The sequence below is a fragment of the Hyperolius riggenbachi genome, chromosome 11 (genome assembly GCF_040937935.1).
Source record: "Hyperolius riggenbachi isolate aHypRig1 chromosome 11, aHypRig1.pri, whole genome shotgun sequence".
Classification (NCBI taxonomy): Eukaryota; Metazoa; Chordata; class Amphibia; order Anura; family Hyperoliidae; genus Hyperolius; species Hyperolius riggenbachi.
The window spans coordinates 208,114,332-208,648,556 of NC_090656.1; the positions used below are offsets into that span (position 1 = coordinate 208,114,332).

At 45.8% G+C, this 534,225-nt stretch overlaps 4 protein-coding genes and 1 long non-coding RNA gene across 11 annotated transcripts in view; 3 read left to right on the forward strand and 2 right to left on the reverse strand.

Moving 5' to 3' along the window:
* Window positions 1-28,618, reverse strand: part of LOC137537950 (mucin-2-like) — a 343,213-nt gene extending 314,595 nt beyond the window's left edge. The window contains exons 1-4 of the mRNA XM_068259877.1: window positions 28,580-28,618; window positions 28,264-28,342; window positions 21,025-21,082; window positions 18,371-18,425 (exon numbers count right to left, since the gene is read on the reverse strand). Coding sequence (XP_068115978.1) covers window positions 18,371-18,425; window positions 21,025-21,082; window positions 28,264-28,342; window positions 28,580-28,618 — 231 coding nt within the window. The remainder of the gene's footprint in view (window positions 1-18,370; window positions 18,426-21,024; window positions 21,083-28,263; window positions 28,343-28,579) is intronic.
* A 9,687-nt stretch (window positions 28,619-38,305) lies between these two features.
* USH1C (USH1 protein network component harmonin) lies at window positions 38,306-162,256 on the forward strand. Of its 3 annotated transcripts, XM_068260348.1 has the most exons (27): window positions 38,306-38,499; window positions 56,171-56,238; window positions 62,845-62,988; window positions 63,847-63,985; window positions 76,214-76,322; window positions 77,302-77,326; window positions 77,544-77,601; window positions 85,841-85,944; window positions 86,783-86,867; window positions 94,317-94,376; window positions 99,774-99,830; window positions 100,253-100,395; window positions 103,042-103,107; window positions 110,006-110,130; window positions 119,383-119,432; window positions 122,315-122,467; window positions 122,818-122,928; window positions 124,468-124,908; window positions 133,725-133,781; window positions 144,683-144,802; window positions 146,411-146,473; window positions 149,301-149,342; window positions 151,237-151,290; window positions 151,424-151,523; window positions 153,248-153,357; window positions 153,437-153,492; window positions 161,909-162,256. In XM_068260348.1, the coding sequence occupies exons 1-27, from the start codon at window positions 38,464-38,466 to the stop codon at window positions 161,919-161,921; spliced, it is 2,589 nt and encodes an 862-aa protein (XP_068116449.1). In that variant the 5' UTR covers window positions 38,306-38,463; the 3' UTR covers window positions 161,922-162,256. The 3 variants fall into 3 exon arrangements, with proteins under 3 accessions (XP_068116449.1, XP_068116447.1, XP_068116448.1); XM_068260346.1 differs by lacking the exons at window positions 119,383-119,432; window positions 122,315-122,467; window positions 122,818-122,928; ... (2 more) ...; window positions 144,683-144,802; window positions 146,411-146,473 and adding an exon at window positions 115,409-115,461 and having other exon boundaries at window positions 38,319-38,499; XM_068260347.1 differs by lacking the exons at window positions 119,383-119,432; window positions 122,315-122,467; window positions 122,818-122,928; ... (2 more) ...; window positions 144,683-144,802; window positions 146,411-146,473 and adding an exon at window positions 115,409-115,461 and having other exon boundaries at window positions 38,321-38,499; window positions 149,310-149,342.
* LOC137538274 (uncharacterized) lies at window positions 147,809-215,734 on the reverse strand. Its single transcript, XR_011024729.1, has 4 exons — window positions 215,704-215,734; window positions 181,113-181,137; window positions 164,321-164,416; window positions 147,809-148,073 (listed from the first exon to the last, which is right to left on the reverse strand). It is a non-coding gene; the product is annotated as an uncharacterized lncRNA (long non-coding RNA).
* Window positions 215,735-237,329: 21,595 nt separating this feature from the next.
* Window positions 237,330-478,708, forward strand: ABCC8 (ATP binding cassette subfamily C member 8). 5 transcript variants are annotated; one of them, XM_068260341.1, is made up of 39 exons: window positions 237,330-238,384; window positions 270,339-270,480; window positions 278,051-278,172; window positions 317,717-317,883; window positions 321,541-321,783; window positions 324,267-324,455; window positions 339,624-339,788; window positions 349,855-350,010; window positions 368,061-368,195; window positions 376,827-376,989; window positions 378,956-378,996; window positions 379,097-379,242; window positions 386,112-386,217; window positions 386,303-386,413; window positions 387,863-387,938; window positions 392,772-392,877; window positions 393,925-393,960; window positions 397,342-397,377; window positions 405,315-405,413; window positions 405,923-406,007; window positions 408,667-408,747; window positions 421,525-421,662; window positions 421,781-421,906; window positions 429,307-429,403; window positions 436,187-436,425; window positions 438,054-438,220; window positions 440,405-440,474; window positions 442,541-442,698; window positions 448,307-448,399; window positions 451,300-451,402; window positions 451,512-451,625; window positions 457,507-457,627; window positions 457,707-457,837; window positions 458,543-458,621; window positions 459,575-459,683; window positions 460,585-460,688; window positions 466,092-466,225; window positions 466,341-466,403; window positions 478,434-478,708. In XM_068260341.1, exons 1-39 carry the CDS (start codon window positions 238,237-238,239, stop codon window positions 478,569-478,571), a joined length of 4,737 nt encoding a protein of 1,578 aa, XP_068116442.1. In that variant the 5' UTR covers window positions 237,330-238,236; the 3' UTR covers window positions 478,572-478,708. The 5 variants fall into 5 exon arrangements, with proteins under 5 accessions (XP_068116442.1, XP_068116443.1, XP_068116445.1 ...); XM_068260344.1 differs by lacking the exon at window positions 237,330-238,384 and adding an exon at window positions 264,278-264,488; XM_068260343.1 differs by lacking the exon at window positions 237,330-238,384 and adding an exon at window positions 264,830-264,857.
* A 23,274-nt stretch (window positions 478,709-501,982) lies between these two features.
* KCNJ11 (potassium inwardly rectifying channel subfamily J member 11) lies at window positions 501,983-503,781 on the forward strand. The gene has a single exon (XM_068261088.1). It carries the CDS (start codon window positions 502,254-502,256, stop codon window positions 503,421-503,423), a length of 1,170 nt encoding a protein of 389 aa, XP_068117189.1. The 5' UTR covers window positions 501,983-502,253; the 3' UTR covers window positions 503,424-503,781.
* The last annotated feature ends 30,444 nt before the right edge of the window (window positions 503,782-534,225 follow it).

The following is a 534,225-nucleotide window of genomic DNA, read 5'->3' on the forward strand; positions in this document are numbered from 1 at the left end:
CATCGACGGGAATCGAGTGCGGGAACGAACCGTGTGTATCCAGCATAATACTGACATCATATTAGGCCTGAACGATTTTAGGAAAAGATTGAATCGCACGATTTGTCAGAAATTGCGATTTCGATTCGATTCACGATTTTCTTCAAACAGCTTGTAATTTCACAGCTAGGATCAGTTTGTGTGTGTGAGCAGAGTCCTTCCTTTGCTTTATGATAGTCTCTGCAGGCCTGTCAATCAAGCTTTGGCCAGTTTATCAAGCCTAGCCTTTCCTGCAAACCCAATTATGCCTTTGCACAAATGTACTGTGCCCCACTGCAGCAAACAGCTATGCAGAATAGATTGCCACAATTTCAAATTCACAGTACCCCACTGCAAACAGCCGTGCAGAATACAGTCAGTCACAGCACAGTCATCAGCATTATCACACTGACATGCTGTGCAAAGGATGTGGAGGCAGTGCAAAAAAGTTGATTGACAGGCTGCCCGGTAGTGTTGTCCGGATCATGAACGATTCGGATCTTTGATCCGAATCTCTTTTGTGAGTCAAATCATCCGAATCATCAAAATGAGTGATTCGAATCACAAAGGGGGCGGGGCCAGGAGCGACACGCCCCCTCTTAGCCAGCAGCGGAGTCCTGAAAGCAGAGCAGAGATGGATCGCTCTGTTGGAGGGGAGGCAGCCTTGCAGCCACAGGTAGATGAGAGAGAGGGGACATGGGTGCCACTGCCAGATATGTGTAGAGAACACATACTGGCTATAATGTGCTGCTCATTATAGGCTGTCTGTTCCGCAGTTGTGCACAGTGATGACATTGGAAACTTTTGGCACAGCTCAGTAACGTTACAGGCAGCATGCCAGGCTAGGACAGGGGCACTGTGATTGCTGTGCAATATGATCCTCCTGCACTGCTCTAAACAGCTGCACTTTACTTCTGGCAAACAACCAAGCAGTCCACTGCGCTCAATCCACGAGGAAAAATGTGCTGGTTTTAGCCTCCAGTGCATGCAGCTCCAAAGTCTTGTGGGAAAAACAAGCGTATATCTAAAAGGCAAGCAAAATGTAGGAGCGCTCTCTGGTGCATTAAACTTTTTTAATCACTTCGCAAAAAAGATTAAAATCTACTTACAAAATAAAATCACTTTTAGGCATGTAATAAAGATCAACGGGGATTCCCACTCCAACCTCCACATGGCAGTATCACCTCACGTTACAACCTCGCTGCGGCCAGTAGCGAGGACCAATGCTCCGTGTGCCGGCGGTGTCTGGACAGGGGGTGGCTTGTCCAGACACCGCCGGCACACGGAGCATTGGTCCTCGCTACTGGCCGCAGTGAGGTTGTAACGTGAGGTGATACTGCCATGTGGAGGTTGGAGTGGGAATCCCCGTTGATCTTTATTACATGCCTAAAAGTGATTTTATTTTGTAAGTAGAGTTTAATCTTTTTTGCGAAGTGATTAAAAAAGTTTAATGCACCAGAGAGCGCTCCTACATTTTTCTTGCACTTTACTTCTGGGAATGCTTTGGGGAATGGGAGTTGGGAGTATACAGATGAACATATAGGTGATATATATGTAAAGTATATGATTGCAGCATGTGGGTTTTGTGTGCAAACAAACATTTCTGGTCTCTGCTCGTCCCTCCTCCCTTCTCTGTCCACTCTCTGCCCTCTGTCCATCTTCTCCCCTTCTCTGTGTGTCCACCCCCCTCCCCTTTTCCTGTCCTGCTAGTCATTTCAACCCCCGAATGCTTCCCTTGTAAAATGATCCGAGATTCGGATCAAAGATCCGGATCTTTTCAATGATCTGATTCGAATCATCCGGATCATTGAAAAGATCCGAACTTCGCATCTCTACTGCCCGGCCAGCTAGTGATGTGGACTCGGGAGGCTGAGCTACGCGTGATTGAGAGCCTGTGGGCGGAGTCTGCCGTCCGCCCAGCCAATTCCATGGAGGCACTGGGAGGAGTGAACCGCCGCAAGAGCGAGAGACTGTGGGCGGAGTCTGCTGCCCGCTCATCTCATAGGCTGCAGGCACGGAAGTTGGGGAGAGAGTGAGAAAGAACTCCCAGCTTTCAAAAGAACTCCCAGCTTTCAAAAGAACTCCCAGCATTCAACTTTTTGGGACTTTTTGGCATTGTTTGGCACTAGGGCCAGTGCTCCTAAAGTATGTGATAACTACAAACCATAACAGCAGAAAAAGTTTTGAATGCAGGATTAGCATCTTTATCACTTAATACACTCAGACCAGTTGCTGTTGAAATTAGATTTTTATGGTGACAATACCGCTTTAAAGCGGACCTAAACTCAGAGCTTCCTCTCTGCTCTAAAAGATAAGCAATAGCACAATAACCTTTAAAGAGAAACATTTCTAAAGAAAAACAAAAACATTTCCTTTTTACAACTTACAGAACTCCTGCAATAAATCAACATAAAACTGCAAGGATCATGGGTGACCAATTCAAGGCCCGGTGTAAATTTTGACTTAGCAAGTGGTTAGGTAAAGTTCCTCAGTGGATCCCGGTGGAGCGAACTGAGCAAGGCGACCTCCGTGGTAGAATAATGGGAGGAGAGCGAGTGGGGGGCCGGGCAGGCAAAGTCCGTAAGTCAAGAGCCGACATGTTTAGCTGGGTAAGCGCCGTCTTTACGGCCACGTGTGATTGCTTCGGTTTGGTTGTTCATAACACCAGGCTTTAGGTTATTACCTTTCCTCTTGCTTTTCCCAGCAATGAACAGGCAATGTTGTCTGATTCTGCTAAGTTAGGACAGGTGATCCTGAGTTGCCAAGGCTTGTCACACTAATAGCACTTTTGAGTGTAAACTAAAGCTGGCTTGGTCAATACCAGGAGCCTTTACTATCATTACAGCTAATCCAGTACACAGAAACAAACTAATTCCAGGATCTTGTGCTACCACCACACATACAATCTCATACACACCAATCATTCACTGCTCCCCAATATCAAAATCTAATACAGAAATACTCTGGGTTCGTTTCTGGCTAGCAGTGCTGCATAAGAGTGAGCCTTCTGTGCACTTGAAAGGATTCACCCTTCTCAAGACCACCTACATTTTTTTTAATAAAATTATATAGACACAAATATCTAAAGGTTGTCAATGTTATGGCAAGTCCAGAGAGTCCACACTGTGTATGCCATAGACTGTTCTATGTAAAATTGTAGAAAAGACTGCCACACTTCACAGTTGATCCACTGGAAAACGATTAATCCATAAAGGGAACCTTAATCGAACTGCAAAAAAAAACGAGTTTAACTTACCTGGGGCTTCTAACAGTCCTCTGCAGCCTCCCTGTGCCCGCGCCGTCACTTAACAATCCTCCAGTATCCTGCAGCACCCATCTTTCGGACGGGCAACTTGGGATTCAACAGCCACTGTGGCCTCAATTCACAGAGCATTATCAAACGTTTATCAAACACTTTATCAAACGTTTGATAATTTACCTCATGGGTAAAATCTTATTTTAAATTCTCTAAGGTGTTATATATTTATTGAATGTTTTACCGATAAAACGTTCAACAAATATATAACACCTTAGTGAGATTTTACCCATGAGGTAAATTATCAAACGTTTGATAAAGTGTTTGATAAACGTTTGATAATGCTCCGTGAATTGAGGCCTGTGCATGCGCAGAACGCTCCCGAGGAAGGGCCGGGGCGTGCATGCGCAGTGGCCATTGACTCGCCGAGTTGCCTGGATGAAAGAGAGGAGCTGCGGGAGCGTAAAGATTTCCCTGTACTGTGCATGCGCAGAGTGCTCCCGCCCACAGGAGCATGATCAGGAGGCGCGCAGACTGGGGCCACGCATCCAAACGAAAGAAGGGCGCTGTGGGGGACTGGAGGATCATTCAGTAATGATCACTGTGCTGCTCTCCTCTCTGTTCACCTCGTTGCTGATCTGAGGTCTGTGTGTTACATGGAGGCAGCAGCAGCCATACAAGCCACAGACAGGATGCCCCTGGCAGCATGGGAGGCACCAGCTGTGGGTGAGCCCCCATGCAGCTACTTGGTTCGGCTGGGCTTAGCAGCACCCCTGTTTATGAGCCCCGAGAACTAAAGGATGTCATACGAATGTTAAGTAATGTCACTTGAGGCCAAGCTGATGTCATATGAAGCCTAGCTAATGTTGTGGCACATGAGCAGCTTTGCAGCGCAGTGACTGGCAGCAGGGAGATGGGCATGGCTCTGCCAGATGCAGCTCACAATTATCTGCACTTAGAAGCATTTCCTTTAGAGACGGGCCCTATCCCCTTACAGGAATGGGCAGAATATTTGGGCCGCGGGCCAGGGTCCTCTCTCATTCATACAGATTAACCATTCCAGCAGATAACAAATGTCAACACACTATTTTGTAAGATTCTTGTCAGCCGAGGCCATAAAAGGAAGATTAAAGGTTTGCCAGGGGGAGGAAGGTGAGCTCCTCAAGATGGCAGAGCGCAGCAGCCTGGCCTCCGGCCCAACTCTAATTGAAAAAGAAGTTTCTCCTTTGTAGCAAGGCAAACAGATACACAGTGCGGCCTGGGAGGAGAGGGCCAGAGGATCTGAGTAACCCTCCCTGGGGTGACGCCGTTCTCATACACTCCTATTCCCAGAGACACAAAACGATCAAGAGCTGTAAAAACACGACAGGACGCAGCAAACACGCCAACTGTCCTACTGCAAGGGACTGCATGACTTTCCGATAATAATATGTCCAGTAAATCAAGACAGGAGTCACTAAGACAGATGTCACCACTGTGATGATATCGAGATCAGAGTAGCAAAACAGGCAAATAAAGTTTTGTATGAATACAGCATAGATATCAAACCCTGGCCTGCAGGTGGGCAGTCAAATTTGGCCAGCAAGTGGTTTCCCCACCTTGCATTATGTTTGGCTCACTCAGACCAGCATTTCTCAACTCAGTCCTTCGGTCCCCCGAACAGTGCATGTTTTGCAGAAAACCACAGACAGGGGCGTAGCAATAGGGGTTGCAGAGGTTGCGACCGCATCGGGGCCCTTGGGCCAGAGGGGCCCCGAAGGGCCCTCCCTCAACTACAATATTAGCTCTCTATTGGTCCTGTGCTCATAATAATCAGTTCTATAGATACTTTAATTAGTGGTAATCATTAACAAACTGTCCCCCAACCCCTTCTTGCACCTCTGACACTGTAGTTGCCATTGGCAGGTTTTGGTGCGCTGTATCAATTGTTATGTATAGCGTGCTTGGGGGCCCCATTGTAAAACTTGCATCGGGGCCCACAGCTCCTTAGCTACGCCACTGACCACAGAGGTAGTTAATCAGCTCTGCTGAGACACCGATTACCTCACCTGTGAATGTTTGTGGTTTTCTGCAAAACATGCACTGTGTGGGGTACTTGAGGACCGAGTTGAAAAACACAGCTCTAGACCACCTGGAAAGGACATGGAAGAGATTCCAGGAGGCAGGCAGTTACTCTAGGAGAGCTGGAAAAGGCTGTAGAAGGTCCTTAAAGGAAATCTGTAAGAAGAAAACTTCCCCTGGGAGGTACTTAACTTATCTCAGGAGGGGGAAGCCTCTGGAGAGGGAGGGGGAAGCCTTCCCCCATCATTTCACCCTCCGAGATCCAGTGCTGTTAGCCGCAAAAGATCAGACATGTAAATATTTACCTTCCCTGGTCCAGCGCAGGTGCAGTAACGGCTTTCTGATGGGCTCTGGTGGAAATAGCCGACCCTGATCGGGTCTGCTCTACTGGACAAGTGACTTTCACTTACGCACTATAGCAGACCTGATCAGCTATTTCCACTGGAAGTTAATCGGAAAGCTGCTACTGCGCTTGCGCTGGACCAGGAAAGGTAAATATTGCAGGTGCCACTGGCAAGCTTGTATTCAGGGGTGGACAGCGCTTGGTCCCTAAGGTTTAGGAGGATGAGGGAAGCCTCATTAGGATCCAGAGGCTTCTCCCGCCTGAGTTAAGTATCCCCTACCATATGGTATGGTATGTATCACCTAAATAACTTTTGTTATATCTTTGGATTCTCCCCATGGCTAATACCAGACCACACACAAACAGCAGTGTTGCGACGCTTCTTCAGGCTGTAGTGGGATGGCCCTGGTGTAGCACTTAGAGGCATGGCTTGCCCATGATGGTTAATGAATAATATGGCGGTTCCAGTTTGAAAATCTCAGAATTGAAGACAGATCCTATGAAGTACTGTGTGTTTAAGTGAAACAGCGGCTGGAACTTGCAGAGCAATTGTTAAGGTCCATACACAAGCTCAACCTATGTCTACCAATGGGGATCGGGACCCGATCCCTCAGGCAGCATTGCAGTGCCAAAGCTGTGCAGATGTGTCACTGGCTTGTAAAGGGGGAGGGGGGGGCAGCGGCACAGGAGTGATGTCATGCAGCAGGCTGGGTAAGAGGGGAGAACAATGCTTTCAGCCATCACTCAGCCCAAGTGTTCTGCCAGGACAGATCACTGACCAAGTGGGGTCAGACGTTTTGGAGAGGGAGTTGAGAATTGAAGCCATGGTGGCTCCTGGTCCACATCCTACATAATTACTCTACAGTAGACACAGACAAGACAAAGAACATTTATATTGCAATTTTCTCCTGGCGGACTCAAAACGCCAGAGCTGCAGCCACCAGGACGTGCTTTATAGGCAGTAGCAGTGTTAGGGAGCCTTGTCCAAGGGCTCCTTAGCAAATAGGTGCTGGCTCACTGAACAGGAAGAGCCAAGATTCGAACCTGTGTCAGAGGCAGAGCCCTTAACCATTACAATTATTCAGCCAAATCCATCAGAAGAGCCACAGGGAAAGGTCATTCGAAAAAGGATTGAGATGAGACGGGTGCCGGGGCTTTGGAATTCCATATCTTGTAGTCTGCAGAGATGAGTTCCCGAGATGTTATAATTTTTGGCTTTGCGGTTGAAAAGACCTGGACTGAATGCTGGTCACTGTAGCATCCTCTAAGGCTGTAGTCCAAGATTCGGAACAAAAGTTGAACATAGGCAGTACTTCCGACAATTTCATCAGTTTCAAGCTGATTTTCTCCTTTTGTTTCTTTCTCGTTGAACTCATTGGACGGATGTCTTTTTTCATCCAAACTAACTTACCACAAAGTGAACAGATGTTTCAGTAAATGCATTAAAATTTAACTTTGTCTTGATGCACTTTTCTCTTCCAACTTGGGGTTATTGAGACTTTTGTATGGGTCATTGAGAATTATACATAACTGGCTCTTTTTGAGTAAGTAGGACTTGTAATTACTATTTTATAATGGGATAACATTTAGCTATACACTTTGTATTTGCATATAAACATCCAGTACTTTTGGTTAGCACGGCTTCTTGATTGATTCTCTGTTGCTTGACCTGGCTACTCTGACAATGCCTGATCTGATCTACTTATTGACCTTAGCTTGTGACTTTGACTCTGCCTGTTATCCACCTGTTCTGACCTTTGGTTACCTACCTCAACCCCATGTGTTATTTGCCTACCTGGACCTTGAGTTGTGAGTGACCCAGATTAGGCTGTATGCCAACTGCCCCAAACTTAGCATGTTAAACCAGCTATGCCTGCCCTGATCTCAGATTGTCATGTTGTTCTCTAAGACAAATAAAATGGGTACTTCCCATTCGAGTAAAAAATTTTGCTTTATTTTTTTTTTATTGCAAGATATTCTCCAGACATGTGGTGAGCTTCCATTGACATTTTGGTTTCATAGGGTGCTATAGCTGCCCTCCAGCTGTTTAAAAAAACAAAAAAAAACCTAACCACCCTTCCTCCAATGCCTAGCCCTAACTGACCCCACCCTACCAACGCTTAACCTTCAAGAAAAAACAAAACAAAAAAACCCCAAAACAATGCCTAACCATAACTCTTGTCGTTTGGACTGCGCCGCTCTGGATCCTAAAGGACCAGAACCTTTTTTAATGCGACAGTGATTGGCTCACAGTGATCACCTGGTAGGGAGCCAATGAAACTGGCTCCTTACCCAAAGGAGCAAACCCAGCTGTCACATGACAGGCTAGTCTGCTTCTGCAGCCAGCAGCTCAATCCCGATCGTTCGGGACTGTGGAAAGCCGCGGTGTAGAATCAACACCGCATCAGAGATAAAGAGCCGCGGCATAGATTCTGACTTCCATGTTCCTGAGCTGGTTAAATGACCACATGAAACACCGACAACCAACCAAACTTTAAAGGATACTTGAAGTGACATGTGACATGATAAGATAGACATGAGTATGTACAGTGCCTAGCACACAAATAACAATGCTGTGTTCCTTTTTTTCTTTCCCTGTCTGAAAGAGTTAAATATCAGGTATGTAAGTGGCTGACTCAGTCAGGAAGTGACGACAGTGTGACCCTCACTGATAAGAAATTCCAACTATAAAACAATTTCCTAGCAGAAAATGGCTTCTGAGAGCAAGAAAGAGATAAAAAGTGAAATTTCTCCTCAGTGAGGGTCACACTGTAGTCACTTCCTGTCTGAGTCAGGACTGAATCAGCCACTTATATACCTGATATTTAACTCTTTCAGGCAGAGAAAGAAAAAAAAAGGAACACAGGATAGTTATTTGTGTGCAAGGCACTGTACATACCCATATCTATCTCATCATGTCACTTTAGATATCCTTTAACCGCTCCCCTGCTGCACAGCCAACCAGAAAAAAGCAAAAACTACCAGGCACCGGGAGTTCACCATCACCATAGGTGCCCATACTCATTTTGGATACAGGGAAAAATTGGGGCACTGGGGTCACCTGCTATACAAACTGCGGCTACCCCCACTATTTGCAGCGCAGTTTGCATAGCAGGCAACCACTATTTTATCAGGCATTTCCAGTGCCCAAATTTCCCCCTGTAGCAGAAATTAGTATGGGCACCTATCAGGGACAAATCCTAAATATGGAATTTATTTTATTGTGCGCCACCCAGGTTTGCCCGTGCTGAGCAGATACAGCTTTAAAGCTAAGAACACACTGGAGGTTTTCCTCAGCCAAAATGGTAGTTCCTGAAGACATTGGCCAGACATAAAATGTCTACACAGGTGTGCCCCGATGTCCCCTGCCTCCTCCGCCAGAACAGATCATCTTGCCTGGTACCTCTTTTGATCTCTAGGAACGTGAAAGGAAGTTCCCTGGGCACACTACTGCTTGCTCGCGCTCCCCCCTCCCCTATACATAGGGCACACCATGCCGGGAACAGGCAGCCAAACAAAGGCCCATAGCCTATTAATGTTTCTTCTGAGTTTTCTCCAAGGAGATATTTACAAACCTTATCACTAAAATGCCTTTAAAGCTCCCACCATGCAAGAAAATACTCACAATAAGTTTGATATTAGTCAGTTACCTATTTTTTGTACATTTTCGGTTGCTAAGGCCTCTTTTCCATGGACTGTTGATAGGCAGTGAAATGGCTCTCAAACTCTCACAACTGCTCACTGCTGCCGGGTAACTGCTCACTGCTGCCTGGTAACTTCTTGCTAAGCACACAGCTCAACAGTCCATGGAAAAGAGGCCTAAGTGTTGAAAAGCAGGAGTAGCTCCAGGATTTTTGTTATTGAGGGTGCTACACAGGTTCTGGATCCACCTGCTGTGCGCTAAGCGCATCGTGGCAAAAAATGGGTGTGTCCATGCAGTGGAAAGTGAGCGTGGTTATGACGGGACATGGGCAGAGCTAAAAGTACATGAACTTTGCAGCTGTGTTATTCACAGACAGTGGAAAACTTTGAATGTAGCCCCCTCTACTAATAAACAAAGAATGCCCTACTTACTATACTTATAGCAGAGATTAGATTGCGAGCTCCACTGAGGAGAGGACAGCCTGTGACATGACTATGTACTCTGAAAAGCACTGCCCTTGGTCAGAGATGCATCCCCCCTACCTCCTTATAGTATAGGTGGCCACAGAGCCGGATTTAGGCCAAGGCCACCTAGGCCATGGCCTAGGGCACCACAGGAGCAAGGGCAGAAAAGCAGCAGGCTAAACTGGTGCAGCATTTGCAAACTTGCGAATGCTGCAATGCAGGGAGATTAGGCGAGCTTCTTGCTCTCTGTGTACGATTGCTTTGTGGTGAGCAGCATTGGAGACAGAGGGGAAGAGGAAGCTTTGGTACTGGAGACGAGCTGAGAAATGAGCGACACTGATGGCTTCTGCGGTGTGAAGGTGAGCTGGCTACCTATACAGAAAGGGGGGCGGAAAAAGGAGGGATTAAGGGAGTCATCTGGCTACCTATACTGGAGGGAAAGGGGGGAGGGGTCATCTGGCTACCTATACTGAAGGGGTGACAGCGGCCTTGGGCGGTAAAGAGTACAAATCCGGCTCTGGGTGGCCAGATGCTTCCCTCCTTGTAGTATAGCTGACCAGAGATGCTTGACCCTCCCTTGTAGTACAGGTGGCCAGATGCTTGCTGCCTGCTCACCCGACCCCCCCCCCCCCCCCCCCCCCGCAGCGCCAGTCACTCACCTCTCTGCTCATGCCTCCAGCGCTCCAGCTTCCTCTTCCACCTCCATCATCAGCTGCCACTGTGTATCTGTCTCCGCAGGCGGCGTCTCTCACATGTGACTTGCCAGCACGTTACTGACAAATCACATGATAGCAAACACCAGCGGCAGAGACAGATGGCAGCTGATGATGAAGGTGGAAGAGGAAGCCGCAGCGCTGGAGGCAAGTGGAGAGGTGAGTGACTCTCTCTCACTGGGCTGGCTGCTGCTAGTCCTCTCTCCTCCATATTCCGGGGAGCATCCATTAATCCAACTACCTGCTGATTTATGGCCTCTAGCCTAAATATCAATTGAACATCCACTTCAACTGTTTTTATAATAGTTAGCCTATATAGAGAGCCATTTATGCAACTGTACACGTGGATCAGCTGATTTAAAGAATATATACAGTAGAGCTATACAGCCATTTATAAATCTGTACGTCCAGATCTGCTGATAGTACAGCATAAATTCAGCCTAAACATAGAGCCATCTATACAAATGCACATCTAGATTTGCTGGCTTACAGCACAGATATAGAGTAATTTATCCAACTGCACATCCGGATCTGCTGGTGTATAGCACAAAGTAAAGCGAAGCGTTAGGAGGAGCACCACAAGAGGTCAAAGATGGTGTGTGCCACGATCTCAATCTCTATGTCCCATGAGACTCACTGTAGTCAAACTCCAACGATGGAACGGCCCCAACACATGGATGTAAGCAATATTGCTTATGCTATCTGCCTGATGCAATAAAAGAGCTTATATCACACATCCCTGTGTGGTGCCGATCCATCATTAGTGTAGAGCACAAATGCAGACAGAACATGTATCAGGGATGGTCATAGTCAGCCAACTTTGCTACGCTGGAACTAGGCATAGTTTTACGCAATTACGCTTCGCCAAACTACGGCTTCGAAATCAAATATTCGCTTCGTATGCATTTCGTAGACTACGCGTTAAAATACGCAATTACGCGTAGTGCGAAGCTTAGTGTATGCAGATGCTTATGCCCGTATGCAGAACATTTTACGCATTAATTCTTCAGTAACTGCTTATACCGGTAACTCATCTATGCGTACATTTCCCTTTCCAATGCGTAAATTTGTAAGCATACAATCGCACGCGGAAAATTAGACGCAATACACATGTTAACTACGCATAGTGGGCGTAAGCTACGCGTAGCGGTACATCGCTACACGTAAGCGTTGTTTTGAAACTTCACCTACGAACTACGATGTGTAGATGCGAACTACGATGCGTAAATTCGCACTGGCGTAGTTTCTGCTCATCCCTGGTATCCGTTCATTTAACCACACATTTGCCAGTTTACAGCACAGATACAGCCTAAATATATAGTAAGTTATCCAACTGTACATCTGGATCTGCTGGTTTATAACAGGCAGGGCCGGTTTTAGTAACAGTGGGGCCCTAGAGCAAAATTAGCCAGGGGGCCACCAGTAGACACCCCCCAACCAAAAAGTGGCAGTAGGGACCCTTTGTTGCAGTCATATTTCTCCCAGGACTCCTAAGCCATGGGCTGACACTCCATGGTTCTGCTGACGACTCTGCAAGGTCCCTGGGGAGCAACAGTTAAGTTGGGGGGAGACATCTTGGGGGCCCTGGGGCAATTGCCCCCTTTGCCTCTATGGTAGCGCCGGTCCTGATAACAGATGTACAACCTAAAGATTACAGACTATGGGCCCAATTCAATTCATTTTTTCTCCAGTTTTTGTCACAGTAAATCATTTTCCAAAAAGTAGGTGAAAAAGTATTATTCTGGGTATTTTCTTGCTTGCTGGTGGCTTAAAAGGCATTTTATTGATGTGAAAATATCACCTAGGAGAAAACTTAGGAGAAAACATGAATTGGATTGGGCCCTATGTACTGTATTGTAATATTTATCCAACTGTACACCACGTTCCCTGTCTCTGCCTTGTCCTGTATCTCTGTTGCCGTGTGTCTGTTGTGTATGGCGAGGGACTGGGGCAGACTTCGGGCAGTGGTCATAGGCAGGCGTGCACGGCTGCGTGTGTTGTGGCCGTGAGCACGAGGTCACGGGTGTGGCAAGCGCCCTTTGGCTTAGTGCCCGTTATTTAATGGGCAGGCCTTTTTTACTACTAGTACCCATAAATATAAAGTAATTTAACCAGCTGTACATCCATATATGCAGATTGATAAAACAACACAATCTAAACAAAGAGCTCGATTCACAAAGGGGTGCTAACCCGGTAAAAGACTTTAGGCATGATAACCATTGCACCACGCTGGTGAAAAGTCAGTTTAGGCGTGATAAGTTTATGCGAAGTGCGCCAGACTTTGCTAGCGCAAAACTTTTGATCAGCTGGGCACAGCGTGATAAGTTTAGGCGTGATACGTTTAGGCGTGATAACCATTGCACCACGCTGGTGAAAAGCCAGTTTAGGCATGATAAGTTTAGGCGTGATACGTTTAGGCGTGATAAGTTTAGGCATGATAAGTTTAGGCATGATAAGTTTAGATAAGTTTAGATCGCGCGCAAAGTCCCGCACGCAAAGCAGCGCCATTAAACTCTATGCGAAGTGCACCAGACTTTGTTAGTGCAAAACTTTTGATCAGCTGTGCACTGCGGTGCTAACCCAGTTAATGCTTAAACTTATCACGCCTAAACTTATCACACCTAAACTTTTATCACACCTAAACTGATAAAGGGCTTTTCACCAGGGTGCTAACTGTTAGCACCGCTTTGTGAATCAAGCCTAAAGTATTTTATCAAGCTATACATCCATATCTGAATAGCAGCAGCCTACGTGTTACAGGCAGTCTCCCTTGCTTGGCAGAAATCAGTACAATAGTGTCACTGGGTACACGGCTGGGTCACGCATGTGTTGTGGTACACGTATGACTGAGGTGATGAGGCAAGGCCAGGGCAGATTGCCTGATTACAGCTCGCCTTTCTCAGGACTAAGGAAAGTAGGATGAGTTTTAGTTGTGGCTGGATGAAGAATTGTGAGGAATGTGCGATACAAGAGAGATACACGACCTCGCTGAACACAGGCTGCAGTCACACAGGCAATTTCAGCCTTTGTTTCCTGGCATTCTCAAGATAAAAGCCTTAAATGAGGGGTTCACCTTACTGACACTGCGCTGTGACTGAGCAGCGGCTCTTTCATCAGACATAGCAGAGGGGGGCTGCAGAAACTCTCTCTATAGAAATCCCAGAGAATGGAAAAACTTCAGCCAACATACACCTTCTAAGGCAACGGTTCCCGAGGTGGGGTTCTGGCAATGCTATCTGCACACAGAGGCTGAGTCTGCTTATATTGCCCAGCCTCTGTTGCTATCTCAATACCCCCAAGTTGCCCCTGTGCTCTGCTGTCCCCCATAAATCAGAGCCACGCTGTCGACACGCAGTGTGTCGAAGCGGGCTGTGTTTACCTCTGTACTGTCAGTTTTGCCGCTCCCCCGCCTCCTGCATAGCTCCGGTCCCTGCCCGCATCACTTCCCTCCCCGCTGATTGGAGGGAAGGGACGCGGGCAGGGATCGGAGCTATGTAGGAGGTGGGAGAGCGGCGAGAGTGACAGCTGCAGATGTAAACACAGCCCGCTGCGTGTCGACAGCGTGGCTGTGATTTATGGGGGCCAGCAGAGCGCAGGGGGAACTTAGGGGGGAACTGTATAGCAACAGAGGCTGGGCAGTATAGGCAGACCCAGCCTCTGTGTGCAGATAGCATTGTCAGGACCCCACCTCGGGTTCTCTTTAAGGGATCCAAGCAGCATTTTTTCTGCAGTTTGTCCTAGCCTCTAATAGCTGTAGGAGCTGCCCCCCCCATCCTCCCTCAGCCCTTACTTATCCAGGGGTATGTGAGAAGGCAATCAAGTGTGACTTATCTAAGCTGTTTGAAGTACAGTGCCCCCCCCCCGCTGATGAAAGCTTTTGTTTGCTCATTTCTACTGCTAATTACAGCAGTTCTTATCTTCCTGCTCTTTCTTTGTACCACATGCCCTGGTAGGACAGCAATAAAAAATAAAAGCCTCTAACAAACATTTAAATGTAAGAAGAAGAGGTAGCATGAACTTTTTTTTTGAAGAGATGAGAGCAGCTGGGCACATTCAGTAAAAAACGCCTTTATTAGAACAGCTGTTTCGCACTCAACTATAGAGTGCTTGCTCAGGTGTCCTGAGGAAGCACTCTATAGTTGAGTGCGAAACAGCTGTTGACATCTTCACATGTTTTGTCCCTCTTTCTCCTGGTAGACTGATGCCGTTACTTGGAAATTGATTTTAATCTGTTCTAATAAAGGCGTTTTTTACTGGATGTGCCCAGCTGCTCTCATCTCTTCAAGTAACTGGTCTGGTGGAACTGTTTTTGGGCTTGGAGCACTCCAGGGAAGCCTGCTGTGGTTGGTCCTGTGCACCTTTTCTTCATAATACTGATGAACTTTTTTTTCTTTTTAAACTCCTTGCTTTTTTAATAAGCAAGGAGTTTGTATGTTTTCCCCGTGTCTGTGTGGGTTTCCTCCAGGTACTCTGGTTTCCTTCCACATCCCAAAAACATACAGATAAGGTCCCCCTAAACTGGCCTTAGACTATGGCACATGCACTACACAATATAGACATATTCAGTAATCCGAAGAAGAATCGCACACCACTGTGGAGGTGCAGGACCGAAACAACAGTCAATAGCAAATCCAGAAGGTCCGCACACTCCAAGTCTGCTTTTTATTCAATAGACGTGACACAATTCCATTCCATAACCAACGATTCATTTTGGGGCCCATTCTGTGTCTTTGCCTTGACCAAGGGGACCCCTCGGGGACCCTGAAACGAATCGTTGGTTATGGAATAGAATTGTGTCACGTCTATTGAATAAAGCAGACTTGATCTACAAGTGAGTGTGCGGACCTTCTGGATTTGCAATATAGACATATGACTATGGTAGGGATTAGATTGTACGCCCCTCTGAGGGGTGATAGAGAGGCTGTTATATTTATTTCCAGTTACCTGGCAGTCATGTTGATCCTCTGGCATCAGTATTGTGTGAGTAATACACATCAAACAGGCATGTAGCAAATCAAATCAGAGTTGAGTCAGAGCACCCGATTTGCAAGCTTGTTCGGGGTCTATGGCTAAGAGTATTGGAGGCAGAGGATCAGCAGGACAGCCAGGCAACTTGCATTGTTTAAAAGGAAATAAATATGGCAGCCTCCATATCACACACACCTCGGATTCCCTTTACCCTTGTTGAAGGCATGGAAACTTGCAAATTTCATATGCGCATTCACTGAAACCTTCATAGTCCAGAACTTTTGTAATTGAAAAAAATAAAGACTTTCACATTTTAAATTCAAAACATACATACAAATATATATATATATATATATATATATATATATATATATATATATATATATATATACTGTACATATTATTTCTTAGCGCGCAAAATGTACCATACATCAGTTGTACATAAAATCACTGTGTTCAAAGAACAAAATCAATAAAACATGAATGTCACGCAAAAACAAAAACAGGACTCAATGAATATTTACTGAACATAAACACACACACCTCCACTGAACCCCTGAGACTGATTCACCGAACCACTGAGGGTTTCATGGAAAGGTTAAAGGGACTCCAAGGAGTGCCCAAATTTAAAAGAATACACTTACCTGGGGCTTCTTCCAGCTCATCATAGGCGGCGAGGTCCTGCGGCGTCCTTCTAGCTCCTCTCCTTCAGCCTCCATTGGCCCCCCGTTATTGGCGGCACCCGGGGTCACCCTGGCCTGTTGGCCGACTCTTCCTGGTTAATGACGCAATGCGTCATCACGCCGGCCGCTTTGCGTCATCACAGCGGCCGGCGTGAAAGGTCTGCGCATGCGCGGGTTTTGATGGGTTGATGACGCATTGCGTCATTAACCAGGAAGAGCCAGCTGACACCAGGCCCAGGTGTCGCCTGGGTGACGCCGATAACGGGGGGCCGGCGGAGGCTGAAGGAGAAGAGCCAGGAGGACACCGCGGGACCTTACTGCCAGGGTGAGCTGGAAGAAGCCTCAGGTAAGTGTATTCTTTTAAATTCGGGCACTCCTTGGAGTCCCTTTAACCTTTCCATGAAACCCTCAGTGGTTCGGTGAGTCAGTCTCAGGGGTTCAGTGGAGGTGTGTGTGTTTATGTTCAGTAAATATTCATTGAGTCCTGTTTTTGTTTTTGTGTGACATTCATGTTTTATTGATTTTGTTCTTTGAACACAGTGATTTTATGTACAACTGATGCATGGTTCATTTTGTGCGCACTCCTTGGAGTCCCTTTAAACACAGTAACTACTCTGTACAAAATATACAATACTGTTTTTTTAATTACATATTTTTGTTGTTATATGTTACAGTATGGCATAAAGGGGTTGTTTCAGAAAGGTTACTTATTTTTCACCTTAACTATAAGGAGTGCTAATGCATAAGATAAACAAATAGGGAGAGATACTTCATGAGATAAATAGATAAGGAGAGATAAACCATGAGTTATGTCAAATAAAGAGAGCTAAACCATGAGTTCTGTCAAATAAGGAGCGCTAAATCGTGAGTTATGTCAAATAAGGAGAGCTAAACCATGAGTTAAGTTAGATAAGGAGAGGTAAACCATGAGTTATGCCAAATAAGGAGAGCTAAACCATGAGTTATGTCAAATAAAGAGCTAAACCATGAGTTCAGTTAGATAAGGAGAGGTAAACCATGAGTTATGTCAAATAAGGAGAGCTAAACCATGAGTTAAGTTAGATAAAGAGAGGTAAACCATGAGTAAAGTTGGATAAGGAGAGATAAACCGTGATTTAAGTTAGATAAGGAGAGATAAACCATGAGTTAAGTTAGATAAGGAGAGATAAACCATGATTTAAGTTAGATAAGGAGAGATAAACCATGAGTTAAGTTAGATAAGGAGAGGTAAATCATGAGTCATTTAAGGAGAGATAAATTGTGAGTTAATAAATAAGGTGAGATAATTTAACAGAAAAGCTTTGTGAATCAGCCTCACAGTGTTGTAAGTAGTTTAAAATTCTTTAAAAGCACAGTGAAAACAACCCAAAAACTTCATTTCTACTACATGTCCAAATACAGAGTTGTCCGAATGTAAATCATTTTTTCACATTTTGCCATGTATAACACAGGACTTGACTCACAAACAAATTCAACTTACAAATAATCTCCAGAAAGGGAGCCTGTTTGTTAGTAGGGGACTGTCTGTAATTACAATCACTGTTGGCCATACCGACCAACTTTTTGAGATAAGAAAGAGGGACACTTAAGTCACGCCCCTACCACTCCCCTAATCACGCCCCCGGCACACCCCTAGACACGAATACCATAAATATTTCAAAATAAAAATATATTGTTTTATAATTCAAACCGCACTGGTCCTTTCTATCCTGGTTCATTTTCCTTCATATTAACATTTGAAAATAAAAAAATAGATATTAAAGGATGGGAATAAAGTTTAGAGTCAATTAAACACATTTTCTAGAAAAATAAATATATTTACATACATCTGTACATCAGTCGTGAAAGAGGGACACATGATGAAGAAAGAGGGGCAGAGGGATTTGATTCCCAATGAGGGACTGACCCTCCAAAACAGGGACCGTTGGGAGCTATGATGGTGGTGATGATATGATAATCAGAGGGGGCAAGGTTACAATAAGCTGGATAACAGTTAAATAATTGTTGTTATTTCCTGGCGCTGTACAGAGGGGGGTGATTGCAGCGATGGGGAAGGCCGTGCAGAACATGAAATGATACCAGTAAAGATTGCAGGCTGACATGTGACCCCCCAGCTCCCCTTGGCTGCCTGACCAGCCTGGTGTGGGAGAGATGGTTGTATGGCTCAGGCCGCTTTATGTCACATATAGGTTCAGTGTCACCGCCGTGGCGGTCTCCTTACCTGGTTTCCTTGTGACGTGGGATCTGCTTTCTGAAGGACGCCTCGGCTGTTGTTCCTGGGAAGAGGAGAACAAGGCTAAGTCTGTTCTGTGCAGGTAATCCCGCACCGATCTCTGCTCATGCAGAACACATGCAAGGCTCAGGAATGTCATTTATACTCCGGAGGAAGCAAGAATGTCCCAGCAGCAACAGCATGGCTATACGGGTCCATAGCATGCCGCAGGCCCGCTATCACGCCACTTCTCACCGCCGCTGCCGCACGCCAGGAGAGCCTGTGATCTCTACACCTTCCCAATTGTACAATACAGGTGAATGTGCCATATTATCATCTACCCACTATCGGTAACCTTTTCAGTGAAGAATCGCTTAAGCGATCAGATAAATGCGATCAGAAAAAAAAACACGTCAATTATTTCACCATTAATGAAACAATCTGTGCTTCCTATCCAATGACCATTTTTCCGGTTGAATAAATTGTCAGGCAACCATCACCATTAGAATAATTCAATCTAGGACATCAATGAAGTTTATTTTCTGCCAATCCGATTGCATTTCTCTGATCACTCGGGCGATTCTTCGCTATAAATTGTACCATTGGTGGACACCTTTAGGCTTGGTGCCCACCTGAGACTGCAAACGAAAAAAATCACTCTCAACTTAAAAACAAGTGATTTAGAGCAAAGCGATTTTAGACCATCACTTTCCTCTATTAAATCGTGTCGAAAATTCTGCAGGTTTCGTGCCTGCGATTTCGGCAAATCACAATCGCTCTGTGGGCTCCACTCCATTGACTTGCATTGCATCACCCGTTGCCCTTAAGGGGCCCATACACTGGTCGATTTCAGCGATCGATCGATCTATAGAATTGATTGATCAATCAAAAATCGATTCTATCAAATTCCTCATTCGATCAATTTGCGGCCGATTTCTATCGATTTGATCTATCTGACAGGATGGAAAATCTAGGTCAATCTGCAGCTGGCTGCAGATCGATGGCCCATAGAGTTGCATTGAATCGAATGGTCCAATAATGCTTTTAGATCGATTTCCAATAGATTTCATTCTGAAATCTATTGGAAATCTGTTCCTAGTGTGTGGCACACATCAGATAGATTCCTGTCAGATTCAGCTTGACAGGCTTCTACAGAAATCTATCTGATGGTCGAATCTGCTGCAAATCTATAAGTGTATGGTTAGTGTAATTGTAAGGAATACAGAAATCCCATTTCAATCAAATCCACTTTCACACAAACCTCAGAAGTTTTAGTCCAAAGGAGACGAGAACCTCCAACCCATCATAATTGTGCCTCTTTCTATTTCACTAGAGATAAACTTCCTTGCTGAACCCATAAACACAGCTGAAGCGATTGCCTGGGTCAATGTAATCTCAAAGTAAGCTTTAGCTATGATTACATTGTATTACATGCTCATAATGCAAACCCTGAATGCTGTGCTATATGGTTCTGTGGGAATCTGTGTTATACTATAATAATGACTACACTGGATTATCTGCTATGCCCTAGTGATAATTACTGTGGATTTAGCAGAATTCCTTAGCAATACTGACAGTCCCCAACTTGAGTTACAACAATTCAGAGATAAAATGTTGTCTTCATGTACAAAATATACAATACTTCTTTTTTTTTATTACATATTTTTGTTGCTAAGGGAAACATGGGTGAGAGGGATATGGAGGCTGACATATTGATTTTTTTTTTTTTTTTAAATAATGCACATTGCCTGGCTGTCCTGCTGATCCTCTGACTCTAATACTTTAAGCCATAGACCCTGAACAAGCATGCAGATCAGAGGTCTATGACAAATCTGACAAGATTAGCTGCATGCTTGTTTCAGGTATGTGATTTAGACCCTACTGACCAGAAAGATTAGCAGGACTGCCAGGCAACTGGTATTGTTTTAAGGAAATAAATATGGCAGCTTCCATACGTCTCACACTCAGGGTTCCTTTTGAATGTTACAGTATTGTATAAACTGTTATAAGTGGTTTCAAAAACTTTAAAAACACATTAAGAACAACCAAAAAACCTAGTTTATACTATATGCCCAAATCCAGGGTTGTCCGATCAGCCATGTCTCACCATGTTTAACACAGGACTCAACTTACAAACAAATTCAACTTACAAACGATCTCCCGGAACGGAGCCTGTTTGTGAGTAGGGGGCCGTCTGTAATTACAGTGGATTCCGTAGCACGTCGTAGCACTGAGCTCAATGGATTCTGCACGTCTCACTAGCAGTGATTACAGTGGATCCGTGTGTTATTCTCTAGTAATTGGTACGGAGGATTCCGTAGAACGCTCTAGTAAAGATTACAATGAATTCTCTAATAGGCATTAAATAGAAATTCATCTTTTTAGAGGCTCCAGTGACAAATGCAATACAGGGGGAACTCTGGTTGTTCGGAGGTGCTGGGTTCTTTGCCTTGCTAAAGATCCCGCAGAAAAACCCCATAGCAGCAACGCATGGTCTACAGGTGATGCAATGAAAGTCATATTTCGAGACACTCTAGAGACTTTTCTTGTGTTTGGGTGAGAGAGGTTCCCGTTGAACGCCCATAGATTTCTCTTGTTTTTGGGGTGAGAGGGGCTCCCATTGAACGCCCGTAGAAGTCTCATAGTCAGGAGAAAACACTCACCTGCTCGCCGAGACGCTGGAAAGGTGAGAAGGATCCAAGGTGACAGCAGACAAGGAACCTGGCGGAGAAGTGAAAATGAATATTCAGCATTCGGAGGGACAGACGAGGGAATACAGAGCACAACCTCCACTCACCTGTGCTGACCCGACTACAAGCCAGCAGGAAGAAGAGGGAGACCCAAACCTCCATGCTGAAGGGAGAGCTGCAGGAGTGCAGGGCACAGGCACACATCTCTGAGCAGGTGGGAGAGGAGGACGCACACTCCCCCTCTGTGCTCACAACTGGCAGCTTACATTACACACCTCAGCTTCAGTTACAGCCAGTCCCACTCAAGCCTTTTCCCCTCTTTTCTCTAGTTTACTCAAAAGCAGCAGGAGGCGTCTCGGGAGAGGCGGCCAGAAGCAGAAATCACGAACCATCTATTTCATCTCTCTTAAAGATAAAGCTACTAACGAACTTCCACCATCCACCACGAGAACTTGTGATAAAACACAGCACTGAACTGTCTCTCTCGTGGGGGAAGGGAATCCCAAAACTGGAACCGAATTGCGCAATACCTCTTTCTTCCTCGTTTCTTCAACTTTTAGGTCTTTTCAAATAGATACATATAACTAATTATATGTATCTACTGAAAGAGTACTCAGATAGTGCTTAAAGGGCAACTGAAGCAAGAGGGATATGGAGGCTGCCATATTTATTTCTTTTTAAAGTGTACCCGAGGCGACATATGACATGATGAGATAAACATGTATATATGTACAATACAAAACAGATTAATAACCAGGCTGTCTTACTTGTTTTATTTTGCTGCCTGAAAGAGTTAATTTCTAGGCATGGAAGTGACAGCTTCAGTACTTTGTCGGGAATATAGTAAACATCGTTGATAAGCAAATTACAGCCATAAAAGTTTTCCTGGCATAATACAACTTCTGAGGTCAGGGAGAGATAAAATACATGAACTATTGACCTTTTTCTAACTCTGGGACACTTAATAGGCTGACGCTGATTAGAAACAGTAAAACATTCAACCTACTTTGTAAATGTTGAAATATAAAAGAAAACCCCGGGATACTTAAAAAAGGTCATTTTTAGGAGTGGGAGAATAAATACTGTATAATAGTTTATCTCATCGTTTTATTTTCATCTCGGGTTCACTTTAAGCAATACCAGTTGCCTGGATATCCTGCTGATCCTCTGCCTCTAATACTTTTAGCCATAGACGCTGAACAAGAATGCGGATCAGATGTTTCGGACATTATTGTCTGACTGGATTTGCTGCATGCTTGTTTTTTGGTGGAATCAGGCACTACTGCAGCCAAATAGATCAGCAGGGCTGTCAATAAACTGATACTGTTTAAAAGGAAATTAATATGGCAGCCTCCATATTCTTTTCACTACAGTTGTCCTTTCCCTGAAAAGACACGTGACATAATGAGATAAACATAAACACATATAGTACTACCCATACTAAGAAATTATCTGAAGTTCCATTCTGTGTTCCAGCACAGCAAGAGTACAAAAAACAAACTTGGGTTATCTATGCAAAAGAACTTCTCCACAGCTTGTGAAATTTAGTCTAGTTTCCTGAAAAGTAAACCTAAGCTAAAATATGATATGTATTGGGGAGAAGGAAACGAATGAGGTTTTACTGTAGGGAAGTTCAAAGGGTTATTACTATGTTTCTATTTCAGTTTAAAAGGCAGAGCGTGAATTCTAAACCACAACTGTCTGTCTGTCTGTCTGATTCCATCTTAAAGATAAAGCTATAAAACTGAAAATAAAAATATGAGATTATTTTCTAGATTCATAATTTTAATCATCCTCTGTACTATGTGTTATTTATTAATTCATATGTTTATTTTCACTTTATGTTCACTTAAGCTGATTTCAGCATCAATATTATTGCACAGTTCTTTATACGTAATCAGGAAAAAAGTAAAATAAATATCTGTTGATGGGTTTTTTTATGGATTGTGCAGCAAGATCATGGCTTTTACGCACACATTTTTGCTCTAAAAGGTGTCCCACTTCAGAAAGCTGGGAAGTACCGTATGCAATCTTATGATACACGCAGGATGACCTGAATCTGTTACAGAAAGTCCCCACTGTGAGTACTAAACACAACTGCAGTCCCCTGATTCAGTAAGAGTCGTATCATGCACCAGGCAACCTAGGTAGGTGTCTGGGGCCTGGTGAGTATGCAGGGGGCCTGGATGCAGCCTCCTCCAATCCTACCCCTACTTCTCTATTTACAAAAACTTAGGTGGCAACTACATGGAGCTTAAAGTAAACCTGAAGTCGCATAAAAAAAGTTAGATACTTACTTCAGTAAGGGGAAGTCTCTGGATGGCTCAGAAGAAGCTTGTTCACACTAGGGGTGTTTTTAAGATTTTTTAAGCGCTGGCGATTTTCAAAATCACCCTGAAAGCGCTTATGCCATGATTCTCTATGAGAGTTCACATCTGAGTTCATTTCCGATCTGCTCAGAAAAGCGCTGCATGGGCCATTTCTGAGGTGAATTCGCCTCAATGGAGGGTATATGAAAAACGCAAAACGCTCACAAAATCGCTTTGTGCAGCGATTCCGTGAGCGTTTTTAAGAATAAATACATTGTATTTATTGTTTTCCGTGTCAAAGAGTTCACTCCCTGTCTTGCGTCAGGGAGTGAATTATAAAACCGCTTGGGAAAAGCGCTTATAAAAGCGCTTTTAACAAAAACGCATCGCCCACCCAAGCGCTCGCTATGCCGCTCCGAACAGTGGACACGTAAATATTTACCTCCCCGGCTCCAGCGCAGGCACAGTATCAGAGATAGGTGGAAATAGCCGATCGCTGTCGGCCCGCTCTACTGCGCAGGTGCAAGTCTCCTGCGCCTGCAGAGTAGAGCAGACCCGACAGAGATCGGCTATTTCCGCCTATCTCCGTACGGTTTGCCGCAACAGCGCCCCCGCTGGAGCCAGGAAAGGTAAATAATTCAGAGCTTGTCAAGCTTGTCGAGGAAGGATTGCCGGACACTTCGGTGGAGCCAGCGCTGGATTGCCTGCAGCTACAGGGGTGGGGGAAGCCTCACCGGGACCCTGAGGCTTCCCCCTACCGAGATGAGTACCCTCCAGGGGACCTTTTTTTGTTACCGAGTCTCTTTATTGGGAACCTAAAGCGAGAAGTACATGGAGGCTGCCATTTGTATTTCCTTTTCAGCAATACCAGTTGCTGGCAGTGCTACTGATCTCTTTGGCTGCAGTAGTTACTGATCACTCACCTGAAACAAGCATGCAGCTAATCCAGTCACGCTTCAGTCAGAGCTCCTGATCTGCATGCTTGTTCAGGGTCTATGGCTAAAAGTATTGAAGAGTCGAGGCTCATCAGGACAGCCAGGCAATGTGCATTGTTTAAAAGGAAATAAATATGGCAGCCGCCATATCCCTCTCACTTCAGGTGTCCTGTAACCCTTAGGGTAGGAACACACTAGGCAGAAACGCTAGCATTGCGGAAAATGCTAGCGTTAACGCACATAATGCAAGTCAATGGACCGAATGAAAAAACGCATGTTTGCGTTTTGCAATGTGCGTTTTTAAAAACGCGGGACTAGCATATTTTTCCAAAACGCACTTAATACGCACATAATGAATGTCAATGTTGACGTAGAGGTATTGCGTTTTAGTGCGTTTTTAGCGCTTTTTTTATGTGTTTCTTAAAAAAAAAACAAGTTTGATAGTATATCCGCTTCCTGTCGATTTCCTGTTGACTTCCTAGTTAGCATAAAATGCATTATCAAAACGCACATGCGATTTTTATGTCCAAAGCACGAACGCATTGAAACGCAAGCAAAATACAAGAAAACCGCGTCTGAAAAACGCAAATGTAAACGCCCTCAAAATGCACTTAAAACGTATAAACGCATATGCAACAAAACACTACCTATCACGCACTGCCTGGTGTGTTCCCACCCTTAGACTGCTGCCGATGTCTATAGGCGTTTCTGTGTTTTCGCATCCATATGCCATGGACATCTAAAAGCTTTTTAACCACTTAAGTACTAGTGGTTTCTGCCCCCTTAAGGACCAGAGACCGCTGGTACAGAAATGGCAGAATGCCTACGGATAACGACGAATCGCCGCACATACCCGCCGCAATCGCCGTCACCACCGCACGTCCGGAACCTGGGCAAACCACTCTGCCGTCTCTATGGCCTGGTGCACACCAAAAACCGCTAGCAGATCCGCAAAATGCTAGCAGATTTTAAAACGCTTTTTCTTCTTTTTCTGCAGCGTTTCTCCTAGCGTTTTGCGGTTTTGTGAAGCGTTTTTGGTGTAGTAGATTTCATGTATTGTTACAGTAAAGCTGTTACTGAACAGCTGCTGTAACAAAAAACGCCTGGCAAACCGCTCTGAAGTACCGTTTTTCAGAGCGGTTTGCGTTTTTCCTATACTTAACATTGAGGCAGAAACGCATCCGCAATCCAAAATCTGCAGCAGCCCGGGAGTATGCGTTTCTGCAAAACGCCTCCTGCTCTGGTGTGCACCAGCCCATTGAAATACATTACCCAAGCGGATCCGCACCCGCAAGTGGATCGCCGAACCGCTCTGGTGTGCACTAGGCCTATGACAGCAGAGTTCCTGTGAGTCAGTCAGGGGCCACTTTCATTGGCTCCTGACCCTGCCTATCAATGTAAGCCAATGGGAGTAGCTTGCATTTATTTATTTATTTTATTTAAGTATTTATATAGAGCCAACATATTCCGCAGCGCTGTACAGAGTATATCGTCTTATCACTAACTGTCCCTCAGAGGGGCTCACAATCTAGTCCCTACATGTCTATATCATGTAGTGCATGTATCATAGTCTAGGGCCAATTTAGGGGGAAGCCAATTAACTTATCTGTATGTTTTTGGGATGTGGGAGGAAACTGGAGCGCCCGGAGGAAACCCACACAGACACGGGGAGAACATACAAACTCCTTGCAGATGTTGACCTGGCTGGGATTCGAACCGGGGACCCAGCGTTGCAAAGCAGGAGCACTAACCACTATGCCACTTTGCTGCCCATTGAAAGATAATTCCATTCCCTTAGATTGTAAGCTCGCAAGGGCAGGGCTCTCACCCTTTTGTGTCATGGAATGTCATTAATTGAATTGCTTGCACTCTGTTAGACATTTATACATTTAAGTCATCATGTTAAATTTGCTATTGTAATCAGCAGTGCTTTATTTTGTATCACTGTTCATATTTGATGTATATCATTGTCTGTATCATTATGTATCCCTTGTTTGTTTTCTTACATTGTACAGCGCCACGGAATATGTTGGCGCTTTATAAATAAATAATAATAATAAAAAGACAGGGACAGGAGCCAATGAAATCTGCTCCTGACCCGCTCACAGGGCTCTGCCGTCATAGAGACATTCAGAGTGAGTGAGCTGCGACAGGAGACGGCAGGGATTCAGCGGCGAGATCGGCGGGAGCGACGAAAACGGCGGATGCGTGCAGCTGCGGCTGATTGAAATCTACGCCCTGCCAGCCAGGTGACCACCAAAACAGGGCGTAGATTTCAATCACTGCAGTCCTAAAGTAGTTAATACAAAACTAAATAGGGGGAGGGAGACACCGAGAGCCCGGTATGGTGCAGTATGTACTGAAAGTTAGATGAAGGTGTGTAAATGTAGAGTAATACTCACAAGTCAGGGTTACCTTCCAGGTAACCACTGTATAGGCAGGTGGGGAGATTAGACCTGTCCCCACTCAGGATTAAGAAGTCGCTCTCTGTAGATAAGAAAAAAGGGGCCAATTCCCCTCCACCAGGGGTGGACACAATATTGAAAACAAAGTTACAGAGGCGCCAGAAGTAGGTCGTTGGTGGACTTACCTCCCTGATGCAGACACAAGAAAATGTCGGATTTTCGACAAATTTTTTTTTTATTTACATACTCCAATTAAACTGCAACGCGTTTTGCGGGTTTTACCCACTTCCTCAGGCTATAGGTAGGAGCAAAAAACACTTGTGAACAGCTTCAGTCAGCTTAGCGCCTTTGTCTGTCTGGATCGCCGGCGATTAACGCGAACCGACAAACGCAAACGTGTAGCCTGCACCATTTTCAGGCGATTTCCCGGCGATTGTGTTTCAGTGGTATAGAAGTGCTAAATGCGATCGTGGAAAAATCGCTGCAGTGTCCAGTGATTTTTCCGCATTAATCGCTGAAAAATCACTCCAGCAAAACGCCCGCAGTAATCGCCGGCATTTTGCGCTTTTAAGTAATTAAGTAATTATGCGAAAATTAATAGTTTTTTTTTTTAATTACGTGAAATTGTGCGTAATTAGCAACTAACTATCACAAAAATTATCATAATTATGACAATTATAGTAATTACAAAAATGATGCATATAGTCGTAATTCCATGAAATTTTCCATAATTTTTGGCAATTAGGAATTCTCTATTACAATCGTAATAACGAAATTACGTGAAATTTGCATAATCACTTTTAGCACCTTTATTATTATTTAGTACTAATATACATATATACATTAAGTTCATCACTAGTCAGCATAGACCCTGTGCGTATATTACACAGTCACACACATACATACATGGTGAGTGATCCACAATACCTATCCTTCCAATCATTGTATTCACAAATAACTCTCAGTGAGGAAAGGCGGGCGAGCCGAGGTGCACCCAGGTGTGGGCGTGACCTTACTTATTACATGGCATATAATAGGTCAGAGCTGGGCGATTCTTTTGTTTTGTTGAAGCTGGGCACAATTATCTGCGGAGACAATGGAGGAAATAAAGGAGACTTGTGCTGTGAAAAGTGCCCTTGTCTTCCTCCAACGCAGATCTTATATCAGACAAAACCCTCCCCAGCGCCTTTCTACACGAGCTGTATGGCGGCTCTGTTCACAGCAAGTCATTAAACGGCTCTGCTCTGCTCTAGATTAGACTGCGGCCAGGATTGCTGCATACCTGAGAGGCCATAATCTGATTTATAACATGACACTCCGCTCAAAACAAAAAATGCAGACAGAATGCCCATATTGTGCTGTGACAGGAAATCATCACTGGGCGGGGCAGAAAAGACATTAACATGGAAATAGAGGAAATAAGGACACACCTGTGCAGACACTAATGAAGCACAAACAATGAATACATTATAATAGCCGGAGGAGGAGGAGGCCAAATTCCCTAAAAAATAACATTGCAGGTTTGTTTGCATCCTATGGTGGCGTAGTGGTTAGCGCGCTCACCTTGCAGCGCTGGGTTCCTGGTTTGAATCCAAGCCAGGGCACTAGCTGCAAGGAGTTTGTATGTTCGTCCCGTGTCCGCCTAGGTTTTCTCCGGGCACTCCGGTTTCCTTCCACATCACAAAAACATACAGATAAGTTAATTGGCTTTCCCCTAAATTGGCCCTAGACTACAATAAACATATGACTATGGTAGGGATAAGATTGTGAGCCTTTCTGAGGGTCATTTAAGTGACAAGACTTTATACTCTGTACAGCGCTGCGGAAGATGTTGGCACTATATAAATAATAAATAATCCCGATGTATAGAATCTCATGCCAGCTTCTTATATCTTTCAGAGATCCCAGCAGCGGGCATTCCATTAACAGCTTCTAGTAGAGAAGTGATGGGCGCAAATTTCACATAATCGTAATTTCATATCCTTATTCGCAAATACGAGGCAAAATCGTAATGCAAAATTTCAGGAAAATCGTAATTAATTTTGTTTGTAAACATAATCAGGGACAATAATTTTGCAATTTCACATAATTTTCACATCATTGTGTGCCTACTTTATTGATTAATAGCAAAGACCCCCATACATGCCGTGGTCACCACAATTGCTATATATGTTAAAGGGAACCAGAGAGGAACGGGGGGTTGAAAAAAGAAAATGATTTTATACATACCTGGGGCTTCTTCCAGCTCCATAAGCCTGAATCGCTCCCACGCCGCCGTCCTCAGCTTCCTGGATCCGCCGGTACCGGGCCCGTCACTTCCGGCGGACGCGGCCAATTGTCCGCATCACAGGGGCTCCCTCCATACATGTACGCATGCGGCAGCGCAGTAAGCAGCCACATGCGTATCTGTATGGAGAGAGAGCACCCTGTAATGCGGAGAATTGGCCGCGTCCGCCGGCCGACTTGCCGACTCGCGGCAATGACGGGACCCGGTGGCGGCGGATCCAGGCAGCGGAGGACGGCGGCGTGGGAGCGATCCGTGCGTATGGGGCTGGAGGAAGCCCCAGGTATGTATATTGAATCCTCTCTGGTTCCCTTTAAGGAGAATAGTGGGAACAGGTAAAAAAAATTCAAAATTCAAAAAAAAAAGTTTAATTTTTGAGAAAATCGATTTTAAATATGCAAAGGAAAAATGTTTTTTAAACGTAGAAAAATGACAATTTAAATACCATTTTTCCTTTGCATTTTAAAATCGATTTTCTCAAAAACTAAAAGGTCTTTCTGAAACATTATTTTTTTTAACTTGTTTCCCACTATTTTCATTAACATAAATAACCATTTTGGTGACAATGACAATGTGGGTTTTGCTCTTAAAGAGACTCTGAAGTCTCTAAAAAATTATTTTTTTTAAAACAAAATCCTCTTTAACATATTAGCCCTACCTAAACCGCAGCATCTCTGTGGCTGTAAACTATCTAAATCCCCCCTAACTCCCCCCTGCAAAATCCACGACTTTCTTGGTCGTGGATTTTGCTGCCCTGTGCGCTTCCGTGTGAGGCAGAGCTATGAGCTGCAGCCCTGCCTCACACGCGTCTGTCAGCGGCGGATCTCCGCCTCTCCCCCGCCCCTCTCAGTGAAGGAAGACTGAGAGGGACGGAGGAGAGGCGGCGATCCGCCGCTGACAGACGCGCTGAGAAGCAGAGCTGTGGCTCATAGCCCTGCCTCACATGGAAGCGCTGCCCAGATTGCCCCCCGGCGAGTTTGGGGGGATTTAGTTAGATTAGAGCAGCTGGGATGCGGCGGTTTAGATAGGACTATTATGTTAAAGTGGATTTTGTAATAAAAAACAGATTTTTTAGAGACTTCAGAGTCTCTTGAAACGCTAAATTCGGCACAAAACGATGTGAAAATTACACAAATTTGCAATTGGATTACACAAAATCGAATGTCCAAATCATAATTACGTATAGGTGAAATTGCGAATATTAAAGCAAAATTTGGCGTAATCGTAATAAGCAGATCACGATTATAACTAGTTTGGAGAACGTGATGAGAGAACTTCTGTCATTGTGGTTTTGCGCCTTTGCGAGCCTGAATATCCTGAAGTAAATGTGGGTTCGCCATTTACCATCTAAACTACACCGCAAGTGTGCTCATCACAGTGCAGCCTCCTGGACCGGCGCCCCTCCCACTGCCTGACAGACCTGTTCACGCCCCTCACAAATGGGATGGGTCAGTGATCTGCAAACTTGACTCTTTAGCTGTTAAGGAACTGCAAGTCCCACAGTGCATTGCAGGAGTCTGACAGCCACAGTCATGATTCATAAAGGCAAATGCATTGTGGGACGTGTAGTTCCTTAACAGTTGGAAAGCCAAGTTTGCAGATTACTGGGATGGGTTGACCTCACTGTAGAACATATACGTCAAACTCAAATCTGGCCCTCAGAGCCATTTAATTTGTCCCCCAAGTGGTTTCCCCACTTTGCATTATGTTTGTCCTACTCTAGACCACCAGGGAAGCTATATATTGGAGTTGAAGCTCTAGATCACCAGGGAAGCCATATGGGAGGTAGGGGAAAGCACTAAACACTAGGGTTCTGTATAGGGGTTGGAGGGGGACCATTAGACACCATGTAACTTTATAAGGGAGGAGGGTGGCCAGTAGACTTCAAGATTGGCCCCGTTGTTCAGTTTTGTCCCACTTTGTATTGGAGTTTGACACCCCTGCTGTAGAGGAAGCATAGGAAGCTTAGAGCATATAAGAGAGCAGTCCTCTGTTTGGTTGTAACAAAGCCAAACAGAGGGCTTTTTACTGGGGGGGTACTTACCTTGGGAGGGGAGGGGGGGGGGCTCTGGATCCCAGTGCAGCTTCCTCTATCCTTCTGTGTAGCCCAGACCCAGGGCTGGCTTCCCCCAAAAATCCCCAGGCAAGCTTGTTGGCAGATGTGCGCAGGCACGCTAGCGCCTGCAGCATGTGGCAATATTTACCTTAGGGATCCATCGCTGGTGCAATACCATCTTCCCTCTTGTGCTCCAACAGAAATTTACAAGCCCCATTGGGTCTGCTCTACAGACACCTGCGCAGTAGGGTGGACCCAATCAGGCTTAGCTGTTTTTGCCAGAACCCGAGGGGGAAGATGGTACTGCGCCTGCGCTGCATCCCAAAGGTAAATATTGCCACCTGCGGCAGATCGAGGGAGCCAGAGCTGGAACGGGGATACACCAGAGGAAGGGGGAAGCCTCATTAAGATGCAGAAGCTTCTCTCTCCCGAGGTAAGTACCCCCCAGGGGAACCTTTTTTATTACAGATTCCCTTTGAGGTGGCCATACATCTAGCAATTTGGCTGTACGATTGACCATTTCATTCGATAATTTTCTCAAATCGAGAGAGAATCGAGTGCGTTCCAGTATGCCCAATAGAAGAAAAGTGGCCAATATCATGTTGAATCGACCAACTTAGTCGATGCAGCAGGATGGAAGGGATCAGGCGATCGCACAGGAATTGGCTACTATTTAAATATCATTTTAATGACACTGAATCAATGTTTGCATGGAGGCATCAGTCAGATCGATTATTGAAGGTGAATCGCATGGGATACGACTTGTAATGCATGGACCACTACCAATCGACTATCTATGCCACTTACAATAATGCAGCTATAATCTATGACTGATTCTCCCACCCCCAACCGCTTGTGGAGACCTGAGAAATCCCTAACAAACACATTGTGTGCCACTAGGAGACCATAAAAGTGATGAAATAATGCAGGGTTATTGCATGAACTGAAATGCAGATTTGCGTTGTGTAAGAAGGGATCTTTTAGATCAGATATAGAATCCCCTATTTGCTTTCGAGAACTATGGTTTAGTTGGAGACTCTACTGTAGATATAGAGTTCCCCTTTGAAGAGACATTCTAAGAGAGAAATACTGTAGTTCTGAGTTTTAGTATTAACATCTTGCTTGTAGGGAAGGCCATGGAGCAGATAAAGACACTCTATGTACAGACATCCAGGCTGGCAGAACATAAACTTGCCTGGTTCCATAACACAAATCCTTGGAAACAGAGTACAAGGCACCAGAAGATCCTATTTTGGTTTGAACGTATTTCTGGTGCACGCTCAGTTAGCCCAATGCATGTCACATCATCACATGTTCTTGTGTGGCCAATAGCCAGCTTGGGAGGTGATGTGTAAGTTGGCCCACACCCACCGGGCCATGTTGCAAGTTAACCCTTGGTAAGCTGGAATACTAGCTTACCTAGCTTCCGGGGGTTACTTCTTCACTTCTACTACTTTTTTTTTAGTTTTTTCTACTACTAGTTTTTCAATTTTCTGTAGTTTCTCATAGGGTAACGTACCGTAGTTGGAGACTGTTCTGAAGAGGAACCAGAGCCTGTCACTAGGAATTACTCAAGAGCTATTAAACGCAATGAAATGATCTCAATACGGTAACTAAATCAGCACATATTTTGGTAATCATAGGATGAATGTTAAGTTGTATGACATCACAGCTATTCCTAGGAATGAGAACGCTCAAATATTTTAAAGCATCCTGTTGTATCTTGTAAGCAAAACTATCCTTTAAAGTGTACCAGAGCTCTGTTAAATAAAAAGATTTATACACACCTGGGGCTTCCTCCAGCCCCATCCGCTGCCCGCAGCTTCGGTACTGGGTCCCCTCACTGCCGTCAGTCGGAGCCAGTCTACCCAGGAGAAGTGCGCTCTTTGTGTATCTCTCCAGCAGCTGCTGGAGAGATACGTAGAGGGCGCACTTCTCTTAGGCAACACTGGCTCCATCTGCCGGAAGTGCGGGAACCCGATACCGAAGCTGCGGGAAGACTGAGGACGGCGGTATGGGAGCAATCCGAGCGGATGGGGCCGGAGGAAGCCCCAGGTATGTATATATCTTTTTATTTAACAGAGCTCTGGTTTCCTTTAAAGAGAACCCGAGGTGGGTTTGAAGAATATTATCTGCATACAGAGGCTGGATCTGCCTTTACAGCCCAGCCTCTGTTGCTATCCCAAACCCCCCTAAGGTCCCCCTGCACTCTGCAATCCCTCATAAATCACAGCCATGCTGCTGACAAACAGCTTGTCAGAGCTGGCTGTGTTTATCTCTATAGTGTCAGTCTGCTGCTCTCCCCGCCTCCTGCAGAACTCCTGTCCCCGCCTGCATCCCTTCCCTCCCTGCTGATTGGAGGGAAGGGATGGGGGCAGGGACCGGAGCTATGCAGGAGGCGGGGAGCAGCTGAGACTGACACTACAGATGTAAACACAGCCTCACAGCACGGCTGTGATTTATGAGGGATTGTAGAGTGCAGGGGGACCTTAGTGGGGTTTGGGATAGCAACAGAGGCTGGGCTGTATAGGCAGATCCAGCCTCTGTATGCAGATAACATTCTTTAAACACACCTCGGGTTCTCTTTAAGGAAGTCATTCCCAAGGGTGATATATAATAGAGCAAATCCTCAGATTTTGAATCATTAATCTTGTAGATTGAAAGCAAACCAAATTTCCAAATTTCCTTCAGTGTGAGATCTCTCATATGTAACAATTTGGGATTTATGTGCAAAAAATTTCCCCCATATAGCCCATGAATAGGGATTCTCACCGGTGTGAGATTTTCCAGTCCTGACAAGAAGTAATTTATGAACAAAACTTTTCCCACACGAATAGGGCTTTTCACCAGTGTGAGATCTTCCATGTCTGACAAGCTGTGATTTCTGTACAAAACATTTCCCACACTCAGCACATGAATGTGGTTTCTCACAAGTGTGAGTTTCTCAAATATTTGACATGGTTTCCTTCATCGCCAAAATATTTCCCACAGTCTGAGCATTTCCACAAAGGCTTAAAATTAAATAAAAATGCAATCATGAAAAAGTCCTTTAATGATCTTAATTAACCATAAATAATGACCTTTTGTTACTCCCATGACTGTATCTTTGGAAACCACGCCATATTTTCACTATACCCGATGAACAACGGAGAACGCCACACGCATCAATCCCTGGCCCAATGACCCATAAACAGCACGCCGCACGTCAAGCCCATTTCCAGCCCTGGAACTGCTATGCTTATTATAGTAAGTCCCTCCCCAAGAGCAATGCTATTCTGAATTCTGCTGCAGAATGTCATTTTGATGACTTAAAAACATATTTTTGCTTTGAAGTATTCAAAACTGATTTTCTCAAAAACTTCTACAGTCTTTTTGAAATTTTTTTCCTCCTGTTCCCAAAGTTTTTCTTAACATACCATTCAAATTGGATTATTCTAGCATGTATAGGGGAGGGGGCTTAGCTAAATGCAGCTTTTGATCCCTTTAAAAAAAGTTTAAAAAGTGTTTGCGTGAAATACGTATTTTTTGCGGAGCGTTTTGCCATTGATTCCCCTCCACTATGCCACTGTCCAGGTTTTTGTACACTTTGTACAAATTTTTAAAATAAATTGTGGTTGCAGAGATGCCCTGAAGGTCAAAGCAGCTGGCAGCGAGTGACATGTTTGTGAATGCCCATCCCTACTCATAACTACTTACCTGACTTACCTTAATTAATCAGCTATTCTAATGGCGGCTGTTAGCGATCGGTCTATAAAAGTGGCAGGCAGGCAGTGATCCGTGGATTCTAGTGGCAGAAAGGCAGTAATCAGTCACTTCTAGTGGCAGAACCCAAGTATTAGGGAGCTAGAGGTGCCCCTCTCCCCCTAGTATATGTAGCTAAAGGTTTCCCCTCAGTATCGGTGTCCCTGAGTATAGGTAGCCCTTTCCTATATAAGTAGCCAGATGTGCCCTATATAAGGTAGCCCCCCATATAGGTAGCCAGGTGTGCCCTATTTAGGTACTCCCCTATATAGGTAGCCAGACCTGCCCCAAATTAGGTACCCCCCCCCCCCCCAATATAGGTAGCCAGACAAGCCCCATATTAGGTAGCTCCCTTATATAGGTAACCAGACATGCCCCATATTAGGTAGCCCCCCCCCCCATATATGTAGTCAGATGTGCCCCATATTAAGAAGCCCCTCAACATGGGTAGTCAAATGTGCCTCATATTAGATAGCCCCCATGTGTGCTATATTAGGTATCCCCCCCCCCCCATAGGTAGCCAGATGTGTCCTATATTAGGTAGCCAATACACTGTGCAATAGTACCTGCCGGCCACAGAGCTATTTCAATTGTTGTGGGGAGTCCAGTGCGGTAAGAGGTCCATCAAACCCCTCGTAAAAGTTCCAATCAATCGTACAATCCACATAGGACTCGACCCTCCATGGATGATTCAACTGGTATTTATTGCATTCATTAGCGGTGATATAGCACACTGAAAGCACAACGTTTCGGGCAGAGGCCCTTTCTCAAGTGCTCTTGAGAAAGGGCCTCTGCCCGAAACGTTGTGCTTTCAGTGTGCTATATCACCGCTAATGAATGCAATAAATACCAGTTGAATCATCCATGGAGGGTCGAGTCCTATGTGGATTGTACGATTGACTATATTAGGTAGCCCCCATGTGTGCCATATTAGGTATCCCCCCCCCCCATAGGTAGCCAGATGTGTCCTATATTAGGTAGCCCCCATGTGTGCAATATTAGGTATCCCCCCCATAGGTAGCCAGATGTGTCCTATATTAGGTAGCCCCCAGTGTTGGGCAGCTCTCTCCAATTTGGCAGTCAGTTAGTGAGAGGTGGGCAGCTCACTGCCCACTACTCTCCTTCCCTCCATTCATACCAGGCATATTTCTGCAGAGTGGTGAGCAGATTAGCATACGAGAGGACACTCAACCGCTCCATGCATTCCAGCGCTGACGTCTCTCTTAAGCAGCGCACCCCCAGCATCCTCTCCATGGTTACAGCAGCGTCACTCTGCCCGTGACATGCCAGCAAGTACCGGCGCATCACAGACTCTGCTGTAACCATGCAGAGGACTCTGGGGGTGCAAATGAGTGGAGGGAGGGAGAGAAGAGGGCACTTTGGGCAGCCATTGAGCCTCTAGCTAACGTGTCGCCTGTAGGCACAAGCCTACAGTGCACAATTGGAAATCTGGCCCTGTGTGGAAGTGAGTATATTACGAGGTAATATGTGGTAAAGGGGATATGTATGAGAAAATATGAGCGAGTCTTCTAAATAAGGACTCTGAACTTTCTCAAGTCTCGTTACTGCCACTCACATGGCTATTCTACCAGAAAGGGGTTGAGTATTGATGGCAAGTATACCCTCCCCCACTGATATATATGGTTATATGAGAGGTCAAATGATGTTCAGACCATTGATGAGGAACATTATTGTCTGTTCTCATTTTTGCTCCATGTGTATACTGTTGTGCATTGCACAGATTATACTTGCACTACACATTTTTGTATTTTCATGTCTTTAACGATCAATAAAACGTGATTTAACTTGCGAAAATATAAGCAAATTTGAATGCATTATGCATCAATTTTAGTTAATGGGAGTATTTTATAAAACTTAAGGAGGTATTATAAGGTTATATGAGGTATTCTAAGTAAATTTGGAGTAAAGAGGTATTTAAAGAGAAACCGTGACCAAGAATTGAACTTCATCCCAATCAGTAGCTGAATAGCTGATACCCCCTTTCCCATGAGAAATCTTTACCTTTTCACAAACGGATCATCAGGGGGCTCTGTATGGCTGATATTGTGGTTAAACCCCTCCTACAGGAAAATGTGAGGACCATAGTCCTGGCAGTTTCCTGTCTGTGAACCTTGTTGCATTGTGGGAAATAGCTGTTTACAGCTGTTTCCAACTGCCAAAAAAGCAAGCAGCATCTACTTCCAGTGACATCGCCTGCCAGCAGTAAAAATATCACCATGTGATAAATGTCAGAATGTAAATCAGGGAGAGGAAAGATTTTACAATGGACAAACACTGACTAAATCATTTATACATAATTATTGTGAAAATGAAGCACTTTTTAATTACATTATTTTCACTGGAGTTCCTCTTAAATAAAGTAATGAGAGTATATGATGATGAAATTAGAATGTGTTATGAGGTAATGGGGACTATTTTAGCTCAGAAGACTCATTAGTATACCACAACATTTTCAGCAGGAGTTAAGGTAGCCATACATCTAGCGATGATGGGCAGATTCGACCAAGAGACAAATCTCTCTCATATCAAATCTGATTAGAGAGAGATCTGTCGGCTTCTTAGGTACCGCAAGCCGATTCCCGATCAATTTCATCCTGAAATCAATCAGGAATCAGACTTATGACGCCCCATCCGCCGCCTCGCCTGCCCAACGCTGTCCCCCTAATGTCAAATGTGCCCCCCCATACCTGTCTGTGTCCGCTGCTGCCTCCGCCCATACACGTGCCCCATGTGGTTGCCGGAGTAACGCGGACATGTGTGTGACATCACACGCGCCCACGTGGACGCTGGCAACCGCATGCGGTACGTATATGGACAGAGCCTGGAGCCAGTGGCGGACATGGACAGGTGAAGTATAGTGCACCGGGCATATCTGACATTAGGGGGGATCAGTGTCGGGTGTTTCGTCGCGTTTTCCCCGATATAGATTGCCGTTACTGCCGCACACTTGATCAACCACGATACATGCAACAAATGTAGGGCATGCACTGGGCGGTGTAGTGATTTTCATCCAATACGAATGAATAATAATTATCGTATCGGATGGTCGATTGGTCGCCATGTTGCTAGATGTATATAGCCACCTTAAGTCGAGTACATAAACATGTCACTCACTGTCCCTCAATTAAGGAACCCAAAATCTAATCACCAGGTTGGCAGCATTCTAAGTTACCAAAGTGCCATCACACAGCTGTATATATATCTAATACCGGATTTTGAAAAGATTGATATACAGGGAGATTTATGAATCGATCTGTGCGTGCCCCTCCCTCTCCTCACACACAGAGGGAGCAGCAGAGATGGTCACATAGACACATACCAGAGACCCAGCAGATGCCATGCTTACTCCTATTCCAGCAAGAGGCGTGGTCAGAGCGTCAGGTGCAACCGCCGTTCGATTGGTACTCGAACGCCGGGTGGGCGGGGTTGGAGGCGTGAAGTAAATAGTGAGGCTGGAGGTGGGCGGTACTGAATAGGATATTGGGGTGGAGCTACAGTCAAGGCACATTGAAGGTGCTGAAATGGTGTTCATGAATATTAATGAGCGCCTTGGTGACCGAAGCGACACTGGCAGCCAATAGACGTGCAGCTGACACCCAGCTGCAGCCAATCAGCTTGCATCCCCTCCGGTCTCACCGGCAGCAGCAGGTCGCACACCGCTATGGAGAGGAGGATCGCTCGGGACTTCCGCCACAGGGTGCGTCCGATCATATCGTGCAATGCAACCTCTTCCCGTTACTTTCCCATCATCAGTGTGGTGACTTCTCCTACCTGCCTGTGTATTCCATGCACAACTACAACTATACTATCCTGCCTGCTCTGTATGGACCATACATAGCTCTGTACCCTGTATATACCACATACCTATCATCCCTCCATCATAGCTCCGAACTGTCCCTCTTTGGGAGCCCTGTCCCCCTTTCCTCCTCATTTGTCCCTCTTTCTATGTAAATATATATATTTCTCTACTACAAAATGTGTTTGACTCTAAACTTTATTCCCATGCTTTAAATTGATATATTACTAATTTTAAAATGTTAATATGAAAGAAAATGAATCAGGATAGAAATAACCAGTGTGGTTTGAATGATAAAACTACATATTTTTCTTATCAAATGTTTATGGTATGCGTGACTAGGGTTGTGCCGGGCGCGTGATCAGAGGTGTGACAGGGGCGTGGCTTACGTGTCCCTCTTTCTCATCTCAAAAAGTTGGGAGGTTTATATATATATATATATATATATATATATATATATATATATATATATATATATATATATTCTACCTCCATACTCTATATGTGTATCCACTTGCCTTCCATATTCTGTAGGTTCTGTATAACCCTGCGTTATAATGACTATTAAAGAGACACTGAAGAGAAAAAAAAATTATGATTTGTATGTGTAGTACAGCTAAGAAATAAAACATTAAGATCAGATACATCAGTCTAATTGTTTACAGTACAGGAAGAGTTAAGAAACTCCAGTTGTTATCTCTATGCAAAAAAAGCCATTAAGCTCTGCGACTTTCAAAGTCCTGGAGAGGGCTGTTATCTGACTTTTATTATCTCAACTGTAAGTAAACAAATGTCTTTTCCTCTGGCAGAGGAGAGGTCATTAGTTCACAGACTGCTCTGAAATAATAATTATGAATGCTGAGTGTTGTGTAATCTGCACATATTATAGAATGATGCAATGTTAGAAAACACACTATATACCTGAAAATAAAAATATGAGAATATTTTCTTTGCTGCTAAACTTCTAGTAATTATTCATAGTACACAACCAATTCACTATATCATATTTTTTTTTTCGCTTCAGTGTCTCTTTAAACGCAGGCCTATAACATCCCACTGTGAATGCGCATTTTTTTTTTACAATGGAAATCATATATTCTTCAGGAAGTTCTTCCCAACTCTGCTGCAGAAGTTCCCATAAAGAGTAGCTTTAACCAAGGGTTGAGCTTCGACCCAATCAGTAGCCGATGCCCCCTTCCCCACAAGAAATCTTTACCTTTTCTTAAACAGATCATCAGAAACATCTGTATGGCTGATATTGTGCTGAAACCCCTCCCACAGTGTAATGCTGTGCTACACTATACTATACTATACTGTATGTTGAGTTCTGAGTTCTGCAGAATTAACACATGATCATCACTAGGACTGAAGTAGGCACAAACTGTGGCAGAAGAGGGGAGAGGAGAGGTGGTACAGAGGGGGGCACTGAATAACCAGGGGGACAGAGGTGACACAGTGGGGAGGGCAGATGTGGCACAGAGGGGGACTCTGAATGAACAGGTGACACAGTGGGGAGGGCAGATGTGGTACAGAGGGGGACGCTGAATGAACAGGGGAATAGAGGTGACACAGTGGGGAGGGCAGATGTGGTACAGAGGGGGACGCTGAGTGAACGTGAGGAGGACAGATGTGGCACAGAGGGGGACTTTGAATGAACAGGTGACAGAGGTGACACAGTGGGGAGGGCAGATGTGGCACAGAGGGGGACACTGAATAACCAGGGGGATAGAGGTGACACAGTGGGGAGGGCAGATGTGGCACAGAGGAGGACACTGAATAACCAGGGGGATAGAGGTGACACAGTGGGGAGGGCAGATGTGGCACAGAGGAGGACTCTGAATGAACAGGGGACAGAGGTGACACAGTGGGGAGGGTAGATGTGGCACAGAGGGGGACACTGGCGGCACAGGGGGACAGAGGTGACACAGTGGTGAGGGCAGATGTGGCACAGAGGGGGACACTGAATGAACAGGGGACAGAGGTGACACAGTGGCGAGGGCAGATGTGGCACGGAGGGGGACACTGAATGAACAGGGGACAGAGGTGACACAGTGGGGAGGGCAGATGTGGCACAGAGGCGGACACTGGCGGCACAGGGGGACAGAGGTGACACAGTGGGGAGAGCAGATGTGGCACAGAGGGGGACACTGGCGGCACAGGGGGACAGAGGTGACACAGTGGGGAGGGCAGATGTGGCACAGAGGGGGACACTAAATGAACAGGGGACAGAGGTGACACAGTGGGGAGGGCAGATGTGGCACAGAGGGGAACACTGAATGAACAGGGGGACAGAGGTGACACAGTGGGGAGGGCAGATGTGGCACAGAGGGGGACACTGGCGGCACAGGGGGACAGAGGTGACACAGTGGGGAGAGCAGATGTGGCACAGAGGGGGACACTGGCGGCACAGGGGGACAGAGGTGACACAGTGGGGAGGGCAGATGTGGCACGGAGGGGGACACTGGCGGCACAGGGGGACAGAGGTGACACAGTGGGGAGGGCAGATGTGGCACAGAGGGGGACACTGAATGAACAGGGGACAGAGGTGACACAGTGGGGAGGGCAGATGTGGCACAGAGGGGGACACTGTAGGCACAGGGGAACAGAGGTGACACAGTGGGGAGGGCAGATGTGGCACAGAGGGGGACACTGAATGAACAGGGGACAGAGGTGACACAGTGGGGAGGGCAGATGTGGCACAGAGGGGGACACTGGCGGCACAGGGGGACAGAGGTGACACAGTGGGGAGGGCAGATGTGGCACAGAGGGGGACACTGAATGAACAGGGGACAGAGGTGACACAGTGGGGAGGGCAGATGTGGCACGGAGGGGGACACTGGCGGCACAGGGGGACAGAGGTGACACAGTGGGGAGGGCAGATGTGGCACAGAGGGGGACACTGAATGAACAGGGGACAGAGGTGACACAGTGGGGAGGGCAGATGTGGCACGGAGGGGGACACTGAATGAACAGGGGACAGAGGTGACACAGTGGGGAGGGCAGATGTGGCACGGAGGGGGACACTGAATGAACAGGGGACAGAGGTGACACAGTGGGGAGGGCAGATGTGGCACAGAGGGGGACACTGAATGAACAGGGGACAGAGGTGACACAGTGGGGAGGGCAGATGTGGCACAGAGGGGGACACTGAATGAACAGGGGACAGAGGTGACACAGTGGGGAGGGCAGATGTGGCACGGAGGGGGACACTGGCGGCACAGGGGGACAGAGGTGACACAGTGGGGAGGGCAGATGTGGCACAGAGGGGGACACTGAATGAACAGGGGACAGAGGTGACACAGTGGGGAGGGCAGATGTGGCACGGAGGGGGACACTGAATGAACAGGGGACAGAGGTGACACAGTGGGGAGGGCAGATGTGGCACGGAGGGGGACACTGAATGAACAGGGGACAGAGGTGACACAGTGGGGAGGGCAGATGTGGCACAGAGGCGGACACTGGCGGCACAGGAGGACAGAGGTGACACAGTGGGGAGGGCAGATGTGGCACAGAGGGGGACACTGGCGGCACAGGGGGACAGAGGTGACACAGTGGGGAGGGCAGATGTGGCACAGAGGGGGACACTGAATGAACAGGGGGCAGAGGTGACACAGTGGGGAGGGCAGATGTGGCACGGAAGGGGACACTGAAAGAACAGGGGACAGAGGTGACACAGTGGGGAGGGCAGATGTGGCACAGAGGGGGACACTGGAGGCACAGGGGGACAGAGGTGACACAGTAGGGACGGCAGATGTGGCACAGAGGGGGACACTGGAGGCACAGGGGGACAGAGGTGACACAGTAGGGACGGCAGATGTGGCACAGAGGAGGACACTGAATGAACAGGGGGGCAGAGGTGACACAGTGGGGAGGGCAGATGTGGCACAGAGGGGGACACTGGAGGCACAGGGGGACAGAGGTGACACAGTGGGGAGGGTAGATGTGGCACAGAGGGGGACACTGAATGAACAGGGGGACAGGGGTAACACAGTGGGGAGGGCAGATGTGGCACAGAGGAGGACTCTGAGGGCTCTTTCACACTAGAGGCTGCGGTAGAAAAGGCTGAAAGTCAGCCTTTTGCTTAATGCCAATACATAGCGTTTTCAAAGCATTTTACAGCTCATATGAAAACGTCCTTTTTTTCTATAAAAATAAGTGAACAAGTCAGCTGTAAAACGCTTTGAAAACGCTGAAGTTGGCGTTTTCCATTGACTATCATTGAAACGCCAACAGCCAACTTCGGCTGTAAACAGCCCTGAAAAAGCTCCTGGGAGCGTTGAAACGCAACGCTCCAAAACGCCGAGTTAGATGTGAAAGGTAAAATGAAAGTCTATGGACTTTCATTTTACCTTAGAAAACGCCAACTTCGACTGTGGCATTAAAACGCCGAAAAAGTCCTCTGGTGTGAAAGGGCCCTGAATGAACAGGGGGACAGAGGTGACACAGTTGGGAGGGCAGATGTGGCACAGAGGGGGACACTGGCGGCACAGGGGGACAGAGGTGACACAGTGGGGAGGGCAGATGTGGCACAGAGGGAGACACTGAATGAACAGGGGACAGAGGTGACACAGTGGGGAGGGCAGATGTGGCACAGAGGGAGACACTGAATGAACAGGGGACAGAGGTGACACAGTGGGGAGGGCAGATGTGGCACAGAGGGGGACACTGGAGGCACAGGGGGACAGAGGTAACACAGTGGGGAGGGCAGATGTGGCACAGAGGGAGACACTGAATGAACAGGGGACAGAGGTGACACAGTGGGGAGGGCAGATGTGGCACAGAGGGGGACACTGAATGAACAGGTGACAGAGGTGACACAGTGGGGAGGGCAGATGTGGCACAGAGGGGGACACTGAATGAACAGGGGACAGAGGTGACACAGTGGGGAGGGCAGATGTGGCACAGAGGGAGACACTGAATGAACAGGGGACAGAGGTGACACAGTGGGGAGGGCAGATGTGGCACAGAGGAGGACTCTGAATTCACAGGGGACAGAGGTGACACAGTGGGGAGGGTAGATGTGGCACAGAGGGGGACACTGAATGAACAGGGGGACAGAGGTGACACAGTGGGGAGGGCAGATGTGGCACAGAGGAGGACTCTGAATGAACAGGGGTCAGAGGTGACACAGTGGGGAGGGTAGATGTGGCACAGAGGGGGACACTGGCGGCACAGGGGGACAGAGGTGACACAGTGGTGAGGGCAGATGTGGCACAGAGGGGGACACTGAATGAACAGGGGACAGAGGTGACACAGTGGCGAGGGCAGATGTGGCACGGAGGGGGACACTGAATGAACAGGGGACAGAGGTGACACAGTGGGGAGGGTAGATGTGGCACAGAGGGGGACACTGAATGAACAGGGGACAGAGGTGACACAGTGGGGAGGGCAGATGTGGCACGGAGGGGGACACTGAATGAACAGGGGACAGAGGTGACACAGTGGGGAGGGCAGATGTGGCACAGAGGGGGACACTGAATGAACAGGGGACAGAAGTGACACAGTGGGGAGGGCAGATGTGGCACAGAGGGGGACACTGGCGGCACAGGGGGACAGAGGTGACACAGTGGGGAGGGCAGATGTGGCACAGAGGGGGACACTGAATGAACAGGGGACAGAGGTGACACAGTGGGGAGGGCAGATGTGGCACGGAGAGGGACACTGAATGAACAGGGGACAGAGGTGACAAGGTGGAGAGAGCAGATGTGGCACAGAGGAGGACTCTGAATGAACAGGGGACAGAGGTGACACAGTGGGGAGGGCAGATGTGGCACAGAGGGGGACACTGGAGGCACAGGGGGACAGAGGTGACACAGTGGGGAGGGCAGACGTGGCACAGAGGAGGACACTGAATTAACAGGGGGGCAGATGTGGCACAGAAGGGGACACTGAATGAACTGGGGACAGAGGTGACACAGTGGGGAGGGCAGATGTGGCACAGAGGGGAACACTGAATGAACAGGGGGACAGAGGTGACACAGTGGGGAGGGCAGATGTGGCACAGAGGGGGACACTGAATAACCAGGGGGACAGAGGTAACACAGTGGGGAGGGCAGAAGTGGCATAGAGGGGGACACTGAATGAACAGGGGGACAGAGGGTACACAGTGGGGAGGGTAGATGTGGCACAGAGGGGGACACTGGCGGCACGGGGGACAGAGGTGACACAGTGGGGAGGGCAGATGTGGCACAGAGGGAGACACTGGATGAACAGGGGACAGAGGTGACACAGTGGGGAGGGCAGATGTGGCACGGAGGGGGACACTGAATGAACGGGGCAGAGGTGACACAGTGGGAAGGGCAGATGTGGCACAGAGGGGGACACTGAATGAACAGGGGGACAGAGGTGACAAGGTGGAGAGGGCAGATGTGGCACAGAGGAGGACACTGAATGAACAAGGGGACAGAGGTGACACAGTGGGGAGGGCAGATGTGGCACAGAGGGGGACACTGGAGGCACAGGGGGACAGAGGTAACACAGTGGGGAGGGCAGATGTGGCACAGAGGGGGGACACTGAATGAACAGGGGGACAGAGGTGACACAGTGGGGAGGGCAGATGTGGCACAGAGGGGGACTCTGAATGAACAGGGGGACAGAGGTGACACAGTTGGGAGGGCAGATGTGGCACAGAGGGGGACACTGAATGAACAGGAGGACAGAGGTGACACAGTGTGGAGGGCAGATGTGACACAGAGAGGGACGCTGAATGAACAGGGGGACAGATGTGACACAGTGGGGAGGGCAGATGTGGCACAGAGGGGGACACTGAATGAACAGGGGGACAGAGGTGACACAGTGTGGAGGGCAGATGTGGCACAGAGGGGGACACTGTAGGCACAGGGGAACAAAGGTGATACAGAGGGGGGACAGTGGAAGCACAGGAAAACATAGTGGACATTAGGGGCACAGGAGGGCACAGAGGAGGTACAGGGGGCAGAAATGACACAATGTTCCGACTTAAAAACAGATTAATGTTAAGATTTTTATGATCGATTTGGGCAGAAAGCAGCCCTGTTTGTGGAGGAAATTAAAGTAAAATGATTCTATGGTCTATTGAAATGCAGAATGTTGGATTTTACGATCCTATCTGAAGAGAGAAAGTGCCCTTATGAACCCGTTTATGGGAACAATTGATCATTACTTTCCATTTACTTACTGAGGAAAATATTGTACCATTAACAGGCACCTTTAGGGGTGGCGGTGTGACAGCGGGTAAAATGAAGGAAACGGGATTATGCCGCTGGCCACAATGTTTTTGGGTGTGGAAAATGTGATTTACCAGTGATGAAAACATGCACTGTAGTGTATGTGTCTGTGTATTATAATTATTTAGTATTTATATAGCACTCACATCTTCTGCAGCACTGTACAGTGTATATTGTCACTAACTGTCCCTCAGAGGAGCTCACAATCTAATCCCTACTATAGTCATAAATCTATGTACAGTGTTCTCCCCAGAATTTTTTTCCAGCCGGGTGGCATGAAAAAGTAGCTGGGTGGCATGAAAAAGTAGCCGGGTGGGGTGAGATAAGAGAATGCAGGGCCGGTGCTTCTGTGAGCAACTCTGCTTACAGCATAGGAGGAGGTGAGCTGATGACAGCCGGGTGCTGACCAAAACTAGCCGGGTGGAGCACCCGGCTAAAAGAGCCTGGGGAAAACACTGATGTACAGTATGAATCCTGTAGTATATGTATTGTAGTATACAGCCAATTTTAGGGGGAAGCCAATTAACTTATCTGTATGTTTTTGGGACGTGGGAGGAAACTGGAGTGCCCGATGGAAACCCACACAGACATGGAGAGAACATACAAACTCTGTGCAGATAGTACCAGGCTGGGATGCGAACCAGGGACCCAGTGCTGCAATGCGAGAGAGCTAACCACTACGCCACTGTGCTGCCCATATGTATATGGATATGCACATGAACTGGTCACATACAGGCAGAGCAGCAGTTCTTCCTATTATGGAATGTCATTGATGAATTTTACTACCGTGTGACAAGGTCCACTGCCTGCTGTATCCCTGCCCCACCCCCTTTGCCTGATCTGTGGACCTTACCCTCCTGAAGAATATTCAGTATTTATTACCCAGCTCAGAGCAGTTTCCTCCTTTACCTCCTCCCAGCAATTACTGCAGCCACAGTCCAGCATTGTACCACTGTTGTATGTGTGTTTCTTCTAAGAGGGACATCAGAGCGTCGTAGTCTGTTACTCTCTGGGGCACACCGGGTTACATAGGTATTTAGGTTGGAATAAGACATACTTCCATCAAGTTCAACTAGAAAATAAGGCACAACACCAGCATACACCCTCATATATCCCTGTTGATCCAGAGGAAGGCGAAAAACCCTTACAAGGCATGGTCCAATTAGCTTAAAGAGGGAAAGAAAATTCCTTCCTGTCCCCAAACGGCAATCAGATAAAATCCCTGGATCAACTTCACTGGGAATTACCTAGTAATTATAGCCATGCATGTCTTTCTACGCAAGTAAAAGCATCTAAGCCCCCATTAAAGTGGACCTGAACTCATGCACATAACACAAGAAAAACACAGATTAATCCACCCTGTTTGTGTTTAGAGTTAAAGCGGTATCGTCACCATAAAAATCAAATTTCAACAGCAACTGGTCTGAGTGTATTAAGTGATAAAGATGCTAATCCTGCATTCAAAACTTTCTGCTGTTATGATTTGGAGTTATCACATACTTAAGGAGCACTGGCGCTTTAGTAGTCGGTGCCAAAGAATTGCATGCTGGGGGTTATTTTTATCTATAATGTATTCCTCCCCTTTCCTTTATTTCCCTGCCAGCTGCTTATCTGAAACCTAATCCCCTAATCACTTGTGTTTACAAGCAAGGCTGAGGCGACTCAGCGATTGTAGGAGACAAGAAAAAAAGTAAAGGGCAGAAATGACATCACAAGTTAGCCTTAACTGTGGGCAAAAGACATGGCCCCCACCAGGAACAGAATTCTTGTCATTTACTATATAACATTCACTGAAATCAAAACGTGGACAGTATAAAACATGTTATGTAAGTAGATCAAGTATTTATCTACTTATATATGTGTTTTTTTTCCCTGGCTGATCCTACTGCTTTAAGAGCCTGTCTAATTCCCCCTCAGCTGCAAGTAATCACAATTAATTGATCTCTCAGATGTGTCAGCACAGGATTCTCAACAGCCTCTGCTAATTTGTTAACACAGGATGTTAACCCTTTGTCTGCTTCCGTGAAAGCGCGAAGTAGACACACTGCAGATTTATTACAGGGGTTCTGTAGGCTGTAACAAAGAAATATTTTCTTTAAAGATTATTATGTTGTTGCTTATCTTTTAGAGAAGAGAGAAAGTTCTGCGTTCAGGTCTGATTTAAATGCAGATATAGAAATAGCCAAACCTGTGGCAATACATTTCACATTTACAGTATAATCACTCTTACTGTAAAGAACCCTTTCCTAAAGGAGTGTCATTTAGTTATTAGCATTCTTTTTATTCATATAGCCTTGAGATCTCCCACAGTGCTGCACAGAGTACATGCCAATACAACAATCCTGTTTGTAGGATTGATGTACGTGAATAAGATACAGTATGTTCCTCCTTCAACAGGTGGCGCCAGAGTATTATGCCGTCTTCAATTGTTGTATAATTCACTAGTATTGATTTTTTTTATATATATATATAAATTCAGAAGCGTCAGAAATTGATCCGTAAAATGCTGCAATTTGTAGTAGGCACCAGCCCTTTTACAATGTTTTTTTGCTCCAGTAGAGGCCACCGGAGTGCCATGCAATAAGTTCATCCTCCAATAGGGGACACCAGAGTATATGCAATACAATAATTTTCTCCTCCAGTAATGGGAACAAGAGTTTGGTGCTAGATGTCCTTCGACCAGTAGGGGGCACTCAAGTGCTATAGAATAAAATAAGTAGAAGAGGTGCACTAGGGAGTAGGTAGGTAAAGAAGGTGTTCATACTCAAATCTGGAAAAAAGTGAGCAGGAGCCCTTTTGGAAAAAAACCACGCCACCAAAGGTGCTTATAATAAAAGCCAGAATTTGCAGCAAAGGGCGGAAACTTGGGCGCACGTTAGTGGAGTGGAAGTTTGGATCACATTACCTGACGTCCTCCAGGCGGTGTAATCCACCTCCTTTGCTGCAAATAGCAGCTTTTATAATGGCAGCAATATGCAGCAAAGAAGGTAAATGCAAATTGCGGCATTGTATAGCGGGCGCAGAGCAATGGCGCAGTTTGCATTTCCACAAGCCCCCGGCACCCACGATGCTATTGGGCACTGGAATTTGCCTTGTCTGCTGCTAATCAGGTGCTGAAACTGACCTTCTTTGCTGCATATCACAGTTTTGCAATGGGGGGGGGGGGGGTGTTAAGGTTTAGGAGAGGGGTAGGGTTGGGTGCTAACGGGATGAATTAAAGTTTGGCACTGTAATGGGGGTATTAGGGTTAGACACCACTGGGGGGGAATCCTAAGGTTAGGCATCAGTAAAGGGAGGATTTTGTGTATGAGTAGGGTTAGGTTTATCCATAGAAAATATCGGTAAACATTACAGATACTTTACTATTGGAATCCAGCAGTAGAATATTGATAATTAGAGCGATATTCTACTAGCGGCAATCCCCTGCACCCTTTTTCCATGTTTGCATGCTTACTATCTCACAGAAGCCACTGTATATTTATACAACACTTTGCTTCGGTCATAGCCTGGACTCCTCATGTAAAAGTCTGTGCAAGTTATATCTGGAGCCAATCACCTGTTTAAGGCTGGGTTCACATATGACATGGCGTGAAAAAGTATTAGGATGTTGTGTTTGCGATTTTCTATTGCATTTTTATCACGTTTTTGGTGCGTTTTGCGATTGCATTTTTTTTTTACGCAGATGCATTTTGCGTGCGTTTTAATGCGTTTGCGGTTTGCTAATGTAAAACGCATATGCATTTTGTATGCGTTTTTTTATTTCAATTTAGGAAGACACCATCAGAAATCTTCAATTTTTTAATTAAAAACGCATGCAAAACGCAATGCATAAGCGTTACCATAGACTTTCATTATGGGAGTTTTGGCAGCCAGCCTGCATAATATGCAGCACTACAAGTGTTTGCAAACCGCATCCTGTAAAAACGCATTGAAACGCAGCTTCTTCTGCGCCCCATAGACTAACATTGCTGCATAAAACACAGCGTTTCCCACTACGCTAGCGTTTCCGCTATCTTTGCACCCGGCCTCAAAATGTTCCCGCACAGAGAGGCTGCTTGAATAAACTGTAATGCCCGGGGGGCCAGATTTTCTGTATTTCTTCTATCAGAGTATTGTGCAATCTGTAAATTCTCCAATAGGGGTCACCAGAAGGTCATACAATATGTTACTCCTCAAACAGGAAGCACCAGAGAGTTGTGTAGTTTGCTCCCCCAATAGGGGGCACTAGAATGTCATGAAATATGTTCTTCCTCCAGTAGGAGGCACCAGAGTTCTGTATGATATATTAGTGTTACAGTATGGTGCCAGCATGTTGTAATCTCTTCTTCCTCCAACAGAGGATACCAGAGTGTAGTGCAGTATGTTTGTCCAATAGGGGGCATCAGAGTGTTTGAACAGTATGCTCCTCCTCTAACACAGAAAGTTGTACAATATGCTCCTCCTCCATATGGGGGCCCCAAAGTATCTGGTGATATGTTTTTCCAGTAGGGGGGCAGAAGAATGTCATTAATGTATGCCTTGTGCTCTTCATAGTTGCAATCCTGATTTCTGAGCTGGTGAACTGCAAACCCATCTAAGGAACTAAGCAACTAAGTATAGCAGTGCTGGTGTTGGGAGTGTGTGCACAGTATAGCAGTACTGATGTTGGAAATGGGTGTACAGTTTAGCAGTGCTGGTGTTGGAAGTGGATGCACAATAAAGCAGTGCTGGTGTTGGGAGTAGGTGCCTCGTATAGCAGTGCTGGTGTTGGAAGTGGGTGTAAAGTTTAGCAGTGCTGGTGTTGGAAGTGGGTGTAAAGTTTAGCAGTGCTGGTGTTGGAAGTGGATGCACAGTATAGCAGTGCTGGTGTTGAAAGTGGGTGTACAGTATAGCAGTGCTGGTGTTGGAAGTGAGTGCACAGTATAGCGGTGCTGGTGTTGAGAGTGGGGGCACAGTATAGCAGTGCTGGTGTTGGAAGTGGGTGTACAGTTTAGCAGTTCTGGTGTTGGAAATGGGTGCACAGGATAGCAGTGCTGGTGTTGGAAATGGGTGCACAGGATAGCCGTCCTGGTGTTGGAAGTGGGTGCACAGTAAAGCAGTGCTGGTGTTAAAAGTGGGTGCACATTAAAGCAGTGCTGGTGCACAGTATAGCAGTGTTGGTGTAGGAATTGGGTACACGGTATAGCAATGTTGGTGTTGGAAGTGGGTGCCTCGTATAGCAGTGCTGGTGTTGGAAGTGGGTACACAGTATAGCAGTGCTGGTGTTGGAAGTGAGTGCACATTATAGCAGTGCTGGTGTTGGGAGTGGGTTCACAGTATAGCAGTGCTGGTGTTGGGAGTGGGTGCACAGTATGGCAGTGATGGTGTTGGAATTGGGTACACGGTATAGCAGTCTGGTGTTGGAGGTGGGTGCACAGTAAAGCAGTGCTGGTGTTGGGAATGGGTGCACAGTATGGCAGTGTTGGTGTAGGAACTGGGTACACGGTATAGCAGTGCTGGTGTTGGAAGTGGGTGCACAGTAAAGCAGTGCTGGTGTTGGGAGTAGGTGCCTCGTATAGCAGTGCTGGTGTTGGGAGTAGGTGCACAGTATAGCAGTGCTGGTGTTGGAAGTGGGTGTACAGTTTAGCAGTGCTGGTGTTGGAAGTGGGTGCACAGTATAGCAGTGGTGGTGTTGGAAATGGGTGCACAGTAAAGCAGTGCTGGTGTTGGAAGTGGGTGTACAGTTTAGCAGTGCTGGTGTTGGAAGTGGGTGCACAGTATAGCAGTGCTGGTGTTGGAAATGGGTGCACAGGATAGCAGTTCTGGTGTTGGAAGTGGGTGCACAGTAAAGAAGTGCTGGTGTTGGAAGTGGGTGCCGAGTATAGCAGTGCTGGTGTTGGAATTGGGTGCACAGTATTGCAGTGATGGTGTTGGAAGTGGGTGCACACTATAGCGGTGCTGGTGTTGGGAGTGGGTGCACAGTATAGCAGTGCTGGTGTTGGAAGTGGGTGCACACTATAGTGGTGCTGGTGTTGGGAGTGGGTGCACAGTATGGCAGTGATGGTGTTGGAAGTGGGTGCACACTATAGCGGTGCTGGTGTTGGAAGTGGGTGCACAGTATAGCAGTGCTGGTGTTGGAAGTGGGTGCACAGTAAAGCAGTGCTGGTGTTGGGAGTGGGTGCACAGTATAGCAGTGCTGGTGTTGGGAGTGGGTGCACAGTATAGCAGTGCTGGTGTTGGGAGTGGGTGCACAGTATGGCAGTGATGGTGTTGGAAGTGGGTGCACAGTAAAGCAGTGCTGGTGTTGGGAGTAGGTGCCTCGTGTAGCAGTGCTGGTGTTGGGAGTAGGTGCACAGTATAGCACTGCGGGTGTTAGAAGTGGGTGCACAGTATAGCAGTGTTGGTGTAGGAATTGGGTACACGGTATAGCAGTGCTGGTGTTAGAAGTGGGTGCACAGTATAGCAGTGCTGGTGTTAGAAGTGGGTGCATAGTATAGCAGTATTGGTGTAGGAATTTGGTACACAGCATAGCAGTGCTGGTGTTAGAAGTGGGTGCACAGTATAGCAGTGCTGGTGTTAGAAGTGGGTGCATAGTATAGCAGTATTGGTGTAGGAATTTGGTACACAGCATAGCAGTGCTGGTGTTAGAAGTGGGTGCATAGTATAGCAGTATTGGTGTAGGAATTTGGTACACAGTATAGCAGTGCTGGTATTAGAAGTGGGTGCACAGTATAGCAGTGCTGGTGTTAGAAGTGGGTGCATAGTATAGCAGTATTGGTGTAGGAATTTGGTACACAGTATAGCAGTGTTGATGAAGAAAATGGGTGCACAGTATAGCAGTGCTGGTGAAAGAATTGTGTGCACAGTTTAGCAGTGCTAGTGGTACATCTGATGCAGGCGGTGGAAAGAAGCATTGGTTGTTGAGGTGGGTGCACAGAATAACAGTGCCTGGAAGTGTTCAGCTCTCAGCAATGCAGTGAATAGTCAGGTAATGTGATCCAGCATCATAACGCACCTTCACAGAGCAGTCAGTGCAACTCATCCTCAAAACAGGCTGCATCCTCCTTCCAGCATCCTCCCTCCCTCTGCTGCCTCTTCCATGGGCTGCATCCGAGACTGGCCCCAACGCTTCCTCCACATCATCTTCAAGCAGCTGACCTAATGCCAGGTGTGGAGACCCAGCTGTGTGTGTATAGGTAACATAGTGCCAGGTGTGGGGCCCAGCTGTGTGTGTATAGGTAACATAGTGCCAGGTGTGGGGCCCAGCTGTGTGTGTATAGGTAACATAGTGCCAGGCGTGGGGCCCAGCTGTGTGTGTATAGGTAACATAGTGCCAGGTGTGGGGCCCAGCTGTGTGTGTAGGTAACATAGTGCCAGGTGTGGGGCCCAGCTGTGTGTGTATAGGTAACATAGTGCCAGGTGTGGGGGGCAGCTGTGTGTGTATAGGTAACATAGTGCCAGGTGTGGAGACCCAGCTGTGTGTGTATAGGTAACATAGTGCCAGGTGTGGGGGGCAGCTGTGTGTGTATAGGTTACATAGTGCCAGGTGTGGGGCCCAGCTGTGTGTGTATAGGTAACATAGTGCCAGGAGTGGGGCCCAGCTGTGTGTGTATAGGTAACATAGTGCCAGGTGTGGGTCCCAGCTGTGTGTGTATAGGTAACATAGTGCCAGGTGTGGGGGGCAGCTGTGTGTGTATAGGTAACATAGTGCCAGGTGTGGGGCCCAGCTGTGTGTGTATAGGTAACATAGTGCCAGGTGTGGGGGCCCAGCTGTGTGTGTATAGGTAACATAGTGCTAGGTGTGGGGCCAAGCTGTGTGTGTATAGGTAACATAGTGCCAGGTGTGGGGGCCCAGCTGTGTGTATAGGTAACATAGTGCCAGGTGTGGGGGCCAAGCTGTGTGTGTATAGGTAACTTAGTGCCCGGTGTGGGGGCCAGGCTGTGTGTGTATAGGTAACTTAGTGCCCGGTGTGTGGGGGGGGGGGGGGGCAGCTGTGTGCGTAGGTAACATAGTGCAAGGCGTGGGGGCCAAGCTGTGTGTGTATAGGTAACTTAGTGCCCGGTGTGGGGGCCAAGCTGTGTGTGTATAGGTAACTTAGTGCCCGGTGTGGGGGGCAGCTGTGTGTGTATAGGTAACTTAGTGCCCGGTGTGGGGGGGGCAGCTGTGTGTGTAGGTAACATAGTGCAAGGCGTGGGGGCCAAGCTGTGTGTGTATAGGTAACTTAGTGCCCGGTGTGAGGGCCAAGCTGTGTGTGTATAGGTAACATAGTGCCAGGTGTGGGGCCAAGCTTTGTGTGTTTAGGTAACATAGTATGCGGTGTGAGGGCCAAGCTGTGTGTGTATAGGTAACATAGTGCCAGGTGTGGGGCCAAGCTTTGTGTGTTTAGGTAACATAGTGCCCGGTGTGAGGGCCAAGCTGTGTGTGTATAGGTAACATAGTGCCAGGTGTGGGGCCCAGCTGTGTGTGTATATGTAATATAGTGCCAGGTGTGGGGCCAAGCTGTGTGTGTATAGGTAACATAGTGCCAGGTGTGGGGCCAAGCTTTGTGTGTTTAGGTAACATAGTACGCGGTGTGAGGGCCAAGCTGTGTGTGTATAGGTAACATAGTGCCAGGTGTGGGGCCAAGCTTTGTGTGTTTAGGTAACATAGTGCCCGGTGTGAGGGCCAAGCTGTGTGTGTATAGGTAACATAGTGCCAGGTGTGGGGCCCAGCTGTGTGTGTATAGGTAATATAGTGCCAGGTGTGGGGCCAAGCTGTGTGTGTATAGGTAACATAGTGCCCGGTGTGAGGGCCAAGCTGTGTGTGTATAGGTAACATAGTGCCAGGTGTGGGGCCAAGCTGTGTGTGTATAGGTAACATAGTGCCAGGTGTGGGGCCAAGCTGTGTGTGTATAGGTAACATAGTGCCAGGTGTGGGGCCAAGCTGTGTGTGTATAGGTAACATAGTGCCCGGTGTGAGGGCCAAGCTGTGTGTGTAGGTAACATAGTGCCAGGTGTGGGGCCCAGCTGTGTGTGTATAGGTAACATAGTGCCAGGTGTGGGGCCAAGCTGTGTGTGTATAGGTAACATAGTGCCCGGTGTGGGGCCCAGCTGTGTGTGTATAGGTAACATAGTGCCAGGTGTGGGGCCCAGCTGTGTGTGTATAGGTAACATAGTGCCCGGTGTGAGGGCCAAGCTGTGTGTGTATAGGTAACATAGTGCCAGGTGTGGGGGCCAAGCTGTGTGTGTATAGGTAACATAGTGCTAGGTGTGGGGCCCAGCTGTGTGTGTATAGGTAACATAGTGCCAGGTGTGGGACCCAGCTGTGTGTGTATAGGTAACATAGTGCCCGGTGTGGGGCCAAGCTGTGTGTGTATAGGTAACATAGTGCCCGGTGTGGGGCCCAGCTGTGTGTGTATAGGTTACATAGTGCCAGGTGTGGGGCCCAGCTGTGTGTGTATAGGTAACATAGTGCCAGGTGTGGGGGCCAAGCTGTGTGTGTATAGGTAACATAGTGCTAGGTGTGGGGCCCAGCTGTGTGTGTATAGGTAACATAGTGCCAGGTGTGGGACCCAGCTGTGTGTGTATAGGTAACATAGTGCCCGGTGTGGGGCCAAGCTGTGTGTGTATAGGTAACATAGTGCCCGGTGTGGGGCCCAGCTGTGTGTATAGGTTACATAGTGCCAGGTGTGGGGCCCAGCTGTGTGTGTATAGGTAGCTTAGTGTCCGGTGTGGGGGGCAGCTGTGTGTGTATAGGTAACTTAGTGCCCGGTGTGGGGGGGGGGGCAGCTGTGTGTGTAGGTAACATCGTGCAAGGCGTGGGGGCCAAGCTGTGTGTATATAGGTAACTTAGTGCCCGGTGTGTGTGGGGGGGGGAGGGGAGGGCAGCTGTGTGCGTAGGTAACATAGTGCAAGGCGTGGGGGCCAAGCTGTGTGTATAGGTAACTGAATGACTGATTTGGGGGTGCTCAAGTGTGTGTATTGGTAACTTGGTGCCAGGTGTGGGGGTGCTCAGGGCGTACGTATATGTATGCCGTCGGTGAGGTGGACGCAGGGTGAGCTGATTGGCAAATCACCCTGCTGCTGCTCAAATCCCCAGTGCCGTAAAATACTATTCCTCCTCCAAATCGTCGTAAGTGTGCCCCCAGGTGTAGGGGCACATTGTGTTATAGTGTCACTCAGTGGCAGGTGATTGGATGGTTACCAGTGTGTGTAGTGGTCATTCAGTGCCAGGTGCTGGATGCTTTGCTCTGTGTAGAGGTCATTCCATGCCAAGTTTTGGGGTGTCTGCTTTCATTCAGTGCCAGGTGTGCTGAAGGGCTTAGCAGTTTGTGGAGCGCTCGCTCATTGCCAGATGTAGTGGGAATGTGTGTAGATCTGCAATACATATTTATGTATTCCTTCCTGAGAAAGACATTTCTGTGTTTCAGGTGGAGAAATGTATCGACAACGAGGCAGAGAAGGACTATCTGTACGATGTGCTGCGCATGTACTACCAGTGAGTATGACTACCGCCCATCTTCACTGTCTGCTGTGTATGCAGGACTCCATGAGTGCAGCATCCATTGACGCACATGATTGTTCGCACTGCAAATGTCTCCTCACAGTAACGGAAGTGAGTGTGCCCTGCAAGACTGAGACTCTCCTCACTGTGATGGATGTGAGTGTGCTCTGCAAGGCTGAGGCTCTACTCACTGTGATGGATGTGAGTGTGCTCTGCAAGGCTGAGGCTCTACTCACTGTGATGGATGTGAGTGTGCTCTGCAAGGCTGAGGCTCTACTCACTGTGATGGATGTGAGTGTTCCTGGTAAGACTGAGGCTCTCCTCACTTTGATTGATGTGATTGTGCCCTGAGGCTCTCCTCACTGTGATGGATGTAAGTGTGTCCTGCAAGACTGAGGCTCTCCTCACTGTGATGGATGTGAGTGTTCCTGGTAAGACTGAGGCTCTCCTCACTGTGATGGATGTGAGTGTGTCCTGCAAGACTGAGGCTCTCCTCACTGTGATGGATGTGAGTGTGTCCTGCAAGACCGAGACTCTCCTCACTGTGATGGATGTGAGTGTGTCCTGCAAGACTGAGGCTCTCCTCACTGTGATGGATGTAAGTGTTCCTGGTAAGACTGAGGCTCTCCTCACTTTGATTGATGTGAGCGTGCCCTGAGGCTCTCCTCACTGTGATGGATGTGAGTGTTCCTGGTAATACTGAGGCTCTCCTCACTGTGATGGATGTGAGTGTGCCCTGCAAGACTGAGGCTCTCCTCACTGTGATGGATGTGAGTGTTCCTGGTAAGACTGAGGCTCTCCTCACTTTGATTGATGTGAGCGTGCCCTGAGGCTCTCCTCACTGTGATGGATGTGAGTGTGCCCTGCAAGACTGAGACTCTCCTCACTGCATTCAATGTGAGTGTGCCCTGCAAGACTGAGGCTCTCCTCACTGTGATGGATGTGAGTGTGCCCTGCAAGACTGAGGCTCTCCTCACTGTGATGGATGTGAGTGTGCCCTGCAAGACTGAGGCTCTCCTCACTGTGATGGATGTGAGTGTTCCTGGTAAGACTGAGGCTCTCCTCACTTTGATTGATGTGAGCGTGCCCTGAGGCTCTCCTCACTGTGATGGATGTGAGTGTGCCCTGCAAGACTGAGACTCTCCTCACTGCATTCAATGTGAGTGTGCCCTGCAAGACTGAGGCTCTCCTCACTGTGATGGATGTGAGTGTGTCCTGCAAGACTGAGGCTCTCCTCACTGTGATGGATGTGAGTGTTCCTGGTAAGACTGAGGCTCTCCTCACTGTGATGGATGTGAGTGTTCTTGGTAAGACTGAGGCTCTCCTCACTGTGATGGATGTGAGTGTGCCCTGCAAGACTGAGGCTCTCCTAACTGTGATGGATGTGAGTGTGTCCTGCAAGACTGAGACTCTCCTCACTGTGATGGATGTGAGTGTGTCCTGCAAGACTGAGACTCTCCTCACTGGTGTGGATGTGAGTGTGTCCTGCAAGACTAAGGCTCTCCTCACTGTGATGGATGTGAGTGTGCCCTGCAAGACTGAGACTCTCCTCACTGCAATCGATGTGAGTGTGCCCTGCAAGACTGAGGCTCTCCTCACTGTGATGGATGTGAGTGTGCCCTGCACGACTGAGGCTCTCCTCACTGTGATGGATGTGAGTGTTCCTGGTAAGACTAAAGCTCTTCTCACTGTAATGGATGTGAGTGTGCCCTGAGGCTCTCCCCACTGTGATGGATGTGAGTGTGTCTTGCAAGACTGAGGCTCTCCTCACTGTGATGGATGTGAGTGTGTACTGCAAGACTGAGGCTCTCCTCACTGTGATGGATGTAAGTGTTCCTGGTAAGACTGAGGCTCTCCTCACTGTGATGGATGTGGGTGTGCCCTGCAAGACTGAGGCTCTCCTCACTGTGATGGATGTGAGTGTTCCTGGTAAGACTAAGGCTCTCCTCACTGTAATGGATGTGAGTGTGCCCTGCAAGACTGAGACTCACTGCAATCGATGTGAGTGTGCCCTGCAAGACTGAGGCTCTCCTCACTGTGATTGATGTGAGCGTGCCCTGCAAGACTGAGACTCTCCTCACTGTGATGGATGTGCGTGTGCCGTGCTAGACTGAGACTCTCCTCACTGTGACTCCTTAGAGTGGGGAGATGGGAGTGTGCTTTCCTGTAGTGAATGTTGCATGTGGTGTATGTTGTTAGAGGAGCTGTGATTGGCTGGCCCTGTAATGATTTACTAGCTGTTTCAGAGCGCTGTGACACAGATGTGACACTGTAGAATGTCTCCTTTATCCCGGGTGATTGACAGACACGTTTTTCAAACTTTCCAGCAGCTCATTGTTGTAGGATCTGATCAGGTTCCAAGCTGCTCATTGTTTTTTCTATAGAGATGTGAGTGATCGGCATGAATTGACCTCCTCAATTATTTACACTGTGCCAGGATTAGCATCCACTATCACCATAGCCTGTGGTGGTGCTATTTGTGTATTCCGTGTAGAACAATTGTGTCGATTTTTGTCATGTGGTGAAGATGTGGAGACGTCACACTCGGGGTGATTTATTAAACTGAGGGATTGCACATTGTGATTCCCCATGTGCTGCCATGGTTGCCTAAGCATTAGGTGAGAGGCAGCATAAAACCAAAAGCGTGAGTTGTTGCAGTTTTATTGCGATGCCTGGCTGCCATAGCACAGTTCCACTGACACGAATAGGGGAACAGTGCAACAACGTACACCACTCCCCATTTTTTTCCAGCCAAAAATGGTTCCTGCCTGATTATTATTATTATTATCAAATGAAAAGTCTGTCAGTTTAAATTTTAACATCTCTGTGCACGCATGCAGATGTGTGTAAGCATAGATCATCAAAAATTGAACTTTCTAAAACAGCGTACAGCGTCTCACAAAAGTGAGTCTTTTTTATATTTGTAAATATTTTATCTTTTCATGGGACAGCATTGCAGATATGACTCTTTGATACAATGTAAAGTAGTTAGGGCTGATTCACACTTGGGCGATTCTTCAGTGCTCTGCTGATCGCCGCTACAGTGTATTCCTATGGATACATTTACACTGCAGCGGTTGCGATTAATCGCAAATGCAGCTTTTCGGGGGCAATTGCTCTGTGATCCTCGTTTTCTTGAACGCAAATCGCGCAGAATCGCAAGATTTTAGTTCAAATCACCATCGCAGAGCAGAATGCGATCACGGGCTAGCGGCGCTCCAAACGCTGAGTGTGAACTAGCCCTCAGTGTACAGCTTGTATAACCATGTACATTTGCTGTCCCATCAAAATAACTGAACACACAACGCCGTCAATGTTTAAGGCTCGGTTCCCTCTTCAGCGGATGCAAAATAGACACAGTCCTTTTTGCATCAGCTCTGCACTGTCAGCATCTAAAGCTATCGCCGCTCATGTGTCTTGCCGCCCATCGCTTCCTCTGTACTCGGCTGGAAAGCCGTCAGGAGCAGGGGGATCTCCATAGGAAGCAATAGACCAATTCTCCCTAGCAACAGGGAGAAATTTTATTGGTCCACCATGAACCAATGAAAATTCTCCCTGTTGTTGAGGATTCTCATTGGTCTTTTGCAGCCCAATGGAGATCCCCATGTTTCTGCCCGTCACTGGAGCTGTAAACAGGGGACCAATCCGTGGCGGGACATGTGGGCTGTAGCCTGGGGCAGATGCGCTCCCCCATAGACTATATAGGGAAACGCATCTGCCTGGACCAGGGTTATTGTGGACTGTACAGAAGTGAGGTCTGCTTACTGCAACAGATCTTTTGCAGAGTGACAAGTGTGAAGGGCTCCGATTTATAAAATAGGAGCCATTCACAGTTTTACAATGAGCAGAGAACGGACAAAAAAATGTTCATTCTCCACTGAAGTGGTAACATAGCTTAAAGGGACACTTAAGTAAAAAAAAATGAGTTTTACTCACCTGGGGCTTCCAATAGCCCGCTGCAGCTGTCCGGTACCCTCGCCGTCTCCCTCCGATCCTCCTGGCCCCGCCGGCAGCCACTTCCTGTTTCGGTGACAGGAGCTGACAGGCTGGGGACACGAGTGATTCTTCTCGTTCCTGGCCACAATAGCGCCATCTATTCTGCTATAGCATATATCATATACCATATAGCAGCATAGAGGGTGCTAATGTGTTTAGGAACGCGAAGAATCACTTGCGTCCCCAGCCTGTCAGCTCCTGTCACCGAAACAGGAAGTGGCTGCCGGCGGGGCCAGGAGGATCGGAGGGAGACGGCGAGGGCACCGGACAGCTGCAGGGGGCTATTGGAAGCCCTAGGTGAGTAAAACTCATTTTTTTTGTTTGACTTAAGTGTCCCTTTAAGATTTCACCTAAATCACTCATTAATTGGATTGTGAAGAACTCAAAGGAAGAGAGGTTTGATTGTTGTGAAGAAGGCTTCAGGGCGCCCAAAATAGTCCAGCAAGTGCAAAGAACGGCTTCTAAAGAGGATCCAGCTGCGGAATCGGTGTGCCACCAGTGCAGAGCTTGCTCAGGAATGGCAGCAGTGAGTCTGTACCCACAGTGAAGCAAAGACTTGGAGGATGGACTGGTGTCAAGAAGATCAACAAAAAAGCTACTTCTCTTAAGAAAAACCTATTATCTGCAAAAAGTACAGGGTTTGAACTACTGAACACTGAGTTCAAGTTATTTTTCTCTGATGAAGCAAGCTCCTTTCCGAATGTTTGGGGCATCTGGCAAAATGAAGCCCTAAACGCAATCATCATTCTTGTGTTATGCCATTAGTAAAGCATCCTGATCCCAATTATGTGAAGGATTGCTTCTCATCCAAGGGATTGGGCTCACTCATCATGTGTAGTTCACAAGGGAAGTTGGCACACCTATTGTTCATATATGGGTGCTTGACGAAGTGACCTGGGCAATGTCACATCAATTCAGTCCAAATAGCAAAGATCGTCAGCACACCAATCTCCAACACACATACTATTTATTGTGCCAGTTTCCACACGATACACTAACAATTGTTTTGGAGGCCACACAGGGTCCCCCTTTAACCACATGCCTTGATAAAGGGGGACCCTGTGTGGCCCACGAAACAATTGTTGGTGTATCATGTGGAAACTGGCACAATAAATAGTATGTGCGTTGGAGATTGGTGTGCTGACGATCTTCACTCACAATGTTGCCTAAGAACACAGCCATGAATTAAGAATGGTACCAAAACATCCTCCAACATTCTTCCAACCATCCAAGAACAGTTTGGTGAAGAACAATGCATTTTCCAGCAGTATGGAGCACCGTACCATAAAGTGAACCCGAGGTGAGAGTGATATGGAGGCTGCCATATTTATTTCCTTTTAAACAATACTAGTTGCCTGGCAGCCCTGCTGATCTATTTGGCTGCAGTAGTGAACTGAATTACGCCAGAAGTAAGCATGCAGATAATCTTGTCAGTTCTGACAATATTGTCAGAAACCCCTGACCTGCTGCATGCTTGTTCAGCGTCTATGGTTGAAAGAATTAGAGGCAGAGGATCAGCACAGCAGCCAGGCAACTGATATTGCTTAAAGGGAACCTTAACTGAACGGGGGTAAAGAGTTTCACTTACCTGGGGCTATTACCAGCCCCCTGCAGCAGTCCTGTGCCCTCGGCACCGCTCTGGAATCCTCTGGTCCCCCGCTGTCACTTAGTTTCGTTTTTGACGACAAAAATACGCGTTGCCGCATTCCGCACGCGTAGATATGCATTTGTGAATGCGTCCAATAATACGCATGGTGGGCGGCGACTGGTGAGTCGTCAAAAACGAAACTAAGTGACAGCGGGGGACCAGAGGATTCCAGAGCGGCGCCGAGGGCACAGGACTGCTGCAGGGGGCTGGTAATAGCCCCAGGTAAGTGAAACTCTTTACCCCCCGTTCAGTTAAGGTTCCCTTTAACAAGAGATAAATATGGCAGCCTCAATATTATTCTCACCTTGGGTTCCCTTTAAGGCCAAAGTGATAACTAAGTGGCTCAGGGAACAACACATTTACATTTTGGATCCAATACCAAGAAAGTCCCCAAATCATAATCCAATTGAGAACCTGTGGTCTCAAGAGGTGGTTGGACAAAAAAACCCCTAAAATTCTGACAAACTCCCAAGCACTGATTTAGGAAAGAAGGAGTTGCCATCACTCCGGATTTGGGATAGAAGTTGATTGACAGCAAGCTGGAGCCAATTGATGAGGTCTTGACAAAGAAGGGCCAACACTGCAAAAATTGACTGTTTGCATAAACTTCACATAATTGTCAATAATAAAAAAAATGACAAAATGATTTAAAAATACTGAAGCAGCAAATTTTGTGTAAACCAGTATTTGTGCCATTCTCAAAAATGTGGTGATGTCACATTGGGTGTGTGGTTATGTTGGTGGGGATGCTCCCATCTCGCTTTAAAGATGTGGTGATGTCACGCTCAATGCATGATGATGGTGGTGAAGGTCCTGTCATCCTACCAGCAAGAATGTGATGTCATACTGTTTGTGATGATTGCAAAGGTAGTGCTTCTATCTCAGTCAGGATGTTGTGATGGAACATCAAGTGTCCTTCTTGCCAAAATGTCACATGTATGATTTGCAACCTATAGGTCAATGAAGTTGGCAGTGTTTGTTGGCGATTTGAAACTGGTCATCAACGAACCCTCACGGCTTCCCCTCTTTGATGCCATTCGGCCTTTGATACCGCTGAAGCATCAGGTGGAATATGACCAACTGACACCTAAACGTTCAAGGTAAGGCTTGGTGCTTATTCACCTATACATTTAAGCAACTCAAAATAACCGTCCTTGTCCTAAAGGGTGAGTTATCATTGGTTACTATGGGCTGCCAATCTCTGCCTGTTTTGGGGGCTGGATTGAAAAATCGTTGATATAGATAGAAGATTTCAATATAAGTGTCAGCAGTGGTGGGCAGTTATAGGAAAATGGTTGTTGGTGAATTGATTCCATGAGATGAAATACAGTTATCTAGCACCAAAATCTCAATTTTTATTTTATTTTTTGATTTTTTTGCACCATAACTTACAAAATATGTAGTACATAGTCTAGAACATTTTAATCCAAGAGATCAACAGAAAGCAATACAAGCATATTTTGTAGCAACAGGCGGCAATCAGGTGTCAGCATCCAAACACAACTTATAAATCAACCCCATAGTACAAATAAGGTTGAACATAACAGTAAAAGGGAGAAAGCGAAAACATTAGTCTGGGCTACATCAGACAGAAAGCTGTGGGATATAGTTTGGTGTCAACCATAAGAGCGGGCTGTCCCAGGGGGAACCAGGCTATCCAAAGGGCCCATTTTTGGCTGAATATAGTCAGTGAAGATTTTAAGGTGTGAAGAATTTGCTCCATGTGGTGTATCCAACCATGAAGATGGAGGCAACGGTCCTTTCCAGAATTTTGCGATTAGGTATCTATTAGCTGCACAAATCAAAGTTACCAAGTTACTGTATTGCGATAGTTTTTGGTGGTCCCCAGAACTGCAGAACCAACAAGGAGGTGTACATCACAAGCAGGTGGGAAGTGTGTCTAGCGATTTCTCCACATATAGCATTTTCTCATACATGTTATGGTCTTGTGTCTGCAGGAAGCTGAGAGAAGTGAAATTGGACCGATCTCACCCCGATGGTCTCGGTTTCAGTATTAGAGGAGGACTGGAGTTTGATTGCGGCCTCTTCATATCTCACATCTTGAAAGAAGGCCAGGCAGATAATGCTGGACTGCAGGTGAGGCCACCAGATAGCATCACCCTGACTTCACTGTAGAGGTAGCCTGACATTGGGCCTGGGGAATGGGGGTTGCAAAAAGAAGCCATTTTGGATTATTCACTGTCCTTCAACATTCCATACTATCTAGCATCATCCACACTATTCCATATACAACATGCCATACTATCTAGCATCATCCACACTATTCCATATACAACATGCCATACTATCTAGCATCATCCACACTATTCCATATACAACATACCATACTATCTAGCATCATCCACACTATTCCATATACAACATACCATACTATCTAGCATCATCCACACTATTCCATATACAACACACCATACTATCTAGCATCGTCCACACTATTCCATATACAACATGCCATACTATCTAGCATCATCCACACTATTCCATATACAACATACCATACTATCTAGCATCATCCACACTATTCCATATACAACATACCATACTATCTAGCATCATCCACACTATTCCATATACAACATACCATACTATCTAGCATTGTCCACAACATTCCATATACAACATACCATACTATCTAGCATCATCCACACTATTCCATATACAACATACCATACTATCTAGCATCATTCACACTATTCCATATACAACATACCATACTATCTAGCATCATCCACACTATTCCATATACAACATACCATACTATCTAGCATCGTCCACACTATTCCATATACAACACACCATACTATCTAGCATCGTCCACAACATTCCATATACAACATACCATACTATCTAGCATCGTCCACAACATTCCATATACAACATACCATACTATCTAGCATCATCCACACTATTCCATATACAACATACCATACTATCTAGCATCGTCCACAACATTCCATATACAATATATGAATAAAACTGAACTAATAGTCTTTCCACCATCCTCTTTGCCTGATATTACAATAAATGTTAACAACACGTCTATAACATCAGTTCCCAAAGCACGGTGCTTGGGGGTAATATTTGATTCTTCTCTCTCATTTACTCCTCACATTAACTCCCTAACCAGCTCCTGCCATTTCCAACTGAAAAACATAGCACGTATCCGACCTTTTCTCTCCAATGACACAACCAAAATGTTAGTACATGCTCTTATTATATCTCGATTGGACTATTGCAATATATTGCTTGGTGGACTTCCAACTAACCGACTACCACCGCTCAATTCTGTACTGAACTCTGCTGCTCGACTCATTCATCTCTCCTCTCGCTCTTCCTCTGCTGACCCTCTCTGTCAAGCTCTTCACTGGCTACCAATTAATGAGAGGATTCAGTTCAAACTCTTAACCATAACCTACAAAGCTCTCCACAATCTCTCTCCCCTGTACATCTCCTCACTAGTCTCCAGATACCAACCGAACCGCAATCTCAGATCTGCACACGAGCTTCTTCTATCCTCTTCTACAATTACCTCCTCACATTCACGGGTACAAGACTTCTCACGTGCCTCACCCCTCCTCTGGAATGCCTTTCCACAACACATCCGCCACTCTCCCACCTTTGAAATCTTTAAACGCTCCCTCAAAACCCACCTTTTCCGACAAGCATATTCTCTAGCTTAGGCCATGCACCCACTAAATAACCTAATTACGCACTGCCTGTGCATATACTGTATACTTCCACACCTCTTGTTTCCACCCCATTCCTTTAGATTGTAAGCTCGCAAGGGCAGGGCTCGCACCCTTTTGTGTCATGGAATGTTATTAATTTAATTGATACCATACTATCTAGCATTGTCCACAACATTCCATATACAGCATACTATACTATCTAGCATTGTCCACAGCATTCCATATACAACATACCATACCATGATTGTATTATCCTACAGCACTCTATACACACCATACAACGTACCATACCCCCCTGCATTTTCCACAACAAGCCATATACACCACAACACACCACAACAAGATGTTGCATCTTCTACAACATTCCATGTAGAATGTATCATATTGTCCTGCATCTTCCAAGCACACCATACAACATTCCATACTGTCTTGTATCTTCCACAAAATTCCATGTACACCGTACCATACAGTCCTGCATCTTTTACCACATTCCATGTACACCGTACCATACAGTCCTGCATCTTCTACAACATTCCATGTACACCATACCATACAGTCCTCCATCTTCTACAACATTCCATGTACACCATACCATACAGTCCTGCATCTTTTACAACATTCCATGTACACCGTACCATTCAGTCCTGCATCTTCCACAAGATTCCATGGACACCGTACTATACAGTTCTGCATTTTCTACAACATTCCATGTACACCGTACCATACAATCCTGCATCTTCCACAAGATTCCATGGACACCGTACCATTCAGTCCTGCATCTTCCACAAGATTCCATGGACACCGTACTATACAGTTCTGCATTTTCTACAACATTTCATGTACACTGTACCATACAGTCCTCCATCTTCTACAACATTCCATGTACACTACACCATACAGTCCTCCATCTTCTACAACATTCCATGTACACCATACCCTACAGTCCTGCATCTTCTACAACATTCCATGTACACCATACCATACAGTCCTGCATCTTCTACAACATTCCATGTACACCATACCATACAGTTCAGCATCTTCTACAACATTCCATGTACACCATACCATACAGTCCTGCATCTTCTACAACATTCCATTTACACCATACCATACAGTTCAGCATCTTCTACAACATTGCACAACATACAATACAGCCCACCATCTTCTACAACACCTCATGGACACCGTACCATACAGTCCTGCATCTTCTACAACATTCCATGTACACCGTACCATTCAGTCCTGCATCTTCTACAACATTCCATGTACACCATACCATACAGTCCTGCATCTTCCACAAGATTCCATGGACACCGTACTATACAGTTCTGCATTTTCTACAACATTCTATGTACACCGTACCATACAGTTCTGCATTTTCTACAACATTTCATGTACACTGTACCATACAGTCCTCCATCTTCTACAACATTCCATGTACACTACACCATACAGTCCTGCATCTTCTACAACATTCCATGTACACCATACCCTACAGTCCTGCATCTTCTACAACATTCCATGTACACCGTACCATTCAGTCCTGCATCTTCTACAACATTCCATGTACACCATACCATACAGTCCTGCATCTTCCACAAGATTCCATGGACACCGTACCATACAGTCCTGCATCTTCTACATCATTTAATGTACTGTATATTCCTGCGTATAAGACTACTTTTTAACCCTTGAAAATCTTCGGAAAAGTTGGGGGTCGTCTTATATGCCGGGTGTCATTGATGCCGGGTGATATGCCCTATCCTGTTACCGCCTCTCAGATCTCCCTGCTGAGGGAGAGCAATCTATTCTTCCATACCGCTCTGATAAACAGGCAGACAAGGACAGCTGACCAGTCTAAGGAGAGTTGACCAATGCAACAAGTCAATTGACTATACACTGTTATATACTGGGTAACACATACAGTACAGCACCAGTATCTGTTCATACACAGCACCAGTACATGATTTTTAAATTTTTATTTTAATTTGGTGTGCGTTGGAAGAGGGGTAGTCTTATACGGCGAGTATATCCCAAACTCCATATTTTAACTGGAAAAGTTGGGGGGCCGTCTTATACACCCAGTCATCTTATACGCCGGAATATACGGTACACCGTATCATACAGTCCTCCATCTTCTACAACATTCCATGTACACCGTACCATACAGTCCTGCATCTTCTACAACATTCCATGTACACCGTACCATACAGTCCTGCATCTTCTACAACATTCCATGTACACCGTACCATACAGTCCTGCATCTTCTACAACATTCCATGTGCACCGTACCATACAGTCCTGCATCTTCTACAACATTCTATGTACACCGTACCATACAGTCCTGCATCTTCTACAGCATTCCATTTACACCATACCATACAGTTCTACATCTTCTATTGCACAACGTACAATACAGCCCTCCATCTTCTACAACACCCCATGGACACCGTACCATACAGTCCTGCATCTTCTACAACATTCCATGTACATCATACCATACAGTCCTGCATCTTCTACAACATTCCATGTACACCGTACCATTCAGTCCTGCATCTTCTACAACGTTCCATGTACACCATACCATACAGTCCTGCATCTTCCACAAGATTCCATGGACACCGTACCATACAGTCCTGCATCTTCCACAAGATTCCATGGACACCGTACCATACAGTCCTGCATCTTCTACATCATTTAATGTACACCGTATCATACAGTCCTCCATCTTCTACAACATTCCATGTACACCATACCATACAGTCCTGCATCTTCTACAACATTCTATGTACACCGTACCATACAGTCCTCCATCTTCTACAACATTCCATGTACACCATACCATACAGTCCTGCATCTTCTACAACATTCTATGTACACCGTACCATACAGTCCTGCATCTTCTACAACATTCCATGTACATCATACCATACAGTCCTGCATCTTCTACAACATTCCATGTACAACGTACAATACAATCCTCCATCTTCTTCTACAACACCCCATGGGCACCGTACCATACAGTCCTGCATCTTCTACAACATTCCATGTACATCATACCATACAGTCCTGCATCTTCTACAACATTCAATGTACACTACACCATAGTCCTGCATCTTCCACATACATTCCATACTGTCTTGCACTTTTTCACAACTTTACCTCTACCTGGTGGCCTCTGAGGCTTGGTGCGGACGGATGCGTGGCCCTCCATGTGAGTTTGGGGTCTCTGCAGCTCCTGCGCAAACTTCATCTAGCATTCCGGGTGACAGGGGCCCACTCCAGAGCTGCCTCTGAACCAGGAAATGGTTGCCTGGTTCTGAGCCAATTAGGCCAATTAGGCTCCTTTCAGGCTTTGGAAGGGATTGATTATATTATTTTATATTTTTTTTTTTAATGAAAAATATGTGGTGTATGTAGCTTAACTTTTCGCCACAAGATGGCGATAGACACACTCCCTGGATTACCAGGAAGTGTTTAATTATTTTTTTTAACATTTTCAGTCATGATCTTTATTATGAATAGACATGGCCCTGAACGGGGTCATGTCCATTCATTACACGCACTGAGATTGCTATGGCGAAGCCGTGCTTCCCTTCCCCAACCGCCAACACGGAAAACCGACAGGGTGCACAGAGCCGCGGCACGCACACGCACCGTCGCTCAAACACTGGACGCGGATACGCGTCCAGATAGATTTGAACGCCGCCTATCTGGACGAGAATACTCGTCCAGATAGGCTTAACTTGTTAAAAGTGGTATGAAACCCAGCTTTTACTCTTTGCTCTAAAAGATTATTTACTGCGTAAAATCTACTACCACAAAAAATTGTAGCAGAACAGCATTCAAACAGTTAAACACAGCACTTTGTTCTTCAGTGGTAAGCTGGAATGCTCCTTGCTTTAGTTGGCAGCTTCTGGCCTCAGAAGAGCTGATAACTAGGGATGATCAATGAGATGAAAATTGATCCAAAATTATGCATATTTTTATACAAATGTATGCAGTTTGAAAATGGACCGATCAATTTAAAACCAGGTTTAAATTGATTGGTCCATTTTCTAGCTGCATACATTTGCATAAATTAGCATCAACTCAGGAGCAATTTGCATCTCTGTGATCATCCCTACTGATAACATGATCTTTTGTTTACTTTCCTTTGTCGGATACATTTAGTAAACATTAACAATGTGCTGAAACTGAGCACTCTCTGCTTTTAGTATATGTGCAACTGAGAAGTGATCACTGGATAGATTTTAATATATAAATACAGCATCTATGCAATGAAATGCAATGGCAGCTTTCAGAGCAGATGAACTGTACCGTACTTTTGGAACGTGTCATTTGTAAATGGACAATATTACTTGTGCACAATAGCAAATATGATAACTGCATGAGTAATAAAAAGTAGGAAAACACATTTTTATTGAATCAGTGGCGTAGCAATAGGGGTTGCAGAGGTAGCGACCGCATCGGGGCCCTTGGGCTAGGGGGGCCCCGAAGGGCCTTCCCTCAAGCACAATATTAGCTTTTTATTGGCCCTGTGCTGGTTATAATCACTTCTATAGATGCTTTGCATAGTAGTAATCATTACAAACTGTTCCCCATCCCTTACTTGCACCTCTGACACTGTGGAAATCCTTGGTAGGTTTTGGTGCGTCGTATCAATTGTTATGTATAGAGTGCTTGGGGGCCCCATGTAAAACTTGCACGGGGGCCCATAGCTCCTTAGCTACGCCACTGTAATTGAATGCAATGTCAGAGTTTTTCTCACTTTAAAGACCCAAATAAAACTGCACATAGCGTAGTATGGTTTGCCCTTACATATTTTATGGTGCTGGGGGATGTTGCTGGCTGCCTGTGTAAAAAGCAGAAGTGGTGAGGGTATGATATAAACGCTATAGCTGGTGATTCGCCTGGAGAAGTGATGGATGGGTGGACAAGGCATTGTGTCGCTCCCCCCCATCAGGGGGGGACATCCGTGACTCCCGTCACGGGCCCGGCCCTGCAGGGGGGCCCCATCCCTGCCGCGGCCCTGGCGGGTGCCGCCCGGCCGCCGCTCAACCCCCCATGACCGCTGCTCCCTCCCTCCCTCCCTCCATCCCTCTAACCGCCGCCGCCTCCACCTAGTCAGACCCCGATCAGACGGCGACAATAGTGCGGGCGCTAGGACCCAGCGCCCGCACTGATATGCGGAAGTGACGTCACTTCCGCATATAGAGCGGGTGCGTCCAGCGCCCGCTCTGGTCGGGTCGCCGCTGATCTTGAGGTCTGACGCTGGGCAGCACTCACTGGCAAGGTAGGGGAGGCAGCGGAGGCGGCGACGACGACGACGGCGGCAGCGGCTGGGGGGGGCGGCTCCCTGTCACTCGCTCACTAGCTAAAGGGCCTCCCTGTCACTCACTCACTACCTAAAGGGCCTCCCTGTCACTCACTCACTACTTAAAGGGCCTCCCTGTCACTCACTCACTAGCTAAAGGGCCTCCCTGTCACTCACTCACTACTTAAAGGGCCTCCCTGTCACTCACTCACTACTTAAAGGGCCTCCCTGTCACTCACTCACTACCTAAAGGGCCTCCCTGTCACTCACTCACTCCCTAAAGGGCCTCCCTGTCACTCACTCACTACCTAAAGGGCCTCCCTGTCACTCACTCACTATTAAAAGGGCCTCCCTGTCACTCACTCCCTAAAGGGCCTCCCTGTCACTCACTCACTAGCTAAAGGGCCTCCCTGTCACTCACTCACTACTTAAAGGGCCTCCCTGTCACTCACTCACTACTTAAAGGGCCTCCCTGTCACTCACTCACTACTTAAAGGGCCTCCCTGTCACTCACTCACTACTTAAAGGGACTCCCTGTCACTCACTCCCTAAAGGGCCTCCCTGTCACTCACTCACTAGCTAAAGGGCCTCCCTGTCACTCACTCACTAGCTAAAGGGCCTCCCTGTCACTCACTCATTAGCTAAAGGGCCTCCCTGTCACTTACTCACTAGCTAAAGGGGCTCCCTGTCACTCACTCACTACCTAAAGGGGCTCCCTGTCACTCACTCACTACCTAAAAGGGCTCCCTGTCACTCACTGCCTAAAGGGCTCCATGTCACTCACTGCCTAAAGGGCTCCATGTCACTCACTACCTAACCTGGGGGTCCCTGTCAGAATCCAGGTGAGAGGTGTCTACCATAATAAGGGGGCATTCTGCCTATTTATGTGAAATGCTGTCTATTTATGTGCCTCATGACTGCTGAATTTGTCTTGTTGGGGGCCTAATGATTGAATTTTTACTTGTTGGGGGCCTCATGATTTGTTGGGAGCCTCAAGATTGCTGAATTTGTCTTGTTGGGGGCCTCATGATTTGTTGGGGATCTCACGATTGCTGAATTTGTCTTGTTGGGGGCCTCATGATTGCTGAATTTGTCTTGTTGGGGGCTTCATGATTGCTGAATTTGTCTTGTTGGGGGCCTCATGATTGCTGAATTTGTCTTGTTGGGGGCCTCATGGTTTGTTGGGGGCCTCATGATTGCTAACTGCGAGACTATGGGAAAAGCTGAATCATTACCATATGAGACAATAGCATTAAACCTACTTTTTTAGCTTTTTTAAACAGAAAATAAAACTGGGAGGTTCTAAAAAAATGATGGAGCACTTCCTCCTTCCGGCTTGAAGGAGGAAGTGCTCGATATCGAGGCTTGCAACGCGTCCATTCGGACACTTGCACCTCGTTGAAACGCTGGGTGGAGAACGGCGTTCTGGGTAATTAACCCCGCCGCATCTAGCCACTCAGCTGTGGCAATTAGAGCTAACTTGAATCACGAGTATCCACCGTGGTTATTCGTGATTAATTTGTGGACAGCAAGCCTCCAACTAGCTCTGCCAACATGTAATGGCTACGCACATTTCTCAGTTTGTGTGGGGGGGGGGGGGCCCGGACTGATGATTTGTGAGGGGCCCCAAAATTTCTGATGGCGGCCCTGCGCTGGGTTCTCACGCTGTAATGTTATCTCCCCTCACTGTTGTACACTTTTTAGGCAGAATACAGTGATGGGAGTCCGTGAATCGTGTCTGCAGTCATTTCTCTATGCCTTTGTGATTTCTCTATCTTCTTTGTGCCGGAGTTCAGACTGCTTTATCCGCCGCAAGGAATTTGTATTACACCTGTCCTGACTACAGTACGGCCACCACTGAATGCAGATGTTATCAGATTGTATCGTATTTTGCAGAATTGCCAGATTCATCTCGCTTTACAAATCACAGAAGATGGATCTGTCAGTCTGGTGTCTTTTCAGAGCGTTCAGTGTAGGATTTCTCTGTTTCGTGTTCTTGCTGTGCTCTGAACTGCGTTGTCACCTATACAAAATATTACTGGCAGTAGTGCTAGACACAGCCATGGATATGTAAAAACATATATATAAAAAGCATGGTGGTGTAATGGTTAGCGCTTTCGCCTTGCAGTGCTGGGTAACTGGTGTGAATCCCAGCCAGGTCAACATCTGCAAGGAGTTTGTATATTCTCCACGTGTCTGCGTGGGTTTCCTCCGGGCACTGCGGTTTCCTCCCACATCCCAAAAACATACAGATACGTTTTTGGAATGTAGTAACTTTGGTCAGCTGCTCCCATTTAATAGCATTGCTTATTGATGTTTATGCAGAGCTTCTGTTTGGTTTCAAGGTGCGTTTGTAGTTTCTTGGGGGGGCTTGTAGGCCATTCAGAGGCGGCCTGGTGATGCGCTGATCCACCTTTGCGCAATTTAGAATTTTTACTTGGTAGCGCACCCAGGCTATGCATATGCATAATTTAGGATTAATTAGTGTTAGGGCCCCTCCCATGGGGGATGACTTCTTCGCAGTGGGAGGGACGAGTACCTAATAAGTTGAATGCAAGCTATTACGGAAACCAACATCCTCCAATGGTAGACAGGTGCATTTTTTAATGCTGGGTGTGTATTTTATTCCACTAGTGGGGCTTGCACTCTCAAGCAGGTAGTCATAAGGATGCAATCTGTTTTTAAGTAGCGCTGTTCCTTTCCTCGCCATGTACAAATGTAAGTAACTTTGGTCAGCTGTTCCCATTTAATAGCATTGCTTATTGATGTTTATGCAGAGCTTCTGTTTGGTTTCGAGGTGCGTTTGTAGTTGCTTGGGGGGGCTCAGCACACCTCTGATTGGTGGCCATTCGGAGGAGGCCTGGTGATGCGCTGATCCACCTTTGCGCAGATAAGTTAATTGGCTTCCTCCTAAATTGGTCATAGGCTAAAATATGCATGCACTGCACAATACATACATAGACATATGACTATGATAGGGACTAGATTGTGAGCTCCTTTGAGGGACATTTAGTGACAAGACTATATATACTCCGTACAGCGCTGTGGAAGATGTTGGCGCTATATAAATACGAAATAATAATAATAAATAAAATGTAGTTCTATCCTGTTATGGGACCCAAATCTTTAATTATTTATTTTGCATTTATAAAGTGCCAACATATTACTCTGACTAAACAATAGATAAATAGGGAGAGAGGCAATAAGGCGCAAGATACCAGATCATGCAACAATGCTTAACGTAACACTGAAGGAAAAAAGAACTTATGATACAATGGGCTTGATTCAGTAAACGGTGCTAACCTACTTAGCACGCCTAAAGACTTTAGACTTGTTAACCAGGGTGCTAAGTAGGTTAGCACCGTTTCTAAAATCAGATCGCGCGCAAGTCTTTGCGCGCGTTAAGTCCGGTGCACGTGAAACGTTGCATAGATGTGAATGGGCACTTTGCGCGCACCGCGCTGTGCGTGCACAGTTTTGCGCGCGTGTCTTTGCGCGTGATCCGAGTTTAACACGCCCAAATTGAGTTTAGGTGTGATAATGGCCTTTTCAGACGCGTGCTAACAGTTAGCACTGCTTACTGAATCAAGCCCAATGACTTGTATGTGTAGTACAGATAATGAATAGCACATTAGTAACAAAGAATAGGCTCGTATTTTTATTTTCAGTTATAGCTTCTTCTTTTTTTATATAACATTGCATCATTCTGACATATATGCAATCTACAAACCACACTCTGTATTATAAACTTTGAAACAGAGCAGAGCTAATGACCCTTTGAATTCCCCTGCAGTAAAACCTTATCTGAAGCTGTTTCCACTGTTTCTTTGATGTGTAAATGCTTCAGAAAACCGCACTGTCTTAGACCCAAGTTGGGTTAGAGAGCTCAAAGAAGCTCTTTTGCATAGATAACTGAAGTTTCTTAACTATTTCTGTACTGGAAACCAGGGCTGTGGAGTCGGTACAAAAATCTTTCGACTCCTCAGTTTATGAAACCACTGACTCTGACTCCGGGTACCCAAAATGGCTCCGACTCCTCGACTCCGATTCCTTAGTCTAATACTTACCAGGGCTGTGGATTTTGTACAAAATCATCCGACTCCTCATGAAATCTCCGACTCCGCATACCCAAAATTGCTCTGACTCCAACTCTGACTCCACAGCCCTGCTGGAAACAATATGAGACTCTCTTCTTTGCTGCTAATGTTCTATTTCTTAGCAGCACTACACATACAATTCATTACCTCAAACGTTTATTTTCACTTCAGATTCCTTTTTAGTCTTAGAGGACACATAGATCAAATCCAAGTCGGTCTGCAGCAAGGATAATCAATGAAGGGGATGTGTGATCAAGTTGGATTCACTATCAGCAATGGATCCTGCCAGAGCCTTACAAGGGAAGGGGGTAGGGACACACTAGGTACAGATTGCCTGATAGGTGTTCATTAGAGCGAGTTATGGCATTTATGCAGGACGGGGGGTAGGCGATCTTGGACTTAATTAAAGGTGCTGAAGGATGGGGCAGGCCTGATCAGTGGTGGAAGGGAGTTCCAGAGAGGGGGTGCAACTCTTGAGAAGTCCTGCTGTCTCACATGGTAGTGGTGTGGTCAGGCACAGGTCGCTGGAGCATCGGAAGGGGCTGCTGGGTGTATGTCTGTGGACGAGTTCAAAGATGTAGGTCGGGCAGGTCTTGTGTATAGAGTTTGTAGGCCAGGCACAGAATCCTGAAGGTGGAGTGATGGGAAGAGTAGATCAACCTAGCTGCCGAAATTCATGATAGATTGTAGCGGGGGGGATGCAATTCAAAGGGATGCCAGGCAGAAGGGAGTTGTTGTAGTCAAGGCGGGAAATGACAAGGGCATGGTTGAGGAGTTTGGTGGTGTCTAGAGTCAAGAAGGGGTGGATCTTGTAGATGTTACGGAGGAGGAGGTTGCAGGAACGGGTGACATTTTGGATATCAGGCATAAAGGAGAGTGAATGTAGAGAACGTGTTACAATATTTTGTTTTGCTCAGGGACTGAGTACAATAGTGGGGTGAGGAATATACTGTATGTTGCATCTGATACTAGTATTGTGATATTTCTGAGGAATTTGGAGCTTATTCTTCGAGATGATTTTTAGTGTAAATATTTCTGGTTTTGTGTTTCCTTGCAGTTCCAGGTCCGTTACTAAATTTCAGTTTTCTGAAATCTGACACTTCCAGCCTGCAGAACTGTATGAAATGGGGCAGCCAGTGCTGTGTGTACCTCCAGTGATTTCAATTATTACTTACTGGTTGGTCAACCTCATGTCTTTCAGATTGGAGATGAGCTGGTTCGGATAAATGGCTACTCGATCAGCTCCTGCACTCATGAAGAGGTCATCAACCTCATCCGCACCAAGAAGATCGTATCCATCAAAGTGAGACGTAAGTTGTCACGGCCAACGAGTAAAGGTGGCCATACATCTACTGATTTTGTGGCCTGATCCACCATCAGGTTCAATAAATTGACGGAATCTGATGAAAATCAGTGCTGCAACAAGCATGCCCGATTGATGATTTGACCGATTTTGGGGCAAAATCGGTGTAATGCCTCGATCGGACATGCTGTAAAGATCTCAGTTGCAAGTGCTTGATCCCGTGGCGGTAATGGCGCAAAATATTGTGATGGACACTGCCTGCCTAGCCACCCCTAAGTGTTAATGTAGGAAGCAAGTATTATCAGCACACCAATTATGCGATTAGCAGCACACACTTTATTGTGTCAGTATCCACAAAGAAATTCAACAATTGTTTCGAGGGCCTCAGGGTCCCCCTTTGTCAAGGCATGTGAAACCACAATAAAGTGTGTGCTGCTAATCGCATAATGGTGTGCTGGTAATACTTGCTTCCTACATTTGACTGGTGGTATATACCCGCCTATACCACGTTATCAAGCACCCTTGAACCTGATGGTGTGCCAACTCTACCCTTGGGCTGTTGTATTAAGTGTTAATATGTCCAGCCCAACACCCCCCATCCTCCCTGCCCGTGCAGTGTAAAATCTCACCTGCCCCACTCTCGTGGCTCCCAATCACCACGTGGTGGCGCTCAGTGCGACGGCAGATATGGGGTGATGGCAGAGGAGGCAGTGGGTTAGGTGAGATTTTATACTTCATGGTGGGGGAGGGGGTCAGGGGATATTAACATACGGGGGGCGGCCAGGCAGGTGGCATATACGGCATCACTAGGCCGATTCCTGATTGGTGATCGGCAAGCAGTGTTTGGGCAGCCAACAGGTTTCTCTTCGATCAGAGAGAGATATGTCTCTTGGTTGATCTGCCCATACTTCGTTAGATGTAAGGGCACCCTTAAAGTACTTGCACAGGTGAGCTACTCTCAGCCATCTTGTCTCTTCTCTCTGCAGATGTCGGGATGATTCCGGCGAAGAGGCGAGTTATCTGCTCCACAGTCCAAGAATTTTTTATTTATCAGTGTTGTCCATGTCCTGTGTAATCTGTGTGTCTCATGTTGTCTTACTAGTGTGTGTGTGTGTCCTTTTTCCTTTTTTTTTTTGTTTTGTTTGTTATTTACCCACAATGCTCCTCTTCCTCTAAAACTTATAATTTAGTCTTTCATCCAGAAATATCTATTTTTTCCTATTTTCAGTTCTCCAGAAGAGCCGCTAAAGTGGCAGTATGCTGACCAGCTTATATCTGAGACTGAGGTGAGTGAAGCTACCCACACTCTTCTACAATGGTCCCTTAGGTGACAAATCGGGAACTAATGCTCTACAGACACATCTCTAGCCTTCAGGCTTGCACTGTGTTCTGTTGCTTTGGAAAGGGGCAGAGGGTCGATGATTGGTGCACAATTGAGCGGCTTTCTGGGGTTGAGGGAGTGAAAACTACATTGTGATCTGGAATGCTCAGGTCGTTAAGGCTTCAATATGTTGGATCCTTAAAGTGAACCTCCAGACTGAAAATCTACTCAGCAGAACTGAAAAAGCTTGGTGTTTCTTTAACAGTTTTACAGCATCAGAACTTTGTTTTTCTTACCAAAGCATCATTTTTAGCTGGATTTTTTGCTTTTTTTTCCTAATGCTGTGCAGAGCATGATGGGATTTCCTATGTTGTTATTCACATTGCCTAGCAACTGGGAGAGGTGCTCAGGACACAGGACAGTTGGAACTGTGTCTCATGCTCCTTGTCACCTTCTTTCAACCAAAAAGATGGCTGCCATCATGAAATCAAACATTTGCCTGTTCTTTTAAAACAGGGTGGGTAAGAGATTATATTACCTACCTATTTTATTTATTTAACATAACTAATGTAACTTAATGACAGTATGTTTGTTTAGGCTGGAGTTCCTCTTTAAGTGACGACAGACATACACTGTGTACCCATTTGAAAGGCTGATGATGGTTGGCCGACTTTTGTCTAATGTATGTACGTAATGCTTGCACAAAAATCGTGTTTGTGCACGACGGCCAGTGTAAAGGAGCAATGATAGAGATTCTGAGTATATTTACATCGTTTTTTAAGCTGTTACAACATAGGAAACTGAACATAGGAAACTGTTCTTCAACCTAGAAATTGATCAATTAAATACGTTAGTTCACACTGGTTGGCTGGCTAAACATCGTTATTGTTTTTGTGGGTCTAAGGGCTTGTTCACACTAGGGGCGTTTTTTAGATTTTTTAAGCGCTGGCGATTTTTAACATTTAACATTGCTCTGAAAGCACTTATGCCATGATTGCCTATGACAAAGTTCACATCTGAGGGGTTCGTTTCAGATCAGCTTAGATAAGCGCTGCATGGGCCATTCTTGAGGTAATTCCGCCTGAATGGAAGGTATAGGAAATGCAAAACGCTCACAAAATCGCATTGTGCAGCGATTGCGTGAGCGTTTGTAAGAATAAATTCATTGTATTTATTATTTTCCGGGTCAAAGAGTTCGCTTTCTGACTTGCGCCAGGGAGTGAATTAAAAAAACGCTCGGGAAAAGCGCTTAGAAAAGTGCTTTTAACAAAACCGCATCGCCCACCCAAGCGCCAAGAGAGGGGGAAAAAAAACCTCTAAAAAACCCCAACGCGGACGGACACGCGAGCGGAACGCAATGGGAACGAGGCCTTAGGGCCCATTCACACTTGTGCGTTTTCAGAGCGATTTCAGCATTGCTGAAAAAATCGCTAGCGATTCGAAAAAAAAAAGTATGCACAATGAAAGTATATGGAAGTGTTCTCATCTAAGCATTCTGCGATTTGCTGAAACGCAAACGCGCTGCATGCAGCGTTTTCTGAGCGATTCTGGAGCGATTAGAGATTCAATAAAGTATTTGAATTGACCTAGAATACGCAAAACGCTAATCGCTGGAAAAATGCTCTCTATACAGTGAAAAAACGCTAGGAAAAAACGCCAGAAAAACGCTCAGCGTTTTGCGTTAGCGTTTAGCGATTTCTAGTGTGAATGGGCCCTTAGTGACATAGATGTGCCGATCGGGTGTATTACCTACAGTTGGTCAAACGTAAAGTCAATGTTACCCGACCTATAAAAACAAAAGTCAGATACTCACCTAAGGAGAGGGAAGGCTCTGAGTCCTAATGAGACTTCCCTCTCCTCTCCCGGTGTATTTATCAATGAATGGTGATAAGCTGTAGATCTGTGTGTAATTGTGATATTACGTATACACTGCATATTTATGCCTATACGGTGTGTATAGCGGCGACCTGTGTATACACTGCATATTTATGCCTATACAGTATGTGTGCATACTAATAATTGTGGGTCCGGTGTGTATAGCGGTGACCTGTGTATACACTGATATTTATGCCTATACAGTAATGTGTGCATACTAATAATTGTGGGTCCGGTGTGTATAGCGGTGACCTGTGTATACACTGATATTTATGCCTATACAGTAATGTGTGCATACTAATAATTGTGGGTCCGGTGTGTATAGCGGTGACCTGTGTATACACTGATATTTATGCCTATACAGTAATGTGTGCATACTAATAATTGTGGGTCCGGTGTGTATAGCGGTGACCTGTGTATACACTGATATTTATGCCTATACAGTAATGTGTGCATACTAATAATTGTGGGTCCGGTGTGTATAGCGGTGACCTGTGTATACACTGATATTTATGCCTATACAGTAATGTGTGCATACTAATAATTGTGGGTCCGGTGTGTATAGCGGTGACCTGTGTATACACTGATATTTATGCCTATACAGTAATGTGTGCATACTAATAATTGTGGGTCCGGTGTGTATAGCGGTGACCTGTGTATACACTGATATTTATGCCTATACAGTAATGTCTGCATACTAATAATTGTGGGTCCGGTGTATGTAGCGGTGACCTATGTATACACTGCATGTTTATGCCTATACAGTATGTGTGCATACTAATAATTGTGGGCCCGGTGTATATAGCGGTGACCTGTGTATACACTGCATATTTAGTGTCATGCCTATACAGTATGTGTGCATACTAATAATTGTGGGCCCGGTGTATATAGCGGTGACCTGTGTATACACTGCATATTTAGTGTCATGCCTATACAGTATGTGTGCATACTAATAATTGTAGGTTTGGTGTGTATAGCGGTGCCCTGTGTATACACTGATATTTATGCCTATACAGTATCTGTGCATACTAATAATTGTGGGTCTGGTGTATATAGCGGTGACCTGTGTATACACTGATAATTATGCCTATACAGTAATGTCTGCATACTAATAATTGTGGGTCTGGTGTATAGAACGGTGACCTGTGTATACACTGCATATTTATGCCTATACAGTTTGTGTGCATACTAATAATTGTGGGTCCGGTGTATATAGCGGTGACCTGTGTATACACAGATATTTAGTGTCATTTATATACTATAATGTGTGCATACTAATAATTGTGGGTCCGGTGTATATAGCGGTGACCTGTGTATACACTGATATTTAGTGCCATGTATATACTGTAATGTGTGCATACTAATAATTGTTGGTCAGGTATATATAGTGGTGACCTGTGTATACACTGATATTTAGTGTCATGTATATACTGTAATGTGTGCATACTAATAATTGTGGGTCAGGTATATATAGCGGTGACCTGTGTATACACTGATATTTAGTGTCATGTATATACTGTAATGTGTGCATACTAATAATTGTGGGTCCGGTATATATAGCAGTGACCTGTGTATACACTGATATTTAGTGTCATGGATATACTGTAATGTGTGCATACTAACAATTGTGGGTCCAGTGTATATAGCGGTGACCTGTGTATACACTGATATTTAGTGTCATGGATATACTGTAATGTGTGCATACTAATAATTGTGGTTCCGGTGTATATAGCGGTGACCTGTGTATACACTGATATTTAGTGTCATGGATATACTGTAATGTGTGCATACTAATAATTGTGGGTCCGGTATATATAGCGGTGACTTGTGTATACACTGATATTTACTGTCATGGATATACTGTAATGTGTGCATACTAATAATTGTTGGTTTGGTGGGGTGACCTGTGTATACACTGCATGTTTAGTGTCATGGATATACTGTAATGTGTGCATACTAATAATAGTTGGTTTGGTGTGTATAGTGGTAACCTGTGTATACACTGATATTTAGTGTCATGTATATACAGTAATGTGTGCATACTAACAATTGTGGGTCCGGTGTATATAGCGGTGCCCTGTATATACACTGATATTTAGTGTCATGTATATACAGTAATGTGTGCATACTAACAATTGTGGGTCCGGTGTATATAGCGGTGCCCTGTATATACACTGATATTTAGTGTCATGTATATACAATAAGGTGTGCATACTAACAATTGTGGGTCCGTGGTGTGTATAGCGGTGACCTGTGTACACACTGATATTTATGTCTATACTGTATGTGTGCATACTAACAATTGTGGGTCCGGTGTATATAGCGGTGCCCTGTGTATACACTGATATTTAGTGTCATGGATATACTGTAATGTGTGCATACTAATAATTGTTGGTTTGGTGTGTATTTAGCGGTGACCTGTGTATACACTGATATTTAGTGTCATGGATATACTGTAATGTGTGCATACTAATAATTGTTGGTTTGGTGTGTATATAGTGGTGCCCTGTGTATACACTGATATTTAGTGTCATGGATATACTGTAATGTGTGCATACTAATAATTGTTGGTTTGGTGTGTGTATAGTGGTGACCTGTGTATACACTGATATTTAGTGTCATGGATATACTGTAATGTGTGCATACTAATAATTGTGGGTCCGGTGTATATATGGTGCCCTGCGTATACACTGATATTTAGTGTCATGCCAATACAGTATGTGTGCATACTAATAATTGTATGTTTGGTGTGTATAGCGGTGACCTGTGTACACACTGATATTTATGTCTATATACCGTAATGTGTTCATACCAATAATTGTTGGTTCGGTGTGTACACACAGGTATATTCAGTATAATGTATATATCACCAGTGTGTTTAGTTATAACTCTAGATGCGGTGTGTATAGCAGTGCCCTGTGTATATGCAGGTATATTCAGTATAATGTATATATCACCAGTGTGTTTAGTTATAACTCTAGATGCGGTGTGTGTAGCAGTGCCCTGTGTATATGCAGGTATATTCAGTATAATGTATATATCACCAGTGTGTTTAGTTATAACTCTAGATGCGGTGTGTGTGTAGCAGTGCCCTGTGTATATGCAGGTATATTCAGTATAATGTATATATCACCAGTGTGTTTAGTTATAACTCTAGATGCGGTGTGTGTAGCAGTGCCCTGTGTATATGCAGGTATATTCAGTATAATGTATATATCACCAGTGTGTTTAGTTATAACTCTAGATGCGGTGTGTATAGCAGTGCCCTGTGTACACGCAGGTATATTCAGTATAATGTATATAGCACCAGTGTGTTTAGTTATAACTCTAGATGCGGTGTGTGTAGCAGTGCCCTGTGTATATGCAGGTATATTCAGTATAATGTATATAGCACCAGTGTGTTTAGTTATAACTCTAGATGCGGTGTGTGTAGCAGTGCCCTGTGTATATGCAGGTATATTCAGTATAATGTATATAGCACCAGTGTGTTTAGTTATAACTCTAGATGCGGTGTGTGTAGCAGTGCCCTGTGTATATGCAGGTATATTCAGTATAATGTATATATCACCAGTGTGTTTAGTTATAACTTTAGATGCGGTGTGTATAGCAGTGCCCTGTGTATATGCAGGTATATTCAGTATAATGTATATAGCACCAGTGTGTTTAGTTATAACTCTAGATGCGGTGTGTATCAGAGATGGGTTAATCCCCGTTATCGGTGGGATTTATCAGGGTGTTGGAATGCCGTTGTAGGGCCTGGCCGGCTTCCAGCAGCGGCTCCTGTTGCCGATACACATAGAGCGTTTGGTGTGCGCGGATAATTCTTTACATACTGCAGAGAAATATCAGAAGTTTAATCCCGCAGCGCTCTGTGTTCTGCAATTGTCTCCTTTGTGTGCTGCCGGCTCCAGCAATTCACTGCGGCCCAATAATCTCATATTATATATCCACACCCCTCTGTCTGTGACCCTGGCCTGCCCCTCCCCCCTGCGAGTCCATGCCAGAGGGGGTCAGCGGGGTCTCTGTGTACCTGGCATGCTGAGCGCTCCTCAGGGACACCCCCGTGACATGTTCTCTATTCAGATTACAGGGCCAGGAATGAGGGGCAGAATGTCACTGAAAATTCTGCTCACAGAGAAGGTAGTTGCCATAGTAATTGGCGACTGAGCACAGCGTGTGTGAGGGTGGGGCTGCCTGCGGGGTCATTCTGTGATGTCATGTAGGGCGCTCATTATGCTGTTAAGAGCCACAACCTTTGTGCAGTACCAATACTGTACTTTCCATGGCTGTGGCAAGATGTCAGAGGAGTCCAGGAGAATATATTATCCTCAAGTCACAAAACTTATTTAAAAGTTACAGTTTGCGAGAACTGCTAGTAAACACAGAACATTTATATCGCAATTCCTCCTGGCGGACTCAAAGCACCAGAGCTGCAGCCACTAGGACGCTCACTATAGGCAGTAGCAGTGTTAGGGAGTCTTGCCCAAGGTCTCCTACTGAATAGGTGCTGGCTTACTGAACAGGCAGAGCCGATATTCGAACCTAGGTCGCCTGTGTCAGAGGCAGAGCCCTTAACCATTACACTATCCAGCCACTACATATTAGCTGTATTACTTCTCTCTACTCAGTCATTCATTAAAATGAGCATGAGTGGAAATAGGTCTGGTGGGCAGCAGAGCTGGCCAATGGGAGCAGCTTAGTGAGAGAGAAAGGGGTGGGCACAATTCATTACTTAGACCTAAAGCTTGCTCTTAAACCCATTAGCAGCTTTAATAGCGTCATGTCGTTTGAGATAAGTGCACTGCTTTTGATCTCAGTCGGCAGAATTCCTTGTGCTGTAAATTCTTGGAATGCTTTGATCTCTCTCTACTAGCAGAAAATATAGAAACTGAAAGCAGAAGTCCTCTGTTATTGTCTCACACTGCCCCCTAGTGACAATTGGGCTAGTAAATACACATTACAGCAGTATTAATTAGAAGCAGGGAAATGCAAATAAATAAAAAATGTGCTAAAATAAATTGGCCTCGAGTACTTGCAAGCCTCTAAATAAATTGGCTGCCAAACACTAAGGCACAGGTTCACTACAAGGCTTCCTAGGGGATTTCCAGAACAAGGTAGGAATATCCTTTAGTTCTGCTAAGTACAGTGTACAGTTATTCAATTTGAAGGAGGGACTCAGGGCTGACTTTGTATTTTTTTTCACTAAAACACAATCATTTTTGTTTTTTGTAAATGTCAGGGAAATGCCCATGCTGTACTTTATATCGGTGCCATAGTGGCATTCTCTCCTTGTAGCGCTTGGTCCGCAGTTTGAATCCCAGCCACGGCACTATCTGCATGGAGTCTGTATGTTCTCCCTATGTCTGCATGGGTTTCCTCCGGGTACTCCCATTTCCTCCCACATCCCAAAAACATACAGTTAAAGTGAACCAGAGACGAAGCATCCTCATGTATGTTACCATATAGATCAGTGGGAACATTAGAGAAAACACCTACCTTGCTCTCGGTTTCATCTGCACTGCACAGCTTGTTTCTTATCAGACCTGATAAAATCCCCAACTGAGCATTCAGTCTGGCTTTGCTATAATGACTCAGCTATAATGATTCCTGAGCAGAGCCAGTGGGGGGCAGGCTTGGACTTGAAAAGACATGAGCGAACACAGACTGAGCTATAAATATTCCTGAGCAAAGCCAGACTGAATGCTCAGTCGGGGATTTTATCAGGGCTGATTAGAAGCAATCTGAACAGTGAAGGATAAAACAGAAAGCAAGGTAGGTGTTTTCTCTAATGTTCCCACTGATATATATGGTAAAATACAAGACGTTGCTTCGTCTCTGGTTCCCTTTAAGTGAACTGGCTTCCCTCTAAATTGGCCCTAAACTATGATGTACATATCAATGTGGTAGACAGTGATTAGATTGGGAGCTCCTCTGAGGAACAGTTAGTGACAAGAAATGTATATATATACAGTATATACACTTTGTAAAGTGCTGTGGAAGATATCTGTGCTATATACTGTATAATACATATAAAGATGTAAGCGCTTTATATAAATAATGCCGAATTGCCAGGTTGTCTTGCAGGCTGCCCCCTTTGGTGACAGCAGTCATCTGCATGAAGCAGAAACTCCACTTTTGCATTGTGTACAGTGATTCCTGGCGCTGTTGAGGTTTCTAAGATGGAAGCCAGATTATAGATGCATACGATGAAGTGGGTTGGACTCTACACCCTTGTATAAACCCTTCCTTTTCTCATCCCTTCTGTCTCTCTTTCCCAAATACCTTATTTCTATATCTGTCATTGATTGTTACTGTTGTTGTGCCCGCAGGATGGGAAGAGCAGTGTGGCTGGATTGGCCTCTGCTAGTGGGAGGGACATTAAAGAGAAGAAGGTTTTCATCAGCTTGGTGGGCACCACAGGGATGGGCTGCAGGTAAGTAGAAGATTGTGAGTAGGGAGGAATTATGGGGAGGGGAGGTTATGTGGGTGGGCTGCAGGTAAGCACAAGTAACACTGACACTGGGGCTGGTGCAACACTAACACTGGGCTGGTGCAACACTAACACCGGGGCTGGCGTAACACTGACACTAACTGGGGCTGTTGTAACACTAACACTAGAGCTGGTGGAACACTAGCACTGGGGCTGGTGGAACACTAACACTGTGGCTGGTGCAACACTGATACTAACTCTGGGGCTGGTGTAACACTAACACTGGGGATGGTGGAACGCTAACACTGGGGCTGGTGGAACACTGACACTAACTCTGGGGCTGGTGGAACACTAACATTGGGGCTGGTGGAACACTGACACTAACTCTGGGGCTGGTGGAACACTAACATTGGGGATGGTGCCACACTGATACTAACACTGAAGCTGGTGTAACATTGACACCAACACTGGGGCTGGTGCAACACAAACACTATAACTGGGGCTGGTGTAACACTGACACTATAACTGGGGCTGGTGTAACACTAACACTGGGGCTGGTGTAACACTGACACTAGGACCGCTGTAACACACACACACCAGCACAGTGGCCCATGTTACATCGTATCCATCTCTGTGTCCCATTTTGCACAGATATTAATCTGCCTGGCACATCCTGGATCTCTCTGCCGAGGTTGTAGCCTGCAGACAGAGCTCACATCTAGTATGAGTTGTGAATAGCTTGATTCCTGTCACATGTCAAGTCCTTGTCATTTCCCTGTGATGGAGGTCAGACTGAGTTGCTGTGTGTTAGCGTCAGATGATATACATGTGTTTCTTACAGTATCTCCAGTGGCCCCTCCCAGAAGCCGGGAATATTCATCAGTAATGTGAAGCCGGGATCCCTCTCCGCAGAGGTCGGCTTAGAGGTCAGTTCTGTAACATCGTTTGCTTCCTGTGGTGTATGTAAGCTGCTACAGAAGGGGTGTCAAACCCAGTCACGTAAGGGGCCAAAATCTAAAACATAGTCTAAACCGCGGCCAATTTATTTATTAAGATTTAACATTTATTGAACACTCTCAAACTGAGTGGTGTAACCATAGCGACTTTGAGGGCCTGCTCCTCCCCCTCCTGCAGAGTAGTTCAGTGGAACAGTGTAATATTTAGCTGCTCTATTGCTGCTTCGAGTCTCCTATGATCTTCCTGACAGCCACACACTCTATGCTGCATAACTCTGGCTCCTGAGGCATGTCATGTGATCAGGAGGAGGTATGGAAGTAAAGAGAACATAGAACTGCCAGGAAGAACAGAAGAGACATGACGCATCGCTGGAGCAGGGAAATGTTATCATTGTATATATTTATTGTCCAGCGCTAATATGTTGGCGCTTTATAAACACAATAAATAATAATAATAATAATACACTGCTCTGCTGCACCACTCTGTTATGTTATGGTGGAGATCCTCATGCTAATTTCCCTAGGGATGGCCTGTGGGTTGTTGCTGCACCCCGGCTCAAACAGACAATGTTTCAGTGAGAATCGCTGTCACCTATGTGCCCTTGTGGATAGGAAGACCATGTGCTATCGCCCTTCTGCTCTGGAGGGCCACATAAAATGGCAAGGAGGGCCGCATTTGGGCCGCGGGCCTTGTGTTTAGGGTTGAGTCCTATCTCAGACTCTGGTGGTGTCACCTCTCTCTGTCCATCCCTTACCCTGCATTCACCTGTGAGTGTCCCTGACACAGTGGAGTAGCTAAGAAGCCGTAGGTCCCAGTGCAAGTGTAGCGTTGGGGTCCCCCAAGCATGCTATAGATAACAATTGATTCCACGCACCAAAACCAATCAAGGACAACCACAGTGTCAGAGGTGCAAGAAGGGGATGGGAAACTACGTGTTGATGATCACTACTTTCAAAACATCTATAGAGGTGATTATTACCAGCACAGGACCAATAAAGAGCTAATACTGTGGTTGGTGTATGGCCCCGATGTGGTCGCTACCTCTGCACCCCTTATTGCTACGCCGGTGCCCTGACACCTCACCTTTCTCTGCTCTCCATTCTGTAAAGGATGAGAGGATATCACCTCTTAGGGCCCTTTTCCACCTGCAATCGCTAGCGTTCACGCTGAACGCTAGCGATTGCTGAATCGCAATTAGCGGCGATTCCCCGACGTTCGCGGCCACGATTTTGCTATGCTATGCACTGCATAGCAAAATCGCGGCAAAAGTCGCTCCGCGGCGCGATCGCGATCAAGTAAAAAACGAATCGCGGTAGTGGAAATGACCTACCGCGATTCCTATGTTAAAAAGCAAACCGTAGCGATTGTAAAATCGCTAGCGGTTTGCGTTTTTGCGATTCAGCCAGCGCAAACGCGCAGGTGGAAAAGGGCCCTGGCACTTTATCTGCCTATGCTTTAATTTCTGTGTATGGGGGATGGTCAGGGCAGTTTCTGGCCATTTTGGCGCCCAAGGCAAGGCCGCTGTTACCTCCCGTAAACTTATGAGTAGAAAGTCTGTAGCTTATATGAATTGGCTTTGCAGGAAGCAATGATGAATTGACAGGTTAGATACAAAAATATTGTTTCTAAAAACACGTCGTCAAACAATATACAGTACACTTTATTACCAGGCCAGATACACCTTACTGACTCACTTAACACACACAACAAATTCTCCTATAAATGTTGAGAGGGGTGTAGTCACTTAACCACTACCCGACTGCTGTTGGTACTAAAACACCCACTTGCCTCTGTTAACCACCCTGGCGTTCTGATAAGATTGCCAGGGAGGCTGCGGGAGGGTTTTTTTTTAATAAAAAAAAACTATTTCATGCAGCCAACTGAAAGTTGGCTGCATGAAAGCCCACTAGAGGGCGCTCCGGAGGCGTTCTTCCGATCGCCTCCGGCGCCCAGAATAAACAAGGAAGGCCGCAATGAGCGGCCTTCCTTGTTTTGCTTATATCGTCGCCATAGCGACGAGCGGAGTGACGTCATCGACGTCAGCCGACGTCCTGACGTCAGCCGCCTCCGATCCAGCCCTTAGCGCTGGCTGGAACTTTTTGTTCCGGCTATGCTGGGCTCAGGCGGCTGGGGGGACCCTCTTTCGCCGCTGCTCGCGGCGGATCGCCGCAGAGCGGCGGCGATCAGGCAGCACACGCGGCTGGCAAAGTGCCGGCTGCGTGTGCTGCTCTTTATTTCATGCAAATCGGCCCAGCAGGGCCTGAGCGGCAGCCTCCGGCGGTGATGGACGAGCTGAGCTCGTCCATACCGCCAGGCTGGTTAATGGCAAACGGACGTTTTAAAATGTTGCCCACTGCCATCGTGCACATGCTCCTGCCGAGACTGACACATCTTTGATTGCTGAACGGGAACATGTGTTCCCTGAGCCAATCAAAGTGGAACTAATGGAAAGATCATGGCTTCAACAAGAAGCAAATGATCTTTCCTGTAACAACACTGCCTGCCTATGTGTTTTGAACTCTGTTCAGAGCATACAGAATAGTGTGTGTGTGTGGACATCTAGTGGTAAAAAAAAATACACATTATGCACTATATACATTAAAGGACACCTGAGGCGAAAATAAACAAATTAAATAAGTGTTTGTATCTATCTTGCTTCTCCTAAAAATGACTTTTAAGATATTCCACAGTTTTATTTTATGTTTAAATCTACTTTTTAAGTTTTAACTGTTTTATTGTTGAATGACACATTCATTGACGTATGGCAGAGCGAAATGAAGTATTGACCCTTTTTATCTCTTCTCTGCTCTCGAAAGCCATTTTCTGCTAGGAAAGTGTTTTATAGTTGGAATTTCTTATCAGTGAGGGTCACACTGTAGTCACTACCTGTCTGAGTCAGCCACTTACATGCCTGCTATTTAACTCTTTAAGGCAGAGAAAGAAAAAAAGGAACAAAGCCTAGTTATTTGTGTGCTTGGTACTGTACATACACATGTCTATCTCATCGTGTCACACATCACCTCAAGTATCCTTTAAGGGCTTGTAATTATTGATTGGGCACAAAAACACAAAACACACCTTTATTTCAAAATACTAAATTATTGCTGTACATTGTATTAGGAACATAATTTAAAAGTTGTAAAAATCAGGACAGATGGGCAAATAAAATGTGTAGGTTTTATTTACACTAGCATTGTTTATTTTAAAACAGTAAAGGAATGGAATTAAAGAAATAGTGTGTGTGTGTGTGTGTGTGTGTGTTTTTTTCTTTTTTTTTCTTTTTTCCCCTTGTTTTCCCTGGATAGAAAGTAAAGTAATTACTGAAAACAAAAATTACCCTCAAAAAGTCTACTTTGTGGTTTAAAAAACAAGGTATATATTTTTTCAGTGTGGTAAGTAGGTTAAAGTTTTTGGCGAATTAAAGGAGGTAGCGCTGACAGGTGAAAAATGCTCTGATCCATTAGGGTAAAAATCATGCACAGTTACAGAGGTTTCCAAAAGTATTCGGCCCCCTTGAAGTTTTCCACATTTTGTCACATTACTGCCACAAACATAAATCAATTTTATTAGAATTCCACGTGAAAGACCAATACAAAGTGGTGCACACGTGAGAAGTGGAATGAAAATCATACATTATTCCAAACATTAAAAAAACAAACTGCAAAGTGGGGTGTGTGTAACTATTCAGCCCCCTGAGTCAATACTTTGTAGAACCACCTTTTGCTGCAATTACAGCTGCCAGTCTTTTAGGGTATGTCTCTACCAGCTTTGTACATCTAGAGACTGAAATCCTTGCCCATTCTTCTTTGCAAAACAGCTCCAGCTCAGTCAGATTAGATGGACGGCATTTGTGAACAGCAGTTTTCAGATCTTGCCACAGATTCTTGATTGGATTTAGATCTGGACTTTGACTGGGCTATTCTAACACATGGATATGTTTTGTTTTAAACCATTCCATTGTCGACCCGGCTTTATGTTTAGGGTCATTGTGCTGCTGGAAGGTGAACCTCTGCCCCAGTCTCAAGTCTTTTGCAGACTCCAAGAGGTTCTCTTACAAGATTGCCCTGTATTTGGCTCCATCCATCTTCCCATCAACTCTGACCAGCATCCCTGTCCCTGCTGAAGAGAAGCACTCCCAGAGCATGATGCTGCCACCACCATATTTCACAGTGGGGATGGTGTGTTCAGAGTGATGTGTAGTGTTAGTTTTTTGCCACACATAGCGTTTTGTATTTTGGCCAAAAAATTCCATTTTGGTCTCATCTGACCAGAGCACCTTCTTCCACATGTTTGCTGTGTCCCCCACATGGCTTGTGGCACACTGAAAACGGGACTTCTTATGCTTTTCTGTTAACAATGGCTTTCTTCTTGCCACTCTTCCATAAAGCCCAACTTTGTGCCGTGCACGACTAATTGTTGTCCTATGGACAGATTCCCCCACCTGAGTGATGTGCAGTGTTAGTTTTCCACCACACATAGCGTTTTGCATTTTGGCCAAAAAGTTCCATTTTGGTCTCATCTGACCAGAGCACCTTCTTCCACAAGGCCAACTTTGTGCAGTGCACGACTAATAGTTGTCCTATGGACAGATTCCCACACCTGAGCTGTAGATCTCTGCAGCTCGTCCAGAGTCACCATGGGGCTCTTGACTGCATTTCTGATCAACGCTCTCCTTGTTGGGCCTGTGAGTTTAGGTGGACGGCCTTGTCTTGGTAGGTTTACAGTTGTGCCATACTCCTTCCATTTCTGAATGATCGCTTGAATAGTGCTCTGTGGGATGTTCAAGGCTTTGGAAATCTTTTTGTAGCCTAAGCCTGCTTTAAATTTCTCAATAACTTAATCCCTGAACTGTCTGGTGTGTTCTTTGGACTTCATGGTGTTGTTGCTCCCAATATTATCTTAGACAACCTCTGAGGCCGTCACAGAACAGCTGTATTTGTACTGACATCAGATTACACACAGTTGCACTCTATTTAGTCATTAGCACTCATCAGGCAATGTCTATGGGCAACTGACTGCACTCAGACTAAAGGGGGCTGAATAATTATGCACATCCCACTTTGCAGTTATTTATTTGTAAAAAATGTTTGGAATGATGTATGATTTTCGGTCCACTTCCCACGTGTACACCACTTTGTGTTGGTCTTTCATGTGGAATTCCAATAAAATTGATTCATGTTTGTGGCAGTAATGTGACAAAATGTGGAAAACTTCAAGGGGGCCAAATACTTTTGCAAACCACTGTACCTGCCATTCATTGTTATGCTATTCAAGCAACCTTTGTTATGTTAATTAGTAGTGCCCATTTAGGTGTTAAACAACAAGCGACACCTAGAAATAAAAAAACACATATATAAGTAGATAGATACTACTTCTACTTGCATAACAGATGTATTGTGCTATCCACATACTGATTCCTGTGAATTTTATAAAGGAAAGCAGAAAATCCTATTCTAGGCAGTGGCCATTTTGCTAAGCTAATGCGGACATCATATCCTCACTGACTCTTATTTTCCCCCCTCCCTTCTCTTGCTCATTGTGTATTCATTATCTGCCCTCCTCCCAGAGTCTTCAGACACTCCCAGTGAGGAGTATACTAACAACTGCACTGTCTTTTTTTTAATTTATTTATTTTTTATTTGCACATCCAATCACTGAGTCCCCTCAGCCTTGCTTGTAAACACAAATAATCAGAGGGTGTTTCTGATAAGCAGCTAGGCAGGGAAATAAATGGAAGAGGAGGAATATATTATAGATAAAAAGAACTCCCAGCATTCAACTCTTTGGCACTGTTTGTCACTAGGGCCAGTGCTCATAAAGTATGTGATAACTACAAACCATAACAGCAGAAAAAGTTTTGAATGCAGGATTAGCATCTTTATCACTTAAAGAGAGTCTGAAGCGAGAATAAATCTCGCTTCAGACCTCATAGATAGCAGGGGCACGTGTGCCCCTGCTAAACCGCCGCTATCCCGCGGCTTAACGGGGGTCCCTGATCCCCCAAATCCCCTTGTTTCAGCGGGGGAGCGCTTCCTGGTTGGGGCAGGGCTAACCGCCGCAGCCCTGCCCCACGCGCGTCTGTCAGCCGCATATCTCCGCCTCTCCCCCGCCCCTCTCGGTCTTCCTTCACTGAGAGGGGCGGGGGAGAGGCGGCGATGCGCCGCTGATAGACGCGACTGGAGGCAGGGCTGCAGCCGTTAGCCCTGCCTCCAGGAGCGACCAAGTCTGCGACCAAGTGTCGCAGTGGGGGGTTTGGGGGTGAAGGGACCCCCGTTTAGCGGTGCTATAGCGGCGGTTTAGCAACTATGAGCTCCGAAGCGAGATTTATTCTCGCTTCAGAGTCTCTTTAATACACTCAGACCAGTTGCTGTTAAAATTTGATTTTTATGGTGACAATACCGCTTGCCATTGATCCCTGTCTTAATGGAGCTAGCAGTTGTCTGTAATAATTCCATAAAATACAGTCTAGGAGTAGCTCATTGGTGTCTCCTGTCTCCCAAGTCATCTGCCTGGTTTCCTTTGGTATAATAGATAGCGCTCCACTTTGTATAAACACAGTGTAGATCTTGTATAAGTGATTGCACTCACCAAATCCTATTGACCACTGCGAGATTGGTCAAAGAAAACTCAGATGTAATCCTGGTCAATCAGTGCATCAGCCCCGTCCCTCCTTCTTCCTGCTTGCCACCATTTTCATAAACACATGTACCTCATTGGATGAGAGAAACCTCACATAGTACAGTTCCGTTTGGATAAAATAACGTTTAATTGTTAAAAAGTTACTCACAAAAGTGGGATCAAATAACAGCGCTTAGAGTTGAGGAACGGGCTCTCCCCCGTGCCTCCCGGTCAGGCTCGTTGGTTCCGCTCCGCTCCCGCTGCCAATCCGCCACTTGTGGTTTATCTATGCCTAATGCTGGGTACACACTATGAGATTTTATGGTCGATTTACTGACAGATTGATTATTTCCAACATGTTCGATTTGATTTCCGATCGATTCCTAAGCATTTTCCGATTGATTTCTGTTAACTTCAATATGAAATCGATCGGAAAATGCTCGGAAATCGATCGGAAAGCAAATCGAACATGTTTGAAATAATCGATCTGACAGTAAATCGACCATAACATCTCATAGTGTGTACCCAGCATAAAAATGGCCCTGGAGTGGGTGGAGACCTTGCACCCCTCAGTGTCACTAACACGTCATTTTGTCTCTGTTCCCATTTGTGTGTATGGGGCGAAGAGCACTGGTCATCTCTCAGCCACCCCTCTCTGTCTCTGCTGCCATTTCTGTTTATGGGGTTCACCGCTTTGTCCCTGCTCTCACCACTATGTATGGGCGGCAGATCTCTCACCCACCACTGTCACACACAACCCTTCAGTGTGTCCTGAGCTCTATGCTTTTTCTCTATTTCAGGTCGGTGATCAGATTGTTGAGGTAAACGGTGTGGATTTCTCTAATTTGGACCATAAAGAGGTAATATTTCCATACTGGTGTTTATGGGACCATTTGTTACATTTGTTGTATACAGTGGCGCAACAATAGCCCCTGCAACCACTGCTGGGGGGGGGGGTGTGTCCTGCACATAATAAATGCAGAGTGGCAGCGGAGTGTTATACATTACCTGCCCCCAAGGTGCAGGCAATCATCTTGATCATGTGACATGTATGGAGAGCCGCATGGTGATTGGCTGCACAGCGCGGCAATGAGCTGGAGAGGACCTGTCCTGCTGCCAGTGGCAGGAAATGTGTAACGCTCAGTAGCCACTCTGCATTAATTATGTACAGGGGGGTTAGCCGAATACCGGGAAAGGGGGGGGGCGCAACAGATCTTGGTGGGGGGGACCGGCACTCTGTGGTTATGCCCCTGGTTGTACATTACATGGTTTCTGTTGTATCTACTCACATACCATTCCTGGATTCCTATAGACTTTATTCCGGAGCTCCTGAGGCATTGATAATATTTCCGTCTTGTCTTATACTTTCGTACTTTACCTGTTTCTATGGAAACCATATTTCAGTGTACTGTAGCTATGAGTGAGTTTCTCCTCCTGGGTGTATTTTTTATAAGGTTTAGAAGTGGGTTCTGGAACCTCCACAGGCCCAATCCGAGCAGTCGTAAAAAAAATGTTGTATGTATAAAAATCTATAATATTTTATGCTTGATGGACAGATATCTTTTTTAAACCAAACTAACTATGTAATTATGTAAGCGTGGGGTGTTTCTATTAAACATAAGCAAAATATGTTGATTAAAGTTATCTCTAATTCCAATAATCTGCTGTATTTAATCTTTCTTATATCCGTCGTTCCGCACATACGTGCCGCACCGCTGCCACCATTTTTTAAATGTACGCGCCACCCATACATCGCTTTATAAGCACTGTGCCGCGATCACTCCAGAATCACGGCAAAATGCTGCATGAAACGTGTTTTGCGATTGTCGCTAATCGCAAAATGCCCGCACTCGGCGTCAATAGCCGCAGTGAGATCACTGCCACAGCACTAGCGCTTTGGCGATTAGCGGTAATCACCTGCTAATCGCCGTAGTATGAACTTAAAGTGAACCAGAGACTAAGCATCCTCATATATTTTACCATATATATCAGTGGGAACATTAGAGAAAACCCCTACCTTGCTTTCTGTTTCATTATTTACTGTTCCGATTGCTTCTTATCAGCCCAGATAAAATCCCCGACTGAGCATTCAGTCAGGCTTTGCTATAATGACACCGCTTTAATGATTCCTAAGCAGAGTCACAAGGGGGAAGGCTTGGGCTTGAAAAGACAGCACAGAAGACAGACTCAGCTATAAAGATTCCTGAACAAAGCCAGACTAAATGCTCAGTCTGGGATTTTATCAGGGGTGATAAGAAGCAATCTGAACAGTAAATAATGAAAGAGAGAGCAGGGTAAGTGTTTTCTCTAATGTTTCCACTGATATATATGGTAAATACATGAGGGTGCTTCGTCTCTGGTTCCCTTTAATGTTTGCATTTGGGAAAACTGGCTCTGCACCTGATATTTCCGTGTGGCAAAAGAAGAGGATGCCACCACCTTATTGACCTCAAATATGTTATACACTAAATCATGCAGGAACAATTTAAGTGCATTCAGAGAGTATGGCTTAGTGTTCTGTGGTGAAGATGTTAAAGTTGCCATTAACCCCGTTTGCTGGGCGTTGAGGATTATCAGTTACTCTTCATTGGCAGACAAACGTGTAAAATTGATCTCTCGCAGGTTTACTTTTAATGGTAGACGAGGAATGTGCCAAACAGTTAGGCTGTGTTCCCACTTGACAGTGAAATGGAAATTTTTTTTGTCCATTTCACTTCATAGCCAAACTGTCAGTGAACGGCTCCTATTTTATATATAGGAGCCATTCACACTTGTCAGTTGCAGTCATTGGATCCGTTGCAGTAAGCGGGTCGCACTTCTGTGCAGTCCGCAATAATCCCGGACAGGCAGATGCATTCCCCATATGGCCTATGGGGGTAGAGCATCTGTCTGGGCTCCAGCTGGACCACAGCGGACCATCGGAGCGGACATTCTACTATCCACTCCTGCTGGCCGCACGTGGTCCAGCGGTTATGAATGTTACCTGATACTTCAAAATCGGTTGATAGTCGAATGTTTATACTGACTTTTGTATAGTGTATATACATAAGGCTGAAATGACTTTTCCCACAGGTAATAACGGTATTTCAAAGTTATTTGGGTTGAAAAAAGACATACTGTATATTCTGGCTTATAAGACTACTTTTAACCCAGGAAAATCTTCTCAAAAGTCGGGGGTCATCTTATACGCCGAGTGTGGTCTTATAGGGGAGGCGCTGAAACTTCTGAGCCGGACAGGAGAATCTGCGGTTGTCGCATACGGTGGGGGGAGCTCAAAAACATCCGTGGCCGCATCCCCACCGTATGCGGCGACCGTATGAATGCAGCAAGGGTGGTGCTGTACAGGTATGATAGATAGATAGTAAGAAAATCCACTCACCAGGATTCCTGGAAAGAAGTGACTTAGCGCAGTCCCTTCTCTGCCTCTCAGATCTCATGCCTGAGGACTGTAGTGAAGCGGCACAGGCGCGCATGTGTGAGATCTGAGAGGCAGAGAAGGAGGTAATAGTACACCAGGGCTGGCCAGTCAGGTGAAAGAGGCATGTTTGTGCTACCGCTCTGATAGTCTTGGAGACGGGGATAGCTGACCAATCCAAGCAGGCTTTACCACAACTAGCCAATCGCTGGTAAGGTACATCGCTTGCCGTGATTGGTTGGCTGCTGTATACTGGGTACCACATACAGTATAGCACCAGTACATACAGTATAGTATACAAAAGTCAAGAGGGGTAGACTTATAGGGCGAGTATATCCCAAAATGTATATTTTAACTGGAAAAGTTGGGGGTCGTCTTATACGCCTAGTCGTCTTATACACCGGAATATACGGTATGTCCATCGAGTTCAACTAGAAAATAAAGTACAACTCCAGCCTGCTCCCTCACATATCCCTGTAGATCCAGAGGAAGGTGAAAAACCCTTACAAGGCATGGTCCAATTAGCCCCAAAAGGGGAAAAATTCCTTCCCGACTCCAGATGGCAATCAGATAAAATCCCTGTATCAACATCATTAGGCATTACCCAGTAATTGTAGCCATGGATGTCTTTCAATGCAAGGAAAGCATCTAAGCCCCCTTTAAATGCAGGTATAGAATTTGGCATAACTACTTCCTGTGGCAATGCATTCCACATCTTAATCACTCTTACTGTAAAGAACCCTTTCCTAAATAAATGGCTAAAACGTTTCCCTCCATGCGCAGATCATGTCCTCTAGTCCTTTGTGAAGGCCTAGGGACGAAAAGCTCATCCGCCAAGCTTTTATATTGCCCTCTGATGTATTTATACATGTTAATTAGTTCCCCTCTAAGGCGTCTTTTCTCTAGACTAAATAAACCCAGTTTATCTAACCTTTCTTGGTAAGTGAGACCTTTCATCCCACGTATCAATTTTGTTGCTCGTCTCTGCACCTGCTCTAAAACTGCAATATCTTTCCTGTATTGTGGTGCCCAGAACTGAATTCCATATTCCAAATGTGGACTTACTTGAGAGTTAAACAGGGGCAATATTATGCTAGCATCTCGAATTTTTATTTCCCTTTTAATGCATCCCAAAATATTATTAGCTTTAGCTGCAGTGACTTGGCATTGAATACGATTATTTAACTTGTTGTCGATGAGTACTCCTAAGTCCTTCTCCAAGTTTGATGCATCTGTATCCCATTTATTTTGTATGGTGCTAAACCATTGGTATGACCAAAATGCATGACTTTACATTTGTCAACATTGAATTTCATCTGCCATTTATGTGCCCATATGCCGTATTTTTCGGAATATAAGACACACTTTTTCTCCCCCAAAAATGGGGAGAAAAAGTCCCTGGGTTTTATATTCCAAAGGCAGGGAATCCCCGACTTAAAAACGCCCGCCGATACGAACCGCCGACCCGCCGCTATGTCGGGGAATCCCTGCCTTGTCCTCCTGTGTGGTCTGCTGGCCCCCGCTCCCTTGGGTAATAATAAATGCAGAGCGACTCACCTCCCTAAGGATTCCAGCGCTGGGTCGTACTCTCCGCGTCCATCTTGTCAGCGCTACACCTGTAAAAAAAATCCTTAGTGGCAGAGCGGCTCACCTTCCTCCAGCGGCAATCTGCAGTCATCTTGCGTACCGCGTGGCTCCCCCTAATGACGGCTCATGTTAATGACTCATTGAGTCATGGGGAATGACTCATTGATTCATTAACATGAGCCATCACTAGGGGGAGCCCCACTGCTCCCCCTAGTGACGGCTCATGTTAATAATTCAATGAGTCATTCCCCATGCTCCCCCTAGTGACGGCTCATGTTAATAATTCAATGAGTCATTCCCCATGACTCAATGTGTCATTAACATGAGCCGTCATTAGGGGGAGCCGCGCAGTACGCAAGATGACTGCAGATCGCCGCTGGAGGAAGGTGAGCCGCTCTGCCACTAAGGATTTTTTTACAGGTGTAGCGCTGACAAGATGGACGCGGAGAGTACGACCCAGCGCTGGAATCCTTAGGGAGGTGAGTCGCTCTGCATTTATTATTACCCGAGGGAGCGGAGACATGTGGGGGGAGGGGGCTGGAGCAGAGACATGTGGGGAGGGGGAGTTAGGGGGCTGGAGTGAAGACATGCGGTTAGGGAGGAAGAGGGGGGGGGGGCTGGAGTGGAGACATGCTGGGAGGGGGATGGAGCTGAGACATGGGGGGTGGGGCTAGAACAGACACAGAGGAAGACAACATAGGGGAGCAGGAGGGGACACAGACACACATAGGAGGGGACACAGGGACTGGAGTACCACACAGATGGGCTGAAGGGGACACACACACAGGACATGAGGGGACACATGGGGTCAGGAGGACCACACAGGGGGGCAGTAGTGGACACAGGGGGACTGGAGGACCGCACAGGGGGCCAGAAGGGGTCACATAGTGAACATAGGAGGACAATGGAGGAGGGGACATGTATAAGACACTCCTAGAACATGGACGCACCAGGTTTAGTGTATACTATAAATATTTTTTCCCTGATTTTTGCCCTCTAAACCTAGGTGCGTCTTATATTCCGGAGCGTCTTATATTCCGAAAAATACGGTAGCCATTCTATCCAGATCCTGTTGCATTATGTCACTATCTTCCTTGGAGTTGATGATTCTGCACAATTTTGTATCATCTGCAAAAATAGCAACATTGCTCACTACTGCATCTACTAGATCATTAGTAAATAAATTGAAGTATTGGTTTACTTTTTTTGTGCTGGACTATTCAATTGGAGTGAGACACATTTTCTCTGTTTTCAGGCTGTTCGGGTTTTAAAGAGCAGTCGGAGCTTGACGCTGTCAATTGTGAGCGGAGCGGTGAGTATAGGAGTGCTTATACACTTCTTTATAGAGTATCACAGATGATAGAACTGGTGATCATTTGCAGAGTGCCCCCCTTTTCCCGATTATTAAGCAGCGTTACCCCAAATATTAGGCAGAATGCCAATTTTTAGGCACAGTGACCCCTGTTAGGCAGAATTCTTCCACAACACTATCCAGAGTTTCCCGCGAGTATTAGACAGACTTTTAAATATTAGGTGAACCCCAAATGTCAGGCTCAGTTCCCCTCAATTAGAAAGTTCCCCCCAAATATTAGGCAGATTTTGCACCAAGACTTGGTGTTCACTGGTACTGGCACCATAGTCTGATAAATGTCTGCCTCTCTGAATGTCCCATGCCTTTGTGTCACCTCCAGGGGCTTCAGTTTTATTTGTGTCACGTGTCTCCGTCAACTGTAGGGTCGTGAACTGTTCATGACGGAGGACGAGAAGCTGACTGAGAAGCGCAGACACGAGTTGGATCGGCAGGAGCTGCTACGACAAAAGAAACTTGCTATAGAGACCAACAAAATCCTGAAAGAGCAGCAGGAGAAGGAGAAGATGTAAGTGACTCCCCGTTCTTGTCCCACCTCCTCTACTCCCCCTCCCCACCTCTCCATTTCTTGACCATTAGAGCACCAGGTGGTGGAGGGGATGTAACTCCCCACTTTCGTCCCACCACCTCTGCTCCCCTTCCCACCTCTCAGTTTCTGGACCATTAGAGCAGCAGGAGAAGGAGAGGATGTAAGTGAGACCCCGTTTTTGTCCCACCCTCTCTGCTCCCCCTCCCCATCTCTCCATTTCTGGACCATTAGAGCAGCAGGAGAAGGAGAGGATGTGACTCTCCGATTTTGTCCCGCCCTCTCTGCTCCTCCTCCCCTCCTCTCCATTTCTGGACCATTAGAGCAGCAGGTGGTGGAGAGGATGCAAGTGAGACCCTGCTTCTGTCCCACCACCTCTGCTCCCCCTCCCCTCCTCTCCATTTCTGGACCATTATATCTCCACCGCCCCCTGAAATCATGTGTAGGTGTGCACCTCTTGTCCTCCTATAATACTCCAATCCCAACCCATCACTTAAAGAGAACCCGAGGTGGTTTTGAAGAATATTATCTGCATACAGATGCTGGATCTGTCTATACAGCCCAGCCTCTGTTGCTATCCCAAACCCCCCTAAGGTCCCCCTGCACTCTGCAATCCCTCATAAATCACAGCCACGCTGCTGACAAACAGCTTGTCAGAGCTGGCTGTGTTTATCTCTATAGTGTCAGTCTGCTGCTCTCCCCGCCTCCTGCAGAACTCCAGTCCCCTCCTGCATCCCTTCCCTCCCTGCTGATTGGAGGGAAGGGACGGGGGCAGGGACCGGAGCTATGCAGGAGGCGGGGGAGCAGCTGAGACTGACACTACAGATGTAAACACAGCCTCACAGCACGGCTGAGATTTATGAGGGATTGCAGAGTGCAGGGGGACCTTAGTGGGGTTTGGGATAGCAACAGAGGCTGGGCTGTATAGGCAGATCCAGCCTTTGTATGCAGATAACATTCTTTAAACACACCTCGGGTTCTCTTTAACTCTCCATTTCAGTGATATCCCCATTCTTGTTCCATCAGCTCTCCTCTCGCTCTATATAATATTGCCATTCAGGACCATTTCATCCCCTCTCTCTACCTGTAACATCTCCATTCTGCTACCTCTATTCCTGGCTCATGATCTCTCCTGCACCTCCCGTTCCTGAAATAACCCCCTTCTTAGATCTCTTCACTTCCTCACCATAATATCCCTGTTCTTGTCTATCACTTTTTCTTCCTCTCCCTATAATATCCCTGTCACGATACATGTCTGCTGGTGATACTGCTATGAACTTGTTACATGAACTGTGTAACTATGTAACTCCCTTTAGTCACCAGCAGAGATTCTCGCATTTCGTTCAAGAAACTCTGGCTTTTCATTATGCTTCCTCCTGTTCACCAGCAGGGGGCAGACATCCTCAGGAACTGTTTTACTGGCAGATTGTTAATGAGAGGAAATCTGCATCACCTGACTCCTCTGTACAGGATATAAGCCAGCATCTGGGAATCAGACTTTGCTAGTTCATCGTTGGTGCTTAGCCTGTGTGCTAGCCTATCCTGTTCCCTATGAATCCTAGTTACCTATCTTGTATCTTGATCTTGCCTGCTTTACCGTGTATGACCTTTGCTTATCCTTTGACAATCCTTTGCCTTGCGATTATTTGTACTGCATCTGTTCTCTGATATTGACCCCTGCCTGTCTGATTTTTCCTGCTGCCTGCTGCTTGTCTGTTTATATTGCCTGGTTATATGCTGCATGTGTATATTTGTAAATAGGTTTTGTACATTCTTGCTTATTTGTATATATTTGTATTGAGGTCTTGTACATACTTGCTAAGCGGGTTCAGGGATTGTGTGCACACTGGTTGCTCTGCATATCCCAGTATATGCAGGGAGCACTTCTATATACATTTGGTTTGGGATTATTAGTTCCTGAATACCCTTTTGCATACAAATTCTTGTACAGTTCACCTGTGTTTTTCAGTTGCCAGTATTGCATTGTCCACTTGTATATATATTGCATTCTCACAAATAAAGCTTAAACATCATCCTGGTCTTTTCTCAGTATATCCATATCAGTGACAACCACCCTCCAATGCGATTCTTATGCTCTGCACTTGCTGCACTTGAGATCATTACAATCCCCTTTCCTATCCCATCATGTCTCTCCGCCTTGCTATGATATCCTTGTTCCTAAACCATATCTCTTTTCATTCCGGCCTATCACCTCTCCTCTTCTTCGCTATATTACTTCCATCCCTAGGCCTATTAATTTCCTATTAATCTCCCTTACCCTATAATGCCATTCCTGGCATTACATTTCCCTTTGCAATCTATAATATCCCCATCTCTCATCCCTCAAATATCTTCACATCATTTCCTCACTTACCCCTCCCTATAATACATTACCTCTCCTCCACTTTCCTCCTCCTCATCCCTACATCTCTGTTCCTGGACCTAACCTACAAATCTGTAGCAGTAGCTACCGTTCGTTATCATTTATTCTCACCCTGTGGTCTGATAAATGTTCCCCGGAGCAGAACTTAATGACTTTTATCCATTCAGAGACAAACTCTTCAGCTTCTCTGGAATATTTGCTGGCCCTCTCCCTTGTCTCATCTCTGCTTCTCTTCTCATCTGCAGGAGGAAAATGGAGATTTCCCAAAAGGTGGCAGAGGAAGATGAGCGATACCGCAAAGAGATAGAACAGTGCGTGACATTACTGCTATATAACCTCCCAGGAAAATGTGTTATTGGCCACATGGTCATTTTCCTGAAGTATCTTCTCTGCACTTCCTTGTTTATGTCATATCCTGCTGCAGAGTTACAATGTGTACAGTCTTGCTGATGTCATTTCCTGCTGCAGAGATACATGATGTAGTCTGTCTGATGTAATTTCCTGCTGCAGAGATACATGATGTAGTCTGTCAGATATCATATCCTGCTGCAGAGATACATGGGCCTTCATTCACTAACCGGCACTAAGCCGGTTAGTGCGCCTTATCACTTAGTGGGCACAAACTACAGCGCTAATCTTATCTGAGGTTAGTGTGCCTTATTTGAGTTAGTGTGCCTTATCTGAGGTTAGTGTGCCTTATCTGAGGTTAGTGTGCCTTATCTGAGTTAGTGTGCCTTATCTGAGGTTAGTGTGCCTTATCTGAACTAAGTGCCCCTTAAGTAGCTTTGTGCACACTAAAAGATGCACAAAGCTACATCGTGCACTGCACCGCGCACAGCACACACAACGTAATGCGTTAATCTTTGCGCACGGTGTGACGATTACGTTGCACCCGCTATACTGTATATAATGCGACCATAAGGTCGCATAGGATGCGACGATAATGGTGCACTGATGCGCCGTTTAGGTCACATCATGTACAGTATAGCAGGTGCGATGTTATAGTGCAGTGCGCGATGAAGCTTTGTGCATCTTTTAGTGTGCACAAAGCTACTTAAAGGGCACTAAGTTCAGATAAGGCACACTAACTCAGATAAGGTACACTAACACAGATAAGGCACACTAACTCAGATAAGGCACACTAACTCAGATAAGGCACACTAACTCAGATAAGGCACACTAACCTCAGATAAGGCACACTAACCTCAGATAAGGCACACTAACTCAGATAAGGTACACTAACCTCAGATAAGGCACACTAACCTCTGATAAGGCACACTAAACGGCTTAGCACAGGTTAGTGAATCAAGCCCCTGGTGTAGTCTGTCAGATGTTATATCCTGCTGCAGAGATACATGATGCAGTGCCTAGTGCATCTGCAGAGATGTATGATGTACAGTCTGGTGGATGTCATATACTGCTGCACTGATCTGTGATTTATAGTCTCGCTGATGTCATATCCTGCTGCAGAAGTGCATCATGTACAGTCAGTCCTAAACTCCTCTAGAGGTACATGATATAAAGTCTCACATGGTCCTGCAGAAGTGCAGCAAATACAGTCAGTTATATTCAACCCTAGCGGTACATGATGTCTGGCTGATGTCATATCCTGCTGCAGTGATATATGATGCACAGACTGGCTGATGTCATATCCTGCTGCGGTGATATATGATGCACAGATTGGCTGATGTCATATCCTGCTGCAGTGATATATGATGCACAGATTGGCTGATGTCATATCCTGCTGCAGTGATATATGATGCACAGATTGGCTGATGTCATATCCTGCTGCAGTGATATATGATGCACAGACTGGCTGTCATGTCCTGCTGCAGTGATATATGATGCACAGACTGGCTGATGTCATATCCTGCTGCAGTGATATATGATGCACAGATTGGCTGATGTCATATCCTGCTGCAGTGATATATGATGTACAGACTGGCTGTCATGTCCTGCTGCAGTGATATATGATGCACAGACTGGCTGATGTCATGTCCTGCTGTAAGGATGCATGATGCACAGACTGGCTGATGTCATATCCTGCTGCAGTGATATATGATGCACAGACTGGCTGATGTCCTATCCTGTTGCAGTGATATATGATGCACAGACTGGCTGATGTCATATCCTGCTGCAGTGATATATGATGCACAGACTGGCTGATGTTATATTCTGCTGCAGTGATATATGATGCACAGACTGGCTGATGTCATATCCTGTTGCAGTGATATATGATGCACAGACTGGCTGATGTCATATCCTGCTGCAGTGATATATGATGCACAGACTGGCTGATGTCATATCCTGCTGCAGTGATATATGATGCACAGACTGGCTGATGTCATATCCTGCTGCAGTGATATATGATGCACGGACTGGCTGATGTCATATCCTGCTGCAGTGATATATGATGCACAGACTGGCTGATGTCATATCCTGCTGCAGTGATATATGATGCACAGACTGGCTGATGTCATGTCCTGCTGTAAGGATGCATGATGCACAGACTGGCTGATGTCATATCCTGCTGCAGTGATATATGATGCACAGACTGGCTGATGTCCTATCCTGTTGCAGTGATATATGATGCACAGACTGGCTGATGTCATATCCTGCTGCAGTGATATATGATGCACAGACTGGCTGATGTTATATCCTGCTGCAGTGATATATGATGCACAGACTGGCTGATGTCATATCCTGCTGCAGTGATATATGATGCACAGACTGGCTGATGTCATATCCTGCTGCAGTGATATATGATGCACAGACTGGCTGATGTCATATCCTGCTGCAGTGATATATGATGCACAGACTGGCTGATGTCATATCCTGCTGCAGTGATATATGATGCACAGACTGGCTGATGTCATATCCTGCTGCAGTGATATATGATGCACAGACTGGCTGATGTCATGTCCTGCTGCAAGGATACATGATGCACATTCTGTCTGATGTCATATCCTGCTGTAAAGATGCATGATGCACAGACTGGCTGATGTCATGTCCTGCTGCAAGGATACATGATGCACATTCTGTCTGATGTCATATCCTGCTGTAAGGATGCATGATGCACAGACTGGCTGATGTCATATCCTGCTGCAGTGATATATGATGCACAGACTGGCTGATGTCATATCCTGCTGCAGTGATATATGATGCACAGACTGGCTGATGTCATATCCTGCTGCAAGGATGCATGATGCGCAGTGTGGCTGATGTCATATCCTGCTGCAAGGATACATGATGCACAGACTGTCTGATGTCATGTCCTGCTGCAAGGATGCACGATGCACAGTGTGGATTATGTCGCCTTACCATTTTAGTTTCAATTGTGTTTATTGAAGAAACAATGAAAAATGGCACGCGTGTCTATTTCCCACCCCACCCCCCATACATGCACATGCAGGGGGCAGGCACAAGATAGCAACACATATAACACAACACTACCTTGACATTGCATTATACTGTAATATACTTTTATAACGCAATAGGGGGAAGAAAGGCAAGAGAAGGGATGGAATAGTGAATAGGGAAAATGTATAGAGGTAAGGGGCTTGATTCACTAAAGGGTGCTAACACAGTTAGCATGCCTAAAAGCTTTGCACATGCAAACTAGGGTGCTAAGTACGGCAAAGCTGTTACTGTTCGCGAGCTCAGGTCGGGATTACCGCCAGGGAGGTTACTGTCCTGACAATGCTAACAGACGGGAAATAGGGAGTGCAATCCGATTAAACCCTGGCCAAAAGGGTCAAGAAAAAAAAACATATATCCAGGCACATCACCTCAAGTTAGGGCATTTAAAGTGAACCAGAGACGAAGCACCCTCATGTATTTTACCATATATGTCAGTGGAAACTTTAGAGAAAACACCTACCCTGCTCTCTGCTTCATCCTTCACTGCTCAGCCTGCTTGTTACCAGCCCTGATAAAATCCCCAACTGAGCATTCAGTCTGGCTTTGCTCAGGAATCATTATAGCTGAGTCTGTCTTCTCTTATATCTTTTCAAGCCCAAGCCTGCCCCCTTCTGGCTCTGCTATAATGACTCCGCTATAATGATTCCTGAGCAAAGCGCCGACATATTACACAGCACTGTACAGAGTATGTTGTCTTGTCACTAACTGTCCCTCGGAGGGGCTCACAATCTAGTCCCTACCATTCTCCTATGTCTATGTATGCATTGTGTAGTGTATGTATTGTAGTCTAGGGCCAATTTTGGGAAGAAGCCAATTAACTTATCTGTATGTTTTTGGGGTGTGGGAGGAAACCGAAGTGCCCGGATGAAACCCACACAGACACGGGGAGAACATACAAACTCCTTGCAGATGTTGATCTGGCTGGGATTCGAGCCGGGGACCCAGCGCTGCAAGGCGAGAGCGCTAACCACTACGCCACCGTGTTGCTGGAAGCTTCCAATTCCCTGCCAGGTGTTTCTAAGCCGTGGCCATATAGTGCTGTATGAATCTGTGGGTGGGATATTTCACTCCTGGAAGTTTATTACCTAAAAAGATGACAGATTGGTCCATAGGCATATGTAAATTACACATTAAACCAATTCTATGCCATATAAAATCCCAGAACACCTGGGCTTTGGGCACAACCACCAAATGTGCCATGAATTACCCACTGATTGACATCCTCTGTAGCATAATTCCGACACAGAGGGCTACGTTACCATTTTACTGTAAAAAATCAACTTCTGATAACAGGTTTGGATGCGGCAGGTTATTGATAGTCTTGTGTCCACTTTTTGTTAATACAGCTTCATTGAGAAGCTTGTAACTCTTATTTGTACATTTACAGCTCCAGATCCAGTTCTGTGATCTCAACAACCCAATATCCCTGTTCACTCATCTCACACAATGGTGCAAGTCTGTGGCAGAATGTCCTCCTGTAATTCCCTATAATAACCTTAGGGTGGTGACATTGTTCAGCGATAAAGCCTAGGGAATAGCCACTGATAACAAAAAAGCTTAGTCACAGAGCTGAATGTTAAAACGAACCTGAACTCAGAACTTCCTCTCTGCTTCAAAAGTTAAGCAACAGCATAATACCATTTAAAGAAAAACATTTCTTTGTTACCGCTGATAGAAATCCTGCAATAAATCTGCACTGTTTCTACTTCCTGCTTTCATGGAAGCAGACATATTGTGTGCTTTCAAATGAGCTTATCTGCCGTGGCAAATCAAATTACAAAGATCAAATTACAACTTGTGATTAGTCACAGATGAGGGGGAATTAGGCAGGCTAAACTCTCTAAATACATACAGGGTGCATTTCTCTGTGTTTTCCTTCTGTCCTGTGCAAGAGTTCCGGTCTACTTTAAAGGGAACCTGACATGAAACGTATGTGGAGGCTGACATACTTATTACCTTTTAAACAATGCACATTGCCTGGCGGTCCTGCTGATCCTCTGCCTCTAACGCTTTTAGGCATAGCCCCTGAACAAGCATGCAGATCGGATGTTTCTAATAAAAATCTGACAAGATTAACCACATGCTTGTTTCTGGTGTGATTCAGACCAGGGACATAACAATAGATCCTGCAAGGGATGCAACCGCATGGGGGCTCAGAAGCCGCAGGGGGCTCGTGGGGTTGGAGAAGTTTATTTTCCTTGTCATAGGAGACTGACAACTAAGAGCAAGAGAAAGAAAAAGTTTCTGCTCTCTACACAATTGTTCTAAAGACTGCATCTGCTCAGCCACTGATGAGGAAACTTACAAAGATATGTAGACAAAGATTTGTAGACCATTCCTATTGAGTGTGCAGCAGGGTCTTGTGTACAGTGCCCAGCCCCAACCTCTCTACCTCCTCCCCAAGTGCTGTGTGCTGTAGTGATGCTGGAGAAGTCTGTAGAGCCAGTTCTGCTCCCAAGCTCGCTACCCCTCCCCAAGTGCTCAGTACTGTAGTGATGCTGGAAGAATCTCCAGAGGTGGAGTTTTGCTTCATCAGAGATGGACAGAGTGAGTGTGATAAACTGAGGCTGGGAGCACACTCGTCTGTTAGTATTCTGTATGTGCTTTCTGCACATCATGTGTGTCTGTATGTGTGAAAACATCCACGTTTTATCACAGAAGCTAATGTAATTGATAGAGAAAATGTGTGCAGTGCTTCACTGCTGTCTGTTTTTATCTGCATGGGGAAAACACATTCAACTGTGCACTAGCCAATAGAATAACATTGGTTCTCGGTTTACCTGTGCACTAAGGGGGGAGAAGGGGGCCCCATCCAAAGTTTCGCAGGTGGGCCCAGTGATTTATAGTTACGCCCTGATTCAAACAGTACTGATACATGAAAGATCATCAGAATGCCAGGCAACTGGTATTATTTAAAAGGAAGTAACTATGGTAGCCTCCATAGATCTCTCATCTCAGGTTCCTTTTAATTTAAAACTGGGCGTGCACAGTAAATGTAAATCTAATGACTAGTCGCTAGCTTCAGCAGATAAGGAAGTTATTATAAAATTGTGGGACAAATGATCATAGCCCCAAGTGAGTCGATCACCTGACCTCTAAAAGGATTTATCATCAAGAACAGCAAAATCAGGCAACAAATGACATATCCACCCACCCTGCTCTCAACATATTCAGAGAAAATGCCCCCTCTCTCTCACAGTACAGAAGACAAAGACACCATTCCAATTTGCTTTTTTTTCCTAAGTTTTCTCCTAGATGGTATTTCACAACTTATCAATAAAATGCATTCTAAGCCACCAGCAACCAAGAAAATGCCTAGAACAATTTTGGCAGCACCTTTTCAGGAGACCAGGGTTCGAATCTCGGCTCTGCCTGTTCAGTAAGCCAGCACTAATTCAGTAGGAGACCTTTGGCAAGTCTCCCTTACACTGCTACTGCCAATAGAGCGCGCCCTAGTGGCTGCTGCTCTGCTCTGGCGCTTTGAGTCCGCAAGGAGAAAAGCGCAATATAAATGTTATTTGTCTGGTCTTGTCTTGTCTCCTACGTTTGGTACTTTTTCTAAATGCTGAGGTTTTTTTAACAGAAGATTAAAATGATCTCCTAGGAGAAAATGTGAAATGGATCGGTATCAGAGATTTCAAACACACTTGAAATGTCTCACCAACAGCTGTCTGTAGGATGATGTCAGACCTATCACAGACGTTATTGGATTTGTATCTGCTCTGTATGTCCTATATAAAGAAATGAGGTCTCTGCAGTGCCTAATACTGTAACTCTTGTCTCCCCCAGGATCGCTGTTCAGGAAGAGAAGATTAAGAAGGAATGGGAGGAAGACTGGGTTCCCAAGGAGAAGCCAAAGACTCTGAAGGCTGCCCCCCAAACACCACAGCGAAGCCCACCTGGGAAACACAAGAGTGAGTCTCCCCCACACACCCAGCTCCTCTGCTAGGCAGAAAGCTTGTCTCTCATCTGTGCACCCATTCGGCAGACATGACAGTAAAGGTGGCCATACATTTGTAGATATGGCGGCCGATCGACCATCTGATTCGATAATTTTTATCGAATTGGTGCTGCCAAAAGCATGTCCGAAATCATATGTATTAATTGGACATGCTGCAAAGTCTCGGGCCGACATGCTCGATCAGGTAAGCGGCAGTAACGGCGTTCGGCAATCTTGAACGTGATGGAAACCCCCGGCCGCATCCCCCCCCCAAGTGTAGATGTACCCCACACTCCGCATTCTTCTTCCAGATTCTCACCCCACGTGGTTGCCGGTACTTTGCAGGTGGGGCACGTGTGACCTCGTGCAGTACTACGGTAACCACGTGGGTGGTGCGAACGTGGAAGAAGAGTGCAGACATGTAAAATATTAATGCTGGGGTACCAAGGAGGTACATCTACATTGGGGAGGACGCTGCAGTGGGTGACGAGGTGGCGTCATGAGGCTGATTCCCAAAACATTTCATGCTGAAATTGATCGGGAATTGGCCTGCAGATGACAGCTCACATTAATGCTATGGCGGCGCCTAGTTTCGGCACTTGGGGCTGAGCGGCGTGGGCCGAAACCATCTGCTTTGTGCACAGTCCCCTGCTTTTTTAGCTGTGGGGATTTTAAAAATCGCCTTAAAAGCGCTAGTGCTATGTTGGCTTATGTGAGTGTTCTCACATAAGTGATGAGCTTTCTATCCAATCACAAACGCGGCTCCTGCACCACTTTCTGAGCGTTTGCAATTCCCGCGCTTTGAATTGCAATTTCCCAAGCACTTTCATGAATAAATACATTGTATTTATTCATTTCCGGGGCAAAGAGTTCACATTGCTACACAAAAGTGCTTAGAAAAGTGCTGACAAAACCACTCTATAAATCGCTCAGCTCTTGCGATAGCACTGGCAATTTATACTCTGAACAAGGCCTAAAGGTTCATACACACCTACCAACTATCTGCCAAACTTGTCTGTTAAAGGATACCCGAAGTGACATGTGACATGATGAGATAGACATGTGTATGTATAGCGCCTAGCACACACATAACTATGCTGTGTTCCTTTTTTTTTCTTTCTCTGCCTGAAAGAGTTAAATATCAGGTATGTACCGGTAAGTGGCTGACTCGGACAGGAAGTGACTACATTGTGACCCTCACATGTCTATCTCATCATGTCACATGTCACTTCGGGTATCCTTTAAGCCCCATACAACATTGTTGTGAAACAAGTTGAAACAACTAAAAGTCTTTTGCTATTGTTCAAACAGCTGATAAGACTCATAAGAAGTCAATCCAACTTTTGGATTGACTTTTTATCAATCTTATCAGCTTTTTCACAGCAAAAGCTGTTTGACAATTGTGCTGCATAAAAGACCATGGTTGAGTATGTGAATGGGGCTTAACAGACAGTTTGGCAGATAGTTGGACAGATACAGTAGTTGGTAGGTGAGTATGAACCTTATGTGTTCCCTCTACTCACTTCACTCTGCTGTTGAGGGACCAGTAACACTTTACTATAAAGAGCGGAGGAGCAGCATGTGCTGTACTGTATATTATGCCATGGAGAGAAGAAGATAAGAGGACAATAGCAGCATGTAGAACTTTAAGGAGTAGACTGGATCTTCTGGCTCGGAGCCTCTCTCATAGCTGTGCATCATTTCTGTTGGATCTCCCGTCCACCAGTACTGATGGTATTTGTAGTTCATTAGCAGCTGTTGCTTGATCAGAAAACTCTCCCGTGACTTAGATTGTGTAAACAGCAGTTTTGTCCTTTAACACCCGGTGAGCGAGTCCAAGCATCGTGTCCCACGTGTTTTCCGCTCGCTGTGACTTCAGCGTGTGGCCCTTGGGGACAGAACAAAGTACAGACATGTCATGGGAAAGCAGAGGACACGAGGATGAATGTCACTTCTTTCCCCCTTCGGAGACTTATTAAAGAGTTTTTGGGGCAGCCACGACTGTTTATTCCCGCTGGAGAGTTTTATCTGAGAAGTTTAGAGTTCAGCTACTGAACATCTGCTAATTAATCCAGGGAATCGTCCACGTCACGTCACTTTCCTCTCAATGTTTATAGAGGGCTTGTGGGACGAGGAAGACAGCCTGGGGCCATAATTTGTCGTTATTTCCACCAGAGGAAGCAACAGTGGCCCAGATATTTACACCATTCTGACAATAATTACCAGTCTGAAGAACAATGGCCCTGTTAGCCTCACCAGTTTATAAAACCTGCCATGATGGGGTGCTCATAAATTTTTGCAAATTGTGGGCTAAATCGGAAGAGAATCGGTGCAGCAACATGGTCACCTTTTCAATCTTTCAATCGATTTCCAGCCGAAATCGGTCGAAAGGATCATTTAGCCATGATGGGAAATCTCGGTTGCTAAAGCTCGATCAGGTGCGCTGGGTTAAGGACGTTCAACCGCCTGACGACTGACAGACCCCGACTGCTTTCCCCCCCAAGTGTATGTGTGTCCCTCCTCATGCCTGTGTGCAGCTTTGCAATGTCACCTGTCACTACGGCACGAATCATGCTCTCCTCCAGTGTCCAACGTCACAGTGAGGGCTGGTATCAGTCGTTACTACATGCACCTGGCGTCATGTGGTATAGGCGCAAGTGGTCATGCCAGACACATGATGAGGCTAGGATTCGTGGCGCGTGAGCCTTCAAAATTACACGCAAAGTGTGTGTGGGTGGGGGGGGAGTGGGGGGCAGCGACGAGTTCCAGTAGATTTCATGCTGAAATCTATTGGAAATCAATTTGCAGTGTGTGGGCAGGCAGGCAATAGATCCCTCTCTGATCAGATTTGATCAGGGAGAGTCTATCTAAAGGTGGATACAATACAATGATCCGATTTTACAGCACGGCAAAAAAAATAATTGAAAGCTTTTATTTTTTCCGGGATTTCCAGTTTTTTGCGATTTTTATCAGTCCAGGAAATTTTTCTTCAATTTTTCTAAAGATTGTATGGTGTGTGTTAGATTGTGTTTCTAATCATTTTTATCATAATTGGGGAAAAATGTAACATAGGTGTGTGGTGCATTGGTCATATTTTTGAAATGTTAAAATCAGTCAGAAAAATGTATTGCTATTCTTGAATTGAACAGATATTTAAACAGTCGTATGTAGACAGCAATCCTCAAATCCGATGTGCCAGGCTAATGGAAATATTGCACTCCCATTTCCAATGTAACGTCAAAAGTTGTAGCCGGCACCATCTTTATATAAGCTCTTTTATTGATAAAAAAGACACGTGACAGTAACAGCAACGTTTCGGAGGGGACCCTCCTTTCTCAAGCTCTATCAGTGTCTATACAAAACATACGTTTTACATTTCCTTTTATAGCTAACAACATGAAGACCTAACCAATCACGTCTGAGCCACCTTGTAGCGACCAATCCCCGTCCATCTTACCCTGCGGACTTGATGGGGAACTTCTTACCAAGAACGGACATGCGTATATGTCCGTTCTCGGTAAGAAGTTCCCCATCAAGTCCGTAGGGTAAGATGGACGGGGATTGGTCGCCACAAGGTGGTTCAGACATGTGATTGGTTAGGTCTCCATGTTGTTACCGTAGCTATAAAAGGAAATGTAAAACGTATGTTTTGTATAGACCCTATAGAGCTTGAGAAAGGAGGTTCCCCTCCGAAACGTTGCTGTTACTGTCATGTGTCTTTTTTATCAATAAAAGAGCTTTATATATAGATGGTGCCGGCTACAACTTTTTGACGGAACAGATATTTAAAAACATTGTATAGTGTGGCCACCTTCAGGCTGTGTTCCTACTTGCCGGTCCTGGCACTTACTGGACTAACTTGGGCGCCCTGAAGCCTTCCTCACAACAATCAAATCTTTCTTCCTTCACAATGCAATAATTTTGCAATGCGATTGATTTGGGTGAAATCCAAAGGTGGCCACACACCATACAATGTTTTAAATATCTGTTCAATTTAAGAACTGCAATCAATTTTTCTAACTGATTGTAACATTTCAAAAATATGACCAATGTACCACACACATGTTTCATTTTTCCCCAATTACGATAAAAATGATTGGAAACTCTGGGAAAATTGCTAGGGTGTGCATATTAATAAATTGACAATCTAACACACACCATACAATCTTTAGAAAATTGAAAAAAAAAATCCAGCATTCCGGATCGATAAAAACAGAAAAAACGGGAAATCCGATCAGAATTTTTCAGTCAAATGAAAAAAAAAAAAGCTTTTGATTTTTTTCAGGAGATCCGATCATATTTTTCGAATTGACATAAAATCGGATCATTTTATTGTATTGTGTGTGGCCACATTTAGGCTGTGTTTCCACTTCAGCAGAGAATGAACATTTTTTTGTCCATTCTCAGCTCATTGTAAAGCTGACGGTTAGTGGCTCCTATTTTATGCATCGGAGCCCTTCACACTTGTCACTCTGCAACAGATCCGCTGCAGAAAGCAGACCGCACTTCTGTGCAGTTCACAATAATCCTGGGCCAGGCTGATGCGTTTCCCCATATAGCCTCTGGGGGAGCACATCTGCCACGGGGCTACAGTCCACATGTCCCACGTGTCCCGAAACATGGAGATCTCTTTGGGCTGCAAAACACCAATGGGAATCCTCAGCAACAGGGAGAATTCTCATTGGTTCATGTTGAACCAATGAAAATTGTCCCTGTTGCTAGGGAGAATTGGTCTATTGCATCCCACGGAGGGCCCCCTGCTCCTGCGGGCCTCCGGGCTGAGTACAGAGGGACTGAGTGGCGGGGATCAGCAGTGGGACACATGAGTGGCAATCGCTTCAGACTGGCGAACGGCGCAGAGCAGATGCAAAATGGACGGAGCCGTGCCCGTTTTACATCTGCTCAAGTGGGAACAGAGCCTCATGACGAAGTGATGTATGGCCAACTTTAGTCTCCACAGTATATAAAATCTGCCCTGATAATTTTACTAGTCTATCACCCGTGGCCCTGATATTCTATTCAGATGGAAACCCTAGACGTTCGGGGAAGGAGAAGTGGCGGTAGATTGGTGGCTTATGGCTTAGCACTGGGTGAAACAGTGCAACGTTGAGGTCCAACAGATCTATGCAGTGTGTGGCAGGATTCAATCCCTCTCTGATTAGACTGCATCTAATTCCTGATGGACCTCCATCCATTGCCTCCCTTCTCCCTTCCTCACTGTCTGTTGCTCTCGTTCCTCTCTCTCTCTCCAGCTGCTGAGCCAATGAAGCAGGACGAAGCGACGGCCTCAATGCAGGAGAAGCAGGTTTGACTCCGATCTCTTCTTCTCTCCTTCCTTCTGAACTGACTGTCCTCTCAGCTTGTCCTCCTGTCTCGTCCTGACAGCCAGAATAATGCAGGAGCCGCTACCGCAAGACTGTGATGTAAATGTATTTATTAGGAGATATAGTTATTTATTGGATTACAACATCAAGGCATTCAGGAAAAGATTCATTATATTCAACATTCGAATATCAGGTTTTTACAATTAATATTTGAACCTTGACATGTCTGTTGTTTCCCAGAATACTCTGTAGCAAGGGGATTCTGTTCTGTGATTACGTGTTCTGTTTCCTCTAGTCTGATCATTGTTCATTGCCTATTGTATCAGTCATGTCCTCTGTCCATCACGTGCTGTACCAGTCATGTTCTCTGCCCATTGCCTGTTATACCAGTTATATCTTCTGCCCATCACCTGCTGTACCGGTCATGTTCTCTGCCCATTGCCTGTTGTACCAGTCATGTCCTCTGTCCATCACGTGCTGTACCAGTCATGTTCTCTGCCCATTGCCTGTTATACCAGTTATATCCTCTGCCCATCACCTGCTGTACCGGTCATGTTCTCTGCCCATTGCCTGTTGTACCAGTCATGTCCTCTGTCCATCACGTGCTGTACCAGTCATGTTCTCTGCCCATTGCCTGTTATACCAGTTATATCCTCTGCCCATCACCTGCTGTACCGGTCATGTTCTCTGCCCATTGCCTGTTGTACCAGTCATGTCTTCTGCCCATCACCTGCTGTACCAGTCATGTCCTCTGTCCATTGTCTATTGTACCAGTCATGTCTGCCCATTGCCTGTTGTACCAGTCATGTCCTCTGCCCATCACCTGCTGTACCAATCATGTTCTCTACCAATTGACTTGTACCAGTCATGTCCTCTGTCTATAACCTGCTGTACCAGTCATGTCCTCTGTCCATCATCTGCTGTATCAGTCATGTTCCCTGCCCATTGCCTGTTGTACCAGTCATGTCCTTTGTCCATTGCCTTCTGTACCAGTCATGTCCTTTGTCCACTACCTGATGTACCAGGCATGTCCTTTGTCCATTGCCTGTTGTACTAGTCATGTCCTCTGTCCATTGCCTGTTGTACTAATCTCTAACCTGTTGCAGTTATCTCCTGTCCTTTGGGTAGCACTGATCATGTCCTATGTCAATTGCTCATTGGACTAGTAATGCCTGTGTCCACTGTGTGCTGTACCAATTGTGTCATCTGTACATAGACTATTGTACCAGCTGCAATTGTGTACATTGTCTATGGCCTGCATTCATGTTTATTGCTCTTGTCTTTCTCTACTGCCCATTGTTATGTTCTATTGTTTTCCTCCTATTTATTTGCCATTCTACTAATCCAGCATACTATTCATTGGCCATTGTATGAGTCATGACCTCTGTCCATTGCTCATTGCACTAGTCCCATCTTCCGTCCATTTCCCATTGGTCATGTCTTTTGTTCACTACTTATGGATTTTTTTACTATATATTTAGTGTTTATATAGTGCTGACATCTTCAGCAAAACTTTACCCAGTATATACTGTAGTTTTGGTACTAGCTGTCTCTTACAGGGACTCACAATCTAGTTCCAACCATAGTTCTATATCCATATCTTAGTCTAAAGCCTTGTACACACGCCAGTTGGGTTTCGGCTGAGGTACCTCTGCGGAGAATCAAGTTTTTGTATGGCAGTCCCTGGTCATCCTCCGATGTAAGATATCCAGACTAGGCTAAGCCCATTGTTTGTTTGTTTTTTAAAGGTATATTTTATTTTTAGTCATAAAGGTCACAACATAACATACAGAAGCACAGGTATGCCAAGTCCAGAATAACAGTTAGTAAACAGTAGCACTGCATATTACCAACAGAAGAAAATTGGGACTTTAGGGTCTAGGCAGACTAGCTCTTATTAACTTTTGGGGTGCTATTCCTATTCAAATATGTTGTTTTATGTAGGGGAGAGCACTGTTTATCGCCTTTGCCCGTGTCCCCAGAGTTGAAAGGGTAAGTCCATGTCAGCATTTCAGATTTTTTTTTCGGGCATAAAAGCTGGGCATCCTAACCAGCAGTTGCTTACGTGATGTGAGTTGAGATTCCTCAATTCTGGTCAATGGCATCAGCCCAGGATCCAACGAAAAGTAAATTCCAAGTAATCCATTGATTACCTCCAGAACCTCACACCAAAAAGGGTGTATTCTGTTAAATTTCCAAAAATTATGCACAAAAGTGCCTATATCTTCTCTGCCCAATCTAAAACTCATATTAGAGTTTTGTTTACCTATTGTATGCATTTTCAGGTGTGTAGTATCTTCTGTGTAATAAGAATGCATCTCTGTGAGGTGGTCCTTGGCAGAAACTACAGTTGTATGAGATTCCTCAAGAATTTGATTCCATACCTCTCTGTCCAGATCTGGGACATCAGTCTTCCATTTTTCAAAGTATTTTTCTAACTTGGAGTTGGTAGATACTGACAGTTCATTGTAAATAACGGACAATAGTTTAGGCAGCTCCTGAGTAAAGGCTCGTACACACGTCTGATGAAAGGCAACGACGGGTCTGTCGTCACCTCCCGCTGGGTGGGTTTTCAGCAGACAGTATAGCGTGTGTACAGTCTGTCGGTGGACTGATAAGGCTGTTTCTGAGCGATCCGCCCCGGCGTTGCCTTTCATCAGACGTGTGTACGAGCCTTTAGAAGCAACAGTCCAATGAGCCCATTGTTCTATTCATTCTGTCTAGTTCGGACTGTTCCCTTTGCCTCTTCCCCCATCCATAGCAAAAGAAGGCATCACTACCCTGTACACATTTGTACAGAACACGACCCAGAGCTTCTGCTCATGGCATTAAGTCCCACAGTAATTCAGCAATGGTTCAGGTGTACGCACCTTTACACCAATTTTGGAACTCATCTGTATGTTTGGGTGGAAACCAGAATGCCCCTAGGAAACCCACACAAATATGGGTCTAACATTCAGAGTACATAAAGATAGTGTCCTGGCCCAGATTTGACCCATGGATGCAACTGTGCTGCCCATAGTACCAGTCATACTCCTTATTCATTGCTCATAGTGCCAGTCATACCATCACTTCATTGCTCATTGTGCCAGTCATGCCTCCTGTTAATCATCAGTTATACCAAAAGCCATTGATAATCACCCAATATACAAGTGACAAGACAACCCTTGCTTGATCATCAACCACCTGCACACTGGTGACAATCCTTTTACATCACTTTTTTTTTTGTTAATGATGCCTTCTATGTTGTCTTGCTGATGCCCCCAGTTCATTTCATTCTGTATTGATGACTCTAACTTTGCATTGGCACCACATCACACCAGCTTTTCATCTTCCATTCTCAGAAGTGTCTGAGGTGTAAAACGATAGGATAATAAACATCTTCATCTTTATACCAAACCAATAAATTGTGTTGAGAAATCCTGGCTTATATGGTAGTGGCTGGATAGTGTAATGGTTAAGGGCTCTGCCCCTGACACAGGAGACCAGGGTTCGAATCTTGGTTCTTCCTGTTCACTAAGCCAGCACCTTTTCAGTGAGACCTTAGGCAAGACTCCCTAGCACTGCTAATGCCTATAGAGCGTGCCCTAGTGGCTGCAGCTCTGGCGCTTTGAGTCTGTTATATACATGTAGGTGTAATGTAGATGAGAATATTTCAATCCAAACCAGGTTTATCTACATTACATTCTCTGCTCAGCAATAGTAATTGTATGTCTGTGATGGATGCCACTTAAACATGCTTCTGTAATAAGTACATGTGTCCACATTTGTGATTACCATGTGACGTCTTCTGTTGCCATGTGTGTGACATTCCTCACAATAAATGTTTTTCACCAGTCTGTATCCCGTAAATTCTTCCGGATGGTGATTATGTTTCCTGACTCTGTTGTGTTCTTATTCAGCATTTGCCTGGTTCTATCGCTATGAGGGGAAGTTCCCAACATTTAAGAAGGTATGGCGTGTGCCATGTACATTATCTGCATGTTGTGTGCACTATCCATAGACATGTTCATGTCTGGGAAGTGTCCTAGTGCTGTGTATTTCTTCTACATACATCCATAGTTTTTTTGATCTGCAGAAAATAAGAAGTCTTCCCATAGTGCACTGCTCTGCACGTCTGACGTGAGCTGCAGAGAGAGAATGAAGCAAACAGAGGATAGGGGCTCATGCAAGGAGACCAAGTACTGCTAAGACCTGCAGTCCCTGCACCACTCGAAGTGCCAGTGAGTTTGGATGAGCAGCACCAATGTAAAAAAGCTCCTTAAAGTCTATCAAGAACAGAGATAAAAAGCCAGCTTGTCCACCTCCATTAGAAATAGCAAAAGTCCATCAAGAACCAAGGTGGACAAGCTTTTTTTTAAGCTCATGAGCATGAATCGCCAAGCAATTGTGGAAGCAGAATATGGATTCCTCATAGTGTTTATAGGTTTCGGAAAGGGAGGCCGTCTGCTCCAGGGGCCTTATTATTTGCCATGGAAGCTACCCCAATTTCTAATTCCTACAGTACAATGGGAGCTTCTAATAATTTCCTGTCCTCCTGTGTCAGCGCTGCAAGGAGGATAACTTGTATAAAGGTCTCTAACTCAGGAGTACATGACATTCTAGATACATATAAATCCAAGTAAAATCTTCGAAATTCTAAAATAATTCCTTCTGTGTCGTTAACCACTGGGTCGGCTGGGGTTTGAAGCGCTGCAATAAAGTTATGACCCTGCTGCGCTCTCACAATGGTTGCCAATAAGTGTCCCCTCTGATCTCATTCATCAAAGAAGGCCTGTTTGGTAAATAACCGCTTTTGGTTAACTTTTTTCTTTAGAAGACTTTGGTACTGATGCTGAGTTGCCAACCAGCTAGCCTGCGTCAATTCAGTGCGATTAGATATATTCGTCATTTCTGCCTCCACCACTGCCACGCGTGGGCTTTTTCCCATTCCGCAGAGGCAGTCTTAGGTAAGCTGACTTTTTACCTCTGTTCTTGATGGACTTTTAATATTTTCTAATAAAGATTAGGGTGGCACTGCTTAGGAGAACTTGATCAGCTGATATATTTATAATGTTCTGATTTGCTGGTCATGCTCATGTGTTAAACCAGGAAATCATCACAGCAAATCAAAACCTGACAAATCTATCAACTGATCACATGCTTCTGCATAAATTATTCTAAGTATTACCAAGCCTAATAAAGAGGTGTCTTACATTGGTGGTGCTTACCCAAACCTGTTCTTGCTTTTCATTGAGGTAGAATGGAGGACAGAATGGGGAGAAAGCGTAAAAATTAAGTGAGGGCAGAGCTGCAGAGGAAGATTGGAAGACATATGAATGTAGAGTGGAGAGCAGGGTAAGAATAGCGTTTAGGAGGGAGAATTGGAATTGAGATCAGAGTGAAGACTAGAGGGAGAGGAAGATTGAGGACAGCTGCAGAGGAAGAGTGGAAAGCATGGTGAAAATAGAGCTGCAAATGTAAAGTGTAGCGCACAGGGAAAGAGAGTAAATACAGAATGACAAGTGGGGGGCCTAATGAAGGCAGAGGTGCAGAAGGAGAGGGCAGTGAAGAGTTTGGACAGAGCTGCAGAGGAAGAGTGGTGGGCAGGGTAAGGAGAGAGCTTTAGAGGAAGAGAAACCAAGAACAAAGAGTAAGACAGATTAGAGTGTACAGCTTTAGAGGCAGGAGAGGCGATTTTATTAGCGCGATGACTGTTTTAGGGCGTAGATAATGGGAATAGTGTAAAATCACACCCAAAAGTCTCTCCTGCCACCTGCGGAAGCATAAGTTGCATACTCAAGCAAACAGAATAGAAAAGGAAGTCCGGCACTGCGGTATATAAATTGCAATTAATCCATATAAGGCTGTGTTCACAAACATGCATGCAGCAGACAGTTCATAAGGAACAATACAGTCCTACCATAGGTGAAATGGATGGCCCGAGGTGCAGGTTGATATTCGGGAAGCCTAAAGACCGTTTCTCACGGCGGTGCTTCTTCTGAGGCTCAACCATGTTGTATTCTGTTTGCTTGGATATCTAATGGGCTTGATTCACAAAGCGGTGCTAATCCAGTTAGAGACTTTAGGCGTGATAACCATTGCACCACGCTGGTGAAAAGCCAGTTTAGGCATGATAAGTTTAGGCGTGATAAGTTTAGATCGCACGCAAAGTCCCGCACGCAAAGCAGCGCCATTAAACTCTATGCGAAGTGCACCAGACTTTGCTAGCGCAAAACTTTGGATCAGCTGTGCACTGCGGTGCTAACCCAGTTGGTGCTTAAACTTATCACGCCTAAACTTGTCACACCTAAACTTATCACACCTAAACTTATCACGCCAAAACTTAATCACGCCTAAACTGAGTTTAGGCGGGATAAAGGGCTTTTCACCAGCGTGCTAACTGTTAGCACCGCTTTTTGAATCAAGCCCAATGAGTACGCGACATTGAGCCATTGATGGTACTAAGCTTGTCTTTCCCGGGTTATACTGCAGCTGCCATTCTAGTGTTTCGTAGTGCCGACCACTTGCTTCTTTTCTTTTGGTGAAATACGTTGGATACTGCAGTCTGCTTGGCCATCACACATAATGAGGTGTTTGTAATGGTTTCTTCTTGTGGTTTGCAGTGAGTTTGCTGTGTGGTGTAGTAGGGTAACCATAACAATTTGCAGTGGTGCGATCCTAGATCCATGGACAGAAGATGGAGATGTTGTAGCTAAGGGTCAGTAAAACGTATTTCCTGTGCAGTGAGGAACACTAGTGCCTCCCACGGGAAGAACTGAATCCTCTCCCTAGCTACCAATATCTGTCTGTCCAATTTTGTGGGGGTCTTCACCCTCAAACTTCACCTTGTAGAAGGGGAAGGAACGGAAGAAGTCAAAGGCAGAGAGTCTATTTGAGCAGAAGAAGAGTAAGAAGGAGATGGAATTTGAGCAGAAGTTGGCCAAAGAAAAGGAAGAAATGATGGAGAAGGAAAAGCAACTGAAGATCAACCGTCTGGTACAAGAGGTAACTGTCCATTTTACTACATAGCAGGGGGGAGAGAGCTCAGGGCTTTCCAATAATATGGAGGCTATAGCAAAGTCTACAAGTTGGAGGTGCCCAACCAGCAGTGTTACACTAAAAGCCAAGTATGTGCAATTAGCTGATCTTACCTTTTGTCTATAGAATTAGATCATATGTGCTCTTACTGGGGTGTATATACAGTATGTCCTCTAGAATTCTCTCTACGGGGGGAGGGTTACAATTCTAATTGATAAAATGGTCTTCTGTAGAATTATATTGTGTTATGTTGTGTTTCTGCGTCAACACTGGCATCACTTGTACTGTTTGTCACTAACCCTCTGTCATGTGACCAGGTGTCAGAAACAGAACGGGAGGATCTGGAGGAGTCAGAGAAGGTTCAACATTGGGTGGAGAGATTATGTCAGACCAGACTAGAGCAGATTTCCGAAAATGATGCACACGAGGTAAGGGCTTTCTTTTCGATGACTACTGTTCTTGACGATTGACTCTTGTGTGTTACCATTTTCATTTGGTATAAAGTTAAATATGTATTGAATGTATAGACATGAGATAGTTGTGTATTGCTATTGTGCATTTCCTGATGGTGTATTGTAAGCGTAACCAAGGTTCTATTCTTGAATTTTCTTATTTTTCAAGTTTTATGACTCAAGGGACTCATCTGTGTGGTATGGCTGTAATGGTGGATAGTGTACTAGTTAAAGAGAATCTGTACTCTGTACTCTAAAATTCTTACAATAAAAAGCATACCATTCTCTTCATTATGTCCTCCTGGGCCCCTCTGTGCAGTTTCTGCCACTCCCTGCTGCAATCCTGGCTTGTAATTAACAGTTTTAGGCAGTGTTTACCAACAAGACAAGGCTTCTAACCAGATAGGCTGTGAACAGCTTACTGTCTGACTCATGTAGAGCTTGGAGAGGGTGTGTAAAGCTTCTGCCAATGACAAGCAGTGCTGCACATTCCACACATTCCAGCCTGAGCCTGACAGAGCCGACAGAGGAAAGAAGATAATATTTATTACAGAGACAGTGCAACTAGAAAATGCTGCAGTAAGACAGACCACATTAGAACAGGCATAGGAACTTATAGGATAGAAGAAATAAGGCTCAATTTTTTATTACAGAGTCACTTTAAGTGCTCTGCCTTTGACATGGGAGACCCGGTTAAGGGTCAGTACCCATTCAATAAAGAGTCCTTAGGCAAGACTCCCACTGCAGGGTGGTCTCTTGAATATTCCATTAGTGGCTGCAGCTATTGAGTGCTTTGAGTTCATCATAGAGAAAAATGCAAATGTTAGGATTATTATTATTATATCTCCACTCATCAGCTTCTCCCATCTAGCAGTTATAGAATGCCATAATGCAGTTTAAGGCTCCCTGCACACTGCAAATCCGTTTTCCGATTCCGATTCCGTTTCCGATTCCGATTTTCCTTGAATACATTCAACAGAAAAACGGATCAAAAAACGCAGCATGCAGTTAAGATTAAAAATCTGAATCGGAATCGGATGTAAAAACAGATTAAAAATCTGAATCTGAATCTGATTTGCTTGCAGTGTGCAAGAGGCCTTATGGCTATAGCTCTGCTTCCTCTGTGGAAATAGCCAGTGTCCTGCGTTGGTGGATGTTTTATAGTTCTACTTGCTCTAATGGAACAGCTAAGAAACAATGACACCGCTGGCTTACTGGGCACTTTGTTCCTCATGTCCCAGTTAGGTCATCAGTTGCATAGAGATAAATTAACCACCACCACTGTTCTCTGCTGGGTATACAGGTCCTCTTTGAACACTGAGCCAGATTTTCTTATGTGTGAACTGAACTTCTACTCAATTTAAACTTTCAATCTTCTACAGAGTAGATCATTTTAATCCTCCTGTAACATAATTGGTTGTTTAGATTGAAGGTGTTCTTCGCCTTGCATCATCCTTTATTCGATCAATCAGTCTGTGTAGTATTGAACTCTGCATGGCTTGTTGTTGGATCCAGGGGTCATCAGCACGTCCAGTGGTCACAGCATCTCCTCCAGCATCTGTTCCACCTGCTGCACCTGTCAGGAGATTTGTTGGAGGCCTGCAGCTTCACACCACAGATTTGGATGAGGTTCACTTGGAGGAGTCCAGTCGCCCTGTAAAACGGATGGCACCTCCTCCTCCATCACCCCGTGGAATGCCCACATCCCACCCTGCACACACGTCTGCTTCACCCAACATCACCATGATGAGGAAGAGTGCTCCTCCAGCTCCCTCAACCTCCTCCTGGTCAACCCCTATGCAACCAACATGGATGCACCTCCCTACTCAACCATCTCCACCTCCTGGAGGATCTGGCCGGCCTCCACTGCCCTTTTCAGATGAACTGAAGAACTACAGAGGACGATCTCCCCTGAGGCCTTCCAACCCAGAACCCAGTTATCCACCAAGCCCAAAGGTACCGTCTATAAACAGAAGTTAATTCATGTAGGAAACAAATTCATGGTTTGAGTATTTATTGCAAACATTCTGTCGGGGTTCACTACGTCAGATTAATATGTACGTGATTCAGTAATGTGGAAATTTAGCTGCAGCTTAAAAATCAGCACTAAATAGTTACAATTTATGACCGTTAATATTCAGTAAATAAGCTGCATGGATGGGAAAATGCCAGTACAGTGAAATCACAAGATAGGCAAGCTTATTTTTATTGCTCATTGGGAAATAATTACAACAAATTACACCAAAATATCTATATTGTGCAACTTCTGTTAGTAGATTTTATTGCATTTTGAAATTTGTCTAAATATCATGGACCAACTCACCCCGATTTGAAGGTCATTTGCAAAGATGAGGGCTAAAAGTACACGAATAGTCAGTTTTCGTAATTTAGGAATTAGTGGACAATGAGTTGAAACTTTTGAGACCACCAGGATGTCTTTTGTCCAACACTAATGCTGAATACTCACCTGAAGACGCAGGAAGATGGATCACAGTGATGTCACCCAATGCCGAGCATTTCCTGATCCATCTTCCTGCAGGCTCGCGCGCAGGCACACGACGGGCGAACGAGAGTTCAAACGATCCTGGCACTTTGCATGGGAGTCGTCTGGGATCTTAAAGATCCAATCCACTGTGACAGTCGTTATCACTGAGCGTCACAAAGCATTGTTTACCTATTCACACACTCATACCTATTCCACGAGACCACGGAAACGATTGCTCGTTGCTCAAAAAAATCACCGGCCATCGGAAGAATTGCACACAAAATCACAAAGTGGGGACAAGCCTTATGGTGGCCATACATGGTACAATTTTTTCATACAATCTTACCATTTCTATGTAGTATAAGGGTAAATTAAGTGAATATACTAAAAGGATAATTTAGGCAGTTCCCTTATATTACATAGAAATGGTAAGATTGTATGAAAAAATTGTACCGTGTATGGCCACCATTAGGCTGGTTTCTCATCCTGATCGTCGCTTCTGTGCCCCTGGATGCTTGTTCAGAGCCTTTGGCTAAAAGGGTCCTTACATCAGACATATACAATGCAGTTCACTCGCTGTATATACCATCTTTTTATTAATGTCACAGTCACAACATGACCAATCAGATTCCACATTCATACACAAAGAATTGAATGTGTGCATTAAACACCAAGTGAACACCTGACTTATCTGGCTTTGCAAATTTGGCCTTATTGGCTATTCATGAGGCAATGCTCATGCAAAAATGCATTTGCTTTCGCATGCCAAACTATGCAGGGTCAAAAAACAATACCGCAAAGCGGTTGCCCTGCGGGAATTAGTTCATGCTTCATTAGCACTATCCAGGAATGCCACGGGGAGGCTTCCCAATGCCCCCATACAACAGGGGGGCCCCAAGCTCTCTCACTGCCTGGGAACCACAGCGGCACCCCAGAGGAGGAGGCTGGGGGGCGCAGGCGACCCCCCAAGCGTGGCCAATGCCGGGGAGGGCCGTCCGCACCCGCCTCCTAAATTAAAAACAGGCACTTACCTTAACGTCCATTGCATCCTGCTGCTGAGCATGACTTGGGGGCACCACATGAGAAATGAGTGAAGCATGGGTCACCCCAAGCTTGTAGAGCTCGAGGTTGACTCACACGCAGCACTCCAAGGGGGGGGGGGGGAGGACGGGCGCAGACAGCTCACTCCAGGGCTCACACCACCTAGAACAAGCCATCCACCGCCCGCCTCCAAAGGGGGGATAGAAATGAAATGCTTACACAAAGAATTGAATGTGTGCATTAAACACTAAGTGAACACCTGACTTATCTGGCTTTGCAAATTTGGCCTTATTAGCTGTTCATGAGGCAATGCTCATGCAAAAATGCATTTGCTTTCGCATGCCAAAATATGCAGAGTCAAAAACCAACACCGCAAAGCGGTTGCCCTGCGGGAATTGGCGCTCCTGGATAGTGCTAATGTAGTATGAACGAATTCCCGCTTTGTGGTGTTGCTTTTTAAACCCTGCATAGTTTGGCATGCAAAAGCAAATGCATATTTGCATGAGCATTGCCTCATGAATAGCCAATTAGGCCAGACTTGCAAAGCCAGACTTGCTAGGGTTAAACTTGGTGTTTGAGCATGCATACATTTTCTCATGAAAAGATTCCACATTCACCAGCACAGAAAACAAATGCCCAGATGTGCAGTGACAGATGACCTACGAGGACCAGAATGTGGCAAGGCTTCTATCAGTATTATGCATGAGCCTAGAGGCACCAGTGTGGTGAGAGGCCAGAGAAGGTGACAAGTGGGCCCCTTGACAACCACTAAGCTGTCATGTCTGAAGAACCCACACTCACCGTCTTGGAGCCGTGGTGATGTCACCGCCCTGGAGAATATAGAGCTGAATGGGTGGGCTGGATGGAACGGATTCAGTATGCTAAGTTAGAGCAGGATCATCCACCAGGCAACCTAGGCAGTTGCTTGGGGCCTAGTGGGTGTCAAGGGGGCCACCTTCTCTGGCCTCTTTTTATTTCAGATTTCCGAAAGGAACACAAGGGGGCGCCAAATGAACTACCTTCCCTTGGTCTCCATTACATCATAATCCATCTCTATGGTGAGTGTGAGAATGGTGGGCAGGGGAAGGGGGTGAGAAAGGACGGCTGGGCCAGCCAGGGAACAGGAGCACTCAACACATTAGCAGTGCGGTTTGGTTGGCGAACCTGCATTTGAGTTGGGATTTGCGGGTTCAGCAGAGGGGGGGGGGGGGCGGCAGAATTTCTGTGCCTATAGGTTGACGAGATGTAAATCTGGCCCTTCAGTGGGAGATGCACTGCAGATACCAGTATGCCCAACTACTTGAGAAGAAGCCTAGGCCTCTGGCCTACCCCTGGGGGTTGCTGTTCATCTGTCTGCAGGCGGGTATCGCAGTGTAAGAAACCTTTTCTACTAGCAATCGCTAAACGCTAGCGATTGCGTTTTGTCACTCGTTTTTAAAGCGATCGCAATTTTGCATATGCAGTGCGCTTGCATTGCCAAATCACAGTAAAAATTGCTCCCGAACGCGATCGCTTTGGACAAAATTGAATCACGTTAGTGGAAAATACCTACCGTGATTCCTATGTTGATTGCAAAACCTAGCCATTTAAAAATCCCTAGCGTTTTGCGATCTAGCTGAATCGCAGTGGAAAAGGGCCCTGATGTATAGAGAAGCTGTTTATCTCCTGCACAGAATGTTTTTCTTACTGTAATAAATGGGTCTATATTATATCCCATCAGGCCTCGAGGGACCCGGGCCGCAGCGAGCAGAACAGGTGCAGCAAATGGGCCCATCAATACAGATTCACATAGTGAAGCACTGTGTGAGACAATCATAACAGGAGAGGCCATACAAAGACATATATCCGCATTTAACATAATGATCGCTTTATAAGACCTGCCACCTGGGGAAGATAAACTATGAAAAGATAAAGAGCAAGTTGTATGTTATAGTGATTTATAACACCCAGCTCCCCAGGACATGCACTACACGGAGATACAGTGCATTCTGTACATTATATACTGTGGTGATATACTGTATATCCACTGGCCTCTTGGGAATATATGACGCACAGAACTACATAGAATTACAGAGCAATGTATACATTGTATATGGTGACTTACAGCACCAAACTCATGAGGGAGACGTACCATAATTATATAGTAATGTAACACCAAGCTCTCAAAGAGATGCACCACACAGGCCAAGATATGCAGAGTGATCCATACATTCTATATAGAAATGTATGTGAAATGGCTTCCACCACACGGACCCACAGATACAGAGCAATCTATACATTCTACAGTTATTTAAGTAGCTTCCAGGGAGACCCAGAGATACACAGTGAGTTATACAGTATATAGTGACATAACACCCGGCCTCAGTGGAGATACACCACACAGAGCCAGAGATGCACAGCGAGATATACATTATATATAGTGACATATAACACCCAGCCTCAGTGGAGATACACCACACAGAGCCAGAGATACACAGTGAGCTATACATTATAGTGACATATAACACCCAGCCTCAGTGGAGATACACTACACAGAGCCAGAGATACACAGTGAGATATACATTATATATAGTGACATATAACACCCAGCCTCAGTGGAGATACACCACACAGAGCCAGAGATGCACAGCGAGATATACATTATATATAGTAACATATAACACCCAGCCTCAGCGGAGATACACCACTCAGAGCCAGAGATGCACAGCGAGATATACATTATATATAGTGACATATAACACCCAGCCTCAGTGGAGATACACCACACAGAGCCAGAGATGCACAGCGAGATATACATTATATATAGTGACATATAACACCCGGCCTCAGTGGAGATACACCACACAGAGCCAGAGATGCACAGCGAGATATACATTATATATAGTGACATATAACACCCAGCCTCAGCGGAGATACACCACACAGAGCCAGAGATGCACAGCGAGATATACATTATATATAGTGACATATAACACCCGGCCTCAGTGGAGATACACCACACAGAGCCAGAGATGCACAGCGAGATATACATTATATATAGTAACATATAACACCCAGCCTCAGTGGAGATACACCACACAGAGCCAGAGATTCACAGCGAGATATACATTATATATAGTAACATATAACACCCGGCCTCAGTGGAGATACACCACACAGAGCCAGAGATGCACAGCGAGATATACATTATATATAGTGACATATAACACCCGGCCTCAGTGGAGATACACCACACAGAGCCAGAGATGCACAGCGAGATATACATTATATATAGTGACATATAACACCCGGCCTCAGTGGAGATACACCACACAGAGCCAGAGATGCACAGCGAGATATACATTATATATAGTGACATATAACACCCGGCCTCAGTGGAGATACACCACACAGAGCCAGAGATGCACAGCGAGATATACATTATATATAGTGACATATAACACCCGGCCTCAGTGGAGATACACCACACAGAGCCAGAGATTCACAGCGAGATATACATTATATATAGTGACATATAACACCCGGCCTCAGTGGAGATACACCACACAGACCCAGAGATACACAGTGAGCTATACATTATATATAGTGACATATAACACCCGGCCTCAGTGGAGATACACCACACAGAGCCAGAGATGCACAGCGAGATATACATTATATATAGTGACATATAACACCCGGCCTCAGTGGAGATACACCACACAGAGCCAGAGATGCACAGCGAGATATACATTATATATAGTAACATATAACACCCGGCCTCAGTGGAGATACACCACACAGAGCCAGAGATGCACAGCGAGATATACATTATATATAGTGACATATAACACCCGGCCTCAGTGGAGATACACCACACAGAGCCAGAGATTCACAGCGAGATATACATTATATATAGTGACATATAACACCCGGCCTCAGTGGAGATACACCACACAGACCCAGAGATACACAGTGAGCTATACATTATATATAGTGACATATAACACCCGGCCTCAGTGGAGATACACCACACAGAGCCAGAGATGCACAGCGAGATATACATTATATATATAGTGACATATAACACCCAGCCTCAGTGGAGATACACCACACAGAGCCAGCGATGCACAGCGAGATATACATTATATATATAGTGACATATAACACCCAGCCTCAGTGGAGATACACCACACAGAGCCAGCGATGCACAGCGAGATATACATTATATATATAGTGACATATAACACCCAGCCTCAGTGGAGATACACCACACAGAGCCAGAGATGCACAGTGAGATATACATTTTATAGCAATATAAATAACTGGTGCTGAGGCAGGGGGGAGGAGTTATGGAAAGGACTGACTCTGCTTGGGGTGACATGATGTCGCACTCTGTGGTATGGACAGTTTCTGGGTCTGTCGGTGAGTCTGCCACACACTGCTGTATCCAGTACAGTAAACTCTCCCCAGAGACTGCTCACTAGCTACATTAACTTAGCCCTGAAGTGAAAGGAATTTGGACACTGCTTGTCACTGTTGACTTGTCTGTCCACTATGAAGATCATCTTCCTCTAATGCAGTGGTCCTCAAACTAAGACCCGCGGGCCGAATGCGGCCCCCCGAGGCTTTTTCACCGGCCCCCCACTCACAAAATGTATTACTTATAGATGCGGTCCACTACATCTTTAACCACTTAACATCTCAGTCGTTTTCAGCTTATGCATCCGAGCAATGTTCACCTCCCATTCATTAGCCTATAACTTTATCACTACTTATCACAATGAACTGATCTATATCTTGTTTTTTCCGCCACCAATTAGGCTTTCTTTGGGGGGTACATTTTGCTAAGAGCCACTTTACTGTAAATGCATTTTAACAGGAAGAATAAGAAAAAAAATGAAAAAATTCATTATTTGTCAGTTTTCGGCCATTATAGTTTTAAAATAATACATGCCTCCATAATTAAAACCCACGTATTGTTATTGCCCATTTGTCACGGTTATTTCACCATTTAAATTATGTCCCTATCACAATGTATCGCGACAATATTTTATTTGGAAATAAAAGCATTTTTTCCGTTTTGCATACATCACTATTTACAAGCTTATAAAAAAAAAAGTGAGAAATATTTCATCTTTACATAGATATTTAAAAAGTTTAGACCCTTAGGTAAATATTTATGTGTTTTTGTTTTTTTTATAGTAATGGTTTTTTTTGGGTTTTTTTTATTAAACATTTTATGTGGGCATTTTTGGGAGGGTGGGTTTTAAAAGTGTTTTATTTGGGGAAATATTGGTGTATTGTAATGTTTTTGGGCATTTACATGTAGTTTTACTTTTTGGCCACAAGATGGCAATCTCGATTTTTTTTTACATGACGTCACTCTAAGCGTACAATGTACGCTTAGAGGGACACAGCTTCAGAAAGAGCGAAGCTTCCGAGAGAAGCTGTCGCTTTTTCAGCGGGGGAGAGGAATCAATGATCGGGCTCCCCAGTCCGATACATTGAATCCGTGGCTACCGACTCCGCGGCCGGGAGTGCGCGTGCACGCGCGCGATTGGCCGCGGGAGCGCGCTTGTCCTCCTTGACGTTTTTATACGTCAAGGAGGACAAAGTGGTTAAATATTGATGTCTCGCATATAGGGCTTGATTCACAAAACTGTGCTAACTGTTAGCACGGCCTTTCGCGCAGTTTAGCGTGAAAAACATGTTTTCACGCGAAAAACGGTTATTGTGTGCAAAAATTCGCGTTTAAATTTTTGCACGCGATAACCGTTATCATGCAAAATTTCGCGCAAACCACATTTCACAGCATGCTAACAGTTAGCACCGTTTTGTGAATCAAGCCCATAGAATAGCAATGCTGGTGCCATCAATCCACAGGGAAGCCAGCAAGCAGTCATTCGCTGGCTTCCAATCCAATTCCACATCAGGTGACACTGCTGTCCAATTGGACGACAGGTTGCTCCCTGAGTATGCTTCACTGTGTGGCAAAAAGAGGTGTTTTACTATCTGCACATACTGTATTGGGGGCATAATATTTGCACATGCTGTGTTGGGGGCATCATATCTGCTTTGGTTAAATGGGAACAAAAGGGCTACATGTGTTAACAGGTAATAGTTTACACTACCTATGCTCAATGTAATGTTTTCTACATCATATTATGTATACTCCGGCCCCCCATTAGTTTGAATTATGTTGACCCGGCCCTTGACCGAAAAAGTTTTTTGGGCCCCTGCTCTAATGCCTTCTAAATCACAGACCTGTGGACAAGTATGGAGATCAGGTGACTCTACTGGCTGCTGGCTTGTTCCAGATGTGATTGGAGTCATTACTAAACACAAAATAGCAACATGACAGCCATGGAACCGCCATTTTAGAAGGAGAACTACCCTGTTTCCCCCAAAAATAAGCCCTCCACAGAAAATAAGCCCTAGCTGTATACCAGTAGAAAATCGGACACTGTTAGTGTATGGGAAGGTGTGCAGTCTCTTACCACACCTCCCTTGTGGCTGCGTCCCCCTCTGTTCACATGTAAATGGCTCCAGTATTCTAACATGGTCGGCACCCTTCGAACCGGTTGCCGCACATGCACTGCATGCTGGGTCGGCTCTGTGATCGCACTCCCCTCTCGTCATGATCAATGTGCACTTGCACTGAAGCGCCCCTGTCGCTTATTGATTATGATGAGAGGGGAGCATGGTCACAAAGCCAACCAAGCACACAGCGCATGTGCGGCAACCGGTTCAAAGGTCACCCACCATGTTCATTTACTGGAGCCGTTTACAGGTAAACGGAGGGGGACGCAACCACAAGGGAGGTGCTGTAAGAGACTGGACACCTCCCTATACACTAGCATACCGTCAGATTTTATATTCCTCAAATATATAAGCCCTCCCCGAAAATAAGCCCTGGCAATCTTTTGGAGGTAAAATGAATATAAGACAATTAATTGTCTTGTTTTCAGAAAAACACGGTATGACAGCATCTACAGTAGATACCTTTACCCTTTGGTTTCCTTATTAGAATGAGTGTGGCATATCTCTCTTGAAAACAAGCCTTGATGATCACCAATAAATCTGATTTACATCATTAGGCCTCTCTGTATGTCTACCCCTCCTCCCCATTATAAAGGTTTTCAATCACGATGACAATAATTAACATTTCCATCTCTCCGGCGATTCATTTCTGTTTATTTGGTTTGTTTTTCTAATTGAAGAGGGTGATTTTTCTTCTTGATGATGTGAAGGTTGTTCTCTGCAGATCGTCAGGAATACGTCCAACGTCAGTAAGATCTCCTCCACATCAAGCAACCCGCTGGTATGTGTGTGAGGGGAGGGAGGGGCTCTTGGCTTGCAGTGATGAACTGGTGTGATTTTGGGGTCAATGAGGAACGCAGTGGCGTAGCAATTGGGGGATGTACATGTTGCGACCACACTGGGGCCCTTGGGCTAGAGGGACCCACTAAGGGTCCTCCTTCATCCATCTTATTAGCTATTTATTGGTGCTATGCTGAACCAAAAATCAGACCTGGGTACAAAATGAGATGCTTACTAAATGAGAGGGAAGCCTCAGGATCCTATTGAGGCTTTCTTCGGTGCTCTGATGTCTCCCGTTGCTGAGCGCGGCCCCCCAGAAGATTAGTGACAAGGCATTGTCACTAATATCGGGGCTGCGCACCTTCTCTTCCTTCAGCAAACGCAAACATGCCAGCACATGCACAGTAAGCGAGCTCCGTGCTGCTGCGCATGCGCGGCCGTGCTCCCATGGCTGCTGCACAGTCGCGCTCATAACAGGAGCAGCGCGGCCTCGATGTGGAGGGGGGTCACACTCAGAGACAGGGGACAACAGACCACTGAGGGAAGCCTCAATTGGACCCTTCTTCAGGTTAATATCTTACTATTTCTTGAAGGAGAGATTTGTCAGTCAGAGCTATGTTAATGCAGGAATAGGAGTGATGAACAGTGAACAAATACAGTATGTGAAGTCTTTTTCAGCAGTGTGTTGACATCTCCAGATGTCATAGAAGTTTTAGGGAATTATCTTGTTGTCTAGAGGAATCTAGACAGGAGTCTAGAATTGAGTTCAAATTCCCAATGACAAAATATTGCCTTTTTGCATTTTTCTTGCTGGTTTTATTACTTCCTTAATAAATGCTGTCTGATTTGTATTCAGAGAATAAACATTAACTAGGGTCATACTTTTTTGATTGAATTCTGCTACCAAAACGATAAACCTGCCCTGAGATGTAGGATCTGGGAAAAGAACATCCTCTGGGATGCGGGAAGCAGTGAGGCTGAAACTATTGGCAAGAAAAGAAAATATACTGTAGATGGCATGTTTATTCTGTAACCCAGCTGCTGAGGTATGTCTAGTCCATAATCCGGCCACTGAGAGACACGGGTATAATCCGGCAAGTGAGGCACATGGGTGTAATCCAGCCACTGAGTGACACGGGTATAATCCGGCCACTGAGAGACACGGGTATAATCCGGCAAGTGAGAGACACGGGCGTAATCCAGCCACTGAGTGACACGGGTATAATCCAGCAAGTGAGGGACACGGGCATAATCCAGCCACTGAGTGACACGGGTATAATCCGGCCACTGAGAGACACGGGTGTAATCCGGCAAGTGAGAGACACGGGCGTAATCCAGCCACTGAGTGACACGGGTATAATCCGGCAAGTGAGAGACACGCTATAATCCAGCCACTGAGAGACATGGGTATATTCTGGCCACTGAGTGACACTGGTATAATCCGGCCACTGAGTGACATGGATAGAATCCGGCCACTGAGTGACATGGCTCTAATCCGGCCACTGAGTGACGTGGCTATAATCCGGCCACTGAGTGACGTGGCTATAATCCAGCCACTGAGTGACGTGGCTATAATCCGGCCACTGAGTGACGTGGCTCTAATCCGGCCACTGAGTGACGTGGCTATAATCCGGCCACTGAGTGACGTGGCTATAATCCGGCCACTGAGTGACATAGCTCTAATCCGGCCACTGAGTGACATAGCTCTTATCCGGCCACTGAGTGACATAGCTATAATATGGCCACTGAGTGACGTGGCTCTAATCCGGCCACTGAGTGACGTGGCTATAATCCGGCCACTGAGTGACATAGCTATAATCCGGCCACTGAGTGACATAGCTATAATCCGGCCACTGAGTGACATAGCTATAATCCGGCCACTGAGTGACATAGCTATAATCTGGCCACTGAGTGACGTGGCTATAATCCGGCCACTGAGAGACACGGCTATAATCCGGCCACTGAGTAGCATGGCTATAATCCGGCCACTGAGAGACACGGCTATAATCCGGCCACTGAGAGACACGGGTATAATCCGGCCACTGAGAGACACTGGTATAATCCAGCCACTGAGGTACATGTCTGTGATTTGACCATGGATAGAACCCGGCCACTGAGTGACATGGTTCTAATCCGGCCACTGAGTGACGTGGCTCTAATCCGGCCACTGAGTGACATAGCTCTAATCCGGCCACTGAGTGACATAGCTATAATCCGGCCACTGAGTGACGTGGCTATAATCCGGCCACTGAGTGTCGTGGCTATAATCCGGCCACTGAGTGACATAGCTCTTATCCGGCCACTGAGTGACAAAGCTATAATCTGGCCACTGAGTGACGTGGCTCTAATCCGGCCACTGAGTGACGTGGCTCTAATCCGGCTACTGAGTGACGTGGCTCTAATCCGGCCACTGAGTGACGTGGCTCTAATCCGGCCACTGAGTGACATAGCTATAATCCAGCCACTGAGTGACATGGCTATAATCCAGCCACTGAGTGACGTGGCTATAATCCGGCCACTGAGTGACGTGGCTATAATCCGGCCACTGAGTGACGTGGCTCTAATCCGGCCACTGAGTGACATAGCTATAATCCAGCCACTGAGTGACGTGGCTATAATCTGGCCACTGAGTGACGTGGCTATAATCCTGCCACTGAATGACATGGCTATAATCTAGCCACTGAGTGACGTGGCTATAATCTGGCCACTGAATGACATGGCTGTAATCCGGCCACTGAGTGACATAGCTCTTATCCGGCCACTGAGTGACATAGCTATAATCTGGCCACTGAGTGACGTGGCTCTAATCCGGCCACTGAGTGACGTGGCTCTAATCCGGCCACTGAGTGACGTGGCTCTAATCCGGCCACTGAGTGACGTGGCTCTAATCCGGCCACTGAGTGACATGGCTCTAATCCGGCCACTGAGTGACATAGCTATAATCCAGCCACTGAGTGACGTGGCTATAATCCAGCCACTGAGTGACGTGGCTATAATCTGGCCACTGAGTGACGTGGCTATAATCCGGCCACTAAGTGACGTGGCTATAATCTGGCCACTGAGTGACGTGGCTATAATCTGGCCACTGAATGACATGGCTGTAATCCGACCACTGAGTGCAATGGCTATAATCCGGCCACTGAGTGACGTGGCTATAATCTGGCCACTGAGTGACGTGGCTATAATCTGGCCACTGAATGACATGGCTGTAATCTGGCCACTGAGTGCAATGGCTATAATCCGGCCACTGAGAGACACGGCTATAATCCGGCCACTGAGAGACACGGCTATAATCTGGCCACTGAGTGACGTGGCTATAATCTGGCCACTGAATGACATGGCTGTAATCTGGCCACTGAGTAGCATGGCTATAATCCGGCCACTGAGAGACACGGCTATAATCCGGCCACTGAGAGACACTCGTATAATCCAGCCACTGAGGTACATGTCTGTGATTTGACCACTGACTGAAACAGCTGTAATCCGGCTGCTGGGTTACATGTCTAGTCTATAATCTGTGTACTAACATGGCTATAATCTTGGATGGGTGAGATGAGGGGCCCCAGGGAGATAAGATGTAAAACCTGTTTAAAATAAACAATATACGGGAAAATCAAATCTATTGGACACAAATGTTGATGCATTTCGTGGGCCTTACCCGGTTCTTCAGGTCAATAGTATAGTATCTGTACGTAAGACAAGATACCACAGACACTCCAAGTCTGTGGTGTTTCATTTTACAGACACTACTATTGACCTGAATAAGGCACCCTCCCTACCTACTAATTGCAGAGTACTGTCAGTGAAGGCGACAGAACAGCATCTTACCTGATCCAGTGACGGGGTTTAGATGCTGTGGATGGCAGACTGGACAGAGGGAACAGAAGTGTAACGATAGGTGTCAGCACACAGAGAATCTGATTATTGATGATCTGCAGAATCATCAACAATACAGATGTATACCTGATTATGGATGATCTGCAGAATCACCAATAATACAAGTATGACTAACCTCTGGACACCTAATGAAGTGTAAGTGTTTGGTGCAACTGTAGGCTATCTCCCGTGGGGCGGGAGACACAGATAACTACGGCCAGTGACCACCTGAGGAGCAGGTGGCCCTCGGCTGTGCAGGGACTATCTCTTTAAGAGAAGGAGATAGAGATAATCTTGCAGCCAGTGATTCCCTGGTAGACTGGAAATCAGACTGTACTGCAGCCCAGGATTCCCAGATGGATTGGGAATCAGACTGTACTGCAGCCAGGGGACTCCTATGGGATAGAGGCCACTGGCTGACCTGCATTCTTATGGGAATGAAACAGATGTAAGAGTTGCAGACGAAAAGGTAGTGGTACAAACATCACCCCTTCGGGCTTTCCCTCTGGAACATCCTGTTGGTAGGGACTCAGAGTACTGTCCAATCCTTCCAGGTCTCGGTAGCTGCCAGGACTACCCTCTGAAGTAGAATGGTCTCAGGGGCTGAGGGCTGTACTGTCTCGGGCTCGAAACACCTGGACAAGGCGTCGGCTTTGATGTTTTTACTACCAGGGGTATACGTTATAACAAATCTAAATCTTGAAAAGAACAAAGACCACCGGGCCTGACGAGGGCTAAATCTCTTGGCGCCCTCTATGTACTCCAGGTTTTTATGATCTGTATAAACTGTGATAGTATGCTCTGCACCTTCTAGCCAATGTCACCACTCTTCAAAAGCTAATTTAATAGCTAAAAGCTCCCGGTTGCCAATATCGTAGTTTTTCTCTGCGGGTGAAAACCTACGAGAAAAGTAGGCGCATGGGTGGAGTTTGCCCTGCAAACCAGAGCGCTGGGACAATACAGCCCCCACCCCAACCTCTGAGGCATCAACCTCCACGATAAAGGGGATGGTGACATCCACATGTCTTAAAATGGGTGCAGAACAGAACAGAACCTCATTAATCAACTCCTGGAAGACTGGCCGGGGCGTTACACAACCCGAAGGGCATCACCAGATACTCGTAGTGCCCGTCGGGTGTGTTGAAGGCCGTCATCCATTCGTCACCATCTCTAATTCGAACTATGTTGTATGCGCCTCTTAAATCTTGTTTAGAGAAAATCTTGGCGTTGGTAACCTGAGTGAACAAATCATCAATCAAGGGTAATGGATAACGATTTTTCAATGTAATCTTGTTCAAGCCTCGATAATCAATGCAGGGACGAAGGCCTCCATCCTTTTTCTTTACGAAAAAGAATCCTGCCCCTGCTGGTGAACGAGAGGGACGGATGAAACCCTTGGCCAAGTTCTCTTTGATGTATTCCTGCATTGCCAGTTTCTCAGGCCCAGATAGATTATAGAGGTGACCCCTTGGAGGCATACAACCAGATCTTAAATCGATGGGACAGTCGAAGGTACGGTGAGGGGGAAGTTTATCTGCCGATTTGGGACAGAATACGTCAGCAAACTCTGCGTACTGAGTTGGCACACCTTTAACCTGAATCTTGGTTACGGTTACTTTCGCTAAACAGTGATGATGACAATGGGTAGACCAGCTCGTTAGCTGACCTGAAGCCCAGTCAATCTGAGGGGAGTGAAGTTGTAACCATGGCATGCCAAGAATAATGGTGGAGGTTGCCATACGCAGGACCAGAAACTGTAGACTCTCTTTGTGTAGCACCCCAACATTGAATATAAACTCAGGGGTCCGAGAAAGGGGTTGTCTACTTTGCAGAGGAGAGTCATCTACAGCAGTGACCAACAGCTGTTGGTCTAACAGGAGTAAGGGAATTCCCAAATTCTTTGCAAACTCGTAGTCTATAAAGTTAGCCGCTGAACCAGAGTCTAGAAAAGCTTCAGTGGGAACAGTCTGACCCTCCCACGTGATAGAGCAGGGAAGGAGCAGACGATTATTGTTTAGAGGTAATAACTGCGCGCCTAGCGTATTACCTCTGACTACACCTAGGCCGCAGCGTTTCTCGACTTTTTAGGACAATTCTGTACCTTATGACCCTCCTCTGCACAGTACAAACAGAGTTATTCTGTTTTCCTGCGATTCTTTTCCACCTGTGTCAATCTTGAATGTCCAATTTGCATTGGCTCTGGCGGAGGTGACACGGGTGGAGGAGAGGCATAGGAGACATATCTTACAGTATTCTTACCCCGGGTTTGTTTTTGATAGCGTAAACGACGATCAACCCGTACTGCTAAAGAGATTGCCTCATCAATAGATTTTGGTTCAGGATGTCCCAACATCTAATCAGAAACTGCATCTGATAAACCGGATAAGAAACAGTCTAACAATGCGAATGACCCTCCCCTAGCTGACACAGCCCACTTCCTGAATTCAGCTGCGTAAACTTCTACCGGATCTTTACCCTGACGTAAAGTCTTAAGCTTCTGCTCAGCAGTGGAAGCAATGTCCGGATCATCATAAATTATGGCCATAGCCTTAAAAAATTCCTCAACTGATGACAAAGCCTCATGCCCTGCCTAGAGGCTATATGCCCATGTTTGTGAGTCCCCTGACAAAAGGGTCTTAATAAAAGTAATTCTCTGTGCCTCAGTTCCCCATAAATTAGGTCTTAACTCAAAATAAGACAATAGTCGATTTCTAAAGTTCTGAAAGTCAGATCTATGGCCAGAAAACCATTAGGGTACAGACATACACAAGTCTGTAACAGGAGGAGATCGCACTGCATTCACAGCCGTTAGGAGGACTTGTATGGACCTAGACAAAGCGGTAATCTGCGTCTGTTGGCCATCCAACACCCTGATGAAATTCTCCACCGAGGTGGTTAGTCCATCAATACGGCTGTTGAGTAAGTCCATTTTGTTTTTTAGGTCTGCCGTTCTGTAACGATATGTGTCAGCACACAGAGAGAATCTGATTATTGATGATCTCCAATAATACAAGTATGACTAACCTCTGGACACCTAGTGAAGTGTAAGTGTTTGGTGCAACTATAGGCTATCTCCCGTGGGGCGGGAGACACAGATAACTACGGCCAGCGACCACCTGAGGAGCAGGTGGCCCTCGACTGTGTAGGGACACTCTTTAAGAGAAGGAGATAGAGATAATCTTGCAGCCAGTGATTCCCTGGTAGACTGGAAATCAGACTGTACTGCAGCCCAGGATTCCCAGATGGATTGAGAATCAGACTGTACTGCAGCCAGGGGACTCCTATGGGATAGAGATTACTGGCTGTACTGCAGGAATGACTCTCTGAGGAGCAGGAGGTCCTTGCAGCTGACACCTGGTGGATTAGTGTCACGGGTAGTACAGACAAACTGAACATTTGAGGGATGAGTGACAGCCAGAAGGGTCAGGCAGGCCAGGTCGGCAACACACGAGCAGATAAGGTACAAAGACAGAAGGCTGATTCGGTAACCGGGTACAGGCAAGGTTGGCAACTGGTAGACAGATAGGCAGAGGTACCGAATCACAAAGCAAGAGAGAGGTCGACAGAGCCAAAGGTCATAACAGATATCAAGCACAATCCTAGTCTGAGGTGTGAGGTCCTTGGTCTCGACACCCGGGAACTAGTCTAAAGAATAACACAGTATCCTATGCTTGGGTGTGAGGTCCTTGGTCTCAACACCCTGGAACTGGTCTAAAGTATAACACAGCAATGACACAGTAATCCTAAGCTTGGGTGTGAGGTCCTTGGTCTCAACACCCCGGAACTGGTCTAAAGTATAACACAGCAATGACACAGTAATCCTAAGCTTGGGTGTGAGGTCCTTGGTCTCAACACCCTGGAACTGGTCTAAAGAATAACACAGCAAATAACAAGAGCGGAATCTGGCTAAGTGTGAATTCCCAGGTCCACCTGGTTCTAACACACTAGGATCTGACTGAGGTCTGAGTGCTCACACGTAAGTATTCGCAACTGCAGACAACCAGCAACTGACAAGCAAGATCTATATATACTACAGTGCTCCGCAGCGCCGCCACTCAGACAATCAGGAGTTCCGCTGGGATCAGCTGATCGTCCTGATCAGCTGATACCTTTCCTGCTGGCATAAAGGTCCTGTCTTCTAGCGCGCGCGTAGCTCTACATCTGTGTGCACTAGAAGGCCCAGGCAAACCAGACACATGCCGCTGTGCGGAAACCGCCGGTCTGAACGCGGAGACAGCCGCCCCGCCGCCAGACCGCGCGGCGGCATCTCTGCTATTCATTACAAGAAGAAGACAAATAGGAGCAGAAGTGAAGTGAGCACATTTCTCACACAGATCTTTAAAAGAAGGAGTGCTAGTTCTTGGGGAGATGGGTTGCAGCAACTGTCATCTATATCATTTGGCAGGTTTGCTGGCCTTGTTTACAGTTGTCCTTTCTTGTAGGTAGCAGATTTTAAGAGTCAGAGTTGGTTCAGTTATAGTGTAAGGTTGTTCTCTTCCTAGCTACAAAGAATTCGTGTTTTTCAGCTGAAAGTAGGGCTGACAGTCAATCCACAGACTGATTAGGAACCATAGCAGAGGGTCTTATGTTCAAAGTGGATCTAAAACATATTGTATCTGCCATCCTTTTTTATCTTGCAGTATGAGATGGTTGGGACCAGATGGTTGGGGGCTGGAAGGACCGCTTTTAGAGTGGGGTCTACACTTTCATCAAGCCCCATTTCAGTAATGTAAGCAAGGTCAGAAGACTCCATTTAGTCATTTAAAGCAGAACTGAAGAACCTTCTGCCAGCCCCCTTCAGCCAATGCACCTTCAAAGTGATCCTCCATTCCTCACGACGGCTCACTTGTCTACATGCAGTGGATACTCGACTTCGAAGTCTAGGTCCACTCCCCCCTGGCCACGGGTATCCTCTTGCGCGTTCCCGTAGCCAGGAGCATACTGTGCAGGTGCAGTAGGAGAAAATCTCTACTGTGCCTGCGCAGTATGCTCCCAGCGATGAGAGCGTGGACGAGGATGTGCACGGCCAGGGCCACACAGGCGCAGTAGTATCCAGCTCCGCTAAGTGAAAGTGATCCCCAGCGTGGGAACGAAAGATCGTCTTGAAGCTGTGTAGGCCCAGGTCGGCTGCAGGGGGCTGGCAGAAGCCCCAGGTAAGTGAAGCTCTTATTTTTTAAATGTTCCTCAGTTCTGCTTTAAGTTAAAGTGTCCCCGAGGTTATATGTGAGATAATCAGGTGTATGTACAGTACAAAACATACTAATATCCAGGCTGTTTTATTTGTTTTATTTTGCTGCCTGAAATGTAATGCCTGAGAGTTCATTTCTAGGCATGTAAGTGACAACTTCTGTCTTGTTGGGAATATAGTAAACATCACTGATAAGCATATTACAGCCATAAACGTTTTCCTGGCAGAATTCAACTTCTGAGGGCAGGAAGAGATACAATACAGGAGCTATTGACCTTTTCTTTTTTATTTTTTTTTAACTCTGGGACTCTTAATAGGCTGCCACTGATTAGAGACTGAAACATTCAACCTACTTTGTAAATGTTTGAATATAAAATAAAACCATGAGATATCATTAAAAAAAAGTCATTTTTAGGAGTAGGAGGATGAATATAATTGTTTATCTCATCGGTTTATTTTCATTCTGAAATTGGAGACTTCGAAGAATAATCCAATTTGGCTTATACCTCAGCCATCCAAATTCATCCACACATGATGATTTGCAGTTGTTGCCAGGGAAGTAGGAAGGGGTGAATATTGCCTTGGCATAAAGAGCCCTTGGTATCCCTGAGGGATGTAGCAGATAATACAACAGTACTGTTATGGTTGTGTTATGTGCTGTGCAAGCTATATAAGAACTTAGGGGGATGGTAAAGACTTGTATATAGACATGGTGAGGACAGTAAATAACTATGTAGACGGGATAAGGATCAAAAGGAATTGTTGAAGGTGATGATAGCAAAGAATTCTATACAGGTAAATGGAAAAATGTTGGGACTGAGATGGAATGGTTTAGAAGGAATTCAGGAACAAAGACCAGGCATGAAGTTCCTGACCAAAGAAGCATATAGTGCTGCCGACATCCACACAAGGCTCAGATGGCTTTTTATTAGGCAATTTGTCTTCAAAACTAGTTTTGCGTTCCTTAAACTCTTTCATCCATCTTTGCACTCACTCGTATAATTTGTCGCCTCACCATACACAGTTCACAGCTTTGTGGATGTTTGCAGCAGCATAGCCTTCTTTGGACAAGATTATGAGGTCTGTTATTTGTTTAATTTCGTTTCTATGGTTCTGCAACACTCAGAAATACAGAAATGATGTCAGTTATGCAGTAAGTTACTCTTTCCGGGGGTGTAAAATCAACACATTTGGGTTAAAAGTCACAGACAAGATGGCAAACGGTACATAGGATGCATTCAGGATTGGACCTGCCACCATTACTGTGGCAGTCCTGAATACTGGCAGGACTTCACTTTCTAGGAGCCCAAGTGTAAAAATATATACAGTATAAACGAATTGTTAAAATAAGAATGAGAAGTAATCTTGTAACTCTCCTGATGACAAAAACACCAGTAGTACTGAGAAAGTATTAATTCAAAATGGACAACACATTTCATGGGTACTAGCCTGCTTCCTCAGGTCAATACACAGTGCCTTGCAGCAAGGTGAATATGGGTGCCTCTGATCTATGACCGTTGAAAGGGTGGTCACTAGACATCAACCAGTCCGAAGAATAGTTATGTCGGTGCTAGATCTGCTAAAATGTTTCTGCTTCTGGCAAGCACTCCATTTGCAATGCATGTGTTTGAAGTGTCGCTTTAAAAGGTCACTCCACCTCATCATGAGGCTGTTTTGTCTGATGCTGGATCTGTCCTCACTAAGAGGTCCCATTCCCAGCTATCGCTCATAGGTGACATCAAACACCAACAAGTTGTGGGTTTGTTGCTGAATGCCTGCAGGGATCAGACTTTGTTCCAGACCAGTTATAACTGATCTTCCTTTTTGCCAAACTGCAGCAATTGGCCCCCAGTCCACCCACTGCGCGCCGACCAGCTGTGCCAATGCCATCCAAGCCTGTCATGCTGCCACCAGACTCCAACTTCATGCTGAGACCATCAATGAAGACCGAAGCCTTGGTAAGTCCACATGCTTCATTCTGATTACACTGGAAAGTTACAAGGCTGTCCTGGGTGTGCAGTCTTCTTTATCATAAATGTGGCAAAAATTGCCCTTCAATAGCGAACCATTGACAGCTATTTCCTACATGAACATTTTCAACAGGGGAAAGTGGTCGATCCATTGTTTTCTGTTATCTACTGTTTTGGGCTGAAAAACAGGAGTGGATTTCTGGCTAGGGAGAGGAAGGGGATTCCCATCTTGGAAGAGGAGGAAATGGTTTACCAATCAGGGAAAGGGCGGAGAGGATTCCCAACTGGAAAGAAGAAGCAGTGATTCCTGGCAGGAAGGAAAGGGCTTGATTTCAGGCTGGGAAGAGAACAGAGTGGATTCCATGCTGGGAAGTAGGGGGAATTAATTCTCGACTGGGGAGTGGGAGGAATGGATTCCAATCTGGGGTAGGGGAGTGTAGTATTGATGTCAATCTTAGGAAAGGGAGTTGTGGATTCCTAGCCAAGGGGGAAGGGAGGTGTGTATTCCCAGTCTTTCACTAGAGGACATGATCTGCGCATGGAGGAAAAACATTTTAGGCATTTATTTAGGAAAGGGTTCTTTACAGCAAGAGTGATTAAGATGTGGAATGCATTGCCACAGGAAGTAGGTATGGCAAATTCTATATCTGCATTTAAAGGGAGGTTAGATGCATTCCTTGCTTTTAAAGACATCCATGGCTATAATTACTAGGTAATGCCCAGTGGTGTTGATCCAGGGATTTTATATCTGATTGCCATCTGGGGTCAGGAAGGAATTTTTTTCCATTTTGGAGCTAATTGGACCATGCCTTGTAAGGGTTTTTCGTCTTCCTCTGGATCAACAGGGATATGTGAAGGTGCAGGCTGGTGTTGTGCTTTATTTTCTGTTTGAACTCGATGGACGTATGTCTTTTTTTCAAGCCAAATAACTATGTAACAGTCAAGAAGAAGGAAGCATGGTTTCTGAATTAGGAACATTCCCAGTCAGGGAGACGGAGGCATGGATTCAGGAAAAGGGGGTGTGGATTCCCAGCCAAGGAGTAGGAGGCATGGATTCGGAATATGGAAGGGGGGTGTACATTCCTAGTTAGGGAGTAGAAAGCATGGATTCCCGGAAGTAGAAAGAGGGGATTATGGATTCCCAGCTAGGGAGAAGGATGTGTGGCTTACTGGCCAATAAAGGTAATATTGCATATTGTAATTATTGATTGTGGAGAGAACCTCTACTGATTTGCAGCAGTTTCTTGTCAATGTAAAGTAGACTTTCTGCTGCCTGAAAGAAATGACTACCATGTTATTCATACGTGTACATTTTTCTGTGTTCTCTCACCTTAGCCATAACTTAGTCAAAAGTATTCTAGAGAACAAACATAGAGTGGCACCTGCTCAGAATCAATAACTCCTCCCTTTTCTTTGTTTGTCCAGTCATTCTTCTATCATTGTATAGTATATGTTCCTTTGTGCTCTCTGTACGGACCCTGTCTTGGGACAATATAACCTAAGCCTCAGAGTGATCTCCTGTCCTCTTTATTGCATCAAAGTCTGTGTATTACCCAATTCAGCATTAATACCTCTATGCGTTGAACTTTCCTGCAGCCTCCTGAGATGTTGAAGCGAATGGTTGTCTACAATACATCCTTCCACCCCAACAAGAGACAAGTAACCAACTCTGCATGATGTTACCATTGGCCTTTGTGTGACTTCTTGCTACTGCATGTGTTTCGTGTGACCTCTCATCTCAGCACCGTATGACCTCAGTGTGACATGTCCTCTGACTTTCGCAAGACATGACCTCTAACCTCGGCATGGTGGAACCCCTTTCTACTGCATGAACCATTACCTTTATACAGTGTTTATTTCTATGCATTATTTTCTAGCAATTAAAGTCCAGAAGTAAAGCAGCTCTGGTTCCTTGTTCTTTTGTGCTTACACACAAAATTATAAAGCTCGGAAATCTAGAGCCAGCATCTAACTGGTGCCGATGGTCTCACGGATGGGACCATGGCACCGTCATTGGGCCAATCGCTGCAATCTCAGTAGCAGTGACCTATCAGATGACACTGCTACTGATTGAGTGCAGTGACTGGCCTGCTAGACCATCAACCCCAGTTAGCAAAAGGAACAGCAGGCAGCTGTGATTGGCCGGTCTGGTGGCAGCACCCCCGCTTGATTAGTCACATGCCAAAGCTTCCACTCTGACTGGCCAATGTGAAAGGGAGTGTAGTGTGGAATATAAGACATCCCCTGAAAGTAAGCCCTAGCTTACTGTCTTTTCGGGGGAACACAGTATTAGCAGCTACCATAAGCAACAAGTTTTGAATCAGGAGGTGATTCTGCTGATTCTGATTACTGATGACTAACATGCTACTACAGCTACCATGACTCATCCTTCTACCGCCTCATGAATGCCTAAGGGCCTGTACACACTGAAAAACGCAGGCAGGCAACGCAAGCGCATGCGTTTTTAAAGTGCCTGTAGTTTTAAAAACGCATGCGCTTTTGCCTGCGTTTTTTGTGCATTTGCGTTTTTCTTGTAATTGCTGATTGGCTAAAGAATCCTTTGTTTTTTTCTAGTTTACATTTCAACAGGAATCAGGAGATTGCAGAGTCTTCTGGGATACTGACTTCTGAAAAACGCAGGCAAAAACGCAAGCGCATGCGTTTTTAATGCGTTTTTCATGCGCTGCGCTTAAAAAAGCGCAGCAGGCACTGCGTTTGCGTTTTTTTTAAAACGCATCGCACCAGTGTGTACAAGTCATCACGATTTTCATTCTTTTTCAAAAGACCTTGCGTTTTTAAAAACGCATGCGTTTTTAAAAAAGCAACGCAAGCGCAGCAGTGTGTACAGGCCCTAACATGCATTTTCCACGCAATGTAGTCCCCACGTTTACAAATCCAGTGACTGTGCTTACAAGGCTAGGGCAGCAGTATTTCAAATAAACCATACAATAGATGTTAAACGGTTCTGACTCAATCGGGAGAATTACTGCATAAAATGTTTTATTTGATTTATGAAACTTCCTTTCCGTATAATGGAGTTATTTTGGCCAATAATGTGGTCAGTCGCTGTTTCCTGACCATGACCTCTCACTCTGGCTCTGTCTCCCGTGCCTGACAAGTCACATGACTGTAATGTGGTCAGTCAGGAGCAATGGTGAGCTGCGTGCTTATTACTGGATGACATGTTAGTTCATTTCCTGCTTCCGTTATTAGTCCTTGTCTGTAGACTCCACTGCAGAGTGGTCATTGTGGTGTCTTCCTGTAAAAGGGAGAGAAGTCAATTACTGTATAAGTTGAAAAGCTTGTAATGTGCATTTTCTGATATGCGTGACCATACGAGAGAGGGCAAATAATGAGATTCCCACAGGGGTCACATCTTGTAGAAACATTTCTGGTCTATAGTCTGTCAGATGATGTCATAATGTTCATATTACATACAGCAACCATCAATAATATCAGAATAAAATTATCTTCCTAAATTACTTATTTCTCTCTTGTTTATTTAAAAGCTTGTAAAATATGATTAATGATGTTTGACACAGTAAAGGTGGACTTCATTATGTAAGTTGTACTATGATGCGGCAAACCTCACTTCCTGTTGTTCTGCCATTCTTGTTCTGCCAATTCCTTTACTGGTAGGGGGATTATCAAAGATGTTGCTGTGTTGGGGCCTCCTCTACCCCCACATTCCAGAATCCCCCTCTGTAGAGATACCACCACTCTGAGGTCTCCATTGCCCTGGCTGACCAGAATGTTTGATGCTGCCAGGTCAAGGAGAGGTAATGAAAACCTATCACAGTAAGTATGTGGCAAGAGTAGTGATTAGAGTCTGGCTGTCAGGACAGACATTTCCTCCTCTGATTGACTCTTCAAACGATATGTTCTCTGGAAAGCCTCATACACATGCTAGTTCTTAGCTGTTAAGACTCAGTAGTTTGTGGTCATCTTATGACCATAACACAGAACTTACTGGTGAGCCATAGCAGTGTGTTTATACATCAGTCGTTCTTGAAGCCATTAAGCTTTGTAGACACCCTAGAGTGCAGTTGTTAGAAAACAATCAATCCCTGACAGTTTGTGACAAGCAAAGGATGTTAGTGCATATTTGAATTCAATGGCACAGCAACAGTCTCCCGATAGGATGGTTACCGGAAGTGCAAAATTGAGGACCCGGAAGTGCTAAATTAGCCACATGTAGTATATTGAATGGATCGATCATTGCCTTTGTGCAATACAAATGATTAACACTGATCCGTCCATGGACTGTAATCTTTGTCTTTTACCATTGTTGGGGCATTTTTTTTAAATGACCCATTGTCTTTTGTTCATTTCCCACAACTGCGGTCTACCATGTGTACAGAGCTCATGTCTTAACAGCCTCTAAGGATAGTTTCAGACAATAGTAACAGAGCGTGTGTATGAGGCTTCATGTACTGTTGATGTAATGTGTTTCCATGTGACGCTTTCTAACTTTCTCTCTGTTGAGGGCTTCCAGAAATATGTGGAGGACTTCGACCCGTACACCATGGTGAGTCAGAGCCAAATGCATTATCTATTGGATGCAGAGATCGGTTCATTGTGTTGTGTGGCATCTGCAACTCAATCATCACTTCCTGTACCTACACATTATATAAGTGGCAAGCTGATAACCGATGGCTGCTTCTAGTCTGACCATTTAGATTGCGCCTTTAAGATTTCTGTTTACGGTGTTAGAAATGGACAATCTGATTTTTTTTTTTGGGGGGGGGGGGGGGGCTGTGGCAATCAGTTCTTTGAATCATAATTACCATTGTCACGACAAAGCTCCAGTCAGCCCCAGATTGCAAAGTACACAGAAATTTAGCAAAAATGGCCTCCATGGATTTCCATTGCAGACATGGGGCTTGATTCACAAAATAGTGCTAACTGTTAGCACGGCCGTTATCGCGCGAATTTTCGCATTGCACGCGATCGCGAATTTTCACACGAAACGATATTGCTTTCACATGAAAATTTACGTTTGCGCGCAAAAACGTCATTTTGCATGAAAATTCGCGATTGCGCGCAATGCCAAAATTCGCGCGAAAACGGCCGTGCTAACAGTTAGCACTATTTTGTGAATCAAGCCTATGGATCACCACTTTCCGCTATAATAATAATATTACTTTTATTATTAGTTTGAAAAAAATGGTAGCCTCCTTCTCCCAAGGACAGAACAATATCAGCCCATATGGATCTTGACATGGAAAGAATACTCTCCCCCGACTTAAGTACCCAGTGTCATGGAGGGGGTGGGGATAATGACCGCACCACACAGTTGGAGTAGATCTTGATGGTAGATTAAGATGAATACGAGAAGCCCCCTTGCATAAGAGAGCTCCCCCAATATCTACCCTCATACTACCTCTTTTCTTTACGGGAAATAGTATAGGGGTATACTAGTCCTTCTCTGCAAATGGCTAAAAAACAAACAAACACCCAATGCCTTTTAATTTTCTATATTAAAATAGATATATATTTCCTTAAAACAAGGCTTTCTTTATGTCCCTCCCCATATCAATGTCTTCTGAGCTGTCTCTGTTATTGTAATCCTTCGGGGATTGACACCTTCTGAGTTCTCACTGTCCTCATGCCATACGATGCAGCTCTTCTGAAAAGGGAGCCCGTGCAAGAAACCTCTTCCAACCTCTTGCTAGGGTTCCCCATTAGTCCATTGATCTGAATTAGCGAGAATCCTTTCTGCTGAGAATTCCTATTGGTTGTCTCAATGGACCAATGGGAAGCCATGGAGAGAGATTCAAAGATGCTTTTTCACTACAGTATAGCACTGAGAACTGAATCCTAGCAACATTCTTTTGAATTTTCTGCTGTAGCATCCCATTGATTTTATCAATGAGAATCCTAAGAAAAAAAGGATTCTAATTGAACAATTTTTAGTTTTTTTTTCTTTTTTTTTTAATCAAAGTAGTTTTTCTAGACTTCAGGTGTTTTTATATTTAACCCCCACCTCCTCCTGGTCACCAAAGGTGTGGCTGAGCGACTTGTTCTTGACATCAGAACAGAATCTACGCCATCCTCTTGCAGAATGTCCCGCATGGCCTTACGCTCAAAGACTTAGCTAATCTAGAAATGCATGGGGTATAAAGGATTAAGGGGGGGGGGTGTATGCTTTTTTTTTTAATTATAACTATACCCCACAATTGTTCTTACTGCATGGTACTGAGTTGGGGGGGGGGGGGGCAGGAAATGACCTCATCATCCTACATGCATACGGTTGTTTATCCCATGAAACTGCTGAATTATATGGCAGATGTTATGTCGGTGAGCTGTGTTTTCCTTTTTCACATCATACTTCTGATCCTGCAGAGAAGGCAGCCAACTGTAATTATTTATTATGTTGTAGAATGCACATCAGCTGAGATAATCTGTTATGTGTCCCTCAGTTCACAGCAGATCAGATTGCGGGGAAGGATGTGCGACAGCTCAGGATAAAGAAGGTAAAGCTTGTGAAAGGATGTTGCTCTGTGGGTGGGGTTCTGTGGGTGAGGTTGTGTAGCCTCTGAAATTATTCAGCACCGATGAAGACATCACACCTGTGTAATGCTGTTCTGTGCTTGCCATTGACTGCAGGAAGGTGCTCTGGATCTGGCTGTAGAGGGCGGTATTGAGTCTCCCATTGGGAAGATCGTTGTCTCTGCAATCTATGATGGAGGAGCGGCTGACAAGCATGGTGAGAGTTGCTGGAAGTTTAGACAGAATAAGACTTCATCTAATTGTTTGAGGCTGCTTATTCCTGCCAGTGCGTAGAGGCAATCGCAGTACGGAATGGGGAAAGGATGGCTGTGGTCTTAAACAGGCCAGAGCCGTCTGGTCCGGAAGCAGTTACGGTAAACGATGTTCACACAATAATATTACAAATAATTATATTGGTTGAATAATGTTTGTTCATGACATGCACTCATGCTCTGGAACTAGTACAATGAAATGTTGCTTGTGCAACATTGTACACACCATCCAACTGCACGATAGCTGCCCAGTAGTCACTGGAATTGACCCGCCAGTTGGATCAGCCAGTATATGCGATATATGCATAGCGGCATATGCATATCTTCATGTGTTTCAAACGATATCTCTAAACCCCTCACTGACAGGTTTTAGGCTTGTCCACCATTTAATGGGGATTCTCAAAGTTCTCTTTATACCTTTTTTAAAGCACTTCCTGGAAAGGACACTGACCTGTTTTCTTATTGATCAATATTGTGGCAGTTAGACTGTGCCATTGTCATCCAGTGACACTTGACCAACATGGTCTCAAAGAGAAAACGTGACCAAGAATTGAACTTCATCCCAATCAGTAGCTGATGATACCCCCTTTTACATGAGAAATAGCTGAAACCCCCTTTTACATGAGAAATCTATTCCTTTTCACAAACAGACCATCAGAGGGCGCTGTATGACTGATATTGTGGTGAAACCCCTCCCACAAGAAACTCTGAGGACCGTGGTACTCCTGGCAGTTTCCTGTCTGTGAACCTTGTTGCATTGTGGGAAATAGCTGTTTTCAACTGCCAAAACAGCAAGCAGCATCTACATCACCTGCCAACAGTAAAAATTTCACCATGTAATAAATGTCAGAATGTAAATCAGGGATTTAAAAGTTTTACAATGGGCAAACACTGACTAAATCATTTATACAGAAATATTGTAAAAATGAAGCACTTTTTTATCACATTATTTTCACTGGAGTTCCTTTTTAAGAGGAACGTTTACCCGGGATTGAATGCCATTCTAATCAGTAGCTGATACCCCTTTCCCCACAAGAAATTGTTACCTTTTTATCTAACAGATCATCAGGGGGCTGATATTGTGGTGAAACCCCTCCCACAGTGTGATGTCAGGACCGTGGTCCTGACAGTTTGCTGTCTGTGAACCTCATTGCATTGTGGGAAATAATGGCAGTTTGCAGCTGCCAAGCAAGCAATTTTTCCCTCTGTGCATAGAACTCTCTGTAATGAACATTCCGCACAGATCACCTGGCAGGACTAAACATGTCACCACCTGTGATACATTTCAGAATGTAAATCAGGGGGAGGAGAGATTTTGCAATGGGCAAACACTGACTCAATAATCTATAAATGAATATTGTAAACAGTAAGCAATTGTATTCATTATGTCATTTTCACTACAGTTCCTCTTCAGTTCAAGACTAGGCATGGCCAAAAAGATGCCTTTATTTCTGTTGTTGTTGATGGTTTTATGCTGCTTGGAAATGGACCAATGCCCTACCTGCTGCATGTGATTATTCTAAGCTGCATAAATGTGTGTAACATTTGCATACATGCAATGAACAGGTGTGACAGGAGCACTATGATCCAGTGACGGAGGTAGTTTATAGGTGATTCCCATAGACTGGGTTCCTGTAGTCTCTGAAGCCCTTGTGTCTCTTGCTTGCAGGGGGCATTGTCAGAGGAGACGAGATCCTGGCTGTAAACGGGAAGATTTTAACTGATGTGACGTTATCAGAAGCACAGGCCACCCTGGCCAAAGCCTGGAGTTCAGGAGGGGTAAGTGCCCTGACATACTCATGTATATTCCTAAATGATCCTACATTCAGCCACTTCTAACTGCTGCCTCTTCCTGCAGGACTGGATAGACCTGGTCATTGCAGTGTCTCCGCCAAAAGAGTACGACGACGAGGTGTAAGTTCTGCAGCTTACCTGGAATGAATCTGACAGTCCTGGGGGGGAAGGGGGGGGGGTAAATCATGTCCCCGGTCAGAGAAGCTCTCCAACTACACAGGGGAGACATCAGTGTTCAGTTGGGGCCTTCACTGGATGGGTGGATAGCAGGGAGCGGTACAAATCACTGATGTCAAAACTAAGCTGGATCTACCATCTTTTAAGTTTGTTTTTGGTTGGGGGGGGGGGGGGGGGAGGGTTGCAGACGAGGGCTTTGCAGAACTCTGAATATTCTGCTGCTATCTGCACATTTCACTTTAAATTTTAAAATTGTGGCGGTTGCCATGGCAACATTAAAAAGTTCCAGTGCTATTGACGGCAATATACTTTTAACAATCTAACTGAACACGGCTGTGCTAAACTTTTCTTTAAAAATAGCACATTCCGCATACATTTAAATCTTCATTTTCATAGGAGCCAAGACCAGGTTCTGCTCCCTCCTCCTCAGCATGTAGTACAGGTGCTCTTTAGGCTAAATTCACCCTAGCATTTTATCCCAGCGTTTACACGTCTTTCTGTCCTGGAAAATGTAGACATGGGGGTTCAATGGTGGTATTCACAATTATGGTTGGCCCCGCATACAATAAGGGTCGCGTTGAGTGGACGCTATGTGCAGTGGTTTTTGGCCACCTCTTGGTAGTCCCATGGTACTTTCCCTGTCAGTGTGAAATGATCATGCAGAATAGATGCTGCACTACCGCCACATGGTAAAACGATGGCAAGGGGCTCAATTCACGAAGCATTACCACATTAGGCAAAGTGAAATTCAGCTGATTTTACCAAACCTCTTGTCAAATTTCAATTCACTATAGCTGCTACAGCATAGGAAAGTAATATTACAGACCGGGGAGGTAAATTACCAACTTGTGTGGTAAATACCCCAATAAACGTCAATTCATGCATGCGGTAAAACAAGTGAGTTGGTTTGGTTGTTTGGTGATATTTTACCTCCAGCCTGGAGCTGTCAGTATCTAAGAAACAGCCATTCGGTAAAATAGACAGGTAAACAAGACCGCAAATAGGAGGAGCCACCCAGTCCTACTACTCACTCCATTGGTGCCGATTAACCACCAGGCGGGGCAGCAGAAAGTAAAAAAAAAAAAAAACACAAGATGCAGGAGCACGGCACATTCTTAGAGGTTTTTCTAAATCTCTTTAGATGCGCACACGCATGGACTGTTACAGAGAGAGGCAAGTCGGGTCATTTTGGCGCATGTTAATTACGGCTATAGCGGCGTAGCCCAAATTGAGTACATATGTCCAGTAATTCAGATGCCAGCAATAGCTGGACCCTGAATCATGCTTAGGTTGTCAGTAGGAGAATATACTTGTATTCCCAAAGAGTACCTAGCGCAGGGAGAGCGGTCTTTCTGTTTCTCCCTGCACCAAAATTACCATGCAGGCGAAACATATGTACTTGAGAAAGGCCCCTCTAGTGGTATGCATGCAGATCTATAGGGATGCCGGGGATGCCTTTTACTGTTATACACCATCACAAGCAGCTCTTGCAAAGGAAGGCTCATGTTTTAGGCTTAGTTCATCGATTACGATTTTGGAAAGTGATTTTTGAATGAATGAGCGTTTTTGCACATTCATTTAACCTCCCTCGCGGTATGATTATTGGCAGATTTTAGGGTCTTTTTAGCACGTTTCAGACCCTAAAATCAGAAAAAAATGCCGCCAGCCAGAATGCCTGCAGCAGCCCCACCACTCTGGAATACAGCTCATTGTCCTCCGAGTGGTGCTATAACCACCAACGGCAATCTCACCAGAGTGATTGAGAGCCTCTGAGGACAGGAAAGAGAATGGCTGCCGGCATCTGGATTCCTTGGGAGGTGAGTAAAACACCCGCTGCCTGCCATGGCTCTGCATTGAGCTCCTGGCGGCTAACCTGAGCGCAGCTCAAGGCTACCACCAGGGAGGTTAAGTTGAATCGCTCCAAAAAATGCTACATGCAGGTTGTTTGCACATCTATCAAAATCACAATGTTTCTATGGGAACACCCTCATAGGGTTACATAAGCCTAGCGATTTTCAAACTTGCACGCTTTGAAAAGCATTGAAAAGAGTTCTTTGTGTAAACCAGCCCTTATGCGGACCACCTGAAGAACTCTGTCCAGAAGTGGGAGAACATCACTGTAGCAGAACACAGCTTGCAGTCTAGACCGACTCCACAGTTGGTGAGACTTTTACCAAACCGGTCTTGGTGAATTTAAAAATTCTATATTTGATCAGTGCGCTCCTCAATAGATATTCTAAATATTAATAAATATTAATAAATCTCTGTCTGGTCGGATCGCTATTTTTCAATTGTGTGTGTCACACTACGTACAAAATTTCTATTCTATGGAAACAGCGCTCAACAACCCACATATTAATACACAGGATTCCACATTTAAAAAGTCCACAACACCCTCAATAGGTGTGATCCACAGGTATCCAGTTAATAGTCCAACCAATAATTCTTCATATACAGTTCATAGCAGTAATGATATATGCTCACCGGAACAATAGGCCAACCACTAACGATTAGCAATCACGTTTTTGGACCATGCCAGCACACGAACTCCACCACTGATATAGGACTCCTCAGATGTGTGTATACATGTCATATGAAAGAGAGACACAGCACTAGTGTGATACCGTTTACAGAGCATACACTATCCAGCACCACCAGTGCTCCCACTCCACTCACGGGTCACCCTAAAGTGCCTCCACCAGCTATGCACTCAAGCCTCTCACCAGATAATATGGCCGACCCTTCACAGACCAGCAGCTCTAGCTTGTTGTGATGACTTTCTCTTGTGTCAGCAAAGAAATGATCTAGGGCTCAAACAGGTGTACCATAGCGTAATTCCATTTAATAAAATATATTAAAAAGAGCACGTGCACTTACAAACATCCAGTTAAAATGCGCATATAAAACAATCCTCGAGGTGATCCAGCGTCTGACCGGCTCCTACACCGCCGCCCGACTAGTTTCGTCACTTGGACTCATCAGGAGCTCCTGATAAGTCCAAGTGACGAAACTAGTCGGGCGGCGGTGTAGGAGCCGGTCAGACGCTGGATCACCTCGAGGTTTGTTTTATATGCGCATTTTAACTGGATGTTTGTAAGTGCACTTGCTCTTTTTAATATATTTTATTAAATGGAATTACGCTATGGTACAGCTGTTTGAGCCCTAGATCATTTCTTTGCTGACACAAGAGAAAGTCATCACAACAAGCTAGAGCTGCTGGTCTGTGAAGGGTCGGCCATATTATCTGGTGAGAGGCTTGAGTGCATAGCTGGTGGAGGCACTTTAGGGTGACCCGTGAGTGGAGTGGGAGCACTGGTGGTGCTGGATAGTGTATGCTCTGTAAACGGTATCACACTATTGCTGTGTCTCTCTTTCATATGACATGTATACACACATCTGAGGAGTCCTATATCAGTGGAGGAGTTCGTGTGCTGGCATGGTCCAAAAACGTGATTGCTAATCGTTAGTGGTTGGCCTATTGTTCCGGTGAGAATATATCATTACTGCTATGAACTGTATATGAAGAATTATTGGTTGGACTATTAACTGGATACCTGTGGATCACACCTATTGAGGGTGTTGTGGACTTTTTAAATGTGGAATCCTGTGTATTAATATTTGGGTTGTTGAGCGCTGTTTCCATAGAATAGAAAGGTCTTGGTGAATTGAAGCCATGTTTTTCGGTAAATTACCAAAGTGTTTGAAAATCTTACTGAATTCCCAAAAAAAGTCTAAAACACAGAATGTGGTATTTAACCGACCTATTTGGTAATTGTTTTACCTGATTACCAAACAGGTTTTAGTGAATTGAGTACACAGGGCCCGATACAATTCACTTTTCCTCACAAGTTTTCTCCTTGGAGATAATTATTCATCTTCATTTTAAAATAACGTTTCAGCACTCTGCAATTGAAAATGTACCAAAAAGTGAGTGAAATTGTACGGCCAAAAATATCCTGAGCATTTTCTTGGTTACTGGTGGCTTAAAGGGCATGTCATTGATAAGATGGGAAATATCACATAGGAGAAAACTTTGGAGAAAAAGGGAATTGGACCGGGCCCACAGTGTCCATTCCTGACCGACGTCTGTGAATAGTAGTGTGAATCTATTTTCGGGTTGGGGAAGGAGCTGCTTTGCTGAAGTGTCGCCCTCTTGTATGCGCAGCACTCCTGAGAACGGGGAGATGTTTGGCAACACTGACTCGGTATATAGACAAGGATTCCTGCTGCAGCTGCAGTGATCGTCATAGGCAGGTTCCCGTGTGTGCAGCCAAGTGCAGTGTGACAGCAGATGACGCAGAACACTAGTCTTCTGTGTGTATAGTATGATGCCGTGTGCTAATACAGAGTGTCAGGTTTCTGCATGTAGCATGATGATGCCATCTAATTATAGGCTGGACACCATGGAGTTGATTCACTATAACAAATAGCATACCTCATCGGCCTTAACGTGCCTTTTTAACATGCCTTATCAGAGTTAATGTGCCTTATCAGGGTAGCATAGCAAGCCCTACGAACGTATGCCTGCTAATTGGCAATGGCGAGAGCTCCACACGTCCTGCCCTGAGCCCCTGCGGGTCCAATCACTTTAAAGGACATTATCCCCACACTTTGATTGGCCCAATAGGCTGTCTGTCACTCGACAGGCAAACTTGTTATTGCCAATTAGCAGGCATAAGGTCGTAGCGCTCGCTATGCTACTCTGATAAGGCACGCTAACTCTCATAAGGCATGTTAACTTTGATAAGGCATGGTACTCTGATAACAAGGTATGCTATTTTGTTATAGTGAATCAACCCCCATGTGTGGTGTGTGGATATAGCATGATTTGGGTGATGTGTGTTTGTACTGCATGAGGCATCGTGACAGTACAAGGAACCTGTTGCCATGTGTGTGCATGGTGTGATGTAGTGTGTGACGGTATGGAGACCCTGGTTATCACTTGTCCCCAGTGTACATGTACATGCTGTGCTCTGAGATGGTACATGGCTTCTCCAAAATTCTGATCAGACCTCTGCAAAATTCAGTTTCAGCCCCGAGCATTACACTCATTGTAGAGCAAAAAACAAACGTTGTCAAATTTCACCTCACATCTGTACTTGTTGGCAGTACTTGCATTCTGACCATCCCTTATCATCTGTGTGTATGGTGTAATGCTTTGTGATGGAAGGCTGATTATCTGAGATGTGGACATGAATACAGGATCTAATGTTCCTCCACAGACACAGTATTACTTCACTGCTTTATATCACAGTGCGGTGTGACAGACACATAGCAGATAGCCCTGGTGTGGGTTCAGCCTGTCCTCTATGGCACAGTGCAGTGTGACAGACACATAGCAGATATCCCCGGTGTGGGTTCAGCTTGTCCTATATGGCACGGAGCAGTGTGACAGACACATAGCAGGTAGCCCGGCGTGGGCTCAGCCTGTCCTCTATGGCATAGTGCAGTGTGACAGACACATAGCAGGTAGCCTGGCGTGGGTTCAGCTTGTCCTCTATGGCACAGTGCAGTGTGACAGACACATAGCAGGTAGCCCGGCGTGGGTTCAGCTTGTTCTCTATGGCACAGTGCAGTGTAACAGACACATAGCAGATAGCCCAGCGTGGGTTCAGCTTGTCCTCTATGGCACAGTGCAGTGTAACAGACAAATAGCAGATAGCCCAGCGTGGGTTCAGCTTGTCCTCTATGGCACAGTGCAGGGTGACAGACACATAGCAGATAGCCCAGCATGGGTTCAGCTTGTCCTCTATGGCACAGTGCAGTGTGACAGACACATAGATAGCCCAGCGTGGGTTCAGCTTGTCCTCTATGGCACAGTGCAGGGTGACAGACACATAGCAGATAGCCCAGCATGGGTTCAGCTTGTCCTCTATGGCACAGTGCAGTGTAACAGACACATAGCAGATAGCCCCGGCGTGGGTTCAGCTTGTCCTCTATGGCACAGTGCAGTGTAACAGACACATAGCAGATAGCCCCGGCGTGGGTTCAGCTTGTCCTCTATCTATAGCACAGTGCGGTGTGACAGACATAGCAGATAGCCCGGCGTGGGTTCAGCTTGTCCTCTATGGCACAGTGCAGTGTGATATAAATAGCAGCATAGGGTCAGCTTGTACTGGACAGGATGGTGAATTGTGACAGATGCTAGCAGCTAGTGCTAGCGTGTTGTCAGCTTCTAATGAATGGCATGGTGCCACTGCCGTGACAGACACATTACAGCAGGCAGTGCCATAATGCGATTATTACTATTTAATGAATTTATAAAGCGTCAACATATTACGCAGCACTGCACAATAGGTAAATGGGTTAACACACAAGGAGCTCACAACAAAACAAGATCCCGCAAATGTCTTTGATAACAGTAGTTCAGTGTCTTTTGTCAAAATAGAGACTGTTCTAGTCCACGAGGGGTGATGGTCAGTAGGATTGCACTATGGAGGAGGGCCCTGCCAGAGGCTTACAATCTAAAGGGTGGGGGGTAGAGACAATAGGTGCGTCTGTTGAGATGGTGCCCAGCAGAACATATTATGGTATTGATGGGGGGGGGGGGGGGGGGGTAGGCGAGCATGAAAAGCTGAGATGGCATGGGAGCACCTATTACTGTATGGCAGGGTGATACACACATCATTGCATAGGATTAGCTTGTACTGTACTGCAGGGTTCAGTAAAATAAAGTCATAATAACAGCTCCAGCATGGGATCAGCATTACACCACCTGCACCATCCAGAGACCTGCCTATTACACCTCCTGCACCATTCAGAGACCTGCCTATTACACCTCCTGCACCATTCAGAGACCTGCCTATTACACCTCCTGCACCATTCAGAGACCTGCCTATTACACCTCCTGCACCATTCAGAGACCTACCTATTACACCACCTGCACCATCCAGAGACCTGCCTATTACACCTCCTGCACCATTCAGAGACCTGCCTATTACACCACCTGCACCATCCAGAGACCTGCCTATTACACCTCCTGCACCATTCAGAGACCTGCCTATTACACCTTCTGCACCATTCAGAGACCTGCCTATTACACCTCCTGCACCATTCAGAGACCTACCTATTACACCACCTGCACCATCCAGAGACCTGCCTATTACACCTCCTGCACCATTCAGAGACCTGCCTATTACACCACCTGCACCATCCAGAGACCTGCCTATTACACCTCCTGCACCATTCAGAGACCTGCCTATTACACCTTCTGCACCATTCAGAGACCTGCCTATTACACCTCCTGCACCATTCAGAGACCTGCCTATTACACCTCCTGCACCATTCAGAGACCTGCCTATTACACCTCCTGCACCATTCAGAGACCTGCCTATTACACCTCCTGCACCATTCAGAGACCTGCCTATTACACCTCCTGCACCATTCAGAGACCTGCCTATTACACCTCCTGCACCATTCAGAGACCTGCCTATTACACCTCCTGCACCATTCAGAGACCTGCCTATTACACCACCTGCACCATCCAGAGACCTGCCTATTACACCTCCTGCACCATTCAGAGACCTGCCTATTACACCACCTGCACCATCCAGAGACCTGCCTATTACACCTCCTGCACCATTCAGAGACCTGCCTATTACACCACCTGCACCATTCAGAGACCTGCCTATTACACCTCCTGCACCATTCAGAGACCTGCCTATTACACCTCCTGCACCATTCAGAGACCTGCCTATTACACCTCCTGCACCATTCAGAGACCTGCCTATTACACCACCTGCACCATCCAGAGACCTGCCTATTACACCTCCTGCACCATTCAGAGACCTGCCTATTACACCTCCTGCACCATTCAGAGACCTGCCTATTACACCTCCTGCACCATTCAGAGACCTGCCTATTACACCTTCTGCATCAGCTACAGGTGGATACCTATACTGGGGGCACCTATACCTAGCTAGGGCAGGGGGACAAAAGAGGCACAGGGGGGAACTGAGAGGGACAAAGGAGGCGCAGGCAAAGCCGAAGGGGACAAAAGAAAACGGATTCGGGTTAAGAAAGGACCTACAGTCCCTATCTCATTTGTTAGCCAGGGACTACCTGTATTTCACTATTATTTGGCTCCACCCACATCATGTCATGGCCACACCCACTTTCTTCAATGGCTGGGGCCACACCCATCTTCCGCCGCAGTGCACTTTGTACGCTGCTCCCTTCGGGAAGGGGGTTGCTTGGGGCCACCAAACCCTTATCTGTGCCCTTGTGCACCATCCAGAGACCTTCACATTATACCTCTTCCACACTCCGAAACCTGCACACGGCTGCATGGCTTTGTTGCTGCATTTGTTCAGTTATCTCATTTATCGTCTTTATAACTGTCATGTGCTTCCTCCTACAGGACGTTATTCTGAGGAGCTGTACCCAACTGCTAGTGGACATAGCAAGTCTCCATGTGAGGTGACACCGTATCAGATCAGTACCACGATGATGGCGGCACTCTAACCAATCAGCATAGAGAATCACATACATGAAATGGCAGCCAACCGGCCTCCACTCAACTCACAATTGCAGAGCTTGGACCTCCCGTCGGCGCAGAACTTACTTTCTCCTGCCGGCAGACTTGTGGCTGGTGTAGGAATTAATCTACTCACAAGAAAGCTGTGATTAATAAAAAAAGATCTTATAATGTGAATAGTAATCACATTATCGGCAAAGAAAAAGCTAATAAAAATATTTAAAAAGAAAATGGAACTGCATTTATTTCACAACACAATTCATGGTAAACTAAAGTAATCTCTTGTCCACAAGACAAGCCTGATGGCAGGAAACAGAAGAATGTGGGGTTCAGAGACCTCTTTTATGGTCTGACTCTCTGGGCCTGTGTGAGGCGTACGTTAAAAAGGGGCGCTGGGAAAAAAGGGCGCGGGGTTTTAAACGATAAGCATGGATAACGTTTAAAAATGTATTGTACTGTATTTCGTTTAAAATTAATGTTTTATAAAGTTATAAACCATTAAATAATGTGCATTAAATGGGAAATTGTAAAAACGTTAATCTTTCGTATAAATAGTGAAACGTATAATAACGTTTAAAAAAAAAATTACTAAGTGACCCTCCCTGTACCTACCCCTAACCCCTAGACCCCCCTGTTGATGCCTAAACCTAAGACCCCCCTGTTGGTGCCTAAGTAACCCTCCCTGTACCTAACCCCTAGACCCCCCTGTTAGTGCCTAAACCTAAGACCCCCCTGTTGGTGCCTAAACCTAAGACCCCCCTGTTGGTGCCTAAACCTAAGACCCCCTGTTGGTGCCTAAACCTAAGACCCCCCTGTTGGTGCCTAAACCTAAGACCCCCCTGGTGGTGCCTAAACCTAAGACCCCCCTGGTGGTGCCTAAACCTAAGACCCCCCTGTTGGTGCCTAAACCTAAGACCCCCCTGTTGGTGCCTAAACCTAAGACCCCCCTGTTGGTGCCTAAACCTAAGACCCCCCTGTGATAAGCATTAATAAAGTTTCAAAAACATATTGTGCGGTTTTTTCATTTAAAAATAATGTTTGAAAAAAATATTGTACTGTTTTTCGTTTAAAAATAATATGAAAAAATGTATAAATAATTAAATAATGTGTAATCATGAGAAGCAGTAATAAAACATTAAGTCTCCGGGCGCCGCTTTTAAAACGTTATTTTTCTCCGGCGCCCTTTTTTCCTATCGGGCGCCCATTAAACGATATTTATTATGGGAGTGAATGGCGGCGCCCGATTTGTCCACTAGCCTCCTGCACCCTTTTTTACTGTTACCCTGTGTGAGTGCCGTACGTCGCTAAACTACATTCTGTTGCTATGGAGGGAGGAGGAGGAATGGCGTTGAGGCGTATGATGGAGCGGCTTCGAGTGGGAGGGGTAATGCAGAAAACAATGGGCTTGGACAATCTGACACTTTGGATTATTTGGTGATGCATGGAGGCCATTGTCCACCCGCTAGATTCTCGGCAGAGAAAGCATTAAAGGACCACTATCGGGAAAAATGTTAAAAATTAAGGTACGAATCTATAATAAGTACATTTTTCCCAGAGTAAAATGCACCACAATTTACTTTTCTCCTATGCTGCTGTCACTTACAGTAAGCAGTATAAATCTGAAAGATTTTGGACTAGTCCATCTCCTCATGGGGGCTACTCAGTATTTATATAAAAAAGCACTCCCTGAAAAGAATCTGTAGAAAGATGTCAGCCAGCCTCCCTACTCGCCTGCACACTGTTCTGGCCGATGGACTAAGCAGCTGCCACCAGGATGTCCTTTTGAAAATAAAGAAAATCATGAGAATCCCCTATGTGGAGATGCACTAGTCCAAAACCTGTCAGATTTTTAAAATCTATTGTAAGTGAAAGCAACATAGGAAAAAATAAATGTATAGCGCAATTTGCTCTGGAAGAAATGTAGATTAGTACACTGAATTTTACATTTTTTTCGCAGTCGTGGTCCTTTAACCAGCCATCTAATATTAATGCATTAGCATCTACAATCCCTGTTTAGAGATATGGGGCCTAATGCACAAAAGGGGGCGATTTTGCCATGTGCATGGCGCTCACAGCATTTTTACCAGTTCTGACGCCAGAGGAATGCTGCCCATTACTCTAATAACACCATGCCCGTTAGGGGATAAAGCACAGGTTGCTATAGTAACACGTGTTATAATGTGCATTACCATAGCAACATGCGTGTTACCCCAGTAACACAAATGTGGGAAAGTGGCGCCCTGGTGTAAATAAAACAATTAAAAGCAGATAAATTGAGAAAATGAGGTGACTTACCTCAGTAACGAGATCTTTGTGTAAACAAATAAATTTATTAGCTCAGGCAACACGTTTCACGGGTCTGAGCTCACTTCATCAGGCCAATAACAGTGCCTAAAATAGTAAATAACAATCATGACAATTAACAAGGTTACCAAACTTTTGCATCCCGCTGTACATTCCTTTTTAGAAACAACATGTACAGTAAACAAATGCATAGGTATTTAACATTTACAATTACAGAATGGTTGCAAATAATAAAGACGCTGATAATGTGTCTGTCCGACATCACCAGACCTTTATGTGGGACGTATGTCAGAAGCGCACACGTGTCCCCCTAAAAAGAGGGGATCCATACCCAGAAAAAAATCAAACAAAAATGCATACCCTTCGTGTACATAATTATTGCATATGAAGCAATTATAGAAAATTAAATACTAAAAATTATAATGGATCATAAAAGACCACAGTATAGAATAATAGTTGCAGCTGTGCCTGAGATAAAAATTATCTCTACCTTTGGCTGTGTCTGCTTGGTGCAATGTCATTATGCTGTTCTGACTGAAAAGGGGTGGATCCCAGACAAATTGGTATGAGAGGATTACATAAAAAAGTCTGTGGTGCAGGAAGTGGCTGGTATAGGGGCTCCTGATCAGGTATTTTACTAGTGATTAATGTGACATTGACTAAGGATATATTACACGAATACACACACATTCTGACAGTGACTACTGGACTGGGGTAGGAGAATGTGTGTGTTCCTGGAGGTGGGTTTAACGCTTCTGCAGCCTCCAGTGTCTGATAAGAGAGGGCAATGGCCTGCACAGGAATGGGACAGTGAGATGCGGAGCGTGCAGAACATACAGAGCTGTGCCTGTTATCACACATCTTCCCCAGAGTGGACAGGAAGAGGTCAGAGCATAATATACACAAAGTGTCACCCTCTGTGTCACTGCTCATCCAGCCTGGATGTGTTTCCATGAAGTCAGGAGGCTACAGTGCTGTGCCTGGGATCCACTGCTCATTAGCTGCACAACACACATCTGTCAGTGAGAGCAGCCATTACATATAGTCACACATCTGTCAGTGAGAGCAGCCATTATATATAGTCACACATCTGTCAGTGAGCAGCCATTATATATAGTCACACATCTGTCAGTGAGCAGCCATTATATATAGTCACACATCTGTCTGTAAGAGCAGCCATTATATATAGTCACACATCTGTCAGTGAGAGCAGCCATTATATACAGTCACACATCTGTCAGTGAGCAGCCATTACATATAGTCACACATCTGTCAGTGAGAGCAGCCATTATATATAGTCACACATCTGTCTGTGAGAGCAGCCATTACATATAGTCGCACATCTGTCAGTGAGCAGCCATTATATATAGTCACACATCTGTCAGTGAGCAGCCATTATATATAGTCACACATCTGTCAGTGAGCAGCCATTATATATAGTCACACATCTGTCTGTAAGAGCAGCCATTATATATAGTCACACATCTGTCAGTGAGAGCAGCCATTATATATAGTCACACATCTGTCAGTGAGCAGCCATTACATATAGTCACACATCTGTCAGTGAGAGCAGCAATTACATATAGTCACACATCTGTCAGTGAGAGCAGCCATTATATATAGTCACACATCTGTCTGTAAGAGCAGCCATTATATATAGTCACACATCTGTCAGTGAGAGCAGCCATTATATATAGTCACACATCTGTCAGTGAGCAGCCATTACATATAGTCACACATCTGTCAGTGAGAGCAGCAATTACATATAGTCACACATCTGTCAGTGAGAGCAGCCATTATATATAGTCACACATCTGTCAGTGAGCAGCCATTACATATAGTCACACATCTGTCAGTGAGAGCAGCCATTATATATAGTCACACATCTGTCTGTGAGCAGCCATTATATATAGTCACACATCTGTCAGTGAGCAGCCATTACATATAGTCACACATCTGTCAGTGAGCAGCCATTACATATAGTCACACATCTGTCTGTGAGAGCAGCCATTACATATAGTCACACATCTGTCAGTGAGAGCAGCCATTACATATAGTCACACATCTGTCAGTGAGAGCAGCCATTATATATAGTCACACATCTGTCTGTAAGAGCAGCCATTACATATAGTCACACATCTGTCAGTGAGCAGCCATTATATATAGTCACACAGCTGTCAGTGAGCAGCCATTACATATAGTCACACATCTGTTAGTGAGCAGCCATTATATACAGTCACACATCTGTCAGTGAGCAGCCATTACATATAGTCACACATCTGTTAGTGAGCAGCCATTACATATAGTCACACATCTGTTAGTGAGCAGCCATTATATATAGTCACACATCTGTCAGTGAGCAGCCATTACATATAGTCACACATCTTTCAGTGAGAGCAGCCATTATATATAGTCACACATCTGTCTGTAAGAGCAGCCATTATATATAGTCACACATCTGTCAGTGAGAGCAGCCATTATATATAGTCACACATCTGTCAGTGAGACCAGCCATTATATATAGTCACACATCTGTCAGTGAGCAGCCATTATATATAGTCACACATCTGTCAGTGAGAGCAGCCATTATATACAGTCACACATCTGTCAGTGAGCAGCCATTACATATAGTCACACATCTGTCAGTGAGAGCAGCCATTATATATAGTCACACATCTGTCAGTGAGACCAGCCATTATATATAGTCACACATCTGTCAGTGAGCAGCCATTATATATAGTCACACAGCTGTCAGTGAGAGCAGCCATTATATATAGTCACACATCTGTCAGTGAGCAGCCATTATATATAGTCACACATCTGTCAGTGAGCAGCCATTATATATTGTCACACATCTGTCAGTGAGAGCAGCCATTATATACAGTCACACATCTGTCAGTGAGCAGCCATTACATATAGTCACACATCTGTCAGTGAGCAGCCATTATATATAGTCACACATCTGTCAGTGAGCAGCCATTATATATAGTCACACATCTGTCAGTGAGCAGCCAGCCATTACATATAGTCACACATCTGTCAGTGAGCAGCCATTATATATAGTCACACATCTGTCAGTGAGCAGCCATTATATATAGTCACACATCTGTCAGTGAGAGCAGCCATTATATATAGTCACACATCTGTCAGTGAGCAGCCATTATATATAGTCACACATCTGTCAGTGAGCAGCCGTTATATATAGTCACACATATGTCAGTGAGCAGCCATTATATATAGTCACACATCTGTCAGTGAGAGCAGCCATTATATACAGTGACATCATAGTTTAGGCTGAAATAAGTTATTTGACCATCCAGTTCCACCTCTTGAGCCTCGCTGCACCTCAGTACAGAGGAATGAGAAGCTTCAAGGTCAGAATCCATCTCCCTGACTGGATCAAACTGTCACCTTACTGCATATATCAGTCATACATAGCTGTGGATGCCGCTCACAGGAAGGAATGAAGCCATTTATGGTAGGAAATAGATTGTGAACTCCTCTGAGGGGCAGTTAAGCCTGGTACACACTTTCAATGATAGTTGGACAATTACTGACCAATTTTACCACATCCATGTAATATGAGGATCAGCAGATATCATGTACTATGAGGGGATTGTGTAAGTAAACCTTCATCCTACAAGGAGGGGGTAAAATTGGTCAGTGACTGGCCAATCATAGTTGAAAGTGTGTACCAGGCTTTAGTGATAAGAATATATACAGTATACGCGGAAAATATCAGCGCTGTATAAATACTAAATAATAGTAATAATACCCCCATTGACATTAAAGTATAGAATTTGCCACAATCCATAATTCACATTCTACCCACTCTTAAACCTGGTACACACTTTTAATTATGATTGGCCAATCACTGACCGATTTTACCACCTCCATGTACTATGAGGGTCAGTAGATATTAGATAATATGAGCAGATTGTGTGGGAAAGCTTTCATACTACATGGAGGTGGTAACATTGGTCCTGTTTATGATGTGAAATAAGATTATTCTGTGCTATAGAATTCTGTATTGCGTCTCTTTACACACAACTGGTGTTAAGGTTACGGCTCTATAGTTTCCCGTTATTGATTTCTCTTGACTTCTTGAATAATGGGAAACATCAGCTGTACGCCAGTTACACGGAACTAACGCACGTGAAAGAGAGAGAGGCTCTGGAAATAAGATACAGTAGCCTGTCAATAACCAAGCTCAGCTCATTATGATATTGAGCGAGGTCTGCCGTGAGCTAGAGGTCAGGTGAGGACACAACTGTGTTTTCTGACATCAGCCCTCCCACAGCTACAGCATGAAGTGACAGCAAAACCACACCTGAAGGGGAATCAACCTTCCCACGGCTACAGCGTAAAGTGACAGCAGCCACACCAGAAGATGACATGAGCCTTACCCCAACTACAGCTAGGGCCTTAATTTACATTAGGCACTGTAGGCTCGTGTCTATAGGCTCCTTATGTTTTAGAGGTGGCTCCCTTTCCCAAATGTACCCTTCCTTGTACTTCCTCCCTTGAAAATAGAGTGTGCTGCAGCCACTTAGCTCCACCCCCCGCGATATACTCACTCACCCGCTACCAGGGTTCCAGCGATGGGCTTTCCGCCCACACGTCGTGCGTCCTGTATCCATGGCTACAGCAGCGCCTCATGTGACCTGTTAATACGTGCTAGACGGGTGGGTGGAAATCCTAACTCTGGAACACTGTCAAAGTGAGTCATCTCTTGTGAGGGACTGTCTAATACTGGGGGCATACCTGCTACCTAATGGGGGGGGGTCCTTACCAACTGGCAATCTATGGGAAGGGGGAGTTTCCAATACTGGGGGCATACCTGTTATCTATTCGGGGGTGAGGGTGTAGGGTCCTTAACTTGCGAGGGCACATTAAACACTATGGGATGAGGGGACTACCTGGGGGGGATATCTGCTACCTATTTGGTTTGGGGGGGGGGGCTACTTAAAACTGGGGTGGGGTAACATCTGGCTACCTAGCTTAATGGTGCTACCAAATACTGGGATTCTACCTAATATGGCCTGTGCTAAGGGCCGGAGTCACCAGAAATCCTGTGACAAAAGCCACACCAGCAGAAAAGTAATCTGCCCACAACTACAGCATAATGGAGGGGTATATCAGATTCCTGAACTAATTCTTAGCACTTATTATACAGTATTAACCTGATGAAGCAAGGATAACCTGAGAAACGTGTTGTCGTTTGTGTCTAATAAATAACTGTTTTCTTACCTTTTTTATAGTTAAAGAGTTTTATCATACTAGGGGGGCCTTCGTCCCATTCTGTTTCATATGGCCCTCTTTAGATGAGTACTGGCAGTGAGAGCAGTCCTCACTTGCACACTACTGTACACATTTCTTTTCGTGTGGATCACCATCCGAGTGAAGACGGCTTTCTTTACACGCACTTACCATGGTTGCTGGATTAGCAACCTGGGTTTGGGAGTACCCCTCTTCTTTTAATACTCCTTCCATTTATATTGACATTCTACACAATATGGGGCTCCCGTTTTCTCTCTGTTTTCCCAATTATTCAGTAGTTTACCTCTCCAGATTACAACAATCTGGGAGTAAACTATAGGGAGTAAACAGGGGCATAACTGTAAATCATGAGGGCCCCATTAAAACTTTCACACCTGATCTGAAGGAGGGACCCCTTTATCAGAAGGAGTAAACTAATAGTTGAGCCCCCTCCTTGGAGCTCTGGGCCCCCCTGTCACAGAGACTGCTCCCCTCTAGTTATACCTCTAGTAGATTATTGTAAAGATACATATGGGTAGGTAGTATAGAACATTCTATAGATGTATACTGCAAGTGGTTCTGATTATATAATCTATAAATTATAGTTAGTGCGGTTTATTATAAAGATACACAGGGGCAGGTATATATATCAAGTACCAGTAGTTCACATTACAATGTAGGAGTAAACTAAAGGTAATGCAGATTATACACATACATATGGACAGGTAGTTTATAGCATTCTATAGACAGAAGCGTAACAATAGGGGGTGCAGAGGTAGGGACCACATCGGGGCCCTTCCCCAACCACAGTATTAGCTCTTTATTGGTCCTGTGCTGATAATATTCACTTCTATAGATGCTTTGAATAGTAGTGATTATTAACACACTGTTCCCCAGCCCCTTTTTGCACCTCAGACACTGTGGTTGTCATTGATTGGTTTTGGTATGCCATATAAGTTGTTATGTATAGAGCACTTGGGGGGGCCCCATGTAAAACTTGCACCGGGGCCCACACTTCTTAGCTACGCCACTGTCTATCGATGTATAATGCAAGCAATGCAGATTATAATCTAGGAGTAAACTATAGGTAGTGTAGATTATTATAAAGACACATGGGGGTGTATAGAATGTTCTATAGATGTATACCTTTTGTAGTACAGAATAATACTGGACAGGAATGTCTCTGCTAAATGCTAATAATCGTCCCCAGGTGCAACTCAGAAGTCAGTCCCCTACTTTCCCACACAATTAGGGAAATTAATCTGGTCACACAGATGTCTCCAGATGTTCTGCACAGACCACATAATGAACAGGGGCTGTCCACTGGGGCCGGATAAGACAAAAGGTGAAAGGGGAGAGGATGTCCCAAAGCGCAGATTAATTACATCGTCTGATGTCATCACTGCTACGCCAACAATCATTTCCTGCAGGTGGAAAACGTGCAGCAATTAACCATCGCATCCTGCTGGATTTCTTAACAAAGAATCAGAATGTGCTGTAACCGTAGCAACCACATCCCACCAATCACCAGGTCACTCCAAGCAATGAAAGGTCACTCCTGATTGGCTGCCATTAGCTACTGTTATTTGCCTTCGCACAGTGGCCAAGTGATTAGCACTCTTGCCTTGTAGCATGGGAATCACAGATTAGATTTTCAGCCATCACATGTTATTCATGGCCTTTGTGTGTTTCGTCTGTGCCTGTAAAGGTTTCCTCTGGATCGACTGGTTTCCACCCACATCCCGACAATTTGTGGATGGTGGGGTGGCAGGGTGGGCTATTACCCAGCCGATGGCTGGTGGGGTCGGAGAGTGGGCTATTGCTTAGCTGGTGGCTGATAGGGTGGGCTAATACTCAGCTTGTGGCTCCTGAGGTGGAAAGGTGAGCTTTTGCCCAGTATGTGGATGGTGGAGTGGGACGGTGGGCTATTGCTCAGTTTGTGGTTGGTGGGGCGGGAGAGTGGGCTATTGCCCAGCTTGTGATTGGTTCCTGGGGTGGGAGGCTGGGCTATTGCCCAGCCTGTGGATGGTGGGGTGGGTGGGTGCACTATTGCCCAGCTTCTGGCTGGTGAGGTGGAAAAGTGGGATATTGCCCAGCTTCTGGCTGGTGGGGGGGAGGAGGTACCACACCTTATGGTGTATTTGCAAACAGGTGTAACTTTTAACATGTTTTTCAATGACAGAGACAGGTACTTGAACTTCTGCAGACCTCAGACCTGTTGTGATGGACCCAGCAGGGTTGGATTTCTGGAGAGCCCACACAGGGCAGGGCCTAGGGAGGCTTCTGCACATGGAGCAGCTGGACATGGAAGATGAGCCTGAAGATGTTAAGATTTCAGGCTCTTGAAGAAATTAAGGCTTCAGATTTAACACATGGAAGAGGTGCTGTTGCTCAAGAACAAGAAAGGGGGCTTCTGCACTTGAATGTTATGCATGGAAGAGGGGCTGCACATGGAGTAGAAGGAGGCTGATACACATGGAAAAGGAGCTACAAGAAAGTTGTCGTAGGAGATCTGGCCTTTGGACCCAGAGAACCCCTTTAGTTTGTATGTTGTAGTAATTCTCATTGCTTTTTATTTGGCATCTCTTCCAGTACAGGTTATAAACATCCTCAGGAAATTGTTACTTGTTTCTTCCTCTCTATGGATAGATTGGTGGGGAGGATTTGCAGAAGATACAATCAGACAAACTCCTCCACATTCCACTTGCCTTCCAGTGTGCACCAAACCCGAGAGGGCCATTAACATTCTGAAAACGATTGTCTAGCTTCCCCTCGAGACCTCATGTTCATTACTTAACAATAAATCAATATTGTAGAAAAATATTCCATTATCTAACGCAGCACGAGCTGAAACAATGCCACCGTCTCAGCGGAGGTCCTGCCTGTCAATCATCGCACATTGCGCATTGTGTGATGGAAGCAAGCCGATCAATGTACTTACTTGCTAGTCTAAGCTGTGCCTGTAATAGTCATAAAATTCCACACATGATACCAACTTGTAGCTGAAGAAGATGTATCCCTCTGAGTTCAGCAGATACAGTGCTGCCCATAATTATTCATACCCCTGGCAAATTGAAGTTACTTTTATTCATCCAGCAAGTAATTTTTTTGTTACGGGAAATGACATAGAGGCATTATTGTGGGTAAAAAATTCTCAGCTTTTATTTACATTTGAGCAAAAAGTGTCCAGTCCAAGATTCTTCATACCCTTCATAAACTGTCACAGTCTGTGGGAAAATCCAAAGTTCTATACCATTCCAAATAGTCCAAGCAGTCCTAAAGCATCCTAATTACCCTGATTAATTGGGAACAGCTGTTTTAATCAACTCAACAGGGGAAAAACAGGCGATCTCTGCAGTTGGTTTGTGGTCAGTCATGGCTAAGACAAAGGAGCTCAGTGAGGACCTGCGGCTGCGCATTGTGGCTGCTCACAAGTCAGGAAGAGCTACAAGGCCATTTCTAAATGTTTTCAAGTTCCAGTGGCTACAGTGCAAAGTGGTATTAAAAATACAAGATGTTCCACACTGTGGAAAATCTCAGAGGATGTGGTCAGAAGCCAAAAGTGACACCTGTGTTGGTCAGGAGGATAGTGAGAGAGGTGATAAAGAATCCAAGGATCATCACCAAGGCCATCCTGGTGAATCTGGGCTCTGCTGGTGGCAATGTCTCAAGGCAGACAATCCAACGGACACTGCACACTGCTGGGTTCCACGAATGCGGACCAAGGAGGACGCCACTTCTCCAGATAAGGCACACAAAAGCTCGCTTGGCCTTTGCAAAAGCTCATCTGGACAGAGAAGAAGACTTCTGGTCTTCTGTGTTACTGTCAGATGAAACAAAAATTAAATTTTTTGGTCACAATGAGGTTTCCTTCATTTGGCGTAAAAAAGGAGAAGCCTTCAACCCAAAGAACACCATCCCTACTGTCAAATATGGTGGTGGGAACCTAATGCTTTGGGGGTGTTTTTCAGCCAATGGACCAGGGAACCTAATCACAGTAAACGGCACCATGAAAAAGAGAAAGGACAACATCAGGCAGTCTGCAGAGAAACGTGGCCTTGGGCACCAGTGATCATTTCAGGATGACAATGACCCAAGACATACATCAAAAGTGGTGAAGAAATGATTAGCAGAAAACAACATTAACGTTTTGGAGTGGCCCAGCCAGAGTCCTGACTTGAATTCAATTGACAATCTGTGGAGGGAGCTAAAGATCATTGTGATGGCAAGAAGAAAGATTTGGAGCTCATTGCTAAAGATGAATGGGCAAAAATACCTGTGGAGACATGCAAATAGCTGGTCTGCAATTATAGGTATCGTTTGATTGCTGTAATAGCCAACAAAGGCTTTTCTATTGATTATTGAGAAGGGAATGAATAATTTTGGACTGGAGACTTTTTGCTCAAATGTAAATAAAAGCTGAGAAATGTTTTGAAAATTTGAAAAAATTTTTTTTCCATAATAATGCCTCTTGTACATCATCTTATTATCTTTTGGGAGACACCTGTGTCATTTCTCGTCAATAAATTACTTGCTGGTTGAATAAAAGTAGTACAAAAATAGAAAAAGATTTTGCCCAGATGGTCATGTGAGTGGTCATTGCGTACAATCGCTATGTGCTGCGCTGCTGAAGAACTACAGTGAATGGGTCAGCGATGCGCTTCCCAAAAAATGCATGCAGCAGTGCGATAGCGCACCAGACTTTTGCACAGTGCATTAGAGGAGAAGGTCAGAAGTGCTGTCTATGCACTTCTGCTGTTCTTGCATGTCGCACACCATACGTGCTGCCGAAATGCTTACAGCAGCGCATATGATGTGAACGAGGCCTACAGCTGTGATGGTCACCAAAGGGAAGGTAATGGAAGCGGAATGAACATTGGAGGAGCCCTATAAAAGTTTTGATGACCGATATCCAGTTTCATAAGAATCTGTAACCTTTTTTTTAAGACTTCCACTTAGGCATGGTGGTGATACCAAACACTTCCAACAACAAGGAGCAATTCAAACCAAACAAATGTGGTATAAATAAGTAATATTCCTTCATGATCCTCTCTAACAGTGTTCTAATCATTTCCATTTGATCTGGTGTCAGAAGAATTGCTAGGTTCTCAGACAATCTACGGCCCCTGTCGGCACTTACAAAGGGTAGGGTAGTAGGTGGCAGGTGCTGCATGCCAGGTCATTGGTGGAGTTATGTGTATAAGAACCAAACACGGGTGTAAATCAATGGAGCCCCCTGTATAAGACGATTAAGCAGTTTCTCTACCAGACACAATTAGGCAGTGTGCCTTCCCCAAAAGTATAATTAGACAGTGCTCCCCCCCCCAAAAAAAAAAACATAATTAGGAGGCAAAGCGTGCCCACAAAACATAATAGGCAACGTGTACCCCCAAAACATAATTACGAGACAGAAGGTGTCTGAAAAACATAATTAAGCAGTGTGTCCCCCTCGGAACATAAATAGGCTGTGTGTTCCTCTCAAAACATAATTAGGCAGTGTATCCCTCTCAGAACACAAGCACTGCAATGCCAGTGGGATGGATCAATGAAAAACTATTTAGACCTGTGGAAGGGCTATTCAGAGTACTTCACTTCACTTCTGTTTTAGGGAAAAGGCCTAAAAATAAAGTATCTTGTGATGCCACTGCCCAGTTCACAATAGACTCCAAAATGTAAATTGTGCATGCTAGTCACTAAAATAATATTTATCTATCCATTCTCTTGAACGTCAGACTAAATATGTAGATGTTGAAAAAATAATTTAGAGCGCTGATACTTTTTCACATGAGGGTGTATGCGTGTGCATGTTTTAAATATATATATATATATATATATATATATATATATATATATATATATATATATATATATTACACACACACACAAAGACACACTTGTGCAGTGATAGTGGAAGCACTGCAGAGCCACCTATTATAGACTGTGGTACAGGGTGATTGACCGTTTGACACCCTAAAAAAGAACACAGAAAGTCAGAAATAACAGGAGCCCATATGGTTCAGTAACAAGTTAAATGGCAAATGTAAAAAATATTGTGGTACTCAGAAAGGAAGGCGGCACAGGAGGCAACCAACCACTGAAGGCAGGTGGAGATTTATAAACCCAACTCCACTCGGGTGACCAGCTGGAACTGGATCCGGTCGCACTCTTGGCAGCACAACAAAGGACCAATCAGTGGCGGAGTCACTCGGGTACCAGAGCACACCCCTCCAAAGGATGGTGAAAAGCACAAAGGGGGGAAGAGGCGCACAACGATAAATAAAATGCTAAATAAAACTGTGTTAAAAACAGCTAAAATAATAAAAGTGGGAGGTGGCTTGCCTCGATAATGACACATTCAAGCACATATGAAGTCTCATTATGTTTAGTGAGTCTAATGCCCACTTCCTCAGACCAAATACAGTGCCTAAAACATCAACTTCAAGGACTGAGCTCCTTTTAAATTGATTTTTTTAGGAACTGTATTTGGCCTGAGGAAGTGGCGTTAGACCCACGAAACGTGTTGCCTGTGCATAATTAAACTTCATATGTGTATGAATGTGGCGTTATTGAATAAGCCACGTCTCATTTTATTATTTTAGCTGTTTTTAACACAGTTTTATCTATCATTGGGTGCCTCTTCCCCAGTTTGTACCTATTATAGGCCTATGTCAGTGTATTGGGGACACAGGACGACCAGCTGACTATCTTATGTGATCTCAACTCTCCACATCCACATGAGAAGTGTTCTCAGGACATCCAATTATTTGCTATCCCTGCTGGGAATCAGAGGGATTATTTCGGAGTCTCTGCGGTGAAACCACTTCCTCTCCTCTCAGTGTCAGCACACTCTCTCTGGTGTCACAGAGACTTCCTATATGAGAGACAGATGGTGGAAAATGGGGGGAGCAATCACAATAAGCCACTGTGGTAAGTTAACAAGCATATTTTACAGAAATGAGGCCTGCTCCACATATACAGGGTGTATTATTATTTTAATGAGCACTTTTATCTTGTGGCCGCTGTATTTTACATGCAGGCACGCACTCTGCATTATTATGAAGTGTATTCCGGATGGCTTTTGGCCTCAGGACAAATAATATTTAATAATAATGGAAAAGATGAATACATTATATCTCTGGAGTCTCTTCACAGACTGTCTCCAGTTCCAGGCCTAAAATAACCCCATCCACATCATACGCGGTGTAATAGGCTGATGGATTTATCACTTAATCACTATATAAAAGATTTGCTTAAGCCAAAAAAGGAGAGATTACCACCAGGACTGTTACAGAATGTGGATAACTGTTACCAGCAATATACAGTATACCCACATATCCCCGCTATAGCATGGCATATCCAGCCATATACAGTATACTCACATATCCCCACTATAGCATGGCATATCCAGCTATATACAGTATACAGTGTACCCACATATCCCCGCTATAGCATGGCATATCCAGCAGTATACAGTGTACCCACATATCCCCACTATAGCATGGCATATCCAGCCATATACAGGATACAGTGTACCCACATATCCCCACTATAGCATGGCATATCCAGCAATATACAGTACACAGTGTACCCACATATCCCCGCTATAGCATGGCATATCCAGCTATATACAGTATACAGTGTACCCACATATCCCCGCTATAGCATGGCATATCCAGCAATATACAGTATACAGCAGTGTACCCACATATCCCCGCTATAGCATGGCATATCCAGACATATACAGTATACTCACATATCCCCACTATAGCATGGCATATCCAGCTATATACAGTATACAGTGTACCCACATATCCCCGCTATAGCATGGCATATCCAGCCATATACAGCATACAGTGTACCCACATATCCCCACTATAGCATGGCATATCCTGCAATATACAGGATACAGTGTACCCACATATCGCCACTATAGCATGGCATATCCAGCAATATACAGTATACAGTGTACCCACATATCCCCGCTATAGCATGGCATATCCAGCCATATACAGCATACAGTGTACCCACATATCCCCACTATAGCATGGCATATCCTGCAATATACAGGATACAGTGTACCCACATATCGCCACTATAGCATGGCATATCCAGCAATATACAGTATACAGTGTACCCACATATCCCGGTTGAACGGAGGCACTTGAGAGCACGGGGAGGAATGCATCCGTGCTTATGGGGCTGGAGGAAGCCCCAGGTGAGTATAAAATCTTTTGATTTCGCCATCTCAAGTACCCTTTAAATCAGGGATGTCAAACCGGTCCTACGAGGGCCGAGGTCCTCGCACATTTTTGACACAGCTCAAATGAATTGATGGGTCTGAATCAGGAAAGGTGTGGTCCGTCAGTTAGAACACATTCCTCTCTTTCTCAGTCCGGTACAGACTAACCAGCAAGCTCATGGTGAACCAGAACTCATTGGTGTGTGTGAGGGGCTACAATGGTCCTAAAAGCCCCCTTACTAAAATACTAAGGAAAACAAAAGTTTGCTTTCTTAAAACAGAAAGAATTTGCAATAATCCAGGTTGGAGGGAGCTTGAGATGTCTCCCAGTGCATCACTGCTGAATATACTTCTCAGTCCATCCTAAACACTGGCATGGATCTGTCTCTCCAGGCCTGGAGTTTGACACCTGTGCTTTAGTCCATGCGATTAATGACAGGAAGCAGCTGGTGGTGTGCTTCTGCAACAAGTTCTCCTGAAGCACCTGCAGGCCTTAATGGGAACTGCAAGTCCTTGTACATGAAAGGCCACCTGCTGGTGGATGGCAGAAGTCCAGGGTTGCCAAAATCAGGAAATAGCCACCTGCTGGTGGATAGTGGAAATCCAGGCCAGTCCAACTCAGTACTACCACCACCAGCAGGAGGTAAAATAGAGTTAGAGACTGGTATTGTTAGGAATCATGGTCTGCTATCTATACACACAGAATACAACCCCCTCAATACAGGATCATAATACAGTCTCTGCCAAAACATACAGAACGCCATCCTCTTATTATTGAAAACCCGTGTCCACCAAAAATGTATATTTCTTGTTGGTGGATCATTATAACACAGTAGGATAAGCACACAATGGAAGTGTTATGGTTAAAGCCATCAATTAAAGATACAAGTATTTAACAAAGAAATATAAAGAATTTCTAAGGGTTATGCAGGAGGACTGTATCTCGCCACATTTCTCCCAAAAAACTATCATGGCTATATTCTACATTGCAAATAATTATTTTCTTACTTATTGGAATACCGTAAGTACTGGGGGGGGGGGGGGGCAGGGCCATGAGGGGTCCCAAATTATGTCCCACTCTTTACTAAATGATGGCCACCCTACTTCAATGCAGACATTCTTGTGTCCAAACGTTCCATGGGTGGTAGCGGTGATAATGGCTGGACTGTTATGGGGGATCATGGCAGATGCCCCCCTAATTACGAAGGTTACCATAGTAGAGGAGTGGTGAACATGGGGGGCCCATCAAAAAGTTTTGCTAGGGCCTCCATTGATATGTAGTTACACCCCTGGGTCCTGATGAAACGTTAGTATATAACGTGAAACGGTCGGTTGCCTTGTTTACTGACCGTGTTTCACAGAGTTCTGTACCTCCATCCTTGTCTTTATTTCTGAGAGACTCAATCTCTGGGAGGCTCCTGTTATACCCAATCACGTTACAGACCTGTTACTTATTGACCTACATTTTTGTACAATTTTCCACCAGGTTTTTTTTATTGTAGCTTTATCATTTTAATTTTGTAGCTTTCATTTCCATAACTTTCCATTTTTTAGCTGGGCCTTTCCCATTTGTTTTGAAAATGACCCTGTATTAGTTACACATATTCATCCTTTGTAATGGAAATGACAGATGGATATTTAAACTGTAATATAGTTTATGTGAGCTACTGTTCTTCAATAAAAATGTATTGAAGCGAAAAATAAATCAATAAAGCTGTAAGAGATGTAGGTAAAATAGAGGCACTAGTAATATAAGACTAGTGGACTTACTCCCCAACTGGAGACACAATGGTCTCTGTCAAAAAAGAGCTTTATTATGATAAAAGACAACTACAACGCATTTCCCAGATCTCAGCTGCATCTTCTGGATAAAATATATAGGATTATCTGTTTGGTGAACATATACATTAAATAGATATAAGCCACTGTTACGTTCAAAATCTTAAAAGCCAAAAAACAAGAAAAATCAGATCACTGGGGCAGCTACAAGTCCCACCCAGGCCATGCGTGATCTCTATTAACCTATAATGCTATACTGCGCTAGTAATGGCAGTACCATGCTAGTGTACAGTCTTGTCCTGCAGAAATATGAACCTGGTAAGGGCAAATTACTCTAAAGGGTGTTTTGCTGCCTCTTATAAACACTTTAGAACCCTCCCATCATATCCAATAAGCCCTAATTGATGGATTGGAGAGCACATGGGGCAACCCTACTCAAATTCCAGGATATAAGGATGATATTGCATATTAGTTTAAGGTGGTACTCTAATACCAAAATGCAGACATTACTAGATGGATGCGTAACTGATGAAAGCTCAGGGACCCAGGTAACAACAGATTGAACTTTAGCTAGGCATACACATATATATCAGATTTTCTGGTCGATTCAGTTACTTTGATTCTGCTGGAAAACGATTGCAATAACATATATGATCAATGAATATTAATTGATTTCAGGCAGATTATTGACTGAATGTGTTAATGAAGAAATTGGAAGATGTATGTGTGAGCACATAGGAGGGTCGGTGTAACATTGATGGTACAATCAAATAGTACAATGCCAGCAGCTCAGCTTAGACTGTTCAGTGTGGTTTAAGAATTAATTACTATAAATATTTTTTTAAAGAATTAATTACTACCTGATTGATTTCAGATCATGTGTTTAGCAAGAAGTAGAGTTGTGTATCAGCAGCTATGCAGAGGAGGAGACCAGCGGCTAGTGACCGGCGATTGGAACGCAGGCAGGTGTGTTGTTCTCTACATTGCTTCCTGCTGCGCTTTACTCTGCATCGGAGGGGGGAGCACGGAGGGCGGCCTGGGAGAGGAAGGGAGGAAGAGGTCGGGCCGCTCTCCCCGCAGCTGTGGCTCCCCCTCCATCCCCGCACCCCTCCCCTCCCTCAGCGCTCAGGGCGGCCACATGGGCCTAGAAACGGGCCTGCTCACAAGGGTCATTAAACAAGTGTGGCCATCATAATCTGCAAACTCATAACAAGTGTAGCCAATAAAACATCGGGCCTGAAGTAAAGTCCCCTGTATTGGAGGAAGGGAAGGTTAGTAGTTGGGGCCCCCCACAGCTCTGGGCCCCCCTGTGATCGCAGGGACTGCTCCCCTCTTGTTACACCCCTGCCCATATCTATGTATTGGTATGTAACCCCACCCTATCAGTAATATTTAGCTTAGGCTATTTAGTTATGCTGCCTTCTACCCCAGTGCACTCTGGGAGATCATGTGACGTTCCTGCTCACTTCACAACAAACAAACATTCCACATGATGAATTTACTTACTTGCCAGCAGTAAAGATGTCACCATCTGTGAAAAATAAAACAATGTAAATCAGGGAAGGAAATTAAACATTTTTATCGATTAAATTATAATCAGTAAAGTGCTTGTGATTTCTAATGATTGCTTTTGTTGTTGTTGTTTATATTTTACACATAATTCCAGCTTTAATGGAAATTAAGATATTAAAAAACAAACACACAGTTAATAATTATATTACATATACTGTATGTACGGCTGTAGGGATGTTGCATAAACACACATTTTCTCTGCAGACCATGTTTAGGAAGCAGACGGCCAGCTGTTTGTCATCTATCACTCTAGCCATGGCCTGCAGCATTATACAGCTCCATAGTGATGACAGGGAAGTGCTCTCTGAATTCTGGATGTGTCATAGCAGATGCTACACTCCACCATGGCACGCTCCACCATGCCACGCTCCGCCATGCCACGCTCTGCCATGCCACGATCCACCATGCCACGCTCCACCATGCCACGCTCCACCATGCCACACTCCACCATGCTACACTCCACTATGCTACGCTCCACAATGCTACACTCCACAATGCTACGCTCCACAATGCTACGCTCCACAATGCTATGCTCCACAATGCTACACTCCACTCCCCAATGCTACGCTCCCCAATGCTACGCTCCACAATGCTTCACTCCACATTGCTACACTCCACATTGCTACACTCCACATTGCTACACTCCACATTGCTACACTCCACATTGCTACACTCCACATTGCTACACTCCACAATGCTACCCTCCACAATGCTATGCTCCACAATGCTACGCTCCACAATGCTACGCTCCACAATGCTACGCTCCACAATTCTACACTCCACAATGCTATGCTCCACAATGCTACACTCCACAATGCTACACTCCACAATGCTATGCTCCACAATGCTATGTTCCACAATGCTATGCTCCACAATGCTACGCTCCACAATGCTACGCTCCACAATTCTACACTCCACAATGCTATGCTCCACAATGCTACACTCCACAATGCTACACTCCACAATGCTATGCTCCACAATGCTATGTTCCACAATGCTATGCTCCACAATGCTACGCTCCACAATGCTACCCTCCACAATTCTACTCCAGTGCACCACTTGTTTTTACAATGAATCAAAAATTGGGATTTTTTTCCTGGAGCTCTCTTCCCGTAAACTTGAATCACAGAGTTCCTTCTTAAAAGTTGTAGGCGTGGTTTAGAATGTCCACAATGCTACACTCCACTCCACAATGCTATGCTCCACAATGCTATGCTCCACAATGCTACACTCCACTCCACAATGCTACACTCCACAATGCTACACTCCACAATGCTACACTCCACAATGCTACACTCCACAATGCTACGCTCCACAATGCTACTTTAATGATCGCTGCTGCAGCAGGTGTTGCTGGAAGTAGTAGTGCTGCAGCTCAGGCAGTTCTGATGTCTTTCCATGCAAGCTGCATAGCTTTGTCTGTCTTTCCCTGCTGTCAACTTGTGACTGATTATCATTCACCTGTGTGGGAATCTGCATGTCTGCTCCCATTGGATGACCTCAGTATAAAGATCTGCTTCCTGCAGGGTTTCCTTGGGTTTTCATAGCTTCAGTTTAAGCCTGCCTTGCTGTCGCTTCTGCCCCCGATCGTGTTTCTTGTTCTAAAGATACTTTGCTGGTCTTTGCATCATATATTGGTTCATTGCCAATATATATGCATACCAGCACGTTTATTATTTTCCTTGTATTTGTGTTACGTTGATACATCAGTGTCGCTGATGTATACGTACACGAACTGTTTATATCCTGTGTGCAGTTAGTCAGCTTTCCAGCACGTTTTGGTAGGTTGCGCGTACCGTGATCACCCGTGCTGAGGTAGTTACCCTGCTCCTGGTTCTGTTTGTGGATTGCGTTCATCTCTGCGAAGAGATAACGAATCCTTCTGAATCCTGTTCTGTTACCGTTTGTGGATTGCGTTCATCTCTGCGAGGAGATAACGAATCCTTCTGAATCCTGTTCTGTTACTGTTTGTGGATTGCGTTCATCTCTGCGAAGAGATAACGAATCCTTCTGAATCCTGTTCTGTTACTGTTTGTGGATTGCGTTCATCTCTGCGAAGAGATAACGAATCCTTCTGAATCCTGTTCTGTTACCGTTTGTGGATTGCGTTCATCTCTGCGAAGAGATAGCGAATCCTTCTGAGTCCTGTTCCCTGTATTACTCCAGTCCTAGTCAGCGTTCCTGCTTATGTCATATATCGGTTCATTGCCGATATATACATATGTTAGTCAGACGTTACAAATAGTTTCATTGATAGCTGTAATTGTAATACGCTAGGAAAACATACTTATTGTATATTTGTCTGTGTTACGTTCATCTATCTTGATCCTGCTATTTCCTGACTATCCTGTCCTGTCTTTGTGAGGCACGCCATCGCTGCAATCGCATTGGCTGCCTCATTCCAGTCTGTCTTGTTTTGGACGCTTGCTGTCGCTAAGTAGCCGCTAGCTAGCAAGCGTTCATTCTGTCTACCTTTCCTGATCTCCTCAGTTCTGGTTTATGCGCTCAGCGCTACTTTGCGCTGAGACGTTATAACGAAAGCATTGTTTGTGGCTGTCAGATCTGCACCGGCTCTGTGCGCCACAATCTCCTATTGGAGTCAGTCCTCCCCTCCACTATACTAGGGATAGCCTGTTCCCTGTGCTGGTGTGTGTACCTCCTCCACGCCAGCTCATGCGTTGCATGCTGACTGTGGAGAATACACCACCAAGCCTTACATTATGAAAACCCCATTACCAATCCCCATTGTGGGGGGGATTCCCAGAAAGTATGACACTGTTAATTATGGTTCCTGTTCCTTTAAGAAATTTGAAGAACTTAGCTCTGAAACAGAAAATGAGTTTTTCTCTGAATGTGCCAGGTTCCTGGCCAATCCTGATCTCCAAGCGACTCCTGTTTCAACCTGGGCACTCCAACTAAGTTATATTTTGTTTAAAGGGGAATTATTCCAGTGGGCATTTGATGTTCTCAATCATTCCGATTTGAAAGAGAGACCGCTGGAATTTCTAGCGTTTGTGATCCATAACTGGTTGCGCATAGATCCATTGCCTTTTCCTCTTAATGAACTCCTGGCAGCAGGCCAATCAGCTACTCCTTCAATTGCTTGCAAAAATGTTCAGCAAGCAGAAAGTGTTACTGATAATTTTCCTGCAGCCTTGAATAAATCACCAAAAACAGCAGGGTCTAAGGCAAAACGCAAACGTTCTAAGAAACGTGTCCGATCTGCAGAGTCGCTATCCTTAGCGACTGAGACCTATAATGAGATTCTGCCATTAACAGATAATGAAATGCAATTGTCTTTCAGGGGAGTTAAATGGACTTATGAAACTACTAATGAACTTTCCTCCCTGGCTAGGGAAAATAAAGATTTTTGTTTAAAAGAATTATCTGAGTATGATTATGAGGAGATATTACAGAGTATTGAACAAATCAACTTATTTGTGAAGCAAGGAAAGTTTGCATACACTACAGTTCAGCACTTGCTACAGGTATTGGAGATTCTTAGGAATAAGGAATCTGCCAATCACCTGCTAATTAACCCAATATATGTCCCTGCTACAATCATATCTGCAAACCATGATCTGCCTGTTAAGTATGCTTGGAATCCTCCATTTGAGAAAGGAGAGATGGAAGCTCTGGTCAATGAATGGAAGAATGATTCAAGTTCATTTTGTCAATTTTACAGTGCAAAAAGTGAATTAGTATTGAATGCATGCATTAAGTCTGCCTATAACCTAATAAAAACTGGTGTGTGTGGGTATGACTTTGTGGCTCCATTGATTGATGTGTGGGAACTGATTTTGGATGATTTTTATGTGACTCCGAATTCGCAAATTTGGCGTTCTGACCCGCCTGCTTCAGCACCTTTGGCTGATTCAGCAAGTGATTCGGAGCTCTTTTTGTGTGAAATTGAAGTTCCTGCAATTCCACCCTGTACCATGGATAACTCAGTGTTACTTACCAGTAAAACAGAAGCCACTGATACATTCTTAACCTTGCCCTGCGCAAATTTCTCAGCAGAGAATCCAGAGGTCCTGCTGACTTCCGAGTCCAGCCTAGCCAGTACTCATGACTCTTTGTTCAGTGAAACAGACACCAGAAAAATCTTGCCTGCCTCTGCAAACACTTCTGCAGAAATTACCTGTGTTAATAAAGTTCAACTCCTGTCTGATCCAGCCGATGCCAATAGATGCACTACATCAGTTTCCGAGTCCCAGCAATCCTGTCTAGAAACCTCAGAACCCCAGCATCTGAATTTTCCAATTTTACAAATGAATGGTGATTCAGATGCGCAAACATTGTGTCTTGATCTTCCTGTTTCTACACCTCGCTCTAGTTTCGTGAATAGCTCAGAGCATCTGCTATGTGAACCTGAAATCGCAGAATTATTACCTTGTTCAGAAAATCTTCCAGTAAATTTGCCCTGTACCATGAATTGTGCAGTAGATCTCTCAAATGAAACTCAGGTCACAGAATCATTATGCTGTCCAGCAGGTGCTTCCATGGTTTTGCCCTGCAATATGGACTGTTCAGTGATCCTGTCCAGTGAAGCTGTGGTCGCAGAGTCTTATGCTTCACCCAGTACTTTGGATACTTCAAACCCTCTAGCAGAGGAGTCTGAGGCACTGCTTACCTCAGTTGGTGTTGCAGTAATATTCACTTGTCTAGCAGCTGTTTTGGAATTACAGTCTGCTCTAATAAAACTTGATGAATTTCTGCCCAGCAAAGCAGAAGCCATTGAAATACTGTCCTCGTCAGCAAGTGTGTTAGATACCTTGCCCTGTATACAGTCTGATTTAACCAATGTTGTTGAGTCCCTCTCCAGTGTTGTAACAGCCGAGGAACTCCAGCCCTGTCCTCTGAATGTTTCAGAAGTCTTGCCCTGTAACAAGGATAATTCTGATTCTCTGGTCAAAATAATAGAAATCTCAGAATTTCAGTCCGGTCTGATGAGTGTTCCTGAAACCCAGCCCTGTATCCTGAAAGATTCTGGTTCTCTGGCCGCTGTGGCAGAGGTTCCAGAGTCCCCTTCCTGTCCAGGGAATTCCTCAGTTTTGCCTAGTCCAGTGGGGGCTGCTGCAATACTGACTTGTTCTGCAGCGCCTCATGAGCTCCAATCCAGTGTATTAGATGAGTCTCTGTCCAGTCCAGAGGTAGTTGTGGAGTCCCTATCTGGTTCAGTGCATACATGAGAAGATTTGTCCTGTCTTGTTAGTGCCCCTGAATCTGATTTGTTACTGACTTTGCTGGAATCAGCGACATCTAAGTCTGATCCTGCATTCTCGTGTAAAAGTCCAGTAGTTGCGAAGTCTAGTCATGATGATTTTTTTTTGGCCAGTCCTGGTTTTGGTACTGTCTTGGCTGACCCTGAGGCTCACAGTTCCTTGGCATGCCCAGAGGTTTCTCTTGTGCCAGTGTGCCCAGATGTTCTTTGTGTGCCAGAATGCCCAAGTGTGTCTAAGGTGTTAGCGTGCTCTGATGCTTCCTTAGTGGGAACATGTTCTGATGTTGCCAGTCTGCCTGCATGCCCAGAGATGGTTCTGGTCCCTGAAAGCCTTGATCTTGATGTTTGTCCTTGTGGCCCTGACTCGGGAATTGCCCTAGGTTCCATAGGGGTTCTTGATAGTTCTCCATGTGAGCCTAAGGGGCGTTCTGACCTATGGGGATCTCTTTGGAGCTTCAAGGTGTTCTGGGAGGTCTCTGAGAAAACTTGTCCTGGTGCCTTGGACTGGTTCAACAGTGGGTTTTGTGTTGGTAAAGACAGTCCCGGTGGGCATTGCAAAGGCTTTGGTGTTTCTGAACGGTTCCTGGAAGGCGGTGGGTATCGCTCAGGGAGTTTCGGAGGGCTTTCTTCTGGAAATCATGGTTCTGATGGGTGTCACACTGGGGCTTGTAGTATTGATGGGCATGGTTCTGTAGGTTCTGGTTCTGATGGGTCCAGTCTTGTGGGGACTGATTCTGGAATTCGGTCTTGTCGGGCTGTCCCGGTCATCATGAATCATCAGTCAGACTGTTTTGTTGGGAATTTCAGTTTTGAAAAGCGTCTGGAATCCGCTTTTAAGGGCGGGGGTACTGTAATGATCGCTGCTGCAGCAGGTGTTGCTGGAAGTAGTAGTGCTGCAGCTCAGGCAGTTCTGATGTCTTTCCATGCAAGCTGCATAGCTTTGTCTGTCTTTCCCTGCTGTCAGCTTGTGACTGATTATCATTCACCTGTGTGGGAATCTGCATGTCTGCTCCCATTGGATGACCTCAGTATAAAGATCTGCTTCCTGCAGGGTTTCCTTGGGTTTTCATAGCTTCAGTTTAAGCCTGCCTTGCTGTCGCTTCTGCCCCCGATCGTGTTTCTTGTTCTAAAGATACTTTGCTGGTCTTTGCATCATATATTGGTTCATTGCCAATATATATGCATACCAGCACGTTTATTATTTTCCTTGTATTTGTGTTACGTTGATACATCAGTGTCGCTGATGTATACGTACACGAACTGTTTATATCCTGTGTGCAGTTAGTCAGCTTTCCAGCACGTTTTGGTAGGTTGCGCGTACCGTGACCACCAGGGGCGTAGCAATAGGGGGTGCAGCGGTAGCGACCGCATCGGGGCCCTTGGGCCAGAGGGGCCCCGAATGGCCCTCCCTCAACTACAATATTAGCTCTATATTGGTCCTGTGCTCATAATAATCATTTATATATATACTTTGAATAGTGGTAATCATTAACAAACTATTCCCCATCCCCTTCTTGCACCTCTGACATTGTAGTTGCCATTGGCAGCTTTTAGTGCGCCGTTTCAATTGCTATGTATAGAGTGCATGGGGGGCCCCATCGTAAAACTTGCATCGGGGCCCACAGCTCCTTAGCTACGCCACTGGTGACCACCCGTGCTGAGGTAGTTACCCTGCTCCTGGTTCTGTTTGTGGATTGCGTTCATCTCTGCGAAGAGATAACGAATCCTTCTGAATCCTGTTCTGTTACCGTTTGTGGATTGCGTTCATCTCTGCGAGGAGATAACGAAACCTTCTGAATCCTGTCCTGTTACCGTTTGTGGATTGCGTTCATTTCTGCGAAGAGATAACGAATCCTTCTGAATCCTGTTCTGTTACTGTTTGTGGATTGCGTTCATCTCTGCGAAGAGATAACGAATCCTTCTGAATCCTGTTCTGTTACTGTTTGTGGATTGCGTTCATCTCTGCGAAGAGATAATGAATCCTTCTGAATCCTGTTCTGTTACCGTTTGTGGATTGCGTTCATCTCTGCGAAGAGATAGCGAATCCTTCTGAGTCCTGTTCCCTGTATTACTCCAGTCCTAGTCAGCGTTCCTGCTTATGTCATATATCGGTTCATTGCCGATATATACATATGTTAGTCAGACGTTACAAATAGTTTCATTGATAGCTGTAATTGTAATACGCTAGGAAAACATACTTATTGTATATTTGTCTGTGTTACGTTCATCTATCTTGATCCTGCTATTTCCTGACTATCCTGTCCTGTCTTTGTGAGGCACGCCATCGCTGCAATCGCATTGGCTGCCTCATTCCAGTCTGTCTTGTTTTGGACGCTTGCTGTCGCTAAGTAGCCGCTAGCTAGCAAGCGTTCATTCTGTCTACCTGTCCTGATCTCCTCAGTTCTGGTTTATGCGCTCAGCGCTACTTTGCGCTGAGACGTTATAACGAAAGCATTGTTTGTGGCTGTCAGATCTGCACCGGCTCTGTGCGCCACAATCTCCTATTGGAGTCAGTCCTCCCCTCCACTATACTAGGGATAGCCTGTTCCCTGTGCTGGTGTGTGTACCTCCTCCACGCCAGCTCATGCGTTGCATGCTGACTGTGGAGAATACACCACCAAGCCTTACAGCTACGCTCCACAATGCTACGCTCCACAATGCTACGCTCCTCAATGCTACGCTCCTCAATGCTACGCTCCTCAATGCTACACTCCTCAATGCTACACTCCACAATGCTACACTCCACAATGCTACACTCCACAATGCTACACTCCACAATGCTACGCTCCACAATGCTACGCTCCACAATGCTACGCTCCACAATGCTACGCTCCACAATGCTACACTCCACAATGCTACGCTCCACAATGCTATGCTCCACAATTCTACTCCAGTTCCCCACTTGTTTTTACATTGAATCAAAATGCTACACTCCACGATGCTGTGTTCCACAATGCTACACTCCACTTCACACTGCTACGCTCCACAATGCTACACTCCACAATGCTACACTCCACAATGCTACGCTCCACAATGCTACGCTCCACAATGCTACACTCCACAATGCTACGCTCCTCAATGCTACACTACACAATGCTACGCTCCACAATGCTACGCACCACAATGCTACGTTCCACAATGCTACACTCCAGAATGCTACACTCCACAATGCTACGCTCCACAATGCTACGCTCCACAATGCTATGCTCCACAATTCTACTCCAGTTCCCCACTTGTTTTTACATTGAATCAAAATGCTACACTCCACGATGCTGTGTTCCACAATGCTACACTCCACTTCACACTGCTACGCTCCACAATGCTACACTCCACAATGCTACACTCCACAATGCTACGCTCCACAATGCTACACTCCACAATGCTACGCTCCTCAATGCTACACTACACAATGCTACACTCCACAATGCTACGCTCCACAATGCTACGCACCACAATGCTACGTTCCACAATGCTACACTCCAGAATTCTACTCCAGTGCACCACTTGTTTTTACATTGAATCAAAAATTGGGATTTTTTCCTGGAGATCTCTTCCCTTAAACTTGAATCACAGAGTTCCTTCTTAAAAGTTGTAGGTGTGGTTTAGAATGTCTATGCTAATGACAATGACAATACACAAATCATTAAAGGGTCACTATGGCAAAAATTATGCTGTTCTGTTATCCCCACCATCATTTATTTAATATGGACAGCATACATTTCACCACAAAGCTTGTGTTAAAAAAACATAGCTCCTAACACCAATTCTTTTCTTCTACACAGCTGATCTGCCTCAGTAAATCAGCTGTTCCTGGTGTGATGGGCTAGGGTTAGGGCTGCTCTCTGCTCTCTGCTAGCAGCCTTCTTGCCTTTCTCTGCTTCAGCTGATTTATAACGCAGCTCACACACTCCAGAACCATGCTTTTGTTTCTCACATGTAACTATAATGTAACTAAATAAACAAGCTGCTAATTAGTTACTTACTTAGCTAGTTACATTATATGGTAGCTACATGTGAGAAACAACAGCACGGCTCTGGAGTGTGTGAGCCATGATAAATCAACTGCGGCAGGGAGAGACGACAAGAAGGCTGCTCAAGGAGCAGCTAGCCAGTTGCGCCAGGAAAAGCTAATTTAATGATGCACATCAGCTACAGTATGTAGAAGAAAAGAATTGGTGTTAGGAGCTATTTTTCTTTAACATAAGCTCTATGGTGAAATTTATGCTGTCCATACTAAATAACTGATGGTGGGGATAATGGAACAGCATTACTTTTGCTATAGTGCCCCTTTAATGTAAAACGAGTGCTGACTTTGGTGGTGCACATCCATATAACCATATACGTTTACAAACACAGAACTAAATAAAGAGTGCTCTATGGAGTATAAGGGCCCTTTTCCACTACAGCGTTTGCGATTGCTTAATCGCAAAACCGCAAACCGCTAGTGATTTGTCAAATCGCTACAGTTTGCTTTTAACATAGGAATCGCGGTAGGTCATTTCCACTACCGCGATTCGTTTTTGACCGGATCGCGATCGCGCGGCGGAGCGATTATTGCCGCGATTTTGCTATGCAGTGCATAGCATAGCAAAATCGCGGCCGCGAACGTCGGGGAATCGCCGGTAATTGCGATTCAGCAATCGCTAGCGTTCAGCGTGAACGCTAGCGATTGCTAGTGGAAAAGGGCCCTAAGAGTTCACATAACCACATCTTTTGGCGTATATAAGCTTTAAATCATTTCAGTTAACAGATCTTCGCAGTGGAAGATTTAAATGCTCGATAATATCACCGCACCGCACCCAGTAAGAAAGGGGTGCTCACTCTTTTCCTTGACCCTCTGTTAGATAGAGTCAACAACGCTTTGGGGTCATTTATGTGCCCCTGCCTTATCCAGCAATCACCGTCAACCCTTCCAGCCTGTGAAGGTCTCAATTCCCCCAATCACCTCAAGCAAAGGACAATCGAGCCAACATAGTGTAAAACCGTATATTAAAATGTAATAATATAAAAAATGTGCACTTACATGTTACAGCAAGACAAAAAGCGTCCAGAGTTTTAACGGGCTCTACCCCATGTGATGGCCACTGGGCTGGCTTGAAACCATGCTGCATATACTCCAATAGACTGTGTTTATATGGTCCCTTATACTCTATAGAGCTCTTTTTATTTAGTTCTGTGCGTGGTTTATAATGTGTAACAATTTTTTTGGGGGGGATGGGGAGCCCGCTAGCACAAGGTGCTGTAGTGACATATACTTGAATGTAATACATCCTTCAGGATACTCAACTTTACATTAGTTATCCTTCAGGATCATAAACATTTCCTACATCTATGTATTGCTGGAGATGGCCCGAACCTCCGATTTTCGGTTCGCGAACCGGGTTCTCGAACTTCCGCGAAAGTTCGGTTTGCGCGAACTTTCGCAAACCGCAATAGACTTCAATGGGGAGGCGAACTTTGAAAACTAGAAAAATTTATGCTGGCCACAAAAGTGATGAAAAAGATGTTTCAAGGGGTCTAACACCTGGAGGGGGGCATGGCAGAGTGGGATATACGCCAAAAGTCCCGGGGAAAAATCTGGATTGGACGCAAAGCAGCGTTTTAAGGGCAGAAACCCCATTGAATGCTAAATTGCAGGCCTAAAGTGCTTTAAAACATCTTGCATGTGTATACATCAATCAGGGAGTGTAATTAGAGTACACTTCACACTGACAGATCAAACACACTGTGCAATGCACCGCAATCAGCTGTTTGTGTAGTGACGGCTGTGCTGGACTGGTGCGCACCATGGCGAGAGTGCAGGCCGTGGCGGTTTTCAAGCCCATATGGTCGCTGGGCTGTGGTAGCGCAATGATAAAACAACAGTGGCCTGTGAAGGTGCAAGGGAGAAAGCGGCTGAAGATGATGCGCCTGGAGGAGGAAGAGGAGAAGGAGGGTGGCTTTTCTTTTGTGTGCTGCTTTTGCTCAGGTGCTCTTCCCATTGCAGATTGTGCCTTTTCTCCATGTGCCTTCGTAAGGCACTTCTCCCTACGTGGGTGTTGGCCTTTCCACGGCTCAATTTTTGGAGGCAGAGAGAACAGATGGCATTGCTCCGATCTGAGGCAGACACATTAAAAATTTTCCAAATAGCCACGGGGGCTGGGGTGATGGCACTATGGTGGCATCAGCAGTTGATGTTGAAGGGCATGTTGGCAGGCTGTACATAGGTGGCGATAAATGGCGCCAGACACTGCCACCAGCTGTTTCTGACGACGAGCTCCTCCTGCTTCTTTCAGGAACTCGTCTCCTCCTACTCCTCTCTGACTCCCCCTCTGAACTGTCCCCCTGTTCATCTCCTCTATTGGGAACATACGTGGTATCCGTATCATCATCATAATCATCCTGCCCAGCTTCGCTTGCCTCAGACACCTCCAAAACTGCACCAACAGCAGGTACTTCATCATCCTCCTCCTCACACCTTAAGTCCATAGTGTCGCCTAACTCAGACATATGAGGTGGTGTAACTTGCTTAGCGCCTTCATCTGGTTGTAACAATAATGGTTGTGCATCAGTGATTTCCCCACCAAATAACTTCTTGCGAACTGTCAAATGTAGCGGATGTGGTACGTGTAGTAGTGCTGGTGGCTGCGGAAGATGAGGTGTTCTGGGTTAAATAGTCAACCACTTCCTGACAATCTTGGGAATTGATGGGACATGCCTTCTTCTGAGCACTGTACTTTGGTCCAGGGCCGCACGAAATCATATCAGCGCGTCAGCAGCACCTGCCGGGTGGCCTTCCTCTGGGTCTGCCTCTACCTCTGCCTCTACCTGTTTTGTCCGTGTTGTTCATATTGGGGGGGATGAAGTGAAAGGTATGCACTGACTTGACTAATACAATGTGCAGTCACACAGGTGCAGTTAACAGGTATGCATGGAGTGGTATATCACACTGCGTGCACTCACGTAGGTAGGTGGGTGCACTGAACACAACAGGTAGGTATATGCAGTGATGGGTATTACAATGTGCACCTGTCACACAGACAGGTACCGGACAGGCACAGTGACACTGCGTGCGCTCACGTAGGTAGGTGGGTGCACTGAAGTGAACAACCGGTAGTAGGCATATGCAGTGATGGGTATTATAATGTGCTCCTGTCACACACAGACAGGTATCGGACAGGCACAGTGACACTGCGTGCACTCACATAGGTAGGTGGGTGCACTGACTGAAATAAACAATAGGTAGGTATATGCAGTGATGGGTATTACAATGTGAACCTGTCACACACACAGGTAGTCACAGAATGTGCTGGGCCTGGCAGTGGCACACACAGTAGGAATTACCAAGGCTGTCTATGCAACACAAGTGTCAGTGGGACACACACAAAAAAAAAATAGATCACAAGAACAAGATTAGCTCTCAAAAGAGCTGTTGAGGGGTGCTTTTTTAGAAATAAGAATCAGCAAGGAGCAAGCTAAGAAGCCTACAAGCAGGGCTGCACAAATCCGACCCAGGAGACATCCGGATAGTTGCTAACACAAACACTTCCTCCTTCAACCCGGAAGGAGGAAGTGTCTGTAGTTACGTGACTGGTTAATGCGGCGCTTGGAACGCCTGGTGGGAGGCGACGCGTACGGAGCCAAAGAAGACGTCATTGGAGGCCTCCCCCCCCCCCCCCTCCCGCACAGCTTTCCTGGGAGATATCCGGATAGCAACTATCCGGATGTCTCCCGGGTCGGATTTGAGCAGCCCTGCCTACAAGAGCCTAACTAAGCTTTCCCTATGAGAGTCTGCAGCAGCTCTCCCTTCTCTAATTACTGCAAGCACACAAGTGAGTCCAATGCCTGACGCTGCCTGCCTTTTATAAGGGGGGAGGGCCTCCAGGAGGGAGTGTAGCCTGATTGTCTACAATGTGCCTGCTGACTGTGATGTAGAGGGTCAAAGTTGACCCTCATGATGCACTATGGGGGTGAACCGAACTTCCAGAAAAGTTTGTGGTTCTCCGCGATCGCAAACCCTGGAAGTTCGCCGGGAACCATTTAGGCCATCTCTATGTATTGCTGTATATTTTTTATTTAACTCCACCCTCTCAGTGATGCTTAGCCTAGGCTATGATGTCACACAGCCTTCTGTCCAAAAGCTCTTTGGGAGACCAGGTGTTCTACCAACTTCAGAACACAACAAACAAACATTCTGAAGTGATGTAGCTTACCAGAAGTAAAGATGTCGCCACGTGACAAAGTGAGGAATTTCAGCTAGCAGAATCTCTGTAAAATTCACAGATATTCTATGTTTTTAAAGTGTAAATTACTATAGTAAAATATTGGTAAATAATACCAATATTTTACAACAACTTAACCTAACACTATTCTCACACAGAACCCCTTACCAATGCCTAATCTTAACTGTTACCCCTCAGGCCTAACCCTTAAACCCCCTATGCCTAACCTTAGCTGCCCCCCCCCCCCACTCCTAACCTTAGCTGACCCATGTCACCAATCTGCCGCAATTACGATCATTTTAGGACGCAGCCATAGGCCCCATTATAAATTCCGGCTATACTGTGAAATTTGTCCGCCTGTGCCTCCCGATATATATAATGGGCGCCTTGAAGGCCCGAGCTATATATAGGGCGGTGCGGGTGCCCAAATTTCACAGGATAGCCACAATTTATTATAATGGCACCTATGGCAGCACCCAAGTCTCTGCCAATAGTGGGTGCCCAAATTTCCTGCTTTCCTGCTTCAGAAGAAAGAGCTCACAGTGACTAAATTATTTATAAATGAATGTTGTAAAATATAAGCAATTTTATTCATAAGGTTATATTCAGTAAAGTTCCTCTTTAAAGTGTACCTGAGACGAGAATAAAGAAAGATTTGATACTTACCCGGGGCTTACTCCAGCCCCATAAACACCACTCGATCCCTCGCTGTCCTCCCAAGTGCCTCTGTTCTCCGGCTATTGGTCTTGGTAAATGGCTCAGCCGTGCCAGTCGGGCTCTTCTGCACATGTGCAGAGGGGCCGCTCATGCACTACTGAGCCTGGCTACCAAGACTGATACCGGGAGAGCGGAGGGACTCGGGAGGATGGAGAGGGACTCAGTGGTGCTTATGGGGCTGGAGGAAGCCCAGGTAACTATCAAATCTTTATTTATTCTCCTCTCAGGTACACTTTAAGCTAGTGTCAGACTGGGAGGTGGAAAAACTGAGGAAATCCACCTGCTGGCCAAGCAGCAGAAACCCTGTGTTATCACTCCCAATAGAAACCTGTTGCAAGTTTTCATTGTGAGCAGCAACACCTGATTACTGCTTGGCCAGCAAGTGGATTTCCTCAGCTTTACCACCGCCCAATCTGACACTGCAGCCATATCAGCAACATCAACACAAGGGGAAGGTGTGTACACATGCACAATCAGCACCGCCCCTAATAATCATGTTCGATCACCCACACATGCGCAATCAGCACCGCCCCTAATAATCATGCTCGATCACTAGGGTTACACTGCAGGGAACCAGTGCTATACCGACACATCACTCAGGTATAGCCAAACAATGTGTACTGGTCATCAGTGGAGGTGGGACAATTGGGTGGCACAGAAGAGAGCAGCATCCTGTGGGCGGTTTAAACGTAAGACTTGCCAGAAGCAAGGTGTTGGATATCTGCACACATCCCAGATTCTTGGATAAGATGACCCCGAAAGGTCACCTTAGTCAAGTTCCCTCTAGTGTGTGTATGTGGCTTCCCAGACAACTGGAGAGAGTGACAAGGCTGTTGCTAATAGGTCGCCTACTCATCAGTCCAGTCGTGATTAAACTTTAGACATGTCAGGACACCCACATTGTCTTCAGTTGCCCTCTTCTTCATCATCATACTACCATCTGCACAAAAAGCCTTCTCTGATAATGCCCTACAGGCTGGGCATGCAAGCACTCCATTGGCACGCAGTGAGTGTCGGCCACTGATTGAGCTAGTGTTCCCAAAACTTTGTAGGATTTGCTTTATCCTGTATTGGCACCAGATTAAGTTGACAAGATGCTGTAGGAAAATAACTTTGGGCCCATCCTTGATGGCCACCTGGCTTTTTTGATAAGATTTGGTAGGGGCTAGCATCAATCACACCCCAATTCTCTCCCCAGACCCTAGGTGATAGCCTAAGGTGCCTTGTGGATGAACCAGCTCTGATTAGCACCTTACTGCTGATATACCAGCAGGTTGAGAGCATGTGTTGCCGATGGTTTGGACCACATGTCTGGGCTTCCTGGGGCTTGACAAGCCAGCTGGGCCCTGATTACTGTAGATTACCAATGAACACTGCTGCTGCTGCTGCTACTTCAATGAGCTGGTTACGTGGGCTGGTATACAATCAATGCTTTAAATAAATCAGGTACAATAAACTGCCACTGAAAAATAAATAGCTAAAACAAACATGCGGAGGGCTGACTGCACTATGATGCGTTCACACAGGCATACAAAAAGAATATAGAGGAAAATGATGACACTCCAGTCCTTTCTATAAGTGACAGTGCAGCAAGAAGCATTCACAGAGACTGCCTTATGGGAACATCAATAGGTAATGCGTGGACTTGTACAAGAGCCTTTGTTGGTAAAAGACACAAGCAGAATAGAACATGATGTCTGTACCTCTGCTGCGGAAAACTTCCTGTATAGAGCGGTGTGAAAATCTCAGCTATTATTATCAGGGCTGGATCTGTACTCTTTACTGCCCAAGGCCACTGTCTGCAGCCACCACCCCCTTTAGGTAGACAGATGTCCCCTTCTCCCTCCCTCCAGTATAGGTAGCTTGTTGACCCTTCCCTCCAGTATAGGTAGCCAGATAACCCTTCCCCGCTCTCCTCCAGTTTAGATGATGACCTGATGACCCCCCTTCCCTCCAGTATAGGTAGCCTGTGTATCCATTCCCTCTAGTGTTATAATAATAATCAAATTGGATGGTCAATTGGCTGCCAAATCGCCTTCTGTATGTCCACCTTAACTAGTCCAGAACTAAGCAGACAATATGGGCTCCTCTCGTCTCTCTATTACTATTTTATCTAATAACTTAGTATTACTCCATCTCTGCTGGATCCCAAAGTCCAGCATCTGGTCTGTGCCTTGCAATCTATGCAATCTAGTCTTCCATTTTCCCAAACACAGTCCTTTCCATGTAACAACCCCCCCTCCCCAATTTTCTTCAGGTGTGACGCGGTCAGATTGTGCCTCCTGCAGCGGCAGTGCGTGCTGCAGATTATTATTCATGATTTATATACTGCCCACTGTTTTGAAGACAATACACAATACATAGTCAATACAGTTGCGCAAACGATGTGTCAATAGAGATTATATACAGCTGAACAGTACAGCTTGTACATTGTACACAGAGATATATATATAGCAATACGTGGGGAGGGGGACTGCACTTACAAGCTTACAATATAATAGAGTATGGGGGAGAAAACAAAAAGTGAATTGAGTCGGTATTAGTAAACTATATAGTAAGCTATATACAGGTTTACACTGGAGCTGATTCACAAAATGCTGATAAAACTGACATGTGAACACTGAGCACATACAATATAGTGCAGTTTGTAACCAGTATCCAATAGTTATAGATGTAGCATAAAACTCTAAGGCCTGGAACCCACTAGCAGTGTTTGTCTAAGCCTTTTGTAAGCGCGTGTGATTTGAAAAGTTCTTGCTAATGTAATGCTATGGCTGTAATCCCATTTGAAGGATGTAGCATAAAACTCTAAGGCCTGGAACCCACTAGCAGTGCTTTTCTAAGCCATTTGTAAGCGCGTGTGATTTGAAAAGTTCTTGCTAATGTAATGCTATGGCTGTAATCCCATTTGAAGGATGTGATTTAAAAAAAACAAAAAACAAACATAAGATTGCATTGGGGAGACACATGAGAGAAGCCCTTTTCATGTGCTGAGTGTGGGAAATGTTTTGTACAGAAATCAAAGCTTGTTCCACAAGGTTTCTTTCACCCGGAAAATACGCCCTATTCGTGTTCTGAGTGTGGGAAATGTAATGGGAATAAATCGCTGCTTGTCAGATATGAGAGGTCTCACGCTGATCACATGAATAGAGCTTCTCACCAGGGTGTGGCCTCTCATGTGTGACAAGAACTGATTTCTGTGCAAAACGTTTCCCACACTCATCATATGAATAGGGCTTCACACCAGTGTGAGGCCTCTCATGTCTGACAAGAAGTGATTAATGCCCAACACATTTCCCACACTCAGAACATGAATAGGGCTAATTTCTAGTGTGAAAGCTGCCATGTAAAACAAGCTCTGAATTCTGTGCTAATCATTTCCCACACTCAGCACATGAAAAGGTCTTCTCACTAGTGTGAGATCTCTCATGTGTGACAAGTTGTGATTGTTGTGTAAAATATTTCCCACACTCAGCACAGGAATAGAGATTCTCACCAGTGTGAGATCTCTTATGTAGTACAAGTTATAATTTCTGTGTAAAACATTTCCCACACTCAGCACATGAATAGGGATTCTCACCAGATTGAGACCTCTCAGGCCTGACCAGAAGTGATTTATGAACAAAACATTTCCCCCTCTCAGCACATGAATAGGGATTCTCAGCAGTGTGGGGATCTTTCATGTTTTACAAGCTGTGATTTATGTAAAAAACATTTCCAACATTGAGCACATGAATGCTGTTTCCCTCCAGTTTGAGATCTTTCATGTATGACAAGCTGTGATTTCTGTACAAAACATTTCCCCCACTCAGCACATGAATAGGGATTTTCATCAGTGGGGATCTCTCAATCCTGACAAGTGATTCTGTACAAAACATTTCCCACACTCAGCACGAGATTAGGGCTCCTCACTCATGAGAGATGTTCCATGTCTGACTAGCTGTGATTTCTGTACAAAACATTTCCCATTCTCAGCACATGAATGTGGTTTCTCAGCAGTGTAGGGATCTTTCATGTCTTACAAGCTGTGATTTATGTAAAACACATTTCCAACACTCAGAACACAAATGTTGTTTCCCACCAGTGTAAGATCCTTCATGTCTGACAAGCTGTGATTTCTGTACAAAACATTTCCCACACTCAGCACATGAATGTGGTTTCTCACCAGTGTGAGTTTCTCAAATGTTTGACAAGGTTTCCTTTATCGCCAAAATATTTCCTACAGTCTGAGATTTCCAGAAAGACATAAAATAAAATATTAATGCAACCATTTAAAAGTCCTTTAATGATCTTAACCAAAAATAATCACCTTTTCGTTACTCCCATAATGTATTCTTGGAAGTGATCCAGCGCCATAGCCTCTTGGTACCCGATGAATATTGGCGAATGCCACATGCGTTGATTTCTACCCCAGCAGCTGATGAACAGTGCCACACACCTCGATCCCATTCCCAGCCCTGGACTTGCTATATGAAGTATAACAAGACCCGCCTCCAGAGCAATGACATTCTGAATTCTGCTGCAGGATGTCATTTTGCTGATTTAAAAAAAACAAAACACTTTTTCTTTGAAGTTTTCAAAATCATTTTTCTCAAAACCTGTTTTTTTTTTTATTTTATTTTTCCTCTTGTTCCCACAGTTCTCCTTAACATACCTGCAAATTTGGTGATTCTAGCAAGTATGGGCGAACACTGCTATTCCAGCGCAAGAGACTTGGGCGCAGAGAACAGGAAAATACAGTGACTGGCAGTTGAGATAACAAGCTTCAGAAGACAGAGCTCGAAAGTCGTGGAGCTCAATGGCTCTTTTGCATAGATAACAACTGGAGTTTCTTAACTCTTCCTGTACTGGAAACTATACAAGATTTAGGTCTCTGCTCCTAATGTTTTATTTCTTATTTGTTCTACACATACAAATCATTACAGTATATCATATTTTTTTTTTCACTTCAGTGTCTCTTTAAGCTACCAGCAAGGAACTCAGAATATTTTTTACAGTACTTTTTCACCTATTATTTGGTCCTTTTTCATTTGCAGAGTGCTGAAAAGTTATTCTACACAGAAAATGAAAAATTATCTCCAAGAAGAAAATTTAGGAGAAAAGGTGTAAAATTGAAAGAGATTATGTAATATTTATCTAAAAAATGTAAGCCCAAAAGACTGTTATTAGGATTTAGTGAACACTCAGGGCTCCTTCATATTATATAACATCTGATTGGTCCTTTCAATTAATCTTATTTTTTTACAGTGTGCAGTAATTTCAAAACGCTAGCAAACTCGCTCTGTGTAGGTTTTGACGAGCGTTTATACCAGCATGTAAATACTTTACATTAGAGAAAAGCTAACGCTAAACGCTAAAAATGCTGCATGACCTGCATTTGCGATTTTGGTATTCGCAATCGCTCCAGTGGAATTTGGCCCATCCATTAACATTAGCTGAGCGTTTAAGGAAATCGCTAGCGTTTTGAATGACTCCCTAAATGCTCACAAAATCGCTCTATTGGGTTCCAGCCCTAACACTGTTAATGGCAGGGTTCTCAAACTTTGCACAGTTAGTTACTGGGTGACTGGGATTAATATTCAAAAAAGTGGGCGGAGCCAACACCAGCCAAATACAAATAAAAAGACGCTAAATGAAATTTCTTCCTGTTCCAGAAGGACCAGATCAATGGATTTCTTGAGAACCAGGGGGATCCTTATGGATTTTTAGGCTAAAAACACAACCAGGGCAATTAATTTTTTCCTAGGTGATATTTTTACACTTTGTCAATAAAATGCCCTTTACACCCTCAGCAGACTTCAAATAATTTTGATGGTACCTTTTCAACTACATTTTGGTACCCTTTCAATTGCAAAATGCTGAAAAGGTATTTTAAAGAGAAGATGAAAAATTATCTCCTGGGAGAAAAGTCAGGAGAAAAAGTTAATTGCATACGGGGCCAGGAGGTTTAAATGACATTTTAGAAAATATCACTCTGTAAAGACAATTCTTCAGCATGATACAAAGTTCAAGTCTTCTGATTTGTAATCTGTCCTCTTTTTATGAGGAAATACATATATATATATATATATATATATATATATATATATATATATATATATATAATTTTATTTTCTATTTTGTTATATAACTTCTGAGGTCTAGCCTTCTGAAGGTGTTGTTTTTTATGGAGAAATAATGATTGAATGTATTTATTTTATTCAGAACGCCAAGCACTTCACTATTCCCCTAGTAGCATTTTTGATTACAACCACTGGAGGGCGCTCACACAACAACAATTATCACCCCTTTTATTTTGCACATAAATTACGCAAATTGCTGTAGTGTTTTATAAGTGCGTGTAATCATGTGCGTATGTTCATTTTTATACACCGCCACTTCAATTCTTGGTGCTAAGATGAATGCGTGTAATTCTTATACTCAGCACTTATAAGGGTAATCGACTTAGAAAAGGACCACAAACACATTATATGTACAGCCAATGGGTAAATACTATTATCTTCTTATGCTGAGAATACACATTATGTTTTTTGCAGAGAATTGTTCCGATAGATGCCTTTGATGATAAAATTCGATTTCTCATAGAAGTGAATGGAAAAAAGATAAGAAAAACAAGCGGAAGAGAAGTGAATCGAGCAGAAAATCGAATGGCTAATAGATCGCGCGGAGAATCGAACGTGACAAACGTAAGGTGTAATTCCAGCATTAGGGCTAGTTAACACTTCGAACACAAATCGCGATCACGATTTTGCAGCGTGATTTTGCCTCAATTTGTGTTGTGATTTCTGAATAACATTGCAATCGTCCCCAAAGTGCTGCATGCAGCATGTTGTCGATTTTTGAAAATCGCAAACGCTGTCGTGAGAATAATCCCTTATACATTATGACTGTGTGAAAACTTCCTTAACCCTTTTTAAGTATTCTGGTCATACATGTTCTCTTTTTATTCATAAATCCACCTGCTCATTTACATCTGCCTGAAATGTAATCATATTAGGTAGCAATTTATGCCCTCTAGGCAACCCCTACAAAACACACAGTGACTTAAGTAACCTCCCCCCCTTCAAATTATTCAGATTTTTTTTCCGTGATTTTTTTTTTTTTTGCTGTAGCTAGTGTTGGGCGAACACCTGGATGTTCGGGTTCGGGTCCGTTCGCCGAACATGGGCCAGATGTTCGGCATGTTCGGCCCGAACCCCGAACTCCCCGAACATCCCGCTTTTGGGGGCCCTATGGGGTCGCAGGCATAAGGGGGGAGCATGCCCCGGTCCCGGGGGGGGGGGGTCGGAAATTCCCCCCACCCCCTCCGCTAGCGCTCCCCCCTCTGCCCGCTCCCCCATACAAAAATTTTCCGTAAAGTTCAATAGTACCTTCAGTGGCTGGCCTGGCTGGCACTGTGGTGTGTTGTGAGTGAGGAGGAGGAGGAGTCCGAGTAGGACGCGTTGAGGCCGGGCAGCGGGCGGTTCAGCGGTAGTACCCTTGTGGTACTTCCGCCCTTTCTCTGACCTCACGTCCTCTGCATACGAGGGTACGCGTGACGCGCACCCTCGTATGCGTCATCACGTAGAGGACGTGAGGTCAGAGAAAGGGCAGAAGTACCACAAGGGTACTACCGCTGAACCGCCCACTGCCCGGCCTCAACGCGTCCTACTCGGACTCCTCCTCCTCCTCACTCACAACACACCACAGTGCCAGCCAGGCCAGCCACTGAAGCTACTATTGAACTTTACGGAAAATTTTTGTATGGGGAAGCGGGCAGAGGGGGGAGCGCTAGCGGAGGGTGGGGGAATTTCCGACCCCCCCCCCTCCGCGAACGGGGCATGCTCCCCCCTTATGCCTGCGACCCCATAGGGGGGCAGTATTCGGCCCTGTTCGGCCTGTTCGGCTGGGCATTGAGCTGTTCGGGCGAACCCGAACTAAAAAGGCCGAACACCATGAGGTGTTCGGCCGAACTCGAACATCACCCGAACAGGGTGATGTTCTGCAGAACCCGAACAGTGGCGAACACTGTTCGCCCAACACTAGCTGTAGCGCGTGCGCGCGTGCGCACACACGCACACGCACACCAATATTTTTCCAGCTGTATTTATCCAGTGCAATGTATAAATGTCAAGTGAAAGATATACTGTATATACTTGACTATAAGTCTAGAAATTTAGGTCTGATTCACTAAATAAAAGTGTAGGGGTCAACTTATACACGAGTCACAGGCAACACTGAGCACACTGAGTTATGTGTGTACTATTAGTGACATTCCCATTTGCAGCAATTTGCCCAGTGGTAAGTGACACCAAATACCAAGAAAGCACAGGTCTAAAAGTCCTGGCTGTCACACGCCCCCTAGTGGCCAGACCGCACAATGCCTTCCAATCAGTTTCAGCACATAGACCATGCAATCTGTGGCAGAAACCACTGGAATTTGACAGCAGGCTGGCTAGAAGGGAGCCTGTGAGTTACGGTAACACAACTTACACACTATTTCAGGGTAGGAAACTGCCACCATCCTGCAGAAGGGCAGGAGACCTAATCTCGCTGATACTAATACCTGCAAATAAAACTGTTAAATACACTCTATTTTATCTAGCTATCAACAGTAGTAGCGACTCTTCGGAACGCTAGGATCCTTTCTGTGTTGCTGAATAGTAGGTGTAGCTGAACAAATAAATGACTTTAGAGTCATTTATTATAAATGCAATATAAATAATTATATATATATATATATATATATATATATATATATATATATATATATATATACACACAGAAAATCATTAAAATCAACAATTATAGATACAATATTAGTGCAGGTATGAAAATAAAAATAAAGGAAGAAATAAACGGATACTTAAGCTCAGGTGAAAGTGTCCTTTTGGAAAAGAAATGCTAAGTCCTTGGTTTCAGAGTCAGGCAACTCAACATCAAAGTCCAAACAAGCCGGATGCCAGCATGTCCTCAAGCTGGCAAGGATATAATTGGGATGATGTTTCAAAGTGGAGGACATTGATTTTGGGTCCTCTGCCATTTTTATACCCGACACAGTAAGGAGTGAAGGCGAAACCACCCCCCCCCCCCCCCCATTAGAACCTGAGATGAGTCCTCCCCTTCTCCTGGGGACCAAAAATCATATCTAACCATATATGGGCTCTATCTCACAGAACCGTACAGGCAGATTTAACCTCCTTGGCGGTAATCCCGAGCTGAGCTCGGGGTATGCCGCTGGAGGTCGCCGCTCAGGCCCTACTGGGCCGATTTCGGTTCTGAAAAAAGCAGCACACGCAGCTGGCACTTTGCCAGCCGCGTGTGCTGCCCGATCGCCGCCGCGTGCAGCGGCGAAAGAGGGTCCCCCCAGCCGCCCGAGCCCAGCGCAGCCGGAACAAACAGTTCCGGCCGGCGCTAGGGGCTGGATCGGGCGGCTCTGACGTCAGGACGTCGACTGACGTCCATGACGTCACTCCGCTCGTCGCCATGGCGACGAGGAAAGCGAAACAAGATAGGCCGCTCATTGCGGCCTATCTTGTTACTTTCGATTGCCAGAGGCGATCGAAAGTACGGATCAGGAGCGCCCTCTAGTGGGCTTTCATGCAGCCAACTTTCAGTTGGCTGCATGAAATATTTTTTTTTTATTAAAAAAAAACCACATTGCAGCCTCCCTGGCAAAATAAATAAACCGCCAGGGAGGTTAATAACTTTTTTAGGTCAGTCCAGATTTATCCAGCACAATGATACCAAACACAAGGGGTAGGACCCCTGTGGTATCACCAGGATAATTTGGACCTTCCTAACTGACAGTCCATAACTCAGAATGTTCTGGAATCTTCTCAGTACCAGGAAAGGTCTGACACACTCTGCGAGTTTGAAAGGCCTGGCAGCTTTGCAACACAGGAAATATGACAAATATAGAAGTTTATGATTTATCTTATAACTAACAGTTCAGCAGGAGTTTAAAGTTGCCAGCTGGAGAGATTGCTGGTCCTTTGAACTCCTCAGCTCAGAGCTCACATGACGCTCACGCTCCTGCTGAGAATGGTGCCAGCTTGGCTACACTAAGATCCGCTTGATTAGCTTCTGCCAACCCTAAGGTGTGGAAACTTGATTTATGAGGGCCCTTAACACAGCTGGGTGCCTGGGCACTTTCTCTGAGAAGGTGCCTGAATGGCCCTGGCCATTTGGTGTTAGGGGAGCAAAGTGGTCTTTTAAAAGAAACAAAAAAAATGTAATTCTGATCGCTGCAATCACTGTGCAAATCTAACCGGAAAGCGCTCAGAAAACTAACTGCGCGGTTCTTCCCGAATCGCCTGTGCTTATTAAGGCTGTTCCGTGACACTGGCCACAACACTTAACAAGGAAAGGGTAGGGGCAAAATACTGGGTTGCAGGAGGGGAAGTGATTAATTGCTGCACTTGGAAGCCAGGAGGAGTTATTGGCTTCTATACTGTATGCAGTGCAGCCACTAACCCCTCCTGGTCCCAAATGCAACTGTTAACTCTTCCTGGTCCCCAAGTGCAGCCATTAACTTTGTTGGGTAGACTTATACTTGAGTCAGAACAAAATCCCAGCTTAAGAGGGTCAAATATTGGAGTCGACTTATACACGAGTTCGACTTATATTCGAGGATATATGGTAATAGCAACAGTTCTGAATAAACAACAGTGTGTCAGTACAATGTGGAATCATCTTTTGCTTTAAAGGACATTGTTAAGCTTGGGGGTGTAATCTCCACAGTCAGCATACAACACATAAGCTGACGTGAAGGAGGTACACACACCAGCACAAGGGATCAGGATATCCCCAGTTTAGTGCAGGAGAGGACTGACTCCAATAGGAGATTGTGGTGCACAGAGCCGGTGCAGATCTGAACAGCCACAAACACTTTCGTAATAACGTCTCAGCGCAAGGTAGCGCTGAGCGCATAAACCAGGACTGAGGAGATCAGGACAGGTAGACAGAATGAACGCTTGCTAGCTAGCGATTACTTAGCGACAGCAAGCGTCCAAAACCAGACAGACTGGAATGAGGCAGCCAATGCGTTGCGGCGATGGCGTGCCTCACAAAGACAGGACAGGAGAGACAGGAAATAGCAGGATCGAGATAGATGAACGTAACACAGATAAATATACAATAAGTATGTTTTCCTAGCGTATTACAATTACAGCTATCAATGAAACTATTCGTAACGTCTGACTAACATATGTATATATTGGCAATGAACCGATATATGACATAAGCAGGAACTCTGACTAAGACTGAAGTAATACAGGGAACAGGACTCAGAAGGATTCGCTATCTCTTCGCAGAGATGAACGCAATCCACAAACAGGACCAGGAACAGGATAACTAGCTCAGCACGGGTGTTCACGATACGCGCAAACTACCAAAACGTGCTGGAAAACTGACTAGCTGAACACAGGAAATAAACAGTTCGTGTACGTATATATCAGCGACACTGATATATTAACGTAACACGAATACAAGGAAAATAACAAAATGCGCAAGTATGCGTATATATTGGCGATGAACCAATATATGACACAAGACAAGCAAGTAGCAACTTCTAGAACAAGAGCAGAACTAGGAGGACTCGCTGACCCCTTCGCAGGAGTCAGCGCAGTCCACACGGACCAGGAACGAGGTGGGGCACGAGCAGAGTAACAGATAGAGTCTGAAACTATGATAGCCCATGAGGCATTGCAGGAAGCAGTTCTTTATACTGAGGTCATCCAATGGGAGCAGACCTGCAGATTCCCACACAAGTGAATGGTAATTAATCACAGGCTGATAGCAGGAAAAGGCAGACAATGATATGCAGCCTGCAGGAAAGGGACCGCCCCTCCACTGCAGCAGACAATGTTTGTTTACACAAAAGCATATTAAACTGTCATAAACTTCAGAGCGACTGCAGATGGAATCAGCAACTAGCTTAAGTGCAAACCAAACTATGCAAGCAAATGCATGTAATGACATTAGAACTGCTTGGTTTGCAATACCAGTGCAGTCAGCAGTAAACGCTACAGAAGCGATCATAACAGTACCCCCTCCCTTAAACGCGGCCTCTGGACGCCTATGAAAACTGACATATTTCTCCTGAACCACCCAAACCAAAAAATCAGAAGTGGGAAATCCAGCAAACTGATCTGACTGAAAATTCATGAAGGTCGGATCCGTCCGACAAAACCAAATTCCCGAATCAGTCTCACCAAAACTAGACCAATTGGAACCAGAACCTACTGAACCATGCCCGTCAGCACTACAAGCCTCAGTGTGACACCCATCAGAACCACGACTTCCAGAAAACAACCCCAAGAAACTCTCTGCGCGATACCCACCGCCTTCCAAGGACTGTCCAAAAACGCCAAAGCCTTTGCAATGCCCACCGGAACTGTCCCTACCAACACAAAACCCACCGTTGAACCAGTCCAAGGTACCAGGACAAGTTTCCTCAGAGATCTCCCAGAACACTTGGAAGCTCCAAAGAGATCCCCACAGGTCAGAACGCCCCTTAGGCTCACATGGAGAACTATCAAGAACCCCTATGGAACCCAGGGCAACTCCAGAGTCAGGGTCACAAGGACAAACATCAAGATCAGGGCTTTTAGGGACCAGAACCATCTCCGGGCATGCAGGCCAACCGGCAACATCAGAACATGTCTCCACTAGGGAAGCACGTGAGCACGCTAACACAGACACATCTGGGCAGTCTGGCATACGAAGCACATCTGGGCACACCGGCACAAGAGAAACCTCTGGGCATGTCAAGGAACTGCGAACCTCAAAGTCAGTCAAGACAGGACCGAAACCAGAACTGGGCAAAAAAAATTCATCATGACTAGACTTCATAGTTACTGGATTCTCACTAAAAACTGCAGGATCAGACTTAGATGTCGCTGATTCCAGCAGGGTTATTAACAAATCATGTTCAGGGGCATTTACAAGACAGGGCAAATCTTCTGATGTATGCACTGAACTAGACAGGGTTCCCATAGCTTCTTCTGGACTAGACAGAGACTCATCAAATACACTGGACTGGAGCTCATGAAGGGCTGCAAAACAAGTCAATATTGCAGCAATCCCCACTGAACTAGGCAAAACTGAGTAACTCACTGGACAGGAAGGGGGCTCTGGAACTTCTGCCACACCGGCCAGAGAACCAGAATTTTCCAGGATACAGGGCTGGGTTTCAGAAACACTCATTAACCCGGACTGAAATTCTGAGATTTCTATTATTTTTTCCAGCGAGTCAGAATTATCCATGTTACAGGGCAAGACTTTTGAAACATTCAGAGGACAGGGCTGGAGTTCCTCGGCTGTTACAACACTGGAGAGGGACTCAACAACATTGGTTAAATCAGACTGTGTACAGGGCAAGGTATCTAACACACTTGCTGACGAGGACAATATTTCAATGGCTTCTGCTTCGCTGGGCAGAAATTCATCAAGTTTTATTAGAGCAGACTGTAATTCCAAAACAGCTGCTAGACAAGTGAATATTACTGCAACACCAACTGAGGTAAGCAGTGCTTCAGCCTCCTCTGCTAAAGGGTTTAAAGTATCCAAAGTACTGGGTGAAGCATAAGACTCTGCGACCACAGCTTCACTGGACAGGATCACTGAACAGTCCATATTGCAGGGCAAAACCATGGAAGCACCTGCTGGACAGCATAATGATTCTGTGACCTGAGTTTCATTGGAGAGATCTACTGCACAATTCATGGTACAGGGCAAATTTATTGGAAAATTTTCTGAACAAGGTAATAATTCTGCGATTTCAGGTTCACATAGCAGATGCTCTGAGCTATTCACGAAACTAGAGCGAGGTGTAGAAACAGGAAGATCAAGACACAATGTTTGCGCATCTGAATCACCATTCATTTGTAAAATTGGAAAATTCAGATGCTGGGGTTCTGAGTTTACTAGACAGGATTGCTGGGACTCGGAAACTGATGTAGTGCATCTATTGGCATCTGCTGGATCAGACAGGAGTTGAACTTTATTAACACAGGTAATTTCTGCAGAAGTGTTTGCAGAGACAGGCAAGATTTTTCTGGTGTCTGTTTCACTAAACAAAGAGTCATGAGTACTGGCTAGGCTGGACTCGAAAGTCAGCAGGACCTCTGGGTCCTCTGCTGAGAAATTTGTGCAGGGCAAGATTAAGGAAGTATTAGTAATTTCTGTCTTACTGGGAAGTAACACTGAGTTATCCATGGTACAGGGTGGAATTACAGGAACTTCAATTTCACACAAAAGGAGCTCAGAATCACTCGCTGAATCAGCCAAAGGTGCTGAAGCAGGCGAGTCCTCAGGAACTGAGGAAGTGGAACAATCTCCACTTGACAGTGTGTCTTCCCTGGTATCAACTGATTGAATTGCATAAAAATCGTCCAGAATCATTCTCCACACATCGATCAATGGAGCCACAAAGTCATACCCACACACACCAGTTTTTATTAGGTTATAAGCAGACTTAATGCATGCATTCAATACTAATTCACTTTTTGCACTGTAAAACTGACAAAATGAACTTGCATCTTTCTTCCATTCATAGACCAGAGCTTCCATCTCTCCTTTCTCAAATGGAGGATCCCATGCATATTTAACAGCTGAGCATTCCGGCTGATCATAGTTTGCAAATGTGTTAGTGGCAGAAACATACATTGGGTTATTTAGCAGGTGATTGGCCGATTTCTTATTCCTAAGGATCTCCAATACCTGTAGCAAGTATTGAACTGTAGTGTATGCAAATTTCCCTTGCTGCACGAATAAATTGATCTGTTCAATACTCTGTAATATATCTTCATAATCATATTCAGATAATTCATTTAAACAAGAACCTTTATTTTCCCTGGCTAGCAATGAAAGTTCATTAGTAGTTTCATAGGTCCATTTGACTCCCCTGAATGGTGACTGAATTTTATTATCTGCTAATGGTGGAGTCTCGTTACAGATCTGATGCGCAGTCGCCACGGGCAACGACTCCGCTGATTGTAACGCTTTTCTTTTGGAGCGTTTACGTTTGGCTTTAGACCCTGCTGCCTTAGCAGAAGAAAAGTTATCAGAACAATTATCTGCTTGCTGATTATTTTTGTAGGCAGTAGAAGGAGCAGCTGATTGACAAGCTGCCAGGAGCTTATCAAAAGGGCTAGGCAAATCGGTTTTGCGCAGCCAGTTATGGATCACAAACGCTAGAAATTCCAGTGGTCTTTCTTTTAAATTGGTATGATCCAAGACATCGTAGGCCCACTGAAACAATCTTCCCTTAAATAAAACATAAACTAGCTGGGGGGCCCACGTTGAAACAGGAGTAGCCTGGAGCTCAGGATTGGCCAGGAACCTGGCACATTCAGAAAAAAACTCATTTTCTGTTTCAGAATTGAGCTTCTCAAATTTCTTAAAGGAACAGGAACCAAAACAAACAGTGTCATTTTTGCTGGGAACCCCCCCCACAATGGGGATTGGTAATGGGGCTATCATAATGTTAAGCTTGGGGGTGTAATCTCCACAGTCAGCATACAACACATAAGCTGACGTGAAGGAGGTACACACACCAGCACAAGGGATCAGGATATCCCCAGTTTAGTGGAGGAGAGGACTGACTCCAATAGGAGATTGTGGTGCACAGAGCCGGTGCAGATCTGAACAGCCACAAACACTTTCGTAATAACGTCTCAGCGCAAGGTAGCGCTGAGCGCATAAACCAGGACTGAGGAGATCAGGACAGGTAGACAGAATGAACGCTTGCTAGCTAGCGATTACTTAGCGACAGCAAGCGTCCAAAACCAGACAGACTGGAATGAGGCAGCCAATGCGTTGCGGCGATGGCGTGCCTCACAAAGACAGGACAGGAGAGACAGGAAATAGCAGGATCGAGATAGATGAACGTAACACAGATAAATATACAATAAGTATGTTTTCCTAGCGTATTACAATTACAGCTATCAATGAAACTATTCGTAACGTCTGACTAACATATGTATATATTGGCAATGAACCGATATATGACATAAGCAGGAACTCTGACTAAGACTGAAGTAATACAGGGAACAGGACTCAGAAGGATTCGCTATCTCTTCGCAGAGATGAACGCAATCCACAAACAGGACCAGGAACAGGATAACTAGCTCAGCACGGGTGTTCACGATACGCGCAAACTACCAAAACGTGCTGGAAAACTGACTAGCTGAACACAGGAAATAAACAGTTCGTGTACGTATATATCAGCGACACTGATATATTAACGTAACACGAATACAAGGAAAATAACAAAATGCGCAAGTATGCGTATATATTGGCGATGAACCAATATATGACACAAGACAAGCAAGTAGCAACTTCTAGAACAAGAGCAGAACTAGGAGGACTCGCTGACCCCTTCGCAGGAGTCAGCGCAGTCCACACGGACCAGGAACGAGGTGGGGCACGAGCAGAGTAACAGATAGAGTCTGAAACTATGATAGCCCATGAGGCATTGCAGGAAGCAGTTCTTTATACTGAGGTCATCCAATGGGAGCAGACCTGCAGATTCCCACACAAGTGAATGGTAATTAATCACAGGCTGATAGCAGGAAAAGGCAGACAATGATATGCAGCCTGCAGGAAAGGGACCGCCCCTCCACTGCAGCAGACAATGTTTGTTTACACAAAAGCATATTAAACTGTCATAAACTTCAGAGCGACTGCAGATGGAATCAGCAACTAGCTTAAGTGCAAACCAAACTATGCAAGCAAATGCATGTAATGACATTAGAACTGCTTGGTTTGCAATACCAGTGCAGTCAGCAGTAAACGCTACAGAAGCGATCATAACAGACATCCAAGGTGAAAATAAACTGATGAGATAAACAATATTATCTATCCTCCTCCTCCTAAAAATGACTTTTTAAGACATCCCATAGTTGTATTTTAAATGTAAATCTACTTTCTAAGTTATTACGGTTATGGTTTTTGCTCAATGACACATTAATTGAAGTATGCCAGAGCTAAAATCTATGATCTATTGACCCTTTTTATCTCTTGCCTGCTCTCAGAAGCCATTTACTGCCAGGAAAAAGTTTTATGGCTGTAATAATCAGTGAGGGTTACGCTATAGTCCGACCCAGTCCCGACCTGAACAGAAACTGTCATTTTCATACCTAATGTTTAACTCTTTCAGGCAAAGAAAGAAAAAAATGAACGCAGCATAGTTATTTGTGTGCTTGGCACAGTACATAGACGTCTATCTCATTATGTCACATGTCACCTCGGATGTCGTTTAAAGCAGGGATCCCCAACCTTTTTTGGCCTGGGGACCGCTTTCCTGTCCAAACACTTGTCCGGGGACCGGCCGGGGGGTTTGCTGGGGGGGGCGTATTGTCAGAAAATTGGATTGGGCAGGGAACAGGGCTATGGTGTGGGTGTATGGAAAACCACTGAGCCTCAAAAACAACCTCACACAGGCACAGATGTTCCACCAGTATTGGGTAGTCCCTTCCGCAGTTTAGATGGCTGGATTTGCCCCCAGTGTTATGTAGTCCCCTCCCAAGTATTGATAGCTAAATGTACCACCAGTGTTCTGCAGCCCCCCTCCCCAGTTAGCTAGATGTGCCCCTATTATTCTGTATCCTTCCTCTCAGGTTAGGTAGCTAGATGTGCCCACAGTGATCTGTAGCCCCCCAACCCAGGTTAGACAGCTAGATGTGCCCCCATCATTCTGTAGCCCCCCTCCCAGGTTAGATAGCTAGATGTGCCCCCAGCAATCTGCAGCCCCCCACCCAGGTAAGGTAGCTAGATGTGCCCCCAGCGTTCTGTAGCCCCCCGTCCAGGTTAGGCAGCTAGATGTGCCCCCATCATTCTGTAGCCCCCCTCCCAGGTTAAGTATCTAGATGTGCCCCCAGCAATCTGTAGCCCCCCACCCAGGTTAGGTAGCTAGATGTGCCCCCAGCGTTCTGTAGCCCCCCTCCCAGGTTAGGCAGCTAGATGTGCCCCCAGCGTTCTGTAGCTCCCCATCCAGGTTAGGCAGCTAGATGTGCCCCCAGCATTCTGTAGCCCCCCTCCCAGGTTAAAAAATAAAAAAAAATAAAAAATACATATGTCCAGGCACATCGCCTCTAGTTAGGACATTTAATAAGTTATCCATTGATAGGTTTGATGCAATGAATGTGTTTGCATGTCTGCACTATGCATGTTATAGGGCCAGAGTTAGGACACCTATGTTTACCTGGGTACTTCTGCGCAGTATAGGTGACTAAGCATAAGAATGCATTCTTCTGTGAACTAAAACCCCGGCTTTTAACTTAGCTGTAGGGATAACAGTTGTGCCTGGATGAGTGAATCTGTGAATGCATTTGTTTGAACATTTGCATGCGAGAGTGCGAAGGGTTAATACATTTTTTGCTGTTTTCTAGCCACACCCTCTTCAGCACCTCCCTTTCCTTAATAACTTATATAATGTCCTAACTAGAGGCGATGTGCCTGGATATATGTATTTTTTTCTTGTTACTGACCCCTGTGGCTAGGGTCTAATTCAGTGCACTCCCTCCTTCCCCTGTATGTGTTTGTCAGCATGCACACAGCTTATGCTTGTATATGTGCATGGTGCACATGGACACATAACGTTAGCTCCCTTGTGCGATTGGTAAGATGCACTGTCTGTCCCAGGAGAGGACGTTAGGATGTGTGCTCCTAATCCATTGATAGGTTTGATGCAATGAATGTGTTTGCATGTCTGCACTATGCATATTACAGGGCCAGAGTTAGGACACCTATGTTTACCTGGGTACTTCTGCGCAGTATAGGTGACTAAGCATAAGAATGCATTCTTCTGTGAACTAAAACCCCGGCTTTTAACTTAGCTGTAGGGATAACAGTTGTGCCTGGATGATTGAATCTGTGAATGCATTTGTTTGAACATTTGCATACGAGAGTGCGAAGGGTTAATAGATTTTCCCCTCCCAGGTTAGGTAGCTAGATGTGCCCCCAGCATTCTGTAGCCCCCCTCCCAGGTTAGGCAGCTAGATGTGCCCCCAGCGTTCTGTAGCACCCCCCCAGGTTAGGCAGCTAGATGTGCCCCCAGCATTCTGTAGCCCCCCTCCCAGGTTAGGCAGCTAGATGTGCCCCCAGCGTTCTGTAGCACCCCCCCAGGTTAGGCAGCTAGATGTGCCCCCAGCAATCTGTAGCCCCCCACCCAGGTTAGGCAGCTAGATGTGCCCCCAGGGCCGCCATCAGAAATGTTGGGGCCCCTCACACATCATCAGGCCTGGGCCCACCCACTGGTTGCTGTGCCCACCAACTAACCACCCCACCCCTGTGTCCATGCGCAAAGAGCACTGCAGGGAAAAATGTGCATGGCTCTGACACGGAAGAAAAGGGCATGCACAGCGTGATACGGCAAAAAGTGGGCGTGACCATGGCATGTTGTGGGTGGAGCCAAATACTAGCAAAATACAGGTAGTCCCCGGTTAACAAATGAGATGGGGACTTGTAGGTCCGTTCTTATCCTTTATACATTCTCTTTTGTCCCCCTCTTTTCTTCCTGTGCCTCTTTTTCCCCCCTCTGTCTCACCTCAGTTTGTGCCTCTTTTGTGTCCCTCTGTGTGACCTTTTCTCCTTGTGCCTCTTTTGTCCGCCTCTGTTCCCCTGTGCCTCATTTATCCACCTGTGTTACCTCTTGTCCTCTTCTGTCTCAGCTCAACCTCCTGCCCTAGCTAGGTATAGGTGCCCCCAGTATAAGTATCCAGGCATAGGTGCCCCCAGTATAGGTAGCCAGGTATAGGTTCCTCCAGTATAAGTAGCCAGCTATAGGTGGTGCCCCAGTATAGGTAGCCTGGTGTAGATGCCCCCAGTATAGGTAGCCTGGTATCGCTGGTGCCCCAGTATAGGCCAGCAAGATACAGGTGCCCCAGTATAGGTATTCAACTATAGGTGGTGCCCTGGTATAAGTAGCCTGGTATGGTTGCCCCCAGTATAGGTAGCCAGGTATAGGTGGTGGCCCAGTATAGGTAGCCTGTAGCCAGATATAGGCGGTGCCCCAGTATAGAAAGTCCGCTGTAGTGGGCTCACTCATCTGCTCTCCACGTTCAAGTGCTGATGTCACTCTTCTCTCAGTGCTGGAATGTGGTGTGCTGGTAGGTGAGCCACAGGCCCGCAGCCAGCACATGCGGCCCTTCCAGTGCTTTTGGGGGGGGGCTCAGGGCCCCCAGAAGCCCTGGGCCCCTCACTGCAGTGTCAGTTGTCCCCCCTTGATGGCTGCCCTAACCCCAGCCTTCTGTAGCCCCCCATCCAGGTTAGGTAGCTAAATGTGCCCCCAGCATTCTGTAACCCCCCACCGGGGTTGGGCAGCTAGATGTGCCCCCAGCATTCTGTAGCCCTCCTCCCACGTTAGGCAGCCAGATTTGACCCCCCCAGTCAGCCTTACCACCGCAGGTCTGGCATCTTCTATTTCCTTTCAGTTGAGCAGCATGCAGCAGAGAGTTTTTCAGCGTCATTGAGCTGTTCAGAGGAAGCACAACTGATGTTGTAACAGCGCCACCTACCGACACTCTGATGCATGCTGCTCTGCTGGACGAAGAAAAAAAAAAAGAGAGAGAGAGAGAGAAAGAGAGAGAGAGAGAGAGAGAGAGAGAGAGAGAGAGAAGAGGCTAGACCCGTGGCCCAGCACAAAACAGTCCACGGACCACCAGTGGGCCGTGGACCAGGGGTTGGGGACCCCTGCTAAAGGAAACCAGAGATGTCAGCATTAAAAGATTTGATACTTACTCGGGGCCTCCTCCAGCCCCTTGAGCACCGATGCGTCTCTCGCCGTCCTCCCACATGTCTCCGTTCAGCTGCAATCACTCCCAGTAATCTGGCTTAGTCACACCAGTCGCCTCTTCTGTGCATGTGCATCACCTCCGCACATGCGCAGAAGAACTGACTGGCATGACTGAGACAGATTACCAGGAGTTATTGCGGCTGAACGGAGGCACACGGGAGGACGGCGAGGGACACATCGGTGCTCATGGGGCTGGAGGAAGCCCCGGGTAAGTATCAAATCTTTTAATGCTGACATCTCTGGTACACTTTAAAGGGAACCTGAAGCAAGAGGTACACGGAGGCTGACATATTTATTTCCTTTTAAACAATACCAGTTGCCTGGCAGTACTGCTGATCTCTTTGGCTACAGTAGTGTCTAAATCACACACCTGAAACAAATATGCAGCTAATCTTGTCAGATTTTTCTCAGAAACACCTGATCTGCATGTTTGTTCAAGGTCTGTGGCTAACAGTATTTAAGGCAGAGGATCATCTGGACAGACAGGCAACTGGTAATGTTTAAAATTAAATAAATGTGGCAGCTCTCCAATGTATGCAAAATACACTTAGTCGGTAAGAGCACATGCCTGATAAAATGGTCTGCAGAAGCCTGTCAGCAAATGAAAGGTACGTTACATGCATTTAAACTGCAGTACCAAATTATGCAAGGACTGAACTGACCCCAATAACACCTCAAAATTAAGGAAGACCCTCCATTACAGCCTCTAGTATTGATAAAAACAACTTGCATGAAATTTACCTTCAGTTGCACTATTTGCATAGTTTGCATTCAATTGCACTAATGGAGGATGTTAAAGGGATACTGTAGGGGGGTCAGGGGAAAATGAGTTGAACTTACCCGGGGCTTCTAACGGTCCCCCGCAGACATCCTGTGTTGGCGCAGCCACTCACCGATGCTCCGCCCCCCCCCCCCCCCCCTCCGGTTCACTTCTGGAATTTCAGACTTTAAAGTCTGAAAACCACTGCGCCTGCGTTGCCGTGTCCTCGATCCCACTGATGTCACCAAGAGCGCACAGCGCAGGCCCAGTATGGTCTGTGTCTGCGCAGTACACTCCTGGTGACATCAGCGGGAGTGAGGACATGGCAACGCAGGCGCAGTGGTTTTCTGACTTTAAAGTCAGAAATTCCAGAAGTGAACTGGAGGCGGGGCCGGAGCATCGGTGAGTGGCTGCGCCAACACAGGATGTCTGCGGGGGACCATTAGAAGTAAGTTCAACTCATTTTCCCCCGACCCCCCTACAGTATCCCTTTAACATCCAAAATGGTTTTCTTGCAATAATTACAGGTTTCCAAAGTAGAATTTATCTGCTCTGGAAGCTGCCATTGTAATTTATTATAATGTATCCAGTGAGAATGTGTCTCCTGTTTTACCTTCTGATATCTGTGGAAGCTGAAGCACCACCAGGAATGTTTACTAATTGTGGCTGATAAAGAAACATAAATAAATAATGTAATCACTTCTTCAGCTTAGGCTATCAGCCTCCCCACTGAAGAAGAAAGTGCTGTGTTTCACTGTTTGAATACTGTTTTGCTACCATATTTTTTTCTGGTAGTAGGTTTTATCTTTCAGAGCAAATAAGAAATGCTTAGTTTCATACCATAATTATGTAAATGTATGCATTTGTATGTAAATGTATGCACGTTTCTAGGGGCAGGTTACTTTCTGTGAGCAGCGATGTAGAAAATGATCTTTTTGTGTGAATGTATCTCTAGCGCAAGACTGAAAGATCACTTGCAGGAAGGAGTTGTAGAAGCAATAATGAAGACACAGATGCTACAAGGAGCTCTTTGAGGGTCAGGAGGAGATTTTTTCCTGGACAGAATCAATAGGCTTCAACCTTGTCTTTAGAGTTGCATTATAGTTGGGACAGATTATGCTGAGAGATAAAGAGGTTTTATATCTGTAGTGTTCTATTTCTGGACGAGGCTGTGTGCATGCGGATTACCCCTCCAATATTATAAACGCCTTCATTTTCCAGCGTCGCGGTTTAATGGTCGATTATCTCTGGTTCATACTTTACATCCCTCATTTTACTGCAGCGCTGTGTTATCTGTGGCTATGTTATTAAGAGAGGGTAATAATAATAATAATAATTATGGTAATATTTCATTTTCCTGTGAAGTCGTTCGCAATTGAGAGGCATTTGTTAGCGGCCGGAGTGAATGTGCCAGTGTGAGATGGAGCTTTTGCTTTTGTTCGCTGCGAGGGGAGATCAGGCAGGTATAATTATCTATCCTTTATTTATAAGGCATTAGCATATCATGCAGTGCTGTGTAATAAATTAGGGAGTAAACCTACGTATACACAGGAATATAGAATCGCATTAAATTGGACCTGAACTCTTGCACAGGACAGAAGGAAAGCATAGAGAAATGCACCCTGTATGTATTTAGAGAGTTCAGCCTGTCTAACGCCCTTTTATCTGTGACTAAGCACAAGTTATGATTTGATCCCTCAGCTGTGTCAGCTCCTGTCATGGCAGAGAGGTAAATTGTAAGCATAGGATGTTAACAATATGTCTGCTTCCATGAAAGCAGGAAGTAGAAACACTGCTGATTTATTGCAGGATTTCTATCAGCTGTAACAAAGAAATGTTTTTCTTTAAATGTTATTATGCTTTTGCTAATCTTTTAGAGTAGAGAGAAAGTTCTGAGCTCAGGTCTGCCTTAAACAACCGACAGATCTTAAAAGGAACACTTAAAGAGAACCAGAGACGAAGCACCCTCATGTATTTTACCATATATATCAATGGGTACATGACAGTAAACACCTACCCTGCTCTCTGTTTCATTCTTCTCTGCTAAATCTGCCTGTTATCAGCCCTGATAAGAATTCCTGACTGAGCATTCACCAGAGGGGGTCTTAGGGTTAGGCACCACCAGAAGGGGTCTTAGGGTGAGGAACCATCAGGGGAGTCTTAGGGTAAGGCACCACCAGAGGGGTTATTAGGGTAAGGCACCGCCAGTGGGGGCCAATCAGGCTACATTCTCTCCTGGAGCCACTCCCCCCCCCTTATATAAGGCAGGTTCCGCCATTACACTCACTCGTGTGCCTGCAATAGTGAGAGAAGGGACAGCTGCTGGCAGACTCTCATAGGGAAAGATTAGTTAGGCTGTTATAGGATTGTTCGCTTGCTCCTGGCTGATTCTTATTGCTAAAATAGCACCCCACAACAGCCCTTTTGAGAGCTAATCTTGTTTTTGTGATCAATTTTTTTTTCTGTGTGTCCCACTGACACTTGTGTTGCATAGACAGCCTTGCTAATTCATACCGTGTGTGTCACTGCCAGCCAGGCCCAGCACATTCAGTGACTACCTGTGTGTGTGACAGCAGGTGCACATTGTAATACCCATTACTGCATATACCTACTTGTTGTGTTCAGTGAACCCACCTCATCACTGCATATACCTACCTGTTGTGTTCAGTGCACCCACCTCATCACTGCATATACCTACCTGTTGTGTTCAGTGCACCCACCTCATCACTGCATATACCTTCCTGTTCTGTCGAGTAAACTCACCTCATCACTGCATATACCTACCTGTTGTGTTGAGTGAACCCACCTCATCACTGCATATACCTACCTGTTGTGTTCAGTGAACCCACCTCATCACTGCATATACCTACCTGTTGTGTTCAGTGAACCCACCTCATCACTGCATATACCTACCTGTTGTGTTGAGTGCATCCACCTCATCACTGCATATACCTACCTGTTGTGTTCAGTGGCACGCTTTGCGGACATTCAGCGGAGGAACAACTTGCCGGTGAGACGATTGATATGTGATAGCCCGACTCGCTGGAATTCGACCCTGGTCATGTTCTCTCGCCTGCTAGAACAGGAGAAAGCCGTCACCCTTTACCTGTACAATTACAGTAGAAGGACACAATCTGGAGAGATGGGGATGTTGTGGCCCAACAACTGGACACTGATGCGAAATGCATGCAGGCTCATGCGGCCGTTTGAGGAGGTGACCAACCTGGTGAGTCGCAGTGAAGGCACCATCAGCCTTGCCCTCATTAACAGATTCTCGTTAAAGGATTTAAAGTTAATTCATTTCACATATACAGCAGGGCCTCGAAAGTCCTCCCGTATTGTTATTTTTGGTCACTACCTCGGGACGTGCATGCCATGCCTGCTGCCTTCCTTGGATGTGCGGGGGTGGTAGCCGTTTCTTAGGCTCCCACTCTAGACCGGAATCGAACAGGGATTCCCCGGCCATTACCCATGGTCACTCGCAATGGCAGACTTGCCCTCCATAAGATTCTCGTTGCAGGTACTGAACAGCAAGCAGAACAAGTATTTAAAAAAATAGATGTAAGCTTTAACAATGGTAGAGAAAGAACCATTGAAAGTTGATAAGGCAGTCAGACATTACCTGACATCACTGAGTGAGGAAGAGCAATCTCGCCATGGTGCGCACCAGTTCAGCACGGCCGTCACTACGCAAACAGCTGTTTGCGGTGCGTTACACAGTGAGTTTGGTGTGTCAGTGTGAAGCAGTACTCTAATTACACTCCCTGATTGATGTATACACATGCAAGATGCTTTAAAGCACTTTAGGCCTGCAATTTAGCATTCAATTTTAATTCTGCCCTTAAAACGCTGCTTTGCGTCAAATCCAGATTTTCCCCCGGGACTTTTGGCGTCTCGCCCACTCATCCATGCAAAAACTCAGATGTTAGACCCCTTGAAACATCTTTTCCATCACTTTTGTGGCCAGCATAAGTGTTTCTAGTTTTCAAAGTTCGCCTCCACATTGAAGTCTATTGCGGTTCGCAAAAGTTTGCGCGAACCGAACCTTCCGCGGAAGTTCGCAAGTCCGTTTCGTGAACCGAAAATCGGAGGTTCGGGCCATCTCTACTAGGCACCATCAGAGGGAGTCTTAGGGTTAGGCAGCACCAGAGGGGGTCTTAAGATGGCCATTAACCACTTGAAGACCCAGCCTTTACCCCCCCCTCCTTAAGGACCAGCGCTGTTTTTTATGATCTGTGCTGGGTGGGCTCTGCAGCCCCCAGCACAGATCAGATTGCATGCAGAGCGATCAGATCGCCCCTCTTTTTTCCCCCCTATGGGGATGATGTGCAGGGGGGGTCTGATCGCTCCTGCCGGCTGGCATGTTGCGGGGGGGGGGCACCTCAAAGCCCCCCTCCGTGGCGAAATTCCCCCCTCCCTCTCCTACCTCTCCCCCCTGGTGATCGGGACTGCACAGGACGCTATCCGTCCTGTGCAGCCTGTGACAGGATGCCCTCTGTCACATGGCGGCGATCCCCGGCCGCTGATTGGCCGGGGATCGCCGATCTGCCTTACGGCGCTACTGCGCAGCAGCGTCATTCATTGTAAACAAAGAAGACAAACGTCTCCTGCGTTTACATTTAGTCTGCGAGCCGTGATCAGCGGCTCGCAGGCTATTCACGGAGACCCGCTCCGTGATCTAACAGGAAACGGCGGCCTTTCCAGATTAATTAGGGAGGCACCTGGCGACGCAGATGTGCGTCGCTGGTCCTCCAGCTACCACTTTGCCGGTATGAGTGTGCGGTCGGCAAGTGGTTAATGGTCCAATGTCTGGCAAAAAATTGTTTGAGCAATCGGAAATTCTGATCGGATTGGTTGAAAATAATCTGTTGATGGGCACAATCGATTATGAACGATTATAAAAAATAGTCGTCCGATTGGGTTTTGGTCAAACCAAAATTTGGATTTTCTTGATTGGTTGTGATAGATAGGAAGCACAGATTGGTTCATTGATGGTGTAGTGAACGATTTTTCTTCCGATCAGAATTTCTGATTGCTCGAACAATTTTTCGCTAGAAATTGGACCATTAGTGGCCACCTTTAGGGTAAGGCACCACCAGTGGGGGTCTTAGGGTTAGGCACCAGCAGAGGGGGTCTCAGGTAGGGATGATCAGAAAGACCAAATTCCGTTGGTCCGGATTCCGCCAGCCCTTAATTCCGTCGTTATGAAAATTCCGCTGGATTTTTTGCGAAATTCCGCGGAATTCCGAAATTAAAGTCCGAAAATCGAACCCAGGCCTACCACTTGGTAGGCTGCTATCCTAACCATTATACCACCAACACAGCACACTACAATGCTACATGCTGAAGCCAGCCTAGCATGTACCATTGTGATATACCCAAGAGAAAAATGAGCTCTCTCTCTCCCGTCTAGGACTTGATTCCATTTAACTGAATTTTCAGCTTAAAACCATCAACGGATACCTGCAGAATTTCACAGGCAATTTGGGAATTCCGCCGGATTGAAAAAGCAATTCCGTTCCGACCAAACAGAACGGAATTACCAATTTCCGTCCAAAATTGCGGAAAATACAATTCCACTGAAAGCGGTGACCATCCCTACTAGAGAGAGAGAGAGAGAGATGAATCTACATGGATATCTGGGGTTCTCTTCGGACAACTGTTGAACACAAAAGGCAAGGCCATGCCTGGGTGGGCTTGAACCACAAACCTTTCAGTTAACAGCCAACTGCGCTAACCAATTGTGCCACAGAGACTGTGTACTACAAAGACTGTGCACGCAGTTCCTGTTGAATGATTTTATGGAGGATGTATGTGTGTCTTTTGGAGGGAGGAAGTAAGTCTGCTCCAAGAAGTTTCAGCATGTAGTGTTGGTGGTGTAATGGTGTGGATAGCTGCCTACCAAGTGGTAGGCCTGGGTTCAGTTCCTCGCCAATGTATGTGAGTTGGCTTTTGACAACCTACAAATCCCAAAGCAAGCTCATTTTTCTCTTGGATATATCATAATGGTACATGCTAGGCTGGCTTCAGCATGTAGCATTGTAGTGTGTTGTGTTGGTGGTATAATGGTTAGGATAGCAGCCTACCAAGCGTTAGGCCTGTGTTCGATTTTTACTATTGAATCCAGCTGTAGAATACCGCTAATTGTAGCAATATTCTACTAGCGGCAATCCCCCTGCGCCCTATTTTCCAGGCACCTTTATTTCATGTATGCATTAAAGCATTCACTAAATATGTTTTAATTCACAGTGTAATGTGTCTTATGTCTTGTAATTACAGTCTGTGAGGAAGTTCGGAGCTGGGGAGGGACTTCACGGGAGAACAATAACTGCTGACTGCATCGACCACAGTCAGGCAGGGGGAGGGGGAAGGCTCAGACAGAAATCTGCTGGAGGTTGGTTATTGCCTGAGTAGACTTTTGTGTTTCTGAGATGATTTCAGCAACGCACGTTGGTGTGAGATGAGCAATACATCACATGGTGTATAAACAGCGCTGTCTGATGGACATACTTATTTTATTATTTAGCATTTATATAGCGCTGACATCTTCTGCAGCGCTGTACAGAGTATATTGTCGCTTAACTGCCTCCCAAAGGGGCTCACAATCTAATCCCTACCATCGTCATATGTCTATGTATGTGTCATGTAGTGTATGTATCGTAGTCTAGGGTCAATTTAGGGGTGTGGGAGGAAACCGGAGAGCCCATAGGAAACCCACACAGATACGTAGAGAACATGCAAACTTCATGCAGATAGTGCCCTGGCTGGGATTTGAACCAGAGACCCAGCGCTGCAAGGCAAGAGTGCTAACCGCTATGCCACTGTGCTGCCCTACTTATACACCAGGGTCGGCGCTTCCATTGGGGCAAACTGGGCATTTACCCACCTGATGGGCCTCCCAGGTCTCCCCACAATTGAATAGTGGTCTGGGGCGCCAGCAGAGTATTCGGCAGCAGAGCGAACTCACCTGTTCAGCCGACACGCTCCTCCATCAGTCTGTGTGCTCTTATCTTCATCTCTGCAGACTGCATCTTCTCAGCAATCCAGCAGCATGTAGGAACTCACCTGTCCGGCCGAAACGCTCCTCCATCAGTCTGTGTGCTCTTATCTTCATCTCTGCAGACTGCATCTTCTCAGCAATCCAGCAGCATGTAGGAACTCACCTGTCCGGCCGAAACGCTCCTCCATCAGTCTGTGTGCTCTTATCTTCATCCCTGCTGACTGCATCTTCTCAGCAATCCACCAGCATGTAGGAACTCACCTGTTCAGCCGACACGCTCCTCCATCAGTCTGTGTGCTCTTATCTTCATCTCTGCAGACTGCATCTTCTCAGCAATCCAGCAGCATGTAGGAACTCACCTGTCCGGCCGACACGCTCCTCCATCAGTCTGTGTGCTCTTATCTTCATCCCCGCAGACTGCATCTTCTCAGCAATCCAGCAGCATGTAGGAACTCACCTGTCCGGCCGACACGCTCCTCCATCAGTCTGTGTGCTCTTATCTTCATCTCTGCTGACTGCATCTTCTCAGCAATCCAGCAGCATGTAGGAACTCACCTGTCCAGCCGACACGCTCCTCCATCAGTCTGTGTGCTCTTATCTTCATCCCTGCTGACTGCATCTTCTCAGCAATCCACCAGCATGTAGGAACTCACCTGTCCGGCCGACACGCTCCTCCATCAGTCTGTGTGCTCTTATCTTCATCCCTGCTGACTGCATCTTCTCAGCAATCCACCAGCATGTATGAACTCACCTGTCCCGCCGACACGCTCCTCCATCAGTCTGTGTGCTCTTATCTTCATCCCTGCTGACTGCATCTTCTCAGCAATCCACCAGCATGTAGGAACTCACCTGTTCAGCCGACACGCTCCTCCATCAGTCTGTGTGCTCTTATCTTCATCTCTGCAGACTGCATCTTCTCAGCAATCCAGCAGCATGTAGGAACTCACCTGTCCGGCCGAAACGCTCCTCCATCAGTCTGTGTGCTCTTATCTTCATCCCTGCTGACTGCATCTTCTCAGCAATCCAGCAGCATGTAGGAACTCACCTGTCCGGCCGACACGCTCCTCCATCAGTCTGTGTGCTCTTATCTTCATCCCTGCTGACTGCATCTTCTCAGCAATCCACCAGCATGTAGGAACTCACCTGTCCAGCCGACACGCTCCTCCATCAGTCTGTGTGCTCTTATCTTCATCCCTGCTGACTGCATCTTCTCAGCAATCCACCAGCATGTAGGAACTCACCTGTGCGGCTGACACGCTCCTCCATCAGTCTGTGTGCTCTTATCTTCATCCCTGCTGACTGCATCTTCTCAGCAATCCACCAGCATGTAGGAACTCACCTGTCCAGCCGACACGCTCCTCCATCAGTCTGTGTGCTCTTATCTTCATCCCTGCTGACTGCATCTTCTCAGCAATCCAGCAGCATGTAGGAACTCACCTGTCCGGCCGACACACTCCTCCATCAGTCTGTGTGCTCTTATCTTCATCCCTGCTGACTGCATCTTCTCAGCAATCCACCAGCATGTAGGAACTCACCTGTCCAGCCGACACGCTCCTCCATCAGTCTGTGTGCTCTTATCTTCATCCCTGCAGACTGCATCTTCTCAGCAATCCACCAGCATGTAGGAACTCACCTGTCCGGCCGACACGCTCCTCCATCAGCCTGTGTGCTCTTATCTTCATCCCTGCAGACTGCATCTTCTCAGCAATCCAGCAGCATGTAGGAACTCACCTGTCCGACCGACACACTCCTCCATCAGTCTGTGTGCTCTTATCTTGATCCCTGCTGACTGCATCTTCTCAGCAATCCACCAGCATGTAGGAACCCACCTGTCCAGCTGACACGCTCCTCCATCAGTCTTTGTGCTCTTATCTTCATCCCTGCTGACTGCATCTTCTCAGCAATCCAGCAGCATGTAGGAACTCACCTGTCCAGCCGACACGCTCCTCCATCAGTCTGTGTGCTCTTATCTTCATCCCTGCTGACTGCATCTTCTCAGCAATCCAGCAGCATGTAGGAACTCACCTGTCCAGCCGACACGCTCCTCCATCAGTCTGTGTGCTCTTATCTTCATCCCTGCTGACTGCATCTTCTCAGCAATCCAGCAGCATGTAGGAACTCACCTGTTCAGCCGACACGCTCCTCCATCAGTCTGTGTGCTCTTATCTTCATCCCTGCTCACTGCATCTTCTCAGCAATCCAGCAGCATGTAGGAACTCACCTGTCCGGCCGACACGCTCCTCCATCAGTCTGTGTGCTCTTATCTTCATCCCTGCTGACTGCATCTTCTCAGCAATCCACCAGCATGTAGGAACTCACCTGTCCAGCCGACACGCTCCTCCATCAGTCTGTGTGCTCTTATCTTCATCCCTGCTGACTGCATCTTCTCAGCAATCCAGCAGCATGTAAGAACTCACCTGTCCGGCTGACACGCTCCTCCATCAGTCTGTGTGCTCTTATCTTCATCCCTGCTGACTGCATCTTCTCAGCAATCCACCAGCATGTAGGAACTCACCTGTCTGGCCGACACACTCCTCCATCAGTCTGTGTGCTCTTATCTTCATCCCCACAGACTGCATCTTCTCAGCAATCCAGCAGCATGTAGGAACTCACCTGTCCGGCCGACACGCTCCTCCATCAGTCTGTGTGCTCTTATCTTCATCCCTGCTGACTGCATCTTCTCAGCAATCCACCAGCATGTAGGAACTCACCTGTCCAGCCGACACGCTCCTCCATCAGTCTGTGTGCTCTTATCTTCATCCCTGCAGACTGCATCTTCTCAGCAATCCACCAGCATGTAGGAACTCACCTGTCCGGCCGACACGCTCCTCCATCAGCCTGTGTGCTCTTATCTTCATCCCTGCAGACTGCATCTTCTCAGCAATCCAGCAGCATGTAGGAACTCACCTGTCCGACCGACACACTCCTCCATCAGTCTGTGTGCTCTTATCTTGATCCCTGCTGACTGCATCTTCTCAGCAATCCACCAGCATGTAGGAACCCACCTGCCCAGCTGACACGCTCCTCCATCAGTCTTTGTGCTCTTATCTTCATCCCTGCTGACTGCATCTTCTCAGCAATCCAGCAGCATGTAGGAACTCACCTGTCCAGCCGACACGCTCCTCCATCAGTCTGTGTGCTCTTATCTTCATCCCTGCTGACTGCATCTTCTCAGCAATCCAGCAGCATGTAGGAACTCACCTGTCCAGCCGACACGCTCCTCCATCAGTCTGTGTGCTCTTATCTTCATCCCTGCTGACTGCATCTTCTCAGCAATCCAGCAGCATGTAGGAACTCACCTGTTCAGCCGACACGCTCCTCCATCAGTCTGTGTGCTCTTATCTTCATCCCTGCTGACTGCATCTTCTCAGCAATCCAGCAGCATGTAGGAACTCACCTGTCCGGCCGACACGCTCCTCCATCAGTCTGTGTGCTCTTATCTTCATCCCTGCTGACTGCATCTTCTCAGCAATCCACCAGCATGTAGGAACTCACCTGTCCAGCCGACACGCTCCTCCATCAGTCTGTGTGCTCTTATCTTCATCCCTGCTGACTGCATCTTCTCAGCAATCCAGCAGCATGTAAGAACTCACCTGTCCGGCTGACACGCTCCTCCATCAGTCTGTGTGCTCTTATCTTCATCCCTGCTGACTGCATCTTCTCAGCAATCCACCAGCATGTAGGAACTCACCTGTCTGGCCGACACACTCCTCCATCAGTCTGTGTGCTCTTATCTTCATCCCCGCAGACTGCATCTTCTCAGCAATCCACCAGCATGTAGGAACTCACCTGTACGGCCGACACGCTCCTCCATCAGTCTGTGTGCTCTTATCTTCATCCATGCTGACTGCATCTTCTCAGCAATCCAGCAGCATGTAGGAACTCACCCGTCCGGCTGCCACCCTCCTCCATCAGTCTGTGTGCTCTTATCTTCATCCCTGCTTACTGCATCTTCTCAGCAATCCAGCACCATGTAGGAACTCACCTGTTCAGCCGACACGCTCCTCCATCAGTCTGTGTGCTCTTATCTTCATCCCTGCTGACTGCATCTTCTCAGCAATCCACCAGCATGTAGGAACTCACCTGTCCAGCCGACACGCTCCTCCATCAGTCTGTGTGCTCTTATCTTCATCCCTGCTGACTGCATCTTCTCAGCAATCCACCAGCATGTAGGAACTCACCTGTTCAGCCGACACGCTCCTCCATCAGTCTGTGTGCTCTTATCTTCATCTCTGCAGACTGCATCTTCTCAGCAATCCAGCAGCATGTAGGAACTCACCTGTCCGGCCGAAACGCTCCTCCATCAGTCTGTGTGCTCTTATCTTCATCCCTGCTGACTGCATCTTCTCAGCAATCCAGCAGCATGTAGGAACTCACCTGTCCGGCCGACACGCTCCTCCATCAGTCTGTGTGCTTTTATCTTCATCCCTGCTGACTGCATCTTCTCAGCAATCCACCAGCATGTAGGAACTCACCTGTCCAGCCGACACGCTCCTCCATCAGTCTGTGTGCTCTTATCTTCATCCCTGCTGACTGCATCTTCTCAGCAATCCACCAGCATGTAGGAACTCACCTGTGCGGCTGACACGCTCCTCCATCAGTCTGTGTGCTCTTATCTTCATCCCTGCTGACTGCATCTTCTCAGCAATCCAGCAGCATGTAGGAACTCACCTGTTCAGCCGACACGCTCCTCCATCAGTCTGTGTGCTCTTATCTTCATCCCTGCTGACTGCATCTTCTCAGCAATCCACCAGCATGTAGGAACTCACCTGTCCAGCCGACACGCTCCTCCATCAGTCTGTGTGCTCTTATCTTCATCCCTGCTGACTGCATCTTCTCAGCAATCCACCAGCATGTAGGAACTCACCTGTCCGGCCGACACACTCCTCCATCAGTCTGTGTGCTCTTATCTTCATCCCTGCTGACTGCATCTTCTCAGCAATCCACCAGCATGTAGGAACTCACCTGTCCGGCCGACACGCTCCTCCATCAGTCTGTGTGCTCTTATCTTCATCCCTGCAGACTGCATCTTCTCAGCAATCCAGCAGCATGTAGGAACTCACCTGTCCGGCCGACACACTCCTCCATCAGTCTGTGTGCTCTTATCTTCATCCCTGCTGACTGCATCTTCTCAGCAATCCACCAGCATGTAGGAACTCACCTGTCCAGCCGACACGCTCCTCCATCAGTCTGTGTGCTCTTATCTTCATCCCTGCAGACTGCATCTTCTCAGCAATCCACCAGCATGTAGGAACTCACCTGTCCGGCCGACACGCTCCTCCATCAGCCTGTGTGCTCTTATCTTCATCCCTGCAGACTGCATCTTCTCAGCAATCCAGCAGCATGTAGGAACTCACCTGTCCGACCGACACACTCCTCCATCAGTCTGTGTGCTCTTATCTTGATCCCTGCTGACTGCATCTTCTCAGCAATCCACCAGCATGTAGGAACCCACCTGTCCAGCTGACACGCTCCTCCATCAGTCTTTGTGCTCTTATCTTCATCCCTGCTGATTGCATCTTCTCAGTAATCCAGCAGCATGTAGGAACTCACCTGTCCAGCCGACACGCTCCTCCATCAGTCTGTGTGCTCTTATCTTCATCCCTGCTGACTGCATCTTCTCAGCAATCCAGCAGCATGTAGGAACTCACCTGTTCAGCCGACACGCTCCTCCATTAGTCTGTGTGCTCTTATCTTCATCCCTGCTGACTGCATCTTCTCAGCAATCCAGCAGCATGTAGGAACTCACCTGTCCGGCCGACACGCTCCTCCATCAGTCTGTGTGCTCTTATCTTCATCCCTGCTGACTGCATCTTCTCAGCAATCCACCAGCATGTAGGAACTCACCTGTCCAGCCGACACGCTCCTCCATCAGTCTGTGTGCTCTTATCTTCATCCCTGCTGACTGCATCTTCTCAGCAATCCAGCAGCATGTAAGAACTCACCTGTCCGGCTGACACGCTCCTCCATCAGTCTGTGTGCTCTTATCTTCATCCCCGCAGACTGCATCTTCTCAGCAATCCACCAGCATGTAGGAACTCACCTGTACGGCCGACACGCTCCTCCATCAGTCTGTGTGCTCTTATCTTCATCCATGCTGACTGCATCTTCTCAGCAATCCAGCAGCATGTAGGAACTCACCCGTCCGGCTGCCACCCTCCTCCATCAGTCTGTGTGCTCTTATCTTCATCCCTGCTTACTGCATCTTCTCAGCAATCCAGCACCATGTAGGAACTCACCTGTTCAGCCGACACGCTCCTCCATCAGTCTGTGTGCTCTTATCTTCATCCCTGCTGACTGCATCTTCTCAGCAATCCACCAGCATGTAGGAACTCACCTGTCCAGCCGACACGCTCCTCCATCAGCCTGTGTGCTCTTATCTTCATCCCTGCAGACTGCATCTTCTCAGCAATCCACCAGCATGTAGGAACTCACCTGTCCGGCCGACACACTCCTCCATCAGTCTGTGTGCTCTTATCTTCATCCCTGCTGACTGCATCTTCTCAGCAATCCACCAGCATGTAGGAACTCACCTGTCCAGCTGACACACTCCTCCATCAGTCTTTGTGCTCTTATCCTTATCCCTGCTGACTGCATCTTCTCAGCAATCCACCAGCATGTAGGAACTCACCTGTTCAGCCGACACGCTCCTCCATCAGTCTGTGTGCTCTTATCTTCATCCCTGCTGACTGCATCTTCTCAGCAATCCAGCAGCATGTATGAACTCACCTGTCCAGCCGACACGCTCCTCCATCAGTCTGTGTGCTCTTATCTTCATCCCTGCTGACTGCATCTTCTCAGCAATCCAGCAGCATGTAGGAACTCACCTGTCCGGCTGACACGCTCCTCCATCAGTCTGTGTGCTCTTATCTTCATCCCTGCTGACTGCATCTTCTCAGCAATCCAGCAGCATGTAGGAACTCACCTGTCCAGCCGACACGCTCCTCCATCAGTCTGTGTGCTCTTATCTTCATCCCTGCTGACTGCATCTTCTCAGCAATCCAGCAGCATGTAGGAACTCACCTGTCCGGCTGACACGCTCCTCCATCAGTCTGTGTGCTCTTATCTTCATCCCTGCTGACTGCATCTTCTCAGCAATCCACCAGCATGTAGGAACTCACCTGTTCAGCTGACACGCTCCTCCATCAGTCTGTGTGCTCTTATCTTCATCCCTGCTGACTGCATCTTCTCAGCAATCCAGCAGCATGTAGGAACTCACCTGTCCAGCCGACACGCTCCTCCATCAGTCTGTGTGCTCTTATCTTCATCCCTGCTGACTGCATCTTCTCAGCAATCCAGCAGCATGTAGGAACTCACCTGTTCAGCCGACACGCTCCTCCATCAGTCTGTGTGCTCTTATCTTCATCCCTGCTGACTGCATCTTCTCAGCAATCCACCAGCATGTAGGAACTCACCTGTCCAGCCGACACGCTCCTCCATCAGTCTGTGTGCTCTTATCTTCATCCCTGCTGACTGCATCTTCTCAGCAATCCAGCAGCATGTAAGAACTCACCTGTCCGGCTGACACGCTCCTCCATCAGTCTGTGTGCTCTTATCTTCATCCCTGCTGACTGCATCTTCTCAGCAATCCACCAGCATGTAGGAACTCACCTGTCCAGCCGACACGCTCCTCCATCAGTCTGTGTGCTCTTATCTTCATCCCTGCTGACTGCATCTTCTCAGCAATCCAGCTGCATGTAAGAACGCACCTGTCCGGCTGACACGCTCCTCCATCAGTCTGTGTGCTCTTATCTTCATCCCTGCTGACTGCATCTTCTCAGCAATCCACCAGCATGTAGGAACTCACCTGTCTGGCCGACACGCTCCTCCATCAGTCTGTGTGCTCTTATCTTCATCCCCGCAGACTGCATCTTCTCAGCAATCCACCAGCATGTAGGAACTCACCTGTCCGGCCGACACGCTCCTCCATCAGTCTGTGTGCTCTTATCTTCATCCATGCTGACTGCATCTTCTCAGCAATCCACCAGCATGTAGGAACTCACCTGTTCAGCCAGCACGCTCCTCCATCAGTCTGTGTGCTCTTATCTTCATCCCTGCTGACTGCATCTTCTCAGCAATCCACCAGCATGTAGGAACTCACCCGTCCGGCTGCCACCCTCCTCCATCAGTCTGTGTGCTCTTATCTTCATCCCTGCTGACTGCATCTTCTCAGCAATCCAGCAGCATGTAGGAACTCACCTGTTCAGCCGACACGCTCCTCCATCAGTCTGTGTGCTCTTATCTTCATCCCCGCTGACTGCATCTTCTCAGCAATCCACCAGCATGTAGGAACTCACCTTTTCAGCCGCCACGCTCCTCCATCAGTCTGTGTGCTCTTATCTTCGTCCCTGCTGACTGCATCTTCTCAGCAATCCACCAGCATGTAGGAAATCACCTGTTCAGCCGACACGCTCCTCCATCAGTCTGTGTGCTCTTATCTTCATCCCTGCTGACTGCATCTTCTCAGCAATCCAGCAGCATGTAGGAACTCACCTGTTCAGCCGACACACTCCTCCATCAGTCTGTGTGCTCTTATCTTCATCCCTGCTGACTGCATCTTCTCAGCAATCCAGCAGCATGTAGGAACTCACCTGTCCGGCCGACACGCTCCTCCATCAGTCTGTGTGCTCTTATCTTCATCCCTGCTGACTGCATCTTCTCAGCAATCTAGCAGCTCGTAGGAACTCACCTGTCCGGCCGACACGCTCCTCCATCAGTCTGTGTGCTCTTATCTTCATCCCTGCTGACTGCATCTTCTCAGCAATCCAGCAGCATGTAGGAACTCACCTGTTCAGCCGACACGCTCCTCAATCAGTCTGTGTGCTCTTATCTTCATCCCTGCTGACTGCATCTTCTCAGCAATCCAGCAGCATGTAGGAACTCACCTGTACGGCCGACACGCTCCTCCATCAGTCTGTGTGCTCTTATCTTCATCCATGCTGACTGCATCTTCTCAGCAATCCAGCAGAATGTAGGAACCCACCTGTCCGACCGACACGCTCCTCCATCAGTCTGTGTGCTCTTATCTTCATCCCTGCTGACTGCATCTTCTCAGCAATCCACCAGCATGTAGGAACTCACCTGTCCGGCCGACACACTCCTCCATCAGTCTGTGTGCTCTTATCTTCATCCCTGCTGACGGCATCTCAGTGATCTGGCAGCACATAGGAACTCACCTGTCCAGCAGACACGCTCCTTCTCCATCAGTCTTTGTGCTCTTATCTGCATCCCTTCTGACTGCACCTTCTCAGTGGTTTGGCAGCATGTAGGAACTCACGTAATAGCATGCTGGGTCATTAGGAGATTGCCAGAGGGTATGAGTATGCACCTCACACATTTCTGTCCATAGCGCTGTTTTTCTAAGTAACTTCGAATGGGGCCATGCTGCAATGTAGAGCAACTCTGGTGCTATGTGTTTCTGTAAAATATTCAGCCAACCACAGGCGTTGCAAAGCAATTCAAAAGTGTGCTCAGACCCTTACGAGCACATGACTGTGCCCCATTGTCCAGACCAAAGTAATGCAAAAGTGTGCTCAGACCCTTACAGATGCATGACCGGCGTGCTCCACTGTCCAGACCAAAGTAATGCAAAAGTGTGCTCAGACCCTTACAGATGCATGACCGTGCCCCACTGTCCAGAACAAAGCAATGCAAAAGTGTGCTCAGACCCTTACAGATGCATGACCGTGCCCCACTGTCCAGAACAAAGTAATGCAAAAGTATGCTCAGACCCTTGCAGATGCATGACCGTGCCCCCCTGTCCAGACCAAAGAAATGCAAAAGTGTGCTCAGACCCTTACAGTCACATGACCGTGCCCCATTGTCCAGACCAGCCGTATACTGCAGCACATTCAATTTATGGAAACACAGCATCTGTTTGTGGGAAAAATATCGTAATCTGCTACCCTCTATGGATTTTTAACAACAGATCTGTCATCCTTCAGAGATATCGTTTATCAGATGCGTCACCCTCTGTAAATATCTGCCGGGCAATCTGCCAGGCTTTTCAGCAAATACTATGTAGTAGAGTATTGGCTGTATAGACATGAGAGGATCTGCGGGCAATCTTTTGGATCATTGGTTGTTTCGAGCAACTTCTCAGAAGGCGATTAATAGGAGAGGAAGGTCTGACCCGTGTACATGGATGTGTCTTGTCCCCTGCAGGTGTCCCCTTGTGTCCTCACAGGAGCGCAGAGCTACAGAAACAGGACCAAAGCAAGCTGGAGAGCTGGAGCTAGTCTTACCGGAACCAACTGGGCTCCCTTAAGAAGCCCAGTGCTGCATACAAGCTGTGTGTCACCCATGTCACCAGCTGTGACTCGCCCCCCACTCGCCCATTTCACCAGTCACAACCTGCCCACATCCACAGCTGCATCCCGCCTTCACATCCATGTATCCACATGCCATGCTATTATACACTAGCAGATAGCCTTCAGATCAGGCAAACGGGTGATACTGCAATCCAAAAGTCCAAATCGGGGTTTAATTGGAGTAGACATAACGTCACGTACAGTAGTCTCATGTCTTCGTGTCGACATTCAGTTGGGAGTGAGGAGGGATGGACATGCATAAAGTTTAGCACTGTGCATGTAAAGTTTTGTGCGCAGCGCTTGGCATGCAAAATCAGCAGCTTCTCGTGTTAAGTAGCGAGATAAGCATACTTTGCACGTGAAGCAGAGATTTTGCACGCGAACGGAGCGTTACGCAGTGCGCGCGCTAAAATAGCACGCAAACAGTAACAGCTTTGCCTGTGCAAACTACTTAGCACCCTAGTTTGCACGTGCAAAGCCTTAACACGTGCTAACTGAGTTAGCACTGGTTAGTGAATCAATGTCTGCTTCCATGAAAACAGGAAGTAAAGCAGAAAGGAAGTTCGGAGTTCAGGTCCGCTTATTTAATGTGATGGAGTTGAAGGGGTTAACTCTGGGAAGGGGTTATCCACCTCTGTGATAACGCAGGTGAATGACTCACACTCGTAATAATGATGGCTGTAAAGTCGATAACTGGGGGGAGGGGAAGTTGTGAAAGGGTTACTCCTGGAAGTGGGGTTCTAAAAGGGAGGGGTTAGCACCTCCCACTTATAATGGCTACTGGGCAGTGAATGAGATAGGACGGTCTTACACTTGTTTTTTGCAGTGCAATGCTCCTGCCGCATTGCAGCACGAAAATAACTCACTCCTATGACCCTGCGGCAGAATGCGTCAACAGGTCATATGCATAGCACCACCCCCCACTCAGTGATGTCCTCCCTGCTGGACAGGAAGTACGTCACTGGGATTCCCATTGGTCCAGGAATCGTACTGCGTCGCCCATAAACTTTCATTACCCCAAGCACTGTGCGTTAAGCTGCCCTTTTGTTGGGTTGGATACTTTCGGTGCAAAGCACTGCATCTCCATAGACTTTCATTGCTTTTGTGGCCTATTGCGGTAAAATAAGGTATCGCAGCGCAGGTTCTGACTTCTAGTGTAGGGCTCGTTTCCACTATTGCGGTGCGGAATCGCCTGGATTCCACCGCTGATGAAATCGCATGCGGATGCGATTCCGCATGCGTTTATTGCCGCGAATTCGCATAGGTGAAGGTATATGCGATTTAAACCATGTCACTGCCTGTGTGAATTTACATTGGTAAAAAAACGCATGGGGAAAACGCATGCGATTTCCCTATTAAATACATTGTGTGCGATTCGCCTGCATTCCACACACAGGCGAATTCTGCAGTGTGTTCCGTGCAGATTTTCTCCGCACAATAAAACGCTCCCGCAGACGCATAAGTGGAAACAGGCCCATTCACTTATATTGTCTATGCGAATCCGCATACGCAAGACGCATGCGGATTCGCAATAGTGGAAACGAGCCCTAAGAGGTGCCTAAATCTGTGGTACTGGGAGAAGTGGATAATCTTGGGTGTGGCTGTGGCATGTCAGAATCATGGCTGTTCTGCTCTGCTGGCATCAGTGGGAGGGATGGGCTAAGTGATAGTGATAAAGTAGCTGATTAGGAGTGTTTTGTGTTGAGTTATGGCAGTGAAGGGGTTTGTATGGTGTAAATGGCAGGGCAGAGGTTTTAAACAAGTAGACAAGTGCAATGAAAGGGTTAATTCCAAGGGATTAGTCTGAATTCCGCAAGGGGTTAATTTATGCAGGGGGCTGTTAGAAAATGGGCAGTAAGTCTTAATTTCTTTGTGGAGTAATGGCATTGAAAGGCTGGTACCCCCCTACCCCCCCCCCCCCCCCCCTCGATAGTGGCAATGGAGTGGTTAAGGTGGATCTGAACTCTTGCACAGGACACAAGGAAAACATAGAGAATTGTACCCTGTATGTATTTAGAGTGTTTAGCCCAGGCTTTCTCAACCAGGGTTCCCTTAGCACTCTGTAGGGGTTCCTTGGCATTTACCCCCCATCGTGGGGGAAGTATAATACAGCACACTATAATAGGTGATACTGTAACAAGAAGCACTAAATTGGGGCATCAGGAGACAGTATGAGTGGCAGTGTAATAGGGGGTAGTGAAAAAAACACATACTTTTAAAGACCATGCTTCCTGCAAAATAAATACAGGGGTTCCTCGAGACCAAAACCTTGTTTGCAGAGGTTCCTTGAGATCCAAAAGTTATTTGCAGGGTTCCTCCAGGGTAGAAAGGTTGAGAAAGGCTGGTTTAGCCTGTCTAATTCCCCCTCATCTGTGACTAATCACCACCATAATTTGATCTCTCAGCTGTGTCAGCAGAGCAGCTAATTTGTAAACACAGGATGTTAACCCTATGTCTGCTTCCATGAAAGCAGGAAGTAGACACACTGCAGATTTACTGCAGGATTTGTATCAGCTGTAACAAAGAAATCTTTTTCTTTAGAGGTTATTATGCTGTTGCTTATCTTTTAGAGCGGAGAGGAATTTCCGGGATCAGGTTTAATGTTGATGGCAACAGGCATGAGGAGATCAATTCTGCAGGCAGTGGTAGAGAAAAAGGCAAGGGATTAGGGAATGACAGTACCAATGCCAAGGTTAATCCTAAAAGGAGGGGGTAAAAGGATGGTGGAGCAGAAGAAGTGAAGAGGTTAATCCTGTGTAGGGAGTAAAGAAGAGTGGGAGTCACGTGGGTAATTTGGGGGGCAATGACATTGGCAGGAAAGGGGTTAATCCTGGGAGGGCAATGGGGAGGTGTTAACCCTAGGGGCGGGGCACACTGGTACTGGTAGTGAACAATCAACAAATTAATCTTCTAAAAGGAAGGCTGGAGTGTAACAGCAGAGACGTTTCAGTAAAATGAGTGCAAGGGTTAATCTTGGGATTAATGGAAGAGGAGGGGTGATCCTGTGAGTAATGGCAGTGTCTCCCTCCTCAGTGATGCTGGTTCCAGTGAAGGGTTAATAGTGAGCTGACAGGCAGGAGGCTGTATAGGCAGACAGATGGCTGAACAGCACATGTGCAGAACTCCCCCTCCCTCCTCCCTCTGCTGACTGTGTGACAGGAGAAGCGCTGTCCCTTTAAGATCGGAACGCCAGAAAGACAGAGAGGAGAGACAGCAGCTCAGGGGGGCACCAAGCACCGATACCAGCAGATCAGGGGGCATAGACCACGTGATATCACTCTGCCCAGTGCCCATCCCATTCACCCATCCATCCATGAGAGGAGACCACCAGCACAAAGCCTGAAGACTACAGCACAAAGGGTACCCAAATACCACAGCATCACAAGGAGCACTGAGCAGCAGGTACCCCCCAGTCCTCCCTCAGAGCCCTGAGTAACTGGTCATTCCTTTACCATCCAGTGGAGGAGAGAAGACCCTTCATCCCTTCAGCCTAAACCATCTGTTCTGAAGGATCCCTGGAGTGAGGGAGTGTACAAAGTCCCCAGACTGATCCCCCACCCAGTACAGGAGGCAATCCCCTCCCCCCTGCACCCCCATTACAAATATAAAAGATTCAAGACTTTCTACCCATCTAGGAGAGAAGGCCACCCTGACCTACCCAGCCAGCATTGGGGAGACTCCTGCAGAGAGGCATCAGCAAATCCCTGGCACTGGACTGTTACAGGGGCACCCCTGTACCCCCAGAATAAAGAAGACACCCCCATACCAAGCAGAGAGCCCCTGGAAAGAGAGAGGCATCAGAGAGCTGCAGGAAGGAGGAGAGTGCTGCGCGTGTTCAGGTTGTCCTCTGTGGCCACGGTTGGGATGCAGACAGGTGCACTCCCTGTCCTCACGTACCCAGCTGGAACCGTGATGCCAAGCGTGGAAGCAGCAGGTTGTGGATCCTTGTGAGGTGCCATGGAGGCCCCTACTCTGCCCTCTATCTACAGCATGTACCCCAGGTAGAAGGACCCCCGTCTCACCTGCCTGCCCACCCCTGTGTCTTGTCCTGACGTCCCGGGAGCACCATGTCCCTGGCATTCTGCGGTACAGACAACAATTCCTCTGCCTACAACGTGGACAACGGGGTCCTGAATAACGGCTGCTTTGTGGATGCTCTGAATGTGGTTCCTCACGTCTTCCTCCTCTTCATCACCTTCCCCATCCTCTTCATCGGTGAGCACCTACCCAACTTCCTACCTAGATACCTGCCTACACTGTGCTATACTACTTTACTGTAGGTATACAGTTCATTATCCACACTATACATACCATCCATACGATCCTGACTGGTGAGTACCTGCCTACATTATGTAATACAGTATACTACTTTGTATACTGCCCCTTATCCGCATTGTCTGCACCCACCATACTGTCCCCTACATTGGCGAGTACCTACCTACCTAAGCTATGTACTACTGCCTGCTATTTTAAATATGCTTATTATTATCTGCACTGTGTATACTCACCATACCATCCTCTGCATTGGTGGGGGCCCATGCCTTGTCATACATCTGATAAGAGTGGATACAGTGTGGAGCCAGTGTGTATGCAGCACTTTGCATTATGCGAACTGTACTGTGCATGTCATAATTTCCATTAACCAGACCCTGCCTGCATACTGTACTACCTACCTGCTGTTTATACAGCGCTATGTATAAACTATACATACCCTACGTACTCTTCATAGGTAACTACCTACAGACACAATATAAAGCTCAGATTACCCACATCTGTATCCTGCATACCATCATCACCAAATGGCACATCTTCTGAAATGACTGGCTGTCATCCTACACTAAGTACTGCTTTGCCATACACTGTACACTGTATAGTCTTTATGTATGTCATGGCTTTTTCCTCCATCTTATAGGGCTGAGTATGGAATACATGTAACTCAGTAGGCTGCACACTGTATCCTCTTACAGGCTCCACTGTATGGAGCAGTTGTGCAGAGACTACATAGCGACTTTCAGTTCTTAGAAAACATACAGTAGTTTATCGTATGCAAGTGATGGTCTGTCAGTATCCTGCACTGCATCCTACGACTCCAGAGTGAGTGAAGGGGACTTCTGAGTGGTTGAGGGGTCTCTGTGCTCTATTTTCTGTCTCCAGAGTGAGTGAAGGGACTCTGTGGTCTGCCTTGTGTTTGCAGAGTGAGTGAAGGGACTCTGGTCTGCCTTGCATCTCCAGAAAAAGTGATATGTCACTGTAGTCTATCTTGTGTCTCCAGAGTGAGTGAGTGAGGAGACTCTGTGGTCTATCTTGTGTCTCCAGAGTAAGCGAGGGGTCTCTGGCTTTATTTTCTGTCTCCAGAGTGACTGAGGGGTCTCTGTGCTCTATTTCTGTCTCCAGAGTAAGTGAGGGATCTCTGAGGTCTGTCTTGTGTCTGCAGAGTGAGTGAGGGGACTCTGGTCTGCCTTGCATCTCCAGAAAAAGTGACATTCCACTGTGGTCTGTCTTGTGTCTCCAGAGTGAGTGAGGAGACTCTGTGGTCTTTCTTGTGACTCCAAAGTCAGTGAGGAGATTCTGTGGTCTATCTTGTGTCTCCAGAGTAAGTGAGGGGTTTCTGGCTTTATTTTCTGTCTCCAGAGTGACTGTGGGGTCGCTGTGGTCTATCTTGCGTCTCCAGAGTCAGTGAGGGGGTCTATGTGGTCTGTCGTGTGTCTCCAGAATCAGAGAGATGTCTGTGGTCAATCTTGTGTCTCCAGAGTCATTGCGTGATCTCTGCGGTCTATCTTGTGTCTCCATGGTTTTCTAGCATGCCTGATTGGCAATTTGCCTGTACGCATTCTGAAAAGGCATTAGAAATGATAATGAACTATCATTTCAGACAACCTAAATTGAAAGTGGGTACAAGTTTTAAGTGTTGGGTCTTTGGACTTTATCTTGTGTCTTCAGAGTGAACTAGGGGTGTTCTATACTTTATCTTACAGCTCCAAAGTGAGCAATAGGTTCTCTGCATCCTATCACGTGTCTCCAGCATGTGCAATGGGCTCTCTGCACCCGATCTTGTATCCACTAAGTGAGCAAGGGGTGATCTGCATTTAGGGAATAGTTTTAGGTACTTTATCTTGTGTCTCCAGAGTGTGCAAGGATGACTTTGCACTTTATCGTTTGTCTGGAGTACATAAGGGGTGCTTCACACTTTATCTTGTGTCTGGAGTATGGAAAGGTGCTTTGCACTTAATCTTATGTCTGGAGCGTAAAAGAGGTGTGTTGCACTTTATCTTGTGTCTGGAGTATGCAAGGGGCATTTTGCACTTTATCTTGTGTCTGGAGTATGCAAGGGATATTTGCACGTTATCTTGTGTCTTGAGTGTTAAAGGGTTGCTTTGGACTTTATCTTGTGTCTGGGATGTGCTAGGGGTGCTGTGCACGTTATCTTCTGCCTACAGTGTGAAAGAGGTGCTTTGCTCTTTATCACGTGTCTGGAGTGTGCAAGAGGTGCTTTGTACTTTACCTTGTGTCTGTAGTGTGCAAGTGATGCTTTGCACTTTATCTTGTGCAAGCAGTGCGCAAGAGGTGCTTTACCTTTTATATTGTGTCTGGAGTGCGCAAGGGGTGCTTTGCACTTTATCTTGTGTCTGGAGTGCGCAAGGGGTGCTTTGCACTTTATCTTGTGTCTGGAGTGCAAAAGGAGTACTTCACTCTTTATCTTATGTCTGGAGTGTACAAGCGGTGATTTGCATTGTATCTTCTGTCTTGGGAATGGAAGAGGTGCTTTGCACTTCATCTTGTCTCTAGTGTGTGCAAGGGGTGCTTTTCACTTTATATTGTGTGTGGAGTGTGCAAGAGGTACTTTACACTATATATTGCCTCTAGTGTGTGCAGGGGGTGCTTTGCATTTTATATTGCGTCTGGTGTGCGCAAAGGGTGCTTTGCATTTTATATTGCATCTGGAGTGTGCAAGGGGTGCTTTGCACTTCATCTTGCCTCTAGTGTGTGCAAGGGGTGCTTTGCACTTTGTATTGCGTCTGGAATGTGCAAAGGGTACTTTGCACTTTATCTTGTGTATGGAGTGTGAAAAGGGTGCTTTGCACTTTATCTTGTGTTTGGAGTGTGTAAGGGGTGCTTTGCTCTTCATCTTGTATCTCAAGAGTGTGTGTGATGAGTTTTTTGCACTTAAAGCGGATCCGAGATGAAAAACTAACTACAACAAGTAACTTGTCTATATATCTTATCTAAAGTTTAGATAGTTTACACAGCAAATCTAGCTGCAAACATATTTAATAGTAATTGATTATTTCTTCCCGTGATACAATGACAGCAGCCATGTTGTTTGTAAACATTATACAGAGGAAGGCTTATCTGCACCATCAGCAATCAGACTGTGAAAAAAACCTAATCCCCAGTCCTCCCTCCTCCCCTCTGCCTCTGAAATCAATGGCTAGTAACACCTCCTCCTCCCCTGCCCAAACTGAGCTCCCATGAGCCCTTGCTACTGCCAAGGCTCTCTGAAAACCTGTGGGCGTGGTTTATTTAGTTTATAGGGAATTAGAGTATTAAAACAAAAATAAAAGAGTATTTGGCTTGAGGAATGCCCTATAAACAATAGGAAAGGAACACAATTATGCAATGAGTAAAAGTTCACCTCGGATTCACTTTAATCCTGCGTGGGACTCTGCAGCCTGTCTTGTGTCTTCAGAGTGAGTAATGACTCTTTTGTCTCTGGAGTGACTAGGAGTTCTCTAAGGTTCATCATGTATCCTAGAGTGAGTGAGGGGCCTTTATCTTGCATCTCCTTTATCTTGCTGCTCTAGAGAGAGCAAGCATCCTGTGTTTCCAACCTGATTGAGAAAATGAAGAAGTTGGTTGTCACACTCAATCCACTGATGCATTTTATCCCAATGTTTGTCAGAAATCACCATAGACATGACTTTGGTATGTTTAGTTACACCTTGTCATTGTAGATTTAAAAAAAGAGGTCTGTGTGTACCTCCAAAATTGTTGCTGGGAGGACTTTTGATGAACTTTTAAATAAAACACTGCAATGGATTGAGTGTGCAGATCAGCTGCATGAATGGCAGTATAAGCCATCGTGGGTGATTGCACCATGGGCCCATAGCGGCTTTCTACAAAATAAGGTGATGCAGTCTCTCTTGTTCTCCTATGCCAGGGATGTCAAACCGGTCCTTCGAGGGCCGAGATCCTCACTAATTTTTGCCACAGCTCAAATTAATTGATGGGTCTGAATCAGGAAAGGTGTGGTCCATCAGGTATAACAGATTCCTCTATTTCTCAGTCCATCCTAAACACTGGCATGGATCTGGCCTTCTAGGCCTGGAGTTCGACACCTGTGTCCTATACAGAGTGATTGAGGGGCATCAGCTCTTAAAGTAGGTAATTTTGTGACATAACGAGATAGACATGTGTATGTACAGTGCCAAACATACAAATAATGAGGCTGTGTTCCTTTTCTTCTTTTTCTGCATTAAAGAGTTAAACATTCTGGTATGCAAGTGACGGTTTCTCTCCATTCGGGACCCAGTTGGACTATAGCATCAGGGCCGGCGCTACCATAGAGGCAAAGGAGGCAGCTGCCCCAGGGCCCCAGAGCTTGTAGGGTCTCCCAAGAGGAAACATTTTTTTTCAAATCGACCTTATAGTTCCTGAGAAAATCTATTTTAAAGTTTCAAAGGAAAAAAAATACACATTTAAAAACCAGCCGACTTTAATGGTTAATAGCAAATCCACCTTAAATTCTAGAAACCCTAAATTTGCAGGAGATCATTGGGAATAAGAGGAAAAAACAATTTTTCAAAAAGACCTTATAGTTTTTGAGAAAATCGATTTTAAAGTTTCGAAGGAAAAAAGTATACTTTTAAATGCGGTAAATGTCACTTTTAGTACCTAACGGTAGTGTAATTTTACATGTATCAAAAGAAAGAGCAATACATTTCCTGACGGGGTTTCCTGGGGTCCATACGCAGCCACAGCGCTTTGGCCAGGGATCGCTATACAGCCGCAATATGGCTGCATGAAGATCCCTGGCATTTTTTTTCCTATTTTCCCAATTTTTTTTTTTATGTTTAGAGTGTTGGATTTTTTTTTTTTAATTATGTGGGGTCCCCCCTCCTGAAACTTTTTAACCCCTTGTCCCCCATGCAGGCTGGGGTAGCCAGAATGTGGAGCTCCGAGCGATTGGGGCTTCAAACCCTGACTATACCAGCTGCAAAAAAGGTCCCTTAATGCCAATTTTTGCTCCGGGGTATCTGTTGGGGGGGCCCCCCAGGTTTATTTTGCCCTGGGGCCCCATTGTTTCTTAAACCGGCCCTGTATAGCATAATCCTCACTGATAAGGAATTACAGCCATTGTATAGCATCTTTATTCTACTCTGTGTTGCAGAACGACCAGGAAGTCCCTGCATTTCATCAAGGATCTCCCTAATTAATGAACAGAATGGGTGTGTAGGTAGAATATGGGAGGGATATGAACCCTACATGCTTGTGGTGGTAAATACGTGCCCTACACCTGTACCTATTACAAGAGCATTCCTCTATGCTGCATGTGACAACCTGTCAGAAGCACCGCCAGCTATTGATCTTCTGCTGGTGGACAATGAGTAGAGCTGTTGGGCAACCATAAAAACAGAATTTTCCTACTGACAGCTCTCTAGTCTTTTCCAATTATATAATAGGGGAGGGGGCTGGACCAGAGTTGAGAGTTAGTGAACCTAAAGCCTGGAAAAAAAAATGAGATTTACTCACCTGGGGCTTCCCTCAGCCCCCAGCAGCCGATCGGTGCCCTCGCAGCCCCGCTCCAATGGCCCAGGACCCGCCGGCGAACACTTCCGGTTTGGCCGTCACCGGCCGACAGGCATGGGAACGCGAGTGATTGTTCGCGTTCCCAGCCTGTATATCGCCCCCTATTCTGCTATTGCGGCCTCCTAGCAGCCTGCAATAGCAGCATAGGGGCGATATACAGACTGGGAACGCGAACAATCACTCGCGTTCCCATGCCTGTCGGCTGGTGACGGCCAAACCGGAAGTGTTCGCCGGCGGGTCCTGGAGCGTCAGAGCTGGGCTGTGAGGGCACCGATCGGCTGCAGGAGGCTGAGGGAAGCCCCAGGTGAGTTCATCTCATTTTTTCTCTAGGCTTTAGGTTCACATGTTGTTATACAGGAATTCCATGTTTATGTATTCCATAGAACATACATGTCAAACTCTGGCCCACAGAGCCATCAGATTTGGCCTTCAAGTGGTTTCCCCATTTTGCATTATGTTTGTCCCACTGTAGACCACCAGGGAAGCTCTAGTGGGGGTAAAGCCCTGGATCACCATGGAAGCCATACGGGGGAGGGAGGGGAAAGCACTAAACACTGTATAGGGGAGGGAGGAGGACCCACATAGACACCAGGGAACTATTTAGGGGTGGGGGGGGGGAACCACTAGCCATCAGGGAATTCTATAGGGGAGGGAGGGAGGCAACTCAGAACCAGGGAACTGTATAAGGGAGGGAGAGGGCAACTCAAAACCAGGGAACTGTATAAAGGAGGGAGAGGGTCACTAGACAACAGGGAACTGTATACAGGAGGGAGGGCGCATTAGAAACTAGGAAACAGTATAGGGGAGGGAGAGGGCCTTTAGACACCAGGGAACTGTATAGGGGAGAGAGTTCATTAGATACCAGAGAACTTTATAAAGGAGGGAGGTGGCCACTAGACATTAAGTTTGGCCAATGACTTGGTTCCACTGTTCAATTTCAGCCCTTTGTGTATTTGAGTTTTACACTCCTCAGCAAATTGGTGTGTTACTTTAAAAAGTCACGTGACTGTTGCTCCGGAGACTGTCAATCGCCACCGTTATCACTGTGTCTATAATTGGTGATGTCAGAAACACCCGTCCGAGTCCCCAATTACACGATCTTTTCAGAGTAATGAAAACACACACGATATTCCGCCAGAAGCGTGGAGACCTCAGACAGCTGAACTTATTCACGATTCACACATCGTAATAATTGTAATAGTCAGATGTGTTTTAGCAGAGCTCAGAGATAAATTAGGTCACATGGAGGACAAACTCTTAACGGAATGTGCCTTCTAGAAATATCTTTGATAGAAAGGTCACCAAAACTTCATAGAGCTCTGAGGTCCAACGTGACGGGAGGTCTACACCAGAACGTTATATAATGAGCTATATTATTTTATGATGGATTTTCCTGGAGATTCATAATCCCTTCTGCACAGCTGTTCTACATATCAGATAAATCTGTCTGCAGCACTTTATTCATTTGGATTTACTGTATATAGTGCTGACACATTACACAGTGCTTTAAAACACACAAGCCAAAACACTTCAATCACATTGTGTCCTACCGTAGCCTACACATATCTTTATTACTACACATATCACGTTAACCATCTCACTTCAGATTCCATGAACACAACCATTAATGCAGAGGATTGACTACTGGGGAGCACACCCACAAAGGTGCCTGGAGCTTACCCTTCTACTGATGCAAGAACCACCTGTGGCCACGCTTGTAATGGGTGGAGAAAGTCATGGTGGCCACACTTTTGTGGGGGAAAGAACAGTCACAAGGGCCATGCTTGTCACATGACCTCTAGAATTATGGGCCCTCTGGCCGTGTGGGCCACCATGGGGGAAGAGAGTGTGAACGTAGGAGGCCCAATACATATTTTGTTGAGGGAGGGCCCATGAATAGTAGTATTGTTGTTCTTAAAGGATACCCGAGGTGACACGTGACATGATGAGATAGACATGAGTATGTACAGTGCCTAGCACACAAATAACTATGCTGTTCCTTTTTTTTTTCTCTGCCTGAAAGAGTTAAATATCAGGTATGTAAGTGGCTGACTCAGTCCTGACACAGACAGGTATGCTTAAAAACAAGAAGAGAATCGAGAGCCCAATATGGTGCAGTATTGTCAGGTAAAATGAAGAGTTCAATACAATTTTATGTATATATATACTCACAAACACGGGTTACCAATAGGCAACCACTTTAAATGCAGATGGGGAGTATTAGGACCTGACCCTACTCAGGTTAAGAAGTCGCTCTCTGTAGATAGTAGATAGTAGATGGGGATGCACCCCTCCACCCAGGGTGGACTAGAAGATCAGCAAAAAACTCGGTATACAGAGGCGCCAGAGTAGAGTAAAACGTTTTAAAAACCGCTTAAAAGGAGACGGGGATGTTAAGGTGGACTCACCTCCCTCTTACAAAAAAAGAAAACTCACTTGAGTCTCAATAAAATAGAATTGTCAAGTAATTTATTCAACTCCACAAATGCAACGCGTTTCGCGGGCGTGACCCCGCTTCCTCAGGCAAAAATGGGAGCACAACTGGAATAAAAACAAAATATACACAAAATAACTACCCACAGAATTGCAACAATTGGCGCAGCAGATAATTGGTAGAGAACACATAAAATAATTGCTACATAAAGCATTGCTACAAAAAAAAAATAATAATAATAATAAAATAAATAAATAAATAAAAAAAATAAAAAACATTTTCCGCCCACATAAACACAGGGCTATGCAAACAAGCTTAGATGTCAGAAATCAAATAGCTAAGGCTTAATGCTCCCAGATTAGAGGAATCATATTGTATGGCAGCAGCGAATCATATTGTATGTCTCAAAGTGAAACAGTTACATGGTAGAGCTGGGTATATAGGCCACGGTCTATTCCCAGATAGCATATAGAGCTTTATATGGACAAAATTGTGTCCATATAAAGCTCTATATGCTATCTGGGAATAGACCGTGGCCTATACCCAGCTCTACCATGTAACTGTTTCACTTTGAGACATACAATATGATTCGCTGCTGCCATACAATATGATTCCTCTAATCTGGGAGCATTAAGCCTTAGCTATTTGATTTCTGACATCTAAGCTTGTTTGCATAGCCCTGTGTTTATGTGGGCGGAAAATGTTTTTTATTTTTTTTATTTATTTATTTATTTATTTTATTATTATTATTATTATTATTTTGTAGCAATGCTTTATGTAGCAATTATTTTATGTGTTCTCTACCAATTATCTGCTGCGCCAATTGTTGCAATTCTGTGGGTAGTTATTTTGTGTATATTTTGTTTTTATTCCAGTTGTGCTCCCATTTTTGCCTGAGGAAGCGGGGTCACGCCCGCGAAACGCGTTGCATTTGTGGAGTTGAATAAATTACTTGACAATTCTATTTTATTGAGACTCAAGTGAGTTTTCTTTTTCGTAAGAGGGAGGTGAGTCCACCTTAACATCCCCCTCTCCTTTTAAGCGGTTTTTAAAACGTTTTACTCTACTCTGGCGCCTCTGTATACCGAGTTTTTTGCTGACACAGACAGAAAGTGACTACAGTGTGACCCTCACTGATAAGAAATTCCAGCTATAAAACACTTTCCTAGCAGAAAATGGTTTCTGAGAGCAGGAAAGTGATAAAAACTGTCAATAATTCATAGATCTTAGCTCTGGCATACTTCAATGAATGTGTCATTGAGCAAAACAATAAAACAGTTAAAACTTAAAAAGTAGATTTAAACATAAAATAAAACTGAAATATCTTAAAAAAAGTCATTTTAGGAGAAGCTAGATAGATACAATCATTTATTTCATTCGTTTATTTTCACCTTGGGTGTCCTTTAAAATGAAGAATGTAAATTAACATAAAACTCCGGACGTATTTACGCAGTTCACATTCTTTATGGTCTCCTTTGCAAAACGGGTGGTTACACTACCCCATGCCAGCCAGCAAGCAAGCAGCCATTTTTCCCTCTTCATCTAGAGAATTTCACCAGACTGGCTCTCTCAATCTACAGAGCTTCTCCAGTTATTTCCCAACCACTAATGCACAATGATCTTCTAGGGTCCCCCATCCTTTCCTTTCCTAATTCCACTGCAAAGGTTCTTCTCGTGCCTCTGCACCACCCTAGAGAACGTTACCAGTACCCACCATTGTCCAATGTGCAAACTGTTTACCTTGTTTCTCCATAATACAGAGCTGCTGTAGCGCATATTGCTTCCTTACCAGATCCCAGAAGCTTCTCCAGTGCCCCACCCGTCTTCAGTTTAAATTGCTTCACCAGTGCTGGCCTCCTAAAATCCCTCTCCAATATACAAATACATTTTGACCTATAAAACTTTAATCATAATTGTGTCCTTCATTCCTGACTCCTTTCCTACAGCTTCAACATCTTTGTCAATTCCGCTTCAATATACAGAACTCCATAGGTGTATTTTCCAAACCCTCTGCAATCTACAGATGTTCTCCAGGGCTCCATTGCTTCCCTGGTTCCTTTCTGATCTGCAGGTCTTTGCCAAATGCCTTCACACATTGCTCATGACCAATCTACAGGGCTTCACCACTATTCCCAGGGCCAAGGCACTGTACGCACGTGCCTACAGGCACCTGATGATGGAAAAACGCACTCCCCTACCTAAGTGCCTCTTACCCCTGAGTGTAATTGAGAGGTCACTCACCCAGCTCGCAAAATTACACTGACAAAATCTCCCTTCAGTCAGGGGTGGCTCTAGATATTTAACACTGAGATTGCTCTAGCTACCTAATACTGAGGAACACCAGTAGCTACCTATGATGGGCAGGGAAGTAAGGGAGAAGTGACAGCTGGGACAGCCAGCACACTTGTGGTGCGGTTCGGCGGGGGTTTGTAATTTCATGGAGGGCAAAGTCTCGGGTGCCAGGACATCTGTCCCTACAGGCTCCTGTGATCTAAATCCAGGCCTGACAACTCCCATTTCCTTGTGATCTCTTCAATTTCCAGAGTTTTACATGCTTCCCTCCAATGCACAGATCCAGGGGAGTAGCAATAGCGGGAGTCGCGGGAAGTGTTATTTGGATTCAAGTTACTGAAATTCAGAAACCCAAATTCTCCCATTATCACACTTCAGCACCCAGACAAGTGGACAGGTTCAGGGGGAGTTCGCTTATTTGTAGTTCACACGTTACGCTTCATGCGAGTCACATGAAGAGCCAATAAGTGAACTTACAATACAATACAATACAATAACATTTCTATAGCGCTTTTCTCCCATAGGACTCAAAGCGCTTAGGCTCTCTCAGATTCAGTAATTAGTAGGATGAAGTATTCACACAACAAAAGTTATATTTCTGCAAATGCCAAACTGAACAGGTGGGTTTTCAGTCTGGCTTTAAACACGTCCAGGGATGGAGCTGTCCTGATCTGTTGAGGTAAGGAGTTCCAAAACGTAGGGGCAGCATGACAGAAGGCTCTGGGACCAAAAGTTTCCAAGTGGACTCTGGGTATGACTAGATTATTAGAACCTGTGGATCTGAGAATGCGGGGATTGCTACGCAGCTGTAACATATCTTTCATGTATCCAGGGCCTAGATTATTCAGGGATTTAAATGTCAGTAGGCCGATCTTGAATAGGACCCTCCATTCTATAGGTAGCCAGTGAAGGGAGTGCAGGACTGGCGTTATGTGGCAGTGACGGGGTTGGTTGGTTAGCAGTCTGGCAGCAGTATTCTGTATCAGCTCTAGGCGGTACAAGACCTTTTTTGGAAGGCCAGTGTAGAGAGCATTGCAGTAGTCCAGTCGGGATGTGATGAAGGCATGGACTAAGGTTGGCAGATCTTCTGGGGGGATGAGGTGCTTGATTTTTGCAATGTTCTTCAGGTGAAAATAGGATGATTTCACCACAGCAGAGATTTGAGTTCTGAAGTTTAAATCCCATCAATTAGAACTCCCAGGCTACGCACATGATCAGAGCTCTGTAGATCCGTGCCTCCTATTCCCAGTGGTGAAGACTGCAAGTTAAGTTGTTTTGTTATCATGCTCTGCCCTCCAATCAGAAGGACTTCAGTTTTGTCTGCATTTAGTTTCAGCCAGTTGTCATTCATCCATTGCTGACATGTCCACAAGTGTGGTGATGGGCGACTTTAAGGTTTTCAACACTAGTCGCGGGGCCCTGTCTTGTAGCAAGATGCAGAGCAGTGGCAGCAGGGCGTCATACTTTACCTTATTCCAGCAGAAAGTCATATTCTCACTTTTCACTGTAGCCATCGTACAGCCTATCTCCTTGTGACACCTGACCCATGTCACGTGACATGCAAAAATGGGAGCTGCAAATGGAATAGGCTGTACGGCGGCTACAGCAAAGATAAGAGAGTGAGGACATGCATCTCTGCTTGAAGAAGGTAAAGTATGCCAATGCAGGAGGGGGAGTTGGGGGTTGGGTTAAAACACACTAGTGCACTGTGATCTTGGGGTGGAAGTTGCAAGGGGGCCTGGCTTCAGAGTTGCGTGAAGGGGGCACCTTGTTCAAGTTACTTCCCTGCCCAGATCCTCCTAGTTCCCCCTTCCAACCCATAGAGCCAGCCCATACTTAACCCTCGACAATCTGCAGACTGATCCAGGCCTGGATTTACCTCACAGGAGCTTATAGGCACAGATGTCCTGGCTCCTTAGACTTCAACCTCCATGAATCTACAAATCCCCACCGAACTGCAATGCAAGTGTGCTGGCTGGCCACTTCTCCCTTATTTCCCTTACACGTCATAGGTAGCCTCAGGTGCCCCCCCAAGTATTAGGTAGCCAGAAGTACCCTCAATATTACATAGCTAAGGGTGACCCCCAAGTACCAGGTAGCTAGAGGAACCTTAGTATTAAGTAGCTAGAGGTGCCCCTGACTAAAGGGAGATCTCATCAGTGGAATGCTGAGACTTGGGTGAGTAATCTTTCATATACTCTCATCAGGACTCTGCATAGGGAAAAAGTGCGGCACTTGGGGAGCAAAGTGAGCCACCTTTCCATCATCAGGTGCCTGTAGACATGTGCCTACAGTGCCTTGTGGTAATCTGGCCCTGTACTAATCTATAGTTTGCATGGCCTACCTCTGTGGCTACTCCATCCACCAGAACCCCTGAACATTCCCCCTACACACTGAAAAGCACCCCCTGTACCCACTCTACCGCAGGCCTTCCACCCTATAGAGCCTCCTATCCAAATGCCTCCAGAACCAGTCTAGCCTCCATATGTAACTGATAGAATAAATGGAGGCTGATTTCTCTGGTTCTGTGTTTCTTCATTACAAATTGCCTGATTAGTGAGAATTTCTTGCTGTTCTCATTAATCCCATTTATGGAGACGTCCAGCGGGGCTGCGTCTATGTATGGAGCAGGCCTGGACCACATCACTCAATACAGAAGACAAATCTGGGCCAGGACTCCGGAATTCCCCAGTGATGACCTCACAGTTATGATATGGCAAGATACACAACAGGATAACACGGAGGGTGTATTGTGCTTGTGTTACACAGAGCGTAATAACTGAACACAGTCACTAGAGCTGATTTATCAGAGCTGATGGATGGAATAAACTAGAGCACTGGCCTGGAGCAACCAGTCAGATTGCAGCAATTACACTTAACAAAGACTGACTGGCTGTGCTGGCTTTGCATTTCTTTTAGTTTTATTTGTACTTTCTCCCTAAAGGACAACCGAAGAGGATATGGAGGCTGCCATATTTATTAGCTTTTAAACAATACCAGTTGCCTGACAGCCCTGCTGATGTATTTGGTTGCAGCAGTGTCTGAATCACACCAGAAACAAGCATGCAACTAATCTTGTCAGATCTGAAAATAATGTCAGAAACACCTGATCTGCCGCATGCTTGTTCAGGGTCTATGGCTAAAAGTATTAGAGGCAGAGAATCAGCAGGGCAGCCAGGAAACTAGTATTGTTTAAAAGGAAATAAATATGGCAGCCTCCATATGCCTCTCACCTCAGTTGTTCTTTAAATTTAGTATGTCCTTCAAGGGATACTGTAGGGGGGTCGGGGGAAAATGAGCTGAACTTTCCCGGGGCTTCTAATGGTCCCCCGCAGACATCCTGTGCCCGCGCAGCCACTCACCGATGCTCCAGCCCCGCCTCCGGTTCACTTCTGGAATTTCTGACTTTAAAGTCAGAAAATCACTGCGCCTGCGTTGCCGTGTCCTCGCTCCCGCTGATGTCACCAGGAGTGTACTGCGCAGTCCCAGTATGGTCTGTGTGTGCGCAGTACGCTCTTGATGACATCAGTGGGATCGAGGACATGGCAACGCAGGCGCAGTGGTTTTCTGACTTTGAAGTCAGAAATTCCAGAAGTGAACCGGAGGCGGGGCCGGAGCATCGGTGAGTGGCTGCGCGGGCACAGGATGTCTGCGGGGGACCATTAGAAGCCCCGGGTAAGTTCAGTTCATTTTCCCCCGATCCCCCTACAGTGTCCCTTTAAAAACAAGTATGGGTAAACCGCAGCTCTAGAGAAGAATAAGAAAAAATGCCCTCCATGGATCAGAGAAATGGTCTAGCATGACAATTCCATGCCTACGTCCAGGGGGGCTTTTCTGCCTGGGGTCATAATACACATAGCCCCATGGTTACCCCATTACAGAGGATCCACCATAACGTCCCCCTCCCCCACCCAGAACTTGTGTACTCACAACAACAATTAAAGGGGAACTGAGAGAGGTATATGGAGGCTGTCATGTTTATTTCCTTTCAATCAATACCAGTTGCCTGGTAGCCCTGCTGGTCTATTTCTCTGCAGTAGTATCTGAATAACACCAGAAACAAGCATGCAGCTAGTCTTGTCAGATCTGACTTTAAAGTCTGAAACACCTGATCTGCTGCATGCTTGTTCAGGGGCTATGGCTAATAGTATTAGAGGCAGAGGATCAGCAGCGCTGCCAGGCAACTGGTATTAATTAAAAGGAAATAAACAGGACAGCCTCCATATACCTCTCTCTTCAGTTCCCCTTTAAGAGGGCCCCTTGTATTGAAGGGTGGTAAAGTAAAAATTTGGGACCCACCTTCTCCTTTAGTTGAAAGGGCTATTGCCAATAATAATCCACAAAAATGCTCCACCCAGGTAAGGATCTATAGGTACTGAAAGCATCAAAACAAAACTTTTATTGATCTAAATAAATAATATCTGTGTAGCAGAGCAGTGGTGTAACAATATCCCTGCTGCCCCACAGGGATTCCTCCTCCTCCTCCCCACCGACATCCAGAGTGGAGTTGGGCCGAACGGTTCGCCTGCGAACGGTTCCACGCGAACTTCGGTGGTTCGCATTCGCGTCCGGCAGACGAACCTTTGCGGAAGTTCGGTTCGCCCCATAATGCACATGGAGGGTCAACTTTGACCCTCTACATCACAGTCAGCAGGCCCAGTGTAGCCAATTAGGCTACACTAGCCCCTGGAGCCCCACCCCCCCTTATATAAGGCAGGCAGCGGCGGCCATTACGGTCACTCGTGTGCTGCCTGCGTTAGTGAGAGTAGGGCGAGCTGCTGCAGACTGTCTCTCAGGGAAAGATTAGTTAGGCTTAACTTGTTCCTGGCTGGCTGCATACCTGTGCTGTGAACCCACCACTGCATACCTGTGCTGTGAACCCACCACTGCATACCTGTGCTGTGAACCCACCACTGCATACCTGTGCTGTGAACCCACCACTGCATAACTGTGCTGTGAACCCACCACTGCATACCTGTTCAGTGAACCCACCACTGCATACCTGTGCTGTGAACCCACCACTGCATACCTGTTCTGTGAACCCACCACTGCATACCTGTTTTGTGAACCCACCACTGCATACCTGTTCAGTGAACCTGCCACTGCATACCTGTTCTGTTCAGTGGACCCGCCACTGTATACCTGTTCATTGAACCCACCACTGCATACCTGTGCTGTGAACCCACCACTGCATACCTGTTCTGTGAACCCACCACTGCATACCTGTTTTGTGAACCCACCACTGCATACCTGTTCAGTGAACCTGCCACTGCATACCTGTTCTGTTCAGTGGACCCGCCACTGTATACCTGTTCATTGAACCCACCACTGCATACCTGTGCTGTGAACCCACCACTGCATACCTGTTCTGTGAACCCACCACTGCATACCTGTGCTGTGAACCCACCACTGCATACCTGTTCAGTGAACCTGCCACTGCATACCTGTTCTGTTCAGTGGACCCGCCACTGTATACCTGTTCATTGAACCCGCCACTGTATACCTGTTCATTGAACCCACCACTGCATACCTGTGCTGTGAACCCACCACTGCATACCTGTTCTGTGAACCCACCACTGCATACCTGTTCAGTGAACCCGCCACTGCATACCTGTTCTGTTCACTGGACCCGCCACTGTATACCTGTTCAGTGAACCCGCCACTGCATACCTGTTCTGTTCAGTGGACCCGCCACTGTATACCTGTTTAGTGAACCCGCCACTGCATACCTGTTCTGTTCAGTGGACCCGCCACTGTATACCTGTTCAGTGAACCCGCCACTGCATACCTGTTCTGTTCAGTGGACCCGCCACTGTATACCTGTTCAGTGAACCCGCCACTGCATACCTGTTGTGTTCAGTGAACCTGCCACTGCATACCTGTTCTGTGAACCCGCCACTGTATACCTGTTCTGTTTAGTGAACCCGCCACTGCATACCTGTTCTGTTCAGTGGACCCGCCACTGTATACCTGTTTAGTGAACCCGCCACTGCATACCTGTTGTGTTCAGTGAACCTGCCACTGCATACCTGTGCTGTGAACCCACCACTGCATACCTGTGCTGTGAACCCACCACTGCATACCTGTGCAGTGAACCCACCACTGCATACCTGTGCTGTGAACCCACCACTGCATACCTGTTCAGTGAACCTGCCACTGCATACCTGTTCTGTTCAGTGGACCCGCCACTGTATACCTGTTCATTGAACCCAACACTGCATACCTGTGCTGTGAACCCACCACTGCATACCTGTTCTGTGAACCCACCACTGCATACCTGTGCTGTGAACCCACCACTGCATACCTGTTCAGTGAACCTGCCACTGCATACCTGTTCTGTTCAGTGGACCCGCCACTGTATACCTGTTCATTGAACCCACCACTGCATACCTGTGCTGTGAACCCACCACTGCATACCTGTTCTGTGAACCCACCACTGCATACCTGTTCAGTGAACCCGCCACTGCATACCTGTTCAGTGAACCTGCCACTGCATACCTGTTCTGTTCAGTGGACCCGCCACTGTATACCTGTTTATTGAACCCACCACTGCATACCTGTGCTGTGAACCCACCACTGCATACCTGTTCTGTGAACCCACCACTGCATACCTGTGCTGTGAACCCACCACTGCATACCTGTTCAGTGAACCTGCCACTGCATACCTGTTCTGTTCAGTGGACCCGCCACTGTATACCTGTTCATTGAACCCACCACTGCATACCTGTGCTGTGAACCCACCACTGCATACCTGTTCTGTGAACCCACCACTGCATACCTGTTCAGTGAACCCGCCACTGCATACCTGTTCTGTTCAGTGGACCCGCCACTGTATACCTGTTCAGTGAACCCGCCACTGCATACCTGTTCTGTTCAGTGGACCCGCCACTGTATACCTGTTCAGTGAACCCGCCACTGCATACCTGTTCTGTTCAGTGGACCCGCCACTGTATACCTGTTCAGTGAACCTGCCACTGCATACCTGTTCTGTTCAGTGGACCCGCCACTGTATACCTGTTCATTGAACCCGCCACTGTATACCTGTTCTGTTTAGTGAACCCGCCACTGCATACCTGTTCTGTTCAGTGGACCCGCCACTGTATACCTGTTCAGTGAACCCGCCACTGCATACCTGTTGTGTTCAGTGAACCCGCCACTGCATACCTGTTGTGTTCAGTGAACCTGCCACTGCATACCTGTTCTGTGAACCCGCCACTGTATACCTGTTCTGTTCAGTGAACCCACCGCATCAGTGCGCATACCTGTGCAGTTAAGTGAACCCACCTACCTACGTGAGTGCACGCAGTGTGATATACCACTCCGTGCATACCCGATATGGACAAAACAGGTAGAGGAAGAGGTAGTGCCAGAGCCAGAGGAAGGCCACCCGGCAGGTCTGCGCGAGGTCGTGTAAATGTAATTTCGTGTGGACCTGGCCCACAGTACAGTGCTCGGAAGAAGGCACGTCCCATCACCTCCCAAGATTGTCAGGACGTGGTTGAGTATTTAGCGACACAGAACACCTCATCTTGCTCAGCCACCAGCGCTACTACTAGCACCACTTCCGCTGCATTTGACACTTCGCAAGAATTATTTAGTGGTGAAATCACTGATGCACAGCCATTGTTGTTACAGCCAGATGAATTTTCACCAGCTCATATGTCTGAGTTACGCGGCAACACTATGGATGTAACGTGTCAGGAGGATGAAGGACCTACTGATGGTGCAAGTTTGGATTTGTCTGAGGCAAGCGAAGCTGGGCAGGATGACTACGATGATGACGGTAATAGGGATCCTCTGTATGTTCCCAATAGAGGAGATGAAGAGGGGGACAGTTCAGAGGGGGAGTCAGAGAGTAGTAGGAGGAGAGAAGTTGCTGAAAGAAGCTGGGGCAGCTCTTCGTCAGAAACAGCTGGTGGCAGAGTCCGGCACCATGTATCGCCACCTATGTACAGCCAGCCAACTTGCCCTTCAGCATCAGCTGCTGAGGTCCCCATAGTGCCCACATCCCAGGGTGGCTCAGCGGTGTGGAAATTTTTTAATGTGTGTGCCTCAGATCGGACCAAAGCCATCTGTTCGCTCTGCCAACAAAAATTGAGCCGTGGAAAGGCCAACACTCACGTAGGGACAAGTGCCTTACGAAGGCACCTGGAGAAAAGGCACAAACAGCAATGGGATGGCCACCTGAGCAAAAGCAGCAGCAGCACACAAAAGCAAAGCCACCCTCCTTCTCCTCTTCCTCCTCCATCAGGTGCATTATCTGCTTCTGCCGCTTTCTCCCTTCCACCTTCACAGGCACCCTCCTCCACTCCGCCTCTGCCCTTGAGCGGTTCCTGCTCCTCTGCCCACAGCAGCAGTCAGGTGTCCGTGAAGGAAATGTTTGAGCGGAAGAAGCCAATTTCGGCCAGTCACCCCCTTGCCCGGCGTCTGACAGCTGGCGTGGCGGAACTGTTAGCTCGGCAGCTGTTACCATACCGGCTGGTGGACTCTGAGGCCTTCCGTAAATTTGTGGCCATCGGAACACCGCAGTGGAAGATGCCAGGCCGCACTTATTTTTCGAGAAAGGCCATACCCCAACTGCACCGTGAAGTTGAGAGGCAAGTGGTGTCATCTCTTGCGAAGAGCGTTGGGTCAAGGGTACACCTAACCACGGATGCATGGTCTGCCAAGCACGGGCAGGGCCGCTACATTACCTACACAGCCCATTGGGTGAACCTGGTGGTGAACGATGGCAAGCAGGACGCAGCGGACCAAATTGTGACACCTCCACGGCTTGCAGGCAGGCCTCCTGCCACCTCCTCTCCTCCTGCTACATGCTCTTCGCTGTCCTCCTCCTCCTTGGCTGAGTGGCAGTTCTCCTCTCCAGCTACACAGCCCCAGCTCCGCAGGGCCTATGCTGCATGCCAGGTAAGACGGTGTCACGCCATCTTAGACATGTCTTGTCTCAAAGCGGAGAGTCACACTGGAGCAGCTCTCCTGGCTGCTCTTAAGAAACAGGTGGATGAGTGGCTGACCCCGCACCACCTGAAGATAGGCAACGTGGTGTGCGACAACGGCAGTAATCTGCTTGCCGCTTTGCATATGGGGAAGCTGACACACATACCCTGCATGGCACATGTCATGAATCTAGTGGTTCAAAGATTTGTGGCAAAGTACCCTGGCTTAGCGAATGTCCTGAAGCAGGCCAGGAAGTTCTGTGGGCATTTGAGGCGGTCTTACACAGCCATGGCACGCTTTGCGGAAATTCAGCGCAAAAACAACATGCCGGTGAGACGCCTCATTTGCGATAGCCTGACTCGCTGGAACTCGACCCTGCTCATGTTCTCCCGCCTGCTAGAACAGAAGAAAGCCGTGACCCACTACCTCTACAACTACAGTAGAATGAAACAGTCTGGGAAGATGGGGATGTTCTGGCCCGATAACTGGACACTGATGGAAAATGCATGCAGGCTCATGCGGCCGTTTGAGGAGGTGACCAACCTGGTGAGTCGCAGTGAGGGCACCATCAGCGACTTAATTCCCTACGCTTACTTCTTGGAGCGTGCTGTGCGTAGAGTGGCGGATGAAGCTGTGAATGAGCGTGACCAGGAACCGTTACGGCAGGAACAGGCATGGGACCAATTTTCATCAGACCCAGCTGTTTCTTCAACACCTGCGGCAGCACAGAGGGGGGAGGAGGAGGAAGAAGAGAAGTCATGTGCAGAAGACGAGTCAGACTCAGAGGATGATGAGCAAGGTGTTTCTTTGGGGGAGGAGGAGGAGGAGGAGGAGGAGGGGACAGCGGCAGGAGAACAACCTCAGCAGGCATCGCAAGGGGCTTGTGCTGCTCAACCTACCCGTGGTATTGTTCGCGGCTGGGGGGAGGAGGTTGACTTACCTGACGTCACTGAGGAAGAGCAAGAGGAGATGGAGGGTACTGGATCCGACTTTGTGCAGATGTCGTCTTTTATGCTGTCCTGCCTGTTGAGGGACCCCCGTATAAAAAACCTCAAGGGGAATGAGCTGTACTGGGTGGCCACACTACTAGACCCTCGGTACAGGCACAAAGTGGCGGACCTGTTACCAACTCACCGGAAGGTGGAAAGGATGCAGCACATGCAGAACCAGCTGTCAACTATGCTTTACAATGCCTTTAAGGGTGATGTGACGGCACAACGCCAGCAAGGTACCACTGCCACTAATCCTCCTCCCGTGTCCACGCAGTCAAAGACAGGACGCTCCAGCGATCTCATGGTGATGTCGGACATGCGGACGTTCTTTAGTCCAACGCCTCGCCGTAGCCCTTCCGGATCCACCCTCCACCAACGCCTGGAACGGCAGGTAGCCGACTACCTGGCCTTAAGTGTGGATGTAGACACTGCTGTGAACAGCGATGAGGAACCCTTGAACTACTGGGTGCGCAGGCTTGACCTGTGGCCAGAGCTGTCCCAATTTGCCATCCAACTTCTCTCCTGCCCTGCCGCAAGCGTCCTGTCAGAAAGGACCTTCAGCGCAGCTGGAGGCATTGTCACAGAGAAGAGAAGTCGCCTAAATCACAAAAGTGTTAAGTACCTCACCTTTATCAAAATGAATGAGGCATGGATCCCGGAGGGCTGCTGCCCGCCCCAAGACTACGTCAGTCCCCGCACTCACAGCATCTCTGCCTGCACGCCGTGTGACTGGCTGCCTGGCCTGCCCCAAGAAGACTAAGTCACTCCCAGTCCCTCCACACAGCATGTCTGCTTGCAGGCCGCTTGACTACCTTCTCCGCCACCACCAACAGGGTCCGGGACTCCAGGCGGATTGCTGAATTTTTTAGGCCGCTGCTAGCAGCGGCCGCTGTAATAATTTTTCTGGTGCGTGAACATGACTGCCTAATTTTTCTGACTGCACTGCGGGCAGCTGCAACAACAAAAGAAAAGGCATGTACATGCGCCCATTCCCCTTCGTGATCATTACCTTGCCGTGGTGAAGGGGCTTGCATATCACAATGAAGCAATGACCGGCGCCTAGATGAGTGTCTCGGGGGGCACACCCACGATAATAAGGTCGTTGCCTCATTGTGGTCAGACCAAATTTGATCAGCTGGACAGTCACTGTTCTGTCATTCAGCTACATCAGCCAGGCGACCATATGGGCTGTAAAGCCACCAAAACCTGCACTCTCGCCATGGTGCGCACCAGTCCAGCACGGCCGTCACTACACAAACAGCTGTTTGCGGTGCGTTACACGGTGAGTTTGGTGTGTCAGTGTGAAGCAGTACCTTAATTACACTACCTGATTGATGTATACACATGCAAGATGTTTGAAAGCACTTTAGGCCTGTCATTTAGCATTCAATGGGCTCGATTCACAAAGCGGTGATAACTCAGTTATCACGCCTAAAAGACTTTAGGCGTGATAACCTTTTCACCACTGAGTTATCACCGCTTTTTCCTGCTCTTCGCGCGAAGTTACCGCGCGTACGCGCGTTCGCGCGGTAACTTCGCGCGAGATTCTTCTTATCATGCCTAAAGTGAGTTTAGGCGTGATAAGGGCCTTTTCACCAGCGTGCAAACACTTTGCACCGCTTGGTGAATCAGGCTCCATGTGATTTCTGCCCTTAAAACGCTGCTTTGCGTCAAATCCAGATTTTTCCCCGGGACTTATGGCATGTATCCCACTCCGCCATGCCCCCCTCCAGGTGTTAGACCCCTTGAAACATCTTTTCCATCACTTTTGTGGCCAGCATAATTATTTTTTTTTTCAAAGTTCGCATCCCCATTGAAGTCTATTGCGGTTCGCGAACTTTAACGCGAACCGAACCTTCCGCGGAAGTTCACGAACCAGGTTCGCGAACCTAAAATCGGAGGTTCGGCCCAACTCTAAGAGTAGTGCAAGGGGGGAGTAGTTCTCCATGCATCACAGCCTCAAATCCTTTGCTGTTATTCGACAGCACCCGGTCACATGACCAATGCAAGTCATGTGATCAGGAGCCAGAAGGTGGCAGCACAAAGTGAGCGTCAGTGATGCATCAATGAGAGATCACTTATCTTCTTTTTTGGCAGTGTAGCCCCATACATTTTAGTTACCCTCCCTGTAACATAGCATAGCATAAATCTGCACGAACACTCTCCTGGCTTAAGCAAATGGTAAAGGCGTAAGGTAAGGACCACTCCAGCGACTGTCAGCCATTATCAATCTGAGTCTGTTTAGCTGGTACAGAGTAGACTTCCTACAAAACTGCTACTAATACTATATACGAGGTGCTAACTCTATACATATGCACCCACAGCCCAACATGTTTTTCTCCAAGATGGGGCTTCGTCAGGGTAACTGTGAGCCAAATGCACAAATAAAATAAGAAAAAATGCTACACTCCATCCAGCATAGTATAATGCTGGAATCACATATAGCAGTGCAGCTAGCCCACTATCAGGTTCCAGTCTTTGGGGTTGTAGATTAGCTGTTTCCACACTCTGTCCAACTGCATTATCCTTTAGCTGAGTCTTGTGCTGTTGTCAGCTCTGATGATCCCTTGAAGCGTTCAGCCGGGGCATACATCTCTCTTGAAAAGATGTTAGCAAACTCAGAATTGGAAACGATCGCAAATAGAATGCGATGCCAATACATTACATCTACCCTGAATGCATTTTCACAGACTCAGAATTCACACGTGATTTTTGTTGCATGACCCTGCCTAAAAGTAGATTTTCCCCATTGTAATCCAATGTAAGGAGCATTGATGAAAAGTGGTCTTTTTGAAAAAGTTTGATTGTATACACCCTGCTGCTTAGCCTGCATCGTTAGCCTGTTGTCCCATTCATACCACTAGATCTGACAGGCAGAGTAAGGAATGGGCTGGTTTGTGTGTGTATAAGAAAGCTAACAAAGAAGCGATAGTTTGCTGCTTTTATTCACGTACCGCACTTGTTTTTAATTGCATAACATGGTGTTGCCACGAACAACGGGAGTATTTTCTCACATATGAAGGCCGTGTGAAAATGCATATGCTAGTGTTGTAAAAACAATATAAATATAGCCTATTTCTTAGCTCACTCTAATCCTTATATGGGCAATGCTGTCACTGGCATTCTGACCGCCATCTTGGATACTAGTAGTAAGTAAAATGTTGCTAAAAGTGGGTGATCCCCTCTGTGACTATGTCCTGGATAAGTCCTTGCAGGCAAGTTCCCGGTAGCAAGTAAAATGTTGCTAAAAGTGAGGTGATCCCCTCTGTGACTAAGGGAGAGAGACGATGTGAAGCCAGCACTGCAATTCAGGTAGTTTATTGGGGTAAATAATGGTAAAAACACTTACAGTCAGCGTGAGGTCAGATGAAATGCGGGTAAAGTGGGCGCCAGGTCTATGTCCCCCTGCGGACACAGGTACATACACACGTCCAATTTTTCCAAATGACCGGTCGTTTGGACGTCAAGTCAGACATGTGCACAAACGATCGTTCAGCTGATAAGACTGGTTTTGACCGATCCGCTAAGCGGAAGAATCAGACGTGTGTGTGCGCACCTTAAAGCAAACCTGAACTGGAAATAAAACTTATGAGATAATCCATTGTATGTGTAGAGCTAATAGTAAATAGAACATTAGTAAAAACAGAATCTCAAATTTTTATTTTCAGTTTAATCAGCTTCATTCAAATTCAAAACAAACAGAAGTAATGACCCTTTGAACTTTTCCAGAACTGAAACCTTATCAGCATTGTTTCCTCAGCCACGATAAGATTGTTTACTTTCTATTTATTTTACAGTACATCTGGCTAAATTTGACTTTCAGTTTAACAGCTTCATTTGCATAGATAACACTAGTTTTTTTGTTGTTTTTTTTATTCTGTTTATTAACACAAAATATAGATACAATCCAACATGACTTGTACATATCAGAAGTAGTCCATCTTTTACATATTGATAATAAGCACATCAACATCTATTACAAACAGTCATGAAGGTAGATCATACAGAAGAAAAGCATAAATTAGAATATAGTATTTAACGGGTCATTTATATAACCCAAGTACCAACAGGGCACTTGTACAACCAAACTACAAAACACTCGTTTTTTTTTAAAGCTGACATAAACTCTTGCACAGGAGACAAGTGAAACAGAGAAATCCACCCTGAGTATGCTTACAGAGAACAGCCTGTCTGATTCTCCCCTTTATCTGCAAGTAAGGAGCTAGTGTAAATCAAGGTTGTCAGCTTTGCCTGAACTCTTCTGACTCTGGGGTTCTGAGCTAATATGTAAAAACAGGAGGTTAACCCTCTCTGTGCTCCCTGGAAACCAGGAAGTAAACACACTGCAGGATCTTTGTTGGGGTTCTATAAGTTGTAACTTTGAAATGATTTTCTTTAAAGGTTATTACGATTTTGCGTATCTTTTAGAGCAAAGAGGAAGTTCTGAATTCAGGTCCACTTTAACATTTTCTGTACAGTAAAACAGAAAGGGACTTTAGACAAGTTTTGAGTAGGACTAGTGCTATATGTACCTATGTTTATGTCATCATGGGGTGTATTCACAATACAGCAGTAAAATTGCCATGCACACAGAGCACATGGCAATCGTACCATGAGCTCTGAGGGTATGTACAGTAGCACTCGTTATGCAAATAGCAAACTACACGTTACCTAGGTAATATTTAAGTTGTGAGAGTACCATTTACACTACTTTACTTGCATGGAGCGCTGTACATTAGCAATGTAACGTACGTTACACTTATTGTGCAGTTCTCACTACCTTCCTGGTACAGTATCTAGCAAGAGCAGAGTAGACCAGGGCAGCAGCAGCAGAGCAGGAAGTAGGTGGGAAGACGCATGAATGTGGAGTTAGGGTATATAGCAAGGGCAGGGAGGCAGTATCAGAGCAGGAAGAGGCAGGGAAGACCTATGAAGGTGAAGTTGGAGTGTTTAGCAGGGCAGCAGTAGCAAAGCAGGAAGTAGCTGGGAAGATATATGAAGGTGGAGTTGGAGTGTTTAGCAGGAGCAGGGAGGCAGTTGCAGAGCATGAAGTAGGTGGGAAGACATATGAAGGTGGGGTTGGAGCGTTTAGCAGGAGCAGAGTGTAGCAGGGCAGCAGTAGCAGAGCAGGAAGTGGCTGGAAAGACATATGAAGGTGGAGTTGGAGTGTTTAGCAGGAGCAAAGTGTAGCAGGGCAGCAGCAGCAGAGCAGGAAGTGGCTGGGAAAACATATGAAGGTGGAGTTGGAGTGTTTAGCAGGAGCAGAGTGTAGCAGGGCAGCAGTAGCAGAGCAGGAAGTGGCTGGGAAGACATATGAAGGTGGAGTTGGAGTGTTTAGCAGGAGCAGAGAGGAGCTGGGCAGCAGTAGCAGAGCATGAAGTAGCTGGGAAGACATATGGAGGTGGAGTTGGAGTGTTTAGCAGGAGCAAAGTGTAGCAGGACAGCAGCAGCAGAGCAGGAAGTGGCTGGGAAAACATATGAAGGTGGAGTTGGAGTGTTTAGCAGGAGCAGAGTGTAGCAGGGCAGCAGTAGCAGAGCAGGAAGTGGCTGGGAAGACATATGAAGGTGGAGTTGGAGTGTTTAGCAGGAGCAGAGAGGAGCTGGGCAGCAGTAGCAGAGCATGAAGTGGCTTGGAAGACATATGGAGGTGGAGTGATTAGCAGGAGCAGAGTGGAGCAGGGCAGCAGTAGCAGAGCAGGAAGTGACTGGGAAGACATATGACGGTAGGGTTGGGGTGTGTAGCCGGAGTAGGGCAGCAATAGCAGTGCAGGAAATGGCTGAGAAGACATATGACGACGGAGCTGAAGTGTAGATATTGAGTGAATCAGGATAGCAATAGCATCGGAAATATTGGCCTGTAAGTATAGACAGACCTTCTGTGCAGCTGCTGCATGTAAACAATGGAAGGTGCTGCTGCGCTGTATCCAGTATTAGAAGGAATGTTCTAATATAATATTACACAGCGCTATGCAATGTTATTTCTCCACCTGGCAGCACTGTGTTCCTGGAAACCATCAGTGTGCCGACTGCCAGCGCTGGGGCTACACAGACGCAGCGCCCCATGCCAGTCACAGCAACGGCAGGCCATGAAGGAGCGTTTATTCGCAGTAACCATGGAGACACACTCCAGGCCTATCATTTATACGGTTTGATAGTTTATTGTGTTAGATAGGACTGGAGTGCTGCGTCTGCTGACCGATAATCAGATTTCATATGGAGATGAGCTGTAATTGGAGCCGTCCGTGAATCATTTCATTCAACACTTTTATTTTATTTCATAGAGGAGGAAAAATGAAAGATAAGGTTGGGAATTGGATTTTCTCCTCAGTAAGAGGCGGTGGCAGACTGAATGCTTCTTCCTGGAATCTCACTGATGGGACAAGTGCTACTGAGCACTGAACATATACGGAGGACAGGAACAGCAGTATGATGTGTGAAGAATAACATAAGCCACAGGCTCTCAAGCTGGGGGCAGCCCTCCGAGTCACCACGGGTCCATATTCTATTTCTCCTGCCGATCACGTGTCTCACCTGAACTTGGGAGCCTGAGAAGATCAGTTCTTCTCCTCTCTCTCACTCTTCCCCTAGTGCTGGCTTTTCCTGAACACGTTATTAAACGTGAACAGCACTAGAAGGAAGAATGAGGAAGAGGTCTCTGACTGTCACCGGCTCCCAGGATCTGGTGAGATGCGATTGGCTTCCACTGATTTTATCGCTGCATTGGAAGGAGCGCAGGAGAACATGGGAAAAACAGGGACAAGAAGAAGGAGACGGGACAAAGGGGGACACAAAGAAAGACACAGGGGTCAGAGGACATAAATGGGGGACAAAGGAAGACACAGAGGACAAAGAGGGACACAAAGGAGTACAGGGCGCGAAGGAGGACTTGAGGGACAAAGGAGGACACAAAGGGGGATGATGGAGAACACAGGGGACAGAGGACACAAAAGGGGGACAAAGGAAGACACAAAGGACAAAGGTGGATAAAAAAGGACACAGGGGATAAAGGACACAAAGAGGGACACGGCAGAAAGGCGGACACAAAGGGGAGCGAAGGAGGAGGACACAGAGGAATGAAGGAGGACACAGAGAAATGAAGAAGGACACGAGGACAAAGGAGGACACAGAGGAACAAAGGAGGATACAAATGGGAGTGATGAAGAACACAGGACAAAGGACATAAAGGAGGGATAAAGGAAGACACAGAGGACAAAGGTGGATAAAAAAGGACACGGGGACAGAGGAGGACACAAAAGGGGACAAGGGGAGAAAGACGGACACAAAGGGGCAAAGGAGGACACAGGGGAATGAAGGAGGACACAGGGGACAAAGGAGGAGATAAAGGGGATAAAAGAGGACATGAGGACAAAGAAGGATACGGGACAAAGGGGAGCCAAGAAGGACATGGGACAAATGAAGACACAGGGGCACAAAAGGGGACAGAGGAGCACACAGGAAAACAAGGACGGAGGAGGACACAGGGGACAATGCGTAAATTGGCAAGCGTGCATTTCGGTAATTAATTGTTTTTGTCAAGGGGTGCCTTGAAATAATTTCTGAGTCATCAAGGGTGCCTTGACCTGGACATGTTTTGGAACCACTGACATAAGCCCTTCTTGTCCAGTATATTGGGTTTATTATCAATTATGTGTTCTAATTCTGTATGTGTACATGCTGCTAAATAGCTTTTCTCTTGTCCTGCATGAGAGAGATGGTCAATGAGATGTAAATAATTCTGAGTTAATGCAAATGGCATTGCTGCGGCATTTGATTGGTCCATTTTCAAGCTGGATAAAATTAGCATATAAAATTAGCATCAACTCAGAAGTGTTTGCATCTCAGTGACCACCACTACTGCATGTCTGGTAGAATTCTCAATCTTATTCTGTATGTATGGAGGCTGCACAGTAGCACTTCTCTTGTCCTGTATGCCAGGTGTAATTCTCAGTATCTGCTGTTATTCTGTATGTATGGAGGCTGCACAGTAGCACTTCTTTTGTCTTGTATGCTGGGTGTAATTCTCAGTATCTGCTATTATTCTGCATGTTTGGAGGCTGCACAGTAGCACTTCTCTTGTCCTGTATGCTGGGTGTAACTTTTGTTATCTGCTCTTATTCTGTATGTATAGAGGCTGCACAGTAGCACTTCTCTTTTTCTGTATGCCGGGTGTAATTCTCAGTATCTGCTCTTATTGTGTATGTGAGGAGACTGCACAGTAGCACTTCTCTTGTCCTGTATGCTGGGTGTAATTCTCAGTATCTGCTATTATTCTGTATGTGAGGAGACTGCCCAGTAGCACTTCTTATCCTGTATGCTGGGTGTAACTCTCGGTATCTGCTCTTATTCTGTATGTATGGAGGCTGCACAGCAGCACTTCTCTTCTCTTGTATGCTGAGTGTAATTCTCAGTATCTGCTCTTATTCTGTATGTGAGGAGACTGCACAGTACCACTTCCCTTGTCCTGTATGCTGGGTGTAACTCTCAGTATCTGCTATTATTCTGTATGTGAGGAGACTGCCCAGTAGCACTTCTTATCCTGTATGCTGGGTGTAACTCTCGGTATCTGCTCTTATTCTGTATGTATGGAGGCTGCACAGTAGCACTTCTTTTGTCTTGTATGCTGGGTGTAACTCTCAGTATCTGCTATTATTCTGTATGTGAGGAGACTGCCCAGTAGCACTTCTCGTCCTGTATGCTGGGTGTAACTCTCAGTATCTGCTCTTATTCTGTATGTATGGAGGCTGCACAGTAGCACTTCTCTTCTCTTGTATGCTGAGTGTAATTCTCAGTATCTGCTATTATTCTGTATGTGAGGAGACTGCACAGTAGCACTTCCCTTGTCCTGTATGCCAGGTGTAATTCTCAGTATCTGCTATTATTCTGTATGTGAGGAGACTGCCCAGTAGCACTTCTCGTCCTGTATGCTGGGTATAATTCTCAGTATCTGCTCTTATTCTGTATGTGAGGAGACTGCCCAGTAGCACTTCTCGTCCTGTAAGCTGGGTATAACTCTCGGTTTCTGCTCTTATTCTGTATGTATGGGGGCTGCACATTAGCACTTCTCTTATCCTGTATGCTGGGTGTAACTCTCGGTATCTGCTCTTATTCTGTATGTGAGGAGGCTGCACAGTAGCACTTCTCTAGTCCTGTATGCTGGGTGTAATTATCAGTATCTGCTCTTATTCTGTATACATGCATAGTGCACAGTAGCACTTCTCTTGCCCTGTATGCCAGGTGTAATTCTCAGTATCTGCTCTTATTCTGTATGTGAGGCGACTGCACAGTAGCACTTCTCTTTTTCTGTATGCCGGGTGTAATTCTCAGTATCTGCTCTTATTCTGTATGTATGGAGGCTGCACAGTAACAGTTCTCTTGTTCTGTATGCTGGGTGTAATTCTCAGTATCTGCTCGTATTCTGTATGTGAGGAGAATGCACAGTAGCACTCCTCCCATCCTTTTCTCAATGTCTGTACCCTTATTGGTTGTTGACTGCCTCCCCCACGTATGTTTGCGTGTGTGACCTTGGCTGACTGCGCCTCTGGTGGGGGATGGGGTGGAGGTGTGCTGATTAATGCTGTGATTGCATTTTATGCTGGAAATGACATTTTTTGTCAGGTTGTTCAGGTTACCAGGAATTAGGCGGTGATAAAGTCCTTGTGAAATGCAGCCAGACGTGGGCCTGTGCTGGTCTCTATGGAGTCTGTCAGGGCTTCTTACAGAATAGGGTACAGACAGATTCCTGGCAGGCGTATTGAAGGAGTTGGTGAAATCGGTCTTCAGCAGATGTTTGCTAGTATAATTTCACCTGTGTGGAAAGGTGATGAAATCGGCCAGGAAACCACTGCCAATAAATGTATAGGGAAAGTGCGAGATGTAGAGCCAAATGTTGGCACTGCAGTACACTTGGGGAGGGTTGCAACTGCACCACTCAGGGTCGGCTGGTTAGCCAATAACCATGCATGCTCTGCGTGCTCAGACCTCAAGACACAATACTGTAGATGGAAGAAGAAAAAGCGAAAATTGGCCCTGCAAGCAATCCGGTTTATTCCATAGTAAAAATGCAATCAGCGACATAGAAAAGTGCTGTCATGTGCAGCAAGACAGAATTATGTGCACATACCGGTCCCGGTGGGCAGTCAGTGGGTGATGGATAGTGGGTGCAGGGCACAGCTGCCTGACGGCCATTTTGCACAAAACTGCGCTTCCACCCCCATACAGATCAGCCTGGCTGCCAGGCAATCTGCATTGCTTAAAAGGAAATAAATATGGCAGCCTCCATATCACTCTCACCTCAAGGTCACTTTAAAAAAAAGTTGTGATTTCCCCTGCTGGAGTAACTGTCTTGTAGGCTGGTCATTAATCACCTATCTTGTACTCATGGCCTGATTTGAGGCAAGGCCACAAAGGCCATGGCCTAGAGGCCCAGGAAACAAGTGCGGGCAGCGGCTGGCACACTCAGGCAATTGCCAAACATGTAAATGGCAGCGGTCACACATCCAGTAAGCGGAAGTCAGGGACATTACAGGACAGGGGAGAACAGCACAGGATAAGGGAAGCACTGGAACGGGGCAGCTGGGTGGTGGGGTTGGTGACAGTGGGCCTTGGGCACTAAAATATACAAATCCGGCCCTGCTAGTACTCTGGTGATTACTATCTGTGGGGTATTTTACTTGTAGGCCAATATTAATTTCCCCTGCCAGGATATTTGTCTTTCAGGTCAGTTACCAATTTCCCCTGCTGGGGCATCTGTCTTGCAGGCTTGTGAGTATCTGCCCTCTGTGGGGGTATCTGTCTTGCAGGCTTGTGATTATCTGCCCTCTCTGGTGGCATCTGTCCTGCAGGCTTGTGATTAACTGCCCTTTGTGAAAGTATCTGTCTTAGGCCCGATTCACATTGCGTTTTTGAACCGAAAGGATCCGGTGAGCGGATCCGGTCTCCACTTCACTGGATCCGGATGGCTCTGTCTGAAACCTGGTTTACATAGTGAAAACATATCTGATCAATTATTGATCGGATCCGCTTTCCCTCAGCAATACATACCTAATCTTCCGTAGCAGCCGGCGGTAGAGGCTTCCTCTTCTTCCGCTGTGACTACACAGCGCATCATGTGACTAGTCACATGACGCGTCAGGTAGTCACATGACACGGAAGAAGAAAGAAGCCTCTACTGCCTGCTGCTACGGAAGATTATGGATGGATAAACCCTCCCTCACTCACCCGCCCGGCTGCTGCACCCTCCCTCACCCTCCCGTCGCTCAGGTTCGCGTCGGCACATGCCCCACCCCCCGTGGAATGGTCCGTTTCTTTACTAGTGTGAAGAAATGTTCTGTTTTACATTGCCCCAATGCTGCTCCATTTTTTTTGTCAGGATCCGTTTCGCTGGGCAGAACGGTCCGGAAAATTAGGGCCTGCAGCAATTTTTAGGTCCGGGGACAGGAACGTACAGAACGTATCCGTACCAATGGGTGTAGGTGAATCGATCCATAGGTTAACATTGGATCCTTTCACATCGGTTCTGTTTGTATACGTTCCGGTTCTGATCCGGAAAAAAAAACGCTAATGTGAACCGGGCCTTATTGACTTGTGATTATCTGCCCTCTCTGGGGGTATCTGTCTTTCAGGCTTGTGATTAATTGCCCCTCTCTGGGGGTATCTGTCTTGCAGGCTTGTGATTAATTGCCCCTCTCTGGGGGTATCTGTCTTGCAGGCTGGGGCAGTCAGAGCTCGAAGGTGCACATCCATCATAGCACATGGCTCCATTTCCCCGGACACAACCTGCGCTGGATTCTCACCTTCATCCTCCTGTTTGTGCTGGTGTGCGAGATTGCAGAGGGCATCGTCTCCGATGGGTGAGTTCACACATACCTCCGCTATTTATAACGTGCCGCCTGGCAGAGCATTCCACCAGCTCGCTGCACCCAGCAGCCAATCACAGCCACTGATCAGCATTCCGTATTCTGCAAAACATTGACCTGAGACAGGCCTGTTCTGTGTCTCTGCCGTGCCATCTCCTCTGTGCCAAAATATTACCGTCCTCCCTCATCACACAGCGCATGTTACCATCCTCTCCCATTGTCACACCTGGGGAAAAGCATCATTAAAAGCTCCCCTTCCCACCGTTACAATGCATATACATCCCACCATTACATACTGTAAGCTTTATAATATAACAGGTTCACTTTAAAGCTGGCACAGCTCACTATTGATGTGACTCAGTAGAGAGAAGCAAACTCTTCCCACCTAATAGCACACAAAGGTCCTTATTTAAAGTAAATCTGTAGGGAAAAACTGCCCCTGGGAGGTACTTAAAGCGGAATATAACCCTGCATTTCAACTTTGCTCTAAAACATTATTTACAGCATATTATATGCAACCAACATTTTTTTTTTACTAGACCAGCATTGGAAGGGTTACACACAGAGCTTTAAAGTTCTGTGGAGAGAAAAGCTGCAGCAGCCGAAGTTTAAAATAGATACATTTAAGTAAACACAATGTAACAAGTGAGGAATGTGACTCACTCTCTTTCTGTGTCTGGGAGCTCCTGCAGTCAGAGTGTGTTAACTCAGGAGGGGGAAGCTTCTGGATCCTAATGAGGCTTCCTCTGTCCTCATCTACAGTCCTGTTCCAGCGCTGGCTCCTCCGGAGAAATGGCCACCATAATAGTTACTGTCTTGCGCATGCGCAGTATCAGCTTGCCGCTCGAGCTGCGGTGGAGATAGCTGAGCCCGATCATATCCGCTCTACTGTGTAGGCACAGATGGCTTGTGCTTGCGTAGTAGAGCAGACCCGATTGGGCTCGGCTATCTCCGCCGGAGCCCGAGGGGAACCTTATACTACGCCTCCGCAAGGCTCCCAACAAGTGTCAACAAGCGTATCTTCGGGGGTCCCAGGGCTAGATCCCCTCTGGTGAGGAGGATGGGAGAAGCCTCTTTAGGATGCAGAGTCTCCTCCCTCCGGAGGTAAGTACCACCTAAGGGCACTTTTTTCACTACAGGCAGTGGCGTCACTTAGGGGGTGCGGACCGCTCCAGGTGTCACCAGCAGAGGGGGTGACACCAAGCCCCGGCTAAGGGTGAGTGGAGTAGGCTATGTAAATATAGAGCAGACTAGTGCCTGATGTACTTCTCTCTCCTGCTCTTTTCCATTTGGCTTCTCCATGCTGAGCTGATAACAGAGGCCACCAGGGCCATGTGGTGATCAACTTCACATCCCCTATTCACCCCTTAGTAAAAGTGTCTCATCCAACCACCCACCCCAATAGCAAGTGTGTCTAGCATGGTATCCCTCCCTCATACCCTCACAGCAAACATTGTCTGGACCCCTTCCCCCAGCTTAACATTCATTAAACCCTTCCCCGCCTCCTGTATAGTTCAACAATCCTTAACTCATGTCTCCCCCTGTAGCAAATGGTTAAAAAATAACCACTTTCCAAACCCGTTCTCAACGAGTGACAGTAACCAGTAACGTTACCACTAAAAAAAAGGTATTCTTAGCCTGGTGAGGTTGGAGGTTCAAGGGGTGATGGGGGTGATGCCACAGGTTTCTGCACCGGGTGACACCAACCCTAGTGACACCCCTGACTACAGGTACACTTTAAAGAGACTCCGTAACAAAAATTGCATCCTGTTTTTTATCATCCTACAAGTTCCAAAAGCTATTCTAATGTGTTCTGGCTTACTGCAGCACTTTCTGCTATCACAGTCTCTGTAATAAATCAATGTATCTTTCCCTTGTCAGACTTGTCAGCCTGTGTCTGGAAGGCTGCCAAGTTCTTCAGTGTTGTGGTTCTGCTATGAATTACCCCTTCCAGGCCCCTCTATGCACACTGCCTGTGTATTATTTAGATTAGAGCAGCTTCTCTCTTATCTTTTACAAGCTGGATAAATCGTCCTCTGAGCTGGCTGGGCTTTCACATACTGAAGAATTACAGACAAGGGCAAAGCTGTTTGCAGGAGAAAAAAGAGCAGCCTGAAACTTCAGTGCATGAGAGATGCAGGGGGAAAGAAACACACAAATGATCTCTTGAGATTCAAAAGGAAGGCTGTATACAGCCTGCTTGTGTATGGTTGTATTTTCTATGTGTGGACATACTGTACATCAATTTACTTCCTGTTTTGGTGGCCATTTTGTTTGTTTATAAACAAACTTTTTAAAACTGTTTTTAACCACTTTTAATGCGGCGAGGAGCGGCGAAATTGTGACAGAGGGTAATAGGAGATGTCCCCTAACGCACTGATATGTTTACTTTTGTGCGATTTTACCAATACAGATTCTCTTTAAATTAATTTACCCTTTCTCCTATATTTTCTCCTAGGAGATAGTTTTACACCAGCAAGCAAGAAAAGCAATTTTGACAGTACTTTTTCACTTTTTGGTACTTTGGCAACTGCACATTGCTGAAAAGTTATTTTTAGACAAGACACAGAACATTTATATTGCACTTTTCTCAAAGTGCCAGAACTGCAGCCACAGAGGGCCATACGTAATTCACTTTCTCCCCCAAGTTTTCTCCTAGGAGAATTTTTTTTTATCTTCGATTTATAATAACTTTTTAGCACTTGGCAATGGAAAAAGTATCAAAAAGAAGGCAAAAAAAGTGCTATCAAAATAATTTTGAGTATTTGTTTGCTTGTTAAAGGCATTTTATTGACAAGTTTGAAATTTTCACCTAGGAGAAAACTCAGGTGAAAAAGTGAATTGCATATGGGCCAGGGTGCGTGCTGTAGGCAGTAGCAGTGTGAGAGAGTCTTACCCAAGGTCTCACTGAATAGGTTCAGCTTACTGAACATGAAGAGTCGCGATTCTCCGGCCTGGTCTCCTGTGTCAGAGGCAGAGCCATTAACCATTACAGAAGATAAAAAATGATCTCCTCGGAGTGGCCCTTATTCTATTCACCTTTCTCCTTAATTTTCCCCAAGCAGATATTTTTAAACCTGACCAATAAATTACCTTTTAGGCTACGTCCACAGTGGTGCGTTGCGGTGTAACGGCCCCATTGTAACGCGGCTTACCTAGTTGCAATGCACCACTTATAGCGACGTTCACAGCGTGGCCCATACATTGTGTTATAACGGCGTGCGGCATGCATTAAAAAAGGGCTTGACTTTATAATGAAATGGCGCGGGTGGATAACGAAATCTGATAACGATAAACATCGTTGTCAAACTTGGTTAATGATAAATACCATTGTAATTGCAGAGGGGAAATAATAATAAAAAGATAATAATGTTAAAAATCGTTACGTAATTCAACAATACAGCTTAGCCCAACCCTACTTTCACATAGAACCCTCTCCTGGTGGTACGTAAAACTAATCACTCCCCTGGTGGCGCCTAACCCTAATTACCTCCCCCTCAGTTGTGCCTAACCCTAATTATCCCCCAGGTGATGGCTAACCCTAACCAGGTGGTGCCTAACCCTAACCCCTCTGGTGGTGCCTAACCCTAACCACTCCCCCTGGTGGTGCCTAACCACTCCCTCTGCAGAAACACCCTTTTACACATAGAAACGATAATATCTTTAATAACGTCATATGACAAAAAAATATAACGTTGCAAGCTTCTAAAACAATAATAACTATAATGTTCTAATGTTGTTAACGATATTTTTCATGTCGCCGTTTTTTCTGCTTTTTTCGCCATATTAACGATAATTGCATTAAAGTCTATGTCGGGGCCCTTTTTGTCCACCCTCGTCCTGCGCCCTTTTTTCCTGCTACCGGCGTGCGGCACCCCAATGAAGTGCAGTGCGTTACTGCAAAATGCGTGCATTAACACTGACAGTGGGGCATACTTTTTTCATTGACTGTATGCTTCACTATATGCTACTCAACATGTGGATAACGTTAACGTGCGGCATCACTTTTCCATTCAGTTGCATTGCGTTTCTGCTGTTACAACGAACGCAACGACCACCGAGAACCTAGCCTAAAGCGAATCAGGAAAAAAGGGCACTATTTATAGCCACAATTTCCAGGCACCCAAAATTCCATCTATATGCGCTAATTGCGGTCTTGTGGTGGTGGTAGGGGATGTTAAGGTTTAGGCACCACAGGGGAGGTTTTTAGGTTTAGGCACGGGGGAAGGGGGTCTAGGTACCGCTGGGGGGGGGATAGGTATTAGGTGTAGGCACCACCGGGGGGGGGGGTTTAGGGCTAGGCACCGCCGAGGGGGGGGTATTAGGGGTTAGGCACCACCAGGAGGTATTAGGGATAGGCACCACTGAGTGGGGGCTTATTATGGTTAGACACCACCAGGGAAGTATTAGGGTTTGGCACCATCGAGGGAGGGTTATTGGGGGTATTAGGTTTGGCACCACAAGGGGGTATTAGGGTTAGGGTTAGACACCACCGAGGGGCGGGGGGGTATTGGGGTTAGGCACCACCGGGGTAGGGTAAGCAGCACAGGGACGGGGTAAATATTGCCCATATTTTACTATCAGTAGAAAATAGTAGTATATTAGTAAATTTACCAATATTCTGCAAGCGGCAATCTACTGCGCCCTTCTTTTCAGGCACCTTTATTACATGTATGCGTCTAAAGTTCCCACCAAGCAAGAAAATACTCAAGATAATTTTTTTATTCACTCTTTACTACTTTTTTCACTGAAAAGTTATTTTTATATCTGATGAAAAATTATCTCCTGGGAGAAAACGCAGTACCAAAAGTTAATTGGATAAGGGCCACTGTGTGATACATCTAGGCCAAGTATGGAGGATCATTTATGATCTGTCATGGACTTCGGCTTCAGAGAAGCTCAAGGAATCACATTGACCACAAATATCACCAACTTTAAGGTATTCCTTCTGGAGTAAGTAAATCACAGCCAAAGCAGTGACCCAAAAATCACCTTATCTGCCAGAAAGCTGTAAGGAGCGCACTGACCTTGACGGGGCACTATGTGGCACTGTCAGAGCAGGAGACCCCAGAGTCATTTCCATCACTGCTACTGATGACCTGTTAGTGACTCAGTGACCTTGAACAAGTCAATATATAGCAGAGGTACAGGACTGGGGGAGCTAAAAATAGACTTCCCAAACTGTCTTTTGTTATGTGCAGCTGTAAATGTCCTCTGATGAGACGTGGGGAGAGGGGAAGGCACTACGGCAGTGGGAGGGTTCATGTCTCCTAATAACCTCTTGGCTGGCACTGATGCTTTACATGTCCAAGAACCACCTGACGTCTCTGTACCACAAAGGAAATGGGTGAGAGTAAAGAAGAGGCAGAAGAGTAGGGGGTAAAAAGAATAAGAACAGGAAGAGGGCAAAAAGAAAAATGAAGGTGCAGCTGTAAAAGTTTGTGAACTATTTCACATTTTTGTATATTTTTACATGAATGTAACCTAAAAAAAAATCATCTCACTTTCACACATCCTTAACGTGATCCCCAGCCGAAGTTCAGGTACAAGTTGAAATACTTACCTAAAGAGAGGGAAGCCTTAGGATCCTATTGAGGCTTCCTTCAGTGCTCCGATTTCCCCGTCGCTAAGCGGGGGCTTACTCCGCATGAGCGGGCGGGCTCGCGCAGCTACTGCATGGGCACGCTGCAAGAAGAGGAGCTGCACGGCCCTGATATGATTACCAACAATGCCTTGCCACTAATCTTCCGGGGGGCCACGGTCAGTGACGGGGGATATCAGAGCTCCGAGGAAAGTCTCAATAGGATCCTGAGACTTCCCCCTCTTTAGATAAGTACCGTTTCTCAATTTGGGTACACTTCACTTTAACATAGAGCCTAGTTAAGCAAATGGAACAAAAACATTTTTGGGAACAATCGTATTTTCGATCATATTATTCAGATTGTATTGCTTGAGTACAGGGAAACTGTTGGGCCCAATTGATTCTGAATGATCACATTATAAAGCATTTCCTTACAGTATAGGTGTGTTTTGATGCAAAATTATTAACACTAAGATGGATAGTGCCGTATTACAACAGGTACTTGACGATATGCCCATATGGGCAGGCACATGGCAGATGAAATTTAATGTTGATAAATGTAAAGTCATGCACCTTGGACAGACCAATAGTAGATGACCATATAAAATAAATGGCACACAGGACATCAGACTTGGGGAAGGACTTAGGAATACTGGTTGATAACAAGTTAAGTAATTGTATACAATGCCAAGCAGCTGTAGCTAAAGCACATAAAATCCTGGAATGCGTAAAACGGGAAATGATATCTCGAGATAATAGTATACCTGTACTAATCCCTCTGTATAAATCACTTGCGAGGCCGCATCTGGAGTATGGGATACAGGGCACCGCGCTATAGAAAGGACATTGACCTTCTAGAATGGATACAAACACGGGCAACTAAATTAGTCCCATTAGAGGGAACGGAAGACCTCACTTACCAAGACAGGTAGGACAAACTGGACTTATTTAACTTGGAAAACACGAGTAGGCAGGTGACTGTGTCTTTAAGCCTGATCAGGCTCAAGCGCCAGGGCTCAATCCTCCTGTGGTTCACCACTCCACACAATTCAATGGATATGAAGGGGGGCACTCAAGTGGCTTTTAAACTTGCGTTTATCCAATCTCAACAATTTAAAGTCTATTTGGGACATCAACGAGGTTTATTTCCTGCCAATCGCATTTATCTCTTCAATTGGGCCATTAATTACTGAAAATGGTATGTGTTGAAATTCATGTTAGTCTATGGCAACGCAGGATTCTTTAAAGAAGTTGGCATTGCGGCATGCAAGCGTGGAAGCATATTTTTACAATAATCTTCCTGCACTTCCGCATACCTGAAGCAGGAAGTGACCGCAAGCATGCGTCACTTCCTGCTTGACCGGTATTTGGCAGGGTAATGCGGTGCAAGAGGCACTACGCACCGCATCGGTAACACCAATTTACAGTTTGAAACCAGCCTCAAGGTGCACACTAATGGTACAGTTTTCTGTGAAGAATAGCCCAATTGATGAGATAAATGCGAATGGCAGGAAAAAAACATTGTTGATGTTCCAAATGGCCTGTAAACAATTCTAATGGCGATTGTTCACTGCCAGTATAGTTGATCAGAAAAATGTTTGTTTTTTTATGATCGTTTTGATGGATGGGAATAACAGATTGGTTCACTGATGGTGTGTTAATCAATGTACTATGACATTTTATTTCCGATACGGATAGTGGGCACCTTTGGGTGGCATGTTGGGTGGGGCTCACCACTAGGGGACAAGGACATGCTTTGAGCGCACCTACACTCTGCACTATGATCACAAATGGATTTTCCTGTCATATAAGAAAGATCATTAATTATTCAGCAGAAATCTCTCGTCTGCCGCCTCTGAAGGACATTCAGTGTCAGGACCTCATTGTTAATGCGGAGATGTATGAATTATTTGGGGGAGGGGAGGACATCGTGTGTCGCTGTGATGTGAGAATGATTGCACCTTTCTTTCTGTTATTCTTCAGCTTCTCCAAGTCTCGCCATCTGCACCTCTACATGCCGGCAGTAATGGCCTTCCTTGCCGGGATCACATCCATCATCTATTATCACAACATTGAAACTTCCAACTTCCCAAAGCTGCTAATAGGTAAGTGGCACCAGTCATAATAGGAAGTCTTCCTCTATCACTTTCTCTTGGCTGAACCTCAGAAAGTTGTCACTAGTTACAGTATCTGTAAAATTACAGAATTTTCAGCAGCATCAGTGCGTATATATACTGTATAAAAAAGGCGCCTGGCAAAAAGGGCACCGGAGATAGCTGTTAGTAGACTATCGTGGAAAATTATGGATATCGTGCTACTTAATTATGATAACATAATATAGTTAATCTCTACCGGTATTCTGCTACAACCTAACCTAACCCTACTCTCACGCAAAACCCTACCTCTACAAATGCCTAACCCTTAGAACCCCCTGGTGGTGTCTAACTTTAACGCACCCCGTGCCTTACCTTAACACCCCCCTCCCCGGGCCTAACCTTTACCCCTAAGTAAGGACTCCTCCACACTCCTAACATAAAAACCTCCGCCTCCTAACCCTGACCCCTGTGTTTTCTATGGACACAGAAACTAAGCAAAACTCAAGTTTAGGGGGAACTCTGGAGTAAGTTGTCCTTGCAATGACTTTCGGGCAAATGGCAATTATTCATCACAGGCCCCTAGTGGTCAAGTGCACTCAATCTGACACCAATGTTGTGAATAGAATGCTGTTTCTGGTAGTGCTGCTCGGATACCCCCCAATCACGGATTCGACTATTCTGCCACAAAAAAAATCCAGAAATTCCGTGATTAATAATTTGAAACGGACTTATGAATTCGATTTTTTCCGTGAATGAGGCAATCACGAAAATTCGGCAGTCAAATAGTGGAAAAAAGATAGTGAATCACTGCTATTCCGTGATCAGGGAACTTATCCGAGCACCACTGGTGTCTGGGGACCCCAGAGACCAGTTATGTAGACCATAGAGATCAGATTAGCCCTGCCTGACATTATTGTTGGGAATAGACAGCTGTGAGTTAGGATCCTAGAAATCAGGTATTGGGGCCCCTAGTGGGTTTGTAGAGCTTCCACCATTGTTAGGAATAATAGAGTGGTGCCTTTGGATCCTAGAGGTCAGGTATGGGGGGTGGGTTCCCTTAAGGTCAGATAAGCTCAACCTGACAGTTTTGTTAGGAATTTCAATACTGTACCTGGATCCCTAGAGGTCAGGTGCAGGGCTCCGTAGAGGTCAGGCATGGGCTATCTGACACCACTGTTGATGTTAATGAAGTGCTGTATCTTAGGTTGGTTTGGGGCCCCTATTAATAAGGTATGCTTAGCCAGATACCAATGATGAGTACAGAGTGCTGTGTTTTGACCAGGTAGAAGGGTCCTTTGTGGGCCACTTGAGACCATGTAAGCCCAGTCTGACACCATTGTTGTGAATAGAATGCTTTGTCTTGTGACTTTAGAGACCATATATGGACTCTTCATGTGGTCAAGTACAGATGCTACTAGTGATTAGGTAAAGAGGCCAATAGCGATTATGTACAGAAGCCACTAGGGATTAGGTAAAGAGGCCACCACTGATTAGGTACGGAGGTCACAAGTGATTAGGTACAAAGGTTACTAGGGGGTAGGTACAGAGGCCACTAGGGATTAAGTACAGGAGGCCACTAGGGATTAGGTACAGAGGCCACTATTGGTAAGGTACAAAGGCCACTAGGGATTAGGTGCAGAAGGCCCACTATTGATTAGGTACAGAGGCTACTAGGGATTAGGTACAGGAGGCCACTAGGGATTAGGTACAGGAGGACACAAGGGATAAAGTGCAGGAGGCCACTAGGGATTAGGTACAGCGGCCACTAGGGAGTAGGTACAGAGGCCACTAGGAATTAGGTACAGAGACCACTAGGAATTAGGTACAGAGGCCACACGTGATTAGGTATGAAAGCCACTAGTGATTAGGTACAGAGGCCACTAGGGATTAGGTACAGAGGCCACTATTGGTAAGGTACAAAGGCCACTAGGGATTAGGTGCAGAAGGCCCACTATTGATTAGGTACAGAGGCTACTAGGGATTAGGTACAGGAGGCCACTAGGGATTAGGTACAGGAGGCCACTAGAGATTAGGTGCAGAGGCCACTAGGGATTAGGTACAGAGCCCACTGGTGATTAGGTACTGGAGCCCCTAATGATTAGGTACAGGGGCCCCTAGCGATCAGGTACAGATGCCACTAGGGAGTAGGTGCAGGAGGCCTCTAGGGAGTAGGTACAGAGGCCACTAGGAATTAGGTACAGAGGACACTAGGGATAAGGTGCAGGAGGCCACTAGGGATTAGGTACAGCGGCCACTAGGGAGTAGGTACAGAGGCCACTAGGAATTAGGTACAGAGACCACTAGGAATTAGGTACAGAGGCCACACGTGATTAGGTATGAAAGCCACTAGTGATTAGGTACAGAGGCCACTAGGGATGAGGTAAAGAGGACACTACTGATTAGGTGCAGAGGCCACAAGTAATTAGGTACAGAGGCCACTAGTGGTTAGGTACAGAGGCCACTAGGGATTAAGTGCAGCAGGCCACTATTGATCAGGTACAGAGGCCACTAGGGAGTAGGTACAGAGGCCACTAGGGATTAGGTACAGAGGCCACCACTGATTAGGTACAGAGGCCACAAGTGATTAGGTACAGAGGCCACCACTGATTAGGTGCAGGAGGCCCACTATTGATTAGGTACAGAGGCCACTAGGGATTAGGTACAGGAGGCCACTAGGGACTAGGTACAGAGGCCACTAGGGATTAGGTACAGAGCCCACTGGTGATTAGGCACTGGAGTCCCTAATGATTAGGTACAGGGGCCCCTAGTGACCAGGTACAAAGGCCACTAGGGATTAGATACTGAGGCCGCTAGTAATTACTGTAGGTACAGACGCCACTATGGATAAGGTGCAGGAGACCAGGGATAAGGTGCAGGATGCCACTAGGGATTAGGTGCAAAGGCCACTAGGGATTAGGTGCAGGCCACTATGGATAAGGTGCAGGAGACCAGGGATAAGGTGCAGGATGCCACTAGGGATTAGGTGCAGAGGCCACTAGGGATTAGTTGCAGGAGGCCACTAGGGATAAGGTGCAGAAGGCCACTAGGGATAAGGTGCAGGAGACCACTATAGATAAGGTGCAGGAGACCACTACGGATTAGGTTCAGGAGGCCACTAGCGAATAGCTACAGTGGCCCTTGGCGATTAGGTACAGAGGCCCCAAGAGATATTACTGTATCTCTGACCTCCTTGGAGAAAGCTACATCTTGAGGTTGAAGTGCAGCTGGAGAAGGCGGTTCAGATGTCAACAGGCCTCATTCATGGGAAGAGGATCAGTATAGAATTACAGGAATTATCCATCACCCACTGGTAACACTGATACACAGAGCTGATTAAACACACTGTGACCAATCCAGGCTCTCCTTTTGTCAGCTGATCCGTGCTGTGCAATGCCAGCTGCATTGTAATTGCTTGTTATGAGCAGGAAAACAATTCAGACTCACATTCCACCTGTAGTGAGAGGAACATGGAGCCTGGTGTCTTTATCACCTCAGGCTATCAGACTGATGTTCTGGAACAGGCAGGCATCCAAGGGAGTCACCTGATTCTCAGTTACAGAGATCGGAAGGAGAACAAGTACAACCGCCGAGCAAGCTGTATCTTCTGTACATGTATTAAAGGCAATATGACAGTTTCCCACAATGCAACAAGGCTCCCACAGTGTGATATCAGAACCATGGTCCTGACATCACACTGTGGGAGGGGTTTCACCACAATATCGGCCATACAGCGCCCCCTGATGATCCGTTTGTAAAAAAGGAAAAGATTTCTTGTGGGAAAGGGGATATCAGCTACTGATTGGGATGAAGTTCAATTATTGGTTACGGTTTTCTATTTAAGGGTGCGGTGCTCACATTTAAAAAAAGGGGCCCAATCAGCAATATGTTGACTCTCCCCATGTGGCATAGTACACACTGCAAAACGCTACTGCAATTGCTAAGCAATTAGCAATTGCAATTTTGCAGTGCAATTTTCAGAGCGATTTTAGCACATTCCTTTAACCAATTTGCAGCCCTGCCCACTTTTTCATGTGAGATAAGATAGGACAGGACATCAACAGCCAGCTCGGCTCTGGCTGCCTAAAGTCCCATACACACTCTCAACAACAGTCTTTTCAATGCAAAATGATCAAACAACATTTGTTGTTGAAACAACCAGGGCTTCTTAAATCCGGATCGGGGAGACATCCGGATAGTTCTATCCGGATATCTCCCAGTTACCTGTGCGGGGTGGGCGGGGGGGGTGTCAATCTTACCTGTCTGACGTCTTCTTCGGTCCATCCCTCGGCGCCTCCCACGATGCAGTCCAAGCGGAGGTCACGTGATTACAAACACTTCCTCCTTCCGGGTTGAAGGAGGAAGTGTTTGTAATCACGTGACGCGCGTGGAGCGCATTGTGGGAGGCGCCGAGGGACGGACGAAGAAGACGTCAGACAGGTAAGATTGACCCCCAGAGATGAAGCACCCTCATGTATTGTATCATATATGTCAATGGGAACATGACGGTAAACACCTACTCTGCTCTTTGTTTCATTCTTCTCTGCTCAGTCTGCCTGTATCAGCCCTGATAAGAATCCCCGACTGAGCATTCAGTCTAGCTTTCACCGGAATGATTATAGCTGAGTCAGTCTTCTGTGATGTCTTTTCAAGCCCAAGTCTGCCCCCTTGTGGCTCTGCCTTCCTGCTATGTATTCTCTTAGCAGGAAAGCAGAGCAGAGAAGAATGAAACAAAGAGCAGAGAAGGTGTTTACTGTCTTGTTCCCATTGATATATATGGTAAAATACATGAGGGTGCTTCGTCTTTGGTTTTCTTTAATCACAACGAATCACAACATGATCTATATCTTGTTTTTTCGCCACCAATTAGGCTTTCTTTGGGAGATACATTATGCTAAGAATCTTTTTATTCTGAATGCCTTTTAATTGGAATAATAATAAAAAAAGGAAAAAATAATTATTTCTCAGTTTTCGCCCATTATAGTGTTAAAATGAAAGGTTCTACTGTTTATAAAACCCACACTTTTTATTTGCCCATTTGTCCCAGTTATTGCAACATTTTACATTTTTCCCTAGTACAATGTATGCCGCCAATATTTTATTTGGAAATAAAGGTGCATTTTTTCAGTTTTGCGTCCATCACTATTTATAAGCCCGCAAATTAAAAATTATAGTAATATACCCCCTTGAAATACCTATTTAAAAAATTCAGTCCCTAAGACAAACATTAAAAAAAACATAAATAGTTGCATGTATGTATGTGTATATATATATATATATATATATATATATATATATATATATATATATATATGTATATATACTGTTTGGGTACTATGGGGGAGTGTGGGAGGGAAACAGTTCATTTCAGATGTAAGTGTAGGTATTTTTATTAAATAAAATGTGTTGTGATGTAGTTTTACTATTTGGCCACAAGATGTCCTCAGTCATTATTTTCTGATTCGCCTACATAAGGACGTGAAGTGGAAATGATGCTTGGCAGTGTAACAGCCCGGAAGACACAATGGCGCAGGCATCTAATAAATGCTAGCGTTCATTGATTTGGGGACTGCATTCCCATTCATTAATGTCCCCTTTAACTATCGGTAATGGTAGTGCGCGGTAGCAGGCGGCAGCCGCCCGCTTCCATTGATTAACTTTTGCGGCCCTGGGACTTCAGATGAAGTTTCCCAGGGCGTGAATATACTGCACCTAGTACAGTAAGTAGTTAATACACACCCCTGCCTCACTTCTTTTCATGCCCCATCACACCCCTAGCCACGCATACCACTATAAATTCATAAGCAAAACATGTAATTTTAGAATTCAAACCACACTGGTCCTTTCTATCATCACTACTTTTCCTTCATATTAACATTTGAAATGAAACACACAGCAGACATGTGAGCATCGCATATCATAGAGGTTACAGTGCAGGAGGAGAGTAAACAGGAAGTCAGGTGATGTACAGCAGCAGCTGTGGTGTCCAATGAAGCCAGGGACTGACTGATTGATGTCAGCTGGTAATAGAATGTAAACTGTACATTCATATCTTTATAGTTCCCAGAGCAATGAATGGGATAGTGATGAGACCCATGCAGCCTTGTTTTCTGCCTTATTTGCAGGGATCTAACAAACCTGCACTAAGGGATGAGAAGCTTTCAAGGGGAATGTTACCAAAAGATGGTAGTAGGGAGGGTAAAAAAAATAAATCAATACATTGCAAATGAGAGATTAAAAAAAAAAATAGAAGATAGATCAAGAAATTATTGATATTTGACGTGTAATTCATTCATGTTGTTTGCTTCTCTGTGAGGCCTGTAAGGTTATCATGTTAACCATAGCTCCCAAGTGTCCCTCTTTTGGATGGACAGTCCCTCTTTGGGAGCCCTGTTCCTCTGTCCCTCTTTCCTCCTCATTTGTCCCTCTTTCAGGACTTTGTCCCTCTTTCTATGTAAATATATATATTTCTCTACTAAAAATGTGTTTATCAGCCTGGCTGGTGTTGACTGATTTGCTCGGGCATCATAACCAGCCTTATCAGCCTGCCGACAGACTGTACACATGGGCAAACTTTCATCAGAACAGCTGCCCCGCGGGCGGGTCTGCCGACCCATTGTTTGAAGGAATCAGGTGTGTGTACGCACCTTAACAAATTCCTTTTACTCTGAACTGACGGCAGTCTGCTGAATTCTGAAGGGAGAGTGAACAATGAGGGGAGGGGGAATTCCCTCACAGTGTAATTCCCTCACTGTTAACTACTTAAAGAGACTCTGAAGCCTTAATAAAAATGGCTTTTTTCCTTATATAGCTATCCCGCGGCTGAACGAGGGTCCTTTCCCCTCCAAATCCCCCCCTGCAAAATCACGACCAACTTGGTCGTAGATTTTGCTACCCCTGTGCGCTTTCATGTGAGGCAGAGCTATGAGCTGCAGCCCTGCCTCACACGCGTCTGTCAGCGGCTGATCTCCGCCTCTCCCCCGCCCCTCTCAGCAAAGGCAGACTGAGAGGGGCAGGGGAGAGGCGGAGATCCGCCGCTGATAGCCGCGTGTGAGGCAGGGCTGCCGCTCATAGCCCTGCCTCACATGGAAGCGCTCCCCGGGCAGCACAGGGGGGATTTGAAGGGGAAAGGACCCTCGTTCAGCCGCAGGATAGCAGCATTTTAGCAGGGGCACACATGCCCCTGCTATATACAAGGAAAAAAGCCATTTTAATTATGGCTTCAGACTCTCTTTAACTCTGTGTGTAATTGTGTGTGAGAGTAAGCTCTCAGAAGCTGCCTGTGTTTCTGAGCTGTCTGCAGAAGAGCAGAGGAAATGTAACTTGTTTCAAACATTTATAATTGTCAATGACTCAACAGCTTTTCATACTTTTTTTGCTTTCAGGGAAAAATGCTCTGTAGTCTGATATGCTAAAAACAACACTGGCTGTGCATTGAAGTAGACACCCCTTTGTGAATGATTTGTCCCAATAGAGCACAGTCCTACACACAACGAATTAAAGCTTTTGCCTCTGATATTTAACATGAAAATTAGGAAAATGTTTACACAGCTACTTAGACATTATTTGTACATTGTAATTTTAGAACACTTGGCTATTGATAGTGTTCCTTTAATATCAAAGATCCCATACATGCAATTGCCACCAAAATTGCTATATACAGTGGGTTGCAAAAGTATTTGGCCCCCTTGAAGTTTTCCACATTTTGTCACATTACTGCCACAAACATGCATCCTTTTTATTGGAATTCCACGTGAAAGACCAATACAAAGTGGTGTACATGTGAGAAGTGGATCGAAAATCATACATGATTCCAAACATTTTTTTACAAATAAATAACTGCAAAGTGGGGTGTGCGTAATTATTCGGCCCCCTGAGTCAATACTTTGTAGAACCACCTTTTTGCTGCAATTACAGCTGCCAGTCTTTTAGGGTATGTCTCTACCAGCTTTGCACATCTAGAGACTGAAATCCTTGCCCATTCTTCTTTGCAAAACACTCCAGCTCAGCCAGATTAGATGGACAGCGTTTGAGAACAGCAGTTTTCAGATCTTGCCACAGATTCTCGATTGGATTTAGATCTGGACTTTGACTGGGCTATTCTAACACATAGATATGTTTTGTTTTAAACCATTCCATTGTTGCCCTGGCTTTATGTTTAGGGTCATTGTCCTGCTGGAAGGTGAACCTCCACCCCAGTCTCAAGTCTTTTGCAGTCTCCAAGAGGTTCACTTCCAAGTTTGCCCTGTATTTGGCTCCATCCATCTTCCCATCAATTCTGACCAGCTTCCCTGTCCCTGCTGAAGAGATGCACCCCCCAAGCATGATGCTGCCACCACCATATTTGACAGTGGGGATGGTGTGTTCAGAGTGATGTGCAGTGTTAGTTTTCTGCCACACATAGCGTTTGGCATTTTGGCCAAAAAGTTCCATTTTGGCCTTATCTGACCAGAGCACTTTCTTCCACATGGTTGCTGTGTCCTCCACATGGCTTGTGGCAAACTGCAAACGGGACTTCTTATGCTTTCTGTTAACAATGCCTTTCTTCTTGCCACTCTTCCATAAAGGCCAACTTTGTACAGTGCATGACTAATAGTTGTCCTATGGACAGAGTCTCCCACCTGAGCTGTAGATTTCTGCAGCTCGTCCAGAGTCACCATGGGCCTCTTGACTGCATTTCGGAGCAGCGCTCTCCTTGTTCGGCCTGTGAGTTTAGGTGGATGGCCTTGTCTTGGTAGGTTTACAGTTGTGCCATACTCCTTCCATTTCTGAATGATCGCTTGAACAGTGCTCCGTGCGATGTTCAAGGCTTTGAAAATCTTTTTGTAGCCTAAGCCTGCCTTAAATTTCTCAATAACTTTATCCCTGACCTGTCTGGTGTGTTCTTTGGACTTCACGGTGTTGTTGCTCCCAATATTCTCTTAGACAACCTCTGGGGCCCTCACAGAGCAGCTGTATTTGTACTCACATTAGATTACACACAGGTGCACTCTATTTAGTCATTAACACTCATCAGGCAATGTCTATAGGCAACTGACTGCACTCAGATCAAAGGGGGCCAAATAATTATGCACACACCACTTTGCAGTTATTTATTTGTAAAAAATGTTTGGAATCATGTATGATTTTTATTCCACTTCTCACGTGTACACCACTTTGTATTGGTCTTTCATGTGGAATTCCAATAAAATTGATTCATGTTTGTGGCAGTAATATGACAAAATGTGGAAAACTTCAAGGGGGCCGAATACTTTTGCAACCTACTGTATATTAAGGAGAATAGTGTGCAACAAGGCAAAAAAAAAGAATAATTTTTAAAAAAAAAGCCCTTGTAGTTTTCAGAAAATCAATGTTAAGAATGCAAAGAAAAAATGTTTTTTTAAATTGTCTTTTTTTCTGAGTTTAAAACCTTTTTTTCACTTGCATTTTTAAAATCGATTTTTTCAAAAACTACTAAGGTCTTTTTGAAAAAAAATGTTTTGCCTTGGTCCTAGTCTTCCCCTTAATATACGTACGTTGGTGATGATAGCATGTATGGGGGCTTTCCTATTTAATGTAATGGATTAAATGAAATCAGTTGAATGTCCAAAACTTAATTACAAATGGCCATAATTGGGAAAATTTACACAAAATTTTGCGTAATCGTTATTAGCAAATTATTATCATCACTAACGTACAAAATATTTAGCTGGTGGATTCAGTGGTTTGTCTCTAAATCAAACCTGTGGCATACACACATACCTTGTGTACACATTACGCATGCAGTGTATACATTATTATTTTATGATTATTATTATTATGGGAGGTTAACTTACCTTGGGCTTCTACCGGCCCCCTGTAGAGGTCCAGTGCCCGCGCCAGGACAAAACGATCCTCTGCTGGAATCACTGACATCCAACGGAAAGCACAGCAGAGACTTTACTTCCTCCGGCAGCTAAGGAAGGTCGGCATGACCCAAGAAATTCTGTCCAGCATCTACTCCGCCACCATTGAGTCAATCCTCTGCTCTTCCATCTTGGTCTGGTATGCTGGCGCCACTGCCAGTGACAAGTTCAAACTGCAGAGGGTCATTAGGTCGGTGGAGAGGGTCATCAGGTCCCCCCTCCCCTCACTTGCACTACTACACAACAAGAGACTGAAATCCAGGGCATTGACGATTGCCAATGATCCCTCACACCCAGGCCACCGAGACTTCAGTTTGCTCCCTCTGGGCCGGAGACTTCGAGCCATCCCCACAAAGACTGCTAGACACAGAAACTCCTTCTTCCCATCGGCGGTCAGCCACTTGAATTCCCTCCACATACTCCCATCAGTGCAAGTCCAAACAAGCTGTTGGGCGGGCTGCGCCACGGCCGATCAGTCAACTGAAGCAACCACCCCACAAGGCTGCTGGTCATCTCTAGGTCACTAAATGGACTGCGATGTATGATGCACAATGCAATGTAACCTATCTCTGTCTCTATGCATTCTTCTTCTGTCTTCTTCCTGAGCTATATGTATGTGCCAAAAATAATCCTGGGTATGACCGCTCATACTTGGCGAAATAAACAATTCTGATTCTGATCCCCCGCCGCAGCTCACTTTCGGCGACTGAGCCTGTCGTCGGCCACTGCGCCTGTGCAGCCCTGGCCATGCACGTCGCCGTTCGCACTCCCATCGCAGGGAGCTTCCTGTGCAGGTGCAGTACGAGGTTTCCTCGTACTGGCCCCGCACAGGGCGCTCCCAGCTACAGGAGCACAAATGAGGACGGAGGGGCGCGGCATGTCGCAATAACGAAAGTGAGCCGCCGTGGGGGAACAGAGGATTGTTTTGTCCAGGCGCGGGCACAGGACCTCTACCTACACCTACACATCACACATACCTTGTGTACCCATCACACATGAGGTGTACACATCACACATACCTTGTGTACACATCACACATGCGGTGTACATACTGTACATCTTCCGCACATTTTGTTGTTTTCAGGCTGACTGTGGACACGCTTCTGATATATCTTCAGCACCGTCTGTGATTTTACACAGATGACCTAATTTATCAAGCGCCAGAATGAGCAGCGATGTGCAGAGATCCTCGCTTTCTGGCTGGAATATCAGCTCTCCCACTCAGCTTCATTTCTGCAATAATTAATCAGTCTTTTGTGTTGTGGTTCTTCCAACAGAAGGTCACGTGGGAAGCGGCTGTCTCCATCAGACAGTGGAGGGATCTGCATTCCCTGCACCTTCTTCAGGCCTCTGCTCAGTGGATCCGAGGTGAGCAGAAGGCCACGTGGGAAGTGGCTGTCTCCAGCAGACAGTGGAGGGATCCGCATTCCCTGCACCTTCTTCAGGCCTCTGCTTGTGGATCCCAGATGAGCAGAAGGTCACGTGGGAAGCGGCTGTCATCAGACAGTAGAGGGATCTGCATTCCCTGCACCTTCTTCAGGCTTCTGCTCAGTGGATCCGAGGTGAGCAGAAGGTCACGTGGGAAGTAGCTGTTTCCATCAGACAGTGGAGGGATGCGCATTCCCTGCACCTTCTCCAGGCCCCTGCTCAGTGGATCCGAGACAAGCAGAAGGTCACATGGGAAGCGGCTGCCATCAGGCAGTGGAGGCAGTGGAGGGATCCGAGACAAGTAGAAGGTCACATGGGAAGCGGCTGCCATCAGGCAGTGGAGGGATCTGCATTTCCTGCACCTTCTCCAGGCCTCTGCTCAGTGGATCCGAGACAAGCAGAAGGTCACATGGGAAGCGGCTGCCATCAGGCAGTGGAGGGATGCACATTCCCTGCACCTTCTCCAGGCCCTTGCTCAGTGGATCCGAGACAAGCAGAAGGTCACATGGGAAGCGGCTGCCATCAGGCAGTGGAGGGATCTGCATTTCCTGCACCTTCTCCAGGCCTCTACTCAGTGGTTCCAAGATGAGCAGATAGCTGTTTTTATACACATATGGACATCTAAGGTTTCAGGACTATGCAATTAATAAGCAAAGCAGGTCATTTGGGCGCTAGAGATGCAGAGGTACATTGGGCGCCACCAATTGGCCATTATTCTATAAGGTGACATAGGAAATTGGGTCCCCCTATAAAATAGTGGGCGTGGAGGCAGCCCGCTTACAAACTGCGCCTCCAATGCCAACATTTCCAGTTATAGCCGTTAATTGCTACTATTAGCATGGGCACCTACTTACCTGTTGCCTCCAGCACCCAATAAAATAGCACGGGGTCATAGTGGGCAGCATGGTGGCATAGGGGTTATCATGCTCACCTTGCAGCACTTGGTCCCTGGTTCGGATCCCAGCCAGAGCACTGTCTGCATGGAGTTCTCAGTTCTCCCCGTTTCTATGTGGGTTTCCTCCGGGCTCACCAGTTTCCTCCTACATCCCAAAAACATACAGATACGTTAGTTATCTTCCCCCTAAATTGGCCTTAGACTATGATACATATACTACACAATACATACATAGACATATGACTATGGTAGGGATAAGATTGTGAGCTCCTCTGAGGGACAGTTAAGTGATAAGACGATATACAGAGCTGGGGAAGATGTCGGCGCTATATAAATTCTAAATAATATTAATATTGCTGTACAAACTGCGAAAAAGATGTTGCACATATAGTGATGGAGATTGTGGGGAGGGGGGATGGTTAGGCATCAGTTGGGGGAGTCAATTAGGGTTAGGCATTGGTTAGGGTTAGGCATCGGTTGGGGGGATGGTTAGGGTTAGGTATGGGTTTTGGAAGGGGGGCGGTTAGGGTTAGGCATCGGTTGTGGGAGTCTGTAAGGGTTGGGCATCGGTTGAGGGGGGTGGATAGGGTTGGGAGTGGGTTAGAGTTAGGCATCGGTTGGGGGGTTGGTTAGGGTTAGGTATCAGTTTGGGAAGGGTGCGGTTAGGGTTAGGCATGGGTTGGGGGAGTCTGTAAGAGTTGGGCATCGGTTGAGGGGGGTGGATAGGGTTGGGAGTGGGTTAGGGTTAGGAATCGGTTGGGGGGTTGGTTAGGGTTAGGTATCGGTTTGGGAAGGGGGGCGGTTAGGGTTAGGTATCAGTTGGGGGAGTCTGTTAGGGTTGGGCATCGGTTGAGGGGGGTGGATAGGGTTGGGAGTGGGTTAGGGTTAGGCATCGGTTGGGGGGTTGGTTAGGGTTAGGTATCGGTTTGGGAAGGGGGGCGGTTAGGGTTAGGTATCAGTTGGGGGAGTCTGTTAGGGTTGGGCATCGGTTGAGGGGGGTGGATAGGGTTGGGAGTGGGTTAGGGTTTGGCATCGGTTGGGGGGTTGGTTAGGGCTAGGCATCAGTTGGAGGGGTTGATTAGGGTTAGGGTTAAGTTCAAGTGGGAATGGTGTCAGGTTGGCTGATAGTAAAATATCGGTAAAATTACCAATATTTTACCATCCTAGCCTAATAGTAGAATATCGGCAAATATTCTACTAGCAGCTATTTTTTACATATATGCCTAATAAGTGGCTGTGTACACTGATCAGTTTATACATTAAGCCACTTGATAGTATTGTATAAGCCCCCTTTCTGCTGCCAAAACACCTCTTGATTCCTGAAGACCTCACCCTGTGATAGGAGGCACCAAGACAATCGCAACATATGCTTTATTTTCTGTAAGTTGCAAGATGGGGCTCCATGAACCCAGGGCTGTGGAGTCGGAGTCAAGGAGTCGAAGAAATTTTGGGTTCCTGCAGTCGGAGTTCGTGATGTTTCATCAGGCTGAGATCTGGGGACTTTGCTGTTGCTTTTTGGTTTAATTTTCAATCTTCATATGCCCTTTCAAGGTGCTCTCAGCAGTGGGCAGGGGCCAATTTGTTTCCGAATCACAATCGCCAGCCTGCTGCATTTTCGTTTTTTGCGCTGCTATACTATGTGCTTTCCTAGCAATTCTGCAATGCAGCCCCTGCACCCTCGGGGCCCGCTGAGGTCCAGTTTGGCGGGCAGGAGGGATCGCAGCATGAGGGGAAAGCATAGCCACCTACATCAGCAGGGAGGGGGCCACTCCCCCCCTCCCTCAACTTGGGCTCTCCCGTCAGCGCTCCCCCTCCAGAATTAATAGGTTGCAGCAGCATCAGGCAGGAACACAGGCATTCCTGAATGCATTCCACCGCCACAGGTTCCGCTCTCTAAGCGTCTCACACTACTTCCTGAGGAAGTAGCGTGTGGCACTTAGAGATTGGACCTCCGCAGTGGAACACCTAGAGGTATGCCTGTGTTCCTGCCCACCGCTGCTGCCACCTATTAATGCTGAAGGGGGAGCGCTAAGGGGAGAGCCCAAGTTGAGGAAGGGGGGGAGTGCCCCCCCTCCTGCTGATGTTGGTTGCCATGCTCTCCCCTAATGCTGCGATCCCTCCTGCCCACCAATACGAACCTGAGCAGGCCCCAGGGGGGAATCATCCAAATTTTCTCAGGCTGGCTCGAGATTTCTGGTTATGCCCCTGCTGAAATTCTTACTATTTTCCTGGTGAGTTTCTTTTTCTACTGTCGAAAATCGCCCTTTGGCTGATGTGTGTACAAAAACATATATATATGTATATATATATATATATATATATATATATATATATATATATATATATATTTGCTGTATGTGTTCTACCCTCCAGGAACTCCTCCATGTTGCAATGTGGCTGAGTCATGTGACCTGGCATTTCTGCTCAGTATCTGTTAGAAACACATTCAACAAAACCTTCTATCTGAATGGAATCAGTTCCCCCGGGGCCCGTTATCCATTATCCCGTTCCCCGACCTTCTTCACTCAACTCCTGGGAGGGGAGGAAGGATCCTTTCTGTTACATCAGTCGCTGCTCTCATACAATGGCCACTTTAAAACTGGCATTAAAAAGCATTAACCTAGAGGCTCAATCAAGCTCTGTCACTGACACCCGTTAGCTGGCTCTCTAAGCATATGACCGCAGGTCATGCATTGCAATGAAAAATGTGTGCATTATTTGATCCCCTACTACACAGATATACAGTATAAAAATCAATTTAAGCTGAACACATCTGCCATATACTGGACTATTAAATGACACTAGACTTCAATTACAGGGTTATTTGCAGAAGCCTGAACTCTTTCCTGTCCTCTTTACAAGTTAACGAGAAATTGTGTGTAATAAAAATAAGGTAATTTTGCAATTCTTTCTATTGGCCTGTCTGCACATAGGACAACACGTTTCATGGTAAAAGCCGCTTCATCGGGTCAAAAAATTGCTTGTATTATCTTTTTTTTTATTTACGTGTTACTTGTTCTTTTTTAACATTGGTCCTGAGCATTGCTGTTTGATTCTTTTAAGGCAATTTTACTTGACCTGATGAAAAGCATTGTCCTATGTGCATTATACATTTTAGGGATTTTTTTGAGAACACCGTGTCCATGAAACTAGCTTCTTGAAGGTAAGACCCTCTTACCGTCAATTGTACCACATGTTATATACACCCTCACTACCTTTGGGTGCCCCCCCCCCCCTCCTCCCAGTGTTTACCAGTGACCCGCAGCCAAAGAACTCACTTTATGCAATCTCACCTAGTGTGAAGCTTCCTATTTTTGGAGCAACGACCACTGCATCTCATACACAAGGCCGAATGGGGACGATATTTCCACATATGCCCCTATGAGTGGTTGCATCCTTTGCAACCCAGCTTTGCGAGTATAACTTTGTACTGTTAGCATCTATAGCCTTACTCTTTTACTCAAGAGCCAAATATTTCCTGAAGAAGTGAAGTTTCTTTCACAAAACGCATCAAGCCTTGAGATATACCAGTGATACACATTTACATATAGTCTAATGAATAATAAAGATTTTGTACACTTAATCATTTAGAAAATTGATTATCCCACTTATGGTTGAGGGTTAGGATACTGAATGTTTGTCATAGATGATGTTTAATAGAGAACCAAGTTCTGGTTTCATCTTATTATATGTACCATATTTTTGAAGGTTTTCGGTTTATGGTGGCATGGGAGCTGCTTTCTTTTAATGCATGATATCTATTATTCCCCGCTATACTCCCATAGACCTTATTCTCTAATAATCTAAAGTATAATCGGGAGGAGGGGTTTAATACTATTCATTACCAACCCTCAGTGGAGTATCTAGAGGGGTGCAGGCATGGCTCATGTCATGGGCGCCACAGTGCTATGCCTATCTCCTTATCCCTCATGTTGCACCACCATACTGGGGATGCCTCGCTACCTATACTGGGGGGCTTTTTATACTGGGAGACACCTCTCATTACCTTTCCTGGGGGAACACCTCTTACTACCTACTTTAGGGGGGCTTCTTATATTGGGGGACGCCACTCCCCACTAATTTCAGTATTTACCATAGACTCTATATTACCCAGATATGCACCTGCCAACCCTATAACCAGTGCACACCTATTTGGTTTTCATTTGAAAAGTCACATCCTTACTATATTACACGAGATTGGGATCCCGGTGTCCCTGTGTGTTTTTTCTCTCCTCTACCAGTCCGGATTGTGGCGATCTGGCCACAGCTTGTTAAATGAGGCAATGTGTTACAGTGTTGTAGCTTCCCCCCTCTGTGCGATCCAGAAATGCAGCCCCTTCCCCCCCCCCTAGGGAAATGAGAGACCAACCAGAGTTGTGTTCTGTGTATAGCTTATTGAATAAGGTGGTCAATGTACATTATAGAGATGCAGCCCCCTCTCCCCTCCCCCAGTTATTAGAGAGCTCTCAGCTGGCGGTGAAAAATCATGAATTTTACACTCCCGCGGCCCCCTTGCCTGCTAAAGATTACGCATGTGATGAGACTGGCGTATAAAACATTAATGGAGTCATTATGTCTCCGCCAGCTACAGACCTGAAATGATTAGAGTGATGTTTAGGAACTGATGGAATCACTTGAATTATTTTATTCATGGGTTAAGTAATATGATTGGAAGTAGTCAGTGCTGCTTATGTAAGGGAAATACTGGATGATTTCTCCTCCAGGCAAACAAAATCCATCCACAAAAAGGCAAAGAACTCACCAAATGAGTCATCAGCTCATACTCACATCTACTGATCGCTATTTTCTTTGTAAACAAGAGTATTACTAAACAGCCACTTTTTTTTTCAACATAAATCGTGCCTGTTTACCAATACTCTGCCTCCCTTACTTCCACGTGGTTGTCTAGCAATAGCATGAGGGGGGGGGGCAGTGTTGAGTCAGCAAAGCTGCAGATGCGGTGTCACTTGGACAATTCCATATTTCATCAAATGCCCCTCAAGAGGAATCTGTATTGGAGAAACAGGACAAAAACTGCGCACAAGAATTAACCATAACTGCTTTAAAATTAATGAGAGTAAAATGGACACACTAGTGGGCCAACACTTCTGTTTACCAGGACACAGCATGCAAGATCTCAAAGTACTTGTTCAAGAGAATCTGTACTCTGAAATTCTTACAATAAAAAGCATACCATTCTATTCATTATGTGCTCCTGGTCCCCTCTGTGCTGTTTCTGCCATTCTCTGCTGCAAACCTGGCTTGTAATTGCCAGTTTTAGGCAGTGTTTACAAACAAACTAACCAGCTTCTAATAGGCTCAGCTAAGCAGAGTGTGTTAGTCACACAGAGCCTGCAGGGGGTGTGTACAGCTTCTAGCTAATCACAAGCAGCCCTGCACATTCCAGTCTGACTGCCTCAGCCTGACTGTGCCGACTATAGAGAGAAGATTAGATCATATAACAGAGATAACACAGCTACTGTGCAATTAGGAAAAGCTGCAGTAAGCCAGACCACATTAGAAAAGGCATAGGAACTTATAGCATAGAAGAAATAAAGATAAACAATTTGTTACAGAGTCTCTTTAAAGGGAAGGTTCAGGGAGGGTGGAGAAAAAATAAAAATCAATTTCCACTTACCTGGGGCTTCCTCCAGCCCGTGACAGGTAGGAGGTGCCCTCGCCGCCGCTCCGCAGGCTCCTGGTGGTCTCCGGTGGCCGACCCGACCTGGCCAGGCCGGCTGCCAGGTCGGGCTCTTCTGCGCTCCACGTCCTGGCACTTCTGCGTCCCACGCCGGCGCTCTGACGTCATCGGACGTCCGCCGGGCTGTACTGCACCTCCTGCCTGCCACGGGCTGGAGGAAGCCCCAGGTAAGTGGAAATTGATTTTTATTTTTTCTCCACCCTCCCTGAACCTTCCCTTTAAGGGTAACTTCAAAAGTGAACAAGCAAGAAAGATTTCTGAGTACAAATTTATGAAAATGTTCAAGACATTAACAGAAGATTTAAATTGTGGAATGGGATTCATGACTCCTTATGTAACATGATTGACTTGGCTTCATGATCTTCAGAAACCTGCTAGATTTCATGTATGGTTGCACTAACTCACTGGCTCCAGCCTGCTGATCACCTGACATCTAACTGCTAAACAGCAACCAGCACAACTGCCATCTTCATGTTTGCTATTTACCTGCATCAGTGTTTTACTACAGCTAACATCTGGAAATATGCCTGAAGAAGGGGACTAGATCCCAGAAAGCTTGCATTATTTAACTTAATTAGTTAGCCATTAAAAGGGGGTCCGTTAAAAATGGCGCCAGTTATCGTAGTTAAAAAACGACGCCCCATAGAGAACCACTATCGCTAGTTATTTTTCGTTTTTGACAGCTAAAAAATGGCGCCGGCTTTAAAAACGATATTTATCGTTTATATTTATATTTGTATTGCTCCCAAACGATATTTATCGTTTTAACCCTTGCTTTGCTGTCGTTTGGAAAATATCTGCCCGCCGGCTTTAATGTTTAATAGCAAAGCCCCCTTAAAAGCTACAAACACCAAATTTGCAGGGAATGTTAAGAAGAAAATTGTGAACAAGAGGAACATTTTTTTTTTCAAAAAGACCTTATAGTTTTTGAGAAAATCGATTTTGAATATTCTTCTTCTGACCGTGGGAAAATTAAACGCCCGCCGACTTTAGCGGTTAATAGCAAAGCCCCTTTAAATGCCAGAAACACCAAATGTGTAGGGAATGTTAAGAAGAATAGTGGGAACATGAAGAAAAAAAAATTGTTCAAAAAGACCTTAGAGTTTTTGAGAAAATAGAGTTTAAATCTTCAAAGAGGAAATGTATCTATTTAAATCGCGTACTGACATTTCCGTGGAAACTTTTTCCGCCGACTTTAGCAGTTAATAGCAAAGTCCCCTTAAATCCTAGCAACACCAAATTTGCAGGATATGTTAAAAAGATACTGGGAAACAATATTTAAAAAAAAAATTGAAAAATTTTATTTATTTATTTTTTTAAATTAAAATTTGTGGGTTATGTTCAGAGTGTGGGAAATGTTTTGAAAAAAATGACATGGGGTCCCCCCTCCCGAGCCTCTGTAACCCCTTGTCTCCCATGCAGGCTGGGATAGCCAGAATGCGGAGCCCCGGCCGACTGGGGCTTCGCACCCTGAGCTATACCAGCCTGCATAGTCCATGGTATGGGGGGGCTTCGGGGGGGAGGGGCGGCCAAGCCTTCCCCTCCCCCCCGGAGCCCTTGTCCAATCCATGGACAAGGGGCTCTTCCCCACCTCCGGTGCCCCAGGAGGAGGTGGGGGCGACGACTCCCTGGGGGGGGGGGGGGGGGGGGTTCATGGTGGCATCTGGGAGTTCCCTTTAAGAAGGGGACCCCCAGATGCCCACCCCCCTCCCAGGAGAAATGAGTATAGGGCTACTTTGTACCCCTTACCCATTTCCATAAAGGGTTAAATGAAATAAAAACACAACAACAAGAAAAGTCCTTTAGGCTTCTTGCACACCAAGACGTTGTGTTAGGTGCCACGTTAAGGTCGCATAACGTGCACCTAACACAACGTATGGTGCTGCAAAAGCCGACGGTAGAGTGAGCCGCGTTCGGCGGCTCGATTCCTATAATGTCTCCCAGAGTGGCGCTGATTGGCCAGCGGGACCACGTGATGCGGAGCGAGACACTCCGCATCACGTGGTCCCGCCGGCCAATCAGCTACCGCCAGTGCAGTGAATATTAAGTAGCCATGTGCGCGGCTACTGTAGCTGGCTCTCCCCGCCTCCTCTCCGCCCCCCACTGCGCATGTGCAAACAGTCTAACGCGGCTATAGCCGCTCCAACGCCGTAGCATGCTGCACTTTGCACCGAACGTGCAGCGTTACATGTAACGCAACGTGGGCTGTGTGAACAGCCCACTTGTGTTACATTGCTGTGCGTTGGGGGAGCGTTACAGGCGCACTAACGTGCGCCTGTAACGTCTTGGTGTGTAAGCAGCCTGAATGTTCTAAATTAACCAGAAATACTTACCTGTACCTTTAAGAAAAAAATCCCACGGCAATTAAGTCCCACGACAGTATCCTCTGTCTTGCGACCTTCTGTTACATGTTGATTGAAGATCTCCGCCGCCCCGACGCCACACACGCCGCCTCCGCCGCACTGCTCTTAGCTATACTTAGTATAGCTAAGAGCAAAAAGCATCTTTAAATTTTAGCTCCAATGGTCCCCATTGGTTCCTTAACAGACCAATGGGGATCAGGAGGATCCCCATTGGTCGATAAGGAACCAATGGGGAGCCTTGGAGCCAAAATTTAAAGATGCTTTTTGTTCTCAGCTATGCTTAGTATAGCTGAGAGTTGCGTCTATGCATCTATATAGACGCATTAGCGCTAGCTGCCGCTGCCCTCCCTGCCTCCCCCCACCTGTCACCCTCACCCATGCTGGCACCCATGAGTGCATTGTGTGCCAGCATGGGTGAGGGTGACAGGTGGGGGGAGGCAGGGAGGGCAGCGGCAGCTAGCGCTAATGCGTCTATATAGACGCATAGACGCAACTCTCAGCTATACTTAGTATAGCTGAGAGCAGTGCGGCGGAGGCGGCGTGTGTGGCGTCGGGGCGGCGGAGATCTTTAATCAAGATGTATCAGAAGATCGCAAGATGGAGGATACTGTCGTGGGACCTGATTGGCGTGGGATTTTTTTCTTAAAGGTACAGGTAAGTATTTGTGGTTAATTTAGAACATTAAAGGACTTTTCTCGTGTTTGTGTTTTTATTTCATTTAACCCTTTGTGGAAATGGGTAAGGGGCACTTTGTACCTCTATACTCATTTCTCCTGGGAGGGGGGTGGGCATCTGGGGGTCCCCTTCTTAAAGGGGACTCCCAGATGCCACCATGAACCCCCCCAGGGAGTCGTCGCCCCCCGCCTCCACCTGGGGCAAGGGAGGCGGGGAAGAGCCCCATGTCCATGGATTGGACAAGGGGCTCCGGAGGGGAGGGGGAGGCTTGGCCGCCCCTCCCCCCCGGAGCCCCCCCACACCATGGACCATGCGGGCTGGTATAGCTCAGGGTGCGAAGACCCAGTCAGCCGGGGCTCTGCATTCTGGCTATCCCAGCCTGCATGGGGGACAAGCGGTTACAGAGGCTCGGAAGGGGGGACCCCACGTCGTTTTTTTTTTTAAATTTGGTATCAATTTTTATTTTTTTAATGTTCTGAGTGTGGGAAATAAATTTAAACAAAAAACGACGTAGAGTCCCCCCTCCCGAGCCTCTGTAACCCCTTGTCCCCCATGCAGGCTGGGATAGCCAGAATGCGGAGCCCCGGCCAACTGGGGCTTCGCACCCTGAGCTATACCAGCCCGCATGGTCCATGGTATGGGGGGGCTTCGGGGGGGAGGGGCGGCCAAGCCTTCCCCTCCCCCCCCCGGAGCCCTTGTCCAATCCATGGACAAGGGGCTCTTCCCCACCTCCGGTGCCCCAGGAGGAGGTGGGGGCGACGACTCCCTGGGGGGGGGGGTTCATGGTGGCATCTGGGAGTCCCCTTTAAGAAGGGGACCCCAAGATGCCCACCCCCCTCCCAGGAGAAATGAGTATAGAGCTACTTTGTACCCCTTCCCCATTTCAACAAAGGGTTAAATGAAATAAAAACACAACCACGAGAAAAGTATTTTAATAATCTGAATTAACCACAAATACTTACCTGTACCTTTAAAAAAAATGTTCCCACGCCAATATATCCTCGGAAATGATCCAACGAATAACAATATCCTCTTATCTTGCGATCTTCAAATAACTTGATTGAAGATCTCCCACGCCAATTAGAATACTATACCTTACAATGCGTCCTGCGTAGGGACGCATAGCACGGCTCCCGCTGTCCTCCCCGCCTCCTCACCTGTCACCCTCACCTAGCCTGGCACCTGGTGCACCCATGGGTGCCACCCTAGGTGAGGGTGACAGGTGCAGGCAGACGGGGAGAGACAGCGGAGCTGGCAGCTATACGTCCGCACAGGACGCATCCTAAGGTATAGTAACCGGCTCATAAATGAGCCGGTTCTTTTTGTATTGAATCAAATGAATCGATTTATTTGATTCAATACAAAAAGAACCGGCTCATTTATGAGCCGGTTACTATACCTTAGGATGCGTCCTGTGCGGACGTATAGCTGCCAGCTCCGCTGTCTCTCCCCGTCTGCCTGCACCTGTCACCCTCACCTAGGGTGGCACCCATGGGTGCACCAGGTGCCAGGCTAGGTGAGGGTGACAGGTGAGGAGGCGAGGAGGACAGCGGGAGCCGTGCTATGCGTCCCTACGCAGGACGCATTGTAAGGTATAGTATTCTAATTGGCGTGGGAGATCTTCAATCAAGTTATTTGAAGATCGCAAGATAAGAGGATATTGTTATTCGTTGGATCATTTCCGAGGATATATTGGCGTGGGAACATTTTTTTTAAAGGTACAGGTAAGTATTTGTGTTTAATTCAGATTATTAAAATACTTTTCTCGTGGTTGTGTTTTTATTTCATTTAACCCTTTGTTGAAATGGGGAAGGGGTACAAAGTAGCCCTATACTCATTTCTCCTGGGAGGGGGGTGGGCATCTTGGGGTCCCCTTCTTAAAGGGGACTCCCAGATGCCACCATGAACCTCCCCCAGGGAGTCGTCGCCCCCACCTCCTCCTGGGGCACCGGAGGTGGGGAAGAGCCCCTTGTCCATGGATTGGACAAGGGCTCCGGGGGGGAGGGGAAGGCTTGGCCGCCCCTCCCCCCCGAAGCCCCCCCCATACCATGGACCATGTGGGCTGGTATAGCTCAGGGTGCGAAGCCCCAGTCGGCCGGGGCTCCGCATTCTGGCTATCCCAGCCTGCATGGGGGACAAGGGGTTACAGAGGCTCGGGAGGGGGGACCCCACGTCGTTTTTTTTTTAAATTTATTTCCCACACTCAGAACATTAAAAAAATAAAAATTGATACCAAATTTTAAAAAAAAAACGACGTGGGGTCCCCCGTCCCGAGCCTCTGTAACCCCTTGTCCCCCATGCAGGCTGGGATAGCCAGAATGCGGAGCCCCGGCCGACTGGGGCTTCGCACCCTGAGCTATACCAGCCCACATGGTCCATGGTGTGGGGGGGCTCCGGGGGGGAGGGGCGGCCAAGCCTCCCCCTCCCCTCCGGAGCCCCTTGTCCAATCCATGGACAAGGGGCTCTTCCCCGCCTCCCTTGCCCCAGGTGGAGGCGGGGGGCGACGACTCCCTGGGGGGGGGGGTCATGGTGGCATCTGGGAGTCCCCTTTAAGAAGGGGACCCCCAGATGCCCACCCCCCTCCCAGGAGAAATGAGTATAGAGGTACAAAGTGCCCCTTACCCATTTCCACAAAGGGTTAAATGAAATAAAAACACAACCACGAGAAAAGTCCTTTAATGTTCTAAATTAACCACAAATACTTACCTGTACCTTTAAGAAAAAAATCCCACGCCAATCAGGTCCCACGACAGTATCCTCCATCTTGCGATCTTCTGATACATCTTGATTGAAGATCTCCGCCGCCCCGACGCCACACACGCCGCCACCGCCGCACTGCTCCTAGCTATACTAAGTATAGCTGAGAGTTGCGTCTATGCGTCTATATAGACGCATTAGCGCTAGCTGCCGCTGCCCTCCCTGCCTCCCCCCACCTGTCACCCTCACCCATGCTGGCACCCAATGCACCCATGGGTGCCAGCATGGGTGAGGGTGACAGGTGGGGGGAGGCAGGGAGGGCAGCGGCAGCTAGCGCTAATGCGTCTATATAGATGCATAGACGCAACTCTCAGCTATACTAAGTATAGCTGAGAACAAAAAGCATCTTTAAATTTTGGCTCCAAGGCTCCCCATTGGTTCCTTATCGACCAATGGGGATCCTCCTGATCCCCATTGGTCTGTTAAGGAACCAATGGGGACCATTGGAGCTAAAATTTAAAGATGCTTTTTGCTCTTAGCTATACTAAGTATAGCTAAGAGCAGTGCGGCGGAGGCGGTGTGTGTGGCGTCGGGGCGGCGGAGATCTTCAATCAAGATGTAACAGAAGGTCGCAAGACGGAGGATACTGTCGTGGGACCTAATTGACGTGGGATTTTTTTCTTAAAGGTACAGGTAAGTATTTCTGGTAATTTAGAACATTAAAGGACTTTTCTCGTTGTTGTGATTTTATTTCATTTAACCTTTTGTGGAAATGGGTAAGGGGTACAAAGTAGCCCTATACTCATTTCTCCTGGGAGGGGGGTGGGCATCTGGGGGTCCCCTTCTTAAAGGGGACTCCCAGATGCCACCATGAACCCCCCCCCCAGGGAGTCATCGCCCCCACCTCCTCCTGGGGCACCGTAGGTGGGGAAGAGCCCCTTGTCCATGGATTGGACAAGGGCTCCGGGGGGGAGGGGAAGGCTTGGCCGCCCCCCCATACCATGGACCATGCGGGCTGGTATAGCTCAGGGTGCGAAGCCCCAGTCGGCCGGGGCTCCGCATTCTGGCTATCCCAGCCTGCATGGGAGACAAGGGGTTACAGAGGCTTGGGAGGGGGGACCCCACGTCATTTTTTTCAAAACATTTCCCACACTCTGAACATAACCCACAAATTTTAATTTAAAAAAATAAATAAATAAAATTTTTCATTTTTTTTTTTAAATATTGTTTGCCAGTATCTTTTTAACATATCCTGCAAATTTGGTGTTGCTAGGATTTAAGGGGACTTTGCTATTAACTGCTAAAGTTGGCGGAAAAAGTTTCCACGGAAATGTCAGTACGCGATTTAAATAGATACATTTCCTCTTTGAAGATTTAAACTCTATTTTCTCAAAAACTATAAGGTCTTTTTGAACAATTTTTTTTTCTTCGTGTTCCCACTATTCTTCTTAACATTCCGTACACATTTGGTGTTTCTGGCATTTAAAGGGGCTTTGCTATTAACCGCTAAAGTCGGCGGGCGTTTAATTTTCCCACGGTCAGAAGAAGAATATTCAAAATCGATTTTCTCAAAAACTATAAGGTCTTTTTGAAAAAAAAAAAAATTCCTCTTGTTCACAATTTTCTTCTTAACATTCCCTGCAAAGTTGGTGTTTGTAGCTTTTAAGGGGGCTTTGCTATTAAACATTAAAGCCGGCAGGCAGATATTTTCCAAACGCCAGCAAAGCAAGGGTTAAAACGATAAATATCGTTCAGGCACGACAAAAAAAAAAGTTTTAAAACGATAAATTTCGTTCAAAAGGTCTGCACTATTTTAACCTTTAAAACGATAAATATCGTTTTAAACATATATCGGGCAGAAGGGGGGGCCATTTTTTTGCCGGCGCCATTTTTAACTAGACGCATTAAAAAAAATTTGTACCGTGTTAGCCAAACAAATTATGTAGGTAGAAAAAAACAAAGTCTTGTAAAAATAAGACTTTGTTTTTTTCTACCTACATAATTTGTTTGGCTAACACGGTACAAATTTTTTTTACTACTATCATATTACAGCATGAAATTGACCGGGAATCAGCCTGCGGTGTATGGGCAGCTGGCCGATCTCTCTCTATTCAGATTCCATTAGAGAAAGATCTGTCTCTTGGTCGAATCTGCCCATCATCGCTAGATGTACGGGTACCTTTACAATCTTTTTTCGTTGAAATTGCAGCAGTCTAGAACACAGGACAAAAATGTGTCTCCCACAGCTGGATGAAGAATATTTGTATACAGTAACAAGTCCTTCTGGTAATCACTCAGGACTGCAGGTTGACACTCCATATAGAGTGATGCTTATTATGAGTCTGGGTCAGTAATGGTCGGCCTGACTGTAGAATCATTGCCCGCAAATACCAGCAGGAATGACAATTAATTGCAATTGGCCAACCCGTTGGCTCCATTGCTGCCTTTCCCCGGGGCTTGTGATGGATTAGGCAAATCTCCCCTCTTAGTTGCTGAATGTATTTGCTGATCTCTCTTTCATCCATAAATTATGCACCTCTCGGGCTGTAAATATTACATGATAACGGGGATTAAGGATTGTGACCGATATGCAGCAGTGGCTGGTAGAGGGGGCTGAAATATAAGGCTGGGATCAGATCTACAGTATAAGATAATGAGGCTAGTGCGGTGTGCGGCCCCCGGTGGAAGTGATGAGGGGGATTAAAAAAAAGATGGAGTTTATTATTTCAACAGGAAAGGCGTCTTTCACTCTCATCTATTTTTTCCCTGTTGTGAATTATTGATGTGTAATGTGGCGTTCAGGGAACCGCGAGTCCCAGATACACAGCCAGCATAGCGTCACACAACTCTCACACCTGCAGCCGCCACATCTCCTGCGCATGTGCTCTGACTGGAGAAACAGCCAACATTTCACAAGTCATCCCCACACACCACAGGCCTCATCTACTTCATCCCATCCCTCCAGATACGCAGCCAGCATAGCGTCACACAACTCTCACACCTGCAGCCGCCACATCTCCTGTGCATGTGCTCTTACTGCAGAAACAGCCAACATGTCACAAGTCATCCCCACACACCACAGGCCTCATCTACTTCCTCCCATCCCTCCAGATACACAGCCAGCATAGCGTCACACAACTCTGACACCTGCAGCCGCCACATCTCCTGCGCATGTGCTCTGACTGGAGAAACAGCCAACATTTCACAAGTCATCCCCACACACCACAGGCCTCATCTACTTCATCCCATCCCTCCAGATACACAGCCAGCATAGCGTCACACAACTCTCACACCTGCAGCCGCCACATCTCCTGTGCATGTGCTCTTACTGCAGAAACAGCCAACATTTCACAAGTCATCTCCACACACCACAGGCCTCATTTCCTTCATCCCATCCCTCCAGATACACAGCCAGCATAGCGTCACACAACTCTGACATCTGCAGCCGCCACATCTCCTGCGCATGTGCTCTGACTGCAGAAACAGCCAACATGTCACAAGTCATCTCCACACACCACAGGCCTCATCTACTTCCTCCCATCCCTCCAGATACACAGCCAGCATAGCATCACACAACTCTGACACCTGCAGCCGCCACAACTCCTGCGCATGTGCTCTGACTGCAGAAACAGCAAACATTTCACAAGTCATCTCCACACACCACAGGCCTCATCTACTTCATCCCATCCCTCCAGATACACAGCCAGCATAGCATCACACAACTCTGACACCTGCAGCCGCCACATCTCCTGTGCATGTGCTCTTACTGCAGAAACAGCCAACATGTCACAAGTCATCTCCACACACCACAGGCCTCATCTACTTCCTCCCATCCCTCCAGATACACAGCCAGCATAGCGTCACACAACTCTGACACCTGCAGCCGCCACATCTCCTGTGCATGTGCTCTTACTGCAGAAACAGCCAACATGTCACAAGTCATCTCCACACACCACAGGCCTCATCTACTTCATCCCATCCCTCCAGATACACAGCCAGCATAGCGTCACACAACTCTCACACCTGCAGCCGCCACATCTCCTGCGCATGTGCTCTGACTGCAGAAACAGCCACACCATAGGAGTCATCTCCACACACCACAGGCCTCATCTAGGGTACTTCATCCCATCCCTCCAGATACACAGCAAACAGCGTCACACAACTCTGACACCTGCAGCCGCCACATCTCCTGTGCATGTGCTGTGACTGGAGAAACAGCCAACATTTCACAAGTCATCTCCACACACCACAGGCCTCGTCTACTTCATCCCATCCCTCCAGATACACCACAAACATAGCGTCACACAACTCTGACACCTGCAGCAGCCACGTCTCCTGTGCATGTGCTTTGACTGGAGAAACAGCCCCGTCATACGTGTCATCTCCACACACCAGAAGCCTCATCATCATCCCATCCCTCCAGATACACAGCAGACATAACGTCACACAACTCTCACACCTGCAGCAGCCACGTCTCCTGCGCATCTGCTCTTACTGCAGAAACAGCCACACCATACGAGTCATCTCCTCACACCAGAAGCACCATCTACTTCCTCTTATGACTCCAGATACACAGCAGACATAACATCAAACAACTCTAACACCTGCAGCAGCCAAGTCTCCTGCACATCTGCTCTGACTGGAGAAACAGCTACACCATACAAGTCATCTCCACACACCAGAAGCATCATCTAGTTCATCCCATTCCTCCAGATTCACAGCCAACACAGTCAACAACTCTCACACATGCAGAAGCCACGTCTCCTGCACATCTGCTCTGACTGTAGAAACAGCCACACCATACGAGTCATCTCCTCACACCAGAAGCACCATCTACTTCCTCTTATCACTCCAGATACACAGCCAGCATAGCATCACACAACTCTCACACCTGCAGCCGCCACGTCTCCTGCGCATCTGCTCTGACTGTAGAAACAGCTACACCATACAAGTCATCTCCTCACAACAGAAGCATCATCTAGTTCATCCCATCCCTCCAGATTCACAGTCAACATAGCGTCACACAACTCTCACACCTGCAGCCGCCACGTCTCCTGCACATCTGCTCTGACTGTAGAAACAGCTACACCATACAAGTCATCTCCTCACAACAGAAGCATCATCTAGTTCATCCCATCCCTCCAGATTCACAGTCAACATAGCGTCACACAACTCTCACACCTGCAGCAACCACGTCTTCTGCGCATGTGCTCTGACTGCAGAAACATTCAACATTTCACGAATCCTCTCCACACACCACAGGCCTCATCTCCATCCCTCCAGATACAGTACACAGCAAACAAAGCGTCACACAACTCTCACACCTGCAACAGCCACGTCTCCTGCTCATCTGCTCTGACTAGAGAAACAGCCAACATTTCATGAGTCATCTCCACCCCTTTAGAAGCCTCATTTGTTTCCTCCCATCCCTCCCGATACACAGCCAACATAGCGTCACACAACTCTCACGCCTGCAGCCGCCACATCTCCTGCTCATGTGCTCTGACTGGAGAAACAGCCACACCATACGAGACATCTCCACACACCAGCAGCATCATCTATTTATCTTATTCCAGTTAAAATGATACCCTACATGCCATATTTCATCACTAGTTGGGGGTGTGGCGTACCATTATCGCCAGCCTGTGCGTTTGTAGAAATTGGATCCGATCGCCATGGCTCACAGTTTGGGAACCTCAGTGCTGTACAGATACATTGCTAGGCAACAGCTTAGCAATGTATCTGTACAGCGTTGGGTCTCGGAACTGTCGCCCTAGCGATTGCATCTGATCGCTATGGGGGGGCAGCCATTACGAGTGTCCGCTGATATTAAGGCTAAGTATAGGTGACACAAGCGGTGAATTAGACAGGTAGGCATTAATACTTTGCTGGGGGGGTTGTGAACAGTGTATTGTTTAATGGGGACACTGTCACTTTAAAACTTTTTTTTTTTTTTTAACTGTTGAACTTTTTTTTTTCTTTATACATGAATGAATGCTGCTATTACATTTAAAGGAGTACTGTGGGGGGAAAAAAGAGTTGAACTTACCTGGGGCTTCTAATAGTCCCCCGCAGACGTCCTGTGCCCCCGCAGCCACTCACCGATGCTCCGGCCCCGCCCTCTGGTTCACTTCCGGAATTTCCGACTTTACAGTTGGAAAACCACTGCGCCTGCGTGGCCGCGACCCCGCTCCTGCTGACGTCACTAGGAGTGTATTGTGCAGGCCCACAATATGTGGTGACGTCAGTGGGAGCGAAGACACGGCCGCGCAGACGCAGTGGTTTTCCAACTTTAAAGTTGGAAATTCCGGAAGTGAACCGGAGGGTGGGGCCGGAGCATCAGTGAGTGGCTGCGCGGGCACAGGACGTCTGGGGGACATGCGGGGGACCATTAGAAGCTTCAGGTAAGTTCAACTCTTTTTCCTCCTATCCCCTACAGTACTTCTAAGTGAGTGCCCCAGTGTGGCACATGCGTGTGCATGCACGGGACTGATGGGCGCGAGCACAAGTGATCAGTGGGGGTTAAAAGTGCCGGACGTTAATTTCATGTTCTGTAATGCACGGGAGGGCTAATCAAGTTGTGAAATTCACGTCCAAATATCTAATCAGGTTAAATTCGATTTTTCAGCGAAAATGCCAACAAAAATCATCTTGTAATATGTTGGTGATTTTTTTCCCATTTTTCACTAACTTCTGCATCACAAATAAACGATTGTGGCAAAAATACAGTATTTTTTTTATTTATTTATTTTTTTTTTTTTTGTGGTTCCGTGAATTTTCACAATATTGCAAAATTACAATGTATTTTCGCAACTATTTTCTCAAAATCGAAAATAGCATTTTTGATGTAAAAGTGAATTTGGAGAGAATTGGAAAGCAACAATGATTGCATTGCACTATGTGCAGAGCATGAGGGGGCGGAGCCATTACTGCTAGATCCCTTGACCACTAGGCTCCAGGTCAGGGCCCTGTCCTGTCTGTAGCCCCTGCTGTTGGCATATACAATCAGGGTTGAATTTTCCCTTGTGCTGTAAATACAGGGCTGGAGCCATCCCCCCCCCCCCCCCCTCCTTACCTCTGACATGATCTCCTCTGCACCTCCTGCAAGGAGAATTATCAGGTACACATCATGGCTGCACTGTGTCTCATGCTCAGTATTATTAGCCCTCAGCATATACTGTAAGTCATACTGTGTGTGCCTAGCATGTGCACTGACACCATATATATGTCATCCCTCTGCTGTGACATTCTCGTCTCATTAACTCACCATTAATCCCTCATAAACATGTCCGCTAAAGTTCAGCTGACGCAGGGAGAGATCTCCTCCATCGGGTGATTAGGCTCCTAATGGCTGGGCTGAAGGCGTAAATTACCAGTTTCCATGCTTGCCAGGTCATGAGAATTTCCCCCTCGCTGGCTGCTGGCTTTCTAATAAAAGTGACTTGTTATCCGCCTGTGGAATTACCGCAGTGCTGCGGAAAGTCACAGCAAGAAATATCGTTTATTGTACATTTACATTGTACAGTTGTGTACATTGTATTACCTCTGTATACATTGTACCAATCTTAAAGAGGAACTGTAACCAAGGATTGAACTGCATCCCAATCAGCAGCTGATACCCCCTTTTCCCAAGAGAAATCTTTACCTTTTCTCAAACAGATCATCAGGGGGCTCTGTATGGCTGATATTGTGGTGAAACCCCTCCCATAGTGTGATGTCATAGCTATGGTCCTGACAGTTTGCCGTCTGTGAACCTTGTTGCATTGTGGGAAATAATGGCTTTTTCCAACTGCCAAGCTAGCAGTATCTTCCTCTGTGCATAGAACTCTCAGTACAAGAACATTCCGCACAGATCACCTGGCAGAACCACCACCAGTGATCCATTTCAGAATGTAAATCAGGGAGAGGAAAGAGTTTACAATGGGCAAACACTGATGATCACACTAATCTATAAACGAATATTGTAAACAATAAGATTTTTTGTTCAATGTGTTATTTTCACTACAGTTCCTTTTTAACACCTTCTGTATACTTTGTACTACCCTCAGTATACTGTATATTGTTGCCATGTACATACATTGTTCACATCCTGTATACATTTTTCACACCCTGTATACATTGTATCATCTAGTGTCTCTTATGGCTCCATGGGACAAGTCAGGTCCTTTCAGCACCTGCTCTGCACCGCTCTGTGCCTGATTTGGGTGCCGCTATAGACTGTAATGTTAATTACGGCTTTAGCGCGCAGGTGGAATTGCTATAGAATCACTGTAATTCAGGTGCCAGCAATAGCCAGATCTCGAATTACTTGGCCAAAAGGACAAATTAAGTAATCAGTAGGGAATATATTTGTTGTGTTCCCCTAGATTACATAGTGCAGGGAGATCCGTCTCTTGGCTTCTCCCTGTGCCCAAATTACAGCCGGCCAGAAAATACGTACGCGTAAAGAGAAACTCCGACCAAGAATTGAACTTTATCCCAATCAGTAGCTGATACCCTCTTTTACATGAGAAATCTATTCCTTTTCACAAACAAACCATCAGGGGGCTCTGTATGGCTGATATTGTGGTGAAACCTCTCCCACAAGAAGCTCTGAGTACCGAGGTACTTCTGGCAGTTTCAAGTCTGTGAATCTTGTTGCATTGTGGGAAATAGCTCTTTACAGCTGTTTCCAACTGCCAAAAAAAGCATGCAGCAGCTACATTACCTGCCAGCAGTAAAAATGTCACCATGTGATAAATGTCAGAATGTAAATCAGGGATTTAAAAGATTTTACAATGGGCAAACACTGACTAAATCATTTATACATAATTATTGTAAAAATGAAGCACTTTTTTAATTACATTATTTTCACTGGAGTTCCTCTTTAACCAGTTCGCGTCCCTGGGGTTTTCCCCCTAAAAAACCCAAGCAATTTTCTACATTTCACAGGTCTCCTATTCATTAGCCAATAACTTTAGCAGTACTTATCACAAATAAATGATCTATACCTTGTTTTTTTCGCCACCAATTAGGCTTTCTTTGGGTGGTACTTTTTGCTAAGAACTATTTTATTTATCTATGCATTATAATGGAAATATGGTGAAAAAAATGTAAAAAGTAATTTTTCCTTAGTTTGCAGCCATTATAGTTTGAAAATAAAAAGTGTTGCTAAAGATTAAACCCTCACATTTTATTTGACCTTGTGTCCTGGTTATTACAACATTTAAATTATGTTCCTAGTACAATGTATGGCGACAATATTTTATTTGGAAATGAAGGTGTATTTTTTCCATTTTTTGTTTTTGCTTTTCTCATTGTAGTTTATCAGTAATTAAAAGCCAGTATTTGTATTATATAACAGTAACACGCCCTCATGGTGTACATATTTAAAAAGCTAAGTCCCTAAGGTAACAATGTATGTATTCTCTTTTCAATTCTGTTACTTTTCTTTCTTTTTACAAATGTTTTACTTTGGCACAGCGTATATAAAAATAATAATTGTATTGCTTTTGATTCAGTTTGTCATGAAAAGAAAATCAGTTGACATAGGCCTTAGCCCTAATATACCTCAAATTGTATTCTCTTGCTTGTCACGGTTAAAATGATACCCCATATACATAATCAGGTAGCTATTTGGGCTCACAGCAGCCTCTTCACCACGAGTAGCACCAATGACTTTTTCAAGGCCATTTTTTTCACCAGATGTAACATTGTCATTCTTTCTTATCAAAGCCCCTACAGCATCAGGACATTCAATACACGTCACAAATGTCACCATTCTAAAAACTAGAGACCCAGGTCTACTCAAATATTGCCATTTTGTAACAGTCGCACTTATGCATTTTTCATGAAATTTGAATGTAACATTGAAAATGCTGTTTTTTTACAGTTTTTTTCACTTTGCAACGAAAATAAAGTCAGGTGACATAGGCCTTAGCCCTAATATACCTCAAATTGTATTCTCTTGCATGTCATAGTTAAAGTGATACCCCATATACATAATCAGGTAGCTATTTGGGCTCACAGCAGCCTCTTAACCACGAGTAGCACCAATGACTTTTTCAAGGCTATTTTTTTCACCAGATTTAACATTGTCATTCTTTCTTATCAAAGCCCCTGGAGCATCAGAACATTCAATATATGTCACAAATGTCACCATTCTGAAAACTAGAGATTCAGGTCTACTCAGATATTGCCATTTTGTAACAGTCGGACTGATGCGGTTTTCATGAAATTTGAACATAACTTTGAAAATGCTGTTTTTTACAGTTTTTTTTTCACTTTTGTCATGAAAATAAAGTCAGGTGACATAGGCCTTAGCCCTAATACATGTCAAATACATACGTATATTATATATATTATTTACGTCAAATTCTATCTTGCTTTTCAAGATTAAATTGGTACCCCTTTAGCTTTCTGGGTGCATAGTACACCATTACACTCAAGGTGCGCAATGGCTTGTAATGTACAGCAAGGTTATGTAATGTACAGCATAAATATATGATTCCCAAATGACAAATAAATTATAACTCACCACTGGAGATCTATGAGGCAGCATTAGATGGGAGGGATGAATTGAGCCAATCCAGGAGTTAGAAGCTGGAGAAGGGTAGTCAGCCAAGCCAGGGTCAAAAACCAGAGAATGGTCATCAGCCAATCCATGGGTCAGAAACCAGAGAATAATCGTCAGCCAATCCAAGGGTCAGAAACCGGAGAATGGTCGTCAGCCAATCCAGGGGTCAGAAACCAGAGAATGATCGTCAGCCAATCCAAGGGTCAAAAACCGGAGAATGGTTATCAGCCAATCCAGGGGTCATAAATCGGGGAATGGTCGTCAGCCAATCCAGGGGTCAGAAACCAGAGAATGATCGTCAGCCAATCCAAGGGTCAGAAACCGGAGAATGGTCGTCAGCCAATCCAGGGGTCATAAATCGGAGAATGGTCGTCAGCCAATCCAGGGGTCATAAATCGGAGAATGGTCGTCAGCCAATCCAGGGGTCGGAAACCAGATGACAAAATGTATATAGTGAACACAGTTTGAAAAAGATGAATCGCTAATAATTTTGAACTGTGTGGTACACTTCAAAACAGCCGTTAACACAGAGGCCTGGTTTTGATGGGCACTTAGGGCAGTGGTATCTGGAGTCCCTTCTGATGTGGTGTTTGGTACACACTTTACATCTTTTTTGAGGATATTTTTTTAATGGATTAGAGGGGAGTGACACAGGGAAATGCCTATCGCGAAGTCTTACCACATCTTCACAATCCAGAGAGTCTGTGGGGTGCGCAGTATTAGCAGGTTCACCAATCAGTGCTGAAACCACATCCTCCTGGAACTTGATGTATGTGTCCGCATTGCCCGATTCTTTGTAGATGACAAAAGCATTGTACAATGTCATCTGCAGGAGATGAATTCCGACTTTTTTGTACCACGCCTTGGTTTTTCGGTGGACTGCATATGGTGCAAGCACCTGATCAGAGAGGTCGACACCCCCCATGTACTTGCTGTACTCTGCAATGGCTACTGGCTTTTGTTGCGTTTCTCCCTGAGATACCGTTGTCACTGTAGCCTCCGTGTGAATTGTGGACAACATGAGTACGTCCCTCTTGTCCCTGTATTTTAGTGCCAAGAGTTCATTACTTCGGAGGCTGAAGGACTCTCCCTTTTGCAATTTTTTGTGTAGGACCTGCTGAGGCATTGCTTTCCTGTTCGGCCTCACAGTACCACATGCTGGAGTTTCAGATGCATACAGGAATTTAAAAAGCGGTACACTTGTGTAGAAATTATCTACGTACAAGTGGTACCCTTTGTGCAGAAGTGGATTAAGCAGGTCCACAACAATTTTTCCGGTGGTACCCAAGTATGATGGGCATCCAGCGGGCTCAAGCAGACTGTCTTTCCCTTCATATACATTAAAAGCATATGTATATCCAGTCCTGCTCTCGCAAACCTTATATAGCTTAACCCCATACCTGGCACGTTTGCTGGGGATGTACTGTTTAATGGCTAACCTGCCATGGAAGGGAACCAGGGACTCATCCACTGAAATGTTTTGCTCAGGCTTGTATACCTCACAAAACTTTTTGTTGAGGTGATTGAGAAGAGGCCTTATTTTAAATAAGCGGTCACGGTCTGGGTCATCAGAGGGGAGATCGTTATCATTATTGTTAAAATGCAGAAATCGCATGAGCATTTGATAACGGCCCCTGGTCATTGTTGCCCGGTAAATAGCCATCCAATGTATTGGTTTTTTGGACCAATACATTTGGACTTGTGGTTTCCATGTAATGCCCATGTTGAAAGTCAGGCCAAGGAAAGCTTTAAGCTCAGTGATGGATGTGGGCTTCCATTTTGATTTGTAATAAGAGGAAGGATGATCAGCCAAAAATTGTTGAGCATAGATGTTAGTCTGCTCAACGATATATTCCAGGAACTGGTCAGTAATCAGCAACTGAAAAAAATCAAGAGGTGCCATATTTGCGGTCTCAACTAATAATCCGCTGCTTGCGGTAAAAGGGGGGATATTGGGTTCTTCCATATTTGGAGTAGACCATACAAGATCACACATTTCAGGTGGTACCTGAGTGTCTCTCCGAGGTACCTTTCGCCTTCTATTCTGCCGTGGCCTGGCGGCACTTTGACCGCCCTGACTGCTATGGCTGGTTGCTGCAACAGTGTCCACTGCTCTCCCTTCTCTGACACCTGATGGCCCTTCTTCACCCGAATCACTCTCGCTGATGGCCTTAGACTGCACCCTTCTGCGGACTTTCTGCGCTGGTCGCCTTTCGGACTCAGATATAGAGTCGCTATCGGAAATCGACTCTGAGTCATCTATTGGTAGCCACTCAGCGCCCTCAGATTCCTCCCCACTTGTGCTGCTGTTTTGCAGGAAGGCGCATGCCTCTTCTGCCGAGTAAAACCGTTTGGTCATTTTAGTATCGGGTTTGGGAAAGGTAGGTAGGTTTTTTTGTTTGTTGGTGTTTTTAGATAGGTAGGTAGGTAGGTAGGTAGGTAGGGCAATCTATACCCCAGAAACGTAAAGTAAACCCCAGAAAAGTTTTTAAAAAGGTAGGGGTTTTTTAGGTATAGGTAGGTAGGGCAAAATATATACGTATAACCTATATATATCTATTTATATATATATATATATATATATATATATATATATATATATATATATATATATATGTGTAGATAGATATATATATATATATATATATATATATATATATATATACATACATACACACACGTTAAACTGAAGTAAAGCCCAGAAAAGTTTTAAAAAGGTGGGAAGTGGGTAGAAGGGCTTAGCTTAGGGATAAACTGGCAGGGTATGGGAGATACAGGGTTAATGGCCTAGGTATGGGGTATAATACTATATAATTTTAATCAAAAAACACTAAGCTCACGATCAGCAGATCAGCAGCTCCTGTCACATCAGAATCCCCTCAGAGACAGAATGACAGGTTTCTGAGGTGACAAAGCTACTGTAAATAAATGTTTGTAAACATTTTATTAAGATTTTAAGAATGATAGCTGCTATTGGTCATAGCAGCCATCATTCACAATTTCAAGCATTTTGATTGGCTTATGGGAACACTTTCCCACTCACCAATCACTGGGCAAAAAGAGACACTAGGGGGCGTGCTAGGATCAGGCTTTATTGATAGATCATAGCTTCAATGAATGAAGCAGTGATCTATCATATATTAACTTTTATTAACTATATTGATTGGTTGTAGGAATGTATATTCCTACATACCAATCATTCCTACAAGCGAAATCCGCGTGATCGCGCGCGTGCACGCGCGCGATCGTGCACAGCACGCAAAAAACCATCTATTGTTTACATTTTTAATGAATGATCACAGCTGCGAGGTGCAGCGGTGATCATTCATATATAGGACATTTGGATTGGTTAAAGGAACGTTTGTTCCTATACTCCAATCCATACTCTATCAGCGGGTAACGCCGGCTCGTGCACGCGCACGTGCGCGCGCCCGGGAAGCCCTGACAGCCGGCAGTCTCATAATCACGTCATCTGGCTTTCACAGGCATATGCCAGCGACGTGATTATACTGTATGTGGGACACGAACTGGTTAAAGAAAACCTGTACTGAAATTTAAAAGTCAAAATAAACATACACAAGTCATACTTACCTCCTGTGTAGTCTACTCCTCAATCTCTTTCTCCTCTCCTGCGTCCTGTTTGTCCACTGTGATCAATGGAATTCTCCGTCCTCCATTTTGAAAATGGCTATTACCCCATAACAGCTTCCTGGTCAGCACACTGTTAAACTGTAACATCGCCCACTTGAGCCATAGGGAAACATGGACACATCAGTTCTCCTCTCAGCTGTAACTGACAGCAACTGATATATAACTGACAGCAACTGATATATAACTGACAGCAACTGATATATTTCAGTTCTGACAAAATGTTGTCAGAACTGGAAGGGATCATTGTCAGAAGAAAATGTTGAGCTTCTGAGAGGAACTGATGGCAAGCTAACTATGTAATGTTCATTTGAAGTTACCTCATGTGTTTATTTTAAATAATTTTACTCAGTACAGGTTCTCTTTAAGGGGTACTTGGGGCTTGATACAGGTAATCACATATAACAAATTTAGTGTTATAGAAAATTATAAATTCTAAGTAAACAACACCAAATTACTATTTTAGTTAAAGGACCACTATAGCAAAAAAATAAATAAAATAAAAAGTAAGCAGTTAAAATGACAGAAAGCCAGGTTTTGGACTAGTCCATCTGCTCATGGGGGATTCTGAGGGTTTTCTTTGTTTTCTAAAGCATTTCCTGAATGGCAGTTGCTAAAGCTAACTGCCAAAATAGTAGGATAACAGCCAGCCTCCCTACTCACTCACACTATTTTGGCAGTTAGACTTAGCAACTGCCGTTCAGGATATGATTTTGAAAACATAGAAAACCCTAAAGGCCCTTTTACACTTAATCAGTTGATCTCAGTTAAAACGGAAAGAAAACTGATTTTCAAAGTAATGCCCATGTTAGGGCCGGTTTCCACTACTAAAGCTGCATCGCATCACTTCTGCCGCCACCCACGTCACTTCCGCATCTCCCGATGCCATTGCCGTGCATGTGTTTCAGCACACCTGCGGTGCGATGCGGCTATGTAGCCGCATCGCACCGCTCCTAGTGGAAACGGGCCCTAAGGCCCGCTTACACTTAATCAGTTGCTCTTAGTTATAACTGAAAGGTCAACTGATTTTCAAAGTAAGTCCCATGTTTTCCTATGGCACCTCTCACACTTACCGCGTTTTAACTGAAATCTTTTTCACAAGGCACTGCTATGTAGAAGAAGAAAAAAACGCGTACCAACTGATTAAGTGTAAACGGGGGGCCTGAGAATCCCCCATGAGGAGATGGACTAGTCCAAAACCTATGTATATAGCGTACACCACCTGTATACATTGTATAATTCCCTGTGAATTCCGTGTACAACACTTGTATACTTTGTAGGACCCTGTGTATACAATGCACACCACCTGTATATCCCTGTGTATATTGTTCAACCCCCACCCTGATGATCTATAGTATGTGATGGACCATAATAGCACTAATAGCACATAAGCAGCATCATAAGCCAGGTTCCTGCTGGAAAGTAGATGTCATTTCTAATGCACAGTCAGTTTGGTGTTAATACTGTTTTCTAGAGATGTTCTTGATACACCAGAATAATGATCATTCTGTAGACTCTCCCTCTGTCCTTCTCTCTCCCGGCAGCTCTTCTAGTTTATTGGCTGTAGATGTGATTTCTGTGTGCACCATGTAACTCTCTCTCTCTGTCCTCCTCTCTCTCCCGGCAGCTCTTCTAGTTTATTGGCTGCAGGTGTGATTTCTGTGTGCACCATGTAATTCTCTCTCTCTCTGTCTTCTTCTCTCTCGGCAGCACTTCTAGTTTATTGGATGTTAGCTTTTATCACCAAAACCATCAAGTTTGTGAAGTTTTGGGACAATGGCGTCTGGTTCCTGCAGCTGCGGTTTTGTCTGACTGGATTATTAGCCATTTTCTATGGCATGTTACTGGCTGTGGAGATCAATGTCATCAGAGTTCGGGTAAGTGACACCCATAAACCTGATTCCAATACAGCTTCTCCTCCAACCAGTTAGGGGTGCACTCTAGTGGGGTACATTATCCTGAAATCACCCTCAATAGTTTACTGTATTCCCCTTGTAAAATCTGGTCCTCCAAGATAACGCCTTGAAGGAAATTTGAACTGAGAGCGACATGGAGGCTGCCATATTTATTTCCTTATAAACCATTCCAGTTGCCTGGCAGTCCTGCTGATCTCTGTGGCTGCAGTATTGTCTGGATCACACACCTGAAACAAGCATGCAGCTTGCAACTGAACCGGATCAGTGAATAATGGCGCACAACGCCTATGCATAAAAATGGCGCCGCATTAAAAAGATACGCTTATCGCTATTTATCGTTAGTACTGCATAATAATGTTGCACAGTGAAAAAAGAAGAAAAACGGCACACAGTAACGTTATTTATCAACAGCGCCGTTCATATGCCAAACAGCAGACGTTATTGCGCACAGTAATGTTATTTAGCAATAGCTAACCTACATAAGCCTAACTGCAGACGTTATTTAACTGCAAAACGGTGAATGGATTTAATGGAACACTGTCAAGGTTAGGGTTAGGCACCACCAGGGGAGATTTAGGGTTAGGCACCACCAGGGGAGATTTCAGGTTAGGCACTACCAGGGAGGTCTTAGGGTTAGGCACCACCAGGGGGTGCTTAGGATTAGGCACCTCCAGGGGGTTGGTTAGGGTTAAGCACCACCAAGGGATGTCTTAGAGTTAGGCACCACCAGGGGGGGGTTAGGGATAGGTACAGAGTGTGTTAACGCTAAATAACGAGAAGGCTTTAACGCTAAATAACGATAAGGCTTTAACGTTAAATAGCGATAAGCGACAAACAGATGAGCGGCGACACCATTTTCAGATGGATCGATCTGAAGTCTGGATAGATTAAGTCAGACTTTAATCAGAAACATCCGATCTGCATGCTTGCTCAGGGTCTATGGCTAAACGTATTAGAGGCAGAGGATCAGCAGGACAGCCAGGCAACTGGTATTGTTTAGGTCTGGTTTTGCAGCTGGCCATTGTGCATACGGCATGATGTTCCGCCCCCATCCCAGCGCAAAAAAAATCTTAATTCCTATGCGGCACAGTGAGCTGACCGGGTCATATGCATATGTGCAGATCTCCTCCCCCACCCCCGTTGCAATTTATTGAAAATTTCTCAAGAATTGCTGTGATTTAATCGATTTTCAATAGAACACCTACTGGAATGGCCCATTTACTGTATCTACCACCATTCATGCCCTCCCCCTGATTGACTTAGATCCTCATCCTGTCTGATTGATACTATCGATTTTGGTCAAAATTGATTGATCAGACATTTTGGGGGAATTCGATTTGACCCCAGTGATCAAATCTGCAAAGAATCAAACAGGAAAAAAAATAGATACCGTATGTGTATGGGCAGCTTTACTTAGGGCAGTGCAAGAGTGGTGGTCTGCAGGCACAGGGTGGATAATTCCACTAATGCTGATTGGCTGGAGCAGGTTGATAGGGCTAAAGTGAAGTGAGTAGCAGCAGGGGGCGCTCTTCAAGGTACAATGCAGTGTTTAAAGAGACACTGAAGCGGAAAAAAAATTATGATATTATGATTTGTATGTGTAGCACAGCTAAGAAATAAAAGATCAGATACATCAGTGTAATTGCTTCCAGTACAGGAAGAGTTAAGAAGCTCCAGTTGTTATCTCTATGCAAAAAGCCATTAATCTCTACGACTTTCAAAGTCGTAGAGAGGGCTGTCTTCTGACTTTTATTATCTCAACTGTAAGTGAACAGTTTTCTTTTTATCTGCTAGAGGAGAGGTCATTAGTTCACAGACTGCTCTGAAAGACTCATTTTGAATGCTGAGTGTTGTGTAATCTGCACATATTAGAGAATGATGCAATGTTAGAAAAAACACTATATACCTGAAAATAAAAATATGAGAATATTTTCTTTGCTGCTAATCTTCTAGTAATTATTCATAGTACACAACTAATTCATTATATCATATGTTTTTTTTTCGCTTCAGTGTCTCTTTAAGGGCTGTGCATTCCTGTGACTGTATTGTATAATTGTAGATGTGAGAAATGCCGCCTACACTGCCTGTCTATAAATAACGCAGGAGATTGTCAGGAGTGGGAGGAATGTTGTCCTCATTTCACAGCTAATATGTTGACACGGAGGTGATACGGGACAGGAGTCTCTTATAGTAACTATTACAGGTGCCCTTTTCAAGGCCCCCGCGACCCCCACTGCTCCACATCCAGTGCAAATACAGGAATTCTAAGAGTAATTTACTGAAGAAGTACAGCAACCAGCCTGTGTTCACTCTGATCAGGAGAGATATATAATACCTGTGATGAAAAACACGGTGGCCTTGCTCACATTATACAAACTGCAGTGTGCATTTCGGCAGCACGTATGGTGTGCGACACGCAACAGTGTCAGAATTGCATAGACAGCACATTGCAAATATTTGCGCACGAAAAACGCTATCGCGGTCGAGATATGAGTTATCACAGTGTAGTGAATCAAGCCCCTTATCAAAGATATCACACCTTATTAAAGATATCACACCTTATAAAAGTTACCACGCCTTATCAGAGTAGTATAGCAAGCGCTACGATCTTATGCCTGCTAATTGGCACTCATCCTGCCCTGAGCCCCTGCGGGTTCGTAGCACTCTGACAAGGCGTGTTAACTTTGATAAGGTGTGATATCTTTGATAAGGTGTGATCTCTTTGATAAGGTGTGATATTTGAGTTATCACTGTTTAGTGAATCAAGCCCTATAGGCGCTGCGCAGCAGTGTGATGCGCTATCGCACTGCTGCGCGTATTTTTTTTTTTCAGCAAAGCGCAGCGCTAATCCCATTCACTGTAATGAATGGGATCAGTAGTGCAACGCACACCAAGAGCATGCCCAGTGGACAATGCGACCAATTTAGGGCCGAAATTAGTCGCATGTATCGGACATGCTGCAAGTTGGCGGGCCGACATGCTCCACCGGATGTGCTGCAGTAACAGTGTGCGATAACGAACACAACAGAAACCCTCAGGTGTTGTGCCTCCTAATGTGTTATGTACCCGCCCCATGCAGTATTACTTTAGCTGTAACTAGTGTTTTCCGATGTGTCTGCCATACTTCTGCATTAATGTAATTACCGGCGTTATAACACGTAGGGCGCCTGTGTGACAGCGGCAGATAACTGCACGGGGCACTGGGCAGGCACATAAAACATTAGGAGGACGGCGTCTGGGGGCAGTGAGGCAACTTGGTGACGTCACAAGGCCAATTCCCGCAGGATTTCAAGTTGAACTTGATCGGGAATCGGCTTGCGGTGTACGGGCAGCTGGCAGATCTCTCTCCGATCAGATTCGATCAGAGAGAGATCTGTCTCTTGGTCAAATCTGCCCATACATCGCTAGATCTATGGCCACCTTTCTTGTCTCTCTGGACATAGGGTAGTATGTATGTTTGTAGTGGCTGTGGTGCAGAACTATTGGTGGCCGCAGGACCCTGGTCTGTAATCCGTGCAATACATACACCAAATCCTAAATATAAAGTTTTAGTGTAAAGCTGACCTCATTACAGCTGTGGAACTGTTTGGCATCTCTCTGTGACTCCTTTCTCGGCAGAGGTACGTCTTTTATAAGTGCCCGAAGGAAGTGAAGCCTCCAGAGGACTTGCAGGACCTGGGCGTGCGCTTCCTGCAGCCCTTTGTCAATCTCCTGTCCAAGGGAACATACTGGTGGATGAACACCTTCATTAAGACAGCACACAAGAAGCCCATCGACCTGAAAGCAATCGGGAAACTGCCCATCGCCATGAGAGCAGTGACCAATTACCTTCTCCTGAATGAGGCCTTTGAAGCACAGAAGGTGAGTGGGCTGAGGTATATCTATGCGTAAAGGATGTCTAATGGTAGTTGGCATAGGAACAAAAAGAGCACCATGTGATTGGCTAGTGTGTAAGGACTTGAGCACCCTGTCGAGTTGCTGTACAAAAACACATGGCACGTGTGCTGCTCACCGTTGCTGAGCTGACCCCATTCTACTCAATGGATCTCTTCTAGAGCTGTCCCTGGTGCTGGGCCCTCCTGGAGCTCTCCTTGGTGCTGGGCCATCCTGGATCTGTCCCTGGTGCTGTTTCCTTCAGGAGCTGTCCCTTTTGCTGTTTCCTTTTGGAGCAGTCATGGTGCTGGGCCTTCCTGGAGCTCTCCTTGGTGCTGGACACCCCTAGAGCTGTCACTGGTTCTGGGCCCTACTGGAGCTGTCCCTTTTGCCGATTCCTTTAGGAGCTTTCTTGATGCAGGGCCTTCTTGCAGCTGCCATTGGTGCTGGTCCCTCCCAGAGTTGTCATTGATGCTGGACCCTCATGGAGCTGTCCATGGTGCTATACCCTCTCAGTGTTGTTTTGCTATAGGATCCTTTTGGAGTGGTTCCTTGTCCCTGGACCTCTGGAGTTGTTCTGGTACTTAGTCTTCCCAGAGCTCTGCATGGATCTAGGTCCTTACAGAGTTATGTTGTTCTGGTACTTAGTCTTCCCAGAGCTCTGCATGGATCTAGGTCCTTACAGAGTTATTTTAGTCCTGGATCCTCCCAGTGCTGTCCTAGTGATGGGCCCTCCTAGATATGTATATGGCCCTCCCAGCCCTCTACGAACTATCCTGGTGCTGAGCCCTATAAGTGTTTTCCTGTGGTTAGCCTTTCCCAGCGCTTGCCCTGATGCTTGACCCTCTCAGTGCTGGCCCTTCTCCAGGACTCCTGGTCCAGGTCTCTCCCATAGCTGACTCCGTCTGAGTTGCCTTTGGTGAGGGGCCAGTTCCTAATACAACTGGCCCCTCCGTTTGAGCTGTCCCTGGTACTTTTCCCTCCTGGAGCTGTCCTTGGTACTTGGATCTCTTGATGCTATCTCTGGTGTTGGGCCCTCTCAGTGTTGTTCCCGGTACTAGGTTGGTGATCCATCCCCTTTTTAGATGGATCACCAACGACATACTTTCTCAGCACACATATTACATAGATTAGAGTAAACAAATCTGAATGATAATATAAAGCAGAATATCAATAAATGGTGTTCTTTGTCTCCCCCACCTCACTCCCTCCATATGGATGGCCGCAAGGATTAGACCAGACCATGAAAAATTAGAAGAGGATACACTTATAATACTGTTAAATAAGGAAAGATGGAGCAGCCAAAGTCTTGTGCATTGTAGGTATTGGTTTACAAATATAGTAGCAGCGCTTCTGTTAGTGCCTGTTCATATGCTGATGGGTGTCAAACACTAGAATAAGAAAGAAGGACCCCCCGTCAGGAGGGGACTCACCGGATGCAGCGGCCTTCATGGCCCATTAACGCCTCTGGGGTATAGGCCACCCCACAGCCTCACTGGCACCTCGCCTCTGGTAGAACAGTAGCTGTTAAAATAGCAGAAAGACTCCTCATCGCGTAAGTCCTTTTTTTTATTAACCTTTTTTGCCATACAGTTGTAGCAGCTCAATATGAGCGTCTAGGGAATACTTAGGGCAAGTATTGCACTTAGCTTTACAGAGGCATTCCTCCAGGGTCCACTTGAATACAGCGTCTCCGGAAACCTCCTTTCCATTATCAGCGCGGCTATCTCCCGCTGGCATAGGATTAAAACCTCCCGTGCTATTAATCCAGTCGCGCCCAGCCGGCACTGCACGCTGAAGTCACACCGCAGCTCCGCCCAATGTATCGTTACTATGGCAACTGCCCGGGCAGTTTTCTTTGATGGGGCGGAGCTTAGCTTCTGTGCAGCCAAAAATGAAGCTTCGATAAGAAAAACAAAGTTCTGATGCTGTGAAACTGTTAAAGAAACACCAAGCCTTTTCAGTGCTGCTGAATAGATTTTTAGTCTGGAGGTTCACTTTAAGTCTAAAAACATCTTTTGATGCTGTTTCAATGCTATATACCTGATGCCTTTCCTGTTTTGAATACAAATTACGTGAAAAATAGAAGAGGATAGACCAGGCATGGGCAAACTTGGCCTTCCAGCTGTTAAGGAACTACAAGTCCCACAATGCATTGCAGGAGTCTCACAGCCACAGTAATGACTCATAAAGGCAACTGCATTGTGGGACTTGTAGTTCCCTAACAGCTGGAGGGCCAAGTTTGCCCATGCCTGGGATAGACTGATGTCAACTTTATTGTTTGGTGACTTTTACTTTACTGCTGCATGCTTGGTTGTTTGTATAAGGAATAATGATGATTTAATAATAGTTTGCGGCAGAGCATGGTGTGTCTCTTGTCCTGGACGCAGGCATTGAACACTTGCTGTACATTACACAGGTCAGGAAGTGCTGATGATGGTAGTGACTGTTGTGCTTTTTTTGTTTCACAGAGGAAGTCTTCTCCCTGTCCCGCAGGCTCACGGTCCATCTGGTTTGCGCTGGCTCACGCCTTTGGCAGGCCGCTTATCCTCAGTAGCATCTTCCGTATTATGGCTGACATGCTGGGATTTGCTGGTCCGCTGTGTGTGTCCGGCATCGTCCATCACCTCAGCAAGGAGAACAAGACCTTCCATACACGGGTAACTTTAATGAGTTAATGAGTTAAGAGTCATCAGTCTGGTGTGTGTGTGTGAGAGAGATATTGTACATGTATGTGCACAAGTATGTATGGGATGTGTAATATTTAGGGCTCGATTCACAAAAGGGTGCTAAGTTAGCACGCCCAAAGCTTTTATTGATCGTGCACAAAGTTTAGCACTGCGCGGCAGGCTAAACATCGCACCAGGTGCGCCATAAACGTCACACTTTGCGACGTTTCGGGCGCACCCGGTGCAGCGTTTTAGGGGCATCCGGTGCAATGTTTTGGTCACACCCAGTGCACTGTTTTAGCGCTAAACTTTGCACGCGCAAACTTTTGCACACGTATTAGCGCGCGAAATGTGACTAGGCGTGCTAAGGGGCTTTTCACAGGCGTGCTAACACGTAGCACCCTTTTGTGAATCAAGCCCTTAGTGTAGTGGTTTCCCTTGGTTACCACCGGCACCAGACATTGACATTAACACAGCTGTGGCAGATATCGATGTAGCCCAGTGCTGGGCCGAAATTACGCATTAGCGTAATTATGCATCGTAATTCACTACAAATGCACCGTAAGCGTTACGTGTAAGGTTACGGTATTACGCGTAATTAATTACACGTAGACCGTAGGGTTACGTTTTACGCGTAACAAATTACGCGTAAAACAGTAAACTCCCATTGAAATTACACAGTCTGCCATAATTGCGTAATATTACGCTCCCGTATAATATAAAAAAGCCGCCGACTTTAAGGGTTAATAGCAAAGCCCCCTTAAGTGCTAAGAGCCTCAAATTTGGAGAATATATTAAGGAGATCAGAAGGAATAAGAGGAAATTTTTTTTTTCAAAAAGACCTTATAGTTTTTGAGAAAATCGATGTTAAAGTTTCAAAGGAAAAATATATACATTTAAAAACCCGCCGACTTTAACGGTTAATAGCAAAGCCTGCTTAAAATTTAGGAACACCAAATTCACAGGGTATATTAAGGGGATCAGTGGGAATAAGAGGAAAAATTTTTTTTTCAAAAAGACCTTATAGTTTTTGAGAAAATCGATTTTTAAGTTTCAAGGGCGAAAATGTCTTTTAAATGCGGAAAATGTCAGGTTTTTTTTGCACAGGTAACAATAGTGTTTTATTTTCATAGATTCCCCCAAGTGGGAAGAGTTTTACTTACTTCGTTCTGAGTGTGGGAAATATAAAAAAAAAACGACGTGGGGTCCCCCCTCCCAGACCTCTTTAACCCCTTGTCCCCCATGCAGACTGGGATAGCCAGAATGCGGAGCACCGGCCGCGTGGGGCTCCGCACCCTGACTATACCAGCCCGCATGGTCCATGGATTGGGGGGTCTCGGAAGGGGAGGGGCAGCCAAGCTTTCCCCTCCCCCTCCGAGCCCTTGTCCAATCCAAGGACAAGGGGCTCTTCTCCACCTCCGATGGGCGGTGGAGGTGGAGGCCGCGATTTCCTGGGGAGGGGTTCATGGTGGCATCTGGGAGTCCCCTTTAAAAAGGGGTCCCCCAGATGCCCACCCCCCTCCCAGGAGAAATGAGAATAGAGGTACTTGTACCCCTTACCCATTTCCTTTAAGAGTTAAAAGTAAATAAACACACAAACACATAGAAAAAGTATTTTAATTGAACAAAAAACATAACCACGAAAAAAGTCCTTTAATATTCTTAATTAACCATTAATACTTACCTGTCCCTTTAAAAGCTAGTTCCCACGCAATATCCTCGGAAATATACTAATCAGTTACAATGTAACAAAGTTATTACAATGTAACAACTTTGTTACATTGTAACTACGCCGCACCCGACGTCACTCACCGCCGCCGCCACGTCTGTGCTGCAGGACCCGACAGAGCTCTGAGCTATATAGCTCAGAGCTCTCTAAGCATCTTTGTATTTGGGCTCCAAGGAGCCCCATTGGTCCTTAGCAGACCAATGGGGTTCCTTCTGATTTGAAGGAACCCCATTGGTCTGCTAAGGACCAATGGGGCTCCTTGGAGCCCAAATACAAAGATGCTTTCGAGAGCTCTGAGCTAATATAGCTCAGAGCTCTGTCGGGTGAATGGACGCTAAGTCCCCGCCGGCTCCGCTGCCCTCCCCGCCTCTCCCACATGTCACCTATATACATGCTGGCACCCATGGGTGCCAGCATGTATATGAGTGACAGGTGTGGGCGGAGTGGACGGCGGGAGCTGGCGGGGACTAGCGGGTGAGCGGCGAGTGACGTCGGGTGCGGTGGTGTTACAAAGTAACAAAGTTGTTACATTCTAATAACTTTGTTACATTGTAACTGATTAGTATATTTCCGAGGATATTGCGTGGGAACTGGCTTTTAAAGGGACAGGTAAGTATTAATGGTTAATTAAGAATATTAAAGGACTTTTTTCGTGGTTATGTTTTTTGTTCAATTAAAATACTTTTTCTATGTGTTTGTGTGTTTATTTACTTTTAACTCTTAAAGGAAATGGGTAAGGGGTACAAGTACCTCTATACTCATTTCTCCTGGGAGGGGGGGTGGGCATCTGGGGGACCCCTTTTTAAAGGGGACTCCCAGATGCCACCATGAACCCCTCCCCAGGAAATCGCGGCCTCCACCTCCACCACCCATCGGAGGTGGAGAAGAGCCCCTTGTCCTTGGATTGGACAAGGGCTCGGAGGGGGAGGGGAAAGCTTGGCTGCCCCTCCCCTTCCGAGACCCCCCAATCCATGGACCATGCGGGCTGGTATAGTCAGGGTGCGGAGCCCCACGCGGCCGGTGCTCCGCATTCTGGCTATCCCAGTCTGCATGGGGGACAAGGGGTTAAAGAGGTCTGGGAGGGGGGACCCCACGTCGTTTTTTTTTTATATTTCCCACACTCAGAACGAAGTAAGTAAAACTCTTCCCACTTGGGGGAATCTATGAAAATAAAACACTATTGTTACCTGTGCAAAAAAAACTGACATTTTCCGCATTTAAAAGACATTTTCGCCCTTGAAACTTAAAAATCGATTTTCTCAAAAACTATAAGGTCTTTTTGAAAAAAAAATTTTTCCTCTTATTCCCACTGATCCCCTTAATATACCCTGTGAATTTGGTGTTCCTAAATTTTAAGCAGGCTTTGCTATTAACCGTTAAAGTCGGCGGGTTTTTAAATGTATATATTTTTCCTTTGAAACTTTAACATCGATTTTCTCAAAAACTATAAGGTCTTTTTGAAAAAAAAATTTTTCCTCTTATTCCTTCTGATCTCCTTAATATATTCTCCGAATTTGAGGCTCTTAGCACTTAAGGGGGCTTTGCTATTAACCCTTAAAGTCGGCGGCTACCTAACATTGATCCATGCGTCAACTTTTCCGCTTGGCAGCATGACCTTACGCATTCATTGCTAGTAGGATTTTACGCGTAAGCCTATAACGTAATAACCTGAATTACGGTATACTTACGCGTAATTGCGTAAGTGCTATGCGTAATTATAGACATGTACCGAAATTGAATGTCTATGCCGTAAGCGTAATTTCGTAATGCGTAATAGTGTAAAATTACGCGTAATGATCCGTAAGCGTAGCTTTCTCCATTACGACCAGCACTGATGTAGCCCATGGATGCTCGCAAGTAGTTAAGGAAATGTAATGCTTTAATGCCTTTAATCAGAAATGCAAGCTGCTCTTGTCATCAGTCCTCAAGTTACAGCAGCAAAAATAATATGAATATCATTGCAGATCTTGGCATTACATTGCAATCAGAAGTCAGCGCTACTATGCTGAGCTACGTTCTACTAGAAATTAGCTAAACTAAACTACACTGTACTAGGCTACAGTGCAAGAAAGATAGTATGGCAGTAAAAGTACCCATGAAACTAGAGCTCAATGTTATATACAGAAACCTACTGTAGCTTTACAAGGGTTAATTAGTAGCATCCCACTGTAGGTGGGCCTTGGGTGTGATATGCATGTCAATCACATTAGGAGCTTTCTATTGGCTTCCATGACTGAGTGGTTGACAGAACACGCTCTGCGCAGCTGCGGAAGCTCCAGACCAAACTGGGAGCTTCCTCTGACCTGTACTCTGATTTCCCAGAATCGCTGTTGCGGAAAGTAGGAGATTGTTTATAGCTTCTAGTGCCTGCTGGTAGAGTCAGCATTATGTTTCCCTTGAATCTATCTGAAAGATCTCTTCATGGGGGATTCTCAGCATGGCCTTTATTATTTATGAAGACGCTCCCTGAAAAGGATTTATACAAAGATGCTGGCCAGACTCCCTGCTCGCTTCACACTGTTTTGGCAATTGGACGAAGCAACTGCCATTCGCTAAGTGCTTTTGAAAATAAAGAAAACCCTGAGAACCCCCCATGAGAAAAAGGGCTACTCCAAAACCTGTCGGTTCTGTCAGATTTCTACTACCTACTTTAAGTGACAGCAACATGGGAGAAAAGTAATGTATGGCTCATTTTACTCTGGAAGAAATGCACTTCTTATTTGAATGTGTTTACATGTATTTTAAATTTTATGATTTTTACGATAGTGGTCCTTTAACCCCCTTGCCGTTCCAATTATTTAAATCATGTAGCTAGCCTAGTGCTAGCTACATGATAGCCGCTGACAAGCGGCATCCCTCTATCTTCTTCGGCGATCTGCGCAAGCAGGAAATCCCGTTGAGAACGGGATTTCCTGCAGGGCTTCCCCTATCGCCATGGCGACGGGGCGGGATGACGTCACCGACGTCATGGACGTCGGGATGTCAGAGGGAATCCCGATCCACCCGTCAGCGCTGCCTGGCACTGATTGGCCAGGCTGCGCAGGGGTCTGTGGGGGGGGGTCGGCGCGGCGGGTAGCGGCGGCGATCGCGTACCACACGCAGCTAGCAAAGTGCTAGCTGCGTGTAGGAAAAAAAATTATGAAAATGGGCCGAGCAGGGCCAGAGCAATCCTCCTGCGCGAGTTACCTCGAGCTCAGCTCGGGATAACCGGCAAGGAGGTTAAGGGAGGACTGTGAATATAGTCTTCTGCTGAAACAGTGGGTCACAGAGGAACTTCACAGCTTCTTACAGGATGTATAGCACAGCAATCTTACCATTACTTACAACTAGGGCCAGTTCAAGCCAAAATGGGGTCCCAGGGCAAAATTAATCCCCCCTCTTCAGCAGCAAAATCACCCCCCCCCCCTCCCCGGGCCATAGTGCCGGCGGATATGTTTGATAAGACACAGAAGGAGCGGTGGCATTCTGCACAGCTCACAGGAGCACATTAAAAGTGAGAGGCCTGGGGGGCCTGGCAGATGGAGGTAGCGCCATAGATTCATGCTGAAATCTACTGGAAATCTGTGTACAGTGTGTGGCAGGAATAGATCCCTTTCTGATCAGATTCCATCAGACAGGGTCAATTCTGGTGGCCAACTAGAAGTGTATGGGCACCTTTTCTTTAACCTCCTTAGCGGTAACCCCGTGTGTGACACGGGGTAAGCCGCCGGAGGTTGCCGCTCAGGCCCTGCTGGGCCGATTTTAATAAAAAAATTTTTGCTGGACGCAGCTAGCACTTTGCTAGCTGCGCCAGCACCCCGATCGCCGCCGCCGCGCGCCCGATCGCCGCTATCCGGTGCGGCGCGCGGCCCCCCCCCCCAGACCCCTGCGCTGCCTGGCCAATCAGTGCCAGGCAGCGCCAAGGGGTGGATCGGGTCTCCCAATGACGTCCCGACGTCGCCGACGTCGGTGACGTCATCCCGCCCCGTCGCCATGGCTGACGGGGGAAGCCCTCCAGGAAATCCCGTTCTTTGAACGGGATTTCCTGATCGGAGATCGCTGAAGGCGATCGAAGCGGGCGGGGGGATGCCGCTGAGCAGCGGCTATCATGTAGCGAGCCCTGGGCTCGCTACATGATTTAAAAACATTTTTTTTTAAAAAACTGCTGCGCTGCCCCCTGGCGGTATTTTTCATACCGCCAAGGGGGTTAAGCAACCCTAATCTACTGGTTGAGTGGTCATAAATTTTAGATTTCTTAAATATTTCCATTATTTCAAATTCTAGAGCCCGTCCCCCATCTGAATCCTCAGTTTTATTCCAGTGTGTTTGCATTGAGATGAATGAAGATCGTAGTTCATGGACACATCCTGCTAGACACCGGAGGAAGTGACAGCAGGGGACATTTAATTAAAGTAGTCACAAGATATAAGCCCATTATAACCCCAGCAGCAGTTCTTTCTCACCTATCTTAAGCAAAAAGACTATATATTAAGGCAGAATGACAATCTGAGATTGCATGCTTTAATGAGAGTGTTTTGTCTTCCTCTGGATCGTAGTAATGTCCATTTTCTCAATTCTCACCTCTTTGGCTGGCACAGTGTACACAGCACATTCTTTGTGTGATGAACAGAGGCACCAGAAGAATAAAACCAATTCTTAAAAATGTTAAAAAATGCTTGGGAGGCAGTGGTGGACTTACCGCCTATAAGCAGACACTAGAAACTGCCAGTTAATGAAATAAACACTTTATGGGCATACTCCACGATAGGTTGCAACGCGTTTCACAGGCAATATCCTGCTTCCTCGGGCAATCGTGATTAGGGGAGCATACAACAGTATTGCGTCCGAGAGGCGCCTGGCGTATCTCGGACTCAATACTGTTGTATGCTCCCCTAATCTAAAATATTTCCTCTCCCTGATATACATTCTGACACTTACCACATGGTAACATTTTTACTGCTGGCAGGTGATGTCAGTGGAAGGAGATGCCGCTTGCTTTTTTAGCAGTTGGACTTGGCTTTAAACAGCTGTTATTTCCCACAATGCAATGAGGTTCACAGACCGGAAACTGTCAGGACCATGGCACTGACATCACACTGTGGGAGGGGTTTCACCACAATATCAGATATATAGAGCCCCCTGATGATCCGTTTGTGAAAAGGAAAATACTTCTCTTCGGAAAGGGGGAATCAGCTACTGATTGGGATAAAGTTAAATTCTTGGTCACGGTTTCTCTTTAATACAAGAACCGGAGGCACTCAAAAGTAGAATATACTGCAAAAGTTCAAAGCAAAAAATAATAAAAAGGATGTTAATTGACCCAAGGAAGCTGCTTATGCCCTGAAACGCATTGTTCTAAGTGCTGAATAAAAGTCCAAACCTTTTTATATAAAACCTACTGTACTACTTATTAAGGTAGGACTAGGCTTTTTTATTATTATTTTTCTTTGAGCTTTGCAGTACCTTCTACTTTTGGGCGCCTCCTGTTTTGTATTAAAGAGAATCTGTACTGTCTGATTTGGACAATAAAAAACAACCCAATCGAGTCACTGTGATCTCCTGGATCCCTCTTTGTCGTTTCCGCCGCTCCCTGCCACGATCCTGGCTCGCCAGTTTTAGGCAGTGTTTACAAACAAAAAACATGACCACTGACCAGGAAGTGATGTTTGTGTATATGTGTGTATGTATGTGTGTATATATATATATATATATATATATATATATATATATATATATATATATATATATATCATGTTACAGTATATTATTAGTTTTTATTACATAGTGAATTATCTGCACTCCAGTTTGGGATTTGCACAGTTTCTCAGCATGTGACAGGCAGCTCCCTCCCCTCTCAGTCTCACAAACTGCATGATCACAGACAAGCTGAAACTGAGAGCAGACTGTGAGTAATAAACAAAGCACACAGAGCCTGGAGGGGGCGTGCATAAATTGTATTCATTACAACAGACGCAGCTGAGCCCATTCCTCCCTGGGTCGACAAAGCTTGACAAAGAAAAAAAGATTAGATATATTACAGAGACAGTGCAACTAGAAAAGGCCGCAGTAATCCAGACCACATTAGAACAGGTATAGGAACTTATAGGATAGAAGAAATAAGGCAAAAAAATTTGTAACAGGGTCTCTTTAAGGTTGTGTCAGGGTCGCCTTTCAGCAGAAAGGTACATATCAGGTTATTCTCGTCTAAGTAGAGCGGAACATGTCAAAAGCTCCACTGCATAGCAGACTGATTATGCTGAGGTGTGCTGTCCTCATCAGGTTAGGTTGATTCAGGGTGTCTTTTGTTTCCCTTTTAGGGAATATAGCCCCTTATCAGGTCACACAGTTGCTGATTTCTCCCTCTCTCTCTGTATGAGGGTGTGTGCGGTGCACTTGCTGCGTCAGCGCTCAGAAGCACAGATGTTACAGGTGCTGAGGTGTCACCATAGCGATGACAGGCATTGTCACTCAGTGCATCATGTCACTGATATCTGGCCATATGTTGGACATTACTGTGCTGCAGTGTCAGTGAATAGATGCCAAGGATTAGCTGATAATGTTATAATTTATAGATGTACGGTACAATAGGGCCAGTCATAACCACTTGGAGTTAATAAGCCATAAACCCTGTCAGGATTTAATATGGTGACCCTGTATGTTTGTCTGAGCCGTTCATCACCGCCGCCCTCAGCAGCGACTCCTCCAGCCGTGGCGGAATCCGCCATTGATTTTCTGAGCTGAGGAATGAAGGACTTTGCTGCAGAGATTTGTACCTGGTGACAATAGCGATGTAATCTATAGCATCATTATATAGAAGTGACTGTCTCCATCAGTTACTCCTAGATGGAGCATGAAGGACCAGGAAACAGCAATGAGAATAGGTGGATTCATATATCACTCTGCTATCCCTGAGATGCTTCTGCTGTCTGCAGGCTCAGCTACATAAAGAGTCCAGAAAAATGCCTGCCTGTTCTTTAGTTGCCTTGTCTGTAGAACTGCACAATGACAGTGACAGACGTAACGATTGGTAACTGAGAGAGTCCCCTAAGCCTTGTAGATGGTTCTCAGCCAAAGCAGCTGGTCGGGGCTGTCTAGCATGTGTACAGCAGCCTCCAAAGCGTACATGGCGTTTCGCCACCCGTCACTTTGGCGTATGGTGTGCAGTATGACAGCTCTCCCTGCTGCTATACAAATTCTGGGTGACGTTAATTACTATTCCCCCTCCGAGTCGTAGCAATTCGGAGGGAGCAATAATTGGGATTCGCCGGCACCTGAACTACACTGCTGCATAGCCATAATAAAATTGTCTGTGGCGATTCCCAGGTCATGCGCAGTACAGGGAAGAGCGCACGCCAAAATGACCTGTTTTGGCCTCCATCCCTGCCCCCACCAACACCACACACCTCTTCCCCCCCACTCTTCCCTGTTTGTTGGCAAGAGATACCACTGGTAGATCATCTTGGTCAACCCTATTGTTCTCCTACTCACCCCGCCCACTCCATGATGCTTTTTGGTGTGCTGTGCCCCCTCCATAACAACAGATTTTGTTTTGCAAACTGTCTCCCAAGGGATCAACTCCCGACCATTGGAGGCAATAGTCTGCATACCGTATGTGTGTATTAGGCTTGGAAGATAGCCTGGGTCATGTGACCCTGCAAATGGTGGGTGTAGTCAGTGTGTGCACAGGGTGTAGACTAACCTTAGGGGTAGAGGTGTCTGAGGCTTGCTGTGTAGTATGCCAATTATGGTCACAGTGCAGAGAGAAGAAGCTGGATGGAGTCTCATTCATTTAGTCAGTCATTCAGTAAAATATTTTAAACCCGGGTTTGGTTTAAGGGCTGTTTGATTTGAAATGTCACAGTGTTCTGTATTTGGCAAGTCCTGAACTCAAACTCTACTGAAATCAATCGGGAAACCACTGGTGGTTTGTTCTGGACTCTGGAAAGAAACTACCCCAACCAGATGCAACAAAATCATTTGGGAAACCCATAACTTGCGTGGGGAACATGCTGCAATTTAGAAAAAAAAAGTGGGAAACTGTGTACAGTGGCAGGCAGGGAGCATTTCATGTAATTCGGAGAGCAACATGGTATAAGACGTGGATACTTCAGTTTTCAGCTGTGTGAGGTCCCTTAATCCTCATAGTGTTATGGAATCACTAGGGATCATTTCTGGGAATCCCGGCAACAGCAATGTACATTGGCAACGCATTCCTTGCCTCGTTACCTCAGCATTTTTTGTTGCAAATCTTGATTTGTACACAGCATCAGCAGCACCACAGAAAACATGTAAAGTAAATCTAATTGAAGAGTTTTTCTCTTGTAGCCTGAGATTCAACTGTAGTGATGATGAACTTTAATAAGGAATCAGAGCCAAGACCTCTTAGGAAAAATTAAAAGTACAGGCAGAAGGTCCTTGGAGGAGGTCTTCCTAAAAATAGGGCAACAGTAAAAAAGGGTGCAGGAGGCTAGTGGACAAATCGGGCGCCGCCATTCACTCCCATAATAAATATCGTTTACTGGGCGCCGAACAGGAAAAAAGGGCGCCCGAGAATAATAACGTTTTCCAAAGGCGCCCGGAGATTTTTAATGTTTTATAACAGCTTGTGATGATTTACGTTTCCTAGTTCAATAAAACATTATTTTAAATGTTATCCCTTACTGTTTGTAAAACATTATTATTCACAAAATGAAGCGATCAATACGTAATGTAAATTGTAATATATTTTATCCCTTACTGTTTCTAAAACATTATTCTACACACAATACAGTGATCACTAAGGAGGGTCTTAGGTTTAGGCACCATCAGGGGAGTCTTAGGTTTAGGCACCATCAGGGGAGTCTTAGGTTTAGGCACCACCAGGGGGGTCTTAGGTTTAGGCACCACCAGGGGGGTCTTAGGTTTAGGCACCACCAGGGGGGTCTTAGGTTTAGGCACCACCAGGGGGGTCTTAGGTTTAGGCATCACCAGGGGGGTCTTAGGTTTAGGCACCACCAGGGGGATCTTAGGTTTAGGCACCAATATGAGGGTATAGGGGTTAGGGGTAGGTACAGGAAGGGTTACTTACTAATTTTTTTTAAAACGTTATTATACGTTTCACTTTTTAAACGGAAGATTAACGTTTTCACAATTGCCGATTTCATGCACATTATTTAATGATTTATAACTTTATAAAACATTATTTTTAAACGAAATATAGTACATTATATTTTTAAACATTATCCATGTTTATCGTTTAAAACCCCGTGCTCTTTTTTCCCAGCGCCCCTTTTTAACGTACGCCTATTAAAAATAGAGCTTTAGATCTTTTGTGTAACTTTTACCGTTTTTTGTGGTTTGGGTGGTGAAATATATTGCTTTATATAATTATGTAGTGGTGGTTTGGAAGGAAGAGAATAAAACGATTTCGATTTTCCTTACTCTGAGTAGAGTCTGTAGGGACCACGTTTATGACAAAAACATTGAGGGAGGTAGAGGAAGGAGAAGGGTTACTCAGCTGTTCTGGCTTCTAAGTAAAGAACATTCACCACTCATGTGAGTCTTACCTTTTTGATTGGTAAAATATGCTTATGGTGCCCAGACTTAACGTTCTGGCTAGGACATTCACAGCCATGTTTGCTAGGTGTGAAAAGATGATACCTTGATCCAGTGAGAGAGTATATGTCCTTGTGGCTTTCTTTCCTTAGGACTGAGGAATAATGAGCCTCAAAAGGCCGAACTTGGAATAAATGTCCATTTTCATCCTAAATACCTACAGTAGGTAACAGGAATGGGCAGATGGTAGCTGTCCTGTTCTTTTGGGGCATCCTGCTCTCTCTCCTAGGATGTTGCTATTGTAAAAATCTCTCCTTTCCCCCTTGCCTTGTCCTCTAGTGGTCCAAGTCTTGAACTCATGTTAAGTTATGCAACACATCTTCATGTAAGACTGCCACCTCTTCCTTCTTCTAGCCAGACCTAATCCCAAGTGCTGAAAGCTGGCTCCTCTGTTTCTGTAGTGCATGCCCGTGGTCCCCTGTGATGTGGGAATTGGTGAGTGAGATGAGATTCAGCACCTGGAGAGGGAGTGGGTTGAGCCATCTACTCTATTCTCTGGGACAAGTGGGCCCTCAACGTGGGCGCATGTGTGACGTCTGACGTCACACACACTTCCTTACTAGGCAACCACGTGGGTGGAAATCAAACATTAGGGCGGACAGCGTTGGGTCGACGAGGCGGTTGGAAGCAGCGTCACAAGGCTGATTCCTGATCAATTTCAGCATGAAATTGATTGGAAATCAGCCTGCTGACAGATCTCTCTCTAATCAGATTCGACTAGAGAGAGATTTATCTCTTTATCGAATCTACCCATCATCGCTGATCTATGGGTACCTTCAGTGTGGACTAGTTCAATACTATTGTTTTTGTTTTATTTACCAATGGTAAACCAACTTTTTGTGACAGGGCCCTAGAGAAATTATAGACTTCCTGACTGTTGTGCAACTGTATGGACTATAACTACAAATGTACAGACACCGATTGGAGTAGTTTACATTTTTTTTTACAATGGAAACACTAATTTTGGACTTTTTGGCATTTTTGAAACACTAAAAGGAGACTCTTATTATTATTATTATTGATTTATAAAGCGACAACCTATTCCGTGGCGCTGTACAAAGTAGGAAACAAACATGGGGCACATAATAATACAGACAATGGTGTACACCAATATACAAAATTGGTGACAAAATACAAAAACTATACAAAATACAGAATACAAGATACAGAATTAGTAATGACAGTGATAAAAGTAACATGATGAATAAAAAGTATAATGATTTCCAGGACACAAAAGGGGGAGAGAGCCCTGCCCTTGTGAGCTTACAATCTAAAGATCTAAAAAAAAAAGAGCAGCATGCATGAGTGGATGGACTGTGTGACTACAAACATGAAGAGGAGTACTTTAAATAGTTGTATTAAAATGAAAGAATACCGTAATAGCTCCACAACAAAAAGATGATGATGATAATAATGATAAACAGTTAAAAGTATGTAGGGCTATATTGTAGAAAAGTAGCAATACTGCTCAGTGCCTGGTGTAATATGGTTCTAATAAACCCCACAGACAGCACAAAGTAATATGCTGTGATGTCCATTTACAAAAAGGCTTAGGACAGCATTTCGCTGGTGGAACTCCAAAAATATACTTTATCTAAAACATATCCTAATGCACAACAAAATTCCCTCCCTCCAAGAACTGGTTACTACCCTCCAACCTCCTACAACAGAACACTGTAGATGTAGGCAGCTACATCATTTTGCATCCTCCCTACTAAATCCTTTGCCAGGAATTAAGACCTCTACATTTGAAAACTATTTCCTACTAGACCCTTTAATGAAAGGAATGGTTTCATACCTATATTCAACACTGAACACACCCCCATTGACGCTCACCTTCCATTTCGTACAGCCTGGGAGACAGACTTAGATACTAGATTCGATGAGGAGGATTGGAAGCAATCCCTGGATGTCCTATCTAGGGGCAGCATGCAGTCTTCTACTATGGAGGTATCTATTAGACTTCTGTATAGGACATATTTGGTTCCCCTTAGACTAGCTAAAATGTTTCCCTCACAGTCCCCCAGGGAAGCCATCAGGGGGGCGGGGGAGGGGGCAACTGATACTGCAATAACGGGCCCAGGGCTTCTGGGGGCCCTGCCACCCCCCCTTCCCCTCCCAAAGCGCTGGAAGGGTCACATGTGCTGGCTGCAGGCTTGTAACTCACTAACAAGCACACCGTGTTCCAGCACTGACAAAAGAGGCACAGGACAAAAAGAGGGGGACAAAAGAGAACGGATAAAGGATAAGAACGGACCTACAAGTCCCTATCTTATTTGTTAACTACCTGTATTTTGCTAGTATTTGACTCCACCCACAACATGCCATGGCCACGCCCACTTTTTGTCACATCATGCTGTGCATGCCACTTTCTTCAGTGTCTGAGCCATGCACATTTTTTCGCCGCAGCGCACTTCATGCACGGGGGTGGAGTGGCTAGTGGGCGGGCACAGCAATCAGTGGGTGGGCCCAGGGAGGGGAGCCCCAGGCCTGATAATGTGTGAGGAGCCCCAACATTTCTGATGGCAGCCCTGTTGTCCTCCCATTGCTTTCGGGGTTGCACACTTCCTGGCTCCATGTATCACATATGGTGGGAATGCCCTGTTGTATCTGGACTCTGGATGAGAATTGCACTTTTAATTTCCAGAATCTTTCAAGATTTCTTTACTAAAGACCACCAGATATTTATTTTGGCCCACAAACCAGACACAATGCAATACGCCACTCACAAACGTATTCAGCACATAGTATCATCTGTAAAACTCTACATAGCTCCCCAGTGGAAAAAGCCTGATTTGCACTATAGAGAAATATTAACTTGCATTGATAGGAAAATGATACATGAACGAATTAATGCTAGAGTTCAGGACACAATGCAGCACTTTGAGAAGCTTTGGAGACCATGGGTAGATTGGAATGGTCTACCCATGGTCTCCAATGACTAAACTAGATCACCAATTTGCCACACTCATTTTTCAATCGTTGTAAATTTTTGTACACACTAACAAAGTTGGACATACCTAAAATACTTCTATATGCCTGTTGTGCTTAAAACCGCCTAAAATTGCCTAATATTACCTTTGTCAAACATTAAGAAACCGGATTGTATTATCTAGTTATACCATGTATCCTTGTTGCTGATTCCCCTGTTATGTTATTGTTCATATACATGCCTTCTCTTTCATGAGACTGTCATGCTTTCTGTTACTTTTTCGCTCAAAAAATGCTTACTCTGTTTTTCTTGCATATCAATAAAACTGATTTTGAACACTAAAAAGGCCACTGGTAATTACTATGTAATATGGTTGCCCTTAATTGGTAATGCACAACTCTATTTACTTGAAAACGGTAATAGAATGCCAGTTGTTAATACTTCCCCAGAAAAACAGCGGTACGCAGCCCACAGACTTTCATTGCCACCACGTACTACGTCTTTTTAAAGCAGTAAACTGGCAAACACCACTGTTTTACACTGTTGTCTATGTGGCAACGTATGAGGTGGTGATCAAGCTGATCACTAAAGTTTGTATTCCTAATACACATCCCGCTTTCAGGGAAACTAGTGGTAGGACCATGGGTCACACAGAAGTTTGTAAGTACTCTTATGGCTAAAAACCGTGAAATAGTACTCCTGCCACTGATTGGATGGTGCGGAGAACAAGGGCATTATCATTTATCCCGACTCTTCTTGTTCCAATAAGTTCCGTTTGTATTTTTCCAAATTGAATGACCAATATTCTTGACTAATTTAACTGTTAGGTTATTCCAAATACAACACTACATGCCAGAGATTTCTATAGCATTTTATGGATTAATACTAATTGTTCTTTAGTAACTGTCTCTCATCTGTCTTGCAGACGGTGTATTTTGGAGTGTACTTCATTTCCTCGCAAGAGTTCTTAGCCAATGCCTATGTCCTCGCCGTTCTTCTCTTCTTTGCCCTTCTCCTCCAAAGAACGTTTCTTCAGGCTTCCTATTATGTTGCCATTGAAACTGGAATCAACCTTCGCGGTGCAATCCAGGTAACTGATTTACGCTCTTGTTTGAGGGAAAACTGTCACAACAGTCAATTATGATTTGTTAGCACAGGACAGTACTGAATGAGAGCAGAGATGGATCAGGACAAATTAAAGCACCAAGAAAGGTACCAGCTCTTATCTCCCCATTTGCCACGTGGCATTTTGGAAAGGTTTGACAGTGGGTGTTTGGACATCATCTGATATGGCTTTTGTACATGACAGTACACAATTTAGTTTTTGTTTTTTTTGTTTCTCATACTGGACTGTACATTTGTACTGTATACTCCTGACAAAGCCTTGGTCGAGAGAAACATGTTTCTGGTGGAAACATGTTTGGGTGGTGTGGTTTATTGGTTTATGTAGTTTTGCACTCCTCTAGTTCTGTATCATGTAGTAAGTGGTATACAGTATATAACCTTAAGCATTTGAGTGTAGGATAATATTTCACTCAGCATTATGACTATAGTTGGTGTTTGGAAACCCGAATGTGCCTGTCACCACACTTCAGCACCCAGACATGTGGACAGGGTCAGGAGGAGAGGGTGTAGTACCAATGTAGTCCGAGGACCTTCCAAAGGAGACAAAAAACGAGACAGGAACACCAGGAGCCCCTGACAGTGTAGCACGTTGAGGGTATGGAACACTCAACAACACTATGTGCAGAATGCTCACAAGAAAAGGTTGCAAGACCGGCAACCACAGTGTAACGGCTGGTGAGGAAAGCCCGTCCTCACTCGGGTTCTTTAGTCTTCGTCAATGTAGGTCGCTCTCCAGGAAAGGAAAAAGGGGTGTAAGGGTTCCAAGGAACCAACATACACGGCCAACACCCCGAGCTGAGGGGATTATGTGGGATATTACTGGGAGGGAGGAGGCGCCCCAAGATGTGAGGTGTGGAATGGATAATGCAAGCTGGATAAAACATATATAAATAGGCTTACCTCTAAAAGAACTCTAACTGTAGCATGGGAGATGGGTGGTCTCGTAAGGTGTCTTGCATTGAAATCTGCTGCAATGACCCGGTTTCTGCATTCACCAGACATCAACACAATTTCTATCTGCTCCTCATGTGTTAACCTCGGTGACATGTCAATGGCTGTAAACAAAGAAAAACGAATTACTAAACTAACTAAAAATAACTCATGAGAGAATAAAGTTACGTTAAAACAAAGCACACAATTGTTTTCTTGTGAAATTCCCAATAAGTTCTATGTGTCAAAATGGCCAACTTCAAAATCGTCGGCGTGGTCACCACCCAACTTGAAAAGTTTCCCCCCTAACTTACTGTATACTAATGTGCCCCAAACAGGAAGTTAATATCACCAACCATTCCCATTTTATTAAGGTGTATCCATATAAATGGCCCACCCTGTATACACTATCTGTTGCTTGTACATTTTGCTGCCTTTTTATTTTTAAGTGGCTCAATAAAAGTTATGTTTTGGTGTATTAGGATTATCAGTAGGATTCTAGTGTTGCATTTGATATCTCCAAGTACCGTATATACTCGCATACAAGCAGACCTGTGTATAAGCCGAGGTACCCACTTTTTCCTCAGAAACCAGGAAAGAGTGATTGACTCGTGTATAATCCGCTCCCCAATATAGCCCCCTCCACAGTAGCCAGATGTGCCCCCAGTACAAGTCAGCCTCCCTTCCCATAGCCAGATGTGCCCCAGGATCATACAGCTGTGTCTCAAGAAGCCACTAGATGGCGTCATAGATATGAGACAGCGATTGCCACACAGGAAGAATCCCAGATCGTTGCACCGCTCACACATTGCTTGCCACGCTGCACTCCACAAGCCAGGGGACACAGGTAGTCCTGAGCAGCACAATCTGCACACCATGTGTGGGTACGGACACAGCAGGGAGCTAGCTGGCAAGAGCAGGATCACTAGTGCACAATCCTTACGCTCCTCTGTAAGTAACAAAACCTGCTCCACCATCTGTTTTGCTCCACTGACCCGCATATAAGCCAAGGGGTTTACTTTTCCTGTGATTTTCTGTTATTCCCCAAAAAGTTATTTATTATATAGAAAAATAGGATGTTTCGATTTTCTCAAATGTTTTGATCTTTTGACCTATAACCAATGGTGGAAAAATCGTACAGAAAAAAAAAAAAAAAGAATAGCGTAGTATAGTTTGGTTTCATTTTTCAAACAATATAATAAAGCAATAAAACTGATTTCAATAAAAAAATAAAAAATCTTAATAAATAAATTATATAGTGTACGGCCAACTTAAAGTGAACGTTAAGTGGCCTGTGACATGATGCGATAGACGTGTATGTACAATGTCTAACATACAAATATTTATGCTGTGTTCCTTGTCTGAAAGAGTTAGGGCCCATTTCCACTTGTGAGGTGGGAATCGCTGCGGTAAAAATTCGCATACGGATGCAAATTTCGCATGCGGTTATATGCGAATTTTTATGCGATTATGCATACGATTTCGCATGGATGACGATGTATGCGAATTTAACCATGGCAGTGCCTGTGTCTTTTTCCATTGATTCCATGCTAAATCATATGCGAATTCGCATGAAAATTCGCATACCAATACCGCATGCAAATTCCCTATTAAAGAGGAACTGTAACGGCAAAACGTCCCCTGGGGGGTACTCACCTCGGGTGGGGGAAGCCTCAGGATCCTAATGAGGCTTCCCACGCCGTCCTCCGTCCCTCGGGGGTCTCGCGGCAGCCCTCCGTACAGCCGTGACGTAATATTTACCTTCCTGGCTCCTGCGCAGGCGCTCTGACGGCTGTCGGCTCTGAAGTAGGCGGAAATACCCGATCGCCGTCGGGTCCGCTGTACTGCGCAGGCGCAAGTCTCCGGCGCCTGCGCAGTAGAGCGGACCCGACGGAGATCGGGTATTTCCGTCTATTTCCGAGCCGAAAGCAGCCACAGCGCCCCCGCTGGAGCCAGCAAAGGTAAATATTGAAATTACAGTCGGGCCTGTCGCCGGCTGTTCAGAGGGCTGCAGCGAGACCCCCGTGGGACGGAGGACGGCGTGGGAAGCCTCATTAGGATCCGGAGGCTTCCCCCATCCGAGGTGAGTACCCCCCAGGGGAGTCTCTTTAAATACATTGTATGCGATTCGTATGCGGTATGCGAATTCTGATTGCTCTGCTGTGCAGATTTTTTTCTGCACAGAAAAACGCAAAGGAATCCTGACAAGGGGAAACAGTCCCATCCACTTCTATTGGCTATGCGAATTCGCATGTGGCAAACGCATGCGAATTCGCGATAGTGGAAACAGGCCCTTAACATTCAGCTATGCAACTGGCAGTTTCTCTCCAGTCCGGAGCCAGTGAGACTATAGCATAACCCTCACTGATAAGGCATTACAGCTGTAAAGCTGGTTCCTGGCAAAGAATACCTTCTGACTGCAAGGGATAAAAAGCTCAATAGTTCATGTATTTTAGCTATCTGGGACAAAAAACATGTCAATGAGCAGAGACAAAACAATAAATCTACTTTACGTTTTTACACATAACATAAAACTGTGGGCTATCTAAAAACACAATTTTAGGAGTTGGAGGATAGATACAATTGTTTATCTCATCAGTTTATTTTCGCTTAGGGTCGGTTTCCACTACATACAGTTTTGAAGCGTTTCCCCACTTGCGTGCTGCACTGGAAACTCTGTGAAGTGGTTTGCCATCCAGATCGCACTTCTGGATGGCATTCAGCAGATTTACGCAGCACGCAGCCGCGTTTTAAAAGTAACGTTTATAGGGATTTACTGCCGTCCCATGCAAGTGAATTGGAGCGTTTAGTACCAGCTTTTGCAGGTTTTCATGAAAGCCTGGCAGTTAATCCCCGCGTCCCTTCTCAAAAGCAACATGCAGCTTGTAGTAGGCGTTTGAAAGCCAGCAAATGCCACTGAAAGCCAGTGAAAACCATTGAAAGCACATAAAAGCCCAGCCTTATCCTACACTTCCTGCAAAAGCCAACAAAAGCCCAGAAAACGCAACGCTTTACTGAAAGCCATTAAGGCCCCATTCACACTAGAGCGTTTTGCCGCGATTTTGGCAAAAAGCTCAAACGCTAGCGCTTTTTAGAAGCGCTAGCAGAATGAAACCCTATGGGCCCGTTCTTACTTGGGCGATTTGCGGCGATTAGCGCCAAAAATGGGCAAAAACGCCAAACGCGTAGCCTGCACCATTTTCAGGCGATTTCCCTGCAATCCCGTTTCTGTGCTATAGAAGCGCTAAACGCGATCGCCACAAAATCGCCGCACTCGGAAAAAAATCACTCCTGCAAAATGCCAGCAAAAATTGCCGTCGTTTTGAAAACGCAGGTGTGAATAGAGCCTCAAAGCCTTCAAAAGCCAATAACAGCTTAGCTGTTAAATGCTGGCAGTCTTGAAAAAGTAAAAAAACACAGCTTTTGAACGAGACGCTGAGCAGAAGCTCAGCAGAAGCCCGTGTGAACTTGCTCTTAGCCATGTATGGCACCGGATCAGTGAATAATGGCGCACAGCGTCTATGCATACGAATGGCGCCACATTAAAAAGATATGCTTATCGCTATTTATCGTTAGTACTGCATAATAATGGCGCACAGGGAAAAAAGAAGAAAAACGGCACACACTAACGTTATTTATCAATAGTGGCACACACTAACGTTATTTATCAATAGTGGCACACAGTAACGTTATTTATCAATAGTGCCGTTCATTTCTCAAACAGCAGACGTTATTGCCCACAGTAACGTTATTTATCAATAGCCCCCTACATAAGCCAAACTGCAGACGTTATTTAACTGCAAAACGGTGAATGGATTTAATGTAACACTGTCAAGGTTAGGGTTAGGCACCACTGGGGTGTCTTAGGGTTAGGCACCATCATGGGGGATTTAGGGTTAGGCACCACCACAGGGGTCTTAGGGTTAGGCACCACCAGGGGGGTGGATAGGATTAGGCACCACCAGGGGGGTCTTAGGGTTAGGCACCTACTGGGGGGGTCTTAGGGTTAGGCACCACCAGGGGGGTCTTAGAGTTAGGCACCACCAGGGCCTCTTAGGGTTAGGCACCATCAGGGGGGTCTTAGGGTTAGGCACCACCAGGGGGGTCTTAGAGTTAGGCACCACCAGGGGCTCTTAGGGTTAGGCACCACCAGGGGGGGTCTTTGGGTTAGGCACCACAGGGGGGTCTTAGGGTTAGGAACCACCAGGGGGGTGATAAGGGTTAGGCACCACCAGGGAGGGTTTAGGGGTTAGGGATAGGTACAGAGAGGGTTCTGTGTGTTTACACTAAATAACGATAAGGCTTTAATGCAAAATAACAATAAGGCTTTAACGTTAAATAACAACAAGGCTTTAACGTTAAATAGCGATAAGCGGCAAAAGGATTAGCGGCAACACCGTGCGCCATTATTCGCAGGCGCCATTTTCAGATGGATCCGTATGGCACAGCTAGCGATTCTGGCTGCGTCTTTGCAGCAGAATGGGAGCCCTGGCTGAATCAGAAATGGCTTCAGCTCCCAGTGGAAATAAGCCCTTAAGGGCCCTTATATATACAGAGAATAACCTATTCACACTCTTCTCCCCATAGTGACCCATATGACCTGGAGGTCCTTTTATCTGGGGTCATTCAACAAGTGTTACCACTGTGATCCCTGCTACCCATAACAGGTGTGCCCTCTGTCCAGAGGCATCATGGAAAGCTGTCATAGCTGGTAGTACCACAGTGTCAGTGTCAGGATGGCTAGAAATGGAATTTATTTATGAGCTACACCTTTCTGTAGCCCCGTTGAAATGTACAAAAAAAAAAAGTCATTTGAGATGACATTTAAAGCAGCTGTTTGTATGATATATAACAGGCTGAGGTTTTACGCATGTAATTCCAATAAGCCATCCTGACACTTGACCTCCAGTCTCCATAAATCTCTCCAGTACTGATAAACTGGATCCATACGAGGACACAGGGTCCCGGTCACAGCGTGTTCTGCACAGGACACACGCATTGACATGATGTATTGTCAGGCCGAGGCTGTCCACATGTGACGCCTCGTTCTCTGTGCTGACAGCCATCAGATCTACCTCTCTTTGTAACGTGACCTGCGGTCAGGACAGCGATAACTGCGCATTTTTTGGCTGCAACCAACCAGCCAGGGAGTAAAAATAGTACAAAGGCATTTTCCAGAGATGCATGGGATTCCGAGATTGTGGAGGACTCTGATAAGGTTCTGGCTGTCAGCTGTGTCATTTCCTCTAACTCAGGGCTGTCCACCTCCAGTCCCCGAGGGCCGAGGTCCTCAAACACCTTTGGCACAGCTCAAATCAATTGATGGGACTGAATCGGGAAAGGCGAGGTTCATCAAGTAGAACACATTTATCCATTTCTCAGTACATCCTAAACACTGGCTGGGCTGTGGTCCCTGAGCACTGGAGATGAAGAGCCCTGCTGTAACTGCTGGACAGGCTTAGATTGATTTACTAAAGTTGGAGAACAGTGGACAGAATGGTGGCCTAGTGGACAGCACTTAGGCTCCTAGGTTTGATTCTGGGCCTGGGCGCTACCTGCATAGAGTTTGTGTATGTACTACCCGTGTTTGTGTCTGATTCATGTGGGTAGGGTTGGCAATGCTTAGGAGAACTCATGGAGAAGCATGTGATCAGTTTGATCAGATGATACATTTGTAAGGCTCTGATTTGCTGGTCACAATTATCTGTTAAACCAGGAAGTCATCACAGCAAATCAGAGCCTTAAAAATCCATCAGTTGTTCAAACTGATCACATGCTTCTCCATGAGCTCTCCTAAGCATTGTCATCCCTACATGTGGGCAACTCCAGTTTCCAACCACTCCCCCCCCCCCCCCCCCACACACACACACACACAAGATAAAAAAAAAAAAAAAAAAAAAATTGGTTACCCAATACTGGACCAAGACTGTAGTTGAGACATTAGTCTAATAACACAGTAGGAATTCAATTGTGAGGGACTGTAACATGAATGTATAATCTGTTAAGTTCAGCAGCAGATGTCAGTGCTGTATACATAATAATAATAATAATGATAATAAAAATACATCACAAATGCTATTAAATGGCAAAAGTTTACTGCCTTTGCCATAATATAGTAAGAGTTGCTGAATAGGAAGTCAGATGGTCCTGCAGATGTTAACTGCTTCCGGATGCAGTTAGTTGAAATCTCCGCCCTGTTTATGGCCTGTTATTCCTGCCAGGGCGTAGATTTCAACTACTCCCGGCTGCAGGCTGCTCGCTCAGCTGTCTAACAGACAAATGAGCTCTGTATGTTGGTCAGGAGCTGATTTCATTGGCTCCTGAACCTGTGATCACAGCGAGCCAGTCACAGTAATCACAGCTCGGTTTTTGAGGAAAAAAGTCTCTGGTCTCTAATAAACCTCACGTGCATGAAAGTCTCAGAGTAAATATTTCCGTAGAGTATAATTATGTTTGTTGTGCAGTCTTATAAATATCCTAATGCTGGCTAATACTGTCCAATACTGCTTAATACCAGTCTGATACAGCCAAATACCAGCATAATGCTGCCTAATACTGCTTAATACAGGCCTACAGACTAATACAGTCCAGTCTTTGCTGTTTCGCTATAAGGCAGATGGTCCATCACACCAGGAAGCTCCCTTCCTATACCAATTATGTGTGCTGAGGAAAGCCTAGTGCATCTTACAGGCATTAGAGTGAATCTGTCACAGAACACGTACTTATGTTTCCATAAACTCCCTATTACACACAAACAGACTCCTTATCTCCCTTTATCTCAAACACGAACAGGGTTCTTATCTCCCCTTATCTCATGAAGTGCACCTGTAATGTCACTGAGGCACAATATAGACTCCATCTGCTCTGCCTGTGATTTGTATTGTTTTTAAAGCTACCCCCAGATATGATATTTACTTTGGTCAGCTAAAACACCTGCTTTACCTAATGAATGATTATTGTCATCTTCTGATAACCTGATGTATAGCGACAGGTTCTCTTTGCCTAGCATAAAGCTCAATGCACTGAATTTGGTCAAGGTGGCCGATTTAAGGTGTCTTGAACCTCATACGCACCCCTGACTCTGATAATGACCGCCTCAGCCAATATTCAGGCATGTGTACAGCGGCTCCCGACCTGCGACCCCCAGTGACAGCCGATTCTGTTGTTCACGCCTGCTGTATGACATCATGCACGCGCTCTCCGTCGTCCCACCATTGCCCCCCCACAAAGCAACTCAACATGTCATCAGCTACACAACTGACACGCATCTGTGCCCCCCGGCCCAGCGATGTCACCCAAGGGGATCGAGTCCTGATCCCCCATGGGCGACATCAATAACAGGTGTGTAGGCACCATTGTTTGCACTGTTGTCCCACCTTCCCACACCATAGCAACAATACACTTCCCTCAGCTGTAACCGAGGGGTGCATCTGTATGAGCTCATGCTCAGCACTGTCGCCCTGCGGATCAAGTCTAGATCGGTATGTTGACAGTTAGGCTCCTCCACCACTAGCTGCAATCTGCTACAAAAAAATCGGATCGCGGCCATTTTGCTGATTGCAACAGCACTGAGATTAACATGTAAGCCATGGTGCTGTTTTTCAACTACTCCGCCGGCTCCCGCTGTCCTCCCCACCTGCCCACACCTATTATACCCACCCATGCTGGCACCTAGTACACCCGTGGGTGCACTAGGTGCCAGCATTGGTGGGGTGACAGGTGTGTGGGGGGGGAGGGGGCAGGAAGGAAAGTGGGAGCCAGCGGTGAAGCGTCTGATGACTCTCTCATGCGCTCTTAATTATGGTTAATTAAGAATATTAAAGCACTTTTTCCACTTCCAGTGTGCAGCATGGCTTGAGAAAGGAGACATCTTCCGAAACGTCGCTATGTATGCTGTACTATAAATTACCGGTAAATAAAAAGAGCTTATAATACTGCTGGATGGTTCCAACGTCAACGGCCCCACCTCCTCCTGGGTCACCCGAGGTAGGGAAGAGCCCCTCTTCCATGGATTGGTCAAGGGCTCTGGGGGAGATGGGAAGGCTTGACTGTCCCTATCTTCCAGAGCTCCTCCCATGCCATGGACCATGCAGGCTCTTATAGCTCAGGATGCGAAGTCCCCCATGGCTGGGCCTCCGCATTCTATCCTAGCCTGCATGGGGGACAAGGGGTTAAAGAGGCCCGGGAGGGGGGACCCCACATCATTTTTTTTATATATTTCCCACACTCTGAACACACACACACACACACACACACACACACACACACACATATATATATATATATATATATATATATATATATATAGTATACAACAGTATGTTTTACCACAGTAACGTTACTGCATTTTTCCTCTAACTTTAACATTGATTTTCTCAAAAATTATAAGGTCTTTTTGAAAAAAAAAAATCTCCTCATTTCAGCTAAAGTCTTCAGCCGTTGAAACATTTCCCACAATCAGAACAAGAACTTTAAAATCGATTTTCTCAAAAACCATAAGGTCTTTTTTTTAAATTGTTTTCTTCTTGTAACCATTGTCCTCCTTCACATACCCTGCCTATTTGGTGTTTCTAGCACTTAAGGGGGCTTTGCTATTAACCGCTAAAGTCATCAGCTGTTGAAACATTTCCCACACTCGGAACGAGAACTTTAAAATTGATTTTCTCAAAAACTACAAGGTATTTTTGAAAAACGTTTTTTTCCCTCTTGTTCTCCTTGACATACAATGCTTATTTGGTGTTTCTAGCACATAAGTGGGCTTTCCTATTAACCATTAAAGTCGGCGGCCATTTGCCTGCCATTTAAATCTATGGACCCTGCCATGAACAGATGGTTCGCAAACATTTGCTGTAAATTTGCATTCACGTTCACAAACCGAAAATTTGATGTTCACTACATCCCTGCCTTTGAGTTGTGGTATTTCTGATGCCTTACTGAAATGCTTGGCAGCTGTAATATGATGTGGCATAATAATATCTGCATCATATAGCGCTATGTAAATACGGTAGTAGGTGAAGTCAGATATCTCCAGAGATCGTTCATCAAGTTTAACATCGTCACCTACTTCATCAATAATTGTTTGCTCTCCTCTGACCCTACAGACGAAGATCTACAATAAGATTATGCATCTGTCAACATCTAACATGTCGATGGGCGAGATGACATCTGGCCAGATCTGCAATCTGGTGGCTATTGACACCAACCAGCTGATGTGGTTCTTCTTCCTGTGCCCCAACCTCTGGGCCATGCCGGTTCAGGTGGGTAAAGACTCTGGGCAAGCTGATTGGGGGCAGTCCAAGCAGTGAGGCAAGCTGCAGAGAGAGAAAGGTGGCCTACACTAACCAGATTTCACTTGGCTCACATGACTTTTTCATAGTCGGCACAATGGAAGTTGAGTTCTTACCAGTCACTGCAGCACACAATTATACAATGCCCCTCTTATTAAAGTGGAACTAAACTCAGAACTTCCTCTCTGTTCTAAAAGATTAGCCACAGCTTGATAATCTCTATGGAAAAACCACCCACCTCCCACACCTAGCCCTAACCACCCCCCCATGCCTAACCTTAACCCCCACACCTAACCTCTACCACCCACCTTACACACCTAGCCCTAACACCCCCCCATGCCTAACCTAAATAACCACCCCCACACCTAACCTCTACCACCCACCTCCCACACCTGACCTTAACCACCCCTATGCTTAACCTTAACCACCCTCCCCAAGCCAAACCTTAACTACCCAACACCCACGGCTAACTGTTAACCATACCCCCACCACAATGCAATTTTCAGGTGCCGACATAGGTGCTCATTGAAATACCTGCATAGAGGGATAATTTGGGCACCCACAGCATGCAATAAATATATAAATATTGCATGCTGAAAAATGGCATGGGGTGGGGGGCTTTGGTAGGTGGCGGTTAAGGTTAGCTGATGGGGGCTTGAATTTCCTGTTACCATTAAAGTTTATTGACTTTAAAAGCTTAAAATATTGCACAATGAAGAATTCCATGAAGAAATTTAAAATCAAGCATATTTAACAATGCCCCCACTGAAGGTCTCAGAGTTTTCCAAAGCGCTTGAACTTGCCAAAAACCTGCGTTTCCAAGCTTGGCCCTATGCACTTGGTAACACTCAGGGACTCATCAGTCTATTCACAGCTGCTGATAAAAACAAATTAGTAGATAGAAGAGAAGCAGATAGACGGTACTCAATGCTGACCTGCATCCACACTCACAGAACCATAAACGTCCACCAAACTTTGCTCCTCGGCTGGAACAATCAGATCCAGTCTCGGGAAGAGAACAACACTGGACACCAACATCCAAGAAATCATTTATAGCAGCTCTTAGTAAAACATTATGTACAGCACACAGGGAGGGAAGGATCAGACTGACAGCCATTTCACAGGGTTCTCTCCGCTTCTTTAGAGGCCAAATTAGGGTTCTATTTTATTTTGGTCTCTGAAGAAGCTGGGAGAACCCTATGAAACGGCAGTCAGGCCGATCCTTCATACCCTGTATTTTGTAATGTTCTTCTTAGAGCTGCAATAAATTATTTCCTAGAAACTGGTGTCCAGCACTGTTCTCTTCCTAAGGTTAAAAACTAATTAGACAGCTTGATCTGTCCAAACAAACACAGAACACAGAGATGTGAATTTCTTCAGTATGTGGAATCGAGACTTTTCATTGTGTGCTGTGCAAGAGTTCAGGTCCGCTTTAATAGCTCCGGATTAATCTTAGAAGCAGCAGCTATTCTTCTCCTGTATTCCTTCCAAGTCAGGAAATTGTTATTCCGTGTACCCTGTGAAATAGTATTGTGTATCTGGCCTTATCTGTGCCAGGTGGATTATTGGAACACAGTGCCACTGGTGGAATAATATTGTGTATCTGGCCTTATCTGTGCCAAGTGGTTTATTGGAACACACTGCACCTGGTGGAATAATATTGTGTATCTGTGCTTATCTGTGTCAGGTGGCTTATTGTAACAGACAGGTGGAATGATGGGAAGTTCTCTCAGGGATACAGCTTGTTAGCTGGGATGCAGACATTTGACTCAGAGTGATGAGATCAGCTTAGAATAACAATGTCTGACTCCTCTGACCTGCACACAGGGCCTCGTTATCTGCCTGACTGTGCGTTCCTCGGATCAGAGGCCAATCTGTCAGGAAGGGATCAATAGATCTTATTCCTCTCTATCAAGGTGGATTGTCTTGTTCTGGGTAAAGCCAAAGCATGAACACGGCTACTGGAACAGACATTAAGAGTGACTGTGAAGTTTATATTATATATATATATATATATATATATATATATATATATATATATATATATATATATATATATATATATATATATTATACCGTCTATATATAGTACTGATCCTGGTCTTTTATGTGTGTACACAGAGTAAAGATGTATGTTTGTTCAAGAGTAAAACGCACTAGAAATGACTTTTTACCCATATTACTCTCACTTACAGTAGATAGAAACAAACAACAGCTCTGACAGATTTTGGACTAGGCTGATTTTTCAAGGCTTTCTTTATTTTTAAAAGCACTTACTTAACAGCAGGGTGGCGGTTGGGGGCACAGTGGCTCACAGCGTCGCACAGTGAGTAACTTCGACACTGAATTACTTTTAAAACACTGTAATTAGGCCGCCAGCAATAGCTGGAAGCCGAATTACATCATTCTTCACCATCCACAGTGACTTGAAGGGGGAATAGTAATTAGCGTGGCCGGGACTTGTGCAGGAGCAGCTGTATATCGGCTTTATCCTGCGCCCAAGTCTCCGGGCAGCGATTTAACTTGTACACATCGGAGTAGGCCACCTGGGAGGTCCAAAAGCACGGGGCCCCGGGAGCTGACTTTCATGGGAGGGGGGCCCAAGTTACTTTTGCTCCAGTGCCCCCATGTGGCTTAAACTGGTCCTGCATAAAGTGTAAGTGCAATTATTAGAAGCACTCCTGACAACAGGCAAGTAGTGTGGAGAAACATTCAACAGGTCCTCACATGGCGTACGTACGAAGTAGCTGCCGGGAGACTTGTGTGCAGGATACAGCCGATATATGGCTTACCCTGCTCCTGCACAAGTCCTGGCGGCACTAATTATTATCCCCCCTCTAGGTCCAAGTGGATAGTGGGGGATTATGTCATTCGGCTTCCAGCTGTTGCTGGCAGCCAAATTACAGTGTTTTAAAAGTAATTTGAGTTTTGTCTGTTGACGGCGCTGAAGTTACTCACTGAGCGCAGCTATAGTCGTAATTCCTATTACCGCCTATGGCCACCGCAGCGGCCAAATCTCCTACGCTGTATTCCACGTGTTCACCTCACTTGATGCCAGTGAATGAGTCTAATCTACACACTTAGATGTTTAACCATTAGAACCAAAATAAGCATATTGGATTCCAGGAAAGCGTAGGATTTGTACTATAGATACAGATGTATCTCATCAGGCAGGATCAGGCTTTAGGCTCACTATAAATGAATGGAGCACTTTCCTTGCAGAATTCCTATAGCCCGCATGTGTATATCTGCAGTGGTCTTTGCTATAATTCACGATGATTCCGCTGCGTCTCACATTACTGTCTGCAAGGCGTGCGATGACTTCTACTGCCATCTGGTGATTGTCCCTCCCGCGTGACGCACAGGCATTGCGGAGCGACATGTAACCGGAGAATGTGCAGATTTATGGGGCAGATATACATTACAGCCCCCCCTCCCCCTCCGCATACATCTCATTACTGCAGAGAATACCAATTATCCGGCATGGAGAGCGTGGATTACTGTGCTGCTGGAGATAAATGGAATAATGTTATTGGCAAGCGTTGTTCAGCCAGACAGCCATCCATAGTATTGACTTGTACATTGTATGAGGTGTACAGCGCAGTGACGGGATATTCATTGCATGAGAAAGATGACTGTGTGAACCGCTGGTTTATAGTGAAACCTATAGCTAATAAATCTTACAGAGCCACATCTATCCAACATGCAGACAGTAAAGTTTATCAGCTACAGCAGTGGCGTAGCTAAGGAGCTGTGGGCCCCGATGCAAGTTTTACATGGGGCCCCCCAAGCACTGTATACATGACAATTGATACGGCACACCAAAACCTGCCAATGGCAACTACAGTGTCAGAGATGCAACAAGGGGATGGGGGACAGTTTGTTAGTGATTACCACTATTCAATGTATCTACAGAAGTGATTATTATGAGCACAGGACCAACAGAGAGCTAATACTGTAGTTGAGGGAGGGACCTTCGGGGCCCCTCTGGCCCAAGGGCCCCGATGCGGTCGCTACCCCTGCACCCCCTATTGCTACGCCCCTGAGCTACAGTCTTCACTAGCGGGTTCTGGATGTGCAGCACGCGCTCACACACACATACACACACACACCATGCTTTCTTCACTCATACATGCACAGCATAAACTGCAGCTTACCTGCACATCAGGGAAGTGGAGGCGGGGCAAACAGGAAGCAGTGCATATTTAATTATGTAGCATGCCAGCACTCACAGCAGGCAAGCTCTGTGAGTCAGGCAGAAGCAGCAGAGCAGAGGGAGAGACTGAAAAAGATCAGCTGAGTGTAGAGTTGGTGCTGCCCCCTACAGTCTGCTGCTGTGAATCACGTGATTTAGTCTGCTTCATGGTAGGGCCGCCCCTGGGTCCAAGCCCTGTCCCATAGAGCCATACCATGCACTGATCAGGATCAATAAGTTTGAAAGAGACTGTATGTACCGTATGTATGTATGCATGTTGGGTTGGTGTGGCTCTGTAAAATGTATTTCTCACTATACACCAGCGGCTCTGGATTTCCAGCCTTGCTTTCAAGGGCCTAAAGAGATGATTTGCATATTCAGGAATGATGCATCATGGGAAACCACAGTTGCTCGCTTAAAGTGGATCCGAAATTAACTTTTACTCATTGCATAATTGTGTTCCTTTCCTATTGTTTATAGGGCATTCCTCAAGCCAAATACTTTTTTGTTTTTGTTTTAATACTCTTATTCCCTATAAACTAAACAAGCCTCGCCCACAGCTTTTCAGAGAGCCTTGGCATTTTCAGACAGTAGCATGGGCTCATGGGAGCTCAGTCTGGGCAGGAGAAGGGGGAGGTATTGCTAGCCAGAGATTTCAGAGGCAGAGGGGAGAAGGGGGGATTAGGTTTTTTTCACAGGCTGAGTGCTGAAGATGCAGATAAGCTTGCCTGTGTGTAATGTTTACAAACAACATGGCTGCCCTCATTGTATCACAGGAAGAAATAATCAAATTCTATTGAAGCTGTTTGCAAACTTTAAATAAGATATATAGACAAGTTACTTGTTATAGTTAGTTTTTCATCTCGGATCCGCTATAAAGGACAATTGGGAGTTTAATTAAAATTATAATCAAATACCTTGGGGGGGGGGGGGAGCCTCTGAATCCTAATCAGGCTCCCCCCCCCCCCCCCTCCTCTGCGGCCCCGTTCCAGCGCTGGCTCCCCTGGAGAAACAGACACTATAATATTTACACCGGGATCCTTGCGCAGGCTTCCCACTCGGGCTTCGTAGGAAATATCCGAGCCTGGTCTAATCCACTCTACCACTCTACTGCGCAAGCACAGATGGCTTGTGCCTGCACAGTAGAGGGGACCCAATCATGCTCGGCTATTTCTGCTGGTGCCCAAGTGGAAGCTGATACTGCGTCGGCCCCCAACAAGCAGATCTTCAGGAGTCCCAGCGCTTGATCCCCTCTGGTGAGGAGGACGGGGTAAGCCACATTATTATCCAGAGGTGTCCCCCCCCCCCCCCCAATTTCTGATCGGAAATGCTGATTTGATCGAATTTCAAATCTGCAGAATCTAAATGAACCTCCTTAGTAATATGTAGTAAACACAAGATGTTGTTGTTTCCTTCTGTGTAAGGGGAGATAAGCCCAGGGACCTCATCTGCCCATATCTGGATTTTGAGAGACTCCCCATCCCTGGGGCAGACCTGTGTAAGGGGAGACAAGCCCAGGGACCTCATCTGCCCGTTTCTGAAACTTGAGGGTTTCTCCATCCCTGGGGCAGACCTGTGTAAGGGGAGATATTACCAGGGACCTCATCTGTCCGTATCTGGAACTTGAGGGACTCCCCCTCCCTGGGGCAGACCTGTGTAAGGGGAGATATTCCCAGGGACCTCATCTGTCCGTATCTGGAACTTGAGGGACTCCCCTTCCCTGGGGCAGACCTGTGTAAGGGGAGATATTCCCAGGGACCTCATCTGTCCGTACCTAGAACATGACGGACTCCGCAGCCCTGGGGCAGACCTGTGTAAGGGGAGATACTCCCAGGGACCTCATTTGCCTGTATCTGGATCTTGAGGGACTCCCCATCCCTGGAGCGGACCTGTGTAAGGGGAGTTATTCCAGGGGACCTCATCTGTCCGTATCTGGAACTTGAGGGACTCCCCATCCCTTGAGCAGACCTGTGTAAGGGGAGATATTACCAGGGACCTCATCTGTCCGTATCTGGAACTTGAGGGACTCCCCCTCCCTGGGGCAGACCTGTGTAAGGGGAGATATTCCCAGGGACCTCATCTGTCCGTATCTGGAACTTGAGGGACTCCCCTTCCCTGGGGCAGACCTGTGTAAGGGGAGATATTCCCAGGGACCTCATCTGTCCGTACCTGGAACATGAGGGACTCCGCAGCCCTGGGGCAGACCTGTGTAAGGGGAGATACTCCCAGGGACCTCATCTGTCCGTATCTGGAACTTGAGGGACTCCCCATCCCTTGAGCAGACCTGTGTAAGGGGAGTTATTCCAGGGGACCTCATCTGTCCTTATCTGGAACTTGAGGGACTCACCATTAGTGGTGCTCAGCAGAGCTCGAATATTCGAGTAGCTCGAATATTCGAGCTCTTTTTCAGCTATTCGAGCTCGGTATTCGAGCTCCGAATAGCTGTAGCTATTCGAATGGGCTATTCGAGAACACTCGAATAGCCCATTCACTATTCGAGCTATTCGAGCAAACCGGCGCTATTCGAGCTCGGTACCGAGCTCGAATAGCGTCATAGCCCAGATTGATGTGCTTAGAGCCAATCAGAGGGCTCCCAGGCCCTCTGACGGCAGCCAATCACAGAGGGGGACCCTGGCCAGCCCCTACCCTATAAATAGCGGCCGCCATGTTCGGGTTTTCCATGCTTGCCTGAGACTTGTACAGAGAGAGATCTGCTCCTTTGTGCTTTGGCTTAGCAAGTGCTCTATTGTGTTCATTTACCTAGCGTTTTTGCTCACCTACACCTGCCATATACACCTGTATTGTTGTTATTTAGATAGACATTGTATTTTAGTTAGTAGCTTGTGTGTTACATTAGAGACAGGCAGCTGCTGCAAGCTTACAGGTTTAGGCCTCAGGGGGGCCTTGCCTCTGTGGGCAGCTGTCCTCTGTTTATTTCTCTCATCATCTATACCAGTATTTCTGCTGTCCTTTACTAATAGTATTGTAGTTATACTGTACTAGGAGTAGGACACTCACTGACTGTCACTGTTTATAGGCTACTAGCTAGCTCCTGCGTGTGTGCACTCACTCACTGTCTGTGTGTACACACACTCTATTTCCTTCTGATTACTGATTGATTATTGTTAGTTGTACTTACTTACTACTTACTCTTACTGTACCCGTAGGGACACTCACTGTCACTGTTCATATAGGCTACTAGCTCCTGCGTGTGCGCACTCACTGTCTGAGTGTACACACACAACACACACTCTATTTCCTTCTGATCGCTGATTGATTATTGTAATTAGTTAGTTCTACTTACTGTTACTACTTACTCTTACTGTACTAGGAGTCTAGGACACTCAGTCACTGTGTTCATAGGCTACTAGCTCCTGCGTGCGTGCACTCACTGTCTGAGTGTACACACACCCACACTCCATTTCCTTCTGATCGCTGATTGATTATTGTTATTAGTTAGTTCTACTTACTGTTACTACTTACTTACTCTTACTGTACTAGGAGTCTAGGACACTCAGTCACTGTGTCCATAGGCTACTAGCTCCTGCGTGCGTGCACTCACTGTCTGAGTGTACACACACCACCCACACTCCATTTCCTTCTGATCGCTGATTGATTATTGTTATTAGTTAGTTCTACTACTTACTGTTACTACTTACTGTACTAGGAGTCTAGGACACTCAGTCACTGTGTCCATAGGCTACTAGCTCCTGCGTGCGTGCACTCACTGTCTGAGTGTACACACACCACCCACACTCCATTTCCTTCTGATCGCTGATTGATTATTGTTATTAGTTAGTTCTACTACTTACTGTTACTACTTACTTACTCTTACTGTACTAGGAGTCTAGGACACCCAGTCACTGTGTCCATAGGCTACTAGCTCCTGCGTGCGTGCACTCACTGTCTGAGTGTACACACACCACCCACACTCCATTTCCTTCTGATCGCTGATTGATTATTGTTATTAGTTAGTTCTACTTACTGTTACTACTTACTTACTCTTACTGTACTAGGAGTCTAGGACACTCAGTCACTGTGTCCATAGGCTACTAGCTCCTGCGTGCGTGCACTCACTGTCTGAGTGTACACACACCACCCACACTCCATTTCCTTCTGATCGCTGATTGATTATTGTTATTAGTTAGTTCTACTACTTACTGTTACTACTTACTGTACTAGGAGTCTAGGACACTCAGTCACTGTGTCCATAGGCTACTAGCTCCTGCGTGCGTGCACTCACTGTCTGAGTGTACACACACCACCCACACTCCATTTCCTTCTGATCGCTGATTGATTATTGTTATTAGTTAGTTCTACTACTTACTGTTACTACTTACTTACTCTTACTGTACTAGGAGTCTAGGACACCCAGTCACTGTGTCCATAGGCTACTAGCTCCTGCGTGCGTGCACTCACTGTCTGAGTGTACACACACCACCCACACTCCATTTCCTTCTGATCGCTGATTGATTATTGTTATTAGTTAGTTCTACTTACTGTTACTACTTACTTACTCTTACTGTACTAGGAGTCTAGGACACTCAGTCACTGTGTCCATAGGCTACTAGCTCCTGCGTGCGTGCACTCACTGTCTGAGTGTACACACACCACCCACACTCCATTTCCTTCTGATCGCTGATTGATTATTGTTATTAGTTAGTTCTACTACTTACTGTTACTACTTACTGTACTAGGAGTCTAGGACACTCAGTCACTGTGTCCATAGGCTACTAGCTCCTGCGTGCGTGCACTCACTGTCTGAGTGTACACACACCACCCACACTCCATTTCCTTCTGATCGCTGATTGATTATTGTTATTAGTTAGTTCTACTACTTACTGTTACTACTTACTGTACTAGGAGTCTAGGACACTCAGTCACTGTGTCCATAGGCTACTAGCTCCTGCGTGCGTGCACTCACTGTCTGAGTGTACACACACCACCCACACTCCATTTCCTTCTGATCGCTGATTGATTATTGTTATTAGTTAGTTCTACTACTTACTGTTACTACTTACTTACTCTTACTGTACTAGGAGTCTAGGACACCCAGTCACTGTGTCCATAGGCTACTAGCTCCTGCGTGCGTGCACTCACTGTCTGAGTGTACACACACCACCCACACTCCATTTCCTTCTGATCGCTGATTGATTATTGTTATTAGTTAGTTCTACTTACTGTTACTACTTACTTACTCTTACTGTACTAGGAGTCTAGGACACTCAGTCACTGTGTCCATAGGCTACTAGCTCCTGCGTGCGTGCACTCACTGTCTGAGTGTACACACACACCACCCACACTCCATTTCCTTCTGATCGCTGATTGATTATTGTTATTAGTTAGTTCTACTTACTGTTACTACTTACTTACTCTTACCGTACTAGGAGTCTAGGACACTCAGTCACTGTGTCCATAGGCTACTAGCTCCTGCGTGCGTGCACTCACTGTCTGAGTGTACACACACTAAATTTACTTGTGATTACTACTACTGATTATTGTAACTGCTAGTTGTACTTCCTGACTGTTAATACTTACTTACTGTACTAGGGGACACTCACTCAGTCACCTCACCAACCAACCCACTCCATTAAAGTACCCCACTTTTCACCCGCCCTTTTACAAAACTTTTGTCTATACGCCCAAAACATTGAAGATGTCTGGAAGTGGCAGCCAGCGCGGTTTGGGCAAGGGGAAGGGCAGCAAGGGAATCAGGAAGAGAGGGAGCAGCATTGTGGCAAGCCGCGGCCGCGGGCGCGCCACCATGCACAGTTCCGCAGCAGCAGCAGCAGCGTCAGTGGCTAACATTCCTCCCATAGCCACTGGCCGTGGACGCCTTGGGCGCCGCCCAGGAGGAGCATCTGCAACTCACGCTGCAGAGACACAGCAGCAGCAGCGTGTAGCACCTGCTCCCATTTTCCTCCAGCCGGGTCGGAAACGTCCCATTGAGGAAAAGGATGCAGACACTGTGGTGCAACTCATGACGGAGGATGAGCAGCCCGCCATCAGCTCTGCATCCGAGGCCTCCACCCTCACCACCACCACCCCTGTTCGCAGCAGCCGCCCAGCAGGGCCTGGGGAGGAGGCCAGTTCACCGTCAGTCGCCGACCTGTCACTCAGCACTCTTTTGACCCCAGGCATGATGAGTCAATTGAATGCTGTTGTTGGCGATTTGGAGGAGGAGATGCTGATGGGCACTTTGGGGGAGGAGGGATTGGACAGCAAGACTGTGGCGACAGTCAAGCGTCCCATCCATGCATCAGCAGAGGAGTTTGGGGGGTCATCATCAGAGCAGGACATGTTTCAGGAGGGGCATGATGATGATGACCCGGTGACAGACAGAGACTGGGTGCCAACACATCCAGAGGATGTCGTCCTCAGCAGCTCTGAGGAGGAGGAGGAGGATGCGGTTGTGGGCCTTGCAAGGAGGCGCATCATTGCAAGCATTGGCAGCGTCCCACAGCCTGCTGGTGTCTCAGGCTCAGCAGCAGCAGCAGCAGCATCAGCCAGTACCACCACCAGCCGCACCCAAGACCCCCCCCCCCCCCCCAACCACCACAGGGAAACAGGCAGCAGCGCTTCCATGCCGTAGGGGGATGTTTTTGTCACCAATCTGGCGGTTTTTCACCATGCCCACAGTGTACAGCAAGTACGCCACTTGCAACCACTGTCAGCGGAAGTTGAGCAGAGGTGCAGACCCCTTGAAGTTCAGCACCAGCTCGCTGATCAACCACCTTTCTGCGAAACACTTCCACCAGCATGAGGAGTTCCAGAGGCTGAAGGCATCTGGTGCTGGCAGTGGCACCAATCCCATCACTGCACAGCCTTCAGCAGCAGCAGCAGCAACAGCAGCCACCCGCCCTCCTGCTCCTCCAGCAGCACCAGCAGGAGTGCGGAAACGCCCTGCTCCTCCCCCCTCTGCAACTCCTGCCGCCGACACTGAGGCCTGTTCTGGCAGCCAGTCCTCAGTGGCCTCCTCTGCTCCGTCTGCTGATTCCCGTGCCAGCAAAAAGGCACGCCAGAGCCTTTTGAGCGAGTCCTTCCAGGGGGTGGTTAGGGCTCTGCCTCCCAGCAGCCGTCGCGTGCGGCAGCTGAACGGCTTGCTGGCACGGGCCATGTGCTCCCAACTCCTGCCGTACACGCTCGTGCAGGAGGGGAGCGACATGCGGGCGCTGCTTGCTTGTGCAGCCCCAGACTGGCAGCTCCCCAGCAGACACTTCTTCGCCCGCAAGGCCATTCCTGCACTGCACCGCTTTGTGATGGCCAATGTGGAGCGAGGGCTGGAGCACGCGGTTGGTGAAAGGGTCCACGTCACCATGGACTCCTGGAGCAGCCGCTTCGGGACAGGCCGCTACCTGTCCTTCACTGTCCACTGGGTCAGCTTGGTGGAAGGGGGTGAGGATGGGAGAGCAGCAGCGGGCACAGCAGCAGCAGCAACACAGTGGGTGGTGCCACCCCGCAGGGTCAGGGGAACTGCAGCGGGTTCCTCCGATCCTCTGCCATCCTCCGCCACACCTGGCCAAACCCCCCGCCTCAGCAGCAGTGTGAAGGCCCGCCACTGCCAAGCGCTGCTGCACTTGGTCAGCCTTGGCAAGACCAAGCTGACGGCAGCCCACGTGTTGGCCAAACTCCAGGAGCAGGAGCGGATTTGGCTGACCCCCAGAGGCCTCAGAGTCGGAGAGGTGGTGTCCGACAATGGGGCCAATCTGGTTGCTGCCATAGACAGGGGAAACCTGACCCACATCCCCTGTCTTGCCCACGTGCTGAACCTGGTGGTGCAGAAGTTCCTGCGCACCTACCAGGGGATGGACGAGCTGCTGGAAACGGCAAGGAACGTTGTGCGTCACTTCCGGCGCTCGGCTGCAGCCTGTGCGAGCCTGGAAGACGTGCAAAAGGAGCTGGATCTGCCACGCCATCGGCTGATCATTGACGTTCCGACTCGCTGGAACTCCACCCTGGCGATGTTGGAGCGTCTGGTTGAACAGAAGCACGCTGTCAACCACTACCTTGCCCTGGCCACTGTTTCCGCAGCTCAGAGAAGGGACAAGACCAGCAACATCCCGTCCATCGTCCCCGATGATGACTGGAGGCACATGCAGCAGGTGTGCTTAGTGCTGGCTCCCTTCCTGCAGGCCACAAACATGGTGAGCAGGGACCATGCTATGGTCTGCGAGTGGGTGCCCCTGGTTTCTCTGCTGAACAGGGCACTCGATGCTTTGCTGGCACAGGGAGCGGCAGCCTTGGACCAGCAGGAGCGGCAAGCAGCTGCACAGTCCACCTCTGAGGGGGAGGAGGAGGAGGACTTGGTGGAGGTCCCTGACCTGGCTGCTGATGAGGGGGATCAGCGCAGTGCAGCTGAGTTGGTGCGGGGGTGGAGAGAGGATGAGGCAGCAGAGGAGGAGGATGAGGAGGACAGCACTGACGTCGATGTGCCAGCAGACGTGGCCCGCCTCTTCCCAATGGCAGCGCACATGCTGACGTGCCTGCGCAGGGACCCCAGGGTGATCCAGATGAAGCAGAGGGAGGACATCTGGATCAGCATGATGTTGGACCCACGCCTCAAGGGGAAGTTGAGCCAGTTCCTGCCGCCTGCAGGAGGAGACCCAGCGCAACAAATAAGGAGCTTGCAGCAGGCCCTTGTTGAGCGCTTGGAGGAAGCCTTCCCCCAGCCTTCCACCCCCACTGTCCAGCAGCCAGCACAGAGGCAGCAGCAGGTGCCTGCATCCAGCAGCAGCAAGCGCCCCACAGACCTGCTGTCTCTCAGCCACGAGCTCTACAGGACTGTAGAGGCTCCGGCAGCAGTGACTAGAGAGGAGATGCATGCAGCAGCATCCTCCTCCGGTCACAGCCAGCGCCTGACCCGCATGGTGGCTGACTACATGGGGTCCTACAGCGGGCTTGACAGCGATGCCCCTGTTGATCCCATGGAGTATTGGGTCAAGCGCATGGAGATCTGGAGCGAGCTGGCGCAGTACGCCCTGGAAGTGCTGTCCTGCCCCCCTTCCAGCGTGCTGTCCGAGCGCTGCTTCAGTGCAGCTGGTGGCGTGGTCACCGAGAAACGCTCACGTCTGTCTCACAAGTCTGTGGACAGACTGACGTTTCTCAAGATGAACCAGGCGTGGGTGGAAGGCGAGTTCCTGGCCCCTGTTGTCGGCGAGAGGGGGACATGAACTGGCTGCCGGAACTTAGTACCATCGTTAATGTGCCTTACCACCCTTTACCACCTCCTGGCTCCTGCTCACTAAGCCAGCCTGGTTCACTTTGACTATTACGTCGCCTGCAGCCACACATTTCACACCTACAGTGGGCTGCTGCTGTGTACTGCCCTTCTGCTGTCTGTCTGTGTTTCCCACTGCCAGGGTACACAGAATTACCTTCTGCTGCCACTCTGCCACCAGCTATTACGTCAAAACAATAGCTATATTGGTTGTAAAACCAAAACCAAAAAAAACCAATAAAAAAAAAAAAAGGTTTAATTTTTCTGAGGTGCCCGGGTTGAAAACTGTGTTGTCCCAGTTGTGTATTGGACACAATGTGGGCTGCACGACCGCTGTCTGGGACCTCCTGTTGTGTTTATTTACAGCCCTGGTATCACCGCTAGGTACCAGGGCTATTATGTCACGCTGCCTACCTGCTGCCACACTCACACTGCTCCTCCATTCCTCCTGCTGCTGCTGTCTGTCTGTGTTTCCCACTGCCAGGGTACACAGAATTACCGTCTGCTGCCACTCTGCCACCAGCTATTACGTCACAACAATAGCTGCTCACACTGCTCCTCCATTCCTCCTGCTGCTGCTGTCTGTCTGTGTTTCCCACTGCCAGGGTACACAGAATTACCTTCTGCTGCCACTCTGCCACCAGCTATTACGTCAAAACAATAGCTATATTGGTTGTAAAACCAAAACCAAAAAAAACCAATAAAAAAAAAAAAAGGTTTAATTTTTCTGAGGTGCCCGGGTTGAAAACTGTGTTGTCCCAGTTGTGTATTGGACACAATGTGGGCTGCACGACCGCTGTCTGGGACCTCCTGTTGTGTTTATTTACAGCCCTGGTATCACCGCTAGGTACCAGGGCTATTATGTCACGCTGCCTACCTGCTGCCACACTCACACTGCTCCTCCATTCCTCCTGCTGCTGCTGTCTGTCTGTGTTTCCCACTGCCAGGGTACACAGAATTACCGTCTGCTGCCACTCTGCCACCAGCTATTACGTCACAACAATAGCTGCTCACACTGCTCCTCCATTCCTCCTGCTGCTGCTGTCTGTCTGTGTTTCCCACTGCCAGGGTACACAGAATTACCTTCTGCTGCCACTCTGCCACCAGCTATTACGTCAAAACAATAGCTATATTGGTTGTAAAACCAAAACCAAAAAAAACCAATAAAAAAAAAAAAAGGTTTAATTTTTCTGAGGTGCCCGGGTTGAAAACTGTGTTGTCCCAGTTGTGTATTGGACACAATGTGGGCTGCACGACCGCTGTCTGGGACCTCCTGTTGTGTTTATTTACAGCCCTGGTATCACCGCTAGGTACCAGGGCTATTATGTCACGCTGCCTACCTGCTGCCACACTCACACTGCTCCTCCATTCCTCCTGCTGCTGCTGTCTGTCTGTGTTTCCCACTGCCAGGGTACACAGAATTACCGTCTGCTGCCACTCTGCCACCAGCTATTACGTCACAACAATAGCTGCTCACACTGCTCCTCCATTCCTCCTGCTGCTGCTGTCTGTCTGTGTTTCCCACTGCCAGGGTACACAGAATTACCTTCTGCTGCCACTCTGCCACCAGCTATTACGTCAAAACAATAGCTATATTGGTTGTAAAACCAAAACCAAAAAAAACCAATAAAAAAAAAAAAAGGTTTAATTTTTCTGAGGTGCCCGGGTTGAAAACTGTGTTGTCCCAGTTGTGTATTGGACACAATGTGGGCTGCACGACCGCTGTCTGGGACCTCCTGTTGTGTTTATTTACAGCCCTGGTATCACCGCTAGGTACCAGGGCTATTATGTCACGGCGAGCTGCCTGCCTCATTGACTGCCTGCTGCCACACACTCATCCTCCTCCTCCTGCTGCTGAATTTACCTCCTGCTGTCTTTGTGTTTCCACTGCCAGGGAGCACATACAATGGCGCTTCCAACATGCGTGCGCCCACCAGCTATTTGTTACGCTCAAAAATAGCTGCATTTCTTTAAAAAAAAATTTGAAAAGAGAAATACGTGAAGAAGAAGAAGAAGACGATATTGAAAAAGAAGGAGAAGGAGAAGATGAAGAAGAAGATGAAGAAGAAGATGAAGAAGAAGAAGATGAAGATGAAGAAGATGAAGATGAAGAAGAAGAAGAAGATGAAGAAGAAGAAGATGAAGAAGAAGATGAAGAAGATGAAGATGAAGAAGAAGAAGAAGATGATGAAGAAGATGAAGAAGAAGAAGAAGAAGATGAAGAAGAAGAAGATGAAGAAGAAGAAGATGAAGAAGAAGATGAAGAAGATGAAGAAGAAGATGAAGAAGATGAAGATGAAGAAGAAGAAGAAGATGATGAAGAAGATGAAGAAGAAGAAGAAGAAGATGAAGAAGATGAAGAAGAAGAAGAAGAAGATGAAGAAGAAGAAGAAGAAGATGAAGAAGATGAAGAAGATGAAGAAGATGAAGAAGAAGATGAAGATGAAGAAGATGAAGATGAAGAAGATGAAGATGAAGAAGATGAAGAAGATGAAGAAGAAGAAGAAGATGAAGAAGAAGAAGAAGAAGATGAAGAAGAAGATGAAGAAGATGAAGATGAAGAAGAAGAAGAAGATGATGAAGAAGAAGAAGAAGAAGAAGAAGAAGATCTAGAAGAAGATTAAGAAAGATAAAGAAGAAGAAGAACAAGTATATACAGTAACACTACACTACTGAACCAAATTAAGGACACAACTTCTCTTTCCACATTTTTTTTTAAAGGAACATCCCCACATAATCACTTGCTGTTGTTACTTGGAAAAAAAGATGTTTCTTGCATCATTCACCCTCAAAACAAGTGTTGGAAGCTATTTTGGGCCAATTCGAATAGTCAGCTCGAATAGTGAGCTCGAATACCGACTCGAATAGTGAGCTCGAAGTCCGAGGTCGAATCGAATAGTAAAAAATATTCGACTCGAATATTCGACTGACCTCGAATAATTTACTATTCGAATTCGACCAAATTCGAATTTTTAAAAGGGGTATTTGAGCACCACTGCTCACCATCCCTGGAGTGGAGCTGTGTAAAGGGAGATATTCCAGGGGACCTCATCTGTTTTTATATCTGGAATGTGAGGGACTCCCCATCCCTGGGGTAGAAACATGTCAGACCCAGTCACTCGCTGTGTGTGAGTAAATGGAATCTTATTACATTTCACAGCTATTATAAGGCACTCATTATCTTCAGAGCGACAGTCACTCGCTGGATTATAACTCTGGGGAGACCATTAATTCTCCTTGGAATTAATTCTCCTCCAGGCTGGAGACTTTGATGTCAGGGTGACTGTGAGTTATGTACAGCATTTTACATTACAGAGAGTCACTCGTACACACCAGGCTGCCCTCCCCTCCTCCCTCCATGGACAAAATCTGCCTGATATATATTGTATCTTCAACTATATGTTGTATTTAACAGTGTATTCTTTTGATATGCACACGTATACATCACTGCCGAAGATGTCGGCACTATGTACATACTAACTAAAAATAGTAATAACAACATATGCTATTTACGTCTATGTAAGAGTGTGTGTGTGTGTGTTTGTGTGTGTGTGTGTGTGTATGGGTATGTGTGTGTGTGTGTTTGTGTGTGTATGTATATGTGTGCGTGTGTGTATGTGTGTGTGTGTGTATGTATATGTGTGCGTGTGTGTGTGTGTGTGTGTGTGTGTGTGTGTGTGTATCTATGTGTGTATGTGTATGTATGTATGTGTGTGTGTGTGTGTGTGTGTGTGTATGCTTTTATTAGTGGTGGTTACAAAGGGATGTTGGAATGTCAGGCATCTATAAAAGTGCGTACACACCTTTGATGGATGTCACCTGTCAGTGACGTTGCTGGGTTGCACACACGCAAGTCAGCTGTGTAGCTGACAATGCAATGTGTTGCTATGCGGAGGGGGGGGGGGGGTGGAGGAACAACGAGCAGCGTGTGTGTGAGGTCACGCGGGGGAGCAGTGCGAACAACGGGATCAGCGGGGATCAGCGTCGCTTGGGGTGAGTAGATCCACTAGGCAGAACGCTCACGGGTTGGGGGTCACCGACTGCCGTACACACGCCTGACTATCAGTGGAGGCGGTCGTACCTCGGATCGCATTGCACTGCTAACGCCAATCTGTAGACTGAAACCGGCCTTAATCTTTCGTCTTACCCATTTTGACATTAACTTCCATGATAACTACATCATCCGAAGCTGAGCATTCGTTAAATAAGCAACTTTGCATTGTTGCGTCACTCTACGTCACTGCTGGACTGGTTTACTTTCAAATAAGGGGTGTCTCCAATTTTTTGTGTATAATGAATTGTGATTTCTCCTTTGTATACCACTGGTGGGATGCATCTCCTTTAATGCATTCAGGGGATGCAAACTGGGAGTTATAATGGAGGATAATGGCAGTATTCAAGGCTGGTGTGTGGTGGGGTGATCTTACTTTGTATGATGGCGACACAATCACATCTCTGCATACCACTGTTGGGGGCGACCTCCTCTATTATACCCTAGGAATCACTGCTGTTGGGTGGGGTAAACTTGTGATTGGTGGAAAATTGGTAATGAAGTATCATGTAGGTGGAGTATTCTTACTTTTTTTGACTGTGATCTCTCCTATACAGATTATTGTTGGGGTCATCCTCCTCTACTACATTCTGGGGATCAGTGCCTTAATCGGAGCTGCTGTGATCATTGTCCTCGCACCAGTCCAGTATTTTGTAGCCACGAAGCTGTCACAGGCACAGCGCAGCACTCTGGTGAGTCGAGAGAAGAGCTTAAAGAGAAACCGTGACCAAGAATTGAACTTCATCCCAATCAGTAGCTGATATCCCTTTTCCCATGAGAAATCTTTTCCTTTTCACAAACGGATCATCAGGGGGCTCTGTATGGCTGATATTGTGGTGAAACCCCTCCCACAAGAAACTCTGAGGACCATGGTCCTGGCAGTTTCCTGTCTGTGAACTTCGTTGCATTGTGGGAAATAACTGCTTACAGCTGTTTCCAACTGCCAAAAAAGCAAGCAGCATCTCCTTCCAGTGACATCACCTGCCAGCAGTAAAATATTTTTACAATGGGCAAACACAAACTAAATCATTTATACATAATTATTGTAAAAATGAAGCACTTTTTATTACATTATTTTCACTGGAGTTCCTCTTTAAAAGGGAACCTTAAGTGACATGTGACATGATGAGATAGACATGTGTATGTACAGTGTGAAACACACAAATAACTATGCTGTGTTGCTTTTCTCCTTTTTCTGCCTAAATGAGTTAATATGCAGCTATGCAACTGATTTTTTTCTCTAGTAGGGACCCAGTCAGACAATAGAGTCCCTCACTGATAAGGAATTACAGCCAGAAGATACTTCCCTGGCAGAGAACTGGGCTTCTGAGTGCAGTGAATAGATAAAAAAGGTCAATAGTACATATTTTATCACTCTGAGATGGGGACAGACTATTTCACTAAGCTGAGACAAAACAATCAATCTTCTTTTTTAAGTTTTTAAACATACCATGAAATGGTGGGGTATCTAAAAGTAATTTTAGGAGTAGGAGGATAGATACAATTGTTTATATCACCAGTTTAATCTCTTAAGCAATCCACCACAGCAGGGGCGTAACAATAGAACCTGCAAGGGATGCATCTGCAGGGGGGCCCAGAAACCACAGGGGGCCCATCCTGGGAGACTGACAACTAAGGGAAAGGAGAGAAAAAACTTTCTGCACTCTGCACAATTGTTCTAATGACTGCATCTGCTCAGTCACTGATATGGAATCATACAAGGTTTTGCAGACAAAGATTTGTAGACAGTCCCCATTCAGTGTACAGCAGGGACTTGTGTACAGTGCTGTTCTACCCCTCCCCAAGTGCTGTGTCCTGTAGTGATGCTTGAGGAGTTTTTGCATGGAGAGAAACAGCTTTCTGTTCTCTGCACAGTTGTTCTAATGACTGCACCTGCCACTGATAACGAAACATACAAAGTTTTGTAGACAAGATGGGGGGGGGGGGGGTGGAGATAGGGGGCCCCATCCAAAGTTTTGCAGGGGGGCCCATTAATTTCTAGTTACGCCCCTGCACCACAGAGATTGTCTCAAGAGAGTGGTTCATTAACCGCTGTTAGTTGTACACCGATCTCATGATTCACTATGAAGTGCACATGATGAAAGTGTGCATAGATTTTATTGCATAAAATTGCACATTCAGTATATACAAACTTATATGAAACTCTCATCTATTCTAAAGTCTCATGCTATATTAATGATTGATGATCGTCTTATTCTTTTCAGAACTGCCTTTCAGCTGCTGTTTTGGTGTGTTTTTTTAATGGGAGGACTAACTTCAGACCAGCAGGAAGCAGGTGTCATATATTATCATATACACTTTTACTCATATTGCAGGAGCTCTGCTCAACTCAGATTTGTTTACTTCTATTTAACGTAAATTTTTAAAAATGAGGCTTCCCCCTACCTTACATTTGCCTACTTGCTTGCCAGGGAAAGACCAAGTAAAGGCTTTCCTGTATATTTTTATCATTCTTACTGGACTTCAGCAATGAGTGGGAGAATGGGCTTGCTTTTTAACCACTTAAGGACCAGGGGATTTTTGGAATGATCGGTGCTGCGTGGGCTCTACAGCCCGCAGCACCGATCAGGTAAAAGGCAGGGCGATCAGACTTCCCCCCTTTTTTCCCCACTAGGGGGATGTCCTGCAGGGGGGGTCTGATCGCCGCCGGCTACTATTGATTTGCGGGGGGGGGGGCTCCTCAAAGCCCCCCTCCGCAGCGCTTTCCGGGCTCCCCTGCTTTCCCTCCCTCTCCCTTCTCCTGTGTGTGGCGCAGGACGGATATCCGTCCTGCGCCTGATAGAATAGGCTTCTGCCTATCAGATGCCGGCGATATCCGGCCAATCAGAGGCCGGGGATCGCCGAACTACGTCACAGCGCTGCTGCGCAGCAGCGCCGTGTGATGTAAACAGCGGGGATTCCTTCCCCGCATGTTTACATTATGCGTGCGAGCCGCGATCGGCGGCTCGCACACTGTTCACGGAGGCAGTCTCGCGTGAACTGGCATGGAAAGGCTGCTATACTACTAACGACCCGCCGACGCCTATGGGCGTTAGGCGGTCGTTAAGTGGTTAAAGAGGCGGTGTCCAGTGACAATGGTTTTCCCTACCTTTTTGGATTTATATACTACTTGCTTGGCTCAGAAATGAAGTCACCCAATGAAAAAAGGGTAAACGGGTCTTTTGCCAAACTCCTAACCCATTCAGCACACAGTGCAAAACCAGAAAACACAGCCACCCATTCTGTAATATTTTAGTTTAAAAAAACTCCACCTTGTAAAATACATTTTATTATATCCCACGGTGTCCTCTTCTCCATTAACCTTCCATTATTGTTTAAAGTCTTCATGGATCTTTGGTCCAGGATTCCTAGTTCTCTCCATCTGTTTGACATCCTTTTTTCCCTGTTGGAAGAGTCTTTGCTGCTTGACTGGAGTCTTCTGTGAGCCACCATCTCCACCAGTTTTCGGGCCCGCTTCCACTAGAGCGAATCTGCATGCATTTTCTGCATGCAGATTTGCATAACCAATATAAATCAATGGGCCTGTTTCCACTTGTCAGAAATTCTGTGCGGTGGACTGTGCAGAAAAAAATCTGCACAGCAGAGCCATCAGAATTCGCACACCGCAAGACTAGTGTGCGATTCGCTGCAATGTATTTAATAGGAAATTCGCCTGCAAATTTGCTATGCGAATCTTCCATGCGAATTTGCGTACGTTTTCGCATACAATCAATGTAAAAGCACACAGGCACTGACATGGTTAAATTCGCATACTTACAAACAGATGCGAATTTTAACGCATTTTTCGCATTAAAATTCACATACAAACACGTACGAATTTGCATCTGCATACAAATTCGTTTTCGCATTTTCCGCAACGGAATCACACCGCACTAGAGGAAACTGGCCCTTCTTGTTTTAGCTTTAACTAATGGTAATCTTGGTTACTGCCAGGGCCGGCGCTACCATAGAGGCAAAGGGGGCAATTGCCCCAGGGCCCCAGAGCTTGTAGGGGCCTCTAGTGGCTACAAGAGGAAAAAAATGTTTCAAATCGACCTTATAGTTTTTGAGAAAATCGATTTTAAAGTTTCAAAGGAAAAAAAATACACATTTAAAAACCTGCCGACTTTAATGGTTAATAGCAAATCCACCTTAAATGCTAGAAACCCTAAATTTGCAGGATATGTTAAGGAGATCATTGGGATTAAGAGGAAAAAAACAATTTTTCAAAAAGACCTTATAGTTTTTTGAGAAAATCAATTTTAAAGTTTTCGAAGGAAAAAAGTATACTTTTAAATGCGGTAAATGTCACTTTTAGTAGCAAACCTAACAGTAGTGTAATTTTACATGTATCAAAAGAAAGAGCAATGAATTTCCTGACGGGGTTTCCAGGGGGTTCATACGCAGCCGCAGTGCTTTGGCAGGGATCGCTATACAGCCGCAATATGGCTGTATGAAGATCCCTGGCATTTTTTCCTATTTTCCCAATTTTTTTTTAATGTTTGGAGTGTGGGAATTTTTTTTAAAACAAATTATGTGGGGTCCCCCCTCCTGAAACTTTTTAACCCCTTGTCCCCCATGCAGGCTGGGGTAGCCAAAATGTGGTGCTCCGACCGATTGGAGCTTCACACCCTGACTATACCAGCTGCAAAAAAAGTTCCCTTAATGATTTTTGTTCCAGGGTATCAGTTGGGAGGGGCCCCCAGGTTTATTTTGCCCTGGGGCCCCATTGCTGCTTAAACCGGCCCTGATTACTGCATACATTTATATATAACTGATTAACTATAAATAGCAAATGATTTTGAAAATGAGAAAGGAAACGCCAATATATAATGTGTATCTTGGACTTCCGTCAGAGTGGCTGCTGGAAGATTGCAGTGCAGCTGAAAAGATGCATCAGGAGGAGATGTGGGTTTTCTGGTCTAAAGAACCCAATGTATGTATGAATGAATGGAAGATGGAATAAGGAAGAGGAAATCATAGTACCTAATAAACTTTCCAACAGGTTGATGAGTTTTTTCTAGGGATGGGACGAATCCACAATTTCTTCGAATCCGAATCCGGATCCGAATCTAAAAAGGTTCTCGAATATCTCGAACCTTTCGAATCCCGAATATAACGAATCCTGCACATAAGAATTGTGCGATCCATGGTATAGTTGCCCGCAGTATAGGTACCCAGGCATAGGTAGCGAGGTAAAGGTGCCTTCAGTATAGCTAGCTAGGTATGGGTGCCTTCAATATGGGTAGCTTTCAGTACAGGTAACAAGGTATAGGGGCCTTCAGTATAGGTAGCAAGGTATAGGGGCCCTAAGTATAGGTAGCAGGGTATATGGGCCTTCAGTATAGGTAGCAGGGTATATGGGCCTTCAGTATAGGTAGCAGGGTATATGGGCCTTCAGTAAAGGTAGCAGGGTATATGGGCCTTCAGTAAAGGTAGCAGGGTATATGGGCCTTCAGTATTGGTAGTTAACTAGGTATGGGGGCCTTCAGTATAGGTAGGTAAAGGGACCTTCAGTATAGGTATATAGGGTATAGGGCCTTAAGTATAGGTAGGTATGTAGGTAGGTATTGGGGCCTTTAGGTAGGTAGGTATAGGGGCCTTTAGGTAGGTAGGTATAGGGGCCTTTAGGTAGGTAGGTAAAGGGACCTTCAGTATAGGTAGCAGGGTATAGGGCCTTAAGTATAGGTAGGTATGTAGGTAGGTATAGGGGCCTTTAGGTAGGTAGGTAAAGGGACCTTCAGTATAGGTAGCAGGGTATAGGGCCTTAAGTATAGGTAGGTATGTAGGTAGGTATAGGGGCCTTTAGGTAGGTAGGTGTAGGGGCCTTTAGGTAGGTAGGTGTAGGGGCCTTTAGGTAGGTAGGTAAAGGGACCTTCAGTATAGGTAGGTAGGTAGGTATAGGGGCCTTTAGGTAGGTGGGTAGGTAGGTGTAGGGGCCTGTAGGTAGGTAGGTATAGGGGCCTTTAGGTAGGTAGGTATAGGGGCCTTTAGGTAGGTAGGTGTAGGGGCCTTTAGGTAGGTGGGTAGGTAGGTGTAGGGGCCTGTAGGTAGGTAGGTATAGGGGCCTTTAGGTAGGTAGGTAGGTAGGTATAGGGGCCTTTAGGTAGGTAGGTGTAGGGGCCTTTAGGTAGGTGGGTAGGTAGGTGTAGGGGGCCTTTAGGTAGGTAGGTAGGTAGGTATAGGGGCCTTTAGGTAGGTAGGTATAGGGGCCTTTACGTAGGTAGGTAGGTAGGGGGGCCTGTAGGTAGGTAGATGGGTGGGTAGGTATAGGGGCCTTTAGGTAGGTAGGTGGGTAGGTAGGTATAGGGGCCTGTAGGTGGGTAGATAGGTATAGGGGCCTGTAGGTAGGTATACGGGCCTTTAGGTAGGTAAGTATAGGGGCCTTTAGGTAGGTAGGTATAGGGGCCTGTAGGTGGGTAGGTAGGTATAGGGGCCTGTAGGTAGGTAGATGGGTAGGTAGGTATACGGGACTTTAGGTAGGTAGGTATAGGGGCCTTTAGGTAGGTAGGTATAGGGGCCTGTAGGTGGGTAGGTAGGTAGGTAGGTATAGGGGCCTGTATGTGGGTAGGTAGGTATAGGGGCCTGTAGGTAGGTATAGGGGCCTTCCCTATGCCTCCTCCGCTCACCGCCAACCCCCCTCCCCGGCCTCCTCCGCTACCCCCCCGGTGCCTCCTCCGCTCACCCCTGCATGAGTATCTACTCACCTTTCCGTGGAGCGCAGAGCGGCAGACCTCTTCGATACTTCCCTGTTCCCTCTAGTGGCCGGACCGGCTCTTACTGATGACATCATTGGAAGAGCCGGTCACTAGGGGGAACCAGGAAGTCGGCGAGAGGTCTGCCGCTCTGTGCGCTCCGCTCAGGTGAGTTGATGCTGGCGAGCGGAGAAGGCGCGGGGGGGGGTCGGAGGAGGTCGGGGGAGGACGAGTGCGAGCGGCGTATGCGGTGATGCAGCGTCGGGATTCGGCGGATTCGGAAAGTGAAAAATGGCGTCGGGATTCGATATTTCCCAATATTCGAGGGATTCGTGGATTCGCCGGATTCGTCGTCCCACCCCTACTTTTTTCAGACAGTGTAGCATTTAATGCAGGTGTTTCTATAACTTTTACAACTTATGGCACTGCAGTTAAAGAGAACCCGAGGTGTGCCTATACACCCCAGCCTCTGTTGCTATCCCAAACCCCACTAAGGTCCCCCTGCACTCTGCAATCCCTCATAAATCACAGCTGTGCTGTGTGGCTGTGTTTACATCTGTAGTGTCAGTCTCAGCTGCTCCCCCTCCTCCTGCATAGCTCCGGTCCCTGCCCCCGTCCCTTCCCTCCAATCAGCAGGGAGGGAAGGGATGCAGGCGGGGACTGGAGTTCTGCAGGAGGCGGGGAGAGCAGCAGACTGACACTATAGAGATAAACACAGCCAGCTCTGACAAGCTGTTTGTCAACAGCGTGGCTGTGATTTATGAGGGATTGCAGAGTGCATGGGGACCTTAGGGGGGATTTGGGATAGCAACAGAGGCTGGGCTGTATAGGCAGATCCAGCCTCTGTATGCAGATAATATTTTTCAAACCCACCTCGGGTTCTTTTTAAGGGGACTCCTAAAAGATCCCTGTACTGCTTGACCAGGAAGAGGTGGCTTAATTCTCCCCTTCCATATTTCAGAGGCATCCCTGTGTTTACCTCTGGCTTACAGGCCTGAGTGCCGCTCTGGTTTGACTATGTGCATGTAACTTGCTATTTTATTTGAATTCACTTTTAAAGAAAGGCTTTCCTGATTAGGGGTAAGTGTAGAAATTTGGAATTTAAGGCGGAATCTTTCAAATTGGGCTTCTTGTCACTATTCCAATTGGTGAAAATATGCTGAACTTATTACCCTCATACTGGTGAACTGAGCAAGGATTAAAATGCAGTACCAGATGTTAAAGTGGAGCTGTCAGCTATATTGTCTCAGAAAAAAACACATCTATAAGTAGATAAATACTTGCTCTACTTGCATAACATATGTACTGCACTGTACACATTTTGATTTTAGTGGTTTTTCTATAGTAAAAAAAAAAGAAGAAGAAGAGAAAATGCTTCTTAGGATTTTCATTTTGTCTGTGTCTATCTTGAAGCCAATCCTGATATAATTTCCTCCCTTACTCTCCTCTGCCTGATTGTGTATGCATTGCCCACCCTCCTCCTAGTCAGCCCGCCCTCCTCCTACCCAATTCTGCAATAGAAAGTGCAGTGAGAAATATTGGCCAATCAGAGAGGAAGAATCAGAGGTGTGGGAGGGGAAAACAGGAGGGAAAGGGCATTAGTTATGTCTGAGGGGAAAGTAAAAAAGAAAAAAAGAAAACCCAGCATGCCCTGAAAAATTACTTTGTGCGACAGATGTACCAAATAACAGCCAGGGAAACTGGGGAATGACCTTTTATGGAGAAGAAAACTACGAGTGATTTGTAACTTTTGGATTGCCTGGTTATCATCCTTATTACTTGTTTACCACATAAAAATAAAGAATTGATTTTTGATTTTATGCCTGACAGTTGCTTTTTAAAGGACATCTAAAGTGAGAGTGATATGGAGACTGTCATTTCCTTTTAAGCAATACCAGTTTCCTGGCTATCTTGCTGATCCTCTATCTAAAAGACCCTGAACAAGCATGCAGCAGATCAGGTGTTTCTGACATTATTGTCAGATCTGACAAGATTAGCTGCATGCTTGTTTCTGGTGTGATTCAGACACCTCTGCAGCCAGATAGATCAGCAGGATAGCCAGGCAACTGGTATTGTTTAAAAGTAAATAAATATGGCGGCCTCCATATTCTTCTCACTTCAGTTGTCCTTAAAGGAATCATCAGCAAAAAACCCAAAAATCAGCTTTACTCACCTGGGGCTTTTTCCAACCCCTTGCAGCCGACTGTACCACACTGACAGCTCCGCTCTCCGCCGCCGCCCCGCAGTAAGCCGCCTGCACAGTAAGCTGCGGACAATGTGGCCTTGATTGACAGTGGCGCTTTACGCGGGCACAGTATGGATGACCTCGAGGTCGGCCTCTGCACCGTGCGGGGAGCCCGGAATGGCGGCGGAGAGTGGAGCGGTCAGTGTGGGACAGTCGGCTTCAAGGGGCTGGAGAAAGCCCCAGGTGAGCAAAGCTGATTTTAGTTTTTTTCGCTGATGATTCCTTTAAAGTTTCCTGGTATTGAACCCTTTTCAGATGTTAGTGAATGAGCCCATGCTGTGTAGTGCTGGTATACCTGTAGATTAGTATTTAGCGTTATTACAATAGCGGTTGTATGATATTGTCAGTGCTTTATAGAATGACCAAACATTTCTCTGTGGCAGGAATATTCAAATGAGCGTCTGAGGAAGACCAATGAGATGCTACGCGGGATTAAGCTGCTGAAGTTGTACTCCTGGGAACATATTTTCCATGGCAGCGTGGAGGAGACGCGGCAGAAGGAAATGATCAGCCTGAAGGCCTTTGCTTTGTACACCTCAGTCTCTAGTATGTCCCCCTGTGTCATCCACGGTGACCTCCGCCACCTGCGCACCATCCCGCCCGTCATGTACCACACCCATCTAATCTCCACCCTTAACACACTTCTTGATATTACCTACCCCCATGTGTAATATACACTCCACTCTTCCTTCCTTCCTTCCTTCCTTCCTTCCTTCAAGTGGAACTAAACACAGAACTTCTGTGCTCTAAAATATTAAGGCCCATACACACGTCGGATTTCCGCGAACGACGGGTCGTTTGAACGTCCCGTCGTTCCGTCGTTCGCCCGCTAAATCGGGCGTGTGTACAGACTATCGTTCATTTGATAAGAGTGGGTCAAACTCACTCTTATCAAACGAACGATAGTCTGTACACACGCCCGATTTAGCGGGCGAACGACGGGACGTTCAAACGACCCGTCGTTCGCGGAAATCCGACGTGTGTATGGGCCTTTAGCCACAGCATGATAACCTAAAACCTCATACACACGCTCAACAAAAGTCTTTTAAATACACAATTATCAAACAACTTAAAGAAGTTGGACAACTTGTCAAGTAAAATATCACTGATAAGAGGCAACTAATGACTGATAAGACGCAGCTTGGATTGACTTGAGCTGCGTCTTATCAGTTGTTGGTCACCTCTTGTCAATGATATTTTACTTGACAAAAGTTGTCCAAGTTGTTTGATAATTGTGCATTTAAACGAGTTCTGTTGAGCGTGAGTATGAGGCTTCAATGGGGGAAAAATTGTCACTACAATTTATGGAAATCCTAAAAAAACCTAAAGTTTAAATTGGTTTTACTTCTGCAGGCAGCACTGTAAGGGTTAAGCCTCAGCATTTACTGTATGGAGAGAGCCGCCTAGGAAAAGCTCTTCTGCAGTCTATTTACAGTTAGTGATAAGAACTAATTAGAGGATTTAGGTACAGGCGGGGTGCTGAAACACCTTATTGGAGAAAAACACACAAACACAACGGGAACCCAAATGTCATAGTACGATTTGATAAAGTAGGAAAATGTAAATGGCAGAATGGCTTCTCACAAAAGATGGTTTCCAGATGGGCAACCAACCACTGAATGTAGGTGGAGACAATAAACCCGGGGTGTCCAGATAGAACTGGATGTGCTTGCTCTCCTTGTTGCCAAACGAAGCTGGCTCTCACATTGGTGTCAACCAAGTGAGGCCAGGAGGGACTCCTCCTACCTCAATAGGGTGGGAATTAAATACAACACAAAGTGGTAAAGAGGTGCCCAGGTGTAGGTAAAACTAGGTTAAAAAACACTAAAATCATGAGAGTAGGTGGCTGACGACAATCTCATGAGAGAAAGGAATTTTTTTAGCACAGGCAACGTATTTCATAGGTCCAATGCCCACTTCCTCAGGCCAATACAAGTTCCAAAGTTGAAACTAGCCGATAGCATTAAGCGTTTCCTTGATGCTTGATGCTATCAGCTAGTTTCAGCTTTGGCACTTGTATTGGCCTGGGGAAGTGGGCATTGGATGACGACAGTCTCTCATGAGATTGTCATCAGTGAGGTAAGCTACCTCATCTCTTATGATTTAAGTGGTTTTTAACGTAGTTTTATCTACACCTTGGTGCCTCTTTACCCCTTTGTGCTAATTAGAGTATTTGATTTGGCTAAAGAAACACAGAGAAGTGAATTTCTTCAGCAACTCTATGTGGAATGAATACTTTTCATTGCGTGCTGTGTAAGAGTTTGGGTCCATTTTTATGCCCCCAATCCACTATGTATATCACACACCCCATACATCATTCACTCTGTCTGTATTCCCTCCAGAGCCCCGACGTTGCTCTACATCTAATGATGTATCCAACCCTTACTTCCCTCCCTGATATTCTCTACTTCCTCCCATATTACAGACAGTTTTCTGCTGGTCTGGTAATCATACACAAGCTAAATTCTGTGTGATATGTGTATAATTACTGTCTTCTCTATTTCTCTCACAGTATTTATGAATGCTGCCATTCCCATTGCTGCCGTGCTCATAGTAAGTCTCATTACAAGTTCCCAGAATCCCCTGCTCTCTTCCCCACCCCGCCCCACCACTAAAGAGTGACGTGTTATTTATTTTCTCTTTATGTCTGAAGACGTTTGTTGTCCATGTCCATCTGCTAAACTGCCATGACTTCACTCCGGCTGTGGCCTTCGCCTCACTCTCCCTCTTCCACATCCTGGTTACTCCGCTCTTCCTGCTCTCCAGTGTGGTCAGATCCACCGTCAAGGCTCTGGTCAGGTAGGTGGCCTCAATATCTCCACCTTCTTCTGACTGCCTGTTCTGCTTCGGAGCTTGGGCTCAGGACTTTGCTCCTTATGGTGGCCATACATCAGGGACTTGGTGGCCCATCGACCATCTGATTTGATTATTATAATCAAATCAGATGAAAATCACTGCTGCCAAGTGCATGCTGGATCGACTATGTGACCAAATTCGGCTCGAAATTGGTCGCATGAATTGGTCGGACATGCTGCAAGATGTAGGGCCGATTTGCTAGATCAGGGCCACAGCGGTAACGGCGATCGATATCGGGACGAGCGAGAAACGCAATGAAACCCCCGATGCTGTCCACAGTGTGCAATGTGGCCCCCCAGTGCCCAGTGCACTGTACATTACCTGTCCTAGTCCTCCGCTGCCTCCAGGCACAGTCCTTGGTCCATATACACACACCCCACGGGGTTGCCAGAGTAACATGGGCACGTGTATGTCGGCAACCACTTGGGGTGCAAGTATGAACGAAGGGCTAAGCCAGCTGTGGACATGAACAGGTAATGTGTAGTGCACTGGGCACATTGCACATTAGGGGACAGCGTCAGCCTGGCAAGGCGGTGGATGCGGCAGAAGGCCAATTCCATATCGATTTCAGCATAAAATGAATCGGGAATTCGATCTCTCTCTAATCAGATTTGATTTAAGAGAAATTTGTCTCTTGGTCGAATCTGCCCATCATCGCTAGATGTATGGGCACCTTTAGGGGTATGGGCACCCCTCTCCTAAATTACCTGTAATGCAAGCTGTAGCTGTCATCCTCCAGGGGGTGGGAAATATCTCTCTGCACAAAAGGCCTTGAGAATGTCAGTGACAGGGTCTCTTTACATGTACTGTAGCTTATTGTGAAGCTAATTACGCACTGCAAGACTGAATCACTGGAAACTGCCCATGAATGAAGTTTCCAGGATCTTTACATTAAAGATTAAAAGGGCAACTGAAGTTAGAGGTAAATGGAGGCTGCCATATTTATTTCCTTTCAAACCATACCAGTTGCCTGGCAATGCTCCTGGTCTATTTGGCTGCAGTAGTGACTAAATCACACCTGAAACAAGCATGCAGATATTCTTGTCAAATCTGACAATAAAGTCAAAAACACCTGATCTGCTGAGGGAGGCGCCGCGGGGCGGACCGAAAAAGACGTCAGACAGGTAAGCTTGACCCCATTGCGCACAGATTTACTGGGTGAAATCTAGATAGCAACTATCCGGGTTTCACCCGGATTCGGATTTGAGCATCTCTACTCAGAAGTATTAGGCCAATCAAAGAATGCGGTAGTGTACCACGGGTGCTGATCGGAAATGCAATTTCCACTATAACAGCATACATCCGCACAAATAAAAGTGAATTCCACAATCATTTTTTTTTCTTCTTACAATTAACCAACTTTATTGACAAAAAATTACATTATTTGGAAATCGAAAATTCTGATTTCCGCCATGTTCTTTGGAAATGCGAGAGACACTTATCGGAAAGCAGAAATTCGTTGGAGATTGGAAACTGGCATTTCTGACCTCCCCTACTAAAGATATTTAGCGATGGGATGCGGATAACAGTAATAGACTGCAAGAAAATTATCAGTTAAAGTATAGTTAAACGAAGAAGCATGCAGGGGGAAGTTCCATAGACTTTAGCAGAAAAATCATTGAAAGATCTGTATACATGGGGGACATTAAACAAATTGATCTGATTTGATCCGTCACAACGGTCTTTCACAATGCACAAGCATTTATGGTGGCCAACAGATCTCTCTCTGATCAGATTCGTCGGAGAGAGATCTGTCTCTTGGTCAATCGGTTGCCAATATCACTTGATGTAGGGCCACCATTATAGATTGTCACCCAATGTGGCAAACCAATCGATTCCTCACTGAACGGAATCTATTCGTTAAGTACTCAATTCCTAAAACATACCATACTGCACATGGATTTTCAGAAGATTTCAACATGGAATCTATTGAAAATCGATCAAACTGCAGCATTGCACTGTTCGTTCAACAAATTGACTTATATCTTTTGTTCTGTCCCATACTTGAAATCAGTTTTTGGTCAAAGTCGCCTGAAAGTCGGACAGTCATTTTGGGAGAATTGATTACCTGCAGATCGATCGAATCTGCAGGGTATTGAATGGGAAAATTCTAAATGATTTTACAGAGCAGGCCAGTGAACTTTTGAACCGTTCTCTGCAGAAAAAAAGAAAATACGACTGACAGTTGAGATACCAAGCTTCAGAAGACAGAGCTCCCTGCGACTTTGAAAGTCTTGGAGCTCAATGGCTCTTTTGCATAGATAACAATTGGAGTTTCTTAACTCTTCCTGTACTGGAAACATTATTAGACTTACGTCTCTGCTCCTAATGTTTTATTTCTTAGCTGTACTGCACATACAAATCATTATATCATATATTTTTTTGGGGGCTTTAGTGTCTCTTTAAAGGAAGCATCAGGCAATTTCAGCAAAAGGATATCTACTTACCTGGGGCTTCCTCCAGCCCCTGGAAGGCTATGTGTTGCTTACCGCAGCTCCGCCTTCCGGGGGTTCACTTTGTAGCAGCCAGCGAGGTCCACGGCCTCTGTGCATATGTGAGCGTGGGGCTGCACCGCTCGTGCTCACATAACCGGGAGCGTTTTGCACAGGCGCAGAAGCACTACACCTGCGCAGAATGCTCCCAGCCATGGGAGTGCAAGCAGTGCAGCCAAGGCCAGGTCGGCGGCTGCTACTGAGGGGGCCCCAGGTGACTGGCTTGGAGCAGAGCTGCAGTGAGGGACACATAGGCTTCCAGGGGCTGAAGGAAGCCCCAGGTAAGTAAATCTGATTTTTTGTTAAATCTCAGATGTATCCTTTGAAGAGAGACTGTAATCAAGATTTGAACTTCATCCCAATCAGTAGCTAATACCCCCTTTTCCAGGAGAAATCTTTACCACTTCTCAGATCATCAGGGGGCTCCGTATGGCTGATATTGTGATGAAACCCCTCCCACAGTGTGATGTCAGGACCGTGGTCCTGACAGTAGCCTGTCTGTGAGTCTTGTTGCATTGTGGGAAATAACAGCTGTTTACAGCTGTTTCCAACTGCCAAAAAAGCAAGCAGCAGCCACTTCCAATGACATCACCTGCCAGCAGTAAAAATGTCACCATGTGATAAATGTCAGAATGTATCAGGAAGAGGAAAGATTTTTCAATGGGCAAACGCTGAATAAATCATTTATACAGAATTATTGTAAAAATGAAGCACTTTTTATTACATTATTTTCACTGGAGTTCCTCTTTAAGTACCCTATTGGTGACAGTTACAACAGAAAAATGTCACTAGGAAATTCCCAGCCTCTCACATGCTCTAATTATTTTTCTGTTGATCCAACATTTTTTAGTCTTTTGTCTGATAAAAATAAAAAATACATTTAAAAAAGTAGGCTGGAAACCCTTTGGTGGAGTGCTGAAGAAATCAGGGCCATTGTCTTTCCTTCTCTGTATTCCTGGCTGTGTAATGAGATTCAGCACCAGAGAATCTGCAGCCTCTCAATTATGAGATAAAAGCTCTCTGCTGATTAACCTGCTGCAGTTAATGATATAATTGGATTTGGCAGGAATTATGCGAGACTGGGGCAAATCTCATGATTATCTGCTGCTTGGTTAATCCTATTCAGATTCCTCTGTCATTCCACAGCACAAGTGCAGCAAAATTCCTCAGTGTCCAACCCTGCTAATGGTGCATAGTTACATCTATACAATTTTAATTGGCCAATCAGTGACCAATTTTACCACCTCCATGTTGTATGAGGGCCAACAGAAGAATAGATTATGTAATAAACTTTCATACTACATGAAAGTGGTAAAATTGGGCAATCAAAATTGAATGCTTGTATGCACACAGGGCACAGGGCTGTTTCTAGCCTTATTGTCACTCCAGACAAGAAGTGCTGCCCCCCCCCCCCCCCCAAACACTCACACACAATAAAGAATATGAACCATGTGGCATACAAGGTGGATGAATAATACAGGGAGTGCCCGATATACAAACAACTCGCCGATCTTGTCGCATTTAGTTGCGCACCCCCTTCCTGCACTCCCCCAGCTTAGTGTGTAAATGCAGAGTATAGTGCAGCAGAAGCTGTGCTCTCACCTCTCCGCTGGAGTCCAGTGCTGTGCTTCCGCCTGTCCGCTCGCGCTTCAGCCTAGTGCCTAGTGCATCTCCTACCATGATTACACGTGACAGGAGAATGAAGTGCCAGCACTAGAGGGAGCAGGAGCCAGACAGGATGGTCTCACAGGCACAGCACTGCATATCGGCAGGGAAGTGAGAGCACAGCTTCTGCTGCGCTATACTCTGCATTTACACACTGGGCTTGGAGAGTGCAGGAGGGGGATAGGGACAGATAGTGGCATAAGAACACATAAGGAGGCACAGGGGGACAGATTAAGACACAAAGGGGTACAGAAGGAGGCACAGGGTTACTGAAGGAGGCACACAGGGGAAAGAAGAATACATAAAGGGGGACAGAAGGGGCACATTGGGAGACAGAAGTATGCACAGAAGGAGACAGAGGGGGACTGAAGGAGGAACAGGGGAACAGATAGAGGTACAGGGGGAAAATAAAAAGAAAGAGGCACAGGGAGACAGACGGAGGCACCCGGGGATAGGAGGCACAAAGGGGGACAGAAGGAGGCACAGTAAGACGGGGGGCAGAGGTAGCACAAGGGGACAGACGGAGGCAACAAAGGGCACATAAGGAGGCACATGGGGAAGAGGAGGCAGAGAGGGACAGAAGGAGGCTCAAAGGGGTACAGAAGCAGGCTCAAAGGGGGACAGAATGACACACAGGTGTGCAGAGGTGACACAGGGGAGTGAAGGAGGCATAAGTAGACAGAAGGATTCACAAAAGGGAACAGAAGGAGACACAAAGGAGGCACATGGGGGCAGAGGGATGCGTGGGGTGGCGCATCTACCATATGGCGCGTCTACCACGGCCAGGCAGGTAGTGGAGGTGACTATGCTAGGCTGATTCCTAATAGATTTCATGATGAAATCTTACCACCATGTCATGCTGAAATCTATCAGGAATCAGCCTGCGGTGTATGGGCTGGCAACAGAGTAAAGGCAGAGCAGCTCTGTGTGATGACCAGCAAGGGAAGGTGAATTGAGGCCTTCAGCAGGCTGTGGACAGAGGAGAGTTAGAGCAGCTCCGTGATGATGACCAGCAAGGGAAGGTGAATTAAGGTCACCAGAGCTCTGCCACATACATTATATACAGTACATTCATTCACAATGCCAGAGGAGGCTCCATCTGTTTCCTACTGGATGACTCATCAACTTCTGCTCTAACACCAATGCCCTGACAGCAGACAGGTATTAAAGAGGAACTTCAGCCTAAACAAACATAGTGTCATTAAGTTACATTAGTTATGTTAATTAAAATAGATAGGTGATACAATCTCTTACCCACCCTGTTTTTAAAAAAACAGGCAAATGTTTGATTTCATGAGAGCAGCCAGCTTTTTGGTTAAAAGGAGGTGACAGGGAGCATGAGACACAGTTCCAATTGTCCTGTGTGCTTATCACCCCTCCCAGTTGCTAGGCAACGTGAATAACAACATAGGAAATCCCATCAAGCTTTGCACAGCAAAAAGGAAAAAAAGCTTGAGCAGTTTTCTTTGATGGGTGGAGCTTAGCTAAAAATGCAGCTAAAAATGATGCTTTGGTAAGAAAAACAAAGTTCTGATGCTGTGAAACTGTTAAAGAAACACCAAGCCTTTTCAGTTCTGCTGAGTAGATTTTTAGTCCGTAGGTTCACTTTAAGTAAGTAGTGGGTAATAGATTGATGAGTGGTTAGTAACTCTTTATATAGTTATTTTGCAGTCTGCATAAATTAGTAGGTAGTATAGTGCTGAGCGATTAACAACATTTTGTATAGTTCTCTTGTAGTGTCCAGAACCTCATTGTTGAGCGATTAGTAATATTTTATGTATTGCCTTGAACTCTACATGAGCTTAATGGATAGTAGATCACTGAGTGGTTAGTATTATTTGTAATGGGTAATATTCTGATGGGTAATTCTTGATTCACATCTTTTGCAGTGCACAGGAGCTCAGTGGGTAGCCTATTTTATATATTTCTAGCAGTGTGTAGGTGTTATATGTGTTGTATACTACTGGGAGTTTTTGAAAAGAGGGCTGATTGGGATTTTACTGCTGGGGATTATTGTATTCAATAAACATCAGTCGGGGTTTGGGTCAGAAATCAGGTCATTTGTTCACAGTTAAAAATAGTTACGTTTATTAACAAAGACAATGAAAAACGTCATAAAATTGATGAACAACAGTACACTTGGCCATCAATAATAAGTATTGTGCATAAGAAACGTATAAATACATATCTAAATAGAATACATATTCATGCCACCAATGTGTTTCGTAAACCTTAAAATGGATACTGTTCACTTCCTCAGGAACGATCTCCCAGCTTTTAGGGGATCATAGAGTAGGCTTGTTTCTGGAATTGAATAAAGGAGGCATGGTAAATAATGGACCAGATCAGATGAAGCACAGGGGCCCCTAGGGAGGAGAAGAGAAAGAAGAGAGAGATAGGACAGTGGAGGGAAAAGAAGAAGAGAGAAAGAAAGAGAGGAAAGGAGGAGAAAGGGGGATGGACGGGGCAATGGGAAAACGATGACTCAGTAGAGACGGTGAAATGTCAAGAAATAGTTGGAACATATTGTTTGCTAATGGACTAGAAAAAATTATAGAAGGTTCAGTAGTCCTTTAGTAGGACAATTAGGGGTGAGTGAAAACGCGTAATGGCATACTACTGGGAGGTTAGTAATATTTGACTCTTCTCTTGTAGTGTGCAGAAGCTGAACGAGTTTTTCTCCAGTGAGGAAATCGGAGAGGAGTCCGATAAATGTTTGGTGTCTGGGAAGGGCAGGAAGCAGAACAAGTACCAGGCTGTGGTGAGTGTGTCAGTAGGACGGTGTCATCACCCCTCCCCCACACGAGTGTTGCACTCACCATATCTTGTCTCCCTACTCTGCACAGCCACTCAGAGTTGTAAATCGCAAGCGGCCAATACGAGAGGACTGGAGTGCTTTCAGCTGCCAGCAGAGAAGAGGCACTAACAGCACAGAGGGGAACGAGTTCTGTATAAAGGTGAAGCCAAGCATCCCCACGTCTCATGCCTATTAACCACCACATCTTCCTCAGACCCCTCCCTTCTCCCTCCACTCCCATCTTTCCATAGAAGCTGACCACCACATGATGATTCTATGAGATAAACCCATACTTGCTATCAGAGATAGTTGTATTCTGTAATAATGGAGAAAGTTCTGGTGAGCTGAATTCGTGAGCAGTAGACAGCTGTACTAGGTATCTTAGCACTGGTCCCAAAGATAGAATACTGTACCATATGCTTACCACCAGAAGATATGTTCATAGTGGCCACCAGCAAATAATTTTGTACTAGTAACTAAGGGCTAATTCTGTGGCCACAGAAAGAAAATGTATAATGGAGATAATTCTATATGGGTCCAATATTGGTGTCCAAAGAATGATTCCATGCTGATCTCCAGGAGACAGGGTTATATTGGGCTCCAGGTGGTTTTTACATTCTTGTGCCAGAAGATGGTTCCATGCTGGTCTCCAGGAGATGGTTCCATGCTGGTCTCTAGGAGGTGGTTCCATGCTGGTCTCTAGGAGGTGGTTCCATGCTGATCTCCATGAAATAATCTCCTTGCTAATCTACAGGAGACAGTTTCATTGTAGTCTCAAGAAGAGGCTTCTATGCTGGTCTCAAGGCAACAGTTCCATGCTAGTCTCCAGGAAATGATTCATTGCTAATCTACTGCAGACAGTTCCATGGTGGTCTCCAAGACATGATTCCATGCTGCAATGTCCCAGGGTAAAGCTGGCACACCATCTATTGTTTCCGGGTGCTTGGTAAAGTGACATAGGCAGTGTCACCAATTAGTTTAGTTCGCAGATATTACCAGCACACCAGGAGTTATGAAACGCACTTTATTGTGCCAGTTTCCACAAGAAATCCAACAATTGTTTTGGGGCCACGCAGGGTCCCCCTTTATCAAGGCATGTGGTAACCACATGCCTTGATAAAGGGGGACCCTGCGTGGCCCCGAAACAATTGTTGGATTTCTTGTGGAAACTGGCACAATAAAGTGCGTTTCATAACTCCTGGTGTGCTAGTAATATCTGCAAACTATGATTCCATGCTGGTCTCCAGGAGATGATTCCATGATGGTCTCCAGTAGATGATTCCATGCTGGTCTCCAGGAGATGGTTACATGCTGGTCTCCAGGAGATGGTTACATGCTGGTCTCCAGGAGATGGCTCATTCTAGTCTCCCGGAGATAGCTTTGTTCTGATCTTCAGGAAACAGCTGCAATGATCTCAAGTAGAGGGATATACATGTGCATTCCCTGGCAGATATTTGGTAAGAGGCCTCTCCACTTTATCCATGGTATAGGTCTAATCAGTGATACAATCTTTCCATTTAGCATCAAATCAGCACCAGCTTCCTGCATTGCACTGTACTGCACTTCTTCTGTCTATTATATCTTTCCCTTCTTTTGCTGTTCTGTCCAGATCAGCAGTGGATTTTTCACATGGACCCCAGATGGATCTTCTACCCTCTCCAATATTGACATCCGGATCCCACAAGGTGACAAATCATTTCTCCGTCTTGTACTGTCTATAGCTGTCTGACTGGGGGAGGGTGGGGCCAGGGATGGATTTAGGGGGGGGGGGGGGGCAGGCGGGTCTCTTGCCCCAGGCGCAGTTTGTCGAATTCTTTAAAAGGCGGCCACATTTGGATGGGGAAATAAACACTTGGCAGTTGGCAGCATTGATAGGCGGGCGCGGGTGTGTGGGGTATGTGTCACTGATAATGACGACTGAGACTCGTCATTACCAGCAGGGAGATCTCTAGCTCCTCTGCGGAATTCCCCCTGTTCTATCCCCCCCCCCCCCCCCTTCTTCCCCTCCAAGGGTGGCAATATACTGACCCCCTGTTTGTTGCAATCCCGTTTCATCCACCTCCAAGGGTAGCGATTTACTAAACCACCCCCCCCCCCCCCCCCCCCCCATGTGGCGAGCAATGGACTGCAATGGATTTCTTTCACCAACCATCCCAATTGTTCCTTGTGACCTGACTTGATGTTCAAATCAAACAAAGTTAATCTTGTCTACTTCCGTAACCTATATTATTTTCTTATTTAAAATTATTGTAAAGTTACCTTTCAAATTCAGTTTGGAACCAACCATACATTTCTGAAATTGTCTGTAAAGCCAAGTTGAATAACACTTCCAGCCTGACTCGAGATCTGTACAGTCTGATGTATGAGTTTCAGTACATACTGCTCAGTTTAGCTTCAACCTCTTGCGTGAGTGATTAGATGCACAGATCAGGAATATCCGCAGCTTAATTGCCACACCTGTACCAACTGATTGACTGGCAGAAAACTTTGGCGAACTCAATCACAGTCTGCATCAGCAGCGTCGAGTCACTGAGCATCTGCAATAAAAAATATGTAAAGGAAGCGGGTTAGGTAATATGTACTATCAATCCTAACCATATGTAAAGTTCCACTGATGGGGTTGCATATTTCTCTACCAATGTGGAATCTCATCTTAAAGAGAAACTGTAACCAAGAAATAAACTTCATCCAAATCAGTAGCTGATACCCCTTTTCCCATGAGAAATCTTTACCTTTTCTCAAACAGATCATCGGGGGATCTGTATGGCTAATATTGTCGCGAGACCCCTCCAACAGTGTGATGTCAGGACCATGGTCCTGACAGTTTCCTGTCTGTGAACCTCATTGCATTGTAGAAAGTAGCAGTTTACAGCGGTTTCCAACTGCCAAAAAAGCAAGCAGCATCTCCTTCCAGTGACATCACCTGCCAGCAGTAAAAATGTCACCATGTGATAAATGTTAGAATGTAAATCAGGGAGAGGAAAGCTTTTACAATGGGCAAACACTGACTACATTATTTATACATAATTATTGTAAAATGAAGCACTTTTTTATTACATTATTTTCACTGGAGTTCCTCTTTAAATACTCTCAAGAAGCTCAACAGAAAATGTAAAAAGACTTGTGTCGGTTTTATCATTTCTTAAAATTAGAAATTTCCGAGCCAGAGTGACGAAATCCTTCAGTGTGATTGTAAAGTTTTTTAACAACTGCAGTTTCTTAAAAAAGAAGGCTTATCCCCTTAAGCCGAGGAAGGGGAGTGTTTTGTACACACGTCGCAGATAGGCTCCCAGTATAATACGTTAGAAGTCTTTACTGAAGAAAAACATACAGAGATATGTCATAGATTACCACCAGGAAATGCAGCTTCCTTAGAACAGAGAGAATCCAGAGTGAATACAGGAAATGACAACCCATAAAGATTACCATCAAGTTTTACACACAGTGACATCTTGTGGGTGTTTTACTATACTGCAGTTTAAGGTACCAGTAATAATCCTGTTCATACTTTCAACATAAACAATTTGGACATATATGCCAGACAAACTGTTTAGCATTATAACAAAGAAAGTTGCCCATGTAAGGAAGGATCACATACTCCAATCTATGTTCAATATTGTAATTGTGTTAGGACTTAATACTTGGTACAATAATACCGTTAAAAATCATTAAAAATGCTCCTATTTCTGAATGCAATCAGACGACCTACTGCCAGATATAGTATGTAATAATAATAATAACAATATTGATAATACAACAGAAATCGGTAGAAAAAAAAAAAAGAGAGTATTTGTGTTTACAATCCGTGCACAATGTATTGCATAATGTGCAACAATCCAAAAGATAAAAATATCTCAAACATGTGACTGAAACTAATCAAATAGCAAAACACAATCCAGTACAAATCTCCATATAAAGTGTTTCAGAATCATTGCAAAAGTGCATCCAGTAAAAATCTGCATATAAAGTGCTTCAGAGTTATAGCAAAACTGCATCACTGACGTTACAGAAACTAAGGATAGCCCACAGAGTAACCAATGTGCAAACATATAGGAATAATGTCTGTCTGTAGCTGAAGATAAATATATCTGGCAATACTGTGTGGTCTTCTTAATCAAAAAAGCTTCATTATAAACAGGCTTCTTTAACACCATAGCATGCATAGAAAAAGTTTCATCATTGCAGCATTTTCAGCATGGTAACAACATACCCTCAGATGCGATCAAGCTGTGGGGCAATGTGGGAGCAGCGGTCCGCCTTATGACCGTTTCGCTCAAATGAGCATCTTCTATGCATGCTGTGGTTTTAAAGAAGTTTTGCAGTAAAGCTTTTTTGATTAAGAAGACCACACAGTAATGTCGGATATATTTATCTTCAGCTACAGATTTACAATCGTGTTTATTCTAATATCCTGAGCACAAGGTGGAGAACATACCCTAGCAAAGGTTATCCTTGGAAGCCCCCATATCGAATCCGGTGTCATCAGGGCTGGTCCTAGACTTTTTGCTACCTGAGGCAAACTTGTGAGGATGCGCCCTCCCCTCCCTCTTCCCGATTTGGAATGATCACACAAAAACCGACAATTTACTCTGATTCATTTAATTCAAACACTGTTGCTCTCCTGCCTCCCTTCCCCTTACTTACTGTCAGACTCCCCACACAGCACAACAAGCTACTTTTCCCCAATGATGACCTCTTCACCTCGCTCACAGTACAAAAATGCTGACCCTGTAATCTATGTGCTTGATGCAAGTGTTTCACCTTGCTTCATGACAGAATCGGCCCTGGGTGTCGTAGTGCCTGCCGCTTTGTTCTGTGCTTTTGGAACATAGGAATAATGTGCAGATTCAGAATCAGGCCTTGTTCACATTGGGTGCGTTAAGAATTGTGTAAAAGCACATGATGAAAAACTCATGGGTTTGTGTGTGCTTTAGTGCGTGTTTCAGTGCGTTGCGGTGCGCTTTTTTTTTAGCATGTTTTGCTTATTGTAGCAGTTGCAGCTGTCAATAAATCTTTGTTTTCATATGAAAATGTATTTTTTGTTTTCAATAAGGGGTAAAAAACGCATGCGCTTCTATGCGCTAAAAAAGCACACCCATTCACTTGCATTGAGGTGCGCTTAACAGCTCCACGTTTTTGTAACGCAGCTCAGCGCGGCGCATAGATGTGAACCAGGCACATTTAATTACATAGGAAAATCAATACCTTGCAGAATGCACATGGCAATGCGCTGTGAAAATCGCTTAGAAACGGCCCTGATGTGAACGATATTCACCAAACAAGGTTTTGCTCAAGAACAGCTCAGAATGAAAATAAATTACAATAAATAGAGATCCAGAAACACAAATAAGACAGAGATAATACCGGCTTAACAAGAATATTCCACAGAGAAACACTTAGACAATAATATAGCAGCTTTAACAGAAAATGACCCTGGAAAAGCTTCAACGAGATACGTCACGCAACAAGATACTTATTGTTTCAATCATCGGTCTAGCAATTGCAAGCATTCACCCACAGCTGCAGTCCTTAAAGTGGACCTGAACTCTTGCACAGGACAGAAGGAAAACACAGAGAAATGCACCCTGTATGTACAGTATTTAGAGAGTTTAGCCTGTCTAATTCCCCCTCATGTGTGACCAATCACAAGTTGTAATTTGATCCTTCAGCTGTGTCAGCTGACTGCCATGGCTGAGAGTTAATTGGTAAATACAGAATGTTAACAATATGGGCTTGATTCACAAAGCAGTGCTAACTGTTAGCACGCGTGTGAAAAGCCCCTCTTCATGCCTAAAGACACTTTGTGCACGCTAACTAGGGCTCGTGCACAGAGGCGCATCGCGATGCAACGAAAACGGCGACCTTACAGGCGCATCGGGTGCAACGTTTTTTTTTCCGTGCGCACCAGCCTTTGCGCGCGGGACTTTGCATGCGAGTTGATTCACTTTTCTTGGTGCTAACTACTTAGCTAGGTTAGCACCGAATAGTGAATCAGGTCCTATGTCTGTTTCCATTAACGCAGGAAGTAGACACACTGCAGATCTATTGCAGGATTTGTATAGACTAGATTGAGTTCAAGAGGTTGATCGCAGAGGGGAAGAAAGTGTGCTTAAGTAGAGTAAGTGCTTACCGATGGCTGGCTAAGTCTGGAGAGGAAGGGGGAATTCGCCTGTTTAGAATAACCTGCCCTTTAAACATAATTAGGCATTGTGGCTCAAAAATATAGTTATGCAGTATGTCTCCCAAACATAATTAGGTAAAAGATTTATACATATACATATAATGAAGCTTTAAAAAAAATCTACAGAATAAAAATGTTTCTCAATAAAACGTTTTGGGATACTTATTGCAACTGTAACTTTGAAAGCAGTTCGATGGAACTACAGATCATTTTGACATTCAGTTTTTACGCAACATACCCTCTGATGATGTATTTTACCATCTGCTAAATCTCTTGCCCCGGTAGAGCATCATCTTGTGCAAAATGAGAGTGGCTGTATTTTCTGTTTCACCTGCAGGTCAGCTGACCATGATTGTTGGACAGGTGGGCTGTGGAAAGTCATCCTTGTTGTTGGCAACACTTGGGGAGATGCAGAAGGTTTCGGGAGAAGTCTGCTGGAGCAGGTGAGCGAGTCCAACCAAGGGAATCTGAGTTTAGCCACATCAGCCCCCTATCACTTCCTTTCCTACCAATATGTCATTGATAAGGACAATGGCCACCTCGTGTGTCCATTCCTGTCGAGATAACATATTAGTTATAGGATGATTGGTCTCCAGAGGTCTTCATTCCTGTCCAATTAACATGCTAGTGATGGGTAGAGTGGCCACCATGTGACCATGTCTGTCCCAGTAACATATCAGTGATAGGACAATGGACACCACACGTGTCCTTTCAAGGTTCAGGAACTTATCAGTGATTGGGCATAATGGCAACCACACATATCCTTTCCAGGTCCAGGAATTTACAGTATCTGTGACAGGGCATTATGGCAACCATGTGTGTCCTTTTCAGGTCCCAGAACTTATCAGTGATGTGGCATAATGGCAAGCACACATGTCATTTCCTGGTCCAGGAACTTATCCTTCATAGGGCATATTGGCAACCACATGTGTCCTTTCCTGGGCCAGGAACTTATCACTGATGGGGCATAATGGCAACCAACCATGTCCTTTCCAAGTCCAGGAACTTAGCAGTGATAGGGTATAATGGTAACTACACATGGCCCTTCATGCCCAGTAACATATCAGTGATTGGATAATGGTTGCCAAGCATGTTTCTTTTTCTTGACAAAATCTCAGAGAGGAAGTGAATGGTCTGGCTGCAGAACTTGTTTTGGGCCTCTCCTGATAATTAGCACAATGAGGCCTCTTCCTGGTTGCCGGGCTAATAAGCAGCCACATGTCATCATTTAGGTTTAGAAGCTTATGTCGCCGTGACAATTTAGATTGTTTATTAAGTGTAGACAATGGCTGTTGTCAGCAATTAGAGGCCACTCAGATACGGACAATCTGTCCGCACAGTACAGGCCATGAAATAAATGCAACGCGCCGTGAAGGATAAAGTGCAACTATGAAGGTAATGTGCCGTATAAAATCTGCCAGTCTGTTTATTCAGGACACGATTGCAGCAATCTAACAGCCAATAAACAAGCTGTTTGCTTTTTTTTACAGCACTGTCCCCGACAGCGAGACTGGAGAGGACATCAGGTACGTTCCCTCAGCCGGATTCCACACAAAAACCATTGTGATGTGAGCACGCTCTGCTGATTTCCTGCAAGGCCCTTCCTGGGAGGAAATTTTTGCTTTTCTAGAAATGCGAGGGTGGAATTTTCTGCTAGGAAGTAAGAAGTCAGAGAAACAATCTGTCTGTATTAACCGATCTCACCTTCTACTGTTATCACACCTCTCCCAACTCAGCCAAATGGGAAAATGAAAGAAGTAGTTGAGGGTTTCTGAGTATGACGTGGTGAAGGCCACCACTAGGTGACGCTCAGTGACATCCAGCAATCTGCCAGGCATATAGTCCATCTGCTCCAATGTACACACTGCACACACACTCACTATCCTGTGCAGATAAATATACCAGATATTACATCATTGCAGTATACATAATTTTACTTATCTCCATACATTAGCGACATATTAATCACTTAATCCAGTGTAGTTGTGGAGAGTGCACTACCAGTTTGTTACTTAGTGAGGCACATGTGATATCATTTTAACCATGACAAGTTGTAGAATACATTTTGGTGTGTTTTAAAGCTTGGACCCACGTCACATAAAAAATAGGTAGGGATAAACTCAATCAAAACATAAAAAGTCATTTTCAAAATTATGATCAAACTTGGGAACGTTTTAGCAAAACTACAAGAGACATACTGTATGTGGTAACATTTTAACCGTGATAAGTAGTAGAATACAGTTTAGAGTGTTTTAGGGTTGAGGCCCATGTCTTGTGTATTCTTTTTAGTCACAGGCTGAATCAAAAGCAATTAAAATTTTGCATATTCTGTATCAAAATAAAAGACTTGTAAAAAGAAAATTATTATTGTTACCTTAGGAACTTGGCTTTTTAAATATGTATGCCATGGGAGTATATTACTATTATTTTTGCAAATAGGGTCTTGTAATCATCAGTAGTTTACAAAAAGAAAACAAAAACAAAGAAGCAGAAAAAAATACACCTTTATTTCCAAATACGATATTGTCACCATACTTTGTACTAGGAACATAATCTAAATGTTGTAATAACCAGGATGGAAAATCAAATAAAATATGTGAGTTTAACTTATAGTTGGCACTATTGTAAAGCTGTAATGGATGTAAATAGAGAAATAGTATTTTTTTTCTATTTTTTTCCTTTATTTTCCCTCTAAAAAGCATAGAAAATAAGGTAATTGATAAACAAAAATATCACCCACTAAAAGCCTAATTTGTCCTGAAAAAATAATATATAGATCATTTAGGTGTGATAAGTAGTAATTAACCTGCCTGGCGTTCTATTAAGATCGCCAGGGAGGCTGCGGGAGGGTTTTTTTTCAATAAAGAAAAAACTATTTCATGCAGCCAACTGAAAGTTGGCTGCATGAAAGCCCACTAGAGGGCGCTCCGGAGGCGTTCTTCTGATCGCCTCCGGCGCCCAGAAGTAACACGGAAGGCCGCAATGAGCGGCCTTCCGTGTTTCGCTTACCTCGTCGCCATGGCGACGAGCGGAGTGACGTCATGGACGTCAGCCGATGTCCTGACGTCAGCCGCCTCCGATCCAGCCCTTAGCGCTGGACGGAACTTTTTGTTCCGGCTACGCTGGGCTCAGGCGGCTGGGGGGACCCTCTTTCGCCGGGTAGCAGGTAGCACACGCGGCTGGCAAAGTGCCGGCTGCGTGTGCTGCTTTTTATTTGAGCCAAATCGGCCCAGCAGGGCCTGAGCGGCAGGCTCTGGCGGTACTGGACGAGCTGAGCTCGTCCAGACCGCTCAGCAGGTTAAGTTATTGGTGAATGAATGGAAGCACTGCAGTGCTGATATGTGAAAATTGCTCTCGGGCTGAAGTGGAATATACTGCACTTCCTTGCATACACAGTGTATTAACATACCTCCATGTGTGAGCACTATCTTAGCATACATATGTACATTAGTAGTCTCCTTACATTATTATTAGTATTAATTTAGTCTGTTAGCCTTTGTGATTACAGTGTTAAGGAAACGCTAATCGGGATTGCTCAAAAATTGCAAGAAAGTACAGTGAAAAATATGCGTTTATCGGGTAAAAATCGCGGCTGCAAAATGTTAGTACTAATCAGGGGCGCCTCTAGCCATTTTGTCACTCCAGGCGAGAAAACCTGTGGCGCCCTTCCCCCCGCCCCCCCCCCCCTTTGTAGTGCCCCCTAATGAAAATAATCGTAATGCAGCAATGTTTTACCATAAAATAAAATAATTGTAATGCGCCAAACTTTCACCAGAAAATAATCATAACGCAGCAATGATTCACCATAAAATAATTGTAATGCGGCAATATTTCACCAGAAAATAATCGTAATGCAGCAATGATTCACCAGAAAATAATTGTAACGCAGCAATAATTCACCTAAAATAATCGCAATGCGGCAATCTTTCACTAGAAAATAATCGTAATGTGGCAGTGTTTCACCATAAAATAATCGTAATGTGGCAGCGTTTTAACATAAAATAATCGTAATGATGCAGCGTTTGTGGCACCGTTTCACCATAAAATAATCCTAATGCAGCAATGTTTCACTAGAAATTAATCCTAATTAGGGATACTAATTGCACCTGTAAAAAGAAAAGCATTTACTCACCTGCAGAAGAATCCTCTCCCTGGGCGCAGCTCCCCCGACGATCTTCCTGCAGCCAGCAGCTGCAAAAGTCCCGCGCTGACACAGGCAGAGCAGGGCTATGAGAAGATGGTGCCCGAAGCCCTGTACTGGAGATGCAAATAGTCTCCATTACAGGGCTTCGGGCGCCATCTTGCCGTAACCCTGCTCTGCCTGCCGGAAGACTATGCAGGCTGGAGCTGCGGGCTGTGGGGATGAACTAGCGCGGCAGACGCTACAGCCAGTTCACCATGGGGGTCCCACAGTCTGGCAGGGGAAGGTGGGCGCGTCTCCCCCCCCCCCCGCGGCAGCACCTCCCTGTCATCCGGCGCTCTAGGCAACCACTTGTCCTTGCCTGGTGGCTGATACACCCCTGGCATTAATCACTAACATTTTGCAATCGTAAGTGTGAATGGGCCCTTAAAGCGCAACAATTACATTGTTTATAGAGTCTAGACAATGTCAGCAATTAGAGGCCACTCATATCGGGACAATCTGTCCGTACAGTTTGGGCCATGAAATACTGTACATGCACTGTGCCATGAAGGATAATAATAAGAAGAGGAGTGTAGTGTCAGGTGAGAAACGTCATGCCCTCTGAGCATATATTAAGCTGACGTGCTGTTCTGTAGGTGAGGACATATATGTGGGGAAGGCAGGATAACAGCAGAAGACACATGAGAACAGGTCATGTCTCAGGGCTACATGTCACTCATACTTGGTGGATGACGCCATCTAACTGCCTGTTTTTGCATTACAGCCCAGACAGAGAGACAGCTATCGATGTTGAGATCAGGTAATGATTTCTGGAATTACATTTCATGCGTATCTCCTTCTGCATCCCACGGTGTGGGGGTCAGTCTGTTCATCTTGACACCCATTAATCCTCTCCTCTTCTCTACCCTCCCCGCCATCTTGATGCCTCCTTGGCACCCCGCCCCCCGGAGAACGGGTAACTGATAGCAGCTTATCAGCCAGCATGGGTACCTTTGGTAGCGGTTTGTGAGATCTGATGGCGGGACGTTGTGGTCCATTATTGCCTCTCAGTGATATAATCCCAGCAGACACGTAAAAGATTCTCCATGTCACACGGGGTTAATTAAATGTCTGCCAGAGATTGGATTAGAGAGTGTAAATGTTCTGGGTAATTAGATTGGCTTCCCTCTTGAGGAATAGCTACCGTTACAGGGGAAATCGAATCTGCCAGGTGTTGGGCAGGTCAGCGAGTTTGGCCGTGGCCACAGTGGCACTCATCGAAGGAATAGAGCCAGATTAGACAGATTACCGATTCCCCAACAAACCAAACAATTTATCTGTTTCTCCTACTCTATCATTCCCACCATGTGATATTCCTGGTATTGTAGAACATGCTTTTTGTGACAATAAAGTTGTTTTGATTGATTTATTTACACCATAAAGAAAGGACAAAAATCAGGGCCTAGAGTCCTAATAATATAACCAATAATCAAAAAATCACAGGTTCCCTGGCTCAGGGCCTAGAAGAGAAAACAAAAAAAAACATAGCAACAAAGAGAGAGAGGGGGAAGAAAGAAAAAAAAATGGGGGTGGAGCTGGGGAGCGAAACAGATGGAACCCCAGACCACTCAGACCAATTATTCCACTTTATAAGTTCTCTTCAGGTTAATCAACAAGCAGTGCTGAGGGACGTATATCAAAATTGTGCCAGGAACAGCCCCAGATCTACCCCTTCACCTACTATCAAGATACCTGCAGGGCAAGCCTCGTACATTCAACCATGGGTCCCAAATTTTGTAATTTTTGTGGCCAATTGCGACATTTAAAGTGGATCCGAGATGAACTTTTACTCCTTGCATAATTGTGTTCCTTACATATAGTTTATAGGGCATTCCTCAAGCCAAATACTTGTTTTGTTTTGTTTTAATACCCTAATTTCCTATAAACTAAACAAGCCACACCCACAGCTTCTCCAGAGTGCCTTGACGCTTGCAAGGAATTGTGGGATTTCAGTCTGGGCAGGTGAAAAAGGTGTTACTAGCTATAGATTTCAGAGGCAGAGTTTTCAGAATCTGAGAGCTGCAGTGCAGATACAGATCAGTTGCCTGTGTAATGGAGGAGATAAGAGTGGAGTTTTCACAGAATGTGCAGATTAGCATGCCTAGATACAGATAAGCTTGCCTGTGTGTGTAATTGTGTAATAGTGACAAGCAGAAAACATGTCTGCTCCCATTGTATCACAGGAAAAAATATTAATATACTGTTGAAGCTGTTTGAAGATAGATTTGCTGTGTAAACTATCTAAACTTTAGATAAGATATATAGACAAGTCACTTGTTATATTTAGTTTTTCATCTCAGATCCGCTTTAAAGGTCAATCTATACAGAGGCAAAGCTGTATTTATAGGTTAGCCCAAGAGGAAACACCTGAGGGGAGGGTCGGGCTTTTTCTACTTCTGGCATAGTGACACAGGAGTCTAATCAAACGTTTTTGGCATTTAGGTAAGTAGTCCAATATAAGTTCAATAGTCCCAAGAGGGCAGTTTTAGGGGAAAACTTAAAGGGAATATAAATTAACTCTGCAATCATTTCTGAAATACCAGACCAAAGGACACGTACGGTAGTTGAGGACATGACAAGAACATATTTATGAATGATCCTGGCTCAGTACCACATCTGGAACACATAGGATCAGCAGTGTGGTTCACTCTGTGTAATTTAATTGTGGTAAAGTATGTTCTATGGATTATATTAATGTGGATCAAGCAATCTTGCCCTGAGACTAAAATTTTATGTGACTGTATTATACCTTCCCGCCATTCCTCTCCTTCTATCTCACCAAGGTCCTCTTTCTACCTCAGACAACTCAAAGATACTTCATTTGTTCTATCCACAATAAGGCAGCTAGATAAAGGTGGCAGCTAGAGAGTGAGCTGTCCAACCCTTCCGTGATTAGAAGATTCTCTAAATCGTTAAAGAGAATCTGTATTGTTAAAATCGCACAAAAGTAAACATACCAGTGCGTTAGGGGACATCTCCTATTACCCTCTGTCACAATTTCGCCGCTCCTCGCCGCATTAAAAGTGGTTAAAAACAGTTTTAAAAAGTTTGTTTATAAACAAACAAAATGGCCACCAAAACAGGAAGTAGATTGATGTACAGTATGTCCACACATAGAAAATACATCCATACACAAGCAGGCTGTATACACCCTTCCTTTTGAATCTCAAGAGATCATTTGTGTGTTTCTTTCCCCCTGCAGCTATCTTCCACTGAAGTGTCAGGCTATTTCTTCCTGCAGAGTGCAGACAGCTGTGCCTGTATGTAATTCCTCATTATGTGAAAGCCCAGCCAGCTCAGAGGAGGATTTATCCAGCTTGTAAAAGATAATAGAACAGAGAGAAGCTGCACTAATCTAAATATCACACAGGCAGTGTGCAGAGAGGGGCCTGGATGGGGGAGTTCATAGCAGAACCACAACACTGAAGAACTTGGCAGCCTTCCAGACACAGGCCTGACAAGTCTGACAAGAGAGAGATAAGTTGATTTATTACAGAGATGGTGATAGTAGAACGTGCTGCAGTAAGCCAGAACACATTAGAATAGCTTTTGGAACTTGTAGGATGATAAAAAACAGGATGCAATTTTTGTTACGGAGTCTCTTTAAACTCAGTAGAACATCCTTCCCATCAGCCAATCAGATTGAAACTTCTGGCAGTAGGAGATTGCTGTTTTCATTTGTGTTTTAATAAAAAAACAAAACATCTTCCTGTATTTTTAATCAGAAAATGGAATTTATGTTGGGAGCTCCCTCTGTTGGTATGATTGGAAAACAGAGGTTCTCATTTTAGTTGTGAGTAGTGTTATGGCCCATACTCACGAGGGACTTTTGTCGCCTCAACACGCGGCGCGCGCGTGTTGCGGCGACAGGTCGCCCGTGAGTATGGGCAGTCGCACGCGCGTGCACCCCCAACTGTCGGTCGTCGCTCATGTCGCCATGCGATTGAAAGTTTCAATCGCATGGCGACAGTCGCCGCCGCACCTCCCCCGCAACTGTCGCTAGTCCGCGTGAGTACGCGGACTAGCGACAGCAACCTCCATTGTGGTAAATGGAGCTTCCGGCGGGGGGAGGAGGAACGTCGGCGACAGCTTCCGTCTCGCCGCTGGTCCCTCTTCCGCGTGTGTACGCGGAGGGACCTGGCGAGGAGCTGTCGCCGGCCTGTCGCCCACACGCTCACGTGTGCTGGCGACAGGCCACTTCTGCAGCCCGTGAGTACGGGCCATTAGTGTTGGAATTCGGGATCCTGCATTCCTGTATTTAGAAACCTGAATTATGCTGAACACCGCTCTTCAGCACCCAAGTTAGTGGACAGGGCCTCAGGGTTAGAGTCTGAGGTACAGAGTAGCACTTGTGGAGGAGAGTAGCACTTGTGGAGGTGACTGTGACTGTGGAGGAAGGTAGGAGCCTGGAGAGGTGTGTTACTTTTCTCCTCTACTTGCGCTACTTTGCATGGGGAGGAGGGGGATTAGATCATATACCTATACTAGGGGCCTACCGATACTGGGGGAGGTACTCCTGGCTAGCTATACTGATGGGCTCCTCTGGCTATCTATACCAAGGGGTCTAGCTATACTGGGAACTACTGGTGATTACCTATACTGGCAGGCTACCTCTAGCTACCTAATAATGGGGGCTCCTCTGGCTACCTAAACTGGGAACCAAGTAATACAGGGGACCCCTTTGGTGACCTATACTGGGGGCTTTTAATACTCAGAGGGACTTCTGGAACCAAATACTGGAGGCCACTGTGGCGACAAACTACTGGTGGGTACGCAATACTTAGTGCCTCTCTGGCTACTACTCTGGGGGCTACCTAATACTGGGGGGGGGGACATCTGGCTACCCATACGGGGGGCTACCTATTACTGGGAGTATCTATCTGGCTATCTTTACTAGGGGACTACCTAATATTGTTGGGTACATCTGACTACTGATACCAGTTGACACCTCTGGCTATCTAAAACTGGTGTGTGTTGGGGGGGTACAAAGGTGCGTGCCATATAGGTTTTTTTTTGGGGGGGGGGGGCAACAAACATGTTGCTATGGGCCCCATGATTTCTAGCTGCATCCCAGGTCTCTGCCCAGGATTTTCAGCATGTGAATGAGGCTACAGAAGATCCGGCTACTCTCGGTAGAGATCAGTGAGGTGTTATTGTGCTCAGTCGTGCGCGGGCATGTCGTCTATCAGTGGTGTGCCGTGACCTGCCACTCATTCATGTGGAACACTCAGGCATGGAGCAGAGGAATGGACCAAGGCGGGAGTTGGTAAATGATCTCCTCCGGGTGCCATTAATTATCTGTGATGTGATCTGTGGCTCAGAGATAATTCTCACCAATAAGCTGACTTATTATCGAGCGCTGAGGAGTGTCTGCGGAAGAGAAACATTTTATTCATCTCATTATTGTCACTTTACCGGCAGCAACAATGGGAAAATCAATCCGGCACTTTCCACATTCAATTCACTACCATTCCAGAGTGTCAGCCAACCTAACATTGCTATCTGCTTCTGACGTAAAACAACAGCCCCTCTCCCTACCTTTCCTGGCTTATTGCCTTAAAGGACAACTGTAGGGAGAGGTATATGGAGGCCGCTATATTTACTTCCTTTTTAAAAACAATACCAGTTGCCTGGCTGTCCTGCTGATCCTCTGCCTCTAATACTTTTAGCCGTAGATCCTGAACAAGCATGCAGCAGATCAGGTGTTTCTGACATTGTTGTCAGATCTGACAAGATTAGATGCATGCTTGTTTCTGGCCTGATTCAGACACTATTGCAGGCTAATAGACCAGCAGGGCTGCCAGGCAACTGGTTTTGTTTTAGATTTTTAATGGATTTCACCCTCATCTAAAATGTGCTCTCCCGGGCCCATGCAAAGTATGCGTATTAGTATTACGTCGGTGAGTTGGGCTCAGGGTGAGCTGCATAACAGCTCACCTTGCTGCGGCTCAAATCCCTGGCCGGGTTAAAGGACTTCTGAGGCGAAGTACTTGTACAGCGCAGTAGGTGCAGAAGAGCCAACCCCGCTGGGTCGCAATGATTATGGGTGGCCAGTGGGGACACTGACGAGGACCAGGGCCTTCGGCGAGGGACTGAGACAGCTGCCAGGGGCTGGACGAAGCCCCAGGAGATAAAAATAGATTTTCAGCATTCGCCTCGGAAGTCCTTTAAATACTATTTCCCCTTCGGGTTGTAGAACCTCAGAGAGAGATGTAATTCAACCCCGTATTACCCTTACATGCCTCGCGCACTATAGCACTGAAACAACCTACTTTGCATGCAGAGTGCTGAAACATCCTGATTTGCATGCAGAGTGCTGAAACAACCTACTTTGCATGCAGAGTGCTGAAACAACCTACTTTGCATGCAGAATGCTGAAACAACCTACTTTGCATGCAGAGTGCTGAAACAACCTACTTTGCATGCAGAGTGCTGAAACAACCTACTTTGCATGCAGAGTGCTGAAACAACCTACTTTGCATGCAGAGTGCTGAAACAACCTACCTTGCATGCAGAGTGCTGAAACAACCTACTTTGCATGCAGAGTGCTGAAACATCCTACTTTGCATGCAGAGTGTTGACAGCAAAGCGGACACTTACCTGTCTATTGACGCGCTCCTCTTTTCAGCCCCATCGGTGCTCCTTCACCCCCTTGACCCTGTGGCATGTAAGTAATTGTGTAACATAAGTACATGCTGTTGGTTCATGTGGTGCAGGTGCCCCAGCGGGAATGGAGAGTGGACAAAGGACAAGGGAAATGCACCAGCAGACAGGTGAATTTGCTCTCTGCTGCCACCACTCGGCTCGGGCCTGGGGGAAGCACATTTTAGTTGGGGCGAGACCTGGGGAGTGTTTGATGGTTGTCCCAATATCTATGCCCTCTACCGCTATGCAACCGACCACCGCATTCCGAGCGAAATATTTCCATTCAGATCAGTCGATAATTTTGATTTTTGCCACAAATCGGACGAAATTACGTTCCAGCAGCCATGTTGCAACATTGATAATAATCAAAGCGGTTGGGAAAATTGACTAGTGTATGGGCACCTTTACACCAGCAGATGTCCAGTCGTATTTCAGCAGAAACGCTATTACTTTCCCATGCACACCAAATACCCACAACACCCACCCCTCCCCCTTTACCCCCCTCCTGTCTGTCCACCAGCTGTTCGATTGATAAAATGATAGCATTTCCTAATTAAATGGTATATGAGAGAAGAGTGCTCACCACTATGACACTGCCGGTGTAGTGACTGTAATTACAGTTTTGTTTCAATTTGCATAGATGAGGTTAAGACACTCACCCCTGCATTTAGCATGCTAGTGGTTACAGCTGGACGTGCTTTTGGCTGTCAGGCCAGTAAATCCAGTGGAGCAATCACTGCCAAAAAACGAGGGATGAAGCAAAATGGGCCCAGCAAAGTTATAAGTGGGTCCAAAAACTTGAGAGTAGGGGCCACACAGTTTTATTTTTATTTTAAAAAGTTAATAAAAAACATGTCAAAATCTTGTAAAAAAAAAACAGCTTTCTCTGCATTCAAGGTGATAAGATTACCGGTATATGAAAAATGGTGATATTTCGATAGCAAATTGGTGATCATTTAGTGTGAGAACCCTTTTAAGAGTGTCAATCACTTTTCATTATTACCACTGTTATAAGTAGGACAATGTGCAGATATTTAGAAAAGTGCAGTTATTTCTGCAAAAATAATAGTAATTGCTGGGGATCAGCTGATTGCCACATTTATAAATTGTGCCGTATGTTATTATTAAAGGGGCATTATGGCGAAGAATTGTACAGCTTTAAATATGTGCAAACATGGACAAATAAGAAGTACGTTTTTTTCCAGAGTAAAATGAGCGATAAATGACTTTTCTCCTATGTTGCTGTCACTTACAGTAGGTAGTAGAAATCTCACAGAGGCGACAGGTTTTAAAATGATACTGGCCAGCTTTCCCTGCTCGCTACACAGTTTTTTGGCAGTTGGACAGAGCAACTGCCATTCACTAAGTGCTTTTGAAAATTAATTCCTGAGAATCCCCCATGAAGAGATGGACTAGTCCAAAACCTGTCGCTTCTGTCAGATTTCTACTACCTACTGTACTATAAGTAACTGCACATTTTTTAAAGTTTACAATTTTTCGCCATAGTGCCCCTGTAAAGTGGACCCAAATTAAAAATACAAGATTTCAGAAATAAAATATATTTTCTAAATTATAATAATAAATAGCAGCCTTTTTTCAGCTGCATGATGACAAATATAAAATATTTTACATTTATTGGAGGAACCCCTCCCTTCCTTTCAAATTGCCGGGACAAAATCCGGCACCCTGGTGAAGTAGGTGGTTTCCGGCAATGGAGGAATTGCTAATGGCTGCCCCCAGTATAATCCTAGTTATGAAAAGAGAAGGGTGAAAAGCATGCACTGAAATTCTCATAGGCTTGAAGAAGTATTTATTTATCTTTGTATGTGTCAGAGTGGTGCAACTAAATATTTTTAATTAAAAAAAATGTTTGGTTTGGGTCCGCTTTAAATGTAATGTAATGTGCTAAAAGAGATATCCAAACAGTGAAATGTTTTGTAGAGCACAAAAAGGTGTTCAGTTTAAGCTACCTTATTTAGCTTTGGATTCACCTATCTTTTTCTCATGTCACCCTCTGCTGTTTATCTCCTTCTTGTGTGTGTTTGTGTGAAGGCGGAGAGGAACAGTGGCGTACGCCTCCCAGAAACCCTGGCTGCTAAACGCCACCGTGGAGGAGAACATCACCTTCGAGAGCCCTTTCAATAAGCAAAAGTAAGATTTCCCCACATTCTCTTATATTCACTCTCAGTGACCCCCATGTGAGTTTTAAATCCTGACAACATCTACACCCACAACCAGACAGGCCTAGCCACACCCAGGCACGTCTAGCAACACCCAGTCAAATATACACCCAATCACAGTCATCTATGTATGCCCAGCTGTAGCCACACCTACTCACACCTCAGCCACACTCAGGCGTGCCTAGCCACACCCAGTCAAATCTTCACTTCTTCATTTATGTATGCCTAGCCATAGCCACACCTAGTCACACCCGCACCTCAGCCACACCCACATCCAGTCAAATACACTCTCACCAAGCTACACATAGTCACACCCACACATCAGCCACACCCACATCAAGTTGCACACAGTCGCACCAAGAGACACCAATCCACCCTAACACCAAGTTATTCCCAGCCACTCAGTGATATCTACATGAAACTATGACCTTGAAGTGTCTGTCTCAGTGTTATTATAACCAGTCCGTGTTCTGTCTCCAGGTATAAATCCATTATAGATGCCTGTTCACTGCAGCCCGACATCGATATCCTGCCGCATGGAGATCAGACACAGATTGGAGAGAGGGTGAGACCGTCCATGTTTACCAGAGACGGGGATACATAGAGTCGTTGTATAGAGTGTGATAGGCCAGGGGTGAGGTCACATATTATATATGGTATAATAGGACAATGATTGGGTCACGTCACATATTATGATATACCGGCATGTGACAGCAGTGAGGTCACATATTATGATACAGAACATTATGGCATCATGATAAGGTCACATATTATGAAATAGGACAGCGATATTGTCACATACCTTAGCGTAGGGTATCATGTGACAGTGATGAGGTGACGTGTGATATAATGGGTTTAGGGATGGTGTCACATATTATGGCATAAGGTATAATGAGTTTGGGATGGTGTCACATATTTAAACCTGTGGTATAATGGGAATATATCACACTTAAGACATAAGGTATAATGGGGCAGGGATGGAGTAACATCTAATGACATGGGGAATAACGGGGCAGGGATGGAGTAACATCTAATGACATGGGGTATAATGGGGGCAGGGATGGAGTAACATCTAATGACATGGAGTATAATGGGGCAGGGATGGAGTAACATCTTATGACATGGGGTATAATGGGGCAGGGATAGAGTAACATCTAATGACATGGGGAATAACGGGGCAGGGATGGAGTAACATCATATGACATGGGGAATAACGGGGCAGGGATGGAGTAACATCTAATGACATGGGGAATAACAGGGCAGGGATGGAGTAACATCTAATGACATGGGGTATAATGGGGCAGGGATGGAGTAACATCTAATGACATGGAGTATAATGGGGCAGGGATGGAGTAACATCTTATGACATGGGGTATAATGGGGCAGGGATAGAGTAACATCTAATGACATGGGGAATAACGGGGCAGGGATGGAGTAACATCTTATGACATGGGGTATAATGGGGCAGGGATGGAGTAACATATTATGGCATAAGGTATAATGAGTTTGGGATGGTGTCACATATTTAAACCTGTGGTATAATGGGAATATATCACACTTAAGACATAAGGTATAATGGGGCAGGGATGGAGTAACATCTAATGACATGGGGAATAACGGGGCAGGGATGGAGTAACATCTAATGACATGGGGAATAACGGGGCAGGGATGGAGTAACATCTAATGACATGGGGTATAATGGGGCAGGGATGGAGTAACATCTAATGACATGGAGTATAATGGGGCAGGGATGGAGTAACATCTTATGACATGGGGTATAATGGGGCAGGGATAGAGTAACATCTAATGACATGGGGAATAACGGGGCAGGGATGGAGTAACATCATATGACATGGGGAATAACGGGGCAGGGATGGAGTAACATCTAATGACATGGGGAATAACAGGGCAGGGATGGAGTAACATCTAATGACATGGGGTATAATGGGGCAGGGATGGAGTAACATCTAATGACATGGAGTATAATGGGGCAGGGATGGAGTAACATCTTATGACATGGGGTATAATGGGGCAGGGATAGAGTAACATCTAATGACATGGGGAATAACGGGGCAGGGATGGAGTAACATCTTATGACATGGGGTATAATGGGGCAGGGATGGAGTAACATCTAATGACATGGGGTATAATGGGGCAGGGATGGAGTAACATCTTATGACATGGGGTATAACGGGGCAGGGATGCTGTCACATATTTACACCTGCGGTATAATGGCAATATATCAGGCAGGGATGGAGTAACATCTAATGACATGGGGTATAATGGGGCAGGGATGGAGTAACATCTAATGACATGGGGTATAATGGGGCAGGGATAGAGTAACATCTAATGACATGGGGAATAATGGGGCAGGGATGGAGTAACATCTAATGACATGGGGTATAACGGGGCAGGGATGGTGTCACATATTTACACCTGCGGTATAATGGCAATATATCACACTTATGATATGGGGTATAATGGGGCAGAGATGATGTCACATTAATGATATGTTGTATAATGGGATAGTGAGAAGGTTGCATATTATGACATGGGGTATAATGAAATGGGTATGGTGTCACATATTTAGGCATGCTGTATAATGGGAATATATCACATCTTATGACATGGGGTATAATGGGACATGGATGAGGATGGAGTCATACAATGAGGGAAATAAGTATTTAATTCCTCTGCTGATTTTGCTCGTTTGCCCTCTGACCAAGAAATGACCAGTCTATCATTTTAATGGTAGGTTTATTGTAGCTGTGAGAGACAGACAAACATCAAAAGAACCCTCAAACACCCAGTGCCCCAAAGTCAGAGCTTGATGTGCATTGTAATGAGTGAAATAAGTATTTCATCCCTTATCAACCAGCACGATTCTAGACCCCCAAATGTCCCCAGCTTGTTACATGACCTGTATAAAGGACACCTGCCCACAGACGCAATCAATCAATCATAAATCAGATTCCAAACTAGCTACCATGGCCAAGACCAAAGAGCTGTCCAAGGATGTCAGGGACAAGACTGCTATTCTGTCTCTACAGCTAGTATACACCTAACCCTACCATAACCAGTCATTTCTTGGTCAGGAGGCAGCAGCAGGTGATCAAATATTTCTTTCCCTCTCTGCATGAATTGATGCAGAATGTAAACATGTGCATGGCATATATGCATTGTTCCATGTGTATCTCTCTAGTGACCCCTGCTGTGTGTTCCAGGGAATAAACCTGTCGGGGGGTCAGAGGCAGAGGATCAGCGTGGCCCGGGCGCTCTATCAGCAGACCAGCGTCGTGTTCCTGGTGAGTATTTGGTATTATCACTCATTGTCAGTGTGGTGGAGCCTGAATTCTAAACTGACATTGGGACAGTGGGGAATCCTGCCTGGGTAGACCTGACTAGCATGCACAGGGAGACATTTATCAAGAGTATCTGAGACAAAATATTGGTAGGTTTTTAGAAATCAGTGCAGAACTGTCTCAGACATCCTAAGAAATCACTAGATAGTGCAGTTTCCTTTTAAAACTGTTGTAAAATAGGAGGTCCCTCGTCGCCTCCCACGATGCGCTCCAATCCGGCGTCACGTGACTATACACTTCCTCCTTCAACCCGGAAGGAGGAAGTGTTTTAAGTCACGCGACGCCGGATTGGAGCGCATCGTGGGAGGCGACGAGGGACGGACGAAGAAGACGTCATGATAGGTAAGATTTAAACCCCCCGCCCGGGCCGCAATTCATTACTGGGAGAAATTTGGATAGCTACTATCCGAGTAGCATCTGGATCAGTTTCGAGCAGCACTGGTGAGGTATTTCTGTCCAGCAGGGAGTACATTGATGGGCGAGGGGAGTTGGTGGGGGGCGATCGGCATGTGGTTGGGTGGCACTATGCGTATGACCCTGTCAGTGCACTCTGTCGCAGAGTCATGAGAATCTAGTTTTTGGCGATGCGATGGGGCTGGCAGATCACTTTCCTCAGGTTTAAAACCCGCCTCAATGGGCAGTGAATTAGCAGTTGTACGATTGAAGTTACAGCCCTCACCCAGCCAGGTTTTCAGAATCATTCACATTCTCCTGTCATCTTCAGCCCAGGAGGATGTTAGTAAATCAGACTCGTATTGTACAGCAGAAATCTCATCTTTCTTCTGCTTGAGAGTCCCAGTTACACATTTCTCTGAATACTAATAGCCTCATGGAGAAATGTTCAGTAGAACTTTATGGATCAGTCTCGCTGAATATTTTCTCTGACCGTCCCCTTCAGCTCCTCTCCATCAAATAATATATTTCTCCACCCTCAAAATCTTTACAAGTCATGTGATGAAGTCTCTGGGCTATTTCTAGTTTGGTCTCCAAGGTATTTTGGATGTAGGTCACTGTATCATTCATTATTCAGCTCTCGGGTAATTAAAGGACAACTAAAGCTAGAGGGATATGAAGGCTGCCATATTTATCTTCTTTTATGCCGTACCAGTTGCCCGGCAGTCCTGCTGATCCTCTGTTTCTAATACTTTTAGCCATAGCCTCTGAACAAGCATGCAGCAGATTAGGTGTTTACGACTTATTGTCAGATCAGACAAGATTAGCTGCATGCTGGTTTCTGGTGTAATTCAGACACTACTGCAGCCAAATAGATCAGCAGGGCTGCTAGACAAGTGGTGTTGTTTAAAAGCAAATAAATATGGCAGCCTACATATTCTTCTCATGGTAGCCAGAGGTACTCCCCAGTATTACATAGCCCCAGGAAGCCTCAGTATACCGTAGGTAGCCAGAGGTCCCCCATCCAAATATTGGTAGCCTGAAGTGTCTTCCCACCCCCACCACAGTATAGATATCCAGAGATAACTACCTGTATAGGTAGCCAGCAATCGCCCACCCTTAGTATAGGTAGCCCCCTCAGTATCGGTAGCAAGAGGGGCCCCCAGTATAGGTAGCCAGAAGTAGCCCCCCCAGTATAGGTAGCCCCCCTCCCAGTATATGTAGTCCTCTCAGTATAGGTAGTGAGAGGGGCCCCCAGTATAGGTAGCCAGGAGTACCCCCCCAGTATAGGTAACCCCCCCTCTCCCAGTATATGTAGTCCTCTCAGTATACGTAGTCAGAGGGGCCCCCAGTATAGGTAGCCAGAAGTGGCCTCCCAGTGTAGGTAGCAAGAATGACACACATTATAGGTAACCAGAAGTAGCCCCCCCCCCCCCCCCCAGTATATGTAGCCCTGGTAATGCCAGCCACGCACACAGGGCCCCCCTGTAGCTACAGGCTCCATAGTAGCCACTATTGCTGCTATGTTGATCCTACACCACTGGTGTGATTGGATGTTTCTCCATCTTAACTGCAGTTCATCCAGTCCGCCTCACACAAATGTATTGTTTTTATCATCTCTCTATGAAGTCCAATAACATAATCTGATTTATGGCTGTCACCACCTCTGCTGGACATAAAGACATTTCCCTCAGTGTCAGGGGAGTGATAATCCCTGAAGCCCCCATATGTGCCACAGGAGGATTAGTCAGGGCAGAGCGGCAGCGAGATTATTCGAGGAACGTGTGGCATCCTCTCCGAACACATGTCACATTCCCAGCTACCAACTAATGCTAAATAATGCCCAACCAAACAACTAGTATCTCCGAAACAATATTTTATAATCCACCCAACTTCATTCCAACCCCTGCACATATTATTATTATTATCTGGCTCTGACATATTCCTCAGCACTGTATAGGGGGCAGTTAATCAGTCTCTGAACCAAGGGAGCTTACACTCTAATTTCCTATCCACAGTCATACACATTCTATAGCTCTGACATATTCCACAGTGCTGTACGGAGATCACTGATCAATTCCTGTCAGTCTCTGCACCGGAGGAGCTCACACTCCAAAGTCCTCACCACAGTCACATACTAACATTATTATAAGCTTTATAAATCAATAATAATAATAATAACTTACTATAGTTTAGACATATTGAACAGAGCTGTACAGAGATTGCTGGTCCATTCCCATAAGCCTTTGTACCAGAGGAGCTTACACTCTGATGTCTTCACCACAATCATATTCTATTATTAAAATTATATAAATCCACAGCGCTAATAAAAAGTAATACAATTCTTTAAAAAATCAAATAGCATGAATTATTAATTCCATCCACCAATTAGGCACCTGCCCCTTTAAACCACATCAAGAACCACACACACTATGCATTACCCTCATAAGTTGTCTTACTCCAATATAAGGTTTTGAGTGTAATTCGAACTGGGGCCCAGTATAGGAATCAATGTTTCATCTGATTAAAAAACGTTGTGTCATAAAAATAATAGTACTGCTTGAAAGCACCATTGTGGTAAAAACACAATGTTACCAGTCTCTGAAGACAAAAATCCTCCTGATGATTCAATAACCATAAATTAACCATTAACCAGGAAAGCCCATTCACTGAAAACTTGGCAATTGTGAGGAAGTTTGCAGAAATGAAGGGTGGCTGCTCTACACCCGTCTTCCAACAGCAGCAAAGTCTGAGAATGCATATTAGGTGATTGAATCACCCAACCCCTTCAGATCTCAGCTTCTGTGCCTTCAATGATGAGTTTTCAGATGAAACCTCTGGACTGCCTCCCCAAGAGGTGGCGTTGCGAGAACCTTGATGGTACTTTAACCCATTTAAGCACATTTTTGTCTTTGCAGCTGAGAAAGTTTAGAGAGAGCGTTTCTGATGTACAAACACATTTCTTCAGTGGAACCAATAAAAACAAGACACACCTTTTAACTTTTTATCTCCTGTTGCTAGCATATCCTCTACTATACATGCATGATTTTAACCATGACTGCTCTTTGGGGCTCTTGCAGCCATGACTCATAGCAGAGTGTTTTAGAATAGACAGAGTAACTTTCAAGTAGGTCATTGGGTAGATGCATGGACAGCACGGTGGCGTAGTGGGTAACACTCTCTCCTTGCAGTGCTGGGTCCCCGGTTTGAATCCCAGCCAGGGCAATATCTGCATGGATTTGTTATGTTCTCTCCATGTCTGCATGGGTTTCCCCCCACATCCCAAAAACATACAGATAACTGGCTTCCACCTAAAATTGGCCCTAGACTACAATGGATATATCACTATGGTAGGGATCAGTTTGTTAGCCCCTCTGAGGGTAAGTTCAGTAATTAGTTTATATACTCTGTACAGCGCTGCAGAAGATATTGGCGCTATATAAATAATAATGATTGATGATTGGTATTGGTAGCACCATGAGGCGTCATGATCTGCACTTAATATTTGTGCTCCTTAACCCAGCTCAGGCATGAAGTGTTTTTTGTTAAAGATCCATCCATTCCTTTTTAAACAACAACAGGTAGTATTTGGTGGTAACTTTAATACTATCATAAGATGGAAGGTGTTGGATGCTGGTATGAAAATTACATAATTTGTTTTTCTTCATTAGTGCCAGTAGAATGGCTTGGGAAACTGGTCTGGATAACTTTCACATTGAGCACTACCCAGACGGCACTAGTTTCACTTTTCATTGTGGTAAACGTAGAATATAAAGTTTTGATAACTCAGGTTCATGCCAGTGGAGTTCTCTAACCAGCTTATGCTGTCTGTGGTCCTAAATGCCTCGGACATTTAGGACAAGACATTTAGAGGTTGAAATCATCACCTCTAGAAGTAGAACAATAAGACAATCCTTTGGGGATTCTTCTCAGTCACAGATATCTATCCTAGATTTCTGCAACATTGTTGGAATTTACCAAAAAGAAGGCTGTCTGATTGTTATGAAGCCTAGCAAATCAAAAACAACTTGATAATTATGTGGCCGACCAATCTTGAAGAGAAATGTTGATGTTCTTGTCTCACTTTGTGAAGAGCAAGGTACAATGTCTGAAATTAAGAAAATAAACAAGCTATGCCCTATATAGAAAAATGCTATTTACCGGTACCTATCGAGGTGGCAGGGTGGCTTACAGAAAGCGAGGAGAACGCCAGCGCATACCACTAAGGCTGCATCTGAAATGACCACCAGCTCAGTGTGTAGCACCTAAATAGATTTTCTGCACACTTCGCATTCAATTCAGATGCAAATGATATGCAAATCCACTACTACTTATCATGCAAACAGGAAACTCAGAAGGAGTTTTTTTCAATTGCAGCATGTTTTTAGGGATGCGCAGCCTTTCCCCCCTCCTTTCCTTGGCTTACAGAAAGGCCTCATTTTGATGAAAGGGGTAAGGTTGATTTATCATTCCAGCATTTCTCTGAAACCTTTTGATATGGCCTGGTTGTTTTTCTACTTGAAGCTTTTGAGAAAATAGAAGCACTGTAGGTTGATGAAGTGTGGTTGTCCTTGGAAACAGTGGGCTGGTGTGGAGGTGACTATGGATCTTTTCCTTTTTTTAAATACCTTTAACAGGTGGGAGGGGTCCTTGGTATCCTTTTCTTCTCACAACTCTCTTATGCTGGGCGTGTGTATGAGGCATTTAGGCTTGGAGGGGATTTTTGTGTGGATACGGTTTTTAGAAATTAGTCTAGTAATTTGCTTCGACACTTGGAGCCCACAATGTCTGGTATTTATTTGGCAAAAGTCCCCCTTGATCAGCTGGTGGTGCACAAGCTCTTACTTGATGTGGAGAAAATTCAAGTTCTTATGAGAGATGGGTGTCATTGGGTCTTAGCTTTAGCATGAAAGGGAATCAGACTGTTAGATCCAGGTCAGAAGTCTTCAGACACTGTTGACCCTCCCACTGATGGAAGAGGGGTTCCCCAGTAGTGGAATCTAAGAGACCACGGGTCTTCACCCACACCCCCTTAAGGGGAGTGCAGGTCTTCGCTGCCTAGTGCCCACCAGGTCACTACTGGGATAACCTCAGCTAGTGGTTGGGAGAACAATGACGCTAATGTGTGAGAAGTTGAAGACGTGGTCAGACGATTAGCCAGAGGTTCAGGGCAGGCAGCAATCAGCATAAACAGGTCACACGCCAAAGGTCGGGGCAGGCGGCAATCACGTAGGGTCGGGTCACAATCCAGGAGTTAGGGCAGGCGGAATTCAAGCAGAGGTCGGAGTCACAAGCCAAGGGTCAAAACCGGAGATCAGTCAGAGTAATAACAGACAGAGTTTCCACGGGGCTTACGCCAAGCTGTCAGAAAGAGCAGCACTGCAATGGTGGGCAGTGCTGCTTTTATACAGAGTTTTGGCGCCGAAATTAACGCCCTGCGCATGCGCAGAACGTGCACAATCATTTGCGCATGCGCGCGCCCGTACAAGGCTTTGCGCATGCGCGCGCAATTGGCCATGCGCGCAATTCTTTGTGCGCACGCGCATATAACATAGTGCTCTGCGCACGCGTGCACAACGGCCTGTGCGCGTGCGCATATTGCACAACGCCATACGCCGCCGACCCGGAACAGAACACAGAAGTCCAAGGGACCCTCCGCGCGTGCGCACATGGGACTGAACTCGGGGAGTACGTCGGAGCCTGGTGGGGTGAGTGTGACATTGCCCCCCCTAGGGGCAACCTCTGGGTGCCCCTAAGAGCAGGCCTGTCCGGGAACCTTTGGTAAAACCGTCTGACCAGTCTTGGGGCATGAATATTCTTGGCAGGTTCCCAGGTATTCTCCTCCATACCGAACCCTTTCCACTTCACTAAATATTGGATGGAGTTCCTAACTCTCCTGCTATCCAGAATCCTCTCCACCTCAAACTCTTCAACTCCATCCACTAAGATTGGTGGGGGAGGCACAGTGGTGCAACCAGGAATTCTGCTGGGTATCACTTTCTTGAGACAGGATACATGAAATACTGGATGTACTTGGAGTGAGTTAGGAAGAGAGAGCTTGAAAGCCACTGGATTTATCTGGGTTAAAACTGGAAATGGCCCAATGAATCTGGGACCCAACTTCTTGGAAGGACATCGAAGTCTCAAATGAGCAGTGGACAGCCAGACTAAGTCTCCAGGAACTAAGCTGATAGCCTCTCTCCTTTACTTGTCAGCTGACTTCTTATCTCTCTCTTGCACTTGGCTCAAGATCCTCTGGCCCTCCTTAAAGTTGTCCTTGAGAGCCAACACTCTCTCTTGAACTCCAGGCACAGTAGGAGTAAAGTTAATCCCGGGCAAGAAAGAAGGATGGAAGCCGTAGTTCACATAAAAGGGAGACTGATTGGTGGAGGAATGGATGGTGTTATTATAAACAAACTCTGCGGTTGCCAGAAGAGAAGACCAGTCGTCTTGAGAAGCCGAGGTGAAGCATCTTAAATACTGCTCGAGGGTCTGATTTGTCCTCTCAGTCTGTCCGTTAGATTGAGGATGGTAACCGGAAGAAAGTGAAGAATGTATTCCCAGGCATTTGCAGAGTTCCTGCCAGAATCTGGATGCAAACTGTACCCCACGATCAGAGACCACATCTGATGGTAACCCGTGGAGCCTAACAATCTCTTGGAGGAACAGTTTCGCCGTTTCAGCTGCCGAGAGAACACCTTTGCAAGGGAGGAAGTGGACCATCTTGGAGAAACGATCCACCACTACCAAGATGGCAGTGAAGCCCTGGGAAGGTGGCAACTCCACAACAAAGTCCATAGCTATATTCTCCCAGGGTTTCTCGGGTATAGGTAGAGGATTCAAAAGACCCCAAGGTCTAGTACGAGGACTCTTGGCGCGAGCACATACTTCACAGGAAGCTACGAACTGTTTACAATCCTTGGAGATCTCAGGCCACCAGAAGTTTCTCCGGAGCAAATCCAGAGTCCTGTCTCCCCCGAAGTGGCCCGCCAGCTTGTTGTCATGGCAACACTGTAGAACCGGGAGACGAAACTCCAGAGGAACAAACAACTTGCCCTGGAAGTAGTGCAGTCCATCCTTGATGCTTAGGTCTGGAAGAAGATCTCGCGGTATTGTGGACATGCTTAATGGACTCCAGGAGGTTGGGCTGAAGAAGGAGGAAATGCTGGGAAGAGAGGATGTTCTCAGGCTCAGAACTAGGCGCCAACCCTGAATGGAACATCCGGGACAAGGCATCAGGCTTGGAGTTCTTGGAACCCGGACGGTAGGTCAAATGAAAGTTAAAGCGAGAGAAGAACAGTGACCATCTTGCCTGTCGGGGCCTCGATCTTTTAGCAGAACGAAGATACTCAAGGTTCCGGTGATCAGTAAGAATGAGTACAGGTTGCTCGGTGCCCTCTAGGAGGTACCGCCACTCCTCCAGCGCGGCCTTAATCGCTAAGAGCTCTCTGTCCGCCACGTCATAGTTTCTCTCCGCAGTACTCAACTTTCTGGAGAAGAAAGCCACCGGATGGAGGATAGCTTTTGGACCAAAGCGCTGAGAAAGAATAGCCCCAACTGCGATTTCAGAAGCATCGACCTCTAGAACGAAAGCTCTGGCGGGATCTGCATGCATAAGAATGGGAGCAGTGGTAAAGCAGACCTTGAGTCGTTCAAAAGCTGATTGAGCCTGAGGGGTCCATCGGAAAGGAGTGCTGGTGCTGGTTAACTGAGTGATAGGAGCCACGATCAAAGAGAAGTTCTTTATGAATCTTCTATAGAAATTGGCGAATCCGATGAATCTTTGGACCCCCTTTCGATCAGCAGGCACGGGCCAATCCAGGATTGCAGACACCTTCTGGGGATCCATTTCAACCCCAGCCGGGGAAATCTTAAGACCAAGAAACTGGATGTTCTCCTTATCAAACTCGCACTTCTCCGGCTTAGCATAAAGTCTATGGGTGCGAAGTCGGGCAAGAACCCTTCTGACGTGCTTGTGATGCTCCTCCTTGGAAGTAGAGAAAACAAGGATATCATCCAAGTAGACCACCAAGAAATCGTCAATGAAGTCTCTGAAGATGTCGTTGACAAAGTGCTGGAACGTGGCAGGGGCATTACAGAGGCCAAAGGGCATCACAAGATACTCATAATGACCAAAGCGGGAACGAAAGGCCGTCTTCCACTTGTCCCCCTCTCGGATTCTGATCAGGTTATACGCTCCTCGTAGGTCAAGCTTGGAGAAGATACGGGCCGACCGAAGTCTGCGGAACAGGTCTGGCATAAGAGGCAGCGGATACCGGTTCTTCACCGTGATCTTGTTCAGCTCCCGGTAATCAATACACGGACAAAGGGACCCATCTCTTTTTCCCACAAAGAAGATCCCTGCCCCAGCGGGAGAGGTAGAAGGCCGGATGAATCCCTTCTTGAGGTTCTCCTCTATATACTCCTTAATGACCTGAGTCTCAGGTTCAGAGAGGGGGTATGTCCTTCCAAAAGGAATAGGAGCTCCAGGTTGGAGATCAATGGGGCAGTCGTAAGGACAATGAGGCGGAAGAGTATCGGCCCCGGCTTTATCGAAGACGTCTAGGAAGTCATGATATTCCATAGGAATAATGTCCTTCTTCGGGGAACTTAAACAGAACAGGGTTCCAGCACGAGGATAGCAAGAGCGTAGACAGTAGTTGGAGGGAAAGGATACCTCTCCTGTGTCCCAATTGATTACAGGATTGTGGGTCTTGAGCCAGGGCATTCCCAAGATCACAGGGAATAATGGGGATAGTAGAAGATCGAAGGATAGATATTCCTGGTGCTCCCCCTGGATGGTCACAAGCAACGGCAAGGTCTCAGAAGTGATGGGACCAGATCCAATGGTAGATCCATCAGCCAGTTGGATGGTCAGAGGTTGACATCTGGAGCGAGTGGGGAGCTGGAGTCGTTGGGCCACAGACAGATCCAGGAAACAAGAACAAGCTCCAGAGTCTATGATGGCCTTAATTTCGATAATCCCTCCTCTGGGGCCCTGTAATGAGAGGATGAGGGGAACATGAGAAGAAGCTGGCGGCATACAAGGAGCTCTGCTAAAACACACAGCTGACTCAGGCTCACCCGAGGGACGGACAGGACAATTCAGGCAGAAGTGGCCAGAAGCTCCACAGTAGAGGCATAGATTGGAAGTCCTCCTCCGTTGTCTCTCCTCCGACGAGATGGCTGGACGGGCCAATCCCAACTGCATAGGTTCCGGTTCATCAGTCACAGGAGATGGATCGAAGACTGGACCAGAAGGAACCAGAGGAGAAGAGAAACTTCCTCCAGCGCGAGTACTCCCAGACCTCTCTGCTCGTCTTTCTCTTAAGCGCCTATCGATCTGGATAGACAGGCGAATGAGTTCTTTCAGGGTGTCCGGTACTCCCACCCTAGCCAGCTCATCCTTGATAGCATCAGAGAGCCCCTGACGGAAACGAAACTTAAGGGCAGAGTCGTTCCATGCAACATCAGCCTGCCAGCGCCGGAACTCAGTGACGTAGTCCTCCACAGGTCTTCTTCCCTGCCGAAGGGATTCAAGAACTAATTCAGCAGAAGAGGCCCTTCCTGAATCATCATATATCTCCGCCATAGCAGTGAAGAATGCGTTCAGATCACTCAAGGCTGGGTGGCGCTGTTCCACCATACGAAGAGCCCAGGCCTGTGGTTCACCCTGCAACAAGGAAATGACCGCTCCCACCTTGATCTCCTCATTGGAGAAAGTTCTTGGAAGTAATGAAAAGTGGAGGCGTCAGGCACTCTGAAACCAGCGGAATTTCGTGCGGTCGCCTGTAAACCGCTCAGGAAGAGGCAATCTGGGTTCGGGTGGAGGAGCCACAGCAACCGGAACATGGACTGGCTCAGGACTGGCAGGAGGAGCAGTAGCTCCGTCCGCCGCAGCAGGTGGGCTCAGTAGTTGATCTCGGATCTCCCGGTAACCTTTCTGGACCTCATCCACGGATACACGCAACTGCGTGACCAACTCGTAAAGGATCTCCACCGGCGAGCGTGTCTCACTAGCGTCCATCTTGGCTGCTCTTTACTGTTAGATCCAGGTCAGAAGTCTTCAGACACTGTTGACCCTCCCACTGATGGAAGAGGGGTTCCCCAGTAGTGGAATCTAAGAGACCACGGGTCTTCACCCACACCCCCTTAAGGGGAGTGCAGGTCTTCGCTGCCTAGTGCCCACCAGGTCACTACTGGGATAACCTCAGCTAGTGGTTGGGAGAACAATGACGCTAATGTGTGAGAAGTTGAAGACGTGGTCAGACGATTAGCCAGAGGTTCAGGGCAGGCGGCAATCAGCATAAACAGGTCACACGCCAAAGGTCGGGGCAGGCGGCAATCACGCAGGGTCGGGTCACAATCCAGGGGTCAGGGCAGGCGGAATTCAAGCAGAGGTCGGGGTCACAAGCCAAGGGTCAAAACCGGAGATCAGTCAGAGTAATAACAGACAGAGTTTCCACGGGGCTTACGCCAAGCTGTCAGAAAGAGCAGCACAGCAATGGTGGGCAGTGCTGCTTTTATACAGAGTTTTGGCGCCGAAATTAACGCCCTGCGCATGCGCAGAACGTGCACAATCATTTGCACATGCGCGCGCCCGTACAAGGCTTTGCGCATGCGCGCGCAACTGGCCATGCGCGCAATTCTTTGTGCGCACGCGCATATCACATAGTGCTCTGCGCACGCACAACGGCCTGTGCGCGTGCGCATATTGCACAATGCCATACGCCGCCGACCCGGAACAGAACACAGAAGTCCACCCTCGCACACATGGGACTGAACTCGGGGAGTACGTCGGAGCCTGGTGGGGTGAGTGTGACACGAACATTCTTGACTGTCACATGGTGATATCAGGATCCCTATCTTCTAAGCCTAGATTTGTGTATGTTGTCAGAGCTGAAGAACAGTTGCATATACTTGGGTATGGGTTGTAGTACTCTATAATCGTTTCCTATTGTAATTTAGATACTGCAATTAATTTGTGAGATTAATTAGCTCTTGGGTCTTGGATCTTAAATTTAATTTGAAGTTATGTTTGCTCTTCAAGTTATATTATTTTTTTCTACTTTTGTGTAAAAGATTTTTGACTGTTTTGCATTTTTAGTAAAAAAAAAAAAAAGTTAAATAATGGCTATGGAGATCGGGAGTAGATCATAGAGTAGGCCTTTCTATGCATGTTATCCTTAGAGGTTGAGTGTACTTATGAGAAGACATCCTCTCAATTGCTGGCAGGGGACTTCTTCCTAAAGCGGTATTAAACTCTGACATAATATTCAATAAAAAATGTGTTTTTCTACTTTTTATAACCTATACAGTTATCATATTTGATTTTGTGTGCAAGTATTATTATTCATAGCTACATCTAAGTTCATGTAAATGTGGCTCCACCCATGACCACACCCACATTCTGCTGCATGGCCACACCCATTTTCTGACTGGAGTGCCCAAAACTGCTATGGATCTCCTGGGATCCTAGCAACTCTCCTGAGTACTTATTGTAATGTACCCAGTGAATTTTTCTGAGATGGCTGCTGGTCTGCAAACTTAGGGCCCATTCTCACTAGGGCGTGTACAGTGATTTTACTGCACCAATGTGTACAGTGATTTTACCGCACCAATCGCGGTAAAATCACCCACGCAAAACGGTAGAGCTAAGTGCTACCGTTTTGCTACTTTGTAGTGTGAATGGTCCCTAAAGCCCAATCTACACGATACGATTCTTTGTGCGATTCGATTATGATTCTATTTACGATCAAATTAAATCCGACATGTCCGATCGGGATTCGATTCAATTTGATTTGCCATTGCAAAACAATGGCAAATCGAATCCAGATCGGACATGTCGGATTTAATCGGATCGTAAATAGAATCGTAATCAAATCGCACAAAGAATCGTGTATATGGGGCTTTAGAAGGAGTTTCACAGCTGCCAGGGAATGTTTACATTTCTCTCTTGCTACCATTAAGTAAACACAAGATAATGTTATCACCTATTTGGATTTGGATCTCACTGCAGGGAGCTTTCTATTGAAAAAGTAAGTCCTGTGTTTAACTGCTTGAATGCTGTTCTGCTGTCCCCAAGTGTATAATGTCCCCCTTCCTCCCCCCAAGGTTAATGGTCAATCTGCCCATACATCACTAGATATATGGGCAACTTGAAGAAAGTCAAACAGTGATTTCCTCACAACAGCCACACAACATTGTGCATTTTTACAATTTTTACATATTCACCAGTTCTATTATACATTTATCACTGATACGTTTACATCAGCCTCTGACCCAGAGGAAGTTACACTCAGGTGTTTATCTGCTCTACCCATAAAGGATGACCCCTTCTCTGCTCTGGACATCCATCTGAGTGATCACCTAATGCAGGACGGGATCCTGAAGATGTTACGGGACAACAAGAGGACGACGGTGCTGGTGACCCATAAGCTGCAGTACCTCATTCATGCTGACTGGGTAAGAGAGGCACCGCTTTGTGTGCAATGCTTGTATATGAAGTGTGTCTGTATACTCTCTGTGCTTTGTCTTGTACCCAATGTGATCTGTCAGGTGCATCTCATGAATTCCTCTGCAGATTATAGCCATGAAGGACGGAACCATCCAGCGGGAAGGGACGCTGAAAGACATCCAGAAATCTGATCCGGAGTTGTATGAACATTGGAAGACGCTGATGAACCGCCAGGATCAGGAGCTGGAGAAGGTAAGAAGGGTTATCAAGGGGATGTGGCGGGTTCTGGGCAGTACATGGGAGCCCCCTGAGATCTGGAATTTCGGATCTTCCAACACCTGACCGACCTTTTGAGAGCATTGTTCTCCACATTCATCACACTCACAGGAAGCCCCTCCATCATGCACCATGCGTTGTCCCTCCGCTCCTCTATATTGTAGCAGATGCGTTGTTAGCATATAGGCTAGTGAAGACTTTGTCCAGAACTCAGGCCCAAAATGTGGCTTGAGGGATCAAGTTCAGATCCCAGCTGGCCAACAGTCCTTGTATGTGTCCCAGGGCTGGCGTTTCCATAGAGGCAAAGATGGCAATTGCCCCAGAGCTTGTGAGAGCTTCCCAAGGTGCTCCCCTCGAGCTACAGTGACCCATGAGAGAGGGTATGTTGGATCGTGCCTGGCAAATGGCTTAGGGGCCCTGGGGGTGATATGGTTGGGAGATGGGCGTCGGGGGGCCTGCCCAAGTTACGTTTGCCTCCGGGCCCCATTGTAGCCAGAACCGGCCCTGATGAGTCCACCATGACAAACAAAAAAAATCAAATATTGCTTAAAATACGGATTATGCTTGTCTGCATTGTGATAATGCTTCAGGATATTAATCCTTAGTTATGTCCTTTGTTCCTGTTGTGGAAGATCTCTCAATGCATTTTATGTGAATATGAATCTGTGGTGTATTTAGTCTTGTGCACCTGTGGACACCAGTATGCTGGGCGTATGACTCACAATGAAAAGGTTCATAATACAGGACACACTGCGGTATCAAACCAGAAACAGGTCTACAGTTCCCCGGGGGTCAGCGGAAACACCCCGAGGGGAAGGAAGACCTGTGGCGGCACCATCAAGTCACACACACTAATCATCAAACACAAAGCAAGACGCTGGACGCATTCAGCAACAACCATTCCATGATCATAGCATTAGTTAGTGTATCTCCCTAATATCTGCTCGTTTCACTTTCCTTTCTTCTTCATCAGTGTGGGGGGAGTTCAGCATGAAAATCACATTGTAAAGGTTCCCACTAACGCTACAATTTTCAGCAAAGAATCGCCCGAGAAATCAGAGAAATTTGATCAGAAATAAAATATCATAATGCATCAATTACCAATGAACCAATCTGAACTTCCTATCTATCACAAGCGATTAGAAAAAAAAATGTTTTTCCGTATCGACTGAATTGTTGTTGAATAATCACGATTAAGGTGGCCACTAACGGTCCAATTTTTTTGCAAAAAAATAATTTCAGCAATCAGATAATTGTGATGAGGTTGGAAGAAAATGAACTTTGATGATGTACCCCATCGTGTTAACAATCGACTGCGAACGATTATAAAAGTAATTGTCCGAGGACAATTTTGTCGATAGGAAATTTGTTTTTTTATAATCAGTTGTAATTATAAGTACAGATTGGTTTAGTGACGGTGAAATAATGAATGTATTACAGCATTTTATTTTTGATCACATTTTATGTGATTGCTCAAACAATTATTTGCTGAAAATTGGACCATTAGTGGCCATGTTTTAGAATTGTTCACAGTCAATTTAGGACACCAATAAGGTTTATTTTCGGTCAATCTATCACATTTATTTGATTGCTCCAGCGATTCTTCACTGAAAATTGTACAGATAGGGGGCACCTTGAGGCCCTATTTACACTTAATGCGTTGTGTTAAATTGCGTTAAGTTTTGTTGCGTTCCATTCAATTTTCCAAAATGCAACGCAATGTAACTCAATGCAAAGCAATGCATTAAGTGTAAATAGGACCCAATCCCTTCCCAGATGGTTGATTTTTTAAAAACTAGAATGTTTGAGTCCCGTTTAAATGTACATTTCGACTTGCGATTGTTATTATTAACATTTTATGCTTAATTCAAGCTTTCTATGCACTTGCGATAAGTATACTGAACATCTCGAATTGTGCTACATTATATTGTGTTTATAGTTATGATTTCCAGACCGCTGCTTGTGAGTACAAATACTTCAGCTAATTAGTTGTTCTGTTTAAGCCATGCCTCTATGTCGCTAATGGTGTCCTACATGATGACCTTTGCGACATATTTCCCAAATCACAAAGTGACAATCCTCTGGATTAGAATAATGTAAGTAGGTCCACTTTACACATCACAGACCCTGCTCAGAAAGCTGTTGCTAAGCTCCACATGGGCTACCACAAGTGTCTTCCCTAAAATCACCTACCGGTATATATAAAACAGAAACACATAAAACAAGTACAGGTAGTCCCCAACTTACGAAATGCCCGACTTATGAACGACCCACTGATACAAATGGCATGGATTCTCTGTTTCCATGGGAACAAGTCAAAACATTTTTTTTTTAAATTGGACTTGTAGTTTTTGAGAAAATCGATTTTAAAAAAATCAAAGAAAAAATGGCTTTTAAACTTGTATAAGCAGGTACAGAGGGCACAGTTGACACAGAGGGGGACACTGGAGGCACAGGGGGGCACGGAGGAGGTACAGGGGACAGAGATGGCACAATGTTCCGACTTAAGAACAGATTCAGGTTGAGAATGAACCTACAGTCCCTATCGCGTTCGTTAACTGGGTACTACCTATACAACATCTGCTAGATGAAACTTTTTGTTAGTACATTTTCATTCATCTCACGTAATTTTAATACTGCTCATTAACCTAGCCTCTTTCTGTAACAGTATCTTACCATACCCATCACTCCTGTGCATAGGTAGACCCCAAATCAGAACACAACATCACACCTGCACAGTAGCACTACCCCCTGCCTCCTTAAAGTGTTTTGTGTCACATCCGCTTTCACCACTGACAAATCTCATAACGCTACTTGTGTGTCCCTGTGTGTTCCTGACCCCTCTGTTTCCCAAGTTTGATAGTCTAACTCACATGCATTAAACTACAAGGGCATTTCAGGCTATAAACTACAAAAGAGCTGTTGTACGTAAACATGTGATTAACCTTTATATCCTGTCCAGTGCGATAATGTACATGTCTGTTAGCTGCTGGAATAAACCCACAATTTCTTTATCACATTTTACTATCAGCCAGTATTTCTCGATCGTATTTTTAATCATTTACATTCATATTCCTGCTTGAAGAAATGGTATTCTATCAGCAACTGTTTCTTTTTTCTCTTTTATCATTCGCAAAGATCTCCCAGTATATCCACTTCATTTTTGATCCTCATCAAATCCGGTTTGTCATATGCGTAGACTACAGATTTATGAACACGTTCTTCTGTAGCCTTTGCATAATCTTCATCAGATAAGGATGTGTGTTTGGCCTGAGGAACTGCCCCATGCGGATGGCTTTGATGATGTTACGATCTTGAAAACCGTCATTTCTTAATAAAGCATTACGGTCGGTCAGTAGGCGCTCTATCCAGCTGAGTACCCAACATATGATGACTGTTTAGAAATTGTAGCATCCTTATAATTGACCTGCTCATGCGAAATATATGCAGTAAATCTGATGAGCCTATGGGCCCTATTTGCTTCATTAATCATTTCCTGGATGCTTTCCACAGGGTCATTCCACAGCAGTTACAAATCGAGAATAACAGGCAAATAACAAATATGTATTTGTCATATTTCAAGTTCTTAAAGTGGAATAAAACTCTGACATTGCATTCAATAAAAATGTGTTTTCCTACATTTTATTACCCATTCAGTTACTAATATTTGCTTTTGTGCACAAGTAATATTGTCTTTTTACAAATTACAAGGTCCCAAAGTACAGTTTATCTGCTCTGAAAGCTGCCATTGCATTTTAATCATAGATTTTAATATATAAATATAGCAGCTATCTAGGGAAAATGTCTCATCTGAGTTTACATCTGCTTGTAAACCCAGTACAGTTCCATTTTAGCACGTGGCTGAAATGGAACTATTGTAGCAACTAAGGAATGTAAACAAAAGATAATGTTATCACCACTTCAGATGCGGATCATAAGCTGAAGGATCTTTCTACTGCAGAACAAAATGCTGTGTTTAACTGTTTGAATGCTGTTCTGCTACATTTTTTTTGGTAGTAGGTTTAAAGCTGTAAGTAATATTTTAGAGCAAAGGAGAAATGCTGAGTTTCAGACCACTTCAATGAATAGACTGATTTTAAGATGATCCATAAAGATATTTGTTAAGGATGGGATGGTGCAAGAGGACCATCTTGCACTGGTGGGACGAAACGCTGTGCTTTTTGAGGGCCATCTTGCACCGGTGTGACGAAACGCTGTGCTTTTTGAGGGCCATCTTGCAACGGTGTGACGAAACGCTGTGCTTTTTGAGGGCCATCTTGCACCGGTGTGATGAAACGTTGTGCTTTTTGTGGCTATGTTACCACTAATAAATAAAGCTAATATTGCAAAATCCAGATGAAGACCCAGCTTTTTGTACGCTTTGCTGCTGACTGTACACCCCTGTGGGATCCGGGGGTGTATGCTGGTTGACTCCCTGGTGCTGCAACTTGTCAGTGGTTGGAGCTCTGGGGCAATTCTTTTTCATGCATGGAGAAAGGGCAGCCAGTGAGGATGAAGACGGAGCATGAATGGAGCAGCGCTGGAGCAGTGTCACCATAGCAACTCAGGATAGGTGAGTTGCTATTCTGACAAATCAGTGAAGGGGCCCCGGGGGCACAAGTCAGGGGAGACCTGGGGGCACTGCAGTACTCAGGAGCCCTGAGGCAATTGCCTCCTTTGCCTCTATGGTTATAGCACAGCCACATTTTTATCTCTGTCACTCTTGAATCGCTATAGCTCCACACTTGTCTGCTTTGGTGATAATAATCTTCTCCTTTACACCTATCACTCCATTTATTTTGTTTTAGCAATCTCTTAAAATTCTCAATGGTCATATTGTTAACTTCTGGAATCCAGCCTGATTTATACAGTGACTGTTCACAGTCTCTGCAGGGAGGTCTTTAAAATGTATGTTCAAATTACAGACACAAATCCCATCGCCCTCTCTACTGCTCATAATTCATTTGCAGTCAGACAACATGGGGAGCAGAGGAGAAATGAGATATTTAATAAGGGTCTAGAAATGTAATGGGGGAGGAGCAGGAGGGGTGTGAAGATCTTTTTCCAGTATGGGGCACAGAAACCTCTTTCAGAGGCTCTGACTACAGCTGCCTTCTATTGAGTACTTCAGCAATAACACTAAAGGTTGTCATACATCTAGCGATTCTGGCGGTGGATTGACAGAGAGTCAGATCTCCATCTGATCGGAGAGAGATCTGTTGGCCGCCATAAATCGCATGTCGATTCCCGATCGTTTACAGCATGAAATCTCTCGTGAATCGGCCTCTGTGCTGCTGTATAGCACCGGCAGGGGACAGGTGCTATACATCGGCAGCATATGAGGCGCAAACCGAGGAAGTGGTAGATGGTTCGGCACCGTGGCAGACGACAGCGGACAGGTAAAGTATAAATGCACATACAGGGGGGGGGACGGGGACATTTACATTAGGGGCACAGCGATGGGGGTACCGCTGCAGTTGCTGCTCAGCCCTATATTGCACGCCGTTACCCCTGCGCACCCAATCACACGCATCGGTGCAAGATTTACCAGCATGTCCGATTGATACATGTGACCAATTTTGACCGGAAATAAGTCTTATGGTCGATCGGGCATGCTTTTGGCGGCATCGATTTTCATTCGATTCAATAATAATTACAGAATTGGATGGTCAATCAGACACCAAGCCTAGTAACATGCGTACGTACAAAAAGGGCGCCTGGACAAAAAGGGCGCGGGGTGTAAACTCTAAATAATAATTAATCATTAATAGGGTTTATAAATATAGTGTGCTATATTTCGTTTACAAATAATGTTTAACAAAATTATAAATCATTAAATAATGTTTATGAAATCGGAAATTGTGAAAACGTTAATCTTCCCTGTTTCAAAAGTTAAACTTATAATTACGTTTATAAAAAAACCAATAATATATGTTTAATTGTTATAATTGTATATTATTGTGAATAACAGTCATTTATGGTTTGTTCTTATAATAAAATCTGAAAATATTGTTTATAAAGATGATATAAATATAACTACGTTCGTAATAAGTGTTGTAATACATTAGTAATTATTACTAAAATTTTACTAAAACTATACCTAAGCCTACTCTTACACAGAACCCTACCTGTACCTATCCCTAACCCCTAGACTCCCCTGTTGGTGCCTAAACCTAAGACCCCCCTGTTGGTGCCTAAACCTAAGACCCCCCCTGTTGGTGCCTAAGTAACCCTCCCTGTACCTACCCCTAACCCCTAGACCCCCCTGTTGGTGCCTAAACCTAAGACCCCCCTGTTGGTGCCTAAACCTAAGACCCCCCTGTTGGTGCCTAAACCTAAGACCCCCCTGTTGGTGCCTAAACCTAAGACCCCCCTGTTGGTGCCTAAACCTAAGACCCCCCTGTTGGTGCCTAAACCTAAGACCCCCCTGTTGGTGCCTAAACCTAAGACCCCCCTGTTGGTGCCTAAGTAACCCTCCCTGTACCTACCCCTAACCCCTAGACCCCCCTCTTGGTGCCTAAACCTAAGACCCCCCTGTTAATGCCTAAACCTAAGACCCCCCTGTTAATGCCTAAACCTAAGACCCCCCTGTTGGTGCCTAAACCTAAGACCCCCCTGTTGGTGCCTAAACCTAAGACCCCCCTGTTGGTGCCTAAGTAACCCTCCCTGTACCTACCCCTAACCCCTAGACCCCCCTCTTGGTGCCTAAACCTAAGACCCCCCTGTTAATGCCTAAACCTAAGACCCCCCTGTTAATGCCTAAACCTAAGACCCCCCTGTTGGTGCCTAAACCTAAGACCCCCCTGTTGGTGCCTAAACCTAAGACCCCCCTTTATTATGTGGATAATTATGTTTTACTAATTGTGGATTAAAAAAATATTTTGCAATTTACGTTACGTACTGATCGCTTTATTTTGTGAATAATAATGTTTTACAAACAGTAAGGGATAAAACTTTAAATAATGTTTTAATTATTTAAATAAGATAAATATGTTTAGTATTTTCATAAACGTTATTCGGCACGGGTGCATTTTATAAACGTAAATCACCACAAGTTCAGTTATAAATCATTAAACAGCTCCGGGCGCCGTTTGTAAACTTTATTTAGCTCCTGGCGCCGTTTATAAACTTTATTTAGCTCCGGCGCCCTTTTTTCCTACCCGGCGCCCATTAAACGCTATTTATTATGGGAGTGAATGGCGGCGCCCTTTTTGTCCACTAGCGGCATGCGCCCTTTTTTCCCAGCCCCTAGTAACATATAGGAGGTAAATGTCATGTCTGTAGGTAATATAATGAGCATCTGCACCGATCCTATTATCTCTGCCTTGTATGGATTATCACCTCTAGATTGATTAAATATTTATTTCTCTGCACAGGAGATCATAGAGCAGAAAACACCAGTGGAGAGGAAGAATATAAAGAGAAACCCGTGCTCACGGGACGCAATGTTGGCAGATGATGAGGAAGATGAAGGTAAGCAACGGGAGAACCACCAAGAGCTAGTGTGGATCGTAGTAGTAGTAATAGTAGCAGCAGCAGCAGCAGCAGTAGCAGTAGTAGTAAGTAGTAGTAGTACTAGCAGCAGCAGCAGCAGCAGCAGCAGTAGCAGTAGTAGTAAGTAGTAGTAGTAGTAATAGCAGCAGCAGCAGCAGTAGCAGTAGCAGTAGTAGTAAGTAGTAGTAGTACTAGCAGCAGCAGCAGCAGCAGTAAGAAGTAGTAGTAAATAGTAGTAGTAGTAGTAATAGTAGCAGCAGCAGCAGTAGCAGTAGTAGTAAGTAGTAGTAGTACTAGCAGCAGCAGCAGCAGCAGTAAGTAGTAGTAGTAGTAGTAATAGCAGCAGCAGCAGCAGCAGCAGCAGCAGCAGTAGCAGTAGCAGTAGTAGTAAGTAGTAGTAGTAGTACTAGCAGCAGCAGCAGTAAGTAGTAGTAGTAAATAGTAGTAGTAGTAGATTACATTGCAATAGTATTGGGACCCACTTCTCCAAATCATTGAATTCAGGTGCGCCAATTACTTCCATGGTCACAAGTGCACCAAATCAAGCCCCTAGGCATGCAGACTACTACAAATATTTGGAAAAGAATGAATTGCTTAAAGGACCACTATCGCAAAAATCTTAACATTTTAAACACATTCAAATAAGAAGTACATTTCTCCCAGAGTAAAATGAGCCATAAATTACTTTTTCCTATGTCGCTGTCACTTACAGTAAGTAGTAGAAATCTGACAGAACCAACAGGTTTTGGAGTAGCCCATCTCCTCACAGGGGGTTCTCAGGGTTTTCTATATTTTCAAAAGCACTTAGTGAATGGCAGTTGCTCCGTCCAACTGTCAAAAAAGTGTGAATTGAGCATGGCGGCTGGCCAGCATCAGCAGGGAGTGGCTTTATGAAGAATAAAAGCCTTGCTAAGAATCCCCAAGAGAAGATGGGCTACTCCAAAACCTGTTGATTCTGTCAGATTTCTACTACCTACTATAAGTGACAGCAACATTAGAGAAAAATTGATATGATCATGTCTGCAGCGTTTACTGCTGGCTGCAGTGGTATTGTAACCCAAGCAGTTCTGGTGTCATTACATGCATTTTCTTGCATAGTTTGGTTTGCACTTAAACTAGTTGCTGATTCCATCTGCAGTCGCTCTGAAGTTAATGACAGTTTAATATGCTTTTGTGTAAACAAACATTGTCTGCTGCAATGGAGGGGCAATCCCTTTCCTGCAGGCTGCATATCATTGTCTGCCTTTTCCTGCTGTCAGCCTGTGATTAATTACCATTCACTTGTGTGGGAATCTGCAGGTCTGCTCCCATTGGATGACCTCAGTATAAAGAACTGCTTCCTGCAATGCTTGATGGGCTACCATAGTCTCAGATTCTGTCTGTTACTCTGCCCGTGCCCCACCTCGTTCCTAGTCCGTGTGGACTGCGCTGACTCCTGCGAAGGGGTCAGCGAGTCCTCCTAGTTCTGCTCTTGTTCTAGAAGTTGTTACTCTGCTTGTCTTGTGTCATATATTGGTTCATCGCCAATATATACGCATACTTGCGCATTTTGTTATTTTCTTTGTATTCGTGTTACGTTGATACATCAGTGTCGCTGATATATACGTACACGAACTGTTTATTTCCTGTGTTCAGTCAGTCAGCCTTCCAGCACGCTTTGGTAGTTTGCGCGTATCGTGAGCACCCGTGCTGAGGTAGTATCCTGTTCCTGGTCCTGTTTGTGGATTGCGTTCATCTCTGCGAAGAGATAGCGAATCCTTCTGAGTCCTGTTCCCTGTATTACTCCAGTCTTAGTCAGAGTTCCTGCTTATGTCATATATCGGTTCATTGCCGATATATACATATGTTAGTCAGACGTTACAAATAGTTTCATTGATAGCTGTAATTGTAATACGCTAGGAAATCATACTTATTGTATATTTATCTGTGTTACGTTCATCTATCTTGATCCTGCTATTTCCTGACTATCTTGTCCTGTCTTTGTGAGGCACGCCATCGGTGCAACGCATTGGCTACCTCATTCCAGTCTGTTTTATTGTGGACGCTTGCTGTCACTAAGTAGTGGCTAGTTAAGCAAGCGTTCATTCTGTCTACCTGTCCTGATCTCCTCAGTCCTGGTTTATGCGCTCAGCGCTACTTTGCGCTGAGACGTTATTACGAAAGTGTTGTTTGTGGCTGTTCGGATCTGCACCGGCTCTGTGCACCACAATCTCCTATTGGAGTCAGTCCTCTCCTCCACTAAACTGGGGATATCCTGATTCCTTGTGCTGGTGTGTGTACCTCCTTCACGTCAGCTTATGTGTTGCATGCTGACTGTGGAGATTACACCTCCAAGCGTGACAAAAATAATCTATGGCTCATTTTAATCTGGAAGAAAAGTACTTCTTATTTGTATGTGTTGAATATAAAATTTTACATTTTTTTGCAGTAGTGGTCCTTTAATGAATTCCAGCACGACACTGTGATAGGATACCACTTGTGTAATAAGTCTATTTGTGGCATTTCCTTGCTACTAAATACACCTGTTAACTGTTAGTGGTATTATAAGGGATCCATCTGAAAATGGCGCCTGCGAATAATGGCGCACGTGTTGCCACTAATCCGTTTGTCGTTTATCGCTATTTAATGTTAAAGCCTTATCGTTATTTAGCATTAACACACAGAACCCTCTATGTACCTATCTCTAACCCCTAAACCTTCCCTGGTGGTGGCTAACCCTAACCACCCCCCTGGGGGTGCCTAACCCTAAGCACCCCCCTGGTGGTGCCTAACCCTAAGCACCCCCCCTGGTGGTGCCTAACCCTAACACCCCCCTGGTGGTGCCTAACCCTAACAACCTCCCTGGTGGTGCCTAACCCTAACCACCCTCCTGGTGGTGCCTAACCCTAACAACCCCCCTGGTGGTGCCTAACCCTAACCACCCCCTGGTGGTGCCTAACCCTAACCACCCCCCTGGAGGTGCCTAACCCTAAGCACCCCCCATGGTGGTGCCTAACCCTAACACCCCCCTGGTGGTGCCTAACCCTAACAACCCCCCTGGTGGTGCCTAACCCTAACACCCCCCTGGTGGTGCCTAACCCTAACAACCTCCCTGGTGGTGCCTAACCCTAACCACCCTCCTGGTGGTGCCTAACCCTAACAACCCCCCTGGTGGTGCCTAACCCTAACCACCCCCTGGTGGTGCCTAACCCTAAGCAGCGCCCTGGTGGTGCCTAACCCTAACACCCCCCTGGTGGTGCCTAACCCTAACCACCCCCCTGGAGGTGCCTAACCCTAAGCACCCCCCATGGTGGTGCCTAACCCTAACACCCCCCTGGTGGTGCCTAACCCTAACAACCCCCTTGGTGGTGCCTAACCCTAACCACCCCCCTGATGGTGCCTAACCCTAACCACCCCCCTGGTGGTGCCTAACCCTAACCACCCCCTGGTGGTGCCTAACCCTAACCACCCCCTGGTGGTGCCTAACCCTAACCACCCCCTGGTGGTGCCTAACCCTAACCACCCCCCTGGTGGTGCCTAATCCTAACAACCCCCCTGGTGGTGCCTAACCCTAACCACCCCCCTGGAGGTGCCTAACCCTAAGCACCCCCCTGGTGGTGCCTAACCCTAACACCCCCCTGGTGGTGCCTAACCCTAACACCCCCCCTGGAGGTGCCTAACCCTAAGCACCCCCTGGTGGTGCCTAACCCTAAATCTCCCCTGGTAGTGCCTAACCCTAACCACCCCCCTGGTGGTGCCTTACCCTAACCACCCCCCTGGAGGTGCCTAACCCTAAGCACCCCCTGGTGGTGCCTAACCCTAAATCTCCCCTGGTGGTGCCTAACCTTTACAGTGATACATTAAATCCATTCACCATTTTGCAGTTAAATAGCTTCTGTAGTTTGGCTTATGTAGGTTAGCTATTGATAAATAACGTTACTGTGCGCAATAACGTCTGCTAAAAGAAGAAAAACGGCACACACTATTTATTGATAAATAATGTTAGTGTGTGCCGTTTTTCTTCTTTTTTCCCTGTGCGCCATTATTATGCAGTACTAACTATAAATAGAGATAAGCGCATCTTTTTAATGCGGCGCCATTTTTATGCATAGGCGCTGTGCGTCATTATTCACTGATCCGATTATAAGCTGCTGCTTGCTTTTTTGGCAGTTGGAAACAGCTGTAAACAGCTATTTCCCACAATCCAACAATGTTCACAGACAAGAAACTGCCAGGACCATGGTCCTCAGAGTTTCTTGTGGGAGGGGTTTCACCACAATATCAGCCACACAGCGCCCTCTGATGGTCTGTTTGTGAAAAGTGACTGACTGCATTGTACTAAGTGTAAAGTTTGGTGGAGGGGAGTTATCGTGTGGGATTGTTTTTCAGGGGCTGGGCTTGGTCCCCCAAGCTGCCACCCCCCCCCCCCCCCACCCCCCTCCAGCTATGGTGACCCATGACAGTGAGGATGCTGTGTGTACATTCCACATATGTAGGAAAAGGAGGAGGTGAATAATGGGAACCCCAAAAATGCTTTTTAGGGGACATATGATGGACAGCGAGGAGAGGGCCAGCGCATACCACAAAGGCTGCTTCTGAAATGACCAACAGCTCACATTTGCAGCACCTCTAACAAGCCATATGATAGACACCTAATGATATTGTGTGCCTCGGGGGGGGGGGGGGGGGTGTGACTTGATTGCATCAGGCCAGTCATATGGCTCAGGGGCCCTGGGGGTGATTTGGTTGCAAGGGGGCATTGGGGGTGGGGGATCCCAAAGTTACTTTTGCCCCAAGGCCCTCTTGTAGCTAGTACTGGCCCTGAGTGAAAGTAACTCTGAAAGCTTCAGAGTATCAAGACTTTTTGGACAATTTCATGATCCCAACTTTGTGGAAACAGTTTGGGAATAGCCCCTTCCTGTTCCAACATGACTGTGTGCCAATGGGCAAAGCAGGGGACATAAAGGCATAGATGAGGCAGTTTGGTGTGGAGGAACTTGACTGGCACAGTGAGAGCCCAGACCTCAACCCAACTGAACACCTTTGGGATGTAATAAAATTGAGACTGCAAGCCAGGCCATCTTGTCCATCATCAGTGCCTAACCTGACAAATGCTCTTATGGAAGAATTGTCAAATATTCCCATAAACACACCCATAGCCTTCCCAAAAGAGCTATAGCTGGGAAGGCTGAGCCAACTGCATATTAAAAGCCTATAGATTTCATATGAGGTGTCATTAAAGTCCATGTGTGTGCACTGAGAATTGACATGTAATATCATGCAGGTATGTGATCTCACGTCTGACACTGTGATCCCACTCCTGACAATAAGACCTTACTTCTGGCAATGTGACCCTACTCCCAACAGTGTGTCCCCTTCCTTGACATTGTGCCCTTAATTAATCTTGTGCTCCCACCCTGCAAACACCACACACACACACACACACACACACACTCACACATTTTCTGACAAGAGTTGTTCTGTTTTCAGTTTTTTGCACATGAGCAACCGTAGTCCTCAAAGCAAGGGGAGGTGGCAGCACTTCACAAGGGAGGCTGCATCTGAATGACCAACTGCATGGATATGCAGAGCCTAAATATAGGCAGGTTAAACAACTTGCATTCAAAACAGATGCAACAAAATGGAAGATGTTGGCTTCCAAAACAGTTTGCGCGCAGAATGTTTTGTACTAGACTCTTCCTCCGCTGTGAGGGATCCTCATGGAAGAGAACCCAACCACTAATTATCAGAAAGCATAGTGTGAACCTGGGGGCAGCTGGCTATAAAATGGTTTACACATTTTTTTGAAAACAGAGAAATCTCCTGGCCCGCGGTTCGTTAGCCAGGCAATCAGTGAATCGGGCTATGGTGCCCGATCACTGATTCGTCTCCTCCGCAGAAAAAGCAACAGCTTTTCTCGGAAGCTTCGCTTTTTCTGGCTCTAGCGTCCCTCTAAGCATACATGTGATGCTTAGAGTGACGTCACTAAACAAACCCATGGCTGCCATCTTGTGGCCAAAAAGTAAAACTACACCTAAATGTAAAAAAATATAAAAATAATCATATATTTACATTTAAAAATGACAATTTACATCCCACCCTCCAAAAAATACCCACATAAAATGTTTAATACAAAAAAAAAATGACAATAAAAAAAAAAACGTTAATATTTACCTAAGGGTCTAAACTTTTTAAATATCAAAGTAAAGATGAAATATTTCTATTTTTTGTTTTAAATTATAAGCTTGTAAATAGTGATGGATGCAAAACGGAAAAAATGCACTTTTATTTCCAAATAAAACATTGTTGCCATACATTGTGATAGGGACATAATTTAAATTGTGTAATAACCGAGACAAATAGGCAAATACAATATGTGGGTTTTAATTATGGAGGCATGTATTATTTTAAAACTATAATGGCCGAAAACTGAGAAATAATGAATTTTTTCGTTTTTTTTTCTTATTCTTCCTGTTAAAATGCATTTACAGTAAAGTGGCTCTTAGCAAAATGTACCCCCCAAAGAAAGCTAGTTGGTGGCGGAAAAAACAAGATATAGATCAGTTCATTGTGATAAGTAGTGATTAAGTTATAGGCTTATGAATGGTAGGTGAACATTGCTCGGATGCATAAAGTGAAAACGACTGAATGCGAAGTGGCTAATCAATCCTAGTCCTTAGCCTGTGATCACGCTGTTCACACTGTGACACTCATCATTACATTTTATTCATCATTAGTGACCTAATTTTCAGCCTGTTAGTGACGTTGCTGTTTGTTGTACAGAGGAGATAACGGACAGTGAGGATGATGATGACAACCTCTCCTCCGTTCTGCATCAGAGGGCGAAGATGCCATGGAGGGCGTGTGGGAAATATCTGAGCTCTGCCGGGATTCTGCTACTTCCAGTCCTCGTCCTATCTCAGCTCGTCAAGCACTCTCTGATGGTGGCTATTGATTTCTGGCTGGCCAAGTGGACATGGGACGCCATCTACAACGTATCCTCATCCAGCTATGCGGTGCAGGTAATGCTCACTGGCCTTGTGGCCACTTTCCTCACTTGGCTTAGGCCCCTTTCACATGTGGTACGTTGCATCATATGTATGTTGTTTACTGTGTGTGTACATGTGGTGTGATGTTATAGCCATATATGTGCTGGGAGATGTGTACATGTATGGTGTTTCTCTTGAACAGGGCTGTGTAGTGTATATGTACACATAATAGGCTTGACTTACTAAACCAAGATAACTCACAGCACGGCCACGCTAGCATTTTCGCACCTCTGTGTGCAATCTTGAATTTTTGCGATTGCTCACAGAAATTCCGATTGCGCATTAAAATGCACCCAAAAACGCTAGTGCGGCCGTGCTGTGAGTTATCACGGTTAAGTGAATCAAGCCCATTGTGTGATTTTATAAGCAGGGCTGTGCTGGACATGTGTACATGTATGGTGTTTCTCATGTACAGGACTGTGTGGTGTATATGTACACATGTGGTGTGATATCATATGCAGGGCTGTGCTGGACATGTGTACATGTATGGTGTTTCTCATGTACAGGACTGTGCGGTGTATATGTACACATGTGGTGTGATATCAAAAGCAGGGCTGTGCTGGACATGTGTACATGTATGGTGTTTATCATGTACGGGACTGTGCAGTGTATATGTACACATGTGGTGTGATATCATAAGCAGGGCTGTGCTGGACATGTGTACATGTATGGTGTTTCTCATGTACAGGACTGTGCAGTGTATATGTACACATGTGGTGTGATATCATATGCAGCAAACACAAGGAATCCAGCGCAGGAGATTTGGGCACAGGCGGCGCCACCATAGGCCGTAATAGGAATTACAGCTATAGCGGCGCACAGAGTGTAACTTCGGCGCCGTCGGAAGAAGTTACATTTAAAACACTGTAATTACATCATTTCCCACTATCCACGCGGACCTAGAGGGGGAATAGTATTTAATGCGGCCGGGACCTTGTGCAGCAGCAGGATCAGCCATATACCGGCTGTATTCTGCACCCAAGTCTCCCGGCAGCCATTTATCTCGTACGCCATATGCAGGGCTGTGCTGGATAGCATATATATACACATATGAGGCTTGATTCACTAAACCATAATAACTCATAGCACTGGTGCGCTAGCGTTTTCACGAGCGTTATTGGGCACAATCGAGGGTGAAAATTCACGATTGCGTGTAAAGTTTCGGGATTGCACGCGAAAGCGCTAGCGTGCCCATGCTATGAGTTATCACAGTTTAGTGAATCAAGCCCATTGAGCGATATCATATGCAGGGCTGTGCTGGACATGTGTACATGTATGGTATTTATCATGTACAGGACTGTGCAGTGCATATGTACACATGTGGTGTGATATCATAAGCAGGGCTGTGCTGGACATGTGTACATGTATGGTGTTTCTCATGTACAGGACTGTGTGGTGTATATGAACACATGTGGTGTGATATCATATGCAGGGCTGTGCTGGGATATGTGTACATGTATGGTGTTTGTTATTTACAGATATTTGTAGTGTATATGTACAGATGTGGTGTAAACAGAAGAGCTGACAGTCTATCTAGTTTCTCCTCAGACAGGTATCTGCGCCGTGTCATGTGATCTCTCTCCCCTGTGCTTCCTCTGCAGAGCTGTGACTTTGACCACTCACCGTACTCCATGGTGTTCAGTATCCTCTCCTGTCTGGGCATCATCATGTGTCTCTCCACCTCCGTGGCTGTGGAATGGACAGGACTGCGAGTGGCCAGGAAGCTGCACAACAGTCTGCTGAACGCCATCATCCTGGCACCGATGAGGTAGCCTCCAATTCCTGACAACATTCTGGGTGATGGGTGGGGGATCCGTATCATAACTTTGTATTTAAAGTGGGCCTCCACTGTAAATTCCAAATTGGAAAAGAACCAGAATGACACGTACTATGATTGTTCCCCCTCTCTTTTCTACACAATGCAGCAACCGCTGACTAATAGGGAAGCATTGTGGAAGCTTTGGAATGTAACATAACGTGGCTGACAGACACTTGTCTCCAGAGCCGGGACAAGGTCCTCCAGCACCCAAGGCTGAGACACCAAAGTGCGCCCCTCCATCCCTCCCACCCCAGCCGTCACACACTGATTGCTACTAGACTAAGAGGTGCCCAGGGCCCCCAACACCTTAATCTCTAGTTATCTGGCTTGTAGTCACTGCCATGTATCTCCTTTTCTTATTTCTTTCTGCTTCAAACACAATTAGGAATGACAGCTGAATGAATTGTGCGCCCCCTCCTACACTGCGCCCTGAGGCTGGAGCCTCTCCAGCCTATGCCTCAGCCCGGCCCTGCTTGTCTCTTCACCTCCCCTTTATGAGATAGGCTGGCTCAGTGGCACATGTAGAAGCAGAGTGCCCCTCTGGCCGCACTATGAGGCTCTTCTCACCCACCAATGACACAAACTTATTTATTGCAAAGGCAGAGGACTGCCAGGGCAGTTTTTTAGAAAGGGGGCGTGGTTGACTAATAAAACCTGGATTTTATTCCGTTTTTAGACAATTTTTTCTACCACTCTGTTATAACTTCTGCTGTCTGTGCTGATAGTGTGAGTTTTATTTTTACCCTGGAGGTCTGCTTTAATAGCACTTAGTGAGGATTCAGGCTGGGTGGTTGTTTTCTATTCCCTTTGGTTTCAAACATCCAAAATGTGACACTGGACACCGGGAGCTTGACAGCTGTTCATTACAGACAGTCTGGTTATTGAGATTATTTATAAAGGAATTAAGCTACATATACACTTTTGATAAATAATGTCTAAAACAAGCTTTCCTGATTGCCTTGGTTGACAGTTTACCTCAAATCATCATACAAAACGCATTGCTTGGCCTTTAGCTTCACATTCACTTCTATGGAGAGGGCAAAACAAACATGGCTAATTCTAAAACATAAATATAAACAGACTGACAGTGACACCCAGGTCGCCCAATACCCCCCCCCCCCCCCCCCCCCCCCCCGGCTGGCAAGAGAAATCCTTACTTCTAATTGTCAGTAAGAATCACAGTTATTACATCATGTAAAACTTCTGCGTAACAAATAAACAGCAGGTTTCTGCCTCTATGTGAGCGATTTGTCCTTTAGGACCTGATTTGCTGAGGTTATCCACATCCAGAGATCATTGGGGAGTATGAGTAATCCAGCCAACATTTTGCGCAATTAGTCTTACAGAAAGGTCAAAGAACAACCTTGCACATAAGCTATGTACACACATCTGATAATTGTTGGCCGATAACGACTCAACTGTTTTGAGTTTGTGTACAGAGGCCACCCAATCGATCTCACTCTGGTGTCGTTAAGGATCCTTAAAAAACCCTGACGCCCAAGCAGGACGGATGGCAGTGTTATTTCCACTCCACCCACCAGCAGGAATCTGCTTTGTCATGCGCCGATCTTTGTCTCTCTACCTCCCCCCCCCCCCTCCATAGCAACAGAAGGCATCGCTAGCCTAAATGCTAGCGATGTGTCTGTAGAGCATCAGTCCCTGAATTGTCACCCAAGGGATCGTTTGCTGATCCCCAACGGGCAACAATTATTGCATGTGTGTACTTAGCTTTAGAACCATTTGTGAATTAATTCAAGCGCTTAGCTTGATTGGCTGAGCCTGCATTCATTTGTAGCAGGGACTGCTGGGTGAATGCATGTCCTCCCCTTTCCCCTCAACAAACACTGCAAGTCACGCCCAACTGGCCACAACAGTCTCTCTAATCATCATTCAAATCACAGCTGATTGGTGTTATGACTATCATCCTCCTTTGTGTGACATAGAGATGATCAGTGAGATGCTTATTTTTGGACTCAATCCAAATTTTGCTGTAGATTGAATGCAGTGGGGAATCAGTCCAATCAGATGCAGTTGTCACAGCTGCATGCAATTTGCAATAAAATGTGCATCAACTTAAAACGTTAGCATCTCTTTGATTATATCTAGGGAGACATTCTTATGTTTCTTTTTCAGGTTCTTTGAAACAACGCCATTGGGAAGTATTCTGAATCGGTTCTCTGCTGACTTCAACACCATTGACCAGGTGGGCCAATATTCTGAGTAATTGTAGAAGGCAGGGGCGTAGCAATAGGGGGTGCAGAGGTAGCGACCGCATCGGGGCCCTTGGGCCAGAGGGGCCCCGAAGGGCCCTCCCTCAACTGCGGTATTAGCTTTCTATTGGTCCTGTGCTTATAATAATCACTTCTATAGATGCTTTGAATAGTGGTAATCATTAACAAACTGGTCCCCATCCCCTTCTTGCACCTCTGACACTGTAGTTACCATTGTCAGGTTTTGGTGCGCTGTATCAATTGTTATGTATAGAGTGCTTAGGGGGCCCCATTGTAAAGCTTGCATCGGGGCCCACAGCTCCTTAGCTACGCCACTGGTAGAAGGGTTTTCAATGGACAGTCCAGGTGTACTAATATTCTTACCAATTACAGAAGGGTTTACTATGGACCAACCAGACGGGCCAATATTCTGACCAATTATTGAAGGTTTTACTAAAGACAACTCAGGAGAGACAAGATTCTGACCAATTATGGAAGGTTTTACTATAGACAACTCAGGAGAGACAATATTCTGATCAATTATGGAAGGTTTTACTATAGACAACTCAGGAGATACAATATTCTGACCAATTATGGAAGGTATTACTATAGACAACTCAGGAGAGACAATATTCTGACCAATTGTGGAAGGTTTTACTAAAGACAACTCAGGAGAGACAATATACTGACCAATTATGGAAGGTTTTACTATAGACAACTCAGGGGAGACAATATTCTGAGTAATTATGGAAGGTTTTTAGTATGGACAGACTTGGCGTGAAAATATTCTGAGGAATTAGGGAAGGGTTTACTATAGATAACCCAGGTGCGCCAATAATCTGAGCAATTATAGAAAGGATTACTAGGAATAGCTCAGGTGGGTCACTATTCTGAGCAATTATGGAAGGGATTACTATGGACACCCCAGGTAGGCCAATATTTTGACAAATTATAGAAAGGTTTACAATAGATAGCCCAGGAAAGCCAATATTCTGAGCAATCATGGAAGGATTTACAAGGGTCAGTCCAGGTGGGACAATTTTCTGAGCAATTATGGAAAGGTCTAATAGGGACAACCCAAGTGGGCCAACATTCTAATTAATTATGGAAGGGTTTACTAGGGACAGCCCAGGTAGGTCAATATTCTGAGCCATTATGGAAGGGTTTACTATGGACAACCCAGGCAGGGCAATATTCTGAGTAATTATTGAAGGGTTTACTATGTAAGGCCCAGGTGGGACAATATGTTGACCAGTTATGTAAGAGTTTACTGTTGACAGACCAGTCGGGCCAATATTCTGAACAATTACAGAAGGGTTTACTATAGACAGCCCAGGTGGGCAAATATTCTGAACAAATATGAATGATTTACTATGGACAAGCTAGGTGGGACAATATTTTGACCATTTATGGAGGGGTTTACTATGGACAGCCCAATGTGCTCATCAATCATTTTGCAATCTGCCATACCAGAATGCTAAACAGAAGCTGTTCACACTAGATTCTTGGTAGAGACCGCTCTGAATGATCGAGCCACGTTAGGGTGTGAACAAGGCTTTACTAGAACTAGCAGAGGGCTGGCGTGATGATGTTCACTTCATACAATTTTATGAGATTTATAATTGGTGGATTTGGTTGTGTTTAGCACAGCGAAGGAAATAGTGATTGGTCTGCATGAGTGTACTGGAATGTGAGTGTTCCTGAACTCAGCCATATTCATGCAGATCTAGAGTAATATGGCTGCCCTCTTGTTCAGTGTCATGTGACAGGTAGAGATGGCCCAACCTATGAGAACTCATTGAGAAGCATGTGATCAGTTTGGTCAGCTGATAGATTTGAAAGGTTCTGATTTGCTGTGATGACTTCCTGGTTTAACACATGATCATGAACAGCAAATCAGGACCGTATAAATTTATCAGCTGATCAAACTGATCACATGCTTCTCCATGAGTTCTCCTAGACAGGGCCATCCCTAGTGACAGGCCAGGTGGCCCCAGATATACATAGCTTTGCCTTTCAAAATACCACATATAAATGTGATGCTTCTCTCCTCTGCCAGCACATCCCGACCACCCTGGAATGTCTGAGCCGCTCGACCTTACTCTGTGTCTCCGCCCTGGCTGTCATCTCCTACGTCACCCCTATCTTCCTCATCTCGCTGGTCCCGCTGGCCATCTCCTGCTACTTCATCCAGAAATACTTCCGGGTGGCCTCCAGGTAACTTCCTGCCTGCGTGATTAGCATTGTCAAATGTGTTCTGAGGGACTACAACTCTCAGCATGTCAGTGAGCAGCCAGCTACGCTGGGATTTGTAGTGCCTGTGCAGCTGGTGTGATGCAGGCTGTCTAATGATCAATATGTCATTATTATCAGATTCGGGATAGGGATGGTTAATAAGAGGCAAATAATTCTTCACGCACATATATTGCATGGCAAGACAGAGATTTCAGCAGCACATGAAACAATATCTGCGCACCTGAGTCTGCACTGTCTGTTTGGCAGAAGAGCTAGCAATCCGTATAACATTATAGCCACCCGTAGCTGTCAGAGATGGTCAATGAGATGTGGATAATTCCGGTCAGCATTTAAATTAAATGCAAATTGTATGCACTTTGGTTTGGAATTGAACCAATCGCAAAAAACCAGAAGGCCCGGTTCACACTGGCACGGATCAGTTTCCAAAAGGCATCAGTTTTCCATCGGTGACCCTCTGTTCTATTCGCGTGTGGGCAATGCGATGCATCCGTCGCTCCGGTAGTTGCAGCAGACCCAAACTTGCAGTCTGTTTGGCGGAATGGATCGGTTCGTACAGACAAATGTGATCGGATCCTTTGGTTAACATGGGATCCTTTCTCGACTGATCCATTACGGTCGGCTAAACCTGGGTTCACATATGACATAGCGTCAAAAAGTAGCGTTTTTGGAAGGTGTGTTTGCGTTTTTGTAATGCATTTTTAGTGCATTTTGCGCTTGCATTTTTTTTGTGCAGATGGGTTTTTCATGATTTTTCTTGATTAGATTGCTGCAACTAAGATAGATTGCTGCATAAAACGCTGCGTTTTCCACTACGCTAGCATTTCTGCTATGTGTGCACCCAGTCTGAGTAATGAAAGTCAATGGGAATGTGCAAATAAATGCTGCAAGAAATACGTTTTTTTTTCTATGCACACAAAACGCAATTTCGCAAATCTAAGCAGAAGTGCGATTCTCCATTGACTTTCATTAGATGTGCAGTGAACGCATTTTTGCACATTTGCAAAACACATGTGAATTTTCATAAGTGTGAACCTTGCTTAAAACTGTCAGGAAGTACGTTCCCAGCTGCAGCATGCAATTTGCATGACATTTCCGTGCAAATTGGAGCTGTTTGCATCTCACTGGTCATCTCTAGTAGGCAAAGCAATCTGCTTGTTGTTATGTGGGGGTCTCTGTGTGTGTTGCACACTGTTATCAGAGCCAAAAGTGGTGTCAGTGAGACTCATCTGATGTGATCGGTAGAGATGGATTAAATAAAAATGGGTGCCTAGGCATGATAGCAGCATTTGCCCACCGCTCATGGCCACCTGGCTTTTTTTTTTTAAGTAAAATTTGTTGGGGGCTAGCATCTACCAGGCCCCTACACTCGCTCCAGGCCCTAAGCAACTGCCTAGGATTGCCCTGTGGATGATCCGGCTCTGGTGATCAGTGCAGCAGGCGGAGGCAGCAGCTCAGGGCAGGTATTCTGCAGCTCACAGCTACAGTATGGAAGAACCCAGGAGTCCTCCTCCAATGTCATGTAAGTTTAATAAGTGACGTTCTGGTCTAAAAAGAGAAACACAATTATTTGTATATAATAAGAAGTCTCCACTATCCCTTAAATCTCGTGGGAAATATGGCTGAAAATATTTCCCATCACTTTCAAAGGAGATTACACTGTGGATCAGAGTCTGGACTGCAGACTTAAAATGTCAGGTGACCTCTCCTGGAGAAGTAACAGGAGGTCTTCTACTCTGCAACTCTAATGACATGTGAGATGTGATTGGTGGTGGTACAACCCTGTGCCGGGCAGACTGTCACAAGCAGGAGTCAGGTGACCTGCATTAGGCAAGGGATTGGTGGTCATGCAGCCCTCAGCAAGTCACACTGTGGTCAGTAAGTCGCAAAGACTAAAGATATGAGGTGAGAATTACTAAGAATATTGGAGAACAGTGATCCAGCAAAACTAGCCTGTATGTATTACACTTAGCAATTTTTAGATGGGAAATCTGCAGCCTTCATCCAGGTCATATCACACCATAGTGGGGAGTGCTGAAAACATATTAATCGTTGGTTTGGGGAGTGCAGTCATGTGGGTCTTAAAGAGAAACTCTGACCAAGAATTGAACTTTATCCCAATCAGTAGCTGATAGCCCCTTTTACATAAGAAATCTATTCCTTTTCACAAACAGACCATCAGGGGGCGTTGTATGACTGATATTGTGGTGAAACCCCTCCCACAAGAAACAAAAAAAGTAGTACTCTTGGCGGTTTCCTGTCTGTGAACCTTGCTGCATTGTGGGAAATAGCTGTCTACAGCTGTTTCCAACTGCCAAAAAAAACATGCAGCAACTACATCACCTGCCAACAGTAAAAATGTCACCATGTGATAAAGGTCAGAATGTAAATCAGGGATTTAAAAGATTTTACAATGGGCAAACACTGACTAAATCATTTATACATAATTATTGTAAAAATGAAGCACTTTTTTATTACATTATTTTCACTGGAGTTCCTCTTGAAAGAGAAAAAACATCAGTGCTTAGATTTACACTACGTACACATGATGGATTGAACCATGGTGACTGGTAAAGAGAACCTTGGCCAAGAATCTTGAATGAATCTAGTGTGTGTACAGTGGCCACCCCAATGTCTATTAAAGATGCATGCTGGGTCTTAAAGGACCACTATCGCAAAAAAAGTAGGCAGTTAAAATCAGACAGAACCGACAGGTTTTGGGCCAGTCCATCTCCTGATGGGGGATTCTCAGGGTTTTCTTTGTTTTCAACAGCATTTCCTGAACAGCAGTTTAACTACCAAAATAGTAAGATACCAGCCAGCCTCCCTACTCACTTGCACACTATTTTGTCAGTTAGACTTTGCAACTGTTGTTTAGGAAATGTTGTTAAAGACAAAAAAAACCCTGAGAATCCTCATGAGGAGATGGACTGGCCCAAAACCTGTTGGTTCTGTCAGATTTGAACTGTCTACTTTTTGGCAATATTGGTCCTTTAAGCAATCCCGTCACCCAAGCGAGCAATGAATGCATTGTTCTTCCCTCTCACCCTGCCCGTGGGGAGCTGCTCTGTAGTGAGCCCCTCTTTGTCTCTCCACCCCCCTCTATAGCAACAGACCTGTGGCTAGCCTGGAGACTTGTACAGCGTTGGCTATGCACTGTTGCCCGAGGGATCGTGCCCCAACCCCTGCCGGGTGACAGAGATTTTTGGGTGTGTACAGGTCATTATTTAGCAATATAGACTGAATGAAAAGAAGGAAGTCCCGGAAAGTGGTGCTTCGTGTAGATGTGATGTGAGTAGTATGTATAATTCCTATGGAGACGTACAGTGCCACAAATGGATAGTGATTTAGGCACAGCAGGTTAGTATTTCTAGAATTCTCTCCATCAGATGTGACTTTCCAGCGTATCCTTCATCCTTATAAAGATAGCGAGATAAGAGAGCTTTTCCCAGAATCTCTCTTCTCTTCCACATCTACCATCTAAACAATCTTCAGAAATGTCCTCCACACCTACCAAAACCTGACCATTCTTTCCCGGAGCCACGTCTCTGTTCTCTGTGACCACCCTTTTTGTGGAATCCTCCCCCTGCTGCTCTACTGTCTTCTGATATTTATTTTGGCTTCGATGTTCCCAACCTTAATGACTGATAATTGGGACGACTTTCACTAACAGCAACCCCACTCCTAACCTGACAGTCCACACCTCAATATAATCAATTTGCTCCTCCCTTGCTACCATCTTCCTGTTTCTCCATGTCACCTGACAATCGTACGTACCTCCAAAATCATCTTGCGCCTTGCCTGCTGTTGTCTAGTCATTGTTTCCCCCAAATCATCCCCGTTCCCCTTGCCATTTGGTCATTGTTTCTTCAGAATCACCCTCCTTCTCCTCTGCTGTCATCTGACCATCGATACCCCAAAATCCCCCTTCTCCTTTCCAGCTTTCCTCTGATCACCATTAACCCAGAATCATCAATCTCTACTGCTGCCATCAGTCATGGGTTCCCCAGAATCATCCTCCTTCTGACTATCATTACCCCAGAACTGTCCTCCTCCTTCCTCACTGTCATCTGTCCACTGTTTCCCTGGAACTGTTCTCCTCGTCCTCATATGGTAATATTTCACCGTCATGTAAATAAGTCAGATTTTCCTACAGCTGTTCCAGTTTCGGGAAACGTTTTGTTGTGCATTTTCAGTCTGTTTATTGCTTTGTGTTTATGAAATCTTCCCACACACAACAAATGTCCCATGTTCAACCGAGACCAAGTGCTCCCGAATTCCACGTATTCAGAGACCCTATAGTCATGGCCAAAAGTTTTGAGAATGGCACAAATACTGTTTTTAACAAAATATGCTGCTTCAGTGTTTTTAGATCTTGTTGTCAGTTGTTTCTGTGGTGTATTAAACTATAATTACAAGCAATGTAATTATAGACCATTACATCAAGTTTATGCAAAGAGTCAGTATTTGCGCTTATTTTACAAGACCTCTACAATGTGCCCTGGCATGCTGTCAATCAACTTCTGGGCCAAGTCCTAACTGATAGCATTTGTCAGAATTTGTCGGTTCTTGTTTGTCCACCTGCCTTTTGAGGATTGACTACAAGTTCGCAATTAGATTAATTCCTGAGAACATTCCTCGTCAAGGTCCCAAAATTTCAAAATTTTGTTCCCCGGGCCACTTAGTTACCACTTTGGCCTTATGGCACAGTGCTCCATCGTGCTATAAAGGACATTGTTCTTCACTAAATTGTCCTTGGTTAGAAGAAGTTGCCGTCGGAGGCGTTTTAGTACCATTCTTTATTCATGGCTGTGTTCTTAGGCAACGTTGTGAGTGAGCCCACTCCCTTGGATGAGGAGCTGTACAGAACATTCTGGAGTATTTGCAAATTGCCATCATAAAAATTGAAGCAGCAAACTTTGTGAAAACCAGTATTTATGCCATTCTCAAAACCTTTGGCCATGACTGTATGTGTGTACACTGTGTGTGGTGTGTGTGTATACAACCAATACAGAATAACACTGTAGACTTCTATTACATGAAGGGGTGTCTTGTATTCGGCTTTGCAATCCACATACAGTACAGACACTCAAGCTTGCATCTAGTGTGTGTTACTTAGGTTGCCTGGTGTTGCTTAAAAATCTGGCATGCCGAATACTTAGTGACCCCTGACACCTAACTACCACTGAGCGCATTGTTCTACCATCCCCCCCACCCGCCATTGGAAAGCTGATCTGATGTGCACTGCTGGTCATCCCTCCGCCCCCTCCATAGCAACAAGCGCATTGCTAGCCTGCAGGCTAGTGACCAGTTTGTATGGAACTCAGCCACAAATTGTCGCCCATGGGATTGAGCCCTGATCCCTGAAGGATGACAGAAATTGAAGGAAAACCACCTCCCCTTCACTTCCCTCCACCAACAGGTAGTACAGGCAGCAGTAATAACATGTTCTTATCTTTCCCAGCTCCACCTAAACTAAGTCATGGCTAGAGTTTCCCTTTAGTGACAATGACCCCTCTGGTGTATTAGCCCATACTGTTCTATAGATATGTGATTTTATGTGTTTCTCCAGAGACCTGCAGCAGCTGGAGGACAGCACGCAGCTCCCCCTACTGGCACATTTCTCAGAGACGGTGGAGGGACTGACAACCATCCGAGCATTCAGGTACGCCTCATACTGACACCTGCAGGCCAGTCTAGTTAGATAATGTGCTGTCACCCAGTGGCGTACCTAGGGCATTTGGCACCCGGTGCTGGGTATTAAAAGACCCCCCCCCCCCCCAAAAAAAAAAAATGGGCGTGGCCACAACCTGCGGCGTGCTTCGCGGCAAAAATGGGCGTGGTCATGACCGGATGAGGGCGGAGCTAACTGTAATTTAAAGTATTAGCTAGTATAGTTGCCCCAGTATAGCTAGTAGTTTCCCCCAGTATAGCTGCCCCCAGTGAAACTAGTTGCCCCCAATGAAGTTAGTATAGTTGCCTCCAGTATAGCTAGTTTAGTTGCCCCCAGTATAGCTGGTTTAGTTGCCCCAGTATAGCTGGTTTAGTTGCCCTAGTATAGCTAGTTTAGTTGCCCCAGTATAGCTAGTTTAGTTGCCCCCAGTATAGCTAGTTTAGTTGCCCCCAGTATACCTGCCCCCAGTATAGCTAGTATACCTGCCCCCAGTATAGCTAGTTTAGTTGCCCCCAGTATAGCTAGTTTAGTTGCCTGCAGTATAGTTGCCCCCAGTATAGCTGGTATAGTTGCCCCCAGTATAGCTGGTATAGTTGCCCCCAGTATAGCTAGTTTAGTTGCCCCCAGTATAGCTAGTATAGTTGCCCCCAGTATAGCTGGTATAGTTGCCCCCAGTATAGCTGGTTTAGTTGCCCCCAGTATAGCTAGTTTAGTTGCCCCCAGTATAGCTAGTATAGTTGCCCCCCAGTATAGCTAGTTTAGTTGCCCCCCAGTATAGCTAGTTTAGTTGCCCCCAGAATAGCTGCCCCCAGTATAGCTAGTATAGTTGCCCCCACTATAGCTGGTATAGTTGCCCCCAGTATAGCTAGTTTAGTTGCCCCCAGTATAGTTGCACCCAGTATAGCTGGTATAGTTGCCCCCAGTATAGCTAGTTTAGTTGCCCCCAGTATAGCTGCCCCCAGTATAGTTGCCCCCAGTATAGCTGGTAGTTGCCCCCAGTATAGCTGGTAGTTGCCCCCAGTATAGCTAGTTTAGTTGCCCCCAGTATAGCTGCCCCCAGTATAGCTGCCCCCAGTATAGCTAGTACAGTTCCCCCCAGTAAAGATGCCCAGGAGGGGGGGAAGCAGCGCTAGAAGAAGGGGCAGTGGGGGCAGCGGTGGGGAGGGGGGAAATATCCCCCCCCTCCCTCACCTGGGACCCCTCCTTCTGCCTCTCTCTCCCCCTCCAGAATAGCTGCGACAAGTGTGGGGCGGCCGGAGGCGTATAGACAATTACTCACCTAATCTCCGCGTTCCCAGCGTCATGACGTTACAGGTCTCCGCCTCCAATGCCGCCCACTGTGCTTCCGCTAATCAGGAAGCACAGTGGGCGGCATTGAAGACGGAGACCTGTGACGTCATGACGCTGCGCTCCACGCTTGGAACGCGGAAATCAGGTGAGTAATAGTTCATATGCCTCCGGCTGCCCCGCACTTGTCGCCGCTATTCTGGAGGGGGAGAGAGGCAGAAGGAGGGGTCCCAGGTGAGGGAGGGGGGGATATTTTTCCCCTCCCCACCGCTGCCCCCACTGCCCCTCCTTCTAGCCCTGCTTCTCCCTCCTGCTGTGCTGCTGTGGGGGGTCGTGGTGACACCCCCCTGGGTGTCTGACACCCGGTCCGCCCCCCTGCGCACTATGGTAGGGACGCCACTGCTGTCACCTTGAATAGACAATCAGATTTCACCTTTCCCGAAATTAAAGGGGCAGTTTAGTGAAAATTATTATTTTCCATTAATGACATATCAGTTATTTAATATGGAGAGCAAATGTTTCTCCATAGATCTTGTGTTAAAAAAAGTAGATGATATCACTTAATTCTGCTTTCGCAGAGAGCTGAACTGCTTCATTAGCATACTAAGCGACGGACTTCACTGATACCAGACACTCAAGCTGATTTATAACCCTGATTCACACACTACAGAGAGCTGTGCTGTTCTCTGTAACTAGCTAAGTAAATAAACAAACAGGCTGGTAAGTAACGAATTAGCAGCCTGCTTTATCTATTTACTTAGCTAGTTACATGTGAGAACAGCAGCTCTCTGTAGTCAGTGATCCAGCGTTATAAATCAGCTGCAGTGTCTGCTTTCAGTGAAGTCCGTCCGTACGTCGCATAGTATGCTAATTAAGCAGCTCCGTTCTCTGTGAAAGCAGAATTAAGTGATATCATCTACTTTTTTTAACATAAGGTCTATGGAGAAACATATGCTCTCTATATTAAATTACTGATATGTGATTAATGGTAAATAATAATTTTCTTTAAACTGCCCCTTTAAGGCAAAAAAAAAAAAAACGTTAAAAACATTTAAAACATAAAGGTTGGCCTACTTTGAGAAAGTCAACAGATGGCACAAGCTGAAAATTATAATTTATTGAAAACACAACAGACAACGATCTTGCAGGCTGAGTTTCGCTTCCTTGGGTCTTGGTTTGGCAAGCAATTTAGCACAGAAAGAAGAGTTCTCATTGGTTGCTGTGGGTTACCGGGGTGTAGCAATAGCCATAGCAGCCATTGCAACTGCTATGGGGCCCTGGAGAGGAGGGGACCCAGGTGGTACTTGATGTGTTCACTTGGTTTCTTCACTCTCTGACTTTGTCTCAGTGCCCATGGACTATACACAGTGTATATTGCATGGGAATGTAAATTGCCCAATCAACTCATATCCATAGGGTAGGGGCAGGTGGCATTGCTCAAGAGTGTATAGATCTGATGGCCCCATAAAAATGTTGCTATGGGGCCCCATAGTCTCTAGCTATGCTACTGGTGGGTTATGTGTAAAATGTTACATCATCTGGGTGTGGTGCTTAGCTTTTGGCTCTTCACACCTGGGCTTCACACCTGCCGTTTGGTTCTCCAGATATGAAGCCAGATTCCGGCAGAAGCTTCTAGGACTCACCGACTCCAACAACATTGCCTCCCTCTTTCTGACTGCAGCCAATCGCTGGCTAGAAGTGCGTATGGTGAGTACATTCACAGGGAGGTCAGTCATTTGCTAAGCAAACATCCCATCCAGGCAGTGCTGCTTTTGTGCTGTCCCAGTCTTTATAAGTCTTATTTATCATATTACAGGAATATATTGGCGCCTGTGTCGTGCTGGTAGCGGCCGTCGCCTCCATCACCAATCGAATGCATGGCAACTTGACTACTGGATTGGTTGGCCTGGGACTCACCTACGCCCTGATGGTGAGTGAGACAAGAGTTCTGGGGGGGGGGGGGGGGGGTCATTGGTGGAGATCCCTTTCCTCTAGCATTTCCCCCCTTTGTACAAGCACACTATCATAACTCCAATATTGAAAAAACTATCTTTGGATGTTTCATCCCTCTCCACTGGCCTGTTTCTCTTCTCCCCTTTTCAGCCAAATTGTTTAAATTACACGTTCCCCAAGCCTTCCTTTTTGACTACTTTTTTTTACTAACCTCCCTCTTTCATCAACTTAAGTCTTTAGTCTTCCAACCTAACCACTTCTAATGGCCAAATCTAAAATCTTTGCTGTTTTACTCATCTCGTTCCTCTGATGTAGCTCCTCTCTGTCAATCCCTCCACTGGCTATTCATCTCTGTCAGTGTCTCAACCAGTTACAGTATGAATCAAATATAGAGTTCAGTTCAAACTCCTCCTTCTCACTTACAAAACTCTCTCCAGTCTCCTAATTTCCATATACCACTGTGCACTGCTAAGGATTAGTGATGGGCGAACAGTGTTCGCCACTGTTCGGGTTCGCCTGGATTTTGACCTGTTCGGGTTCGGTTCGGCACCCCCCGAACACCTCATGGTGCCCCGAACAGGCCTTCTTTGTTCGGCCAAACACAGCCGTGTCCGGCCGAACATAGCCCCCTATAGGGTCCCAGCATAAAGGGAGAGCATGCCCCGAGCGCGGGGGGGGGGGGGGTCGGAAATGCCCCCCACCCCTCCCCGCTAAGCTCTCCCTTCTGCTGGACCCTATAAAATTAAATCTAAGTACCCCCGAAGGCTGGCAGGAGGAGGGCAGGAAGCGGGCAGCCGGAGAGCATAGGCGCTAGTACCATCTGGTACTTCCGCCCTCTCTCTGACGCACTTCCTGTTTACTTTTGTAAGTCGCGTCAAGAGACAGCAGGAGTACCACGATGACGCGTACGAGGGTACGTGTCATCATGTAGATGACGCGTACCCTTGTACGCATCATCGCGGTACTTCTGCTCTCTCTTGACGCGATGTTGCTGCCTTTCCGGATTGTCCCATATACAGTGGAGGAAATAATTATTTGACCCCTCACTGATTTTGTAAGTTTGTCCAATGACAAAGAAATGAAAAGTCTCAGAACTGTATCATTTCAATGGTAGGTTTATTTTAACAGTGGCAGATAGCACATCAAAAGGAAAATCGAAAAAATAACCTTAAATAAAAGATAGCAACTGATTTGCATTTCATTGAGTGAAATAAGTTTTTGAACCCTCTAACAATAAAAGACTTAATACTTAGTGGAAAAACCCTTGTTTGCAAGCACAGAGGTCAAACATTTCTTGTAATTGATGACCAAGTTTGCACACATTTTAGGAGGAATGTTGGTCCACTCCTCTTTGCAGATCATCTCTAAATCCCTAAGGTTTCGAGGCTGTCTCTGTGCAACTCTGAGCTTGAGCTCCCTCCATAGGTTTTCTATTGGATTAAGGTCCGGAGACTGACTAGGCCACTCCATGACCTTAATGTGCTTCTTCTTGAGCCACTCCTTTGTTGCCTTTGCTGTATGTTTTGGGTCATTGACGTGCTGGTACACCCATCCATGACCCATTTTCAGTTTCCTGGCAGAGGGAAGGAGGTTGTCGTTCAGGATTTCATTATACATGGCTCCGTCCATTTTCCCGTTAATGCGATTAAGTTGTCCTGTGCTCTTAGCAGAAAAACACCCCCAAAGCAAAATGTTTCCACCCCCATGCTTGACGGTGGGGACGGTGTTTTGGGGGTCATAGGCAGCATTTTTCTTCCTCCAAACACAGCAAGTTGAGTTAATGCCAAAGAGCTCTATTTTGGTCTCATCAGACCACAGCACCTTCTCCCAGTCACTCACAGAATCATTCAGGTGTTCATTGGCAAACTTCAGACGGGCCTGCACATGTGCCTTCTTGAGCAGGGGGACGACAGAGGTCGATTGATGGTCATTTTGTGCTCCTTCAATTTTCGATCAATCGCACCAACAGTTGTCACCTTCTCTCCCAGCTTCTTGCTAATGGTTTTGTAGCCCATTCCAGCCTTGTGCAGGTCTACAATTTTGTCTCTGACATCCTTGGACAGCTCTTTGGTCTTTCCCATGTTGGAGAGTTTGGAGTCTGCTTGATTGATTGATTCTGTGGACAGGTGTCTTTTATACAGGTGACTAGTTAAGACAGGTGTCCTTAATGAGGGTGACTAATTGAGTAGAAGTGTCTAACCACTCTGTGGGAGCCAGAACTCTTAATGGTTGGTAGGGGTTCAAAAACTTATTTCACTCAATGAAATGCAAATCAGTTGCTATCTTTTATTTAAGGTTATTTTTTCGATTTTCCTTTTGATGTGCTATCTGCCACTGTTAAAATAAACCTACCATTGAAATGATACTGTTCTGAGACTTTTAATTTCTTTGTCATTGGACAAACTTACAAAATCAGTGAGGGGTCAAATAATTATTTCCTCCACTGTATATGTTACATGGTGTTTCTGTACAGCTGTGTGTTGTCTGCGCTGACCTTGTCTATACATGGAGCTTTTGTGAAATATTTATTTGCTGGACATCATGGAAGATGTTGGTGCTATAATAATTAATGTTTAATAAAATTTCACATTTGAGACATAACTTGTTCACAGTTAGCAATACTGACTCTAGGGAACTATGAAATGAGTTGGAGTTTAGGCACAGTGGCCTTATAGTTCAGGAAGGGAGAGCAGGATCACTGAAGGAGGGGGCGTAACTACAATTCATGGCCCCCCACCCGGCAAAGCTTTGATGGGGCCCCTTGGTCGCTTGGTGACCCACACAGCTTGGTGGCCCATATCATAAAACCAGTGTGGCCCTCAGGATCTTCACACCCATAACATGTGCAGCCACAAAATACCTAATCTGGAGTATCTGAGAAAAGTAAGGTTAGTAGTTGGGGGCCCCCCACACCTCTGGGCCCTCTGCAGTCGTAGGTCCTGCGCCCCCCCCCCTAGTTTCGCACCTGGCTGTAGATGATGGGAGCTAATTAGTCCTGATATCGCTAGAAAGTTATTACGAGGGAATACGATACGGTGTAATGTGAGATAACCACGTATGGAACATGTGTGGTCTGCAGCCCACCAGGACAGCGATTCTCAGCATACTAAATCTATTATTAGACCCCTCCAGTCAGACAGCTATACGCAGGGCTGAAACCAAAGGCATAACTATAAATAATTGGGCCACATAGCTAAATGTTAGTTTCCCCTTGAAGGTCCCTGACCTGACTTGAAGCCATTAACCTGAAATAGCCCCAGCCGGCAATAAACTTGATGATAACCTTGACCGCTATACCAAAATCACACTCACGCTAACATTAACTCAGCTCTATGAAATTGTGACAGAGGAACAAACAGAGAGAGTGGGGGTGGGGGGTGGGGGGGGGTGCATCTGCTGGAAAGGAGCCTGATCAGATGGGCAGAGATCCAAGGGATGTGCATGAAATACAACAGATGTATGAATAATCAAAAATCTAATCTGCTCTACAGCTTTTCATGGTAAAAAAAATTCCTGCAGAATGCCTATATACTCTATATTAGTACTCCCCTTAATTATAGTGCCCCCCATAATCAGAAAACCTTTATTCGACGAGTACAGTGGTTGTCGTACCTGGAATTGATTGCGGTACACATGGCGTTAGCAAAAACTCAACAGGCAAGACAATTGGCACATACAGGACAGAAATGACTCAGGACAGCAATATGATAGCAGTAAGGGAAGGATAACTAATACATGTAGGTAGTTCATCATTCACAGCATTTAGGGAAGTATGAACCGGGCTGGCAGTAAATAAAACATTGTGGGAGTAGTTAGGAGGGTTCTAATAAGAGTGTTGCACCCATGCGGTGCTTGGAGGGTCAGAGAGAGCTCAGGAGAAACTTTACTGTCCAGTTGATGGGGTTTCCGCAGGGGGCGGGCCTGTCTGGGGAGAGCTGCGGTTCACCCTGAGGAGAGCCTGAGGAAAGGAGGTGCTCCTGTGCCTGGTGGTTCTAGAGGGGATGGTCCTGTAGCAGCAGCCTGATGGGAGGAGCTCAAAGAACCGGTTGCTAGCGTTGAAAGGCTCCCGTGAGATCTTAGTGGCTCTTGTCTTCATTTTGGTCGAATGGAGGAGGTCAAGAGGTGGCAGGGTTGAACCAATGACTCTTTCCTCAGCGTCAATAACCCTTTGGAGCTAGTACCTGTCACTGGCGGTAGCGCCCGCATACCAAATAATGATGGATGAACAGAGCATTGACTCTATGGTAGCGGTGGTGAAGCTGGTGAGTGGCTCACATAGCATCCCAAATTTCTTTAGTTGTTACGAAAGAATAACCTCTGCTGTTCCTTCCTCTGGATCTTGGTAGTGTTCTGCCTTCATTTTAAGTTGGCAGATATGGTTTTGCAGAGGAAACGACTGATACCCTGGAGACTTCAGTCCTGTCGATGAGAACAGGGTGGAGTGTGGAGGCAAGTTTCCCAAAGTCCACTCTATTGTTCCCCTCATTGTAGTGCCCCCAGTTAATATTCCCAGTTACAGTATTCTCATATCTCAAGTTAAAGTCATAGTGGCCTCAGTCACAGCACTTCCATGTATAGTGCCTCAGTTTTACTGCCTTCAGTTAATATTCCTCCTGCTATAATGCCCTTATTTATAGTGCCCCCAGTATAGTATTTCAAATATAGTGCTGTCAGTTACACTGTGCTCCTGTGTGCACCTCTAGCACTATCTGAAGCAGCACTAATTGGTGAAAGGGAATACATGTTTCCTGAACCAATAAGATTGATTTTTACTGTTAAAAATACTTTTATTTTCTCAAATCATAGTGAAAAATGCACCCTGTAGCATTATTTCAAATTCAAATATCTTCAACATAAATTGTGACAGGAACAGTTTTGTGGTACAGTATAAATAGTCAAACAACATTTGTGTTTTATATCTACAGTAGCCCTTTTTATTTTTAAACTGGAATTGGTAAAACTGAGAAATAATGTGTTTTTTTTTCTATTTTTTTCCTCTTTTTCCCATTAAAATGCATAGAAAATAAAATTGTTCAAGGGGAAAAAATGCCATACAATGAAAGTCTAGTTTGTCTTGAAAAAAATATATATATTTCATTTAGGTGTCATACATAGGGATGAATTGTTGCTGATTAAATAGGGACATAGCTAAAATGTAAAAACTGCTCTGGTCCATAAGTGGGAAACAAGGTCTGGATGCGAAGTGGTTAATCCAATCAGTTTTACCTTTAGCAGTTAATTGGAATAATTGTGTTTATGTGATACTTTTATATTTTTTAAGTATCTGCAAATAAATGTTATTATAATTCATTCATTCTGCTTGTGAGTTTGCATTTAGCAGGAGGTTGTGACATAACAATTACCGGTACTATAGGTGTCTGAATACATTTTGAATGCACCTTTACGTATATTCAGTTACTTTATATCCATTTGTTTGTTATAAATTTATTTTCAGTTTTGCAGTCTGTAAAAGCAGGATAACAACCAATTACAGTCATCCACTTGTATAGCAGTACTGCCCAACTCCTGTCGTTGAGGTTCGAGGTCCTCATACATTTTTGGAACAGCTCAAATGAGCTGATGGGATTGAATCAAGAAAGATGTGGTTCATCAAGTAGGACACATTTCTCCATTTCTCATTCCATCCTAGCACTGGCATGGATATGGCCCTCGAGGGCTGGAGTTTGACAGCCTTGTTGTATAGCATGTAGAGACAAGTCTGTACTTGAGTAACAATTCCTTGATTTTGATTGGCTGTGCCAGATTGGTGAGAGTTTCCATTCCTGCAGTGTGATAGGATGACGGTGTGGCATGCGTCCTGTCCTGCCTTTTGGTGATGATCCCACCATGTTCTGCAGGTGTCCAACTACCTGAACTGGATGGTGCGCAATCTGTCAGACATGGAGATCCAGCTGGGGTCCGTGAAGAGAATAAACAGCCTAATGAAAACAGAACCAGAAAACTATAAGGGGCTTCTGTGTGAGTTGCCATTATCTTTGAATAATTCACCAGGTGACATCACTAGATCATGAATAATTAATGAGCCTTCTGTGTCCAGCCTCCTCGCAGATCCCGCAGAACTGGCCAGAAAGTGGAGAAATCCAGATCCAGAACCTGAGTGTCAGATATGACAGTTCACTGAAACCTGTCCTGAAGCACGTCAATGCCCATATAACGCCTGGACAGAAGGTACGTAGGTATGTTGCCCATGCTTTAAGGCACAAATGGGCACACGGTGAGGGACACCCAAGCGATGGTGGAAACCTAACATAATATCAATACAGAAGGCAGTTATGTCATCCATTGGTCTGGGCTCCTTTAACACATAGGTGGGCATATGGCAGGGATCACACCAGTGACGGTAGGAGGGTCACAGAAGGTAACTGCACCAACTCTAGGTTTGGGCTCTTTTTTGACATAGGTGGGCACAAAGTGAGGACCACCCCAGTGGTGGCAGGAGGCACACATAATCTATGAACAGAAGGCAACTAACTCAGCTGTTCATCTGGGCTTTTTTATTCCTTAAATGGACGCAGCGCAAAGACCACCTCATTGGTAATGGGAGGCTCTCATAACGCCTAGGCAAATGCACCATATTACTGGGTTGCGTTAAGACATACACGGGCATTGGGTAGAAACCTAGAAATGTCAAGAAGCTCACACTGCATCAAGATCTTCACGGTTTTAAAATTACAGAAGAATCCCTCAAAACCCAAACAGTTGCCCACAACCGGTATTGAACCATCAACTTTGCCCAGAGCCCTCCTATACTTTATTGAAGATATGCTATGAATGTGATGATAGCGCTGCTTTCCCTGGAATACCCCTCCGAACACATGCAGTAAAAGACAGTTTTTCTTTGTTCTTCTAATATTTTGGGGTCTCGCTCTGCAGATTGGGATTTGTGGCAGAACCGGCAGCGGCAAATCATCCTTTTCTCTGGCGTTTTTCAGGATGGTGGATATGTTTCAAGGTGAGTGACCATTACTTGGAATAACTAGATCAATATAGGTGGAATGTATGAGGCCTGATTGAAAGTTATTGAAAATGTCCCAGTGTCTCTTTATGAAGGTACACATGGAAATGCTGTGCAGGTGTTTGTGAATGGCTTACAGCAATGTCTTTGAGAATTCATATTCAGCTGGGCCAGCATATCACACAATTCTGCCGTTTTCATAGGAGCATCACCATCCACCATGATTAACATACAAGGTGCTCCCATTCACTGTGACAGAACACTGAACTGCTGGTTCACAGACACCAGCACAGTATTCTCATGTCTACCTCCCTGAAAAAGAAACAGGAATAGTCTGATCATCTTTTAAATCAGCCCTTGTATTTGCCAGATGTCCCAGATGTCTCATTGTCAGTTTTCAGGAATGAATTGAATGACTACGGAGTCCATAACATGGTGTATTTTTCTGCTATTCTGATAAAACAGAAGTTTCGGCAACCATTGTTGTGCTGCTTCATCTTTATCAGTATTACCAACAGCAAATCAGTTCCTCTCGACGCGCGGCTCTGAGAGCCGAGCGCCGAAGCTGGGCGCCATCATAGCAGCAATGCTATGATGCGCACCCCGCGTATCGGTAATTAGGGGCTCTGGCGGCTGCTGGAATCTGAATTACATCTCCCCCCCGAGTTGCGACAAGTCGGAGGGGGAATAGTATTTAACGCCGCCTCGGAGTTTAGCGGCAGCAGGAAGAGCCGTCTTTTGGCTCTCCACGTGTTGAACTGAGTGACGCCAAAATAATATGTACTCATTAACAGGGATATGTGAGAGAGCAGGCTGGTGGTGTACTTTGTTTTCTGGTTGAACTCAATGGACGTATGTCTTTTTTCAATCCAAATAACTATGTAATTATATTAGAAGTGTCTTCCAAACCAACCTTTTGTGTCATTTCACATTGCGTCTGCCTGTTGCAGGAAGGATTATCATTGATGGAATAGACATTGCCAAACTGCCGCTACAGACACTGAGATCACGGCTGTCCATTATCCTCCAGGATCCCTTTCTGTTCAGTGGCACCATTAGGTAAGTGGAAGGGCAATGTGCTGGATGTCTTCTTGGTAGAAGAAGACCTGCTGGGATACTAGTTGGTGGGAGTTTACCAGATGGCAGGGACCATATCACACATTAGTGGATATACTCCACAACCCAGGATACACCAGATAGTAGATAGATAGCATAGCAGATGGTCAAGAATATGTTTGTGAGTGGTATATTCAATATTTGGGTTTATAATAGATGGTCGAGGTTATACTAGAGTGTGGGGTATACCAGATTGTTTTGGGCTAAACTAGAGTTATTTGGGGGTTACCAGACTGTGGCGGGTATACTCAATGTTTGTGAATATAGCAAATGGTAGGTGGTATTTTGGATGGTTGAGGATATAGCAGATGGTAGGGGATATACCAGCTTTTTGGGACCATATGGAACGATGTGGTGGTTATGCTGGATGATTGAGGCCTTAGTGGATGGTGGTAGGTAGGAGTTAGGGATATGGAAGTTGGTGAGCAATACACCAGATGTCAGGAGATAAACTGGGTAGTACGTTGTACACTAGCTCGCAGCATGCCAGACGGGAAAATCCTGGATGGGGAAATGTAAAAGTATGATATTTATAAAGACTGAGAAGTAAAACGCCTGAGCTTGGGTTTGAGAATTAAGGTGATTTGTGAGGCTTCAGGAATTCTCTATACAGTACATATTTGGTTTGCTAAGATGGATTTATGGGCATCATATTTATTGATGGATTTGTGGTAAATCATTTTTTAAACAAAAAAAAAAATACTAATAATCTTATTAGTTTTGTACAACTTCCAATCAGATGTCTTGTTGTTATTATGTGATGTTCCACTGGGCCAGTGTATTTCTCATATTAGGAATGACTGGAGCAGCTCATAATGTCTTGGCCTCTCTATTGTGTCTGCAGGTTTAACCTGGACCCAGAGAGCAAATGTTCTGACTCTGTGCTGTGGGAGGCATTGGAGATCGCTCAGCTCAAACACGTGGTGAAGGCACTGCCAGGTGGACTTGGTATGTGGTTGATTGCGAGAACGATATAGAGGGGGATAAACAGAATGTGTTACAAATAAGAGAAATAGGAAGGGGAGGAAAGGGAGGTTTTTATGGGGGAAAGCAGAAGGGGAGGTGTTTTATGAGGCAGGATGGGTAAAGAGGAAAGGGAGGTGTTTGTGAGGCAGGATGGGGAAGAGAAAGGGGAGGGGTTTCTGAGGCAGGATGGGGAAAGCGGAAGGGGAGGTGTTTATGAGGCAGGATGGAAAAGAGGACAGGGAGGTGTTTGTAAGGCAGGATGGGGAAAGCGGAAGGGGAGGTGTTTGTGAGGCAGGATGGGGAAAGCAGAAGGGGAGGAGTTTGTGATTCAGGATGGGGAAAGCAGAAGGGGAGGTGTTTGTGAGTCAGGATGGGGAAAGAGGAAGGGGAGGTGTTTGTGAGGCAGGATGGGGAAAGCAGAAGGGGAGGAGTTTGTGATTCGGGATGGGGAAAGCAGAAGGGGAGGAGTTTGTGAGTCAGGATGGGGAAAGAGGAAGGGGAGGGGTTTGTGAGGCAGGATGGAAGGGTTTGGGTTCCTGGAGAACTGGGCAGACTTTGCAGTCGGCTACAGGTTCTACCGCAGGGATGGGCTGCACCTTAATGGGGAGGGTGCAGCTGCATTGGGGGAGAAGATGGCTAAACGGTTGGAGGAGATTTTAAACTAGGATCTGGGGGGAGGCGGGAGGATAAAGTCTCAATACGTAGACAAGATGAGGTAAAAAGACAGTGGGAACCTATCATTATGGAGGGTGGAGAGGGGGTGGGGACAGTGTAAAGATTAAGGAGGTTGGTAAAAATTCAAGTAGCCAATTTCATGTAAACAAAATTGGTAAATGTGGTGGTAAAAATATAAAGTGCATGGTAACCAATGCTCGGAGCCTTGCAAATAAAATAGACGAACTAGAGTTCATTCTGAATGACAAAGGCTATGACATTGTGGGAATAACCGAGACATGGATGGATGAAAGCCATGACTGGATAGCTAATTTAAAAGGATACAATGTGTTTAGGAGGGATAGAACAGGGAAAAAAGGTGGAGGGGTTTGTCTCTTTGTTAAGAATTCTCTTACAGCTGTCCTCAACGATGAGATGGAGGAAGATTGCGAAGATGTGGAGTCCGTTTGGGTAAATATTCATGGTGGAAATAAAAGTTGCTAATTGCTTATTGGGGTATGCTACAGGCCACCTCTTATTAATGAAGCTGCAGAACTGCGATTACTACAGCAGATTGAAAAAGCTGCAGGTAAAAATGAGGTCATAATTATGGGCGACTTCAACTTTCCAGACATTGACTGGAGTATTGAGGCTACCCATTCTGGTAAAAGCAGCAGATTTCTGGCAGCACTACGGGACAATTACTTGACTCAAATGGTAACTGAACCAACTAGGGGGCATGCGTTACTGGATCTGATTATTTCTAATAGACCAGATAATGTATCAAATGTGCAGGTTCAAGAACATTTGGGAAATAGTGATCACAACATGATAACGTTTGATCTGGTGACTGATAGGCCACGGGGCAGCGGGACCACTAAAACTATGAATTTTAGAAAAGCAAAGTTCACTCAAATTAGGCAGGCACTAAGTTTGGTGAACTGGGATAATGTACTACAAGGGGAAGACACTGAAGGGAAATGGCAAGCTTTTAAACTTATACTCAATCAATACTGTAGTATGTATATCCCATATGGAAACAAAATGTCTAGGAATAAAAAAAGGCCTCTATGGATGAATAGAAAGGTTAAAGATAAAATGAAGAGGAAAAAGAATGCCTATAAGGTCTTAAAACAGGAGGGGACCGAGGCTGCACTAAGCAATTATAAGGAGTGCAATAAAAATTGTAAAAAAAGAAATTAGGCAGGCAAAGATTGAAGCTGAAAAACAAATCGCTAAGGATATCAAATCTAACCCAAAAAAGTTTTACAAGTACATTAACTCTAAAAAAAGAAAGGTTGACTCTATAGGACTCCTAAAGGATGAGGATGGGAACTCAATGGTGGATGACCAAGGTAAGGCAGAGTTATTAAATGCTTTCTTTGCTTCTGTCTTCACAAAAGAAACAGCACTGTTGCAAACTACAGAGGCAGAAGAGTCTCAATCTTCTAACTGTAATATTAAATACTTAACGCAGGAAGAAGTGAAGGCAAGACTAAATAAATTAAAAATAGACAAGGCACCTGGCCCGGATGGCATGCATCCTCGGGTCCTAAGGGAATTAAGTTCAGTTATAGATAAACCCCTTTATCTTATCTTTTGTGACTCTCTTGCAACTGGCAGAGTCCCAGTGGATTGGCGTACAGCCCACGTTTTCCCATTATTTAAGAAGGGCAAAAAATCTGATCCAGGAAATTTTAGACCTGTAAGTTTAACATCAGTTGTATGTAAACTATTTGAGGGGTTACTAAGAGATACTATACATGACTTCATAGTAGAAAATAATCTTATTTCTCAGCATCAACATGGGTTTACTAAAGACAGGTCCTGTTTGACTAACATGCTCAGCTTTTATGAGGTAGTGAATGCTAATATGGATATTGGGAATGCTGTAGATGTGATATACTTGGACTTTGCAAAGGCCTTCGACACTGTTCCCCACAAAAGTCTGGTGCAAAAGTTGAGGATGCAAGGACTGGGGAAGAGTCTGTGTTCATGGATAGGGAACTGGCTAATGGACAGAAAACAAAGAGTTGTGGTCAATGGATCATACTCAAAATGGGAGACTGTTAGCAGTGGGGTCCCACAGGGGTCTGTTCTGGGTCCAGTGCTCTTCAATTTATTTATTAATGACCTAGTAGATGCAGTAGTGAGCAATGTTGCTATTTTTGCAGATGATACAAAATTGTGCAGAATCATCAACTCTCAGGAAGATAGTGTCATATTGCAACAGGATCTGGATAGGATGGCTATATGGGCACATACATGGCAGATGAAATTCAATGTTGACAAATGTAAGGTCATGCATTTTGGACGTACTAATGGTCTAGCACCATACAAAATAAATGGGATACAGTTGGGGACATCAAACTTGGAGAAGGACTTAGGAGTACTCATTGACAACAAGTTAAATAATCGTACTCAATGCCAAGCAGCTGCAGCTAAAGCTAACAAAATTTTGGGATGCATTAAAAGGGAAATAAAAACTCGAGATGCTAGCATAATATTGCCCCTGTTTAACTCTCTAGTAAGGCCACATCTGGAATATGGAATTCAGTTCTGGGCACCACATTACAAAAAAGATATTGCAGTTTTAGAGCAGGTGCAGAGACGAGCAACAAAATTGATGCGTGGGATGGAAGGTCTCACTTATCGAGAAAGGTTAGATAAACTGGGTTTATTTAGTCTAGAGAAAAGACGCCTTAGAGGGGATCTAATTAACATGTATAAATACATCAGAGGGCAATATAATACCTTGGCGGATGAGCTTTTTGTCCCTAGGCCTTCTCAAAGGACTAGAGGACATGATCTGCGCATGGAGGAAAAACGTTTTAACCATTTATTTAGGAAAGGGTTCTTTACAGTAAGAGTGATTAAGATGTGGAATGCATTGCCACAGGAAGTCGTTATGGCAAACTCTATACCTGCATTTAAAGGGGGCTTAGATGCTTTCCTTGCGTTGAAAGACATCCATGGCTACAATTACTAGGTAATGCCTAATGATGTTGATCCAGGGATTTTATCTGATTGCCATCTGGAGTCGGGAAGGAATTTTTCCCTTTAGGGGCTAATTGGACCATGCCTTGTAAGGGTTTTTTCGCCTTCCTCTGGATCAACAGGGATATGTGAGGGAGCAGGCTGGTGTTGTACTTTATACTGGTTGAACTCGATGGACGTATGTCTTTTTTCAACCAAAATAACTATGTAACTATGTAACTATGGGGAAAGAGGAATGGGATGTGTTTGTGAGGCAGGATGGGGAAGAGAAAGGGGAGGGGTTTGTGAGGCAGGATGGAAAAGAGGACAGGGAGGTGTTTGTAAGACAGGATGGGGAAAGCGGAAGGGGAGGTGTTTTGAGACAGGATGGGGAAGGAGGGAGGGGAGATATCCGTGAAGTAGGATGAAGTGAGTGGGTGGGAGAGAGAAGGGTGGGTGTGTAGAGTAGAAATAGATAGACTGGGGGTGGAGGGGGGAGAATTCTACCCAGGAGTTCACTACAAGCGAGGCTAACATCTAAGAGATATATGAATGCAATGAGGATTTTTGGCCAAGATGGTCACAAAAGACAGTTTTGGAAGTGTGTATGGAGTTCCGATCTCCTGGCACAGGTCTTAAAAATACTGTTTAATAGATGAATAGTCAGTGGGCTCAAAGGGTTCCTTTTTTGTAAATGAGCTTTCCACAGCAAAATTTTGATTGCATGACCAGAGACTGTCATGAAACAGAGGCGTATTAGAGGGGTACAGGCATAGCTAGTGCCATGGGCGCCACCTCACTGTGGGCTCCATACCTGCTTCTGTGCTGCGCAGCCATGCCTGTCTCAGTGACTCCCCGTCGCTCAGACGTCAGATCAGATTCTGATATCCAGGGAACATGACTACTTAATTTATGTATGTAGGGGGCACTTGGCTTAGTGTTAGAAAAGAGGATAGCGAGGGAATAAGAAGAGATATTTCCAAAAAAATAACTTCAGCAATACATGAGACAGAAAACAAAGGCAACTATAGCACATGTACATGAGAAAGTATGCTGTTTTTAGAGGGGGAGGCGGCTCTGACTGGGGGTGGGCACAATTTCAATGTTTGCCACAGGCACAATATTACCCAAATATGCACCTGACCTTTTGAAAGAGCCAGATTTCAAGCTCTGTGGTTCTGGCTGCTCATGGTGTCATAGGTTCATTGTAAAGGAAGCTGGCAGAGTCTAAATCTGTCTGAGAGAACTGCAGCCTATATTACAGGTCGTCAGTGGTGCAGAAAGTGGCCAATGTCAGACCCCTCCTCACCAGGTAGTTTACAACTGATTTATTTGGCCTGAGCTAATCAAGGAGTTTCTATATGGACATAAACAAACCCTGCCACGGAATTTTTACACGGATCACATAATCTAAACAAAAACATTTGTGCCTGAACTGGGGCTATAAGGCTAGTTTTACACATAAAAAAAAGAAGTCCTACCGTTTTCCAAACAGGAGAGCAGCAGGGAAATAAACATAAAGAAGCTGCACAGAACTTGTATGAAAATTACATGTAAGCTGGAATAATTTGCATGTTATAGAACATCTGTACTCATTAATGCCATTCTGCAGAAATAGAAAAGCGGTAGGAGGTAATTATGTAAAGACAAGACTCTTTGTTTTCTTATTGTTGACACATCAGCACTGGTGAATAATTATAACATTGGAGGGTTGTGATTGGCTAGTGTAGTGACCTTTTTTCTTTTCTTCCCCAGATGCTTCAGTGACAGAAGGCGGAGAGAATTTTAGCGTTGGGCAGCGGCAGCTCTTCTGTTTAGCCAGAGCATTTGTGAGGAAAAGTAGCATATTAATCATGGATGAAGCCACTGCCTCCATAGACATGGCCACTGTAAGTGTATCGAGAGGGCAGTCTAAGGACCGCCCCCGCGGAGCTGGTCAGGAGGGAAGGGGATGTCTATTGCTCATGTGACCTGCTCTGATAACTCTTCTGTCTCCTCTCCCAGGAAAACATCTTACAGAAGGTGGTGATGACGGCCTTCCATGAGCGGACAGTGGTCATTATAGCAGTAAGTACCAGGAATTTGCTGGCTCATTCCACACATCACTGGGAGGAATTTATGAGACAACTAATCATATCTCAGAGATAGTCAAGTTTTTCCGAGAAAGGCGATCCAAGTGAAGGTTATGAGCTAGGCTGTGGAGTCACAGTCAGAGCAATTTTTGGGTACCTGGACTCAAAGTCGGTGGTTTCTTAAACTGAGGAGTCAGATTATTTTTTTGTATTCAATCCATAGCCCTGCAAGGGCTGTGAAGTAGGAGTTGAGGAGTCGGAGCAATTTCAGGTACCTGAAGTAGGAGTCGGTGGTTTCATAAACTGAGGAGTCGGATGCTTATTGTACCTACTCCATAGCCCTGGTGATGAGCTCTTCCCACCTTATAGTAGAAAATAGTGTAATACATTTAATTAGGCCAGATTTGCTGTTTAATTTATGTTCTCTATCCCCGGAGAACTTCATTAAGCAAGGTACATTGCATCAGTATTGATCAGTACAGGAAGCATCTGGTGATGATTGGGCTGTATAAAACTTCCCCAGGGGCCACTGTTAATTCCACAGAGCTTGTTATTTATTGCTTGTGGTCACATGATATAAACAAGCTGTAAGTGACCCATGATCATCCAGGGAGGAATTCAGAGCTTGGTACTGTGTATCTTGTAGTTAACTGACCCCGGCCAGATATCATTAGGTAACACCAGTGCTCATATTTTATGCTGAATAAAAAGAATCCGCACTAATTTTATGTCCCACAGTCCCCACGCCAGAAAAGGATTAACAAGAAGTGGCGTCCTATACAACATAGCACTTTTTTTCCACCACTGAGCATCACCTGGCTTTTTTAGTTTGATTTGGTGGGAGCTAGCGTCCACCAGGACCCTAGCCTCTCTCCATGCTCTAGGCAGCTGCTGAGAATTGCCTTGTGGATGACCCCACTCTGCCTCACACTGGGCACCTAGTGTGACACGAGAAGAAATACATACTTATATACTCCATATATAATACACATAAACCAAGATTTTCTATTTTGCAAAAAAGGCTCTGCATCACATCTCAGTATACTGTAGATTCAGGTCAGTAAAAGGTGCAGAGCAGGGAAGAGTATTTCCCTTTGCTGCCCCTGCTGGACTGCCAAGGCCTTTGCAAAATATCAGAAAATCATGCTAGGGAAACAAGATATACAAAATGTGGTCCTTTGGACGCCCCTACTTATGTACTCAGTGATGAAGTGTACTTTATTAACAATAAAAACATTTGTCGACACGGTCAATATTTGTCATCCAACAGATAACATGCACTACACATGTGTTCAGGTCTCCGCTGATCCCCCACCTCCCCTTAAAGAGAACCCGAGGTGGGTTTGAAGAATATTATTTGCATACAGAGGCTGGATCTGCCTATACAGCCAAGCCTCTGTTGCTATCCCAAACCCCCCTAAGGTCCCCCTGCACTCTGCAATCCCTCATAAATCACAGCCACGCTGCTGACAAACAGCTTGTCAGAGCTGGCTCTGTTTACCTCTATAGTGTCAGTCTGCTGCTCTCCCCACCTCCTGCAGAACTCCAGTCCCCGCCTGCATCCCTTCCCTCCCTGCTGATTGGAGGGAAGGGACGGGGGCAGGGACTGGGGCTATGCAGGAGGCGGGGGAGCAGCTGAGACTGACACTACAGATGTAAACACAGCCTCACAGCACGGCTGTGATTTATGAGGGATTGCAGAGTGCAGGGGGACCTTAGTGGGGTTTGGGATAGCAACAGAGGCTGGGCTGTATAGGCAGATACAGCCTCTGTATGCAGATAACATTCTTTAAACACACCTCGGGTTCTCTTTAATGTCGACAGCCAGGGAGGGGTGTAGCTATCTCACACATGTGTATAGGTAACCAAAAAAGTGACGAGATAGCTATGAACCAGGTATACAATTGTCTCTGAAGTTTCACCCCAAAGGGCTTCGTCAGGAGGTGAATAAAGTGTACAGTGCATAGACAACAACAATATTTACAACATCCCCCCTCCACCAAAATCCCCAGCAGTATATCAGCCCCATTAACAATAAAGTGTACTTTATCTATATATATAAAATCGGGTGTGTGTGTGTGTGTGTGTGTGTGTGTGTGTGTGTGTGTGTGTGTGTGTGTGTGTGTGTGTGTGTGTGTGTGTGTGTGTGTGTGTGTGTGTGTGTGTGTGTGTGTGTGTGTGTGTGTGTGTGTGTGTGTGTGTGTGTGTGTGTGTGTGTGTGTGTGTGTGTGTGTGTGTGTGTGTGTGTATGTATGTATGTGTGTATGTGCCGCGATCACTCGAAAACGGCTTGACCGATTTGAACGAAACTTGCTACACAGATCCCTTACTACCTGGGATGATATGTTCTGGGGGTCTCGCGGCCCCCCTGCATACCTGGGCGGAGCTACAAACAGCAAATCAGATTCCACCCATTCAAGTCAATGGAAAAAATGTGAAAGGCTTCCATTCTCACAGTAATCAAGCCAGAGTCCCCACACTTGGCACAGCTGGTCACTTGGTGACCGAGGTTACAAATCCAGGAAAAGTGGGAGGAGCATAAAACAGCCAATCAAATTTCAGCCGTTCATTTTAAATGGGAAAATGTAAACTGCAGCCATTCTTAGACTGTTAATCGCAGGGTTCTCAAACTTGCCACACTTGGTCACTGGGTGAATGTGATTAAGATTCAAGAAAATTGGTGGAGCCTACAACAGCCAATCAAAATTCACCTATTGATTTTCAAGGGGAATATTTAAACTGCTGCTATTCTTACACTTTTAATGGCAGAGGCTTCAAACTTGCTACAGTCGGTCATTGGGTGACTGGGGTCCAAATTCACTAAAGGGGCGGGGCCACATACAGCCAATCAGATTTCCTTGGTGGATAAACTGCTTCCATTCACACATTTTTGATGCCAGGAACCTGACAGCTCACAAACTTGGTCATTGAGTGACTGTGTGTCAAGGTTACAAAAAGTGGGCAGAGCCAAAACAACTTTTACTGGGAAAATATAAACTGCAGCCATTCTTACACCGTTAATGGCAGGGTTCTCAAACTTTGCACAGTTGGTCATTGGGTGACAGATTAAGATTTTGGAAGGTGGGTGGAGCCTACAACAGCCAATAAAAATTCACCTTTTGATTTTCAAAGTGAATATCTCATCTGCTACCATTCTCTTATACTGGTAAAAGCAAATGCCTCAAACCTGGTACAGTTGGTCACTGGGTGACTAGGGTCCAAATGCAGGAAGGGGGCAGAGCCACAAACAGTCAGATGTGTTTACTTTTCAATGGGAATATACAAAGTATTGATACCAAGGACCTCAAAGCTGATAAACTTGATAATTGAGTGACTGTATGTCAAGCTTAGAAAAAGTGGGCGGTGCCAACAACTTCATTTTTTACATTGCAGGGTTCCCAAACTTTACACAATTGGCCACTGGGTGACTGGGATGCATATTCAGAAATGTGGGTGGAGCCTACAACAGCCAATCAAAATGTACCTATTGAATTTCAAGGGGAATATTCACACCATTCTTACACTTTTAGTGGCAGAGGCCTCAAACCTTATACAGTCAGTCATTAGGTGACTGGGGCCCAAATTCACTAAAGGGGTAGAGCCACAAACAGCCAATCAGATTTGTTAGATTGATTTCAGCCATTCTGTTATTGGCAGGGTTCTCAAACGTGACACAGTTGGCCACTGGGTGACTGGGACTAATATTCAGAAAAGTGGGTGGAGCCTACAGCAGCCAATCAAAATTCACCTTTTGATTTTCAAGGGGAATATTTACATTGCTGCTATTCATGCACTCTAACATCATGCACTCTAGAGGCCTAACATCTGCTACAGTCAGTCACTGGGAGACTGGGGTTTAAATTCTGAAGGGAGCGGGCCAAAAACAGCCAATCAGATTTGTTTATTTTCAATGGTAAAATGCAACTTATTGATGCCAAAGACCCCAAAGCTCATAAACTTGGTAATTAAGTGACTGTATGTCAAGATTAAAAATAGTTGGCGGAGCCAACAACTAACTTTTTACATGAGGAAGTGTAAACTGCAGCTTTTCTTACACTGTTAATGGCAGGGTTCTCAAACTTCACACAGTTGGTCACTAGGTGACTAGGATTAATATTCGGAAAAGTAGGTGGAGCCTACAAGAGCCAATCAAAATTCACCTATTGATTTTCAAGGGGAATATTGAAACTGCAGCCATTCTCACACTGTTAATAGCAGAGGCCTCAAACCTGCTACAGTCAGTCATTAAGTGTTTGGGGTTCAAATTCAGTAAAGGGGCGGAGCCAAAAACAGACAGATTTCTTTGCTGGATAAACTGCTTCCATTAGCACAATTTTGATGCCAGGAACCCAAAAGCTCACAAACTTGGTCATTGAGTAGTGACTGTGTGTCAAGGTTACAAAAAGTGGGTCGAGTTAAAAACAGATTTTTCTGGGAAATTGTAAACTGCAGCCCTTCTTCACTGTTAATGGCAGGGTTCTCAAACTTAGCATAGCTGGTTACTGGGTGACTGGGATTAATATTCGGAAAAGCAGGTGGAGCCTAAAAATGCCAATCAAAAATCACATGTCACTTTTCAAGGAGAATATTAAAATTTCTGCCATTCTTGCACTGTTAATGTTACAAGCCTCAAACCTGGTACAGTTGGTCATTGAGTCACTGAGGTTCAAATTCAGAAAAGGGGACAGAGCCACAAACAGTGAATCAGATTTGTTTCATTTCATGGGAAAATACAAATTATTGATGCCAAGGACCCCAAAACTCACAAACGTGGGCATTGAGTAGTGACTTTGTGTCCAGGTTACAAAAAGTGGGCGGAGCCAAAAAACAAATTTCACTGGGAAAGTGTAAACTGCAGCCCTTCTTACACTGTTTATTTCAGGGTTCCCAAACTTTGCCCAGATGGTCACTGAGTGACTGAGATTAATATTCAGGGAAGTGGGTGGTGCCTATTACAGCCAATCAAAATTCACCTGTTGATTTTCAAGTGGAATATTTAAATTGCTGCCATTTTACACTGTTAATAGCAGATGCCTCAAACCTGCTACAGTTGATTATTGGGTGACTGGGGTTCAAATGCTGGAGAGGGGCGGAGCCACAAACAGCCTATCTGATTTGTTTAATTTCTATGGGAATATACAAATTATTGATGCCAAGGACCCCAAAGCTCACAAACTTGGTCATTGAGTGTTTGTGTGTTAGGGTTAGAAAGTGTGCGGAGCCAACGCCAGTCAAATACATACCCGGGCAATGCCAGGTCATCAGTGGGTGGAGACAAATACAAATTTCACTGGGAAAATGTAAACTGCAGCCATTCTTACACTGTTAATGGCAGGGTTTTTAAACTTTGCACAGTTCGTCACTGGGTGACTGGGATTAATATTCAGAAAAGTGGGTGGAGCCTACAAAAGTAACTTAAACTTCACCTGTTGCTTTTCAAGGGGAATATTTAATTGCTACCATTCTTGAACTGTTAATGGCACAGGCCTCAAACCTGGTACAGTTGGTTATTGGGTGACTGGGGTTCAAATTCAGAAAAGGGGGTGGAGCCACACACAGCCAATCAGATTTGTTTCATTTCAATGCACATTATTGATACCAAAGATCGCAAAGCTCACAAACTTGGTCAGTGAGTAATTGTGTGTTAGGGTTAGAAAAAGTAGGCGGAGCCAACACCAACCAAATACATACCCGGGCAACGCCGGGCAATCAGCTAGTTGTTAATAAAGTACACTTTATCGCTGAGTACATAAGTAGGGGCATCCAAAGGACTACCAAGGCCATCAGTGGGTTTCCCTACTCCCTAATGCAGAGTAATATGAAATGGCACTTACTGGAGAGGGATTGGAATAGCTACCTTTGCTGGGATTCCTGTCGTTAGCCACTCTCTGCTTGTGTCTCCCCTTGGCCCTGCTGCTGCGTCTTCTGCTGCCGTTGTGTTCCAGGTTAAAGCAACATGCACGCTGGAAGATAGATCATGTAAAACGACCGTTAAATGTTCATTCCACAATCCATCCTTCAAGTTATCCATGTGATGTTATGTGAAAGCTTTTAAAGGACTACAGACAATACCCTAAGCCAAGGGTGTCAAACTCAAAAATAAAGTGAGCCGAAAACACTGGGACCGAATCACAGGCCAACCTCAATGTCTACTGACCAGTGGGAAGGAGGAACATTCACTGCTGCTTGATCCATAAGGTTGCCATACTTGTGAAGGGACCAACCAAAGGACAAGTGTGGTAGTAAGACTAAAGGTGGCCATATAACAGGTGATATTGCGGGTCAATCAACCATCTGATTCGATAATTTTATGGAACCAGATGGAAATCGGTGCTGCAGCATGTCAGTCAGATCATTGATTCGATCAACTTCAAACTAAAACCGATCGAAGGCATCGATTGGACATTCTGGAAAATCTTGGTTGAAAGTGCTTGATCATGTGCATGGCGGTAATGGCGTCCAATATTGCGACAATTGACGTACGTGACTAACACCCGGAACAAGTGTAAATTTTCCCCAAGGCTGTATGTAGCAGTTTCAATTCTCACCTGTCCACTGGTGTATCTTCCTCCCTCCTCCTCTATCACTCGTGTGTCCGCTGTTACTGCAAGTGGGTATAACACTTGGCACGTGTATGACGTCACGCACGCACCTGTGCCAAGTGGTACACGTGCTCATGTTAATGGTGGACATGGGGGTGACGCCAGAGGAGGCCAGGAGTCAGGCCAGTGGACAGGTAAAATTTTACAGAGCACAAGCACCTGTGGGGGGTTTTCATACATAGAGGCTGCCAGACAGGTGGCGGAGGTGGCTGCACTGGGCCGATTTTGGATAGATCATCAGTCTGCTGTGTATGAGCAAGCAACCGATTCCTCACTGATCAGATTCAGTCAGAGAGAGAGATCTGCCTTTTGGTCGATCTGCCTATATAGCACCTTAAAAAGGAATCATTGCAGTTTGATCGATTCCTCTCTTATCATTATGTGATCATAGAGAGATTGATCATTATACCGCATTGGAAAAATATTGATGTGTGTATAGCCCTCTTTAGTTTTCCAGCTACAGATCAGGGAGGAGTAATGGATGACATTGGAGTAGTCAAACGAAGCAGGTTGATGCCTCAAACTCATCAGTTACTTTTCTGCCTCATCCAGAGCTCAATACTGAGCGAAGTTCCCCATCTACTGGCGGCAGGAGCACAGCTGTGATTGTTGCAGCTCATTTATACAGCAGTTCTGTGATTGATGCTCTCAGCACTGGCAGGGGTTAATGCTGTGTGCATTGTCTGTAATCGTGCTCAGATTACCGGAACATTCTGCAGATAAGAGACATAAACAGTGTTCCTCCATGGGAGAGAGAATTGGGTCAGACGCCCACGTGAGGAAATGTTCCATCTCTGCATTTACATTTGGGGGGATGTTGTCAGAGAAGAGTCAGGATGGGAGGAGGGTTGGGGGAGCAGAGTTGCAGATGAGACCAAGGAGCGGAGACTGCATAGCAGGTCCAATGCTGAGGAGGGACCTACAGGACCAAGTGATGGGACAATGCAAACAACATTTGTAAAGCATTTTTCTCCCGTAGGACTCCAAACGCATAAGCTTGTCTCAGACCAGTATTTGGTTGATTGGTAAATTTTGGTACAGAGGAAGAATTCTTTAAGTCTGCAAATGCCAGGCTAAACAGGTAGTTTTTCAGTCTGGATATGAATAACTCCAGAAATGGAGTTGTCTTTACTGAGTGTGGTAGGGAATTTCCAAAGGGTAGGGGCAGCATGACAGAAAGTTCTGGCTGCAAAGGTTTTGGTGTACACTCAGGGAGTAACCAAGTTTATGGATCCTGCTGAACTGAGGTTGTGAGGTGACGTTTCTGAAAGTCCTTCACGTATCCAGGGCCCAAAGTGTAGGGATTTGAAAGTCAACAGTCCAATCTTGAAGAGTATTCTCCATTTTTACAGATAGCCAGTGCAATGAGTGAAGAATCGGTGTAATGTGACAGTGGCAAGGCTTTTTTAGCAATCTGTCAGCAACATTCTGCACTATTTGCAGCTGGTACAGGTCCTTGTTTGGGAAGCCTGTATAGAGGGCATTGCCATGATGTGATGAAGGCATGAACTAGGGTTGGAAGACCCTCTGGGGGAATGAGATGTTTCATTTTTGCAATGTTCCTCAGGTGAAAGTAGGAATATTTGACTTTAGCCGAGATTTTGTTGCTGAAGCTCTCTTTACCATCGATTAGCACATCAAGGCTGCACACAAGCTCATAGCTATTTGTGTCTGAATTCCCTATTCTGATTGGTGTTGATTTTGAATAGAGCTGTTTTGATGCCAAGCGTTGGCTTTGGACAACAAGGACCTCCGTTTTGTCAGCATTCAGTTTCAGACAGTTGTCATTCATCCACTCTTGTAGCTCAGCTAAGCAAGAATTATTATTATTATTTTTGGAGTAGGGTCTGTTCTACCAAGTTTGAAGGACAAGTATAGCTGCATGTCATGAGCACAGCAGTGGTATGTTAGGCCATGTTGTTGGTTAATTGTACCAAGTTGTAGCCTGCCTTGGGGACCAAAACTGTGGAGTGGATAGCAGAGGAGGCCCAATGTTATAGAGGATCCTGGGTATGCTGTAGAGGATCCTGGGTAAGGGACAGCATGGGAGGAGTCCAGTAGAGCTGCAGATTTAAGCCACTGGAGAGGACAGCGTGGGATGTTGCAAAGCTCAAATTAAACCTGGGGAGTCAGGAAAGAGGACCACACAGGGAGACCAGAGTTAAAGAGGGACTCAAGGATCCAGTGGAGGACCTTAGCTGTAGGGATCTGAAAGGAGCCAGGATTAAGGACACTATTGGGGGTGGTATATAAGGTTGAGACAGCAGCTACAAATCAGAGTTGGGGAAGGCAGCCTAGGTAACTGACAACTGAAGAACTAATTTGAGAGCAAGGAAAAGAACGCCACATGGGCCCCAGAGCTATAGAATGTCTTGGGTCAGGCTTAAGTCAGGGATGAAGACAGCATGGGGTCCTAGGCTGCAGGGGGACCTGGGAAGCCAGACAAGGAGACTACATGAAGGGACCTGAGTTGCAGGTAGGAGTTGGAGGACAGCTTGAGCTAGCTAGAGGTGGGGACAACACTGATGGACCAGAGCTGCAGAAAGAAATAGGAAACCAGGGTTGGGACACCACTCTGGAGTTGGGAGTGGGCCTGTAGAAGGAGTTGGGGTGACCTGTAAAAGGAGCTAGGGTGTTTCCAGAGCTGTACTGTCCATTTGTGTTCCCTGCAGTAAGTAGCCAGTCGTGTCATGTGCTGCAGTTTGGTGATCTGTGGCCATCACTCTGCCTGTCTCTTGCAAGGAGCAAATATGTCTCTCACAGATGGTAAAACGGGCCTTATGACTGTGACAAGGATATGATGGTGACTCACACTGCTAATCATTGTGTAAATATTGTGCCTGTCTGTCACACATGATGCCTCATGTCTCTGACGGCTCCACCGCTGCCACTTCTATTCACTGTATAGTCCATAGTACAAAAAGCAATGTGTACTGACTGCTCAGTGATAGCAGCCAATCAGATACCAACTCTCATTATTCTCACCTGTTACTCTGGAGCATTGAAAAGGGGTGATGACCTATTTTAATTTGTAGTAACACGGGTTGTCACAGGATAAGCTGGTAAGAGTCTCTCACTGGTTAGAGCATGAGAAGCTTAACATCTGCAAATCAGCTGAATCGGGTGTGGGCATCAGGAGGTATTTAATAGATGTGTTTGCTAATGATCAGTGATTGGGCATGAGTTGGGCACCCAATGCTGTAGTAGTAGCCAAATGGCCAATATTAGAGCTGACGATGATCTGTTGTGTACATGATTGGCTACAAATAGCAGTAGTTTGGGTGATGGTGTTAGTGTTAGGCTTTGGGGGGAAGGGGGTTATTGGTAGGCACTTGGAGGGGAAGGGTGCTGGGTATATTTTTATTATTAAAGTGGTCAGAGACTCTGACATAACTTTCAATAAAAATGTGTTTTCCTACTTGTTATTACTCAGTTATCATATTTGCTTTTGTGCACAAGTAATATTGTCTGTCTACAAATTACAAGTTTCCAAATTATCTTGCCTGAAAGCTGCCATTGCATTTTATTCCCACTGCTTTTTATTATATATTGAAATCTTCTAATGAGCTGTTCTGAACTGTGTGTGTGTCTGAAGCAGAGACAGCTTCTCAGAGAGTGTTTTTTATTTGTCACACACAAATTTATCAACTTTGGAATGTAAACAAAGATTGTTATCTCCAGTCTGGATGCAGATTTGAAGCTGAATAGCCTTTACATCATAGCAGGACAAAGTGCTGTGTTTAACCATTTCAGTGATGTTCTGGTACAATTTTTTTCTGGAATAGTAGCTTTAAAGCTATAAGGAATCTTTTAGAGCAAAGCTGTGCAGAGTCACTCTCTTCAGTAGCTTCTGTGAGGCTTCTCCAGTGTAGTGTTCCCTGTAACACTTGTTGCATAGTCTAATATACAAACTACAAGAAAGTATGTAAGGCACCGCAAGGCACTCACTACTCACCAAGAAGGGGGATTACTGGCACCATATATCCAAACCACCCATCTTTTTCATGAAAACATGGGTTTCAATTATAGTCATTAAAACATATAGTGACATTAAACATAATTATATGAAAATCATATACTTCAATGTCCTAATTCAAGAATATAGACAAGCATAAAATTGTTGCAACTATTGAGGTCACACCATAAAAGTCCACGCCAGATGCAAGTTTTATGCTTTCTGTTGCTTCCTCATGGACCAATAATCTTTAGGTTCACTGATTTCTAGTAGTTTGCATCATCATCTAATTTGAATATATATCTACTAGTAATAGCCAAACACTTTAAATTGTACAGAGTGAATCATGTATGCTCAAGATGAATCTCATATAACAACCATGTCCACCTGCAGATTCGGGCACCCAGCACACCTGGCGCATCGCTTGTATGTGCTTGCCGTGTGTCTGGAGGAGATAGGACAACTCACTTTTTAAAGGGTTCATATTTGAGTTATACATTTTTGGGCACCTCCTGCAGCTTTTTGTCATTCTGAGATACATACATACATATATATATATATATATATATATATATATATATATATATATATATATATATATATATATATATATATATATTTCTATAACATTTTTTGATGTGTGAGTGCAAATAAAAATTGCATGCAGTGCGCAACCTTTTACGATGCTACAAATGCAGAAATATAGCCATAATTGTCTTGCATCTGTTACACTGGAATGAAAGTCTAATATACCCCCTTCCCTATTTTCGTCCTGCTACTTTTTCTTCTGCATCATTCCCTCTCCCCATCTCTCAATTCCTTCAAACCCCCCCCCCCCTCCATTTCTCCTCCTTTTATTCTGCCCCCTCCTTCCTTCCTCCACCCCCTCCACCCATTTCTTCTTTCTCCACTCTCTCCATCTGTCACCCCCCCCCCCCCCCCCCGCAATTTTTTTCCTTTCTCCCATCTGCCCACCCTTCTCTCTCCTCATCTGTCCTCTTTCCCCCCCACCCCCGGTGTCTCTTCTCTTTCTTCCCCTCTTCCCCCTATCTCACCTCCCTCCCCCCCATCTCTCCTCTCTTTTCTTCCCTACCCCATCACTCCTCTCTTTCTCCCCCCCCCCCCCCCCGTATATCCTCTCTTTCATTTCTCCCCTCCCCCATCTCTCTTTCTCTCCCCCCCCCCCACACCTACACCTCTCCTCTCTTTCATTCTCCCCCATCTCTCCTCTCCCCCCCATCTCTCTTCTCTTCAATTCTTTCCCTCCCCCATCTCTCCTCTCTTTCTCCCCCCTGCCCATCTCTCCTCTCTTTCATTCTTCCTCTCCCCATCTGTCCTCTTTCCCCCCTCCCCCATCTATCTTCTCTTTCTCCCCCCTCCACACATACACACACCTCTCCACCCTTTCTTTCTCTACAATATCTCTCTCCCTTCCCCATCTCTCATCTCTTTCTCTCCCCTCCCGCAGCACCGGGTGCACACCATCCTGAATGCTGACATGGTGATTGTCATGAAGCGAGGAGCCATCATGGAGTATGACAAGCCGGAGCTGCTGCTGGAGCGGGAGGACAGCATGTTTGCCTCTTATGTGCAGGCGGACAAGTAGTGCCAGCCAGCCAGAGAATCTTCCAGAAGTGCAATTCATCGATCATCTAGTTTTTTAATTGTGTACATAGCATGTAAATAAAATCAGAATATGGATTATTTCATAATAATAAAACCCTTTTGCTGATTTTTCATGAATTCTTACCGAGTGGAGTCTGTTCTGAATGAAATATTTACTGCCTGTGTTTATACAGTGCCAACATACTGTGCAATAATGAATGAACAGAGTACTCAGTTCTGTATAGAATACACAGAGCCAATCACATCACTACTTGCACCTAACAGTGTCACAGCCAATGTGCGACTGCAATCTGTGGTCTGTATCCTATATTACTCATTATATAGATTTATACAGAGCCAATCACATCACTAGCTGCACCTAATGGTGTCACAGCCAATGTGCGACCGCAGTCTATGGTCTGTATCCTATATTACTCATTATATAGATTTATACAGAGCCAATCACATCACTAGCTGCATCTAATGGTGTCACAGAGATAAAATACATTAACTATTGATTTTTTTCTTACTCTGGGACACTTAATAGGCTGTCACTGATTAGAGACCGTAAAACATTTAGCCTGCTTTGTAAATGTTTCAATATAAAAGAAAACCCCGGGATACTTTTAAAAAGTAATTTTTAGGAGGAGGGTAAATATAATTGTTTATCTCATCAGTTTGGACTCGCATCTAATTTCCTACCACAGTCTATAGTCTATAATACACATCGTATAGCTCTTTATGGAGTACGTAGAGCCAGTCGTACCACAAAATATCCCTCATCTGGGTCACATCTATTGTCCTTCACCACGAGGCAGCCACTAGGGGTGTGCTCAGTAGGTCTTGCCCAAGGACTACTTACTGAATAGGATACTGGCTTACTGAATAGAAAGTACAGATTCAAACTCTGGTCTCCTCTGTCAGAGCCCGTGCCTTTAACCATTACACTATCCAGCCCTACACATATCTATGGTCTTTGTATAAAGTACACTGAACCAATCATCTAATGTTCTATCACACTTCCATATTATAGCTTACTTGTTATACAGCTCTGCACAGAGTACATAAATCCAGTGACAGTGGCAAGACTTCCTAACACTGCAGGGTGGCCTTTTGAGCACCTCGTTAGTGGCTACAGCTCTTGAGCACTTTTAGTCCCACAGGAGAAAAGCGCTATACAAATGTTCAGATAACACACTTATTTAGTGCCTCCTGTTTTAAGGTTCCTTATTATACTGTAGTGCCCCTCATTAGTATGCAGCTGCCACCCCCCATGTAGGAATTGGCAAGGTCACATTGGCTATAGTTTCTTTTTTTTCTCTATTTCCTGTTCATCCTCTGTGCACCTGTCCTGAGTATCGATCTCCTTGGTACAATAGTCATATATGTAGTACACAATAGTCACATGACCTTTGTGCTGGTAGTGAAGAAGTAGGTAGGTAGGAGGACAATGAGGGGAGAGGACAGAGAAGAGCTAAGGGGGAACATTTCAAACTTTCTCACCTTAACAGCAAAGCCCACACCCCCAATTAAAGTTCCCTCTCATGAGCCCTGACGTTCCACAGATTCCTGGTTGAGAAGGTCTGGTCTAACTTATTAAAACAGTTATCAATGTATGTCTACCTTAACGGTCCCTCGGAATATCTATGTTCTGCTGTATATTACACATCTGTATACCATGAAACCTTCTTGGGAGGGGGGGGGGGGGGGTAACAGTTTTAACTGCAACATATTTGAGTAATAGATGCGCCCACTACCTCCTCATGATTTCCAGTCATAAAACACTTTTGTATTTCAAACCAATGATTGATTTATTTAGAGACTGAGAATAATATTTAGGTAGTTAACCATACCTCCAATCTTCTGAGACAAGAAAAAGACCCTTCAGTGCAAACATACCTGGGCAAAATATTGGTGATCGTAATCAGCTAATTACGGTTACGCAAAATTTTGCATAGATTTTCACAATTATACGTATACACAATTACAATTTATAAATTCAATTGATTTTGCATAGTTATTTGTAATTTTGTGTAAAATTTTGTGTAATTTTCGCTTAATTTCATGCCGACATGCAGTGAATAGCAAAACCCCCAAACTTGCTATTGACACCAAATCAAAATAATTTTCCAAAAAGACCTTGTAGTTTTTGAGAAAATCGATATTAAAAATGCAAAGAAAAAATCGTTTTTAAAACTGAAAAATGAAATTTTTAAAATCGATTTTCTCAAAAACTACAAGTTTTTTGGAAAAATTATTTTTTTCACTTGTGCCCACTATTCTCCTTAACATATGTAGCAATTTTGGTAGCAATAGTATGTATGAGGGCTTATGAATTATTACTATTTCATATGAAATTATGATTTTCTCTGAACTATCACATTATGATTACGATGCGTAATTGCAAATTTTGATGCGATACACAACCCTCCCAACCGTTGTCCTGGTTACACCATCACATTACAGCCCCACCTTCAGGTTTCATTTACACTGCAGATCGCAATTGCATCAGGTGATTTTTACTGAATGCTAGCAACACAAGAAGAAAAACACACCATGTAAGACTTCAAAAACAAAACTTATAGGCATCAAAAATCAGAATCGCATGTAATGTAAAAGAGCCCTCAAACAGACACAACAAGGTTAATTAATGAGCACAAGACATAGCTTGACTTTCAGATCATTCGTCTTTCCCACCATCACTAATCTTCTGGTATGTTAGCCTTTGGAGGCAACAACAAGGCAACAATTTTAAGACTGGACATAATATGTAACCACTTTTTTATAGGTGAAACATTTATTCATATAGGTCTGAACATCAGGATGAAAGGATGGACCTTATAAGAGAAATGGGATTTGACTATGCTTCATACAACATAACATGCATATTGTATTATAAATGCTGTTACAATCAGGAAACATTCAGGTGGGTCTACCCAGTTATTATTTGTTATACAGGAGATTGGTGCTACTATAGCGTGATTCCTACTTTAGCCGTTGAAACCAGTAAAAAACAAACGCACAGCTTTTTGGTTTCCCCATAAATCTTCCATGTTAGGATTACCAGAGATTAGCCAATGAAACCAGTAGAAACAAACACACAAACAGCATACCCTTCTAAAATGTTATTTAATTCCTTTCTGTGTGTAATTAAACATGTCTTTGTTAAAAAATAAACAAGTTTTTGTTACGTAATTGTTGTTATTTAATTTGGACTTCATGAAGATCACTTTGTAGAGCTACTATGGCATGAACACTGATGGTAGGAATGCCATAGTAGCACCAGGAGATTTATATAAAGAAGTCAAATATATGACTCTAAGGTTCCACCAAAATATTGGAGGACTCTTTGGGGGTTAACCAGACACTGAAGCTGTAAATATAAAGCTAAGCAGTACAGATATGTGAATCTGAGGTCTCTGAGATATTGGTAGTTTCTCTCCAATATTATTACTATAGTTCATAGCCCCTAGGAGGGGGAGGGGTGCAGGCTTTGCACTTTCTATATTAATACAGAGTGCATGTTGGGTAAGGAATGTCTATGTAATCTGTATGAAGTTGGCGCACAATGGGAAGGCTTTTTCTTGGACTTGGCAGAATTTGTCAGGACAGATTCCTTGTTGTACTACACACATAGGAGGGCAATCACTTTCTCAGTGGGGTAGGAGCCCCCTAACCTCTCTTAATATTGTCCCAGCAGGAGTGGCGCCATATTTACATTATTATGTAAAGGAGGGGGAGACTTACAACCATTTCAATCTCCCATTCCTGTGGAACTTTCCATAACATAATCCTCTTTACATTCCGGGGGACAGGATGTGCTGGCGGACTGCGGTCTACAGAAGAAATTCCAGGAAACCATCAGAAGGGAAAGTAATTGTACCTGAATGTATTCCTCACATGATTTCCACACTGCAGAGTAGATGTAATGAGGGTCAACTGGCTACTACAAGACACAGCACATTTATATTGCGATTTTTGCTGCTGGTCAAAGCGCCAGAGCTGCAGCCACAGAGGCATGTTCAGTAGGCCGTAGCAGTGTTAGGGAGTCTTGTCCAAGGTCTCCGACTGAATAGATAAAGCTTACTGAACAGGAAGAGCCTAGATTCAAACCCTGGTCCCCTATGTCAGAAGATTCAAACCCTGGTCCCCTATGTCAGAAGATTCAAACCCTGGTCCCCTATGTCGGAAGATTCAAACCCTGGTCCCCTATGTCGGAAGATTCAAACCCTGGTCCCCTATGTCGGAAGATTCAAACCCTGGTCCCCTATGTCGGAAGATTCAAACCCTGGTCCCCTATGTCGGAAGATTCAAACCCTGGTCCCCTATGTCAGAAGATTTAAACCCTGGTCCCCTATGTCAGAAGATTCAAACCCTGGTCCCCTATGTCGGAAGATTCAAACCCTGGTCCCCTATGTCGGAAGATTCAAACCCTGGTCCCCTATGTCGGAAGATTCAAACCCTGGTCCCCTATGTCGGAAGATTCAAACCCTGGTCCCCTATGTCAGAAGATTTAAACCCTGGTCCCCTATGTCAGAAGATTCAAACCCTGGTCCCCTATGTCGGAAGATTCAAACCCTGGTCTCCTATGTCAGAAGATTTGAACCCTGGTCTCCTGTGGCAGAGGCATAGCCCTTAACCCATACACTATCCAGTCCCCTCCCCCATTTACCATTGCAGCAGCCATGTTGTCAACACATTCTCCGTTTATGAATCAGGAAGTCCTTTATCGCTCCGCGACTAATTCACCTCCCATAACACCAGCAGTGTTAGGATTGAGTCATTTCCATGTGGCCTCCTCCACCCCTAGATGCAGTCAATGTCACACTTATTAAAGTAGATCTTCTTATCTAGTAACCTATTTTTATTGCTATCAAAGATATTAACACTTGCATGAATGTAATCTCCTACCTACTCATTTATTCAACACTTGAGAAGTCTCCAGTCTAAGGCTCGGTCCACACTAGATGAGATTGCAGAACGCAATCCGCGTTCCGGGCTCCGGTTTTCTAAACCCGGACCGTAAACGGCTGGAAAACTAATCCGTGCTGCCCTTTTTGCAGCACGTTACCAGTCCGTTTACGTTTTTGCAAACAGATCCGTGCTGTGGACCGAATCATAGCTGTGGGTGGGGAGGGGCCGCCATGGGGGGGGTAGCATCCAGGAAGGGGGGCAGCTGGCACAGCGGCAGGAAGGGGGGGGGTGATCTCCCCCCCTCCCTCACCTGGGCCCCACCTTCTGCTCTCCCCCTGCAGCTAGTTTCCAAAAATCAAGCATGTCGCGAGTGGGGAACTCACTCACTTCCTTGTTCCCCTGCTCGTCGTGTGACTTCCTGCAATGCCACACAATGAAGTACAGAGGGCAGCTTGCTGCCGGATTGAATTTAAAAGAAACCAGCTGGAGAGGGAGTGGGAAAGGGGGGTCCCAGGTGAGGGAGGGGGGTCTGACCCCCCTCCCCGCCGCTGTACCCGCTGCCTCCCTTCCTGCCTGCTACCCCCTCCAGCATGGCGGCCCCTCCACAACCACAGACAGGGCTTGGGACGTGTATCCGGGGTCCGTGAAATCCCTGCAAATCCGGACCCTCCGTTAAGTTTCCCCCAGATTGCCCACGGATCCGTTTTTAAAGTGGCTAAAGACGGACGCTATTTTTAACATTTGTATCCGTGGCCCCAGTTTTGGTCCAGGCCCAAAAACAGAGCCACGGATACGTTTTTAAAACAAATGTGAACCGAGCCTAAATTTTGGTTCCCCTTTCTTTTAAAACTGGTTCTCCAGACAAAAATATAAAGTTATTTTTTGATCCCCTATTTGACAACTAAACTGTGTATCAAGTATCTAAAATATGTATCAAGTCATCCCCAATTATTAGGTTACCACAATAAAACTCTCAACATGCACTGAATATTACTTTTCAATTATTTAGACAATGTTTGCCCAGTGCAAAATCTTTCTTCTTCTCGATTTAAGTTATTACATTTATCACAGGTGAGGACATCACTGCGAAATATTTGTTGTGAGTTCCGAATTGAGCAGAAACAACACCTGGTCTTCCAGAGTGCAGTGGAAGGAGAAAGCTTTGTAACATCATAGCCTAGGCTAAACATCACTGGGAGGGTGGGGTTACACATCAATATACAGCAATATATACATTTAGTAAGTGTTCTGATGGTGAACCCAAGAAAATTAAACAAAACTGGGTATCCTGAACAATGAATTCTACTACAATATTTAATTACAGTTCCCCTAAATGATGCACTCTGCGGGTGAAGCTGTTCTATGCCTCTGTCTCCTCCTCTTCTGTTTTCACTGACAGCCAGAGAAAGATGATTAGAAGAGCTGTATGAGAAGCTGATAGGAGGTGTTCAGCTGAGTCTAGGTTGCAGTGCACCACCCAGAGGACAGACACAGACATACAGGCAAATGCTTACAGTCTGGGCCCTGGGTACCTGAAGGATTGATTGCAAATGCTTTACACCTCCCTAATATTAGAACAAAATGATTTAATAATGTGTTCACTCACAAAGTCCATCTCAAAATCTTTGGAGACAGAGCGTTCTGTCATGCTGCCCCTACACTTTGGAACTCCCTGCCACACCAAATCAGGACATTCCATCCCTGCAAGCATTTAAAGAGAGTCTGAAGCCCATAAAAATACTTTTTACTTGCCATTTATTTTAAGCAATATGAGCATAGCTGAGACCCCGGGATTTGGGGGGTATAAATACATTGTTCTGCCATGGGAATGCGGCGTTTCAGCTATGCTCACATTGCTTAAAGAGGAGCTGTTAGGTATAAGGTCTCAGAGAAAATAAACACATATATCAGTAGCTAAAGATTGGCTGTACTTACATTACATATGCATTTCACTGTCCACGTTTGGATTTCACAGAATTTGTATATAGTATATGCAGAGATAGATGCTCCCGACAGCTCATGGCAGGCTCCATGTTTTTCTGTCAAATGTGTCGTCATGTCCTGCCTGCTTCCTGATCACAGAAAAGCTCGTACTAAATAACACAGTGTGCAGTGAATATTAATGAGCCATGTGGCTAGGAACAATAGCTGACTCCTGCAGTGTACTCTGCCCGAGATTTATCAGTGCTACGCGATTACAAGCTGCTGTAACGTCTCATTAGCAGCCGAGGGGAGAGCCCCAGAATGCTTTGCAGTATGGTATGCGGCTTGCGTCTTCTTAAGAATAACAGCCTTGCTGATAAGCACACATCAAAGGTAACTGAGATTTTTATCTTCACTAATTGCTTTTGGGCTTCCTTCTAAACTGTTTAACACAGGAGAATAGAGGTTTAAATTAGCTTCTGCAGCCTGACAGTTACTCTTTAAGATAAATGCCAAGTAAAAAGAAGTATATTTTAATGGCTTCAGACTCTCTGTAAAGCGGACCTGAAGATAGCTTAAAACAGCTGGGGCTTTTGCCAGCCCCCTGCAGCTGCCCAGTACCCACTCATATCTGTAAAGATCCTCCGGTTCCCCCGCCGCAGCTCACTTTCTCTTTCGCCAGTGGGCGTCCACTGCGCCTGCGCGGCCCTGGATGTGTCCACGCTTGCCTCTTGCGCAGGCACAGTAAAGATTTTCTTGTACTGCACCTGTGCAGGACGCTCCCGGGCGTAAGAGAAAGTGAGCCGCCGCAGGGGACTGGAAGACCGTTCTAGGATGGCGCGGGACAGGACAGCTGCAGGGGGCTGGTAGAAGCCCCAGGTAAGTGATTTTTTTTTTTTTAGCTATGTTCATTTTCGCTTTAAAGGCACTATGGCGAAAAAGTGTAAAATGTAAAATATGTGCAAACATTGACGAATAAGAAGTATGTTTTTTCCAGAGTAAAATGAGCCTTGAATTACTTTTCTCCTATGTTGCTGTCACTTACAGTAGGTAGTAGAAATATGACAGAAGCAACAGGTTTTGGACTAGTCCATCTCTTAATGGGGTATTCTCAGGGATTTATTTATTTTGAAAAGCACTTAGTGAATGGCAGTTGCTCCGTCCAACTGCCAAAAAACTGTGTAGGGAGCAGGGAAGCTGGCCAGCATCATTGTTTAAATCCTTTTTAGGGAATATCTTTATAAAGAATAAAAGCCTTGCTGAGAATCTACTGTGAAGAGATGGACTAGTCCAAAACCTGTCACTTCGGTCAGATTTCTACTACCTACTGTAAGTGACAGCAACATAGGAGAAAAGTAATTTATGGCTCATTTTACTCTGGAAAAAACGTATTTCTTATTTGTCTATGTTTGCACATATTTTAAATCTTAAAATTTTTCGCCATAGTGCCCCTTTAAGTCCAAACTGAAGTCTGACATTTACAAACACCTAACTATATACTCTGTAACACCATGTATTGATCTGAGACATATGTATGGCAATGGGAAAGAAGCACTTTACAAATGTTATTGTATTGTATTTTAGCACCCTGGCCAAACCTAGGACTTCGGTGCTGCAAAGCAAGGATGCTAACTACTTTAAAGAAAACCTGTGAGATCCACAGGTTATAATTTAGATACTTACCTTGGATCCTCCAGAGGTTTCCCACCTCCTGCTCCCGACCACCGATCCAGCACTGGGACCCTCAGAAGTTCTCGACCGTGCTCCTATTAGTGTTGGGCGAACAGTGTTCGCCACTGTTCGGGTTCTGCAGAACATCACCCTGTTCGGGTGATGTTCGAGTTCGGCCGAACACCTGATGGTGTTCGGCCAAACTGTTCGGCCATATGGCCGACCTAAGAGCGCATGGCAGAACGTTACCCGAACGTTCGGCTAGCGCTGTGATTGGCCGAACGGGTCACGTGGTTCGAACCCGAACGCGCTCTGATTGGCCGAACGGGTCACGTGGTTCGGGTAAATAAATACCCGATCCACGTCATTTCTCCGCCATTTGTCTGTGGGTTTAGCTTTGGGTAGGCAGGCAGGGTAGTTCTCTCTCCAGCCAGGCTAGCCAGGGTCCCCCGGTCATTGTGTCGCTGCTGGGAATAGTAGTACACCGCTCACCCACACTATATAGCATTGTGTTTACTGCCACTCTGTGTCTCTCTGCTGGGAACAGTAGTACACCGCTCACCCTGTATAGCATTGTGCTCTGTGTCGCTGCTGGGAATAGTAGTACACCGCTCACCCACACTATATAGCATTGTGTTTACTGCCACTCTGTGTCTCTGCTGGGAACAGTAGTACACCGCTCACCCACCACTGTATAGCATTGTGCTCTGTGTCGCTGCTGGGAACAGTAGTACACCGCTCATCCACCCACCACTGTATAGCATTGTGCTCTGTGTCGCTGCTGGGAACAGTAGTACACCGCTCAGCCACCACTGTATAGCATTGTGTTTACTGCCACTCTGTGTCTCTGCTGGGAACAGTAGTACACCGCTCACCCACCACTGTATACCATTGTGCTCTGTGTCGCTGCTGGGAACAGTAGTACACCGCTCAGCCACCACTGTATAGCATTGTGTTTACTGACACTCTGTGTCTCTGCTGGGAACAGTAGTACACCACTCACCCACCACTGTATAGCATTGTGCTCTGTGTCGCTGCTGGGAACAGTAGTACACCACTCACCCACCACTGTATACCATTGTGCTCTGTGTCGCTGCTGGGAACAGTAGTACACCGCTCAGCCACCACTGTATAGCATTGTGTTTACTGCCACTCTGTGTCTCTGCTGGGAACAGTAGTACACCGCTCACCCACCACTGTATAGCATTGTGCTCTGTGTCGCTGCTGGGAACAGTAGTACACCGCTCAGCCACACTATATAGCATTGTGTTTACTGCCACTCTGTGTCTCTGCTGGGAACAGTAGTACACCGCTCACCCACCACTGTATAGCATTGTGCTCTGTATCGCTGCTGGGAACAGTAGTACACCACTCACCCACCACTGTATACCATTGTGCTCTGTGTCGCTGCTGGGAACAGTAGTACACCGCTCAGCCACCACTGTATAGCATTGTGTTTACTGCCACTCTGTGTCTCTGCTGGGAACAGTAGTACACCGCTCACCCACCACTGTATAGCATTGTGCTCTGTGTCGCTGCTGGGAACAGTAGTACATCACTCACCCACCACTGTATACCATTGTGCTCTGTGTCGCTGCTGGGAACAGTAGTACACCGCTCAGCCACCACTGTATAGCATTGTGTTTACTGCCACTCTGTGTCTCTGCTGGGAACAGTAGTACACCGCTCACCCACCACTGTATAGCATTGTGTTCTGTGTCGCTGCTGGGAACAGTAGTACACCGCTCAGCCACCACTGTATAGCATTGTGTTTACTGCCACTCTGTGTCTCTGCTGGGAACAGAAGTACACCGCTCACCCACCACTGTATAGCATTGTGCTCTGTGTCGCTGCTGGGAATAGTAGTACACCGCTCACGCACCACTGTATAGCATTTCTGTACTGCCACTGTACTGCTGCCAGTCAGCGTGTACTTTAAGGATAAGTGAAATGAAGAAGAAATCCTGTGAAAGAGGGAGGGGCAAGGGAAGAGGTGTTTCCCCTGACGGTTCACGTACAGGCCACAGTGGAGCACCGAAGAAAACCCACTCAATACAGCCCATGTTGTCCAGGAAATCAACCCTCACAAATCCAAAAGAACAGGACCAGATAATTAATTGGATGACCTCTCAAGCGTCCAGCAGTGGGTTAAGCAGCACCAGCACATCACGCACGAGGTCCGAGTCATCAGCCAGTTACAAGGAGCCAGTGGGCACAAAGCTGACACAACCGGCAGCGACACCACGCACACAACTGCCAAATAACCAGTCCGAAGAATTTCCTCAGGACACAATGGGGTATTCGCAGGAGCTATTCCCAGCCCAACAAACTTCCACCTTTCAAAGGTCAATGGAACAGCCAGAAATTTTGTGCCCGGATTCACAACCATTTAGTGTGGGAAATGCACCGTGCACTGAAATGCAAGGCGAGTCCAAGGACTTTGAAACCCAAATCCCAGAGCAAGTTGGGCAGGAGGGGTTTCAATTGCAGGAGGTCGGCTGAGAAGATCTGGAAGACGACGTTGGAGTGAGCTGCGCAGAGGTTGTTCTGGGGAGCTCTACTCCACGGCGGCGGCCCACAATCACATATGACGAGTTTGAGGAGATGGAAGAGGAGGAGGGTATGGATAATGTTGACAGAGACCCAGATTTTATATGTGAAGGAGAACATCGCCGTCGTAGCAGCAGCACAGATGAGTCTGTTAAAGAACCCACTGCTAAATGAGTTCGCCTTGTGCCACAAGGTAGGCGGCGCGAAATTTCAGGCACCACAAGCGTGGAAGTTCAAGTGAGACGCAAAAGAGGCGCAAACAGAAATCGCCAGCAAGGCAGGTGCTCCAAAGTCTGGCCTTTCTTTGAAGACTGCACTGAGGATGTTACCATGGTGATTTGCAAGGTGTGCAAGACCCGCCTGAGCAGGGGGAAAAATATTAACAACCTCTCCACCACCAGCATGACCCGCCACATGGTATCCAAACATCCCACTCTGTGGGCGCCAGGACAGGGTACCAGCAACACTGCCTCCCTTGGGGTCACCAGACTCACCACCAGACCCTCCTCAGCAGCAGCAGTAGCCCAGCCATTGCGTGGTTCACAACAACATTCACAAACATCAGACGACGCTGACACTGTCACTTTCCGGAATAGTGCTCTTGAGGTCTCCCAGTCTTCATCAAACACAACAACCAACAGCCCTTCAGTGTGCAGCCCTACGGTTCAGTTGTCTGTCTCGGAGATGTTTGAGCGCAAGAGGAAATTGCCAGCAAATGACCCCCAGGCCGTGGCACTAACAGCCAGCATAGCCAAGCTTCTGGCCTGTGAAATGCTGCCATATCGAGTGGTGGAGACAAAACAGCTTCAAGGGCATGATGTCAGTGGCCATCCCACGTTACGTGGTTCCCAGCCGCTACCACTTTGCGCGCTCTGCAGTGCCTGAGTTGCATGAGCACGTGGTCAGCAAAATAACCCGAAGCTTGAAGAATGCCGTTGCCTGCAAGGTTCACCTCACCACTGACACCTGGACGAGTGCGTTCGGCCAGGGTCGATACATCTCCCTTCCCGCGCACTGGGTGAACCTTGTGGAGCCTGGCAGCGAATCCTCACCTGCTACGGCGCGGGTGTTGCCCACGCCGCAAACAGCTGCATCGCCGTCCCTCCCACTGGATAACAACAGCAGCACCTACCTCTCTGACTCCTTCTCCTCCAACGCATCTCAAAGCTGTACCTCATCCGGAAACGCTAACCCAGCAGCAGTAGGATCGTGGAAGCAGTGCAGCACAGCTGTTGGCATGCGTCAGCAAGCGTTGCTGAAGCTGATCTGCCTTGGGGATAAGCAGCACACAGGGGAGGAAATGTGGAGGGGAATAAAGGAACAGACGGATTTGTGGCTGGCACCGCTGTACCTGAAACCGGGCATGGTTGTGTGTGATAATGGGAGTAATCTCATTCGCGCTTTAAGGTTGGCTAAGCTGACACACATCCCTTGCCTGGCGCACGTGATGAACCTAGTAGTTCAGCGGTTCCTGAGGACATACCCAGGCGTGGCCGATCTTCTGTTGAAGGTGCGACGAGTGGCCAAACATTGCAGAAATTCCAGTACTGCTTCGGGGGCACTCGCCAAGATGCAGGAGCGCTTCAATCTCCCCCACCATCGCTTGCTGTGTGATGTCCCTACGCGCTGGAATTCTACGCTGCACATGCTAGCCCGCTTTTGCGAGCAGAAGAGTGCAGTGGTCCAGTACATGACGGCGTAGTACCGAGGCGCATTCGGACAGCTGCCAAGCTTCTGTGGATCCGATTGGGCCAACATCTGCCAAGTCCTCCAAAATTTTGAGCAATCCATGTTGCTTGTGAGCAGTGACAACTCTTCAGTCAGCATTACCATACTACTGCTGTGTTTACTGAAGAAGTCAATGTTGAAAATCAAGGAAACAGCTGTCATGATGCAACTGGGGGAATCTGAAGGAGAAAACGATCAGCGTGATGGTACCAACATCAGGCCATCCGCCTCAGGAAACGCTGGCCCCAGCAGCTATGACGAAGAAGAGGAGGAGGAACAGCTGGAGTTGGAGCAGGAATTTCATGCCACCACTGACAAGGGCCAGAGCGGTGCACGTTGGACTTCCACAATTCAGCGCGAATGGTCAGCAGAAGCAGACCAGGAAGAAGGTGACGACTATGATGCATCACAACAACTATCACAACGCTCACAAGAGGATGATGAGGATTCTGGCAGGACTCTGGCACACATGGCTCAATTCATGCTAGACTGCATTGAACGCGACCTATGCATTGTGCGCATTCTGGACAACACCAATTACTGGGTTTTTACCCTTCTGGATCCACGGTACAAACACAATGTTCCAAAACTGCTTGAAGAAAGAGTCAGACAGGTCAAAATGGAAGAATACCAGCAGGCCCTTGTGGAGACTTTAGAGAGGAGATTGACATCCTCCCCCTCCTCTAGCCAGTTGTACGCCGACAGACTGACTTCCGCAAACCCAGGACGACCAGGACGGCAGCAAACAACACAAGCCGCAGCTAGTGCCCAAAAGGGAATGGTATCGGCAGTGTGCTTGGAGTGGGAAAGTTTTCTGACACCCATGCAGCAGCCCACAGAACAGCAAGTGTGCAGATCCACCTCCAACACCGATCGCCTGGAGAAGATGGTCAAGGACTACATGTCAGATGGCGTAGCTGTGTTGAACAATCCATCTGCACCCTTCAACTATTGGGTATCGAAGTTAGACACCTGGCACGAACTGGCAATGTACGCAATAGAGGTGCTGGCTTGCCCGGCAGCCAGCGTTATGTCGGAACGCTGTTTCAGTGCTGCCGGAGGCATCGTCACAGATCGGCGTATCCGCCTCTCCACAGAAAATGCAGACCGTCTGACTCAAATTAAAATGAATCAATCCTGGATTGGAAACGACTTTGCAACACTCCTGGACCCCAACCAAGTAACATGAACAATGACCATCTGTGATGGGTTAGCGTTTCCGGTCCCTGTTTATTGAACCTCTTATCTGTATTACATTTATGACTGCATGGCGGTAAAAAGCATGCTATCCGCACGCTTCTTGTCCTCATGCAAGGCCTGAGTTGTTGTGTCTCAAAGCGTGGCCTTCTCCTCCTGCGCCTCCTCCTGTTCCATCACGTGTGCTGCTGCTGGGTTAGCGTTGCCGGTCCCTGTTTATGGAACCTCTTATCTTTATTACATTTATGACTGCATGGCGGCAAAATGCATGCTATCCGCACGCTTCTTGTCCTCATGCAAGGCCTGGGTTGTTGTGTCTGAAAGCGTGGCCTTCTCCTCCTGCGCCTCCTCCTGTTCCATCATGTGTGCTGCTGCTGGGTTAGCGTTGCCGGTCCCTGTTTATGAAACCTCTTATCTTTATTACATTTATGACTGCATGGCGGCAAAATGCATGCTATCCGCACGCTTCTTGTCCTCATGCAAGGCCTGGATTGTTGTGTCTCAAAGCGTGGCCTTCTCCTCCTGCGCCTCCTCCTGTTCCATCACGTGTGCTGCTGCTGGGTTAGCGTTGCCGGTCCCTGTTTATGGAACCACTTATCTTTATTACATTTATGACTGCATGGCGGCAAAATGCATGCTATCCGCACGCTTCTTGTCCTCATGCAAGGCCTGGGTTGTTGTGTCTCAAAGCGTGGCCTTCTCCTCCTGCGCCTCCTCCTGTTCCATCACGTGTGCTGCTGCTGGGTTAGCGTTGCCGGTCCCTGTTTATGGAACCTCTTATCTTTATTACATTTATGACTGCATGGCGGCAAAATGCATGCTATCCGCACGCTTTTTGTTCTCATGCAAGGCCTGGGTTGTTGTGTCTCAAAGCGTGGCCTTCTCCTTCTGCGCCTTCTCCTGTTCCATCATGTGTGCTGCTGCTGGGTTAGCGTTGCCGGTCCCTGTTTATGGAACCTCTTATCTTTATTACATTTATGACTGCATGGCGGCAAAATGCATGCTACCTGTGCAAAGAAAACAGACATTTCCCGCATTTAAAAGACAGTTTTCCCTTTGAAACTTTAAAATCGATTCTCTCAAAAACTATAAGCTCTTTTTGCTAATTTTTTTTCCTCTTGTACCCACTCCCAAGGTGCACATACCCTGTAAATTTGGGGTATGTAGCATGTAAGGAGGCTTTACAAAGCACGAAAGTTCGGGTCCCCATTGACTTCCATTATGCTCGGAGTTCGGCGCGAACACCCGAACATCGCGGCCATGTTCGGCGAACGTTCGCGAACCCGAACATCCAGGTGTTCGCCCAACACTAGCTCCTATATGCGAATGAGCGCTGCCACACTGTGCAGGATAACTGGTGCCTGTGCATTAGCAAGGAACTCCTGCTTGTGCTCAGTGGAAAAGGCCACACCCATTTGGCACTGTGCAAGTGTGCAGACGTGAGCTGTTGGCGCCTGCACAGTGTAGCTGAGTGTTTTCTACACGCCCTTGTCAGTAGGCTTCAGGGGCACCCAGCGCTGGAATGGCGAGGTGCAGGTGAATGGTGGAAGGCTCTGGAGGATCCAGGGGCTTCCCTCTACCTAAGTAAGTACCATATTTTCCAGTGTATAAGACAATTGGGCATACAAGACGACCCCCAACTTTTCCAGTTAAAATATACATTTTGGGATATACCCACCATATAAGATTACCCCTCTTGACTCTTGGACATTTGTATACTGTACTGGTGCTATACTGTATAAACAGGTACAGATACTGGTGCTGTACTGTATGGGGTACCCAGTATATAACAACCAGCCAATTAGGGCAAGCGATGTACCTTACCGGCGATTGGCTGGTTGTTGTATACAATGCCTGCTTGGATTGGTCAGCTATCCCCGTCTCCAAGACTATCAGAGCGGTAGCACAAACATGCCTTTTCACCTGACTGGCCAGCCCTGGTGTACTATTACCTCCTTTTCTGCCTCTCAGATCTCTCACATGCGCACCTGTGCCGCTTCACTGCAGTCCTCAGGCGTGGGATCTGAGAGGCAGAGAAGGAGGTATGGTAATAGGATACAAGGGTGGGCCAGACGGGTGAAAAAGGCATGTTTTTCTCTTTTTTCCATACCCCAGGCATCTTGGATGCCTGCAGCTTGCTCCACCCTTCACTTATACCTTCCCATTGTGCTGCCCCCTCACCTCATCATAGGACCGCCACCTGTGACTTTTTTCCACGAATCCTGTTGAGTGGATTTTCTTTTACCATACTTGTACAGCATCGCCCCTACTGCTTTCATTCAATGGGGATGCGGCTGCGGTCGGTTTTAAACTCCCCCCACCATATGCGGCAACCACAGATTCTCCAGTCCAACTGAGAACTTTCAGCACCTGTCCTATAAGACAACACTCGGCGTATAAGACGACCCCCGACTTTTAAGAAGATTTTCCTGGGTTAAAAAGTAGTCTTATATGCCAGAAAACACAGTACCCATTTTAGGAATGCTTTTTTCCCTTCAAATACGCTGTAACATATTTGTACAAATGTGTAATGTTACCCTACAGGAGTTTATATCTTTCCTGTGATTGGCCATATTTCCTGCGGCTATCAGGCACATGACACAGGACTGGACCTGCACTATCAGCCTGTGATTCCCAGTGCAGCTTGTGGAGAGCTCAGCGCTGCTGAGATAAGAGTAATAGGATCCCTCATTCAATCATTCATGGCGGAGTGTTGGCAGGTGATGATGGGGGCAGGGCTCTGTCATGTCACAGCAGGGTCATATTGTTCCGTGTTGTCATCATGTGACTGGCTGAACTGTTCAATAATCCATGAAATGTAAAATAATCAGCCGCTGAGGGGAGCTCCCAGCAGTTAAGGGGTTAATCAACCACTCACTGCCTGGGGGGAAGGAGATCAGTGATGCACCTGTTATTCCTGTGACTTCCCGATCTGTCACATATCATGTATCAAATGATTGCACGGTCCGCATCTGGTGCCATCCTATATTACACACGTGCATGATGGGTAAATATATAGGGTTACTGTATGTTGTGTATCATGTGTAGTGTTATTACACGCTATACATTCATGCCATCTATCAGGAGAGTCCCTGGAAGTTCTTGTACCCATCTATAACTTATAGGTGAGGACATTCTAATATAATCCCGCAGCTATGCCGGTGTCACATTATAGGCACAGAATTATTAATGGATGGGAGTAAAAATATCATCAGTCTCAGCTGCAGCCTGAATGTCGTCCAATGAAACTGAATATTGCAGATATCTAATGATATAGTGTAGTGTAGCACATCATTGCGCAACATAACCATACCTCTGAACTTTTTGAGATAAGAAAGGGGGGAATCCTTTAAGACACGCCCCTGCCACAGCTCTAACCACGCCCCCACCACACCCCTACTACACCTCTAGTCTTGCATACCACAAAGAATTCATAAGCAAAAGATGTAATTTTATAATTCAAAAAACACTGGTCCTTTCTATAATTACTAGTTTTGCTTCATATTAACATTTGGAAATAAATGTATCAATTTAAAGGATGTGAATAAAGTATAGACTTCAAGGGACTCCGAGCACCTCTCATGGGCATGCCTTTAAGACTAGGGATGCTCAATTTCGGATCCGGATAAAATCCGAATAGTTGTTATTCGGATTTCATCCGGTTAAATCAAATCTTCTGTGTGGTGCAGGGTTTAATCTTACCCATCATGACGTCTTCTTAGGTCCGTCCCTCGGAGCCTCCCATGATGCGGTCCACGCACGTCACGTGACTACAAACACTTCCTCCTTCAACCAGGAAGGAGGAAGTGTTTGTAGTCACGTGACCGCCGCTTGGACCTTGGGAAGCGCAGAGGGACGGACCTAAGACACATCTGATTGGGAAGATTTACCCCGTGCACAGGTGATTTGATTTAACCAGATGAAATCGGAATAACAACTATTCGGATTTCATCCAGATCCGGAGTTGAGCATCCTTGTTTAAGACTGCGACCAGTACTGCAAATTACTTAAAGATGCATACCATTCTGTGGCTTGTGCTCTCCTCTATCATTTTACTCCTGAATCGCCGTTCTACACCAAATAGTTTTCGTTTGCAGCTGCCATCTTGGCTATGTTACAACTTCCGGGTCACCCCTGTCTTCTCTGTTGGAGAAGAGCATCACTGAATGAAGCAGGAAGAGAAAGTGACACGCATGGTCATTGCAAGAGGCTCCTCCAGAGGGGTCATAGCACGACTTTGTTGGAAGCCGTCTGTCTTAAAGGCGTGCCCATGAGAGGTGCTCAGAGTCCATTTCATTTAACACGTTTTCAGTAGAAAAATACATATCTGCATAGATCTGTACTTCAGTAGATAGAGGGATTTTGTTCCCAAAAAGGAAAAAGAGACTGTTCTTTCAAAATAAGGACAGTTGGGAACTATGAGCAACACAACATAATATAATAGGGATGAAAGAGCAAGAGAAGCCCAGTGATTTGCCAAGCAAGTGGTTTCTCATTGACATGAGGGTAGCATGAAATGGACGTCTGTTGAGCGAATCATTAATTCCCAGGATGCACAGCAAGCCCCAGCAGCCAATGAGAAGAGATGCCACCATGGGCAGATATAAGAGGGGGGAGGGAGAGAGGGTTTTTTCACTGATAGGAAAGGAGTGATAGGTTGAAAGTTAGATCTGTTTGACCAACTTACAAGTGTGATTTATTGGAAGTATATGAACTATGTGTACTTATCTACAAATTACAGCAATGTACCTATAGTCCTCCAGCTTGTTTGCTAGTACTAGCTATGCACTGCACCAATTACTGTGAGAAGAACTGTCAACTATAGCATTCCTTGAATGCTGCTGTACTGAGTAACTTAGGCAGAGGTGTGTACAAATTGGTTAAATACTGTGCTGCTTAGGGTCACATTGGGCCTGATTCACAAAGCGGTGCTAACAGTTAGCACCCTGGTGAAAAGCCCTTTATCATGCCTAAACTCAGTTTAGGCATGATAAGTTTAGGTGTGATAAGTTTAGGTGTGATAAGTTTAAGCATGATAAGTTTAGGCGTGATAAGTTTAGGCATGATAAGTTTAAGCACCAACTGTGTTAGCACCGCAGTGCACAGCTGATCAAAAGTTTTGCGCTAGCAAAGTCTGGTGTACTTTGCATAGAGTTTAATGGCGCTGCTTTGCGTGCGGGACTTTGCAAGCGATCTAAACTTATCTAAACTTAGCATGCCTAAACTTATCACACCTAAACTTATCACGCCTAAACTGGCTTTTCACCAGCATGGTGCAATGGTTATCATGCCTAAAGTCTTTTAGGCATGCTAACTGGGTTAGCACCGCTTTGTGAATCGAGCCCCTTGTCTCTTACCTAGCTGTATTATACTACCAACACAGAGAGCTGTCATTTCTAGGAGTTATAAAATACTGCTTTAGTATGTATTTACTTATTGTACAAGTCCAACATAGCAATTGTTTTAAACTATGTTCTTTGCTGGTCCCAATAAAATTGCCTTAATTTCAATAAATGTTGACATTTTCTCTCTGGGTGACTTCCTGTTACATACTGTGGTTTTAAGTGTTCTACAGATTAGTAACTTCGAGCATTACACCTCTGACAGGTGTTTGAAAAAAATCCATTCTTTTATTTCACTGTTTAAGACACTGACATGTTGGATAGTGTTCCACCAGCACCGATCGCACCAGGTTTAGACTCTGATGTGCTGTATAGCATTGCACCAGCAGACAGTGATCACCTCAGACAGGTGTTGAAAGAAATTGTACATTCTTTTATTTCACTGTTTAAGACGCTTACATGTTGAATAGTTTTGCAATAGCACTGATCAAACCAGATAGCTGTTTGAAAGAAAATAGTACGTTCATTTATTTCACTGTATAAGACACTGACGTGTTGTGTAGCATTGCTCCAGCAGTGATCACACCAGCCAGGGGTTTCAAAAATGTGTTTAAGACACTAACGTGTTGTACAGCATTGCAGCAGCCCTGCTTGCAACAGACAGGTATAGTAAAAAAAATAGTTTGTTCATTTATTTCACTGTAGCGCCACTTTTTCTCAATCTCAGGTCCTGCTTCCCTGGCCTAATGTTTTCATTGCCTTTTGAACACTGTCCATCACACAAAATTCCAATTTGCCTGCTGTCAGTTTAAGTTCAATTTTCTAAAAAAAAACACAAGGTCTTTTGAAACTTTTTCAGTTCGCTTTTTGTCATTGTTCTCCTACACAGACATTTGGTGGTTCTAACCTGAAAAGGTGCTTTGCTATTAATCTTTAACCATAGGTGTTCTCATTCATCCCTATACTTGGAAATGTGACACCAATCACAAGATTCAGTAGCATTGGTCCAATCAGAGAATGTGGTAGCTAACTGCAGTCGCAAATCAGAAATGCATATATTACCTATAAAAGCAAACACTAGCAAAGAAAAAAGAAAAAAATAAAAAAATAAATAAATAAACAAGAAAAAAAATGATTCTGAATTTTTTTTTTTTTTTTACAGTTAACCAACTTAATTGAAACAAATAACAAGCAAAAACCACATTCCGTAGAAATTGGAAATTCTGATTTCTGCTGTATTTCCCCAGAAATCGGAAAGACACTTCTATTTCTTGGAATGTGGAATACCGTTGGAATCATAAAACACCATTACCGACCATCTCTACTATATTATTATCATTATTATTTAGTATTTATATAGCTGACATCTGCCACAGCGCTGCACAGAATATATGGTCTTATCAATAACATTAGCTCAGGGGGGCTCACAATCTCATCCCTACCACACATCATAGTCTAGGGCCAATTTGGGGCGAGGGGGTGGCAAAAATGTACCTGTATGTTTTTTTAAGATGTGTGAGGAAACCAAGTGCCTGGAGTAAACCCACACAGACATAGGGAGAACATACAAACTCTATGCAGATAGTGCCCTGGCTGGGTTTTGAACCGGGGACCACTAAAAATTGTAAGACAAATATGCTATTCAATCAAATATCTGGAAGGGATAAGGTGGCCAGTATTGCGACGCTTCCCCTCTCTGTTCTCCTGGCATATCAGTCTGGAGCTCCCTCCATATTATAAAGTGTATACAATGTATGTATATATAGGAGGAAGGGGTATATTACATAATAGATGGTTACATTGTCACATCCCCTGGATCCAGGGGCGAAGCAATAGGGGATGCAGAGGTTGCAACTGCACCGGGTCCCCTGCACTAGAGGGGCCCACGATGGGCCCTCCTTCATCCATCTTATTAGCACTTTATTGGTGCTATGCTGATAATGAACACCTCTATAGGTGCACTGCATAGTAGTAATCCATAAAGTGTACCTGAGATGGCCATCAGGGGTGTATTTATACTTACCTGGTGCTTCCTCCAGCCCCATATGGTGTGTTGGCTCCCTCACCGTCCCCTCCGTTCTCCTACTATGCTTCCTGGTAATCTGGCCAGTCCTGCGCTTTTGTGCATGTGTTGCTCAGCCGCACACTTCCACCGGGCTCCCGTTCCCAGGAGCATTCTGTGCCTGCGCATTACTACTACAGAAGCGTGACGGGGATTGCGAGCATGTCCAGAGAGGACAGCAAGGGAAACCCATGCACCTCATAGTGCTGGAGGAAGCCCCTGGTAAGTACTGTATATATTCTGGTGTATAAGACCTTTTAACCCTTGAAAATCTTCGAAAAATCAGGGGTCGTCTTATACGCCGGGTGTCTTTGATGCGGGGTGATACGCCCTATCCTGTTACCGTCTCTCAGATCTCGCTGCTGAGGACTGCAGTGAAGCGGCGCAGGCGCACATGTGCGAGATCTGAGAGGCAGAGAAGGAGGTAAATAGGATACAAGGGTGGGCCAGACAGGAGAAAGAGGCGTGTTTTATGGGCACAGCGCAATCTATTCTTCCATACCGCTCCGATAAACAGGGAGACAGGGAGAGCTGACCAATCCACTTAGGGAGAGTTGACCAATCCAACCAGTCAATCACCTATATACGGTTATATACTGGGTATTACATACAGTACAGCACCAGTATCCTTGGTAGGTTTGGGGGCTGCACATGCACATCCATAGAGTGTATGGGGGCCCCAAGCTCCTTAGTTACACCACTGCCTTGACAGTGGCGTAGCTAAGGAGCTGTGGGCCCCGATGCAAGTCTTACAATGGGGCCCCCCAAGCACTCTATACATAATAATTGATATAGTGCACCAAAACCTGCCAATGGCAACTACAGTGTCAGACAGAGCAGGGACAAGGTCCTCCAGCACCCAAGGCTGAGACACCAAAGTGCGCCCCTCCATCCCTCCCACCCCAGCCGTCACACACTGATTGCTATTAGACTAAGAGGGCCACAGGGCCCACAACCTCCCCAACACCTTAATATCTAGATATTTGGCTTGCAGTCACTGCTATGTATCCCCTTTTCTTATTTCTTTCTGCTTCATACACAATTAGGAATGACAACTGAATGAATTGTGCACCCCCTCCTACACTGCGCCCTGAGGCTGGAGCCTCTCCAGCCTATGCCTCGGCCCGGCCCTGGTGTCAGATGTGCAAAAAGGAGATGGGAAATAGCTTGTTAATGATTACCACTATTAAAACTATCTATAGAAGTGATTATTATGAGCACAGGACCAATAGAGAGCTAATACTGTAGTTGAGGGAAGGCCCTTTGGGGCCCCTCTGGCCCAAGGGCCCCGATGCGGTCGCTACCTCTGCACTCCCTATTGCTACGCCCCTGTGCCTTGATCATTAGCCTGGGGCTCCCTCTGTCTCTGTTATACAAGGTGTATGTATGTATGTATGTAATGGAATGAGGGATTTTTATAATGTATGGTGACAATGTCACATTCCCGATCGTCAGATCGCAGTCTCCGCTTAATCCCTCATTGGGTTTCCCTGCTGTACATGAAGCATGGAGAGTAATATATGTAATGGGGAGCTGGAATATTAGTCTGCTCCTTCCCTTATATAAATCTCGCCCCTCATTTGTCTCGGAATATCCAAGCGGATCTCCCAGTCTCTGCCTCCCATTGTGTATATACCATATATAATAGGTAGGATGGAATCTCAATGTGCTCTGTTCTATATAACACACTGTCACGTGATCCTTCTTTGTACAGAAATAACCTCCAGCTGATCTGTCAGGCATCCCCCTGTAAAGCACTGTATATATAGTATATGCAGAGAAAGACATAGGATATTATATAATACATTGTCACGTGATCCTGCTTTGTCCTGGAATAGCTCTCAGTCTGGGGCTCCCCCGTATATATGTCATACATACAGTAATGCACAATAGGATGGGATATATTGGAATACTTCGTTATATAACATTCTTCTTTGTCGCGAAGTCTCCGCTGAATCTCTCAGTCTGGAGCTCCCTCTGGAGGCCGCAGGCGGTATCGGCGCACGCTGCAGGTTCTGCAGATGTCACATTCACATCTCGTGTGTCTCTCCGCTAGCAGCGCCCGGACCTCCTGCGTGCCGCTGTGATCATTACACGGATCGGAGCTGATCAGAGGAGCTCTTCCGGGGTCCGAGCTCTGGTGCCAACAGCGGTTGTAAGCGGGCTCCCCCCCAGCATTTCCTCCCTGCAGCCCCTCACCCACTCCAGTGATTGGCAGGGGCAGATGGCGCTGAGTACAGAGGGACTACGGGCAAAGCCGGCCAGCAGTGTCTGTCTGCTCTAGTATGGCATAGTCATGTTGTCCAGGAAGGGCATTATCCCTGAGGAATATGTATTTACCACTCGACTGGCAGAGGACATCAATGAGCCCAAGTTCAAAGCCAAAGAACGTCGTGCCCGCTTTGTGGCGAAGAATGGCACCTGTAATGTGGCCCACAAGAACATTCGGGAACAGGGGCGCTTCCTGCTGGATGTCTTCACCACTGTAGTGGACCTTAAGTGGCACTACACCCTCCTCATCTTCACCATGTCCTTCCTCTGCACCTGGTTCCTCTTTGGCATGATCTGGTGGCTTATTGCCTTTGCCCATGGAGACCTGGACAACAATGAGGAGGGCTTTGTACCCTGTGTCACCAGTGTCCAGTCTTTCACAGCCGCCTTCCTCTTCTCCATTGAGGTACAAGTTACCATTGGGTTTGGTGGGAGGATGATTACAGAGGAATGTCCCGCAGCCATATTGGTACTAATAGTCCAGAATATTGTGGGGTTGGTCATTAATGCCATTATGCTTGGTTGTATCTTCATGAAGACGGCACAGGCCCACCGACGAGCGGAAACCCTCATTTTCAGCAAGCATGCTGTCATTGCTATCAGGAATGGTAAGCTGTGCTTCATGTTCCGGGTGGGTGACTTAAGGAAAAGCATGATCATTAGTGCCACCATCCGCATGCAGGTGGTACGAAAGTCCAGCAGTCCTGAGGGGGAAGTTCTGCCCCTCAACCAAATTGACATTCAGATGGAGAACCCCATCAGCACTAATGGTATCTTCTTAGTGTCCCCTCTCATCATCTGCCACACTATCAATAAGGAGAGTCCACTGTATGACATCTCACCTTCTGACCTCAACCACCACGAGGACCTGGAGATTGTCGTCATTCTGGAAGGGGTGGTGGAGACCACCGGCATCACCACCCAGGCCAGAACATCCTACCTTGCTGATGAGATCATTTGGGGCCATCGCTTTGTCCCCATTGTAGCCGAAGAAGATGGAAGGTACTCAGTGGACTATTCCAAGTTTGGAAACACGGTGAAAGTGCCAACACCGGACTGTACAGCCCGACAGCTGGACGAGGACCACAGCAAACTGGAAAGAATTACCTTTTCCCCTAAAAATACCATCCGTAAACGAAACATGTCCATTAAAGTAAAACCAAAGTTCACACTTTTCGATGATGAGCCCACTTGACCCTGACTTTCTTCCCCCATTGGACAAATACACCTGGGGACCCGGGTGGAATAATAGTCTATGCAGTTCTGTTGCTCCTCAGAAGATATTTATATTTAAGATGGACCTGAAATTTTTTTTAGACGTGTGGCTGATTTTATAATTTTACGAATCTGCTTTAATACTATGTTATTTATATGTTTATCTCACGTATTGATGCTGCACTGCAGGGAGGGGACAGATATAGAATCTTACTCATGTCTTAAGGAATGCTCAGCTCGTGGTTGCTCTCTCTCTGGGATGTCCCTGTGGTCACAGATCTCATACACTGGAGACAATAAATTAAGGCCTTGCTCAATTTTCTGTGAGGGTCACCTCATTTCTCATCTTGTCTTCATTACTGTCTCTCTGCGTTCCTCCTGCTTATCTAGCACTGTGTGCCTGGTTCCTAATCATATTTTCTTTCGCTATTGCGCTGATGTTCCCTAGCAAGAGGCTGTGTCCAGAATTTCTCATTTCCTGACCGCACACACGCAGTCCTTACGCAGGGGACATAAGCATGTGACAGGTTATTTCTGTTGGAGGAATAGAGGCCTTCTGGGTAATTTGTTGAAACAGATAATTTGATGGAATGAATGAAATTGATTCTGAATGAAAAGCATTAAGCCTGCTACACACTTTCATTTATGATTGGCCAATCACTGGCCCATTTTACCTCTATTTAGTATGAGGGTCAATAGATATTGAATGCTATTAGCAGATTGTGTTGGTAACCCTTCATACTACATAGAGATGGTAAATTGGTCATTGATTGGCCAGTCATAATTCAAAGTGTGTACCAGGCTTAAAGGACAACTAAAGTGAGGAGAATATGGAGGCTGTCATATTTATTTTCTTTTAAACATTACCGGTTGCCTGGCAGCCCTGTTAATCTATTTAACTGTAGTAATGTCTGAATAACACAAGAAACAAGCATGCAGCTAATCTTGTCAGATCTGACAATAATGTCAGAAACACCTGATCTGCTGCATGCTTGTTCAGGGTCTATGGCTAAAAGTATTAGAGGCAGTGGATCAGCAGCACAGCCAGGCAAATGGTATAGCTTAAATGGAAATAAATATGGCAGCCTCCATATCACTCATGCTTCACTTAAGTGTTATGTTTCTTGCAACACCCAATCATTTTCATTGTGTGATAGTGACAACTAAATTCCAGTTGGTTCAGGCCAAACAGAAACAAATGTTTTTACTGTTCTGCCATTCATGGGATAATGTGTGTGTAATAATATAGCAATATGGGGATGATTTACTAGAGGTGTCCATTAACCACTTGAGAACCCAGCCTTTACCCCCCTTAAGGACCAGCGTGTTTTTTTATGATCTGTGCTGGGTGGGCTCTGCAGCCCCCAGCACAGATCAGGTTGCAGGCAGAGCAATCAGATCACTCCCCTTTTTCCCCCTTATGGGGATGATGTGCAGGGGGGGTCTGATCGCTCCTGCCTGCCTGGGTGTTGCGGGGGGGGCCCTAAAAGCCCCCCTCCACGGCGAAATTCCCCCCTCCCTCTCCTCCCTCTCACCCCTGGTGATCGGGGCTGCACAGGACGCTATCCGTCCTGTGCAGCCTGTGACAGGCTGTCCTCTGTCACATGGCGGCGATCCCCGGCCGCTGATTGGCCGGGGATCGCCGATCTGCCTTACGGCGCTGCTGTAGCAGCAGCACCTTTCAATGTAAACAAAGGAGACAAAGTCTCCTGCGTTTACATTTAGTCTGCGAGCCGCGATCAGCGGCTCGCAGGCTATTCACAGAGACCCGCTCCGTGATCTAACAGGAAACGGCCGCTCGCGCGAGCAGCCTTTCCTGATTAATTAGGGAGGCACCTGGCGATGCAGATGTGCGTCGCTGGTCCTCCAGCTACCACTTTGCTGCCGCACGGTATGAGTGTGCGGTCGGCAAGTGGTTAATGATACATTCTTGATTGTACAACCTTACCACTTCTATGTAATATGAGGGACAACCATTCAATCCATCCATTCACTCAGTTTATCCTTCCACTTTGGTAAAATTGTAAATCAAGATTGCATCATTAGTGGGCACCTTATGTTAGGTACACACAATACCATTTTCTGGCAGATTTACCTGCCTGATCGATTTTGTTTTCCAACATGTCCGATCTGAATTTCGATCGATTTTCCGATCGATTTCCGTTCACTTCTATGGAATCGATCAGAAAATCGATCGAAATTCAGATCGGACATGTTGGAAAAAATCCATCTGGCAGGTAAATCTGTCAGAAAATTGTATCGTGTGTACCGAGCATTAAAGGACACCGTAAGTGAGAGGGATATGGAGGCTGCCATATTTATTTCCTTTTAAGCAATACCAGTTGCCTGGCTCTCCTGATCCTGTGTGTCTAATACTTTAAGCCATAGACCCTGAACAAGCATGTAGCAGATCAGGTACTCTGATGCAAGTAACTCAGGTTTTATTGGATTAGCCATATGCTTGTTCCAGGGTTTTGACTCCGACACTAGGTATGCCAGAAGATCAACAGGCATTGTTTACAAGCAAAATAAATATCGCAGCCTCCATATGACTCTCACCTCAGGTTGAGTTAAATGATACCATTTTAGCAAACAAGTAACATTCTGATCCAACATCTGAAGCGATCAGCAAGGGTAGGGGCGTAACAATAGACCCTGCAAGGGATGCAGGCGGGCCCAGAAACCACAGGGGGCCCTGTCCTGAGAGCTGGACAACTAAGGGCAAGGAGAGAAAAAGCGTTCTGCTCTCTACACAATTGTTTTAATGACTGCATCTGCTCAGCCACTGATAAGGGAGGCCACCACACTTCCTTGTGACTACCTGACGTGACTACCGCACTTCCTGCTTTCAGGTACAAAGTTTTGCAGACAAAGACTTGTAGACAACCCCTATTCAGTGTTCAGCAGGGTCTTTTGCTCTTTTCTACCCCCAGCCTTTTTACCCCTCCCCAAGTGCTGTATCCTGTAGTGATGCTTGAGGAGTCTGGGCACAGAAAGAAAAAGCTTTCTATTCTCTGCAGGTTTGAGGTTTGGCGGGAGGGGGCCCCATCCAAAGTTTCACAGGGGGGCCCAGTGATTTCTAGTTACATGGCAAGGAAATGAACAGCGCTACTTAAAAACAGACAAGTGCCCACCTGCAAAAGAGTGCAAGCCCCACTTGTGGGATATAATACACACCTAGCATACACATGACCTGTCTACCACTGGAGGATGTTGGTTTCCGTAACAGCTTGCATGCAACCTATTAAGTACTCATCCCTCCCACTGCGTAGAAGTCAATCCTCCATGGGAGGGGACCTAACACTAACTAAATCCTAACCTATGTATATGCATAGCCTGGGTGCGGCTACTCAAGTAAATTTGAAAATTGCGCAAAAGGTGGATCAGCGCATCACCAGGCCGCCTCCGAATGGCCTCGAATCAGAGGTGCGCTGAGCCCCCCCCAGAAACTGCAAACGCACCTTGAACCCAAACGGAAGCTCTGCATATACACCAAAAGCAAAGCTGTTAAGTAGGAGCAGCTGACCAAAATGATTCATTTTGTGTATATGCAGAGCTTCCGTTTGGGTTCAAGGTGCGTTTGCAGTTTCTGGGGGGGCTCAGCGCACCTCTGATTCGAGGCCATTCGGAGGCGGCCTGGTGATGCGCTGATCCACCTTTTGCGCAATTTTCAAATTTACTTGAGTAGCCGCACCCAGGCTAAGCATATACATAGGTTAGGATTTAGTTAGTGTTAGGTCCCCTCCCATGGAGGATTGACTTCTACGCAGTGGGAGGGATGAGTACTTAATAGTTGGCATTCAAGCTGTTACGGAAACCAACATCCTCCAGTGGTAGACAGGTCATGTGTATGCTAGGTGTGTACTTTATCCCACAAGTGGGGCTTGCACTCTTTTGTAGGTGGGCACTTGTCTGTTTTTAAGTAGCGCTGTTCATTTCTTTGCCATGTACTAATTTAATTCATTTTGGTCAGCTGCTCCCACTTAACAGCTTTGTTTTTGGTGTATATGCAGAGCTTCCGTTTGGGTTCAAGGTGCGTTTGCAGTTTCTGGGGGGGGCTCAGCGCACCTCTGATTCGAGACCATTCGGAGGCGCTGATCCACCTTTTGCGTGATTTCTAGTTACACCCCTGGGCAAAGGTGTATATATGGTATAAAAAATCAGATTGATGAAATGGTCGATTGGATCCATCAACGCTATCCGATCTGACTGATCGGAAGGTCGGTGGTTTGCTAAATTGTATCGTTAATGGGCACCCTTAACCACTTGCCGACCGCACGCTTATACCGTGCGGCGGCAAAGTGGCAGCTGCAGGACCAGCGACGCAGTATTGCGTCGCCAGCTGCAGGCTGATTAATCAGGAAGCAGCCACTCGTGCGAGCGGCTGCTTCCTGTCAATTCACGCCGGGGGGCTCCGTGAATAGCCTGCGGGCCGCCGATGGCGGCTCGCAGGCTAAATGTAAACACAAGCGGAAATAATCCGCTTTGTTTACATTGTACGGCGCTGCTGCGCAGCAGCGCCGTAAGGCAGATCGGCAATCCCCGGCCAATCAGCGGCCGGGGATCGCCGCCATGTGACAGGAGACAGCCTTTCACTGGCTGCACAGGACGGATAGCGTCCTGTGCAGCCCGGATCTCCAGGGGGGGCCAGGTAGGAGAGAGAGGGGGAGGATTTCGCAGCGGAGGGGGGCTTTGAGGTGCCCCCCCGCAACACCCGGCAGGCAGGAGCGATCAGACCCCCCCAGCACATCATCCCCCTAGTGGGGAAAAAAGGGGGGCGATCTGGTCGCTCTGCCTGCACGCTGATCTGTGCTGGGGGCTGCAGAGCCCACCCAGCACAGATCAGCTAAAACAGCGCTGGTCCTTAAGGGGGGGGGGGGTAAAGGGTGGGTCCTCAAGTGGTTAATACTACTGTACATTGATTTGGTAAAATGGTACAATAAAGTATCAGTAGTGGGTACCTTTTTCACTTTTTTTTTTAAACGTTTCTGCTTACTTGCTTAGTGTTTGACTGGGAGGTGGAAAAACTGAAGAAATCCACCTTCTGGCCAAGCAGCAGTAACCCTGTGCTATCACTCCCAATAGAAACCTGCAGCAAGACTTCACTGTGAGCAGCACCACCTGATTACTGCTGCTTGGCCAGAAAGTATATTTCCTCAGCCTTTCCAGCTCCCAGTCCAACACTGTTTCTGCTATAGTGATGAGCAATGGATGAATTTCCGAATAGGTTTTATTCAGAATTCATCCAGGTAATTAGCACACCTGAGGGGGTGCAGGAGGGTTAAACTTACCCAGGAGCCTTCTGCTTTAATGCATCCCACGGCGCACCCCACGGCGCGTCCCACGCTGCGTTCCAATTCATGGTCACGTCACTACCGCACTTCCTCCTTTTGCGTTGAAGGAGGAAGTGCAGTAGTCATGTGACTGTGAATTGGAATGCAGCGTGGGATGCGCCGTGGGACGGATTAAAGTGGATCCGAGATAAACTTTTACTCATTGCATAATTGTGTTCCTTTCATATAGTTTATAGGGCATTCCTCAAGCCAAATACTTTTTTTTGTTTTCTTTTAATACTCGAATTCCCTATAAACTAAACAAGCCTCGCCCACAGCGTCTTTTGTGCCTTGGCACTGTAGCAAGGGCTTATGGGAGCTCAGTCTGGGCAGGAGGAGGAGGAGGTTACTAGCCAGAGATATCAGAGGAAGAGGGGACTGAATTTAAACACAGGCAAGCTGATAGCATCTCGAGCCCTCAGCCTGTGACAATGTGACAAACAGAACATGGCCGCTGTCATTGTATTACAGGAATAAATAATCATAAACTGTTGAAGCTGTTTGCAGATGGATTTTCTGTGCAAACTATATAAACTTTAGATAAGATATATAGACAAGTTACTTGTTATAGTAAGTTTTTCATCTCAGATCCGCTTTAAAGCAGAAGGCTCCTGGGTAAGTTTAACCCTCCCGCGCCCTGTCCGCTCAGGTGTGCTAATTACCTGGATAAATTCCGAATAAAACCTTTTCGGAATTCATCCGTTGCTCATCACTATTCTGCTACTTATTAGGCCTTGGGTTTGCTTTAAAGAGACACTGAAGCGAAAAAAAAAAATTATGATATTATGATTTGTATGTGTAGTACAACTAAGAAATAAAACATTAAGATCAGATACATCAGTCTAATTGTTTCCAGTACAGGAAGAGTTAAGAAACTCCAGTTGTTATCTCTATGTAAACAAGCCATTAACTCTCCAACTAAGTCAAGCCGCATCTACACGAGTAGTTGCGGCCGCGATGCTCCTTATCAATCGAGCCGCTGATGCGGCTCGATTGATAAGATCCGTGAGGACGGATCTCCGCACCGCCGTTTCCCTGCTCGCTCCCCGCGAGGGGACAATGGCAGGGAATCGAGCGGAAGATAAGCGGCGCCGGCGGGGACGAGCGGGGAATCGAATGCGGCGCGGGGACGCGGCGGGCACGCGGAAGAGGCGATCCGGCGGCTAATCGAGCCGCCGGATCGCTGCAATGTCCCATAGTGTAGATGGGGCTTTAAGGTAGCCATACACTGGTCGATTTGCCATCAGATTCGACCAACAGACAGATCCCTATCTGATCGAATCTGATCAGAGAGGGATCGTATGGCTACCTTTACTGCAAACAGATTGTGAACCGATTTCAGCCTGAAACCGATCACAATCTGTTGTGGTGGTGCTGCCGCCGCTCCACCCGCCCGCATACATTACCTGCTCCGCTGGTGCGACTGCCCCCGGTCACCGCTCTTCTTCTCCGTCTCCGCTCTGGTCTCCGGCATGCTTCCCTTCTTCCTGTCTGGGGGAAGTTTAAACAGTAGAGTGCCCTCTACTGTTTAAACTTCCTGCCGGGACAGGAAGAAGGGAAGCATGCCAGAGACCAGAGCAGACCAGAGCGAAGATGGAGAAGAGTGGAGACCCGGGAGTCGCGCCGGCGGAGCAGGTAATGTATGCGGCTCTATTGCGTCAGTCGTCGGGCACTCGAACGCCGCTAGCGATGCGCTCTTTACCTGCGGGCGATCGACGGTTATTTTCCGCACGGCGCGATCGGACGGAATGGATCGAAATTTGGCGTGTAGCGTGAACGATTGGCAGCAGATTCGATCCCAGTGATCGAATCTGCTGTCGAAACGGGCGCAAATCGGGCCAGTGTATGGCCACCTTTAGTCGTGGAGAGGGCTGTTATCTGACTTTTATTATCTCAACTGTAATTGAACTGTTTACTTTTCCTCTGGCAGAGGAGAGTTCATTACTTCACAGACTGCTCTGAAAGACTCATTTTAAATGCTGAGTGTTGTGTAATTTGCACATAATATAGAATGATGCAATGTTAGAAAAAACACTATATACCTGAAAATAAAAGTATGAGAATATTTTCTTTGCTGCTAATCTTCTAGTAATTATTCATAGTACACAACCAATTCACTATATCATATATATTTTTTTCGCTTCAGTGTCTCTTTAAATCCAATTCCTAAATCAAGTTCAAGGGTGAACTGAATACACCTTTGGCTGTTTGATCAAATTCTATTGATTGAGCAGAATGGAAAATTTTAGTCGATTTCACAGGAATCAACTTTCATTTCAGCCGCTTTTGAATGAATTCTCCTTGATTGACATAATACTTTTTGATTGTTTGATCGATTGATCAGAACTTGATGAATGGTAGCCACCAATGCTGTGCTAAAGGCCTGATATCAGCAATACTGGCAGGCTACTGCAGAGCAGATGATGCGCAGTGCAAATTGGAATAAAATGTAGTGTTTATTTAGTCTTCAGAGTGAGCCATGAGTCACTGGCTGCAGGACAGATGGGCCTTCACTAAATGACCTGGAGTATCACCTGAACTTTGTACCATCAATTCTCCTGTCCCCAGCGGCTGATGACTCATTATTCAGAGGTTGTGTCAGGTTATATGGCGGCATTTCCAGAGATCTGATCAAATACAATTACAATTATTTCAAATGTTACTGCGTAGATACGTGGCCAATCTTAAGGGAGAAATGTATTTTAACTATGTTTAAAGGTAAGTCAAATAAAAAAATGAACTTAACTTACCTGGGGCTTCTTGCAGCCCGCTGGAGCCACCCTGTGCCCACGACGTCAGACTCCCTCTGGCTAGCAGCAGCGACCCCCTTTCATGGCCCTGAGCGTTCTGCACATGCGGCATACATGAAAATCACTACTGCGCATGCGCAGAGCGTTCCCGGCCACGGTGCATGCTCAGAAGCCCACGACTGGCCAGATTAGCGGGGCTCATTAGAAGACGACAGAACGGCCGGGGAGAACAGTGAAGGAACCCATGGACCTCATGGGGCTGGAGGAAGCCCCAGGTAAGTATAAATATACCCTTTACGTTGATCCTAGGTACCGTTTACAGACTGTGCAAGAGAGGTTGTGTGTATAAATATATGTGTGCATATTGTTTTATATATTGCTGTACAGTTTGTGTGCGTCCAGTTTGAGGCCGGTTTTACACTTCACATGCGCGTTTGCCCCACCCCTGCCCCATCGCACTGCAACACATAAAATGACTAAAATATGACCTTGTAGCAGAGTGACAGGGTCATATGGATAACGCCGCCCGCATATTGGGGGCTCTACCTAGAACTGGAGGCACATCTGCTATCTATACTAGGGAGGAGGGCTACCTAATACTGGGGGCATAGCTGACTACCTCTGTTACCTCTGCTTCTGTTATTTATACTCAGAACGGGGGCTACCTAACTAGGGGGAGGGCGACCTACCAAATGCTGGGAGCACATCTGGCAACATACTTGGTGCTGGGGGAGCACTACCTAATACTGGGGGCACACCTGGCTACCTACACCGTGGGGGGCGACCTAATTAATACTGCAGAAACATCTGCTACCTACACTGGGGTGGGCCCAATTGGGGGTTGTACTTTGGAATTTCTGCCTCCAGTGCTCTTTACACTGTTGTGGAGAGCACCTCACCTAAACGCAGGGCCGGCCCGCCCATGAGGCGGGGTGAGGCGGGTTCCTCAGGCGGCAGGAAGTGGAGGGGCGGCACCAGATGAATGGCTGTGACTGAGCGGGGGGGGGGGGGAGCCAGAGCCGCGGTGAGGGCAGCCCGACCTCTCCCTCCCTCTCCCCGGGCCGCCCTCCATGCTCCCCCCTCGGACTTTAGGCAGCAGAGTTAGCGCGCAGGGAAGCGCTGCTGTACACAGTCACAGCCTCTTACTCACCTCCCTGGATCTGATCGCCGCTCCTGCCCTGCTGGTCTCCTCTCTGCAATGTAGCCGCTGATACATTACACACGCGGCTGCTTCCTGTTTACACAGGAAGCAGCCGCGTGTGTATCAGCCGGCTAGGCAGAGAGGAGACCAGCTGGGCGGGAGCGGCGATCGGATCCAGGGAGGTGAGTAACAGGCTGTGACTGTGTACAGCAGCGCTTCCCTGCGCGCTAACTCTGCTGCCTAAAGTCCGAGGGGGGAGCATGGAGGGCGGCCCGGGGAGAGGGAGGGAGAGGTCGGGCTGCCCTCACCGCGGCTCCGGCTCCCCCCTCCGCCATTATGAGGGGGCACCTACCTGGGCAAGCTACCTATCTATCCTATACTGGGGGGCACCTACCTAATCTAACCTGTTTTGGGGGCAGCTACCTATCTATCCTATACTGGGGGGCACCTATCTAATCTAACCTGTACTGGGGCAGCTACCTATCTATCCTATACTGGGGGGCACCTACCTAATCTAACCTATACTGGGGGCCAGCTACCTATCTATCCTATACTGGGGGGGCAGCTACCTATCTAACCTATACTGGGGGGGCAGCTACCTATCTATCCTATACTGGGGGGCACCTACCTAATCTAACCTATACTGGGGGCCAGCTACCTATCTATTCTATACTGGGGGGCACCTACCTAATCTAACCTATACTGGGGGCCAGCTACCTACCTATCTATCCTATACTGGGGGGCAGCTACCTATCTAACCTATACTGGGGGGCAGCTACCTATCTATCCTATACTGGGGGGCACCTACCTAATCTAACCTGTTTTGGGGGCAGCTACCTATCTATCCTATACTGGGGGGCACCTACCTAATCTAACCTGTACTAGGGGCAGCTACCTATCTATCCTATACTGGGGGGCACCTACCTAATCTAACCTGTACTGGGGGGCAGCTACCTATCTAACCTATGCTGGGGGCAGCTACCTATCTAACCTATGCTGGGGGGCAGCTACCTGTCTAACCTATGCTGGGGGCAGCTACCTATCTAATCTATACTGGGGGCACCTACCTAATCTAACCTGTACTGGGGGCACCTACCTAATCTAACCTATACTGAAGGGCAGCGACCTAATCTAACCTATACTGGGGGGAAGCTACCTATCTAACCTATACTGGGGGCACTTATCTAACCTGTATTGGGGGCACCTACCTACCTAGCTAGCCTATACAGGTGGCAACTATACTGGCTACCTATACTGGGGGCACCTACCTAACTAACCTATACTGGGGGTACCTACCTATCTAACCTATGCTGGGGGCAACTATACTGGCTACCTATATTGGAGGCACCTACCTAGCTAACCTGTACTGGGGGCACCTACTTATCTAACTTATACCGGGGGGGGGGGGTGCCTGCCTATCTAACATACTGGGGGCAACTATACTGGCTACCTATACTGGAGGCAACTACCTGGCTAACCTATACTGGGGGCAACTTTACTGGCTCACCCATGCCTGGCCACCTATACTCTGGGGGGACCTATAGCTGGTTACCTATACCGGGGGGGGGGCGCAATTTTTACACCCTCGCCCTGGGTGCATTTTAGCCTAGAAACTGCACTGTTGCCGCCGGCCTCCGAGTCCGATGACTCTGAGCTCTGCGGCCTCTCCTGTCTCCTCCAAGGCTGCATGCTGGTGACGCTGCCTAGTGCCTAAGCCTGCTGATTTGATGGCGGCGGCAGCCGCCCGCTCTGCTGCCCTGGCTGCGGCTGATTGTCACGGTCAGTCACTGAGCAGCGAGCGCCGCCGACGTGTCGATAATGATGATAAGGCTGGCTGGCTGCCGCCGGCCGCCGCTCATGTTTTGTAGAAATATTGGGGGGGGGGGGGGGGGGGGGGCGCCTTTACGATCTTTGCCTCAGGCAGCAGAAAGTCCAGGACCGGCCCTGCCTAAACGATCAACGTTCCAACTAGAACATCACGCTAGAAGTTCTAGTTGTTCTCTACAGGTGGACCACAATGTCAGTGCAATAACCAGGCCTCCTACTGCCTCAGCTAGAAATTGTGCATGGGATGTGGAACAAGGGATTGTGGGCGGAGAAGTCAGGAGCTTTGGCTCCATGGACTGTCTGGGCGGATGGTGGAGTCGACCAGGGCTGTGGAGTCGGTCCAAAAATCCACCGACTCCGACTCCTCAGTTTAGGATTCCACCGACTCCTCGACTCCGACTCCTCTAATTTGCATATTACAATTTTGTTGATTAAAAGTATGTAACATGAAATTCGTCTCTTAACTGCCAACGCTTAGGAATTTTACAAGACAACTGAAGTGAGAAGGATATGTAGACTACTATATTTATTCCCTTTAGACTAAAACTAGTCTTTGGTAAGAGTACTTGTAAAAGGTACAAACCGGAACAAAGAACATCTATCAGGCCCTAGGTAATGTAAGTGTGGGTACATGTAAGAATGATGTGCATGTACTCTGCAGGGGAATGAGGAGATTGTAAACAGACAACACCTCTGTATTCAATGTGCACAGCATTCTCAGTGGATTCCCTGCAGCTCTGTGGGGAGTGCATATGTAGAGTATAGTACTACTGTGTAACAAAGTAAACCTGAGACAGATGAAATTAAAGTTTTATACATACCTGGGGCTTCCTCCAGCCGCCTTCAGGATAATCAGTCCCTCGTTTTCCTCCTCCACCACCTGGATCTTCTGCTATGAGTCCAGGTACTTGAGCCAGTATGGTGTAGTGCGCATGCACACATTCCGCTGCCAGGAGCATACTACACCTGTGCAGCACTATTGCGCAGGTGCAGAATGTTCCTGGCTGTGGGAGCGGCATGCGGCCGGACAGCGCTGACTGGCTGAATTACCAGGACTCATAGCAGAAGATCCGGGTGGTGGAGGACAGCGAGGGACTGATTAGCCTGAAGGGGGCTGGAGGAAGCCCCAGGTATGTATAAAACTTTACTTTTCATCCGTCTCAGTTACCCTTTAATTTGTAGTCACCAAACCAAATTTTAACAACATATCAAATTATTTGATTTCATCAGCAAAGGGAGTGCATACATTTGCATAAATCAGCATCAATGCAGAATTATTTCCATCTCGTTGACCATCTCTATTAGTGACACAGCTACACATCAGGCTTTATTCTTACAGCATAGATGTTATTTAGTATATATGTTACGGCCAGAACCCGAAGTTTGGCCACTTCTAGTTCTGGCCAGCCACTTCGGGTTCTGGCCAGCCAATGTGCGAAGTGGCCGTTGCGCTGCGGCCAATGTTAGAAATGGATTTATTCCTGTGACATTAATGTATCTTCTGGCCGCAGCGCAGCGGCCAGACGTAAAACCACTTAGTTAATTTATTGCAATTAAGCCGGCGGCAATGTAACAATTCAAGCCGCCGGCTTTTTCATCTGCCTCTCTCTCCTTCTCCCCCCGCCTCTCTCTCCTCCCCCCCCCCCCCCGCCTCTCTCGCTCTCCTATGGGCAGCCGGCGGGGAAACACGCGTGTCCCCTCCGGAGTCGTTCGCCGCGGCAGGGGAATCCTGCCGTTCTTGCAGAGCGGGTGCTGGCAGAAGCGATGTCTGCAGCCTCCCCGCTCTGCTTCCCTGGTGCGACGAACGACTCTTGGGGACACGCATGTCCCCCGCCGGCTGCCCATAAGAGGAGAGAGAGAGAGGCAGATGAAAAAGCCGGCGGCTTGAATTGTTACATTGCCGCCGGCTTAATTGCAATAAATTAACTAAGTGGTTATACGTTTGGCCGCTGCGCTGCGGCCAGAAGATACATTAATGTCACAGGAATAAATCAATTTCTAACATTGGCCGCAGCGCAGCGGCCACTTCGCACATTGGCCGGCCAGAACCCGAAGTGGCCGGCCAGAACTAGAAGTGGCCAAACTTCGGGTTCTGGCCGTAACATATATAAGAGATTCCTGTGTACACATCATATATACAGTCACAATCAGATATGTATATCTGACCTTAAAAATACGGGGACTGCTTTATTGAAGCAGCACAAGTAACTAATTTTGATTGGTTTATTTCATTTTTGTGGACTAAGCACAGCTATTACTGTATATATACTGTATATATACATTATTTTTAATGACTATTATCTGAGAAATAGAACATTTTATCATATTTTCTATTTTAATTACAGTTACAAATTCAGTAGGAGTCGGTGCATTTTTTCCCGACTCCGACTCCAGGCACCCAAAATTGCCCGACTCCACGACTCCGACTCCACGACTCCGACTCCACAGCCCTGGAGTCGACTGAACCAGCCACGGTAGTTGTTGATGGTTGATGGTTAGATAAGAATAATCCATGGCTATTGCTTTTAACTAATCTACAGCTGTCCAGCTATTTTTGTTTTTCGAGGTGTTCTCAGGGTTGTCAAATGTTTCATCAAGACAGGAAGGCTTTCTCTTAACAACCCCCCATCCCCCCCCCCTTCCTTGTAGCTCGAATTGGTGCAATCTCTAGTGGTAGACCCATGTATTCCGACAGCAATAATGGTAAGATCCAGATGTACGTATCAATCAAAAATGGAACAAGTGGACATACTCATGGAACGCTAGCCGGTATTTCGATCAATATTTTTCAGCGTGTCTGATTTGCTTACAATTGAGAAACAGAACGATTATGAGCTTGTAATCAGTTACTGGCAATCAGTAGGCTTATCATTTTCTCGATCATAAAAATTATCTGAAGTGAAAATTGGTGTGCGCCAGGATTTAAAGTGTACCTGTGATGAACTGATGAAAAGGATTTTTACTTACATGGGGCTTCCTCCAGCCCCCTGTAGTCCATCAGCTCCCTTTCCATCCTCCTGGTCCCCTCCACAGTGCCGCTGTCAGCCTTGCAAATCTGCGACTCAGCTAAGTCACGGCCTACTGCGCATGCACAGTCCTGGCCACACACACCCCTCATCATGCTCCTGTGGTTTGGAGTGTCATGCGCATGCGTGGTTCGTTAACATTATAATTGCACTTGCTCCCGGCTATGGGAGCATGATGGAGGTGATGTATGGCCCAGAACAGCATGCAGAACGGAAGGATGCTGAGGGAGCTCGCGGATTACAGGGAGCTGAGGGAAGCCCCTGGTAAGTAAAAATCCCTTTCATCAGTTCATCTCAGGTGTACTTTAAGGTGCCCATCCATGAAACAATCCTGACTGTACAATCGTACCTATCAAATCGGTATTGTATTATAAATGGCACCTTTACAGTAGATAGTAAAAATGCAACAGGTTTTGGTCTAGTTCCTTAATTCCTGGGGCATTCTTAGGGCTTACTTTATTTTCAAAAGCATTTGTTCAGTCAAAAGAGAATATTTGGAGGCTGGCCCACATGTTTGCATGAGTCCTTTCCATGGATGTCTTTTGTAAAGCATATAGGAAGTATTCATATCCCACGTGAGAAGATGGACTGGTTCAAAGCCTGTCACATCTGTTAGATTTTTACTGCCGTCTGTAAGTGACAGCCACATAGGAGAAAATATTTTTTTTTTTTTCCTTTTGGTGATTTTTGTAAGGGCCAAGAATACCTAGGTGAGAAGTAGGGAGAGACCGGGGAGCCCAATGGTGCAGTATCGTCAGGTATAGGGAGGATAAAATCATATAAATATATACTCACAAAGGTGGGTTGCAGTTCCTGCAACCACCGTATAGGCCTGCAGGGAATTAACTGTCCCTGCTCGGTACTCCAGGTCCTGCTGATAAGTTGTTCTCCTGTAGTACGATAGACTTTCCAGAAAAACTGCAAAGCTATTACCTCCAAAGGAGATCTGACTGGTAGTGGTTAGTATGGAGGCGCCCAATGTGCGTTCTATTTTGGTATTTTTAAATGCAAATAAAAAATTATATAATAAAAAGAGAGGTAATTGCTTACTTATTCAGAAGAAATAGACACCAGTTCAACTGGAAAAAAAAAGTCTTTATCCAAAAAGCAATCTGACAACGCATTTCACGGGTCATGACCCGCTTCCTCAGGTCCATACAAAATTCCTTGATAGCATAGGGGATAGAGTGTAGATTAGAGGCGTCTACACTCTATCCCCTATGCTATCAAGGCATTTTGTATGGACCTGAGGAAGCGGGCCGTGACCCGTGAAATGCATCGTCAGATTGCTTTTTGAATAAAAACTTTTTTCCAGTTGAAGTGGTGTCTATAGCTTCTGGAGAGGTAAGTAATTACCTCTCTTTTTATTATATAATTTTTTATTTGCATTTAAAAATACCAAAATAGAACATACATTGGGTGCCTCCACCCTACCCACTGCATATGAGACAAGTAATATATAGTGAATTTTACTCAGGGAGAAATGTACTGTATTTTTTATATGGTTCTTTAATTTGCGTGAAGAAAAAGGCAATGTTGTGAAAAAGCTAAACTTGGAGAGCTGATATCACCCTGAGGGTATCTTTCTATCATTACACATTGTGACTGCTCATAGCACAGAGGATGGACAGGAGAGATGGAGGGCCATAGCATGACATCTCACTGCGGGGGTCTCTGGAGATATAAGGGCCCAGCAGGTGGCTCAGTCCAGTGGACTCCACCCAGAGGCATAACTGCAAATCATGGTGCCCCCTAGCAAACCTCAATGGTCACAACCCTTTATTTGCCTCTTCTTGGTGACCCTCACTGACTGGGGGAAGGGGGCATTTTACAAGGCTCAAAAAACAAATAATGCCATTAATATCTTCATACCCAAACAGGTGTAGCCACAAAAACACCTGATCTAGAGTATCAGAGAAAGGGAAAGTTAGTAGTTGGGCGGCGGCCGAATCCGAAACCCCCCCCCCCCCCCCACACACACACACCTCTCAGTTACTTCCCCGTGAAGTAACTACAGTCACAGTTACTTCCCCTAGCCTGACTCGACCTATAACTGAAGGATTTGGGTGGTAATTTAGCGCTATATAGCAGCCATCAGAAATAGCCCGTGTTATGATGTGTATAGGCACAGCTGCTGCTGGTGGTGGTTGGATTGGGGAATTTATCACTGGAAGATGCTGCATTAGATGTCAGATTTCCGTCTGCCTGTAGAATCTGATCCTCGTCTCCAGCCCAGCGAGCTAAAATAAGCAGCAGACTCTGGAAGCTGCTATATAATATCAGTGATGGTCTCACACTCACGCCAGCCTTGCCAGCAGCCTCAGTGTAACGCAATCTGTGTGCTGAGAGCTTCAAGAGGGCGGACGTGAGTCTCCACCTGACTCTTATCTGTGTTTTCCTGAACATAACCGTCCATGGCAACCAATCAGATTACAGCTGTCACCTCTGTGCTGCAGGGTCACATAATGGAAGGAGGGGCGCGGTTTGCTGGTGTCTTTCTTTGGCAATTAAACCCAACTTCCTGTCTGAATTAATGTTTCCTTGGAAAAAGCTACACTAGAACGAACTTGAAAAGTTGCAAAAGTCCATCAAAGGGGAATCCTGTAACCTTATAGACAAGCGCTGACCATGGAAAGGTGAATGACCATTATACAGTGTTTCATTATTTGTTTTATGAGGGAATGCCGTGAAGTGTAATTTGATTGAAGCATCTTCAACTGGATGCCTTTTTCTATCCTAGACATTTCATCACTCTTACATAGTGACTTCATCAGTTCTAATGGGTGAAAGGAAATTCCAAGCTATTTTTTTTTCTTTTTTTGCAGCTTTCTTTGTATTAAAGAGAATCCGAGGCCAGACATTATTAAAAAACAAAAGAAATACTGGATCCTGGCAAGGAAATGAACAGCGCTACTTGAGTTAAAATCAGACAAGTGCCTACCTGCAAGAGAGTGCAAGCAGAGCCGGGACAAGGTCCTCCAGCACCCAAGGCTGAGACACCAAAGTGCGCCCCTCCATCCCGCCCACCCCAGCTGTCACACGCTGATTGCTATTAGACTAAGAGGGCCACAGGGCCTACAACCTCCCCGACACCTTAATATCTAGTTATCTGGCTTGCAGTCACTGCCATGTATCCCCTTTTCTTATTTATTTCTGCTTCAAACACAATTAGAATGACAGCTGAATGAATTCTGCGCCCCCCTCCTACACTGCGCCCTGAGGCTGGAGCCTCTCCAGCCTATGCCTCGGCCCCGGCCCTGAGTGCAAGCCCCACTTGTGGGATAAAATACACACCTAGCATACACATGACCTGTCTACCACTGGAGGATGTTGGTTTCCTGTAACAGCTTGCATGCAACTTGTTAAGTACTTGTCCCTCCCACTGCAGAGAAGTCATCCTGATGGGAGGGGGACCTAACACTAACTAAATCCTAACCTATGTATGTATATGCATAGCCTGGGTGCGGCCTATCAAGTAAAATTGAAAATTGCGCAAAAGGTGGATCAGCGCATCACCAGGCCGCCTCCGAATGGCCTCGAATCAGAGATGCGCTGCGCCCCCCCAGAGACTAGAAACGCACCTTGAACCCAAACAGAAGCTCTGCATATACACCAAAAGCAAAGCTGTTAAGTGGGAGCAGCTGACCAAAATGAATTAAATTAGTACATGGCAAGGGAAATGAACAGCGCTACTTAAAGGGAACCTTAACTGAACGGGGGGTAAAGAGTTTTACTTACCTGGGGCTATTACCAGCCCCCTGCAGCAGGTCCTGTGCCCTCGGCGCCGTCTGGAATCCTCTGGTCCCCCGCTGTCACTTAGTTTCGTTTTTGACGACTCACCAGTCGCCGGCCGCCATGCGTATTATTGGACGCATTCACCAATGCATTTAGCGCTATTGCGGACCGTAACGCGTACAAAAATACGCGTTGCCGCATTCTGCACGCGTAGATATGCGGCAACGCGTATTTGTGTACGCGTTGCGGTCCGCAATAGCGCTAATTGCATTGGTGAATGCGTCCAATAATACGTATGGCGGCCGGCGACTGGTGAGTCATCAAAAACGAAACTAAGTGACAGCGGGGGACCAGAGGATTCCAGAGCGGCGCCGAGGGCACAGGACTGCTGCAGGGGGCTGGTAATAGCCCCAGGTAAGTAAAACTCTTTACCCCCCGTTCAGTTAAGGTTCCCTTTAAAAACAGATAAGTGCCTACCTGCAAGAGAGTGCAAGCCACACTTGTGGGATAAAATACACACTTAGCATACACATGACCTGTCTACCACTGAAGGATGTTAGTTTCCTGTAACAGCTTGCATGCAACAGCTTTGCTTTTGGTGTATATGCAGAGCTTCTGTTTGGGTTCAAGGTGCGTTTGCAGTTTCTGGGGGGGCTTAGCGCACCTCTGATTGGAGGCCATTTGGAGGTGGCCTGGTGATGCGCTGATCCACCTTTTGTGCAAATACTGCATCCTCCAAAGGCTCCCTACCCTGTCCTCTGATCCTCCGCTGGTACCTGGGATGCTCCAGCTGACCTAGGCTGTGCTCCTCTTTTGGCACAAGAGTGGCCCTGCTGCAGCCACATGAACATTAGTGGCTTTGGCTTGTCAAATAGGCATGGCCATACTCACACAGGTGTGGTACAGTCGTGCTCATGCTTGCAGAGAACTGTGGCCCTGATCCGATTACCAAAAGCCCTTGTTGGTAATTTCTGGAGGGTCTGCGAGCGACAGTGGGAGACCAGAGGAGCCATAGGAAGCCTCTATGAGATCCAGAGGATTTCCTCTTCTTAGGTAAGTGTGATTTTTGTACCTGAGCTTCAGTTTTGGTACACTTTAATAACACTTTCAAAGACAAAATGTGTTCATCCAGGAACATACAGTATACAGATTACAAGACCAGAGTGCAGAATCTTATGGCGAGTTCAAATTACTATGCAGAACAAAGTAAGTCTGAGCGTTAAAGTGGAATTTTAATCTAGGATTAACCTTCATCCCAATCAGTAGCTGCTACCCCCCTTTCCCATGAGAAATATTTACATTAAATAGATCATCAGGGACATCTGTATTGCTGATATTACGGTGAAACCCCTCCCACAGTGTGATGTCATGACCATGGTCCTGACAGTTTGCTGTCTGTGAACCTCGTTGCATTGTGGGATTTAATGGATTTTTTCCATCTGCCAAGTAAGCCAGATCTCCCTGCATAGAACTCTCAGTAACGATTACGTACAGATCACCTGCAGAACTAAAGATTTTGCCACCAGTAATACATTTAATAATGTGAATCAGGGAGAGGAAAGATTTTACAGAGGGCAAAAACAGTGACTAAATAATCTATAAATGAATATTGTAAAAACAATAAGAAATTGTATTCATTATCTCATTTTCACTACAGTTCCTCTTTAACCAGTTGAGGACCACAGGCTTACACCACCCTAGTGACCAGGCGATTTCTTACAATTCAAGCCACTGCAGCTTTAATAGCTCGCTGCAGGGCCATACAACTGAGCACACAAATGAATCTTGTCCCCTTTTCTTGCCACCAACAGGGCTTTCTGGTGGTGGCACCTGATTGCTGCTGCAATGTTTTCTTTTGTTTTTTTGTATTTATTTGTCTTTTAATTTGTAATAAAATCCCTCCCCCTGGGATCCAATCATAGAGATCACCTCTCATAGGCATCAGCCTATGAGAGGGATCGGTTTCCATGACTCTCCTAGGGACAACTCAGTGACAGAGTTGGCCCCCGTACAGTGCTGCACTAGATCACAGCGCTGTACATGTAAATAAAGGCTTTTTTTCTTTCGAACAGCCTGCTAGCCGCGATCACGGGCTAGCAGGCTGATCGCTGCAGCCACCTCTCTCCCCCTGCAGGGATCGGGCGCTGAGCGCACGCTAATTCCCTGCAAATCTCGCGCATCGCGAGATGACGCAATCCTGGGTTAGGCGGTCCCAGGAGAGCCACTCTGCGGCCACAATTCTGGGTGAAGAGGTGTTGAAGACCTCCTCATAGAGATGGTGGTCTCGGTTTGACTACTACCTCTTTCACCTCTCTTATGAAAGTTTTCCTTCTGTCCTGTCCAAATTATTGACCTCAGCATTCTCAGAAGCAGTAGTTTGGCAAAGTACAGGAGCTGTGGGACCCAGTGCAAGTTTTACATTGGACCCCCAAGCACTGGCAAGATCAGCCGCATTGTCAGAGAGGTGTAAGCAGGGAAGGAGAGTAGTTTGCTAAAAATTACCACTATTCAAAGCTCACATACAGATGATCACTACCAAAACAAGACTAGTGAAGAGATAATACAGTGGTTAGCCTCTCTCTGGTTCAGGGGCCCTGGTGCACTTGTGACCTCTGCATCCCCAGCTGCAACGTCTTTGTTCCAAAGACTGTCCTCTCTCTTTGAGATGTAGGTAGACTGCAGAAGCCTGACCTAAATATAAGTGGATTAGCTGGATTTTTTTAATGCCCAAGAATTTCCTTACCTATTAAAACAAACAAAAACTCTAAGGTGTGGGACCCACCAATCACGCTTTGGCACCGCTTGCTGATCGCCGACGATTGGCACAGCGCATTGCTAGGGAATCCCGATGGGCGTGATCCCACTAGCAGCGTTGCAATTGCAGTACGAAATCGTTGCACTTCCAAGATTATGCTTCTGAAAAGCGCCCATAGTGTGTCCCAAAACAAAAAAGCTGTCCACTTAGGCCGGTTCACAATTTCAAACAGGAGAGAGGAAGGAGATGGGCACAGCTGCTAAAATACCCTTTATTGTGGCTGGGTTGACACAAAAAGCTTACAGCAGTGGTGGAAAGGACAAGTCTGACAGCTGTTTCACAGGGACTAGGTCTCTGATGAAGCAGGGTTAGTCCCTGCTAAACAGCTGTCAGACTTGTCCTTTCTCCCACTGCTGTAAGCTGAAGCAGGGCTAGTCCCTGCTAAACAGCTGTCAGACTTGTCCTTTCCCCCACTGCTGTAAGCTTTTTGTGTCAACCCAGCCACAATAAAGGGTATTTTAGCAGCTTTGCTCATCTCCTTCCTCTCTCCTGTTTGAAATCGTGATCTACCATTGGAGCACGCTGCAGGTCCGCCCAGTGTGGAAGTATCCACCCCTGCTGCATTTTGTGCAAGTGCTTTTTTCTATTTTTATTCATATAGGCCCGGTTCACATTAGAAATAATGAGCCAAATGGATCCGGTAAGCAGATCCATCTCCGCTTCACCGGGTCCGGATGGCTCAGTGCACACTGGCAAACGGATGGTGAAAAGGGATCTGATCACTGATCGGATCGGTTTTCACTCCGTTTGGTGTTAAAATTTTTAATTACATACCTAAAGTCAGCGGTAGAGGCTTCCTCATCTTGCGCTGTGACTACACTTCACATGACAGTCCCATGACGCGTCATGTAGCCACATGACACGGAAGAAGACGGATGCCTCTACTGCCGGCCTTAGGTATGTATATTAGGCCTGGTTCACCCTCGCTCACCCACCCGCCCAGCTGCTGCACCCTCCCTCACCCTCCTGCCGCTCAGATTCACATCCCCACATAAACCGTGTGATGAAACCATGGGCCATGACTTTGACTGTTTCCTGCCTGTGAACTCAATTGCATTATGGGGAATAACAGCTGTTTCCAACTGCCAAGCAAGCAATATCTCCCTCTGTGCATAGAACTCAGTAAACCAACATTTCCCTGAGATCAACTGACAGAACTAAAAGTGTTGCCACCTGTTATACATTTTAGAATGGAAATCGGGGTGAGGAAATATTTTACAATGGGCAAACACTGACTAGGTCATTTATAAATGAATATTGTAAAGGATAAGCAATTTTATTTGTTACGTTATTTCTTCTTCAGTTCCTCTTTAAAGGTACGATATTCATAATGAGTGACCTGATGATAAGGAATGACAGTAAGAATTATGAAGGCAAATAAGTGTGAAAACAAGGACCTGAAAAACGCTCTCTGTTGGCAAGAATGTATTTTAAGCAATAAAGTACAAGGTATTACTATATTATGGAAAAGCAAGAATGTCATGGAATTACTTGAGGAAGGCAAGAACATCATTTTGAATTATTATTCGTTTTCTGCTTTTATTGACCTTTGCAGTTTTGAATACATAAAGCGCAGGGCATTCTAACGTGGGGAAATAAAACAATGAGAGGAGTGGAACTGACATTGAGGTTTTGTGGCAACAGGAAAGAATGTTAGAATGGGATTTGGAATTGAGCCTAGTTTTCTTTCTTTCACTGGAAAGCACTTAAGCATTTTTCTGGCGCGTGGTTTTGCACATGACCCTCACGATCACCACAAATGGTTTGATAAAGATATATAGGTTACAGTCAGTGGTGTAGCAATAGGAGGTCCAGAGGTAGCGGCCGCACCAGGGCCCCTGGACCAGAGGGGCTTACTAGGGACCCTCCTTCATCCATCTTATTAGCTTTTCATTGGTGCTTTGCTGGTAATGAACACCTCTATATGTGCATTGCATAATCCTTAACTGTTTAATTACTCTGATTACCCCTCTGACACTGAAACTGTCCTTATAGGTTTTGGGGCTCCACTAGTGCGGGGGGCCCCTTGTAAAGCTTGCACCGGGGCCCCAAGCTCCTTACTTACGCCACTGGCTATAGTTCTATAATCAGGGTGTTTTTAATTTTGACTGATTTGCCTCTGGACTGAGCACAGTTATTTGATTGCGAATATTTGTGTGTGGCTGCTTGCAAAGTAATGAATATTACTAAGATCACCAGAAATCCAGGAGTTCAATGTCATGACTGGCACTACAATAATGAATAAATACAGGTTACGGAACGAGATAGGGCCTGTATGTTAGTTCTTAACCTGAATCTGTCCATAAGTCAAATCACTGTGTCATCTCTGTCCCATGTACCTCCTCTGTACCTCCAGTGTCCCCCTCTGTGTCACCTCTATTCCCCTGTGGCCACCTTATCCCCCTCTGCCCCCCACTGTGACCTCTGTCCCCCTTTGCCATCTGTGCCCCCCTCTGTGCCACCTCTGCCCTTTACTGTGACACCTCTGCCCCCCCCCCCCCCTGTGCCCTCAATGTCCCACTCTGTGTCACCCCTGACTTGTTCACACAGAGTCTAATTTCACATTTTGGGGCCATTCGTATCAACAGGTGTTCATAAGTCTTATTATACTGTAGATTTTGGTAAATTGGAAGATATACCAGCTAATACCACAAAGCAGACTTGTCAACAATTCTCAGAGCAGCTGCCAAGGTGACCACTGTACAGTAGAGAGACACAATAATCTTTAGCCTCAGTGCTTACTGGTAGAATCAGTCACAAGGCCTGATCAATAAAGAAGCCACCAGCAAAAAGGCAAACAGAGAATGATTAACTCTGTAGTAGTATACTTTAATAAAGCTCTCAAAAAGATTATAATCACAATTACATTGGGGGTCTCCTATGACAAGGACCCAGCAGAACGTAGTCACCTTAGGGCCTGTTTTCACTACACACAGATTGGATGCAGAATGGATGCAGAAAAACTGACTCCAATGAATGCCTATGGGAAAATCTGCATCAGAAAAATTGCGTTTAGTGGAAACAGGCCCATAGGCTTTCATTGGAGTCAGTTTTTCTGCATCCAATCTGTGTGTAGTGAAAACAGGCCCTCAAGTGCCACCAACATTTATTTTTTTAATTTTTCTTTCCCCGCCTACGGCTCCCAGCTTTCCTCTCCTGTGTCACCACTCCCACTCCCTACTCATAGCGCTTGGTTACTTCCGGCATGAACATCTGACATCATGAGATGCGCTTGCCGGAAGTAACCATAGTGAGAGCTGGGACACCATGTGGTGAGCAGCAGAGTAGGAGGTTTGGTGCGTGGATCGGGGCCATGTGAGTTATTGATGAAGGGGGGCCCACAGAATACAGGGAGGGAGGAGTCAGGGACATGGGGGACGCTGTGGGCACCTAAAGGTGACGGGAACTGGTAAGCTGTGGGACAAGAGATGACACGGGGGGGGGGGGGGGGGGGGGGTGACAAGAGATGACTCAGGTGAAGCAAAAACTAATAGCCCACATGTAACTCATGCAACCATCGGCAGGAGCAGACACTGGTCAAATGTCGTTCCACTGCCAGTAATTTATTCCGTTATATCAGGACATCAAAAGGTCCCATGCGCTTGTAATATGGCAAACCCATCAATTTACCAATAGTTGCAAACATTCATTTGGGTACAACTAGAACCAATACGTTTATTACAGGGATTTCTCCCAATATTCCCAAACGCCCAATGATTAGCCAAAAGTGTGACAGCGTCCATAGACAGCTCAGACTGTCACAACCCACATGGTGGCCAGTGGCGTAGCAATAGGGGTTGCAGAGGTAGCGATCGCATCGGGGCCCTTGGGCCAGAGGGGCCCCATGGGGCCCTTCCTCAACCAAAGTATTAGCTGTTTATTGATTCTGTGGTGGTAATAATCACTTCTATAGATGCTTTGGATAGTAGTAATCATTAACAAGCTGTTTCCCATTCCCTTCTTGCACCTCTAATACTGTAGATGACCTTGGCAGGTTTTGTTGTGCCGTATCAAGTGTTATGTATAGAGTGCTTGGGGGGGGGGGCCCAAAGTAAAACTCGCACCGGGGCCCATAGCTCCATAGCTACGCCACTGATGGTTATGCACATATTTGGCTATGCGGACTGTCCGGTCACGTGGAGAGTGTCGCATTGCAGTTGCGGCTGAGATCAGCCTCTGTTCTCTGTGAAGCCTATTCAGCCACATTTAATTGACGACTATATTACAGATGCCGATCTACTTAAATTCAGACCACACCGCTCTGACACCACCATGTGGGTTGTGACAGTCTGAGCTGTCTATGAACGCTGTCAAATTTTTGGCTAATCATTGAGCGTTTGGGAATATTGGGAGAAATCCCTGTAATGAACATATTGGTTCTAGTTGTACCCAGATGGATGTTTGCAACTATTAGTAAAGTGATGGGTTTGCCATATTACAAGCGCATGTGACCTTTTGATGTCATAATATAACTGAATAAATTACTGGCAGTGGAACGACATATACTGGTAGTGTGTGGTGTTTGTTTTATGACTCAGCTGAAGCCTGGGGGACGAGGTGACATGGGGGGAGCTGGAGGGAACAGGAGATGACGAGAAAGTGGGGACAGTCGATGACAGGGGGAAGCTGGGGGACAAGGTGACATGGTGGGCTGCGGGAAACAGGAGATGGCATGTGATGACATGTGGGGGGGGCCTGGGGAGACAAGAGATGACATGGGGGAGGTAGCTGGGGGGACCAGTGGTGATGGGGTAGCTGGAGGGAAAAGAGGACAGGGAGGTGAGCTGGGGGACAAGAGTTGACATGGGGGGGGGGGGGGGGTGAGCTGGAGGGACAAGAGATGGCAGGGGGAAATTGGGGGGACAAGATGACACAGGGGAAGCCAAAGGCACAAAAGGTGACGTGGGCGGACAAGAGATGACGCAAGGGGAAGCTGGGAGTACAAGAGATTATGGGGGAAGCTGGGTTACTAGACAATGGGGAAGCTGGGGGGACCAAGTGACACAGAGGAAGCCAGGGGCACAAAAGGTGACAAGGGGGGCTGGGGGGATAAGAGACGACACTATGGGGAAGCTGGGGGTACTAACGATGACACAGGGTGGGGGGGCCAAGATGTGACACCGGGGAGAACCCTATACTGGGGGAACCTACCTATCTAACCTATACCGGAGGCACCTACCTAACATATACTGGAGGCACCTACCTCTCTAACCTTTACTGGAGGCACCTACCTAGCCAAGCTATACTGGGGACACCTACGTAGCTAACCTATACTGGAGGCACCTACCTAGCCAAACTATATTGGGGGCACCTGCCTAGCTAACCTATCCTGGAGTCACATACCTTGCTAAGCTTTACTGGGGGCATCTATAATTCCAACCTATACTGGAGGCACCTACCTATCTAACCTTTACTGGAGGCACCTACATAGCTAACCTTTACTGGAGGCACCTACCTAGCTAACCTATACTGGGGGCACCTACCTATCTAACCTATACTGGGGGCACCTACCTATCTAACCTATACTGGGGGCACCTGCCCAGCTAACCTGTATTGGGGAACCTACCTATGTAACCTATACTGGGGGCACCTACCTATCTAACCTATACTGGGGGCACCTACCTATCTAACCTATACTGGGGCACTTACCTAGCTAACCTACACTGGGGCAACTAAACTGGCTACCTTCGTATCCACTCTTTGCACCTGTGCAGTAGAGCAGATTGATTGGGCTCAGCTATTTCCGCCTTAGTCCGATTGGAGAGCCGCTAGTGCGCCTGCGCAGGATCATAGTAGGTAAACATATCACCGCTTGTCAGGCCTTGTCGAGGCAGTTTCAGGGGAGTCAGCGCTGGATTCCCCCAAGCTTCAGAGGATGGGGAAGCCTCATTGGGACCCTGAGGCTTCTTCCTCCTGAGGTAAGTATCCCACAAATGTTTTTTTTATGTTATAGAGTCTCTTTCAAGGTGGCCACACACGATACAATAAAATGATCAGATTTTACGGTAATTCGATAAAAACGATCGAATCTCCCCAAAAAATCGAAAGCTGTTTTTATCGATCCGGAATGCCAGATATTTTTCTTCAATCTTCCTGAAGATTGTATGGTGTGTGTTAGATTGCCAATTTATTAATATACTGTACACACCCTAGCAATTTTGTCAGAGTATCCAATAATTGTTATCATAATTGGGGCAAAAATTGAACATACGCGTGTGGTACGTTGGTCATATATTTCAAATGTTACGATCAGTCAGAAAAATTGATTGCAATTCTTAAATTGAACAGATATTTAAAAAATTGTATGGTGTGTGGCCACCTTAAAGGGAACCTAAACTGAGAGGGATATGGACTTTTAAAATAATACCAGTTGCCTGACTCTCCTGCTGATCCTGTGTCTCTAATACTATTAGCCACAACCCTTATCAAGCACGCAGATCAGGTGCTCTGACTGAAGTCAGACTGGATTAGCTGCATGCTTGCTTCAGGTGTGAGATCCAAACACTACTGCAGCAAATAGATAAGCTGGACTGTCAGGCAACTGGTATTGTTTAAAAGGAAACATCCATATCCCTCTCAGTTTAGGTTCCCTTTAAGAATAACTGCCTTTTAAGTGCAACTGTCTGTAAGCATACACCAGTACGCAAACACAATCATGGAATTGTCAAAGAAAATGCCCAGTCTCTCTTCCCTACCGGTTTCAGCATTGCGTCGAGTCAGAGTGGGCATTTAAATAGACTAAAACACTCACAGCATTGGTGAACGGCCGTTAGTCCAGTTGCCATTGTGGCCGGCTGCATAGTGTCTATTCGGCAAGAGCCAATTCACCAAGGGCTGGTCACCTGGTGCGGGCTGAAGTCCGCCCGTGGCATCATGGGGCTTGTAGTATAAAGTAGAGCCCCATACGGATAGGGAGATAGCCGTGAAGTGAAGTTTCAGGGTAAGGTTCAGGTTAAAGGTTCAGCGTAAGCCAACGCATGCTTGGCGCTATGGGGGTTGAAGTCTCAAATGCTCACAGTGCTAGCGGCATTGGACAACTCATGTCATATAGGTAAAGCAATATCCATAGTGAGCGGCACATAGTTATTTGAACATGCGCTGCACTGAAACAATAACTAATAAGGATAACAGCATAAAAATCAATTATTGCTAATAAATATACAGTATATCCTCTATAATAAAATCCCTGTGTCCCTGCGTCCTCTCCTGTCCCTGCGTCCTCTCCTGTCCCTGCGTCCTCTCCTGTCCCTGTGTCCCTGCGTTTGCACTACTGCGCATGTGTGGCATGCGGATGGACATTGGAGAGCAGGACGGGTGCAGGTGGAGCGTGGCCATGCGTGCTCGAGGCGGGGAGCGCGGCTTGCAGCATGGGCAAGTTGGTGGTGAGTGGGGTTGCGGCTGAGCACCCGTTTTAAATGGCCAGGCTTATGCCTAGTAACTAATATACTTTACTATATACATACATACATATCATGGAAAGAAAAATTGGAAGGGTATATACTAAGAAGTCATATATATAAATAGCTGCTCAATATACATCTAAAAACAGGCAGCTAAAGTTGCATAATAGCATTAGACAGTGACACCTAGTGGAAAAAAAGGGTAATGCTAGTACACAATGCAATTTTCTGACAGATTTACTGCCAGATCGATTATTTCCAAGATGTCTGATCTGAATTTAACGCACACGTCATTGGGAGCGCCAGCCGCAGTTGAATCAGATGCCCAATTAGACCGGGGAACAGCGGATAGTAGAGGACAGCGCGGAACATGACAGCTGCAGGGGGCCGATAGAAGCTCCAGGTAAGTGTTTTTTTTAACCCTCACGAACCCCTTTAACCACTTGCCGACCGCGCACGCATAACGCGCGTGGGCAAAGTGGCATCTGCAGGATCAGCGACGCACATCTGTGTCGCCGGCTGCAGGCTAATTAATCAGGAAACAGCCGCTCGCGCGAGCGGCTGTTTCCTGTCAATTCACGGCGGGGGGCTCTGTGAATAGCCTGCGGGCCGCCGATCGCGGCTCGCAGGCTAAATGTAAACACAAGCGGAAATAATCCGCTTTGTTTACATTTGTACAACGCTGCTAACAGTAGCAGCGTTGTACTAGATCAGCGATCCCCGGCCAATCAGCGGCCGGGGATCGCTGTCACATGACAGGCAGGAGCCTGTTAGAGGCTGCACAGGACAGATCCGTTCCTGTGAAGCCTCCGATCTCCGGGGAAGGGAGGGAGGAGAGGGGGAATCCTGCGGTGGAGGGGGCTTTGAGGTGCCCCCCCACCCCGCCAGCCAGACGCAGGCAGGAGCGATCAGACCCCCCCAGCACATCATCCCCCTAGTGGGGAAAAAAGGGGGGCGATCTGGTCGCTCTGCCTGCACGCTGATCTGTGCTGGGGGCTGTAGAGCCCACCCAGCACAGATCAGCGAAATCAGTACTGGTCCTTAAGGGGGGGTAAAGGCTGGGTCATCAAGTGGTTAAAGGGTACCCGAGATGAGAGGGATATGGAGGTTGCCATATTTATTTCCTTGTAAACAATGGCAGTTACCTGGAAGCCTTTTTAATCTTCTGGCATAAGTAGTGTCTGAGTCAAAACCCTGGAACAAGCATGTGGCTAATCGAGTCAGCTGACTCAGAGTCCATGATCTGCTGCATGCCTGTTCAGGGTCTATGGTTAAAAGTATTGTAGACAGTGATGCTCAAATCCGTATCCGGGTGAAAGCCGGATAGTTGCTATCCGGATTTTATCCTCTTAATTGCAATCATCTATGCGGGCTGGGAGTCAATATTACCTAGCTGACGTCTTCTTAGGTCCATCCCTCGGCGCCTCCCACGATGCGTTCCACGTGAGTACAAACACTTCCTTCTTCCGGGTTGAAGGAGGGAGTGTTTGCAATTAAGAGGATGAAATCCGGATAGCAACTATCCGGCTTTCACCCGGATACGGATTTGAGCATCACTGATTAGAGACAGGATCAGCAGGACTGCCAGGCAACTGGTATTTTTAAAAAGGAAATAAATATGGCAGCCTCCATATACCTCTCACCTGGGTATCCTTTAAAGCGGAATGAAACCCAGCATTTCTTCTTTGCATAGAGTGCTTGGGGGGCCCCATGTAAAACTTGCACCGGGGCCCTTAGCTACGCCACTGCCTGCCCTGTACTTGTTTTTAAGATTTCATTTAATTTGTAATACTTCCATAAATCAAATGAATAATTTCTGATAGTTCCTGGTGTTTATATTTATGAATGTGCCCATACATTTGTCGATATTTCCTGTCGATTACAGGCTGATCTGATTACTTTGATCTCCAGACATGTAACTCCGATTGCTATTATCCTCTCCTCTGAGTCTGTAATCAGACACCATAAGGTCACAAGCCTGTGTGAATCTAAAGAATGTCTTCAGAGGGCTGGCTGAAAGGGTTAGTCTACAAAGTCTACTGCTTTGCCTGTAACTTTGTACATGAAGTCATCAGAACATTGCTGCAGACTGAGACAGATGTTTATATGAACCCTGGGGAGCAGGGACAGTGTACAAATTCCAAAGTTTCTATAATTCCTTCTTCATTAGAACAACGGTACAGAGAGCAGACAGTTTTTTTTCTTTTATGTCAGAGATACTTTAGTTACTTCCGCGTCTGACGTCACCTTGCCCGCAGCCACATCCCCGCAGGCTCCTCGCAGCAGGCCGGGCATCTCTCCATTACACCAGCATAGATTATCATGGGCGCGCAACCAGTCTAGGATTATTATTATTATTATCATTACTGTATATCATTATTGTGTATGAACTTTGCCTGAACACTTGACTATTCTCTGCCTTCCGATTCTGTAATTCTGCCAATCTGATCTGTTGCCGACTCCAGCCTGTACTCTTACTATGATTTAGCCTCCTGATTCTGTACCTTTGCCCATCTGATCTGCTGCCGACTTCGGCCTGTTTTAGACTACGATTTTGCCTGACGATTCTGTACTGCATCTGACCGACCTCGCTTGTACGACCACTCTCTGTTTAGTGATAGCCCCAGCCACCAAGGGCTATCACTTAAAGGGGAACTGAAGAGAGAGGTATATGGAGGCTGTCAGGTTTATTTCCTTTTAATCAATACCAGTTGCCTGGTAGCCCTGCTGGTCTATTTCTCTGCAGTAGTATCTG

Bases quoted from the DNA above. Each gene is read 5' to 3' on its own strand.
- ABCC8 (XM_068260341.1), top strand. From the start codon at position 238,237: ATGTCCCTGGCATTCTGCGGTACAGACAACAATTCCTCTGCCTACAAC. The intron at 321,784-324,266 runs GTGAGTGGGCTG...TTTGTTTCACAG, and splicing joins AGGCCTTTGAAGCACAGAAG to AGGAAGTCTTCTCCCTGTCC. The intron at 397,378-405,314 runs GTAATGATTTCT...GTTTGTGTGAAG, and splicing joins GCTATCGATGTTGAGATCAG to GCGGAGAGGAACAGTGGCGT.
- KCNJ11 (XM_068261088.1), top strand. From the start codon at position 502,254: ATGTTGTCCAGGAAGGGCATTATCCCTGAGGAATATGTATTTACCACT.
- USH1C (XM_068260348.1), top strand. From the start codon at position 38,464: ATGGAGAGGAGGATCGCTCGGGACTTCCGCCACAGG. The intron at 99,831-100,252 runs GTGAGTATAGGA...CGTCAACTGTAG, and splicing joins TGTCAATTGTGAGCGGAGCG to GGTCGTGAACTGTTCATGAC. The intron at 151,291-151,423 runs GTAAAGCTTGTG...CATTGACTGCAG, and splicing joins GACAGCTCAGGATAAAGAAG to GAAGGTGCTCTGGATCTGGC.